General features: G+C 43.3%; 4 protein-coding genes, 1 non-coding gene and 3 pseudogenes across 5 annotated transcripts; 4 read left to right on the top strand and 4 right to left on the bottom strand.

Annotated features, from left to right (window-relative positions):
• Positions 1–27,050: 27,050 nt before the first annotated feature.
• On the bottom strand, positions 27,051–27,719 carry LOC116858549 (proline-rich protein 2-like). The gene has a single exon (XM_032843373.1). It carries the CDS (start codon positions 27,717–27,719, stop codon positions 27,051–27,053), a length of 669 nt encoding a protein of 222 aa, XP_032699264.1.
• Positions 27,720–50,571: 22,852 nt separating this feature from the next.
• Positions 50,572–50,889, bottom strand: LOC116858534 (60S ribosomal protein L36-like). The gene has a single exon (XM_032843357.1). It carries the CDS (start codon positions 50,887–50,889, stop codon positions 50,572–50,574), a length of 318 nt encoding a protein of 105 aa, XP_032699248.1.
• Positions 50,890–66,320: 15,431 nt separating this feature from the next.
• On the bottom strand, positions 66,321–113,379 carry LOC116858548 (annotated as a pseudogene).
• LOC116858561 lies at positions 79,534–79,652 on the top strand. The gene has a single exon (XR_004380939.1). It is a non-coding gene; the product is annotated as a 5S ribosomal RNA (ribosomal RNA).
• A 52,733-nt stretch (positions 113,380–166,112) lies between the features above and the next one.
• GPC3 (glypican 3) lies at positions 166,113–565,547 on the top strand. The gene is made up of 8 exons (XM_032843339.1): positions 166,113–166,466; positions 196,817–196,978; positions 374,936–375,630; positions 427,541–427,674; positions 438,562–438,687; positions 464,329–464,449; positions 514,539–514,698; positions 565,017–565,547. The coding sequence occupies exons 1-8, from the start codon at positions 166,292–166,294 to the stop codon at positions 565,184–565,186; spliced, it is 1,743 nt and encodes a 580-aa protein (XP_032699230.1). The 5' UTR covers positions 166,113–166,291; the 3' UTR covers positions 565,187–565,547.
• Positions 409,513–410,851, bottom strand: LOC116858522 (annotated as a pseudogene).
• Positions 426,216–426,364, top strand: LOC116858562 (annotated as a pseudogene).
• On the top strand, positions 426,410–426,788 carry LOC116858524 (60S ribosomal protein L10-like). The gene has a single exon (XM_032843340.1). The coding sequence runs from the start codon at positions 426,425–426,427 to the stop codon at positions 426,725–426,727; it is 303 nt and encodes a 100-aa protein (XP_032699231.1). The 5' UTR covers positions 426,410–426,424; the 3' UTR covers positions 426,728–426,788.
• Positions 565,548–576,716: the final 11,169 nt, after the last annotated feature.

Below are 576,716 nucleotides of genomic sequence, written 5' to 3'. Positions count from 1 at the left end.
ATTCGTTAATGCCACTTTTAAGAAACTTTTTCTTTTTTTGTATTAATATAACATTTTATTTTTTATTGTGTTATGTTAGAAACTTTAAATATAGAGACGAATAGGGGGTGTGCCTGGGTGGCTCAGTGGGTTAAAGCCTCTGCTTTCAGCTCGGGTCATGGTCTCAGGGTCCTGGGATCGAGCCCCACTTTGGGCTCTCTGCTCAGTGGGGAGCCTGCTTCCCACCCCCAACCCTCTCTCTGCCTGCCTCTCTGCCTACTTGTGATCTCTCTTTCTTTCCATCTCATAAATAAATAAAATCTTAAAAAAAATAAAGACAAATAGGTTAAAACTAAATAAATAGATAAGGATACTGTGCTAACACTAATCAAAAGAAAGCTGAAGTAGTTCCATTACTATCAGGCAAAGTAGATTTCAGAATAAAAACTGTTATCAGGGATAAAGAGTATCATTTCATAATGTGTAAGGGGTCAATTCTTCAAGATAACTTGGAGCCTAAATATTTATATGCTTAATAACAGAGCTTCAAATTACATGAAGCAAAAACTGATAGTACTGCAAAGAGAAATAGACAAGCCCACAATTATAGTTGGAGACTTCAACATGCCCCTCTCAAGAAATAAGACAAGTAGACAGAAAATCATTAAGGATATAGAAGACCTGAGCGACATTATCAGCAATTCGACCTAATTGATAGTTACAGAAAACTCCACCACCAGCAGCAGAATGGATGTTCTTTTTAAGTACAAACATTGACTAAGATAGAACATATTCTGAGCCATAAAATAAGTCTTAATGCAGTTAAAAGGATTCAAAGTGGGGTGCCTGGGTGGCTCAGATGGTTAGGCGTCTGCCTTCAGCTCAGGTCATGATCCTGAGGTCCTGGGATCAAGCCCCACATAGGACTCCCTGCTCAGCAGGGTGTCTGCTTCTCCCTCTCCCTCTGCATCTCCCCCTGCTTGTGCTCTCTGTCTATATATCTCTCTCTCTCTGTATCTCTCTCAAATGAATAAATACAATCTTAAAAAAAAAGGATTCCAAGTATGTTCTCTGATCACAATAGAACTAAATTAGAAATCAATAGCAGAAAGACATCTGGGAAATTCTCAAACATTTAGAAACTAAGTAATACACTTTTAAATGAAACACAGATTCAAAACAGATTCAAAGGATTTTTAAAAGTACTTTGAACTGGGGGCATCTGACCGGCTCAGTGCATAAAGCATCCAACTCTTTATCTTGGGGTAGTAGGTTTGAGTCCCATGTTGGGTGTAGAGATTACTAAAAAGATAAATAAAGTTTAAAAGAAAGTCCTTTGAACTGAATCAAAATGAAAATACAATACATCAAAATTTATTATAGGTAGCTAAAGCAGTGTTTAGAGGAAAATTTATTTATTTATTTATTAAGATTTTATTTATTTATTTGACAGAGATTGCAAGTAGTAGGCAGAGAGGCAGGCAGAGAGAGAGAGGAAGCAGGCTCCCTGCTGAGCAGAGAGAGCCTGATGCAGGGCTCGATCCCAGGACCCTGGGATCACTACCTGAGCCTAAGGCAGAGACTTTAACCCATGGAGTCACACATGCGCCCTAGTGGAAAGCTCAGGGCACTAAACATCTACGTTAGAAAAGAAGCAATTTCTAAGTACTTGAATCAATTACTTCAACTTTCAACTTAAAAATCTAGAGAAAGAAGATTAAATAAAATACTTAGTAAGCCACCCCCCAAAAAGAATAATAAAGATTCAAAGTAGGAATTGATAAAATATAAAAATGTAAAAGAAAATCAGGGGCACCTGTATGGCTCAATTGGTAGAGCACATGACTCTTGATCTTGGGGTCATGAGCTCAGGCCCTACCTCGGGTATAGAGATTACTTAAATAAATAACCAAAAAGTAAGTATATAAAAATAGAGAAAATCAGTGAAATCAAAAGTTAGCTCTTTGAAAAGATAAATAATATTGATAAAACTCTAGCCAGATTAATCATAAAAAAGAAGAAGAAAAGAGAGATGACACAAATTACTAAGATGAAATGAGAGAAATGACATTACTGCAAGGTCTACAGATATTAAAAAGGCAGGATATTATGAACTTTACGTCTACAAATTCAATGACTTTATGGGTCACCTGGCTGGCTCAGTTGGTGGAGCTTGCAACTCTTGATCTCAGGATTGTGAGTTTGAGCCCTATGTTGGGTGTGGAGATGACTTGGATTAGAAAAAGTCATGGGACGCCCGAGCCGAAGGCAGATGCTTAACTGACTGAGCCATCCAGGCCTCCCAGGCAGGCAAAAGGAATTTTTAGTCAGTTAAACATCCGACTCTTGATTTCGGCTGAGGTCATGATCTCTGCTCAGAACAGTCTGCTTGAGATTTTCTCTCTCCCTCTGCCCTTCCCTCCACTTTCTATCTTGCTGTAAAACAAATAAAGAAAATCTTAAAAAAAAATTCAATGACTTAGATAAAATGGTCAAATTCCCTAAAAGAAATCACCTACTAAAACTCACTCAAGAAGGAATGTATAACTTGAATAGCTCTCTATCAAAGAAATTAAACTTGTTAAAAAACTTCCCACCAAGAAAATTCCAAGCAGATGATATTACTGGAAAATACTACCTGCCATGTAAAAAAACAAATATGGGGCGGGGGGCGCCTGGGTGGCTCAGTGGGTTAAGCCTCTGCCTTCAGCTCAGGTCATGATCCCAGGGTCCTGGGACCAAGCCCTGCATCGGGCACTCTGCTCAGCGGGGAGCCTGCTTCCTCCTCTCTCTCTGCCTACTTGTGATCTCTCTCTGTCAAATAAATAAATAAATTTTTAAAAAATAAAATAAAAAATAAAAAAATAAAAAAGAAATACTGGGGTGCCTGGGTGGCTTAGTCGGTTAAACGTCTGCCTGCGGCTCAAGTCATGATCCCAGGGTCCTGGGGTTGAGCTTCTCCCTCTCCCTCTGCCTACTGCTCCCCCTGCTTGTGCTCTCTCACTCTTTCTCTGGCAAATAAATAAATAAAATATTTTTTAAAAAAAGACTAGTAACCCAATTAAGAAAAAAAGGCAAAAGATTTGAATAGAAACTTCTCCAAAGAAGATATACAGATGGCAGATAAGCGCATGGAAAAGATGCTCAATTGATTAGTCATTAGTGAAATGAAAATGAAATCCACAGTGAGATACCACTATGCACCTATTAGAATTACTAAGATTAAAAAGGCTGGGGGTGCCTGGGTGGCTCAGTCGGTTAAGTGTCTGCCTTCAGCTCAGCTTGTGATCTTAGGGTCCTGGGGTCAAGCCCTGCATTGGGCTCTCTGCTTAGCAGGGAGTCTGCTTGTCCCTATCCCTCTGTCCCTCCCAACCCCCCTCTTGTGCATTCGCACTCTCTCTCCAATAAATAAACAAAATCTTTATTTTTTTCTTATTTTTATTTTTAAGGATATTTTTTGTTTATTTGACAGAGAGAGACACAGTGAGAGAGGAAACACAAGCAGGAGGAGTGGAAGATGGAGAAGCAGGCTTCCCGCTGAGCAAGCAGCCCAAAGCAGGGCTCGATCCCAGGACCCTGGGGTCATGACCTGAGCTGAAGGCAGACACTTAATGACTGAGCCACCCAGGCGCCCCCAACAAAATCTTTAAAAACATTTAAAAGGCTGATTGTACCAAATGTTGGCTAAGATGTGGAAGAACCAGAACTCCTGTACACTGCTAGTGGGAATGTCCAAATGGTGTGAGTACTTCAGAAAATTCTTTTTTACTTTATGAATTTGTTTCACTTTTTATTGAAGTATGATTGACATACCTTATTATATTAGTTTCAGGCATATAACATAATGATTTGGTATTTGTGTATATTGTGAAATGACCACCACTGTTTAGTTAACACGGCTAACCATACATAGTTATGGATTTTTTTTCCTTCTGATGAGAAATTTTGGCAATTTCATAAAACCTTAGTATATAACCATTGTGTGATCTGGTCATTCTACTCCTAGGTATTTCTCCAAGAGAGATCTCCAAGAGATAAAGCATGTGTGGACTATTACACTGCCATCAAAAAGAATGAAAGCTTGCCATTTGTAATTACATGCATGGAACTAGAGGGTATTCTGCTAAGCAAAATAAGTCAATCAGAGAAAGACAATTATCATATGATCTCACTGATGTGTGGAATTTAAGAAACAAGGAAAAGATCATAAGGGAAGAGAGGAAAAAAAATGAATCAAGATGAAACCAGAGAGGGAGACAAACCATAAGAGACTCTTAATCTGGGGAAATAAACTGAGGGTTGCTGGAGGCGTGGGGGATAGAGGGTTGGGGTAACTGGGTGAAGAACATTGGGGAGGGTATGTGCTGTAATGAGCACTGGGTGTTATATAAGACTAAAGAATCACAAACCTATACTCCTGAAACCAGTAAGACATTATATGTTAATTAATTGAATTTAAATTAAACAAACAAGCAAACGGAGCACAAAAACTTATCAAAATAAACTCAACCTCATTTTAACATTAGAAAATATATCTAGGTAATTTACCACATTATCAGATTAAAGGAAAACAATTATGTTATTACCTCAGCAGATACAGAGAAAGTAGTTGATTAAGTTCAACACCCATTCCTGATTAAAAATCAAATATATAAGACTTTTAGCACATGTGGAATGGAAGAGAAATTCATTAATCTGATAAAGGGTAATTAGCAAAAACTCACAATGTTATCCTAACGTTGAAATATTAGAAGTAAGGGCACCTGTCTGGCTCAGTGGGTTGGGCCTCTGCCTTTGGCTCAGGTCATGATCTTAGGGTCCTGGGATCAAGCCCCGCATGGAGTCGGGCTCTCTGCTTAGCGGGGAGCCTGCTTCCCTTCCTCTCTCTCTGCCTGCCTCTCTGCCTACTTGTGATCTCTGTCTGTCAAATAAATAAATAAAATCTTAAAAAAAAGAAATATTACAAGTATTCTGTTTATAAAAGTGAATAAAACAAGAATGTCTATTAAAAAAAAGAAAGCATATGTCCAAGAAATTTTACATGGATATTTATAGTAACTTTATTTGTAATAATCAAAAACTGAAAAGAACTCAAATGTAGTAATATTCAATAGAAAGGAATGAACTTTTGTTACATACAACAGCATAGAAGAAACTCAAAATAATTTTTCTGAATGAAAAAAGGAGAGCAAATGACTAATAAAAATTCTAGAATATGTGAATTCATCTATAGTGACATAAAGCAGGTCAGAGGTTTTTGAGAGATGGGATAGGGGAGGGAGGGACTATAAAGGACCCCAGGAAACTTTGGGAGGTGATGGATATGTTCACTACCTTGATCGTGGTGATGATTTCCTGGGTATACACATATGGTAATAATTACCAAATGACATATCTTTATTTTTTTGACATAGCTTTAATATGTGCTGTTTATTTTGTGTCAATTGTGCCTCAATAAAGCTGTTTAAAGAGTACTTTTTTAAAAGTTGCAACTCAAAAAAAGTTCTGCAGAGTTAATGCACAGCGATTACGGTCAACAACACTGTATTATGTTTTACAAAGTTGCTAAGAGACTAGACTTTAAATGTTCTCATCACAGAAAGAAATGGTAATTACATGAGGGGATGCAGGTGTTTGCCCACACTCCAGAGGTAATCATATTGCAATTTATAAATGTATCAAATCAACATGTTACACATTTTCAACATACACAATGTTATGCCAATTATATCTTAATAAAAAATAAAATAAATTTAAAAAGGGAGACTAAGGACATTGGACATTCTGGAGGGAATTAAGGGAGATGGTAGGATGAGATAGCATTAGAATCTCTACAGAGGGCCGTATATGAGTTTGGAAAACAAAACATTTTGTTGCACTGCCATGATTTTTTTTGTGGATACAACATCAAATTTCTTTTTTTGTTTTTAAGATTTTATTTATTTGACAGACAGAGATCACAAGTAGGCAGAGAGGCAGGCAGAGAGAGGGGGGAAACGGGCTTCCCGCTGAACAGAGAGCCCGATGTAGGGCTCGATCCCAGGACCTCCGAGATCACAACCTGAGCCGAAGGCAGAGGCTTTAACCCACAGAGCCATCCAGGCGCCCCAACATCAAATTTCTTAAAAAGATTTTATTTTTTTAAGTCATCTCTATTCCCAACGTGGGGCTTGAACTCATAACCCTGAGATCAAGAGTCGAATGTCCCACCCACTGAGCCAGCTGGGTGCCCTAAGAGGTATAGGTTTTTTTGTTTTTTGTTTTAAGGTTTTATTTATTTATTTATTTGACAGAGAGAGAGAGAGAGAGAGAGAGAGAGAGAGAGCGCACAAGTAGGCAAAGAGACAGGCAGAGAGAGAGGGGAAACAGGCTCCCCGCTGAGCAGAGAGCCCAATGCTGGGCTTGATCCCAGGACATTGAGATCATGACCTGAGCGGAAGGCAGAGGCTTAACCCACTGAGCCACCCAGGCGCCCCAAGGCACAGGTTTTTAAAAACTTACAAAATTAATATATTTCATTTTCAGAGAAAATCTTCTGCATCTCTTTTTCTATTGTCTCAGGTCCCATGCATGGGTTTTGTTTTTTAAGCCAAGCAACAGAATAAGGTAAAAAGTGAAAAGAAAAGTCTTTCTCTGTCCCTCTGTCAGTCCAACCCTATCTTGCCCCTAGGCATTGCCATCGTTAATGGTTTCTTGCTGGGGCACCTGGGTGGCTGAGTTGGTTAAGAGGCTGCCTTCAGCTCAGGTTGTGATCCCAGGGTCCTGAGATCGAGCCCCACGTAGAGCCCCACGTCGGGCTCCCTGCTCGGTAGGAAGCCTGGTTCTCCCCTGCCTGCCATTCCCCCTGCTTGTGCTTGCTCTCTGTCTCTTGCTCGCTCTCTCTGTGTCAAATAAATAAATAAAATCTTTTCAAAAAAGTTTCTTGCCAACTCATCCCAAAATGTTCTACAATATAAAAGCAGAGAGGGAAAGAATTTTTTTTTTTGTTTACTGTTGTTTTGTTCAGTGGCCAGTGGGACCACGTGAAACTTCGAGCCCTCTACAAATAGATCTCCTTTATTCTTTTTAAGAACTGCATGTTATTCCGTTGCCTCGTGTACCTTAATTTATTTGGACTAGTCACTCATCCATGGATGTTTAAGTTCTTTCTAGCTGTTTGCTATTTCATTATTGCCATGAATATTTTTTTTAAAGATTTATTTATTTATTTGACACAGAGAGAGAGCACAAGCAGGGGGAGCGGCAGGCAGAGGGAGAGGAAGAGGGAAGCAGAGGAAGAGGGAGAAGAAGGGGGAGAGGGAGAGGGGGCAGAGGGAGAGGGAGAAGCAGGCTCCCCGCTGAGCAGGGAGCCGGATGTGGGGCACCCGATGCGGGACTCCATCCCAGGACCCTGGGATCCTGATCCAAGCTGAAGACAGATGCTTAACCGACTGACAGAACCAGCCAGACGCCCCTGCCATGAACATCTTTAAATAAGGCTTGCCCTTATTTGTGTTTGCAGGAAAAATGTACAAAACTCGGATAGCAGGGTGGTAGGGAGCAAGTAAGGGCATGGCTTTTGGGCCCAAAGAGGAGGCCGGGATTGGCATCCCCACCGTAACTGTTTGGAGAGGACACACCCTTGCCATCACGGGAAGGTGAATGATGCTTCATTCTTCATCTGTCACTGAGGTCAGGCCTTTTCTTAGATTTTTACTGGATGCTCACGTTTCTTTAAAGTACTTTGCTCCAGGAGTGAACACGAAGGGACACAACTACATTACAGTAAATGCAATACACTTCTGTGTTCCTTGCACTTAAAAAAAAAAAAAGAAAACTTTTCTATTGCTACTATAAGTGTTAAATGTTTCAGGATAAGAACAATAGAAATACAGTTTTCTGGCATTTAAGAAGTAGACCGATGGTCTGTAATGGGCCACGGGCAGTAAAACATATGGTGGGAATTAAGATTTTCAGAGGGATAGAAAGGATGGCTTGTTTCTTTCACTGGCTAAAAGGTTATGACCCACATGCACCACGTGACCCGTCAGGACCCTACTGACCCACCAATTATCCTGTGGAAAATGAACTCACTACTCTTCCTAACTTACCCTCCCCCCCCCAGATCTGCAACCCCTGCTGTGTTCCCCATCTCTATTAAAGCTAGGCCTGGCCCAGCTAGAAACGGGAGGGGGTGGCACCCTCTCTTTCTCTGTCCCCTGCAGCTGTTGCCAGCCCTTACCTCCCTCCTTCCCCCAGGGCTTTGGGAGGAAAACACGGTGCGCTTTCTAGAAGTGCCTGGCAACGAGCAATGTCAGGCAGGCAGTGGTCAGGTGCCGAGATTTCCTATTTGCCTTTTCCAGCTCTTGCTTTATCCACGAGCTCTAGCCCCAGACAAACCCCATCACCACCACCAACCCCAAAAGACAGCAACAACAAAATTGCCATTCCCTCTCCCCAGTGATCTCTGGCTTTCTCCCCTGTCTACTGAAGGCCGCTGCCCTGCTTGCTCTCCTGTCTACCTGGGGGAATGGGTGTAGAGGACACTCACCTTTCACTAGGCAGGAATAATGGAGCTGTCCATGTGGAACATATTCATTGAAAAATACCCTAATCTTTTTACTTTCTAAATAGAAAGGATGCTAATGATTTCTTCTCTGCTTACAGATCGGTATTATTTTAAACTTTGGTTTGAAGGAAAATGAGATTTTGGAGGGGAGGTCATACGAAGGCAAAGGCAGAATGTCTACATGGTGGCGGGACGTGAAATAAAAATCCACAGTCATCGCCTTCTAAGCTAGAGTTACAGATCATCAAGATCTCGTTTATCACAAAGCATATTTCTGGCACATGCCTCCTACCACCTTCTGTTGGGGGCGGGGATGCTCAGAGATGACAAATTCACTTTAATTTGTCTAGGATCCTCAGCAAAACATAATTAAGAACATAAATGGACTGCTTCTAAAAATAATATTGTGCATTTCAAAACAAAATATTACAAGGCTTGGATTATCTGCTGTTTCAGATTATCTCTGCCACTGCCCTAGAGGGTTGAATTTCCTCTGCAGCTCTGTAGGCCTTGAAAACATGTGTTTAGTTATAAACATAGGTTCCCCTGGGGAACCTCCAGATAGGAATGTTTCTCTCTTTGGGAGTGAGAAATGCGTAGATTTCCTTTGACACAGAGGACAGCATTAATGCTTGTCAATTTGCAGATAATTTCATAATGTGTTCTGACCCCCCATGCTTTCCCCAATTCGCAGAGATTTCTCTAGCATCAATTTTCAATGAGCGTGAGTCAACTCAAGAGGTTTAGCTCTTAACTGCTGGTCTGGGCCATCCTTGAAAGTGTTAAAAAATGAAAAGTACTTTTTTTCTTTTTTAAAGATTTTATTTATTTATTTGACAGACAGAGATCACAAGTAGGCAGAGAGGCAGGCAGAGAGAAAAAGAAGAGGAAGCAGGCTCCCTGCTAAGCAGAGACCCCAATGCGGGACTCGATCCCAGGACCCTAGGATCATGACCTGAGCCGAAGGCAGAGGCTTTAACCCACTGAGCCACCCAGGCACCCTGAAAAGCACTTTTTAAATGAGAAAAGTTGCTAATGCCTCTCACTTGACCCCACTCCCTGTAACACTCAGCCCGTTGTCCAGGGACAACCAATGTTAGCGATTTCTTCAGAATACTTTTAGAAATAACCTATACAAAAAAAAAAAAGAAAGAAAGAAAGAAAGAAAGAAAGAACCTATACAAAAAAAAGAAAGAAAGAAAGAAAGAAAGAAATAACCTATACACGTACATACACAAATAAGTATATTTATCTCTCCCCTCTTTTCTTTTTACATAAATGGGAGCACATTATTGATACTGTCCTATGTTATTTTTCACTTGTTATATCTTGGAGATTGTTCTGTATCAAGAGATCAATCAGCTGATCTATTTTATCTTTAATGATATCATAGTATTTCACTGTGTGACTATACGTGCATTTATTGAACCAGTCGTTATTCTAAATATACAGGTTGTTTCCAGGTTTCTTTCCGATTACAAGCAATGCTGCCCTAAGACATTACACCTCCCTCCCTTAAAAAGGGAAGTGTAGAAGATAAACAAAATTAGAGAAAACACCACAATGATCTCCTGTGTACTGAACACTCAACTCTCTAATGATAAAAAAACGCATGGGCAAAGGTGTTTTGTCCATACTGCTTCACTGATCTAACTGGACTATTTTTTTTTAAGATTTTGTTTATTTATGTGACAGAGAGACAGGGAGAGAGAGTGAACACAAGCAGGGGGAGTGGGAGAGAGAGAAGCAGGCTTCCCGCAGAGCGGGGAGCCCTATGTGGGGCTCGATCCCAGGACCCTGAGATTGTGACCTGAGCCGAAGCAGATGCTTAACAACTGAGCCACCCAGGTGCCCCTAACTGGACTATTTTGAGGGAAATTTCCTCTATAAATATTTCATTATGTACCTATAAAGAGAAGGGCTCTGAAAAAATGCCACATACCATTACCATACCTAAAAAAATTAACAATGCTTTCTTTTTTTTTTAAGATTTTATTATTTGAGATAGAGAGTGAGAGAGAGAGAGCAAGAGCAGGATTGGGGGGACAGAGGGAGAGGGAGAAGCAGACTCCCTGCTGAGCAGGGAGCCCGATGCGGGACTCCATCCCAGGACGCTGGGATTATGACCTGAGCCAAAGGCAGATGCTTAATCAACCGAGTTGCCCAGGCGCCCCATCAATACTTTCTTGATATTCATAATATGCCGTCGGTGTTCGATTTCCTCTATGGACAGTTGTTTACAGATAATTTGTTAAAAATCAGAATCCAAATACGATCCTCGAGATTGCATTTGATTGACATGCCTCTTAAGTCACTCTCTCTTTTTCTTTTAAATTTTATTTATTTATTTATTTGACAGAGATCACAAGTAGGCAGAGAGGCAGGCAGAGAGAGGGGGGGTGAGGCAGGCTCCCTGCTGAGCAGAGAGCCCGATGTGGGGCTCGATCCCAGGACCCTGAGATCACGACCTGAGCTGAAGGCAGAGGGTTTAACCCTCTGAGCCACCCAGGCGCCCCTTAAGTCACTCTCTTAAGTTGAATTTAGAAACCCCCCCTCCCTTTTCTTCCTAGCAATTTATTTGTTGGCAAGACTGGGTTGTTCATCCTACAGTTTCCCACATTCTGGGTTTTGCTGACTACATTGTGTGGTGGTGTTGAACACGTTCTCTGTCTTCTTTGTATTTCCCGCCAACCAGTGGTTTGATCAGGAGGCTTCCTTAGATTCAGGTCTAATTTTTGGCAAGAGCCCTCCTAGATAGAGGGTGTTGTGTGCGTCCCTTGGGAAACAGTGAACATTCCTCTTTTTACATAGGTGGGAGTGTGACTGTTGGGTAAGTTTGTCTAAGTGAAATCACATGTGCCATTTTTTCATCTTACCAAATTACCAATTGCCTTCTTCAGAAATTATACTAGTTTATGTCCCCACCTGAAATAAAAATGAATCTCTGTTTCCCCATACCAATACTGCTTTATCAAGCTCTTCTTAGTCTTTGCCAAAGTGGCACGTGAAAAATGTGATCTTGGGGCGCCCGGGTGGCTCAGTTGGTTAAGCATCTGCCTTCAGCTCAGGTTTTGATTCCGGGGTCCTGGGATGGAGCCCCGCATCGGGCTCTCTGCTCAGCAGAGAGTCCGCTTCTCCCTCTAGCACTCCCCACTCTCATGCTCTCTCTGTCTCTCTCTCGAATAAATAAATACAATCTTTAAAAAAAATGTGATCTTGTCAAGGGTTAACACAATCTAGATTGGACTTGAACCAGATTTTATATTGCTGCAGCCCGATTTCTTTCTTCAGTAGCTCACACGGGTATGCTCTTGTAGGTCGATATAACCGTGGTAACACTAGAATTTCCCACGTCTAGAGCTTGGGAAGCTCCGTGCCAAGTATGGGGAGGGCTTCAGGGATGTCTAAGAGCAGGATCTTGGAGCCCACGAGCTTCCAGCCCGGTGAGGGAGGTGAGACGCTAATTTACGATGCAGTTAAAATGCAGCGGAAGAAGAGGTCACTTCCACTGGAGGGATCAGAAAGAGGTGGCATTTCAAAAGGGTCTTGAGGAATGGAAACGTGTCAGAAAGGCAGAGGCGGAGATAAGGCTCCAGACGGCCCGAAGAGCATGAGCGAAGGCGGGCGATGAAGAAAGCGGGATATATATTCAAGGAGTCCTGAGCAAGCCAGTTGGGCCGCAGAGATGAAGGACCTGGGGGAGTCCAAGGGACCACGGTCTTGGGAAGCAGAGAAAACCAAGCTAATGAGCATGGTTATTTATGACACAACACTTTGATTGACTGAAAGGACAGATTTGCTGTTAAAAATACAAGACCAAAATAGGTGACTAAAAAATAAAAACCCATAGTATCACAGAGATCTTTTGAAAAGCAATCACTTTATAACATGTTACTATTGTCTCTTCTCTTGCCACTCTTCAGTGATGATTTTATGTGCATTTAATGTTTACGTGCATAAACACAATCTCTGCAGTGTTCTGCGTAGCCTGGCTAGGAAAAGAAACAGAAGAAGCCATGTTTCTTCTTTGTTTCTTCAGAGCTGATGGCATGGAGGCATGGGGGGGGGGGTGTTTGTTTTTTAATTACAGTTTGGAGTAACAAACTACTCTTGAGGGAAATTTCCAGGATTCTTAATAATCACACCAAATTACCAGACTCAGTGAATCTCTCCACACTGTGCCGGGGGAGAAGAGATGCCATTCATCTTCCAGAAAGCGGGGCTTCTGTGAGTGGCAAGCTACAATAATAATCAGCATTTTCTGGGGCCAGGTATGAAGATTCATGTCCAAGAAGAAGTATCCTTTGAACAATGCTGTCCAACAGAACTTTCTGCAATGATGGCAACAATTTGTATCCTTACTGTGCAGTACGGAAGCAACTAGTTACACGTAGCGTCTGAGTCCTTGAAATGTGGCTAGTGAGACTGGGCAGTTACAATTTCATGTTGCTTAGTCTTCGTTAATTAAAATAGAAAATAGCTTCACTGGGCTAGTGGTGTGGCTATGAACTAAATGCACTTACTCACTTTCCCCTGAAAGATGACATTACCGATGAAAATAACACACACCCATCCAACACGGAGTGTTGTTGTGTTTCTGCTATAATGAGGGCGAGATGCAGTCTGGAGCGAGAGAACTTCTCACACCATGAAAATTTCATGTACTGTCAGAGGCAATGGTAATTGACTTCTTTATGCGAAGTTTGCTGGGTCCTGTTCTTCTAACGAAGGCAGACATTCCTATGTTGTACAACACACTCTAAGGACAGATAAGAAAAAATTAAAACTCTTAAGTGGCCGTAATCAAACTAGGAACCCTCCTGCCAAATTCTTTGGCTTGAATGGAGTTGGATTTTCTTTTTCTCCACGTGTCTGTAAGTCTCCAATCCCTCTCTGGATGCTTCGTGTGGTGGAAATACTCCTTAAGTTACTAATCAAGCGCCCCTTTCACAGGACTTTTTAAAATGGAATTTCGGATTCATTAGAACAAAAGGATGCACTTTTCTCGACCTTGGGAGCTCATGACCACCGGGAGGTGAAAAGAGCAGTGACACTAAGGAAAACTATTGTCCAGAAAAATAAGCCTCTCCAAGGGGCACCAGGAATCCACAATAAAAATCCCTGTTTCCAAGAAAATCCAGGCATTTCCATCAAAAAAGCCTGGAAAGATAAATAGAATGTCCTTAAAAGCCACAGGTTTTTAATAATACAAAATGTCTAAGTCCAGGGTAAACAAAGAGCTAAGAAAAACTAACATCGACTAACTCAAGTTTCTCAAGACCCAGGTCGTGACCTAGAGCCCGATCACAAGGTATTTGCAAAAGAGCTGCTTTTCCTGTGCCTGCGATGAGTTTATTTTGTGGAACTTAACTTGGCTACAGAACGCAAGGACTGCACAGAAATTTTCAAGCCAGGTGAATTACAATGACTCCGTCAATTTGCAGCAATGAGAAATGGGATTTGGGGGCTCATTTGAAACGTGGCGTTGGTGCCCTCCATCTAACAACCCAAATGAACTGGACTGATTTGTTGAATCTAGAGTTAACACTTATTTTCATCTTGTTATCCTGATGCAGGAGTTCCTTTCTCACCTGATTTCCCAAAAGCGATTAGCGAATTCACAATGTGATATACAGTATAGTTTTTTTCCGATTTCCACCCTCTGGGAGGCAAAAGTCCCCAGATCTCTTTCCTCTGTTGTACAACTTGCTGCTATGCCACATCCTTTCTTGGACCCGCTGACTTCCAGGAACTAACCTGCGGTTTCAAAAACAGACAATTTTCCATAGCAGGCGCTATTAGTTATTATTGACATTATTCATGTATTCTGAAGATGTGCCCAAAGGCTTTTACAATGAGCCACTCAAAAAAAAAATATCAAAGAGCAATAAACAAAAACCAGGAATCTTGTTCAACCACCTAAATGTTAATTCATGTGTTTTTGTACTTAGCATTTTGTTCACTGAGCTAGGCTCCGAAAATGTTAAAAGCAAGAACAAAATTAATTTCCCATGGTCCCTGAAGTGTTTTTTTTTTTTGCATGATTTTATAAATAATTCAAGAATATGTCATTTTTCTTTTTAAAAGTTCTGTTAAGTAACAGCCCCTGAGAATTAAGCTGTCACTACACGATTCTACACTGGGACTAGCTTTGTAGACTTCTCAGTCTTTATCCAACAATGGGTGAAACCTTCCTCTTTCATACTTGAGGATTTATTTAATGTAAACTATTTTGATTTTTTAATGATTTAGAATAAATTATGTAGGCAGGCAAAAAAAATCATTAAAGAGCAGGCTCTCATCATGCTTGTTAGAAGAACAGGTTGAGGTCAAGTTTCACAGCCATCTCCACTTTGAAACATAATATATAAAAGCCGGGTTTCCCCCCCTTTTTTTTAAATACGAAATCAAGTATGTTTTGGGCTTAAGTGGGAAACATTTCAACATTGAAACTATGGTCGAGCTCTCCACTTTGAAATAGAAGGATCCGAGGAAAGAGCAGTTGCTAGTTTGTTGCTGAAAGAAAGAATCTTTGTGAGATGTTACTGCTGTCCCTTTGGCTGAAATGATGACCTACACTAATCCCAAAGGTCAAGCTGGTAACAATGCCTTCTGAGCAGCGCGTTTTAACATCATTAGAAAAAATAAATCTTTAAAGCAAAAAGGCTAAACCCAACCTCTTCCTACCGATCATTGTACAATTTCGATTTTGCTAATTACACATTTATTCTCAAGAATTCGGCGGTATGTAGGAATTCTAAGAAGTGTTGGTGATCCTTAAAGAACTTAATCTGTTGTCCGCAGTGGTGAAGCATTTAGAAAACAATGTAAACGCTTACCCAAAGGCACAAGGTAAGGCAAGAGGAATGCACTTTAACTCCGAATGCTTCGATTTTATATTGCTAAAAAGAGTAAATACCTTTTTGCACATTCGGACACAAAAAACATGGTCTTGGGCAGAGAAGAGAAACATCTGATAGAGTGTGTGTATGTATTCGTGAGGACAGACCTGCTACGCTGTTGTATCTCCTGCATGCACTACGGTAAGAGGAATTTAGTAGATATTAAGGTACTTGGAGTCAGGTTCTCTGGGTTCTAGTTCAGCTGGGTGACTTTGAACAAGGCTCTTTAACATGCCGAGCTGCATTGTGTTGAAGACTGGTTTTCAAGAACCTTCTGGCTCCGCAGTTTCGAGGCCCTGGTTCTAGAGCGCAGCTGGCAGGGCTCGGGGTGGGATGGAGAGGCCATTAAGCCCGTGGGGCTGGAATGGTGGCTCCTCCGCTTAATGAATGGTCGTGTGGCTTTTGGCAGTTAAAGAACTTTCGTTTCCTCCCTTGGGAAGTGGGGAGATGTTAAAAAGATCAGCTTGGAGGGCTGCTGTGAGGATTTTGTGACTTCATATATGGAGTGAAAGCACTTAGAAGCACGCCTAGCACGTAACACATATTCAATAAAGGTTAGCTAGTCCTGCGAGATGAATGCGGAGGGAAGCCCTCCTTAGCAGAGATGGCTCGATGACCTGGGAACATTGGCAAAGCAGTATTAACAGCTAACATCCACGCTCTGGATGATGAAACAGAAAGAGGGAGACAGAGTAGCCGGTGCTTTTAATAGAGGGGTCCGTGCTGGAAGGCAGCACAAGTCCCCTAAGCCTGTGTGTCCAACAGGGTCACCGCTAGCCACGTGTGCTGCTGAGCGCTTAGCACTGAAATGTGTTTACTCTGAGAAGAGATGTGCAGCATGTGTGAAACACACCTGGGATTTGCAATACTTACACCACAAAAAGGAAACCATCTCCTTAATAGTTTTTATCTTGATTACGTGCTTAAATGAATTTATTTTGGACATTTTGGGTTAAATAAAATATACTATTGAACTTTATCCATTCTTTAAACTCTTGTCATAGGGCTACAAGAAAGTTTTAAATTACGCGTGTGGCTTGTATTATCTTTCTGTTGGACGGCGCTGCTCAAAAGTGTGAAAGGAGCCGACTGTCCCCATCCTTAAATTTTTCCCCTTTAAGGTTCTCAGTGGTGGCTAAACCACCATGTGACTCCAGAAAATTCTATTTCCCTCCTTCTCAGAATCTCTGAAGGAAGCCCTTTCCTTCTTTCCTTCCTTCCTTCCTTCCTTCCTGCCTTCCTTCCTTCCTGCTTTCCTTCCTTTTTGTTTTAAAGATTTTATTTATTTATTTGGGAGAGAGTGAGGGAGAGAGAGCAAGCAAGAGAGAGCACGAGGCAGTGGAGAGGCAGAGAGACAAGAAGACTCCCTGCTGGGTAGGGAGCCCAAGGATGATGATGATGATGATGATGATGGGCTCCATCCCTGGACCCTGAGATCGTGACCTGAGCCAAAGGCAGACACCTAACCCACTGAGCCACTCAGGCGCCCCCGGGAGCCACATTCTATCACTGACACTAATGCTATAATTAACTCTGATTTACTAATCCAAATGCGGTCACCACAGATTTACCAGGTCTGTTTTGTGTTGAGAATCGAGATTTCTAAAACGGTGCTGAATGACAGGCCACGCTTAGAGCTCAGGTTCCATCACATCTCATCACTTGTCCTCCTAGAACCTCAGTTCATCATCTAAAACAGAAGGGTAACACTAATGACTGCCTATCTAATAGGGCCATGGTGTGAGATATTTGTAAAAAGTATTTAGAACTGTGCCTGGCACATAGTAAGCCCTCAATCAATGTTAAGATTATTTATCCTATTTTTTGCCTGGAGTGTCTTTGCCTGGAGGGCTTGAGGCAGAGGGGTCTGAATTATTAAATCTGTTTTTGAGTTTAGGTGAAAAATCTATCCAGGCTATTCCTGCTGATGAGTGATTGAAGCTACAAGAATCATCAAAGATGTAGCATTTTGGGTTCTGGTCTCCCCCATCTGAGGGGACCGATGGAGGAAAGAGAGCAGCAGGCGGCGTTTGTAGATCCCATTTCCTGCCTGTGGAAATGGGGATAACTCCAACCATCTACCCCCCAGGCTCCCGGTGAAGATCAGACAAAATAATGTACATATATTGATGTGCTTTGACAAGTGTCCTGCTCTGGAGCAGAGGCCACGAATCATTATTCACATTCTAGATGCCCAAGTTCACAATATAAACAGAATGGAACTGTTTCAGAGAAGGCGGGAACCACCCACTGTGTGTGCTGATTTACCAGGAAGGTTTTCTGCAGGAGGTGTAACTCAAAATGGCCCTGAAAGAGAGAGGAGAGAGGACCAGAGGCCATTGGTCTACGCCAATGGCTGCCAGTCACGTGTCTGTGTCATGAGGTAAAGTAGGAATCCACTTGGGACGCAAACCTAGTCAAAGGGGTTCCCAGAATCTTTCTGCTGACTTGCACGACAGCAAACCCTTATTTGTAACATAAAAGAGGAGGTAAAATTCACCCTGAGCCTCAGGTTCCAATGCTCACCCTTGTGGAGTAGTTTCCTGTACGGTAGGTCTATGTGGAATAATTCCACATGAATTCCTGATTTACTGCACTCTTTGTGACCAAATGTTTTGTGTTAACATTTATATCCACAAAAGAGGAACATTTCGGGCTGATCATTGAATACTTAAATGTAATAAAGCTCCTTAAATTTATGAGAAATTGTAATTCAATCAATAAAGCAAGCGCACAGAAATAAAGAAAAAAAGTTCATGACAGAGATAAAAAGGCAAAGTCTCCATTAATTCTCCACACACCGTCTCAGCTCTCTCTCCAGAGGTAACTAATTCATTATTACTATTATTGTAGTTAAAAGGAAGACCAGGAAGAGGGGGTGGGGGTCCAGGGGGAAGGAAGAACATAAAGGAGGGGGAAGAAGATAAAGAGCAAAGATTTATGGAGTGGGAAGAGACCTCAGAGGTAATCTAGTAAGTGATTTGCTTAAATGTCATTCAGCTAGTTAGTGACAGAGCGCAGACTGAAACTGGAAATCTCCTGACCCTCTCTCTCTCCAGGTCCCTTCTGACACCACCGCATGATTTGGGGAGAGGGAGCTGACAGAGCAGTCAGTGGAAAGGGTAAGGCCCCAAATCCCAGCCCTGGTCTTCTTAGATTCCCACCTCCTCCCGCTCTTTGAGATGCAAAGCCCTCTCTCTTACACTTTGAACTGGCCTTCTGTTAATCTTCTCCTACCCCCTTCTATCCCAAACCACCAAAAGGAACTTCTCTGGGAGCTGTCTAAATCTTTACAGAGAAACTCCCTCGAGTTATCTTTATTTACTAGGGGAACATTGCTTGATCTCTCAGTTATATATTTTTCGACAGAGTTAAAGAATTGCTCATGTTATCTAGTACCTTCCAAACGGTTTTTGGCCGCTAGTAAACAGTGTTGAAATGGGAATTTACCAAGTGGAAAAGAGTTGTCTTGTCGGGTATCTCCCAATACAAATATTCGACCCAGTCACTAGACCAACAATGGAAGCATCAAACACTCTGAAAGTGGGCTCGGAAAACTACAAAGCTGAAGATGTCTCCACCATCACAGAGTTTACAATCTCGTTGGGCAGAGGGACAAAGCTCAATTATCCATAATGGCCTCAGCAAAGACGTGATAATACCTCATCTCATTAGCATGTTAGCATATGCTATAAAATATGATAATTTTAAACTCAGATGAACGCTTTTTATTCTTTTTCCCTATAAAAGGCTGGGGTGGGGATCCAATTCATGACATTCCTGTACAACAATGGGGACACTGTTTCCACATTGCTCATTCCAAAAGGCATTTCTGAAAGCTAGAGATAGATGCCTTTTAGAAAGTAGACCACATTTTCTGGCACAATACTTAATTTATTCTCCTTTGATGACGTGCCTGGTGGAATGAAGGAAATGGAGGGGGGGCGTTCCATAAAAACTGATGAGGCAGAATTATAACACAGATGGTATAACAGTTTATACAATATTAACAGCTCTTTTAATGTCAAGCTAGTATGTATAAAGGCATCAGAGAATGAGCTGTGTTTCTCCTTTTTAGCTATACAGTTGAAGGAAAATCTGAGAAGCAATTAACATGTCAGGAACCTTTCAGTTTTCAGGTTATGAATTTCAACCTAAAGCGGCATTTGGATGGTCGAGTGGTCATTATCTGGCGTCATGACTGGGGATCCCAGTCTGGAGCAGAGGTGTGTGTTGGGAGGGGTGAGAAATCATGTACCCATTTCCCTGTGCAACATCCAGGTTCCCTGGAACATTTGAGTAGGAGGCTGGTAGTTGATGTATCTTTTCAGCTGGTAGAATCAGATTGTAGTTGAATCACTAGGATGACTAGATGGTTACATTTTTGCTGGGAAGTGCTACCGTGCTGAGATGGCTCTGCTACTTTCACACATTATCTCATTTTAATCTTGGCAACAACAGCCCCCTGCCCCACTCCCCCAACCCCCAGACACTCCGTCTGGAAAATAATTCAAGGACTACTTAAGTTTCTTTCAAAATTGACTAAAACAGTGGTTTTCTTTATTCTGGCAGGGTGACAATTAGTGGGGGTGTCTCAGGTAAGTTACTGGGGAGGAGGCTCAGTTTCCTCATCTATAAAATGAAGTGATTACGTTAGATGCCCACTAAGGACCTTGTCGACCTCAAATATTGGCCCGCACCATACTTCAAGAGATACCCTACTATGTCATTTCAGACTTTAATGCTGTTTCATCATAAACTTAGTGGAAGATTTAGGATGTAAGAATTTTACCAGGAGTCAGGCAAAATGAAAGGCAAATTGGGATTTGAGACTCCCACCCCCCAGAATTGTGCCAATCTGTCTGATACTAGAGTTAACATCTGAGGCTGCAAATACATGATAGTATTAAAGCCAACAGAAATCATTTTAGAATTAATTTGCTAAGAGCTTTAGATCTTAACTATTAAGACTTTTGTGTAAACTTGTAACTTTGTTGCTGGAGTTTAATCAAGTATAGGGATTAGGTTAAGAATGGTGGGGTTTGAATTGTAAATGAAATAGTTGAAATTGCAAGAACCCAAGGAGCTGTAGAGCAAAACAAGTAAAAATCAAGTAAATGTATGTTATCCTCCCACCCCCACCCAGCAGATTTTAAAGATGTTATAAACTCCTATTTAAAGAAGAACCTTTTGAAGCTTAATGAGGTGGGGGATTAGTTGAGTGGGACTAGGGCAAATAAAATTTGGTGTTGCTTTTGTTGGGTGGTTAACCAAATGGATGGGGTCTATTTAATTTCTAGTTTGTTGATTATTCACTAGACGTTAGATTTTTGAAAATAATTTGGGTTGAGGGATAAATATAAGGCTCTAAGTCCATCTAGTAACTAATAAATGAAACAACATCCAAATATACTAATACATAACAAGATGTCAGAAGAGTAAGTACATACCTGACAACTGAAAAAACCTGATTATAATACGCAAAGGAAGAAGACAAATTTTATTTCAGATCCAATTAAAGAAATCCTCAAATAGTATCATCAGATCTGCAGGTTGTTGACATTTGCAAGGTGTTACGTCTTACTCTGAAGAAGCTGTTCATCAAGACCTAGAGGCTTCCACGTTTTTGTTTAAAGGATCTTTAAAACAAAATTGCTAATGAAATAAATATGAAAGGATTTACAGATTAGTCAAGTATTACATTCTAAAAATACATTTTAACCCTAGATATTCACTAGGATTATTTGTTTTGCTGTTTCTCCAAAATCAACAAGCAGACTCTATATTTAAAATGGCTTTGTTTATTAGCTTTGATATCCTCCAAGGAAACACTGAACTTTGGTCTACTTAATTAATTAGAAAAAAACATAAAAAGCTTTAACATGCTGCTGTACAGTATTTTTTTGTAACACACACCAACATATCATGTTTGCTTCTTTAACCTTGAGTTCTGGAATACTTAAAACATATCCTATAATAATGTTATTTAGTTCAGCGAGTTTATCAATCTGATACCTAAAGTTTCACAAATATGCAACCCACCCTTGAATCATAACTTCCACGTTTTCTCTTTGCTTTAATCTCCTCGCACAGTGACGGTTTTGAGTCTTAAAGATGTTTTAATAAGTAGCAGCCATAGAAATGGGATCACTAACAGCTATAAAGGGGCCGTTTGTCTTAGGGATGTGACTCATTTATTCAATGTAGGGAGTAAAGTTTCAAGTAAATTCATGAGGGCTTGCTCAAGTGTGGGATGCTATGCCCAGATCACTCTTTTTCTGAAAGAATAAAAATACACACGGAGCCCCAAAGAGGGTGATAAATGATATGATAAGAGAAAACACAACTCTCTCCTGCCATGTTTGATTTTTAAATCAGGAGCCTTCCTGTTGACTTAGACATCCTTTCAAATCTTTCAAAAGTAAGCTAGATTACATTTGTTTTGAGAAAAGAAAATCTCTCTTTCATTTTTAAGGCCGATGTGCTCCGTAGTCCGTATCTGTTGAAAGATTCCCTTTGACGGGGAGTGTCAGCCCTGTTATTTCGGTTCTCCCAAGCTTTCAGAGCAGTCCTTTCAGGCATCTGGATAATTCAACACATTTCCCTGCGCCTTCCTCCTCAGCGTGAAGAAGGCCAGACAACAGATCTACTTCCTCCAGCAATCACAAGTCAGGGGACAGTTAAAGAGAATCTCTCAGCTTAGCCGAGAAACTCTCAAGCTGAGGATAAACGTTATCTTTGAGGAGAAGGGACCAAAAGAGAGGGAGAAGCTCTGAGAAACACCACTGTGCCCTCTTTCCACACAGGTCGTAAGGTACCTCCAGGCTTTGGATCAGTCACAGCAGAGACAGACTATTACGTTGATGGATTAAATTCAGGTTTTCTTCCCTTTCAGTGACTATCTGTGACCCGGGGCTTCTACTTCTGCATGGTGACAATTTCAGAGAGAGTGACACTCACTAGTGTAAAATGATGGTATAACTGGGTCGTCTTTCACACCACGATCTGCTCGCTTTGGAAGCAAATGGTGTGGTGACACATTTTGGGGGACATTGTGTTCCACGCCAGGACTATTTTCACTTAGAAACATGTAATGGAGCCAAGATGGACAAATTTAATCAGAAAAGTAATTGAAAAAAGTGATGTGTGTAAAACATTTTTGTTTTATAGCTTTTTCTTTGATTGTAGTATTACAGTCTGCTAGCAATTTTATGGGTTTAATGCCAGAAGTTCCACTTCTAAGGTCACATAAACAGGAAAATCAAAGTGTTTCAAACAGAGTGTAAAAATACCTTTAACACTATTTAATCTTAATAGTGAATCACTTTAATGTCTACTGAGTCTATTCTCAGGGTAGGAGAATTAATTTGAGAAAAACTTTTCTACCAATGGGAGGCAGGCTCTTTTTAGATCCTCTCCATATTTGCATCAGTATATTGTTTCAAAATGTTTGACCTGTAAAAAATAGTTTGTTAGTGAGAGGAAACAGTTTTAGCAAAGACCCACAGAACGGTGTAATTTTAAGGCATTGCCTATTAGCCAATTAGTTCCATGTTGTGTTAGGACCAACACACTTCATCTGAATTCTGCAACATAGGATTTCATTCTATTGTAATTTAATTATTCTTGCCACTCAAAATAACATGAACTCATCAATAAACCTGAGAAACATTTGTAAATACTGAAACACTTATTTTTTAAACAAAATCCAAGTTAGCAAAGACCAGCTTATGCAGGCTAAACTTACTAATGGATGAAATTTTTTAAAAATGTGTATTTTAAACGTATTCACATTTCAGAAAGTCAATCCTTCTCTTGCTGCCGTTTGATCTTTGATCGAATGAGATTGGGATAAATATATTTTTACTTTTTGCATTTTTAAACCAAATTGTATTAATCAGGCATGTTCCATTAGTGAAATTTTCTGCTTCTTGCCAAGAGGTACACCTTTTGAAATTGATATTTAGTTCACATAGACAGTATTTAGTTGAAGATGTATTGTTTATGTTACTTACGTGATTTATGCTCGTACACGCTATTGAAATGAAATCACATTCAGAAGTTCATTGTTAACTCTAACTTTCCCCCTTCTTTTGCTGACATGTTTTTATCAACAAATTAAGGTTTGGTAAATAAAAAGATTCAAATCTCTTTTTTTAGATTGATTTATCTTAATATTGTTGCCATTCAAAACAAGACTGATTCATTTTTAAGAATAAGAAATGTTGGTAAATGCCAGAATACTTATTTTTTTCTATAAGAACAAAGTTAGTGAAGACCACTAGATTCATTATGTGAATCTAATGAAATTACGGTTCCTGATCTAGGATCTGAGAGCAAAACAGCATTTATTTTCTACTTGGAGCCTTCCCCATTTTGTTCAGTGAGTGTTCTCATCTGCTGGCTTTCTTTTAGGCCTCATGGGCAAGCACACTCACACAGGAACAGAGAACCACACAAATGTAGCAGAACACATATTGTAGGAAGACACCGAATTCCTGATCCCGGCAAAACTAGAGCATAAGAGGCCTTAACTGCAAATGTAGTCCAAAAAAAATTAAAGTAGTAAATACACATAGAACAAAAGCTCTATTCTAGTTGTGCAAGGAACATAATACTCTTAAATTACTTTCTGGTTTCCATGGGGACCTTTTTGTTCTAAGATACCAATCATTAGGTTTAACGGAGCCACTTAATATTATTTCTAAATCAAGTGAGATGATTTCTCAACTGGGTAAAATGTCAATTACCGGCAGTATTTTTAAAGGTGCTAAAATCCAAACTACTTGGGATCCTTGCTTTATGCGGCACAATTAAATCTAGAGGTCAGTATAGAGGAGCCCCTCCTCCCCTCTCCAGGCAGATAAAAGCTCAAAGTATGTCTTATGGGGGGGGTACTTTACAGGATATCCGCTTTTTAAATTCATTATAAACTCAAGATAGTGGCAAGAATTTTAAATTGCAACGAGAATCCGTAGGCTCACAAAAGCTAAGTTCTCCCTCCCTTGGGCCGGTTCTGATACCTTTCTCACACATTCTTATAGAACATCTGGGCTTCTGTGTAAGCATATGTTGTATATGATATATATAGATACACGCACACACACACACACACACACAGGCCAATCTGCTTGGGCTTAAATGATGTGCCTGGGGCTAGGAGTTGTGGCTCCTTTATTTTGCAGAATGCCTAAGTATTGTTTGTCTCACAATACTGGGAGCGGAGCTGGAGCCTGGTGGGAGCCTGGAGCCTTAAGCCCAGGGCTGTGGTCTGGGGGAGGGGACGGGGTTGCGGGGTCACAAGCTCTTAGCTTTTAGCCTCAGCATGACCACAAGTTTTAAAGCATGAAGGGATCACGTGCTTTTCTTTGAGCTGTTATTCTGACTTTGTGTGTGTGTGTGTGTGTGTGAGTGTGTGAAATGCTTTGTTCTCTAGCTTTTTTTGATTGTCTAGGTATTTTGGCTGATGATTACTTTTTTTTTCCCCAAAAGAAAAAAAAAAGAAAAAAAATAAATACTTCGTGTGTCAAAGTGTCCTCACTTTTAAAATAACCAGTATCTTCATTTCACCTTGCGTTAGGCAGGTACTGAGATGGAATAAATTATTTTCGCCAGTTGGGAACTTGATCCAGACATTCTATATGTTGCAAGCCTTTAAAAAAAGTTAAGAACAAGAAAATATCCTGGTAAAGCAATCTCAAAATACCTTATTCCGGGTATTGTTCTGCCTTTAAAGGGAAAGAGGGGTGGGAGGAGGGGTAGGAGTTGGGGGGGCGAGTAGGAAGACTCTGGGAGGATGTCTTGTTTAATGAACTGTTTAAAACTTTTGGAAAATTTTAAGCTAGAGAAGTCCCTCAACATGGTATTTCCATTTGAAAGCCTCTACTTAAATATTTCACTTTAGGGGGCTACTTCTGCTTGTTCCCTTTTAAAAGGGTTGATTTCATGTTTTCCAACTTGTCTCTCAGACCAAGACACACAGGGTCGGAATGCCAAATTAAGACTTTTGATGATAATGAGATTTATTTGGGAACATTTTCCCAAATCAGGGTAATGGGTCTTTTTGTTCTGATGGTGAAGAGGGATGAAGATCTGTTTACTCATTGACCGCGAGCTCTGGCTGCAGCTGCAGGACACAATTAATTATGCTAATAGTTTGTGAGGAGCGGATGTAACTCCCCCACCCCCTTTTTTGGGGGGGGGGAAGGGGGAGTTTGGCAAAAGGGGAAGGAGACGCCCTGGGGTCGGATCACATGATATTATCTTCGCGCCACTTTCGCAAAAACCTTTTTAACTCCAGGTTTTGCTCGAGCTCAAAGGTACTGTTCTTATCTTGCTTTAATACAATGTTTCTCAAAGTCAGGCTTAAGCTCTCTTCCCTCCCCCTCCTCTTCTTTCCACTGCTAGTGGTTACCATGAAAGGTTGAAAGTTGCATTGCAGTCGGTGCCATCACACAGGAGGGGTCTGGCTGGGTGGTAAACTTAGTTTCCAGAAAGCATCAGACGCCCCAGGGTGAGCTGCAAGGTCTGTCTTCTGTAATCCGCTCGCCTGAGCTACCCTGCGCACCAGGTCGAGAGTCACATGGCGCCCTTGTCCTCTTCTGGGTTTTGGGCTGCCACAGGCTCCCCTGGTAACAGTAGTGGGGAGGGAGGGGTCCGCCTTCACTTGGCACCCCCTCTCCCTCCTTACCCCCGCGCTGGCCTTCCAGTGCTTTCCTCCTCGGACCCGGCGAGCTCCCTGCCCTCTCTGATTTGTAACTCGTCTCCCGCACTACCCCACCCCCCACCCCCGGCCCCCAAACTCCCTCCCGCGCCCGTGTCTGCCTGGGACGTGGAGGAGGTATAGTCTGACTATCGCATTTTGCCCAGTGTTCAAAGTCTGGTAGGCACCATTACATGTTTATTGTGCTTCTGAAACTGAGACATCGTCTTACTTTCCACACAGTGCACTTGGGCTTTGGCCTTTAAGTAGTCCGCCCTCAATTGGTTCTCATTAGCCGCGGAATGAGAAGAGAAAGCAAGATAATTGCACCGTATCTGCCTTGCATTTGTGCGTGTACTCGGTGGCAGCTACCGTTAGCGATGCCTGCCAAGAAACCCTGATTTAGTGGCTGGCGGGGGGGGGGGCGGTGCGCCTGGCAAAGGCGAGACCCTCCGTACAGTAGCACAAGGTGCCGGAGGATAAAACTTTCACATGTGCACAGGGTGGAAATACTGTGTATGTTTCTTTCCTCCTCGGGCCTTCGGAACACTTTCAGTCTAGCGGCGAGGCGGCGCGCATGCGCGCGCCGGGTGTGGGACACCCTGGTCCCACGGCTCCGTGGGCCTCGTCGTCTATCTCCGGTGGGGGGATGGGGCGAGCGCCGCCGGAGCGGACGGGGTGGCGGCGAGCGCGCCACCCTGGGCTCGGCGCCAGCGGCACCGGCTCCGGCCCGGCCCGCGGCCCAGGCGCGCCTTTAATTAAAGCCTGCAGCTTGGGGCAAAAGAGGGGAAAACGCCGGCTGCGCCCGGCCAGTGGGTAACGGCGACTCGGTGGGGTTTGCGCGGTGGCGGGGTGGGGGTTCCGTTTCCTAATTCCTGTGCGGCCGGGTGGGCGGGGGCGGGCTTTTTTCCCTGGGCTATTAAAGGCGGAGGGGCGGGCTTTTCCCAGGGATATAGCTTCGGACAGAGGGCCGAGGGGACGGAGCGCTCCTCAAGTGGTGGCCGCCGGGCCAGTGGCCCGCGCCGTCGGGACGCGGGGGCGCTCGGGGGAGACGTGCGCCCGCGGCCCCGAGGAGTCGCCGGGACGCGTTCCACACCCCCCCCCGCTTCTCTTCCTCCTCGGGCTCGGCGGCAGGCAGCGCTCGCCCCGGCCCCCGGAGCGCTCGGGGGACGTGTGGCGCGGGCGCCGGGAGCGGGCTGGGCGGCGCGGGGTCGCTGCGAGTGCCACCTGCGAGGGCCGGGTGCGGGCAGAAGCGGGGACCTTCGTGGGGGCCGCCGGGAGCGGGGAGGGTTGACTGCCGGGTGGGAGGGGACCGGGGTGGGGGGGACGGGGCGGGCGGGACTTGAGAGCCACCGAGTGGCAAGAGTGCACTTGAGCGGGGGAGCGGGGGGCCCCCCTTTCTCCTCCGCCGCGGACCTCTAGGCTGCGCGGGGACTTGGGGGGGCGCGGGCCGAGGGGGTGCACGTGGAGGGGAGAAAAGGACTCCCCTCCCCCTTGGCTTCTCTCCCACCAACCGGGGAATGGAGGGGGAGGGAGGCGTGGGCTTGGCGCGTTTTTGGTGCTTTGAATGGAGAACTCCGTTTCCCATGATGCTTTGTTTCTTTCTCTTTAATCTCGGCCGGGGAGGCTGCGGCTGCAGCACGAGGACGGGAGCGCGTGGTGAGAGCAGCTGGAGCACACCCTGGGCGCGGGCGCTCCGGGCCCTTAGCCCGGCGCTAGGTGAACGTGTGCGACACGCGGGACGGGGCCCGGCGGTCCGCAGAGGCTCGTGTGGACAGCGTTGGGGGCTTTGCCTTCTTTTCACCACTAGAAGAACTTGCGGTGGCTGCCCGGCGTGCGCGATGTGCACCAGATGACCGGTTAGTTAAAGCAAGGTAGTAAGTGTGCCCGGGGCGCTCTCGGACCCACGTGGGGAGCAGTTTTGCCAAGTGCAGTCGGGAGATACTATATGCATTAGGAGTCCACTGGGGAGTATTTTTTTTCTAACGCAGAAAAAATAACTTTGTGGGAGTAGAAACTCAATTTAAGAGGAAAAAGCTCATTCCTCTTTTTTTTTTTCCTCTGTTAACTTGAATCTTTCTCCCATATAGAAAGCTGAGTTTAGATTTAAGTGTAATTATAATGAATCAGTGGCGTTTTCATTTAAAGACTAGATCAGTGGCATATGGGGTACCATGACAGCAGCCGGACATGTAAAAATTCTCTCATTTAGGCAAACCTACTGCAGATTTTGGTCCCTGAATTTTGCCTTTTTGGACAAAACTTAACCCGTGGTGGAAGAGGTAGGGGAAGCTTGTGAGCCCTTTGCAAATAGGAGCTCACTTCCTCGCAGCATGTTCTTAGGTAAAATAAGCACTTGGAAATGGGAGAAGGTTTTCTTATGGACGATAATGACATGAAGGGAAGAAGAGCTAATCTGCCTTCTTTGGGTTTAATGGAGAAAATGGGTCCATAAATGTTTAAACAGAAGAAGAGCCCTTTGAAATAGATCAAAATGTGACATCTCTGGGCCATCTGTGCATTATGTGAAGGGCACGGAAGGCTAGGTTTCTTAAACCAGCTCTAACATTTCTCTCATTTTCTATTAATGGGTTGGGGGCAGGGACTGTGCATTTAATCCCCCAGTCCTATTTTGCCCAGAGGCCCTACCTCAAGAAGTGGATACACCCTGATTTTCACACGCAACCTGTTCTGGGTGCGCCTCTTCTAAAATAAGGGTGTATATCAGGGGCCTGCAGATGTACTGGGATGCAGGTCTCAAGTTTTCTTAGATGGAGAGGGGAGGTCCCCAATCCGCTTATCCTTAAGAAGTGGACTTTCGAAACTGCCAGTGTTTCTTGTGTTTCAGCTCTGTTGAACATAACTCAGATTCTTAATATTTCTCAGGATTTGGCTGAAACTCCAAAAAAAACCTAGCTCGGACTGTAAGCCAAAGGAAAGCTTGTTTCAGGAATATTAAGTAGTCCTTTCCCCGGGTTGGTGACTAATCTGTTGTCATTTGTTTTTTTTTTTTTTTTGTTTTGTTTTGTTTTGTTTTCAATCAGGTGAGTCTGCGTGGATCTGGGGAGTCTGGAAAAGAAGACCTCTGCTCCGGAAGACCTTTTTGCTCCAGGAATAGGCCTTGGCCATGTAAAAGTGCTTACAGTGCAGGTAGCTTTTTGAGATCTACTGCAATGCAAGCACTTCTTACATTACCATGGTGATTTAATCAATGGCTCCTGAGAACCGGCGTTTGCGCACAGTGAAGCCGTGGAGGCTGTCCAGCCCGCTCCTCCTAATGTGTGTCTTGTGTTAAGGTGCATCTAGTGCAGTCAGTGAAGCAGCTTGGACTCTACTGCCCTAAATGCCCCTTCTGGCACAGGCTGCCTAATGCTCAGCGTTACGACGTGGGGCCCTGAGTAATAACTTTGAATAGGGCCAATCTTCAGAGGTTCGTTGTGCAGTTTCACTGTTGGCCGGCTGGGAGCGGATGGCGGGGACGAGGGGCGGTGTCCGCTTGCATCCCAAGGAGAAGATCAGGTCCTCGTAGTACCAAAGTGCTCATAGTGCAGGTAGTTTCGGCTTTTACTCTACTGTAGTGTGGGCACTTCCAGTACTCTTGGACGATGAGGCTCTCGGAGATGGAGAGGGTATGGAGAGACGTTGCCGCTTACGGTTAGTTTTGCAGGTTTGCATTTCAGCGTCTATATATGTATATGGCTGTGCAAATCCATGCAAAACTGATTGTGATCCTGTGCGCTGTCTCCGGCTTTGTGACTCTGCACATGTGCCTCCAGTGTTCAGGCCCATTCATCCGCGGGTGGGGATTTGTGGCATTACTTGTGTTCTGTATAAAGTATTGCACTTGTCCCGGCCTGTGGAAGAAAGGAGGGTGTTCTCTTCTTATTCCCACTTGAAATTGTAAAGGTTTTAAGTTCCGCCATTTGGTAATTGCAAAATGACCTGTTTTGCTGTTGTCGGGTGGATCACGATGCAATTTTGATTAGCGTAATAGGAGAAAAATTGCACGGTATCCATCTGTAAACCGCAGGACCTTTGTTGACGACGGTCTATCAGTACTCCAGAAAGATGGTAAAATCCTTTCTCTAGTTACTGCTATTAACCAGTGTTTTGGAATGTATGTATATGTAAAAAAACAACATTAAGATTTTTAAATAAAATACTTGAAATGATTTGGTGTGTGTTTCAGCAGTCTGGTGAATGATCAAATTGTTCCTGAATGTCACTGGGCCTTCCTTGAGTTTGCAAAATAAATGAAATTTTAAAAGCTGACAAATAGGATTTTTTTTAAAGTTGAACAATGCTAGAAGATTAAAAAAAAAAAATATCTGTGGTGGTGGTGGTGGTCCTAAAGGAAAAGTTAGGCATAGCTTCTTTTCAGCTTGTATTTACAGAAAGCGCCAAGACACCTCATTTGGGGAACTTGATGATGCTAACAAATTTTGGACAACATGTGCTCCTTTTAAGTACATGTGCTTATCCATATGAAGGGATACGAAGCTGTAAACCAGTGGGGTGCCTGCCCTTCAGGAACGGGGCAGGCTTGAGACCTAGCATGAGAGAAGCGTGAACTTGTCAGTCACGGTTTGGGACTCGTGAAACATTTGGGTGGAATGGCCACTGGACAGCCACTGCACGGAGAGATGCTGCCTTTGCTTCGGAGGCTAGTAATGTGCTGGAAATAGGTTTGGGGCCCAGGGGCTCTGCAGGGTGACTGACCTTGAGCAGAAATTACTCAGGCCCTGCTAGTTCACTGTCAGACCTCGAAAGGTAGGAAAAGTAACTATTGACTAATAACACAAAAGTGTTGAGTAGTCAGCTGGTTGTCACCCAGATAAGGCCATTTACTCCAGCGCTTTGTTAAAACAGATGGCCAGCCCTTCAGAGGTTGCTTCAGTAGGTCTGGGGGGAGGCCTGAGAGTTTGCATTTCTAACCTAGGGGAGGCTGCTGCTGCCAGGCAGCAGACCACACTTGGAGAACCCCTGCTTCGAAAATCTGAAGACCTCAGCTCCTAGGACAAGTGCAGTTAGCAAAGGAAGTTAGCCTAGTTTTAATTTCACGTTTAATCTTTGGTTCTCGGCAGGAAGGCACTGGCCAAGTAAGGAGGCTCAATGCGTGTCGTTCTTACTTCCTGCTGCCGTGGGACTTGGGGAATTTTCAAACCCTTTGAATTCTCCCTTCCACCGTGGGTGAATTGCACTTTACCCTTGAACTAGTCACCCAGGTCTACCATTTCCTCGCGAGAAGGTTGGTCCACCTCAAGGACAGGCAGGCAGGTTAAGTCCGCGCTCTGGAGGTTGTAGTGGTTGGGGGGACGGATTTTAATTCTTGGTGATGAAGTGAAATCTTAATGAAAAGAGACTTTCGGTAGTAAAGTCTGTCTTCCAGTATTATGTGTGTGTGATTTTTTTAAAGGGACTAATGCTTGAGGCAATTATACGAGCGTAAAGAACTCTACAGATATTTCCTGTGCTGTCTAATGCTCGCTACTTTGTTGGTGCCTAATCATAGTGAAGTCTGATGTGACAGCAAAGTAAAGGTCTCCCTCCCCTCTAATAAAGTAGCTCAGTAAAAAAAGGGGATTAAAGCTTATTTGTTATAATCCTTAAAACCACCAAACCTCTGCTTTCATAATACAAGTTTATTGTCTCTAGTGGTTCGCTGGTGCTTTACCAAAGGTGGCTAGTATGCAGTTACTGCAGTTTCCACTTTTAATGGGCATGTGTGGAGGGGCCGTGTTCCTTAGGCGTAGGCCACGCTCCCTGTTGGAGTCCCCATTCCCTCCATTACCATCAGGGCTGAGCTGGATGATTCTAGGGCCTCCTCTGGCTTCAGAAATTCCGATCGGTCCTTGTCAAAGTAGATGTCTCAAATAATTCGAAAAGTGCTTTGCCACCTAATTCATTTGTTTAGAAATTTGGGAGCAAGGGGTATTTGAAAGCATTAGTTACAGGCAAAATTCATAATCTATACATAAAGCTTACTCATTTTTTAAAAAGATTTTATTTATTTACTTGACACAGACATAGTGAGAGAGGGAACAGAAGCGGGGTGGGGGAGAGGGAGAAACAGGTTTCCCACTGAGTGGGGAGCCCGATGCGGGGCTCGATCCCAGGACCCCGGGATCACCACCTGAGCCAAAGGCAGAAATTCAACAACTGTGCCACCCAGGGGCCCTGAGCTTACTCATTTCTTTTCTTTCTTTTTTTTTTTTTATTTGACAGAGAGAGATCACAAGTAGGCAGAGAGGCAGGCAGAAAGAGAGGGAAGCAGGGTCCCTGCTGAGCAGAGAGCCCGATGTGGGGCTCGATGTGGGGCTCGATCCCAGGACCCTGAGATCATGACCGGAGCTGAAGGCAGAGGCTTTAACCCACTGAGCCACCCAGGCGCCCCGAGCTTACTCATTTCTAAAGAATTGCAGTAAGTTCAATGGAAGCGCTACCAGGTATATGTTCCGTCTTTGCCTCGGAGGGAAGTGTAATAGCTTAACGGTTTCTCAAGGTCGTCCACGTGGGCATTAATTTTCCCTAGACAGAGGAGTTGATGTGGCCTAGGCCTAATTAGCCCAAACGTATGTTGACTTGGAAGTTGCTTTTTTGGCAATCCTCACTTATTTTAGCTATGGAACTGGGGGACAAAAAGCAAAAAGGATAAAGCTGGAATTTAAGCCCCAGCTTTCTTGCTTAGTAACAGGACACTGAAGGCCAGGAAGAAGTGACTGCTTGAGGTTTTGGGAACTGACCAGGGACCAGCACGCTGAGTGCCACGTTAGAAGTCTGGAAGCAGGGAGCAGGCCATGGGACTCTGGTTGGGACCGGGCGTGTGGCTGGGTCAGCAGGTGCTTCCCAGGGTCCGTGTCAGGGGAAAGGGGCCGGAGGGGAGTCTAGGCCGGCAAGAAGGTCAATGAAGGGTCTACAACAGGGTCTTTATTAGGCGGAAAGCTTATGCAGAAAGCAAAGGAAAGAAGAGGTCAGAGCAAGGCTCCTCCAAAGACCAGAACTTGGTTCAGAATGTGTGCTGCGCACGAGGGGATAGGTAGATTAGGACCAGGTCTTGGAGCCCCGTTCTGAATAGAAAGGGAAGTCACTTAAGAGTTCTGGGGCACCTGGGTGGCTCAATCATTAAGCGTCTGCCTTCAGCTCAGGTCATGATCCCAGGGTCCTGAGATGGAGCCCCGCATCTGGCTCCCCGCTCAGCAGGAGGCCTGCTTCTCCCTCTCCCACTCCCCCTGCTTGTGTTCCTTCTCTTGCTGTCTCTCTCTCTCTCTCTTTTAAATAAATAAAATCTTTTAAAAAAAACAGCTCTAAGCAGAGGGGCGCCTGGGTGGCTCAGTGGGTTAAGCCTGTGCCTTTGGCTTGGGTCATGATCTCAGGGTCCTTGGATGGAGTCCCACATCGGGCTCTCTGCTCAGCAGGGAGCCTGCTCCCCTCCCCACCCCCACCTGCCTCTCTGCCTACTTGTAATTTCTCTCTGTCAAATAAACAAATAACATTTCTTTTTAAAAAAACAGAGAGTCCTAAGCAGAGAAAGGACCTAAGCTAAATGTGTCCATTCAGGAAGGTCACTCTGACAGCAAATGTGGAGGCGGGCTCCTGGAGCACTGGGCTAGGAGGCTAGAGGCTAGTTCACAGATGGGACGTGAGGATATGAGTCTGGGCAGCAGTTACAGGATACACGGAGAGGCGGCTTTCTCTTCCAAGTACATGGATACCTTTAATACGATCCCAACCAAATTCTTGAAGGGAGGGTTTCCAAACTTCACGATGACTCTAAAGTTCACCTGTAAAATGAACAGGGCAGATCAGTCAAGAAGATAGGGGGGAAAAGGAATCATGAGGTGGAAAGCAGCATTTTAGCATTTTAGAGGCGGGCCTGGTGCAAAAACAGACGCACGATGTTGAAGTTTCTATTCCGATCCGCTGATCAAAGTCTACCCAAGTACTTAGGTGATCACTAAGGTATCGCTTCAGACTGGTAAAGAAGAGAGATTCACCAATAAAAGCTTCTGGGACAATTGGTTAGACATTTTGAAAAAACCTATTGCAAAACAACAGCTAGGGGCGTCTGGGTGGCTCAGTGGGCTAAAGCCTCTGCCTTAGGCTCAGGTCATGATCCGGGGGTCCTGGGATCGAGCCCCGCATCAGGCTCTCTGCTCAGCAGGGAGCCTGCTCCCCCCCCCCCCGGCCTGCCTCTCTGCCTACTTGTGATCTGTCTGTCAAATAAGTAAAGTCTTTAAATAAAAACAAACAAAAAAACAGCTAAAGCTCTCTCATCCCACACAGCAAAGTAAATTCTAGACAGATGAAGGGTTGAATATAAAAAAAAAAATGAAACTGCATGTTATAATATTCTCTCTACTTTTCTCTATATTTAAATCTTTCATACAAATTTAAGAAGAAACTATAAAACACTACAAAGACAATATGGTGAATATATGACCATGAGATTGGAAAAAGCTGTTTTAAGCATGACATTGATGGCAGAATCCATGAAAGAAAAAATATGAATTTGAACACATAACAGCTTCACATCAAAAACCATCTTAAGGGGCCCCTGGGAGGCAGCTCTTGGTTTTGGCTTTGGTTTGGTTTTTCCTTGAGATTCTCTCTCCCTCTCCCTCTGCCCCTTCTGCTCATGTTTTCTCTCTAAAATAAATAAGTAGGGGCACCTGTCTGCCCTGGGCTCACGTCGTGATCCTAGAGTCCTGGGATCGAGTCCCTCATCAGGTTCCCCGATTGGCTGAAAGCTTGCTTCTCCCTCTCCCATTTCCCCCACTTGTGTTCCCTCTCTCACTGTGTCACTCTCTGTCAAAAAAATAAATAAAATCTTTTAAAAAAAATTAAGTAAATCTTAAAAGGCAAAAAAAAAAAAATCTTAGAAGGCAGAAGACCAACTCAAAGGTCATGGTGTTTAATATAGTATATAGGAATAGTAAACCTCCTTCCTCCCTTTATACCTCCTGCCCTCCCTCCCTTCCTTCCTCCCTCCTTCCAGGAATGTTTCTTGAGCATCTACTGTGTACCAGGCAATCTCTTAGTGCTCGGGAATCCAGTATGAGCCAAACAAAGTCCCTGCTCTCGCCGGTTCTTACACTCTAGTAAAGGGAAGCAAATAAAATAAATATTTAGTATGTCAGATGGGAAAGGCGATGCAGCAAAATAAAGCAAGCGTATTGGTCTGCTAGGGCTGCCATGACAAACAGGGTAGCTTGAAACAATAGAAATTTATCCTGGGAAGCTAGAAGTCCAAAATCAAGGTGTCGGCAGGCCCTCTGAAGGCCCTCGGACATGATCCTTCTCTTGCCTCTTCGGGGCTGCTGGTGGTTGTCAGAGGTCCTTGGTGTTCTTTGGTTTGTGTACACATCACTCCCAATCTCCACCTCTGTCATTACAAGATACTCTTCCTGTATCTCTATGTACGAGGCTCCCTGTCTCTCCTAAGGACACCACTCATTGGATTTAGGGCTTACCCAAGCCCAGTGCGATCTCATCTCAACTGTATTACATCTGCAAAGATCCATTTCCAGATAAAGTCTCATTCACAGGTATGGGATCGAGAATTTGAACATACCTTTTGAAGGGACACAATTCAACCCACGAGAGCAAGATAGGGAAATAATGATCCCGGGGGTTGGCTGTCAGGTCAAAATACAACAATCAGGGGAGTTCTCATTGGTGAGCTGACAATCGAGTAGAAAGGAGGCAGTCATGAGGCAATGAGCCACGTGGACATCCAACAAAGAGCTCAGTAACTCTTCTCAGTCTACAAAGAACTGCTTGCATCATCATAATAGCTAAGGTTCACTGAGCACCTTCTCTGTCTCCGACACCTGCCACAATAAATGGTTTACGTGCATTATCTCATAATTTTCACAATCCTGTAAGATAGTAATATCCTAGAAAATGAATCTATTTGTTTCTATTTAGAATCTATTTATTCTATTCTATTTAGAATCTATTTATTTCTATTTATTTCTATTATTATTTCCAGTTTTGAGACGGAGAAACGGCAGCTCAGTTTCAAGTAATTTGTCCAAGTTTGCAAATCTAGTAGGCCAAGAATCAAGTCCATATCTTTGTGTCTCCAGAGTTTAAGCCAATAGAATAATGGACATAGAAGAAGGAAATTCCCAAGTGATAACTTTTAAAAAGTTCATCCTTGGGACGTCTGAGTGGCTCAGTAGGTTAAGCATCTGCTTTTGGCTTCGGTCACGATCCCAGGACTCAAGCCCCATGTCAGGCTCCTTGCTTAGCGGGGAGCCTGCTTCTCCCTCTGTCTGCTGCTCCCCCTGCTTGTGTGAGTGCGCGCTCTCTCTCTCTCTGACAAATAAATAAAATTTAAAAAAAAGTTTATCCTCAATAGTAATCAACGCAAATTAAAACAACAGTAAGCTTTGTTTTTCACATATCAACTCCACCATAGTTAAAAAGATTGGAGATAGGAGTACATATTATGCAACTCCACATCTATGAAGTTCTAGAATAGATTAAATTAATCTCTGGCAGAGAAAACTCAGAACAGTGGGTGCCTCTTGGGAGTGCGGGGATGTCCCGGCTGTGATGGGGCCTGGGAGATCTTTCTGGGGTGATGAAAGCATTCTGTGTTTCTGGAACAGAGCTCTGGATTTCTTAGGATGTATGCAGTGATCAAAAGTCACCGAAGGGTACACGAAAGAGTCAGGCCTTTCACTAGATGGTCATTTTATGTAATTAATTAATTACTTGACAGAGATCACAAGCAGGCAGAGAGAAGTGGGGGGGAAGCAGGCTCCCTGCTGAGCAGAAAGCCCGATGCGGGGCTCGATCCCAGGATGCTGGGATCATGACCTGAGCTGAAGGCAGAGGCTTTAACCCACTGAGCCACCCAGGCGCCCCCATGGTCATTTTACCTAAAAAGCAAACTAAATATTGAATTCAGGTTAATGATATCCATGCAAAAGCATTTGGGGATGGATGCTTATTTTGAAACTTATTTTGAAATGCACACAAAATTAAGATGGGCTGATGGGCAGGTGGATATATGCTTAAGTCAGTAGAGCAGGCTGTTAACAGTGGTGGAACCTGGGTGATGAGGATGCTCATGTTCATGGGACAATCCTTTTCGTTCTTCTTTATGTTTGGGAATTTTTAGTAATGCAATGTTGGGAGAAGAGCATAATTGGAAGAAGGAAGAATCTAGGTCATTGTAATCGTGCCTAGTACTTACTGAGAGCTTTACATGCAATGAATGTATCTTTTCACACACGCAGTCACCTACGAGATAAAACATCTCTCTCTCCCAGATGAAGAAACTGAGGCTGGTAAAGGTTAAGTAGCCTGCCCAACGTGACACAGTGTCCAAGGAGCTTGCATCCAGGCTGTACATGGAATCAGACAGGAAGTGGGATAATCTTGCTGGTAGCTCATCTAAGTAGGATGTAGTAGCACTTGGAGGAACGTAACTCCTAAGCCCACATGCTGGATCCCTACTCCTCGCAGTCTTTCTGGAATGGCTCCCACTTTTCTGGTGAGGTGGGCTGAGATACAGAGGAACCTACGGTGACGGTAGGTAGAGGGCTGTGGGAAGTGATGTAGTATGGCGGAGGTGATGGAGAGAGATGGGAGCTCGCTTTGGTACATGCAGGCTCAAGAGAACTTTGGGACATCCCGGCAGAGACGGGGACAGCAGGCACTAGAGCTGAGGACATAGATCTTCTTCTGGATGGCTGTTGAGGCAATGGCAGTGAGAAGACCAGAGAGTGTCCAGGACAGAAGCTCGTTTCAAGAGCAGATGAAGGAAGAGTATTCAGCCCAGTTGAGGGTAAAAGAAACAGCCCAAGAGACTGGTGTCATAGAGCTCGACATTTGTTGAGTATCTCCGTTTCCTGGCATTGTCACTTAAGAATATTTGCCCTTGTGTTGGTAGGTGCCTGAGTCGTTCTACACCAAAACACCTTTGTGTAGCCTATCTTCTACAGGAAAATATGAGAAAATCTCCTCATGAGTTATAGTCACCATATCTAATGGAGAATATTTTTTTTTTGTTCAAGATTTTGCTTTTAGATAATCTCTCCACCCAACCTGGGGCTTGCGCTTAAAACCCCAAGATTGAGAGTCGCATGTTGTATTACCAACTGAGCCCACAGTGAATACTTTAAACAAGGCAAAGGAAAAGCAACTGGGCTTTGGGAACCATGAAAGTGCTTCTGTTCATGGTGAAGAGGGGACTTGTCTCTATTATTCCAGTAATTCCTCTCATTCTCCAAGAATTTTTCCAGCCCTAGATTACTTCAACTATGTGCCAGAGCCTTTCTACTGTTTTAGGAGAAACAAGTTGCCAAATTGCATCTGTTTTATAGTGACTCTTGTCCTTTTGTTGCTTGGAGTGATTTATGTAGCATCGTGCTTAAACACTGGATTATATATGTTGGAGGTCTGGGATGGTTTCTCGACTGGCTTGTCAGAAGCAATTATAATTACTATCTATAATATTGGTTTTTAAAGGATATCAAATTTGATTTTAGTACAGTCATTTGACAAAGGCTTAAGCATCTCTAATTTGTTTAAATTGCTTTGGCCACCAAACCCGGGATATTATTAGATCTATTTCTAGGAGCTGCTCAAAAGCATTGACTGGGAAATGGGCTGTTCCAGCCATTGCTTCTAATTTATTTCAAGCATACACCATGGTTTTCTGTATTGAAAATTTTGAAAACAACCATAGTTTAGCTTAACGCCCAAGTATGTTATTTTAATTTTGACAGAGCTCTTAAATTTCAGGATTAGGACTGACTGTATTGAATATAACTGGAAATGAGTGTACCTCTTTGGGGGTAAAAAAAACATCTTCGCTAACTTTTTTTTTAAGACAAAAAAATTCAGAGGCGCCTGGATGGCTCAGTCAGTTAAGCCTCTGCCTTCAGCTCAGGTCATGATCTCAGGGTTCTGGAATCGAGTCCCACCTCAGGCTCTCTGCTCAGTGGGGAGGCTGCTTCTCCCTCTCCCTCTGCCCCTGCTTGTGTGTGGGCATGCTCTCTCATGCTCTCTCTCTGTCTGTCAAATAAAGAAATAAAATCTTTTTTAAAATGTCACTTCTTCTTTTTTAAAAATATTTTATTTCTTTATTTGACAGAGAACACAAATGGGGGCAGCAGCAGGCAAAGGGAGAGGGAGAAGCAGGTTCCCCATGGAGTAGAGAGCTCTATGCGGGGCTCGATCCCAGGACCCTGGGATCATGACCTGAGGTGCAGGTGGACGACCAACCACCCAGGCACCCCAATAAATAAAACCTTTAAAAAAATAAAGAAGTGACATTTAAGCCTATTTATTTATTTATTTATTTATAGTTAAAAAGAAATTTATTTATTTATTTGACAGAGATCACAAGTAGGCAGAGAGGCAGGTAGAGAGAGAGAGAGAGGGAAGCAGGCTCCCCTGTGAGCAGGACCCTGAGATCATGACCTGAGCTGAAAGCAGAGGCTTAACCCACTGAGCCACCCAGGCACCCCTAAGCCAGTTTATTTTTTTACTAGATTTGTGACCTTGGCCAAACTGCAGGAAGTTTAAAAAATGACAATAGGCAACAACCCAGAGCCTCAGTGGGCATAATCCCTACCTGCCTGGATCCTTGTGATGGTACAATGAGATGATAAGGGTAGAACTTCCAGCGCATAGTCAGCACTCCAGAAATGCACATTCCTTTCCCCTTCTCGCTCCAGCAGTGTTCTCCTGAAAATGACTCAAGGTCACACAATCTGCTTTGGCAGTTATTTAGCTACTTAATCAGTTTAACAAGCCAGGAATTTAGCGGGCAAATCAAGTCCCCCCCAAATTAGCAAAAATTATACGTACACTTCAGGATTGAACCAAGACGCCTCCAATTTAGGGCCTCTTCATTATGAAATCTGGACGAGCCTTCCTCTAAAATCATCAGCTGGCAAAGCAGCACATTAATGTCCTCTGACCCTGCCAGTTGGCTCCAGCGAGATTTCCTTATCACTAATTTAACCTTCAGCAGTAAGTTATGGAAGGCAACTACCGCTGGACCCTCATACTGCCCAAGGGCCTGGCACCTTGATTTCTCCTTAGAGTGGAACAGAGAAACAAACCTGCGGTAGGGAAAGGGTGCTGCGATTCTCTCCTCTCACAGGCAAGGGACCTGCAGAGTTTAATTTTCACAACCAAGGTCACATAGCAAAGTTGGTAGCAAGCTAAGACCAGAATTCAAGGCTGTGGATTCTTTTGCCACTGTTTTCTTGCTTTGACCAGTGGTTGCCTGGGGTGATGATTTAAAAATCAATTCAGCAGAACTAAAACCCCTACTGACTACTTATCCCATCCCATCCCATCACACAGAGACACAGACACAGACACACACACACACACACACACACACACACACATACGGAAGGAACGATGTTGATTTTGTCAAGAATAATGTCATGAATCGTGGTTGACATTCACTATTCTAAGAGATCCCCACTAAGAGTTAAGATAGAGGTTATCCTATGGTAGGCCAGCTCTTGGATCACTCGGTAGAAGCTCATCTGACCACACTTTATTTATTTTTTAAAAATATTTTATTTATTCATTTGACAGATAGAGATCACAAGCAGGCAGAGAGGCAGGCAGAGAGAGGGGGGGAAGTAGGCTCCCTGCTGAGCAGAGAGCCCGATGCGGGGCTCGATTCCAGGACCCTGAGATCATGACCTGAGCCGAAGGCAGAGGCTTTAACCCACTGAGCCACCCAGGCGCCCCAGACCACACTTTAAAAACACAGTGCTACACACACACATATACTAAGGTAGTCAAACCTTTAAGTACTTATTGTTAATAGTGTATCTACAAGTAAAAGTTTAAGCCATGCTTCAGCTATAGTCTGAAATGTGGGGAGGACCACAGAGTTGGGCCAGGAAGAAAGGCAGGGAAAGTTGGTCAACTCGATGATACAAAAACAGGGTTCTTGGTTTCTGAGTTAAGATATTTTTTCAGGTTCAGGAATCACTATTTATTTAAATAGGGCTTCCAATTGTTATTAAAGATTATCAATCTCTAGGGGCGTCTGGGTGGCTCAGTGGGTTAAGCATCTGCCTTTGGCTTGGGTCATGATCTCTGGGTCCTGGGATAGAGCCCCACATCAGAGTCCCTACTCAGTGGGGGCCTGCTTCTCCCTCTGCCTGCTCTGCTTGCCACTCTGCCTGCTTGTGTGCTCTATCTTTCAAACAAATCAAACAAGCTTTAAAAAAGATTATCAATCTCTTAAATTGAATTTTGTCCAAACCAACCACGGTATAACATAAATCAGCCTCTAAAATACTAGGGACATTATGAAGTTTTTATCTTTTTTAAAAATATTTTATCTATTTATTTGAGAGAGAGAGAGAGAGAGAGAGAGAGAGGTAGACTCCCCACTGAGCAGAGGGCCTGACATGAGGCTCAATCCCAGGACCCTGGGATCCTGACCTGAGCCAAAGGCAGAGGCTTAACCAACTGAGCCACCCGTGCCCCAAATGTCACTTCTTTAGAGGAACCTTATTTCGTCACTTTGTGGAAAGTAGATCTTCTCCTCCTCCCACCCCATCTAGGTCAGATCCCAAAGGCTGGTCGTGGTTCAAAGTCTGTGATTATGGCAACTCACCGTGGTCCCCAGTTGCTTGTACTATAGAACCATCGCACAAGGTGCACGAAGCATCCGGGCTCAAAGATACGAGTGAGGGAGAGGATGCCGTCCCCAGTGACAGACCGGTGGTCGAGGCGGTCCTCTAGCAGTGAGGAGCCTGCCAGGCCAGAAAAGCCCCGGAGCAGGGCTTCCAAGCTTCTGTAAGATTCTGCTGGGAGTGGCCACATCCTTCCTACAGTGGAGGAAAGTGGCCATTTACTTAACCTCTCTGTGACTCAGTCTCCTTACCTATACAACAAAAATGAGAAATGTTTTATGAAGATTAAAGGAGTGAATATCTGTAAAGTACGAAGAAAGTGTCTGATGCGTAATAAGTAACATATTAGGGCTTATTAAATAAGATAAATGCAAACGCAAATAAAATAAAGGACAGCGGTGCCTGGGTGGCTCAGTCACTTACATGTCTGACTCTTGATTTCAGCTCAGGTCATGATCTCAGGGTGGTGAGACAGAGCCCCATGTCAGGCTCTACACTGGGCATGGAGCCTTCTTAAGATTCTCTCTCTCCCTCTCTCTCTGCCCTCTGCCCCCAACAAATATATAAATAAATAATAATTTAAAAATAAAATGAAGTATAAAGAAAGAGAGTTTTGGGGTGCCTGGGTGGCTCAGTTGGTTGTCTGCCTTCGGCTGAGGTCATGATCCTGGGACCCAGGATAGAGCCCCGCATCCAGCTATCCGCTTGCTCGCTGGGGCGTCTGTTTCTCCCTTTGCCCCTCCCTTCGCTCATGCTCTGTCTTTCACTCTCTCTCTCTCTCTCCCAAATAAATAAGTAAATAAATCTTTAGAAAGAAAAAAAAAGAGAGAGAGAGTTTCAGGTAGGGTGGCTTGACACATCTCTCTCTCTCTTTTAAAGTAGGCTCCATGCCCAGTGTGGAGTCCAACACAGGGCCTGAACCCACAACCCTGAGATCAAGACCTGAGCTGAGATCAAGAGTTGGATGCTTAACTGACCGAGCCGCCTTAAAAAAACCTGAGAACCTGGGAACCTGAGCCATCTTAAAAAAAAAAAAAACAAACAAACAACAAACCAAATTATTTATTTTTTAAGTAATCTGTACTTAAAGCCCCCCAATGGAGGGACTCAAACTCCCAGCCCCCAAGATCAAGGGTCATATTCTACCCACCCAGCCAGCCAGGAACCCTTGGCTTTACCCATCTTAATCCCTTCATTTTGGGTCTTAGTCATCAACTGGGATTTTTCCCTTATCGAGAATGCATCTCTGATTTTATCATTTTCCTCAGAGGTTTTCCTCCTAAGCCCAAAATGAACTTTACAGAAACATAATTTTATAGTCAGCTTTATTAAAACAAAGAGTTTCTTTGGACTCTCATACCGGAAAGGTTCAGAGAGTCCCTGGGAGCCCGGGGGTTAAATTAGACCATCTTGAGAGAGAACAGAGGAAAGCTAGAATTATATGGTTCAACAGGTGTTTTATGATGGAAACTCATTAAACTACATGAACGTGTGAAAATAATACCCTGCCCTTGTATGATACTTTTCACATTTTCTTTCGGAGTACTTTCATGTCTAGAGTTTCATTTGTTCTCAGAAGGGCTGTGTGTGGCAGGGAGAGCAGCTATTCTCATTTGACATAAGAAGAAACTGAACCCGGACAGGTGACATTTACTCAGCCATCATTTATTGAGCCCTTACCATGTGGGAGGCATTTGTGGTACAGAGGTGGATAAGATGTGGTGCCTGCCTTTAATTAAACCAACTCTGGAAATAAAGTTTATTAAAGGCTATAGAGTGGTATATAGGATCTAGGAGGGGCAGAGTGATTGATTGATTGATTGTGTGTGTGTGTGTGTGTGTGTGTGTGTGTGTGTGTGAAAGGAAATCATGGAAGGCTACACAGGGGTGTGCCTTGGGTTTGGTTATAAACAGTGGGGTGCTGGTAACTACTTAACAATGGGCTCAGGGCGCCTGGGGGGCTCAGTTGTTAAGTGTCTGCCTTGGGCTCAGGTCATGGTTCCGGGGTCCTGGGATGGAGCCCTGCATCCAGCTCCAGCCCTGCATCGGGCTCCCTGCTCAGCGGGAAGCCTGCTTCTCCCTCTCCCACTGCTTGTGTTCCTCTTGCTCTCTGTCAAATAAATAAAATCTTCAAAAACAAACAAACAAACAAACAAACAAAAACAATGGGCTCTCCAGGGCAAAGAAAGCCCTACTTGAGGCATGTGCCCAGTTTCGTGTTGTAAATTCTCCCACCACATCCAACTTCAAGCTACCCACGTGAAGTCCTGGAATGTGGGAGTTTGGAAGAGAGGCACTGCGGAACTTCATCACAGAATCTTCCCACTGCGCTGATAAAACGGACATGCAGAGCATCCAAAGCACGGATAATAGGAAAATGTGGTGAAGTAAATAGGACATGATCAGATTTGAGCGTTTGGTCTCTTTTAATATAGCTTATTTGATTTTGAAGTTAACTTCATTTAAAAAAAAAGATTTTATTTATTTGACAGAGATCACCAGTAGGCAGAGAAGCAGGCAGAAATAGAGGAGGAAGCAGGCTCCCTGCTTAGCAGAGAGCCTGATGCGGGGCTCGATCCCAGGACCCTGAGATCATGACCTGAGCCGAAGGCAGAGGCTTTTTTTTTTTTTTAAGATTTTATTTATTTGACAGAGAGAGATCACAAGTAGGCAGAGAGGCAAGCAGAGAGAGAGAGAGGAGGAAGCAGTCTCTCTGCGGAGCAGAGAGCCCGATGTGGGACTCGATCCCAGGACCCTGAGATCATGACCTGAGCTGAAGGCAGAGGCTTAACCCACTGAGCCACCCAGGCGCCCCGAAGTTAATTTTATTTTTAATAATGGCTGTGTTTAACAATCCATTCACAAAATCTGTGTCCAGCAGTCAGCTCGTGTGAGCTTGTGATCTCGTTCCAGCACGCCACTGGCCGAGAACGAGTGGCCAGGTAAGTACTGGGGGAAGGACATTGCAGGTGGAGGGGGACACGCGTGTCAAGGCAGCAAGCGCGTGGAACAGCGTGGACCATTTATGAAATTGCCCGTGACTTGCTGAGTGCTCTTTGAGACAGATTAACTGGGGTGCTAATGAATTTGAAGCTTCAAGGCTCTCCTCACTTGTGGGCCCTCATTTCCCCAGAGAGTCTCTTACTTTATTTTGTATTCTTTTTCTTAAAGAGGCCTCAGTGAATGGTATAAACGTCAGATGCCAAAAATCTTTAAATCAGTCCCCGAGTGCCTGACTGAAGAAGGAACAGAGCCGGAGATGAGGTTGTTAAGGATAATGGAGAATCTTTTTTTTTTTAAGATTTTATTTATTTATTTGCCAGAGAGGGAGAGAGATCCAGAGAGAACACAGGAGAAGGGGGAACGGCAGAGGGAGAGGAAGAAGCAGGCTGCCTGCTGATCAAGGAGCCCGATGTGGGACTCGATCCCAGAACCCTTAGATCATGACTTGAGTTGATGCCAGATGCTTAACCGACTGAGCCAGCCAGGCATCCCGGTGGAGAATCTTTTATGTCACATGAAGAAGTGGATTTCTATAGGCACTAAGGGAAGTAACGAGCTCTGTTTTGGGCTCCGTGCTCAGCAGGGAGTCTGCTTGGGATTCTCTCTCCCCCTCCCTCCCTCACAATGCCCCTCCCTCCGTGTTCTCTCTCTAAAATAAGTAAATAAAATCTTTAAGAAAAAAAGGCATATATATATAAAGATTTTCTTTTTTTTAAAGATTTTATTTATTTATTTGACAGACAAATCACAAGCAGGCAGAGAGGCAGGCAGAGAGAGAGCAGGGGAAGCAGGCTCCCTGCTGAGCAGAGAACCCGATGCGGGGCTTGATCCCAGGACCCTGAGATCATGACCTGAGTCGAAGGCAGAGGCTCAATCCACTGAGCCACCCAGGCACCTCTGAAAAAAAGATATTTTTGAGGTAAAATCAGCATGACTTGGCAGTGGATTATACCCTATTACACGAGGAGGGGTAGTGAGGAACAAGAGTTAAGAATAGCTGTCCGGGTTCTGGCTTGGGCAACACAGGACGGTGGTTCCACTAAGCAGGACAGAGCCCCATAACTAAGGTGTATAAAACTAAGATGTCTGGCTGCTTCAGTCAGAAGAGCACTCCAGATCTTGGGGATGTGAGTCTGAGCCCCACGTTGGGTGTAGAGTTTACTTAAAAAAACCAACAACTTGGGGTGCCTGGGTGGCTCAGTGGGTTAAAGCCTCTGCCTTTGGCTCAGGTCGTGATCCCAGGGTCCTGGGATAGAGCCCCACATTGGGCTCTCTGCTCAGCAGGGAGCCTGCCTCTCCCTCTCTCTCTGCCTGCCTCTCTGCCTACTTGTGATCTCTGTCGAATAAATAAATAAAATCTTAAAAAAAAAAACCCAACAACTACAAAACCCATTCTTATGAATGGATAATGCTTTTTGTAAAAATTAATTAATTTGACAGAGATCACAAGTAGGCAGAGAGGCAGGCAAGGGGAGAGAGGGGGAAGCAGGCTCCCCGCCGAGCAGAGATCCTGATGTGGGACTCGATCCCAGGACCGCGAGATCATGACCTGAGCTGAAGGCAGAGGCTTAACCTGCTGAGCCACCTGGGTGCCCCAGGGGTGGTGGGTTTTTCAGTCAGTCAGACTTGGGTTCAAATGGCAGCCCTGACACTTGCAGCAGAACTAGAAAGTGGATGAGTTGTTTCTGCTGAGCTTCCGTTTCTTCATCTCTAAAACCTGACAGTTATTACGGAGAGTGAATCAAGTTTGCAAGATAGGTCTCACTAAAATGGAAGAAGACTAAGTATGGGGCAGCAAAGAAAATCAGTTCGATTGTGTTGGATTTGCGGTGCCTGTGGGATATCCCAGTGGAGCTATCCCAATATGGAGATGGAGCCCTGGAGATATTAATATTAAAAGGCAGCTGAAGAAAGAAGGTCCAACAGAGGAGATTGTGAATGAGTGACTACACAATAGGAAGAGGGCTAGGAGACAGTGACGTCACGGAAATCACTGCTGAACCTTGGCCTCATGCTAATTGGGTTTCAGCTCTGTCCACTTCAACCCCACCCCCCTCAATTCCCACTATCTTTTTTCCAAATCCCCATTTTTACCATTGAGTCTCATGCCCATGGTCTCTCCATTCCACATCTATCACACCATACCCTTACCTCCCTTGTCCTTGTGCTGACGCCACACCTGTCGTGCACAATCCCAACTCTGGATCAATGCGACAGCCCCCTTTTCTCTGCCCTGATGCCTTTGTGTCTGGCCACTGCCAGAGAACATAACACCACTATGTCATCATGATCTCAGAGGAGTTCACAGTGCTGCCTCCTGATGTTTCCAATTGTTTCCCGGGATTGGCTGGAGAGAGCCGCTGAATTTCCCCAGGACCCTCTGGGAAGCACGCTGAAGTGATCTGTGAAAGAGAGGAGGCTGGCAGATCTGGCCAAGTCTGGCCAAGTCTGCCTAGAGGGCTTTGATGCATTCGGGGCATGGCTGGAAAGAAGAGAAACGGTCTTACCTCAGTGGAGCAATGGGCACGAGTCCCAGTGGCTAGGATCTACCTGGGAGCTAATGAAGCTGCAGTTTTAGGGTCCCTTGCTTGCCCAAATAACTTTGAAGGCCCTGTACTTCATTTTGTATTTGCTATTGTGTGTAATGTTTCCTTAAGATGCTCTCCCAAGTCGTGTAAATGGGGCCTCATCAAACCTGGACCCACCTCTGATCTGTTACCCAGCCTAAACAACAGCTTCCCACTGCAGCCACAAGGCTGTATAAGCCTGTTTGAACTCAGATGCCATCCTAGGAAGAAGGATGATGGAAAAGTCCTGAATGGACAGTTTTCTTCTCTACTGAAGTGGCATGTTCTTTATTTTTTAATCGGCAAAATATGTTGATTGTTTATTGTTTTCAATTCAACAGGCACCAAAGAGTATATAGCAAAAGACAAGTCTCCCTCTCACTAACCCATCTTTGCCCAGCAGATGTCCATACGTTACAAGATCTTGTGTCTTCTTTCAGAGGTATCAAATATATACTTTTGTTTGCTTTTCCTTTTTAAAAATTTTTCAAATTTAAAAAAAATTTTGAGTTTGTTTTTATTTAATTTTATTTTTTCAGTGTTCCAAGATTGTTTATGCACCACACCCAGTGCTCCATGTAATATGTGCCCTCCATAATACCCACCACCAGGCTCACCTAAACCCCCACCCTCCTCCCCTACAAAACCCTCAGTTTCTTTCTCAGAGTCCACAGTCTCTCATGGCTCATCTCCCCTTCCGATTTCCCCCAACGCCCTTCTCCTCTTCATCTCCCCATGTCCTCCGTGTTATTCCTTATGCTCCACAAGTAAGTGAAACCATATGATAATTGACTCTCTCTGCTTGACTTATTTCACTCAGCATAATCTCCTTCAGTCCCGTCCATGTTGCTACAAAAGTTGGGTATTCATCCTTTCTGATGGAGGCATAATACTCCATTGTTAAAATTTTTAATTTTTAGAAGAGCTTTTATTTATTTATTTGAGAGAAAGAGAGAGCATGGGGGTGGGGGGTGCACAGGGAGAGGGACAAGCAGGCTCTGCACTGAACCTGATGTGGGGCTCGGACCCATGACCCTGAGATCATGACCCAAACCGAAATCAAGATTCAGACATTCAACCAAATGAGTTACCCAGGCGCCCTCTGCTTTTCCTTTTAAAACAAATTTATAACATGCTCTACCCACTGTTAGTCACCTTGTTTTTTTTTTTTCTCATTTTACAATGCATTTTGGAGTTGATTTCATTTCAATCCCGAAAGAGGTACCTCATTCTTTTTAACAGCTGTAGACTGTTTAATTTTGAGGATGGACCATAATTTATTTATCCTATCCCCTATGGTGGACATTTGGGTTGTCTGCAGTCTTTTGCTATTGTTATCACAGATAACACTGACTGAAATGAAGCTTGATTATGTCTTGAGATAGAGACTGAACTCTTATTGAAATAATAAGTTACATCTTACACACAACTGGACACAAATAGCTTAAACATTATACTCTTTACAGTACTTAAAAGTGTTGTGAGATTTAAGTTAGATAGTATCTATAAAGGACTTAGTACATAGACTGTGCTCCACAATGGTAGTTCTTGTCCCTTTTCCTAGGGCTCACAGAATGAGATGTCTCTGTTCCTTTCCAAAGCAAATCCCCCCATCTGTGTCCCATGTCCCCCTCTTTCCCATGCCCTCATTAATCTTGATCTATCAACTGGGTCTTCTATTTCCCTTTCTACTGACCCCTTTCTCTAGCTATAAACATTAACTTATCTTCCCCCTCCTAAATAAAGCCCCCCCTTGTATTTCCTAGGATTGGGTTCTGCTGTAAGAGAGAAACCCACCCTAACAATACTTTCACGAAATCAGTGTTTCTGTCTCACATAGAGGCTGTGAGGTGGGCGATCTGAGGTTGATGTGGCAGTTGTCAGGGACTCAGGCTTCGTCTAGCTTTCCGCTCTGCAATTCCCAGAGGGTGGCCCACTTTCTCAGGTTCCAAGATGAAGTACAAACCACTGTACCCGGGGCGACTGGGTGGCCCAGTCAATTAGGTGGGTGCCTTCGGCTCGGGTCATGATCCCAGGACCCTGGGATCAAGCCTTGCGTTGGGCTCCCTGCTTGACGGGGAGTCTTCTTCTCCCTCTCCCTCTGCCTCCTGCTCCCCTTGCTTGTGCGCTCTCTCTCTCTCTCATACATAAATAAAATCTTAAAAAAAAAACCGGGGTACCTGGGTGGCTCAGTGGGTAAAGCCTCTGCCTTTGGCTTAGGTCATGATCCCAGGATCCTGGGATCGAGCCCTGCATCAGGGTCTCTGCTCAGTGGGGAGCCTGCTTCCCCCTCTCTCTCTGCCTGCCTCTCTGCCTACCTGTGATCTCTGTCTGTCAAATAAATAAATAAATAAATAAAATCTTTTAAAAAAGCCCCCACTGTACCCACATTCCAAGCAGCAAAATGGAGGAAGGGATAAGAAGAGGCAGAGGGCACATATCAACATCTTCTAAGCAATTGTGCTCCATGCTATCCCACACCGTCTTTGCTTATATCCCACTGGCTAGACAGAGCTGCAAGAGAGTGAGGAAATGCAGACTTTGTTCTAATCTAGAGGACTGTGCGGCCAGGTTAAAAACTGGTCTTCTATAAGGGGGAGAATGAATATTGGATTAGGCCATTAGCAATCTCTGTGACACCCTTGCTCACACTTTCTCCCTTCTCTTTTCCTTCATGGCTATGCTTCTCAAGAGCATCGTCTACACTCGCTGTTCTCCATTTCTCTTTCAGTTATTTTTTTGTTTTAGCCCATTGGAAAGAGGCTTACTCCTAAACTTGCTTTTCCAAGGTCACCATTAGTTCACAAGTTAATTAATTAATAACTTATTCAACACACATTTATTGAATTCCTAGTATGTGATAGGCACTTGGGCTAAGTATTGGCAAAACAGAGATAAATAAGTCATGGTTGTACTTGCCCTATAGGGCTCTAATAATTTTATGAGAGAAACAGAAAATAAAATGGATGATAAAAATACAGTGTAGCAGGGGCGCCTGGGTGACTTGGTTAAGCATCTGACTTTTGGTTTCAGCTCAGGTCATGATCTTCGGGTTGTGGGATTGAACCCTGCATCAGGTCCGTGCTCAGCGAGGAGTCTGCTTGAGATTCTCTCTCTACCTTTCCCTCTGCCCCTCACCTCTCTCTCTTTCTCTCTCTCTCTCTCAAATAAATAAATAAATCTTCCCCCCCCCCACAAGTTTCAAAAGGCTTTATTACACAGGCGGGCAGGGGGCTCAGTCCTTCTTGGCTGCCGCTTTCCTCATGGCGGCGAGGACGTTGCTCAGCCCCTCTCTCTTCCTCTTGGCACGGATGTGCGTCCCCACCCTTTTCTTGATGAACTTGAGGGCGCGCTTGTTCTTGGAGACCTTGAGCAGCTCCATGGCCCTCCGCTCGTAGGGGGCGAAGCCACACACCTCTAGCATCATGTCCTGCACGAACTTGGTGTGCTTGGTGAGGCGCCCGCGGCGGTGGCCATGCCTCAGCTTGCTCACGTTCTTGGTCACCTTGTGGCCCCTGTTGAGGCCCACGGCCATAGGGTAGTGCAGAGCCATGGCTGCTGCTTCTCAATGGCTCCGTGGCGGAAGGGCCTAAATAAATAAATCTTAAAAAAAAAAACAAAACACAGGGGCGCCTGGGTGGCTCAGTGGGTTAAAGCCTCTGCCTTCGACTCGGGTCATGATCCCAGGGTCCTGGGATCGAGCCCCGCATCGGGCTCTCTGCTTGGCAGGGAGCCTGCTTCCTCCTCTCTCTCTCTCTGCCTGCCTCTCTGCCTGCTTGTGATCTCTGCCTGTCAAATAAATAAATAAATAAAAATCTTAAAAAACAAAACAAAACAAAAAACACACAGAGTGGCAAGTGACATGACAGAGAAGGCATGAGACTATCTGGAAGCACAGAGACAGGAGGGGAGGTGTAAGTGAAGGAGATCTTAGAAAATGACACTTGAGTTTCTCTCTAAAGATAGTAGTAGTAAGCCAAGTGGATGAGGAAGTGAACGGCTTCCCAGAAGAGAGAGGATCCTGGGCAAGGATACCCAGCATTCTGGGAGTTGTGGTAGGCTGAAATTGCTAGGATGAGGGCTTTGTAGGAGGCAGATTGAAGAACACAGAGGCAGGGGAGAGCTGACGAAGGCCTTGATACATATGTATTACCACCAAGCTCCGTGGGCTTTGTGCACACATTGGGCACATCTTTAACTTTATCCTGGTGTAAGGAGCGACATGGAAACGTGTAATCAGAGGAAGGGGCTGGTTAGATTTGTGTTTGGATACGTAACTGGCTGCTGGTAGAGGGTGGAGAGTGGGGCAAGAGTAGAAGTACCAAGATCGTTAAGAGTCTACAACAGTAGCCCGAGTGAGAGATGACGGCGGCCTGGACTAAGAGAGAATGTGATGAGTTTGGAAGGTATTTACAAGGGAGAAGGGGAGGATTTCGTGGCTAGTAGCCGCACGAGTAAATGAAGAGTCAAGAATGATTTTTGTCTAACTATAGAGAACAAACTGATGGTTATCAGGAGGGAGTTGGGTTGGAGGGTGGGTGAAACAGGTGATGGGGGTTAAGGAAGTCACATACGGCGAGTCACACCAGGTGTGGTATGAAGTGTTGAATCCGTGTATTGAACACCTGAAACTAATATTACACCATAGTTTAACCTAATTAACTGAAATTTAAATAAAAACTTTTTTTTTTTTTAAAGAATGATTTTTGGCTCGGGCAGATAGGTTGATGGTGGTGGGAGTGCTATTGGGGGAAGATGAAGAGGAACAGTTTGGGTTGTGGGACAATTAGGAATTCCAATTCCGTCATGTTAAGTGTGCAATTCTTGGTAGACAAGTAAGCAAATAAGTCAACTTATAGGTAGTCGTTATACAAATCTAGACCTAGTAATATCTAAACACATGGCTAGAGATATAAATTTGGGCAATACTGGCATCTTGAAATTGAAACCTTGTGGAAGCCAGGCACTAACAAGAGAAAAGGTAGGATCAGGTCTTTAGGATTTCCAATGTTTAATGGTTCAATAGAAGAAGATGAGCCTGAGAGGGATCAGCCAGAGACATACGAGAAAAACAATGAGATTATAGTTTCAAGGAGGCCAAGAGGGAGAGGCCAAGGAAGGCACTGTTTCAAGGAGGAGGAAAGAGTTTTCAGCAGTCGAATGCATGTAAGGTGATGACTAAAAACATGTCCATTAGATTTGAAGATAATGCAGATCATTTGTGACCCTAGTGAGGCAAGTTTTGGTGGAGTTATGGGGACGGAAGCTTGACTGGAGTGGATGGAGAAGTGAGTGAGGGTGAAAAATGGAGATTTCCAGTATAGACAACACTTTTAAGAAATTTGACTGATGATCAAGAGGACAGAGCTAGGGGCCCCCGAGTGGCTCATTTGGTTGAGTGTCTGACTCTCGGTTTCAGCTCAGGTCATGATCTCAAGGTTGTGAGATCGAGCCCCGTGTTGTGTTCTGTGCTCTGTGCTCAGAGGGAGTCTGCTTGGGACTCCCTCTCTCTCATTCTCTCTCTGCCCAATCCCCCACCTAAGATAAAGAAATAAATCCTTAAGAAAAGAGGACAGAGCTGTAGTAGCAGTAGGAAGGGAAAGGAAGGATTCAGTTGAAAGGTAGCCACTGAAGATATTTAGAAATAAAATAACATTAATAGTGTAAGATTCCTGAGAAAGTGGGTGAGGTGAGATCCGTGATTCTCAGATATGGTCCCTGGACCAGTAGCATCACGATCACCTGAACTGGTTAGAGATGCAGGTTCTCAGACCTCACTTGAGACTGACTGACTCAGAAACTTTGGGGGCTGGGGCCTAGACAACAAACCTTCCAGGGGATTCTGGTGTGTACTCAAGTTTGAGAGCCACTGTACCATAGATAAAAGGAAGGATGCCTCTTTTACAGTAAGAGGAGAGAAAGTGGATCAGAAAAGTATAGATTTGGATAGACAGATCAGTTTGGTATGGGAAAGTTCATTAACTCATTCAATAAATATTTATTAAATCTCTAACATGTGCCAGGCACTAAAAATACAGACCAACAAATTCCTGACCTTATGCAATTTACACTGTAGTCAGGGGAGACACAATAAACAAGTAAACAAGCAAAATCTATTATAAGGCCCTTGGATTTTACTCTGAATGAGCAGGGAATGCATTGCTAGAATGTAAACTCCATAAAGGCAGACATTTTATCTTTTTTTTTTTTTTTCACTTCTGTGTCCCCGTGGCCTGGAATGGTGACTTGATTATGTTTGTTGAACAAGAAAATTGGAGGGCTTTGGGATAACAGGATTTGGTTAGATTTTTAAAAGCCTTGCTGTGCTGAAAACAGACTTTTGAGGTCAACAGTGGGAGGAAGGACATCAGTTACAGGCCACTGCCATATTCCAAGCAAGGACATCAGTTAGAGGCCATTGCCATATTCCATTGCAAGAGCAATTCCAAGCCATTGCCATATTCCAAGATCATGGCTTAGTACAGGGCAGTGGTGGTAGCGATAGTGAGAAGGGGTCAGATTCTGAACGTATTTTGAAAGTAGAAGCAGCAGGATCTTTTTTTTTGGATGAACTAGATGTAGGGGGGAGAGACAAAGAGGAGAGTCAGCTATGACTCGAAGGGTTTAGGCCTGAGCAGCTGGGAGGCGAGAGTTGCCATTGACTAGAGGAGGAAGGGCTATGTGAGTAGCAGGTGTGTGAGGGGAGGGATGGGTTGAAGATCAGCAGCAGAGGCAGGTTTCTTGTAAAGCTAATGATGCTTACGTCTCTCATTTACTCAAGCTCTAGCAATATGTTAGTAAGTTATTTTCTTTTTTCTTTAAGATTTTATTTATTTCTTTGACAGAGAGAGAGAGAGAAAGAGAGAGAGAGATCACAAGTAGGCAGAGAGGCAGGCAGAGGGAGAGGGGGAATCAGGCTTCCTGCTTAGCAGAGAGCCCGATGTGGGGCTCGATCCCAGGACCCTGAGATCATGACCTGAGCCTAAGGCAGAGGCTTAACCCACTGAGCCACCCAGGTGCCCCGGTAATAGTATTTAGATACAGGGCCTTTAGGGAAGTAATTAAGGTTAAATGAAATAAAAAATGTAGGGCCCTAATCCGATATAATTGATATCTTTGTAAGAGAAAGAAACACCGGAAAGCTCTCTTTCTCTCCATGGGCACACAAGAGAAAAGCCATGTGAGCACACAATGAGAAGGTGGCCTTCTAGAAGCCGGGACGAGAGGTCTCACGAGACACTAACCCTGACACTCCTTGACTTTGGACTTCTGCCCTCTAGAACTATGAGAAACTAAATGTCTATTGTTTAAGACCCCCAGTCTGTGGGCAGCAAAATGAGTCTGGAGTTCAGGAGAGAGGTCTGGCTGAAGATATAATTTTGGGAGTCATCAACGTATAGGCAGTAGGACAGTAGGTGATGTCTTGAAGCTGGATGCAGTCATCAAGGGAGTGAAGGTAGGTAAAGAGAAGAGGTTCAAGGGCAGAGCCATGGTGCTCTCTAACATTCAAAGTTGCCTTGATGTTGAGGGACCAGCAATGGAGAGTGAAGAACAGTAGCCACGAAGGGGAAAGGGAAACAGAGAGATTGTTGCATCTTTGAAACCAAGGACTAGAAGTGCGTCAAGGAGAAGAGAGTAACTGTGTCAAATGCTGCTGATAGATCCAGAAAGATGGGGACAGCACATACTGTTAGCTTGAGGGACATGAAGTGATAGCTTTGCATCTGCAAGCATGGTCATCCATTGAGAGATGGGGGCGGGGCAGAGAGTCGGGGACATGGCAAGATGGGAGGCATAAGGAGGTCGAGGAAGTCTAGAGAAAGGGAAAGCACAGACTGACCGGGGAGAAGGAGCAGGATGGCAGGGCAGCATGGAGGGCCTGTTGGGAGATGTCCCCGCAACCCTCGGAGTCCCAGCTGTGGCAGGGAGGAGGCCTGCTAAGGGTTAATAACTTTTATACATTTCTTGAAAACTAAGAACAGCAGATCCTTGTTCAGGGCCTCAGAGACAGTTTCAAGATAAGAAAGAACAGGATGCTGACAGTCCGGGAGAGGCCACTTGGACCTCAGGGGAGTGTCGCGTAGCAATGTCCAGCTGTGAGATCCTGCAGCAGGAGACTGCTGGGAGACTGCTGCTCGGTCGGGCTCTTACCCCTGCACAAGAGCCGCCCCCAAAGCAGCCCTACACGGGGCAGCGCCAGGTGATAGCTGTTGGCCTGCTGTCGCTTCCCATTTCCTGGCTGGCCTCAAGGATCATGTAGGCATGTGTCTAGTACATTGCAAGGGGAACCAGGAACGAGATCCAGATGGCCGAGCTCCGACAGGCTCAGCAATGCATTCCTTGCCTTTCTGGGGTTAACATCACCCAACGGAACATTAATCTCTAATCCTCAATGAGAACTCTTGTCCGTACTCTCCGGGTCCACTGACTGAAGGCCCAGCCTAGCGTGATGTGGTGGACAGTACCGCTATCCCCATTCGACGGAGGAGACCACTGAGGTGCGGAGGGGTCACCTGACTGGTTCAGGGGACACACCGCTAGGAAGCGGCAGGGCCAGAATTCAGAGCCAGGCAGACTGACCGATGGCGTATAAAACATAGGGAGTGTTCGCCAGGTTTATGTGCCAGGCCGGGCACTAAGCCCTTTACGTGGATTATCTCATTTCATCCTCGCTCCAACCCATTGAGGCTGACACCATTATTAATCTCATTTGGCTAATGAGGTCAAGTAACTTAATCCAGCTCACATCACTAAGAAATGGTGGGGGCCACTTCTGAACTCAGCAGAGGGGTGAAGAGAGCTGGTAAATGCCTTGTCTGGCAGGTAGATGTGAAAAATCAATGCAAGCTTCTTGTAAGCGTGTCGGTTTTGTCTTAAAGGGCTCTTTGCCTCAGCGGGGCTAAGGGTTCTATAGCCCACGTCGGAGGGCAAGGCTGGATGGGGAACTTTGGGGCTAGTCAGCATTAGCTGGTGCTCAAGGAGCTCTCCCCAGCACGGAGTGTGGACAGAGGAGGGGAGAGAGGCCAGCACCAAGTCCTTGGGGACTTCAACATCGAAGGGAGTGGCCCCTAGGGTCAAACGGGGGCGACGAGGATGACAGCGGAGGGGCATGCAATGGCTCTAGCAGCCCTGGGGACCTCAGGGAGAGCAGTGGCAGTGGGGCTGTGAGGGCAGAGACCGGTCTGCATGGGTGCGGGGTGGGGAGTCAGGGAGGTGAGGGAGCACAGACAATGGGGGAGGGGTGAGCGGGCAGAGGAGCTGGGAGAGTGGGGTGAGGAAACGAGGGAGTCCACAAGGAGGGACCCCTTGCTATCTGATACTGCGGGCAAGTTCGCACCAGCGGGTGGGGCTGGGTCAAGTTTGTAGGTGGAGCAGGGTCCAGCTGCCCAGCTCCCCGACGCTCCATGCCTCCCCCTGAAGGCAGGGGAGGCAGATCGTTGGTCTGGGGACAGAATGGAGGGCCCTTGGCCCAGCTGACAGAGGCTGACAGGTTCAGGCGCTGGGGAGAAAGCCCTTCAAATGAGGCCGTGTGAAGTCACCAGCGGGTGGAGAGGCTGGGAAAATGGGGACATCTCCGGATTCTGCAAGTCTGCTGGAAGTTAAAGGAAGAGGTTTCTTTGTTCTTTTGTTTTGTTTTTAAAGATTTTATTTATCTGACAGAGACACATCGAGAGAGGGAACACAAGCAGGGGGAGTGGGAGAGGGAGACACAGGCCTCCCAGGGAGGAGGGAACCCCACACGGGACTCGATTCCAGGACCCTGGGATCAAGACCCCAGCCGAAGGCAGATGCTTTAACTGACTGAGCCTTAAACGACTTAGCCACCCAGGCACCCCTAAAGGAAGAGGTTTAATGGAAAAGTGAGAAAGTAGGAAGGTCTGAAAGTCATGGCCCAGTCTGAGAGTGACATTTTGGAGCTGGGAGATTTCAAAAGAGCAGGTGTACCCAGGGGTGGCAAAGAAGTGGCGTCCATGGGCATGGGCTGTGAGGTTGGGAGTGACCCCAGAGGGAAGGAGAAGCGGGCTCTGACTCCCACCGTGAGGCCTGGTGTTTGGAGAAGGGTCCCTATAGGCACGGGAGTTACCCAGGATGATGGCAGTGTGGGAAGTCTGGAGCAGAGGCGAAGGGCAGCCTGGTCTCTTCTTCTCATGGTTGGGGAGAATGAGCAGCCTCCCATGGGGAGGACGACCCCCTACCTGGGACGTGTTGGATTCAGCCTGGGGGTGGGTCTATCTGCCGGTGAGGTTAATGACTAGAAGAGGCAATGTTTAAATGGTACTTGACTGTTGGTAATGTGGTTCTCAATTGAAATATTCTTCCGCATGAATTTTCGGCAAGTCTGTTAACTTGCTTTCTTTTCTTTTTTCGTTAGTTTTATTTTATTTATTTGACAGAGAGAGAGACAGCGAGAGAGGGAACACAAGCAGGAGGAATGGGAGAGGGAGAAGCAGGCTTCCCGCTGAGCAGGGAGCCCATTGTGGGCCTAGATCCCAGGACCCTGGGATTGTGACCTGAGCCAAAGGCAGATTCTTAACAGCTGAGCTGCCCAAGCGTCCCTGTTAACTTGCTTTCTGACCCAAACAGCTTGGAAACACTATGCTGGTTTATACAAAGTTACAAGTGTGTTTTGAGCAAAATTTTAAAGCTATTTTAACACTACTCTTCGTATAGTCTGTTCTTCTTTTGCTCATTCCTCCCCTGCCCCCCACCTAAACAAACAGAGAAACAAGCATATAAATTCCTAGCATCACATCCTGCTTTCCAGATCGCTGGCCTTTGTGGGGCGTTTTGCCCCAGTGAGCGGAAAAGACCAGAATTAAGGCTTCTGGCCTAATACTTTCTTCCTACCACACGGGGGCAGACTTTTTAACGAAAAGGGGGAAAACAACTGTTTATCTTGTACTGTATAGAATTGCAACCAGAGACGGGGCTGTAACGTCATTGTGAAGACTAGGGTTATCGAGGCTGCACTGTGTATCTGGTGGTTGCTTAGAGAGTAGCCCTTAAAAATCCTCATCACAAAAAAAAAAAAATTAAATGTGAGGTGATGGATGTTACATGAACTTACTGCGATGATCGTTTTACAAGAGATACATATATCAAGTCATGTTGTATACCTTAAACTCATACGGTAGCTATACGCCAATTATGTTTCAATAAAACTGGAAAAATGAACATAGGAAGGAAATAGGGAGAAGTTATGTGAAAGCCAGATTTTGTGTGGTTTTTAGGTCTTGCCAAATCTACTGCTTTCCTCAAATCTGCAAGTCTACTGTTCCTCCTCCACCGATGAACTAGCTCCCTTCTGTGCTTCCTTTCTTCTTTCCTTCCTTCCTCTCCCACTCTCTGACTCCCACAAGTCTGTGTTTACTCTAGGTGGAGCTGCCTGATAAAATTCAGGATGCCCAGTTAAATTTGAACAGCAGATAAACAACAAATATTTTATAATATAAGTATGTCCCATTCATATTCTGGGGACATACTTAGACTACAGAATATTGATTACTTAGCCCAAATTCAAATTTAATTGGGTAGCATGTATTTTTACTTGCTAAATCTGGTGATCCCAACTCTAGGCCCAGAGCGGTGCTGGAAGCTGGCTGGGAGCGGCTGGATAAAGGGCTTGGGGTCTCCTGGCAGGGGTGTGACTAAAGTCCCGAGAGGTGTGGTGCTGGTGGCTGTGGGCCGTGGCCCGGCCTGTGCCCTCATGGAAGACCACCTCAGCAACCTCACCTTCCAGGCTGTCTCTTATGTTCCATTCTTTCCACGGGAATTATCCAGCTGCAGGGTCTCCTTCTCTGGGAAGCCTTTCCAGATCTCCCCAGTGACAGCTGTCACCTCAACACTTTGTATTTACTTCTTTGTTAACGCCTATCACACTATAGACTTTACTCTGTCTTGGGCACCAGGCTGTAAGGAACTAGAGGTCAGAGAGGTCAGAGCTCTCCCCCTACCGTTCATCTCTGTTTCTCATTTGCTGACACAGTGTCTGGCAGAGAATAAGCCACATACAAGAAAGGGTCTTGATTAGACGACTTCTAGTGTCCTCTACGGATTCAGAAGGAGTCCCAGGTTAAGTCGCAGGCTGGCAGAGCACAGGCAGTAACCTCATTTCTGTCACTGGCTGCAGCACATTGCTCCAAGAGGCTGGTTGAGGAACACTGGTTAAAAAGTGTTTGCAGAGGGGCATCTGGGTGGCTTAGCCGTTGGACGTCTGCCTTTGGCGTGGATCGTGATCCCGGGGTCCTGGGATGGAGCCCCACATCTGGGATTCCCTGCTCAGTGGGGAGTCTACTTCTCCCTCTGCCTCTGCCTGCTGCTCCCCCTGCTTGCGCTCTCTCTCTCAAATAAATAAATAAAATCTCAAAAAGAAGTGCTTCAATATGTCAACTGTACATCAATAAAATTTTTTTTTTAAGCGCTCTGGCCGAGGGTCACCTGGAGCTGCCAGCTGCCTCCGGGATATCTTTAGGGATCAGCACTGTGGCAGAAGGTGTCGAGAGCCAAATCAAGAACTACCACACTGCCCCTGGTGACAGCCGCTTCTCCAACCAGAACCAGACTGGGAACCTCGGGCAGAACTACCCAGACGTCCTTCGCTGTAAGAAGGCAGTGACAGCCGAAGGGGGTGATGTCTCCGTGTGACAATGGCACCGGTGTATGTACACGTCCAGCTGTCCCACATCCTGGGGGTCAGCCTGGCATGACCGCCCGGCAGAAGACCCGTTTCCTGGGACCTGAACTGGCTCCACCCCCACTCTCCTCTATTCTCCATCCTTCTCCCAGGGTGGCGAAGGGGGACCCGGGTACATGGTGATCCCCACCCTGGGATCCAGAATCATGGCTTAACTGATAATAAGAACTCATTGGAAATGTGTGAGACTGTGTCTTTGTAAAAGAGCTGGATGATGGGTCAAGAACGCTGGGGTGGAATTGGTACCTACTTGACCAGTGGGAGGAGCTTCAGGGTGATTGTTTTTCCTGTTTTGTTTTGTTGTATGTTATTAAATCGACCACCTTCTCTATCTGGACAGTAGACTGAGTGATTATACAAGATAGCCTTGAGTCCCTGTATGTGCTAAAATTTATCTGTATATTCCCCTTTATTATCTACACAATATTTTAAAGAGTGCTTTAAGTTTGCATGTGACTTAAAATCAACCAGAAAATGCTTCATAAAAATGGATCTGAAGGGGCACCACCATGTTTCTATCAGCAATGTCCACAATAACCAAACTGTGGCTGTCCATTGACAGATGTCCTTTGACAGATGAATGGATAAAGAAGATGTGGTATATACACAGAATGGAATATTACTCAGCCATCAAAAAGGATGAACTCTTACCATTTACATTGACATGGATGGAACTGGAGGGTATTATGCTGAGCAAAACATGTCAATCAGAGAACAACAAGTTCATGAGTTTCACTCATATGTGGAATTTAAGAAACAAAACAGAGGATCATAGGGGAAAAGACGGAAAAATAAGACTAAATCAGAGAGGGAGACAAACCATAAGAGACTCTTAACTCTAGGAAACAAACTGAGGGTTGCTGGAGGGGAGGTGGGTTGAAGGATGGGATGACTGGGGGATGGGCTTTAAGGAGAGCACGGGATGTGATGAGCACTGAGTGTTCTTTGCAACTGATGAATTATTGACCTCTACCTCTGAAACTAATCATGCACTATATGTTAACTAGTTGAATTTAAATAAAAAATGGACTCTTTAAAGTATCAATGGCTTAAAAATTACTGCAGGGTTAGATGATCAAAATAATCCCCAGAAATGCAACAGAATCCTCAGCACTAGAGAAGACTTCTAGATCTTTTTCAGACCAAGTTGAATGAATAGTAGTGGCAGGAAATGGGGGAAAACCCAAACAAAGAAACTGGTCTTTACTTCTTGTTGATTCCTTTCTAACTCTGAACTTCCTGGCTTGAAGTTTTATTTTTATAAACTTCTATGTTCTTTGCCTCCATCCCATCCCTGAACTCACAAGTAGAAGCCCACCTTAGACCGGCCTTTCAGGGGTAATTAAATAACAGCTAATGCTATTCAGTGCTTCCTCTGCCCGGAGCACTGGTGCAAGTGCTTTACAGGTATTAACTCAGTCAAGCTGAAAAGGAGGTAACATAATGCAAGTATCAGCTCTGGAGCCAGGCCCTCTCAGTTCATGGTGGGGCTGAACCACTCCTAGCGGTTGACCTTGGACAAGTTGATTAACTTCTCTGTTCCTCAAATTCTCCATCTATAAAAGGGGAATGCTGGTATTAGATCCACCTTATGGGGTTGGAAAAAGAATAAAATCAATCAACATATGTAAAATACTTAGAATAGTGACTGACATCCAGTATTATGTGAGTGTATATGCGCAGGCACAGATTTCTAATATATACATCTTTCTCCCTCTAGAGAGAGAATAAAATCTGTAGTTATAGATAAACTGACAACTCTATCAGGAAGATACTCTGGGGGCACCTGGTTGACTCAGTAAAGTGTCTGTTTTCAGCTCAGGTCGTGATCTCGGGGTTCTGGAATCAAGCCCTATGTTGTCCGGCTCCCTGCTCAGCAGGGACTCGGCTTCTCCCTCTCCCTCTGCCCCACCCCTTTCTTGTGCCCTCTATCTCTTTCAATCTCTCTCTCTCAAATAAATAAAATCTACAAAAAAGAAGGTACTCTTATTATCCTCATTTTACAGATAAAAAAATGGAGGTTCAGCAAGGGCAAGTAGTTTTTTAAGGTCACACAGCCTGCCTTCCTAACCACAACATTGCTTCTGTTTTTGTTTTGTTTTAAATAAACTTTTATTCATTGATTGATTTTTAAAAGATTTATTTATTTATTTTAGAGAGAGAGAGAGAGTGTGTGTGTGTGTGTGTGTGTGTGTGAGCGAGCTAGCAGGGGGAGGAGCAGAGGGAGAGAGAGAGAATCCTGAAGCAAACTCCTAGCCAAGTAACACGGGGCTTCATCCCAGGACCCCAAGATCATGACCTGAGCCAAAATCAAGAGTTGGCCACACAACCAACTGAGCCACCCAGATACCCTGTTTTTTTTTTTTTAAAATAGGCTCCATGCCCAATGTGGGGCTTGAACTCAGGACCCTGAGATCAAGATTTACATGCTCTATCACCTGAGTCAGCTGGGTGCCCCCAAAATAAATGTTTAAATTTAAAAATAATTTTAACTTACAAAGAGTTACAAAGATAGTTCAGAGAGTTCTCATATACCTTATACCCAGCTTCCCCTAATGTTAACATCTTACATAACCATCTACATTTATCACAAGAAATTAATGTTGGTACTATGTTACTATTATTAAATAAGCTATATTAATATATATAATATTAATATCATACAGGTATTAACTGTATATATAATATATACAATATAATATATAACATTTATATATAATATAATATATAATATTAATATAATATATATTAAATAAACTATAGACTGTTAACTATTAATAACTCTGGATTTCATAACGGATATCATAATAGGAACTGGATTTGACCAGTTTCCCCACCAATGTCCTTTTCCTGTTGCAAAATCCAATTCAAGATGCCACATTGTGTTTAGCCCTACTCCTCCTTCCTTTTTTAAATTCCAGTATAGTTAACATGGTATTATATGAGTTTTAGGCATACGATATAATGATTCAACAGTTGTATCCATTACCCAGTGCTCTTCATGATAAGTGTACTCTTTTTTTTCCTTTAAAGATTTTATTTATTTATTGGATAGAGAGAGAGCATGCACAAGCAGGGGGAGCAGCAGAGGGAGAGGGATAAGTAGGCTCCCCACTGAGCAGGGAGCCCGATATGGGGACTCGATCCCAGGACCCTGAGATTATGACCTGAGCAAAAATCAAGAGTCAGAAGCTTAACTGACTGAGCTGCCCAGGAACCCCTTCTTATTTAATAATTTTAAAAAAATTTTTAAGTAATTTCTATACCCAACATGGGCTTGAACCTACAACTCTGAGATCAAGAGGTACATGATCTACTGACTGAGCCAGCCAGGTGCTCCAGTCATACTGCGTCTTAATACCTATCAAGCAAGTACCCTGGGTCAGGCCCTATAGTAGGTACTGGGGACAGGGAGATGGGTAAGAAACTGTTCCTGTCCTCAGGAAGCTCACCGACTATTGGAGAGAGAGAAGCAAGCTTTCAGTTATAATAAAGTGTAGTCAGGGCGATTACAATTAAGCATAGAGGGTTGTGGGGGCACAGACAAGAAGTATCTAATTCAGTCGGGGGTATCTAAGCTGAGAGCTGAAGGATGAATAGGACTTAGCCAGCTAAGATCAGGGTGTGTGTGTGACCAGAGTGGGAGTGGACATTGCAAACCATACTTAAGGTAGAGAAAACCTCATGTGCAAAGATGAATGTGAGAGGGGAGAGTGTGAGTATGGCCAGCTTTGGGAACTGCTCCATCCACAAGATTTCACCACAAACTCTGAAACTCCCACCTGGACCAATTGTCAACACTGGCTCTGACTTTTTCTAAGCCTTCAATTTCTTTCTGTGCTTTAGTGGTCTGCCCTCCATTACACACACTGTCCCCCACTCTTTTAGCAACACTCACATCCCAACTGGCTTTCCATTCAGTCCTACCAGGACTGGACTCTGAAGTCCCCTGGGTCAGTCCTTGACCCTGGGAAAACCCCACACCTCCTAATCTCAAGTAAAAGTCAGACTCTGGTTCATTTTGCTATAGCTTCCTCCTAATCTTGGCCAAACTTTGACTATGAGATGTGACAGGGCCCTGAGCTTTGGAGTCAGGCAGACATGGGTTTGAATCCTGACTCCTCTACTCATCATCTCAGGGGCCTTAGACCAGGTAGTCACCATTTTGTTTTATTAAAATTTTTTAAAAAGTTGAGTATAGTTGACACACATTGTTACATTAGTTTCAGGAGTACAACATAGTGATTCAACTTCTCTTACGTTATGTTATGGCTCACCACAAATAGAGCTACCGTATAGTCACCACACAATGCTACTACAATGCCATTTACTCTATTCCTGTGCTTTTTATTCCTGTGACTTATTCATTCCCTAATATGTTCACCATTTTAAATTTGTTTCTTCTTCTGTAAAATAGGAATGCCAAAATTGTCCACCACCAAGAGCAGTTGTGAAGATTAAAAATAATATAGGTGTACAAAATTTAACTCAAAATGGATCAAGGACTTAAACTTGAAGACCTCAAACAATCGAACTCTTAGAAGAAAACAGGTGAAAGCTTCATGGGCAATGATTTCTTGGATATGACACCAAAGGCACAGGTAACAAAAGAAAAAAACCAAATTGACTTCATGAAAATTTATAAGTTTAGTGCCTCAAAAGAATAAAAGAGAGTAAAAAGGCCCAGAATAAATTTATCCATAGAGTAAAAAGACAACCCAGAGAATGTGAGAAAATCTTTGAAGACCATATGTCTGATATCCAGAATGTATACAAAACTTCTAAAATGCAACAATGAAAATACAAGCAACCTGATGCAAAAATGGGCAAAGGACTTGAATAGACATTTCTCCAAAGAAAATATACAAATGGCCAATAAATGCATGAAAAGATGCTCAGCGTCATTAATCATTAGGGAGATGCAAATCAAAACTACAATGGGAGACCACTTCATACCCAATAGGATGGCTACTATCAAAAAAACAGACAATAACAAGTGTTGGTGAGGATGTAGAGAGAAGGAAGCCTTGAGCACTGTTGGTGGGAATGCAAACTGGTGCAGCCATTGTGGAAAACAGTATGGTGGTTCCTTGAAAAATTAAAAATAGAACTACCCTATGATCCAGCAATTCCACTTCTGGGTATATACCCAAAAGAATTGAAAGCAGGGTCTCAAAGAGATATTTGTATAACCGTGTGCTCATAGTAGTATTATTCACAATAGCGAAATCATGGAAGCAATGCAATTGTCCATCAATGGATGAATGGATAAGCAAAATGTGGTTGTGGGCACCTGGATGGCTCAGTAGGTTGGGCACCTGCCATCAGCTCAGGTCATGATCCCAGGGTCCTGGGATAGAGCCCTACCTGGGGCTCCCTACTAAGTGGGGAGTCTGCTTTTCCCTCTCCTTCTGCCCACCACCCCCACTCATATATTCTTTCCCACTCTGCTCTCTGAAATTAATTAATTAATTAATTAATTGATTGATTAAAAAAATTTTTTTCCTTTTTTTTTTTTTAGATTTTTTTGTTTATTTATTTGACAGAGAGAGATCACAAGTAGGCACAGAGGCAGGCAGAGAGAGGAAGAGAAGCAGGCTCCCTGCTGAGCAGAGAGCCTGATGTGGGGCTCAATCCCAGGATCCTGGGATCATGACCTGAGCTGAAGGCAGAGGCTTTAACCCACTGAGCCACCCAGGCACCCCAATAAATAAAATCTTTTAAAAATTGTGGTTGTAAAGGGAAAAAGTGAGGCCTCTCCTCCTGTGTTGCTTTTCACTCTAATGTGACTACCACACTCACAGCACTCCTAACACCAGTTCCATGGGTGTTCCCCCCACCAAGGAATTCTCTAACACAGTCTGGGTGTCCTACAATTTAACTCAGTTCTGACACTATCTACTTAGAGATAGCATTAGATCTCACAGCTTAAGGGCTCAGTCCAACAAGATTTTTCCTCTGTCCCCCCAACTTCAGATGCCAATTGTAAATAGTAGGTCCCCAGGTTACCATACTTTTGTCCAACATGGCTGCAAATAGAAGGTTCCCATGACTCCCTCCTGGGGTTTGATTAATTTGCTAGAGCAGCTCATGGAACTCAGGGAGATACTTATGTTTACCCATTTATTAAGGAATATGATAAGGGACACAGATGAACAGCCAGATGAAGAGATACATAGGGTAAGTTCTGGGAGTGTTCCAAGTACAGGAGCTTCTGTCCCCATGGAACTGGGGGGCATCACCCTCATGGTACCTGGATGTGTTCACCAACCTGGAAGCTCTCTAAAACCCTAGTACTGGGACTTTGAGGGAGGCTTCTTCACATATGCATGATCAATCATTAACACCACGTCCAGCCCATCTCCCCTCTCTGGAGAAGTGGGAGCTGTGGCTGAAAATTCCAAGTTTCTATATGGGACTTGGTCTTTTTGGTGACCATCCCCCATCCAGGAGCCATCCAGGAGCCCATCCAAAGTTGCCTCATAAGGACAAAAGGTATTCTTATCACCTAGGAAATTTCAGGGGATTTAGGAGCCCTGTGTCAGGAACCTGCATCAAAGACCAAACATTAGAACAAAAGATGCTCTTAGTGTTCTTATCATTTAGGAATTTACAAGGGTTTCATGAGCTCTGTGCTAGGAACCAGAGGCAGAGATCAATATATATGTTTTCTATCCAATCACAATGGCATACACATATAATGGAATATTATTCAGCCTTCAAAAGGCAGGAAATCCTGTCATATGCTACAAGATATAAGTCTTGAAGACATTATACTAAGTGGAATAAACCACTCACAAAAACACAATATACTGTATGGCTCCATGTAAACAAGGTACTTAGAGTAGTCAAATTCATAGAGACAGAAAGTACAATGGTGGTGGCCGGAAGCTGGGGGGAGGGGAGAACGGGGAGTTATTATTTAATGGGGACCTAGTTTCTGTTTTGCAAGATGAAAAGAGATGTGGACATGGTGTTGGTGATGGCTGCACAACAATGTGGGTGTATTTAATCCTGCTCAACTCTACACTTCACAATGGTTATGATGGTCAAAATTTATGTTATATATATTCTACCACAATAAAAAAGAAAAAAAATAATATAGGCAAAGTTCTTTTTTTTCCAAGTTCTATTTTTTTTTAGTTTTTTTTTTTCTTTAAGTCATCTCTACACCCAACATGGGGCTTGAACTCACAACCCTGAGATTAAGAGTCACACACTCTGTCTACTGAGCCAGCCAGGTGCCCCTGCAAAGTTCTTGCTATTGTGCCACCTAATAGGTGCTGAGTAATTGGCAGCTTCCTTTATTATTGAGCCTCTTTTTGTATATTATAGGTGAACCTCCAGGGTTTCGTTTACAGGACCTACTCCACACTTTTTCACCTTCTTCAGCCTTCAATTCTCACTTTCTTCCTTCATCTTAGAAGGATCTGCTTTTAGGAAGCAAAGGCGAAAATGAACTACTGGGACTTCATTAAGATCAAAAGCTTTTGCCACAGCAAAGGAAACAGCCAATAAGACCAAAAGACAACCAACAGAATGGGAGAAGATATTTGCAAATGGCATATCAGATAAAGGGCTAGTGTCCAAAATCTATAAAGAACTTAGCAAACTCAACACCCAAAGAACAAATAAGCCAATCAAGAAATGGGCAGAAGACATGAACAGACATTTCTGCCAAGACATCCAAATGGCCAACAGACACATGAAAAAGCACTCAATATCACTCGGCATCAGGGAAATACAAATCAAAACCACCATGAGATACACCTCACACCAGTCAGAATGGCTAAAATTAACAAATCAGGAAATGACAGATGCTGGCGAGGTTGCGGAGAAAGGGGAACCCTCCTATACTGTTGGTGGGAATGCAAGCTGGTGCAACCACTCTGGAAAACAGCATGGAGGTTCCTCCAAAAGTTGAAAACACAGCTACCCTACGACCCAGCAATATCACTATTGGGTATTTACCCTAAAGATACAAACGTAGTGATCCGAATGGGCACATGCACCCAAATGTCTATAGCAGCAATGTCCACAATAGCCAAACTATGGAAGGAACTTAGATGTCCATCAACAGATGAATGGATAAAGAAGATGTGATACACACACACACACACACACACACACACACACACACATCGGAAAATAATGCAGCCATTAAAAAACCTGAAATCTTGCCATTTGCAATGATGTGCATGTAACCAGAGGGTATTATGCTGAGTGAAATAAGTCAATCAGAGAAAGACAATTATCACATGATCTCCCTGATATGAGGAATTTGAGAAACAAGACAGAGGATCATAGGGGAAAGGAGGCAAAAATGAAACAAGATGAAACCAGAGAGGGAGATAAACCATAAGAGACTTTTAACCTCAGGAAACAAACTGAGTTGCTGGAGGGAAGGGTGGTGGGAGGGATGGGGTGGCTGGGTGATGGACACTGGGGAGGGTATGTGCTACGGTGAGTGTTGTGAATTGTGTAAGACTGATGAATCACAGACCTGTACTCCTGAAACAGATAATACATTATATGTTAATAAAAAATTTTTTTTTCAAAAAAAAAAAAAAAAGAAGGGTCTCCTTTTACTTCTTTGACAGTCTCTTGTGTTGCCTTTACTGGCTTTTCTTGCTTGTCTTATTTCCTAAGTGTAGGAAAGATCCTGTCTCAAAATTCTTCTTTTTCTACTTTATCTCTTAGCAATTTCATTTCAGGCTTATGTTCATTTTTTTTTTTTTTAAAGTGAACTCTACATTCAACGTGGGGCTTGAACTCATGGCCCTGAGGTCAAGAGTCAAGTGCTCTACTGACAGGGCCAGCCAGGCACCCCTTATGTGAATGGCTTCTAAATGTGTATCTCTGATCTCAACTTTTCACTTGAGATCCAGACCTGCTTTCCAGACTCACAACTGACCATCTTTATCCGGATGTTTTGAGGGCTTTGCACATTTAGTATATGCTAACACCATTTCTTCCCGTTCTGCTTCCCACCCCACCTCAAACCTGTCCTTCTGATGATTTTATGTGTTAATGGCCTCACCATCTTCTCACTTCCTTGGTTTAAACTCTCAACTTCTTACGGTTCTAAGGAAGTGTCATGCAATTCCCACATGTCCATTCTTACTGATGTCAACCAATTTCATACTTCAGCATCCTGCTGTCCAGTAGAGGCAATCCCTTTCTAGTGAAGAGGTTGTTTGAGTACCATCTTATCAAGAGTACTCCCTTTTTATAATACTAAGATTGCTGGGAAATACAATTCAGAAATCTGCTTGATGAGCAAGGATTTAAAACAAAGGGAGAAGAATAGTCTTGAGGGTTATCTCATTTCAGCTATGGTGAAGCCCAAGGAACTGTCCCTGTTCAGTGGCAAATGATACTTAGAGTCAACCTTTCTCTCTCCCGTGTGGTGTCAGATTCACACTGCCAAAGCATGCTCTTTGAATACCATTCTTTTTTCAGTGTTGAGTTCTACTAAGAAACATCATTGAGGGATGCCTTCATGGCTCAGTTAATCATCTGACTCTTGATGTCGGCTCAGGTCACGATCTCAGGGTCATGGGATCCAGCCCTGTGTTGAGCTCTGTGTTCAGCATGGAGTCTGTTTGTCCCTCTACCTCTGGGTCCTTCCCACGCCCACCCCCCACCCCCTGCCAATCTCTCCTCTCTCCTTAAAATAAATAAATAAAATCTTTAAAAAAACCCCCACATTATCGAGAGTGTTAACACCATTGGCTAAGTGACGGTGTAGTGTGTAGTTGACAGTCTCCTTCCATTATGAGTTTATTTTATCAGTTGATTTCTCAAAAAAGCAATCTTAATCCTACCCATTAATCCCACTCTTAGGCCATTATACCCTAGGGAAAACTCACACCTGTTCTCCAAAGACATGTAAATGAGTACTTACAGTAGCAAACTGTCCCAAACTGAAAATGACCCACATGTCCATCAATAGTGAATAAACTATGGCATATTTGTAAAATGGAATACTGACAACAAAAAGAATGCTCTACAAGTACACACAAAATCACAAATAAACCTGAAAAACAAATTTGAATAAAGCAAGTCTGAGAGCACATGCAGTACAGTTCCATTTACATAAAGTTCAAAACCAGGCAAAACTAAGTAACACTATATTCGTTGAAGATAAATGCATATGTGACAAAAACTATGAAGATAAATGAGGTATAATTTTTAAAATGATTTTATTTCTTTGACAGAGAGAGAGAGACAGCACGAGCAGGGGGAAGAGCAGGCAGAGGGAGAGGGAAAGGGAGAACCAGGCTCCCTGCTGAGTAGAGTCCAATGTGGGGCTCGATCCCAGGACCCTGAGATCGTGATTTGAGCCAAAGGCAGACACTTCACTGATTGAGCAACCCAGGTGCCCCTAAACAAGAAATAATTACCACAAAATTCAAGAGAGTTTTTGGGGCTTTTGGAGGTGTAGAGGAGGATGGTAAGCTGAGGAGGGAATTGGAAGGCTTTAAAGGCATCACAGATTTTCATATCATTACTATTCTTTAAACTGTGTATCTGCATTAAATACACTATTACATGTACAACAGACTTCACAACTTTTAAAAGTTACTTTTTTCAAAAGGTAATATCATTTCCAAGTTTTTTGAGATGAGAAGATGGCCCTCCCTTTAGCTCTTGTCCACCTTTAAAACTCACTTCAAACCTCCTTTTGGAAGCCACCTCTGACTCCCCAGGTTGATTTAATGTGGAAAATTTCAAATGTCCACAAAAGGAAGGAAAATAATGTAATGAATCACCTTGTAAGCATCCCTGAGCTTCAACAACTATCCACGCATAGCCAGTCGTGTTTCCTCTATATCTGACACATTCCCCTCACCATCCTGGGTCATCTGAAAACAAATCTCAGCCATCCTATTACTTCATCTGTACATACTTTGGCAAAAGTCTCTAAAAAATAAGGACCTCTAAAAAGAGGGCACAACCCTAATACCATTATTCACTTCAAAAGTTTGACAGACTTCTTAGTATCAAATATCCAGATAGTGTTCAATTTTCCCTGTGTCCTATAGTTTTCTTTTTCTTTTCTTTTCTTTTCTTTTTTTTTTTTTTTTATAGAGAGAGGGCAATAGGGAGAGAATGCAAGTTGCGGGGAGGAGCAGAGGGAGAGAAAAATTGTGAGCAGGCTCCACGCCCGGCGCAGAGCCTGCCATGGGGCTCAGTCTCACGACCCTGAGATCCTGACCTGAGCCGAAATCAAGAGTTGGACACTTAACCAACTGAGCTACACGGCACCCCTCCTATAGCTCTTGATTTGTTCAAATCACGATCTAAACAAATTTCACACTGTTGGTTATGTTTTTTTAAGTCTCTTTGAATCCAAGGTTCCTCCTCCCTCTTTCTTTTTTCTTGCAATTTATTTGCTAAAGAAACCAGATCTGATCAATTTCCTACATTCTGGATTTCTGGCTGATTTAGCTGTCCTCTGCTCATTTCACAAACCTCTCTACCTTTCCTTTTCCCACCATTTTCTATTTCCATCTGTACATTTTCTCGAAGGATAGACAGCAGAAAGGATGCCAAAAGTATAGAATGAAGGGGTGGGGAGTAACCCCTGTGCAGATCTCTACCCTAGGACTCCCTATACTTGACTGGAATCATGAGTTTCTTTGTCTCCCTCCAACACACCTCTTGGGGTCAACACTATCTTACTTGATTTTTTTTATCCTCAGTGCTTTACACATAATTCTACACATAGTAGGTGCTAAATAAACGTTTATTGAAAGAATGAATAAAGTTGCTTTCTTGTACTGCTTATGTGCTATACCCCCTTTTCCAACTTTGCAATAAGATTAAGACTTCGTGAAACTTTGATTTCAACCCCCTGGGGTAAGGTATTATGCAAACTTCTTTTGATAGTTACTTTTCTTGAAAAGTTTGACAAATTTCATTGTGAAGAGTGCTTTGTTTATTGTACTTTCCTTTGTTGCCCATGTCCTGAACCACCATGGTCTTGATAAGCTTGTTTGAAATTAAGCACAAAAGTTCCCTGCTCTGTAACTTGATTGGAGGGGCTCCCAGCAGCTTTGCCCTCAGGGGGAATTGTGGGTTAATGGCTTCTGAGTAATGTATTACTCACCACAGCTTCTTAGAAACTTCTGAGGCAAATTATTACTTTCTGAGATATCTTTGCTCTGTTCCTTGAATTCTAGGGCCATGCCCTCTTGTAGATTTTCCTCCCATACTATATGAAAAACAACATCACTGAGAAAGCTGGAAACAAACTCCCTTTTCTGCAACTTACTCTAATATTTTCTTTTCATTTACAGTTGAGGCATACGTACTCTCTAGTGCACATGGCTAAACCTCCTTCCTGTTAATAGGTACTTGAACCCATATTTACACTCTGTTTTACTTCGTCACAAACACAAAATGTACCAATGCCACCAAATAGGAAAACTTTTCTCTATGCTATTGGACTTGATAATAATTGTCCTCCTTATACATCTGATCCTGTAAAACCACTGATGTCCTTAGAATTGTTTTAGAAATACTTCCTGTCTCCTTAATCCAGGAAATGAATCTGGTTCATGGACTTGCAATATTATTTTTATAAAATTGTTATGAACAGGACTGAGTAATTTAAAATTCAACTGAACTCCTCTTGCTGTAGCTCTGTGTGTGTAGGGTTTATGGAATTATGTTTGAAATTGTAGGTGATGAAGTTCCTTCCTCGGTATTTTTTAATGCGGCAGTTAGATTATAGTGAATTAAGATTTCCTGGAGAGCCAATTTTAAGCCATCAACTGGCAGTGAAAGATGAACAAAGACTGGATGACATATTGAAATTATACCTGGCACATAAACTTGTATCAAACACTTCTAATCTGGCAAACAATACAATGAGTGACAGTAAATGCAATCAAACAGAAACTTGGATCAATTATCTTAGAAAGATTGCAGTCAGCAGATAAAAATGGGACCATGGAGTCTTCTGAATTAACTAGCACTGAGAACATGAATCAGTCTTTCATCTTTTATTATTTCATCCTTTTCTTTTGAAGTAAACTTAAAAATAATCCTTTTGCCAACTCCTCAAAATGAAATATTCACTATATCACTCTTACTCCTTATTAAAAACTGGTATTAGTGTGCCTTTATACTGAAGACATCAAAGAAAGTATGGAGTATACTTGTATAAACATAAGGAAGCCTGTAGTATATTGTTTATTTTTCTATGGAATAAATGCAAAATCATGATACTTCATTGAGCATTTACTGGATTCTACTTGGATTTTCTGAAAGAAAGTTCTCTTTCCTTTTTGAGGCAATCCTTGTTGAATGGATGAAACATGTGGTAATTTGTTTCTAGCATCTTGAGATCAGTCCCACTTTTCATCCATGATAATGTCCATCGAGTAGAGTACTGTGCTATTTTAGGTTTTCCAATGGGTTTGGATTTTAATAGGTTTATTCCATTGCTAAGTAGTATCTTACTCTTTTATATATGATTGTGCAAGTACATCCGGATGTCATTTGTTCAGACTTTTTTTTATTAACATATAATGTATTATATGCCCCCGGGGTACAGGTCTGTGAATCGCCAGGCTTACACACTTCACAGCACTCACCATAGCTCATACCCTCCCCAATGTCCATAACCCAGCCACCCTCTCCCGACCCCCTCACCCCCAGCAACCCTCAGTTTGTTTCATGAGATTAAGAGTCTCTTATGTTTTGTCTCCCTCCCGATCCCATTCTCTTTCATTTTTTCCTTCCCTACCCCCACAACCCCCTACCCTGCCTCTCAAATTCCTCATATCAGAGAGATCATATGATAACTGTCTTTCTCTGATTGACTTATTTCGCTCAACATAATACCCTCTAGTTCCATCTACATCATTGCAAATGGCAAGATTTCTTTTGATGGCTGCATAGTATTCCAGTGTGAGTGTGTGTGTGTGTGTGTGTGTGTGTGTGTGTGTTTGTGTATCTCACATCTTCTTTATCCATTTATCTGTCGATGGACATTTAGGCTCTTTCCATCGTTTGGCTATTGTGGACATTACTGCTATAGACATTTGGGTGCATGTGCCCCTTTGGATCACTACACTTGTGTCTTTAGGGTAAATACCCAGTAGTGCAATTGCTGGGTCATAGGGTAGCTGTGTTTTCAACTTTTTGAGGAACCTCCATGCTGTTGTCTAGAGTGGCTACACCAGCTTGCATTCCCACCAACAGTGTAAGTTTTCTTTCTCCACATCCTTGCCAGCATCTGTTGATTCCTGACTGGTTAATTTTAGCCATTCTGATTGGTGTGAGGTGGTTATCTCACTGTGGTTTTGATTTGTATTTCCCTGATGCCGAGTGATGTGGAGCACTTTTTCATGTGTCTGTTGGCCATCTGGATGTCTTCTTTGCAGAAGTGTCTGTTCATGTCTTCTGCCCCTTTCTTGCTTCTTGGCCTTTTGGCTAAGATCAAGTGTTCAGACATTTTTAAATGTCTGAACATATCCTGTTACATGTTGTAGACACCATTGATTACCTGCCACTACCCCCTTTTCCATGATAACATAACCCCAATTTGTGCTGGTATGAGACACCATGGGGTTTAAGAGAGACTGGGTCCCTTCCCAGCCCTAGTCCTTCCCCTGGCTAAGCCCAGCTTGGCAATTTTTAATTAAAACTTTATTTTTTTAGAGCAGATTTAGATTCATAGCAAAATTGCGGAGAAAGTAAGAGATTTTCCATATACCTCTCATCACCACACATGCACAGCCTTCCCATTAACAACATCTCCCTCCGGAGTGGGACATTTGCTACAATCGATGAACCTACACGGACACATCGTTATCACCCAAAGTCCAGAGTTTACATTAGCGTTCACTCTCGGTGTTGGACAGTCTGTGGGTTTGGACAAGCGCACAGTGACACGTATTTCTCATTATGGAATCATGCAGAGTATTTTCACTGCCCTAAAAATCCTCTGTGTTCTGCTCATTCATCCCTCCCTGTGTCCCTGGCCACCCCTGAATGATGGCTCTGTTATCGCTATAGTTCAGCCTTTTTCCAGGATGGAAATCACACAGTATGTAGCCTTTTCAGATTGTTTGTTTCCCTTAGTAGGATGCATTTTAGGTTCTTCCTGTCTTTTCATCGCTTGATAGATCATTTCTTTTTAGTGCTACATAATATTCCATTGTCCCTATGAACCTCAGTTTATCCATTCACCTACTGAAGGACATCCTGGTTGCTTCCAAATTTTGCCAATTATGAGTAAAGCTCTTATAAACATCGTGTGCAGGTTTTTGTGTGGACACAAGTTTTCAGCTCCTTTGGGTAAATACCAAGAAGTCTGATTGCTGGGCCATAGGACAAGAGTACTTTTTAGTTTTGTGAGAAACCGTCATACTGTCTTCCAAGGTGGCTGTACCATTCTGCAGTCCAGGACAAGAGTACTTTTTAGTTTTGTGAGAAACCGTCATACTGTCTTCCAAGGTGGCTGTACCATTCTGCAGTCCCATTAGCAGTGAATGAGAGTTCCTGTTGCCTTACCTCCTCACCAGCATTTGGTGTTGTCAGTGTTCCAGGTTTCCGCCGTTCTAATTGGTATCTAGTGGTATCTCATTATTGTTTTAATTTGCATTTCCCTCCTGATATGGTGAGGAGCATCTTTTCAAATGCTTATTTTCCATCTGTATATCTTCTTTGGTGAGGTTTCTGTTAAGCTCTCTGGCTTTTTTTTTTTTTTAATCAGGTTGCTTGTTTTCTTACTGTAGAGTTTTAAGTGTTCTTTGTATATTTTGGGTAATCATCCTTTATCAGATGTATCTTTTTTTAAAGATTTTTAAGATTTATTTATTTGACAGACAGAGATGACAAGTAGGCAGAGAGACAGACAGAGAGAGAGGGAAACAGGCTCCCCGCTGAGCAGAGATGCGGGGCTCGATCCCAGGACCCTGGGACCACGACCTGAGCCAAAGGCAGAGGTTTCAACCCACTGAGCCACCCAGGCGCCCCTCAGATGTATCTTTTGCAAATCTTTTCTCTCTGTCTGTAGCCATGGTAATTTCATTATCCTTATTAATGAGTGGCTTAGGCATGGACATATAATCCTGGTAATGACACCTGTGGAAAAGTCTGTTGGAGAGCTTTTGGGAAAGCTATTTTTTTTTTTTTCAGAAAGGGGCACCAGAAAAGGATGTCCTCTCCTTTGGTCTTTGGAAGTCAATGTTTGAGGACATGATCCCTGGGGCTGTTGTAACAATTTGCAGCTATGAGGAGAGTAGCCGACAAATAGAACCTCAGAGGCGAAAAATGGAACGAAGATGAATCCTTGATCATATTGTTGGGCCAAGTGAATTACCCAAACTGCCTTATCTCTGTTGTCCTTGCCATAGGACTTAATAAACTCACAAGTGTTGGGGCTAGTTTGGGTTGTTTTCTATTACTTGTATCCAGGCAGCCTAACTGACATACGTACACAGAGCTGATGGTTCCTATACAACATTAGGTGACATCATTCTTTGTCTCCTGACTCTACACTGAAATTCCATAGATTCAGTCCCATTAGGGGCTGAAATAATTAAAACGGATTTATACGGTATGCCTTTCTTTTGTCATTACTTTTACTTTATTAAGAACGTGTAGTTATAAAAGCAACAATTTTATCATAGAAAATGACGAGAAAAGTCCTTGTATTTTTTCTTTTTAAAACAGCAGAATTACTGGAGGTGTGCTCATTAAATTTGCAGTGACACAGAGATAGGAGAACACCATATGACAGTCAAGATTCAGAAATATTTCAACAAGCTAGAACGATGAGCCCAAACCAACAAGGTGAAATGTAATAGAGAGAAATGTACATTTTTGCATTTAGGTTAGAGCTGAGGGCTGTGGCTGCTCAGCCCGAGAGTTAAAGGCTGTTTATATGAAAAGTATCTGGGGGTTTCAGTTAAGTACTAATTCGCTAAGTGCCAGGATTAAGACAAGGGGAAAAAAATTACTCAAAGTGTAAATATATAAATCCCGCCTTCATTCAACAAGTATTTATTAAGCATGTATTCAACAAATGCATATGGCAGCTGGTTAAGAGGAAGGGCTTTGGACTTCAACTGTTCTCAGCTTGGACTGTGTGATCTTAGGCAAGTTTTTTCACTGTGTGTCAGTTTTCTTAACTGTAAAATAGGACTGATAACAACACATGGTGGCTGAGAGAACTGAATAAGAATATATGTTAAGTACTTATTAGCAATAATATTTTTTAGTACTTGGCCTTGGATTAGATCAATTGTGGTAATTTACCCACAATAATCTGCTTTGTTCATTTTATACCTGGAGAACTTATTTTTTTTAAGATTTATTTGAGAGAGAGAGAGAGAGAGAGCAAGAGAGAGAATGAACGGGAGGAGCAGGGGGAGATGGAGAGAGAAAATCTCGAGCAGACTCCATGCTGAGCACAAAGCCTGACATGGAGCTCCATCTCACGACCCTGAGGTCATGACCTGAGCTGAAACCAACAATTGGGTGTTTAGCCCACTGCACCACCCAGGCACCCCTGGAGGACTTTATTTTTATATCATATTTTGAAGCACACCGAGAGACTAGGGAATGACCAGGCAAGCATGAAAAGAGGATCTCTGGAAATAATATCGTCGGAGGAGTCATTTCAGGCATTAAACATTTGACCTGAATAGAGTTCATATATTTAAACAGGAGCCCTATGGATCAGGTAATACATTTATTTAGTGTTGCTCCAAAGGGAACCCTGGGCACAATAAGGAGAAGCAGAATTCAGCTCAATATACTGAAGACCTTAACTATGATTGTTATGCGATAACTGCATGGCCTAATTGGAAAAGCAGTGACCTCCCTGTCATTATTGTAAGTACTTGGGCAGAAGCCAGATGGGCATCTGTCAGGGAGGATGTGGGGAATTCAGTGAGTCCTACAGTTGTAGATTTGACTTGGGCCCCTTTTAGTAGGAAGGTTCGGACTGAATTTTTCACCCATGTATCCTTGGAAGGTTTTATAACCTATAGGGAATATTAAAGCACCATCAGGGAAACTATTGTCCTATCCATTTCGCAGAGTCAAAAATTTCAGAATTCAAATGTCCTCTGGAGACTAAGTAGATGTATTTCTCAATTACTGGTCTATGAATCGGTAAGAGAATTAAAAAACAAATTACTTATTTTTACATTTTATTAATTTTTCTTCCATTATAAAAGTACTACAAATACATTAAGTAAAATGGTAAAGGAGAAAGGAAGGAAAAATCAGTTCGACATCATTTTTATGCATAGTGTTTAATATATGACCTGCATTTCATATATATAGATGTATCAACACAAATATATATAATTATATTTGTATATATACAAATATGCAATATATAAAATATATAAATGCAATATAGAGTACAAAATATAAATACGGTATATAATATTAATAAATAGGGGTGCTTATGTGGCTCAGTAGGTTGGATGTCCGCCTCTTGATTTCGGCTTGGGTTGCAGGCTTAGGGTTGTGAAATCAAGCCCCACATCGGGCTCTGTGCTCAGCACAGAGTCTGCTTGAGATTCTCTCTCTCCCTCTCCCTCTGCTCTTTCCCCTGTGTGCACACTTTCTCTCAAATAAATAAAATCTTTAAATATATATATATTTAAATAATCTTTATAATCTTTAATATATGATCTTTAAATACATAATCTTTAAATATATATATTATATATAAATATGTGTTATATATAATATATGTATATATAGGGTTTTTGCTCTTTTCAGTACGTAAGAGTTGTACTAGTTTGCTAGGGCGGCTGTAACAAAATACTACACACTGGGTAGTATAAACAGCAAAAACTTGTCTCACAGCTCTGGAGGCCAGAAGTCTGAGACCAAGGTGTCAGCACGACTGGTTCTTTCTGAGGGCTATGAGGAACAGTCTGTTCCAGGCCTCTCCTCTAGGTTCTGGTGGTTTGCTGGCTGCCTTTGGCGTTCCTTGGCTTCTGCTACATTGTCCCAGTCTGTGCCTTCATTGTCACATGGCCTTTTCCCTGTGTGCATGTCTGTTCCCCAATTCCCCTCCTTTCACAAGGACAACAGTCACATTGGATTAGGGACCCACCCTCGTCCAACATGATCTCATCCTAACTTAATGAATCACACCTGCAATGATCTTATTCTCATATAAGGTCACGTTCTAAGGTACTGGGGGTGAGGACTGCCATGTATGAATTTTGGGGGTACACAATTCAACCCATAACAAGGATCAAACCAATTTATGGTGCCATCTACAATGTATAAGGGTGCCTGTTCTCCTGTATCCTCAGTGACATCAGGTTTTATTTTAAAAAGTGATTTTTTTTTTTGCCAACTAGCTGAAGGATTGCACCATCATGGTGTTTTAATATACACTCCTCTCTCAGAGAGTATGAATGGTTTTCTGTTTGCTTACTAGTCGAATGTCTTCTTTTATGAAATGTCTGTTCATGTCTACTGCCTCTATTTTTTAAATTATGAAAGTAAGTCTATGGCCATATCACCCTGAACACGCCCGATCTTGTCTGATCTTGGAAGCTAAGCAGGGTCGGGCCTGGTTAGTACTTGGATGGGAGACCGCCTGGGAATACTGGGTGCTGTAGGCTTTCCCCCCCCCCAAACTCTTTGGGGCGCCTGGGTGGCTCAGTGGGTTAAAGCCTCTGCCTTCGGCTCAGGTCATGATCCCAGGGTCCTGGGATTGAGCCCCGCATTGGGCTCTCTGCTCAGTGGGGAGCCTGCTTCCTCCTCTCTCTCTCTCTGCCTACTTGTGATCTCTGTCAAATAAATGAATAAAATCTTAAAAAAATTAAAAAAAATAAATTATGAAAGTAATATATCACAAAAGATTTGAAAAACAGAGAAAGTAAAAACCACCCCTCATGTCACTACTCCAACATAGCTATTATCATTTTTATTGCCTTCTAGGCAATTTTCATATGCATGTTTTACTCTTGTAATTGTGGTGTACACATAGTCTTATATCCTGCTTTTCTCACCTTACAGTGTATTACATATGGAAATGGGTTAATCTATAATGTATAGAATAGCTCATTCTTCAGTAATTATGAATTCAGAACCAGGCTTCTGGTATTAGACAAATAAAAGCTTTCCTAAGGATAAACTACCTGGCCATTACTGGGACACAGAATAAGAGGATCTCTAGTTGTAAGAAAGTTAAAATTCCATTTCTGTGCCATGGCCTATCTGTGGGCATCTGGCACACAGATGTCTAATACATGTTGGATGAACTGACAGCTTAGTTATTAGACAGGATTTTTATTCATTATTTTGGTGAGACAAGTCAGTTTTCAGTGTTTTCTTTGTCTGAGGCTACAGGCGTCATACATTTAAGAACCAGCATCTTACTAGGCAAAGCAGAAGTTGAACCAGTGTTAAGACTCACCGTTTTAAAAATATATTTTAGAAGTCATAAGTGAAAAAAGGTTTTACAAAGTATTTTTCTTTTTTCCTTCCTTTAAAGATTTTATTTATTTATCAGAGAGAGAGAGAGAGTGAGCACGAGCAGGGGTAGCAGCAGGCAGAGGGAGAAGCAGGCTCCCTACAGGACTTGATCCCATGACCCCGGGATCATGACCTGAACTGAAGGCAGACGCCTAACCCACTGAGCCACTGAGGCATCCCTATGAAGTATTTTTCAAAGTGCACTTATGTATATCAAAAACTACGATTTCACAAAAACAAATCTGTTCCATGGACAAAATCTAAACAGGGAATCCCCTATTTTCCCTTTGTAAAGAAAAAAATTCATGTTAGAACAGAGATGTTGCAACTTACCATTTGTCCATCTTCTGAAACAAGTTGAGCTAAAAGAAATATCTGATGGTGTCTGTAATGTTACAGGTGTATATTGGTAACATGCACCAATGAATTACTTTTTCTACTCTGCGTCCTTCCTCTTATTTCTTTGGTAACATTTTGCCCACATTGTCACTAGTATTTCAGTCTTTCCAATTAAAATGTAAAGACTGGCTTCAAAATGAAACTCAAAAGGTTTCACATATGAAAAAAAGTTAAAGTTGTATAAAAAATAGTGCTTCTCAAACTATGAAGCTCTTCTCTAAGAATTTCCAATTCATAGTGGACCAATACTTCTATAAAATACAGTAAGAATTAACTATTAGAAGAATATTTTTAAAAATCACCATGGCATAGAGAATACAAATCCAAAAATTTAAGAGACTCTGGAGACATGAAAATTACCTTGTCAAGTTTCTATACATTTTTAAATGCTTAATGTTTTTTTAAAGATTTTATTTGTTCATTTGACAGAGAGAAACATGGGAAAGGGAGAAGCAGGCTTCTCGCTGAGCAGAGAGCCCAATGCGGGGCTCGATTCCAGGACCCTGGGATCATGACCTCAGCCGAAGGCAGATGCTTAACGACAGAGCCACCCAGGTGACCCTTAAATGCTTAATCTTAATTCCTGAATTTATTTAGATATGGACTGGTAACAAGTAGTCCACAGACAACACTTTGAATAGAACTGATATAAGGCATAGACCCTGTCCAGGGGCTCCTGGGAGGCTCAGTCAGTTAAAGCATCTGCCTTTGGCTCAGGTCATGATCCCAGGGTCCTGGAATCGAGCCCTGCATCGGGGTCCCTGATCAGCAGAGGAGTCTGCTTTTCCCTCTCCCCCTACCTGCCACTCTGCATACTTGTGCTCTCTCTGTCAAATAAATAAATAAATAAATAAATAAATACCTAAAAAAAAAAAAAAAAGACATAGACCCTGTTCTCAAGGAGCTAAGAATCTTGTTAGGGTGAACATTATGAGAATATGTATAACTAAGCATAAAACTGTATTATAATCTGTGTTACCCCAGACCACACCAGCCTAGAGCAACCTGCTCACTGCAGGGTAATAGATAAAATATATATTGGTCTCTGACCCCAGTTCCGGGCACAGGGTTCCTAAAACCCTTGTAATTGCCTTAGTGATAAGAGCACTAGGAATATATTTTGTTCTAATATTTGGCCTTTGACCCAGTTCCTGACACAGACTTCCTAAATCTCTTGAGATTTCCCAAGTGATAGGAGTATATTTTTGTTTAAATGAGGTGATTCTTGGTGGGCTCTTGGATGGGGGCTGGTCACCAAGCCATGATTAGAAGCTTGGAATTTTCAGCCCCACTCCTCATCCTCCAGAGAGGGGAGAGGGGCTGGAAATGGAGTCGATGATTAATCATGCCTACATGAGGAAGCCTCCCTAAAATCTCAAAGGTAGGAAGTTCAGAGAGCCTCCAGGTTAATGAACACATCCACCTACCAGGAGGGTGACCCACCCCAGCTACACAGGGACAGGAGCTCCCTTGCTTGGGACCCTTCCAGACACTGCCTTATGTATGTTTTTATCTGGTTGTTCATCTGTATCCTTTATCATATCCTTTTATAATAACCTGGTAAACAGTAAGTAAACTGGGTTCCTGAGTTCTGGGAAACACAGTAGCAAATTAATTGAACCTGAGAAGGGGATTGTGGGAAAATCTGGTTTAGAGTAGGTAGATCAATGCACAGGTGACAATCTGAACTTGCTATTGGCATCTGAAGTAGGGTAGGAGTGGTTTTGTGGGACTGAGCCTTTAACCTGTGGGATCTGATGCTATCTCCAGGTAGACAGTGTCAGAACTGAGTTGAGTAGAGTAAAAGAGATACATAGGAGGAAGACTGAGGTTGTTTCTTATCTTAAAGGTAAAGGGAGTACAACATGGACAAAAGAGCACACATCTACCTTTCCAGAGACACAAAAGATATTAACAGTTAAAAGAAGTAAAACTGTCAAAAAATAGATTAAAACAGCTATATAAATTGTAAAACGTTAAGTCATGGTTAATTCATGGTCCTTTTAGTTGTATGACTGTGAAATTCACAGATTTCATGGAGAAAACTGCCATTATTCTGTCTCAATAATCACAATGTGGTCAGAAGTCACACATAGCATTTCTCTCTCTTCTACACCAACCCCCTCCCAGTTATTTCTTGGAATCCCCAAGAACGTAATCTTATTTGCACTAAGCTCTCAAGTGGTCTTGTCTATACTCTTCCATTATCTGGTGACATGATACCAGGGCTTTGATGCTGATGCAGTTATCATTACTGGCAGGGTCTACCAGAGGTACTGCTGTCTTCAACTTCTTAGTTTCAAGTATGAGAAACTAAAGTTTTGTCAGTTAGGTTTAATGAACCCAAGAGGTGCCGGTAACCTTTCCCAGGCCCTGGGCCCCAGACTCATGTACCCTGACAACGAGAAATACAGCACTATCTACGTGCTGTTATTTGTTCAGAGTGATTTCACATCCTGTAGCCCCATCATCCCAAACCATGCAAGGTGTTAATGTCCCAAGTGGTATCGTAACTGAATCTTCAGTAAGCCTTTCCAACAATCTATGAGACCTGATGCTTCTGTGATGATGTACGTGAAACCAGTGAATCCCATGCACTTCAACCCAGATTATCAGTAGAAGCAACAAACTCTGAGTCCCTGACAAACTAATGTACTTTCAGGTGACTAGCCATAACCTTATGGCAGGTGGATTGCACTAAATCCCTTCCATTATGGATGGCGTGACAATCTCCCTCAGTAGAAAAGAAACTCTTTCTGGACTTACTCTCCCTGATGCTGCTGGGACATTCTTCTGCAATGGAGACTAGGGCCTTTGGGGATGCATTCTACTTGAGACATGCAATTTCTCACTGTCTGTGTCCATTTTCAGTAGTTCTTCACATTTTCACCTTTCAAAGGCTTTGGTAGTCTGGTAAAGTTTATGGGCCCCTTCTCAGAGTAGTATTTTTTTTGAAAGATTTTATTTGACAGAGAAAGAGACAGCGAGAGAGGGAACACAAGCAATAAGAGAGGGAGAGGGAGAAGCAGGCTTCCCGACAAGCAGGGAGCCCGATGCGGGGATCGATCCCAGGACCCCGGGATCATGACCTGAGCCAAAGGCAGACACTCAACTGACTGAGCCACAAGGCACCCCCTCAGAGTACTATTTTTAAGTGCAACATATAAGACACATAAGACTATTAAGGAAGCCAGTACTATATAATATTATATTGTACTATTTTCAGGCAACTTAGGGTTCTGGGGACCCCAAATCAAGAGGTTAAACTTGTTACTAATCCTCTGCTTTCACTTCCAGATCCATAACTGTTTGACCAAACCGCGAACCTCTGCCAGTGAATTGGTATAGATGAGATGTTGGCAAACTGTAGTCTGTTACCTGGTTTTCTGAAGGAGGTTTTATTGGAACATAACCAGATCCATATATTTACTTCCTACTTATGGTCGTTCTCGCACTGCAAGGGTGGTGTTGAGCAGTCGCCACAGAGATTATATGTGGCCTACAAAGCAGAAAATATTTATTGTCTGCACTTTTAGAGAAAAAGTTTGCAAGTCCTGGTCTAGATCCTGGCCTAAAGGCCCAGCAAGCAAAGTGGACCAGAAGTACTCCCTGAAGTTCTGCCCTCTGGAGGATTTTCCTTCTCTGTTGTCCCCTGGAGATACCCCTCAGGGCTCTAATGCTGGAAAAGTTCACTTCTGCCTGTTGCAGGCCTAGTCTGCAGAGCCAAGTGCAAACAAGCCTTGAGCCCTCTATGAGGCTGTAGGTGGGAGTCACTGGAGCTATAGGGCACGGACAGCTGTGCTAGGACTTTTACTTGCAAGATCCATTCAAGCCACTTGCCAAAAACACAGCTTCCACTGAAGATGAAATGCTTCAGGGCACACCTAAATTTAGAGTGAAGCAGTTCTCTGCATGCAATTCATGACAGGCAGTTTGGATTATGTGGTTGCTTGAAGATATATGTTAGAAATCCAATCTCGATCAAAAACTAGAAGCAAGACAGGAACTGGTTTTAAAGGAGAAAAGTTACTTCCTTAAAAGAACATATAGGTTTGTTCCAGAACTCCAGGGATGACTTGCTGTGATTCACTGGAATGAACTTTCCACACATCGTAAAATCACAACCTGCCAGAAATGTTTTTGGTGCCACTGAGTTTCTTGGATGACAAGGGCCAGGTGGTAGAGCCACGTCCACTGGAGCGTGGACCACATGGAGTACCATCCCTTGCTCTGGGCCTTCTCAAGGAGGGAGGGATACAGCTTTGTAGGCCAGTACATGGAAAGAAGCAACCAATCAAATGTAACACATGTTTCCTTCAACAGCCACTGAAGTCCAGTAAACAGTAGGGGCTCCATGAGGTAACAACTTTCCATTCCCAGGGGACATGTTATCCGATAAGTCCAAGGTCACTACTGGACATACCTGGCCTCCCCCACCCCAATTTTACTGAGGTGTCAGCAGGCCCTTGCATTTTCTGGAGAATGATCACCATTTTCTAGCATCTGGGGTACCTGTTAATTTTTGCTCTCCAGATTCAGTCAACACGATGTCATCGCTGGTAGACTAGCATAATGATGTCTCATGGGATGAGTGGTGTTCTGCTCTGGTGTTCTCTGTTTATTGCTCGTTTTGTCTCTATTTCAAATTTTGCTGTTGTGTATATCGTGGGGGTGTTTTTTGCATCAATTTTAGTTCTATAAAATATTGCATTAAAATATTATTTATCTTGGTTACTGAGTGCTTTGACGTTCCCTCACATTTTGTGTCTGAGGTGAGTGCTTTGCTCATCTCACCCCAGCCCCATGCTGACTGACATATAGAGAAGATGCGCCCATTAGATCAATGCTGCTTGCCAAGTGTTTATAAGATCGTATTTGGGACACCAGCCACAATTAGAGTTGACATAAAATGAATGATAATCTAAGGTCACTTTGAGACCCACCTGCTTTTTAAAGTAGCCAAATACGAATTAAGTCATCACTGCTACATCTTTCAAGTCATTGATGGTAACATTTATCCCTGCAATTCTATCTACCAGGGAGGCAATATTGCTTTCTTATTAGGGACTGGAGCTCCAGGAGTTTCTGCTTGGCCCTTTCTTCCGGAAGTCTTAAAAGCTTTGCCTCTGTGGCTCAAGGAGCCCAGGTGGGAATTCTATCATTTATTAAGGATATGCCTGTCATTTATATCTTCAGGAACTGAAGATATTCCCACTGAATTGGGTTTGGTAGTTTCATTGGGCCCAGAGCAAGACCAACAAGGGTCAAAAACTGCACTTGCATCTTGTCAATCCCTATCCTAAGTCTATAACTGGTAGCTGTAGTGTCCTGGCTGATCAGAAGTTAGTGTTTAACTCAGAACTAGGATTTACTATTCTTCAAAATTTGGGGTATTTCCTTTTCACCAGGAAAAATGGCTGCGGGTTCATGGTGGAGGGTGGAAGCTAAGAGAAAAAAAGGTATGCATACATACTTGGGGTGTTCTTCCTTAAGGGTATCTGGCCTCCTTTCATTCATAGGATCCTAAATTTATAAATCAACTTAGATCTGGTAATTGAGTGGAAGGTTATGACTCACTATTGTGGTAGATTAGGTCAGGTTTCCATTCACTAAACCAGGAGTTTTGTCAGTTACAGAAGGATCCGTTTGTGTCCTAGGGCTCTTGCTCAGTTATATAATGCCAGAGATCGTTGTGAATTACAATTTCTAGTTACTATACAGGTCCTGCTATGGATTCTAGTAGTCACCCCAGCTGTGTCTACGTTGGGTCAGTGCTCCCATCTAGTCTTTGCTAGCCCAGACCCTTAATTACCCCCATTGAGATTAGCAAGCTCATTTTGACCGCAATATGTCACACTAGCACCCTCGCCTAGAGAAAAGAGCTAATAAGGTTGTTTTAAAAGATAAGAGGGCTTGAGTAGCAAATGTAGAGGGAGCGCTGGAGTTGGAAAAATCATATTTTCCACCCATCATAATAAAGATTAGTTCAGGGAGAAAACCATCAACTGATGCTAAAACAAAGGGGGAAATTGTGACAAGCATCAGAATATTTGCACTGTTCTTAAAATGTCTCTCCACAGACTGCTTATTAGTTGCTAGAGAAAACACAGTAATTGTAAAGTGGGAAACCTAGAAAACAACTTGATTGGCTGATGAAAATTTACATCGCCCATGGGGGGCAGCCAGACATCCTGTGCCTCCCAATATTATGCTCTGAGAAGGACACAACATCAATTATGCAGTTGTCTAGCCAGAAATGCATAATGTGAATCTAAACATGAGGAAATATTAGACAAACTGCAAATGAGGAGCATTAAAATAAAAGGAAGGACTGTATTTGTCAAAAATCTCAATGTCAGAGAAGAAAGACCGTGCATGTTTCAGACTAGAGAAGACTAGAGAGACGTGACAACTAAATGCAAGACTAGATCCTGGGCTCAAGGGTAAGGATGTGCTAGACAGGGCATTATTGGTCAATGGACAAAATTGAACTATGGGAATTAGATCAAAGCTCTGTATTCATGTTACATTTTTTTGATTATTTGATATGGCTTTATTTTCTGATCATCCAACTGTGTCCCACAACCAGCCTGAGTGCTCACCAGTCAGCGATCCTGACAACCCAATCTGCCTTGGGGAGGGATGAAGGGGGAAAGATGAGCTAATGCTGGTGCCTGCGTCCAGCACCCCAGAGGTGATCAGTCTGGCTGGGCACTCAGTAAACAGTCTTGGCGGGAGACAGGCCACCCAGCGGGGCACAGAAAGGGGGAGAGGCAAAAGAGAACCTGTGGCCTGCATGCTTGCCCCTCCCTAGGCCCGGCTCGGCCAACATCTGGGGCCTGCAAGGCTGGGATGGCAGCCCTGTCAGGAAGTCTGGCTGGAAAAAGGCAGGAGGTCCCAGGTGGAGGCAGAGATGCCGTCCTCCAGGAGCCTGTCCCTTCCAGCAAGTGGAGAGTTGGCTTCTGGGTAAGGAGTGGCTGGGTGGCAGACCAGAAGATGGCAAGACCTTCTTGGGGGCAAAGGAGGCCGGTGCCTGAGCACCTCATCCCTCATCCCTCATCTTGACTTTCCTCCCTGCACAAAACACCTAATGGATTATACTGCTAATGAATCGGTACACCGGGAAGAAACACCTGGGCCTCCCTGAGGTCAATTTCAGCGGGGTTCGAGGTGTCCTCCTCACGCCCCTCCCTTACGAGGCACCTGATCTGTGGGGTTCAGGCCCTGATTCTCCTCTCCAGGTTCTGGGAAGGGCAGCCCTGCCAGCCCCACGGTCAGTTGCATCTCCCCCAGAAAACACTCTCGCTCCACCCCCAGTTTGGACGCCCTCCTAGGACCCTGAAGCAGAAGCTGCCCCAGAACACATACTCTTTTCTACAGGTGAGGAAACTGAGGCCCAGAGAGACTGAGGTAAGAGGCAGAGGAGCCAGGGGGCCTACTTTAGGGCCGCCTCTTGCCCCAGGGACTCTGAAGGCACTGGGACCCTAGGGGGACAGGCCCAAGCTCCCTGGGATACGGCAGGAGGGCAAAGGCAGTGAGAAGCACAGGGGAGGGCAACTGGTGCAAGGAGCCCGACAGGGAGGCCACTGAGTGTTCAGGGCACCAGCTGTCCATGGGGACTTGGGGGACATGCATCCAAGGCTACACCCTGAGCTGGTCTCCTCAGCCCTGGCCAAGGCGGGGGAGACACAAGTCTTCTGAGGAAGGGGCCAGAACCAGGGACCCGGAGGCTGGCCTTGCCCTCCTTCCAACAAGAGGAGAGAGTATCTCAGTCACCATAGGGTGACTGGGGCAGGATGGAGGACAGACACAGAGCTGGGAGTCCCTGGTCAGTGTTGAGGGTAGGAGTAGGGACGCTGAGGCTGCACATTTCCTCTGTCATCTCTGCGCACAAGCCCCGAGGACTATGGGGTCACCTCCAGGGCTCGGGGCTCAATGGCAGGCTCGTTCCCAAGTCCATGGCCTGGCCCTGGGACTTCCACCTAAATGCTCCTCCAAGGGAGTGCAAAGGACACAAAGGAGAAAGACTCCCCAAGTCCTCAGGAGCAACACACAAAAGCTCTGTGATTCCAGGTTGGGGCCTCTCAGCAAGGGGTGAAGCCCTGCCTTCTTGCCAGCTGCGGAGCAGGGAGGGGTGGCAGGTGCAAAGCTCCCTGAGCTGGTGGGTGACCACGGCACGGCATTCGGGAGCAGTCCCTGAACTGTTTTGTACAGGATGCTGAAGTGCCAGAGGCAGTAGGAGGGTTTGAGTGAGGTCAGGTGCAAACCCTGCCTCAAGGAAGGCCTGAGGGCCACCTGCAGGGTCCCCTGCTTCTAGGCAGGATGGGAGAAGGGGGATGCCGAGGACTCACCTGGCCAGGGTGGCCCTCCCAGAGAGGCCTTGCCTCCCACCTAAGCTCCTGCTTGCTCACCTGGACTGCTGTGTAGGTCGCCCCGAAGGAGGCACCAATGCAGATGGCCAGGAGCAAGGAGAAAACGGCTGGCTTGACCATGTAGGCTCTTATAACCTGCTTCAGGTGGTCATGGAAGACAAACTCAGGGTCTCGTTTATCAGCTGTGATGTGGTGCTGCTTCCCCTCCTTCTGGTAGTGACTCAGGTAGTGTTCTCGCATGCCGAGGAACGTGCAGTATTTGTCCACCAGCTGGGTGGCTTGGGGCTGGCTGGTGAGCCATCCCATTGCCAAGTCCAGCTGTTTCTGCTGGATCATCTGCTCTCGGAAGACCAGCATGTCTCAGGGGTTCCCTGCGCCGGCAGGTTATAAATGACTTGGGTCAGGGCTTCTGCATTGAGCCTCAAGTTGTAGGTCAGAGCTTTAGAACAGACCTGAGATCTCATGTCCATGCTGCTACTGCCCTGGCTGTCACGGGTTAATGGGGTGGGGGTGGGTGGGGGGGTGGTGGGGGTGGTGGGGGAGGGCTCCCCATGTGGGCCAGGGTGAAGGCAGACAGCCAGAGTATGGTGAAGCACTCATGCTCCCAGGCCAGGATGTTCTCAGTGAGGTTGATCTTGTTCACCACGGAGAACAGCAGCTCCAGCAACTGGCCTCCACTGTCTCCAGCTCTGCAGGAAGGCAAGTTGCAGCATCTCCTTGCAAGGTGGCTGGGACGTATGAAGATAAAGGCTGTCCGCTTGGCCCACGGTGTCAGAGGATGAAGGCAGAGGACAAAGGCCACAGTGTACTGGCGTATGCTGGAATCTGTGTGGTCCAGGTTGTCTTCCAATCAGTGTTTGGTTCCCTGGTAGTCGAACTTGTCCCTCCACAAGCAAAGAACAGAAGATTGTACACTGCGTGGGTGCGCTTGTTGGTGTAGAGCTTGGAGAAGTGACGGGTGAGCCCTAGCAATACAGAGATGCCGCTCTCATTTGAGTCCATGCCATGCGACAGCCAAGAGGCCACTCTGAAGGTGTCGTAGTGAGCCATGACGATGATGGTGGTAAGGTCCTCTCCACCCAGCCACATCAGCCACCAGTCTCTCGCAGCCTTGCTGTGGACTCCGCTCATGACCATCCGGAAGCTGTTGGCCATGGTTGGGTGGAGCGGTAATTTGGCAACAGAGGCAGAGCCCTGGGAAGCGGAGCTGGCCTGCGCCTGCGTGTAGATGGAGAGCAGGACCTCATAGTGCACAGCAAGGAACATGGGGGCAATGGTCTGCACGGCCAGCACCTTGGGCCCCATCTCCACGAATTGCCGGATGACGTCCTGGGACACAAAGGCCTGGCCTATGGCAGGACCGGGAGCCTGGCGCCGGCCGCCCGCCGCAAGGACTTCTGGTACTGCTCAGAGAAGCGCCGCAGCCGGAAGCACGCAGCCGTGGCTCAGCTCCGCACGTCCACATCGATGCGTGCGCCTGCGCGTTGAAAGCTGTGGTCGCCGTGCCTCCGCAGCTGGGCGGAGAGGGGTCAGGCTCGGCGGACGCCTTGAGGGTGGGCGTTGGACCGGTAGACAGAAGCCGGTGGTTTTCAGGATGGGACTGGGCAGTAAGGGTGCCCGTGTGGGTCATATTGCTTCCTGCAGTAGATGAACTCGTGCAGTGCAGCGGTGGCAGCCGAGTGGCAGGCATGACACCTTCGGCATGTTCTCCAGGCCCTTGCCCACTTCTAACAGCATCCTGGGCCACCATGGGCCACACGGGGCGATTCCTGCACACTCGCCTCAGTATGGGTAACCGCCGGGGCCCCTGTATTCATGTTGAACTCAGTGAAGTTCATACTTTTACTGGGGTTACCTAAGAGAATATTCCTGTTCTGAGAAAATACACCTTGAAATATTTAGGGGTAGAGGACCACGATATAGGCAACTTGTTTTGAAAAAGTTCAGAAAGTATTCTGTGTATATATGTAGATATAGACACACGTATATAAAGAGCCCCACACAAATGCTAAAGCAAATAAGGCAAAATGGTTTTTTTTTAAGTTTTTTTTTTTTTAATTTTTAAAGATTTATTTATTTATTTGACAGAGAGAGAGATCACAAGTAGGCAGAGAGGCGGCAGAGAGCCCGATGCGGGGCTGGATCCCAGGACCCCTGAGATCATGACCTGAGCAGAAGGCAGAGGCTTAACCCACTGAGCCACCCAGGCGTCCCTCAAATAAGGTAAAATGTTAACAATAGATATATTTGGTTAAAGGGTATATGAGTATTTTTTTGTGATATTATAACCCTTCTGAAAGTTTCACATTCTTTTCAACAAAACAAAAAGATATTTGGGCTTAACTCAGTAATTTGTCTCAAGTTTTTAGTGAAGATATAGTCATCTGGCCTTTCAGAGGATGTAATTAGAGAGTGAGCAGGCAAGTCTCCCCCGATAAATTTACACTAGTATATTTCCCTGGCTAAGTCCTTGAATTCTTTCCTTTGCATCATGCTGAGGGATTTCTAGGGTTTCAGGATTTAGTCTAGATTTGTGCTAATCAGATCAGGAAGATAATAGAAGTATATCCTAATGCTCTAGCTACCAGACATATGGGCAAACTCTATCATCCTTACTACAGCATCCCAAGTTTCTAGTAACATATAAACTAACAAATTCCTGCAAGTCTTTTGGGATCTTCTACAGTGACTTTGCATTTCGGGTGAGCAGTGGTGGGAGGTTGGGAGCTGCTTCCTCTGACTAGAGATGAGATTCTTTTAGCAGAGTCAAATAAACCCACGAGTTTCAGTCTATATTTTGAAGTGAGAAATGAGGGACATTGTTACATTTTGGTTTTAACTTATCCAATGTTCTAAAATGCAACATCTCTACCCCTTAGGTCCTGTCATTTCTTAAAGTTCCAGAGCAAAAGTTTTGCTGTTCCCAGATGCGTCCTCCCACCCCCACGAGCACTCTGTTCCAGGTGAGCCCTGGTCATAACTTACATTGGTCATTTTCTTATAGTTATTGGGCATTGCTAGATTTCTGTCTTGGATTAGTAACTGGAGCTTCGTTCACTCCTGCCCTATCTCTGCTAGATTAGTGGTATGTACTAACTATGAGAAATAGATTTGGAATAAATCTTAAACTTACTCTTGCCAAAAAAATTTAACATAAATTGTCTGGTATTCTCTTTCATCATCACAAAACCATATGAGATGAGGAAAGAAGCTATTATCTGCATTTTATAATGAGGAAACTGAGGCACAAAGTTGCTAAGGTCCCATACAACATAATGATAGAACTGGTATTAGAATTTAGGCTTTCTGGGGGGTGCCAGCTGGCTCAGTCAGTAAAGCATGCGACTCTTGATCTTGGGGTTGTAAGTTTGAGCCCCATGGTGGGTGTAGAGATTACTTAAAAATAAAATCTTTTTTTCTAAGATTGTATTTATTTATTTGGCTAAGAGAGAGAGAGAGAGACAGAGAGAGACAGACAGAGACAGAGAGAATGAACAAGCATGGGGAGCACCAGGCAGAGGAAGAGGGAGAAGCAGGCTCTCTGCTGAGTGGGGTCCCAATTTGGGGCTCAATTCCAGGACCCTGGGGTCATGACCTGGGCTGAAGGCAGACACTTAACCGACTGAGCCATCCAGGCGCCCTAAAAGTAAAATCTTAAAAAAAAAAAAGAATTTAGGCTTTCTGTTCTTCATTTTAGTGAAGCATCCCAGGCTCAATGAAAATACTGCCAAGTCCCCTAAAATATTTTGGAAATACTAAATATATACAAAGAATGTTGCAGAGATATCTTTTAACCAAATGAAATAATCATTAGGATACTAAATATCAAAAATGATGTCTCAACTCAAACTCAAAACTTCTCTCTTCCCTACCAGCTTTCTCTTTCATTGTCTCAGTTTCCGCCCAGATACCATTATTCTTTGCTTTCTCTTCTTCCCCTCAGCTTCCAACTCTGGCTGGCTGCATACCCCACCTAAATTGTGATGGTTAGAATCACCTTGTCCTAGTATGTATACCTCTTCAGCAGGTGCCTTTCTAGAAAATTCAAGCCAGGATATCTTCTTTAAGACCCCTTCTGTCCCATGGTGAATATTCCGTACTTTTGTCCCACCAGATACTTGAAGTTCAGGCTATACCCACTGCAACCCACTGTCTTTGCTCAACAGTCACAGACAACTCCAACCAGTCTTTAAATTTATTATTTTAGGTAAACCTCAATCACCACTCCTTGGGCCTTCTGAACCTCAAAGGACACATATCAACTGTTGTTCAAACTCTAGAGAACACATATCAAACCCACAGTAGTTCCCTTGTAGCCCCTTTAATTTAGTTTGAAGATTGTGAGAATGGAGAGAGAAATGCACAACATTATGACACTCTTCTAAGTAATCCTCACTCATTGGTTACCCTTCCTGATCACTCTCTTCTTCTCTTGAATAGACCAGAAGTTGGTAGTGGGCTGTTTTACAATGTACTATGTCCTTCATTGGATAAGTTGGTATTTCTTTTTAGAATTGCTTTAGTTGGCTATAACAAATTATCCTAGGCAAGGTAACTTAAACAACATACATTTCTTTCTCATAGTTCTAAAGGCTGGAAATTGGAAATCATGACACCAGCATGGTCAGGAGCTGGTGAGAGCCCTCTTCTTGGTTGTAGATGGCCAACTTCTTGCTGTATCCTCACTTGTTAGAGAAAGAACTATCTAGCTCTCTGGTCTCCTCTTACAATAAGAACGTTAGTCCCATTCATCAGGGCTCCACCTTCATGACCTAATTACTTCTCAAAGCCTCCATCTCCAACTACAATCACATTGGGATTAGGGTTTCAGCATATGCATTTTCAGGAAACAGAAACATTTAGATCATAACAGAAAGGATAGGTATTTGTCACATATATTTTCCAGCAGCAATTTGGAGACAAATATTCTCATTTTAACACTGTGCTTCATGGGTAAGAGAGACATTAAAACATAAAAAGACAAGGATCCTGACTCACATAGCCTAATCTTCTAGAAATCCCAACAGTTTTATGCTGGCTTTTAGTGCACATGATAATTTGTGATATCGTTATCTACTTAATTCCTAGGAAACAGCACAAGTTGGTTCAACAACATTTGGTGCAAAGGAGGAGAGGGTAGTGGAGGTTAAAAGCTCAGATCTAGATGATATCAAGAATGGTGAAGTAAGAAACTCTGAGAAACTTCGCATTAAAAGTGATGAGGGGCTGCCCAAGTGGCTTAGTTGGTTGGGTGTCTGACTCTTGATTTTGGCTTAGTTCATGATCTCAGGGTCATGAGATCAAGGCCCGTGTCAGGCTCCGTGCTGGGCATGGAGCCTGCTTGAGAGTCTCTCTCTCCCTCTCCTCCCCACTCAATCTTGCTCCCTCTTTCTCTCTCTCTAAAAAAGAAAAGGCAATGAATACTAGCCAAAAAATGTAAAAGCAAGTTTTCCAGAGCTTTAGAAATTAACTATAAAGTTTGCAAAAATCAAGAGAGCATTTCCTCAAGAAAAATGGTTTAATCTTGGTAAGAACACTAAGCTTTGTGCCGAACTTCCCCTCTTCCCATATTCTCTCCCCAGCTCTGTGGTAGATTTGAAGATCAACAGCCCACAGTCACAGTGAAAACCAGCAACTTAGCAGCCTTGGGAGGGATCAGAATGATAGAGAACATAGACTTTATACTTCCTGATTTAAAAACTTTCTGCTAAACCACAATAATCAAGACAGCGTAATGCTGGCCTATATAGATCATTGGAGTATGATAGAAAGTCCATAAATAAACCTTCACATCTATGGTCAATTGATTTTCAACAAGAGCGCCATCACCATTCAAGGGAAAGAGTGGTCTTATCAAAAAAAGTGCTGGGACAATTGGATATCTTCATGCAAGAGAATGAAGTTAAGCCCTTACTTTACACCATATAAAAAAATGAATTCAAAATGGTTCAAAGACCTGAAACTATAAAACTCTTAGAGTGAAAATAGGCATAAATCTTCATGACCTAGATTAGGCAATTTAGGCACTTAAAAAATATTTTATTTTTAAGTAATCTCTATACCCAAAATGGGGCTCGAATTCACAACCCTGAAATCAAGAGTCGCATGCTCCATTGACTGAGCCAGCCAGGTGCCCCAATTTAGGTACTTCTTAGATATGACACCTAAAGAATGAACAACAAAAGAAAAAATAGATAATTTAGATTTCATTAAAAATAAAAAATTTATGGGGTGCCTGGTTGGCTCAGTTGGTAAGCATCTGACTCTTGGTTTCAGCTCAGGTCAGGATCTCATAGTCATGGGGTCAAATCCCGCATTGGTCTCCATTGTCAGTGTGAAGGCTGCTTTGGATTCCCTTTCCCCTCTCACTCTGTTTCTCCTCTGTTTGCATGCTCTTTCTTTCTAAAATTAAAAAAAAATTATACTTCAGAGGATATCATCAAGAAAGTGACAAGACAACCCATAGATTAGAAGAAAATATTTGCAAATCACATATATAAGTGTCTTGCATACAGATTATACCAGGAACTCATACAACTCAACAATAAAAGGATACCCCAATTAGAAAATGGGCTATAGATTTGGATGTAAAAAACTTCCCACAAGATGATACGTGAATGGCTAATAAACACATGAAAAGATGTTCAGCATCATTAATCGTTTAGGAAATGCAAATCAAAATAGAATGATACCCACTAGTCTGGCTATAATGGCTAGGAGATATATATTAGATAGATAGACAACCAGGCAGACAGAGACAATTAACAAGTGTTGGTGAAATAGCAACACTTACCTATGTTAGTGGTAATGTAATATGGTATACCTACTCTGGAATACAGTCTGGCAATTCCTGAAATGGTTAAACATAGAGTTATCACAAGATCTCGTAATTCCACTCTAGTCTATATATCCAAGAGAAATGAAAACTAATATCCACACAGATGCCTTTACAAAAGTTCATAGCAACATTGTTCACAATAACCAAAGGGTGGAAACAAGTCCTGTCTTGGGGCACCTGAGTGGCTCAGTGGGTTAAGCCTCTGCCTTCAGCTCAGGTCATGATCTCAGGGTCCTGGGATCGAGTCCCACATCAGGCTGTCTGCTTGGCGGGGAGCCTGCTTCCCCTCTCTCTCTGCCTGTCTCTCTGCCTACTTGTGGTCTCTCTCTCTCTCTCTGTCAAATAAATAAAAATCTTTAAAAAAAAAAGGTGGAAACAACTCAAATGTCCATCAACTGATAAATGGGCAAATAAAATGTGGTATATTCATACAGTGGAATAGTATTGGGCAATAAAAAGTCATGAAGTACTGATAACTTCTACAACATTGATATACCTGGAAAACATTATGCTGCATGAAAAGCACCAGTGAGAAAGACCACATATTGTATATGTCCTTTTGTATGAAGTCCAGTATGGGAAAGTCCATAGAGGCACAAAATGCATTAGTGGTTGCCGGTGGCTGGTAGAAAGGAAGAATGGGGAATGACTGATAGTGTGTATGGGGTTTCTTTTGGGGTAATGAAAATTTTCTAGAATTTGGGAGTGGTGATGGTTGTACAACCTTGTAAATATACTAAAAATCACTGAAAAATTGCTTACTACTTCCTCTTAAACAGATATAAACAGATGGTATAATGCTCTAGAATTCCACTTACCAACTTAAGGCTGAGATATAAATGCAACTCACTTCTTCAGATTTCCAGCAGGAGGCAGAAAGACTGTGTGCCTTGGTGTCTCCTAAAAGTATATTCTTGTTTACAAACGAAATTCAAAGGGGATAGTAGATGATGTTTTTAAGATGATGCTTAAACATTGTTTACAAATTTGTCATTCCCCTCCTCCTGTGAGAAAACTGTGTAACTCTCTTTAAAACGATTTTGTGTTTAAGATGTATTTAAAAATACCAACTCTTAAAAATGGAAAAGCCTCTTTACATAGAGCTGTAATTGCTTAACAACTGTCAGCATCTACATATTTGAGAATTTTCATTGCGTGTTAAAGATTGATTCATTCAAAAGAAGTGGAAACAGAATACTGAATATATAGGAAAGAAAGAGAGCAGGAGCTTTCTGGTAGAGTCGTGATTTCCTAGGTACCATATTTGGATTTCACAAAAGTCATTACAGGATCTTAGGCTGTTGGCATAAAAGAAGGGCAGCGTGGTACATCATCCATCTTTCGCCCTTCAATTTTTGATTAGTGTAGACAAAGCAGTAAGTAGAGGGCATATTTAAGTTATGAAGAAGTATGGGCATCCCTCTGGTGAGAAGTAGGGTGTAATGAAAGGATTCTGGGAGACCTCTCCCTTGGGAGCATCTGAATGATGAGTCATTATAAAGAAAGCAGAAAAGGGGCACCTGGGTGGCTCAGTGGGTTAAAGCCTCTGCCTTTGGCTCAGGTCATGATCCCGGGGTCCTGGGATCGAGCCCCGCATTGGGCTCTCTGCTCAGCGGGGAGCCTGCTTCCTCCTCTCTCTCTGCCTGCCTCTCTGCTCACTGTGATCTCTGTCGAATAAATAAATAAAATCTTAAAAAAAAGAGAAAGCAGGAAACAAAAATCAAACACCTTAATCAGTTCCTCTGTTCTTATCTGTTGTTTGAGTTAACCCCATTACAGAGGTGTGGCAGGAAGGCTTTGCTCACAGCCCTGTCTGAGACAACCATGGTGCGGGAAGGCCAACAAAGTGCTGAGAAACAGAGAAGGTGACTGGTTAAGAAAACCCAAATAGTTTCCTCTTCTTTGACAAAACCCAGATCTTTGTGAACCTAGAACGCCATTGCAAATTCTGCTTTCTTCACTTTAAAAAGGACTGGATAGAGCTACAGAAAGTCCAGAGAAGAGTGGTTTTGAAACTCAGGCTAATAAAGATATATATTGATTGTGTAACAAATATTAGAAATATAATATATATAAAGAGATGTATTATAAGGAATTGGTTCATATGATTATGGAGGCTTACAAGTCCCAAGATCTGCAGGGTAAGTTGGCAAGCTGAAGACTACTCGAGAAAGCCGATGATATTCTACTCTGAAGATTGGCTTGAGATCCAGAAGGAGCTAATGTTTCTGTTTGAGAGTAAAGCCAGGAAAAAGTTGATGTCTGAGCTCAAAGGCAGTCAGGACGAACTCTCTTTTACTTAGTGGAGAGTCAACCTTTTATTTTTATTTCTTTAAAGATTTTATTTATTTGTCAGAGAGAGTGTGCACAGGCTGGGGGCAGAGGAAGAAGCAGGCTCCCGGCTGAGCAAAGAGCCCAGTGTGGGACTGGACCCCTGGACCCTGGGATCATGATCTGAGCCCAAGGCAGATGCTTAACCCACTGAGCCACCCATGCATCCCAGAGGGTCAACATTTTAATTCTATTCAGGTTTTCAGCTGATTGGATGAGGTCCACTCACATTATGGAGGGCCATCTGCTTTATTCAGTCTACTAATTTAAATATTAATCTCAGCCAAAAACACCCTCATAGAAACACCCAGAATAATGTTTGACCAAGTAGCTGGCCGCTTGATGGCTCAACCAAATTGATACATAAAATTAACCATCACTAGTGGTAAATAGGAAATGAACCCTAAATACTTATTCTCTTGATTCCTCATGTTTTTCTCTTTCCTGTACCATTTTTGCTAGTCTGCACTTCCAGAATTCTGCCTTGATTTCCTGGAGTTTCTCTCCTGTTCCTTTTACCAACTCTTTCCCCCACTCTCTGTATTCTGAGTGGCTGATGGTAGTTCTACTCTAAACTAGATGGACTACTCCAAACCACGTTGCTACTCCAAATCACTTCATTCACGGGTTTATTAACTCCAGTTTGGAGACCCTTGCTGCTAACCTCACTCTCTAGACTGGCTCTGTTAGGCACTGATGCTAGAATAATTTAAGATCCAGTCTACCAGATCTTTTGGCCAGTGATTTAAATTGTTGGCTGTCACCTACAAGAGGGAATCCAACAGTTGATTTCATTTCCCTAACCCAAACCCCCACTGTTCACAGCTTCCTCTTTTCCCCTGTTGTCTCTTTGCTACTACTATGTTCACTTAGAGTATAAACATAACAAGTTTGTGTCCCTCATCTCTTGCTTTACTTTTGGTCCAATTTCATAATTTTAACAGAATTAGACTTTAGAGAAAAAGATAAATTGGACTATATAAAATTTTTAAAATTTTTGTGCTATTGACAATATCATCAAGAAAATGAAAAGACAACCTACAGAATGGGAAAATGTTTGCAAATATATCTTATAAGGCACGGTATCCAAAATATATAAAGAACAATGACAACTTGGGACACCTGGGTGGCTTAGTCGGTTAACTGTCTGCCTTTGGATCAGGTCATGATCCCAGGGTCCTGGGATCGAGCTCTGTGTTGGGCTCCCTGCTCAGCAGGAAGTCTGCTTCTCCCTGTCCCTCTGCCCCTCCCCCTGTTTGTGCATTCTCTCTCACAAATAAATAAAATCTTTAAAGATTAAAGAAAACTGACAACTCAACAATAAAAAGATATATGACCCAATGACATAATGGGAAAAGGATTTGAATAGATATTTCTTTAAAAAAAGACATACAAATAGTCATTAAGCACATGAAAACATGTGTCATTAGTAGGGAAATTCAAATCAAAATCACAGTGAAATATCACTTCAATGCACTGGTATGGTTATAATAAAAAAAGACAGTGACCAGTATTGGCAAGGACATGAAGAAATTGAAATGCTCATGAAGAAATTGAAATGCTTATTCATTGCTAGTTGGAATATAAAAAGTTTAACTTCATTGGAAAACTATTTGGACATTTCTCAGGGAGTTAAACATAAAGTGACCATGTGATCCAATAATACCACTCTTAGATATATTGAAAATACCCAAGTGAATCAAAAACATATGTCCACACAAAGTAGTGCATACACATGTTCATAGCAGCATTATTCATAAAGGCTAAAAAGTAAAACTAACCCAAGTGTCCATCAACTGATGAATGGGTAAGCAAAATGTTATATATTTATACAACAGAATATTATTCAGCTATAAAAATGAATGAAGTTCTTATACCTTCTGCAACATGGAGGAATCTTGAAAACATTATGCTAATTAAAAGAAGCTAGACACAAAGGGAAAAATATTGTATGATTCCACTTATATGTAATGTCCAGAATAGGCAAATCTATGGAGACAGAAAATAGAATAGTGGTTGCCAGAGGCTGGAAGAAGAAGTAAAGATTGGGAAGTGACTGCATGGGTGTATGATTTCCTTTTGGGGAGTAAAAATGTTCTGGGATTAGGAAGTGGTGATGGTTGTTCAACCTCATAATATACTTAAAAATATTGAATTGCGAGCATACATCTAAACAAAAGGTTGTACATGGATTTTCATAGGAGCATTATTTATGATAGCCAAGCACTGGAACCAACTCAAATGTCTACCACCTGATGAGTGAATAAACAAAATGTGGTATATCCATGCAGTGGAATATTACTTATTAATAAAAATAAACACTGATTAAAGAAATTAAAGTAGCAGCCCCTGGGTGGCTCAGTCAGTTGAGTGTCTGACTCTTAGATTCAGCTCAGGTCATCATCTCAGGGTTGTACATGAGATCGAGGCCCATGTTGGACTTTGTTATCAGTGAGGAGTCTGCTGGAGATCCTTTCTCCCTCTCCCTCTGCCCCTCCCCCCTGCTTGTGTGCTCTCACTCTCTCTCTCAAAATAAATAAGTAAATGTTTCAAATAAAGAAACCAAAGCAGGCACAAATAAATGAAAAGTTATCCCGTGTCCATGGATCAGAAGTATTAGTTGTTAAAATATCCATACTACCCAAAGTGATCTATAGATTCAATGCATCTAATCCCATTTTTTAAAAAAGAATTTACTTATTTATTAGAAAGAGAGAGAGAGCGCATGAGCAGGGGGAGAGGCCGAGGGAGAGAGACAAGCAGACTCTCCACTGAGCATGGAGTCTGATGCAGAGCTTGATCCCAGGACCCTGAGATCATGACCTGACCTGAAGTCAGATGCTTAACTGACTAAGCCACCCAGGTACCCCCGCCACTATCATTCTTTACAAAAATAGAAAAACAATCCTAAAATCCACAAAGGACTCTAAATAACCAAAGCAATATTCAGCAAAAAGAACAAAGCAGAAGACATCATACTTCCTGATTTCAAAATAAATTATGAAGTGATAGTAATCAAAACAGTATGGTACTGGCATAAAAACAGACATGTAAGAACAACCAGACATGTAGAGCAATGGAAGAGAATAGAGAGCCCAGGAACCCATGCGTAAATAGCAAGTCAGCCAAGACCATTCAATTAGGAAAGGACAGTCTCTTCAATAAACAGTGCTGGGAAAACTGGATATCCACATGCAAAAGAATGAAATTGGACCCTTGTCTTACACAATATACAACCCCCAACTAAAAATAGGTCAAAGACTTAAATAAGACCTGAAATTGTAGAACTCTTTGAAGAAAAAAATAGGGGAAAACCTTCTTGACATTGGTCTTAGCAATAATTTCTTGGATATGACACCAAACGCACAGCCAACAAAAGCATAACTAGGCAAGTGGGACTATGTAAAACTAAAAAGCTCTGTAGAGTAAATGAAACAATCAACAAAATAAAAGACAACCTGTGGATCAGGAGAAAAATAATTTGGAGGCTATGCATGTGATAAAGGATTAAGATCCAAAACGTATAAGGAACTCCTATAACTCAATAACAAAAAAAAAACCCCAAATAATCTGGTTAAAAAATGGAGAAAGGACCCAAAGAGACAGTTTTCCAAAGAAAACATACAAATGGCCAACAGGGATATAAAAAGATGCTCAGGACTCCTGGGTGGCTTAGTCGGTTAAGCCTGTGCGTTCAACTCAGGTTGTGATGCCAGGGTCCTGGGATCAAGCCCCAAGTCGGGCTCCTTGCTAAGCAGGAAGCCTGCTTCTCCCTCTCCTCCTCACTCATGCTCTCTCTCACTATCTCTGTCTCTCTTTCAAATAAATAAATAATGAATGAATGAATGAATGAAATCTTTTAAAAAAAGTGCTCAATATCACTCATCATCAGGGAAATGCAAATAAAAACCACAATGACATATCACCTCATACCTGTTAGGATGGCTATTACTAAAAAAAAAGATAAGTGTTGGCAAGGTGGACAAAAAGGAAAGTAAAAATAAAGAACTCTTAACTCTGTCAAAATTAAAAACTACTGTGTACCAGAGGACACAATCAACAGAGTGAAAAATTAACCTACAGGATGGTAGAAAACATTCACAAATCATTAATCTCATAAGGGGCTCCTACCCAGAGTATGGAAAGAACTCCTACAACTGGACAGCGGAAGAGCAACACAGTTGAAAAAGGGACAAAGAATTTGAATAAACATGTCTCAAAGATGACATACAAATGGCCAAAAAGCATACGAAAAGATGTTCAACATCATATGTCATTAGGGACCTGTAAAAACTGCAATGAGACATGACCTCACATCTATTAGGATGGCCACTATCAAAAAAACAGACACTAACATGCATTGACAAAGATATAGACAAATCGGGACATTTGTTCACTGTTGGTAGGAGCACAAAAGGGTATGGTTGCTGTTGAAAATGATATGGTGGTTCCTCAAAAAATTAAAAATAGATTACTGTATGACCCAGCAATCCCATGCCTGGGTATAGACCCAGAAAAACTGAAAGCAGGATCTTGCGGAAATATTTGCATGCTCATGGTCATAGCAGCATTATCCACAATAGCCAAGAGGCAGAAGCCACACCAATGTCCATCACTAAAAAAAATATGGTCTATACATACAACGGACTATAATTCAGCCTTAAAAAGGACGGAAATCCTTGAATCACTCTCTTGTACACCTGAAACTAATATAACACTGTATGAGAACTCTGCTGGAATTAAAATAATAAACTTGATTTTTAAAAAAGGAAGGAACTCCTGTCACATGTTGCACATGAGTGAACTTCAAGGTCGGTATGCCAAGTGAAAATAAGCGAGTCACAAGAAGACAAACATATGCAGTGTGATTCCGTCTATATGAGGTATCTAACGTGGTCAAATTCATAGAAACAAAATAGAGGGTGGTTGCCAGGGGCGGAGGGGAGTGGGGAAATGGGGAATAGAATTTCAGTTTTGCAAGATGAAAAAGTTCTAGAGATTGATTGCACGACTATGTGAATATACTTAATGCAGCTGAACAGTGCACTTAGAAAGGGTCGAGATAGTGAATTTTATGTTGTGTATGTGTGTGTTTTTTTAAGATTTATTTATTTTAGAGAGAGAGTGCATTTGCATGCGTGGGTGGGGGAGCAGAGGGAGAGAGGAAAGGGTGAGGGGAGGGGCTTAGGGAGAGGGAGACAAGCAGACTCCCTGCTGTGTGGGGAGCCTAGCAGGGGCAGGGCTCCATCCCAGGACCCTGAGATCATGATCTGAATCAAAATCAAGAGTCAGGCGCTCAACCAACTGAGTCACCCAGGTGCCCCTGTTATGTGTGTGTGTTTTTAAACCACAATTAAAAAGTTTAAAAAAGGAAGAAATGCTGGAGGTGCTACTTTACGCAACAGGCAGCAAACTCAAGGATTAATTAGTCACTCAAGAGCTGGTACAGGTTCCTATTGTAGATAAGTTTTAAAAAGGTTTAAGTATAATTATAAGTGAGAACGGTGAAGTGGATTTTTAACAGAATTTGGGGTGTTTGACATTCCAGATCTTTAAAAAGATCACTAAATAGAGGATGATAGTCTGTCAAACAACCTAAGCTTTTGGTGGATGGGAAAAAGAGACTTCGTGACTGGATGGACCACAGCTCTGACAGATTGAAGCTACTACTATGTTCCAATAAACTCAAAAGTCTGCAGTGTGCCAGTTTAATTAATCAATTGCTTAAATAATATTACTTTAATGTAAGTTGGTTGAAACCAAGTGATAACCACACAGAGCTCTGTAAAACAAGCAAACCCAAGCAGTGCTACAGATTTTAAAAAACTGAAAGGACCCTTTTCATTATTTTATGGTTCTATATTTTCATGGCAGATGTTGACATTTTACCATTGTTCCAGAATCAAATGTCAAGTTATTCCTGTTCAGAATTTTCCATTTCCATTTTCAAAGAATTCCATGTGCAGCTGTATTTCTAAGTGAACTCTCTGTTTGCAAAAGCCCAGCATTTCTAAGCAGGTTTGTAAATAGGCTTGAAGGAGGACATGCAGGCACTGGAGACCTGCTTGGGCTAATTAATTCTCTTTTCAGGCATTAGAACCTACACAAGTAGGCCAGCTGGAGGTGAATGTTGCCTTTGAAAGAGATAATTATATGCCTTACCAATTGTTTGCTTTTCCACATCTCCCCCAGTCAGGTTCCCCAGAATTCATAAACTAAGTATCAGGAGAGGTTTTTTCACCTCCCGGGAAACTGAATGTGTAGATGAGCCGAGAAAATAATTGTGGATAATGCAGATAGTTTGAAGGTCTGGGTGATGCATACAAATAATTACAAGAGCAGACTGTGGGCTTCTGCTAAGTATAGCATCTAGAAACTGCGACGGCATTGTGCATTGGTAATTATGCTTCAATTCACATTTTCTTTCCTTTGTTAGTTATGAGATGTTATTCCTTCAGATTTCACACAATCTGCTTTCTTTCCCACAGAATGCTGTGGTAAATGGCTCTCTGTACCACCTCAGGTGTGTAAAAGCAAGGGGTCCCGGCCCCTCTCCCTCCCCGGGGGAGAGCCCACGGCCCCCCAGCAGCAGCGGCAGGAGGCAGTTAGGAAGGACTGGGCTTCGTTTGGTGGGGGGTGTCACCTCTCAACTGGCCTTTCCTGTGCCAAAGCCCACCTTGTCCAGGAGATGGCTTCCCACCGCGCTTTGTTAGGCAAACCCAAGTGTTCATTCTTCCTTCCTGGTTAACGGATTCAGGTTGGCCCTGCCTGCTTCTGGAAGTGGCGTCAGCCTAGAGAGGCAGTTCTGTGTTCCAGGCTGCTTAGCGGGATAGTGGCGTGGACTTTGATGACAATCTGAGTCTCACTGCTACTGGTCTTTTCTTTACAGCCATTTAGAAAACAACCTGTAAAGGCTAGAAGTTTCATGTGCTTCTCTCCTGCCATGCCTAAAATCTTGTTTGTTCTATGCTGTTGGAGTAATGGAGCTTTCTAAAGGACCACAGTTCCTTAATGTCTTTCCTCTTCCAGCTTTATCTACCCCCAAGGGAGAGTCTATATGAGGAACAGGCAAGAATAACTGCTGCTGGGGCGCCGGGTGGCTCATTGGGTTAAAGCCTCGGCCTTCGGCTCGGGTCGTGGTCCCGGGGTCCTGGGATCGAGCCCCGCATCGGGCTCTCTGCTCAGCGGGGAGCCTGCTTCCCTTCCTCTCTCTCTGCCTGCCTCTTTGCCTACTTGTGATCTCTCTCTCTCAAATAAATAAATAAAATCTTTAAAAAAAAAAAAAAGGAATGACCTCTGCTTCCCTTGCAGGAATGGAAGCGGCCCAGAGGGGGGCTGTCTAGTAGCACCTAATTGAGACACAAGTTAACAGGTGTCTCCGCGGTAAAAGCCAGCCGCAGAGACAAAGTTACAGGTGACTTTGCTGACCAGTTCACAGCAGCTCTGGCTTCACAGGTCACTGTGGCTCTGTGCCTCAGGCTCCTGTTGATTTCCTTTCTCATCTTACCAGTACAGCTGTGTTCGTGCCTCTCTACAGGCAAGGAGTTCACGGTGAGCAAGATGCTCTTCAAGGGGAGAGTAGGGAGTGGCTCTTGAAGGAATACATTGACAGAGGTCCCAGACTTGCTCATTGGGATGGGAGTTAGTCCAAAGGGAGAAAAAGTGGGAGGCCCTGATGGGGGCCTCTGGCATTAGTCCCCAGCGGTGAAAGCTAAGCTGCTCTATTCCCACCAGCCCCTTTGTCGCCTTCTCGTGCTGTGGATCCCATCCTATTGCTTGATTATAGTACCAGGGGTCTGGAGTTCCTGATGGCCTCCCTTTCTCTTGCTGTTCTCTGGTCACATGCAAGGAACATCTATGGAGAGGCGAATTGGTCATGACTGAATCTTGCCTCAACTGGTAGAATGAAAGGTTCGCAGAAGGAGATATCTGGGGGGACAGGTACCCAAAGACTGATGCTATCTATGTTGTTTTGGGGCAAGAGAAGCTAGTCTGTAACATTTTCCCTGTTAATACCAGCATCTCCTTCATAAGCCTCTACTGCCCTGGGCCTGTGAGTTTTGGCAACCTTGCTTCCTCTCCTTGTGCGAGCCTGAAACAGAGCAGCTGCCTTAATGCTTTCACAGAGCTTGGGGACTGGAAACACCATCAGATTTTCCATCCTCCTACAGCATAATCCATTTCTGATAGAAACAGCCATGTGGTGGCTGTAAGGGGGCTGAATCAGGAGTGACCCACACCTCGCTTCTCCTGCTGGAAGGCAGCCCCAGAGGAGAATTAGGGGGAACTCTGGTGTATGTCTATGGAGAAGAAGTCGTGGTGGAGGAAATGTCGCTGCCCTGGGAAGTCTAGACCCTCCACTGCCCTGCACCTGGGGGCTTTGGAGAGCTCTCCTTTTTCTGTTTTTGTTAAAATAAACTTTAAAAATTGTTTCAGTTGCACGGAGAAGTTACAAAGAAAGTACAGGGAACTCCTTTGTTGCTCACACCCAGTTTCCACTGTTGTCAGCATCCGACATTGCTCTGGTCCATTTGTCATAAGGAATCAAAACTGATACGTTACTATTAGCTGAACTCCACACTTGATTTGGATTTCATTGATTTTTCCCTAATATCCACTTCCTGTTTCAGGATCCCATTAAGGCTACCACTGGTACTAGGGCTGCCATAATAAAATGCCATGGATGGGCTGGTTCACAAAACAGAAATGTATCTGCTCACAATACTGCAGGGCTGGTTTCTCCTGAGGCCTCTCTCCTTGGCCTGCAGATGGACCATTTTCTCTCTGTGTCCTCGACATGACCTTTTCTTTGTGGGCATGTACTCCTGGTGTCTCCTCCTCTTCTTCTTCCTTTTTAAAAAGACTTTGTTTATTTATTTGATAGAGATCACAAGTAGGCAGAGAGGCAGGCAGAGAGAGAGAGGGAAGCAGGCTCCCTGCCGAGCAGAGAGCCCGATGCAGGGCTCGATCCCAGGACCCTGAGACCATGACCTGAGCCGAAAGCAGCGGCTTAACCCTCTGAGCCACCCAGACGCCCTGTCTCCTCCTGTTCTTATAAGGACACCAATCCTATTGGATTGGGGCGCCACACTCACGACCTCCTTTAACCCTAATAACTTCTTTAAAGGCCTTCTATCCAAAGAAGTCACATTGGGGGATTACTGATTCAACATATGAATTTGGAGGGCACCTAATTCAGTTCACAACACCACTTCTCCTCTCTTTTTGCTAGATTGAGGCTGAGCAACTGTGTTTCTGTCTTTACAGAGGTTGGGGAGGAACTACTATCAGTATTTCCATTTTCCTGGAAGTTTGTCCATATTAAAAAGGAAAAAAAATGGGGTGGTCATTTTAAGGTAAATGGATCATGACAAATCCTGTCCTTTTTGGAAATGGAAGGCTGCTTAGATATAAATTTAGAGGTGAGACTCAGGTGAGCCCCTCTGCTTATCAGTCTGCAATGTATGAGAAACACTGGTGAAAATGAACCTGTCCTGTTCTCAGTAGATCTTTCTTCGCTGGGCTTTGTTGCTCTCTGCCTCTGGTCCTGTCATTCACGTGTATGAGTGACTCTACAGTTTTGAGAACACTGCTGGTAGCCCATGTTTAAACTCGATGCCTCATGTTCATAAAGGCTGTAATCATTTCTGTCACCCAGTTTAGCCCCAAGAAAATGTGTAGGGGAGAAAAGATCCCAAAGTGATCCTTGAGGGAGTGATACCAGTGAAAATGGCAGAGTGAGGACCTCAGAAATGTGCCTCCTGCATCAGGAATAAGAAAACTGTCAAAAGATGTTGGATGTGGTACCACACACACACAGGAATATTATTCAGCCATAGAAAGAATGAAATCTTGCCATTTACAGCGACATGGATGGAGCTAGAGGTATAATGCTAAGTGGAAGAAGTCAGAGAATAACTAATACTATTTGATTTCCCACTCATATGTGGAATCGAAGAAACAAAACAAATGAGCAAAGGAAAAAAAAGAGAGAGGCAAACCAAGAAACAGACTCTTAACTATGGAGAGCAAACTGATGGTTACCAAAGGGGAGGTGGGTGGGGGGATGGGGGAAGAGGGGGATTATTAAGGAAATTTTAAAAATCTGTATAGAAAAAGAAAAGGAGTATGGGAGAGACTCGTACACATAGTAAAATGAAAGTGCTGGGAAAAAATGTCAGAATTAATTTTTTCAGAACTTTGGAAATTAACCAAATACTTTGGAAATTGACCAAATACTTGCCGCAATCAGGGAGTGTGTTCTATAAGAAAAAAATGTCTGGCTAGGTGAGAACAGTGAGCTTTGTGGCCTCGTAACTTCCTTTATTCCCGTCCCAGACTCTCCAGCTCCCTAGTAGCCTTGAAAAACAACAGCTGACCTTCTCACCTTGGCAGCCAACAGAGGGAGCAAAACCAGTATGGAGCTCTTTCAAAGACTCATTCCCCACAAACGGTCTATCTGGTGGCTCCCTGGAAGACTCCACTTGCAAGTGTGTCTGTATTTGACCTGACTCGGAGCTTATTTCGTGTGAAAAACTTTTCCCCATGAGGCATTTGTCAAAAGCAATTTGTGAGGCAATTGTTTAACTTCCTGGCTGTCTGGGAAGGTGATAACAGTTGTAGAACACAACAAGCTAACCAAAAACTTTTAAAAATCAAGCTAGGGGATGAGGTTTTGAAAAGCTCTCTGAAGATATTCCTGGGAATCTAGAAGGCCATGTGCATGCTCAGGGAGGAGGCCCTAAGCTCTCACCTGTGTTTGACTTGAGGCTGCAAGGGGGCTGAAAGCAGAAAGTGGAATTGCTTGCTGGCGCGTAGGATGTGGGCCTATCTCACACATAGCCCCTCAGCCAAGACTGGTAGACTTGTTGGTTTCCATAGTTTAAAGAAATTCCTGTTCAGGGGGTTAACTGACCACCAAGCCAACTGAGCAGAGATTTTTAATGGTCATACAAGACGAAGAATACAGACTTAATCACTTCAGGAAAATCACTGAATAAGCAACAGCAATCACCAAAGACAGCAACAACATCTTCCTCTGGGGAGGGGAAAGAATTTCATTTCCAAAGTTTTTATATTACTTAAAATGCCCAGTTTTCAGCAAAATATTACAAGATAAGCAAAGAAATGAAAAACCGTGGTCCATACACAGTATAAAAAGCAATAAACAGAAACTGTCACTGAGGAAGCCCAGACATTAGATTTATTAGACAAAGAGTTTAATTCAGTCACTTACAGTATGTTCAAAGAACTGGAGTAAAATATGTCAGACTGTCTAAAAGAAAGTATAATAATGATGTCTCATTAAATAGAGCACATTAATTAAGAGATAGAAGTGATGAAAGGAACCAAATGGAAAAAGAGAATGAGATCTTGACATTTGTGACAACCTGGATGGACCTAGAGGATATTATTTTAAGTGAAATAAGTCAGAGACAAATACCAAATGATTTCACTTATATGAAAAATCTAAAAAACAAACGAACAAATAAATAGCAGAAACAGGTCCATAAATATAGAAAACAGACTGTTGCCAGATGGAGGGGAATGGGGGGGATGGGCAAAACGGGTGAAGGGGAATGGGAGATATTTATTCTATTTACAGAACGAATAAGTCATGGGGAAGAAAGCTACAGCATAGGGAGTATAATGTATGGTGTTGTAATAGCGCTGTATGGTGACAGATGGTAGCTACACTTGTGAGCACAGGATAACAGAGTTGTCGAATCACTATGTTGTACACCTGAAAGTAGTGTGTGTCAACTATACTTTGCTCCATAAAAAAAGAACCCAATGGGGGCACCTGACTGGCTCAGTCTGTAGAGCATGTGGCTCTTGGTCTCAGGGTCATGAGTTCAAGCCCCATGTTGGGTGTAGAGATTACTTAAAAAAAAAGTAAAGTAAAAAAAAAAAAACCAAATGGAAATTCTGGAATTGAAAAAGACAATAACTGAAATGAAAAATTCACTAGAGGGGCTCAACAGTGTGTTTGATCAGAGAACTTGGAGATAGGTCCAATTAAATTATCTAGTTTGAAGAACAGAAAGAAAAAAAGAATGAAAAATAACAGAACCTCAGAGACCCGTGGGGCACCACCAGTGTACCAACATATGTGTACCGAGAGTCCCAGAAGAAGAGAAGAGAGCAAAAAGCGGGAAGAATATTGGAGGAAGTAATGGCCAAAAACCTTGCAAAATTTGATGAAAAACATTAACTTGCACACCCAACAAGCTCAACGAACCCTAATCTGATTAAACTCAAAGAGATCCACACCTAGACACATCAGAGCCAAACTGTTGAAAGATAAAGACAAAGTGAGAATCCTGCAGACAGCAAGAGAAAAAGTGATCCAAACTGTAACATGCAATTCCCGATACGATTAGCAATGACTTGCTATCAGAGACCATGGAAACCCTATTACCTGTATGAAGGCAGCGGCATGACCTAATCGAAGTGCTGGAAGAGTCCGTCAACCAAGAATTCTAAATGCATCAAAACTATACTTCATAAAAAAAGAAGCAATTAAGACATTCCGAAATGAATAGAAACAAAGAATTCTTCACTGGCTGGCCTGCCTTCCAAGAAATAATACCAAAGGGCATTTTTCAGGTTGGCATGGAAGGACACTAGACCGTAACTTGAATCCATATGAAGAAATAAAGAGCCTCAGTCAAGTTCGCCCCGTAGATAAACATCAAAGACAGTATCTGTGTATCTTTGGAACTTGTTTTTCTCCTATCTGATTTAAAAGACAGCTGCATAAAGCGGTAATTATGAATCTATGTTCATGGTCTCTTACTGTATAAAGACGTAAAGTAGAAAGGAAGGGAGAGCCAATGAAGTTTTATGAGAGGAAAGTTTTTGTAAAATATTACAATTAAGTTGATATTAATACAGACTAGATTGTTATAAATTAAGATGCTAATTGGAATCACCAGAGCAACTGCCAAGAAAATAAGTCTGTGTCATTATGCCAACCAGACAGTGATAGGTTACTTTCCTTACATCTTCTCTCTGCCTGTAGCATGGTTTGCTCTCTCCCTTAGCTCCCCCGTGTTTTCCCTCCAGCGCTGCGGCTAAGTGAGAACCTTCACCGAGCTGGGGGTGTGGAGGGCGGGAGACAATGTGCATTCTGCTGTAGGCACATCTAAGGTAAAGGGACTCATTATGCTCGATCTTGTATTAGTCACTGGCTAATTTCATCTGAAACGAATTGAAGTGAAAAGAATTCTTTGGTGGAATTATCTTTCACGGGTGAGGAAGTTCCGACTGGAGGGGTGGCCTTCCTGGGCCCCTCTCTCCACCTCACTCAGGCCGGTCACACGCAGGCCGTACCTAGACTGCGTCAATAACACACACACACACGCATATATATATATATATATATATTTATGAACGATATATAAGTTTACAGCATGTCTGTTAATGAATAATATATATTTTATTTATATTTAATTCATTTATATAAATATTATATTAATATATGTTATATAATATATAATACTATACATAATATATATTAAATATATACAATACATATACTATAAACAAATATATAATATAAATATATGTTTATTTATATTATATGTAATGATATACTTGCTGTAAACTCTGTAATATTATAATAATATAATAATATAGTTATAGTAATAGATATATAGTTTATAGCATGTCTGTGAATATAGGCATTCATTTGAAGGAGACTGGGCACTAAAGGATTTTCAGAGAAAGTGTCTGTATGAGGTACACACAGAGGCTCAGTACAGCTTAGAAGGACACAGTGAGCTGATGAAAAGTAGGAAAAGTAGGGTTCGCTACTTTTCACGGGCTTCAGCAGCTTTGTGCTGACAACCTTTGCTGATCGCTTCCCATTGTATGCTCCATTTTGCTTTTTACTTGCCTCCGCCCCCTCTCCCAAACGCTGGGTGAGTGATTTTGGTGTTTTGTTCCCTCTTAAAAAAAAAAACAAAACATTTTCTACCCCAAGCCCGCAGTACTCCATACTACCCTATGGTTTGAAGAGGAAGGAGAAATTTCTATTGTGTTCTTGCCTTTCCTTCCTGCTCCGCGTTCCTCCCCTCCTCTTCAGGCTCAGGAGGTTGGCTCAGTCCCTCGGACAACGGGCTGTGGCTCAGATTTCGGCAGTCTGGCACCTTGTCAGGGCTGTGAGGCTCTGCTCACACTGGGATCAGAAAGGTCTAGAGACAACCAGGAAGCAGGTCCCATTTAGACGTATTTGATGTAAAGGCTTTTTCTTTTCTCCCCTTTCTGTTATTCTTTCCATTGCAAAGGCCAGACCAACAGGCAAAGCGTGACCACAATAGGTGATCAGTGTTGGGTGAGGGAGTGGTCAGTATCTGTGCCAGAAAAAGTGGCAGGTGCCAGCGGAAGCCTGGGTGACTGTTGCAGGGAGGAATACGGTAGATAATGTGAGAAGTCAAGGTAGGCTGACTATTGGCCTTGGAAAGTAGGACACTGTTAACAGGTCCCATAGTCTGGAGGTGATTAAGAGTTTGGTTCCCCAGCAGGGGAGCCAGCAAAGCTGGCATCATGGACTAGAGTGAGGGCTCAAGCTCAGGGAAGAGGTACAGTTCTGGGGACCAGAACTGGGACACAAGGAGGGCCTGGAGCTCAGGACAGGGCGTGTGCAGAGCCGTAAAACCTCTGCTGTGCTGCCTTTCGTTCATCTTGAGATCCCCACGTGCTAGATGCAGGTGATGAGCTAGATGCCGAGTACCCAATGACGACGGGGACGGGGTGGTCCTGGCTTTGGAGAGTTGGGGAATCCAAATGGCCTCAGCTCTACTACTAGCTGTGTGACCTTGGGCAAGTCACAGAATCACCTTGTGATTCAGTTTTCTTGACTGTAAAATGTTTCCGAGGCTGCGGCAGCTCTGGTGAATTTCCAATCTGGTCGGAAGGAGCAGACATGTGGTCGGTGAAGGGGCTGGTTCGGAAGATCCTTTCACACAGCAAGCAGAGGTTGTTTTCTCTCCACTGCTATATTGTGAAAACTTTCAAACACATAAGAAAGTTAAAAGAAGGGCAGAGCAAACACCAAATGCCCACTGCCGGGGTTCTATAGTGGTGACGATTTTGCTATATTTGCTTTAGCATCTGTCTGTCCATCCTTGCACCCACCAATTAAAGTAAGTTGCAGACATCCGTGCACTTCACTCCTAAATGCTTCTGCATGCATATCATTAACTAGAATTCAGTGTTTATTTATGGTACTTTTTGTTTTTGAGGTAAACTTTACATAGAATAACATGCACAAATCTCGAGTATACTACTCGATGAGTTGTGGCAAATGTATACATTCATGTAACCCGAACCTCTAGCAAAATACAGAACATTTCCTTCACCCTTGAGGAGATCCCTAATGTTTCTTTCTAGCCAATCCCTGTTCTTCTCCCACACCCCCCCTTTATTAGTCTCCTAGGGCTACTGTTACAAATTATTACAAACTGGATTGCTTGATACAACAGAAACTTATTCTGTCACAGTTCTGGAGGCTGAAAGTCCAAAATCAAGGCGTTAGTAGGCTCCTGGTCTCTCTGAAGGCTCTAGAAGAAGCTTTTCCATTTGTTTGTTTTAGCTTCAGGAGTTACTGGCAATCTTGGTGTGCCTTGACTTAGAGACACAGCACTCCAATATCGGTTTCTTTCATGACATGGTATTCTGCTTGTGGATGTCTGTTTCTGCCTCTCTTCTTATAAGGACCCCAGTCCTTTTGGATTAGGGCCCATTCTAATGATATTATTTAAACTTCATTTTATTTGCAAAGACCCCATTTCCAGATAAGGTCACATTCACAGGTACTGAGGATTAGAAATTCATCTTATCTTTTGGGGAGACATAATTCAACCCATAACACGCCCCTAGATGGCTGCTGCTATTTTGATTTTTTTCCGTCATTGATTTTGCCTGTTGTAGAACTTCATATAAATGGAATAATGTAGTATATATTGTTTTGTGTGTAGCTTCTCTCATTCAGCATGTTTTTTGTAATTCATCCACGTCATTTCTTATTTCCTGTTCATTGCTGAGTAGCATTCCATTATATGGATGCACCACAGTCTATCAGTTCTTCCACTGATGGGCACTTGGGCTATTTTTAGTTTTTTAGCAATTAAAGATAAAGTTGCAGGGACACCTGGCTGGCTCAGTCAGTAGAGCATGGGACTCTTGGTGTCAGAGTTGTGAGTTCAAGCCCCACATTAGGTGTAGAATTTACTTCAAAAAATAAATGAATAAAATTTGATCAAAACCCCCAGAGAAATAGAAAATCTTTAAAAAAATAAAAATAGAGTGGCTATCGGGGCGCCTGAGTGGCTCAGTGGGTTAAGCCTCTGCCTTCGGCTCAGGTCATGATCTCAGGGTCCTGGGATCGAGCCCCGCATCAGGTTCTCTGCTCAGCAGGGAGTCTGCTTCCTCCTCTCTCTCTGACTGCCTCTCTGCCTACTTGTGACCTCTCTCTGTCAAATAAATAAATAAAATCTTTAAAAAAAAATAGACTGGCTATGAAATTTCAGAGTCAAATTTTTTTTGTAGACATTCTATTTCATGTGGGCAAAATCCCAAGAGTGGAATTGCTGGATGATGGGGACAAAGGAGGGAGGAAGAGAGGGAGGAAGTAAAGGCAGAAGAGAAAGAGCAGGGAAGGAATATCACTTTTAAAAACTGGGCCACAAGTGCAGGACTTGCAGCAAGTTGATGTTGAGCCCCAGGGTGTTGGGGGGAGCTTGTTACCACTCTGCTGATGAAGCTGTGTTTGGAGACAGCGCCGAGCCTCTAGCTGGAATCAGACTGATGTTCCCGCTCAGAGTAGAGGAAGCCAAGAGAGACTGGAATTGGACCTTTGTAGATGACCTTAGAGCGGTGGTCAGGAATTAAGATGCATTTGTCCCGAGCTGTGCCTATACCATCAGCACCCCCACACCCTGCACCCATGTTTTATGGATACTGCCTGTAGTGACTGGGGTCCATGTGTTTCAGGGCTTCTTTTCTTTTGAAACATCACTTACTATTTCTGTGTCTGATATGTATTTTCTTTTTTTTTAAGATTATTTATGTATTTATTTGACAGACAGAGATCACAAATAGCCAGAGAGAGAGAGGAAGGGAAGCAGGCTCCCCACTGAGCAGAGAGCCAGATGTGGGGCTCGACCCCAGGACTCTGGGATCGTGACCTGAGCCGAAGGCAGGTGCTTTAACCCACTGAGCCACCCAGGCACCCCTGATACGTATTTTCCAACCAAAGGTCCTAGAGGCTTAAACTAAATCATATTCTGGTTTCCAAACGTCACAGTAGTGGCACTGGTGTGGCCACGGTCTCACGGAAGAAAGCAGCAGGTGAAATTAAGAGGAAGCGTAGTGTCCGGTTCTCTGGTAGTTACTTTGTGGGGCTCTCGGGCCACGCCGCAGTAAAGCGGTCCTTGCAGACTCTCGGGCTGCTGGCTGGCCTGTGCCGCTGGCCACGCTCCAGCTGGTTGACTGCAGCCGGCCCTTGCTGCAGGCCACGCTCAGCCCCTCTCTCCGCATCTCATTCCTCTGACTCTCCTCCTGGCTGGGGTCCAAGTGAGCACCTCTCTTTTCTTAACGAGCTCCGGGGAAGAAGGTTCCACAGCCTCCTTTGACAGCTTATACACCAGAGCTTTATAATATTGTCAAGCAGTGCCTTTCTATTTCTACTACACCTCATTTCCTCTTTTCCTGAATCAGTGGAAATAGAGATGAGGCAGCCCCTGCCTTCTCCCATGGCAGCCCTTCTGTCCGCTGAGCCTCTGCAGGCAGTTTGGGGCATTAGGCTTCACACTTCTTTCTAGGAAGGACAGAGACTACACCTTAGTGTCCTGCCGGTCCGAGGTATTACTAAAGGTGACTGAATAACTCCCTTGAGAGCTGAAGTGACTCTTTTGGTTACTTGTCCCAACTGGACTGTTAACCACACTAAGCCTTCTCCAAGTTTGCATTCAGTTAAACCCTTTTGCACAAGCCGGAGAAGGGCGGTTCATTTTCTTGCTGACCGGGCAAAGTTCATTGCTCTGACACTCACCTGTCTGGTCCTACTTACTATCTAGCTCCGTGGACTCATGTCTGATCCATGATTCTGGAAACCTGCCTGCTCTTTTCAGTATGGGCACCTCAGTGTTTGTGGCTTATACTGACAGGAGCTTTACTTTACCTTTTGTGTGTGTGAAAGATCTTTTAGATTATTATAGATTATTAGGGGAGGGGGGGCACAATCCAGGGCCAGACTATGATAAGAACTGATACGGCACTGGCCATGGGGACCACACATATTTGATGTAGATGCAGATAGGTTTTCTCAGTTTGGAAAGATGGTGTAACATAATGGTTAAGAATATAAACTCTGGTGTTGGACAGACCTGGGTTTGAATGCCAGCACTACTACTTACTTGCCTGTGATTTAGGACAATCACAGCTAACTTCTCTCCATGCCTCACTTTGCTTTATTTGTAAAGTGGGCGTGAATATAATATTATCTGTCTGAATGGATAAGCAAATTATGGTAGATCCATACATTAGAACACTATTCAGCAACATAAAAAATGTCCTAAAATGACAAATTTTATGTTATATGTATTATGCCACAATTTAAAAATTAATAATGTAGGGGCACCTGGGTGGCTCAGTGGGTTAAAGCCTCTACCTTCAGCTCAGGTCATGATTTCAGGGTCCTGGGATCGAGCCCCGCTTTGGGCTCTCTGCTCAGCGGAGAGCCCATTTCCTCCTCTCTCTCTCTCTCTGCCTGCCTCTCTGCCTACATGTGATCTCTGTCTGTCAAATAAATAAATAAAATCTTAAAAAAAAGTTAATAATGTAATATACCAAAATCATTGAGTTGTACCCTTGAAATGGGTGAATTACATTGTATGTGAGTTATATCTCAATGAAGTTGTTTTAAAAAAAAAAGAACGGGCTGTTCATACCTTGAAGCAGTTGGATAAATCCCAGAGTCATTACGCTGAGTGAAAGAAGCCAGACAAAACAGAATATATGCCATATAATTCTATTTATATAAAACTCTAGAAAAATGCATACTAATCTATAAGGACAGAAAGCAGATCAGTGGTTGCTTGGCAGGGGGGATGGGAAGGGTCAGGAAGGAGGGATCACAAAGCAGAGCAAGGAAACTTTTAGAGATGATGGAAATGTTAATTATCTTGATTACAGTGATGGTTTCATGGGGTGTATACATATGTCTAAGCTCATCAAATTTACACTTTAAATATGTGCAGTTTACTGTATGTCAATTATACCTTTGAAAAGCTGTTTTACAAAATGGTGCTTTTTTCATATGGCTGGTACAAGGTTGAAATGAGGCAATGAGAGAAAATGACACACGGTGAATGCTTCATAAATCATAACTTTAAAAAATCAGATATACAAATGGTCAATGAACACATGACAAGATGCTCAACAGCATGAGCTCTCTGGGAAAAGCACATGAAAACCACAGTGAGATTCCTCTTCACAGCCACTGGAATAGTAATAACAACAAGTGTTGTCCAGGTTGTGGAGAAATTGGACCCCTTGTATATTGCTGATGGAAATTTGCAATGGTGCAGGCACTCTGGAAAACAAATTAGGTCTCCTCCAACATTTAAACATAGAGTTAACATGTGACCCCCTCGAAGGAATATACCCATGAGAACTGAAAACATACACGCACCCAAAAACTCATACACAAATGTTCACAGGATTATTCGAAATAGCCAAAAAATGGAAACAACTCAAATGTCCATCAACTGATGAATGGATAAACAAAAGGTTGCATATGCATGCAATGGGCTATAACTGGCATGAAAGGGACTGAAATATATGCTACAACACCGGCAAACCTTGAAAGCTTTATGCTAAGTGAAAGAAGCCAGTCACAAAAGATCACGTATCCAGAATAGGCAAATCCATAGAGACAGAAAGCAGATTGGTAGTTGCCTAGCGCTGGAGGGGTTAGGGCGAAATGGAGTGATCAGTAATGGGTACTGGATTTCTTTTTGGAGTGATGAATATGTTCTAAAATTAGAGCGTGGTGATGGCTGCACAATTCTGTGAATATACTGAAAACCACCAGATTATACACGACAAAAGGGTGATTTTATGCTCTGTGAATTATGTCTCAATAAAGCTGTTATTTTAAAAAGTCACTCAGCCAATAAGCATTTATTAATTATTTTCTTTGTGCTTCATAGGAAGCGAATGTCCCTAATGCTAACATCTACTATGGAGCAATGTGAACATGGAGCATTTTTATCCAGAGGAAATATTTTTAGTTTTTGTTGAACATGTTGGAAGTGTGAATGAAAGAAGTGGAAACTGAAAACATATTTGTCATAAAGTTTCCTGCAGAATATAAAGTGGTTTTTTTTTTTTTGTAGCCTAAAGCCTTGCTACTCAAATTGTGGTCAGTAGCATGAGTACCACCTGGGAGCTTGTTAGAAATGCAGAATCGTGGGTCCCACGGAGACTTACTGAATCAGAATCTGCATTTTAACAAGATCCGCAGGTGTTTGGCATGCACATTAGAGTCTGAGAAGCACTAGCCTGAAGGTTAGCAGGATGACTTCATGACACTTTAATTTGCCTTGCAATCAGTCAGTAAGTGAGATGATGACAGCATATTTAATATTATATTATGTTGAATATTCTCTATATAGATTAATCATAGATGTAATCATAATCCTAAAAAGTGAAGGTGAGTCCATTTGAGTATAATTTCTGTCCTTTTAATCTATTACTTTCCATAGCTCTTTGTAAAATCCTCTAATATATTTCTTTGCAGTGATAATATTTTCGTGGTAATTTGTCATGACATTGATTAATATTTGCCTATTTCAAGAAGACCCACCCACTTAGTGGACTGCAAAAAAAAAATCTTGGAATTTTAAATTTAAAGTATGGGTACAAAGATAATTTGTGGTTTTAAGGTTAAACTCAGTAGTAAGAAAAACTCTTTGGTTTTTAGTGTGTTGTTTAGTATGATAAGTAGGTAAGTTATATTACTCAGTTAAAAGCTGTTCATTTTCAAAGGATTGTTGTGTCCTTGTTAAATTGCTAAATTACATTTTCAACATTATGGGACTGCTCCTTCATCTATGTAAAAACTAAGATAAAATGACAGACTGGTTTTGTAAAATAAAACTATTAGGTACATTAATTTGAGCAATATTTGGTAACAGTATATTTCGTATATTTTGGAGAAGGGACACATAATAAACTTTGAAAGCATTTCTGATGTATCAATCATATGTATGCATCTTGTGAAATTCAAATAATTCTCTTCTTGCCTTCCTATAGTAATATTATGCCTTTTGAATATCCATTTGGATAATAAAATGGTTTTCTTGATCTTCTTATATTGCTGGAGGTTTTATTTTACAATTCACCTGCAGGAGCTCTCAAGTATGAGCATCTGGCTATTAATAATCACAGAGTAGGTCAGAACCTGTGTTCATTTTTTTCTCTAAGTTATTGTGGCATAAAGAGCATATGGTTTATTTGTGGTTTATTTTAGGTATCCTTCATTAATATGGTTTGATAATATATATGGACACATTTCTGCTTCTTGCCTTTGCTTTCTTTCGGCCCATCACTTTTCAGAGGAAAAGAGACAAGTTACTCTTCAAGAATTACTCTGTTTTGGGGTGTCTGAGGGGTGTCATTAAGCATCTGCCGACGCTCAGGTCATGATCCTGGGGTCCTGGGATCGAGTTCCGCATCAGGTTCCCTGCTCAGCAGGAAGCCTGCTTCTCCCTCTCCCACTCCCCCTGCTTGTTTTGTGTTCTCTCTCTCGTTGTCTCTCTCTCTGGTCAAATAAATAAATAAAATCTTAAAAAAAAAGGACTTCCTCTGTTGGGGTAATCCATGGAGACTGTTGATGGTCTACAACATGGTCTTCCTCACTCACTGTGAAGAAGATTTAGGAATATTATAACTATCTTATTTTGCTTCATCTATGTCTAAAGTCTGAAAGAGCTCCTTCAGTAAATATAGAATAAAAATTCCATATGAAATGAAACTATTGAGTTATTGTTTGATCGGCAGTGTTTATCTTTTCTTAGTCTTGCATAAGATACCAATGCAAAAATTAAGAAAAAAAAGAGAAAAGGGGTGCCTGGCTGGCTTAGTCACTATAGTGTGAGACTCTTAATCTTGGGGTTTTGAGTTCAAGCCCCACATTGGGTGTAGAGATTAGTTAAAAATTTAAAAAAAAAGTTTTTTAAAATTTTATTTTTTAAAAAATATTTTATTTGTTTGAGAGAGAGAGAGAGTGAGAGAGAGAGCACAAGCAGGGGGAATGGCAGGCAGAGGGAATGGGAGATGCAGGTTCCGTGCTGAGCAGGGAGCCTCACTCCGGTCTTGATCCCAGGACACTAGGATCACAACACGAGCTGAAGACAGTCACTTGACCAACTGAGCCACCCAGGAGCCCCCAAAATAAAAAATCTTTTAAAAAATTTGGGGCACCTGGGTGGCTCAGTCATTAAGCATCTGCCTTCAGCTCAGGTCCTGATCCCAGGGTCCTGGGATGGAGCCCCATGTCGAGCTCCTTGCTCAGCAGGAAGCCTGCTTCTCCCTCTGCCTGCTACTACCCCTGCTTGTGCACTCTTTCTCTCTCTCTCTCTCTAAAATAAATAAAATCTTTAAAAAAATAAAAAAACAAAATGACAATGTATCTTACAATCTGGTGGATTAAGATTCTTTGAAAGACTATAGATGCTATTCTTTATGTACATCTCAGTGCATTTTCCTATGAAGTTACCCCTGCCTGGCATCTCCTTTCCCTTTCTTCGTTTTAAGTTAACTTATTTTTAATGGAAGTGTAGTTGACATAGGATATTATACTAGTTTCAGGTATACAGCATAGTGATTAAACATTCATATACATCATGAAATGCTCACCACAAGAAGTGTAGTTACCACCTGTAACCATACAAAATTATTACAGCATTATTGACTCTATTCCCTATGCTGTACTTTACATCCCCATGACTTATTTGTTTTATAATGGGAAGTTTCTACCTCTTAATCTCCATCACCTATTTGGCCCATCCCTATGGCCCCAACCAGCAACTGCCAGTTTGTTCTCTGAATTTATGAGTCTGTTTCTGTTTTTTGTTTGTTTTTTTTTATCTTATTTACTTATTTAATTTATTTATTTAAAGGTTTTATCTATTTGAGATAGAGAGAGTGTGTAAGTAGAGGGAGGGACAGAGGGAGAGGGAGAGAATCTCAAGCAGACTCCGTGCTGAGCACAGAGCTGGATGCAGGGCTTGATCTCTAGACCCTGAGCTCATGACCTGAGCCAAAACCAGAGTCAGAGACTTAAACGACTGAGCCCCAGTTTGTTTTGTTTTTTTAGATTCCATATATAAGTGAAATCATATGGCATTTGTCTATCTCTGTCTGATTTGTATCCCTTAGCATCATACATTCTAGGTCCATCCATGTTGTCGTAAATGGCAAGTTCTCATTGTTTTCTATGTCTGAGTAATATTCCATTGTGTATCTATACCACATCTTCTTTATCCATTCATCTTATCAATGGACACATAGACTGCTTCTGTATCTCGGCTTTTGTAAATAATGCTGCAATAAACATGGGGGTGTATAGATCTTTTTGAATTAGTATTTTTTTGGGGGGGGTAAATACTCTGAAGTGGAATTACTGGATCGTATGGTATTTCTAATTTTTTAAAAAGATTTTATTTATTTATTTGAGAGAGAGTGAGAGAGAGCATGAGAGGGGAGAGGGTCAGAGGGAGAAGCAGACTCCCCATGGAGCTGGGAGCCCAATGTGGGACTTGATCCCGGGACTCTGGGATCATGACCTGAGCTGAAGGCAGTTGCCTAACCAACCGAGCCACCCAGGCACCCACTATTTCTAATTTTCTGAGGAAACTCCATATTAGTTTCCAAAATGGCTGCACTAATTTATCCCAACAGTGCATGAAGGTTCTTTTTTTCTGCACATCTTCGCCAGCACTTGGTATTGTCTTTTTAATACCAGCCATTCTGACAGGTGGGAGGTGATACATCATTGCACTTTTGATTTTCATTTCTGTGATGATGAGTGATGTTGAGCATCTTTTCATGTGTCTGTTGGCCATCTGGATGTCTTCTTTGGAAAAACGTCTATTCAGATCTGCCCATTTTCTAGCCAGACTGTTTGTGTTGTCGATGTTGGATTGTATGAGTTCTTTGTATATTTTGCATATTAACCCTTTATCAAGCATATTATTTGAAAATATCTTCTCCTTCAGTAGGTTGCCTTTTTGTTTCATTGGTTTCCTTCACTGTGCAAAAGCTTTTTAGTTTGATGTAGTCCTAATAGTTTATTTTTGCTTTTGTTACTCTTGCCTTCTTCCCCTTCTGCGCATACTAAAACTTTTCTATCTTTCAGGCCCTAGAAACTCCATCACCTCCTCTGTCAAGCCTCTCCTAATATCACCAGCTAGAAATAATCTTCTGCTTTTGAATTCCCATATCATTTAATTTCATTTATGGTTCTTATTTTCATTATTTTATTATTGTTTGGATATAGACCTCATCTCTTTTCCTAGTCTGCAATTTTTATTCACATATATATCTCTCCCGTTATGTTTTGGATTTAGTAATTAAATATTTGGAAAATAGTAACAGTATTTGGATAATACATCGATATTCAAATAACAGACACATGACAGGTACTAGAAGGCCTCTTCTCATCCATGTCCAAAATGGACCCATTTTCTACTCCAAAATTGAGCTGGATCTAATGGTCTGTTTTCATTTACATATTTCTTTGGGTTAAACATTGTCACCCCCACTCTGTAAGTCCTCCCACCAGGGAACCTCAGTGTAAATGAATTTCTAAGATCTTTCTGACAATGACTGGAGAGTCTAGGAAACATAATGATCAGTGGATCAGGGGAGGAGGGAATGTAAAAGTGGAAAAAGGAAACCAAAAAGGAAGGGGAGGCTCTGATGATGAGGCAAGCCCAGCTTGTTGACGACCAGCTTTGCCCATGGTTTGATGGAGCCATTGGCTTAAGCTAGAGTCCGATTGAATCATTAGAGCACACATACTTCTCAGGAATTTCTTGACTGTCATCAGATTGCCTCTCTTTGATTTTAGAATTTATTGGAAAGACAAAATTAAAGGTAGTCTTAGAAGGGAAAGAAAATCATCCTAATTCTCCTGCCTAAGCATGACTGTTTTCACCATTCCGGTATGCACAGAAGTCTGTATTGAGAGTTTTATATTGTGTTATATATTTATATAATGCAAGAATGTTTATATATATCTCCTCATGTTATCGCATAATCTTTATAATTTTTACTCTTAATAGTTACATAATATTTTATTGAATATTGGTTTATATAACATAGTTTCTTTAAACATTTCTCAGTAGTTGGGCATTTAAGTTCTTACAATGTTTGCTTCTAAAGGTTATTCATTAATTCATTATTCACTATTCATATAATGCAGAGATAAAGTAAATATTGATACACATAGCTTTTCTTCATTTGAATTTATTCCTTAGAATAAATTCCCAGGAAGGAATATCATTACTAGGTTAAAGGTTCCTGATAGGTGTATTATCTAAATTCCTTTCTGTGGTGGGCATTGTAGTTCTCTTTCTAGCAACCATTTGATTTGTGTGGAATTGACCTCACCACCACCTCCAAGTGTGAGCCGTCATTCGTCTTAGCTAATCTGAGTGATCCATCCCCTTTGCCATAATATTTGGTTGAGGTAACACCGGCCTAACCTATTCAGCATATGGTATTCTCCTGGCCAGAGAAATTGGTTCGTCGGTGGCCCAGTCATTATGAAGCTCAAGGCTTCTTTCTATGTTTATATAAGGCAGTGGACTCTCTTTCCTAATATATTCAAGAAGAAGCATCTAGTCTTGTTGCTTTGGCAGCATTTTGCAATGAGGACAGCTGCCTGAGGATGAAGCCAGTGCAAAGAGGCGAGCAGAGGGGAAGAGATTACAATGAAACGGAGCTAGAATTCCCAGGCATTCCAGACAGAAGAACAGAGCAGGTGCAAAGGCCCAGAAGACCTGTGCATGATATGTTCAAGGAGGCCGGTGTGGTTGGAGCAGAGTGAGCAGAGGAGGAGATGAAGTCAGAGAGGAATCAGCAGTCCAGATTATATAGATCTTTGTAGATTCTCAGAAGGATTTTCAATTTTATTGTACAGAAGTTGTTTCAACAGTACAGTCATGAAAGTTTATCATTTCCTTTTAAATTTCTTTGCCTAAAATATTTCTTCCAATGATATAATACAGGTTCTTTTCTAATTCCTGTTTGTTTCTAATTAAGTCGATTTTCAATACTTAACTTTTTTATTTCTTTTCTCAAAGTAATCTCCATGCCCAACAAGGGGCTCAAACTCACGACACCGAGATCAAGGGTCCCATGCCCTACCGCCTGAGTCAGCCAGGCATCCCTAGGCTGATATTCTTGACTGGCAATTTTTACCAGCGTAGAGTTGAAAACAAAGGACAAAATGCAAATGCAAATATTAGAAGCCTTTTTGGAAGGGGCTTGGAGAACAGATGGCATCAGTACATAGTGGTGGTTGGCGTGAGGGCATGGGAAGGCTGTGAGAAGATGGCAAAGAAGGACAAAGGAAGGTAAATGAAGATATGCAGATGTGCCCCAGTCGTTGATGAAGGTAGACTTAACTGAGAAATTAACTAGGGCCTCCTCAGTGACCTGAAAGAAGTCCTTTTGCCTTGGGTCTATTTGGAGCAGTTTGGATCTCTCAAAAACACCAGTTGTGGTGGAACAGCTGTTGTCTTACAGCAGAAACTCTCCACAGGACAAACCTTATGCCCTGGATTTGACTATTTGTCATTAATCGAGCCGAAGCTTCTGCAAGAGAAAGCAGTCTTGGGTCTTGGGATTAGAAAGAGTACTGAGGCTTGCTGCTCTGGTGCCTTAACAGCAGCTTGCAAAAGGGCATTTTGTAGGGAGGGGATGTTTGAAGAGGCAATGAGAAAAGTCAAAGAAGAAATGGGAGGAGGGAATCAGCAGTGAAACAGCCTGTGGCAAAAGGATAAGCAAGAGGATCAGTGCAGAAAAACATGGAAAGAAGTAACCGGGGTTCTGGCAGAGGAGGCTGAGTTTATGAACATATAATAATTATAAGCAGTGTATCAGCCACCTTACATATATTATCTCATTTAATCCGCACAGCAATTCTATGGGGGTAGCTAGAATTATTACCCCAGCTTACAGATAAGAACACCAAGGTCCAGAGAGGTGAAGTAACTTATCCAAACTTATCCAGGTAGTAAGTGGCAGAGCCTGGGTTCTAGTCTACACAGTCTGGTGTTGAGTCCAGACTTTCTCAAGCTGTGTGACAAGAACTAGAGCAGGATTTTGACATCATCCCAAGGTCAAATTTTTTCTTTCATTGTAGTTATTATTATTCTGTGTTTAGTGCATGAGGGTTTATTGTATGATATGGGGTACTCTGGGTCCCTCAGGGTTCCTTCTTTTTTTTTTTAAGATTTTTTATTTATTTATTTGACAGACAGAGATTACAAGTAAGCAGAGAGGCAGGCAGAGAGAGAGAGGAGGAAGCAGGCTCCCTGCCTAGCAGAGAGCCCGATGCGGGGCTCGATCCCAGGACCCTGGGATCATGACCTGAGCCGAAGGCAGAGGCTTTAACCCACTGAGCCACCCAGGCGCCCCCTCAGGGTTCCTTCTTAAATGAGGTCTACTTTTGTTTGTGTGTTTGTTTCCAGATTGCCCCATGGGAAATGGTTGGACCTCTATATTCCTGAGCCAGTTTTAGGACTAAACCCATGATCACTAGGTGGGCCCATGCCTTCAGTGCTCTGTTTTATTTGTGAACTCCTCCCCTCCTTGCAGGAGCCCAGGGTGTGTAGGGTGACAAGCATCTCAGGGTGATTTTATGAGCTTTTATGACATCCTTCAGTATAAAAGCAACAGGCTTATCAAGCAAAAAAAAAAAAGTGGGACTCTTAGAAATTATTAGAAAAAGGGAGAAATGAGTATTGAGAAAAGGAGGTCTTGAGAAAAGATGGAGAAAACAGAATCAAAACACACAAGGGCTTTTGGACTACATTCCTCGCTGTTAGAGAGAAGGGAGCCGAGTGTGGGTGAGACCACTAACAGAGCCAAGTACCAGGGCCTTCATGTGTTCTGATGAGCCCTGGTACAAAGTTACCAGGGGAGAAACCAGAGCTATAGAACTCTGTATACTTTGGACAGTGTTTGGAGAAGACATCCCTAGTGTACTTTGAGACCCCTCTCTTAAGGAGATCAAGTAAAACTTATTATAACAAATACTCAAAGATTTTCCTTTCATAAGAAATCTATATCCCGTGTATCTTTGACGTTACTTTTCCACTGGAATATGGTGCTAACAAATAACAAATTGATTCAAGGAGAATTTATATGCTTACAGTATTGTCCATCTATGAACAGGACATGTATTCTATTTATTGAATTCATCCTTTATGTCTCCTAAAAAAAACTTCTACCTTTGTTAATTAAATTAAGCCTAGAACCCTTAACTTTTGTTCTTGCCAATTGTCTTTTCTTAGGGATCTCTTGGAGCAGGTAGCAGCTGAGAACACAGAGCTGGAAGTCAGACAGAGCTGTGTTTCTGTTCTACCTCGGCTGTTTTCCTTACTGTATAGTTTTGAAACTCTATGAGTTTCAGTGTTCTCACCTGTAAATTGGGGTTAATAAAAGTGCCTACCTCATCAGTTTGTTGAGAGAGTTGAACAAGATAATGTATGTAAAGCACTGCCTAACTCAAGCACTCAATTATTCATAATTACTGGCAACCTCGCTTCTATCTGCCTCCGAGAAAAGAGGTCCCACTCTTCCATTAAGCCTTTGGCCTAAATGTAGATGCATTCACCTTTCCTGAGTACCTTCTAGCATAGTTGAGGTATGGCTGGAATATTGAACAAGACTATCTAAAGACTAGGGAATAACAACAGATAAATGAACATAGAAAATAATATGAAGCACATCATTGTACTTTACACTATAAGGCTTGCTTTTCAGAGTGCCATCTTATTCTCGGTCCTCATCTATTTCCACAAGGTGGGTACCATCTTAGCAACCCACCACCCAGGAGCATAGCTGAGAACTTCTGAATCCTCTTACATCTGAACCCAAGAGCACTAGGACTGGAGAAAGACACATGGTTCATTTCCTGGCATACCCAAGACCTGCCTTCTTAGTTTTACATTCTTGTCTTTTTGCTCAGATGATTGCTAATTTGGAATAACCACAGTTTTCCAGGGGGATTCCAGCCATCATTTGCCCACAGGAGTGTGGCCTTTCCCTATAGCCATAACTTGACAACAATACTAGAATATAACATAATAGTACATATTGACATTCATACACAAAACATACATGGTTGATGGAGGGGGCTTTTTGTTTTATCTTCCCAATAGTATTATAGTTTTTTTTATATGAGTAATATCACTTATGTTTATACTTAAGTTCCTCATTTTTGCATTTTCTATCATAATTCATCTAGTATCTATACCTTATTTCTTTTTTGTGTCTTATTGATCAGAAATTCTAAAACAATATTTAAAATGATAGAAAAGGGGCACCTGGGTGGCTCAGTCATTAGGTGTCTGCCTTCAGCTCAAGTCATGATCCCAGGGTCCTAGGATCGAGCCCTGTATTGGGCTCTCTGCTCAGCAGGAAGCCCGCCTCTCCCTCTTCGACTCCCCCTGCTTGTGTTCCCTCTCTCACTGTGTCTCTCTCTGTCAAATAAATAAAATCTTTTTAAAAAGTGATAGACTATATCTTTATTTTGCTTGTTTTTTTTCAAAAAAGAAATGGTGGGGCACCTGACTCAGTGCAGCATGTAACGCTTGGTCTTGGAGTTGTAGGTTCGAGTCGTGTATTGGGTATAAAGACAACTTAAAAATAAAAATCTTTAAAAAAATGATAAAAAAAATAAATGATGTAGGGGGATCCTGGCTGGCTCAGTCGGTGGAGCATGTGACTCTTGATCTTGAAGTCATGAGTTTAAGCCCCACATTGTGCATAGAGTTTCCTTAAAAAACAAAACCAACAATAAATAAACAAATGAAAAAGAAATGCTGGTAATATTCTTTGGTAAGTATTATTTTGCCTCATGTTTGACAGAGATGTTCTTTATTATGTTTTCCTTGTCATTTTCATGTATATCCTCATCCTTTAAGCTTACAGTCCCAATTTGACATGATAGGTATTAAATGTTATGATTTGCTTTTTTGGATATCTCTTCGAAATGATTCTTGATCCATCTGGCAAACATTTATTAAGTTTCTACTATGTGTCAGATACTTTGCAGGGATGCTGGGAAGACAAAGATGGATAGCTCCTCAGACTAGTCAGAAGGACAAGATAATCTATGACGGTGTAATAGCATTGCACAGGGACAGATGACAGTGACACTTGTGGGGAGCACAGATTAACATAGAGACTTGCCGAATCATTATGTTGCACACCCGAAAGTACTGTAACACCATGGGTCAACTATATACCTCAGTAAGAAAACAAAAGAAGGGCAAGATGCCAACCATTACAATATGGTGTGATAAATACTAAAACAGTCTTAAAGCGTGGTCTAACCCAGAGTTTCCCAAATAATGCACCTGATGATTTGATCTGGGTTGCAGCTAGAGCTGATATTCAGCTGGTATACACCACAGTGGTTAGACCATTTAAAATATTAAAACATTTCCATAGTAAATCACTACTCCCCTGAGCGCCCTAAGTGCTCCCTCCCTGACCCAGCTCCTCCTGCGAACCCACCCACTAAAGGAGTAATATCTGGTATGCATAGCACATGGCCGCCGGGACCCCCATCTCATGCTACTTCCCAGCATGGCTTGTACATTCTGATTGGTCAATTCCTGTGCCTTTGCACTTGGTAAATACTGTGAATAGCGCCCTTGGTGATAGCCAATATATCCATCCTTTCAACTCTCAGGATAGCCAGAGGGCTTGGGATAACCTAACATGCCCTTCTACCCTTCTCCAGTGGCCCATGCAAATATTTTCATTTTCTATGTATGCCATGAAACGTTGGGTGGCACTAATTTAACCTATAGATAGTTTATACTAATAGACGGCCTTAGGCTTGAACTATTGTTGCTTTGTTCCTTTCAGGCTTTGTTAAATTATGTTTCCTAGCATCTTACCTAAAGTTTTTGTATTTTTATTTGGAGTTTATATTGGTCTCTGATTTTTGAGTTTTATTTTATCTTTGTCAGGTTTGGGAATCAGGACCATATTTGTTTTGTGGAATGAATTAGGTGCGTCCTAACTTTTTCTGTTTTCTCCCTTGAAGATTGAAACTACTTATCATTAGGTTCAGGGACCTGGTGCGACAGTTTCTCAATTTACTCCTCAGTTATTAATTTATTCAGATTTTCTACTTGGAGTATGAATTTTAATATTTTATATCTGTTTGCTGGAAAAAAGGCATCCGTTGCATTATATTTTAAAAACGCATTAGCATACAATTGTGCATAGCATTTCCTTACAATTAAAAATATTGTTTATACTGGTTGGTATACCTCCCTTTCTCATTTCTAATTTTATGTGTGTTTTTCTCACATAGGTTTGCCAGGGGTTTAGCTACTTTATTAGCCCTCTCAAGCTACCAGCTCTGGAATGTATTTATTAATTCCACTGTTTTTACATTTTTATCTTTATTATTTCCTTCTTCCTCTTTTCCTGTGCAATGTTTTTGCTCTGTTTCTGAGCTGGTAAGCTCAATGCCTAGTTTAGTTTATTGGCCTTAAATGCTAACGGTGAGAGGTAGAGGCGATGCTCTTGGACGTCTGTCAAAAGCCCCTTTCTCTGGGCTAGAGACAGGGAGGCGACGGAAGGTGGGGACTGCCAGGACCCCAAAGCCAAGAAGGCAGAGGATGGCAAAGAATGTTTTTCTCTCGGCACGTCAACACTTTCCCCAAAGCGTTTCTCCACAGCGGGGCAGTAGGGAGTAAGGCGTGGGGAGCGGGCTTGCAGGAGCCCAGGGATTCCGCCGCGCTGGGGAAGCCCAGCAGACTGGGGTGCGAGCCCGCCGCCGGCCGCCTGCTGTCGCCGCGGGGGCCGGGCTTTGGATTCTTGTTCCCTGGGGTTTGCCTCTTCTGGGTCTCGCCTTCTTTCCTGCTCACCACAGCGGTGAGGAAGTTCAGCGGTTTTCGTCACGCAAAAATTGCCTGCCTCCTTCCGGGGGCTCCTGCAGAAGGAGTCTTTGAGCTTTGACCTCAAGCTCTGCCACGGTCACCGTCACTCCCTCCTCTTACCTGACTTAAAGGTTTTCAGGTGAGAGTTTCAAGGTAGGGACCGGCGGTCTCACGGTCCCAGAAGGAGTTGGAGGAGATGGCCTGTGCGCTTTAATGGTTTTAGTGATGAGTGTGGAGGAAGAGGAGGAGGACGGGTACAAAATGGGAGCAGGGAGCAAAGAAAGGTGTCCTCAGGGAAAAGAGCCAGCCAGGGTGGGGAAGGCCCGTACTTTCCCTCCCCAGGGCAGAGATACTGCCTCCGAATATCCCCTTTCAAAACCTTGTTTCTTCCACCCTGGCTCCTGGGAGTAATCAGTAGGGGGCAGCAGTCCCAATCCTAAGTGTAGGGACAATAGGAAGTGCCTAAGGCCTGCGGGGATCCGTGATCTGGTAGGTCGGAGCTGCCATCTCTCCCCCACCCACCCTCTGCTCCCCTGCGCCTCACCCGCACTAGCCCTCTTTCCCTCCTCAAATGTGCCAAACTCTTTCCCAACTCCTGGCTTTTGTACATTCTTGGCCCTCTGCTGGGAGCGCGCTTCTTCTGGCTCTCCTCATGGCCGGTCCTTTCTCTCAAGTTCGGTCTCAGCTCCAGTGAACTGTCCCCTGCTTAGAGAGGCCTTCCTTGACCACCTCGGCCTCCCGAAACACTACCCACCCCCACGCCAAGCTACGCTTAATCACGTTTCCGTCCTAGAAAATCTTATTTGTTTCCTGGTCTGTCTCCACCTGAATGGAAGAACCACGAGGCCAGAGATCTTCCCGCCTTGTTCACCGCCAGGTGTCCACGTGCCCTGAGCCAGTGTTTAGCTTAGAGTCCACGCTCAGTAGCTCTGTCCTGAAGGAATGAATGAACCCGTGTGCCAAGCTTTACACTAGGCCCTGATGGTACAAACCCAGAGGGAGCTCGTAGCATAGTGGGAGAGAAGGATTTGCAAATGAATAATTACTAAATGATGGGAGGCATATGTCCTGTAACGTCATAGGCTGTGCCTCTGTGTTCAGAGAGGCCTGGTTTTAAACCCTGGCTCTGGGGACACCTGGGTGGCTCAGTCGGTTAAGTGTCTGGCTTTGGCTCGGGTCATGATCCCAGAGTCCCACATTAGGCTCCTTGCTCAATGGGGAACCTGCTTCTCCCTCTGCTGATGCTCTCCCTGCTTGTGCACTCGTGCGCTCTCTCTGTCATATAAATAAGGAAAATCTTAAAAAAAAAAATAAACCCTGGCTCTACCACTTACTAGATGCATGACTTTGGGTGGTTGTTCAACCTGTCTGGCTCAGTTTCCTCATTTGTAAAATGAGGATGATGATGATGATGATGATGATGATAAATAATAATAATGAAACAATAATACTGATCCCATAGGATTGTTATGAACATGATATGAGATGACCTAGATAAAGGGTCAATGCTGTGTTTGATACATGGAATTTCCGTTATCGAGTACCATACACACTTAGAGTGGCGTATGTAGAGATTATGCCATGATTCTAAATCGTTTTTGTTGTTTCTAACGGAGGGCAATTCTGATCCGGAAGGAGCCTCAGCATTGTTCATTAGTGGCGAGCCCACTCGAAATAGCCTGGGCCGGGCTCCTGGAACCGGGAGGTGCTTCTCTGAGACAGAGAAGTGCCTCCTACTTTCCGTTCCATCTTACAAAGCCGGGCCAGGGTTGGGAAATTAATTCAGGTCTTCAAATGCTGATAAATGCAGAGGCACTTACTGCTAATATTTCAATCAAGTGTCAAGATAGAACTGATTAAAAGAGGGTTCAGGAGCTTCTAGTTGATGGAGGCTCCATCCCTCAACCATTCTAATGTAAGACATCATTTTAATTTTTTGTTTATTTGACCTCAGCAAATGCTACATTATTAATGCTATAAGAGAAAAAGAGTACAATTTGTACAGTGCCATTTTGCATTCATTTGAGAGAAATGTATTTTTAATGCATTTGGCGTTCTTCTGGCTCTCCTTAATAATTATAGGACTAATTAAACATATACTTGTAAGCAATCAGTGTCAGAGCTAAGAGGGATTGCAAGGATTACTGAGACAAGCGCTTCAGTTTGCAGAGGAAAAACTGAGGCCCAGCGTGTTGCTCGAGGACATCAGGCTTGAAGAAAGCAGTGTTAGGAAGTTTAGGCTGGTGGCCCATTTGCAAGCCTCCCCTTGCTCTGCTACCAGCGGAGCCTCCACCTTTCTGTTCTGGGCCGCCCCCTCTGCCCCCCGCTCGCGTTCCCATTTCATTCATTCAACAAAGCAATCGAGGGCCTACTGTGTACCACCTACTCTGCTAGGCGCGGGGATGAGTGGTCCGCACACATAACCCTCGTTGGGAGAGGGCTGGGAGAGAGGCAGACAAAAAGACCAACAGCCAGGGAAGCATCTAGGAGGCTTACCTGTTCTAGACTGGAGAGGGAGGGCAGATGGGAGGAGGCTGTCCTCAAAGGCTTCCGGGTGGAAATCTTGTCATTCCATCTAGACCAGAGAGCCGAGGTTTGAGTGGGAGTCACCCATGCGAGAAGCCACATGTTCCCGACAGAGGCTTACCACGGACAAAGGTCAGGCAATAGGAGAGGACATGGTGCGGCCGGAACAAGGAATGAAGGACTGATTCCTGCTACCACATGGAGGGAGCTTGAAGACAGGATGCTGCGTGAGGCAGGCCTGTCACGAAAGAAAGAACAGTGCATGATTCCACGTCTAGGAGAAGTCCAGAATAGGGAAATCCATGGAGACAGAAAGTAGATTGATTTGTGGTTGCCTGGAGCCAGGACAGCTGGGGAGGGGGTTGGGAGGGTGATGAATAAGGGGCGTAGAGTTTCTCTTTGGAGAAATGAAAATGTTCTGAAATTGAGTGTGGTGATAAATGCATAATTCTCTGAATATAAAAGAGGCCATTGAAATGTACACTTAAAAAAAGAAAACAGAATATGTCACACTGTAGAAACCAAAAAACGTGCTATGGCCAGAGCATGGAGAGAGGGGAAAGGCCTAGCAAGAGATAAGTTTAGAGAGATGTATTACTACTCAAAGCTGACATTTAGAGGACATGATTTCAGCACGAGGCACGTATTAACAAAATGTTCAAAACAACCCTAGAAGGGATGGAACCGTAATTACCCCATTTTACAGATGCGGAAAACTAAGACATGCTCAGTTACCTAGCTGCCAAAAGTAGTGAAGCTGGGGTTTGAACCCAGCCAGTCTTGCTTCTCTGTCTACCCCTTACAGTGTATGTGAAAGCAAGATCTGATCGCCAAGGGCCTTGGAAACCACACGAAAGCATTTTAATTTTTGATTCAGGTTCCTTTGAAGTGTTTTAAGCAGAGGTGATAAGATCAGATCTGTGTTAGAGGACATTGATTGCATTCTTGTTGCCATGTGACCAAATGGACTGTGGGGAGTAACACCATCAGAGTCAGTGAGTTCTGTAAGGAGTTGGTCTGAACCTGGGGGCCTGGAGTGAGAATGGCAGTAACAATGGGGATGAAAATAAGCAGAGGGATTTCAGAAATGTTTAGGAGAATCCACTGACAGGACTTGCTGGTTGACTAAATGTCGGAAGGAGTTGAGACTGACTCTCAGGGTCTCCCTCTGGCAACTGGGTGATGCTTTCTCTGAAATCGTGGCAAGAGGACAAATTCAGATTCGGGCATGTTGAGTATAAGTTCAAGTTTAAATGTTGAGGAAGAAGCTGGATATTATGGTCCGAAAACCAAGAGGACAGACCACACTAGAAATACAAATTCTGGGCGCCCAGCCTGGCTCAGTCAGTAGAGCATGTAACTCTTTTTTTTTTTTTTTAAGATTTTATTTATTTATTTGACAGGCGGAGATCGCAAGTAGGCAGAGAAGCAGGCAGAGAGAGAGGAGGAAGCAGGCTCCCAGCTGAGCAGAGAGCCCAATGCGATCCCAGGACCCCGGGATCATGACCTGAGCCGAAGGCAGAGGCTTTAACCCACTGAGCCACCCAGGTGCCCAGAGCATATAACTCTTAATCATCAGGGTTGTGAGTTTAAGCCCCATGTTGGGCACAGAGTTTACTTAAAAAAAAAAAATAGACATTTGGGGAGTTATCAGCATATACATGATGTTTGAAGCTATGGGGGTATGTGGGTGTGCTCAGGGTAATGTGCCAAGTGAGAAGAGAAGGAGGCCTAAGCCATAGCTGGGTACCCCCCTGTTTAAGGACTGACAGATATGAGGAGCCAGAGAGTAGGGCCCAAACCAGGAGGACATGGCATTGTAGAAGCCAAACGCACAGAATGTTGCAAGAACAAGGGAAGGCTGGCTGTGTCACATGCATCTGAGAGCTAACGACAGCAAAGTACCCATTGGGTTTTGCAGTAAGGACTCCACTGGTAAGTGCAATTTCAGTGGAGTGTGGGAAGAGAAGGACTGATTATGGTCATTGAGAGAGTGATTCATAAAAAGCTTGCTTTTTCCTTTTTTCACAGATCCTACCAGCTGATTTTTCTACTTGAGTTTCTCTCTGTCTAGGCCATTCTCTTCAGCCCTTCTCCCCACCCTAATTTTGGTAGCTTCTTTTGGACATTCAGGATTCTTTCCCTTTAAAGCTGCATTTTGGAGGTGCTTGGCTGGCTCAGTCAGTAGAGCCTGTGACTCTTGATCTCGGGGAGGGGGTGGGGGGTTGGGGGGGTTGTGAGTTCAAGCCCCACGTTGGGTGTAGAGATTACTTTGAAAAGAAAGCTCCATTTTGCTTTAAGTGTTTTGTTCTTGTTTTTGTTTGCTTGAAGGGTTTTCCTGGTGATAACAAAGTGGAAACAGGTAGAAGACAAAAAACAAATCTGGAAAAGTGACTGAAGGCTTCCAGAATGTGCATAACTTTCTTATGATTATTTCCTACAATACTTTCTGCAGGTATTATATGATAAAAGGGTTCTATAATCAAGCTTGTTTCTTTGCTATCTGATATCTGAAAGCCTTTAATATGCTAATACACACCTTGAATCTGTCAGTGCCCTGAGCGGAGAATTAATCAAGCAGTGTTTCTCAAACTTTCTTAATCATGGAACTTTCGTGTTGCGAAGCATTTGTAGGATTCATTTTCCACAGAAGACACTTTGGGAAAGTCTTACCTGGGTTTATAATCCCAAATACCCTTTTCAGATAGCCATAGAGGGTTAAAAGCCCCCTCACTAGTACTCTTCCCCTCCTGAGGGTGGAGCTCATGCTCCTTTACCTCCTCTCCCAAGTGTCAGGTCAAGCCTGACAGGGAGGTGCATACAGGACTGGAGAGATGGCAGGCTGGGGGCCCAGCTGGGAAGGCTTGGCTTCACTCTTTATTCATCCATCCATTCGTCCAGAAATTTACTGAGTGTGGGCTATGTACCAGACGTGGGGCACAGTCCTGGGGATCTGTCAATGAAGCTGATAGCAAAAAACCCAGACCCCAACCCCAAAACAAAAAATTGTTCTCATCGAGCTTACTTTCATAGCAGTAGACAAGTAGACAAAATTATAGAGAGTGATTTAAGGGATGAAAGCCTAAGTCAAGTAAGGTCGAGACAGTAAGAATGGATGAGCTTAGCCTCAGGAGTGGGTTTAGGGAAGGAGAGAAATTTCAGTTTCACAAAGACGAATGAATGAGGAACCCTCTCCAGAGCTTGGCATTACCAGTGCTATTTTGCTTACAGTTTTCACGCTCAGAGAGGCTTTGGGCAGCTGTTTCTCTGCCTACTCATAAGACCAGCTGGATTGCTTCATGTCTGTTACCTGGGTAAGGATGTCTGGAAAAGCACTGAACATACTAAAGAGATAGTTTTGGACCCCTAACCTGATACGGGTTGAATAATAATGACTTGTCCTGTACTTTGTATTTTTCAAAGTGCTTTTTCATCCAGGTTATGATTTATTGAAAACTGAGGCTCGAGACTGACTCACGGTAGATCGTACAGCTGCTCGGTGTCAGGGCTGGGATTTGAATTCAAGTCTTTAGATGGCAGAACATCCACAGATTGGCCACATTATTGCTGGTTTTTCAGTCCTTACGCTCATGGATATGTCTGTGTGTGTGTGTGTGTGTGTGTGTGTGTGTGTGTGTGTGTGTGTGAGACAGAGAGAGAGAGAGAGAGAGATCCTGTGAGTGTGCATGTGGGGGAGGGGAGTGTAGAGAGGAGGTTGGGATAATGATTAACTCTCCTTAGGGGAAAAATTGTCCCTGTTAATGTTTTTGGGTTGAATGAAAGAGTTTTCAGGGCAAGGGCCAAGTAGCGATTAGATCTTTTTCCCTCCAAGTAATCCCCATTCAGGGCTGCAGTAAATTGGAATCCTGAGCAGAAGGACTGGGAGGCAGCAAACCCTTTAGCCTCTTCCAACTAGTCAGACCCTTTGAATGAGGGATTTTGGTGGAGTTTGTGTGAAGGTTTGGGTTTTTAGCTTAAAGGCAGATGTAGTGAACTTGAAGAAGGCTCAGAGGAGGTGGTGAAAGTCTTGGAAAATTTAACTTGAATCACAAAGGTGGAAGGGATTGGAATGGTTCTGTGGAGACCTGCTTCCCTCTCCCATCACCTCTGGTCACTTCCTGCTTTACACTTTGTGCGGCAGCCATACTGAAATGCCCACTACATTTCCCATCACTCCCCATCTTTCTGTGCCCCTTGCTGCCATCTTGCCCGTGCATGCTCGCAGTGCCCAGAGCACCCCTTTCTCTGCATAGCCATCCTTTGCTCAGAGGTAGTGCTTACTGAGCTCTTCGTGGCATGCGGCACCATGATGAATGTGTTAAGGCAGTAGTTCATTTCATTTTCACAGAAGCCTTCGGAGGTGGTTACCATTACCTCTACTTACAGTCAAGTCAATGAGATTCAAAGAAGTATGGTAATTTGCTCAAGGCCACACAGCTTGTAAAAGGAGCCAGAATTCGAACCCAGATATTTCTTTCTCTCTCTTTTTTTCCCCAAGATTTTATTTGTCCATTTGAGAAAGAGAGAGAGGAGGAGCAGGGGGAGAGGGAGGGGCCACAGGAGAGGGAGAAGCAGACTCCCCGCTGAGCTGGGATCACGACCTGAGCTGAAGCCAGACACCTAACTGACTGAGCCACTCAGGCACCCTCATTAGGAAATTTAGAACCAAGTTTGTAGCCCATTTGTAGCAACTACACAACGACTGAGTGGTGCTTTTTTATGTATGCTAAACATACTTTATGTTTTAGTATTTTCCTCCATCATTTTTCCCCTGTGATTGGTTCCCTTAATCATTTGTTTTCTGGTTATGGTATGTGGTTGTTGTTTTTTTTTTTTGAGATTTATGTTTTACTCATTTGAGAGACAGAAAGCATGCACAAGCAGTTGCGGGGCCAAGGGAGGGGAGAAACAGACTCCCCACTGAGCAGGAAGCCTGACTCGGCGCTTGATCCCAGGGGCCCGAGATCATGACCTGAGCCAAAGGCAGATATTTAACTGACTGAGCTGCCCAGGTGCCCTGAACCCAGATATTTCTGATATCAGAGTCTGACTACCTTCGTTAGTCTGGGTCCTCTGAGAAGCAGAAGCTGAGATGGAATTAAACATGCAAAGTTTTTACTAGGGGTGATATTAGTATGAGAGAAATTGGGGAGGTTGCTGGAGGAGGATGACAGAGCCATCAGACTGAGATACAAAGAGAGAGGAAAAAAAGCTGGGTCCTAACATCCTAGACAGCCAGGCAGTCAAGAAAAGGTTCAGGAAGCCCTTTGCAGAGTCCTTGAGCTGAAGTCCGCTGTCAGTGGAGTCCTACGTGTCCCCACCACACATCTGCCTTCTGGGCCCTGTCATGTGGAGTCCCCGGGCTAGCAGCAGTTGAGGGGGCGGGTGCCGCCTCGTGCGCACTCCATGATGAACACAGCACCTCGGGCCCTTGATCAGATTATGTTCCATGAAGTTCAGGGGTTCTCGACTGGGCAGATTTGGTTCCAGCAGGGGACAGGAGGCAACATCTAGACAGAGCTTTGATTGTTACCTGTGAAGGGCGGTTTCTCCTGGTATCTAGCAAGTACAGGCCAGGGCTGCCGTTCAGCATCCCACAGCGCACAGGCTAGCCCTCCCAACAAAGAACGATCCAGTCTCCAATTCTGATGATGTTGAGGTTGAGAAACACTCATGTGGTGGGAGGCCAGTGAGGAGCATTCTTAGGCCCATGGCAGTTCTCCACCTCTGCCAATACGCCCTCTCTGCCTTTCCCCCTCCTCTCACTCTGGTAGACACACTCCTCTTTTGCACTCACAGCACTCAGCTTGCCTCCTTCCCAGCACTTCCCAGTGCTCGTGGCCTCATCTGTCTCCCTGGATGGACCATGAAGGTGTGGAGGGCAGGACCCCATCTTACTTTGCTTTGTGTCCCTCGCATCGAGGCTAGGGTCTGGCACTTAGTGAACATTTATTAAATGAATGAAGGTAAGAGAAGGCTCTGAAGCCCTTTAGTAGCAAATGTTCTATCGGTGACAGGTTGTCCCATAGCAACTTTTCAGGACCCATCTACCCTTGTAGATCCCGTGACTCCCTGCTTAATGCCCACCAGTATAAGAAATCCCCCCTTGAACATTATCCCTTGAATGTCCTGTATTAACTCCAAGTCAACATGAGAGAGTTACCCTCCTCTCCAAACCTGATTTTCTTTCTGGGTTCCCTTTGTCTGTGAATGGCCCCACAATTTATCCTGTTATTAAAACTAGAAACCTGGGAGTCTCATCTTTTCCCTCATTCCCCTGCTATCCCCTAAATCACTAAGTATTAAGAATTTGACCCATAATATCTCTCAGATCTTCCTTCCTGCCTCCATTCTCACCACCATCGCTGTAACACTGGCTCTCATCACTTCTGTTCTGGATGATTGCAAGTCTCCTAACTCATCACCTTGCCACACATCCCCTTCAAATTTACACTCGACACTGCTGCCGGAGTGAGACTTAACACGCATTTAAGCATATTATCCTCTTGCTCGGAATCTTTCAAGGGCTTCTTCTGATCTTCAGGATAAAGTCCAAACTTCTTATCACAGCGCCCATGACTTTCATGACCTGGACCTCTGCCTGGCTTTCCAACCTCATCTCCTATCACTTCCTCACACATACCTTTGGCACTAACTGTTTCTCAGCCGGGGGTGACTTTGCACCCCAGAGAACATCTGACAATGTCTGCAGACATTTTTCTTTGTCACAGCTCAGGGGAGTGAGGCACTGATGGCATTGAGTGGGAGTGGATGCAACCCAGGGATATTATTTGCTAAACAATCTGCAATGCACAGCACAGCCTCTCACAACAAAAATTAGCCAGCGTGCAAACCATCCATGGGAAGTGTATCAGCTGCCTATATTTCCCTGGAAGCCTCATGCCCGTTTCACTGGTCTGTGCCTAAAACGTGCCTGGAATGCCTTTCTCTCCCTTTTTCATCTGGCTAACTCCCACTTGCCCTACAAAACTCAGTTTAATCCTTGCCTCTTCTGGGAAGGCTTTCCTGACCTCCCAGTCTGAATCAGATGTCCCTCCTTTGTGCTCCTGTGGCCCTCAGCCGCCCCCCTCCCCACCGCCTCTCATGGTATTTATTAGATAGCTCTGCCGTTATTTCATTATCTGTTCCCTGGGAGGACTGAACGTCTTGACAGCCGGGAACACAGTTCGTTCATATGTGCATCCCCTGTACTTGGCACATGGTACGTGTTCCAATGAACATTTGAATACATGAATGAATGACCACGTGATCCGAACAAACGATGGCTCAGGTCCACAAAAAAAAAAAAAAAAAGAAGAGAAGTTGTTGCTTGTCATCAGCCTCACCACTGGTCCTTCCTTAGGGAGAGGCCTAAAATATTTACTGTGATGTTGGGCCAATCAGTTGATAAGAAATTGAACTAGAAAAAGACTCTTTCATTTATCCATCAATATTTTAGTGGTCACCTACTATGTACCAGACCCTGAGCTAGACACTCAGGACCTGGCAGTGAATAAGACAGACATTTGTAAGTTGCCTCGAGGAACTTACAAATCGAGCAGGTTATACACGTTTGACTGAAATCTAGTTAGTCTAAGTAGACCACCTTGGGGAATCTCAGTTAAGGGTCTGGAAATAAAATGTATTAGAAAGTTAGAGTGCTTCCCAGTCTGATTTGATTTGCTTGCAGCAAATTGACCACCTTGCAAATCCTTGGTGTAACAGGCATGTCCTTCCCCTGAGCAATGCACAGAGCATAAATGCAACCAAACTATTTCTGGCCCTAACTCTCCAGCCAAAGGAAAGGCCCTATCTGCAAGGAAGAAAGAAGGTTACTGATCTGAATAAGCTACAAAGTAAGCGGAGACCACCCACTTCCTTAATTGACTTTGTATAAAGAAAATGAAAGCTCATTACCCGTCTTGTCAGTTGCCCCACATCTCTGGAGCTGGGGCAGCAGCTGAATAGTGAAAAGCTCACTAGTGCAGAAACAGTTAACATTAACTTTGGCACTGTGTGTCAAGTGAGCTTTGGGGCTGTTACCTCTTTCTGAAGAGTCTCTCAGATTCGGCTACAACACTAAGATATCCAAATGCCCAAAAGTAAATTTTTACATTTTTAAAGTGGATCTAACGGTACTCATTCGACTTATTTGAGTAGCTTTGTGCTGAACTAATGGTAGGAAAAGACTTACTTGACCATGATGGGGAAAACCCTATGGAAAAAGTGAAGTGTTATACTCTGGTATATGAGAGAATGGGAGAGATATATCTTCCAGATGCCCAGAGAAATTTCCAACTGAGATAACCTCAGGGGTTATCTGGATGGTTATTAAGGAGTCTTTGGGCACCAGAGGAAACTTCCCTCCATTTCATTCATTTATTCGTTTTTTTTTTTTTTTAAGAATTTATTTATTTGACAGAGAGAGATCACAAGTAGGCAGAGAGGCAGGCAGAGAGAGAGGGGGAAGCAGGCTACCTGCAGAGCAGAGAGGCCGATGCGGGGCTCGATCCCAGAACCCTGAGATTATGACCTGAGCCGAAGGCAGAGGCTTAAACCACTGAGCCACCCAGGTGCCCCCATTTATTCGTTTTTTTAAGTTTTATTTATTTAAGTAATCTCTGCACCCAATGTGGGGCTTGATCTCTCGACCCTGAGATCAAGAGTTGTGTGTGCTTCCCACTAAGCCAGCCAGGTGCCCCTATTCATTTATTCATTTAACAAATATTTATTGAGCACGTACTACACATCAGGCACCATGCTAGGTGCTAGAGATACTGCAGTGGGTGGGTGGAGGCGTGGACAAAAATCCCTGACCTGATGTAGATTACATACTATTGGGTAAATATTTGGCAAACAAAGGTAAGCTGCAATGCGTGCGTGCGCGTGTGTGTGCGTGTGTGTGTGTGTGTGTGTGTGTGTGTATGCCTGCTGGGCTTCTATTCAGCCTCCCTTCACCCTTCACCCCTCCCCTTCCAGGTCTGGCAAGTAGAGATGTTGGCTTCCTTCACAGATTCCATAACTTTTGGGGGAACTGTACTGGATGGATATGTTAAATCATTGATGAAACTTTCTTGACCCTTAGGCGCAGTTTGAGTTTTCCCCGAAACACTTACATTGCCTTTCAGGACTTTAAGGCTGTAAATGGAATCATTCTGGTTCTCAGGATCCATAATTAAGCTCCTCTGTTTGCATGTTCAAATCTTGAGGGTGCCCCTTGGGCATTTGGAGAGCATTTAGCACACTCAGCAGCCTCTTGCAACAGAAGCCAAAGTGGCAGCGGGAGTGCATTCCATAAAAGCAGCTCTCTTCCTAGAGCCCATAATTAGAATGTGTTAACTACATCCTCTTTGCATCTGGTACACAGCAATTCAAGGGTGACAGAGGCAGAATGGAAATGGGACCCATAAAAATGTTCTGCTATCTGTAAAGGTAAGAAGTTGGTCTTTATTCTCACTTGTCTACTGGAAGTCAGGGGTTTTTTTCCTGCCTGAGATTAGACACCACAGTTCCCGGCCCGTCACAAGAATTAAAAAAAATGACAGCTACCATCATCACCTTAGCCCTTCACTGTCTTATGGAGAATGAGGTAGAAAGAAACAGGGTTTCAGGTCTGTGGTTTGGTTTTGTTATTAAATCGTCATGGGATCTTCAGGAAACTCGCTTAATACAAAGACTGGGGATGGCTGGTGTGCCCATACAAGAAGTGGGATCTTCAGCAATGTGGAATAAGGGAGGGGGAGTGGAAGGAATCATAAGTGGAGCAGATTGGGGCTAGGAAGGAAATAATCCAGTCGCACAGTGTTACTGGCAGTCCAGATCCGCTCTTCCCCCTGCTCCATGTGGCGGAAGCCTGACCCATATGGACCGCGCTCACGGACTCCCTCGCCTCCTGGCTTCTGGTTGTGTTTGGCACCGGCTGGGGGGTTGGTGGGCGGGAGGAGAGGGAAGCTGGAACGTTTATTCCCTCTCTCTACTGAAGGCCACGGTGCCTTATAAAGCATCCTCTGCACTCAGTTCTCTATCCTTGCCCTAGGTGGGTGACAGCGCCCTGCTGTTACTATCTCCCAGGTATGACCCCATCTCTTGTGAGCATCCCACTCTCTACGCACACCTTTGTAAATAACCCCTCTAGGAAATTCTCCCCCACATTACTCAGTTTGAGGGTGCTGTTTCCTGCCCAGACCTTCACTGATAAGCCTTGGTCATTTTTGTACTATCTTCTAAGCCCGGAGTGACATCGGCATCATGGTAGCATAGGACGCCCCTCCTTTTTGTCCCTCAAGCCCCTAGCATGGTGCTTGGCACCTGGTAGGCACCCAGTAAGCACCAGTTCAATGAATAAATTAATGAACTTTGGTGAGGACAGCTGGGTAGTCCAAATTCTGATCATCGGGAGTTTGAGGAGGATAAATCTGGCGAGCAGAACAACACTGGGGTAGGGAGTAGGATTGAGAAAGAAATTGAGCAAGGATAGTATCTAAGACCCTAGTCACCGACTGGGGTTCAGGGCAGGGTCCAGATGTGCGTGCGGAGGGACCGAAAAAGCAGCAGTGCTCAGTTTTACTTAATCACTGGGATTTTGGCAGGGGGGAGCGTGCTGGCTGATCACTGAAAGTCTGGGAGCTATTGAGCAGGGTAAAGGAGTCTGATTCACTAGACCGGGATAGCTTGAGGACTCCTAACTATTCTTTCAGATAGGATATGTCTTGAGCTCCTTGTTCTGCTTTTGGCAATCAGCAAATGATCTTTAGGACTTAACTCGGTTTCTATCATTTTCTTTTTTGGGGAGGGAACTCACACAGTAGCCAACAGTTAACTTTTTCACTATAAAATAATGAGTGGCTACATGGGTAGCGGTTGAGAACGAGGGCATTAGAATCAGACAGACTTTTATAAGAATCTTCACTTGAACATCGTGGACAAGTCAGAACTTTTCTGAGTCTCTGTTTATGTATTTTGAAAAATGAAGGTGGTGATAGTGCTTTTCTCCTTGTGCTGTGATGAGTGTTAAATGAGATAATTTATGCCAAGCACTTAGAACATTTCTTGGCATGCAGTAAATACATAGTGAATGAACTTGAGCTTACTTCTGTGTTAGTATTTCTCTTTCTGTTTTTTTCATGGGTCAGTCTCTTGGAGTCTGATTAGCGCTAGAGCAACTAACACATAAAATAAGTTTCAGAACCCACAAAACAGAGGAGGCCATGTCTTCGAGATGCTGCTGCCATCCTTCCCTATCATATTTCTATGCCAATCACTAGCACTGGCTGGTGGAGGACACTTACCTATCATCTGGGCTTTCCCAGTTTTGGGTCCATGCTTCCGTAATGGTGCTTATCACATTCTAATGTGTCTGTTTCCCCTACCTGACAGTGAGTTATGGGAGGGCAGGGCTAGGCACAAGAGTAGGGGCTCAGAAATACTCGTGGAAATATTTTAAAATAAAATGTCATTTGCATATATCCTCCTAGGACCTTAACCTCTTCTGAAGAATAAACTGGGCACTTCTTTTAGGACGGCAGGGCACCTGCTTCCTTCCTCTTGTTCCAATCCCTATTCCTTCCATTCCCAGACACCTGCCTCCTGCTCTGAACAAGTGTTGGAAAGCAAATATGGCAGAAATAAATACCATTCAAGCAGTGCCTACACTGCAGGGAGCCCATAAAAGGAGAAGGTCCCTCTAAACTGAAGATCTGTTTATTTTGCAATTAACAAAAGGTCAGGAGGCCTGGCATAGAATCCAAGCATTACTCTGCTGTGATAGCAAGAAATGTGGGGTTGGGAAGTTATAGCTGGGGATTTGGAATTTTTATTATGAATTCCAGGAAGCCAAAGTTTTCTGGGCAATATGTGAATCGTGGCAAAGCATTCTGCCATCCTTTGACCCAAAGTTAGCTCCTTTTTGGTGATATAACAAGGTCAGTAGGTCATGGGAGCTCTGCCGGGTTACCTTAAAATGACCCCTTTTGAGGATGTAACAGATTATTAATCAGGAGCCATATCAAGGAGCTATGGCTAGGGAGGAGCAAGCTTTCAACCTTTGATTTAGGAGCTGGGAATTTACAGTTCTCTTTCTTCTGCAGGGCCCTAAATTGTCTTGACATAACTCTAACAGGAACATTCGTCCGGCGGGCGCTGTCTTCACCACAGGGCATTATGGGATAGTGTTCATTCAAAAAAACAAACAAACAAAAAAAAACCACCGCACTGAGCACCTACTATGTGCCAGGTACTGAGCTCAAATGATGGGGACACACAAAAGACCAAGACGTTGTCCTCTAAGTACTTGAGGCATGCAAAGGGAAATGCGGTCCGTTGTTAGGGGCGGCTCCATGTGGAGCATCACAGTGTCACAGGGTCAGGGCAGAGTGGGGCTGCAGGCCAAGAGTGGCCCATCTTGTGGCCAGGGAAAGGGCCAGGGACGGGAAGGACTTCACAGAGGAGGTGACGGATTTCAGTTGCCTGAAGGAAAAGAATCCTTTTAAATAGGAACGGTGCTTCCCTCAGATTCTGCCGCTGTGGCCACAGTATCACGGACCCTCTTCTATGGGCTTGTAGCTACTCGTGCTCTGAAAATTGGTTTTGAAGTGTTAATTGTAAGATTGTGCATCTCAAACTCATTGACTTTTCTTTTGAAGCCAACATGCGTATGCTTTTCTGTCCCTCCGTTAATGCATCTATTTGGTTGCTTAACAATGGAGCGTTTCTGTACTACACGTGTCATCTGAGGATGGAAACTTCTTGGAAGGGGAATCCCTTTGTTGTTAGAAGCTGCCTGCCTCGTAAGCTTTTAAAGCTTATTTCTCGAGGTGCACGCTGGGAGGTGAGCAAGGATAAAGTATCTGGGCTACAAAGCCCTGTCCAGAAGGCCTTTCCCTCAGAGCACCAGTCCGTCATATCTCTGACCAGAGGCCGGCCAGTGGAGCTCACATCTCCACAGTCTCCACACTCCCTTTCTGTTGCCTAGAACCAGAACCAGAGGAACGTCTCTGGTCCTTTTTCATTCCTGTGGCTCTCAAAATGCTTTCCCATCAGCAAGTCACAATTTCTGTGATACAGGAGGCCAACACAACAATCACCCAACATGTATATAGGAAACTAAGCAACGTATTTGAAGTTTCTGCACCTGGTTCATGTCTTCCTGGGAAACTCCAAAAAATATACATCGAAATAATGTTTTCCCGCAGGTCCCTTAAATATTGAATAGCTTTTGGCTAACTTTTTCTCTTTTTTTGACCACGTGGTTTATAGCTTGTGGATCTTGGAAAACACTCTTCAAAAACAGCACGTCGGGGCACCTGGGTGGCTCAGGGGTTAAAGCCTCTGCCGTCGGCTCGGGTCATGGTCCCAGGGCCCTGGGATCGAGCCCCACGTCGGGCTCTCTGCGCGGCGGAGAGCCTGCTTCCTTCTCTCTCTATCTGCCTGCCTCTCTGACTACTTAGAACTCTGTCTGTCAAATAAATAAATAAAATCTTAAAAAAAACCCAGATCTGTTAAAAAAATAGCACATCACAAGTACTATAATTCACAGCTGTTCTGAAGAGAATGATTCTTCTATGATGCTTCTAAGTTATGCCCTTGAAGAGCATTTGTGCTTTCCATTTACAAATGAGTGAAAAGTAATTTAATTTGGCATTAGCTAGGGGCGCCTGGCTGGCTCAGTCGGTTAAGCGGCTGCCTGGCTCAGGTCATGATCCCAGGGTCCTGGGATCAAGCCCCACATCAGGCTCCCTGTTCAGCCGGAAGCCTGCTTCTCCCTCTCCCACTCCCCCTGCTTGTGTTCCCTCTCTTTCTCTGTCTCTGTCTCTCTCTGTCAAATAAATAAATAAAATCTTGAAAAACATAAGTTGGTATTAGCTTAATAATGACCTTTATGGAACAAAAAAAGAGTCAGTCCTTGGAGAAAACAAAGCTGTTCGGCACTAGGCAGGAAAGTCAGGGCCCATTCTTGTTGTAATGCAACTCGCGAATGGAAACCAAGGTAAATAACAAGTGGGGAGAAATTGTCACCTATGGATCCTGATAGTGAGATGTCAAACAATGTGTCTCAAATTAAGAGAGGGAGAGGGGGAGAAATCCCCTCTTTTGTTTCACCACTTACAAATGACTCGAAAATCTGCCTCAGCAAAATCTCATCTATTTGGACTAATGGGGGTGGGGGCAGGCAGACCAGTCTGAATTAGTGACAGGTTGGAATTCTGGAATGTTTTAAAACATGCCCTTTTATTAGCTGAAGTCTATGTGGACAATAACTCAAACTAACTGCTCGCTGTGGTTCCCAAGAGAGACCCTCAGAGACTTGCTTTCGTGACTAGATAAGACCCATTTGTTCTTAGCAGTTCCCATCGACTCATAAACAATGTGCTGAAGTCCTTAAAAACAATTTGTTCCTAAAGGAGATGAAAATGCATGTGTGATGTAGCTTAAAGAACCCTGCCCAGCAGACTCTTCCTTCATGGAAAGTGCGAAGAGATCTCACCTTAGAATCTTCCCCACACAGTTGGTGGCACCTGAGGGACTGAGGCGTGGCTGGCCTGGTGGAGAAAAGAGACCCAGTGGTCTCTGTCAAGAGATACACAGAATACGGAGTTGGGAGAAATATCCCCATTCTCACCTCAGCCTCTGCTGGAATACTTCTGGCATCAAGGAGATCACTACCTCTGGAGGCCGGGCAGTGCACATGTCTGGAAATGGGTTTTCCTTTGTTCTCGGTTACTTGTGGGGAGGACAGCCCCCTTAAACCCATCTGCGTGTGAACTTGCCACATCAACGTTGTGTCCCCAGTCTCCTTCACTTGGGCGTGAAAGTGGGAAGTTGACTTTGGTTGCCCACCCATCTCCTTTCCTCCCCCACCGCTTCCCCTCTCATCCCAGAACCCTGTCATAAAACAGGGAGCAAACTGTTAGCTCAAACCCACTCTTGTCCCTTCCCGGGTAAGTATTTGCCTACTTATAAGGAATTGTGGAAGATCCTAATCCTTCCAGATTTGAAAGAAAGAACTGTAATTTTGCAGTGCATGACGGGCAATGGCGTTCATTGATATAGTTTGGAGAAACGGATCAGGAGCCGCATCCGGGCAAATCATACCGTGTGGACAGCCTGCCCTCCCTCCATCCCCAAATGCACTCACCTTTGCTCTGTTAGGTAATGTAAATATCCAGCTGCCTCTCCATATCTGGGCTGAATGTTTGTGTTCTCTTGTCTGTGTGGCCTTGACACGCCTGGCCACATCACGAAGGGTCTGTATTACAATGTAAACTCCAGCAAAGGACTCGTGTTTGTTAATCTTTGTATAATTCTCACAAAAGAGTGTTCAATATTTTTTAATTACACATGTCATCATTTTAAATACACCTATCATGAAATTCACCATCGTAACCATTTTTAAGTGTATAGATCAGTGGTGTTAAGACATTATATAGTAACTCTCCATTCCTCCCTCCCCCAACCCCCCAGCCCCTGGCAACCAACCATTCCACTTTCAGTCTCTATGAATTTCCCTACTCTAGACACCTCATTTAAGTGCAATCATACTGTATCAGTCTTTTTGTGACTAGCTTATTTCACTTAGCATAATGTCTTCAAGCTTTATACACGCTGTGGCATATGTCAGAATTTCTGTCCCTTTAAAGGCTGAACAACATTCCATTTGCATGCATAGACCACATTTTGTCTATTCATCTCTTGCTGGACACTAGGGTTGTTTCCACCTTTTGGCAGCCACACACACACACACACACAAAAAGCCGTATTGTCATACGCATATCCATTCAAGCTTCTGCTTTCAGTTCTCTCGAGCATATACCTAGGAATGGAATTGCTGTATCATATGGTAATTCTCTTTTGAACTTTTTGAGGATAATCAGCGTTGTTTAACGAGACTGAAGAGGAGAAACATAAACTAAGATGCATCATTATATTAGAGTCTCTTCTTTTCACCACATCATCTATTGAGTAGTTCTCGTGTGCTCAGTGCTGTGTCTGAAACAACTTGGAAATATAGGGTCTGTCCCTATGATGTAATCTCCATAAAAGCGGGCACTTCCGTCTATCCTCTTGACTGGCAGAGGCCCAGAGCCTAGGATAGTGCCTGGCTTTCATTCATTTACCTGTTCAGCAAAAACTGCTGAGGATCTAGTATGTGGCTGGGCGAAATGCTCATGAGAGTGCTCATGAGCCGCTGAAGAAAGCAGTGTTCCCTGTCTGCTTGGCCAAGGGACAGAGTGGATGAAAGGAGGCAACGGGGTCTTTCTCAATCACTTTGTGCCCTATCAGCTAATACTGGCAATCCCCTGCTTGCAAAGGGAGACTGGGGTGAATTTAGGACTCAGAGAGAGCAGCTCAGCTAGAAACGACCATCATTAGAGACAGAAGCCTTTTCCTAGTGGTCCCGGACAGACAGCTGCCCATTCACAATACTGAATCCATACTGAATTAAGAGGAGAGCAGATCAACTCTTCCCTTAGCTGGACACGATCAGCTCCTGGCTGAAAAAGAATTTTGTTGTTGTTATTTCATTTTTGCCTCAAATCTGAGGGAGGAGATGGGGGGCCCCTGTGGCCCAAGCAGCGCCTTCAAATTAGGAGGCTCAAGAAATCAACCTACAGGTTACCTGGTACTCAGTCAACCCTAGTTAGTTCAACCAGGTTAACCTTTGAACAGCACAGGTTTGAAAAGCCCTGTTCTGCTCATATATGGTTCTTCTTCTTCTTCTTTTCTTCTTCTTCTTCTTTTTTTTTGCAATAAATACAGCACAGTACTGTAAACATATTTTCTCTTCCATACGACTTTTAAGAGTGATCCCTCCATAACATTTTTTCCTAGATTACTTTATTGTGAGAATACAGTATAGAACACATACAACTGTATGTATTAATTACTTAATTATGCGTTCATTGACAGTTTATGTTATTAGTAAGGCTTCTGGTCAACAGTTGTTAAGTTTTGGGGAAGTCAAAGGTTATATGTGGATTTTCTACTGCATGGTGGGTCGTCACCCCTAACCCCGTGCAGTTCAAGGGTCAGTTGTAGGTACAGAATCGTGTCGGGGCTCTCTGGGGTTCACAAAACCCTTCGGTTCCCCTCCTCTAATGTAGCATGAGAGACGCTGCTGGAAGAGTGGAGCCGGGATAGAAATGGCTAAGGTTCCTTGCAGTTAAGCCCTCACAGGCATTTCGCAATTCCACGCTGACTCCAAATAGGCCACTTCTCCTCCCTCTTCCGTGAGCCCCAGTGATTTTCCTGGTCTGTCTCCCTACTCTGAAACCACCGCCACATAGTCCATTTCTGAGGGTCCTTTTCTCCTCCGTCTGGCCTTTGGGGGTAGGATTAAGCTCTCTAGCTCTCCCCTTCTTGCCGTCGCCCCCAATGGTGCTGATACCACGAGGGAAGAACAAAGTCACTAGTATGGAAAACGGTGATAAAAACGCAAGACGTTTCACAAAGTTCTTGTAATCAATGTCCCTGCTTCTTTCCTTGAAGGTACCCAGAAGCCCCAGGGGTCTCCTGTTTTCTTTTATTTGTGAGGGAGGCGCTGCTTATTTCTTATAGGCTAAGGCTGCACTAATTAGCAGAGCATTTGAGGCCCTCTCCAAGCGACTCGGGCCCACCGTCCCATTATTACCCACCACTCGTCCTCTAGTCCACACAAACTGTCTGCCCTCCGCAAATGGTCTCCTAATTGTTTCCCCCTCAAATAGCTGAAACTATTTTCATTCCTGTTTCCTGGTCTTTGTCCACATTAATTCTGTCAGGCTCTCTGCTACCCTTTCTTCAGGGCTTGGAGTCTTACCTTTTGTGACGACCCGGGGCCCTTGGGGGAGAATTGCCTCCTCCCTGGAATTCCAGTAATCCTTCTCGTCTGCCCCTTCCCCGGATGTGACCCACGGGAGGACATGTGTGTGCGCATGTGGAGGCAAGCGCTTCTGTCTGTCTCTGGGGCTGACACAGTGCCGTGGCCCGAGCAGGGCACTCCGTAAACTTTTCATTTCAGTGACGACGCAGGCTCTCGGGGCCGATGCCTTCTTTCCTTAGGTGATGTTTACTACCATGAATAAAGCGCTGCTGAGATTTGCTCACGTTTTGAGAAAAGATGGGGATGGTGATGACTCAGTGGCAAGATCTTTTGGCAGAGAATTCATCTCGAAAATACTCATACTATCCTAGCAACTTACACGTAACAAGGGGAAACAGCCGAACCAGTCTGAAGATAAAGCAGGAGAGATTTTAGCCTTTTAGTCGGCAAGAATTTCCCTCCCTTCCTCTTTCTTCCTTCCTTTCTTCCTTCCTTTTCTTTCTTTCTCTCTTTCTTTCATTACCAAAGTGATTAAACACTGCAATGAGCTACAGAGGTAGATTATTGAGAAAATTTGGAGGGGTGGACAATTTATTCATTCATTCAAAGGAAAACTGGCAGGCAAAATAAAGGAAGGGGGGAAAAGTTTAAGTATGAGGGATTTGGCATGCATCCATGGAAAACAGAGGAAGGCGGATAAAATCTTTTTTTTTTTTTTTTTGGATTTTTTTTGGTCTCTCAACTCTGTATGGCTTCCCCAGCAGGATGAAGAGCCTTGTGGAGGGTGGGGCTCCTTCTTGACTGTGTTGTAGAACCATCAAGAAGGCCAATAAAATAAAAAAAGGCTGCAGATGTTTTTCTCCTGGAGAAGGGGTTGGAACGGTTCCTGAGGAACTGTTGGTTAATGGCGATATACTTTCAGTCATGAAAAGATACGGAGAGGCTGACAACTTTAGCTCTGATATACCTCACCCAAAGGAGTGTAGGGGCTGGGGCGTGCCGAAGTACATACTCTTACAAAGAAGGGGGGCATCAGGGCTCGACAGACACAGCCTCGCACAAGGGGCCGGATGGGAAGTTGGAGACTAAGAAGTTGTCACTCAAGGAAAAACAAGAGAACAAAATGAAAATGTTAGAGGGACGCTCACTACTGAGAAAGCAAGTCTGGAACTTTGTGATTAGATTCTTGGCGGAAAGTACAGACAACGTGGCATTTGTTGTTGTTGAAAAAGCCGAAGATCACATCCAGTATCTCCAGTCCTAGAAACATCTGATCTTGGACTTGCTTGTTTGTAATATAATTTTAGGTGTCTAAAGAGCAGGAACTATATTTGTAAGAAGTGCTTCTGTTGATTCTTAAGATCAAGCAAGTCTTGGAAGCGCTGTCTTGTAGTAGAAGGAGTTCTGGCAAAGTGTTAAAACAGCAACAAATGATTTCACTTGGAAGAGAAGTCATACAAAAGAAAGAAGGGAAAAAGGGAGACAGGATGGGAAATTTGATTGGGGAAATAAACAATCCCTTTTTGCCCTGCTTGCTCCTGAAATTATTTAAGCCAGTAGCAAAATTATACTATGAAATAACTGAATTGCTTACTGTCGGCTTGGTACGACACCTGTGTTCTCTCATTTAACGCCGACAACAACCCCCATGACATGAGAGCTGCTGCTCTGTCCACTTTACAGATTGGGAAACTGAGACTTGGGGAAGGGAAGCTAGGAAAGGGCATAGCTGGGATCCAAGCAGAGGCCTCTGCTCCTCTTAATCGTGTCACTAAACTACTTACAGACATCAAAACAAGCCAACCCCAAAGGCCAGAAACCACAACAGAAGATACAACCAAGGGAAGAGGTTTGGATGAAGAGAAGATAAGGGAAGGAAAGCTCAGTAACACTGATTGGGTCCTGTTCATTGATTACAAATGTGGTTGTGCGCTTTCTAACAGCCAAAAGAAAAAAAAAAGGAAGCGTGTCTTGATTCAGAGCATCCATAAGATAAAAAGCAGACCTGCTTTTTCAGGAGCGACATAACAGCTTCTGATAGAATTTCCTGAGAGAAATGTCTCATGTGGATCCCTGAAAAGAGGAGCAGTGCTTCTATTGAAAGGATTTCTCCCCCCCCCCCCAAGGGAAAAGGACATTTTGTAGTTACTTCATTTTTTTTTTAAACTAGGGAAGACAAATATTGAAGAAGAGAAATCATTTAAATATGGATTATAATATTCTTCCCTTGTAAATATGTTTTACAGTTCACATTTTTTGGTAACAAAAGAGCTCCGTGTGGAGTTTTTGTCATTGGAGATCTTAAAGAAAGGGGTGGCTATTCCCCTGGCTTGGATGCCTGAAGGCAAGGACTGGCTTAATGGGGCCCCTTCCAACTTGGGGGCTGGGATTCTATCCTTCTGTGGCTGTGCAAACACTTCTACCTGGGGCTGCTTAGCCAGTCTTAAACCTAAAGACTCAGCCACAGAGATGGCCATGAATGCTTCCATTGTGAGGATCCTTTCTGATAAAATAAATGTTTAAACACACACACACACACACACACACACACACACACACACACACACGCTAAAACAAAACCTCCACAACATTCGGGATTAAGACACACCCAAGTAAGACATTTGCTGTAACAAAAGTCTCACTTAGTAAATGCTTGTCACTGGGGACGGGGAGTCAGCACTTAACACTACTCCTTTAACTCCAAGCGTTTGCTGAAGTCCTTTGTGTCTTGGATGTCAAAGAAATCTTTTCTAAGGCACCCATCAGCACCACGTCAGGGGTGATGTTTTAAGCCTAATGTGAAAAAGAGAGCTTCTTTAAAACTTCTTATATGATTAACACGGTTCAATGCCCTTTATGACAAAGCATGGGGAGTGCAAATAAAATTCTCTTCAGGAGGAGACCTTCTTCGGCCCCCCTTTTTTGCTTAAATCATTTCTTAGCCATGTGACACAGGAAAAAGAACTTTCACATTTCGGGGGGCGGGGGGGATCTCAAGAGACAGAGCTCTGTAGTTTCTACTGACCCAGCTTACTCTGGAGTGGGGTGAAGGGCCCCCAGGAGCCTTCCGTGGGGGGCCCGGAGCGAGGCCGAACCCCAGGAAAGGCGAGAGAGAATCAAGCTCACGTCTTGGAGTGCGTTCGGGAATGTTCTGTGGCGAGAGCGAACACAAACCCCTTTGCCTCTGAGTTTGTTTGAATCTGCGGCACGTCCAGGAAGAAGGCACACGGGAGGTTTCTGTAAAAAAGGAAAGAGGTGCTCGTGCAACAAAGAGGGGTATGTCCACCCTGCTGTCGAGGGACAGACTTCATCCTTGCCACAGAAGGTGTCACCCTCTGGAGTGCTTGCTGGACTGCTACTCTAACAGGTTTTCCCTTTATAAACAGAGGCCGGCTGCTTTGGCGTTATCTACTTGATTCTAAAATAGCTCGTCAATTGAATAGCGTTCAGGTTGTTTATGCACACACAAGGCCCTTTGGGGGAAAAAAAAAAAAAAACCTTTTCATGTCGCCAAACGGGCATTTTGAAATCAACTAATTGGATGGTTGTCTGAATTCAACTCGTTGTTTTAAAAATAACCAGTTGTTCCACTGAATTACATTTTTTTACCCCCAAGCCAATTGGTGTGTGTAGACAGAGCTTGAGTCAATCCAGATGGCTGGCTGCATTTTTGACTTGAACTGACTGGATGTTTTGTGGTCAGACATATACAGCTCTTGATAGCCACTGGGGAAATGGAGTGGACGGGAAGAAAGGTGTAGCAAAGTTAGGAGAAATTATATCAACAAAAGTTTCCATCTTGAGGGCCATGGATTTGGACATTTTTCTGCAATCAATCCTCAACACACACGCACGCACATGCACGTGCACACACACACACGCGCGCGCGCACGCACACACACACACACACATAGTTAAGAAAACAGAAATAAAGTAATAACATCCCTCCCAGCTGGCTCGGCTCACGGCTGTGGGTCTTTTCTTTCTTTCTCTCCACGAATTTCTTCACTGCTTGGGTGGCCTGGCAAGTCAGCTTCATAGGGTTAGCCCCCTCGTAGGCTAACTTTTCCTTCCTGTGGGGAGCTCTCCTTGGAGGGACTCTGTGCTCCTCTCAGTCTGTGAAGGCGAGGTAGAAAAAAGAGGGCTTCGGCCAGACCAGTACCCCCTAATTCCAAGCATGAGGCCTGACTCTGACCCGTGGAACCACTTTCCCTCAGGGAAGCTGTGGATTTCCTGTAATGAATGTAAGCGGCCCTCCTTACCCAGGCATCACTACTACAGTTGGAGAAATTCTGAGTTTTGTATCATGGATAGTCTCCGTAATTAGCTATCAAATTCCACTGGCCCGAGGAAGTGCGATTTCAGAGGCTTCTTCATTCGGACTTCTCCTTTTGATTTCATTTACCTTTCTGATAACAGGATGAAAGCAAAACAGAGCCAGACTTTCCCTGAACCACTTGAGGCTTTGCATGTACAAGGAGGAAAATGTTCTCCAAACATTTAAAATCCAACTGCAGGGTGATTTCCAAAACATCTCCCAGTTTCAGCGCCCCCCCACCCCACCCCCCTACCCCCAAATTCCAAGTGAATCGTTATCAATGAACTCGCTTTTCCATCACCAACACTGTAGCTTTTCTATCTTGTGCAAAGGTCATTGTTTGCAGTAAAGGGAAGAGCAGCACAAAACAGTTCTGAAACCTGGCCCGGTCTATATGGTCTCCGACTTTTCTCTCTCATCTAGTAAATCCTAAATTGGCATTGTGTTTCATAACAAGGCATTTTTCAGGCCTGGCTCTCGAAGGTGAATATCGATTCCCCTGAGCCTTTCAAAGACATCTGGATAACATTCAAAAGTTTTTGCCTATGACATTTAGGTTTTAAACCACTGCCACATGGCTTGTTGGGAGTTTTTAAATTGTTTTATCTTTTAGAAATGGACGGGAATGACTTGGGTTATGGTCCCGTCTCTGGGGCTGACCTGCTATGTGATCTTGGGATCATCACGCTACGTCTTCGAATCTCGGGGGTTTTCTCATCAATGTTATGGCGGTAATAATACTTGCACGTCTGGTCTGTCTCGTGGGGCTGTTGGGAAGAACAATCCGGATAAGGTACGGGGAAGCCCTTTGTGAGAAGCATGAAGGCTTAAAACAAATGTAAGAAAGTTGGAAAGGAGACAAGTTAACTGGGGTGATTAGGCAGTCCTGGAAACCGGGCCCCTCCTTCTCACATCCAGAGGCATGTTGTCAGGGCCCCAAATTACCCTGCGTGGCACCATCACTTTAATCCCTGTTTCTTGGGATGTAAACACCCCGAAAGATCAAATTCTAGGGAAAAAAAGATGGTCTGAATGGATATATTGCCTCAGTTTGAAGAACCCATAATAAGATTAGTACAGGGGTAAGGAAACTTGGCAGGCTTAACGTTCTGTTAATATCAGCGACGCTGTGAGTGTGTTAAAGGTACATCGTTAATAGTGCAAGCCCTGTTCGCAGCCAAACTAAAGTGAGACAGATATTCCCCCTGGATTTCAGAATCATGGCTGGTTCAGGTGCAAACACAACGGCTCAGAGAAAGAGCTCTGTTGATCTGCTCATCGCAGAGTCAAGAATTAAACAGTGCCTGTGAGAAGAGACAAAGGGACGATAGGCAAATCCATCCTTCATTCTTTGATTTTTCTCTTTAACCGTCTCAGGGTTTCCCATTCTTGAGTGTTGTAGGGGCATCTGATAAACCCCAGATGGTTTAGAAACACACAGAATCCTGCTTTATATTATCATCTTGTGTAGCTGCCGGCATGTGATTAAATGACCTTTTTGCCATAGGAGCAGTTACACTGAGGAAGATGAACTTTCCCTTCCACATGTGGGAGAAATGTTTTCCCTGCACAGATAGACCATCCGCCGAAAGCCTGGCATCGTTTCCAGTTGTCAAGAAATCATTGGCCTTTTTCCTCTAAAGAAGAGTCAATTCGTTGCCTAGTATCGAGCAGAAAAAAAGAAAAGTAAATACAGCATGATATTTCTGTAGCAGTAAATTAGAAACGGTATGAGTGTATGTGAATACAACTGTGGAGTTTAAAACTGGGGTAGATTTGGCTGCAAGCTCAAGTTTGAAAGCTTTTTTTTATTTTTTTCAGAAGTGAATTTGAGCTCCTGTAGTTACATCCAGGAAATACGAGCCATTACGAAGGCTGGGAATTGAGGGTAAGGCCAAAAAAAGGGTCTGGAAATGTAATTGTAATTGGGGAGGCCAAATGACAGAGGTTAAGCCCTGGGAAATGGAAAGGCAAATCGGTGTCTGAGAATTCCTGGGCCTGTGGCAGGTCTCTGGCTGTAGCCTGGCCATCGTACCCTCCACACTGGACCTGCTTTAAGGGAGGTTGCTGGAGGGTTGAGCTGGAGCCAAGAGCGTGTACTTAAAGGAGAGACTCTGAGAGCACATGCCCCCCTCAAACTTCTGAATCCTATAAAATCTTGATAATCTGGCACACCCCAAAGCTGGCACTGTGGCAAACCCAGCAGTGAACTCGCAAGGAAAAATGCAAGATCTCAGTTAGGCCTTATCACTCTGGTGGCTAAAAACAAAACTGGGTAAGGACCATGAGGGTAAGAATTTTGCCCCAATCGTTGTATCAACAGTGCTTGGAACCTAGTGACAGTTCAATAAATGTTGTTTGTAAAAAAATAAGGCAATCTATATTAAAAACAAAAAGCAAACAGAAAACCTGGCTTGCATGGCCCTTAAAAGAAATAGTCTTCAAGTTCATAGGATAATGTGAATATCTACAATGTACCAGACAATTTACCTATATTATCTCTAGTCCTCGCAAAGACCTTGCAAGGTTATGTTTCTCCTAGCATATGGAGAAGCCAAAGGAATATTGCAGTGGACACCAGTATTCTACGATTAACACTGTATTATACTTGTATTATTACATGAATTTATCTACCCACCAATTCATCAACCAAGGTTAAGCTTTTAATTCTTGTTTTTTAAAAGCATTTATTGATTTATTTGACACACAGAGAGCACAAGCAGGGGGAGCGGCAGGCAGAGGGAGAAGCAGGCTCCCCACTGAGCAGGGAGCCTGACGTGGGGCGCTCAACCCCAGGACCCTGAGATCACAGCCCGAGCTGAAGTCACACGCCCAACCAACTGAGTCACCCAGGCGCCCCTTTAATCCTTGTTTTGTAAGTGAAGGCTCAACCGGGAGGGCAACTGGCCTAAGGTCACCTAGCTAGTAAGTAACAGAGCTGGAATTTGGACTCAGGACTCTCTGCCTCCAGAACCCACACTCACTCCCCCACGCTGCAGGGACTCTTGTGATCCCCGTGTTGCAACATCAGTTAAGGCAAGTAAACTAAAGAGCGGGATGAAACTGACCTGTGGTTGAAGTTACTAGTGACGAGTATTGACAGCAAAGGAACAGCCCAGGAAGGGCCTTTCATTCCAGAATTACAATTTGTAAAAAGCAGACTCATGCAGGACGGTTTGGAGCTCTACATGTTCGGTAGCATACATTAAAGAGGAAGGGACAAATCATCACAGGGGATTTTTGTTGCGCTTGTTTTTAAGAAAGCAAGTTTCATGATGTGTCATGGGCCCAGCACAGACTGGACTCCAGTGAAACACCATTTCTGCATATTCACAACCTCGTACACAAGTTAAATATGAGCAAACAAAGCAGCAAGAATAGGTTAGATTTCCTATACTTTGCTTAATAAGGCAGGGAAATAGGCAAGGCTTTTCAGAAAGATTTCATAGAAAGGATTGACACAGGTCTCTTGACAGGGAAAAATTAATAATAAACCCTCCTAAAAGTTTACTACCATCATTTCCAGGCAATATAGTAACCTGTTAGACCCCCAAGCAGCGAGATTTAGATAAACATAGTCTCTTACCTTTAGTACTTTACAATCTTCAGGAGTCAACATCAAAGCCCCAGTCACTTAAAAATTTTAATGACGTAATTCTAAACATTTCTGACTGAGATTTCCGGAGATAAAGAAAATACAATAGAAGTATGTCTGTTTGTGTCACCACTCTTGCAATATTGCTTACAACAAGCATGCCTGGGCTGCTCGTTAGGAGAAAATTAGATTCTAAATATCGCACACACTACTTGGATTAAGAAGAGCACTGACGGACCAACAAATATTTCTCAGGACTCTCCTGTGGAGATTGCACCCCCATTGCTGGGGTGTGTGTTGTGAGGGCTGCGTTCAGGCATCCATTCTACACATATGTGGGGGTCTGCGATGCTCTAGGTACTGTCCTCAAAGCGACATATAGAAGTGTCAGATTCCTTCCTTTAAGGAGTTCAAAGTCACAGAAGCACAGACTCAGAGCTGGAAGGAATCTTAGAGAGAATATAGACCACCTTCCTCAGTTGGAAGTTAAGGAAGCTGTGGGTTCAGAGATGTTAAGTTACTGGTCCAGGGTCACAATGCTTAGAGTGGCAGAACGAGAATTAGAAACCAGCTCTTTGGACTGCTAGTCCCACGTTCTTCCATTATTCCAGTCGCTTTGGGAAGACTGGATACTCCCACGTAAAACAGCTTCAGAACAATAGCAGACCAAAAGCTGCTAACAAACCATATGGTATTAACCATGAGTTTAACAGGAGTTAGAGGAGGACTGGAGACATCCAACAGAGCTTAAATCTTCTGAGTAATGACATGCAATTTATTTACGGCAGGGGAGACTTGCTATGTTTCTGACATGTTGTAAGGATGAATGAGATGAAGGCATTCCAAAGAAGCAGTACTTCCCTCTGGATCTTATCATCTTGCTCTAAGAAGATATGTTTTGGTACACAGGCTTGCATCTCCTTTATTTACAACAGAAAACATGATATAAAATTGGCAGTGGGGGGATAATCGGTAAAATAAAATATGAAAGCTGTGGAGTCCAACTTCTGTTTTGCAATTTACACCAACATCTACCAAGACGCAAAATCTCACGAAAACTATATTTACTCTCTTCTGAGCATTGCTGAGTAAAAGTGAGCCAGAGAAGAAGAATGTTTCTATGGGGAAATCTTTGCAGGATAAACCTTTTAGTTCAAAATTTATCTTCAGATGGACTACGTATTACCGGAATGTGTTTATGTGTTGTGATTTTAATAGGAACTCTCTATAAGTAGGGAAGGTGGGGATTTATTTTTGTAAAGAAAAGCATCACAGGGCTTTATTTGAAAACTATTTATGAAGTGACTACCATGGCACTGGGCACATCCTAGGATTCCTTTATTTTATATTATTTTTATTTTCTATCTGACGTGTACAAATACTTGGGGAAACTACAATAAAAATGTATGACTAGAAAAACTGAGAAATAAAACCAAGATACAGGACCATTTTGAAACAATTATGAGATTCAACAGCGGGACCAATTCATCATGGGCTTCCATGTGGCCGCGGTATCAAAATGCTATAAAATTTTCTAAAGGCTTACTCTCCCTTTTTGTATTTAAATTTGGCACAAGCTGGCAGTGCAGGGACCAGCACAAGCACACAGACCACACTTTGAGTAGCGCTGTACTAGAGGAAATAGAGAAGTGTAATGAAAACCCACGCTCATCTAAAGCTTACAAGTCATGATGGAGACAATGGTCCCTCCAGGTGTTGGTATCGCAAATTTGGCAGACGCTGGGCTTAGCTGGTAGGGTAGAATGGTTTGGTATGCTCTCCCCTTCCTTCGGCAGCAGGCTCCCACCACACTGTTGCTCAGGAACACAGTTCCTCATGGATAGATAGTCTTTATGATGACTATAGAGTTAGGGCTGTGGTGGGGATGGCCCTTTCTTGAGAGTTGCCACTTTGGAAATTCCCCGAGACTTAGAACTGTGGATGGGGTTTGGGAAGTGGGATGGGAGAGGTGGTTGAGAAAGCACAAGTTGCTCCTTGTGGTGGTGGCTGTCAATTTTCCTCCCCCAAATTGCTGGGAATTCAGGGAGCTCTGAGGATGAGAAAGGACCCTGATGGAAGGAAACAACGTGAGAGGTCAACAGGTTGGAGGTCCTCTGTAGACCTCCTGGAGACCTAGGATCCAGAGCATAAAGACCCAGGGGGAAAAAAAAAACAACACAATAAAATTACTTATAGGTTCTACACACCATACGACAAAATAAATATATTACATTACGTAAAGCACTGTGTTTTTTGGGCCACGGTAATTCAAACCGAAACAAAGGATGTGTGAATTGCCATGTGGCACATAAAGCCAGGCTTCAGGCATCACCAGACTTTTGATTTAATGCTACCATAGTCTCAACTACCCAACTACAAACGCCTTAAATTGTTTAGAAAACCAAATATCTTATATGAGAGACAAAATATTAGCTATAGATAGATACACTATATCTGCCCAATCAAAAAAAAATCAATGGACTAGGGGTATGAAGAAATATGTTAGGAATCTAGATCAATATCCCTCATACAGAGACAGAACAGAATACTTTTTTTATTTATAGTAATCAACATGATGCCACAAATAAAAATTTCAATAGTTCCCCCCCCCAAGTCTCAGACTCTAGCTTTACAAGAACCTCAGTATATTTTGTGGATTTACTGAGGGCTGAGCATAGTCCCTGGTCTGAGGAGAGGCTATCCATCCACAACTCATAATGCAAGCATCTCAGCCGGCCCTATTAATTTTCCATACACACGGAGCCAAACTCTGCCTGGGATTATTATGCAATTTTCAAAATGGCTTTAAGTCTTTCAACTTACAAAGTTACCATTTACATTGCACTGGCCTGCTGGCTGGGATGAATGAATGAACACTCTTTCCCAAAGGACCATAATTCATTCTCTGATCATAGCTTATACATTTGGGAGAATTGGGATCAGTGTGCCTGGCGCCTCCCCTCCTCTCCGCCCCACAAAGGAGTCATACACTGCAAGGGAAGGGGAGACAAAGTGGCTGTGTGCCACGGAGTGCAGAGGTGCAGCTAGGGAGGTGTTGACTGGGGCAGCAGCGGTCCAACGTATAAGCAACTGTCTACATGATGTGATTTCAGGTGCACCAAAAAAGGCCTCATTGCCCCTCAGTTTAAACACTCCCTTCCCACTGGCGAATGCCTGGAATTCCACAGTTTGGAGAGCTCTGTTCCTTTGGCTTAAAGCTTTGATCCCTGTTAAAATACCCGTACCCCTGGGTGGGCAGCCCCATTGTATCCTATCAGGCGGATACACCATAGGCAGATGAGTCCGAAAGTTTCTTTTCTGAAAGCCGGTCTTGAGGGTAGCGGCGAGGAGGAGAAGGCCCTGTGCACCTGAGGGGGGTGGGGAGTGGAGGGCATCCTCTGGGGGTTGGGGGGGGCAGGCAAAGGGAACTGGGCCCAAGACAAACCATGTGTGCGTGTGTGGCCGTGTGCACGGCTGTGGAAGAACCCCTCCCATGGCGGCAGCTGCTGAGGACCCTTTCTTAACTCTTTCCCAGAAACCTTGATTTATGCTGCTTTTGGAGCCATGGAACTAGACCCTCCTCCCAGCTACAGCGAGATAATAGCTGCCGGCTACAGCTGGGAATTCTCGAATTCTTTCAAACTGGAGACTAGGAACGAAAGGTGAAGAAAAGTTCTTCTGAGGTCCAAAGAGGAAAATGGGGCCCAACGGTGTCATCTAAATGCTTCCAGTGGGGCCCAAAAGCACAGAACCATGAGTTGTAGAAAGCGAACACTCTCTCCGTCCACACACCCTTTTGTGTTTCTCGACTGGTTGTTTCTCTTTGTCTCTTCCAGCTGGAGTAAGAATGAGTCACTGGCCTGACTCCTAATGCGAGGAAGGGAGCCTTGAAGGGGGTAAGATGGTTGTTTATGTAAGAGAAAAAAGAAAACCCCATCTTAATTCACAGTCACTCATCTGGGCAGTGGAGAGTATGGAATGGGACGGATCTGAGACTTCGGGAAAGGAACTGGATGTTTGTCTGTCCCGGGTCGAAAGTCTGATCTCCCTTGGGGTCTGTTCGAGTGCCTGAAATTCTACTGCCGGAGTCATCGCTTGGGGGCCGGAAGGCCAGAAAGTCTTTTAGGGGCCCTTACAAAAATGGAGCCACTTCTTAAGCGCTGCACATTTTATTCACTCCGCGCTTAGGTTGGGTCGGAGCCTGGAAGAAGCTGCTTGGAGGAGGGGCAGACGTTTTGAGGCCAAAGATATAGTCCTCCAAACCTCGGGGCCGGTTTGCCTACGAGCTAGTCCAAATCCTGGTCATTCACATAGCACCCCACAAGTTTTGCCATATCGTCACGTTCGCAATACACTTTCATGTTTTTCTTCGAGCCAGCTCACGTTTTTATGAAAGGCAGTTTGTGCCAGCTCTGTCTACTTTGCTTTGTCCTAACGCAGTCATGGGTTAGGGGCACTGCTCATGTATATATTTTTCTAACCCACATTAAAATAAATATCGATGAAAATAAAACCCCAAACCTTCGCTGGTCACCCCCATCACCAGGGATTCACACACTTTACTTTGGGAAGCACTGCTCTGGCACATAAGTTTATATTAAAAATAGGTCTGCGTCCCTCATTTCAAGGTACTCAATACCCAGTAGTTGAAAACAACTGTTGCCTTTGTAGTTAGTTGCATGAGCTCTGGAAGATCATGAATTTATGAGAGGTCATGTCTTCCTCTGTGAGGTCATGAAATTCAATCAATGCTTGCCTTCCAATCTGCCCTTTGGTCACAGGGCTCCACAGGTGGAACATATCAAACTCACCAGCCAAATTATGACTCTTAATTGGTGTTTCTTTTAAAGTGGATATGTCGTTTGTCAAATGTTCAATGCAGGCGCAGGCCTAGCCCCAGGCAAAATTATGAAGTAGGAGAAGAATGCCAGATACATAGGCGGCACTCAAATGTTTGTTGAAAAAAGAATGAATGAGCCCTCCGTCCTTGACTCCTCTCCCAGCCCCCACATCCACCAGGTCACTAAGCCTTTTTCATTCTCCTCCCAAATACCGCTGTTAGGTTTTGTTTTTTTTTTTCCCCCCTTCCACATCGCCTCTACCCCGGGCCTTTAGCGCTTCTGGTCTGGATGATTTTCCAAGCATTTTAACTGGCTTCCAGGCCTCTTTCTTCTCCAAGCCATTCTCCACAATCCACAAAGTTGCTGCAGAGATCTTTTCCTCAGGCAAATATGATCATGGCATCCTTCTGCTTAACATTCCCTTAAGGGGTTCCCCCGGCTCCTTGGCCTGGCTTCCAGGCTTCACCACCTGGCCCTTGCTCACTCTCCTTGGCTCGGTGAGCTCTTCTGACCCGTCCCCCATCCCCAGGTTACTTGTATTTCCCACCCTCCAGTGGGGCCCTACAGGCTCTCCCTCCTCCGTCTCTGTTCCTGCTGCTTCTTTTCCCTCAGCTCCTTTTGGCCTTGTAAGCCTGAGTTTAGGGCACCATTTCTTCTGGGAAACTGTCTCTGACCTACCCTCTCACCCCTTAGAACCCTGCCCTTGCTTCTGTCTTATCACTGACCATGGGCTGTGTTAACATTTTCTATTTGGTTGTTTTCCCCATTCGACTTGTAGCTCTTTGAAGTTAAGTACCAAGGGTTAATCTTTGGATCCTGGGTGTCTGTTTCCATCGCACGTGTCGGGTGCATAGTAGGAGTTCAAATATTTGTTACTGAATAAAGGAATGAATGAACAAGTGAGCTCCTCGGCAACCTAACCTGTCTTTACCTCTTTCCTCAGCCCCCAAGTTCTGGCACATGGCCTTCTCTCCCCTGGCCTGGCACTCCGAGAAAATTCGTGGCGTGGAGGCTCTTCCTTTTCTTTCCTTATCAAAACCTACTTTTACCTAGATCAGAAACAACATGATCAGAGGATAAACGAATCCACACTGATAAACTAATCCACATGTTAAATCATGTCATTGTATGAGAACTTTTTGAGTTCCTACCCCGTACAAGGCACCGTGCTAAGACGCATGTTGTGGTGGTGGGGGGGCAGTTCACAGAGGAGAATAGGAGAGTTAAAGATCTCTACTACCTACGAGCACATGGGTAATGACTAAATGCATTCCTCCTTTGAGAGGTATTTCAAAGAACTGGATTTCTAATGGAGAAATTTAAGCAGGAGAGGTGGGGATTTGGGTCTAGGAGACAGTTCAAACAGCCTTTTCTACTCCATCTACGAAACAGGCAAGCTCTGGCTCGATGAATCTGCTGTGTCCAATGATTTTCTAATGAGTTAGGCTGGCGTTAAGCCCCAGGTTATTTTGTTGTTACCAGTTATGCTTTGCTTCGTGAAGGGTCACGCGGGGCTATCTTGCAGGAGACAGATTCTTTTAACATCCTGGGATTAGGTGCTTTCTCTGACTTTGTGTGGCTCTTTGGAATCAAACGCAGCAAATCCCCCAGGCTTGTAGACTTTTTAGATACAGGAGTCAAAGATGAGGCAGACTGTGAACCCCTCGGTGGTCGCCAGCTGCCCCTGAATGTGACTATTCGTGGGTTGGGTTTGAGAACCCGGCAGGGGCTGCTGCGTTGGGAAGACCCTTTGAGGGAAGCCCCTGGAAGAGAGCAGGAAGAGGAGGTAGGAGGATTTTGTGCGGAGGAGGAAGACCTCGGGTGGCTCCGGTGGCCAGGGGCGAGCTGGACCGGACTGGCAGGAGGCCTGTGGCAAAGCGGAGAGGCCCCCCTCACCCCACCCCCCCCGAGGCCAGTGAGCCTCCGTGCACCCCGAGGAAGGATGGAGAGGTTGCAAAAATCCTGAAGGGAAAAGCCCTGCCGGCTGTAGGCCAATGAGCGGCGGGAAGGAGGAGTGAGGCTGGGGAACTTCTCCCAGAGCCAGTCAGAGGGGATGGCTGCTGGGAAGCCAATCAGCGCGCCGGAGCCCGCAGCCCCTCTGCAGTAGTTATGCCAGAGCGCCCTGGGTAGAGCGGCGGCGAGCGGGCAGCTGGGCTGGGCCGCCAGGAGCCACTGCACGCGCTCGGCGCCCTCCTCCCCGCCGCCCCCGCCCGGTCCCCGCGCCGCCGAGCCCCAGCCCACCCCGCAGCCCGGCGCCCCGCACCCGCAGGCTCGCCGCCGCTCGGCAGCCACCGCCCCCTGGCCGCGCGCTTGGCCTCGCCCCGCCCCGCCCGGTCCCTCGTCGCCCCGCCCCTCCCGCCGGCCCCGCCCCGCCCGAGCCGCCGAGCCGTTCCCGCCCTCGCCCCGCGCCCAGGTAGCTGCGAGGAAACTTTTGCTGCGGCTGGGTAGCGGCACGTCTCCCGCTCCTCAGGGCCGCTGCCAGCCTTGCCGAGTCTCGGAACCGCTCTTGCCCCCGCTGCCACTCTCCCGCGCTCTCCTCGCTGCCCGCGAAGCAGGATGGCGGGGACCGTGCGCACCGCGTGCTTGGTGGTGGCGATGCTGCTCAGCTTGGACTGCCCGGGACAGGCGCAGCCCCCGCCGCCGCCGCCGGACGCCACCTGTCACCAGGTCCGCTCCTTCTTCCAGAGACTGCAGCCCGGACTCAAGTGGGTGCCCGAAACCCCGGTACCAGGTGAGGAGGCGTCCCCACGCGCGTCCCTCTGCGCCCGGCGGGGAGCCCGGGGCGCGTGGCCACAGTACCCCGGGAGCGCTGGCCTCGTGGAGCCGCGTTCGTGCGCCCCGCCGCTGGGCACCTGGGAGTGGTCGCTGCGCCTGGGGCCCGGCCAGGTCTACCAGGGGAGGGCGGAGGGTTGAGCGTGGACCATGTCCTCCTCTCCCGGGCTCGCTCTGCTGTCAGGGAAGGTACGGGTGGGAGGCACGGCGGGGAGGGCCTCCTCGCAAGCGCCCATTTTTGGGGGAGGGCAGGAAGGTGGGAGCTGCTTCCCCGGGCCTCGGCGAACTGGCGCCCCGCAGCCGAGCGGGTGTCTCGAGCATTTGCCACCCTCGCTTGCACGAACGTGCCACCGTTTCAGCCGTAGCTGGACGGTGGCTACGGCCGGCCATTCTCTCCCCAACCTGCCCCCCTACGCCCTCCTTTCCGTAGCCTGGGTTCCGGGGTTCGCGGGCCCAAGTGCAAAGTTGGGGACAGATCTCCGAATCCGCAGTGGCAGGTAGAGTGCACGCTGGGGGAAACTTTTGAGCAGGAGGGTCCCCAAGTGGAGAAGGACCGGACCTTTCCCTTCAAAACAGCGTCCCTTATCTAGGTTGGCAAAATCGCTTCGAAAACGGTGCTGCAGGCCGGGGAGCAGGAGTCCAAAGATGATTTAACTCCTCCCCTTCTCAAATTCATCTGCCTTCTTGACAGGCTGGACCCTGGAGGGGAGATGATTTTAGGTGGAGGAAAGTTTCCGAACGCCTGCCTTTTGTTCTGCGCAATCAGATCGTGTTGTTAAGGGCATATTTTAACCTTAGCCGAGGGCTGCCGCTGTCAACAGATGAATATTAATGGCCCCGTGTGATTGACTGTCCCGCGGTTGGACTCCTAAAAGCCTGCCTTAGAATCCAATTAGTACAAGTTGCTACACTGACAATGCAGGAAGAAGAGTTGGTATGAAACAGGTTAATTTATCGGAGACGCGCTCTGCAGAAGCGGCCGGTGGTGTTCGAAAACCCTGATTTGTCCGTGGCCTTCGGGGGTCTCTTCCCAGCCCGTGCCTCCAGCGAGGCGCGCGTCCCGCGCTTCGGAGGGATGGGGAGCAGCCTTCGTCAGAAACTTGGCTCTTGGCTCTCAACAAGTCAGAGAGGCGGGCCTGATGGTTGGACCAAGTTGGGAAGGCGATGCGCGCCCTGTGGGCGCTGCCAGCGAGCAGTTCACTAGCGGGAGGTTACCTAGGCAGCCAGCGCGCCCTCAGCCCTCAGCCTTTTCTTTAGGTGGATGAAAAGAGCCGAGGGAGCCTGCTGTTCGGTTGCAAAGGTAATTGGTCACCCCTTTTGGCAACCGAAATGCGTTTGCGCATATGTTAAATATTGCGTTGCAGGATTTCGCTCTATGGGAGGGGAGAACTACCTCTTCCACTCTTAAGTGTTAATAACGTACCACGTGGGCGTGTGCAAGAGCTGTAAGGGGCAACCTATGAATCAGTTGCACAGAGCTGAAACAACAGGCGAAATCTCTGTGCCCTCGAAGTGCCGTGGTAATTAGATTGCGAAGGCCAGAGAACACGCTTTTGTTGATAATGTAAAAATTGGTCCTCACAGGGTGAGTCCCCGCCAGATGAATGGTTCCGGGGTTGGGGTTGGGGCCACATTCGGCTGATTCGAAGCCAGGAAGGAAAGGTTGTGCTTAAAAGAAGAAAAAGACCAGAAGGAACACACTGATACTCATTTAGCAGCCCCCTCCCTCTACACTCACTCCTGCTGGCGCGGGCCCTCCCTCCTCCCCAGCTCTCGGGCTGCCTGCCTCTTTGCGGCAGCCTCTGTATACAAGTACTGGGAGGGCCCACACACTGTGTGTAAGAGATTTGGCCCGGGCTCTCTCCCTGCGAGCTCCCTCACTCCACGCCCAAGGATGGCCATACTGTAGAGAACAGGAATTCCTAAGGGGGACTCCCCCACCCCTTTCTTCCAGCATTTCCCAAACTCTGTAGGCAAAATCACTTTCCAATGGTCTTCATAAAAACCCAACTTCCCTACTTCACTTCTGTTTAACAGCTGGGTGCGGAGGCCAGCACCTTCTACATGGTGGGCAGGCACTGTTCTGACTCGTGCTGGAGTAAAGCCAAACTTCAAATGTGGTGACACCCAGGCAGCGACCATATATCCTGGATTTTCCAGGGTCTGCGCAGATTTCCGGGACTCTTGACTTGCCATGAAAACCATGTGTCCCAAATTTCCCTTTGGCGACTCTGGGCACTGTAGAATGAGAAACATGGTGAAAATCCTAATGTCTAGGAGTGGAAAGAACTCATCAGTATTTCAGAGAAGAGACGATAATGGCCGACTAAATACAATGGCAAGCACATCATTTCAAAGCGAATAAATGTGTCATTTGCTGCTGTCGTTCAGTGGTTGGAAATTGAAAGAGAGCTGCAAATTATTTGGTAGTTATGAACCATCAAGATGACCGCTTGACTTTCTCCCTCCTCTGTATTTTAAGCCATGTTCAGTTTGCCCGTGTCACTGTATTAACTGCTAATTAAAGCTCTCTTTGTCCCAGATAAAATGAAATTTGGTCACAGTAAGGAGAAATCCTCAAGAATGTCCTGTCTCACTTAAGGGGAGCATTTGGGATTGACTGCTAACTTTGGCCATTAGCAGAATTGGGTTAGAGTGGATAAGGTACATTTCTTATGCTAATATGGATGCCACTAAATGGCATTTGAAATCTGCCAGCCTAAAAAATAAATGACTGGTGCTAAAGGGCTACACCAGCCTTCCAAAAAGTTCATCTAAAGCCTTGCAATCTCGCGTTCCCATTTCTTTTAGAGTGTTCAAAGGCACGGGATAACAATTCTAAATAACATGTCCCCCAAATCCATAGATCTTTTCATATCCCCCCCCCCCTTTTTAAGGATTTGTAGCTTGGAAAGCACCACAGATGGAAACCAGGCACACAGAGTTAGCATTTGGCAGAAAAATCCATATAACTGACTTTCATTGTAGCTCTTTTGCCCTTATTTAATTTAGAAAAATTCAGAAAAAAGCCAATGAGCTCATAAGTCTGGATGTTTATTTTGTTTTGCTTAACCTACCCACAGGCGCAATCAAGAATGGATACAATTTTAGGCAAGGAAAGTGAGCTAGTAATCAGACAATGATGTTTCCAATTGTCTCAAGGGAATGTTACAAAAGTCTGAAAAAAAAATTCCTCTAAACAAAAATCAAGTGTAATTCACTTTATGAATGCCATACACCGCTTTTGCGGGGGGCGGGTGCTGGTGGTGAAGGGGACGGACGGGAAGGAGAAAATCAATCAAACTGTGGTAGTGTTGCAACTCCCCAAAGATTGAGGGATCTTGCCTTAGAGGGCCCTGGAAAGTGGAGGGACCAATCCCAGGAAGGCCAAACTCCCGTTTGGGTCAAAGGCAACCCGGAAGAGGCAAGCCCGACTTGAGAGTTTCTCAAAATAGACGAAACACCCTAAAAATAAAAATCAGCATTCTTGAAACAAAGACAGAGTTTGCTCTTGGTTGTAGTTGTTGTTTTAAAGTGTGAGAACTAGCCACCAGGTCTGGGTGGTCTGGGTGGCCAGCTGCGGTCCCCCAATTAGTTCGAAGCAGCTCGCGGTCCTAAGATCGGGAGAGAGAACAAGGCCGGGGCTGTGGGTGTGGGAGGACTTTCTCTGTCCCGAGGCCACCCTGGAGAGGTGAGCAGGTGATTGATTCACCCTTTGACCAAGTCGCATTATTGCCCCCCTAACTGGGAACAGTTGGGAGGACCCTTTAGAGTGGGGTCAGAATCGATTTCTGAGGTGAGCCCTGATGGGTGGGACCGGGCTGGGCTTGGAGGGCAGGGTGGGGCCGGGTCAGGAGGTGGCTGGTGGTCGGTGGAGCGCCTGGGCCTTCGAGAAGCCTGAGCCTGGCACTCCTTGGCCGGGCCCCCGTGAGGTGTTGGAGGTGCCGAGAGGAGTAAGACACAGCCCCTTTTGTCAAGGCGCTCACAGTCTAGTGGGGGAGCCTACAAGTAAACAGACTTCTCAGGACACTTGTAGGATTAAATAGGGTGAAAAGGGCTAGAAAATACCTCCAGGAAATTGGCTGAAATGGTCACAATAGCCAGCCTGGCCAAGGGAAAAGAACTGAAGAGATGAAGTGGGAGATAGGGCAGATGCTCTTAATAGGGCCGCCATCTTAAAGAGAGTTTTCTTAATTCTTGGAGCAAATTCCCCACAAGCATTAGGAGATGCATGCAAGAGATGATTCCGGTGGATGCTAGATGACACAGATGGTGTCAGTTTTGCAATTTTTTTTTTCTTGTGGGCTGGGAGATTGCATCCAATCTTTTGATGCAATATTTTTGAGTGTTCTGCTACTTTCATCTTGAGAGTTGCAATGTTTGCTGTTTGCCGTAGCCTAGAAAAAGGCTGCTTATTAGCAACCTGGGAAGAAAGAGGCCTGGGTTTGTCTGCTGTGAGACAAGACAGAAAATATGTTTTCTCCTTAAATGGCAGCTATCAATGACCACGCCAACTTTAGTGTTTGATGCATATACAAAAGCATGGGTCTTAAGAGGTATCTTATTACTCATTTCTAAGAAAATTGAAGATAATCACTTATAACTTGTGCACACGATACATCATTTGGAAAGAATTTCACTAGGGATCATATTGCTCAACTGAAAAGTTCTGGCATGCTGAATTTGTACATTTTTGTGAATGCTTCCTTTACTCTGATCTCTCGCTTTTTTCTGCATATGGTTATTTGTATGTTTTAGATTAGAAGCTTCTTAAAGGGAAAGCACTGCATTTGGTGCAGTGTTGAGCACAATACCAAGAGCCCCACAGCACATTTAGGATATCATCGACGATGCTAGAATTTTGCAATCATGATGTATTCCCTATGAACTCTCAGATACTTTCCTAAGCTCTATGTCATCTTACTTATTTTAAAAACCTAAATCCAGTTTGTTCGGGGACACTGTTGGGGTATGTGGACAAACTTTTCAGGCTACATATATCTGGCCTGGAGCCAGATTCAGTCTTTCCTCAGTTAGCTGGCAACTGTACCATCGGTTAAGGGCTTATTAATGTCAAGGACTCAAAGAACAGATTGAAGTTAGCAACATTGTTATAACTGGCATAGTATCATTACAGAGCAATAATTATTATGGCACATAAATTGTAAGCCATCTCTTAAATCGAACTCTCTTTGGTTTAATGTCAGCTGGACCTTTCTTGCTAGCGTTGACATTACCGTACTTGGGGGTCAAGCTGTAACACATGCGTGTGTTTCTGTAGCCTGGGATCAGAATTTGTGCAGAGGCTCAATCCAAGAGCCCATACCAGGAGCCAACATCTATTCGGCTCTAGCCAAGCTTGCAAAGGGGTTTGAAGTTTTGGGTAAGCTAGGGTCTAATGGAAAGTGTGTGCAGAACCCCCACCCCCACACACTCATCTGCCCATATTTAGCAAATTGTCTGACTTGAAACAGGATCCCCAGCGCTCCATTAAGAAATGAGCATCAGAGAATAGAATCCAAACCATGGGCCCCAGACTGGCTTTAGAGACAGCATAAGGTAATGGGAATTTACCTTCTGAGATAGAATGACAGGGAGAACACGAGTCAGAAAGCAAAGTGAAGGTGGGCATACTGGCAGAGAAAATGTGCATTTTGAAATGCTACATGTGTGGAGAAAACCCTCATTGGAGCGCGGTAGTCTCACTTGAAGACCTCATTGAATGTACAAAGTAAAGAAGATTTAGTTCTGTACTTCAAATCAGGCCAATTAAACCTCAATTGTCTGAGTGCTAATTATTAGAAATACTTGTCCACCATTTCTCAACAAAAATGAATTCAGACTGATTACCGAGAAAGGCCTGTTCACTTTTCCCTCTCTTTGTGCGTAGCTGGACAAAGCCTTATTTGAGAGTTTGTATTTTTCCTCATGAGTAAAAGAGAGTCAGTGTTAGGACCGAAATGCACTGCTAGTGTTCCAAATAGTTAATTACTTCCAGTAGCCGAAATTGTATTTATATGCTAGATTAGTAAATCTACTAAGCTCTCTGAAGTATACTTAATAGGCTTATATTGATAAATAATTGATAGGAAGGGAGATAAAATACAAGTGAAAGTGGCAATAAGAAGGGACAGGGAAGTTAAAGCCTTTATAAAAAAAAAAAAAACCCTCCATTCACTGTATTCTATCCATCCACCTGAAAGTTGAATGATGTACATTTCTCAGAAGTGAGGATTTTGAGAATATCCTGTGTTTTTCAGAATTTTCACAATGTGGCATGCATTTATTTCTTGTATACATCCAGAATAAGGCAGAATTCTAGACTACAATTTTAGCTGGCCTTTTCGAGTCTGCCTTTTGGAAATAAGTTTATGACTGGAAAATTAGAAGTCCTGAGTATGGCATCTTTAGGGTATGTGTTCATAATCGTCTGCATCTGCCCTGCCAGACTGTGATTTTCATCTTTGTATTTCCCGTCTCGTAGTACAGATCATAAGTGCTTGATAAATATTTGTCACCTAAATGAATGACTGGAAGTAGAAATGTATTATAAACATAAAATTTCCATAAAACCAATATTTAAGTAGTCGATTCACTTTTACTAATATATTAAGGTTTCTAAAAAAGCAACTCCTTTTTCAGGTCAAAACTCCATCTGTTGTCTATAGGTAAGTGGCAAAGGACTGGTTGAATTCATGTGACTGTACTGAAATTCCCCAAAAGAAGTAGACTTAGGCAAAACTTTCCAAGAGGTAAGTATTCTATGCTTGGTTACAAGGCTAGTCTAAGAAGTTTATAGATAAATTAAATATATCCACATATAGATAAATGCATTTATTTACTTTACAGACCAGTGGCATTTAGGTTTCAAAAATAATGCAACTTGGTGTCAGTTACAGAAACATACATGGAAAGTATATAAGTTTTTCTTTGGTGTTTGGCGTTTTTTACCAATAACATGAAACGTCATAAATGTACATTTTAAAGGACATAGTCTGAGGTGGATATTTAGCCATGGAAATTTTATTGGAATAGGATAAAGGGCCTCCTGAGAGGTCTCTTAATTTCTGTATGCACTGGGGCAAGCTTTTAAAGTCAGCTGAGAAAACTCAACTGGTTGGCTAGGGATGACCCATGGGGAGTTCTTTCAGCTAGAGGCCCAACTAGGAAAGAGGGTAAAAAAGAAAGGGATGATGCTCATTTGAAAATAAGATTAGAATTGTGTTTGGATACTTTCCTCCTTCATTATGGTTTTGCTCCCTCTCTCCCAAACTCTGCATCCTGGTTCTCATGGTGTGTGTCAGCATCCTGGGGGTACTCCATTGCTCTTTGTCCAATTTTGGCTCGGATGATTGGCACTGAGGGAAATGTGGGGAAGAGAAGAAGGGTCAGAATGACAGATACAGGGAGGACATTCAAAGCCCTTACCCTGGGATGTATCAGAAAGTTCGCTGACACATAACAGCCTGAAAGGATTGGAAAACATTCGAGTTTGGAAGCTTGGGTGTACATAGAAAATATGGAGTTAAGCCCCAAGTGCGTTTGGGTCCCAGAAATACTCTATTGCTCTTCTTGCTTAGTATCCGTGTTTCTGTGAAGTACATAGCTTATTCATAGCCTCTGCCAGACCCTACAACGGCTGACAGCAGAAGCCATATTTGATTCAGCATGATGTCCTCTGGAGTGGTGAGTAGAGTGCCTTGTGTAAAGTTATTAATAAAGCTTGGAGCGAAGGTAAGAATTAACACCTAAAGAAACAGTCTACAGGACTTGACTGCTGTTGAATGAGATCCCAGGATGGCATACACCTAGCGAAGGGCCAAGTCCCTGGCTGCATCGTTGTCTACATTGATCTGCAGTTGGGACTGAGGGTGGGGTGGCGGACGTGAAGCCCATGTATTTGTTCTTTGTAGACCTGGGGGCCTTGTTGCCCCTGTTTCAGAACTGAAGTCTGGGGAGGAAGTGACTAGTAGAGAGAAATTTTTATGTACAGGTTTCCTCTAAGATTTATTTAATTATTTGGGGGGGGATAGAGGGAGAGAGAATCTGAAGCAGATTCCATGCTGAGTGCGGAGCCCCATATGGGGCATGATGCAGGGCTCGAACCTACAACCCTGAGATCAGGACCTGAGCCAAAACCAAGAGTTGGGTGCTTACTTGACTGTACCACCCAGGCGCCGCCGCCCCCCCTCCCCTGCCCCGGCTACAAAATTCTCTAAATATGGTGCTTGAGGGGTGCCTGGCTGGCTCAGTTGGTAGAGCATGTGACTCTTCATCTTGGGGTCATAAGTCCAAGCCCCAAGTTGGGCATAGAGCCTACTTAAAAAAAATGTGGTGTTTAGATATGTTTTATATGTACTTATATCTATATACACACACGTTTTAGTTTATATATGTATAAATATTCTACATTTCTGTTATTTTGATAGGAACAATTTATAATTATGTGTTGTTTAAACTGTTCAAAAGTTGTTAATTATTACTCCTAGTAAGGAGTGGTCTTTCCCAATCCTACCTTGTGTCGTGAAAACCTTGCTTATGTACGGAGAATACAACCACTCATGGAGTGTCTGCAGGTTGAGTCCTGTACACACACACACACGCACACACACATCTGTACACTCACACACACACATAATATCCCTACATCAGTACATCCTTAATAATGTAGAGAAAAAGCTTAATTTACCCTGGGAAAACCTAGGGGGTACTGCTTCTTGGAGCTCAAGTAAACCATTTTCAGTTGGATTGGCCCCAAATTGTTGCAGAGTGAATTGTCACTGATATCACAGAGCTCATTTATTAAGTTCCATCGTTTTCCTAAGTACAGAGATGTGATCCTCATTTAAAGCAGTGATGGTCAACTCATACTGTGAATTTGGCTCATTTTGGAGAATGACTTCTAGCACCAGCCACATTGCACGTTGAGCTCCACAGCAATGAGAATGTGACCCAAGAGGCAGTTTCCAAGTTAGCTTTCATGGAGTGATTATATTGGGGACCACATTTAGTTGTTTTGGAAAACAGATGGAAATTCTCAGGAAAGGAACCTACTACTACTAATGAACTCTATGTGCCATCGCTGCATAAATACTGTAAAGTTTTTCATTCATTCTCTGCTTCAGCCGGCATTCACTGGGCTCTGATGCTACTATGCCAGGTACTGAGCTGGGAGCCGATGCATAAGATACAATCACTGCCTAGGAAGGGAGCCATATAGGGATCTGGGGGTTGTTGAGCTGTGGAGGAGGGATGCCTTGCTGCCTTAAGTGGGCTGCCAAGTAAGGTGTATGCAAAGACACGTAGAGACAGAATGACTCATTTTTTGGACAGGACTGGTTTGGATTGGTTGGAGAACAGCTGTTGGGGGGTGTGGGGAGTAGAGGAAAGACGAACTAGAAAAGTAGGCAGGAAATGCTGAGGAGTTTCATTGGGCTATATCCAAGGATGATTAAGAGCCATGAAAACATTTGAAGAAGAGAAAATGGTATTTAGTATGGAGAATGACTGGCAGGGAGTCTTAGTAATGCAGGTTGGAAAAAAACAGGGCAGGAAATAGGGGAGTAAAATACCAAGTTGAGAGGCTAGAGGAAATGGATCAGGTATGACTAGCTGACTGGTTATGAGGATAGGAGGGAGAGTCTAGAACTTCTAGTTTTTCTGGGTGGTGGACCTATGGCACATTGTAAGTGTTCAGTAAATATTTGTTGACTAAATGAGTGAAATACAGTAAACTCTATCTCCAACGTGGGGGCTCAAGCTCATGACCCCAAGGTCAAGAGTCACACATTCTATCCACTGAACCAGCCAGGTGCCCCAAGAAGAACATATTTTTAAGGAGTGAAATAATGAGTTTGATTTTGAAGGGGTTGAGTTTGAGGGGTCCTTTGATCATTGAGGTGGAAATGTCTGCTAGGTGGTTGAGGTTGTGTCTTGGACAGTAGAAGAGAGAGATCAGGGCTACATAGTCGGATACATACTCGGGTATAGAACAACATATAGATGGTAACGGAAACTCTGGGAATTGATGAGATCACCAGGAAATAGTGCATACACTCTTCTGGAGTTCAGAAAACGCATAGTTGGGACTCATCAGCATATAGGCTCAAGTTGGAAGTCATGGGTGTGGATGATATTTTCCAGGCTTTTGCATGTGACACTTCTTAAAATGCATTTTGCCAACATCTGGTGATTAAGAAAAGAACTGCCAAAGACTTCAAGAATTCTCTTGATTAAGAGAAAGTATGAGTGGATGTTGTCATGGTCCAAGATTTTGCAAATAAGATAATGCACGACGAAACACACACACACACACACACACACACGTGCGCGCGCGGGTGGTGGGGAATGTAGAGAAGTACATTTGAAGCAAGGGATTGGATTTCTATTACTTTTGATAGCAGTAATTCATAATTTTTCATGTTATTTAAACTGTTTGAAAGTTGTTAATTGTTCGTTTTAGCAGTGGGTGGTCTTCCCCAATCCTACCTTACATCTGTGTCATGAAAGCCTCGCTTTCATATATCTTACGTACAGGCAATGCAACTACTCATGGAGTGTCCCTAGCTTCTGAGTTCAGCTGACCCGCCTGGTTCCAACACAGAGGCCCCTCTGGTGCCCCCAGTCCCCGCTGGGGAGCAGCCTCCCACTCTGGAGAATGAAAGCTGTAGCTTTTGGGAGCTCTGGTCTCTCTTCCACTAGCTGGTCTCTGAAACATGTGGTTCCAAGCAAATATTAGGCATACTTGTGTCATTGGGCTGATCTTTTCTTAAGTGTCTATGGAGATGTAATGTGTTTTTTGTTGTTGTTGTTGTTGTGGGGGTGGGGGTGTAGAGGGTGGTAGAATTTTCCGTTTCTCTGGCATGAAGAGTTTCTTTCATTTCCCTATTGTTCTAGAGGTTGCCTTCGTCCAGGCTTCTACTTCCATTCAACGTAAACTTGAAACCTCCTGTTCTCCAGAAGATTTTCTTAAGACCGCTTTCAGATGAACGGAATAGTCTGGAAGGGCCCTGAGGGAGGAGCACAGAAACTACCACTTACTGAATGCTCACTATGTGCCAGTTGCTTTGCATTTAATCCCATTTAGTCCACACAGCAAAGGGGAAAGGGAGGTGGTATCATGTCCATTTTACAGATGAAGAGATGAGGCCCAGAAGGCTAACATTCCCCGAGCTTGTGTGGTATGGGGAGCCAGAATTTGCATCCAGATGTGTCTCACTCGACAGCTCCTGCTCCTGCTGGTATGCCCTTTGGAAGATGGGCTGGATTCAAAGCATTTGACTTAAATTCCCACACTCCTTTGACTGGATGACGTTTCGCTCTGGGCTTCTCTCCTCCTCAGGCTGATTCTCTCTCTGCTTGTTTGCCTTCTCCCTCCCTCCCTCTCTTAGATGCAAGTGCTCCAGTCCTGCTTGTCCTTTGCCCCTTCTGTTGTCTCTTTGCTCATTCCCACACCCATTCCCATGACTTCATTATCTTTGCTGTCCGAATCACTCTCGTCTCCCTCTGCAGCCTGATCTCTTCATTGCTGTCTGGTTCAGGATCTGCCAGTCGCTCTGCCAAACATCTCCGTCCAGAAGTCCTGCCAGGGCTTCCCTTTCCACAGAGCCAGAAATCAGCCCATCGCTTTCTCCTCCCGCCTGCACAAACCTGTCCCCCTCGAACATTCTGCATCTGTGGCGCTAGCAGCTCCGGGACCCAGACCTGAAACCACGCGATTGTCTTGGACTTCTCTTTGTCCACGTCTCACCCCCGAATTAAATGGCTAAATCCTGCGAGCCTGACTCTGTCATTCATGTCTTTTGGGCTTACCTCCTTGGCCTGTGGGCCCTCTGCTTAGACACAACAAGCCACCAACTCCTTAACTGAAAGGACCCTGTAGTTGTCTGCCCCCGAGCCTTTGCTTTCAGACCACCTGACTGTCTGCCTTCCAGGGGTGCCTGCTCTAGTCCTAGCCACCTTCAAGGTGGCCATGCCATGCTGTCTCCTGTATGAACTGTATCACAGGTCCTCGTGCCTAGTTCCCTTTGAACCCTGGTATCCCAGTACTTCTCCTATGGCCTTGGTTCTCTCTTGCTCTTCTAGTTATTTATGGTACTTGGCTTTTTCCTCTTCCTAGAGGCTTGCAGGAAATGAGGACTCTTAGGCCATATCCCAGACCCACTGAATGAGACCCGTGTTTTTAAACAAGATCCCCAGTTGATCTGTACATACATTAAAGCTTGCGAAGGGCTGCTTCCAAGCATGAGCTCCTTGAGGGACCTCAGGACTCAGGGGAGGGACTTGCACATAACAGATCTATGTTCTTTTGATTTCTTGCATTTGTGCTGTGCTTGGCTGTTCAGTCATTGTTGTGGCCCCAGCGATCTATACACAAGAAATATATGGTGGGGGGAGGACGGGGGAGGAGAGAGACTCAGAGAGTGGGGTGGGGGAGAAGGAAAAAAGTGGAGGGGTGTAGAATGAAGGGACTGGATTGAGCCCCAATGGTGGCTAATAACTTCCTGACCAGTTTGGAAAATGATCTTTCCTCTCTCAGATAGTTAGAGCCTCTTGTCTATGGCTTGGCTTAGTTTAATGTGGCCAGAGGCAAGTATCTTTGGAGACCGTTTTGCTTTTACCGAGGAACCTAATCGTTTCCCAGTTTTTTCTTTTTTAAACTGGCCTTCTGGGGTGTACCTTCTCTGGCCATCTCCAGAAGTCAGAGTGGGACTTTTGAAGCAATTCTGAGGGCCATGGAGGAATTGTGCTCAGTGTTTCCAATAGTCCCTTCTGTTTTCAGAAACTGGTTTTCTGCTTTCTTCTGAAACTTCAAAGTTTATTTCTGAAATAAAGGTTTATTTTCCCCCATGGAATTCGAAGTTTTTATACAAGTGTTAATTTCTAAAACCTAAGTCATTTCTTGCCATTGAAACTTCAGGGCTGTGGGTCAATTTAATAATGTTGTCTGAAGGTTCTTTTGGCCTTCCAAAGCTGTCAGATTGCTTTTCTTTGTTCTTTGAGGGAGTAAGGTTGCCTCATTCACAAAGCTTGAAGGAGTTGGAACCAGCATTTAGTCAATCATCCAGCCTTTCTCCACCCCTCAGCAATATCCAGTTTTATTCTCAATCTCCGTCCTAGTGGCAAAGAGATGTATTGCTGACTCAGTTCTTGGTGGGATCCTCCAAAAGCTCATCACCATTTATTTCATAGAGTGACAAGAAGTAGCCCGAGTTACTAGGACACCCCTAGCTAAGGGGAGCAGCGGGGGGCTCTGAGCACACCATCACTGCCCTTCTGGGGCTCAGAAAAGCTCCAAAGCTACCAAGCCCCCCCACCCCAGTTCATCATCTGCTGGACTGCTCCCCACATCTTCCCTTTTCGCCTTCCTCCTTCCTACCCTCACGCTCTCTCTCAACTGGTTATAATTTAGAACAGAAGGTGTTTTATGGTTTGTTATATTTATTGAATGGTTTTGTGTTTCTTGTTCTCCAAAAAAATTGGAGGAGTGGAATGTTTTATATTTTCCTCCGTATTTGAGTTTTTAAGTTGTGTTTCCTTTTCCTATAGCTCCTGATTTCCTTTTCTCCTCTCTCTCCCCCCATCTTCCTCTGCCTCCTCCACATCCGCTTGCCCTCAGTGATTCTGGAAGAAAACAGCCTTTCCATTTCTGCCTGCATATTTGGTTTGGGTACCTGGTTACTTCTCCCGGGGATATTTCGAAATTTGATTCCTTAGTTTGTTTGGAAATGCAGAGCTCTAAAATATGCACCGATGAATTTACATTCCACTTTCTAAGAACTCTGAGCATTTAAAAGGGTTTCTGTACAGATAGCACCAGGCTAAATATATCTGACGGGAGTATCTCAGATCATTGCTATGTAGTTTACATTCTCTCTCACTTTGTCATAATTCTCAATGAATGCAAATTGCATCTTTGTTCTTCGAAATCTCTTGTCTTCCACCGAACTTCCTTTCCTCTTTCTGAAGATCAGGGAGCCCCTTTGAAACCCTGCTCATGTGGGGCGAAATTGACACCTAGCTCGCAGGCTAACCAAATGTAGCTTGCTTTTCCCTGATGAAGTGAACCACATTTCAGGACATTGTGTCACTTGCAGGATTTTATTGTCCTAGTTTCAAATTTGACTTCAGGTTAAAGAGCGTCTTCCAGTTGGGCTATTCCTTGGTATTTTTTTTTTCTTCGTCTTTATACTTACGGGGATCTTTTGTTTGTCCTGTGTCTATTATCTCTTCCAAGCTGGGCCAAGGCTGTTAGGTTATGCACCTACGTATAAATGTTTAACAAGATAAGTCAGACAAAACGGGCTGGGAGATCCTTCAGCCCTGCCTCCACCACCCCTGCCTCCGCCACCCCCCCACTGCCCCCCACCCCCGCTCCGTTTTTTGTGTCGAGTCACAGATGGTTGCTTTATCTCAGATGTTTAGACTTGGAAGACATTCCTTTGCACTTTGCTTGATGGACACAATGAAATGGAAGCATCTGAGTCAATCTCGACTACCAAAATGGTAGCACCAAGGAACAGATAACATTAGGCTCCTCTTCCTATTTTTTTTTCCAACTAGTTACCCAAACTCCCCAAAGCCAGAGAGTTTTAGGTATGAGATTGTGTGTTTTTAAAGAAAATATTTTGGATGAAGACTAATGTTCTCAAGTCAGGAATAACAATTAGTACCATTCATTAATCAGGAGCATGTTTTGACTTTAAGTCCGGGCTAGGAAATATAAACTGTGAAAGTCACACATATATATGAACCTCAGGCAAATTTATGACTTGTCAGCCTTTTAAGGTTAAATTCTTAACCCCAAATCGGGGCTGGCTTTATATGTGGAGTCCAGCACATTCCTCTGGGCCACTGAAAACACCCCCCCCCCAGCCCCAGCGCTTTGCTTAACAGCAGCTAATGGCCTAATGAGCAAGAAGGATTTCTGCCTCTTATCAGCTGCCTGAACAGCCACAGGAAGGCTGATGTACAGAGTACGGGTCAAAACCCGAGTTCTTGAACCAAAAAACTACGGGCGCAGCTTCAGACTCTGGCTGTGCAGTATCTGTGTCGTTATCAGTACCTACCCGTGAAGGAGTGGGACGCTCTAGTTCCAACAGATCGCAAGAGTCGCCAAAAGTATGAACAGTCTGGTTAGTTTTGCTAATAGTCCATTCCTTCTTTGTTTAGTTCCTCCATATATGAGCTTGTAGTTTGCACCTGGAGGTTGTTACGGTCATGTTGGGGAGCGGTTGATGGTCAGATGGTGAGGATGGAGGCAAGGATATTTATGTTCGGGCCCGGACTTTGGAAGCTGCTGCCAAAAAAACACAAATAGATACTACTACTTTTATTTCTTTTTAAACTGAGTTTTGGAATCCGTATGCACTCCAACTTGCCGCGGAGCCGCCGGGGAAAGCCTTGTGCCTCCTCGTACCGTACTCGGACATTTCTGCCGAGAAAGAGTCCTTGCCTGTTTGTTGGAACCACATGGAATCCAGGCTCAGGCTGGCACAGAATAAATATTTTAGGGTACTCAGGGCCCATTAGAGTGAAAACCCCTTGACTTTCATCTTCTGCATTTGCATTTTTTTTTCAGAGACAATAATGAAAACATTTTTTTCTTCAGATTCCGTCCTGTTACTGAAAATCCTATTTACATAAACAGGCATTGTTGTGGCTTAGGGAAGAATGTGGGGTCCCATTCTTTAGCTCCTTGTATATCTTTGCTAAGGCTTGTCTAAATAGAAGTAATGACGCTTTAGTGTAAGCAGCTTTTCTCATTTAGGTAAGCAGGGTGGTTTGAAATTTCAGTTTACTAGATAATTGAGTCTCTTCTTAATTATTTCAGGCATGCCGGTTGCTCTCTTGATAGTAAAGACCCTAAAAATCTAGTAATCTCCTCAGGCATCCGTTTGGTAATAAAATCCTGTGCATTTTCAGGGGTTAATTTTCATGACAATTGTGCGTCCCCTCCCCGCCCCCAGCCTGAAAGAAATCCTGCTAACTTTTAGGGCCTTGGTCTCCTCACGTCCGCAAGAGCACACTTAGAAATATATGTCACGGTGTTGCTGGAATTACGGATCTCAAGGAAATTTAAATGTATTCACATTCATGCTCATTACACAACTTCCATTTAGAGTTTTTAATAGCCTTGTCCTAGGTCTCAGAAAATCATCTGCCTGACTTTGCCAGGCTAGGTTTTCTGCCCTGAATGAAAAACTAAAGATCAGCAAGACCGGAGCCTGATTATCCTCCTGTTCGGTCCTTTAAAGTAAAATAAATAAAGAAATAAATAAATAAATAAGTAAGTAAGTAAAAATTTAAAAAAATAAAGAAAGAAAGGAAATAGCAAAAAAAAAAAAAAAGAAAGAAAGAAAGAAAGAAAGAAAGAAAGAAAGAAAGAAAGAAAGAAAATCTCAGAGGTCATCTGGGGCAGAGTGAGGTGGGAAAAATCTTAAAAAAAAAAAAAAAAAGCCCAGGCCGCCTTTCACATCTGCTAGTCATTCCCACTGGTGTGACTTCAATTCAGCGAGTTTTTATTGAGCACCTGTGGTGGGGGCGGTGCTAATAATCGTTAACATTTATTGAGCCAGGCGCTGTGCTAAGCCCTTTATGGGCGACATCCCATTTAATCCTCACCACAGCACTACCAGGTGGGCAGCATTACTTCCCCCATTTTGCAGATGAGAAAACTGAGGCTTAGAGAGGTTTAGTGGCTTGGCCAAGGACAGATATTTTTTCTGAAGTGAATCACACTTAGTCTGATTCCAGAGCCCTGTTCCTAATCGCTACCCTTGGGAAGGGCTCAGCGTTTTCTGGGAATTACTCCTGAAACCAGTTCTGAGAACCCAGCCTGCATGAGATGCTGGGGATTCAAAGTCCAACACTTCACTGTCTCTGCTCTCGGTGGGGGAGGTGGACAGGTAGACGGCTGAGGACCCGGCATGGGCGGGGGGCAGGGGCGGGGTGCGGGTGGTGGGGGTGTTGGGAATGGGGTGTCTCCAGATCTGTGGAGAGGCAGAAGGAGGACATGGCCAGGAGCCGTGGCTTGAATCTGTGGGAATGCTCTGTCCTGAGTGAGTCTGGCAGGCAGCGTGGGGGTCATGGGCATTTGATTTTCCTGTTCAGTGAAGGTCATCATCTAGGAGTTGAGCTGCCTCAGTGATTTCCTCAACCTGTTTCCATCACGGCCCCAGCTGACTGTAGCATCGGGTGCCTTGAACCCAGCACGGCTTAGACACACGTGGTCAGCACAGTTTGGGACCTAAGTGGCTCCATAGTTCCTGTGTCACAATTTCTCTCTGATTGATTGCACTTGTCCCTTTAAAAAAAAAAAAAGAGTAAATTAAATGAGGCAGATATTCCTGAACAAAACTGCTGTGGTCTTGAGAGCGGGTGGTTTTCTGAAGGTCTGAAGGCAGGTGGTGTAGGACTGGCCACCCACAGGGAGCCCCCAGACCCAGGTCTGCTTTATGTAGCTTGATGTGGCGCGCTCCTGGCATTGCGTCTTGGAGCCCACACTGGGCTCTGGGAGCTCTGTATCTGCATCACCCAGGCTTGATGGAAAAATGGAGCGACTCTTCACAATTTTTTAGTTTTTCAGTGAAATCATAGGGATGGAAGAGCAATCCTCAGATCACTTGTTTGGGTAATCCATTGTTTTTTTTTGTATCTCCCGAAGGAGGCAAGGAGGAACACAATCACCAGTGAGCCATCACTGAAAAGTCTTTTAGGTGTTGCTTGAATAACTGAGATTTTCCTTGATTTGGGGAGACGTTTGGTTCAGGGTAGAGGGGATGCACCAACGTGTGCATATGTGAGAGGGAGAGAGAGAGAGAGAGACAATATTCTTTAGCTTTCAATCTCAGCTTACCAAGAACTCCTCGTGTCTCCAAGCTTCCTGTAGCAGCTCTGCAATGGTTTGCTTGCCAACATCCCTCCCGTGCACTTTCTCCTTCATTAAATCTCTTCCACAGAAAGGGGTTGCCACCAAGTCTAGACTGCAGTGACATGCAGGAGGAGGGCCAATTAGTGGGGATTTTGATTCCTATTACATGAGGGGTGGGGTGGGGGGAGGAGGAGGAAAATCTGTCCTTCCCAGTCCTTCAGAGTCTCCAGTTCTAACACTAATGCTCCAAAGCATTTACACAGCTATTCCCCAAGATGGCATAAATGCCACAGCACTAGAGCACGTCAGTGTAGACGCTTGGATCTGCTGAAGTGTAGGAAAGGGGACAAGAGCGACAGCGCGTCTTCTCAGGGATCAAGAGTGTTTGGTTTCCTTGTGGTTTGCCTTGTTCCTCAGGTGCCGTGCGTGTGTCGCACTAACAAGGCAACCCCCTCCCTCTTCCACAGGTTCCTTGTGTCGGGAAAGAAGAAAGATAAAATAGGGGGCACAGGTTATTTAAAGGGGCTGAGAATGTAATTACAAGGTGCAGCGGCTTGAAACTGAAATTTAGGTTAACCATTAGAGCCAGGAGAGGCATCTTAACAGGAATTGGGCGTTGGAGAGATTGGCTTGGGAGCTGGTTAAGCAGCATCTTCCCGAGGGCCCAAGACTGGGAGGGAGATGCCAGCCACGTTCCCAGTTGGGCTCCCAGCTGGGTCGGCATCTTCCCTTGTTGCCTGGCTCTGTTCGTGACTACTTGCTAGGAGCTTGAAAACGATTCTTCGTGTATCTGAAATATGCCTGGGTGGGGAAGCAGAAGAAAACCGAGGCGGCCGAGCACTGAGAATGAGGCGTTTGGATTGGTCTGAGGAACGCCCCCAACTTTTTTTTTTAAGGATTTTATTTATTTCAGAGAGAGTGAGCGAGCACACAGGGTGGAGAGGGGCAGAAGGAGAAGGAGAGAGAGGATCCCAAGCAGGCTCCACACCCCAGCTCAGAGCCCAATGCGGGGCTCGATTTCACGACCCTGAGATCATGACCTGAGCCAAAATCAAGAGTCAGGCGCTTCACCAACTGAGCCACAGTCTGAGCACCCCCTTACCAGACTTTCTGAAATATGGGCCAAGGACGGAGGCAATATTAGGATTTTTTGCTTCTATAACATTTCCTCCTTCTTCTAGCATGGGACTGTTGTTGTTCAAGTTACATTTGGGCTCTGTCAGTAGGACTTTCTTAGGGCTGACCCTAGATAAAATTTGGCTTGAGTCTCTTTTATCTTTTTAAAAATCTTTCCTTTTTGATATTTCCCCCTCACCCCCATCCAGGTGTTTTGGGTTGCCTGCCCACTCTCTTCTTTCTGGATGGAAAGAAGATGGTGGATGGAAATCCCAAGTAAACTCTTCAGCCTTGAGGGGTGTTGCACTTTCAGACAAAAACCTGAGGAAACTGGCTAACCAGAGCACTAACTCTGCCCTGAGGAAACATTTTGATACTGCTGTAGAGGGAGAGAGTGGGTCTGTTAGCTTCCCAGGGCTGCCGCACCAAATTGCCTCAGATTTGGTGCCTTCAGACATTTCAGTTCTGGAGGCCAAAAGTTCAAAATCAAGGTGTCAGCAGGGCCACACTCCCTCCATACGGGCTCTAGGGGAGGATATCCTTCCTTGCCTCTTCCGGCTTCTGGAGGCTTCGGGCCTGTGTTGTCCTGGGGACTGTGTCCCTCCAGCGTCTGCCTCTGCCTTCACTCGGCCTTCACTTCTCTATGTCTCCTGTCTGTGTGTCTCTTGTAAGGACACTAGTCATCAAATTTAGGGCCCACCTGATTAATCCAGGATGAGTCCTCTTTCGTTCATCCGACAAGCCTTTGTGGAGTACGTACCATATACCTGGGACTGTGTGTGCCATGTCCAGGAACACAAGGATGGCCAAGATACAGTTCCTGTCACCAGAAACGTGCACTTTAATAGTTGGAATACGAAGAGTATACTGATAGCTATAACATTTAGATTGCAAAATGCAGTGTTAGAAGTCCAAAGTGTGAGCTCTTGGGGATTATTTGGTGGGGAGGGTAGCTGGGGTAGGGTAGGCAAACATGATGAAAGAGACACTTTTATGGGTGAGAAGGTTTGAAGAGCTGAAACTCGGGGAAGGGCGCTCCAGGGACAGGAATAGCATGAGCAAAATGGGGAGGCCAGAAATGGAGCCCTGTGTTTGGGACACATGAAATAAGTTTAATTTAATCCCCAGAACCATGTCAAGAGGTAAGTGATCTTGTCCCCATTTTACAGATATGGAAATGGAGTCTCAGAGAGGAAGTAACTTGCCTATGATCACACCGGTGTTAAGTGGGGTTCACACCCCAGTGGTCTGATTTCGCAGGTCCTCCCTTTGCCACCGTGTACTATCCCATGAGGAAGCTTCTGCCATTAGTTAGCCCCTGGAGACAAAGGGCCATGTAGAGGGGAATGCGGTTATTACATGGAGTAAAACTTTTGTAAGCCTGAGCCATTGGCCTTGACCCCATATCCACATTCATGTAGAGCCAAGTGCTATTGACAAAGGCTTCCTAGAAAGGCAGAAGCAAACTTTTTTTTTTTTTTTGGTGTCCTCCCAATGCCCAGTCTAGAATGGGCTCAGTGACTAGCGATCAATCTACAGTTGGGAAACGTAGACCCTCAGCTCTGAAGTGACCTTAGCCGGGCCTGGATTTGAGAAGGTCTTTGGGTAAATCACACAGCTGATTTGGTAGCAGAGCAGGTAAGAACACCTTAGTCTGGGTAGGAAAGGGGTCTTCCCCTGTCCCCGGTGTGATTTCATACACAGGGGGAAGGGCCTAGCGCTCAGATCAAGCCTAGGGTGTTGAAATTCTCAGCTATAGTTCAGGTCTGCATATTTGAAGATTGTATCTGAAAAATAAAAATTATACATCTCCTGAAAGATGGGATCTCAGCTACTTATCTGAATAGAATAACAATTAGTGAAAGAGTGACTCAGGGAGACAGGGAAATTGCCTTAGTTGAGTCCCTCTGGCAAAATTCTAAACTAAAAGATTTTTATCCCAACTGGCATTGTTCTCCAACCCAATTTTGTTTTTATTAGGACTTTTCCTCGTGTCTAAAGAATGTGTGTGTGTGTGTGTGTGTGTGTGTGTGTGTGTATGTATGAGAGAGAGAGAGAGAGAGAGTAAGAGAGAGAGAAAGAGAGTAAGAGAGAGAGCTTTCTCTTGGGCTCTGAGGACTCTTCCTTCATTTTCCCTGGAATACCATTCTTCTAGAATTTGCCGTAGTAGCTTCGGTTAATCTGATCTAGTTCCTTTAAAACTGAACTCTCCCGAAGTTCTGGCATTGGTTCCAAGTCAAAGGGAAGGGCATCAAGCCCAAACCTCAGCGGGCCCCTTGAGATATGAAGATGAGTCAGTCAGGGGTCTTTGCGTCAAGGAACTTAAATCTGGTGGCGATAAGCCATGCAGATTTAACTGTGATGCAAGTTAGAGTGAGAAGTGTCTTCATAAAGGATGCAGGATACTGTGGGAATTCAGAGGACAGAAAGCTTGTGGGGTACAACTCTTTCTGCTCCCATAAACCCTCCATCCTGTGAGAATCCAGTCCAAAGATAAGCAGGAGTCCATTATATCTCAGTAAAGCTGGGGAAAGAAATTGTAAAGATAAAAAACAAAAAAGAACCGAAGATAGGTGGACATCCTCTTGTAGCAGGACTCTCAGAGTTCCTCTGTGCTCCAGCCACTCTGCACAGCTCACTTGTCCCTGTAGCCTTACCAGGTTTCTTGGCCGTTCCCGGCTGTGCCACGCATTTACACACCCGTGTCCCTGCTCTCTTCTCTTGCTCCTCTCCTCTCCTTCTTTCTCAGAGTACGTGAGGTGGGGGGCAGTGCGTGTGGAGGGGCAGAGGGAGAGAGAATCCTGAGCAGACTCCCTGGTAAATGCGGAGCCTGATGCTTGATCTCATGACCCTGAGGTAGTGACCTGAGCCGAAATCAAGAGTCAGACGCTTAATGGACTGAGCCACCCAGGCTCCCCCTTGCTCCGTTTTCTTGAGGGGTTTTTAAGAAGGAGAATGATGGGATCGGATATGTCCTTTAGCATATCTCTCTGGGGCTCAGGTGGAGGAGAGTCCCACCTCCCACCAGGAGGGCTGGAAGCCCCATGTGGAGGCTCTTATAGCTGTCCAAGGGAAAAGAGGCAGGGTGATGAGGGACATTTGTAAAGTAGAACCAGTGGGATTTAGTGGCATTTGGCTACAGGGAATGAGGGTGAGTAAGGTGTCTAGAATGACCTAGAGGTTTCTAGTTAGTTTGGAAGTCCCTCTCCTTGACGGGGACTGTGTCCTGTTCTTTATTGTACTCCTCAGGTTGGGCATAGGTCCTGGTCCAAAGTAGGCATTCAGTAAATGTTGGATGAATGAATCATTCGCCATTTTGGCAGGCCGAGTGTAATCAGTGAATTTGTGTTCCCAGAGCACATGTTGACTGCTGGTTGGGATTGGGGTCCAGAAAGAACCCATTTGTGGGGGAATGTAGCGGTCTAGGAATTCAACCTTCACCGGGCATGGAATGATACGCACTTAATCGACAGTTGGCAGTGGAGATAAAGGTAATTCATTCTTTAATTCTCAGGCTTAGAGAATGGCTTATCTCCAGGGTTGTTTTAAACTCCCAGTACTCTAGTGTGGTAGCGACACTTTGGCCTGCCTTTTACAGAGGCAGTCTGTGGTGGCCCCAGGCATGATCTCTGATTTAAAGTCAGAGCTCGTGATACCCAGGTGTGCCCTCTGCAAGGTCACGTTCTTTCAGGCTAAATAACAGAAGGGTAACCTTCAGCTGGGTTCCCGAAGATGATTTCTTCCACCAGCAATCATCACTTTCCACACTGGTTTTGAATGCAGTCATTTCTTTCATCTGTATTCCTATCTTGATTAGTGAGAAATTAATGAGCGTGTAAGATTTGATTTAGATAATGATTAATTAGGGGAAAAGGCACCATTCTAATAGCAAGTCACTATTATATGCTAAGGAAATTAGTTAATATTTTTGGATGGCTAATTGACTTGTCCTCTGTTTAAAAAAAAATCTTTTAAAAGTGCCTGGTATGTTTTTTTGGTTCATTAGTAGAGCAACCTGCACTTAATCCTTTGGATAATTTTAATAGGCATCTATTACTTTCCCTACAAGTCACGAAGCAACCAGTTTGGGATATCACTCATTCTTTTGCTTAATATTACTTTAATGATGATATTACATCATTTTTTTTAGCACAATGTACCTTTGTTAGCAAAAAAAGTAATCTGCCACAAAGCAGACCTTGGCAATGAAATGTGTCAAATCATCATATTCATATATATATATATATATATATATATATATGGAAAAAATTTCAATTTTCATTGTTACTGAGCCCTGAGGATTCCTCCTCTTCTGTTGCTATTCGAATATGTTTTATCTTGCTCTTAGGAAAGTATAACGAGCGAGGTCTACATTAATATTTCTTCTGTTCTTTATTGTGTTTTTTAATGGGATTTTTGACAATTTATAGTCATTAGTAAAATTGCAGTTGAGTAAAATAACCAATGTATACAACACAATAAAGGTAATTAGAGAACTGGCAGGCTTGAAGTGACCTTGAGGGGTTATTTAGTCCTTTCCCAATTTCAGGCTTAAGACTCATCTGCCTACACAGCTCTCCTCCACGCATTATGCTTTTGTTCGAGAACCAGCAGTGGGCCTTTACTGCCTATGGGGCCAAGCCCACAGGTTTCTGTCCAAACTCACATTCTGCCCTGAGAAGCTAGCTGTGCCCCAGATTCCAGCTTCTCTCCAGGCAGGTTAGTCTTGCCCTAGTACGCTGCTGCCACCAAACACATTGTACCCCTTGGCTTTTCCAAATCCTTCCCATCTGGTTCAAGCCCTACCTCCCCTAGAAGTCCCGTTTGGCCCCCAGAGTCTCTGGTGAGCATTCATTTACCTAGCAAATGTTGTCCATAGGACATATTTTTAAAAATCACCTTGACTGAGATAATTTACAAACAATAAAATACACCCGTGTTGAGTGAAGAATTTAATGAGTTTTTACAAATGTACACACCCGTGTAACCCCTATCCCCAAAGAAAATAGAGACTCTTTCCATCACCTCAGAAAAGATATTGCATATTTTGTCACCTGACCATATACCAACCTTTTCTCTTCTCTAGCTATTCTTGTGTGAAAGTCTGGTCTCTTCGTGTGAGTTTTGTATTTGTTTATTTTAATGTTACTTAACCCGTGTTGTGCCAAGAAGGTGAGAGCTTTACCCGCATCATCTCATTCAACCCTTGCAATGACTCTGTAAGGTAAGGGTTATTGATAATCCCCTTTTAGAGCAAAGGACAGAAAGGCATGTGGAATTTCAGTGACTACCCTTGCTTGCGTTGTTAGCCAGTGGTGGTGTAGGACTACATTTATAAGCAACTTGACAAAATAGGGGGCACACTGCGATTGATCTTTTCCCGCCCATGGTGCCTGCCATGATGCTGACCTTCAGGCCATTTACTACTTGCTGATTTGGAATAAAATCCAATAGAACAGATGTATTTAGACAGACCCATAGCACATTGTTCGCTCTCCTCTTCCAATTAGGGGCAAGGCTCAGGCTTGGAATGGGGTCTCTGGGTGAGTGTGTGAGCCTATGGCTGCAAGTTCTTGAATGGAGCAAAAAAAGAACAAGAACTGGGTCCAAAGGATGGATGGAGGTCAGGAAAGCAAGGCCATGGGTAGCCAAGGCTAAGACATCCCCTGAAACAAGAGTATACATCAGGAAAGAGCCTGCTGTGGCCTCCCGGTGGCCTAGCCTCTGGGAGGGGAAGCAACTGGTAAGGGTGCCCAGTATGGGCCCATGTGGCAAGAATCCTTAGAGGAAAGCTGCCATGACCCAAATATCCCTTTTCAGTTGTCAGACCCAGACTCGGACCCAGTGTGCTAGGAAGACCTTGCCTCAAAATAATTCGAAATAAATTACTTTATAGTTCCTTCAAGTGAAACCTCTCTTTGTGTATCTTCAAGATGTTCGGAAATTGATTTTTGTGGTATTTAAAGATATTTTTTCCAAGATCAAAGTTAAGCACACAGATGTAAAATTTTCAGGGTCATCTGTCTCCTCTCCCTTGTTTTAGATCAGAGAGACACAAAGGTTGTTTTGTTTGTTTGTTTGTTTGTTTTTACCAGTGTTCTCAATCTGCGGCCCTCATTAATTCAACACTGTATGCACAGGGCTGAATGGGATAGACAGGGCATCCCAAGGAGGTGGGTGTCATTCTCTGTTCTTCAGGAATGGAAAATCTGGGAGAGGAGATTATAGTATGAAGGTACTTTTTAATCCTCCAAAATAAATGGGTACTAGCAGCCCTGTAATGACTTCAGTTAAATTTTTTTTTTTAAGCATCTGGGAATCCAAAGTTATTAAGCTCCAAAGACTTGAACCTTTATGGCTCATTTGAATAGTCAATTGCTGAGCCTTCTCGTCATCTCCATCCCAGGCTATATTGCTTGTCTCTATTCCCATTTCCTAGCTGAATTCCATTTTGACATAAAAAAATATGAGCACCTCTCTGATGAGTGTGGTCAACGATTACTTTTCCTGTCTAATAAAGGAATTATTTCCCCTTAACCTTCTTTTGTTCCTGACATTCCTACAGAATGCTTTGATATTTATTGTGTCTTTTGTAGGTTGCATCTGAGTTCTTGAATTGGCCTTTCTGCTTTCGTTCATACAAGTATGTACCAGGTCTTGGTGTACCTCCTTAGTCATTTGCCCTTGGTTACTTTTTATTCATCCCACTTGAGATTTGGTTTCCAGAGTAATTCTTTGTTTCATTGATGAGGATTCCTCTCTAAATTCTTTCTTTATTTCTTTTGGTTCTGCTTTGTTTCTTTTATGCCTCTGTTCCTGCATTGAAATGGTTCATTTTTCATTATTGTCATTTCATTTAGGCATGTCTAGCTCTCCTGGCCCACTTTGTTCCTTATGTTCTCTTGTGCTGGCCTGTGAGTTATATGAAATGTACTTAAAATGTTTTTCCCTTTGGCGTATATTTCGCTATTCCTGGCTTGGAAATTCTGAATTTTTATCAGCTTATAGATGTTTTTACTTCCTCAAATACCCTAGCTAACTCTTAGCCCCCAGATCAGTTGTACTGGTTTATTGATCAGGTAGTGTTAACTGGGAGGGAAGGTAGATGTTAGTATATGTACATTTCTTATATCTGGGTACAAGCTACATCTTTCTTCATGATGTCTGAGATCTTTTCCCCCAAATTCTCACTTGATATTTTGTTGCTCTCAAGATGTTTGGCTCAATGAATTCTTGAGGGAGTGGAAATTTTTGCAATGATAAGACCTGCCCAACCCAGGGGAAAGGGCCACACTATGCAATCTCTTAAGTTACTCTAGGAGTTATCCATCAAAGGCAAACCAAACTGGTGTCATGGTGATTCAAAGAGGCGGTCCCGGGTTTCTGCAGGTACACTGAGTGGTGATTTGTTATTTCTGAGACCTAACAAACTCCTAGCACTTAACAGAGGAAAGATTTGAGCCCCATTATATTATGATTCCCGCTGGCTAGAGCTGGAACACTATCAGCAGCCATGCTGCCGAATAAACCCTACCGTTCCTGAAAACGGGAAGTCCTCACCAGCGGAAACTGAGAAACACAAGGGATTTTTTTTTATAACATTGAATTTTATGAATGTATTCAAATACAGCTATTTTAAACACATATGACTCAGGCATCAGTTTATCAAGAAAGTAGATAAAACATTGTCAAATGGACAGGACCTTGGTACATGGCAAGTATCTTCTCTATAGGATTTTCCTATCTACACGCGTGTCCCAGCCAACTTTGTTTCAATCTAGATTAGCCACTCTTCCCGAAGGGGACTCTTTCCCTTCGTGGTCCAGTAAACCACATCACTTTCTATTCCTAGAATAGCATTATATATTGTAACCGCCTATAGAAAGAACACAGTGAGCTAGAACTAGCTCTGTTTTCTTTTTCAGAAGATAATCATAAAGCCTTTAAGCTTAGACCGTATTTAATATCAGTTTAAGGCTTGTCTCTGAGATTGACATTTATAGGAGTTAAATCTGAACCCTGTGTCTCCAGACCCCAAATTGTATTTTGACACATTAAAAATCACCTTTCCATCCAGCGCTATAAATTGCAGTGCTGGATTTGGTTTGGTGATATGTATTATCTGTGCTCTCCGTTGACTGCTTTTGTCAGCTCCCTTGAGGAAGGGGAAGGGGAGTGCTCGAAGTCCATATCCTGGACTCCCAACGGTGATGTCATGCGAGGCAACACTTGATGAATTTCATTCCTAAATTAAGAAAATAGAACTTGGACACATACATTAAGGTCGTGATTAACTGGAATTCCTAGGGAAATAAGTTGTAATAGAAAGAAATTTTCTGGTCACTTAGGACTAACTAGTCTCTTCCCGTACGCACTCCCACCCCACCCCCCATTTTTTAAAATCTCAGTTGTTACAAAGCTGTCTAAAATGTCTGCGTGTGTTTTCCTTCAGGAAGATTTCATGTTTATTACAGGACCTTGCTTTGCCAAAGACCTCACAGGACTTTGGGGGAGTTTCCCCTCTACCTCATATACATGTTTTGTCATCTTGACTAACTGTGCTGCTTTATTGCACTCATTTCCTATGTCTTCAGTATTTATCTCTGTCAACCCCTTTAGACCGTGAGCTCTTTGGGGTCAGGACCATGTCTCTCTTGTTCAACATGGGACCTTCACCATGTAGCACAGTGCTTGGCACCCGGAAGTTGAGTCCGACTGAGTCCTCTGAGAAGCTGATGCCAGTAGGGCCCTACATGTATAAGGGGTTTCTGAGGGAAAACATTTGTGAAGGAAAAGGAGCAGGGAGCTCAAGGATGCCGGAAGGAACCTCACACTGTGGCGTAGGTCTGACCCTGTGGAGGAGGGAGCGAAAGAAGGAAGGTAGAGTAGGAAGAATCTTTGACTGCAGTACTGTTTTCAGAAAGTTTTGTCAAGGTCAATGGGGAGTCCTTGAGCCAAAATCCCTGTCAGCCGAGTCCCATGCTCACAGAACTTAGCATCTTTGTTATGCTCCGACATTGGCTGGGGCAGGCCCTGAGGATGGTGGCCCAGATACAACATGGCGGTGACTTCAGAGCGCAGCAGCTGGGACCATCAGCAGCAGCTGGGACCATCCGTCGGTTAGTTACATGCAGCACAGTAGGAGGTCTGAGATGCGCATGCTCACCACAGAAGGATCTCGACAAATGCTGGTTGGAGGGAGAGTCTGAGTACAGTGGGAGTTGCAGAAGAGGAGGGAGATTGGACTTAATATTTGCTAGTATTGGCAGAAGATATAAAATCAGGGAATGCCTCATCATTTCCTTTGTCTCTCCTTAGATGATACCTTATGAAAGAAGCCTTTCCTGACGATCCTATTAAATAGAATTGTTGCTGCCACCACCATCTACCCTACCTCCCTGACTTTGGTTTTTAAACATAAAAAAAACCAATTTTATTGAGGTACAATTAACATACAATAAAGTACATATTTTAAGGGTATAATTTGATAATTTTGACACGTGTATAGTCAGGAGACAGTCACTGCAACCAAAATTATGAATCTATCCATCGCTCTGCCAAACTTCCTGACTGTGGCCCCGTCCCTGCCCTGTGTCCCCTCCCCAACAACCACTGAACTGCTTTCTGTCACTACAGGTTAATTCTCATTTGGGAGACTTTTGTATAAATGGAACCGTAGAGTATGTAGGGTTTTTTGATGTGGCTTCTATGGCTTCGCATAATGTTTTTGGGGCCCGTTGCCGTGGTAGCATGGATCGATAGTTTATTCCTTTGTATGGCTGAGTCATAATCCACTGTATGTATATACCACAGTTTGTTTTGCTGTCCTTCCTTAGTTCTATTTTCTCTGTAGTACTCATCACTACTTGACTGTGTGTGTCAGTATATACACAAACTATACATATACACAACGTATATACAAACTATGTATGCGTGTCTGTATATATCTGTTATATCCAGGATGCTTGGCACGTGGTAGATGCCGAATAAAATATTTGTTGAATGACTCTCATCTACGCCCCTGGCTTGAATTTTCATTCATATGCTGTGAAGACCTCCACCGGTGCAGAAATGCCTTGCGTCCCCAGGGGAGAGCTGAGAATGACAAAGGTTTCAGTCATTTGGAAACTTGGCAGATGATCTTTATTAACTGAGATATAGAACACAAGAGATGGAACTCTGTGTGTGTGTGTGTGTGTGATACATAGAGATCAGTTTGGAGTAGGCTGAATTTGAGAGGCCCATGGAGGGGTTGCAGATAGGAAGTTTTCGAGCTTAGAAGAGAGGTTAGGCCTGGGTTAGGGAGTTCAGCAGTCCCATAGATGAGATGAGATCATGGGTGGGGGGAGATGTAGAACGCAGGGATGGTCAATAACGTTAAAGTGACAGGAAGAAGAGGAGGAAGAATGGAAAATCAGAGAAGAGTAGCCATAGCTGTAGGGGTGTGTGTGTGGGGGGGGGGCAGGGGTAGGTTCACTATAACAAGGGAGGAGGAGAGCCTTTTAAGAAGAGACTGGTTGACTGGGAGGATTGCTGCCAAAGGTCACATTGGATGAGGACTGAGAGGTTCTGATTCCCATTGGATGAGGACTGAGTAGAGGTTCTGATTCCCTAATTTTGGAATAAGTGAGGAGATTCTTAATTCGACAACTTTTTATGGAGTTGCAGAAATAAAAAGGTACCATGCATCATAAGCGAGGTGCAAGGAAGTGACTCAGGAGTTCAGAGGTCGACATTTGAATAGCATTAGAATGTTGTAGTTGTAAGGGATTTTGGTGAATGTCAGAATGTTGATGTTGTCCTCTGGGTATTTCCTCTGTGAATCTTACCCCAGACCTTTAGTTAACAACAACAGCAAAGCTTTGATAAGATATTGATGTTTTAATCATTTATCCCAAAAAGACACACTGGGGTGGCAGACATACATTTCATTAGGAAATCATAACTGGAATTTTGAAAATTGCCTCTTGGTTGTGCTCTCATTCATAAATTATAATCAAGAAAAATAAATTATAGGAGTGAAGATTAATCTTTTCACAGACAAATTAAATATCGGTGTTCAATGACGTCTACTTTGTGCTATAAATTGGTTTGTGCAGAATTTATGAGTCAAACCTAGGCAATTAATTCTAATGGTTATTCAAAAAGAATCAGTCATAAAGATAATTGGGAGAAAGCAGGGATTCGTTAAGATAAACACTAATTTTGAATAATCACGATTTTACTGTATTTAAAAGAAATGCATTGTCTTACCTTGTTCACTTCGTGTATGTGTGTGTGACATTCTGCTTACTGAAACGTGGAACACTTGTTTGTTTCAGGATCAGATCTGCAAGTATGTCTCCCCAAGGGTCCGACGTGCTGCTCCAGAAAGATGGAAGAAAAGTACCAACTGACCGCGCGCTTGAACATGGAACAGCTGCTTCAGTCTGCAAGTATGGAGCTCAAGTTCTTGATCATCCAGAACGCCGCAGTTTTCCAAGGTGAGTGCGGGGGATCGTTTTAGACGTGCACCCCTTCGTATCATTCTCTGGGCGCTGGGCTTTCAGATGCTAAGTCTAATTTATAAATGACCATGACAGCGTTAACACTTGACAGAGAAACCTCCCAGTGAGAGATTCTGTTTCAGGAAAAACACAGTTTTTAGAGACACGGCGTTTCACTCTTTGGAGAGGCAGGCATTGTCCAAAGTCATTGTCCAAGGACATTCTGTTTACCTGTGTGCGATGGCTGCAAATCCCTACAGAAAGGGTAAATGATATCTTCTCTCAACAAGCCCCGAAGAGAAGTTTAAAAAAAAAAAAACAACAACAAAAGAGGTTTCTTAAATACCAGTTTTCTCCTGGCGTGGGTTAGATGGCTGTGGAACACGCCTGAACTCCTTCTGACCACGGGGACCATTTCCAGAGAGATCGGGAGCTTGGCTCAAAGGCGCTATGTTTTCTCATTTGTGTGAGTGGACCACCTCTTCTTTCTTTGTGAGTCTCCGTCCTTACTACACCTGTGTGTGACTATAAAAGGACCTGTGGTGGCGTTGCCAGGATGGGTCAGAAATTCCATTTCTCCTCACTGACCAGTAGGACCAACCCAGCAGGATGGAGAGTACCTCCTTCAATTCAAAGACCCTGCTAGGAATGATGGTGACGTGCTCTCTGTGTATTTGTTCCTTTAGTCTTCGCAATAACCCTAGGAAGTAGGGCTTATTATCAGCATCCCCATGTAAGGGATGAAAAGCCAAGGCACAGAATGCTTAAGTAATTTGCCTGAGGCCACACAACTAATTAATGGGGGAAAGCAGGATTTGAATCTAGGCGGCCTTGCTCTTAGAGCCTATATTTTTAACTACCTCGGTATGCTGCCTCCTGGGAGGGGAAATTAATTACAGATATTGGGGCTTGCTTCTGCCTTCCCTGAAGCACAGGACACCAGCTCCCTTTTTCTTGCTCTACAGAGAATTGGAGTTTAGATAGAAAAAATCTCTTCTGATGACCTGACGTTCCAAATTTGTAGGTTTCTGGCACCTTGTTAAGGATTAACCTCTTTGAATTATAAGGTAGGTTGATTATAGCTTATTTTGTGTATTGCAAGGAAAATCTTAGAATTAGCTAAGAAAATTATTCCAATTAGCTAATAAGGCCTACATTCATGATAGTTCCCTGGGTCAAAGCCTCAGGGAATGTTGGGTTGATTATATGAAGTACAGTATAGAAGCGTGAGGTATTTGTTCACTTACGTATGCGGTCAGACTCTTGTGAAGAGTTTGTGGAGACTAACAGTTTGGCGATCAAATGAATAATTTAGGCTGGTTTTAAAAATACATGTGCCATTCATGTACTTCTTAGATTGGTTTTGGAGCTGAGCTGCTGACTGAAAGTGGGGTGGTAAGAAGTGATGGGACATGAGAATTTTGTCGAAGCCAAGAGCTGAATCTGACTCTTGGGGGGTGTTCAGGGGCTTTTCAAAATGGAGTGTTTGGGAGTGGTTTCATTCGCAGAATAACCAGGCCCACTGGTGTTACCTGACAGCTGTGGGCCTGCTGGAGGTGGGTGGGAGACTGAGCACGCTGGTAGTCCACTATGTGGAGTAGCGGTAATACCTGCCATCTGAGGGCCTTGGGTGTCAGCCCTTCTGTCTCTACCCAGTCCTCCATCTTTTTTTCCAGTCTTCCATTTTGCATATTGTGTTTTCTAGGCCTGGAGCAGCACAAGATGAGGAGAGAAAGGAAGTTCTGACCAGATTTTGATTGGCGTAGCGTGGAGGTTGGACACTAGTCATGTGAACAGAGGCTGGAAAGGGGGGAGGGTAGCACCTACTACTTGTATCTTTTCTCTCTTTGTCTCACACACACGCATGTACACACACAAATATGTATTATTTCTCCAGTTGTGAACATAGGAGGACAAGTCTGGCAAAGGAACATGGAGACAACTCAGTGATGTCTGAACTCGCGGCTGGGGCCTTCCACCTCATCACCATATGGACTCAATTCTTTCTCTTGTTTCATTCCCTTATTCTTTCCCTGCTTCCCATTTAGAGCAAATAAACCCCATAAGAAAAAAGAAACCATGGTCTCAGACCTCAAGGCAATTATGCCATGTTTGTAGAAACATCGCCCCCCAATTCTTTCTGTAACGAACATTGGGAGGGACAAGATGAAAATCAGGGACTGAGGCAAGCTGATGTATTATTGATTGCTAAGAAAAAGAGAGGAGCCACTTTTGTCCCCCTTATAATTACTTACTATTCTGATGAGCTGAAATTGGGAGGGCACAGTTGTTTCTTCCATAAAATACACTCCCTCCCCAAGATTCCGGTAGACCAAATCCTTGCTCCAATAATTCAGTTCTATGAAATTTGATGCAAGCTATTTCCCCCACCACATGAAGTTGAAGAAAGCTCATCTTGATATTGGCCTAGATCCACAATCTCTTTAGGATTCCCTCACTCGTCCACACTGGGGGTATTTAAGCAGCGAATGCTTTCTGCAAATATGTGCACAGTTCCACGAGCAATCCTTACTGCCTCAATTTGGATTTTATGTCTTCGTTTGCAAGAAGCCTTTGCCCTCATAAATGAGCCTGGGGCCCTTCGCTACAGCGGTTGGAGTGCTCTCTTGCTAATGTTGTTTTGATAATGATTGAAGCATTAAAAAAAAGTTGTTCTTTATTTTCAATCTTTGCATTGCCTCGTTTCCTAAATTTAATTTACTCGGATGTGCTTAGTAAAATGGGGCAGCACAATCGTTTTTTGTTTCTGCTTAATTAATTCTTTTTGAAAAACTCCACTAAAAGATTTTTGTCTCTTTTTCTTCTCCCCTACCTCATAATAATTACTATGATAATACTACTAATGGCAATTTATTAAATGCCTGCTATATGATGCTTACTTTTACATAATTCTCTCATTGGATTTTCCCAGCAGCTCTCTGAGGTTCCTACTGTAATTATCTCCATTTTACAGATGAAGAAACTCACTGATGCCTTGGCTTCTTTCGGGTCATCATCTGACATGGTCTTCCTAATTAATGTTTTATCCTCTCTCCGCCACCTCTGCACGTTCAATCCTAGAGCTCTTTTTTCCTTGCAGGATGGCATTCTAACTGTCAAACGTGTCCCATCAGGGAGTATTTGGGGCGATAGGCCTAGGAATTTTTTCTGTATTTTGGATGATTCCAGTCTTCCCCAGTGTACCCCTGACTTTGAGGGAGAACACGCTTCAGCTTTTCTGGAAGTTGCCTAACCCGCAAGAAGCCAGTTCAGCTTCTTCAGAGGGGAGAACCAGAGTGGTTAAGCAGAAGACATCCCTGTGCTCCTGGAATGCTATGGAGCTCCTGCTGAGGTCACTGAGAAATTCTCAGGCCCTCGTTCAGTACCCACTACTGTCCCACATTTACGTGTGGTCTTTTTACAGGCTGGATTTTCTAGTTTTCTAGCAGGCGGTAGGTTAAGGAGTTAGGTGGAAGGATTATGGAAGAATGCCAGAGGGAGGTATCTATGAACAGCAAGAAGTTATGAGTGCCAGGAAGGGTGGAAAACATGAAAGTAGACTTGGGGGCTCACTGAGTGGGGCAGTCCGGAAGACATTCAGTAGAGGGGTATAACCTACGTGTCTCAGTAGCCCCTGTATTATAGGAGGGGCAATAGCCCATGTCTGTAGTGACGGCTGTGAATCAATAAAGAAAGATCAAGTTACTTGCACCATTTTTCTTTTCCTTCACATTTTCATTTGAAGGAGCTAAAATATATTTGGGGGAGTATGTATCTGAAAGGCAATGGAAGAAACACTGGGCTTGGAGTCAGAACATCTCAGTTCTAATTCTAGTTCTGTCTTGGTAAGCTTTATGACTACAGGGGCTTACTTAGACTCCATTAGCCTCAGTTTTGTGATCTGCAAAATGGGGGTGATAGTTACAGTCCTGCTTACCTCCTAGGGGAGAGGTAGTTATATGAATGTGTCTTGAAAACTGTAAAGCCCTGTGTCCCAGCGTGATTATCTCTAAAGCTATTACCTCGAAAGCACCGGGGGTGCCAGATAAATGGCACATTTCCATTACAGACATGAGCCCCGGTAAAGCTGGAGGCCATGATGCAATTCACCCACGTTTGCCCCCTACAGAGGATATCCCGTGCACAGGTGTGAGAGCACTTAGGTAAAGTAGCCTTTGGAAAAGGGGTGTGTTTTGTACCTTCGTAGATGTGAAACTGCTGTGCTGTTCAAAATGTCAATACCGCCAGGAGCTAGCCTTTCTTCCCCAGCCTCCCTAAGCTTCTCTTCTGGCCCCTATCTGATATATTTTACACACAAGCAAGCAGCTAGAGTGGAAGGGGTTTGTCACATTCAGGCCACATGTAGTTTTTTCAGGCCATATTTTAATTGCATTGTCTGGCCTGTGGAATCATGGCGGTGCTGGATGGTTTTCTCCTACCTGTTTTCTATGGCAGAGATGACACATTTCCACATGGGGGGGTGCTGTGGTGAGAGGGGGACAGTGTTTATGTGCTGCTGTTTCTTCACTCCCTTGTTTCCCATTTCCATCTGTTCTTGGCAGTTCTTATACTTTTTTTTTTTCTGTCAGATTCCTGTCTCTCCCACTCCCCCTAAATAAAATTGACCTTGGGTAGAACACCCTTTTCCATCAGCTCAGAGCAATTTCTCCAGTCATTTCTGCTTGAAATAACTGTTCAGGCAAAGCTTTTTTTCCTTTGCAGTTAATATGTGACTAAATAATTGCTCGAATGTTGATAAACATGTTTTTGAGATTCAATCATTTGTTCATTTAGTTTTTATAATGTTGCGGGGGGTTTTTAAGTTAGCACTGAGCAATTTTTCTCCATTTCACAGTTGTTCCCCTTGACTAGTCTGACAGCTCTCCTGTGCATGCTCCAGGTGTGTGCAGGCCGAGCCCCAGCGAGTCCCTGACTCTGACCACTGGCCATCCTGTCACAACCCTTGCTTCCTTGAAAATAATGTAGGGGAGAGAATAATTACGTTGATGTCTAATCAGAACTTAATTCATTTGCCAGAGCAAAATGTAATAACATTAAACTGGATAGAAGAACTTTAGGAACGCAAACCATGACCATGAGTCAGGTTATATAGCCTCAAAAATGTAAATTATTAATCAAGCCACTCATCTGTACCGCAAAGCTCTAGTAATCCCATTATAAAAGGGTGAATTTCTCATCAGAGCTCAGAAGATGCTGGCTTTAATTAGTGTACTTTCATGGCGCTGACTCAAAGAGATAGTTTGGTTACAAAGTTTTAAAAAATGCGATTATTTAATTATTAGTGCTATGGGACAAACAATTGGAAACTGGGTGTTTAAAGTCATTTTCATTTCATACTTAGAACTTTCGGATTCAAGTGGGTTTCAAAATTCTGTGGCTCTCGCAGAGCCAGAGGCTGGGGGAGTTATACACCTTTACTGTGCCCTCTTACTGATTTAGAAAAGTCAGTCATTAGGCTGAAAACTCTTTTTAATAAAAAGAGCTTAGAAAAATGACTCAGTGTGCGGGTGGAGACTGTTCTGCGGCCAACATGAGGTGAGGAGATTATACGGATTAACTCTTTACCGCAGCTCATGCCCCTCGATTCAACAGGGCTCTGGACACACTCCCCATGGCTGTCATGCTCCTGCCCACTTTCTCACTAGTGGGCCCAACAAAGCAAATTAAAGGACATTGTCCCTGTCCTCTAGAAGCTTCCAGGAAAAATACCACTTTTGCCTCCCGTGATTACTCCCCCCCTCCCCCCACCAACACTGGGATTTGTTTACTTTCTGAAAACATATGTTCCTCCTCCTCTTTCTGTCTCACTGAGTTACAGTACCTGATATCGGTATAATGAAGCATATGTTTGAGAGATTTGAATTCTCCTGTCAGTAGAGTGGAGGTAGAAATGATTTTCCTTTAAGCTGGAAGCAGTAATGTAGAAATTAAAAACACCTTTCCCTCTGTTGACTGTGAGAGGCCTCCAGGGGCTGAGCTGTGCCCCCATACCCCTCCTTCTTCCTCATCCTGATTTCCAGTCAGGCACCAGGTCTTGTTTCTCCCTTCACATTTCCTCGAATCCTCTCCCTCCACCCCATTCCCCTCTGCCCTCTCTGGGTCTCAGCGGTCTCACTGAGTGCATACTGATGCCCACTGACCTCGTCTCTGATTTGAGTTCCAGGCTCCGTCAGCTCACATGTAGACTACCAGCAAAGGTGGAACGAAGTGCCAGGCCTTTGGACTCTTCCTTTGGTTCCCTGTCCAGCTCCAGAGTGTGATGATTAAGAAGGCAGGCTCTGGGGTCATTTGGGCTGGGTTTGAGTGAGTCTGGGTGGGGATAGGTAGGACAAGTGGGGTGACTGTGGAGAGAAGGAAGTTGAGGGCTTGGGTGTAGAATCAAGGCTCCTCTCCCAACATGTGCTGAGTTGGTGGGAATCAAATGGAAAGTCTCCTCTTTGAAAGTGTTCTGTTGGCATCATCTCATTGAAACCTCATGGCAACCATCTGAGGTTGATACTATTATTAGCCTCATTTCACCTGGAGGAAGTGGGGCTTTCGAGAGACAAAGTGACTTGTCTAAGGTCAGCCAACAAATGGCAGAGGTGGCAATTGGGAACCTGGGAAGGCCAGCTCCAGAGCCTGGGCCCTTAACCACCATATATTATATATTGCCTCTGTGTATTTTGTTTCATGGTCATGGGCAACCTCCCCAATTCTAGCTTGCTTTCGTGCAAGGGAATTCTGTTGTATTTAATTAGAAAACATTTGCTGAGCAAGGACCTAGCATGTCTGGAGGCAGGCATTGTGGGGGATTCAAAGATAAAAAACACTTCCTGCTTACCTTCAACTTCTAGAAACCAAGACTTTTATACACGAATAACTCAGGTACAAGGCATCCTAAGAGAAATGTTGTGAGAAACATTTAGCACTCCCCAGTCTTCCATGGGGAGTAAGGGTAGATTTAGGTTTTGTGGGGCCCAAAGCTTATACAATCTGGGGGCCGTCTTTAAGAAAAAGAAGACAAAATAAAAGCTACAAAATGCCCCTGGCTCTTCCAGATGGAGGATCACAGGTGTGGGTCCCTGAAGCTTAGGTTTCAATAGCTTCCCACGAAACCCGCCTCTGTATGGGAGTGTGAGGTTGGAGAAGATTAATTCCGACTAGAGGGTAGAGGTTCTTGGAGGAGAATGCCTTTATGAATTCCCCAGCAGACATGGCTTTTGATCAAAGAGAAGGGCAGGTGAGGGAGTCAGGTAAATCAGTGCACATCTTTTTCTAAATTAAATTAAAATTTGAACATTAATAATTGCCTACCAGATACCAGTCTTGCTGGACTCCCTGGCTAACCTCGTAGCATCTCAGCCTTACCCTCTCGAAAGAGCAAGATGCCTAGGAGACATGTAGAGAGGGGTGTAGTGTGACAGACATGTGCTTGGGCTTCGGGGGGACTGGAGTCAAAGTCCCAGATCTGCTAAGTTCTCTCTTTGTGACCGCAGAGCAAGTCAATTCTCTCTGAACCATTAATTCAGCAGGGTTAATTCAGAAGAGGGCTGTGAAGAGCTCAACTCTGTATGGGTCTGTAGGAATCAAATGCAGAGCAGCCATTGTTTCTGTTATTCTCGGTTGTATGTTTGTCAGCATCATTGTAGATGAGGTAGAATATCTTTCTTTGCTCTGTGGCATTGACGGTGACATATCTGGCACATGTACTTTATTAAAAAATGCTTTTCTGTGCTTTCATGTAATTATGATTCATATAAAAAAGGTTCCAGTATATTGACTCCTAATCGTATCACTCAGAAAAAACTGCTTGTAACTTTGTATGTGTTTTCTTCTTTTCTCTTTCTGTGTGTGTATGCATGTACGTGTGTGTGTGTGTGTGTGTGTGTGTGTGTGTGTACTTAAGACTAGATCGTATGCACTCTCTAAATAGTCCCCTAGTGGTCTGAATGAGTTAACATAACCTCAAGATCTAACTAGCAATGGCAGACTCTGATTCCATTGGGTTGCATTAGGAGAGGAAGGAAAACAAAAATGGTAAAATGAACCAGGATATTTATGATGTTTCCTCTTTTGGTGGAAGTTCTTTAGCATTAGTACTGGACCTGATTAACTGAAATGTAATCATTGGACTAGACCAGGTTCCACGGTACTCCCTCTCCTGGGATCCTGTGTTTTCCTTTCTAACACTTACAAGTTCGTAGTGATCCATGTATGGATATTTTGTTAACACGAGTCTCCTTTACTGGAGAATGATCTCTCTGAGGGTAGGGCCTATGTGTAGTCTATCTCACTGCTATAGCCCCAGGTGAGATATTAGAAAATACTCACCCCAGGGGAGTGTGCACGTGCACATGTGCATCTACGCATATACAGAATTAAAAGAAGTAATATCAATAGAAACAGATTTCCAACTCTTCTGCATCCTTTGCAGCAAGTACCACTAGGACCAAATAGAAAAAAAAAATACAACCTGTTGCCTGCAGCACTTATTTTCAGGTTTTATTTATTTATTTATTTATTTATATTTTTTTAGGGAGACAGAGAGTAAGCCAGGCATGGTGGGGAGGGGCAGAGGGAGAAGGAGAAAGACTCTCAAGCAGGCTCCATTCCCAGCACGAAGCCTGATGTGTGGTTCGATCTCATGATCCTGAGATCATGACCTAAGCCGAAATCAGAAGTCGGATGCTTAACCGACTGAGCCACCCAGGCGCCCCTGTTTTTAGGTTTTAAACTCTACTCAGATAGAAGATCTTAAGAGTGTAGCTAATAGGTTGAAGCTTTCCCGTTTTGAGATGAAATGTCCTATGCCATACCTGAGCTTCAGCCTCTGCTTATGGCCTCCCCACTCCCCGGCTCGCTGGCTGTCTGTTCTTCCAGCCTGAACTAGGCTCTTCACAGAGCCCTGTGAAGAAGGCTCAGTGCCACGGATTTACACTTTGTGACCAAGAATCATGAGACTTGCGACGCCTGTCGACTTTTCCAAATATGCTCTAATGTGTCATTCCTGATTATAATGTCACTTAAAAGTAATAGAGCAAACTTTTGTTCAGGATATTCTTTTAAAAAATAAGTTTTGGGGTGCCTGGGTGGCTCAGGGGGTTAAAGCCTCTGCCTTCGGCTCAGGTCATGATCCCAGAGTCTTGGGATCGAGCCCCGCATCGGGCTCTCTGCTCAGCGGGGAGCCTGCTTCCTCCTCTCTCTCTGCCTGCCTCTCTGCCTACTTGTGATCTCTGTCTGTCAAATAAATAAATAAAATCTTAAAAAAAAATAAGTTTTGACTACACAAATAAGTACCACAGGAGTCTGCCCTCCCCAGTTTGTGGTTTTACTTTCCATGGGGTCAGTTGCTCAAGGTAAACCCTAGTCTAGGATCAGATGATTCTCCTTCTGACAGATTGGCAAAAGGACAGTAGTAGCCTAACACCATAGCACCATGCCTATGTCACCCACCTCACTTGATCTCGTCGCGTGGGCATCTTATCTCACATCGCCACAGGAAGAAGAAGGGTGAGTACAGGACCATCAAATGCTTTGAGAGAGAGCCCACATTCATATAAATTTTATTACAGTTTATAGTTGTTATTCTATTTTATTATTAGTTATTGTTGTTAATCTCTTACTGTGCCTAATTTATAAATGAAACCCTATCATATATATGTACATATAGGGAAATGTAGAGGGAAAAACATAATCTATCTAGGGTTCAGCCCTATCCATGTTTCAGGCACCCACAGAGCATCTTGGAATATATTCCCATGGATAAGGAGGGGAACTACTGTACATGTTTATTGGGAAAATGAAAAAACACAAACAAAAAAGTGGAAAATAAAATGACTTACATTTTAGCTCCCAGAGGATAAGTACTACTACCATTTTGGTATATAATCTTGCATACTTTGGTTCAGTGTTATACATATATAGGTGTATGTATATATTTTTAAAAAATGGATTATATAGCTTTCTCATGTGATATAGCCTTCTTTCCATGTCAATAATGTTTTTCTATAATACAATGTAGTATTGTACAAACATAGTATTTAGAGACCACATAGTACTTAGTCCCATGGCTGTCTCACATGTTATTAGTCCAACCTTCTTTAACTGCTAGAAATTTAGGGTACTTTCAGTAAACTGTAGGGAGATAAATAATGTTCATATAACTGAATATTTATGCACATCCTTAATTATTTACTCAGGATAATTTCCTGGAACTAGGATTGCTGGGTCAGAGGCAATATAGTTTTTAAGGTTTCTCACATTTATTTCCTCCTTTTGCCTGACCATTTGCCATTTTATGGTAATCCTACTTTGGGTGAAAAATAGTACTCTTTGGTTACTAGGGAGATTTGATGGTTGTATGTACTTTTGATTTTGTGAGTTTTGTTAATATTCTTTTGTCATTAAAAAATTAGCTATTCATTATTTCATATTGAGTTGCCTCTTTCTTATTGATTTGTAAGAGCTCTTTATATATTCAGGATGCTAACCCATTTTATGTGTTATTAATTGCATTTACTAATTTGTTTATTAGATTTTTCATTTTTTATGGGGGTTTAAAACACCTTCAGTCAATATATCAATGTCTTCCTTTGGTTTCCAATATATTCTTTGATTATTTATCGATTGGTAACAGCTTTGGCATGAATCAAAGATGTGCTCTATTTCCTGTTCTGACACTAGCTATGTGAAAATTGGTAAGTAATTTACTGTCTCAGTTTGTTTTTGTATGCGCAAGATAACACCTGACCTGCCAACCTGCCACAGCTTTTATGGATCAGAAGAGGTAAGGTATATGAAAGTGCCTTCAACATTTAAAGGATTATTTTTGTTGTTATTCAGCTATCCCCTGACACTGACTATTAATCTGGATAAGTTCATATTTACTGTACTGAAAACAGCATTGCCTTTCCTTCCCCTGGATCTGAGACCTTTCTGGCCACTTAGTAGGAAGTAGTTTGGGTCTAGAAGTACACTGGAGTCTGTGCTCTGGTAGTTGGAGAGGTGCTCAGAGGGTGGTGAAATGTTGCCTGCCATCAGTCTCTGCCTGGAGCACGGATTCTGGGCATCCATCCCACCTTCCCAGCTGGGGAAATGGGCTCTGGAACTACTCTTTGATGTAGTATGTGTGTTTACTTCCACATGCCCCCGCCCTTGAAGGATAGCTAACGAAACCCATTCAGTGAGGCCAAAGCGTCTGTTCCTGTCCAATAGAGTAGTAGGTGGGGGAAAACCCAAAAGCCTTCTGTTCACACTCCTATTCCTTGGGGACTAGAAAAACAGTACTCTTTCTAGCAATTAATATTTGAAACAGATACACTGGCCTATCAGATAAATCAGTGGTTTAGCACAGTTTTGTGGTACACATTCTGGTAAGAGTTGTTTATTGGGACAACTTTTTTTTTTTTTAAACCACGAGATGACCATAATTCCCCCTCTCTAAATGCCAGATTAAAAAAATCAGAGAGGCAAGAAAAATAATTAAAGTATCTCATGCATCAAAGTAATCATTAGTAGAAAAACAAAGTATGTTCTTTCTGGAAAGCTCTGCCAGATGGTTGAGATGGCTTATAGTAGGAGAAGATGCTTAAGTGATACATGTATTATTTCAAATATAACCTTGAGGAGTTTTATTTTTGTTTTGATGGGAGGGGAAGATAGTGTATACTTTCATAACCCAAGCCTTCTTGAAGGTCAGAGGACTCTGGAAAGTTGGTGAAGTTAGATACTTGAACTCATCTGAGTCATTTCCATGCAGGAGAAGTGAGGTTAGCTTACTGAATGTCTACTGTGTGTTAGGTTTGATTAATCTTGATAACAGTAATGATACTGTTAGGTATGACTATTGCAATTTCACAAGAAATGGAAACTGGAGTCAAGAGCTATTAAGCAATCCACCTTAGGCCACATAATCAGTAAGTGGCAGCATTAAGTTTCTAACTTCAAAGTCATTGAACCACACTATCTTCCTTGGCCTTAGAAGACAAAAATAAGCCTTAGCAACTCATAAAAATGACCATGATCAGGGCGCCTGGGTAGCTCAGTCGGTTAAGCATCCAACTCTTGATTTTAGCTTGGGTTGTGATCTCAGGGTTGTGAGATGGAGCCCCACGTTGAGTCCTGCGTTGAACTCCGTGCTGGGCGTGGAGCCTGCTTGGGATTCTCTCTCTCCCTCTCCCAGTGCCGACCCCCCCCACCTTAAAAAATGATCATGATCATAGTTTGAAAAATAGAAAGTGCTGTTGGAATCTGTACAGTAATGGGGAAATAAACAAAATACCCCAAGAATGGCCCCCCAATTTTATTTGGCAGAAGGCTGCAAATTCCACTGCTATGAAGCAGTTCTCTGTAGGGACATACTAGGGTGGGTTAACTGTATCCTGATGTTCTGTGGCAAGTGGCAACCTTTCCTATTGCCTCATACGGAATCACACACACACCCTTCAGAGTTCATTTTAGTACTTTTCAGCCTGACATGGAAAGGGGCTGCTACTCTGACAAACACGATCTGGCCAGATGTTATTATTTTGCACTACATTTAATTTCTTCCTGCCAAAGATTTAGACTTCTTTTCCCTGATAAAGATCAGGGGAAATTGTCTGGTATTTACAAAATCCCATCCAGGCGTATCTGTTACAATGTTCACTTAGCAAAGTTTATTAGATTATTAGGGCTTTAAACCCTTGGGCTCTTTCGTTATTGAAATTAAAAAAAGAAAAACCCAAACATCTTCAACAAATTTAAGTGGCATAATTAGACCCTGGACTTGTGTTACAGGCATTTTGGAATTATGAAAATGATTTAAATAGTATTTGCTTCCTGAGAAACTTGCTGAGTTTGACAGGGATGAAAGGAAAGTGGTTATGCTCCTTTGGTCTCCCGAGTTAATGGGGAAAGTGATATCTGGAACCGAAATAAATTTGCTATAGTAGTATAGCGAAATTATTCCCATAAGTAGTTAGCCATACCACACAGGGCCTCTCTTTCTTGGCCTAGTTAAAATGCGGGCACCACAATATTAGAGGAACATCTGGGTCTGTCACTTCCTTGCTGATGAAATCCATTTAGGGTAACACTGAACCAGACCCCTTAAACGTTAATTCTTGGCATATACCCATGCTCTACTAGGCATATGAAGATAGTAATAGACATATTCAGTATTTATAAGACATAGTAGGTTCTGGTTTGTATACACTACCATTTTCTTCAAGGGATTTCACTGTGCTTTGCCTGCAATGATTATATTTTCATGTATTTTCCAAGTTGGAAGTTGGTGGCCTGATTCTTACTTTTTCTAGTGTAGGAATGGAGGCAGGGGAGGGTTTGGGCCAGGGACCTGAAGGACTCAAGATTCGGAACCAGTAACTGGTCAGGAACTTGAGCTGTGTGGTGTACATAGGACATTGAGGCTGACTAGACTGCTTATTTGTTTTGGGGAGTGCGGTGGAGTAGCACTAATTCAAGCACCAAAATTTTGGAATATCAAACTTTGCTTAAGAGAGAGAGATGACTGGGGAGCTCGGCTAGGTCAGCTAAGAGAGCACATGACTCTTCATCTTGGGTCATGAATTCAAGCCCCACGTTGGGCATAAAGCTTACTTTAGAAAAAGAGAGAGCAGTGACTGTTTAAGAACACTGAAAGGAAGTGTTCATTATATATGTCAACTTGAGCGTTTTCTTCTATCATATATTTACTTGGCATCAGACTTGGCTTTTAACAAATTATGAAAGCCCAGTTCCTTAAAGACTATATTAGAAATGTCTCACAACTAAGCCGGACCATAGTTGGCCTTTTTCTTCTTATTTTGAAGCCCTTTATGGGAAAACCATAATAGCACAAACATACATGCAGGCCCTAAATGCTGAAATGGCAGAAGTGAACTCAAGGCAGGAGGTAAATATTTTGTAAAAATTAATGATCTAGACTGAACTCTCATTAACTCTGGCTCTGTTAACTTGAATATTGTGATAAGTTGACTTGGACTGAAGTTTACTTTCATACCATTTATGAAGAAAGAATCTGATCAACAAATTAATAGTGATATATATATAAGATTTGCAGGAAGCCATGTTTAACTTGCTTGAAAGACTTGAACAAGCCCATTAATTAGCTAATTATAACGAGCTTTGCTTATTAAAGCAAGCCTAATGGAACCTCTACTTGGAAACACTTTATTAGTGAGCTTGAATTACTCCAGGTATGGAAAAATAATAAAAGGTAGTGTCATGTTTAAGAGAATAGATTCCAGAATAAATTGACTTGAGCTTGAATCTTGTAATCAGAGGAGGTCCACTTAACCTATCTAAGCTTCAGTTTCCTCATCTCTAAAGCAGGGACAATAGGAGTGCCTGGGTGGTACAGTCCATTAAGACTCCGGCTCTTAATTTTGGCTCTGCTCATGATCCTCAGGGTCATGGGATCGAGCCCCGAGTTGGGCTCCATGCTCAGCACAGAGTCTGCTTGAGTTTCTCTCTCCTCCCTCTGCAGTCCCCAACACGTTCTCACTCTCTCTCTCAGATAAGTAAATCTTAAAAAAAAAAAATAAAACAGGGACAATAAATAATAGGGCCTACCTTACCATTCACAGTTATGAGAAAGAAATGATATGATCCATGTGCAACTTAACTTAGAATGCCTGGTACATAACACGTGTTCAATAAATGTGAGCCAGTGTTTGTTATTTTTGAAAAGTAGTTGTAAATCACATTTCACTAACTTATAGTATCTTTTCCTTCATCAATTCATATTAGTGAGGATGTTCCAGGAAAATATCCTATTTGTTGCGTTAGCTGTTCTGGAGTGGGAATGAGAGTTCATCTGGGGAAAGTAACTTAATAAATTGGCCTATGTAATCTATAGGCCACATATACACATGGAAAGGGGATAATTTTCAGGTTCAATGTCCTTTTAGTTTCCCAGGAGGGAAATTCTCTTTGAACAGGTTTTATGTTATAAGCTTAGTTATCATGAGTTCGTGTTGTGAAGTTATTTTGGAGCTTGAAAAATGCAAGATTTTAATATGTCTGAATATTTTACTATAACATTTCAAGTATTATTCCTTTTCTGTTATCCTGATGACACTTCACTACACAAATAATAGGTGTTAATTTTGGAAGAAAAATAAGTATATACTGGTAAATAAAACAGAATATAAGCCAAAGGAATATTGAAAAAGAAAGCCAGAGTTGGTGGCATCACAATTCCGGACTTCAAGCTCTATTACAAAGCTGTCATCATCAAGACAGCATGGTACTGGCACAAAAACAGACACATAGATCAATGGAACAGAATAGAGAGCCCAGAAATAGACCCTCAACTCTATGGTCAACTAATCTTCGACAAAGCAGGAAAGAATGTCCAATGGAAAAAAGACAGCCTCTTCAATAAATGGTGTTGGGAAAATTGGACAGCCACATGCAGAAAAATGAAATTGGATCATTTCCTTACACCACACACGAAAATAGACTCCAAATGGATGAAGGACCTCAATGTGAGAAAGGAATCCATCAACATCCTTGAGGAGAACACAGGCAGCAACCTCTTCGACCTCAGCCGCAGCAACATCTTCCTAGGAACATCGCCAAAGGCAAGGGAAGCAAGGGCAAAAATGAACTATTGGGATTTTATCAAGATCAAAAGCTTTTGCACAGCAAAGGAAACAGTTAACAAAACCAAAAGACAACTGACAGAATGGGAGAAGATATTTGCAAACGACATATCAGATAAAGGGCTAGTGTCCAGAATCTATAAAGAACTTAGCAAACTCAACACCCAAAGAACAAATAATCCCATCAAGAAATGGGCAGAAGACATGAACAGACATTTCTGCAAAGAAGACATCCAGATGGCCAACAGACACATGAAAAAGTGCTCCATATCACTCGGCATCAGGGAAATACAAATCAAAACCACAATGAGATACCACCTCACACCAGTCAGAATGGCTAAAATTAACAAGTCCGGAAATGACAGATGCTGGCGAGGATGCGGAGAGAGGGGAACCCTCCTACATTGTTGGTGGGAATGCAAGCTGGTGCAACCACTCTGGAAAACAGCATGGAGGTTCCTCAAAATGTTGAAAATAGAACTACCCTATGACCCAGCAATTGCACTGCTGGGTATTTACCCTAAAGATACAAACGTAGTGATCCGAAGGGGCACGTGCACCCGAATGTTTATAGCAGCAATGTCTACAATAGCCAAACTATGGAAAGAACCTAGATGTCCATCAACAGACGAATGGATAAAGAAGATGTGGTATATATATACAATGGAATACTATGCAGCCATCAAAAGAAATGAAATCTTGCCATTTGCGACAACATGGATGGAACTAGAGGGTATCATGCTTAGCGAAATAAGTCAATCGGAGAAAGACAACTATCATATGATCTCCCTGATATGAGGGAGAGGAGATGCAACATGGGGGGTTAATGTGGTAGGAGAAGAGTAAATGAAACAAGTTGGGATTGGGAGGGAGACAAACCATAAGTGACTCTTAATCTCACAAAACAAACTGAGGGTTGCTGGGCAGAGGGGGGTTGGGGGGGGGTTATAGACATTGGGTAGGGTATGTGCTATGGTGAGTGCTGTGAAGTTTGTAAACGTGGAGATTCACAGACCTGTACCCCTGGGGGAAAAAATATATATATATATATGTTTATAAAAAATAAAATTATAAAAAAAAAAAAAAAAAAAAAAAAAAAAAAAACAGAATATAAACATCACCCGGAATCTTAACATTCAGAGATGACCATAGTCATGTTTCCGTTAGTTATTTTCAGGTGTGCCTTCGAATAAGGCATGGCTTTGTGATCACGAGATGGACTTGAACTTGAAAAATTGCATATAATTTTACATCTGAGAGTCCTCCTCAGATCTGTTTCTGTTGAGACCAATAGTAATACAGCACAGAGAATATGGCTTTAATTATCTTTCTAGGTCCATTCTAATTCAGAATTGACGTTGTGTGTGTGTGCGTGAGAGAGTGAGATGGGGGAGGAGACAGAGACAGATGCACACAGAGAGAGGACGCCTGCATCTGCTGGGTGGAGGTTTTCCCTGTCGTGTGGTCTAGTGACAAGAACATTGGACTATGGGTAAGAAGATATGGCTTGTAGCTCTGACTCCAGCATGACTCATTGGACGACCTTATGCAATTAATTTAGTTTTTCTGGGCTTTAGTTTTCTCATATATAAAATGGGAGGTTAGGCCAGATAATTTTTATAGCTGCTTGCAGCTTAAAGAGTCTGAGTTGGGTTTTTTTGGTTTTTAAATCAGACTTGCCTGTCTGCCTGGAAGAACCCAAGCTCTGTGGATATCTTCCTAAAGAGAGGAGAGTGATGAATCTCAACAGTTTCTTTGGCGCCAGATAGACCAAAGGCTGTAATTTTTAGCCTATCAGGAGTTTGACTTTTGGAAGTACTAAATCCTCCATTAGGAATAAATGTGGAAGCTCCAGGTTATTTATCGTTATTTACACTTTCCATTCATAACTGTCAGTGTCAAAGTCTCTGTCGACATAACTGTGTCAACGAGGTTAGCTTTAATCAGTTTAGTGGCGGCTAAGTCACAAATATATCAAATAGCCAATCACGATGCAGGAGTCCTCTACAGCCTGACTGAATTATTTATTTTGTTATGATGAAAATGTCTGGGCTTTATTGGGTTTTCTTTGAAGAACTTGATTTGGCTTGAAGTCTGGAAGATAAAAGATCCGAGATTGTCTCTCAGATTTTTATTCTGCCTTCCTTCAAGGCTTTTCATTTTTCACAAGCCGTTGTTAGCACTTTTAAGTCAAGGTGAGAGAGCTGTGATATTTTTTATCCTAGGGGTTTAAGCATGTGTGAAAAACTTTTACCTTTGATTTCTTGTCCTGTTTCTGTCGTTTGGAAGCTTTGTGACCTTGAACTAACTACTTAACCTGTCTGAGCCTCACTTGCTTCATCTGTAGAATGGGGATAATCTTAATCTTGCCTGTATCTCAGATTGTTACGGAACCCAATCAGATGATGATTTAGTCATCACACAGAGGTAAGGGATTTTATTATTATCATTGAGTGTAGTGCTATTACTTAGGCCCTTAGTAGGTAGGTCTGACTTGATAGGACAGATAGGATCCTGAAAAATTATATGGAAGTCAATTTCAGCAATCAAAACTCTCCTCCACCTTACATTATACCCTGATATATTACCCAGAAAATTTTGTCCTCCAGAGGTCATTCAAAAATTAAAGGATTCGGGGCGCCTGGCTGGCTCAGTTGGTAGAGCATTCAACTTTCAGTTTCGGGGTCATGGATTCGAGCCTCACATTGGGTTTCAAGATTACTTAAAAATAAAATCTTTAAAAAAAAAATAAAGGATTTCACAAACTTAAGATCATTTTCAACTGAAAAAGAGCTCGTATTCAAGTAAAACATGAGCACCACAAATCATGTCAAATGCAATGCTAATAATGTAACTCCAGAGACTTTGAAAACGGAAAGATTTCATCTCGCTTTAAAGATGCTCAGGACCTATCTGGGGATGGGATGGCATGGGGGAGCGGGCTGATGGCATTGGGGAGGTCAGCGAGAGGAGAGGACAGGAAGAAAAACACGTAAAATCTAGCTCTCCCGAGCAGTCCTCTCTGTGTCAGTCCACGTAGCTCTTACCAACCCCCACTGCACACTTCTTACTCGTTTTCCACACATCTTTAGTACGGACGGCGAAACGGTAGATGTGTGCCTTTGTCCTTAAAATAAGTTGTATGCTCTCTCTGAGAATCACTTTTGTTTCCTTTTTCCTTTTTTTTCCTACCAAGCCATTCAGAGGCCCTGCTTACCAGCATAGCAGGAAAGAGAAAAGATAAATACCTAGGGCCAAAGCAGAACACAAAGGAAGCAAGATTAGAAAATTGGGAAGTGTGGAGAGAGAACATCCGAGGGGGGTAACGTGGCCACCAGTGGGAAAGGCTGCCCGTTCATCTAGCGCATGATGTCATGTTTAAGTTGAGTCATGGCTAATTAACTTTCATGTGCTCAAGCAAATTTGCATGTATTGAGTATATGCTAACTGAGAGTGACATTTATGGAAAATTGAAGAGCTAGGTGGCTTTATTCCTGATGAGACAGAAGCTGGGCTCCCAGGAGGGATTTTTCCAGCCTCTTCTAACTGCAAGGCCCTTGGGAAGCTCAAGTCGTGGAGAAGTGCTGGCCTTGGAATCAGAACACGTAGATCCCAGTTCCAGCGTGGTTATTCTCTAGCCCTGGGACCTGCAGCCAGCCCTCTGAGTCCTTCAGGATCTCTTCCCAAGTCTGCCAGTGAGGCTAGGTTTGCCTACCATGCTGCTCCATGCCACCTGCTGCCTCCCTCTGCCCTAGGACCCACCACACTAGAAATAATGTGCTTTGGTTGAGGCAGGAGGGGCAAGGGGGATGTCTGTCCCCTTCACTGGACTGGAATCCCTCCAGGGTCTGGTTTGAGCTCCTCTCTGTCCCTAGCCAGTGTCAGCGTTGGAAGGTGGATACACACAGTTGACTCTCAGTGGATGTTTGTGAGACTTGATGCGATTCCTCTAACTCTTAGGTTTCTCATCTATAAAATGGAGCTACTCCCTGTCCAGTCTCTGTTAGTTGTGAGAATATGAACATGTGTACACAAAATTACATATTGGGGTGCCTGGCTGGCTCAGTTGGTAGAGCGTGTGACTCTTGATCTTGGGGTGGTGAGTTCGAGCCCCAAGTTGGGTGCAGAGATTACTTAAAAATAAAATCTTAAAAAAATTAAAAATGCATATTACACTAAACAGCACTATACACACGCTTATGGAAGGGGTATTAGCAATTAGGGTCGTTATGTGTAATTCACATCTTAAAATATAGGGCTAACTTCTTAATGGAGTTTGGGAAAACTGACCTTTTGGAAGCACAGTTTCTTTGTCGGAAGAGGTGAGTAGACTAGCACAACAGCTTCATCTGGGGACCATGGATGGGTTGCAGTGGGTCCTCGAAGCCCCTGTCATTGTTTATAAAACTTTTGGTATTTGTGTCTTCTTTCCTAAAGAGAGCACATAGCTCAAATCAGATTCGTAAAGGGGTCTATGCCCCCCAACTTCCCGAACACTTAAGAACCACAAAGGTAGCTAATCTCTTCAGCTTTAATCTGCTTCTATGAAGAATCCTAGTCTGAACAAGTAGATTTTAATTTATGATTATTTAATGGACTCAAAGAAGTAGCCTCAGTTATTTTAACCATGCTAACGTCAGGATTCCCAGAGGTAATAATATCCATCTGGGTACTGACCACGGGTATACCCTGTTACCAGCCAGATGCCTACTTGGCTTGAGGGAAGAACTACTGTTTTTTTTTTTTTAAGAGTTTGTTTATTTATTTATTTATTTATTTATTTATTTATTTATTTATTTATCTGACACAGAGAGAGAGAGACACAGCAAGAGAGGGAACAGAAGCAAGGGGAGTGGAAGAGGGAGAAGCATGCCTCCTGCCGAGCAGGGAGCTGATGCGGGGCTCGATCCCAGGATCCTGGGATCACGACCTGAGCGAAGGCAGAGGCTTAACTGACTGAGCCACCCAGGCGCCCAAGAGCTACCGTTTGGGGTATGGTCTTCCACCTCCTTTCCCAAACGTGGTGTTGGTTTTAAGTGGACCTGGGGTTTGGTCTGCAGAATTAGAAGTTTCACTCATATGTTTGCCCACCAAGTGTGATAAATATGCTTTAAAGAATGGAATAGCAAGAGTGGAGCCATAGACCCACCACGCTGGGAGGGGCACCGTGCCGGAGCCCAGCTGTGTTTGTTCTGATGATACTGGATACTATTTCCTTCTCTCGGGAAGTGATACAGTTAAAAATCCCAACATCTGCAGAAATTGCAAGGTTGATTCACTTGGTTATGTATACTGAGCTTTCCGTTTTAATAAAGAGAGGCGGAAGTCAACCTATCAGATTAAGTATGTTGCGTAGAAGGAAGTGATCCACCAGACTGTTTTAGAATCCACTGCTGACCGTGGGAGAAGACTGGGGCGACGTGGGCGTCTCACCTTCATCTCTGGGAGGGGAGCATCCTCCAACCAATCACTAGGCGAGTACAATGGGAAAAAAACAGGAGGCAGAAGATACAGTTTTTATTCATGGCTCCCACGCTAAGCAAATAGCGTAGCATTGGGTGAGTCGCTTCCTAACTGAGGGCCTCCCAGGCTATCTCTTATCTAAGGGCCCCTTTCAGGGTTGTTGTAATTATTGTTAATAAGAGTTATGGTAATAGTGACGCCTGGGTGGCTCAGTCGTTAAGCGTCTGGCTTCGGCTCAGGTCATGATCTCAGGGTCCTGGGATCGAGCCCCGCATTGGGCTTGCTGCTCAGTGGGAAGCCTGCTTTCCCTCTCCCACTCCCCCTGCTTGTGTTCCTGCTCTTGCAGTCTCTCACTGTCAAATAAATAAAATCTTAAAAAAAGATTACAAAAATAGAATTTCCATTTATTGTCTACTGTGTGCCACTATGCCAGGGGTTTTAGAATAAAATTGATCTAATCCTTCTAGTAATCCTGTTAAGTAGAGGATATTACTCCATTTTATGAATGGGGAAAACTGAAGCTCAGAGAGGGTAACCAGTTTGTTCAAGTACTACCGTCTGCCCACCCTTTCCTGATTCCTCTTCTCCCACACCAGTCAGGGCCAAGTCCTACTGGTTATACCTCTTTTCCCTCCTTAAAACCACTGCCCTGGTTTCAACCCTCAACTCTAGCCTGACCTTTTTAACCTGCTTTCTACTGTCTCTCTACCTCCAGTTTTATGCCCTACCTGTAGGGCCCATCAGTTTTTTGTTTTGTTTTGTTTTGTTTTTGTTTTTTTAGAGAGAGAGAGATAGGGAGAGAGCAAGTGAGCGAGCAGGGACAAGTGGAGAGAGACAGAGAGAGAGAATCTCAAGCAGGCTCTGTCTGACGTGATGCTTGATCCCACAACCCAGAGATCATGATCTGAGCCAAAATCAAGAGTTGGATGCTTAACTAAATGAGCCACCAAGGTACCCTTGTCTTTCTAGTTTTTACGAAGTACCTCAGGTACCACTTTTTCAGTAAACTTTCCCTCATCACCCTCTCCACTGGACTAGGTTCCCCTTGTCTGTGTACCTCGGGTCTGCTTCATTAAAAATAGAACACTAGCCAATATTTAGTAAGCATTTACCGTCCACCAAGCACTGCTCTCAGCTCATTATATGCATTAACTCTTTGTATCCTCACAGCAACCATATGAAGTGTAGGCACCATTACTAGCAAGTTCTACAGATGTTCGATTCAGTTCGTGTTTACAGATACCACATTGAACACAAAGCTATGACATGCCCGAGCTGGGATTCGAACCCCAGATACACTTACTTGAGAGCCTGGTCTCAGCCTCTGGTTCCATGGTGTCTTTTGCCTCAGGGACCACCTTCACCAGGAAGCCCCCCACCCATAGCTCTTTCCTAAATTATTTTATTTTCTTTTTATTAAAAAAGATTTTATTTCAGAGAGAGAGAGGGAGCATGAGCATGAGAGGGGAGAGGGTCAGAGGGAGAAGCAGACTCCTCACTGAGCAGGGAGCCCAATGCAGGGCTTGATCCTGGGACCCTGGGATCATGACCCGAGCCGAAGGCAGATGCCTAATGACTGAGCCACCCAGGCAACCCCTAAATTACTTTAAAACATAATTTGGATTTATATAAATAAGTTGAAATTTAGTATATTTAGCTGAGTTTGAAGCTGAAAATGAGCAGTTCCCAGGCATGATAAGCTTGAGGTAATAAAACGATCCCAGGATCAGATAATCCTACATGTACACTTTAAAACATTTTGACTTCCATGAGACACAGGGTAGCTATTTTCCAGGTCAGAAAACTGAGGACAGAGTGACGTGAAGTGACTTGCTGAAAAGCAGAGTTTCTCAACTCGATAAATATGATGTTTGGGGCTGGATAGGTCTTAGTTGCCCACCCCCCCGCTGGGGTGGTGGTGGGGGACTGTCTGTCCTGTGTATCATAGAATGTTCAGCGGTGCCTCTGGCCTTACCTCCCCCTGTCCCTTGTCATGATAACCAAAAATATCATCAGACATTGTCCCATGTCTCCTGGAAGGCAAATTCACCTCTGGCCTGGAGTCCCCTGCTGGCGAGTGGCAGTTGGAAAGCTGGCCTTTGAACCGGCAATCCAGTTCTCTTCTTGTTCTGTGAGCTGGCTCCCATCCTCGTGCTGATGAGGAAGACTGTGGTCCGTGAGGTGCTTTTGCGCATTTGCCTTTCTTTCATAAAGTGTTCATACCACAGAAATGGTTTGGTGACGAACCAAAGAGTTGATCACAGTGATTTCCCGGGGTGCTTTGGTGCTTGAATCCTGTTATTCAAGGTCACCTGATTTTCTTCTCCTAAACAGTGCGCGCGCCTGTGTGTGTGTGTGTGTACATACGTGTACATGTGTGTGCATGTTGTCTGGGAGGGTTTGATAGAAAAGGACGTGTGTATGAAGGCTTTGTTTCCTGGAGGCTTATGTGAATCAGCCCCTTCATTTTACTGAGTTCCCATTTGCCTCGAGTGCTGGGTTTTCTCCATCGGAAATACTACCTTGACAGTGTCAAGCATTTCAGTGGGTGTGTTATGGGAATTCATGAGGGAGCCCTGTGCTGGTTCTCGTGAGAAGCCTTTGCGAGGGTGGTTGCTTCTCCCAGGGTTTTGACCTTCTGAGAAAATCACTTCTTTATAAACCATCCTTCCATGTGAGTCTATAGATGACCCTGAGAACCAGTCTCCTCTCTAACCGCCCCCCCACCCCACCCCGAGAGAGAGAGAGAGAGACTGGGAATGCCTTGCTTGGGTAGGGCGGGGAAGCTACGCAGGCCTGGCTAGACTCCTTCAGCCCGGCCCTCCCCAGGGAAGCTGGGGGGTCTGGGGAGAGAGTGGGGATTTCTTCCTTTTTCAGAAAATTTTTAATATTTTTCCGAACTACAAAGGTAATTTTGCTGATTTGGGAAAACGCATACAGTGTTAGACATGCTTAATGTAAAAAAAAAAAAGAAATCATATATATATTTATATCCCTCCCCCTCAGTCTGATGAACTTTGCCGACTGCCAACACTGTACTTTGATGGGTGTCTCCTTGCAGACCTTCCCTGTGTACACAGTGAACACATGGTCACTGTGCACTCATACACGCAGCATTCCCCTCTACGTAAATGGACTCATACCGTTTGGCCAACATTCCCTTCCTCTTCATATATCTTTGGCATCTTTCAAAACATGTACTTGAAGGCATTTTCCTTTTTGAAAACAGCTGTATGAGTGAACCTCACCGGGGTTTCAAAATGGGTTACGTGTTCCTTGCAGCTTCACGCAATTTGTAAACTCGATCGGTGTCCCACCTATGCCATTATTCCAATACTTGATAAAAATGCCGAGCAGGGCAGATCGCGTAGGTTCCCCATCAGAGACTTCCTTTCAGATTGCCATTCATCTATTGGAGATAGCTGTCACCGCAGTAAAGGAACCAGCCGGTGGCATTTGTCACAGTTCAGGGCAGCCTATCTCGGACATGACTGATCACTCTGTCCTAGGCCCTCTCAGAACCCGGAAGTAGTGTGTCCACTGTATTCCTCTGGTTTTCAGCCCAAGACTCCCATCATAAAAGGAAATGAGGGTGGTCCGGCATGACTCGTTCTTAGAAAACTGTGCCAGCTTCTTGTGTTTCTTCTGCGTTTCTGAAATGCTCACAGATCTTCGGCTTGATGATGTGTCCCGAACTCTTGCTTGGGGATTGACAGGAGACTGGCGAGACTATAATTTGTGACAGCCCCCTTTCCCCCTCTCAGAAATATGGGAATCAGAAGGGCTTCGGTTCTGCTCACCCTCCCTACCTCCCCGCTACCTCTGTTTCCACAGATAACCCTCTCTTTGTCACCTTTCCCCACACTGCCCTGACTTTCTCCTTCCCATTCCCATGGACCCCTGCCCTCAGTTTGCCTAGGTGAGAGCTACTGAGTGTGGTAATGGGTGCTAATGGGCTAACGTGTTTTTGACAATGAGTCATCTATTTGCTTTTTGAGCAGGGCCTAAATCCCAACATGTGATTAGAATGGTGGTAATTTGGGGCACCACGGCAGGTTATTAATGCAGCGTGGGACGCTAAAGCGTTTGTTTCCTCTCAAATAGGTGACTACCATTTACACCCCGCATATGGCTTTCTGCCAATTGTGTTGGGGGCGATTTCAAGCCAAATTGATTGGCTAATTGCTTGTGGTCATCTGGCTTTTCAGCTGCCCATGTAGCACCCCTGGAGGTAATTAGCACTTCCAGAATTGGGGGTGAATTGGAGTTATTCACGGTCATGGCTTCTGGAGTGGGAGCAGGGGCTGCACCAGCTTATAGTTATGAGTGAATCATTTTTACTTTAAAATGATTCCTGAGGATTGATGAGTTTCTTTAACAATTTTTAAAAATCCGTTATGGAGGAGTTTGATATACAATTGCCTTCGAGAGTCATTTAAAGTGGCCAGTTGGGTTCTATATATTGTGAGATAAACTCATTGGAAGGAAATAGCTTCAAAAATGTTGAGCATTTTCTAAAAGCGATTGGAATTTCAATTGCAGCCCTGTACCAGCACACAGAGTGGAATATTTTTCAGCCAGTGTTATGCTAAAAAGTATAGAATACATTTTTCATTAAGAATGCCTTCATATGTAAATGCTGTGTAAAACCCACTGGTATCTGACAGTGATCCCCAAATTTAGAATCATCACAACTTCCAGGCAATTTCTCTCTTTTAAAAAGATAATGTTCCTGGGTGGTTCATAGGACACAGGGTGACCAAGCAGAGCATCTCGGGACCCTGTCCCCCCGCCCAAACGTGGCATTTGTCAGTGTCCGTCAGCACTGAAATTCTACCTGTGTAGTCAAGGAAGGCCTACGGTCATCTACTTACTTGGATTCTTCCTTTTTCGTAATTCAGTAGGAGCTGATATTATCATCTTTGGGAGATCCAGCTTGAGGGTGATATGCTCTTGCAATGCAAATAAACAGCAGGCTTGGGCCACTGCCCAGCCCAGGCCTGGGAAGCCTTGGCCCAACCAGCTGTTGAGTTCCAGTTGTTCCCATGCTGTTCAGGGTGGTCCCCCAGGCCTTTGACCTGCTGGCTGGTATACAGCCCCCCTCTTTGAGATTCTTCTAATTTTCCCCCTCCTGTGTTAGATTCCCAGCCTTGACTAATGCTGGAATTCAGGGAAGGCTAGAGGGGAAGAGGCAATAATTCCTTTTCTCTGTCCTCCTGGTCATCAGATAAGCCCTAGCCCCTATTTCAGGATGGGCTGGGGTTCTAGAGATGGCATGATTTAGATCATTCTTTCTTAAACTTTTACTTCAAAATGTCTCACAGATGGAGGAGCAGTGCCTGAGATGGTCCTTGTCCTGTATCTCTGTGATCAAAGGTCCCAGCCTGCTCTCTCTACTTCCTGTTTTCTGCAAGTCTGATTTTTACTTTCACTTGCTTGTCTATGCTCAGCCTGTCTCCTCTCCCTGACTAAATGGGTCAGATTGTGTTTCCTAAAAGGAGATTAAATTGCTCTTTGCTGGAAAAGATAAACAATCACTGGCATGGGGTGTGTGTGTTTGTGTGTGTGTGTGCGCGCGCGTGTGTTGGCAAGGCATTCTTGGGCAGGGATTTTAAGGCTTCTTTTCTGAAGTCTGTTTTTAATCCTAATGGGTCTTTGAATTCAAATCCTGGCTCTGCCTCTCTGTGACCTTGGGCTAGAGACTTCTGCTCTTAGACCTCTACTTTCCCGGTCTTTCAGACGAATGAGAGAAGCAGCTCACAGTGTTGTGGTAAAGGGCCAAGCACATAAATGAATACATGAGCTTCTAGTCACAGTTTTTGGGGGGCGGAGGTGGACAGGTTGGTGGTAGTCACGCTTCTGGGGTCACCCCTCTTTCACCCGGAGGGACAGACAGCAGTGGGGAAAGTTGTTTTATTTCTCCTGAGGGTCCAGTGTGTGACCTGGAGGAAATTGCACAACTCATCTATCCCCAGTTTTTGTCCCCAGAGAACAAGCTAGATCTTCTGAGCGGGGATCAATCAAAGAGCTGTCTTCGGCAGTGGGAAGTGTCACAAGAATAAACAGCTGCTCCCTCTACCCCGCACCCCCTCCACCCCGCACCCCCTCCTGCTGCTAAATGACTCTAGGGAAGAGGAAACCAGTCATCAAAGGCTTCTGCCACCTGTGCGCAGCTGGTAGTTCCTGAGGTCACTCCTGTAGTGACTAGAGGAGTTTAGAAAGTCTGCACTGGGCCAAGTCACCGACACAGTCATTCCCCTAAGGCTTGTCACTTCCTCCGTCCTTCACTCTGAGCTGGGAAGCTCCTTTGTAAGCTGGGAGACACTAGTCTAGGGTTCTCCCACGTCTTCCACAGTGCCATTTTGGGAACAGCCTCTATTGAGAGATTCTCAGTATAAAGAAAGGGAGTAGGACGAGGTTGTCTTCCTCCTGTCCCTCTAGACTTTTTATTTTATTTTATTTTATTTTTAAGGAAGACGAGAAAGTTATTTCCCTTGAGTTACTCGCTGCCAAGTGTCTCTCCCAGGGGATCCGGAGCCCTTTGCCTGGCTCTAAGGTCACCAAGCCAGCTAGTAGTGTACAGGGGGCCCAAAGGTAAGGCCAGTAGTCCTGTGTTTCTGATGGGGCAGGGGGGCCAGTGACTGCTAGAGGGCAGCAGAGGGCCAGGAGCAGGTCTAGAACCGCTTAACGGCCAGATGGTCACCAGACTGGCTGACGGAGCAATGGACCCCAGAGGCTCCCCATTGTCAGGGAAGAGGCAGTGTGGTCGTCAAGCAGGGGAGGCACACATATCTGAGAAGTTTTAACAGAAATTGACGATGTCCCCTTACAGAGGGGTCAGCTGGGTTGCTATATATCCAGCACAACATGGTAGGTAAGGCCACGTTTTAATAAAAGAGGAGGGAAGGCCTACAGCCATAAGGATCAAGTTAGAGCCAGGGCTGGGTCAGATCTCAACTAGAGGTTGGAGTAATCATGGTTGGAGAACTAGAACTGGAATGATTTGGCTCAATCATTCACTAAAGATCTCTCAAGAAGGCCCAATGAGAGAACCATTAAGATCATGGACTTTAGAGTCACACAGGAACTGGGGTTTGAATCACTGCCCTGCCACGTATTAGCTAAGTGACTTTTTGTTGTTACTCAGCCTCTCTGCACCACAAGGAGATCACGCACATGAGGCTAAAGAGGTTTTTATGTGTCTATGCTAATTAAATGTTTGTTGAGTGAATTGTCTTTATCCAGGGGTCGTTCCAGCAAGACTGGAGTTATTGATAACAGATCCCCACCTCAATATTCTGTTCCATTCTGTTTAGTACTAGTTCTTGTCCCTTGTCTGAGATGGTGCTGCCCAGCCAGTGAGGGCCTGATTGTTAGGAGAACATGAATCCCGCTGACCAGGACCCAGGAACCGTGGGAGAGGGAAATGTCCAGGTCTGTAAGAAGAACTCTGAGATAAGGAAATTAATGTGAAAATCAGGAAAAGAGATTATTTTGACTTATCCTTAAAGGACATCTTCTCTATATTTTCATGGCTCTTCTTACAGAAATAGCTGAAACTAAAAGAAAGCTTGGTGGAATGAAGAGACATTTTATGAGTCACGGGCAAGGCAAAAGTATGCAATATCTTGTCAGACTAAGTGACCAAGGAAATGCAATGCGGTATCCTGAATTAGAGCCTACAACAGAAAAAAGACATCAGTGGAAATCCTGGAGGAATCCAAATGAAGGCTGTAGTTTAGCTAATTGTATTATACCAATGTTAATATTTTAATTTTGACAAGTGGTCCATGGTTAGGTAAGATGTTAATATGACGGGAAACTTGGTGAAACTAGCCTTTTTTTTTTTTTTTAAGATTTATTTTTAAGCAATCTCTGTACCAAAATGGGGCTTGAACTTAAGCTCCAAAGATCAAAAGTTGCATGTTCTACCAACTGAGCCAGCCAGGCTCCCTAAGCTTTGTAACTCTTCTGTAACTCTAAAATGATTTCAAAATGAAAAGGGTTTATTTTAAGTGGCCAAACTCTTACTTTCAACAGTGATGAGCTGTGATTTATTTTTTATTTCATGGCACTGTGTTTGAAGGTTAACCGGCTACTTAACCGGCTGAGCCACCCAGGCACCCTTTACATACACAGTTTTGAATTCTGCCCTTTTTTCTTACCAATGTATACAGACCCTTTCACCTGCCATTAAAGTATGTGAGTATAAGTGCTAATATACAGAGTGTATAGCACCAGCTTCTCACGGATGTGCATTTAGGTTTTTTCCAACTTCATGCTGGTGTAAATAATGTGGCAGTGAACACATGTGTAGATATATCTTTGTGCTCATTTCTGCTGTTTCCTTGGGAGTGGGGACCTGAAAGTAAAATGACCACATCAGAGAATATATACTTTTAAGAAGATGTTGATATACTTAGTGCCAAGGACACTCCAGTAGGTTTTACCACTTTATATGCCCAGGAGCAACAAGTGAGTGCCCATCTCCCTGCGTCCTGATCAGCACTGAGTCCTTCCCTGGGTACTCGCTTTCACCTGGCCCCTGCTGAGACGCTCTGCTTCAACCTGTGGTTTGTAATGGCTGGGCTTAGTCCCCTCTTCCCTCATTCTTTTACCATTTTTGTATATAATTCTTTAACCTGGCAGCTACCTGGGCCATGATATTTTTAGGGAACATACTATATTCACAGGTAACTAGAGATTCTCTTTCATTTCCAGGAATATTGTGAATTTAACATACAAAATTTTTATTCCTTTTGCTGTTTACACACACACAGACACACACACACACATACACAGTATCATTGAAAGAATGGTGTTGGGAAAACAAGTGAAAGCTACCATTTAGGGAGCCTACCCACTGGGGTTTGGAGAGCACCAACCCAGCATGGGCCGGGTTGACTAGAATGTACCGTCGCCTAGCACTGTGTGTTCTCCTGCATAGTAAGTAGCTTCTCAATAAACAGGACTAATGGCTGAAATCTGAAAACTTGCAGTAGTGCAGTGGAAGCAAAAGGGTCTAGAATGTTCTTGGCAGTGGAAATGCCATTTTTGCTCCTAGCTCCCTCTGTTGGGTGGCAGGTGAACTCAGGGACCTCACTCGATGCCAATGGGTTCTGGAGGAGAGCATCCTGGCCAGCAAGCCGGTGTCCCGTTCTGCATAGGGACTGCTCGATCAGAAAACAAGCTGCCACCGCTGGGTATGTGGTTCTTTCTGCTTCTGTCGCCTTTCACAGTCTCAGATCCTCTCGTATTTATAAGACTGCTTTAATAGTCTTGTCTTGTAATTACATCTGGAGACAGGAGACAGTATCTTTCGATAGTTCAAGTCCTAACGCATTTAAATTGCCCTCCTAATGCTATAAAAGAGGCAAATTATATATTCTGGTTTGCACTAGACGGCAATAAATGTCAAGGCGTCATCCACTCTGCTACTTAACTCCTTAATGCCATCCGTTTTGGTGTTCCTCACCCGGACGGGACACTCGTGTTTTCCCATCTCTCGGCTCGAAAGGATCAAGTTGAGAGATAAATTTCACTATTCAAAATATATTAAAAGGCAGGAGCGGTTTGTAAACATTGCTTTGGAAAGGTAGGCATCGCAATAAAGTCAAGGACAGGAACCTGATTCCGTAAAGGAAACATTTCACAAGATTGTCATCTACTTTATTTTTAAAGCTGCAATAAGATGTAACGACAAAAAGACCAATGATGCATTTCAGCCAAGTGATATGAACTCTTGCTAAACCAATGAAACTGTCAGTATACTATGGTTTCACATTTTCTATAACATACTAGGTCACCTTAGGACACTTAGTCACTTATGACTTTTTACCACTGATGCAAAATCAATTTGGCAATTTATAATCTTACATTTCATTATGAAAGTATATTATTCTGCATGAAAGCTGCTGGAGAAATAAGAGATTTCTGAAGCCCATTCATTCCTCTCCTGTTCAGGTAGAGTCATAAAGGAATAAAGCCAATCGTGGTATCTGATGTTTTGAGACTTCAAGCAGTTTTTCTGATTTCTATGATTTAAAAAAAAAAAAGACATACCAAGTGTACAATTTCTAACCCCAGATGCGATTCTGAATGTTCGATAAAATTGCAGATGTTAGAAAGTGAGAATTTTGAATGACGAGCTCACTTTTTCACCTACCTTTTTAAAGTTTTGAGTGTGTAGGCTGAAAAAAACCCTTGGCTTAAGTATGCTGGAGGGCGGGCTTTTTTGGTGTGCTATATTTGGAGTTTGGAGCTCCAGCTCTTCTCAAAGAGCTGGAGCAGATGGTTATTCATATTTAATACCGTCACATTTTTCAGTTTATTTTCTGGAAATTGGGAGTTACAGAATGATAAACCAGCTGTATGTGAGAGAGGTTTGGGGGAAAGGAAGAGGAAGGGTTGGAGGCTTTATTATTATTATTATTAATTATTACTGTTGTTACACTTGCACTTGGAAATACCTTCCCTTTTCCTCTCCAGGATGAATACGACACTGCTTTTGGAAAAACCAATGGGAGGAATAAAATGCACATGACAGAACCTTAGTTCTAGGTGCCCATTAGCACAGTCGAGGACAGATCTGCTTTCGTAAGATCATATAGCACACAAGAACATAATTAACATTGACCGTATAGCCCTTTTCTTCTGTGGTGAACTCAATAAGGATTTCTTTGAACCCTTCCTCGGGACTGTTTATCACACGTGTAAACCCATCTCCCGACCGCCACCCCCAAGCTTCAGTCACGCATGTGACTCTGGCCATTATGGCTGCAGTAAGGCTGGGCCCTTTATTATTATTCTTTTAAGATTTTATTTATCTGAGAGAAAGAGAGAGAGAGAGAGCGCCCACAAGCATGGGGAGCAGCAGAGGGAGAGGGAGAAGCAGGCTATCCGCTGAGCGGGGAGCCCAATGCGGGGCTCGATCCGAGGACCCCGGGATCATGACCCAAGCCAAAGGCAGAGGCTCAGCTGACTGAGCCACCCAGGTGCCTCAACACGGGACCCTTTAAATGGGAGACTTGAATTTGAGCTTTTCTTCCCTTTTGGGTTTAAGTCGCAGGCAGGCAGGGCTGTTCCCCAGTATTCATTTAGATTCAGCTCATGACCCAGCATCTCTAGTTTGTACATGATGTGAAAACCGTGCTCCCGAGATTCTTGCCGGCTCCCACTGTCCCAGGTATTTCCACTCACTGGCGTTCCTCCTATTTGTGTCTTCTCTCTCAGACTATCCAGTCTGAACACATGAGCGCACACCAAATGAAAAGAGAGAAATACAGAGGAGGAATTGAATAATTAAAACAAGAGGCACTTTGCACTTTCTGTCTTGCTGAGAAAGGTATTAGAGTGAGGTGTAACTGGCTTTCTATGCACCAGGCATGGGAACAGTCGCCTGCACCTGCGCTGGCTCATTAAAACTCATGGCCGCCTTGTGGGGTAGGCAGTATTATTCCCTATTTTAGAGCTGAGGACTATGGCTCAGGGAGATGAAGTCGTTGGCCGGGGGCACAATGCTAGGACACGGTAGAGTTTAGTTTCCAATTCCGAACTTTGACTCGAATTCCGGTGTTCTGTGGCTCAAACAGGGTGTTACTGTGATACAGTGAAGTCTCGAGAAGCCGGAATACATAGGGGATGGTAGCACACACCGTAAGAGGGGTTTTAGAAGGGGCTCCTGGGTGACTCAGTCGGTTAAGCGTCTGCCTTTGGCTCAGGTCATGATCCCAGGGTCCTGGGATCGAGTCCCAAGTCAGGCTCCCTGCTCAGTAGGGAGTCTGCTTCTCCCTCTGCCTGCTCCTCCCCGCACCTGCTCGTGCTTATGTGCTCTATCAAATAAATAAAATCTTTGGGACACTTGGGTAGCTCAGTTGGCTAAGCAGCTGCTTTCAACTTGGGTCATGATCCCAGGGTCCTGGGTTCGAGTCCTGAATTGGGCTCCTTGCGTAGCAGAGAGCCTGCTTCTCTCTCTGCCTCTGCCTGCCACTCTGCCTGCTTGCGCTCTCTCTCTCTCTGACAAACAAGTAAATAAAATCCTTTTTTTTTTTTAAAGAGGGGTTTTAGAAGGTAGGTGAATGAACAATTTTGGCTTTTTTAAAAAAATTAAGAATCATTCATTGGCATCATACCTATTAACTTTAGAGAGTTCAAAAATTCAGAGAAGATAGAGAAGAAAATAATTGATTCACGATGCTAGGACCCAGAGATAACCACTCTTAATGGCTTGGTTAATAGACTATTTAATAGACTACAGATACACACACAATTTTAAACAAGACTTATAAGATACACACCATTTTATAACCTGCTTTTTAAACAACCTAGCAATATTTTGTAAACATTTTCCCATGTTATTACATAGAGGTCAACATGTTGAGTGGTTTTGCAATATTCTGTTGTCTGGGTGTAGCATAATGTATTTAACCAATCTGTCTTGGATATCTTAATGAGAACCAGTCCTCTGGTTCAGGAATGTGCCACTGATGTCATAAAATGCATGGTAATGAGGCTTGTCAAAATACGCAGCTATGCGTTTCATTATTAGGTAGCTATGGCTGAATGTACATAATGTTCCATACTTCTTTTTAAGCTGGTGGTTTCTTAGGACGTCGGCCCAAAAGTCTAGCTTTCACAGTTTCTGCTTAGACATCGACAGGCAACACTAAAGCCAATAACCACCCCCCCACACAGAGGCAGCTAGAAGAATGATGGCCAAACACAAGGTGTAATTTAAGGGAAATAGAAAGAATATTATAAAGCCACAAAACAAGAATGAAACAAAGGATGTTTTCAAAGAATATTTCATGTTATGAAAAATGATCATATGTTAAAATTTCATAAGTAATAGGATATGAAACGATATATTTCCCCAGTTTGATTTAAAAAAAAAAACCACCACATATACATCTATGTTACAATATCTGGGGATTTTTTTTGGGGGGGGGAATGGTAGGATAACAGCTCATTTTTATTTCTCTTCACATTTTTCTAAGATTTTACAGCAATATATACATTTACTATAAAAATAATTTTACTCGAGGGAAAGAACTTGATCATCATTTACTTGATGTTGAGGGAAACCTCAAATCATTACTCAGTGCTCACATTTTTAAAAAAGTAACACTTTTGATGATTTACTATGTGCTAGGCTCTGTGCTAGTATCTCAGTCTTTACAGCAACCCTGGAAGCTACCATTATTTACCCTTTTGAGGAAGCCATTTTGCCTCAGACCGCCCAGCTGGGAAAGGCCAGAGCCAGCATTTGAACTTGTTGTGTCTATTTATTTCCAAAGCCTGTGTGACATGAGATAGAGTGGGGACAAAATCTAGGGAAGTTTATTTATTTTTAACTGGTTGAAAACCAAGCAGTCAAAGCAGTTCTGGGACAAGAAAATACAAGTTGATGGGCTGGATATGGGTACAGGGCATTTATGCTAACAAAACCTGGGAGGTCCTTTGGCGCCAGGGGGTTAGCCCAGGGGCTCTGCCTCCCTGGGGCTAATAATATCTAACCTCCCAGGGCTTTTGTGAGGATTCAATGAGACAATGCACATAAAGGGCACATGGTACATGCTTGCTCAACAATGTAGCTAGTATTATTATTTCTCTCATTTAGGACCTTGCTTGTTATAGGGATTAGAGGTTCCAAGAAGCCTGAGGCAGGACATGTTTACCCTAGTGAATCCTGTCACGTCTTAATAGTCCTCAAACATTCCTGACCAATTGAAATGCCTTTTATTTGAAACTTTCAAATAAACAAGCGCTAATCAGCTTTGTGGACCCCACCAGCTTTTTCAGAAAGCTATTCTGTTTCTTGGGGGGTTATTTATTTACTCGCTGAAGATAGGGACTTTGTGTAATACAAGGGAAGCAGGAGGTGATTGGTTTGAAGTTAATAGGCAAGCTTTCCTTTTTTTTTTTCCTCCCCCTTTTAACCTGAGGAAGCTTGATTGGGTTACGCTCCTTTAAGACTCTTGGAGAGTCTGGGAATTTTGAGAACAAAAGCTCTGTAGGGAGGCCACCAAACAGAGAAGGCTCTTCACCAATCTTTGTACATTCTTAAATTTTTCTTTCTGTCCCCCCCCCTTCAGTCCCTTGAATTGAGTGGCATTATCTTGAAGCCATGGAGATTTAAGAAACAAGCAAGGTTGGCCTCTCTTTGTTGAGTTTATGAAAGCCATATTTAGTTTTAGGAGGAATGTGTTTTTCCCTTGGGAGGCCCCTCTGTACCTGCAGCCATCAGAAATTCCATATTAAAATCCCACATTTAAGTCTTTACGGCGAAAGTCTGTTCTTGCATGTCTGGACCGAGTCCAGCTGTCAGACTGAGAGATTACTGACTTTCTCTTCTCAAGCCAATGGTTTACATCTGCTGCCTCCATTTCTTTACTACTCATTCCGAAACACCTTGTAATCTGGCTTCTGCCACTGCCTCCTTGCTCAAATTGTCCCCCTGCAGATTACCAGCAATGGTCTTTTCGCTGATTTCATTGGGGCTTTTTTTTCTTTCTCACCCTTGAACGTCTCTCTTCGCTCTCCTACCTGTCTGGGCATTCCTTCTTTCCTTTTTTAATGGCCGATCTTCATCCTTCAGCCAAAGGTCTGCAGTTCTGTCTCCTTACCCATGCCCCAGTCCCGTGTTTCTTATGGACTGATGATAATTAAAACAGTCTTGTGGAGTCCGGCATCATGTACTTAAAACATATCCTCTCCAATTCTTACAACACTCATCAAGGCAGAGAGTCTTAAACCCATTTTACCTAAGATGAAACCAGCTCAGGTAAGTTACGTACACTTGTATTTTTCCATTCAGATCTCTAACTATCAACCGAAACTCAGCAGAGAACATCTTCTTCTCTGGCTCCAAACAACCAAACTCCTTCTCACTTTAGGGTGATGTCACTCTCCCACTTTCTGCTGTATCACCTGCAGCCTGAGAGAGTTGAAAATCAGACAGGTAATTGCTTTGGAATAATGCCCTCCCTCCCCAATAAAACCAGCCCTTTCAAAATCCCCCAAGCCCAGATCATTACGAACTCATGTCTTGAAAACTGAGGTTCAAGCTATCTTGTGGATCAGCAATTCCCCACCATGATGAGAGCTAAGTCTGACAACTTTCTCACACTGCCTGCTCTGGGTTGCCCAGAGTTAAGCTTGATTGGAAGTTCTGTTGGTGCTGTTGGCCAGTCCTTGGAAACGCTCTTCCCAAGCTCGTCCCTCCCATAGGCAGGGCCGGCAGAGCTTCTGGACAGTTTCCAGTTCACCAATGGTAATCCCGCCCCTTTCTTGTCTCTTGGACTAGAAAACCTATTGGAATGTGAGTGATTTGGCCATGGTATTTCTATAATATCAGAACAACTCTCAATTCACTATTTTTTAAAGAAAATTACTTACAAATGTTGGTAGTTCAGTATTAGTAACAGCTGACGCAAAGCGCATACTCACAGCTGATCTGGACATGCCAATGTGTTGAGACCATGAGTCTGAAACCATTTGCACAGATTCTTAGGGAAGGCCCCAAATGCCCACACAGCTTTCTTCTCTGGGTGGTGTGTTTGCTTAATGCAAAAAAATTTAAACCTGATACTCAGAATCAGAGACTCGAGGAACTCTGCCTCTTTTTGAAGGCGGGTAACGGGACCACCAGACACTAACATCTCATTGAGGATTCTCCACATGCCAAACCAGATGCTTTCCTTGGGCTGTTTTTACTCTGCTGGCATCTTTGTGACCATTTCATTTTTTAAAGGCGGGGATCTGCCATGGCTGCCATCATTTTCAAAGGGAGCAGTACAAAAGGTCAGAAGTTCAGGTATATGCCGTTCTTGTGAAGTGAGACTAAAACAAAGTATAGACCCACTGAGAAGTTTCAGTTATCTGTTCAGGACTTCACTTCACTTTCTTCTATTAGTAAGGCACGGGAGCTCAGAGCTGTGGTGACACCATTCTTCAATCAGACTTGACTAGGATGGCAGCATGGTATTGATGGATAAACATATTCAGATTAACCTTTGGTGAATTATCTTTTTTTTTTAAAGATTTTATTTATTTGTCAGAGAGAAAGAGAGAGCGAGTGCGCGCACAAGCAAGGGAAGCAGAGGTAGGCAGAGGGAGAAGCAGGAGAAAGGAGCCCTATGTAGGGCTCGATCCCAGGACCCTGGGATCATGACCTGAATTGAAGGCAGATGCTTAACTGCCTAAGCCACCCAGGCATCTGTGAATTATCTTCTTAATAAGGAAATGAGAGGGGTGCCTGGGTGGCTCAGTGGGTTAAGCCTCTGCCTTTAGCTCAGGTCATGATCTCGGGGTCCTGGGATCGAGCCCCACATTGGGCTCTCTGCTTGGCAGGGAGCCTGCTTCCCCCTCGCTCTCTGCCTGCCTTTCTGCCTACTTGTGATCTCTCTCTGTGTCAAATAAATAAGTAAAATCTTTAAAAAAAATAAAATATTTTTTTAAAATAAGGAAATTAGAACATACCATTTTTTTTTTAAATTGGAAGAGCTGGGTATTAATCACTGGCATAAAAAGAAGATAGAAGGCTAAAAAAGAAGAAGGAGAAGAAGATAGAAGGCTGATGAGTTTTCCAGGATTTTAACCTATATCCGGTTGAACAAATGTGTAAATATTGTCCTACATGCACTGCACTGTGTACGTATGTGCTTTGTTCACAGCTAACACAGTGCCTAGCATGGAGATGGGGTTCCATTAAAATTTGTAGAATGAATTTGTTCCTTTGGCAAAATGAATGTTAAATAGTTCTGAGTTTTTAAGACATGGTGGTTAGCATAAATAAATATTTGATGGGGGTAGAATCTAATTTGAAATTAAAAAATCACTGAAATGTTTATGTTTTAAGAAAAAAATTTATTCCTAAAGGTAAAATATTAACAGTATCTCACCAAGCTGCTTTTTTTTTCTTCTTCTTGGACTATGCTGTAAAGAGCATTTTTCACATTTAACTTATTAGCACACGCCAGTTAGGTTGTAGGCAGTGGGGAGGAGGTGAAGTTGAAAAGGTCACTGGGAAACATCACTCCCATCTGGTCACAGTGGGTCATGGAAGACCTGCATCAGATTCCCTGGGAGGCTCGGTATGTTCTTGGGCTATCCCTGCAATTCTTATGCCCTACAAGTAGCAGCCAAGGTGACCTGTGACGTCTTAATGCTTCTCTGAGTAAAGTCACTGAATAGAAGCCTAATTACAGCCAGTCTAGCACATGGGGAATCAATTCAGTCGAGAAATGGTCCTAAGTACCTTCTATGTGCTCGGATTGTGTGATGTCTTCTGTGGAAGTGTGAAACGTGGTCCTTAACCCAGAGATGCTGAAAGGCAAGGCAGTTACTGATGAAATAGACAACAGTAGCAGTCAGAGAGGCATAGTTGGAGAAGCAGTTGTGAAGATCAGGTAGTATATAAGCTTTCCAGTAGCAAGGAAGATGGGGTCAGATTAGAAATAGAATTTCCCAAGGTTTGCCAGACGATCGGTAGAAGTTGGAGGTACTACTCAGGTCTTCTAACTCGTAGATACTGTTTTCATTCTGTCATAGGTGGTTATGTGGCATTTTGACACACTTGCGTTGATCAGCTATTTTGATGCTGGGAACTTTGTTATAAGAGGCCATGTCAACATGGGGGAAGGGGACTTCAGCAACACCCCGCAAAACTGACTAATAAAACATTGAGCTACTTTTTTGGTTTTTTATTACCAAGTAATGAGCAAAATCCCTTAGATTCACTTCATTCCTCAGCCTTCAGGGTGGAGACTGGGGGTGAAGTGGTCGTGGGGGGTCAAGGACGGAAAGGGCAGCATGGGTGGGGTGAAGCTCGGAGAAGGGATGAGGCATGGGATGGGGGGGTGGTCAGGCACCATTGGGCAGGCAAAGCCCACATTGCCGGGAGCCATGTGTTCTCCACACTTGCTTATCTTTGAAAGGCCATTAGTCATTCGGGCACATTATCTATTCATTCTCTGAGAATTCTTTTATTTCTTGACGAGTTTGTTTCTTAACATCTCTGATTCCAAACTTTCAAGGGGCAGGAATGGGAGTAGGTAGGGATATTTGGATCACAGTCCGGTCCCATCATCCCAGATGCAGGCTCCAATGGGAACCCTTGAGTCCATGACTCTGTCGTCTCCTTAATACTCCAAGTAATATGCTATGGAAAAATAATAGGTTTGCTCTATTTTCAAAAGCTCACATTTTGAGGGAAGAGGACTGGTAGGTTCCTTCAAGGTTTGTCCTCTTTCAAAATCTAATGAATTGAAGACTCTTTCTTTTTTTTTTTTCCCTGATTGTAAATGGATGAAATCTCCACTTTCTCCATGCAGTATTTAGTGTAAAATTATTTTTAAAAATTAACCTCTGAATGATGAAGATGATAATGCAGTAAAGGAACACACATTCAGATGGGCATAGCGAAGACAACGGCAAGTGGCCATCCGCAGTAATCTGGATAAGGGTTGAGGAAAAAGCGTCAGGGATGTAAGGGACCGACGGACTCCAGTAAATCTGTGTTTCTCATGGCCACGATCACAGTGTCTGCATCAGAGCAACCGTGCCAGAATGTCAAATATAAATATGGGGTGTCTGGTTTTTAGCAAAACAGTTGAGAGTCCTGCTGTAAGATCCTTGTACATAAGATTGTGAAATTTGACTGCATAACTAGTCATTAGGCAGATTCCCAGCTGGTTGAGCAACTGAATCGGTATCCTCCTGGAGGAAGATGTTTTTAGTTAAGGGCCAGGGAATAGCTTTTCGGCTCTACCTGGACACTCATTCATGGAACAAGTACCGAGCAGCTACGATGTAATAGGCACCCTACTTAGCAGCGTGAAGGAAACAGAGTCCAGATCACGGCCCCTGCCTGAAAACAGCAGATTCCTGATCATAACTGATCACAAAGACAGGCTTTCCACTTTGCAGATAATATAGAGCTGGGTGGCGTAGCTTCATATACAGGATGACAGAATCCAGATTTAAAATGACCTCAACTTGTAGGAACTCTAGGTCAAAACCTACAAGCTGAAATTTAACAGTGATCGATGTAAAGTCTTGAATTTAGGTTTAAAAAATTGCATATGTACAGGATATGAGAGATGTGACTTGGCGGCAGTTCATGTAAAAAGTTCTTGGGGATTTAGTTGATCACAAGTTTAATATGAGCCAACAATGTGGTGTAGCTTATTTTTTTTGAAGCAAAACAATTTTAGGCTGTATTAGAAGCATGTGTGCCGATCAGACCACATCTGGAGTATTATGTTCAAGTAGAGTCACCGCATTTTATGAACATTGACAAAGTTGAGTATATCCAGAAGATAGTGACCAGCAAGGATCTGAAATGATGTCACATGAGAAATGGTTAAAAGAAAGAACCAAGTACATTTAGGTTTTGCTTCAGGCCTCCGTTTATTTGATTTATTTTTTTTTTTTAAGTAGGCTCCCTGCCCAATGTGGGGCTTGAACTTGTGACCCAGAGGTTAAGAGTCGCCCGCTCTACCAACAGCTTGAGACGGGTGAGTCCTCAGCAATGGTTAGAGAATGACTGAGTAGAATTTCCACATGTGAGGGCCTTGGGGAAAGCTGATGGAAAACTGCAGTGCCTGGCATCTGTAGTCATTAAATAAAAGGACAGAAAAGGAACTTAACAAGTTTCTAAAAGCTTTAGAATGGGTCTTTTTTCTCATGTCCTTTTGGCTTTTGCCAGGACCTGATACTGGATTTATGTGTCTGCTTTAACATAAATCTTAAAAAGCATTCTCTCCAGAAGGAGCATGTAAGAAAATGAATTCAAGTTCAGGCACCAGTTATCAAGGACATGCAAATGAAAACAATGAGATAACATTTTTTTTAAACATGCAGATTAGGAAAAGAGTATCTAAAAAATATAAAATATTCATGGTTAAATCCAATAGTTCTACTTCTGGGACTTTGTTCTATGAAAGCTACCCTGAATACAGAAAAAAGAAAGCCTTATGAAGAGAGGTGTTTTCTGATAACAAAAAAAAAAATTGGAAACAACAAAATATTCAATAATAGAGGAGCGAATGGTTATATTAACTGTGATAGGTCCATTTGATAGAATGTTATAAAGCCATTAGAGTTTGTAGCTTTCACAGGATATGCAGCTGTGTATATACAGTATGATATAACCGAGCAAGAATAAATAAATCTAAATCTGTGTGTAGAAAAATCCTGGTAAGTCTCACACCCAAATGTCAACATTGGCTGTTCTTCAGTGTGAAAAGATCAATTGTTTTCACATTTGGTCTTCTTTTTTTGCATTCTCTGAATTTTTCTTTAAAAGGCATTATTTACATTGTATGTGGAGTCTAGGCCATCAGCCCTGCTGTGGATGGCCAGTTTTATTGAGGGCATTGAGAAATTGTGTGGAAAAGACAAACCCAAACGACTTCAGAGTGAAATTGATTTTCATTCTAAATTTAATTTACTTAATTTTAATCCACTTTAATTCAAAACACATGTAACTGTACATCATGAACAACTAGATCAAGGGTATGTTAATGAACTTCTCAAATGAAAGATGATGCAACTCCTCAAAAGAAAAAAGGTCAGCATCCCAGATTCTCGAGAGCCAGGAACCTTTTGCAAAGGGAGATGATAAAGTGCCTTGTAGGTAGCAGGCACTTAAAGTCTTGAGTGACTGGCTCCTGGAGGTGAGGAGGGACAAATGAGAGATGGATTGCTAATGGGTGAGCTTGAACGTCTTGATGGATACCAGAAGAACCTGGATATCAGGTATTATCTTGTTAAATCACAATCCGTTCAAAGGGGTATTTAGATATTGCTCAGATGTATCAAAGTTCAAGCTGTCACTCCTCTGTATATTGCAAAAATGCATCCATTACAAGTAATTTGCACTAACCCATGACTCTAGATACTCAATCCAGTTCAGTTTTCTTCTTCTATCAAAATTACTAGTAGTTTCCCCGATATCCATTGTTTGATTTCACATGACAGCAGGGATTCTTGGTCCTTGAGTCCTTATTGTTTTCCTAATTCCACTTAAAAAAAAAAAAAGGAAACTGCATACCTCAGAAAACTGAATGGTTTTGTTCTGTTTGTGGTAATGGGGGAGATCAGTACTCTACTAGGGGTAAATAACAGATCTGGTTTCACTGAGACTGTTCAGAATGTTTGAAGACCATCTAGGTTTGAAGAAAGTGGAATTTTTACATATGTTAACATTTAGTGATCTTGCTTTTTGTAACTTCAGCTCTTCTTAAGGTGCATATCTATTTCTGTGGAATTAGCTTTCTCCTGTTTTCATGTATATTTCATGTTAAGGACAATACTGTTACCAAGGTGAATTTAGTAACAATGATTTATGTTATTTACTTATTTTTTTTGTCCTTTTGGTCTCCCCTCTCCTATGTCTTCCTCTCTCCTATTTTAAATATTTTCTTCATCTTTTCTTCTATCACCTTATTTCTGTCCCAATGGGAAGAAAACTGTTCTTCAGAACTGTTCAAATCCCTTGTTGTTTTTTGTTTGTTTTATTTTGTTTTACTCCAAATCTCTGCTAAATGAAGAATTTCATACAGCATTGGATTGGCATTTGTACAAAGCCAAAGAATGGAGAGTTTTTGAGAATGGATTCGATATGCATTTTCTTTTAAGATGTCCTAGGCTGGTTGATGCTGACAAGAGACTTTCCGTCTGATAACCCAAAGGTGTGATCTCCCTGGGACGAGTATTCTTACGTGAGGATCTGGATAACTTGAAAGCAAGCTGTGTACTTCAAAGCTCCTTTTGCCTCAATCACAGTTAACTTTATAGTCTCACTGGTCTGGCAAGTGGTAATAGCTTGATCATTTGCCTGCAGATAATGCCATTGGAACTTGTGGATTATTTCAGTTGGGGATAGCCAGTGGCTCTTTGATCTCCACTTAGATAGAGATAGAATAATTCAGAAAGAATTCTATTGGCGTGATTTATGGCAGAGATGGCACAATTTTATGAATGTTTCCGCCCACCCCAGTATGTCCATCCCAGTATGTCCAAAACATGTAGGCAGATCTCAGTAGAAGATGTACTCTTTCCACCATTCCCATTTTCTATGAAATGGGGTTCTTGGTGACATGATTTTTCAAACTCCCCCCACTTTTTTTAAAAAATAAAATGGTTTTAAGAGTAAGTGTCTACTGATCATTAAACATGTAAAATATTGGTGCTTGGTGAGGACAGGGGAAAGATTTATTTTGAAAGGCACAGATGGTACCCCATAGGTTAAAGATGATGTGGGAAATTTGCTTTCTTTACCATGTGCGTAAGGTCATGTACAAATGGCCAGAAAGCAAATGAGAGTTACCCCTAAGGCCATTTGCACTTAGATGCCAACTTTCTTTCAGGAAAGGCTGTTTTGCTTTATTTTTCTTTTTATACAAATCTGGGCCCCAATGTCGTTTGTTAGTTTCTCTCTTTTATGGCTGCTTATTTAGGGCTGTTTCATCAAGGGCTTAGGTTTCTCTTTGAAGTATCTAAGTCCTACGTCTATAATGCAGTCCTCAAAGCCTCTAGTGATTAACTAGCCTGGAGCCAGTAACCTAGCCAGCATATTTTGCCTTAACTGCCTCTTGCCTTCTCAGCAACACTGGAGTCTGGGGGGTAGATACACTAAAAAGATTATTGGTGGTAGCACATTTCCTTCTCGATGGCTTTCTCGGTCTTGGGAACATCTTCCCTGTCTTTCTCTGGGTAGCCAAAGACTCTGTTTTCACAGCTAAGTCTTGCCTCCTCCTCTCCCTTCTCAAGCCGGCCTGACAGTGGTCTCACCACTTAGGTTTATCATTCTCTAGGCTTTCATGTATTTTCCTTTTTTATTTCCCAGTTAGTTTGTAGTGCTCTGGAAGGGGAGACCATGTTTTAGAGAATAATTTTTTTTTAGAATAATTCTTTTATTCACAAGATGTATGTGTTCCAGTGACACACTTTATTGTCACACAGTTGGAGACCAGAGGATGAAATGATATAAGAAACAGAGGGCTCTGGAATGTCAAAGAAAAAAAAAAACAACAACTTTGGAGACAGGAAGGATTGGTACTAAGCTCTCCTTAAATACCAGTTAAAATAAAGTCAGATATATGTATCAGAAAACATAAGCTGGATATAGATGAGAATGTTAATGTTTATTTTAAGGTTATAGCCATGGGAGCAAAACATTTCAGCTGTACTTCTGCCCTTTAGATTACATTGGGGATCTGTTCCTCGGTACTGGTACAGCTGTTGCGGAAGTTCTCAGTGGTTATGGTGGTGGAGATCTTCTGGTCCCACCCTGATGGCCAGCCAGAGAGCAGGGAGCCTGTGGGCCAGGCCATCGGTGCCTTTCCTGCTGTTCCAGTTTCTGGCTTCTGTGTGTCTGCTTCTCTCCTCAGACACTCGTGCCGCGTGTCAGGGTCAGAGCAAATCAGAAAACCGAGAGCCAGAATTAGGACAGTGAAGGAGAGACCCCTGAGCGCCAGAAAGGCAAGTAAAGAGGGGAGGAGAGGAGTGGGAATGATGAGAGTCAGCCCCCCGTTGGCTCCCCAGAGTGTTGCCCTTTCCTTCTCTGCCAATGACTTGCTGGCAAAGAGATGCCAAGTTCAGGAACAGAGGTGAAAACAAAAGGGAAGTCCAGTGCAACGTTGTTTAGAATAGTGAACAATCACAAATGGTTGCGTAGAGCACAAGAAGATAAAACCATAAAAATGGTGTTTTCAGAGATTTTTAATGATGGCAAAAATTGCTCACGAGATAATATATATGTAAAAAAGCAACACATCTGATCCCAGTTGACTGTCTATAATACACATAGAGAAAATACTGAAAGGAAATGACTAGAATATTAATGGAGATGATTTTTTGGATGATGGAATCACGGGTAGTTCCTTTGTATCGTATATTCTAAAATTTCCACAATGCAGATTTATAAATCTTTTTTTGAAGTATGATCTCCATTTTATTTTTTTCCAGAGAACAGTTTCTCTTCAGCGTTTAAGGACTTAGCTTCTTCCATGAGCTTCGGTGGGGGTGGGGGGTAGCACCTACGGGTCTTAATCGGGGTGGGGGTAGGGATGTTGGGTCCTTCCACGCTTTGGGGAAACGATTCTAGACTGACTTGCTGGGAATGGCGCAGCTTGCCCAGTAATATAGTCTTGGACAGCTTGAGACACACAGAGGCATTGAAGATACTCGCTTTGGGAATGTCCCTGGTGGCAGCGGCCTTTTGTGGAGCTACTGTTGTTCCTTTTTTTTCCGTGGTTACCTTCAATTAACCAGGAAGACATAGGTTGGTAAAAAGTTTCAGAGAAGATGAAGCCTCCTACCTTAGTTTTGCTGCATCCCCAGGCCTCAGGCCTGGAGTGAGGTAGGCACCACTGGAGTTCCCTCATGCACCACAGCAAGTCTGTGTGGATGGCCTCCGACTCTCCAGAAAGCGTGTGTCCAGTCGCTCCTTCTTGCTACCACTGCTTGGTTGCACTTCTTTATTGAAAACACATCCATAGTTTTTTCCTCACAGACTTTATGCACAGGGCCCTGTATGTGCCAGGCAATCGAGAAATATTTGATTGATTTGTTATCTTCTCAATGCAAAGTCAACATTTAACATTCAAATATTGAGGTTTCCCTGTGTCAAGAAACAAAGTCTCTGCTGGGAGAATGCCTGCTCGACTACTTGGAACCAGCTACTATAGGTCAGTTGGCCTGTAGGCGTTCGGCTTCTGTGCATTAGTGTGAGTGGAACTTCATAACCATTAGACTACCAGTCAAATCACTTAATAGCCACCTAGAAAATTGGGACCCTCCAATGGCTGGTGGGAAACCTGGAGTCCTGGAATTCAGTTAAACTATTAACTGAACATCCCTTGAAATAGGCTTCTGGGTTGGGTGGTGATGGTGGTGTGGGGGTGGGGGGTGTGGGGTGGGGGGTAGCCTGTGTGTAGAGAATGGTTTAGACTCAGTCCCCGTTCTCTGGGATCTTACAGTCTAGTGGAATGGGGGTCACTGAAGAAGACTGATGGTAAGCATTCTGAGGAAGATACAGTTTCACAACCAAGAACCGTGCACCGCATTTGGTCGGTAGTGGCTGTGAATGTTGGCCACCCAAGGTGCTGGAACAAGGAGGAGAAGGAGGAAATACATGAGAGACAGTAGAAGAAGGAACAAGGGAGGGTCATCAGAAGGTAGATGTGGCCTCAGGGAAGTAGGACTCCGTTCAGTACCATGCTGATGTTGTCCGGGGCTACCATGCGGCCAAGGCACGCCCACCTCCATGTCCCACACTGTATGAGACTGATATTCTTTATAATAACCAGATCCATCGAATGGCTTATGTTTCATGTACAGAACTCCACGTACAAATATAGGAAAGATCCATACAGCAACACACAAGCGTTTAAAAAGTTACTTTTTATCCAAGAAGACCTCAATCTGCAAATACTTAACAAGGTCAGACGTCATGGGGGAATACCAGAAAGCCATGTGTGTGTCTCTGAGCAGTTTACTTAGCTCAGAAGACCAGACATATACAAGTGGAAAGTTTACTCTTGCTTTAAGGCAGTGCGGGCCAATTGCCTAGAGACAGTAACAGCCAGCGGAGCACAAGGGATGGTGAGCTTCCCTGGGGCTTTGGGCAGTTGGGAAAAGTTTCCAGGTTCGTGAGCTGGCCTTGGGGGCTGGGCAGGATTTAGGCTGGCCCAACATATGCCAGATCTGCAGAAACGTAGTCTTTTGCCCTCTGAGAAGTTGCAGCGTCTGACCTGCTCTCATAAACTCCTCCCCAAAACAGGCTTGTGCACTTAGCAGTAATAAATTGAACCATCAACTCCTTAAAGCACACCTGGTTGATAATTAGCTCAATCACATTGTGTTTCGGTCATTACCCTTGGATTTCCCAAGGATGAGCTTAATTCATCTCCCACATTAAAGTGAGTGCCGGCATGACCCAAACTCCACTGAATAGAATTTCTGTCTCTATTATGTCAATTTAATGCTGTGGTAGTTTTATTGCAAAATAGATATTGGGTTACAATTTGCCACCCAAATATCTGCGCAGAAATCGTTAATGTGTGCTGTAAAAAGATCTCCAATGGCAGAAGCCTCTCTTTTATCCTTCTTCAGAAGGCAGACCTAGAGGAAATGAGCTGCAGCGCTGATTCGGGGAATTTAGAGTTGATAAGATGAGCTGTTGTTTATTCAGAGACAACTTATTCAGGTTTTATAGCTTATAAACGTATCGATGATGGATACAGCCCCTTGCTTCCAAGGGTTTACAGAGCTAATTTTGTGTTTTAACCACACTCCCTTCACCTCTGACCTGCTGCTGGAAGTGAAGGGGAAAACTGGTGGCGTATGTGCTCTATTAGGAAAGGAGGAAGGCAAAGGGGCAGCTTTATTGTATCAGATTACTAGCCAGATGCCTGGAATGCTCACATCTACTCACTGGCTGCTATTTAAAAGGGAAAAATACAGATCTAACCACTTCTAGGAATGGTGCCAGGTGTCTATATGAAGGCAACCCAACTCCAGAAGGCTATAAAAATAGCCCCCAAGTAGTAGGTTCTGATTTCCCACTGAGCTGACCAATAAATCCAACAACCAGTTAATTAAAAATGCTGGGAGGGAATGTTCATCCTCCATTACCCACCTGTCCTTGTGAATACTCACTGGTTACAAACGGGAGGCTACAACTTAGCACGTCGGTGTCCGGATTAGGAAACTCTCTTGTTCCATCGCACAGCCATCCAGAGATAGAAATGGCCAGTGTGGTTGCCTGATACCCCTACTTGGGTGTCAAGGTTTATTTGAGGGCAAAGTGATGTGAGGCTTCCAAACACAAATCCAGTCATTTGCCTTGCCTTGGGGTTTCCGGTACTATCCAGAAAGAGCATATTTAGACCGGCTACCTCGTCTCTGCCTTGTTCAGGCTATGGCTTTTCCTCTCATGTGCCAAAACCTGATGGCAAGCCTTCTTGCCCTGACTGCTGCTATGAACAGGATAGCTCAAGAGACTGAGAGGCGAAGAGAGTGCTAGAAGTTGAATCTTCTAGAATCTTAAGTTGATAAAAATTAAAAAAGAAAATCAGTCAGTAAAGCAAGCAAAAACTTGGACAGAGTAGACCATCAATATCAGGTCATGATCTCTCGGGGTCCTGGGATGGAGCCCCGCATTTGGCTTCCCACTCAGTGGGAGTCTGCCTGAGGATTCTCTCTCTCCCTCTCCTGCTGCTCCTCTCCCTGCTTATTCTCTCTCTCTCTCTCTCTCTCTCTCTCAAATAAATAAATCTTAAAAAAAAAAGCTGGAAAGAGGAAAGCTGTGGGGGTGATGGAGGGTGAGGGAGACACAAACTCACTGAACCTAACTGGTCACCAGGAACCTTTTCTGAGATACTGCTATTAGTGAATTATGTTTCTTGCAGACTCTTTTTCTTTTTAACTTAGAGGCATTTTGATGGAAAAGAGAGAATGGTCATGAAACTTGACTTCTAGCTAGGTCTCTGTCACTTACAAGTCTGTTTCCATTTCCTAGGGCTCTGTTTCCTCCATCTGTGAACATGTTGGCCTAGAGAAGCACTAGTGATTCTTTGTCCACACCCTAAATTCATAGGACAGTTGGCTTTTGAGTCTTTATGAATTAGAACTGGAAGTTTTCTTATAGAGTGAAAAGTTTTGGGAGAGACTGCTGAGTCCCAGGGTGCAGAAGCTTAGCAAGGACAGAAACTTCTCTTGCAAGTGAGGAATTCTTCAGTAATCAGGAAGCCTGATTGATTGGGGGTGGATATGCAGATTGCTTTTTTCATGCTTTTGGGTTACAAGTGAGTGTGCATTTGGTTTCAAGATGCTTCTAGAGCTGAAGCTCTTACATGATTGGCTGTGCATTAACAGGATATGAATTATGAATTCTGCTTATACTATCATCTGAGGGTCTAACCCATGCATCCCTTTTTCTCCAACAAAATGGATTTGTAAATTGTCATCAGGCCTTAGATCCCAGCCCTCCCCATTAACACCTCTATCTGCTGCCACCTGAGATTTCTTTAATAAGGAATGCCGGGGAGACTCAGAATCACATTATGGGAAAGGAAGTTGAAAGAACTGAAACTTTGTAGCTTGGGGGATTGCTGCCTGTTACCAAAAGGTGAAGGTTTCTCAAGTCAAAGTAGAATTAAACTCTGTGTGTGTGTGTGTGTGTGTGTGTGTGTGTGTGTGTGGTTTTGGTGTGGGAGGAGGCAAACTGGGATTAATGGAGGAGAGTCTAGACAGACATAGTTTTCTCAAGCCAAGCAATAACTTTCCAGCAATTTAAGCTGTTCAAAGCGGGGAGAATGGGTTACCTCAAGGAGGTAGCAAAATCCCTACTGCAAGGCCCCATCACAGAGTTGGGGTTAAAAGTTGGTTTCTTTGAGTGGAAGTTGGACTCTGTTTTCTGGAGTCGACTTGTAGGGATCCAATGGTCTGGGGAAATCTTCCAGGGCCCACACCCTGTCTCACTTGTATTCTCTGCACCTAACGTCAGGCCTGATCACAGAAGGAGCTCAGAAAATGTTTGTCGATCAGCTGATGGAGTGATGATATAAGTAACCAATAGACGCTTTTGGTCCCTCAGTCAAGTGTATTAAATTGGTTCCCATGTCTATGGTGTCCCCCTTTTCTTCAGATGTTCCTATGCCACTCACTCACAGGAACTCCCCTACTAACAACACTTGTCATTGTCAGAGCACTAAAACACTTCTGTTGACCGAAGGCCCTTCCATAGCAAGATAGATGAGAGAAAACCCACAACTTTAATGTGAAGTAGTCATCAGCAGAGTGACGTGCATGTAAGGCAGCACAGATGTGACCATGACATCTGGTGAGACCTTCATGCATTTTGATGGAAGAAATATTGATACAGAAAAGTGAATGAGAGGGCAATTTATAACTCCTCTTATTTCCTTGCGAGACAAGAGAAGGCACCTTGTGAAAGGCATCTCAGCCCATTCTAGAGGTAAAGATCTGCAGTTCTGAGTGTTGGGGGTCCCAGAACATGTGTTGTAAAACAAAAGGTTGAGACTTTATTTTTTTAACCAGACCTAGTATGCTCTCAAGGAGATACCTTGAGGGGGTGCCTGGGTGGCTCAGTGGGTTAAAGCCTCTGCCTTTGGCTCAGGTCATGATCCCAAGGTCCTGGGATCAAGCCCCGCATCGGGCTCTCTGCTCAGCAGGAAGCCTGCTTCCCCCTACTCCCCTCCCTGCCTGCCTCTCTGCCTAATTATGATCTCTCTCTCTGTGTCAATTAAATAAATAAAATCTTTTTAAAAAAGGAGAGACCTTGAGGAAAGGATAATGGGTAGGTAGGGGCTTCCCTCCTCAACAAAAATTTCATCATGACATCAGAGGACATGGTGAGATAGTGGGTGTTTCTCATGGTCTTCTCAAGCTTCCTGAGGGTGAACTCATTTGTGGGGTAAAATGTCTTTCCAACAAGATGCCACTGCAGCTAGGAGCTGGAAACCTGCCTCTCATCACCTTGTTGGCTCAGTCTTTGATTCCCATGTTTTTGTTTGTTTGTTAGTTTTAAATAAAGCTCTTTGGATGACCCTCTCTACAAATAAGGTCCTATTAAAGGGCTAAACAGCTAAACCTCATGGTCAAATGCAACCTCTTTCCCCACGTTATGGCTTTAGAAACCATTGAAAGGTGAGAGACACCTCTGAACTATAATCTGATCAGAAGCTAAAGAAGATACTGATGGCTTTCTGAAACACCGAGTCCTGAGAAATATTTGGGCTGGCACCTAATAACGTGATTAAAAGCACATGTAAGTCTTTGGTTGCTTTTGGATGGCTTCTGACTGTGGCTTTTGCTTAACCTAACCCGCACCCTGCTGGCAAAGGTTTCACTGACTCGCCACTCGTGTGGACACTGCCTGTTTACCTTCATTTGTTCCTCTCTGAGGTCTGTAAAGTTCCCCCCACGGATTCCTACAGGCAGCCTTTGAAGGTCGTTTGTCAGACCAAGTATCTGCCTCTTTCCAGCCTGACCTTCTCTCTCTCTTGGTGTGGGGTGGCTTGAGGGGGTCACCAGAGGAATACTGCTTTTGAGCTACCCCGATCACCATTTAGTGGAAAGAAAAAAATCCCAACATCCTGTTTGGACAGATTGTAAGCTGTGACATTAGACCTTCCTGCTATGCAGAATGGCTTTCATCACTCTCCCACCCCATTCAGCAGGGTTAAAGGTCTCAGGAAAGTATTTGACTTGTGGCTCAGACTTGCCCTCAGTGCTGAGCAATGATGGGTCTTTTTGCTTGAACCACTTAGGAGGCGCCAATGGGAAGAGAAGTGAAGGAGCAGAAGTGAGTTCCTGACAGCATTTGAAATGAAGGGAGCATCAAGAGGAAAATAGGATATACACTGAAGGCTTTGCCTATGGGTTTTTTGTTTGTTTTTGAAATTCTGCTGAAATAAAGTAAAATGGGAGTAAAATGGTATTTTGTGGTGTTTAGTTCAGGGGCAGTAGAGGGAAGCTGAAAAAGAATATAATTTGTCTTAGATGAGAGGACCCTCTGAGGCAAGGACTGATGTCCCTTTGCCATTTTTGTCATGACCCCAAGTCTGATGTTTTGAATGATGACATTGTAGGTACCTTATCAGCTATTGAAAAAACTATTGTTGTGTACTTTCACTTTAGAAAAGTGTGTGTGTGTGTGTGTGTGTGTGTGTGTGTTCTACAAAAAGGCATTCATTTTTTCTGGATTTTGTAATATATAAATAATAAAGCCACAGGTGTTCATGATATTACCATCTTTATGCCAAGGTTAAGAAGTCTCAGTCTAGGTGATTCCCAGCTAAACTATCTGGGTGCTTTCACTGGGTGTTGCATAATATTCAGAACATTCTCGAAGCAAAATTATTTTTAGTTCATTTTAGGAAATCATTTTACATCCAAGGCTGAAGATTTTTGCAGACATTTTGGCCAAATGACAACATGCCTCAGAATTTTTTTAACAGTAGCTTTGTTGAAATTTAAAGTCATTCTTTGAAGTGTACAATTCAGTGCTTTTTAGTATATTCACATAGTTGTGCAGTCATCACCATTGTCTAATTCCAGAATCTTTTCATTACCCTTGAAAGACATGCTATACCCATTCGTAGTCACTCCCCAAGTCTTAGCCTCCTCAGCCCCTGGCAGCCACCATTCTACTTTCCATCTTTATGGATTTGCTTATTCTGGACATTTTGTGTAAACAGAATCATACAGTATTTGTCCTTTCATGTCTGGCTTCTTTCACTTAGCATAATGTTTTCAAGATTCATCCATGTTGGGCATGGGTCAGATCTCTGTTCCTGTTCATGGTTGAATTGTATTCCATTGGATGGATAGACTGCGTTCATCCATGCTGTAGCATGGATTAGAACTCCGTTCCTTTTCATGGTTGAATCGTATTCCATTGGATAGATAGACTGCATCGTATTTATTCACCCATCAGTTGATACCCATTTGAGTTGTTTCCATTTTTTTGCACATCCAGGAATATATCCTGAAGAAATAACCAACTAGGTGCATAAAGAATTAGGGTATTTGTTGTGAAATTATAAAAGTGAAAAACTGGAGATACTCTGAATCGCTAACATTAAGGGATTGGTTCGGTGATGAGACAGACAGCTATACAACAGAATACTGTACAGCTCTTAAAATGGTGTAGAAGAATTTATAATGATGATGTAGAAGGCTGACCATTTCTTGTTAAGTGATAAAATAGTACATAAAGTGTGATCCCACTTTTATTAAAAAATGTGTTTGAGATGCATAGAAATAAGGATAGAATCACAGGTAACAGAAAACCATGGTTCTCTCTAGAAGGTAAGATTAGGAAGGAGGTATTTTTTTTTCCTTTTTTATCTCAATTTTCTGATTTTTCTAGAATTATCCCATACTTATTTACTGAGTACATAGTATGTGCTAGACATTGTGGAGTGTGCATGTATTTTGTAATGAGGAAATTTAAAATGTTATTATTAAAAACAATCCAAAAGGGAACATGGGAGTGATATACTGTGTCCCCACACATGCATAGACGCCAGATGTGACAGGATCTTACAGGGAGCACTAAGATGTTATGTTTTAACTCCAAATAGATTACAATGCACTGATAATGACAAATTTATCAGATAAGAAAGACATTAAGGCACTGTTTTGGATCGGTCCTGCACATGTCTGCTTCCTCACTAAAACATCTAGCTCTTCTTTCCCTACAGGAAGTGATCGGAAGTGGAATGTAGAGTTTACTTCCGCCTCCGTGGTCTGACATTTTGACATTTCCTGAACTGCAGGATGTTTGAGAGCAAGCAACTTGGCTTTTACTGAAAAAATTAATGATGCTGCCACTTCTACTTAAGGATGGGCCTTTGTAAGAGGACAGAGCCCTTCAAGTAGGGAAATGAGATGGTTAACAGGATGAGAGTAACATAAAGGTTTCAAGTCTGGAGAAAAGCAGCTCATTAAACATAGATTATCAGCATGGTGTAAACTCTTTCTGAAAGTGTTACTACATTCCATGCCATTGTGGGGTGGAGGAAACTTAAATCTGTGTTCCATTTATATCATAAATGAGATTTGTGTCTTCTAATAATAGGCCAGTCTTGCCTCAGGCTGCATCAATACACACACACGTGTTTGGTTGCTCTGCCTGGCTTGTCACATCAAGCCTGGCGTGAAAATTCAGTCACAAAGAGCCACATTCACTTGTAGGTTGGCATACAACCATTTCTGTTTGGGGATGAAGTCTGTTTGGGCCAACTGGAATATGTGTAGTTTCTCTGGGACATACTTGAGTTACTTTTCAGGGCAGGCTCTGGTGTAGGGTGGAGGTTAAGATTTCCGAGTCTGAGGTCAGACCAACCTGAGTTCTAATCTCTCATGAGATCAAGGTTCTGTGAGCCTCCATTTTCTCATCCATAGAATGGGGATGGAAAGCTCTATCTCTTAGGGTTGATGCACAGATTCAATGAGTAATCTAATCCTTGCAATACGTTCACCATATTTACAGTGTAAGAGCCTAGTAAACTTTTAGAGTTTTAATGAGTATGCAAAGGTATTTAAAGAGGAAAATGGAGAGAATTCCTGTTATTTTTCTTTTTTTTTCCTCCCCGTTCCTTATTTATTTATTTATTTATTTTGGTCTAAAATGGATTGTTAAAATGGCCAGAACCTCAATTTTTAAATATAGGCTTTTTTTTTTTAAAAGATCTTATTTATTTATTTGACAGAGATCACAAGTAGGCAGAGAGGCAGGCAGAAACAGAGAGAGAGAGGAGGAAGCAGGCTCCCTGCAGAGCAGAGAGCCGGATGTGCGGCTTGATCCCAGGACCCTGGGATCATGGCCTGAGCGGAAGGCAGAGGCTTTAACCCACTGAGCCACCCAGGCGCCCCAGGCTTTTTAAATTTTAACAGATTTTATTTTTAAGTCATCTCTACACCCAATGTGGGGCTTGAATTCACAACCCCAAGATCAACAGTCGCACCTTCCACTGACTGGGCCAGCCAGGTGCCCCTAAATATGGGCCTTAAGGGTATTTTCTAGTGCAGTGATGGAATACTGGTGTTAGCATGTAACAAAACAAAGCACGCAGAGACATATAGCATTCATACCCAACAAAGCCTGTGACCAGCAGTTGTGAGATCTTATCTGTGTAGAGTCTTCCAAGTTCTTACTTTTCCTTCTCAGCCTTTGGCCTTTCATAACGACGAACACGTATCTTGACCTTAACAGATTTGCTTTTTCAAATAAGGTGATTGTGGGATTTTCTATAATTCTTGACAGACCATACCAATCTCTCAGAGCACACCACTCCCTCTGTGACTTGCTGCTTTAACCTCCTGGGGGCTCAAGAACTAGGTGATAGAACTTGTTAGGACTCTGGGTAAAGCACTGTGTTCAGCTCAGACTGAAGGTTTGGGTTGGAGGGAGAGGAATCTACATTTTTGCTGCTAGAGACAACTTTTCTTTGATGGTATTCAGGCTGTTGTCTACCTTCTGAACCCTTGGTTGTCTCTAAGGGAAACCCAAATAATGTTTCTCCGTAGAATTTGTGAGCTCGTTAATGTAAGAGAGGAATGTTCTTTCGCTCACAAAGAGGGACTATTCAGGAAACGACACATAATGAGTCTCTGACAAATAACCCAGCGCACAGTGAATTGTTACATTGGGGTAGGTACTTCTAGAATCCCCAGAAACAAGCTTTCCAAAGTGATAGGTGATGTGGAGGTGAACGCCTCGGGGAAGGGGAAGCTTTGAAATGATGTCACATGACATGTTCACAAGGGTAAAATATTTAGTGCTGCAATAATGTCATCTTGGTAGACAAAGGGGAAATATTTCTAACTAAAATGTCTGGTTCCTTTTTGACGGTAGACTAATGTACAGTAGAGTCACAGGCCGATGTCTTGAGAATCAAACTAAAAATACCAGAAAGCGCCCCATTTAGGGGGGGAAGGAAGTTTTGACTTTGATCTGTGCCTTCCCTCATTCGACGTGTGCTTTGAACAGGGCATCCCTGCCGTACTTTCAAGGGAATTTTCTTGGATCGTAGTTTATGTTGAATGTTGGCCAGGCTTCCAAGTGAGTGACAGATGCTAGCTTTGACATTGATGGGTTTCCATACAAATAACTTATAATTTTCATTCAGGAAGGTGCCTGGGCTTTTCTCCACAGATATACAATGACAACATTATAGTTAGGGTCTTGTTGCTTCTTCTCAGTGTCCCAGTTTCCTAATTTGTATAGTGGAAGGAGTAACAACCTTAAAGGGTGGCCACGAGGATTAGATAAGAGAATGTATGGGAAGCACTAGGACGACTCTTGTGCCTGCAGGAGAATCCACCCGTTCCCATCACCACCCAAAGCTGGCCTTGGCTTTGATGCCTGGCTAAGGAGACTTCTGACAAGTGAGCTAGCTGTGCCTTTTTCTTGCCATAGTTTTAATCTTTCCAAGGCCCCGGGGCTTGTTGCGGTCTAGAGGAATGTGACTCTGGGAAGTGAAGAGTTTGCTATAGAAAACTGCCAGGCAATCATAACGGAGTATTCTTAATGCACCAAAATGAAAACTTCTTGCGGCAATCGGTAAATGAAGTTAGAGGCTGTGTACTTTCTTCGCTAGTGAAAAGTGATACTTCTGTTTCACGTCTCTTTCTTTCTCTCTCTCTAGTCCTTTAGATGAGCACCGTGGAAACTTTTCTTGACTCCTGGATCTCAGCGAGCTCCGCTCTAGAGGCTAAATAAACTTCATCTGTGATTGAGCCATCATTACCATAATAAAGGCTCACTAATCACTGGTGAAAGCCACAGGTTAATTATTACATAAGGGTTGTATAATGTAATCTCAGGAACTAAATAATTTTAAAAATTTAAAAGACCATTTAATATATCTTTGAGAGAGTGCCAGAAAGTAGAAGACATCCTCCCGTTAATCATTTAACAGGGATTTAACAACTCAGGCAGCCTGTATCTGAAGCCGTTAGTGTATTATGGTTGCAGTGTTGGAACAACATTTCCTTGGGACAAATGGAATTCAGTAAGGAAAGCTAAAATTGAATACAAATAAGAGAGGAGCGGAGTACTGCCAGAAGAATATAGGTCATCAGTACCTTACAAGTGGACTTGATAGGGTTCAGAATTTGAGTGTCTAGATTCCAGAACATAGCCAATCTGCTTTTAATTTCAATCCCAGTATAGTTGCTTAGAAGGTTTCTTCAGTTTAATTGCCCTTTCATACTCTTGGCCTTCAAGTTAAATTCCTTCTATTTTACAAAACCCGGCTTTAAGTTTCTGTGCCCCATTCCGTGTCCTTTCAGCACATATGTACCCTATATGTAGCACATGTCCGAGTCTAGTTATTTATTCATTTATTTATTTTTAAAATTTTATTTATTTGAGGGACAGTGGGAACTAGAGAGAGAGAACACACACAGAGGCAGAGGGAGAGGGAGAAGCAGACTCCCTGCTGGGCTGGTAGCCCAATGTGAGGCTGGATCCCAGGACTCTGGGATCATGACCTGAGCTAAAGGCAGACCCTTAACTGACTGCACCACCCAGGTGCCCTTGTACCATTCCATCTAATGGCAGCACGGCGGTTATGACCACCTGGTATTAGAACCTCATTTATTTTTTTTAAAGATTTTATTTATTTATTTGACAGACAGAGATCACAACTAGGCAGAGAGGCAGGCAGAGAGGGGAAGCAGGCTCCCTGCTGAGCAGAAAGCCCGATGCGGGGTTCCATCCCAGGACCCTGGGATCATGACCTGAGCCGAAGGCAGAGGCTTTAACCCACTGAGCCACCCAGGCACCCCCTAGAACCTCATTTAAATAAACTCCGACTGCAGAACCTCGTGTTCTGATTTGACCATGCTAGTTGGGCTCCATACATCCTCACAGACATGGAGGGTAGAGAAGATTGTACAAAAGGAGCTACTTTGCTGATTCCAGAATGGTGGTATTTCTAAGTAAATACCTCCATAGTCTTCTGCTGTAATCGTATTGGAAGGCAATACAAGCAGGATCTATAAGTGTAGAAAGTCCTAGAGTAAAGGTACAGGCAGAATGATGGTATTCTTAACCTTTTGCAGGTTTTGAAATTTGTTTAAAAGGTGCTTAGGGAAGGGCTATAATACACATATTCACAGATGTATGTGTGTGCATACAAACCACATATAGATACACATATACATATGTATGTTTGTAGATATACACATATATTTCTGAACTTATGTGAAACAGATTGTGAAGGCATTTGGGGTAAAGTTCAGAATCTCTCTTTGTTTAAGATCTTATTTATTTATTTATTTTGGTGTGTGGGGGGAGAGAGTGAAGGGCAGAGGGGGGAGGGAGGGGGAGGGGCAAAGACACTCAAGCATACCCCGCATTGAGTGCAGAGCCTGACTCGAGTCTCGATCTCATGATCCTGAGATCACGAACCGAGCCGAAATCAAGAGTCGGAGGCTTCATCGACTGAGCCACCCGGGCGCCCCAGAACCTATCTTTAAGTAAATGATGGTTCAATTTGAGATACTTTGCCTGATGTAGGGATCTGTCTTAGCAGAAGGATATGATCTTAGGCCGTGGGGAGCAGGGCAAGTGGGAGTAGCTGTGGGCAAATCTATTTGGAGTTCTGTGAGCTACTAGGAGTCATATTAGAAATTAGACTCTCAAGGGGTTGGAGAGGCCCTTTGCCATGCTTTTCTGCCTCTGAGGAGGGCGTCTTCCCATGTCAGCCCTGTCCTCTACATCGCTCCCTTCCTGTCTACACTACTTGCCCAAGGTCACATGGTAAGTTAGTGGCAGAGCCACAGTTTAGAATCTCCATAGGCAAAGCCTTGGTCTCTACCTTTGCTTACCTTGGGAGCAGAGTTGGAGGGCACACATAGGTTGCTGGCTGAGTACCCCAGGGGCAACAGCTTCTTAATTCCAACAGCAGCCAAGCCATGAAGAGCTGTTTAAAATATCTGGTGGCCATTTTAAATGGAAATCAAGCAAAATTACTTATCTTTCATATTTGCGGGGGAGGGGTGCGAGATGGCGCATCTGACCAGTTGTTTCTAAAGAGCACACCCAGGGTCCGGGGCCCTTCCGGAGCAAAAGTAGGCAAATCCAAGCAGGATGTAAGGGCTGTTTGACGCAGTAGCACCTAGAAACAATTTCAGTCCGGGTCCCGATTTAAATGGTTGTTACCCAGGTCAAGCTAGGGATTAGGAAAGGTAACAGATGAAATCAACTTGGAGTCTGGCACCGGTTACAAAAGGAAGCGGGTCATTGGGTCGTGTTTATAGAGGAAAGAGAATGGATTGTAAGATTGTTATCGCTGGACTCATGGTAGGGGAAGGGGTCCTCATTTGAAGACTTGGCCCCCAGAGGAAAGGAGCCCAGAGTGCTTTAAGGACTCACACATAATTGGCCATACATTCCACAGGAAGGTCTGCCTCTGGCTACATCCCTCTGCCTGGGAGAAAGGGATAAAGGAGGAGGGGTCTGGGCAGAAGTGGGGGAGTGCGGAGAGGGCCTCTGGCCTCTTGTGAAGACGGTTCTAAAGCATCGCCAGACTTTCCAGCCTAGTTTCAGACTTTACATTGAAAAGTGGCTGATCTCTAGAAGCCTCAGCTAAGGATTTAAGCGGTGGCTAACAGTTTCTACAGTCCGGGTTTTTTGTTTGTTTGGTTTTTGGAGTGGGTTTTTTTGTTTGTTTGTTTTGGTTTGGTTTTGTTTTTTGGGTTGTTTTGTTTTGCTTTTTGGGTTTTTTTGTGGGGTTTTTTTTTTTTCTTTTTTCTTTTTGGTGCTGGGTGATCTCCTTGCCCTTTGATGTAAAGGTTTTGTGCTGCTTTATGGTTTGCAGCAAACACTGTCCCTGCCCCTTGAGGGAGGAAAAAAAGAATTTAGTTCTTTACTCTCTAAGGATCCAAGCAGCCAAGTGACCCCCACAGGAAGTACAGTTTCACTGCCCTGAGGCTTTGGGTGGTACAGTTGGCCTCCAGTGAATCCTACCTGCTGATCCACATGAAAACAAGCAGCTAAGGAGTTTTCCTTAGTATCCAATTAGTAGATGATTTGCTTGTTAAATGCATCTGCTAATTCATTAACAATGAGATAAATTAAACGGAAAGGATTTAGGTTTGAAAATAAATGCCACACATATTAATTTTAACTCTATAGATTAAAATCCTTTTCCTGCCTCCCCCCAGCCCCTTCCACCCTCTCTCCCCCTTTCAGATCGTGCACAGCACACAGGCAATTAGAGCTTGCAGGGTAGGTTGTTTTTCTCATTTAAAGCATCTCTTGTCTCTGGAAATCGGTCCTCCAGTGGAGCATGTCTGTCTGTGTCTCTAGATGAGTGTCAGCGACAAATGGTGCTTGTGCTCCTAATACTGATGGGGATTGTTGGTGCACAGTGAGAACAGGAAAAGCCCTTTGCAATACAGTGAGGGATTCAGGAAGGTATTTCAGAATTTGAAGGGGCTTAAGGGTTGATTCCGTTGCTGATATTGAATTGCAGCATGACCAAATGATTAACAAACTTGTCTTTCTTGAAATATCTCAGGGCAGAGAGGTTCTCAAGTGATTGCAAATTGGTTAATGACTTTAAAAAACAAGTAACTTCGCCGAGTTTTCCTAAACAGTTGGGGCTGTTTAGAAGCCCAGCGATTTAGATCAAGTCGAGATACACAAAGCTGGAAAGCTGATATTCTTTCTTTGGGATAAATTTCGGAATCCGTGCTACAGTTCAGGGTGATGACTTGATGGCCAGGACCTTGCATTGTTGGAAATAACTTCATTTCAGCATTGACCGTCTGTGATGATAGAAGTTGCAACACAGTCCTGCTCCAACACTTTGGGTTGTTTTCATGGTCTCTCTGACTGTTTTTCTGATCTTTGGACAGATCTCATTCACAATTTCCTGGAAAAACAATCAATCTTTTCCCACAGGGGAATCACATTATGTAATTTTTCCTTGTTATCAAATGGAAGATTGAATCAGCAAAGCTAAACAGGGTGGCAAGGCAAACATCCACCCGGATTGGTCTTTTCAGTTTTTAAAAGGCAGTACTCAAACGGGGAAGGTTGTTATTGTTGTAATCTGTTCAGTGTGTGGGGCTGAAAGCAATAAGATGTTGCCCGTAGGCCTCGATCTTTCCTGTGGAAGATGGGAGAGACTCTGTGGCCCCGTGTGGTTGGTCACTTGCCAAGGTAGTTTCACATTTCTCAGAATCTGGCTGTGGTTGCACAGTTAACATCAGTATTTTGCTTTCAACTCATATTAATGGGTTGTTGAAAGTTCAAGTGAACGTTGTTGAGCTTGAGTGAGTGAAAAATTATTTAATAGCATCTGTTAACTAGAAGAGGAGATCATTCACTGCTAGCTGCCATCAGGATATCTGATTTCTCCTCCAGGACCTGACCTGATTTTCTATCATACGAGGGTCAGATTACCACGTACCTCAAAGTCAGCTACTGTGCTCGTAAAAGTTGTGTTTATTTTCTCTCTCTCAGCTATGTGGCCATAAACACTGGCGGAGAAGCATCATGGGACTTTTGTTCTCCTTTTACACCACTTTCTCTTAGTGGAGTTGTCCTGTTTTCTCCCTACCTTTATATTCAGTGTTAGGGGATTGTATAGAAAAATCCTCCTAAAAGGCAGTGATGACGCCAATCTTTTTAAACAGTTTAAACTACGAAAAAATGAAGAGTCTTTAAATGAAGCAAGGTGGTGATAGATGATTTAGAAAATAATGACGGTTCTAATAAGGATTGCATTCTTCTTCTTTTTTTTTTTTTAATAAAGATCTATTCGTTGGGCTGCCGTTATTGTTTTCACTCACCAACTTTCTCGGTTGATCATTGGATTGACTGACCTCTCAATATCACTGATTTTTGGAATTTTCATTTAGATGTTACAGAGCTGATCACGGAGTTGTTGGATTTTTGCATTTGGAGAGTGTTAGGCATGGTTAAGCACCCTAACTGTGCTCTGAAGAAACTTGGATTTTATGCATAAAATAAAAAAATAAAAAGAGCCATGGATGGAAATTTGGGTCAATTTTCTTATCACCCAGGATGGGGGAGGGAATGGAGAGGCAAAGCACTTAACCATATACAAAAATTTTACTGATGTCTCAGATTTAGAATGTCTCCCTGGATGTATTCTGGCACTTTCTTTCTGGGGTTTACCCATTGCAACTAAGCCACAGTAATCCAGTGAACACATTTTATTTTATTTCATCTTAATAAGCTGTATGCCCAACGTAGGGCCCAAACTCATGACCCTGAGATCGAGAGTCCCATGACTGACTGAGCCGGCCAGCCACCCCTCCAATGTTCTCCTCTTTAGCAGTTTATAAATTCCAATTTTGTCTTATGGACTGGGAGACTTGTCAGTGATGAGAGACAGATAAATGCACTGTGTCCTCATTTGTCATACTTAGTTGTATGACAGAGAGTTGTCGTACTCTTTGACTGGACTCCTACGGGCGTGTGGACGTTCTAGCTGTGTAACTGGGCAATGCAGTGGTACAGCTTTTCTCACCTTGCAATACCAGGATGTTATCCAGCTAAAATAACTTCAAGGACTATTCAATAGCTTCTGATGCATTTTATCAGGTACTGTGTTTAAAAAGAGAAGAAAACATAAGAAGCACATTCTGAGTGTGGCAAAGTCAGTCAAGGCCAACAGAATCGATCTGTCTCAGCTAAGTTCTTTCCAGAAATGTCTTTTTTGAGGGTCTCTCCTCCAAACCTGAATTATTTCATTTTTGTCTATAGCGGTGAGGACTTGGACCTCTCAAACAATGATCATATGATCTTACTCTTGTAATATTATTTTAGAGTTTGCAAATATGCATTCACAAGCATATCCTTTCCAAAATGGAGGTAGAGAGGAAATATTACTTAAAATTCTTTTTTCTGATTATGAATGCAATGCATTTTTTAAAGAAAACTTCAAAATGCAGAGACTATATAAAGACCATGAAAGTCATCTATAATTTCATCCAACAATAACAAGGGTTCAGTGGTTAGTATCTTGGTGTGTTTCCCTCTAGTCTTTTTTCTTTGCATGTGTGTCTGTATTACAGTTTGCATTACATTATGTACTCCTTTGAAACCCACTTTTCCCACTATTCACTTATTATGAACATTCTAGTTCATTAAGTATTTTTCTAAAACCTCAATTTTATGGCTGCATAGTTTCCATTGTATGGATATAGAGTAATTTGTTTGGACTCAATCATCTGTTTAGATTGTTGCTGACTTTTCCAGTTAGAGCTCATGCTGTGATTAACATTCTGGTACATAAATATTTGGGTACATTTCGGATTCTTTTATCAGGGTGAATTCTCAAAATTTCAGGATTACTCAGTCAAAAAACACAAATAAAGATGTAAAAATTCTTCAGTATGGCCTCACAATTACGCTTTGAGAAGTTTCTGTTTGTTTAGTTCCACCAGCAGTGTGGGAGTAGAGAATAGCAGGTACTATCCCTATTTTATAGATGCAAAAGCTCAGATCTAGAGAGATTCCAGGCTTGTCCAAGGTCACATGACTAATATCACTTGTCCTTTGGTTTTCTGACAGTTCTATATTCTTTCCACTCTGCCGCTGTTGTAGTAATCTCACTGACAGATCTGTAGTGATTTACCTGTGCAATTCGTCAAAGGAAACTTAATGTAGCCATGGCCTTAAAATAAATTTACTTCTATTATTATTTACAAACTCTAATGTGTTTGGAGTTTGATATATAGTGAGGACTACACATAAATGCATGGCTCACCTCCCAAAGGCATTCTTTTATATTTTCAATATGTTTTCTGACTTGCACCTAAAATATCCAACCGAGAAATAATAGCCTAAAGTGATTTTGTTGTTTTGTTTTGGTCACCAAAAGCTGGTTTATAGTATTATTCTTTGTTAAGTAATAGTCTTTCCAGCCCAGCATCAGGACCCTGAAAAGATTACTTCTGTCAGAATTAAATCTGCTCTCAAACCATAATAAGTAACCCTTAACATCTACCAAATGAAGTGAAACTTTTGTTGACACTCATTTTTGGAAGAAGGGGAAAAAAACCCCATAATTTTTATGTCAAGACTCCAGAATGAGATGGGATATAGCAATTAAAGATGGTCTCCTTAATTGGAACATAACCAAACCAGATGTGGGAAGTAAAACAAACATCCACCCGTCCTCCCCCAAAACAAGACAAAACAAAACAAAATAATAGTACCAAAGGACAAACCACATTCAGTAGTCTTCATTTCTTTCCCATAGCATGGCCTCAATTCTTAGACTAGCTAGGCACCATGATCTTTGTGTGAGGATGGTGCATTCACAACTTCTAGGTCATCAGGGAGCCATACCAGGTCTGTGCCGAAGACTTCTTGATCTTTGCCTTAGAGAATCAGTGTGATAACCTTGTTTTGACTCTGGATTCTTGGGTAGATAGCACATAAACTGGAAGTAAAACATTCAGATTCTAAAAGCCTGGATTAGGCTTTATTTTATTTGAGACTGTGTTTTCTTTCATATCACCTTACCCTGGGAGTTAGCCCTTCCCCCACACCCCAAGTATTTAATAGGTACCATTGCTTTTCTGGAGTTAGGAGCATGTTGGTAGAAATCTTCTTGAGAATGTCTTTGGTTGAAAAAGTGCTTTTCAGGTGTTAGCAGGGTCTGTATTCTGTTTTAGGCCCTTGTCATTATTATTTCCAATCACATTATCTTAATGAAACAGGAGTTTATATAATATGAATTTTGTTGTATTTGACAACAAAGAGGGCTGTGAATTGTGATCATGTTATCTTAATTGCTAAAAATATGGTTAATGTTCTTCAGTTCTTTTGTGTTGACTGAACAACCTTTGGGGTAGATGGTACATCTCAATGGCTCTAGTAATAAAAATCTAAATAGACTAATAGGTGCACCTGGGTGGCTCATTCGATTAAGCAGCTGCCTTTAGCTCAGGTCATGATCTCAGGGTCCTGGGATCGAGCCCCACATCGGGTTCCCGGCTCAGCAGGGAGTCTGCTTCTTCCTCTCCCTCTGCCCCTCCCCCTGCTCCTGCTCTCTTTCTCTCTCTCAAATAAATAAATAAAATCTTAAAAAATAGCCTTGTTATATATCTGAGTGTAGTAGTTCTTCTGTGTTTCAGGAAATAACTGTTATCCCCAGTTTTATTGAGATATAATTGAGATATAATTGACATACAACATTGTGTGAGTTTAAGGCGTACGATGTAATGATTTGATATATGTTCATATTGTAAAATGATTATCACAATAAGGTTAGGTAACACATCCATCACCTCACATAGGAGTGTGTGTGTGCGTGTGTGTGTGTATGGTGAGAAGTTTTAAGATCTATTCTCTTAGCAACTTTCAAATATGCAATATGGTATTCTTAACTGTCATTACCAGATTGTACATTACACCCAGAGAACTCTCGTCATCTAATGATTGGAAGTTGGTACCCTCTGACCACCTTCACTCCAGGAAATGACAATTTCTTATCCAGGTATTTATACTGAAATCAGAGAGTAGTAACAGTGCAGGTCCCCATTGTTTAGCCTTTTTCAGACAGTGAGAGCTGCATTTTGAATATATGCATCTGCTAAAGCTAGATCCTCAGGAATGTTCATGTCATGGTAAGCATCTTGAAGCCGATACTGATTGATGAGTTCATTCAGGCCACAAGTATTTCATGTACAAAGTGCCAAGCACTGTGCTAGGTTTTATGAGGGTGATATGTAAGAGGCAATTTCTCCTCTCAAGGGGGTTTATGGTCTAGTTGACAAAGAAGCCACGCACATATCATCCCTTTTTGAGCTAAGTTCCATTGATGGAGAGGCTATTGATGAAAGGATATAAGCAACCAGGATATCTACTGCAAGTAAATATAATGGCCTGAGCAAAATCTTTGAGGTAGGAAACATGAGCTTGGTGGGTGCGAAAGAAACTATTTGGTCTGGAATAAAAGCTTCTTTCTTTTTTAAAGATTTATTTATTTACTTGAAAGAGAGAAAGAGAGTGAGTGAGTGAGCAGGGGGAGGAGAAGCGGGAGAGGGAGAGAGACAGAGAATCCTGAGAAGACTCCCTGCTGAACACGGAGGCCAACACAGGGCTCGAGATCATGACCCTGAGATCATGACCTGAGCCGAAACCAAGAGTCAGACGCTCAAGCAACTGAGCCATCCAGGTGCCCCAGGAATAGTTCTTTAAAGGGAATAGCATAGCAGAAGAGAAAGTTGAAAAGGCAGGCGAGGCATGGGACAGAATACCCTCATTTCCATCTCCCAGCTGTTTTCTAGGGCTGTATGCCTGGAACTCAATAAATATGAATAAATTTTTAAAAACACATGTCTAATTTAAAGTAACACCCAAAGAACAATATCTTGAGTTAATCTGTACAACATGTGGCATTGTAAAATAACCCTTCAGGGTGTTCTACTTTAAACAGCCCCCTTTTTAGTCTCTGCATATATCATGTGGGCCACCCAATGAGACCAGTTGGAAACAAGAGCTGTGGATTAGAAAATTTTGCCAGAGCGGTTAACATCTCATTGGATCAAGCTGGGCAGCTGTGTGATTTCAAACTCACTACCTTCTCGTGAAATGATGTAGCATGGATTTCTGGATGTTTGGAAGGAACACTCACTGATCACGTGATCTCACATATGAACCTTTCATATGAGATAGACCACTAGCCAGAATCTGTCCTTGACACATTATCTTTTTTTTTTCTTGTTCTCTCTTGGCCACTGCCTTCATCCGTCATGTTCTTTTAAAAGCAAGTTCCTAGAACCTTGCTTTCAAATCAGTATTCTGAGGCAAATTTTGTGATGTTTTGAATTAATGGCAGGGAACCAGGGGTATGGGCGATTGCAAATGGCAGATGATGAATAACTCATTTATATGTGACTTGGAAAGTCTGTTTATACTTAGACTTGACTACGGTTGAGTCTGTTTTTAAAATTCACTTGCAAACTAAATAATGAAGTCTTACTGTAAAGGTCTGACTTGAGCTGCTGAGAGGCTGGCCTAATTTCCTGCAACCTGCTCCATGCTGGGTAGAGAATAAGAACATCGCCTGTTGCCCAACATGTTACTTACATAGCATTGTTCTAAGTCTCACTGACAAGGGTAACTGAAATATTTTATTCTGCAGCTCATGACTATTTCTTCTTAGCTTGTCCTCAAGAAATATGGAAGGGACCACAATAAGAGGACTTACAAAGGAAAAGTAGGATAGTTGTGTATAAGGAACTATAGGGAAAGAAATAGACGCAGAAAATGGAAGGATTGGGGTTCCATGGTCCCAACAAATCTTTAAAAGATTGCATAAAATAAAGGAGTTGAAGCAAAACCAAGATAACATGACATTTAATGCTCAAGAAGTTATTGGTCAAACCAAACCAAAAAGCTCACACAGATTGGGGGGCAGGGAGGAAGGGGAAAGGTTTCTCTGAGATGAAGAAATTGGATGGTTTACACACTCCCCAAATGCAATCGTAAAAGATTGGCAGGGTGGCTGTGGTGGTGGGGGTGGGGGAGGGCAAATGGGTATAGAACATGGAAAGGGAGGATTGTAAAATTATTTTTGAAAAAGCAGTGAGAACCTTGTTTTTCAACAAAAAGGATATGTCCATAAATACATGGTTGTGATTTAGTGGTTTTTTGGGGATACAAATTGGATACCAGGGAAACCTTGGGAGCTCTTCTTAAGTATCATAATTAGAACAGGATCATTTTTATGCTTTCCACGCGTCTGCTCCTGAAGACCAGGGTCTATTTTGAAATTATGCTCATTCAATAAGCCATTGTGGATTTAAATCTTATGAATGTATGTAAACTCCATTTTTGGGAAGCCATTAGCACCTCTTGGTTTGAATAATGTAATGAGTTCCATATATTTAAACCAGCCGCTTCCCACTCCACCGCCCATTTGACTCTGTTTTAAGCTTGTCTTTGTTTAGTTTCAAAAGTCTCCCTATCTCTGCTGTATTAGGATTTGGTGAATGAGTTCACTTCACCTCGTCAACATCCATTAGTATTTGACAGGCTGATTATATCCCTTCTCCACCTTCATCTATTCCGACTGGAGTGCCTGTGGTCTGTAATCTCTATTCATATAGCACCTCCTCCACCCCACCGGAGATTTCTGCTAACTTTCTCAAGCTTTCTCCTGTCTTGTCACCCATGGAACCCGGAAGAGTATGTTGCAACCCGGGTGGGCATTGTTTTGTTCATAGGAATGCACTGGAATGCATCATTTTGTTCACTGGAATGTTTCATGGATGATGATTTATATTTCAGCAACATTCTTTGGACCTGGGGGGAGATAGCTACATCAGAACTGGTATAGGACCACCTGCCCTTTTAGTTGGCTGCCCCCCACCCCGCCTGCCAGTCTACAGAGTTGGCTGTGATATTTGTTCATTGACGAAAGAATACCAAAGGGTCGTGTTAATGCCTGGCATCATTTTTGAAGTCATTAGCCTTGCATTTTACTTTTGTAGTAAACTGGGATGGCAGCATGCCAGGGCCCATTAACCAAAGTCAGAAGACGATCTGGTTGAAGTTCCTGCCATCTGTTACCTGCGTGGTTCCTGCCGGTTAGATGACTTTCACTAGGGCTACTTTATGAGGGTATAAAAACTTCTTAGCAAATTCAGTTTTTTATTAGGCACCACACAGTCCCTATTTCAGGAAGACAGTCTATAACCAGGAAATATAAGGGAAAGGAAGGACTTTTCTGTTCCCTCAGTGGGTGCCTTTTAAGCATGTTAGCCATCTTGGTAGTTGGCACTAAGAGAGAGAGGCACTTTTCATTCAGGAAGGATGTTTTTGGCGTCTGTGATTTGGAGACACAACAGGAGCCAGAGTAGTCAATGCCCTGGCCCCAGGGCTTTTAGGTCAGGCAGGTTTCTTCCAGCATCGATGCCATTCTTACCAGGGACAGCAGGAATCAGTGGCACCAGGAGCCTCTTAAAGCAACAGGAGTTAAGCCCATACAGCAAAACTGGGGCTGAAAGGAAAAAGAGGCTGACTTTGAAGCCAGGAGACAAATGACAGGTTGAAGGAGCCAGGTTCCCTTAAGTTGTGAAAACTTAAAAAACAGCATCTGTATCTTCTTTTCTCCCTTCCTTCTTCTCATGTCTGTTTCCCTCCATCCTTATCCCTCTCAAGGTCCCATCAAAAGCTCCCAAGGCAATATCACAAATGAAGACAAGAGAGTTGGACAGCAGGAGAAATCATTCTAGTATTTTCATCACTTTCTTTCCCACCTCCGCTCTGTTTGCTGCATGAATCGTTTGAGCTTCAAAGGACCACGAATGATGCTAACAAAAACAAGAATGTGTGTTTAATAGCAAATGTTTTAGTGACATCCAGATGCCCAGAGAGGCATTTCAGTAGCCATATACAACTGGCTTTGTCCTACAAGAAGCTACATTTATATCCATTAACATCCCCTTGACATTTATATACAAAGAGAGAATTGTCTGAAACTCAGATGAAAAAAAAGTACATGGGATTTATGGGCAATTGAAACAAAAAAATGGCACTTTTCCTTCTGTCACATTCCTTAAGTCTTTGAGGAAAACATTGCTTGAAAGTGTGCTGAGAGACATTTAATGTAAGAGGTCACCTGGTATCTTTAAGTTCCTTGGGAATTAAACAGGATGGAAACCAGTTTAAGGACCATACTTCTGTCCTGTCAGGCATTGTCTAGATCCCTTTGGAAGGGACTAAGCACCTTAGCACCATTTTTGCTATTGTAGGATTTTCATAGTTGCTGTGAGGTAATATGGTATCGTACACCATACAGTTGTACCACTGGAGAATGGGGAACTGCTTCTTTGTTTCACCTAATTGCTTCTTTCATCCGACTTTGTATGTGGTTAAAAGTAGATGATCTCTTACCTTGTATTTTTTATTCAAGGCTTTTGTAGTTTTAAAGGGAAATTATTTGGGGAGTGCCAATTTAGAGCATTTGTTGCCAATATTTAGCATCGCCTGTAGGAAAAGGATGGCATGCTGGACACATTTATTGTGTACTTGCTCTGTGAGATATGTAAACCACTGACCACAGTGCCTCTCACATAGCAGGTGTGAGATGGTGATCTTAACTCGGGCAGTAGCTGTGGAGGTAGAGAAAAGCCGGAGGTGGGTGTGAGAAACGTTGAGGACATGAGACCTGATGATGGCTTGGTGACTGGATGGAAGAGGGCAAACAAGAGGAGGAGTTGAAACATTTTTGACTGTCAGAGCTATTAATAACTGGGAACAAGCATGGTCCTGCCATGAGTAGAAGAGAAGTCAGTTGATGTGGTAAGGGCTGTGAGTCAGTCACTACAGGAAGGAAAACAATGACTTCGGTCATCTTGGGTTTGTGATAGGGGTCACCCACCTATGGGGAGATGTCCAAGAGGAGTCGGAAATACAGACCTAGAGCTTCGGAGACATGTAGAGACTTACAGAGAACTCCAGAAGTTACCTACATAAATCATCACAATCGAAGTCATGAAGTCGGAAGACTTGTCGAAGAGTTCTGAGGGAAAGGTGCAGCAGAGGAACACTCAGAGAATCTGAGTATGCTTGAGTACCAGAGGATGTTAGCATGGAAGGCAGAGCTTGAAGAAGGAACAGTATAAAATACTACAGAGAGGTAGGAAAGGATGGAGTGGCCATGATGTTCAGCAACTCTGAGGTCATTGGTGACATTCGAGGACCAAATTTCATTAGCATGATAGGTATGAAGGCTACACTAATAGGACTTGAGGAAGTCCGTGTTGATTCCTCTTTTAATATATTTAGGAGGGGAGGGGTGGGCTGGGGAGGGAGGTCTGGTAGCTTGAGACCGGAGGGAAAGAGAGGAGATTAGGTGAGGCAACAAATCATGTGGATATCTTCAGTTTTATCGAGTAAGGAGAAATGCGATTTGCTAAGAGTGAAGAGGGCAGGAGTGGGTTTAGGAGGTGAAAAATTGGGGAAGCATGAAAAATGGGAAAGGTTGGGATTGGCCAGCCTCAGAAATGGCAGGTACTCAGCAAGATATGAATAAACGTCTGTGATGTTGTTAAACACCAACCAGGGCTCAGCTATATTGTGAGTTTATACCATCAAAGTGGCAAAATTTCAAGTGTTACTGGAGAAATTCCTGAAATTGGGGATGGGAGCAGAGAAACAGTAAATGATTCAGGGCTTGGCAAATTGAGGAGAAAGAGTCACATGGCGAGGACTCTTAGGGGTTACCAAGAGCACAGGATATCTGGAAGAAGAAAAGTGATGACTTAAATCATACATTTTTCTACCATTCATTTCCTTTGAAACAAATGAACTCAATTGTCCTTCCAAATGTGGCTTGGGGGGATTAAAAAAAAGAGGGATTCCCTCCACCACCCTTAACTTACTACTGTTAGAGTGATGACTGGTACATCATCACTAAAAAATCAGAGTCGAATGTCCATGTGTGAGAACTCATTGAAGCCATATGCAACATAAAGTAGTGATTTCTGTAGTTGCTCGGGACTCCTAGAACCCCTGCAAAAAGTCACTCTCCTTCCCTGCCCTTTGGAAAGTTCATGTTACTATTCTGTGCTCGTGATTAAAACAGGCTGTGCCATTCAAGCTTGAAATGTATTTGTGTTGCCATGGTTCGTGTCAATATTCTTTCCCATCATGCTTACAGTTGCCTGTGTTCACTGAACCCCAACAGGTGTGACTTTAATGTAGAACCTAAAGAAAGATGCGGGGAAACATCTGCCAGCCTTGGATTCTTTGTGCACTTTGAATGAAGTTATAATTGTGACATTTCCTGTTACGTACCAGGGTTGATTTTGTGAGGCATTCCTTCCAGAACTCATTAGTTCTTGCTAGGCGCCATGCATCTGATCTCAGATGATTATTCTTGAGAGCGACACAAAAAGCTATTAAATCCAGCTTCTATTTTCTGAGATGGAGAGTACTGTCATGTTTGCCTCCAGAGAAACCCAGTTTCCTACTGTTACATTTCTTCCAGCATGCAGAAGAAAAGGATGGGGACAGGGACAAAGAAATGTGGGTGGTGCTGAATACGGGAAAGAGCTTGAGCTCAGTGAAAGTACCTAGGGAAATCAGGCCTAATCTCATCTCCGTTTCCCTCGGGATCTGTGATAGCCATTTCTGGAGGCTTTTTAGGTTTCTTAGAACTTCTCCGTGTGTGTTATTAAACCTTGTCTGTTCCCTTATAGTTATTAGCTGTAAAACCCTTTACAAAACCTCAAAAGAGTTTCTGGGCTTAAGGAGATACAGATGGGGAGTTGGGGGGGCATATAGCTGTGTTCTGCTTAGCAGCAGGCCCGAGAGAAAACCCGAGTGAAAGAATCAGTATTGGCAGCAGAGGAGAAGAGGGAGGAGGTCAGCACCTAGGCCCCCCTGAAAAGAAAGCGAAGGTCGATTTGGGGCCAGAAAGGGCCCAGGAGAGGGTGCCCTGTTTGAATGGCTGGAAGTCATCTTCCCTTGCTTTAGACTTGACTTGTGTCTCTGTAAAGGGGCCTGTGTTTTGGCATCTTGTATACGTTGTTCCATTGTTATCTTGTAATTTAGAAACCACTTGTAAACTTGCCTTACCTTTCCGTTTAGAGTCCAAGCTCCTTGGGGGCAGGTACGGTGACTTGCTCTTCCTCTCTCCCACAGCATCTGTTCTAGCGCCTTACCCATAGTGACGACGTATGAAATTTTGACTGAATGAACAAGTACGTAGGTTATGGTCTGCCCTTTCTCCCGCTGCTTCCACAAGTGCTTTTTGAGCACTACGATTATAGGAATAGAGGGGAGTTTTGAGAAGGTGGCCTGCCCTCCAGGAGCTGCCTCTGTAGGAAGACCAGACACCATGGGCCCCGTTTGATTCTACGTTAGTGGCAACTTGTTGGTGTGTCTTTCTCATTTCCCAGTTGCAATTGTAGCTAATATTCTCTTTGCTCTGAAAACCGTGATCCGTTCTCCCCTGGCCATTTATTTCCTGGGCCCAATAAGCCAATAATTTAATATCTGATTCGGCGAAGACTCATGGCCAGATCTGCCAGTGACAGTGACACACTCCTTCGTGGGAGCTACTCAGGCATTTCAAGCTATAAGAGGATCTTAGAGTCAGTGCTCTTATTCAGGCACTAAATGCCTAGCCTGAGAGCCTGAGACAGAGAAAGAGAGCGAGAGCATGAGCGATTGGTTCTTTCCCAGAGGGCCACATCCATCTCTTATCTCCCCCTTTCCTTTTCCTGTTCGGGTGGGTGACTGGACTGGTTTGGGGGCCGTAGCTTGATCTCCAAATAACAACAGAAGGTCTTTGAAAATGACCTTAGTTTTGTTGTTGTTGTTGTTGTTTGTTTTAATCACAGGTTAGCTGGGATTTTTTTTTTTTTTGACCAGGGAAATTCTATTTCCTGTATTTGCTAAGAACATTATGAATGAGTTACCATGTTACTGTAGGTTAAGATAATCCAGAAATGTATCTGGAAAATCTATTTCAATTACCTTCTGGGTGCTTTTAGTGAAAATAATAAATTTCAAAGAATTAGGAGAGTCATAAAAATAAGTGTTATAAGGGGAGCGTGTCTCATTTTTCACCTTCAAAATTAAATATGCACTGTGGAATTACACACTGCCGGGGTCACTGCATTGCTTGTGGGCATAACACAGAGATTAAAGCATGCAATTTACCGAAAATCCAAATAAATAGCGACCTCATGCTCAATTGTGCACTAAAAGGGATACTGCTTGGTATTTACACTTTGCATATGGGTACCCTGTTGAAACTTGCATTTGCATACATATCTAAGGTATCGATTGTGGTTAATGGAACATGAGGTCATTTCTCTGTAGTTTCCCTCAATTTAAGTATCATTTTCTTTCCGTATTGCTCACATAGAGGAAGGCAGGAAAATCGCCTCAGATGATTGTGTCTGGAAATGCTACATCCATAGGTCTATTTTTCTTTCCATTTTTCCTATTTAAATTGTCTATACACCTTAGTAATCTCAGCATCCGGCTGCAGCTTAAACCTTGATATCTGCAGCACCAGTAACAGTTACGTCAGGGAGCTCTGTAAGTGGCTCTGAATTACCCTCTGACATTCCCCGTAGCATTGTCTACAGAAAGAAACCCAGGGAGGCCCCGAGGCCCCGGTCCATGTGAAGTGGCTTGGTTGAGCTTGTTGGGATACAATCAGTGAATTGCTTGGCCCTCCTAATTATGCTGAAGATTTACTGCCAAAATGGCACCAGGGCTTAATTAGATGTGGGCTTCAGAATTTTTAACTATTATCCTGGTTACTTACCAATTGCCACACAGAAGAAAAGACGAAAAAGGCATTCCGTGTTGTTGAGACAACAGAATCAACTGATTTCCACCTGCAAGCAAACTTTACATAGACTGCTGTCGCAGCAACTGAAATCTGAATGGATTTAGCCTTCTATGAGTGCATTTTCCTGTGTGAAAGGCCTTGCGCCTTTTTTCCCCCTCCTGTTTGGCTCAATAAGAGCATACACAGCTCATTACAGAGTAGGGACCCCATGGAGAGGATTGCTTGTGACTTTCCAATATGAAATGACAATATTTATACCCATCTTTTTTGGTGAAAAGTTGCAAAAGTAATTTATTTTGCAAAATACCATCTGCAGCAGTGTAACCTTAATTACATTGTTTTGTCGGCTTATATGTAAAAAAAAAAAAAAAAAAAAGAATGACTCTTACTGCTTCTTAATACCCAGATCACGCAGTGTAATGTTATCCGTTTTATTTTTATTGTTATTTTTTATGTATTTATTTTTTCTTAGGGGGAGAGAGAGAGAGAGAGAAAGGGATGGGATATGGGAGAGGGTGAGAGGGCCAGGGAAAGAGAGAATCTTAAGCAGGCTCCACACAGGGTTCATTCTCACGACCCTGAGATCATGATCTGAGCTGAAACCAAAAGTTGGATGGAAGCATCACAAACAGAGTCATCCAGGGGTCCCTGGTCCCCGTTTTAGAAGTTACACTTCCCATGATAGGTTTGAATTTTTAACTTACAGAGGGGAGAAAAACATTAATTTTAGAATATATTCTTTGGGGGGGGTATACGATATAAATAAAAAGATATCCCACAGATAACTGTAATTGAATTTTATTGAAGGAAGAGAACTTGTAAATACGGCAATAGCTGGACATATTAAATTAAAAAAAAAAAACAACAGAAAGCAATATCCCATTTAATGTACCAGTGTTTAAGAGGAAGTTTATTGTGCACACATCACACTTGCAATTCAAGAAGAACAGGGACATGCTTTTTCCCACCCGCAAATCTGTATAAAGCACCAGGTATGTTTCCCTAAGCCATTGAAATGCAAGGGACTTGGAGAATGAAAGAAGATCCAAAATTAACACTAGTTATTTCCGTTTCATTCACAGTTTGAGAGTTGTGTTTCACACTCTTCTTTGAATAAGATATTTTCTTGCTCCATGAATACAAATTTTCAACGATGACAAGAAGTCAGATCACATGTTGGTAAATTGTAACACATTTCCCCCAGAAATTTTCACTGAAACTTCAGAAGCGCACTCCCAAGAAAAAAATATTTTCAAATTGGGCAAGGTAGCCAATCTGTCAGTTAGATTTGGGTTTAGGGTAGACAAGGCTGCCAGAGATGTGAGTAGTGCCTGTTCACAGAGATTAGGGATGGGGCTGAGGAGCGATCGGGACCAGGTGGCCCTGGGAGGCGATGCGGTTGCAGCTGTCTGTACCTACCCACTGGCATGAGATGCCAACAGCTGGAGAACGAATTTGGTATAAATTCCCAGGAGCTACTGTCAGTTAATGTGAGCCTTCCAGGAACACATACCAAATAATAGCCTACTTCCCTAATTCTATTATGGGAAATTTCTTCAGAGTCAATCCCTGTGAAACGGGATCAGGAATGGCATTGGCCCAAACCGTGAAGTGAGTGCAATTCGGGTTTCATGCCCTTTAACCTTTTCTTCATCTTTCTTCCGATCTCCTTCCCCCTCCCAAGGTGCTGATGCTGTGAAAGTGCTACCCCAACTGTCCTTACGCCTCCCCACCCCCAACACTACTACCCTACCACACCCTTTGGATAGAATACCCTGTGATTGAGGGTTTGGATCTATTGCCCTCCCCTCCCCTCCTCTCCCTCTGGGTAAAGTTAGCTGGGTATTCCTGTTCTTCCAGATGCTGTCTGTGTGAAGGGAAATATGTCAGTAATCAGAGAGGCTTAATCTGTTCTCCTTCTTAGGAATGTTTCCATGTTAACTAGGGGTGCGTGTGCGCGTGTGTGCATGGTGAGGCTAGTGGTGTTTGCGCAGTTCCCTTAATACAAAGGGATGAAACATACATGATGGCGTTTATTCATTGGGGGACCTGCTCAGCACTCCTCAAACCCCGTCACTTGGGTGACCCCCTTCACTGTCTGAATAGGAGATGCTTGCATCCATTTATTCCCTGCTTGCCAGAAATGCAATTTTAAGATTGTTCCTGTTGCCCAGTGGAGCCAAGAAGAACCTTTCAAGATTAGCAAAATATTCATTCTGATCTAGAGAGAGATGGCATCCTTCTTCAAAATCCTTCTCTTACTATGCTTAAAGAAAAAAATGTATTTTTTTCCTTAAAGCATTGGTCAGAGTATTGAGACCCAGATTTATGACTATTCTATTGACAAGGGGTTATTGCACGGATGTTTTATTTGCTGTTTCTAGGGGCTTATCAAAAATAATTGACTAGCTGTCATTTTCTACATGAGACCAATTACTATTGACCCAGCTTTGCTTATTGTTTTCATTAGTGTCTAATAAAAAGTGAAAATGTTACAGAATGTTCTTCAAATTGACATGAGAAAAGCAGAGCTAAGAAGTGAGTGGGTATCTCTTGTGCTTTCCTAGTGTTGCTAAGCAGAGCCCATGTTTGGTGCCAAGAGCTGTGTGAACAAAAGCATCTCCAGTATGCAAAAAGCAGATCCACCAAAGCCATGTTTTGAGGGGTTGAGGGGGGGATGGGGAGAGGTAGTAGGCTGTGGTGTGCACCTTCTAGAGTTGTACAAAGCCCCGACCATATGTGAAAGCCAAGGAGGCGGTAGGATTGCTTCTGTCTCTTCTGTGATTAATATAATCAGGGGTTATTTTTAAAGAAAAGAAGGAAGCGAGACAGGTGTGATTTATGACTTGGCACTTTATAAAGGCAAGGGTTGTCTGTTTTACCTTTGTCATATGGTCTGTTGGTTGGACATTGCACGTTCATGCGTCTTTGTGCTGTTATCTAGGAATGACTGTATTTCTACTGTGGGAGGAGCCCAGTAGATGACATTTGGCAATTGCTGATGAGACAGGAAGACACATGTGTGACTTATTAAATCAGTGACTTATTAAATCACCCCTTCAAGGGTAGGGTGGAAAGTAAAACCCCTCGGTTACAGAGTGGCCCCCCCAAATCTTCCTTTCCTAAAAGACCAAGATTGTAGCCAATAAAGAGGAAATGCAAGCTTCTATTTACATACAAATATAATTTATGGCTTTGGTTTAAGGAACTGAAAACTGTTTTTGTATGAATTGGGGCTCTTCCTCTTCAGTTTCTTTAAGCCTCTCCAAATGTATTTAGTATCATCTGTGAACCAATGGCCTCTTAAACAGGTACAGAAGACATAACCAGACTTCAGCCAGTTGAAACTTGGGGTTGCTAATCTGGCAGAACCGAGAACTCAGAGTTGAAACTACATGGTCACCAGTCCAGTTTGAGCTCTACGGGCCAAATTTCAGATATGCCTAACCAAGTAGGTTGGTTTCATTCTTGTCCTTTAAATTAAACAACCACGGTCACAGCTCCTTTGTTTTTGAGAGCCCAGTGGCCCCGTGTTACCCCAAGTAACCAGACTGGATGCAGATTAGTCATTTACTGGGATGAGATTATCTAGAACTAAAATTTTAAGCCTCTGCAGTTTTGGGCCTATACAAATAAAGCCTCCTCCCAACTGGGTTACAATGAATATTCCAATCAACTTTTTAAAAAGAAGACAAGCCATGTGTGCTGGAATACGAAGCTGAAGATGCTGTCAATGTCAATTCCATAGGACTGTCTATAATTAACTTCGTAGTTAACAGCAAATCTATTGTCAGACCGACTTGAGTTAGAATCCTGGTTCTAGCCTTTTCTAGCTAATGAACCCTAGACTAGTCCATCTTTCTCAGGCCTGGTTTCTTCATTTTGAGAATGGGGATAGTGACACAACCTTCCTTGTGGGAATGTTGTCCAGATGAAGGAAGATAATGTGTGCAAAGCCTGGCACGTAGTAAGCACTCATTAAGTACTAGATGTTAGCACAATTTTTAACTGTCATGGTAGTTTCTCACAGCTCTCTAAGTGCTGCTTATTTGCTGGCCTCCCTCATTAGGCTGTGAATACTTTCGAGAGAGGACCACGTCTGCCAGACTCTCCTTTGTATTCCCAACACGTAGCCTAGTGACTATTACAAAGTAAGCACTCTGAGCCTCAGTTTCAAAATCTGGAAGAAAGGGAGCTAATAATGGCACTTACCCTCATAAGGTCCAATGATGTAATGCCAGTAGTGCTTTGCAAACTCACAGTCGTGACAGAGACATCTATGGTGGGCGGGGAGCGTGTCTGTAAATCTCTCTTGAAATTTTCACTTTGTCAGGACCCTGAAACCTGCACAGACGTGCGCTGTCTCCTTCCGCAGCCCCAGACCTTGTTTGCCAATGTCATTCACGGCCACCCGAAGCAGCCGGAGATGCTTTCCCCTTCGTCTCCTCCCTCACTGCCCCCGACCGGGCCCTGAGGTCCCTGGCAGAGCACAATTCCTCTACAATAGGTTTCTTTCACCTCGGTGCACACCTGGGCCTCTGCAGGGGCTTCCCAGGGAGACTCCGAGCCAGGGAATTTCGGTCTGGAATTGCTGCTCCAGGAACGCCCCCCTCAGGCCCCAGGAGCTCTGCCTTCAGAAATCCTCTCCAGGAAGGCTGGCCAGGGAGAGCAGAAGAAGGCCTGCATTGTCTCAGAGCGTCCCGGGAATGAAGCCTTGAACCGGAAGGAAAATGAGGGCTTCTGAGCACGGTGCCATGGTTAATACATTTGGGAAATGGTGGGTGAAACAGCTGTAATTCACTAAGGTATGATTCTAATCTCCAAGAGATATAGTACATAGGGTTTCCTAACATTACTAGACCAAAAGACTTATTTGCCAGGGGGTAGTTGAATAGGACAAAATATTACATGGAATTTGCTTTTGGAAATACCCCCTTCCCCAATGAGATTCATTTTGGTTTCTATAGTCCAGAATGACTTCCTGTTCATTAGGATACCAACTGAAACCTTTAGTTTTCCATCCCTCAGAGATGAACCTGGTCCCAACCGAAAAGCAGGATGAAAAATGGCAGTAGCGCACAGTGGAACTGGAGTGGCTGAATGCAGGAGCGCGGCGATTCATCGGGAATGAACCTGGCTCTGGACTAACGCAGGAGCAGGGGGTGGGAGGGGCGTGCGCGAGGGCGAGAAAGCATGCTCCATCAGCCGCTCCGAGTATGGTAGATGCCAGGCTGACTGGGTGCACGCGGGGGCTGTAATGCAGGGTACTACTTGCCAACTGGTACTTTTTTTCTAATCGGTCCACTCAGAAAGGGTTCGTTTTGCAATCCCTCCATCCTTTTTCCAGCTGGATGGCCCAGAGCAGGTGCTTTTTTTGTGTGCCAGAAGGGACCCTTTCCCTACTTCGCACAGAGGCACACTATGTGCTACGCAGTGGTCCTAAGGGTAATTATAAGAGGTGGTGTGAAAGCAAGGGTATCTATCTGGTGTTCGATGGGATGGCTGCCTGAAGCCGTTAGTGATTGTTGGGAATTTTCTTTGGATAACGGCAGCGCGCTCTGTCAGCAGTCCGCTTTCCTAAATTGTCCATTGTTCCACTTATTAGCCTCTATACATACGCCCTGCTCTCTGTACCCAGATATCTATTCATCTCGATAATGATATGATCTCCCATCTACGATACCATCTAAGAATACCATTTGGCAGACTAAAATATCTCCCCAGCTCTGCTAACCCATTCTTATAACAAGACTAGCTCCCCTTCCCCCTTTTTATCCCTTTATCTATAAGTAACTTTTTAAAACAAGGGCTGACAGCTTTACTGTTCAGGAATGATTGCCAAAAGACTTAGTGGACTGTACTTGCCAGTAAAAGGTTATTTGCTGACTTGGGATATGGGTTCCTTTGCTGTAGTGTGTCATTCCAATTATGCTGTTGTGTTTTGAGTCTCTGGTGTGTTCCTGGTGCTGTTCTAGGTGGGGACACAGGGAACATGGAGGTGGCTCATTCCTACAGTGGTGGTTTTTTCCCCATTTGTCATGATGCTTTGGTGGCTATCATCTGGGCCTTTTAGGTAATCCAGGCTGCTCCTCTCATCTTAAAGATGAGGAAACTGGCCCAGAAGGAAGACAGGAGTTACCCAAGGTCACACTGTGGGTTGGTGGTGAAGACAAAATAGAACCCGATTTCCCCTCACCCCATGGCCAGGACTCTTGAACTCATAGCTTTGGAGGCTGAATTCCTAGGGTGAAAAGAGAGATTGCATTCATATTTGAGTGTTTTCTGACATGTAAAATTTATGTAGATAGCCCTGCCTAGCAGGAGCCAAAGAATGATAATTTAAAAATAGTTCTGTAAACTTCATATCTAAGTTAATTAAACAAACTTTTATTGATCTAAGAGAAACTGGTTAATCAAGTTCATGATTCATTCATAATCAATTTAATGCGATATGAAAATATTTGTGGTACAAGCAAGAGATGGGAGGAAAAAGGAGCCAGAGAACCAGAAGAGTAGGACAGAAGAAGGGGATTTAGGGAAGGAAGTGTTACGTGCATAGTGGAGAGGGATAGATAAGGATGGCTGAGGGCAATCTAAATATAAACATGACATAAACATAATAAACATAATTAATAGATAATTAAATTACCCATTACTCCATGCTGTATATTGCTGTATATCTTTCTCTCCTGAGTGCAAAGCATTTCACCAATGTTATCACACTCACCATCACAGTATTCCTTTGAAGCACGTGGTAATTATGGATTCCCTAAAGCACACATGAGTTAGGTGACCTGGCCCAAAGCGATTGAGCCTAAAAGTATTGCCAAGCTGTGAGGCAGTAGAACTCACTCATTTAAATAATGTGTGCTTGTTCGTGTTAGTCTTCACTAACTCGTCTGACAGTCCCATCGTTCTTGAGTTTTCGTTTTGTGCCCTATGAAGTTAGCACATTAATAGAAAATTTTTAACCATATGGAAAACACGAAAGAAGAACCTAAAACTCATATCACCATCCTGTTATCCGAGGAAGATCGCTATTAACATTTTAGTGTGTTTTCTTCTGTTTTAATGCATTGTAATAGCTTTCCAGCGCTAGAAAACAGCCGTATTGTTGCAGGAAGTGTGGAAAATTCACAGAAATGTTAAAAAGAGCAGTAAAATCACCTCTTATCACAAGACCCAGTGATAATTACTATTAGCATTCTGGTATATTTCCTTTTACTCCATTTTCCCCCCCATGCACTCACAAAGAAACATACACCATTTTACCCGAATGTGATTATGCTGCATATACAGTGTGATACTCGCTATTTTCACTTCCTGTTCCATTATGAATAGTCTACCATGTTTTCAAGTGGTCTTGAAAACATTATTTCTAATGGTTGCTTAGAATTCACTTGTGTGGCTGTACCATAATTTATTATGGATGCACTAAAGTTTATTTACCATTTCCACTGACAACGTCTGAGACTACCCAGCTCACCCTACTCCTTGTCACTGCATTTAATCTCTTTGCATCTTTGCCAGTTTTCTAGGAGAATGATGGAATCTCATTTGTTTTAACTTTTCATTTCTTTGATTACTAATGGGGTTGAACTTTTCGAAAAGCGGCTCGGTTTTTGACATGTGGCTTTCAACGCCTACTGAACGCACAACTTCTAGTCAAAACCACATATACACGTTGAGGGCTCATGGCTCCAGTTGTGACAGAACAAAGATTGCCTTGCTAATATGTTTTATATAGCGCTGGGCTCAGTGCCACAGCCGCTAAATAAATCATAAACTCCCTGACAACCAGGCCCATGTCTTAATCAGTTCTGCCTCTCCCATAGCCCCCAGCCGAATGCCTGACACAGAGGAAGCCTTAATAAATGTTTGTTAAATGGCTATGGAGGTGGCGATTTTGTGAAGTTCAATATAAAGTTACTAAAATAGTTTCTGAATCTTGACATGGGAAAAAAGAATCCCCGGAGTTAAAATTCAGAAACCATTGTTTAGGACTCAACCGATCATCTCATTATGAGGAAGAATGAAGAAACTGATCCCTTCATACAAGGGAACTTGGTTTTATCCCCCCCGCCGAAAGGAGCCTTTTTGCAGTCATGATATCACATCAGTTTGCACAGCAGCACCAGGATAGAGGAGAGCCTGAAGGAAGGCAAATAGAGAGGTACCTGGCTGGTTTGTTCAGTAGAGTGTGTGACTTTTGATCTCAGGGCTGTGAGTTCGAGCCCCATGTTGGGCATAGAGATGACTTGGAAAAAAATAAAATCTTTAAGAAAAAAAAAAAAAAGGCAAGGCAAGCAGAAAGGGCCAACTGGCTGCAAGAGAAAACGAATGGATAAGAAGAAAGAGGACGGATAGAATGAAGAAATGTGGAGTCTGGAGCGATTTTCCTGCTCTTCCTGCTTGTTGGAATGTTATGGGGCATCAAGGCCACAAAGGTGTGTGGTGATTGTTCGTTTTTCTGCGAAGGAAAATGGGGCTCAAAGAGGGGTGCTGACTTGGCCAACATGATACATCTTACATAAGAGCAGAGCTAGGTCTGGAATGAGGGTCTTTTTCTATGAGACCCTCCTTGACTACCATTCTATGCCAACCCCAGGCCCCATATCAGTCCACTCGTGCAGCGTGGGCCTCCCCAGCCTGCTTGCCTGACAAGCAACTTTGTACTTTAGACGTATCTCTTGTCCTGCACATCTTACACGATGCTACAATCGTGTTTTTCAGTCTCTCCAGCAGAGTGTGAGCTCTTCGAGGACAGGGACCGAGTCCTCCCCTCTGCAAGTCCAGTATCTAGCATGATACTTGATGCATCTAGATGCTCAGTGTTGGTTCATGAAGGCTATTGTGTTGATTACCAAAGCTGTGCTGTTAGGTTTTGGCATTCAGACCCTATGCATCTAGAAATCTTTCTGGTCCTGTGCATTTTTCAGGCACTGAATCACTCCTGGTAATTTCTGCTAGTTGCTAGGCTTTTGCTATAAGTAAGGCTGCACTTGGAAAGGGGAAGAATGATTATTGTAGAGAAGTGACAACAGGCTGGGCAAGGGGACTATAAAGGAAACAGAGGAGATGAGGGGAAACCAAGGAGGCAAGAGAGGAAGGCGATACTGGGTAGAAGGAAATGATTCTCAGTAGAGTATCACACCCATTTCGCCGATGAGAGAAACACGAGATGTTACCTGACTTGCCCAGAGTTACACAGTGCTGAGGCGGTAGAGCTGGGATCCAAATTTTGGTCTGATTTCAAAACCTCGCCTTTTCCATGGGTTTTCCATGTGCTTTATGCTGCCTGTCACTGGCCAGCAGTCGGAGGTCACTGGCATTGAAAAGAATAAAACAGAAGAGTGCTTTTCTTTTTAGAATTTAAAGGATTACATGTCACTTTCCCCCAATGTTAATGATATGCCAAGTACCTTCTACTTTTGAGCCTTTCCCCTAAATTTCCATGATCATTTTAGCCCTTTGGATTTGCTTATCTATGTAACATAAATTTTATTAATGAAAGACATTAGCAGTATTGGAAAGCACCAAAACTATACATACATTATCTTACCTGCTTGTCGAAGGGACAAAATGCCAGTCTCTGTGCCGTTACTGGAAATCTAACCACCTCCCACACTTGTTGCTCCTCCCTTGGCTTGCCTAACTTCCTACCAGCTCCACGATCCCCATCTCAGCATGCCGCTCATCTCTTGACTGGCAAAATTCCCATTATTTTAGACTCTCACAACCAATCGGCGCTTAATTCGAAGTGATCAGTTGCTTGCCAGGATTTTGAAAAGTTTAAGTTGTATTTATTGCCTCAACAACAAGGAAATCTTGCCTGGGTCTTCAAAGAATTTCATTTTAGCTGTGTGTTCTCAAACGAAAAGTTAATATCCATAGCAGCTGATTGTACCTAGCTGGTTAAACAGTACTCCAGACTCAATAAATTTTCTAATTATTCCCGTCCTCCTTTCTGGAGGCAGCCTGGCACCAGCTTTAAGGGAAGGCAGGAAGACGGGTCTGTCTCACTCCTCCACCCCTCAAAGGCCTTATTAAATTACAAATTCCATCTGTTCCCAAGAAGAACTCAAACTGAATAAAATACTGGGTTGTTTTGGTTTCATATCTTGACTTGGTTTTGCCTTAATGAATTTTTATCATCATTCTGCAAGAATCTAAAACTTTCTTAGCAAACCTGAAGAAGTACCATTAGATGACTGTATTGTGAGATCTTCAACCTGGAAGGGACGTAAATAAGCCATTTAGCTCATCCCGCTGCTTGGGTATCTCAACACCTAAATCAAATGTGAGTGATGGTTTTTCATCCCATTTGAAAAGATTTCTAAAGATAGATTTTTTGCATCTTTTTTTTTTCTTTCTCCAGCGGTCTGTTCCATTGTTTCAGTCTAAGTTCTCTCTCATGGTCAAGAAGTTATCCCTAATGTTTGAATTTTCTTCTAGCTATGCTTTTAGGGCCAATTGATATGAGCAATTTAGAAATCTTAGGGAGATACATGACACTGAAATTCGCTGAGAAGTACTTGGAGTTGGATTACAGTAGAAACAATGAAGAATCACACCAATCTGCAGGGATGTAAGCAGAAAAGGAAACAGTATAGTTGATCTCATCATGGATTTGCATGTAAATAAGGATGAAGCAGGGCATGGGAGGAGGAAAACAACAGGAAGGGAAAGGGGAATTTGGATTAATGTCATTGGAAATGAATCAGCAGAGGAGAAAGATTTTAGGGTAATAGTGTGAAAAAATTGGAAGAGATAAGGCTCACTTCAGAGAGAGTGGCAAGATTTAAGGACATAGATTTTCAATTGAGAGAGCAAGATTGATTGTACAAAACCCACACAATCACCCCTATAACTAGTGCTCTTGGAAGCCGGGAAGGGAAGTAGATAGACGAAGATATTAACTGGTGTGCCAGGAGGGTGGGGTAGTGGTGCAGTATCTCAAAAGCTCAGTAATCCTCTGATTTTGAGGCACAAATGAAGACATACTCCTTAATATTGTAATCAGAGTGCTGTGCATTATGGGATTTTATTTAGCAAGGACCTTTGTAAGGCACTGGCAAAATTAGAAGTCACATTTGAGAAGTATCTCTTTTGAACAGGTATTCACGTGGGCAGAGTAAAGGTCTTTCTTGAGGACAGCTGAATACAAACGAGGGGTAGAATCTTCCAGAGTGGACTTCTGGAATAGCTCGTTTCGACAAATGACAGGTTCATGTATACTCCTGAATGTCATCACTGTTTCATGCCTAATCGGAGATTCTGCCAAAGGAAAGAAGGTGGATTAGGTGAAGACTGTTCTCACCTGAGGTACATTTTTGGACCCTGAGCTGAGGGGCTGCCATGGATGAAGAAGGGTGAACTCACCAAGCTCATACATGATCGTTGGGCTATTTATTAATTGGAACTTGCTTGATTCTGAGGTGACATTTCTTTGTACTAATGTTGGAAGTTTTTGACTGAGGCCAGCGGCTGTCGTGGTAAGGCTTGCTGAGTAAATACCACATCTCTGTTCTGTGGAGAATTATTAGCTATTGATCTCCAGCCCCCTCAGAAATTGGACAGTAGCCATCTCTTCTTGTTCTTCAGGATCCTTCCCAGGCTTTGGAGGTTCTGATAATTGTGTGAAGTTCCCAACCTTCACTCTTCAAACCATTTTGCAAGCCACTGTGGAGAGCTAATGAGAATCCTGGGAATTTGCCGGGTTGGAACAGTAAAATTTGAACTTATTTTGGTCTTAAGCTGTAAGGAAGAGACCAGCTAGGCTTTATTTAAAACAACAACCACGACAAACCGCATGAGTCAAATCCTGAACATGAACATAGGATGAAGAAGACTTTTTAGTATCTTAGAGTTTAAATTTGTAATCTCAGGGCTTCAAGTGAAGGTTTTTTATTTCATCCATTGTAATATTTTGCATAATAAGCCAGACTTGAAATGAGAGAAATAGAGAATTAGGGAAATTCTGATCCCTGAACTATTGATTAAGTAATAATATAATTAAACCCAAGAGATGGCTGATTAAATATGACCACCCAGGCAGTTTCCCCAGAGTCACTGAGTTCTACGGAGGGATCAGCCAGGCTCTCTGTCCTCAAGGGACTTCTACTCTGGTAGGAAAGAGGAGAAATCCAAGGTGGAATATGTCGAATGTGGTAAAAGAGGTAAAGGCAAAGCCATAGACGTTTAGGAGTGGGGGAGACTAGAGTTGGGGAGGGGGATCAGGTGAAGACTGGACCAGAGGATCAGGTGACAGTTAAGTGGGCCCTGTCTCCAGCAAGGATCAGGCAGGCTGGGCACAGGAAATGAGATTTTTCTCTTACTTTTTTGCCAGATGGAAAAGATTTGAAAGTGGTTGAGGGGAGCTTACCCCCCACCCCAGAGAGAGAGAGAGAGAGAAAGGAAAAACAAGAGACCAGTGAAATAGAAGTGGTTGCCTCTTGAGCTAAATGTTGGTATTAAACTTTATTAGAAAGTTATGGTGAATTATGGACATGTTATTATTATGTGTTGACAGATAAGGACGGATGTTAAGTACAGTGATTGGGCAAAACACGTGCCTCTGTGGTCTCCATAAAATCTGTCTTTGAATCTTAGAGTTCTTTCTAGAATTGCTCAGAAAGTTCTCAGAGCCATGCCAAACTGCAGTGAACTCATTAGTCTGATGTCCAGCCTAGTTTATCTTGGTTAGGTGAGAATACATTTAAAAATATCTTCACGTTCCTTCAGTGATCTGTTCAAGTATTTAACAAGAAGTCTTCTTTATATTTCACTTAACTCATTTAAACCGTATTTCATCTTATTCTGTCTTCAGTGGAGATGGAGATCAGCCATGTGTATAATATCCTGGAAGACTTATTAAATGTTTTCCCCATTTTATCTAAGCTTAGGTACTTCCACTGTCATTATTTTTACTCACAAACTTCACTCCCCAACCTTTTGATGATCTTTTTCTCGAAACCTCTATATTCTATACATCTTTCCTTCCTCTCTCCTACTCCCCTCCCTCCCAGAGACATTTAGAAAGTCTATCAGTCACTATGCTAAGCGTGGCCAACTATCAGTCCTCCCTGCCCTACAACACTGATATGTATTTTGCTGGTAATGGGACTGCATAGCCCTCCTAGGGACTATATGCTGTAAAGGAAGGGTGTGTCTTTGAATCTTACAATTTTAATGACTTTCATGAACAAATTCATCAGTGTCACTGGAAATGCTGGATTTCTTGTCTGTTTCCAATTGATTTCAGCTTCCTCTGGGAATGTGATCAGCATGGATATTCTTGCCATCTATCAGTGTGCATGCTTCAATGCTGCTTTTTGTTTGGTATGGCCACTTCAGTTGGTTTATGTGAAGATTGTGTATCTCCTGGTTCATCTTCCAGTCCATTACCCTTCTCCATCTATGAGCTCTATGGGAGGAATGCCGTAGAATCTTTTAGGAAACAGGGTTATGATGGATTTTTTTTAAGGTAACAAATCCTTCCTTCTGTTTGTTCCTTGACGCCCCCCCACCTTGCCTCCAACCTCTTCTCTTACACCCCCACCCCCAAGCAAGGATAGAATCTGTGGCCATGAAATGTCAGTAGGCTCAGATTTAGGCTCAAGTCTGAATTAATTTTGAATTCTTAGCTGCCGCAAATGTTGCTGTACTAATCATTGACTACATCTCTTTCCACTTTGTTTTTATCCATACCGACCGACCTTGTGTGAGAAATACAGAAACTATCTCCCTTCCCTTTTCCCATCAGTTCATGCATTTGAAATGACACCCGTCTCTTCCTTCATCGAAGTGGCAACATTGATTTTCTTTTGTTAATCTGTGCTTCTGTTTTCAGAAAAAACAATCAGACCCAAGTGCCTGCAAAAAGCTGTTCCTTTCATCTTTTCTGACTGATAGTTTTAATACAAATTTCCTTTCGTATGGTCAACTTCTTTTGTACATTAATAGAAGCCAGCAGCAGAGAAATAAGCACAAAATATTCGTCCCGATTGTGACTTGTGGGCAACAATTCAGGTACTTTGCATTGCATTTTTCTCTGTAAGTGCGCTAAACCCTAAGGATTAACTCATTGCAGTTTGGAAAGCAGTTCATTCTTATGTTTGAGCGTGACTGAAGAAAAATTTCCTGTTTGCAGACACGTGCCTGTGCTAACTGTGGTTGTAAAAGATCGTTCTTTCAGATTTGAAAGCCTTGAGCTGGAGAACTGTCATGGAAAATAGGCAATGGAAAAGCCTCCGAAAATTGTTTCAATTTAAGCCAACTTGTTCCATTTATAAAACTGTTATATAGACAGTCAGATTTCTACTTTCAGTGAGTGTGTGCGTGGTGGTAGCCGAAATCTGAGAGCATATGAAATCCACAATTCATATGATAAGATATCCTTCCTGAATAATGAAAATTACGGTAGAGAAATAAATCATCAAGTGGGAAATCTGCCTTTCAAGAGTTGTTTTTAAAGGTGTCTATGCCCACTCTGGCATAAGAGAGGATAAAATATCCCCTTTGGTGAGAGAAATAAAAATATTCCTTGCTGCAGATGGCAAACTGTAGAGAACTGCTCTGTGTGTGGTATCATGTGTAATTACATCATTTCATCTTGAAACATTTTATGGGTTTTGCCTTGCTGGATGTCTGTTGTCTTTATCTTGTCTCATATGCATACACTCAGTGTATATGTATGTAAACATGTAATTTGATTCTATAAATCCACCTCAATTAGGTAATCTAGGCTTTTTCCTTACTCTATAATGGGAAGGGTCACATACCAGCAATTTCCAAATAAAGTGCATTTAAGGTATCAGTCTCAAAAAAAAAAAAATCTGTTACCTATGAGTTCTCATAAGGAGCAGCTCAGGTAATGGAAGTTTCAGAATGGGTTTTATGAGCAAAGCTAGTTTAGGTGATGAAGTTTTGTTTGACAAAATGATATTGACTCTTATGATAGCAAATCTTAGAATTATTCATCGGTAACTCACAGGCACAGAAAACAATATAGTATGTATTTATTAGGGTTGGCTGAACTAGAAAAAGAAAACATTCGGGTGGCACTTAGGAGAACAACGTAAAGAAAATAAAAGGAGCCATTTTTCAGGATTTCTGAAAAAAGGCAGCTTTGCAGAACGGAGCGAGTTCCGCCTTTTCATGTTGGATATCGTTCTGGTTCTCATCCAGACTGGGTCACAAGTTCAGTATAATAAATTTATGATGACTGCAAAACCAAGGCATCCCCTCAGGTCTTTGGAGAGAAATATGGAAAGAGTAGTGGAGGAAACAAATATGTGTTTTCGTTAGCCATGTCGTGTATAAAGGAGGTAAATACTGGAGTATTCGTCATTCACTTGAGAATGGTGCCATTAGAAAGTGACTCTCTGGCAAGAATTCTGCAGTAGCTTTCCAGGAGCTAAGTTATGTCATTGAGGTCCACTGTATCACTGGGGCGAGAGGAGAATTACTTCCGTATGTGTGAGCGTTCGCCTGTATTTGAAGTTATTTAAAAAGAAAGCAGTTGGACCTCATTAATTCAGAATTCTGTTAATTTGTAAACAAGATCGCCTGAAGGAGCTTTTAAACTGCTTAGGACAGTAAACTTTTCAAATACTTTAGAAGTAGCTCCTGGGATACTAATTTCAAATACTTATTTGCATGAGAGGCAGAAATCCTCGCCAGGCAACCTTTTCCTCACTGCACTCTGGCTGTGTTCTATACAGCCATCCTGCCAGAAGTCTGAATTCCCTTAATCAAAATGAGAGCCTATGCCGGCTTGCACCCAGGCGCTTTCCCCGCTGTCTCAAGAATTTCGGATCAAGATCATAGAAACCTCCCCTAACTCCCAGTTGTAAATTAGGGAATGTTATATAGGTTCAAAGTGTTATATAGTGTTCAAAGTCAGAACACTTGGGTGGAGGTCTGGCTAAAGGAACAAAACGTCTCTTCATATTTTACATGCACCATAGAACAGTGAATTTACAAGGATCTCACTAAAATCGATATCCTGGAAAGTTGCAGTCAGCAGACAATGGTAAATGAAAGTTAATTGTATAGCATCCTTTAGTGCTCATTTACCGGCTACCATCAATACTTGGTTTACTGAATGTTCTGGTTTTTTTTTATTGTTTTATTTTGATGAACAACAACAAATATTTATAAGAGTTCTGCGAGAGTCACTTCTAACCAGACTTCTGAACTCCAGGGAGTGTGGCATTCAACTAAAAAGAGAATGCCATGACAGCCCAAGGTCCTGGGACCTACTCTGATCTGAGACTTGGACCTGGGTATCCAAGAGATACCAAGAGATATCTCTTGTTATCCAAGAGATAACAAGAAATCCAAGAAGTGGGCTTTCTCTTTTTAGTTCTCTTCCATCATTCTTGTTCAAGGCTGAACTTTTCCCAAGCTCCCTTCATCTTTGAAGAAAGACAGGCTTCCATCTGAACACCCTCCTCTTCCTCTTCTCTTTCTTCCTCTTCTCTTCTTCTTTTTCTTCCTTTCTTCTTCTCCTCCTCCTTCTCTTCCTCTATGCCCAACATGGGGCTTGAACCCATGTAAAACACTGGCTCTACTGATTGAGCCAGCTGGGTGCCCCTAAACCCCCACCTTCTGTCCTCAGCCAGGCCCACTGGCACCCCAGGCCTAATTCTCATTATTTTAAGTCAGCAGGACTCAACTAGTTTGTAGCTACACATTCCCCATTCTTTATGTTGGCCTCATGTCCTTTTTTTTTCTCCTAATTTTCAGCTTCTTCCAGGCCAGACTTCCCCTTTCACCTCCTGTGATCCATTATTAAGTCTCAGCTTGCATTTTTCCTGACAAGCCCCTGATCCATTCCAAATTAGCATCTCCAGGCAGAGTCATTGGAAGGTTGCGTTCCACTCCCTCCCAGGAAGAATGTGAGACCAGAAGGAGGAAAGTGATTTTGTATTCTTGCCCCTTTCACTGTTGCCTACACCCTCCCTACTTTCTGAGCCAGCCCCCTCAGGGTTGGGCCAGGGATTGGTCCTTTTTTATCTAAGCTTCTTCCCACAGCAAACTCACTAGCTTACTTACCCTTTACCTACAGTGACCGTATCTTCTGAATTGAACATGGTGGGGGTTGGGGCATGTGGTCTAAAAGGGGACCAAATATTTAAAGTCAGAACTGTAACCCAGCCATATTATCCCTCTTCCTTCCATAGGCATCAGGGTAAGGGAAGGTGGGGAGAAGGAGGGGGGGCTTTGAGAAACAAGTCTTTGGATATGAAGAGTATGCTCTGGTTTTCTTTTCCTTTTTTTAGAAGCGAAATGGATTTGCCTAGTAAAGTTTCATAAACGTGTATGCTCAGTCTCCCATTGATCTAGGGCCCCTGTACAAACATCCCTGATTCTGCGTGTCCAGTGTGGCCTCCTCATGCTCTTTCTTTTGGAGAACAAGTACGGTCTACCTCAGCAGGGAGTGAGTGTCCAGTCAGGGTTTTGAAGTTCTCCTGGCCTTGAGTGTCACGGTTAGCTTGCCTTTCTTCAGACGTATATTTTGCCAGTCATAGTCCCTCTTTTGGAAAAACATCTGGAATACTCTTTTAGCTTTCTTATGATGTTTGTCTTCTGTGAGATCTATCATCTAGGACTTTATCACTTGCTAAAAGGATGTATAAACCAAAGAACGATTCCTGGCAATGGCCATGTAGTTGACGTTGTGTTAGGATTTTAACCTCTGTGTTGTTTTTTTTTTTTGTTTTTTGTTTGTTTGTTTGTTTGTTTGTTTTTTTACGTAGACTTGGAATTCACACATCATCACTTCTGCAGCATTCTGTTGGTCACACAGGCCAGGCCTGATTCACTGTGGAAAGGGACTAGACCAGGCCCTGGCTAGCAAGGGGCGTGCATAATGGGGGGTGGGGGAGGCCACTGTGGGGCCTGGCCACCACGTCATCCGCGTGAAAGAGGAAAACCCTTCTGAGGACTAAAAATAGAACCAATCATAACAGGAACTACTTCTTCTCTGTCTTACTGATTTCTATGGAGACACTCCTTATGTAGTTTCTCGACTGGACTTCTCTCCTGATTGTCTTGTTACCCCTTTGCCCCTACTTTGTTTCCTTCATGCATTTCTTTTTTTGGTCTGCCCTTTCAGCGTGTCTCCTCTAGGGCTTATCTTTGTTTTTTATCTGTTTTCCCTGTGCACACTTTACCTCCTGCCAAGGACCCAACCACCTATCTTCAGCCTAAACGCTGTCATTTCAGGCATCTGTCTATGAAAGCATTGCATACCGACTGTGTTCAAGACAGAACTGACCACCTTTTTCTCTGAGCTTGCCCTTCCTCTACCACATTTCTGGATGGATGCCCTGCCTCATCTCTGGACTGTGAACTCTTTGAGAGTAGGGTCCACTTTTTACTACTTTTTTAACCCCTTCACCTAAGCTGCTCTAGGGCACAAAGGAGACATTGGAGTGTTTGCTGAATGAACACATGCATTGTGAATTCTCTATTTGTAGGCATCTTTATACTTATAAGAGTAGTGGAATGCCAAGCTGGTAAAAATAAATTATAAGAAAACTTTGATAAAATAATGTTTTAAGAGATAGATAATGCATTTGAGTAAAATGGGCAAAAATAAATATATACATAGATGTAATATTTGGGGGCTGTTTTGAGTGCTTACTTATTAACCAGAAGAGATGTCTGAGAGTCATTGCTAACTATTCCCTGAGGTCTCAAAGTCCAATTCTGTCAAAAGGGGCCCACAATTGTAGGCTTTTTCAGGATGAGGGCAGAGCTCCACCTTTCAAAAAAATCTCTGTTGGATATTTTACAGTGTGGCCCTTTGCAACCACTCCTTGCTCCAACCCTAGCAGAACTCGAGCTTTCTCCTTTGACCTACCTACTGTCCATAGAATGCACTGGTTCTGAGAAGCTTGGACTGAAAACTCTGTCAAAGGAGAAGACAAGAGAGAATGGTGACAGGGGTGAGGAGGAGGAGGACAATGATGACATAATGGTGACAATGATGACAGTCATAATGACAATGATGATGACACTGATGATGACCATGATGATGACGTTGATGATGACCATGATGATGACGTTGATGATGACCATGATGATCACGATGATGACTAATGACCATGGCAGTTAACATCTACCAGTTGTTTTCTAATGTTCTAGGTACTGGGCTCAGTGGTCTACCTGCATGATCCCATTTAACCCTCAAAACAACTCCATGGGAAAGGTGCTACTCTTTTTCACCCCATTTTAGAGATGAGGAAAGTGAGGCTCCCAAGATCACACAGTGAATGAGAGATGGGTTCAGGTGGAGATTGAAGTCTCTCTGATTCAAGACCTCTCTGTGGCTCCTTCCTCATTACTCAGCTTCACCTTGATGGCTGCCAGCTGCAAAGTGTTCTAATTTTGCCTGGAACTGTCAAGTTAGGGAGAACATTATAGGTCATATACGTTGCCTGTAAATCTAGACAGGCTGTATATGCCAGGTACAAGACCCAACAGCCTCTTCTAATAGTTTAATTTTCTCTCCAATCTGGAACTCTCAACAGCTCAGTGAACGGGCCATGAAAGCTCTTATCACTATTTATGGGAAAATAGGGCCTGAAGCAGCTAAGTGATTGGCCAGAAGTCATCCAGTAAGCTTGTGACAGAGCTGGAACTAGAATCTCGGCCTCTCAAACTTAGTTCATTCTTTTTTCTTTGATTTTACTGTTTGGAGCCACTTTTCCAATCATCATTAGCCGGTAGGTACACATGGAGGCTTTGTGTTGAGACCCCTCAAAAGATGGATACTTTTTAAATTGGGGGACAAAGGCCCCAATATCAGTTATGAACTTGAGAATCACCCCAAAAGTGTTGATGACTCCTTTGCCGTCACCCAAGAGCCCTCTTGACTCCTTTCACTTAATTAAAACATGTCTGTTGTCCTAGGATTCCCAGACCCTCCTGAGGTCCTCCTGCAAGGGGTACTTTAATACAGCTTTTCCCCACAAGGGGGAGCCAAAAATGCTCAGGGGGCTGAGAGATGAAACGGCTCAAATCCCAGGTCCCGCTTCCTCTCTTGTTTCAAGTTTTCACACGAAGACCCTCCAAGCACACAGTTTCCAGAAAGGAGAAGCAGATGGTGCTGATGCTGATGGTGGTGTGTTTGTATTTGGCCGTGGGATGGCGGAGGGGACTTTTGTCTGTGGAAACTTGGCTCTGACAGATGAAACCATCTGAGCCAACACTCTGATCTCTGTACCTGTTTCTCCCACTGGAACTTTGTCTTGCAGAGATGCCCCTTCGCCACTATATGTGGGAATGAGATGACTGCTGGCTGAAGCTGGCTCCCTTAGCACTCACACCATCGCTTCGCCCCATCAACCCACTGGGCGGCTTCTGTCCCCTCCCACTAAGGCAGTTAAACAGGATTAGGCAAGAAGGCTTCTGCTGCTCTCTTTGCAGAAGTTGGATGGATGGGGACTCCATAGGACTATGCCTTTTAACACTGCTTTGACTTTAGTCTATCAAACCTGTGTTTCAGTGAGGCCAGGAGCAAGAATGATGGCTAATCCCCTGAACAGCTATAGCCAAGTTCAAATCTGCGTCTGAAGAATAAATATGGCTAAGAATCAGAAGTACATATGGGGGGGGATGAAACCTTTGGATTAAAAATTAATTAAACTGGGGTGCCTGGGTGGCTCAGTGGGTTAAGCCGCTGCCTTCAGCTCGGGTCATGATCTCAGGGTCCTGGGATCGAGCCCCGCATTGGGCTCTCAGCTCAGCAGGGAGCCTGCTCTCCTCTCTCTCTCTCTCTCTCTCTCTGCCTGCTTCTCTGCCTACTTGTGATCACTGTCAAATAAATAAATAAAATCTTAAAAAAAATAAAAATTAATTAAACTATTGTTTTTATTGACACCCCCACAGATCTCTTTTCAATCAGAAATATTTAAGAAACTTACATGTGATAATAACTTTCAAATACAATATTTCCAAATGTCAAGTTAATGTGTTCAGGGAGCAAAAAGACTCAAGTACTCAGTATGAGTTTCACATAACATCTGCTTTCACGAGTACTTTTGGGATCCTTTGAGGCAAAGACAGTAGGGAGCCTTGACTTATTTGCTAGACGTGGAGGTAAAGATAGGAACATCCCTCCCATTTCCCTTCATTTGTAAAAATGGAGATGAGGATTTCTAAGTATAACTGATTATTTCAGGGAAAAAAACCAAATTACGAATCATTTGAGTTGGGTAGATAACAATATTTATAAATGAAAAATGGGGTTAGTTTTGAGGATATAGAGAAGCAGGCTATTCCAATGACATATTTTGAATAATGTAACCCCCTAGCTAAGATGTAATTACTGAATTTTTAAAATAGTAAAGCAATAATCTAGTAATTCTAAAAATCCATTCAGCTTTCTATAGGCATTTAAGAATTATTGTTTTTTGGCATGGAAGTAACATCTTTCTCAGTCAGTTTTTGGAGCATGGCCACTGCTGAATGAAGGGTTCCAATCGTGCATTATATTTCTTCTGTATAATTGCACCGAAAGAATACATTGGCATATTGTATGGTTTCTAATGAGCTGGAAATAAAAATGGAAAAAAAGCCACAAATCCTCAAAAATGAATTAGTTATTCTGGATGTTTTATTTTTCAAGCCATGATACTATATAAATTGAACAGAATGTCAAAAAACAAACAAACAACTTGTTGGTATTTAGTGCGAGTCTTCAGCTGAAGCTCTGATAGGTGACTAGACTTCTACAGAACTGATTGGTGACTAGACTTCTTGATTCTACCAAGGAGGCCCTTCGCAGGGCCATTGAGCTTCTGTCTAAACCTGCCCTCAAAGACAATTGAGTTTCTCTCTACACCTCCCTTACAGACGTTGAGTTAGGCTTGAGCCCCTTCTTCTATCACTATGGCCCCTAAGTCAGGCACTGATGAGGTTTTAGGATCCTGTGGCCCCAGATGCCACTAAAGTAGTTAATAACAATTGTCAGAAATATGTATTGTTGCAGGACAGTGGTTATCTCGAGCCATGAGCAATCCTTTAACCTTTAGGCTGTAAGTTCCTTACTTTCCTCCTCATTCCTTCCATGGATCTTGTAGGAGTCCAGTCCGAGAGTACAGATTGTTAAAAACTACGAAGGGTCTGGGATTTTCACCCAATTCTCAAGCCATCGTGTTAGCCTGAAACAGGTTCATGGATGCAGGCAGTAGGCACAAGACTCGGGCAGGAGAGGAACAGTTTCTTATTCACAGCAGTAGCAGTAGCCAGCGGATCAGCATTTTTGCCCTGGTCCTCTGAGTCCCAGGACCCACACAATGAGGTACAGATGGCCAGTTGGTGTCAGCACACTCAATGGGTTGCACTGAAGTAGGAGGCCCCTCAGCTTAGGGAGCTCAAGCATTCTATGATGGGCAGTTAGCACGCTGGTCATTTGGTCTAGAAAGAGAAAGACATTATCTTTTTTTTCTCTTTGAGCAAACTCTGCCACCAATGTGGGGCTCAAACTCATGACCCCAAGATCAAGAGTTGCATGTTCTACTTCTGAGCCAGGCAGATGTCCCCAGAGAGACATTATCTTTATTACAACTGGATCATAGTCATCTCTGTCTTCTAAAGCTATAAGCAAACCTACTCTTTCTCTCAGAGCAAGACACTATCTCTGGATTTCAAGGCTGTTGGCTATACAAGCATTCTTGAAAAGATATCTCAGAACAAAGGCACTCTGTGCTTCTATTCACAGGATTTTTTGGAAACACAAGAGATGCATGGAGAATTGTCTCCCAACACAGACTAAGGCCAAGATGGCCTCTGAAGAACTGTTGCTTGGTGTGCCTTTGGGTGTTGCTGGTGACAGCACAAAGCACCCCAGTTGTCACCATCATTACTGTTTTTGCTGTCTGGAAGAGTATCATTCTGAAGCTACTTCATCACCCCAACCAAAAAGTCTGTACTCCATGCCTGACTCCATGTTTAGCCTGGAGATTGGAGCCAATGGTCTAAAAGTCACCATGTGACTTTGATTTAGTACCATCCTCTCACTTAAAACAAACAACCAACAAAGGGAACTGATCGAGGCTTTATGTGGCCCCAGCTCAGAGGCTCGAAGTTTTTAAAGAGAAAAACCATTCTATTGGAAGGAAAGAGTTGGAATTTGGAGGCCCAGGCCAACTCCCAGTCCCTGAAGAAAAATCAATCTCCTGACGTAGCCTTTACTAAGCCTCTGGACCAAGGGGTCAGGAGGCCAGCCAAAAGATCTCTGTTTATCTGCCATATTTTCTTCACTTAGGTAGAAGTGTTTTTATTTTATTTTTTTTAAAGATTTTATTTATTTACTTGACAGAGATCACAAGTAGGCAGAGAGACAGGCAGAGAGAGAGAGGAGGGAGCAGGGTCCCCGCTGAGCAGAGAGCCCGATGTGGGGCTCGATTCCAGGACCCTGAGATCATGACCTGAGCCGAAGGCAGAGGCTTAACCCACTGAGCCACCCAGGTGCCCCGGTAGAAGTGTTTTTAAATGAGCAAGCTCTACAATCTGAAATTAACAAAAATTTATATTGAATTATAGAGCTGTGTTGGTCACAGACATCCAGAAATGATTCTGTGTCTTTAAAAATTATTTTGCCTTAAAAATACTTGTCTCTCCCTTGTCTGATTCTAGGACTTCTAACCTGAGAGAAAACTGTATTGCTAGATTATATTTCATAGACTCTTAAAGTTGGAAGGCATCTTTGAATCCTCGAGCCTAGCCTGGTCCCTAGGGCAGCCTAAGCCTTGCTGCAGCCCCTTGCCAGAGGGTCATGTGCCTTCTGTTCAGAGAAGTGACTGGGCCATCAGAGCCCCTGGGTGAAGCCCTGGATCTATTCTGGACTCTGCCATTAATTAGCTAGGACCCTTGGTGGATACTGCATGTCTTCTCAAAGCCCAGGTGTACTTAATCTAAAGAGAGAGGCCAGATGATCTCTAGCATGCCTCTAGTGGGTCTTTAATTTCTGGAACATGTGAATATTTAAAATTTTTAAAAGGATGATTCTCTTTTTCCAATGACAGAAGTAACATGCTTATTTTACAAAACAAGGAATATATATATTAATAAAAGAATCATTTTTGACCCTGTTACCAATTTCATTGCACAGTTTTAGTCTATTTTATTTGTGTGTGTGTGTGTGTGTGAGAGAGAGAGAGAGAGAGAGAGAGATAAATTTGAGATCACTGAGTTCTGTAATTTGCCTTTTTTACTTCGGATAGCATGAATATCTTACCATAGTGGACTTTATCCTGAAGGCAATAGATAGCCACTGAAGAGCTGTAAGTAGATTTTCCTATATATCATCCCTGTCCAGATCAGAGCTAGAAAAGAGAGAAGAGCATTTTTATACAATTTTGAACTTGATTCCTTCCGTTCTTTATTGCTTTCTGCACAGAAAAAGAATAGCTCGTGGTTGTCTTCATTAAAGATAGAAGTTATAGATTGTTCTAGTTCAGTTGTCTTGAGATGCTCTATTATTAGCACTTGTATGTGTACATATATCTGTTATGAAAACAAACTAGAATGGCACATTTGAAGATATTAATCACATAGAGACTATTTAATTACACCACTCTCAGAAGTACCAATTACAAATATCAAGTCTCACAGCTCCCGAACCAGATATCAGTAACCACTGAGCCAATTTTTCCTAACATGTGAGGCAACAGTTACCAAAAAGCTTCCAGTGGCCAAATTTATTTGAGATCCTTTCATTCCGTGTACCTTCAAAAAGATCTGATCCTATATAAATGTAGGACCTTTAAAATTTTAAAACCAAGGAGACTGAGGAACCAGAAGGGGTGGATACCATGAGCTATCTGGACAAGCCAATCCAACAGTCTGTTTCCTAGCAGCAAAAAGGAAACAGGAAAATACATTGGCTTGTATAGTTTTTATTGTTGCTGCAAAAAAATATTTATACTTCTTTCTCCTGACAAATTTTATCCTGAAACTTATTCTGTGAACCCTCATGTGAGAGATAATAGGTTACAGTAGACGCCTTCAACTACAGTTTTGCGAATGAGCAACAACCCTCTTGAAATGGATGGTTCCTGTATCGACCTTCTACCTGAGGGTGAGAGTGTCCTATTAAATCGTAATTCAGCATAGACATTGCTTTGGAAGCTGAGATAATACAGTCCAAGTGCGTGGCTTTCTGATGATTTAATTTCATACAGAAATAGAACTGAGGAAACACAGATGATCTTCTAGCTACCATACCTAGTTGATTCTTTCTCAAGAGTCAGATACCTCAAGTGAACCATCCACTGATGATACCTGGCATAGGAAGCCTCAGGCAGGTAACTCTAGGACTCAGGGTCTAGGTTGATTCATGTGTTTTGAGCAGGTGTTCAATAAAGTTTTGTTGAATGAATAACTTAACCAGGGTCCATAACACAGTCTTTCTTCCCTCTCAGTATTCTCTCTCTACTAGGAACTACCCTACATGAATCTGTTTTTCCATGTACTACTTGACTTCTCTCCTTATTTATCTTTTAAAAAAATATATTATTTTTTAAATAATCTCTATACCCAACATGGGACTCAAACTCATGACCCCAAGATCAAGAGTCGCACAATCTACCAACTGAGCCAGCCAGGCACCCCCTTATTTATTTCTCTTTTTTTAATTTTATTTTTAAATTATTTTTTAAGATTTTATTTATTTATTTGAGAGAGAGATCACAAGTAAGCAGAGAGGCAGACAGAGAGAGAGGGGAAGCAGGTTCCCTGCTGAGCAGAGAGCCTGATGCAGGGCTCCATCCCAGGACCCTGAGATCATGACTTGAGCCGAAGGCAGAGGCTTAACCCAGTGAGCCACCTAGGTGCCCTGCCTTATTTATTTCTTGATGACGATCTTCTCTTCCTTTTCTTTTTACTGGTTCTAACTTTGAGCAGATCACAACTGCCATGTTTCTGGACAACAGCTGTCACGGAATGCAAACACAAATGTATTTCAGAACTAACTCTTCCTGTAATTGCAAAAACAAAACAGCCAGCAATAAAGGATTGGTTAAATTATGAAATAGCAATATGGTAAAATCCTATGCAGCTGTTAAAAAGATATCATTGAGGAGGATTTAATGACATATATATTCATGATAGGTTTTTAAGTAAGGAAAAACGTGTGTATGTGCATATACATGTATTTCTCTCTCTCTCTTTTTTAAAAGATTTTATTTATTTATTTGACAGAGAGAGATCACAAGTAGGCAGAGAGGCAGGCAGAGAGAATGCGGAAAACAGGCTCCCTGCTCAGCAGGGAGCCCGATGCGGGGCTTGATCCCAGGACTCTGGGATCATGACCTGAGCCAAAGGCAGAGGCTTTAACCTCCTGAGCCACCCAGGTGCCCACATGTATTTCTCTTGATAGATCTACAAAGAGGGAAAGACACATAGAATGGGCAGCTTTGGTTGGTGGAATTACAGGTGATTTTGTTTTCTTTTTACATGTGCTTTTCTGTATTTGAAAAAATATTGCATAGCAAACATGGATTGTCTGTGCTTAAACAAAATACATAAAATGTAAAACTTCTTAGCAGAGAATACAGAACGCTTTGGTACGTGTTCACTGCGTGTTCCTTCAGCTCCTGTCTTGATGATCTCCCATCCTCTATGTCTGGTAACCTCCAACCACATGACCCCTCTTGAATTTTTCGAAATGCTCTGGGATCTCCCCAATCAGACTGCTAGTTCGTGGCTGCCAGCGCTGGCCGAGTCTTAGCCCCACATCCCTATATCCTGCTCTTAGTGTGGTGCTCAGCGCTTAACAGGGCCTCGGTGCCTGTTTGTTGAATGAATAGCCAAAGTATCCTGTCCTTTTCTCAATTTTCATCAGACCATCACTCCCCCTTCCTGGCCACGGGTGAACTTCTGCCCTCGCACTTTCCAATCTCTGGCCGAGTTGTGTATTCGAAATACAAGTGGGCAGTCTGATTCTCAAGTGGTAAGATTTCACGGTATATAGTTGATTGTGATGTGTTAATGTGGATAGTCACTGAACGTGTCCAAGGTTATTTGACAACAGCCCTTACAGATGGTCTTGCCCTTACACATTATTTAGCCCCAAAACAAGCTCATTTTGTGAAATCATCCCTTCGTTTTAGGACTTGCTTTGAACACATACAGGAAGGGAATGCTCCAAAGGCATCCTAACTATTAAAACCTATAGGATCTATTTCCCTCCTGAAACAACATATCTGGCTCTGTTTTCCCCTAAAAGTAAAATCAGACCTTCTCCAAGAGAGTATGATTTGAGCAACACTACCCAATTAATTTTTTTCTGGCCAATTTTGTTTCAAAAACAGTAATTAAGCATGGCCCTCTGTAGCATCTATTCTTACTTTACCCCATGGAGGGATTTTGTATTACTTCCCTTTTGTCTTTGCTCAGTACTTGGGCACGTGTGAATTTTCATTAACCATTCTGAATGTAGGCAAAAGCAATGTGGTGGGAACAAACACAAATCAAGACCACATAAATTAATAATCTTTTTAGTACCATTGTCCTCTGTTCCTTTAGAAATTAATTTTCATACCAGAAAACCCATTCAAAAGCTCTACTTCTCCAGCTATTGGAAGAAACAAAAACTTCTTTTGGCAATTTTATGAATGATACAGGATCATTTCTGTCTATATTTAAGTAGTAAGTATCATATGGATTTATATAAGGAGAATGAAAATTCACAGCAGGAAAGCAGCCACCTGTGTTAATCAGTACGGTATGTGGGGAAGTGAAGTGTAAACTATGATAGGTAGATCTTCGGTTTTCTTGTTCTGTCCCTTTCTGACTAATTGGATGTATGAATTTATCTTGCTAAATTTTAAGGCCTTTTTTCAGAAAATACCAGTCAACAAGTGCCTCAAATAGGTCTATTGATGAGGAGAGAGTGTCTTCTACAGAGCTTGGAGCAGAGAGCAAAGAGCACAGTAAAGCTTCATGGTTCACAGTAGAGTCTCTGAACCTCAGCTGAAGCTTGGGTTAAATCCCAGCCTCCCCACTTCTCAGCTGTGTCACTTTAGACACATTGTTGCACCTCTGTGTGTAAAATGGTGAAAATTCTAGTTCTTGCCTCATAGGATTATTGTGAAAGTTAAGTGAGTTAATGTTTGTAAAACACTTAGAACATGCCCACACTGGGGCATCGGGGAGGCTCAGTCGGTTAAGCGGCTGACTCTTGATTTCAGGTCAGGTCATGATCTCAGGGTCCTGGGATCAAGCCCTGTGTAATGCTCCATTCTCAGTGGGGAGTCTGCTGGAAATTCTCGCTCCCCTCTCTCTCTGCCCCTCCCCCTGCTTGCTCTCTCTCTCTTAAAATATTTTTTTTTTAAAAAAGAACATGCCCATAGTTTGTAAGGGCTAAGTACATATGTGCTCTTATTTTTAAATCTCTGGATTGTGAAATGATGTTATTACTGGCATAATTAGGTTAATTTTATAAAATATCCTGTAAATTAACCTGTAGTAAAATTGATTCTTCTGGTATAGTTTTTTGATTATTAGCACATGCATAAATTCATGTGACTACCATCAAAATGAGGATACAGAAGAGACCCATCATTCCAAAAAACTCCCTCATGCTACCCCTTTGTAACATCCTAGCACTAACTACTGGCAGTGCTGATCTGCTATCACGGTAGTTTTGCCTTTTCTAGAATGTCACTTAAATGAGTTCTTACAGTGTAGCAATCATCCGAGACTGACTTCTGTCACTCAGCATAATGCCTTTGAGATTCACCCAGGTTGTTGTATGTGTGAATACTGTGTGTTCCTTTTTATTGCTGAGTAGTGTTGCATAGTTTAGATGTACTACAAGTTGTTTCATTCTCAAGTTGAAGGATATTTGGGTTGTTTCCAGTTTGGGGAAAATTACGAAGAAGGATGCTATACACAACTGTATATAGGCTTTTGTGTTAATGTAAGTTCCATAAGTTTTCATTTCTCATGGATAAATGTCTAGAGGTAGGATTTCTGGGTCATATGATAAGTATAGGTTGAACTTTATTAGAACAGCCAAATGGTTTTCCAGTGTGGCTATTTAGTAGATGTGTAATGGTATCTCAGCAGTAGCTTTAATTTGCATTCTTCCAGTGGCTAATGATGTTGAACATTTTTTCCATGTATTTATGGGCCATTTATTTGTCCTCTTGAGCAAAGTGTCTGTTCAAGTGTTTTGCCCATTTTTAAATTGGATTGCTTGTTTTCAAACTGTTAAGTTTCTTTAACGTAACATTTTACTTAGAAATAGTTTAAGAATCACAAGACATTTTAAAAATAGTACAGAGAATTCCCGAATACCCTTCACTTAGATTCCCCCGATGACAATATCATACATAACCATAGTACATTGTTAAAACCAGGAAATTGACATTGACATAATACTAGCAACTCAGGCATACACTAAATTAGGATTTCACTAATCTTTACATGCACTTTTTCCATGTGTTGTTCTACAGAATTTTATTGCATCCATGGATTTGAATATACATCATGAAAATCAGGATGCAGAACTGTTTCATCACCACAAATAAACTACCTTGTGCTACCCTTCAGCAGTCACACTCCTCCCTCAACTCTAACCTGTAATAACTACTGATCTGTTTTCTATGGCTATAATTTCAAAACTTTGAGAATATCATACATGGAATCATACAATAACCTTTGGAGATTGGCTTTTTTCTCTCAGCATAGTGCTCTTGGAGATCTCTTACTTGAGAGCTCTTTTTTTTTTTTTTTTAAAGATTTTATTTATTTATTTGACAGACAGAGGTCACAAGTAGGCAGAGAGGCAGGCAGAGAGAGAGGAAGGGAAGCAGGCTCCCTGTTGAGCAGAGAGCCCGATGCGGGACTCGATCCCAGGACCCTGAGATCATGACCTGAGCCGAAGGCAGCGGCTTAACCCACTGAGCCACCCAGGCGCCCTTGAGAGCTCTTTATGTATTATGGATACAAGTCCTTGTAGAATATGTGATTTGCATGTTTTCTTTGAGTTAGGAGCATGTCTTTTTGTTCTCTTTCAAGGTGTCTTTTTCAGAGCAAAAGCTTTAACTGTGATGGATTACTCAAAATTATCTTTTTCTCTGAGATAGATTGTGCTTTGGGTGTCATGTAAAGGAACTCTTTCCCTAAGCCAGGTCAAAAAAATTTCTATTTCCTTCCAAAAATTTTATGGTTTAATAATTTATATTTAGATCCATAATCAATTTTGAGTTAATTTCTGTATAAGGCATGGTTTTGGGGGAAAGTTCATTATTTTATTATTTATTTTTCTTTTGTAAAGATTTTATTCATTTATTTGACAGAGAGAACAAGCAGGGGGAGCAACACATGGAGGGAGAGGGAGAAGCAGGCGCCTACTGAGCAAGGAGCCTGATGTGGGGCTCCATCCCAGGACCCTGGGATCATGACCCAGGCTGAAGGCAGATGCTTAACCATCCGAGCCACCCAGTGGCCCCGAGATGTTCATTATTTTTCTGTACATGTTTCTAATTATTCCAACACCATTGTTGAAAAGACTATTTTGGCTCCATTGAATTGCCTTTGAACATTTGTCAAAACTCAGTTGGTCTTATTTGTGTGAATCTATTTCTTTCTTTTTTTTTTTTAAGAGAGAGAGCAAGCATGCAGGGGGAGGGCAAAGCAGAGAGAGCAAGAGGGAATCTCAAACAGGCTCCATGCCCAGTGTGGGCCACTCAGGTGCCCCTGTGTGGATCTATTTCTGGACTTTCATTTTATTCCATAGATCTATACCAATACTACACTGTCTTCCGTTGAGAAAACCGGAGGTTTTATAGTAAGATTTAATATTGGGTGCTGTGGGGCACCTGCCTGGCTCAGTCAGTAGAGCATGTGATCCTTGATCTTGGGGTTGTGGGTCAAGCCCCATGTTGGGTGTAGAGATTACTTAAAAAATTAAAATCTTAAAAAATTTGGGTGCTGTGATTCCTCCTATTTTATTCTTCTTTGAAATTTTTTTGGTTTTTCTGAGTCTTGGATTCTGGTAGGAATTTTAGGATTAGCTTTTCTGTGTGTATAAAGAAGATGTTGCATGGATTTTGGATAGAATCATGGTAAATCTTTAGATCAGTTTGGGGCAATTGACATTTTTACTATGTTAAATTTTCATGTATTTTAAAGGTCTGTTATTGGATATATGCACATTTAGGATTAGTTTTCTTTCTTGTTATATTGACCCTTTTATCATTATGTTCTAATATCTCTCTTTATCCCTGATCATTCTTTTTGCTTCATACTCTACTTTTTCTAATTTTATTATAGTCACTCCAGTTTTCTTAAAATCTTTTAAGTTTATTTATTTGAAGGTAAAGGAGCAGAGGGGGGGAGAGAGAGAGAGAGAGAGAGAGAGAGAGAGAATCCTAAGCAGACTCCATGCTGAGCATGGAGCCCTACATGGGGTTTGATCCCAAGACCCTGAGATCACAAACCGAGCCAAAATCAAGAGTCAGATGCTTAAGCAACTGCTCTACCCAGATGCTCCACAGTTTTCTTTTTAAATTTTATTTTTTTTAGTAATCTCTATATCCAATGTGGGGCCTAAACTCATGACCACCAGATTAAGAGTCACATGCTCTTCTGACCGAGCCTGCCAGGGAACCTTCCAGTTTTCTTTTGATTAGTGTTTGGATGGTATGTTATTTTCTATCCTTTTACTTTTAATTTTTACATATTTGTAGATTACCCCAACTTCCTTCTGTTACTGATTTCTAATTTCACTCCATTATGGTCAGAATATCCTTTATGTTACTTCAGTTCTTTTAAAATTTATTTATAACTGTTTTATGATATAATTTTTTATCCATCCTAGAGAATGTTCCATGAATATTTGAGGAGAAGGTATTGGTTCTGGAAGGAGCATTCTATAGGTGTTTGTTAGGTCTAGTTGGTTTACAGTGCTGTCCATGTCTTCTTTTTCCTTGCTGAATTGCTATCTAGTTGTATTACATACTTATAAAAAGTGAGGTATTGAAGTCTCTAACTATTGTTGTTGAATTGTCTATTTCTTTCTTTAATTCTGCCACTTTTTCCTCCATGTATTTTGGGGCTCTGTTTTTAGATTCAGATATGTTTATAATTGTATCTTCTTGATTGATTAACCCTTTACCATTATAAAATGTACTTTTTGGTTACTGTGTACATGTTATACCTACATCTTTTCCCATCCTTTTACTTACAACATATTTGTTGAAAATTGAATCTAAAGTGTATCTCGTGTAGACAACATATAGTTGGATCATGTTTTTATATCTAGTCCATCAGTGTCTGCCTTTTAATTAAAAGGCTTAATAAATTTGCATTGATGTGATTACCTATAAGGTAGGATTTACACCGGTCATTTTACTATTTGTTTTTATGACTTATATTTTCTCTTGTTCCACTATTTTTCATTTCTGTCTTCATTTGTTTTAAATGGATATATTTTACTGTGCCATTTTAATTTCCTTGTCATTTCTTTTGCTATATATTTTTTAGTTATTATCTTAGTGTTTGTCCTTGGGACTGCTGTTAACTTCTTAATTTATGACAATCTAGTTCCAATTAAAAATAATATATAAAAACTTTGATCTGTTTTTCTCTCTCCTTTATGTTGTTATTGTTACAAGTTATATATTTATCCATTGTGTTTCCATAAACACAGATCTATAATTTTGCTTTATGTAATTGTCTTTTGTTAGGAGAAAAGAAGAATTATAAACAAAAAAAATACATCGGTACTGTTTTACTTATATTTGCCTATGTAGTTACCTCTAATGGTGTTCTTTATTTCTTTATTAGACCGGAGTCACTGTGTAGTGTCTTTTCATTTTGCCCTGAGGGATTTCCTTTAGTATTTCTTGTAGCACTCTTCTGCTAGTGATGAATTCCCTCTTTTTGTTTATCTGGGAATGTCTTTAATTTCTCCTTCAATTTTTTTTTTAAGATTTTATTTAGTTTTTTTGTCAGAGAGAGAGAGCGTGAGAGTGAGCACAGGCAGATAGAGTGGCAGGCAGAGGCAGAGTGAGAAGCAGGCTCCCTGCTGAGCAAGGAGCCCGATGTGGGACTCGATCCCAGGACTCTGGGATCATGACCTGAGCCGAAGGCAGCCGCTTAACCAACTGAGCCACCCAGGCGTCCCTCTCCTTCATTTTTTAAATTGAGGTGAAATTCAAATACCATAACATTAACCATTTTAAATTGAATAATTCAGTGACAGGACATTTACAATGTTGTACACCCACCACGCTACAGTCTACTTCTAAAATATTTTCATCACCTAGAAAGGAAACTCCAGCTGTTAAGCAATTACGTGTTATGTGTTTACTGGGTCAAGTGATGCCAATCCAAAGATGAAGCTTAACTCAGGCCAAGCAGTCTATTTCAACAGAATGATTTTGAGTGTGATTGACAATAATAGAATTATTATAGTATTTGTTTTTTAATATGAGCATCTTTTTGGCAAACACAAAATTCTAGGGTCAAAAACACCATGTGTTCTTGAAATACCCATCCCCAAGCAGTAAATATCTCTGGGCATGTGCTCATTATTGGTCTGGCACAATATTCATGTCCACAGTGGGTATAATGATGAATAATACCTCTACAGGCAGGGGTAGATATTATTACTTTTGTTACATAGGTGGTGGATCTGAGGCACAGAGAGTTTGCTCAGCCATCAAGTGGTAAAACTAGGCCTTGGTCTTAGATCTTCTGACTCTAAAGTATGTGTATCTCAGTAGGCCCACATTGCCTTTATCAAGTTCATAATCTGCAACAACAGGAAGGAGATGCTTCAACAGAGATATAACTGTCCATTCTGCCATGGTTTGAACAGAACTATCCTCCATATGCTAATATCCCCAAATGATAGATAAAATTGACTGCATAAAGATTGTAATGTTGTTGCTCTTCACTTATTTGGGCCTCTTAAGAATGTGCCGGGATTATATGGGCATTGAAAAAAACCGAATAATTGGCTACAGCCTTTACCAGAATTCTTTTGTCTTTCTTAGGAAGTCACAAAGCTTATTAGTCAACGGAGCACACCCGTTGCTAGCTGGTGATAATTAGTGTATGTTTATATTTCCAAAGTAAGCTGTTTGGAGGTTATCCTGGGTCATTAACTCATCCTCATTTTTCAATTATTATTTATTAAAAAAATGATTTTGTTAAAAATATTGCTATAGAGGCGGGTGGCCAGCGAGATCACTTTGTGGGCGTTCGAAAACTTTCATCCTTTGGTTGGCAGGCACGACCCCGTTTGCAGGACTTGACAAAATGTGTTGAGGTCTTACTATGTGTTGGCTATTGGGCTTCCTGGCCTATGTCTTCTCAGTCATAACTTTGAGCAGTCCGTTTGAGACTCCTCTATCTTTTGTGCTCAGCTGTCTGCGGGTGGCCCGGTACCTTCAAAAGCCCTTGCCAGCCAGACATCATTACGCTCTTTGCTGCTAGGTGAGGACAGCTGAGAGTATCAGGTTCAAGCTAGGTGCCCTAATTAATGAATTCTTGTATGGACTTCTTCCCACTCACTCCACCCACACACGTGACCTCAATGCCTGCTCTGACTTCCAATGTCTGTTTGTTTATTTATTTATCTATTTATTTATTTGACAGACAGATCATAAGTAGGCAGAGAGGCAGGCAGAGAGAGAGAAGGGGAAGCAGGCTCCCTGCTGAGCAGAGAGCCCGACATGGGGCTCGATCCCAGGACCCTGAGACCATGACCTGAGCCAAAGGCAGAGGCTTTAACCCACTGAGCCACCCAGACGCCCCTGTCTGTATATTTCTTTATCTCTGTCTTGCCTCTTTGGCTCCCTGACTTCCTAATAGTGCTACTGAATTGTATGGTCTTTGCAGACCTGCTGGACCCACAACCCATCTGTGACCCCAGGTTTACTGTTACTCAAATGATGTTTTATGGAAAACAAGGCATCCTCTTTCTGGTTCCTTCATGCCAGGTTGAACTGTCTGCTTCTGTTACTCACAGCTCAACCGCATTGTCTGATGTCATGATCAGTAAATATTGCACTAATTTGCAAGAAAAAATGCATAAGCAGCACTACTGGAAAATCAAGTCAAAACCGACGTAGAAAATCTATGTCTTATCCTGCCCTTAACAATTTTGTTACCACGTCACCTTTTATCCTTAAAACTGGGACACTTACTTTTCTTTAGTTACATACAGTATCGTGATGACACTGGTAGCAAACATGGCTCAAAAAAGTGAGGTTTCCACGTTTTATTTCTAAGCATTTCCTGAGCAGGCATCTAAGTTGCCACCGGCTGCTTGCATTATAGATGAGATTATAGTTCTGTTGTGGTTAGTATGGCCCGGCCTTGATTACTCAGCGACCAGAGACATGGTAGGGAAAACAGCTCAGGCTTAGGCTGGACTGGAAGGACTGCCATGTAATGGGAGTAGAGGCAAGAGTAGATTTTGGAACCATAGAGATCATGGTTTGAATCCAGACTGTACATCTCTCTGCAGATGACCTTGAGCAAGTTTCCTTAAGCTCACTGAACCAGGTTTTTCATCTTTAAAATGGAGAGAACAGGGGCACTTGGGTAGAGCAGTTGGTTAGAATGGAACTCTTGTAACGACTCGGGTCACGATCTCAGGGTTGTGGGATTGAGCCCCACAGCTGGCTCCGTGCTCAGCATGAGTCTGCTTGAGACTCTCTCTCCCTCTGCCCCTCCCCCTGCTCTCTCTCTCTCTCTTAAAATAAATAAATAAATAAGTCTTTAACAAAATGGAGGTGACATCCTGATGGGATTGCCATGAGGATGAAATGAGATATTACATAGAGCACACTTGCAACTGTGCCTGCCACCGATGTGCGTGGAGGCTACATAACTTGCCCATGATCTCGCTGCTGTTAAGTTGTAGAGCCCAGTCTGGAACTGAAACAGTTTGATTCCAAAGACTCCTGCTATTTCTGCTATAATTTTTTTTTTAATAACTAGCAGTAGAGGCATTTGAGTTGTTAGTACTTAGAAACACAGAAGCCTAGGACTGGAAGAATTCAGACAGTGTCTATTATGCCACTGATCAGATATTTGAATTCCCTTCATGACACGTTTCACAGAAGCCCTCTCAAGATTTCATCATGCTTTTCTTGAGCACCTCTAGTTTGTCTGTAATTTACTTAACCTGTGCTGAGTTTATAGTCTGTCGACAAAAACAAAAACAAAAAAAGCCCCCCTGCCCCAAGCTGGTATAATTCAAAGTGCGCAACCGTGATTGTGTTATGTTGCAGAGGGCACAGCAGAAGGGAAGGGGGAACGAGAGTGAGATGCAAGGACAGGGACGTGGTTTCATGAGGAGAAGCCCCTGCCTCCTTCAATATTGGTAGCAGGTTAAAAAAAAATGCATCAGTAGAGAAAATCACCTAGTCAGTCTCCAGCCCAGCATTCCTATGAACTGATTTTATTGTAATGTGCCATGATATGGGCCAGGAGTTGTGGCATACCAGGTTTAGAAAGGACCATTTTGATCTAGACTCAGCTCCATTTTTGTTGGCATGAGGAATCTTGCCAGATTCCCACAAGGATTGGGCAGTCTTTTATTGCCATAGTGGAGATAGCTAGAACTTTGCAATTTGCCCAGAGTTTATGTAGCCTATCTACTCTATTGAGCTTGTTAAATTGTTTGGGTAATTTGCTTTTTAGCTTCCTGTAACACACGTTATATTCTGGCAGGGTGGGGGGCAAGTGGTCTATTTCACTCTTCGTTACCCATTGTTCAATAAACATCTAAGGAATTCAGGGCGTTTGGTGCTGGAGCCCTGGGTTAAGCCCTCGTCGTTTGGTAACACAGCTCAATCAGTGCTCAGAGTTTTAGTAGTTAGATTAACTCCGGAGACGCCCAGCTACTTGTAGATCAAGGTGGCGGGAGGAGGGGGTGTGTGGGGGGGGATGGTCCTCTGGTCTCAGCTCATTTCAATTCCATATCTCGGGGAGGATGCTCCTCAGTCTTGTTTAATGTCATAATTTTAAACCACTTGGAATAATATTCTCCTTTGCTTTAATGTTATACATCCCTGTGCATGTTCTTTAGTAATTGAAAGGGATATTGAACAAATTTGATCTGTCTAGCTTTGACTTATGCTGTCCTTATCTTGGCCTTTGTGTCATTAAGAAAAAAATTGGTATTGATCTTGGACCATACCACTACATTGTGCCGCAATTTTTCTTCTTTGCTAGTGGAATATAAATCGATAAAAAGGCAGCTGCTTTAGACGAGGGCCAGATATGGTGCTGTCATTTATATATTGTAAATCCAATGATAGCTGATCAAATCAGTGCCTCTCCTGTTCCAAACTTGACATGATTGAATTGTCAATAAAAAAGATTTTACAGTAAGGGAAAGAGAGCTGACAGTGTAAATGTCTGAAAACCCAATGAAGCTCAATATAAAATGAAACAATGAGCTAGGATATCATTTTGTAATTTCCAATGGGAAAAAAAAATATTTAGTGAATCACGACTGAAATTGGGGATGATCACAGGAGGGGGGAAGCAGGAATGAAAAGCCAGCTAACTTGCATTATAATTTTTGAGAAATCTGAAATGCAAATTTGCAGATGCAAATTTTAGGAATTATGCATCTGTACTCACTGAGTTGTTTATTTACAGAAATGGTTCAGAAATTCTCCACCTCCTCCCTTCTCCATGCACATATTTTTTAGGGAGAATACCCAGTCGCTGGGGAAAAGAAACAAGCATCTCCATCCGCAGGCATCCTGCTAACTTCTCGTAAGTGATTCAGAAGTGGATCTGGTAGAACTTGATCCTGCATTCTCGGAAGTCAACCAATAGAGCTCTGGTTTCACTTCATTGATCCCTAGAAGGAGTCAGATTTGTTGTTTTTTTTTTTAAAGTAAAGGCTCTAAAGAAGTAGCCATGGAATGTTCTTAGAGAGATATACCTCTCTTGGTGCGTGGCCCATCAAACTTAGCTTCGGAAATGAGTATCTTACCTCCTGAAACTGGAAGAAGTCCTGCCATTTGTTTTTTCAAGAGACCTGACTAATCTCTTTGCAGATGTAAGAGCCTAGAACTTATTTGTGTGTTGAAAGGCATAGACAGTCCCACTGGGAGAGACCAGGCTGGAACTGATAAGTGGGTGCTGTTTCATTGCATGACATGCTTACCTCAGTGGTTGTTCTGAATGCACTGGCTTCAGAGAGACGTCTAGCTTCTGCATTATCAGCTTGGAAATGATTTTGTGAGCTCTTGGGAAGGTCTTTTGGAGGGCTTACTTTCCAGATTTTCTAATGACGACAGGGTTAACATGATCTTATAAACCACAGCAAATGGCAGTACCAATGCCCTAGACTGGCATTCTCGTGTCCACGCGGGGCACCTAATTGGAAAGGAGATGAATCACCACCATGCATCTAGGATAAGACTAGTCTTATTTTCTGATTTTAACTTGGGACAATCCAAGTAACATTGAACGTTATTCTCTCGTCCTTGTTGAGGCACGCAATACCAGTCACCATCCTCTCCCTCTTTCTGTCATATGCTCTTCTCTAGTATTGCTCTTTTTTTTTTTAAGTTTCTCAAAACCACTTAGGTAGCTTCTTTTTTGTTTCATTCAGCCAACTTCTTTTCTCTCTTGTCCTGGCAGTGGAGTTCTCATAAAGTTCAATCTGCTGCTCTCAGGTCATTATCATGGCTACCATATGCTAAGAGTTTTTACAAGCCAGGGACTGACTGCGCTGTTCAAATTACTTGTATTATTTCATTTAATACTCACAAAATCTCTATAAAAGTCAACCATATGAGCCTATAGAGAGGAAATAGGAGGCCTGAGAATCTTTTAGATTCTTGGTTAACACCCAGTTTTCCTGGCCAGGGCAGAGTAGTAGCCAAACAAAGAAATGGAGAATTAGTCATCAGAAAAGGAGGTGGGCATCAGGAAGGGCAGGATCCTGGAAGCCAAGAGAAGTTCATGTGATACCCACTATGAATATGACTCCCCAACCTGTACATACCCAACCTGACTTTATTGCTCATGCTTTGTACCAAAGTTCCCATGGGTGGTTTTGGGGGGACTCACTGACCCTCTGAAATGTGATACAAAATTTCACACATGCACATGTATACTTTCTGGGAATGGGTTTGCAGATTTCATTTTGGGCCCATAAACAAAACAGAAGTATGTCTTTAGGTCCATAACCATGAACTTTCCATTGGTTATTTGCTATTGTCCCCTCAAAGTCAACATATCTAGAACTTCATTTAACCTTTGCCACCTCCCTGCAAACTAGTTATTCTTCTCGCCCTTTGGTAGTACCATTATTCTTCTAGAAGTTGTCTTTTGCTTTCCTCCATACATCTAGTACATCACCATGTTTCTAGGATTTCCTCTTTCTCTGTTCTTACTTCACCATCTTCTCTTGGGACCTTTGCTCATACTGTCTGGATTACTGAGGTTATTCTTAATGAGGATCCTTGCTTCCTAACCCTCTCTGTTTTACAATGATGCCAGACTTATTTTTTTGAAAATAACCCTCATCATGTACAACAAAATATTTAAGAACACAGTGTCTCTGAGCAGTGGAATCAGACCTATCTGGGGTACAATCCCAGTTTCTCCTTTCATTTGCTATGTAACCTTAGTCAAGTTGCTATATAGAGAGAGTAAGCTCTACACCCAGTGTGGGACTTGAACTCACCACCTGGAGATCAAGCGTTACATGATCTACTGACTGAGTCAGCCAGGTGCCCCAATAATTTCTGATCCTAATTTTGCCTACCTGAAAATAAGGTGATGCTAGCTAGCGCTACCTGCTAGGCTTGTTGCAAAGACTCAAGAAGATAATGCATGGAAGGAACTTGACCAAGGACTAGCACATTGTAAACTTTCAGAAGAGAGTTACTCTTTCTCACTGAAGAGCATAAAATGTCTCTCTAATGCTTACCTCACAGCATATAACATCTTCGATCTGATTTTTTAGACCCATCAGAAACTGGTTCCGACTATCACTTCTCCAACCTTACCCCCCTCAAGGCTACTTCCTAAATGTGCTCTTACAATGCATACCTCACTCCTACCTTCTCCTAGAGCATCTGACACTATTCCTTCAGCCTTCTTTCCAGCCCTAGCTCCCGTACTTTCCCTGACCGTGGTGGCGGTCCCCACGGTTCTCACCATTTTCTCATTTCTCTCATACTTTTGAATTGTCCACACTGTCCAATTAGTACCTTCTATAATATAGGGATCTGCATGGTTTGTGCCTTACTCATGGGCTTCTCATGGAGCAAAATAAGAGCAGTTCACTTGCTTATTGCTTATTCACTGTTCATTTCATGTTTTCGTGTTTGTTTCTTTTTAAATCCAATCCAGGTACCTTGTGGCCTGGGATCAGCTCTGGCCATTACTCTCTGTTCCACGGCCTATAACAGGTTCTCGTTACCATGTACTTACTTGGGATGTTTGTTGGTTCGTTTGGTTGTGTTATTAAGCTCTTCAAATCTGCAGGCAGAAGTTGTTAAGTATTTGCTGCCCGGACTCATTTTTTGTGAACTCAGGTATTGGAGACTTGGACTCCAATGCCAAGCTGGGTGGCTCGGGGAGAGCCACCTCCCTCCTTGGGTGCCTCATTCCCAGAACTACGTGGTGGGATAAGTGCACTAGGCTAGGTGTGCTCTGTAAGTCCCCCAATCTCCCAGGATCCTGGGACTCTGGGAAAACCAAGAATCTGCCCCAAAGATCTTCCCCAGCTTCCCCCTCTGCCTTTGCGCCCAGCTTGCTTGGGCTTTGACAGAATGCAGCATCTCAAACAAGGCTTACGTGCTGTCCTTAATTGAAACTGTTAGTCTCTCCCAGTGAGCAGACAAGCCTCAGTTTACGAAACCACACACCAGCGGATTTCATTCCAGGGTGGGGAGCTGTTTCTGACAAGGAGCCCCACAAAGTATGTGTGCTTCAGAGAAAAGGGAAAACTGAGTAAACAAATACTCCCTCTGCTGAAGGAGGTATCCCGGAGTGTCCTGGGTAACCAGCCAAAAATTGGATCTGGTTTCTCTTAGCATGGGGTAACTCACCACGCCAACTGACATATTTCTCCAGTGACCTCTGCATCTGAACACGTCCCCTAGAAGCACAGCTGTCTGTTCTCCATGCTCCAAGCCTCACTGTGTGCCCTAACAGCCCGCAAGTTGCCATTCTGCAGATGTTTCTTCAGCATCCCTCGACACAAGGGCACATTAGGCTCCATGACGTTTCTGACATTTGGGGGATTGCATCCCCTCCCAGAGCTCGGGAGTCACTTTTTTCTGGTATGGGCCATCCGTGCTCCAGAAGCCTGGGCATCATGGAGCGACATCCTAATGCTGCCTATCCACTGTTTCTACCAAGTGCCTAGATCTGGATTAACATGGGTTTGCAAGTTTCCATCCCCGGCTATTCTAGTGAGCAGAGTGGGAAGGAAAAAAAAAAAAAACCATTGGCATGTCCTCCAGAATTTTAACTAACCAGTGGGCTGTCTGCTGATGGGGACTCTGTGCACCGCTAGCTCCGAACCTTCCCTAATTATGCAGACTCATCAGGAACATTACCTGGTGTTCTTCCATTTAATGGGTGGTTGTGCACCACACTTCTTTCATTCCACATCAGAGTTATTGATGTGATATTGACATTCACAGGCAGGCTGGTTTCCTAATGCCAGCCAGAGAATCAAAGTTTTTCTTTCTTTTTCTTTTCTTTTTTTTTTAATTTCCTGACTTTACCTATCCTTTCAGAAAACCTGAGAGTGTCATTAATACTTAATGCCGCATATAGTGTTTCCACCAATAATACTTTCCCCAGAGATTAGTCCTCAGAGTAGACAGGACAGGGTAATTAGGTCTATTGATCTTTGCTACAGCCAGTGTTATCGGAATGGTGATCAACTTTATAAGTAAGATGTGGATATTCATTTTGGCTAAGGAGCTACGACAGCTCTTGTTTCTTGAACATTCTTTGCTCTCACAGAGGCATTGCTAAGCAGCTACCGGGAGATCCTGTAGAGCTAAAATCTCTCGTTTACAGGACTGGTATTAGGCGCCAGAAGGAGTAGGTGCTGGCTGTGCCAAGAATGAGGAAATCTTGAACTTAAACAGATTTAGCCCATGGGGCAAGTTTCATAAAGTCAAAAACTCTGTCAAGGAGCTCCTACCCTGCCATTTAAGTTGACAAGTGAATTCTCTGAAGGAGAGTTTCTCAGGTAAAATATTCAGCTTAGAACCCTTCTCAGGAGGCTCTTCCTTCCCTTCACAGAGCCTCAGAGAGGGGACTGATAATATCTTAGCTTGTAGCTGGAGATAAGTCTTAAGCAAGTGGCTTTGACAATGGTATCGGAACTTATAGAGGTAGATAAACATCTACCCAGAGACCCAGAGAGTCTGGGCACTGGGCAGGATGGTTCCCTGGCTTGTCTGGCACGTCATTCCTAGAGTCAAATAACATGAGCCTGCTGTACTAGAGAGAGGCTCATAGGGAGCCAGAACACCCTGTGTTTATTGCATATATTAGCCACCCTGAGCTATTTTCTCTTTGGTGTCCCATAGATGGATTGTTTTAAGAAAGCAGAGGCTCAAATATTCAGAGATGATAGGTTCAGTTACTTGGCTGGCAGGAGCTGGGGGAGGATGATGAGGGCTAAACTGTCAGGCAGGCACATACCAAGTAGCCAAGAGTCCAGTTACAAGGGAAATAGTCTACTAAAACCAGACCTGGGCCCCAAGCAGCAAGACCAATTCAGAGTCAAGCTAGGAAAGTTCTGGTCTGAGGTCTTCTTTTATCTCCTTGACCTGCATGCCCATCACCCTTCCCCAATTTCCTATAGGGCTTATGTAAATCATGGCCACAGCTTTCCAGACACATCGGTATATCTGTATACATAGCCTGAGTCAACAAGATCGAGATCCAAATTCATTTCTGTTTATATATTAACAGCATGTTGTTTCTCAGATGGCTTTAGAATTAAAAAAAAAAGTATATTCATCCAGCTAGAATGGTAAATAGTTTTGAGACAAGACCTGTCTGCAAAGTACCTCTTCACCAGAAGTATCTAAATATTTTTATGTGGCAAAGTCCATCAGATCCACTTAGTATCTGTTTCCAGCTTGAAAAAAACTCAATTGAAATATTTAGATTCCAGTGAAAGTTCAATAGGATTTTATCCAAATGACATGAATGTTTGTTGAAATTTGGGATTATTTCCTCAGTTCAGATATGGCTTTGGGTCTTTACAATCGCTTGCTCTCAACTTTTTTTAATCCCAGAAAAGGAGGTACTTTCATTGCTATTTCCAACAAAATCTCTTTTCCTTATTTGGTTTTTAACTAAAACTTCTATGAAAGACACATTTTAACCAAGATTAGGTACTTGTTGAAGGATTTCTTTTGAGTAGCCTCAATATTAACGAAGTTATTTAAGCCTGAAATTCTCAGGACAAGTTTAAGCTAGCACCTCAATTTCTGTGATTAGTCAGATGGGAATTGTTTGTGGACACCTGAGGGCAGATTTTGGCCTATGTGAGCAGATCTGTTGATTTTTGTGACTTCAACATGGCCAGTTTTCAGGAATAGACCTTTTTCTCTCAACTTAACTTTTGTGCCTTGACCTACACTGTATGTAAATGATGTCTGATGATAAAAGGGAGTGAGTCACACTTCAGCAGCAGCATCGGTGCCTGTTAAGCAGAATATAAATAACTGTCTCTAGATATGCAACAGAGATCTAAAATGGCCCCATGGGAGCTAAATTATATAGGAGAATTTCCTGTGTAATTATTCCAAAACAAAAAAACAAAAAACCTTCACTGATTTCAGCTAGGGGAGTTCTCATACTCTTTAGCCAAATCAGTGAAACTCAACTTTATGCTTCCCTTACTCAGACTTGTTGCTTTTTATCTCACTGGTTTTATTCCCCCTTCCTACCCCCCCTTCCACTCTCTCTCTTTCTCTTACTTCCTTCCTTTAGGAACAAAGCTCTGTAATTTGAAGTACGGTAGCTAGAGATATGTAATTAGCTAGAGCTGTGTACCAAAGTACAAAGCTTATATTTTTAAATGACTCACAGATAGCACAATGATATAAATTATTGTCCAAAAAGGGATACTTTTGAGAGTGGAAGGAAGTACTAAAAATAATCAGTGGTTTAGTTGATGTACAAGGTATCAGCTGAGACTGTTAGCAGGTGAGTCATGATGTATGGGCACAGAGATGACTATTCACAGAGATGACTAGGCTGGTGAGATGCCAGAGGCTTCAGTAGGCATCTGGTCTACCCCCCTTTAGAAAAGGAAACAGCCTCTACCCACAATGACTGGCTTTAATCCAGGTCTTCTAACTCCCAGTCCAGGCTTCTTTCAACTACCCCTCCTCCCTTACCATTGCAGCAGGCTAGAAGGACATACAGCGCAGAGCCACCTTGTTCTTGTAGCTTTTTTTTTTTTTTCTGTCCACCAAATAGCTTTTCAATGTGAAGCTTTGGAGAGATGATAATCTCCATCTTCCCTTCTCTCCAGAACAGTGTGTCACAACTAAATTAGTGCACTGATTCTGTTTGAATCTCCACTGCAGACTAATTGCGGTCTTTGCCATACCTTTTTGTAGTTGAGTTAGGATAGGAAGTTTACAAAACCTAAGCCAGTGAGATACTATAGAAACATTCAGACAGTTTGAATTCAAAAATACCATTATTTGAAAAAAATGGAATCAAATGACTCTTTAACTGATTTTGAGGCACACCTTCCAGCCAAGCCACATTTGAGTGATCATTTGCTAATCAACAAGGTAGGACTGCAGGGAGAGTTTTTCTCCAAATAATGAACTTGAGCTTGTGCATCTGGGGGAGAGGTGACAATGAGTAATACTTTCAGCTGCAACTGACGTGTTGGAAAAGGAACAGAACACAGCTGAAGGAAACTGGGCCAGAAACTGGGATTAAGGTTATATATGTAATGCTCACTATCTCCTCTTGCCATTATTCTGTGTATATTCTCTCATCTCTGTTCACAGAGTAGATTCATTTGGCCTGGGGATAGGCAGTATGGCAATAACCTAATTAATGGAGAGGATGGGCTCCCACAATACACTTTGTTGTCAGCAACTTCATTACCACTGGTAGAAATGACAGAGCAAACACACAGCTGGGTCTAAGAATACACGAAAACAAAGGCTTACAGAATAAAAATATTGTCAGATCCTAATGGAAATATGGATGTGACTGATACAAGGCCCTCAGCATTGACATCAATGTCTCACTCCCCTTTTATATGGCTCAATAATCGTTTGTTGACTGGCAGTGCTGGATGCCATCATTGATTTGCCACGCCAATGAGTTTTTCCTTTCATTTGTCTAATGACTCTGCACAGGAGGAGGTTTTGTGGCCAGCAGTAACAACACTGGCATTTGTTTTTCCGGGGACTGTACATCTCAACCACAGGGGATCAACTAAGGCTAGGAATTTGGGCAGCTGCAACCCAGCACACCTAGACTGGCCAGGGATGGAATATGAGGATACTCTAGTGCCTTCTCCCTCTTCTCCCTCCTTTCTTCCTTCCTGGTTGGTACTTCCTGTGTAGCGAATTGATTATCCTGGAACTTTATCCTCTCCCCTGAAGAAGAGTCTCTAGATATCCAGGAAAGCTAACCATTTGGCTTTCCAAATTGCAAAGTTTAACAAATGACCAAAAATAGCTCCAGCAAAACTAATAACTCCATTAGAAGTTAGAAAGTTTGTTGATGGAGGTATATAAAATTGTGTAAGTGTTGCTATCGGTCAGTCAATTATTTCCTCAAATCATTGGTTTGTGTACTGGTTGGTCCTTCCTGTCACCTTGTCTTGCTTTATATTCTTCTTGCACTCTGTATAGTTGATGTCTCTCTTCCTCGCCCTCCTTTGGGGTTCACTTTCTAGCCTTTCCCTTACATGCTTGTGGTTTTTCTCCATCTTCTGTCTCTTCTCCACATCAATGAGCTTGTTTCAATTAAGGGAACAAAGATGTGAACCGGAAAAAGAGAATAACCTGAAAGATAGAATTAACACCCAACTTTTCTAGTACATTCAGAACATACTTTCATGTAAATACATGTGTTTGTATTTGGGAATACCTGAAGCCAAGACCCATCGTTTTTACTGTGTATGAAGTATCATTTTGTATGTTTGTTATGCCTCTTTGTGTGTGGCAGGATGTGTAGATATACAGACAAAACTGGAGGTGGTGGTGTTATAAATTTGCAAAGCTAGAACAGATATTTGGTTGTTTTCTGGTTTTAGAATACTTATTTTGTGCTGGGCACTTTAAATACTTTCCCGTTGAATTCTCACGACAATCCTGGGAAGGTGTGGAGTCTTGCCCGTGGTCTCACAGCCAGTAAGTGGTGGGACTGGAATTGGAATGTAGATTTGTCTGGCTCCAAAGCCCCAGTCTCTTTCCATTATACTATTTCTTCCAAACATAAATGATTCTGGGTTTTACTACTTTCTGATATTATAGCATATGAGGACTAGGCATATTTCCCCACTGGCCTCAGTGTTCTTGTGTTCAATTTCTTTATATCCCGGAGTCTGGAGAGTAATTTTTCTATTTTCAAAGCATTCTCGGCTTTGATTTCTATTTTGGGATTGGATGACCCTTTCCCCATTTTCTTTCCCCAACACATATGGATTACTTTGAAAAATCAAACTGTCATTTGAGACTAAGAAGGAAAGGCAGAGTGTGTTAAATTTCTCCTTTTCTTGTGGGTATGGTTTTCATTAAGCTCTCTCCCTTTTTTGTAGGGAGCAAACCTGTGGCCCAGGATTATGCTTAATTTTGCTTTTTGCGGACATGGTCTCCTCTCTGTTCTCAGGGTTCTTTCATGATTGCTTTGTAGTAGTATAGCCAAGTCATGCCAATGGCATTGTAGTGCCTTGGCCTTCAGCATTTGGCCAATATTGTTAATGAGTTTCTTTCTATCTGTTCTGCACTAAGCACCAGATGTTCAATATTGATTTTCCTTTTAATTCCAAAGGAGCAGGTTGTGCCTTTGTCATATATATCCAGGTATTAAACATAGTGTACCCTTTTCTTAGGATATAACTTCTTAAAATTTTAGGTTGCACTGGATGAAATTGCTACTATTTTGCTTTTCTTTAAATATAAAAAAAATGGCCATTTGGTGTGGTTTGACCTAATATTTATAAATAGGAATATAAGGTGATTCCTTATGATTCCAAAGGTTGGGTTTCCTCCAACTGTGCCATCATTCTCTCTCTCTTTTTTTTTGAAAAGATTTTATTTATTTATTTGGCAGACAGAGATCACAAGTAGGCAGAGAGGCAGGCAGAGAGAGGGGGGAGCAGGCTCCCCGCTGAGCAGAGAGCCCGATGTGGGGCTCGATCCCTGAACCCTGGAATCATGACCTGAGCCAAAGGCAGAGGCTTTAACCCACTGAGCCACCCAGGTGCCCCTGTGCCATCATTCTCATGTTGTCTTTGCATATAGGGAATTGTGCCTGATCAGGCAGAGGAAGCAGAGTTCACTGGTGACCACGTTCAAAGTTAAGCTGTCTTCCATCTGGCTCCAACTTTAACCGAGAACTTGACCTTATATTTTACTGCCCCCAGGTCCTCCACTGCATCTGCTCCCTTTTCACTAGCTCAGGTTATTCTAATTGTTAGCCTTTAAAAATTATTTTTTAAAGGAAGATTAAGGTATAAGGTTGGGAACAAGTTGGAATTCCAGTTCATAGAAAGGCAAGGGATCTTGGCCCAGGTCTGTTTTTCACATGAAGAAAAACCACCTTTTGTGTGTGGGGGTCATCCAAGATGGTGACAGAGGAAGACCCTCAACTGACCTCCTTCCATGGACACACCAGATGTACAGCGACATATGGAATAATTCTCACTGAAAAAGGACTGAAACCTAGCTGAACAGCTCCCTCCACAACATGGGATAAAAGGACTACATTAAGATAGATAGGAGAAGCAGAGACCCCTCCCTAGTTTGGCGACACACAATAGGGAGCTTCTTCACAGGTCCAGAGCTTCTCCCTAAGGAGTGAGAGGTTCATGTCCCACGTTGTGTGCCCCAGACTCGAAATGTGCACTGCAGAAGTGGAGACTCAAAAATGTCTCGCTTTGGAAACCAACAAAGCTTGTATCTAGGGGACCTGAGGGGCTGTGGGAATCTGCCAGACTTCTTATGAGGGGCTCATGCATACATTCACCCATCCAGGGACCCAGTGCAAAGGCAGCAGTTTGAGCGGTGATAGGATTATAGGTGAAGAATATTCATTTTGCTAAACTTCAAGTGTCTGCCAGGGGCTCAGAGACCACTTGTGATTTCCTTTGTGGATGAAGGCACTGGGTGTATCATTTTTGCCTTCTCCCTCTACCTTGCTAAGGCAGGTGTGTGCATGTGGACACAGCCTCAGTAAAGCCACGGGCATGGCCTGCTTCCACTGCTCTTCTCCTAAAACACTCACACCATAGGTATGCGCCATGCCCAGTGATCATCCCAGGCCCCCCTAAAGCCCAGGGCCTGCTGTACCCCGGCACTCTTTCCCTGCATCATTTAAACCACATCTGTGCCCCATCAGTACTCTACCACAGCCTTGCTGAAGCTGGCAGGTGAGCACAGTCCACCCAGGGGATGCCTCTTGATTGTCTAGTGCTGGTAGCCAGAGGGTCTTGTGTTCTTGGTTCCCACAGGACGGTGACAGGAAGAAAGACAGTTCAGAGCAGGCTACCACACCCAGGGCACTGTACAGACAGCTGACTAAAGCACACCCCCCAAGTCTGCCTATGAGAAAGGCCCAATTACTTGTCCTGGACCTTCAACCTGAGAGGTAGGTTTTAGGTTTATTACACATCTGAAGGTTACAGAGGCGTTCTCAGAGATTGTAGGCAGGGAGACACTGCCTTTGTACCTTTCCTTGGCCTCACCATAAGCTCACAGGCCCAGAAAGGAGATTATACATTTGTCTGAAGCCCCAGTTCTTGCAGCTGTCAGCCCAGGGGACACCTCCATATCTGGTCTGGTGGTTGGCAGGATCTACAGTTATGGTCCCACAGGGCAGTATATATTTATGTATGTTAAATCAGCTGCCTGAGGATCTGGCTTTCAATCAGCCTGAACAGGTGCTGACTGAGATCACTCCCTTTGGAACACTGACTGGTCTTGGCACATCCTCAACGACTGGAACCAATCAAGAATAAATCAGACTTACACATTCAATGCAGTCCCTATCAAAACATCAATAGCTTTTTTCACAGAGCTAGAATAAACAATCCTAAAATTTGTATGGCACCACAAAAGACCCCAAGTAGCCAGAGCAATCTTGAAAAAGAAAAGCAAAGCTGGAGGCATCACAAATCCAGACTTCAAGTTATATTACAAAGCTGCAGTAATCTAAGCAGTATGGTAGTGGCACAGAAAGAGACACATAGATCAATGGAACAGAATAGAAAACCCAGAAATGAATTCATAATTATATGGCCAATTAATCTTTGACAGAGCAGGAAAGAATATCCAATAGGAAAAAGATAGTCTTTTTCAACAAGTGGTATTGGGAAAACTGGAGAGCAACATGCAAAAGAATGAGACCAGACCATTTTCTTAAACAATACACACACACAAAATTCAAAATGGATGAAAGACCTAAATGTGAGGCCTGAAACCACAAAAATTCTAGAAGAGAACACAGGCAGTAATCTCTTTGACATTGGCCATAGCAACTTCTTTCTAGATATGTCTCCTGAGGCAAGGGAAACAAAAACAAAAATAAACTATTGGGACTACACCAAAATAAGTTTCTATACAGTGAAGGACATAATCAACAAAGCTAAAAGGAAACCTATGGAATGGGAGAAGATATGTGCAAATGAAATCTCTGTTAAAGGGTTAGTATCCGAAATCTATAAGGAACTTACAAAACTCAACGCCTAAAACCCATATAATCCAATTAAAAAATGGGCAGAAGACACGAATAGACATTTTTCCAAAAAAGACATACAGATGGCCAACAGACACATGAAAAGATGCTCAACATCACTGATCATCAGAGAAACGCAAATCAAAACTACAATGAGATATCACCTCACACCTGTCAGAATGGCTGAAATCCAGAACACAAGAAACAGCAGGTATTGGCGAGGATGTGGAGAAAGGGAAACCCTCTTACACTGTTGGTGGGAATACAAACTGGTACAGCCACTCTGGAAAACAGTATGGAGGGTCCTCAAAAAGTTTGAAATAGAACTACCTTATGATCCATCAATTGCACTTCTACGTATTTGCCCAAAGAATACAAAAATACTAATTTAAAGGGACACATGCACCCCAGTATTTACAGCAGCATTAGCTGTAGTAGCCAAATTATGGAAACAGCCCAAGTGTCCATGGATTAATGAATGGATAAAAAAGACATATTATATATATTTGATGGAGTATTACTCAGCCATAAAAAAGAATGAAGTCTTGCAATTTGCAGTGACATGGATGGAGCTAGAGTATATAAAGCTAAGCAAAATAAGTCAGTTAGAGAAAGATAAATACCATTGGATTTCACTCAAATGTGGAAATCAAGAAACAAAACAAATGAGCAAAGAGGGAATAAAAGAGAGAGAGACAGCCCAAGAAACAGACTGTTTACTATAGAGGCCAAACTGATGGTTATCAGAAGTGAGGTGGGTGGAGGAGATGGGCTAAATATGTGGTGGGGATTAAGGAGTGCACTTTTGTGATGAGTACTGGGTGTTGTATGGAAGTGTTCAATCACTATATTGTACACCAGACCTAATATTATACTGTATGTTAACTAACTGGAATTTAAATAATAACTCTAAAAAAAAAAGAATAAATCGGGCTACTTAGACAACCACAAAGATTCAAGAGACATCTGAAAGCCAGGACAGTGTTGAATGATACGGTTCATCTTCTACTCAAGTCTACTCCTTCAAGACTGGGAGAGGTGGCTGTTTCACATAATACGTAGAGACAAACAGAGAGTCAAGCCAAATGAAGAAATGGAGGAATGAGTTCTAAAAGAAAGAATAAGACAAAGGCTCAGAAAAAGATCTTAATGGAAATAGGTAATCTACCTGGTAGCTCAAAACAACAGTCCTAAAATGCTCACTGAACTCAGGAGAAGAATGGATGAACACAGGGAAAACATGAACAAAGAGAAAATATAAGAAAGTATAAACCAAAGTCATGGAGCTGAAGAATACAATAATTGAACTGAAAAATACACTAGAAGGGTTCAACAACAGACCAAATGAAGCAGGAGAAAGGATCAGTGACCTGGAAAAGAGAGGAGTGGAAGTTACCCAAACAGAGCAGCAAAGAGAAAAAAGGAATTTTAAAAAGTGAAGAGAACTTAAAACACCTATGGGATAGCATCAAGCAGAATAATATTTACATTAAAAAGGTCCCAGAAGGAAAAGAGAGAGGGAGAAAAGGAGGACAAAACATTTATTTGAAGAAATAATGGCTGAAAACTTTCCTAACCTGGGGAAGGAAACAAACATCCAGGTCCAGGAAGCGGAGAGAGCTCCAAATAAAATGAACCCAAAGTGATTCACACCAAGACACATTATCATTAAAATATCAAAAGTTTAAAAATCTTACAAGGAGCAAGAGAAAAAACAACTTGTTATGTATAAGAAAACTACCACAAGACTGTCTGCTTATTTTTTAGCAGAAACTTTGCAGACCGGAAGAGAGTGGCATAGTATATTCAGAATGCTGAAAAGAAAAAACTTCCAACTAAGAATACTCTGCTCAGCAAGGCTACCATTCAGAATTGAAGGAGAGAGAGTTTTCCAGACAAGCAAAAGCTAAAGAAATTCATCACTACTAAACTGGCCTTATAAGAAATGTTCAAGGGACGCATTTAAGCTGAAAAGTAATAGCATTAATTCATAACAAGAAAACATTTTTTTCCTCTAGGTTACTGTAAGAACACAGTATGTAGTACATATAACATACAAATTATGTGTTAATTGACAGTTTATGTTATCAATAAGGTTTCTGGTCATCAGAAGGGTATCAGTAGTTAAATTTGGGGGGAGTCTAAAGTTATATGTGAACTTTCAACTATGTAGAGGTTTAGTACCCCTAACCCCTGCATTTTTCAAGGGTCAAATGTAGAAACACAAAAGACAATGAGAAAGGAATCTAAGCATAGTGCTAAAGAAAGTCATCAAACCACAAGGGAAGAGAGCACGAGAAGAAAGGAACAAAAAGAAATTACAAAAAGAGCCGGAAAACAGTGAACAAAATAGCAATAAATACCTACTTATTAATAATTATTTGAAATGTAAGTGGACTAAATTCTCCGTCAAAAGACATGGAGTAACTGAATGGATTAAAAATGAGACTCATGTATACATTACCTATAAGAGAATCACTTCAGATCTAAGGACACACACAGACTAAAAGTGAAGGGATGAGAAAGATGTTTCATACAACTGGAAATGAAAAGAAAGCTGGTGTAGCTATACTTGTATCAGACAAAATGGACTTTAAAACAGAGACTGTAACAAGAGACAGGGCATCACATAATGTTAAAGGTATCAATCCAACAAAAGAATATAACATTTATAAATATTTACACACCTAACATAGGAATGCCTAAATATATAAAGCAAATATTAACAGAGCTAAAGGAAGAAATTGACAACAATACAATAATATTAGAGATTTTAACACCCCACTTACATCAGTGGGTAGATCATCCAGACAGGAAATGAATAAAGATTGGCCTTAAAGGACATATTAGACTAGGTGGACTTAATAGATATATGCAGAACATTCCATCCAAGAGCAGAAGAATACACATTCTTCTCAAGTGCACACGGTATATTCTCTAGGATAGATCACATGTAGGCCATAAAACAAGACTACTATTAACAATTACATACCAAAAAATTGGACAACCTGGAAGACATGTATAAATTTCTAGAAACATACAATCTTACAAGACTGAATTATGAAGAAATAGAAAACGTGAATAAACTGGTTACTAACAAGGAGATTGAATTAGTAATCAAAAAACTCAACAACAAAAACCTAGGCTCAGACATCTATAGTTGTGAATTCTACCAAATATTCAAATTAGATTTACTACCTATCCTTCTCAAACTCCTCCAAAAAATCAAAGAGGAAAGAATGCTTTCAACCTCAATTTATGAGGCCAGCATTACCCTGATTTCAAAACTAGGCAAGGACATCACAAAAAAAGAAAATTATAGGCCAATATCCCTAGTGAATACCAGTGCAAACATCCTTAACAAAATATTAGCAAACCAAACTCAACAGTATACTAAAAGGATCATACACCATGATTGACTGGGATTTATTCCAGGGAGATGCAAAGATGGTTCAATCAGTGTGATACCCCACATTAACAAAATGAAAGAAAAAGATAAAAATCATCTCAATAGATGCAGAAAGAGCATTTGGCAAAATTCAACATCCTTTTATCATAAAAATACTCAATGAAGTGTGTGTAGAGGGAACGTACCTCATTGTAATAAAGGCCATATATAACACACCCCATAGCTAACATCATACTCAATGGTGAAAAAGTGAAAGCTTTCCTCTAAATTCAGCAGTAAGATAAGGATGTCCATCCATTGTGGCCACTTTTAGTCAATACAGTATTGGAAATCCTGGCCATGGCAATTAGGCAATAATAAGAAATAAAAGGCCTCCAAATTGGAAAGGAAGAAATAAAATTGTCACTATTTGCAGATGACATGATACCATATGTAAAAAACTCTAAAGACTCCACCAAAAAAAACCTGTTAGAACTAATAAATGAATTCATTAAGGTTGTAGGACTCAAAATCAATATATAGAAATCTGTTGAATTTCTACACCCTAATAACAAACTATCAGAAAAAAGAAGTTAAGAAAACAGTCCTATTTACAATTGTATCAAAAAGAGATGGGGTGCCCGAGTGGCTCAGTCAGTTAAGTGTCTGACTCTTGATTTCAGTTCAGGTCTTGACTCAGAGTCATGAATTCAAGTCCTGCATTGGGTTCCAAAAGAGAGAGAGAGAGAGAGAAGGAAAGAGAGAAAGAGAATATCTAGTGATAAACTTAACCAAGGAGGTAAAAGACATATGCTGAAAACTATAAGACATTATTAATGAAAGAAATTGAAGAAGACACAAATAAATGGAAAGATATTCCATGCTTGTGGGTTGGAAGAATTAGTATTGTTAAATGTCCACAACACCCAAAGCAGTCTACAGATTCAATTCAATCCCTATCAGAATTCCAAAATTCTATTTTTCACGGCACTAGGACAAACTTTTCTAAAATGTGTACAGAACCCTCAAAGACTCCAAATAGTCAAAGCAATCTTGAGAAAGAAGAACAAAGCTGGAGGTGTCACACTCCCTGACCGAAAACTATATTACAAAGCTATAGTATTCAAACAGTATAGTATTGTCATAAAAACAGACATGTAGATCAATGGAACAAAGAGTCCCTGCCTAAAAAAATTTATGCATATATGGTCAGTTAATTTGCAACAGAGCTGCCAAGAATATACAATGGGGAAAGGACAATCTCATCAATAAATTGTTTTGGGAAAGCTGGGTAACCACATGCAAAAGCATGAAACTAGGACACTATCTTGCATTACACAAAAATTAACTTATTTTTATTTTTTTAAAGATTTTATTTATTTATTTGACAGACAGAGATCACAAGTAGGCAGAGAAGCAGGCAGAGAGAGAGGAGGAAGGAGGTTCCCCGCTGAGCAGAGAGCCCGATGCGGGGCTCGATCCCAGGACCCTGGGATCATGACCTGAGCCAAAGGCAGAGGCTTTAACCCACTGAGCCACCAAGGGGCCCCACAAAAATTAACTTAAAATGGACTAGAATGAAATCATAAAACTCCTAGAAGAAAATATAGACAATAAGCCCCCTTGATATCAGTTATGTTGTTGAATTTTTGGATCTGACACCAAAAGCAAATTTGTTAGTTGGTTACATCAAACTAAAAAGCTTCTGCACAGCAAAGGAAACCATCAACAAAATGAAAAGGCAACCTACTAAATGGAAGAAAATACATAGAAATCATATATTTCATAAGGGGTTAATATCCAAAATATGTAAAGAACTCAATAGCAAAAAGCAAAACAATCTGATTTTAAAAATGGGCAGAGGATCTAAATAGACATTTTTTTCAAAGAAGACATCCAGATGGCCAACAGACACATGAAAAGATGTTCAACATCACTCATCACCAGGGAAATGTAATCAAAACCGTCATGAGAGATCACCTCACACCTGCTAGAACAGCCAAAATCAAAAGACAAGAAACAGCAAGTGTTGGTGAGGCTGTGGAGTAAAGGGAGCCCTCGTGCACTGCTGGTGGAATGGAAATTGGTGCAGCCCCTCCAGAAAACAGTATGGAGGTGCCTCAAAAAATTAAAAGTAGACTTATCATAGGAAACAGCCATTCCACTAGTGGGTATTTATCCAAAGAAAATGAAAATACTAATTCAAAAAGGTATGTGCACCCTTATGTTCATTGCAGCATTTTTTACAATGGCCAGGGTAGGGAGCAACCTGTGTTCATCTGTGGATGAACCAATAAATTATATGTGGTACACACACACACACACAGACACACCGCACATACACACAATAGAATACTACTTAGCCATAAAATAGGAGGAAATCTTGCCATTTGTGACAATGTGGATGGACCTAGAGGGTATTATGCTGAGTGAAATAAGTCAGAGAAAGGCAAATACTGAATGATTTCACTCATATGTAGAATCTAAAACACAAATGAACAAACAAAACAAAATACGTAGACACAGAGAACAAGAGGGGAAGGGGGGGCTGAGAGGTGGGTGAAGAGGGTTAAGGGGGTCAATTGTATGGTGACAGATGGTAACTAGGCTTATTGTGGCAATCACTTTATAGTGTTTACAAATGTCAGATTATTAGGTTGCACGCCTGAAAGTAATATAATATTATATACCAATTTTACCTCAATCAAAAAAAAATTTTTAAAGAAAAACAACCTGAAGTCAGACTTGAAGAAGGAACAAGTTGGAGCAGAAAAGAAATAGATTCAGTGTTTTGTGCTCGATGCATTTGGGGTGCCCCTGAGACACCCAGAGGGCTTGTCTGGAGCTCACGAGAAAGGTCAAGGCTGGAGAGAAGAAAGAGAGCAGCGGTAACTGAGGATGGAGTGGTCTGCTACAGGTGCTTTGGAACTGTTAAAAATGCAGATTTCTTGGTGCTGCCCTGGAAGGTTCTCGGACAGGGCCTGTTCTTCTGTGTTGTTGTTGTTTTGGTTTGTTTTTTTGTTTTTCCCTTTTATTTAATAAGCTCCCCAGGCCATTCTGATTTGTAGCCAGGTTAGTTCATTGGCTCATCCATCAACTCAGGACTTGGCTGTGTCTTTGTTGGCTCCAAAGGGGATCATAAAATGTGAAAGATTCTTCTCCTGTCCTTTCAAAAGAGGGTAGTTTCCAAAGCAAAGCAAATTTTAGAAATATATTTTAAGGAAATATTTATGAAAACTCCAGAGACAGTGGGGCCATTTCCTTTGCAATCCTGGGTTTCATTTGTTTATCTTTTTAAAGGAAAGGAAATTATTTTTTTAACTTAACCCAGAGTTTGAATGGATAATTTTTGCATATTTTCCAAAGTCTCATAAAGAGTAATAATTTAGAACAAAACTAGAATCATGGGCTAATTTTATTATGTTAAATAAATACAGTATACTTAGCAATTATTCATGGCTTCCACACTAAAAATACTGTTTTATTTTTTAAAAAAATAGAGCCCTCTAGGTATGAAAGTCGTATCTGGACTTCAAGAAAAAATTGTCTTTGGACAGGCACAGATGGTAGGCCATATTTGAGGTTGACTTTTGGATATTTTCCTCTAAGGGTTATCTACAGCTCAAAGTGTAATCCCAGGGCACTTCAGGCTTTCTAAATCAGATGTTTCTCATTTGAGACATATGGAACCATCAGGGATTTTCCCATTTGACTATATCATAGGAGAAGAGAGTACCATTCCTTTTGGGTACACTTACACTTATGGCCAGTCTAATCAAGTTGAAGGCTGCAGGAGGTAGTGGTTATTATAAGCCCCAAAGGGTTGGAAAGAATCCACAGGCTGGACTTGTCTTCTCAACCTAGAAGCCTAGAAGGAGACCATTTTGAACCATGGTACCTGGAAATTGTTCTAAATTGTTGGTCGTGGAATTAAAACAAATCATATCTACTTTGGTTATTAACTTAGTCCAGCATTTTGTCGTGGCCAAGCCCTGCTGGAGTCCTATTTTGTGAATTTCTTCTGTGTCTCTCCAACTCTGCTCATTCTCTCCCTCTGCTGGTCTAGACAGATGTTTCCCCATGGAGCTAGACACATTACACGTTCCCTGGCAGGAATTCTCATAAGATGGGAAACTTGGAAAGATTTCTGAATGATTGATCAGTCACTAGTGTGAAAGGTGTGCACTGTTTATTTCAATAAGGTGTTATTCTTGATTATATGGGAATGAGTTTTCAGAAGTCTTCTATATGTTCAGCATCACCGCTAATAACCAGAAACAAAGGCTTTGGAATGACCTCAGCCAAGGGTCCTTGCTATCCAGCCTTGCCATAGAGTCAAGACGAGTGGTGGATAAAAGAATATATGTGCGTGGGCTTTGAAACCAGTTTTGCAAACTGCAGGCATGGGATCATCATCATTCTTAGTTTGACCATGGGGGGAAATTAGGAAGCACAGTGTTAGGAACCACACAACTCATACAAGACTGTTGAGGCTGGACCACATCTCACAGCTGGCTCTTAACACAGTATGTTGTTTTGAGTATAATGCCTCCTTGCAAAATGCTATTAACTTTTCATGAACTAATGAAGGGGGAGTGTGTGTGTGTGTACAAACTAGAGTTTCTTGACTTTCCTATCAATGACAGAGGACATTTGCTCTTAGCAATGTGCTCATATTTATGAAATATATATAATATTTAAGATATAGAATGCATGATCCTATGAAATGCTGTTTGTGTCTATAACTTATTCATCTCTGTGTTCTATTGGTATTGACTCTCACATCAGGGAAGGAGTTATAGGGCTTGGGATTTATGAGTAACAGTGTTAGAATTCATAAGTAAGTGTGTTGGGAATGACCAACAGAGATGGAGATGTCAGTAGGTGCTGTTTTTTTTTTCCTCTAGGGCCCATTTTCTGTTTCTTTGTTGCATTCTGTCTTGAAGCGTGTGTGTGCACACGTGCATGCATACACACACACACACACACACACCCCTAGATGGTTAATTCATTCATGTGCAATTAAACTTAGAATGCAGACTTCATGGAGACAACACATAAAAAACAAAAGCTTAAGAGACCTATTAGTGAAGTTCATCAGACTGCCTGAGGTATAAAGAATCTTTACAGCCTTGACAAAATGTATTTCTAAGTGTTCTTTGTTTAACCGAGATGTGCTAATACATGGTATACTGTATTTTAGTGTTCTTGACCTTTTAATTAAAATCCCTTAAAATGAAAGCTTCAGGAGATGACTTAGATGTAGTTGAAGTTAGCAAAGATGACTGTTTGTTAAGATAATGCCAGTTTTGCTGTTTTTGACCACCACACTTGCTATTTCTTTCCCTAGAGGGAGGGAAAGAAATGTTTTGTTTTGTTTTTTCTGCAATATTTTATACAGTTGCACTAGACTTTGTATGGATTTGCTGGGTTCACAAGCAGAAAGATGCGTGTAAAAACACATGTTAACAAGCATATCCTGATGCAACTTTAGGCCAACAAACCTCCATTGACCGAAGTGGGAAAGGATACAGCAGTGGCATTGCTCCATTGCTTAGAAACCTCTTGGTGGTACCTGACAAAAAGCAAAGAATGTATTTCAAAGGGCATCTCTGCATGGGCCAAAGACTGGGACCACCTATCTATCTCATCTCTATGTTTGCTTAAGATGAAAAGCTCTTGGTGGTAGACATTTCTCTTTGAATAAAAAAGAAACCCCCTTGTTGAACTCTGTTGCCCCCGTGTTTTCTTGTGAGGTGTTCCTTACAAGAAAGTTTCAGGTTTCATCAATCCATTCTGCCTCTCCTACTAACCTTGATCAGTAATGCTCAGATCTCCTAGTTCATTTACCGGGGAGACACTAGTTTATTCAGCTTGTTGCTGGTAAGGGAAGATGTCTTACATGGGTACATTTCAGATGAAAGCTGTGATGCTTCCTGGAAATGGACACATGGATGTGCTTAAACAAAAGGCTTACCTCTCCCATGAAGTTGCCATGGGGTACTTCCCTAGGAAAAGAGGTGGCCTTCAGCCTGACTCTGGAACTCTCCTCTCAGACATGAGAGGTGCTTTTTTTTTATGGTGCTTTTTAATTCCATTAAATTCCAAACAGACTGCTGTCCCTGTTTGGTTATCACACCAGACTTTCCCACTGTGTGCAGCTCTCATTAGAGAGCTTTCTCTACAGTCTATGCGGAATGCACTTAGGACATTTTCTACTTTTGCTTTCTGAATCTGCAGCCCACTCTATTATTTGCAAAGCCACTAGCATGTGATTTTTCTTTCATTTCTTTTTTAAAAAATAAATGACCACCAAACAGTTTTCAGAACAAAATGAACTCCCAAAGGCTAGATTGATAATACTCATCAACTTACTGCCTGTCCCCAGATACCATCAGAACCATATTTCAAGAGTTGTGCTTGCTTGGTTGTTATGAAGTCAGACCAAGAGTGGGACTTGGAATTCTTTGCTCAAGTTCACAGTATTCTGAGTGGCCTGATTTGTCATTCCTTATATCTGGCTTGGTCTGATGTTTTAACAGTGTTCGCTGTTCTCTGCATCAAGAGAATGTACATTTCTGCACTCCATTCAGCAAAGTCCTTTGGCTCTGAGGAGCGCTCAGATGGTGGAGGAGGTCAGATGAAGCCCAAGAACCTTCTAGTCCTATGGCAGCATTGGTATTTTTTGTCCATTCCAAATGCTGAATTTAGTTAGTTTTTTTTTTTCTTTACCACTTCACTTTCTCTAAGACAGTCGATCTTTGGGAGTCCAAAGAATGAAGGGATTGGAGGTGGCACAGGTCAAAGAAAAAAGGGGGCTGCTGCCATCTAGATGGCTCCCACCACTCTGGTCAGAAAGCAGAGGCTTCTCTCCAAAGTCATTCATATACCTTTGTGTTGACACAGGGACCCACTGGGACACCTCGAAAGCACTGGAGCTCATCCTTCCAGACAGGGGTCTAGATAAAGTGCTACCGGAGGACTCTGCCTTTCCTTCCCAGTCTCTGACTTTTGCCCTTTGAGGCTCCAGAGAGGTTGTGGCTATCTGAAGCCCCTTGTGGATGTAACATACATTTCCAAACAAGAAGGATGGGAGTCACAGTTGTCTCATAGAGGACCATGCTGGCCTTGAATGGGATGAGGGAAGAGTCATCCAGGAGAGCTTCGGGGAGAGGGAATGCTTCAGCTGAAGCTTTAAGGGTCAATAAGGATTTGGGGTGTAAAGAACAGATGGGGAATTCAAAGAAAGGCATTTCAGGGGTGCAGATAAGCAGCGCACGTGACAACCCAGATGGCGGGATAGAGCCGGCTGACCACGATGCCCATGATCCAAGCCCAGACCTCGCCAAGCTCACAGTCAGCAGAACACTTCTTCCGAATTGCTTTCCCCCTAATGAAGGTGACTTTGTCGTGATGTACTCACCTTCAAGCCTTGGGCCCCGGGCCAGCTTCAGGAACACGCACTGAGGAGGGCCAGCCCTTGTTTTAACACCGGCTTGAGAATCTTAGTAATTTTTAAACAAGGGATCCCGTGTTTTCATTTTGTGCCGGCCCCAAGAGGTTATGAGGACAGTCCTGCTTGTATCCCATAGGACTTTAACAAGTCTTAGCCCGAAGCGAAGCAAAAATATCCAGTGCCCCTTTTTGTGTCCTTCTGTCTTCACCATGCTCCCCTACCCCCCAGCTCTGCCCCAGTATGGGAAGCTTTGGCTAAACTCATTCCTCCCCAAGTTTAGGGGCTTAGAAGATGCAAGAACTATGTGGCTTTTAAAAGATAGGAGGCAGGGAAGCCTGAGTGGCTCAGTGGGTTAAAGCCTCTGCCTTCGGCTCAGGTCATGATCCCAGGGTCCTGGGATTGAGCCCCACATCGGGCTCTCTGTTCAGCAGGGAGCCTGCTTCCTCCCTCCCTCTCTCTGCCTACTTGTGATCTCTGTCTGTCAAATAAATAAATAAAATCTTTAAAAAAAGATAAAAGATAGCAGGCGAAGGGCAGTATTCAAAGGAATGTCTTTTTAAGGTGGATTTTGGGGTTTTATTTTTCGAGGGTTCTTTCTCTAAAGCAAGGTGTTTATCGTAGCAACAGTAACAACAAAAGCAACATTTGAACCGTGCTGTTTGCAGAACTCGTTTTTGCATATTATTCCCTGCATGAGGCATAAGCATGATGATTTCTGTGTTCTGTTCATCAAACATAAATAAACAAGCAAGATGGATCTGCTAAGCTCCCTAAAACAAGCCTGCCCATCCTTTGTCCCATGATGGCGGGGGCGGGGGTTGCATACCTGGGCTCAGCATCCAGCAGTTTAGGTGGTGGCCGTGGGAGGCCTCAGCCCTGCTCCTTCCTCTCTTGCCAGCATCGAATTAAGGTGGAAATCTTTTCTTTAATTGAGGTAAAATTGGTTTATAACAGTATATGAAGGTGGAAAATTTGAGTATCGAGGCATACAAAAGGTGGAGGTAGCATTAGACTGAAGGCCGCACTCATGTTGTGGGCTTCTAAGCCACCTCGCCTAAAGACGTATGGACCGGACTCTCCCTCTCACGAACACCATCATTGTACCAGCTGTCTGACCGGTGCCTCTTTCACAGAGGAAAGCTGGTTTGCTCTATTATTTTAGCCAGATGCACCTAAAATGAAAAGTCTTAATGTGTGTCTGAGCTCCAGCTGAATTTAAAACTGACCTTTCTTCACTCGTGCTAAATAAGCATTATAAAAAAGGGGGGTGGCGGGTATTTCTTGACGTTTTACCCAGAGAAAAGTTTTGTCTCCTTGAGACCTCAGGAAACTTCTTCAGGAAAAGGGAATTGCTTCTTAATAGATTCGGGAGGCTTGAGATGAATGGGAGAAATTAGATTTAATAATCATTTATGCCCTTTAAGCACAAAATCAGATCAAAAACTACGGCACTTGTCCCCTCACCTTCAAGGAGATGTGGGGAAGTGAGGCTGGTGATCAGAGAAAATTCCAGCGGCCAGTAATAGGAATGTTTTTGTGGGCACAACACCAGGTTCAAGTGAACCTGGCAGCAAGTGTTAAGTATCACAGAAATCTACTCATTCTGTCCCCTCTAGGCTTTCTATGGGCTGGGCATTGTGTGCTGGTCTATGGAATACAGGTGAATATAATAAGGTCTAGATCGTGGCCCTTGAGTGCAAAGTCTGGGCAAGGAGATCAACATGTGCCCAGTTGGGACATCTGATTGCAGCCGAGCCCATCTGACTCTAGTTAAGAACTTGGATTTCTAATCCAAGGCACAGGGGCAGGACCCTGAGGAGCAGCAGCAAGGCAATCCAGAAGAACTATAATTCTGGCCGGGAAGCCAAGACAGGAACACAGGCAAGACAAAGTGTCAAGATGGGCCAGGATTGCTGGAAGTGACCCAGGTATATGAATTACAAGAAGTTACCAAAAGCCCAGTTATTGCAACTAGGGTAAAAATTCAGAGCAGGACCAGAGGCCCAGGGAGACTTGACTCTGAGCCCTGGGCCTCCTAGGAGCCTCCCTAGCTTTGAAGATTATCCTGAAGTCAGGCAGAACTGGCCTAGCAGGACGAGTTCTAAGGAGGGGTTGTCTGCCATCACTCAGAAAACAGCAGTGATGAAATCGAGTGAGTTTAACTGTGGAGGCAAAGCTAAAAAATGTTCATGATTCCTAGAAGACTGGAAAAAGAGGACGTGATCGCTGACAGTTTATAAATTGCGCCACTTAAGCTGTTGCTTAGTTTGGAGAAATGTGTTCACAGAAATCCTGATTTGAGCGGTGATGACTCCCCCGAAGTCACTGAGACCGGGGGGATGTCATCTAAATAAGCACTGGACTGATCTGTGGGAAGAGAGAATGTTCTAGACTTTGAGGAGGCTGCCTTTTTAAGTAGTTTCTGTTTTCAGTCTCAGATAAGGTGTACCCATTTCCTAATTACCTTGCTTTAACTTAAAACCATTTGTCTTGTCCCAGTTCACGCATTTCTCCATATGACTATGGCTGAGGTCTAAATTGTCAGTACCTTTGTCTTCGGGCACATTGAAGGATTTGTCATAACGTGACAGAGAGTCATACTTTTAAACTGGGGTCCTTTAAAACCTGTATCAGCTTAGGGTGGATTTTGTACTTACACTTCAGCATGCAGAAATGAAATTTTGTTGGTGTGTGTTGGAAATGGCTCTTATTGCCTTCTGAGCTTAAAAGAGAAAAATCTAAATTACTGAAATATTAAACTATGAAAAATGGCTCTAGTCGCTGTCCATAAGGACTCCTGCTTCATGGAATGTACTATATAGATGATGATTACTTTTAAAAACGGATTTTCAGTCCATAAGTATTTAGATACATAAGATAGTAAACTTGTTTCACTGGTTTTTTTCTTCTTTTTGAAGATTTGAGTGAAAAATTACACTTCCCTGGATAGTTTTCATGATAGTCTATCTTATCGGACCTAAGCCAGGTTGTTCAGAATAGAAGCTGGAAATTTTCTCTTGCCTCACCCCACCTTGACCAGGCATTGCAACATGAATTTGGAATTGGGACCATGTGTGACCCTTATCCATTTATTTAATATCTAATCCTAGCAAAGCATAGGCAGACTCTTTGCCTTTGTAGTTTTTCATGGCTATGACCGCTTTATGTGAATTACTGCAAGAGAAGGACATGGTCCCTGACAGGCAGATAAAGGATAATCTTTCCAAAGGACATTGTTCCTGAGGAATGTAACAGCTTTTTAAATGTTCCTTGTTTCTTTTGATTACATCAGTTGCTTTCTGGTTGGAGTAGCCAAATGTATCTTAACCACTAAGATTTAGGAATATTCTGTGATCCACGCACAAGATCCTTCTCAGTTGGCATATTTTAGGCTGAAGCCACCATTTTGTTGACTGAGGATACAGGGCTTGGTTCAGTTAAACAAATACTTATTGTCTAATGGCCCCTTTCTGTGTCAGACTCTGAGGTAAATACTGAGTCATAAAGACGAGGGATACAATTCCTAGCCTCTAGGTGTTCACAGTCCAGTGAGGAAGACAAACGGATGAACAGGTATTTTCAATATAACATGACAGACTCCTGTGGAGGGATGCAACGGGTGCCATTGGAGCCAATATGGCGTCCTCATTTCTGCCTCTTGGAATCTGTTCTTCTACTTACTCGTCACCAGATAGATTTTTAAATCTTCCCTAAACTAGACTGTGAAGCCATGAGCATCTCCAGCCACTCAGTAGGCAACGTTTTGTCATTGGGAAGAATATTGACAGTGGAGATGCTGTGGAGATGGGTACATTTAGGCTCCGGGATGCCTGAGGCCTCTGTGGAGGCAGGTTTACAGCCCTGGTTCAGGTTTGTGGTCTTTCTCTTCCACAGGGTGGAGAGGGAACAGATAATGAGTGGAAGCAGGAGGAGGAAGGGAATGGGAGAAAGCCAGAGAGGCACTGGGAGGAAGGAGTGGAGAAAATGAAGAGGTACATATGGTCCACTCTCCCCCCCACCCACCCACCTACGAGCCTTCAAGGCTAAAAAGGTGACTGACCCCAGGGGAGGCTTCATGTATTTTCAATAAGCTATATTTAGCCATCTAAGCCTTCCATTCCTTCTTAGCAAGTTTTGCCCAAACGATGAGGCCTCCTTTGTGCTTAGGGACATTCTCAAGCACTTACGTTTTTATCCTGGAATTCATGGGCCCTGCTCTGTTCTGTGTTTTATGGCTTTCAGCTTACTTCCTGTTCTCTAGATTAAAATCCAAAGCCTCTGTAGAAATGGTAAGAAGTTAACACTGGGGCGGACACCAGGCGCTGCTTCCCGGGGTCCACACCCCATCAAGGTGAAGTGAATTCAGGGCCCTTGGGAATCAAAGCCCCAAGAGGAACGAGCTTTCTGCACACGTCGCTTTCAAGGCTTTGCCTTTCTGCCTTTTCGGTGGGGCTATTTAAATCAGTCTGGTGCTGTTTATTTATTTATATTTTGTCCTTTCCTTCTGCTGTCTTGTGTGCAGATAGTGGAGAAGCCTCCCATACTGGCTTGGTTTAAATGATGCTAAAAGGGATACATTTGCTGGCACTTATCGGGGGGCTGACTGAAGATGATGGCCTCCGACAGCGCAAGATGGACCCGCTCTTTCTTTTTCACCTCCTGAGGGCTGAAATACTCTAGTTCCAAATGAACACTTTAATTCATCGAAAGCTTACAGGGAGGCGACGCAGGTTTATAGAAGAACTACCGTACAAAAGCTTCTCAGAGGTCCAAGGCAATGATTGAGCTCTGAAGCTAGAGATTGTTGGTTTCCACAGAAATATATGGGCCGATAGTATTGTGGGCCCACAGGCAGCTGCCGCCTGAGGGGTTGTGTGCAAACCTGGAGTCCATAAAAGGATGTACCCAGGGTGCGGAGAAGATATTCCAAGCTTGGCAACTCAGGAAAAAAATCAGAGGAAAGTCTGCTCGGATATAAGCCTTGAAGTGTATTTATTAAGGGCATCAAACTTTTTATTTCACAAGAAGGTATGGTTAAAATTCAATGCATATATATCATAGCAGCTAAGAATTCAAAAGCAAAGGAATATGCGATCACAGTAGAAATTCACATTTTGAAGGGTTTGGGGTTCTCATTAAGCCCTTACAGTTCTTAATAGAAATTATGTACATATGCCCATACTTGTTAAGTGTAATAAGTTTTTTCTTTATATCTATTTTCATGCACACATTTAATATTGTAACAGGGTGTTCAATTTTTGGATTTAATTATACCCCTTTTGAAAACTCCCCAACTTATTATAATGGATACCGTGTTTTAATTAAAATGTGTTTTCACCAAGTTACAATGATAAATGTCTCGGAGAGGCAAATAATCAGCTTGGAAGGTCAGCTTCCTTTGATGCCAGAAGTTGGCTTTTTTTTGGGGGGGGGGTCATAACTCAGGATAATCATAAACCAAAAGACTATCATTATCATTTTATTATATTACTCTAGTTAAACAGAACCCATCAAAAGGAAGATCGAATTTGGCAGCCCTCTGCATAAGGGCCTTTTGTTACAGTGAGACGTGGCTCCCTCCCCTGGTGTGTAGAGAACAACCCAGGACCTTTCTGGCAGCTGGCCATGGAGTCTGTCCTGGCTTTGGCAAGAACAGATGGTTTTGGGGTCTGTTGTTCACATTTGATTTCCATGTTACAAATTTTGAATGAAGTCCTTACTGAACCCTTTGTCCTGCAGTCTGCCGCTCCTCACGGCAGGGGGCAGCTAGGCGCCGTCCTGACATGCCAATTTGACACCCGAGTCCTGCCATTTATCTGGATCTTGGAATCCCCCTACCTCGGGCCCTCTGCTGGATGGAAGCAGTAAGTGTGGGTATACTGCCCTCCGGTGTCCGGCTCAGAGAGGTGCGGAGGTGCCGCAGAGCCCAACTCTAGGAACCAGGGGGAGACAATCACTAGCTGTCACTTAGCCCTTGGGGGGCAGCTGGAGAGGCGCCTGCTGGAACGCCAGATCCTTATCAGAACATGCCAGTGCTGAGTGCCCTTGAGTGCCGCCACAGTCCGTAGGCTTTCAGCTCTGGGAAGGACTTGGAGCTCCTCCGTCTCACCACCTTTATCGTCTCATTTGACACGTTTATTGAGCATCTACTATACCTTTAGTTTTTAATTTGACAGATTTTTATTAGCACCTACTAAGGGCCAGGCCCTGTGCTCTTTGCCTAGGGAGCGAGCGCCTGGGTGGGTCAGTCAGTTAAGCATTTGCCTTCGGCTCTGGCCGTGATCCCAGGGTCCCAGGATCGAGACCCACGTCGGGCTCCCTGCTCAGCGGGGTGTCTGCTTCTCCCTTTGCCTGCCATTCCCCTTGCTCATGTGCTCTCTCTCTTGCTCACTCTCTCTCTCAAATAAGATCTTAAAAAAAAAAAGATGCAGTAACAAGGAAAAAAAAATCCCTGCCTTAAGAGAATTGAAATTCTATTGGTGGGGCCGGGGACTGAAGGCAAGGAAACAGCCAGCAAAGAAATAATAAATGGACAAACAGACAGACGGGGGGATGAAGGAAAGAATGAATAAGGCAATTTCAATTTTATGGTAGATGCTATGGAGAAAAAGTAAAGCAGGGCAGAGCCAAAGAGGGGTGTGGGTGGTGGTGAGAGAGAGGGTGGTGAGGAAAGCCTGGCCAAGAAGGGAGTGTTTGGAAGGAGAGCCGTATGAAACAAGGGAACAGGTCCTTTGCAGTGCGCTGAGAGACCTGAGATGTGAGAGGGGGAGAGACCGTCCTAAATGCTCACACCTCTTCAGTGTGGAGGTACCACTTAGAGCACAAGCTCCCTGATTCCAAAGCCAGTGTTCTTCTCTTTGCACTCCAGCTATGTAAAATAACAGAAAAAAAATGGTTATTGAGCTTCTTCTACCAGCTAAATGGCTAGACCCTGGGTCAGGAAAAGACACACAAAGCTGAATTAAGGTGACTGTCCTGCTGTGAAGAGGCCCAGTGTGTATCTCCTGCATGGAAGAGTTGGTCCCCCACATGAATGTTGTGCCGATTGCTCCAATATGGCGCTGCCATCCTGCGGTGGCTGGGACTAGCCAGCTGAGTGTTGGGTGGCCTTTGTACCTCAGAGGATGGGTTTCCAGGGTAGCTGCAGCGTCAGGTCACTTGCTGTTTGTCCCTCCTACCTCCCCAGCCCTGTCCGACACAATGGCTGCTCCTTGTAGTCTCCTGGATTCCATGTTGGTAGGGAGGGCTGCGTTGGCTAGCTTTGAAAGGAGCCAAGTCCGGGGGACTCTGTGGAGGGAAGGTCTCTATTATTCACAGAGTGGTGGGGTGATGTTCAGAGGTCATCAGATTCAGAGACAGGGTCAAAGCACTAATGAACTGGAACCCTCATCCACATGGCAGTGCAGTCCCTGAGGAGAGACAGAGGAGGTGGTTGCCTTTGTGGAGAGCCCACCCCCCACGCACTTTCCAGCATGCCCTCTGCCCTTCCTGCCCTTACCTCCCAACTCCTGTTCCTTTCATGGAGCTGTCTGTACCTCGTGGTTTGGCCTAGGATCTGTCTTCAGAAGAATTAGTCTCTCTTTCTCATTTCTTTTCGCATAATGGTTCCAAGATTGGGTGGGAGGATTTTTCTAGTTGACCTTTAAGGCCCGATGTTCATCTCTCTCAAATCTAGTCTCATGTGTAGATATGGTGTCAGATCTGACAGCATAGTAATGCAGAAGTGCGAACACCATCAGTAGGTGCGTGGTAAGGGTGTAGTAGGTGACTGCTTTGGCTTTTATTTACCTCAGGTTTTTCTACTACCCAAGGAAAATGAGGGGATTTTTTGTTGTTGTTTTTTGTTTTTTTTTGTTTTTCTTAATGAGCATTTTTGGAGTACAGAAATTTCTAGCAGAAAACCTGTCCTTTTGAAAGATAAGTGTATTTCATCTTCCAAAGTAACATACCCTTTTCTCTCCCCACCACTGACTCAGAGAATGACACATGTGACAATCAAAAAATGAGAGTTTGAAGTGAAATATGATGAGTATAATCTGAGGTCAACTTTTAGTATGGCCTGTGTGAGTGTAATCAATCTCCTGAGGAAATGATCGCCTCCTCTTCCCAGGGAGAAAAATGTTCCATGTGGCTGGTGGGAGGGGAAGAAATTCTTTGCCTCTGGGGCTTGCTGCTATCCAGGACCTCTTTGCTACATGTATTTCTTTCTCGGGGCTTTCAGATTCATTACCATCCTCTCTCCCCCTCTTCCTCTTCCTCTGTCTCCCTCATAAATCAGCTGGTATGTCATTTTTTTTTTTTTGGTGGTTCTTGACTTCTTTCACATCTTTCAGCCAATGGAGTCCTCATTTATCAGTTAGCAACTACTTGAGCACTGATAATCCTAGCCTGCTCTCGGCCCTGGCTGGGGTGAGGGGGGACCCCGTACTCCTTGACCTCATTTCATTGTATATCTTGCATCAGCTCTGTTTGGGAAAGAAGTGATAGCCTGCAGGTATGTACATAAAAACCGTAGTTAACCAGGAGTTCCCCCACGTTTTCAGCTGACCTAGAAATTTCCCCTCCTGGAGAGTTTTCACTAAGCGCTCTCTGCTCTCATTTACCACTGTTTTTGGTAAAGTTAAAGGATGGCAGAAGGATCCACGTGTGCCGATTTTAAAATGATAATAGCTTCTATCGGTACTTTTTGCACTTGTCTCGTTCTTCCCCCGTGAAGGTTATGGGGTCACCCCCCGTTTGATGATGAGGCAGCAAGACAGCGGACACCATTGGAGACTCAGAATCAGAAAACCTGGTCTCGGCTGGTAGTCCATGGAGGTAAGAGAGGTCCCCTGAAGACTCTGGAAGTAGGTTGTTCTCTGATCATTAAACTTTAAGCAAGATGCAATAGATCAAACCGGAGAGATGTCAGTGGGAGGTATTAACATTGTTAAAGAAGTCATATGTCAGTGAGAACAGAAGCTGGAGAAAGTAGCTGCACAGAGCCTATCCAGCCCTGTCTAAGGCAGTGGGTGTCGAAGGGCCACTTCCTAAAGCAGCTTTATCTTCATTGTGGACACCTGATGCCACTGAAATTTTGCATGATTTCACTAACTTACCTGGTGATGATTCCAGGCTCACCCATCAACCTTCTAATTATAATTCATCCTTCTCATGTAGTTTGTCTGTGGAGAGCGTGGCCAGAGAATGTGAGAATCTGGTCCCCCAGTAGTAATAATTCACATTGCAAGTCAGTACACAGGCATTCTAATGATTTATGCCACTTCCTTTGGGAGCTTTAAACAATTTTTTGGGGGGGGAGTTAAGTTCTACACCCAATGCAGGGCTCGAACTCATAACTGTCAAGAGTTGACCAGGTGCACGTCTTGGGAACCTTTTTTTTTTTTTTTTTTTTTTTTTAAATCATGAGTTGGATGAGGACCTAGGACTAGGACGCTGGCAAAATCAAGATTTCTGGATGGGCAAAGTAGATGACCAAATTTCAGACCATCGTACATTTGTCAAAGTGAAGCCTCTAGTGGGAGTCCTCATGGTAGCTAACTGGTCCCTTGGCCTTCCCTGGTGACAACCTTCCTTACTGTCATGCACATATTCTTTGGAATATCGAAGGACTTCTGTACGTGTAGGCCGTGTAGCCTTGGACAAGTCATTTCTCCTCTTAGCCTCAGTGTCTGCCTCTTTAGAGTGCTCTGAAATCTGTGCAAATATCAGGTAGTTGTGTTAGGAGGGGGAGGAAGAAAAAAAAACAGGTTGAGGTTTGGCATCAAGACTAATTTGTCTAAATCATATTCCTAGCTGATGGCGGCCCAGGTAGCATTTGACACTTACCATGTTCTTCTCTATCAGTGGATGTGCGCAGGGAAAGAAAAGGCTGTGACGTGAGCTGGGGGCAGGAAGATGAAAATGCAGAAAGCTCTTGAGCAGGCTGAGTCCTATCTGAGAAGAAGGAATTTGTCATGGAGCAGTGGATAATTGGTAATAGTGAGAAATGCCTAACCACGCAACTGAGTCCCTTGGTGCCCTCTCCAAGGATCTGAGCAGACCCCTAAATTCAAGTTTTACTTCGGCCCACCTTCTAGGTCTTGACCCAGAGCCCAGGAGCAGAGTTTTAGCCCTAAACTTTTGTCATGCCCTCCCTTTAGCTGCTAGATCTTTTTCCCGCGGAAGCTAGCAGCCTTCCCCCTGGGCTCTTGCAGATACTTCTGGATCTTCGGTATGTATCTCATCAAAAATCTTTATGAAGGCAGAGACAGTGTCCTCTTTAACTCCCAGGGGCAAACATAATACCTGGAAAAATATGATTAAAGCCACTTCCAGAGATCATACACTTAGTTAGTGACAGAGGTGGGACCAGAAGCCAGATCAGCTGACTAGGATAGAATAAGATAGGATGGGGTAGGATAGGGTAGGACAGGATAGGATAAGATAGGATAGGGTAGGATAGGATAGGGTAGGGTAGGGTAGGGTGGGATACCATAGGATAGGATAGGATAGGATAGGATAGGATAAGATAGGGTAGGGTAGGGTAGGGTAGGATAGGATAGGATAGGAGCTGTTGAGCAGAGGACTAACCTCACCCCTCCTTGGCAACAGTGTGGGGGCACTTCGGCAGCTACCACTATTCTCTGTTCACTCCACCCCATTCAAATTTCCTTTATGCTGGAATGGAAATGGTTAATTGGATTCCTAGAGATTCTTTAAACACTCCAATGTTTGTCCTGTCTAGAACCATCCTGTCTGACTGCAGGAAGGAGTAAAAAGCATCCACAACATGGTGGAAAGAAATCCAAAAATGAATCGTTGTTTCTTACACTCATGGACTTTGCCATGGGATCTTTGGGAAGTCCAGGAGTGTTGCCTTTCCATGACCGTTGCTAATGATGGAGAGAGAAAACTGTGTCCATTCTCGATATCAGGTTAATGACTTAGGATTGTACCAGATTCCTGATTCCTCTGGTCAATGTTAGAGGTTCCCATCTGTTCTTCTGGATGTAATTTTATGAGGCTCGGATAGTGTCATGGACCAGGGATTTAAATGGCCCTAATTCTTTAAGACTACAGGAAATCCTCTAGAAATGGAATTCTGCCGGGATCTCACTGCTTTGTGATTATTTTCTATTGTTATAAACAGTATTAAACACCAAGTTATTATCCATCCAGCCTGAGAAAGGAGTTAAATAACCACTCCAGGTAGAATCCTATGGTAGTCCCTTTGTTTTTGTCCACCTGCCAGACAGCCTGTGTGTGCAGTTATAATATATTTGACTTTGAACTTTTTATTAGTGAAGATAGATGCCGGATCTTATTTAAAAATCTGGCTGGGTTTTCATATATACTGTATAAGATATGTATTCTTTATTTTGACAGGATTATGTTTAAGGTAGACTTTTGATGAGAAACATTTATCTTTTCTAGATCTTTTCTCCCTGACAACTTGCTGTAACTTTTTATAAATCAAAAGGCTTATTGATCTATAGATTTTATATTATACTGTGCATTAATAGCTGTTGCTATATTACTGGAGAAACTGACTGCCATATATAGTCAGGGTAAAACATTGATTTTCATAGACTATAATATTTGCAGAAAGAACATGTTGAATTTTAATTTCCTGAGAATGTCAACTAGCCTTGCCTGTCAAGAAATTAATCTGAGGCTAGTGTTTACGGGTGTGATATCAGTCGCACATACTTGATCAGGCATCATGTCATCTTATTACATCAATATCTTTCTGAGGCATTGCCAGTTCTTACATTCAGAATCTCATCTCTCCCTTCAATGGTGTGCGTTTAGCAATAAGGAGGCAACCAGCAAATGCAGAAACCAGGACCTGGCCCACAATAGGCATTTTCATTTTAGATATCATTTATTGAAATCTTACTATCCATCCATCTATCTATCTATCTATATCTCATTTAGTCCTCAAAATAAATCAATCCCATGAGGTTAGTACTACCATTTCCCTTCTGAAGGTGAGAAACCGAGGCTCAGAGAGGTCATGTAATTTGCCCATTGTCACACAGTCTGTAAGCCATAAAAAGTGGTAGAGCTGTGGTTTGGGCTTGATTTACCCGACTCTGAAGTCTACCTAGTTGTCCTGTGTCTGGCCAACAGCCTGGAACTTGCTTTGAGGTATTTGAATCTACCCCGTCTCTGACAAACAGCAAAGACCATGCCGCTGCTCCACTCTCCCAGCCAAGGGAGGGAGACTCACCCCTATGGGAAGATCTGTGCTTAGGCAGGGCTGGGAGCAACTGTCTGCATCTACGAGTAAAGGTCCCTAAGGGAAGTTTCTCTCAAGGAAGTTGCATTCTGGTATGGGAACCTGGATTTCAGCTGGCACTACCTCAATATTTCCTACAGATTTACTATTTCCAAAAGGGAAAAACCCAGCGGCTACTTTAAAAGCAGAATAAAGACCAAAGTCTTTATGCAACGAAGAGTGATTGCCCAGAATAGGCAAATCCATAGGGACAGAAAGTAGAGGAGCGGCTGCCCGGAGTGGGAGAGGGGAGTGGAGAATGGGGAGTGACTGCTCATGTGGATAGCTTTTCTTTTATGGGGTGATCAGAATGTTCTGGAACCAGACAGTGCTGATGGTCGGGCATCTTCATGCGTACACCAGAAACCACTAATTTGTACACTTTAAAGGGGGTGAATTTTATGGTATGTGAATTATATCTCATTTTTTTTAACAGAAATGTAATATCTGCCTAGAGGGTCCATGTCCTTGGGGGTTCGCAGGGCTCTGGGATGTCATTTGTGGCCTATGACTTTTGGCCAAACAACAATGGGTGTTTTTGAGATCAGCTTTGCCTGGGAGCTGGTCAGCATGGGCTCCTAGTTACCAATGGAGATTTTTAACTCCCTGATTACAAATTTCCTACGAAAAGTCACAGAACTAACTTGGGTCCGTGCCTCTCTGCAGGATACTCAGGTAAGGGCTGTTTTTTTTCCCCCTAGAAGAAATGTGACTAAAGCGTAACTCCCCCCCCCCCCCCCCCCAAATAACTTGATTTATCTTGAAGTGCAGCAATTTGCTACACGTGCGTTTTTCAGAAAGCACTAATCAATTCCAGGTCAGAATCTGTTAAAGCGCCCCACAAATTGATAGTGAAGTCTTAAAAAGGCTCAGCAGCTTTGGAACGTTAAATTTACTTGCTGTAAATTTGGAATAAGAACATAAAGAATCACTTTCCAGCAAGATGATGAAAATTCATCATGTTCATTATGTGTTTCCTCAGAAGCACACTACATTAATTTTCCAGCGCAACTAAGTGGAGGAAGTAAGGTTTCTTGTTACTAAAACATTGCTCTGATGTTTAGAGAGGCAGTCCAATTCCATTAATGAATCCAATCTGCTCTGACCTGCAATACTGTTTAATGTGTCCTGAAAACCCTTAAAACAAGGCCCAGGTGTTTCTAAAACTTAGTTTCGTTCTCCAAGGATCCAAACGCTTACAGTCAGCCCTCGGTCGGCCACGTTAATGGAAGCACACAGAGGTATGGCTCTTCTGAAAATAACCTCTCTTTGCCTTTGGGGTATGTCTTGGTACTCACTTGACTCTGGACGATGTGTCAGAACAAAGGAAGGAGAAAATGGTCAGCATCTCCTTAAAGCCCTCTCCAGATACCCATCCCTCTCTAGACTGTGCTGGAGAACAGTAGCATCACCTCTGAGCCCAAAGAGGCCTTCTGGCAGCTAGGTGAAATAATGAAGTGTTTCCGTGTTGAAAAGGCCCCTTTCTCAGTCGCAGACCAGCAGGGAGAAGTGAAAAGAAAGCTCCACTTTGTTAACAAGAACTTGAACACAAGGTAACCCACCCCAGGATGCTTGTGCCTTGCCGGTCCATTGCCCCAGGCGTTGTAAAGCCCAGCTTTCCAGCTCCTCTCGAGGGACCCCAGAAAGCTTCGCAAATCTATGCTATGGCCTAGAAATTGCTTCACACCACCTAAAATGCAGCCTGTGCTCCTGGGAACGGTGCCGGCTATCACACCGCTCCTAAAATCGCAGTCCGGAAGTTCAGGTCAGGGAGGAGAGGTTGCAGTTGGCCTCCTGTGGTCTCAAGTGCCTCTGGGCCAGTGACCCCTGGTTAGGGCCTCTATCTGCTAGGGCTCTCCTGACCACACTGGGTTCTCGGACACCTGTCCCACAAGCACTTTTTTTGGCCAGATGTCCACTGTGGTGGCCCAGGACTCCCTGTCCGCCTTCTATGCACCTGACCCTTGGGCGTCTGCCAGCCTCCGCTGGCCTCCCGAGCTCTCAGGGCTAGCCTCTGCTAACCTGCGTCCTTGCTATCGGGTTGAAAGCTTCCGCAGCCTGTTTGCGGAGATGGGGCACCCCTTCTTGTGACAGACCTCCGTTACCATGGCAGCGAGGCACAGACAGACTATATGCTCAGCATCCAGTGTAAATCTTTCTGGTCATTTCTTGGTTGTCAGTGCTAATGCGAAGCATAGGTAACCCAAGGGAGTCGAGGGTCCAAAATGCGGTTGTGTTCAATGTCAGAATGGGCACATGCCATCCCTCCAGATGCCACTGACCCACAGAGATGGCCGTGAAGTCCGGCCAGGACTTCTGTTGTACCGTGAGGGCAAGGGGAGGACCAAGAAGAGGAAACGGGGAGAAGGAGAAGAATAGTAGGGAGAGAGGGGCTAGTGGGGGCGGATGGAATGGGACATGTAAAGGGACATGCTGAGAGGTGCGGCGTTTCTGTGAATTAAAAAAAGGCTAGCACCGAGCGCTTCCGCAGGTAGCTGGTCTGCTCTGCTGGGCTCTCCTTTACCTTCTCTTCATGAGATGGAAAGTCAGATTTGCATTTCTATCACCATTTCAAGCTTGATTACTCTAACAAGTGCTCCTCAGATAGATAGCCACCTTTTTATTATACTTTCCATAGAGATGAAATTTAGCAAGCGGTAGTAATTACGGTGAAGGTCCCAGCCTCTCGCAGAGAATGTGAGCTCGTGCGGCACCTGATTAGCCGTGATGCTGCACTGGTGCCGGGCCACGGGGCTTGGGGCTCATGCTCTGTCTCCCACAGAGAAGATGGAAGGGAATATCTGGGGTTGTCCATAAGTAGGGTTCCCTCTGGTAGCATTTAGGGCTGTCTCTTCTCAGAGCAATTACTATTTTGGAAATGGGCTCACCGATGAATCACTGGTTTGCATAATTCACGGAGGTCTTTGCAAATGACAGGGTTTCTGACCCAAAAAGAATTATGACTTTCTGTTCTCAGAAGTACCGGGAAGATGAAAGCCCCCAGGACCCCTAAATAAGCTGTTAAGGGCATAGGAGAAGTTGGATTTCACACCAGGCAGGAAATGGCTTTAGGGTGAGAATCATCCCTGATATTCTTTTGGGCTCCCAGAACCACTAGTCCAGGTGCCTGGCACAGAGCATGTGTTCCCCACGCTCAGGGATGGAGGCTAAACAGGTAAGGGAAGCTTTTCGGTCTTGCATGTTCTTAACCTTGGTCAGTTCCCTTACTTCCTCCTTGCCTCCTCTGTACCCACCCGGGGCATGTTTACACTCAGTTGCTACTTCATCTGCCTTGTCCGAGGGTTTCAGAAGACGAGTCTACTTCCATGTATCACCACGGCCCAAGATCTGGAGCTCCCCTTTGCGAACAGAAGAAGTCAGCTAGTAAAGATGGTGGTACAGGTCATTTTCTCAGTTTGTCAGAAAAGTGCTTTATTGGTCTCCTGTCAGCCTGGCCTTAAAGTCATTTCATGGGGTCCCCCGTTGCCTCATCCTGAGCTGTGACACCTGGCCCAGCTCTGGCCTCTGTGATCCTGGCAAGGCAACCAGCCAGCTGTGACAGTCACCATCTGGCCTGGCCTTTTGCTCTTCCTGCATCAGGACTGACTAATGTGGCAGGGAATTTTCGTGGACAAGGCAGGCCACTGGGTTTACTTTTGAAGGGACGGAAATGAGACTGAGAGAGATTTCCTTCTAGCCCATATTGCCATAGAACTTTCCATTAGTGAGGCAGTTGGAAAAGAATAGGGAGCTACCTTTATTCATGCCAAGGATTGATTCAGAGAGACAAATAATAAAAAGATACAGAATTAAAAAGGAACAAAATGTAAGGCTGTAATCGGGGGACGAAATACAGTATCTTTCATACCAAGAACATCATTTCTGCAATAATTTTCAGTAAGTCAGGGGGAGCATTGTAATTTCACAGGGCTTGAGATATGAGAAAAATAAATATTTGGAATAAGCCATTGTGGAGAAAGGTCCCTGATGAGTTGCTATTCAGTATGGCTGTTCTATAATGCTACTAAAACAGCAATCCTTTGGAGCCTTTGGAGGAAGTTTTACTTTCCTCTGAAGTGCCAATGGCCCAAGTAGACTGTGAGGGGTTTGATCGAGGTGGTGATGCTACCCATTGATCTCCTTCTAGACCGTTAGCAGTAGAACCGCTTCATTTCGAGGCTGAGGACCACATTTCTGGAGGCAGGCTGTCACTGAGACTGCAGTTCCAATGTTGTCAAAGCAAGTTGGTAGGTAATTATACGTTCCCATAGAGATTGCTTTCAGACCTGGGTAATTATTGTGAAACTGACTAGCTGAAACTCACAATTAGCTCAGGTCCAGGCTTCCCAGGCCACCAGCAACTACCTGTCTTTCAGGCAGGGTAATCTTGGACACAAATTGTTTCTCTTAAATGTTAGAAGACAAAAAGACATTTAAATTGAGGGATGGCTGAACTCTCTCTTAGAAAAGCAGAATCTGTTATTAAATAACAAATGCAAATATTAGACCATTAAAAAAAAAAGCCTCCTTGGGGAGAGACAAGCAAGCAGAGGGTTGCTTTGAAATAGTTGGGCAGTTTCAAAGTTTAATATAATTAAAACTATTTCTTAAGGCTAAAGAGAAATGAACCTTACTATTGAATATTTAGGAAGCTATAAACTGCTTTCCCGGCCTCCAAGTAGCGTTCTCTTCTCTTCTTTCCCACTTTCCTAACTCAACAATGTAGTGCTTCTCCATAGCTTAGAAGATCAAACCTCAACTCTGTGGCATGGCATCTAGGTCCCTTCCCATCCTGGCCCCAGTCTGCTTCCAGCCCTCCTCTTTCATATGGTCCCTTTAACCATCGTGTTTCCTCTATCCACATGGCATTTATGGAAAGGTGCCATGCACAAGATGTTGCTAGGTGCGTTGTGATCTTACGCCACATTACTTCACTTTGGCAGGGAGGGGGCTTTATTAGTTCACCATGCATCCTACGTGGGCCCCATTAAACAAAATTATGAGGTGCTGAGTGCTTGGGCTGGGATTGTAGCAATGGCCTGGGGATAAAGAGGGAGGCTAGGATGGAGTGGGAGAGGGAGGAAGATGAACGAGTGAAGGAATTTGAAGAAACCCCAGTGCATAACAAAAATGATGGATGTGATCCACCTCCTGTTTTTGATTTTCAAAGATTTTCCAAATTCCTATGAACTCCCCTAAAATCATGCAAGATGAAATTGGCTAAGCAAGCCATGATGTGGTAATACCATGGAACATTGCTTAGCTAGATGGAAATGTGTCTGTGAAGTAGTGTTGTTAGTAATAGCTAATGTTGATTACTTATTATATGCCAGGCACTGTTCTAAGCATATATATATATATTATATATATATATAATGTAAAATTATAAAATAAAAAATAAAAAATTAAATTAAAAATAAATTAATTTTATTAATTTTATTAATTTTATTAATAAAATTAATTTATTTATTTATTGTGTAACCCTCAGAACAACCTTCTGAGGTGAGGTACTATCATTATCCTGATTTTATAAGCAGAGAAGCCAAAGTACAGAAAGATTAAGTGACTGGCTCAAGATCACGCATCTAGTGTGTGGCAGAGCCAGGATTTGAAAGGATGGATTCTGACTCCAGAGTTCACGCCTTCAACTACTATACTGTATGTATCTCAGCACATGAGAAAGAACATCAGAAAGTGTGTAAACCTAGCTACGTACTTATAGGCACATTAATAAAGACAATTTGGAGTGATACAAATGAATGGATTCAACGTTAAGTTCATTCTTCCGTAAAGAAGCTTAAATGCCTAAGAGAAAGGAAAGACTGAAGCTTAATGTCATGGAGGTCAAGGGAAAGCAATTTAGGAAGGAGGATATCAACAGTGTCAAATGTCAACTGAGTGAGTAATTAACTTAATAACTTGAAGCAAGTCATTCAGCCTCCTTTGTAATTGTTTCCTCGTCAGTAAAATTTGCCATTGCCTTACAGCTCTCTTTTGAAGATTAATGAGATAAGGTTAATAAAGTCCTTGTGGTTTCCTTCCCTAATAGAGACTTTTTTCAAAATACCATGCACAGTTGCAGACTATTTCCTAACGGGTAAAACTAAAGGCAGAATATATGTGAATTTTCCAAGTCTTGGGCAGCTGGCTAAGATGGTTTATGTCTTTCAATTCTAGTTGAGTGGCAGCATAAGCTGAAATGTCTGGGTATTTGGAGGAAGAAAAAAGCAAGCAGGCTGCTTGTTTGGTGCCATGTAGACAAACCAACTGACGGATTGACCAATGTTTCCATTTTTCAGCATCCACGATGGCCAGTCAGCGCCCTTTGATTTCTCTTTCATTCGTTCACCCACACCTATTCATTTAACAAATGTACACGGAGAGTCTCCTGTGTACCCAGAGCCTATCTAGATATTAGAGTCAAGATGAATGAGACACGTGGGCTTGCCTCGGAGCGTTCCTGCCCGGGAGGTGAATTTGTAAGCTTAGACTGTCATTACGCCACAGCGCGTACAATTCCGTGTGGGCCATGTACAGAGTGTACCATGGGAATGCCCAGGAGAGAGACCAAGGTAGGAAGGCTCTTGATTCTTTGTCATTGACCTGGAAGTTTGTGTCCTTGTTCTCTCTTTACAGGTGAACAAAATACAAATGGGTTGAAAAGCAGAGATGACAACTGAAATTTCTTAACCCTAGCGACTACCTACACAGCATACATGGTCTTCCAGGTGTCAAGACCCTGTGGTTTCGTAGACAACACTTGCCACACCAGTGTTTCCCAGCCCACATTACACTGAGAGCTAGCGAAACTCCTATCCAAATAGTCTTCATGTTCCCTTGGGTCACGTATGTAAGTCCAGTGCCTTTGAAAACATTGTTATTATAACTCTTCAGAGCCCCACCTGCTATTTCTCGAATCATCCCCAGGCCCTATTTGGTCACTGTATTCACACCAAACTCTCAGAGGTGGCCCAGCCGCCCCACATCGAGAAGACAACCTAGTATTTCCAGGCGACCTTGTTGTTCATTTCTTTGGCTGCTATATTGAGCCACGTTTGAAGTGACCTTTCACATTTTCACCTAGTGAGAGATCATGAGAATGCTGTCATAGGTTTTATATTCATCTTGCTCTGGCCGAAAAGGACTCGATGGTTATCTTAAATTCTCCGTCATGTATATTATCTAAAAATCATGCTGCTACTGCAATTACTATCAATCGCTAAGGGTCCGTTACTCATTTGGTTTCCAGGATATGTATCCCTAATGGAAAGCAGTATTTGTGTGAATTTGTGCCGGTAGTTGCATATCATTGATAGCTTGACAATAAGCAACTAAAGAGGGGGGCTGTCTGAGGGGCTGGGACCTATTAGTTCTTTCTTTGGAAAGCCAGCGTCTTTTCCATTTTGCTTTTGGCTCTGCCCTGCCTTGTGTAGTCTTCATAAAGAAAGGGCACCAGGTAGTTCAGATAGCTCAAGTGATCATCCCGGTAAAATTCTCTCATGCTCCAGCTCGTTGCTGAAGCTCAGCAGGCCCTCCTGCTTTGGACCCATGTGAGTCTGGGGTGGGCGGGGGAGAAATCATAAATCTGCAACCGTTAATACGTGTCAGCCCAAGATGGCGGCCTTTGGGAGTGTGTAGACCTTTTCAAAGGAGGGTTGTTGAGAGAGTTTAATAGATAGTCCACTGTGTTCTTCACAAAACAAGCTTTCTACTGCAAATGGACTTTATAACTAGCTCTTACACAAGGTAGTTACAAAGTCCTTCTCCCAGCAGGAGAGAAAGTACTGGAAAGTGCTATGATGAACGAACAAAAACCTGGGACCCATGGGATCTGCTTGTTGCTCTTGTTCTCCCAGTTTCCTCAACTGTAAAATGACACGCTTTGATAATCAACGTGTCTAGGTCTGACTCTGAATCCGACGTGCCTGGGGAGCTTGTTAAAATATAGATTCTTGGGACCAGTGCCTAGAAACTCTGAATTTATAGGTGTGTGGTAGGACCTAGGTATCTCTATGTTTAACAGGCGTCCCAGGAGATCTTGCTATCAGAGGTCTGCAGACGGGCAATGCCTAGAAGTCACCAAGATTCAAGATTTCTAAGCTCTCTTTCAGGTTTAAACATGTGTAATTCTAATATTAAAGATCTCTAATCTAGGCAATAGATGAAAATAAGCAGAATCGATAAGAGGAAGCTTACATTCATATTTTCATGCCAGGCTTTTGTGTTCGGAACTCAGACTTCTGGCTGTGGTTGTGAGTCCAGCAAATGTGCTGGCAAAGTTGTGGGTCCAGCAAATGTGCTGGAGTCAGGGTTCAGAATCCTACCCTGGGAAGGGAAGGTGAGCACTGTGAGGTCACCGTTTGGGGGGGCCAGAATTAGGGTCCAAAGGTCTGGGGCAGGCAGGCAGTCACAGACAGGAGCAGAAGGCTACCTTAGAGGAATTGACTAAGATTTGCAATTCAAGTAAGAATAGGCTAAGGAGGTGTAGAGACCCACAGAGAAGTGGAGAAGTGTGAGTTGAGAATAAAAATAAGATCTTGGAATGAACTGATGGTCTGTGCATTAGTAAAGAAAGACTGTGACTGGCAAGTTTCTACACCAATTTTTGAAGACATTCCTTGGTATAAAAGGAAGACAGCAGGGGCTTCTGGGTGGTTCAGTGGGTTAAACCTCTGCCTTCCACTCAGGTCATGATCTCAGGGTCCTGGGATCAAGCCCCGCATCGGGCTCTCTGCTCAGTAGGGAGCCTGCTTCCCTTCCTCTCTCTCTGCCTGCCTCTCTGCCTAATTGTGATCTCTGTCTGTCAAATAAATAAATAAAATCTTAAAAAAAAAAGACAGCAGGTGAACGGGCTGCGATTGGAACAGAAACGACTCTTGAGTCAGAAGGTATTGGAGATGCACCTCTCCTGGTATTCTCCTGACCTTTGGGCCATCAGTGCAAGGGCTAAGGGGAATGATTCTAGCTGGAAAGGGACTGTAGCCAGACAGTGTGAGCAGAAGATGGGATTGGATCTGAAGGAGCCCAGGACACCTGGCTCAAATGACCCAGAGAGATCTGATAACGTGTAATAATGAACAGCAGGGAAGGGATTTGGTATCAGTAGCTAAACATAAAGGAGCCGCTCTTTGCCTGATAGTTTTCCACACAGATAATGACCTGTAGAGGTACATTTTGCTCCTTCAGTGGAAAACCTAGAAGAATATAGGCATCATGGTTGACCGTCTTCAAGGCTAGGAGTAGGACCCTGTGGTCTAGGTGGGCCGAACCATGCCTGAGAACTGGTGGGTGAAGGGCTGAGGCTTGAGGACTGTTTTCTGCCATGCCTGGGATGACCAGGAGGGGGAGCCAGTCATTTGGTTGATGCCCTATACTCTTTGTCATGAGATGGCTTGAGACAGCGTTTTGATCAGAAATGGCAATGGATTTCGTTGATAATACCTCCTCAGTGTTCTGCCATATATATTATTAGAAAGCTATATTTAGAGTAGATAAATGATAAAAATAACTCCATAATTACAGCCCTGGAAGTTGAATGTATCACGGACTGAAAGGGCTTCTTTGATTTGACAGAAAAGATGCCTTTGACCATTGTTCACTGGGCTCACTTGTTGATATTTGCCATGCACACCACATTTTTTCCCTTCTGGGAGGCTTTTTATTTTCCATTAATTCTGGGTTTTATCCTTTCCACAGATAACCTTTAAAAAATAGTTCTGGACGCGGGTCTCTCTTGAAGCCCATAAGCCAACACCCTTTTTAATTTTTTTGTTGTTTTGAAATAAATATATACTAAATGTCATAGTTATCAGCTCTCATGAATTAGTGTCTACAATTTTTAGGAATTTTCAGAGGTAGCTACCGAATAGCTTACTTTTTCTGTTGTCAAGGTATCTCTTTTTCAAAGCGGTGCTCCCAATTTTGCCGAAGTCACCCATGTAGTTAATTGTTTATGTATGCTCCTGTAATTTTCTTGTCAATATACAAATCCTTTTGCTTTGTTGGGGAAAGATTGTATAGTCATTGAGCCCTGCACAATAACAATTTTTACAGTCTTTTGTGCAGAAATGGATTCCTTTTGACAATTAAGAGCTAGGCAGGCTAGACGAAGTGCATTCTCTTGAATTCCAATGCTAGCAAGATGGTCAGTCTTATCGGTCTGTTTATGCCAATCTCACCATGTCTGAAAATGTGTAGTTGGGGCATGGCAGTTACTGAGCAGGGCCTCCCCAAGAACCTGAAAATACTGGAAATCACTCCCTAAGAGGCTAAAAAAATCAACTAGTCATGACTGAGTACAGAGCTACACAAATTCCCATTACAAAAGAACAACGTGGTTACATATTTCTTTGGAAAATTTTATAAAGCATGAATGTAGGAAAAAAGACAGGAAGCAAATTGCTGAAGGCTGGTTATTATTGGTAATAATTGGCGGTAGTATGGGCGATTATTATTGTACTTCTTCAAACTTTATGTTTTAAGTTTCACAAAGAGAAAGAGTAGGACCGAGACAGATACAGACAGATTGAAGGGCTCCTAGGGAAAAAAGACCAGACAGTAGCCTGATTGACAGCGTTAACACACTTGAAGAAAGAACGTGTCAATCAGGGAATGGGGGTGGGGGTGGAGAAAGGGGATGAAAAGGAGACAGTCACAAGGATTATAGCACTGATCAGCCCCCTCCTGCCCAGGGAGAGAGACTGTCTTGTGCAGCTCTGGACTGGGCACAGAGGCAATGTAGCAAAGCAGTGAATGAGTGGGTTCCCAAACCTGGACTGAGTAGATCACTCCCCAGTTTTATGACCTTGGGCAAGCAGCCACACCTTTCAAAACTTGAGTCTCTGTAACGCAGGGATTTTCATAATGGTGCTTACCCCATAGGACTTTTGTGAGAATACAAGGAGATAATTTATGTATTTAGTACAGTGCCTGGCACATAGTAATGCCTCCCTGAGGGTTAGCTATTATCTTAATATGGTATTGTAGCATCCCATTTATAGAGATAGAGTTTAACATGATTCAATGTTCAAATCTTATAACTTGAGTCAATATCAAGTCCATGTTTATTAAGCAAGTTTTGGATTATAATGTGTCTGCCCAGGTTGTCTACCAATAGGGAGATTATGTGAGGATCTGTGCTTTCGTAAATTATGTTCGTCATTATAAAGTGGTACACTGGCATTCAGCTTCGATTCTGCAATCTTTGGAGGGCTTGAAAGTATGGACTCAATCAATCTGGGACATTGTCAAAATGGAGTTTGGATTTCCCCAAACGCTGGGCATTTTGTTTTGTGTTGTTATTTATTTTGGAGACTGCCCTCTACCATCTCGGTGGATGTAAATCCACCCCTGAGTGAAATATACACTTGACTCCGAACCTCATGAGGTTTCCTTGAAGCCAGTCTTCCAGCATCCTCTAGCCAACTAGCTCCCTCTGTTTTGATCAGAAATTTCACAGAATAAAAATAAAAATTTCATGCTCTCTTTTGATGTTGTTTGAAATATCAGTAATGATGAATATGCCATTTCAAACTATCATACCTTCTCCTCCAAGGAAACACGCTAGGCTCCCACACTGGGCATTGGAGAGAGGTGCTGAAGAGCTCAGACTTTGAATTCTAGCTGTGTGGCTGAGGGCAAGTTATTTCTGCTCTCTGGGCCTCAGTTTTCTCATCTATGAAATGGGAAGAAGAAGAAGAATACTCTATCTCATGAGATGGTGGAGGGGATTAAATGAAGTAATAAATATAAGGGGGGCAGGGTAGTGCCTGGTCCAAATGAGTGTGCGGTGTGTCGGGATATTAGCTGTAACTAAGTCATTATAGAACTGGGCTGCTGAACATCACGTTAGCCGATGGTAATCCACCTGGGTTGTCAATATCAACACTCGCTCCCAGGATGCTGTGGCATTCTTAAACTTTATTGAAAAAAAGGGGGGGCACATAGCATTTATGGGGGGGGGATGTGCTATGATCATCAGATCAGCCAAACTGGGCCGATGACAGAGATATGGTTCCAGCTAGGTTGGGACCAATCACAGTGTGTGTTCACCAGGTTGCTTGTCAGCAGCGGACCTTTCTTGGTGTAGGTATGCGCTGGCAGGACACGCCAGCACCTATCTTTATGATCAGTACTGACATGGGTCTGCTGAGTTAAATTAACATTCTCATCGAGCCCACCTCATTCTGTGGAAACAAGTTGGCAAACTGGGGTGTGAGCTGACCCCTGTAGTCCCTTTGGCTAAAAACAACGGGCCGTATTGGCAAACGTTTCCTTCATTTTTTTTCTTTTGACGGCAACGTTCACTGAGCTCGCTTGGTGTTCTCTGAGAGGCACATGGAAAGGAGACTGAAACTTGAACAGAGGAAGAGGAGGGGGACACGGGGAAAAGAGGCTACAGTTGGTGGGCATATGTGTATTCATAGCTTGTTCTATAGTAAAGACGATCCCGACGGTTCTGAAAAGCTTAAAGACCTAGCACAGATATGGGGCAGGCTAATTATGAGCTGATCACAGGGACGATTTGAGCATCGTTTATATCAATATTCCAATGAAGCGTTGACATCACGGTGTGCCTGGACCAGAAGATATCCATAGTTCCTTCCCCACTCCCTGCCCAAAGAATTTAGAACCAAAGGAAGAATAGAAAAGGGTCCACTTCTCTAATTTGGGTTCTGTCACTCTGGGCCAGCAGTATTGCCTTTAGTGACTAACATCCATGGGAAGATTTTGGAAAACGACAGAATTGAATTTTGATTCATCTTTTTTTTTTCTTGGTGACACATGTCTCAAACTAGAACAATAACATTCTGAGGGGATTCCTCTTCTCTCTCTTTCTTTAAATGGACAGAATTTTCAGTGATGCCAACTCCACTGTTCTAGACCCCATGAGTTGGAATTTTTAGCTTGGCTGAGGCCAGTTAGGTCAGTGGAGGAGGACACAGCGCAGAAATCAGGGCTGCCCCCCAGGCCCGCATGCAGGGCCCCCAGGCATGTTTAAAGAAAGTGCTAGCCAGCAGGGTAAGAAGGCCTCATTAGGGAAAGCGACTGTAACTTATATTTTAGAGATTTTCTTTAAAATGCCCAATCACAAAATCAGCTTTTTCCAGGCGATTTGCCAAATTACAGCAATGGCCTGTTTTAAAAATGCCCATTTAAAATAAGCTCTCTTGAATGGAACACTGTGGCAGAGGTCTACCTGGCAGAAAGCCACTCTAGACATCACATTACTCCCAGCATTATTTTAAAATAATGCCCAGGCCTTTTAGTTATTTAGGTGCTATTTTCTTTGAACACAGAAAATGTCAGTGTATCCAAAGCAGACAGAAATGGGGCCAGCCTGACCAACAGCTGGTTTTCCTTTCCCACAGATGCTCCCTTTACATGGATTGAACCTGGAGAGTTTATAAGGTCCCTTGTTCATTAAGCTGGGTCCCGCGTCCTTTCTTCTATTGATTCACCCCCAGGTCCCCGCTCCGCATTCCCTCCTAGATTTAAATCTTAAGTTTGTGGGATTGAGGGTTGGGGCAGTGTAAAAGAAGGAAATCCACCCTGACCTACTGAAGGGAAAACTGCTGGAAGCTGTGAAGAAGAAGATGAGGAAGGCGAGGATTCTTGCTCTGTTTCCTCCGCTTGTCCGGAGTAGCAGTGGAGCGGAGCAGCAAGGGCAGTCGGTTGGAGGTTCACCAAAGAGAGCTCTGCGATCACGAGCTTGGGACGGCTGCAAAAAAGGCTTGTAGTTCCTTAGAAGCCTGGGGACAAGTGGCGGCAGAATGAGTCCATGTCTCTGATGCTGCGAGTAACTATGCTAGCACAGAGGGACGGGCCTCCCGTTTTTAGCTCAGGACACGGGGCTCTCTCCTACATCGCAATAGGATGGCTGCCAGGGGTACTCAGCCAACGCAGAATGGGAAGCTGAATCAGGCACTGATACCTGTGGGAATGCTGGCTTCTCTTTCAGCCCACACCCTCTTTTCTTCCGGGTTGTAATTTTAGGATTATGTCAATCACCGGCTCTCCGTTTCGATCACTTCCTGTGAAGCCCATGTCCACATTTTGTTAAAATAATCATCCGTTCATGACTGTTCCGAAGGTCAAATTCCATCAGGCCACCTCGCCCTTAGTCATTAGGATCACATGTGATTGCTTTATAATACAGTACAGACCACCCTTGTGCCCACCGTGTCACTCCCTTGTCACTCCTGAATGGGTGGTGTTAGGCATTTGCTACAAGGAACTGTTGCATGTGCTTTATGTACTGACTTCTTAAGAAATGTCCATGTAAAAAGCCAATCAATGAGTTTTCGGTAAAACAAATGTTTCTCTAACCCACTTGTCAGAGTTCGCACTGGGGTTTTAGGCTCCTCAGATAGCCGCTGAAGACCCCCGTCATTGCTGCAGACATGAATTCAGGCAGCGGCCGAGCCTCAAAATGTAGCAGGGTTAGTGCAAATGGGTACCGATTAATAATCCATCCAGGCCTCGAGAGATGAGATGGCTTACCAAGTAGATTATATTGGTACCGTGGTATCTTTTCTACTGTATCTCGCCATTCTAGATGTCAGTGGAATTGGCTCATCAAAAACCAAGGGGAAAGTGGAGCACCTGGGTGGCTCAGTCAGTTGAGTGTCTGACTCTTGGTTTCCACTTGGGTTCTGCTCTAACCCTTCCCTCACTCCGACTTCCGCCCATGTGCTCTTTTCCTAAAATAAATAAGTAAGATCTTAAAAACCAGGGTGGAGAAGGAGGTGATGTGGGGTATGAAGGAGGAGAGAGATCACAGACAGTACTCAAGTATGTCCATGCTGTATTTTTGGATACATGCTAATAATTTTCTTTTTAAACAAAAGAAAGGTGATGTCAGAAAGAGATGGTCAAACCCCTGCTGGAAGGAGGAAGAAAAGCTTGATTCCTGAGACACTCCATGGAGTCACCTTTACTGATGAAAGAATTCTTTATTTTAGGTGTTCAGGAAGTCGTGAAACACTTCCTCTTCTGCATGTAACCATTTTTGACTTGTCGAGAAGCAGCCAGCCTTTTTCAAACTTTCCAGCTGTCAAGTCAAAATTTCAGGTCCTAGTGGCTGCTTCACGGCTTTGATGGCCCTGTGATGACAGTGAAGGGAACAGAGGCCACCACGCCCAACCTCACTGGGGACATCTTCCCAGTAACACAGTCATCTTCTGACCAGCTGACTTGTTTCCTGAATCTCAAAACATGAGATTCGCCCCTGCTTCTGCCCCGTTCTCTCCCCGAGTCTCATACCAGACACAAACACACATGACTCCATCCTAAGGAGGAGGCAAAAGTCATTTTACAAAGTTTTTAGAATATAAGAGCAACATGCCAAAAATAAGGCATTCCTTCCTTTGGCAAGCTCATGGGAAAGCCACATGGTTGACCTGTGCTGGTGTTCTGCCCCTTCCCACACGCCCCTGACCTTGGCCGCTGTCACTGCTGCCACACCCGGTGTGTTTCCCCCTAAGTTCATCAGGGCAGCCTTCACAAATCCCCTAGCCTTTGCCTTCCCTGGGTTTCATGTGCTGATGTCCTCTGCAGGAGACTGAGTCCCCACAAACGGCCAAGATCCTGGCCCCTGAGTCTGGTCTGCCAGTAGGACTTTGAAGAACTGTGGCTCAAGGGAGGGCCTGGCCTTTTCGCAAAGGCTAGCTTTTCAATTAAATATCATAGTTTTATGATTAGAGCTGAGAGCTCTGAGATTTGATACCCATATCAGTAATCCCTAGGAAATGCACAGTATTGACCTTTTTCACTTCTTTTCTTGTAATTTCCATTTCACCATGGCTATACAGCACTGCAGGCAGTGTGTTTCTAGGGAATTACCATTCTTTGTAAGTAGTTGGAATCGTTTAGACTTTTGCCATCTTCCTTGCATCTTCACTGGGTTATGGAGTTATTTTCCTAAAATGTCCAGTGAACCCAGTGCGGCCCAACAGCTGAAATATTAAGGGTTTTTTTTCCCGTTTGTTGTTGTTGTTGTTGTTGTTGTTTTTAGAGTTGAGCCAAAAAGAAAAGTAAAGAGGTGGGGTGGGGGGAAGAAGAGATACCCATACCTTGAGTCATTATTGCATAGTGTTTTAATGGGTAAGCTTTGGGGTCAAACTGTTTGCATGCAAATCTTGGCTTTTCTACCTACCCATGGTATTACCTTTGGCAAGTTGCTTGACCTCTCTGTGCCTCAGTTTTCATATCTGTAAAATGGGGAAAATACTATACCCCCTCCCTGCCATAGGATGGTTCTGATCGTACGTGAATTAATTCACACAAAACACTCAAAATCCTGCCTGGCACAGGTAAATGTTCCATGGATATTAGTTCTTATTATGCCTAAAGCCAATCTTTAAGTGTCAGGCAGTGTTTTCCCTGGAAGGAAATGGATATAATGGGGGAAAACATTGCACAGATAGGAGCCCTGTGTTGCTGTCACCAGCTACCACGTACGTGTATGCCTTAGAGCTGATCTTAGCTTGAGCCACTTTATCTGTGAAGCTGGTGTAATAATAATTCCCCGAGCTACCGCTTGCACGCATGCATGCATGTGTACCGCTCTCCCCTCCCCCCGCCACATACACTCACATTGACTTCTGGTGAGCGATAAGGAAGAGAATTAAATGAGAATACAACAGTTTAAGCTCTGAAATGACCTGAAACACTTCAGCTATGATACTGGGTGTACTTAGGCTGTAACAGATTTTCAGAACAAGGTGTTTTATGCTTTTCAAAGGAAATAGGCCACCCCATACTTTATCATAGCTGGTTATTGTAAGCCTCTAGGGCCTAAGAATCATTCTGTTGCATGTTTTATTCGCAGTCTGGCAGATAATGTGGCTTCGGTACACATTAAATGGAAAAAAATTTCACTTTGTACAAGTGAAATCAATCTAATGAAACAGCTCAGATGCCTCGGAAATGGTCTTTAAATAGGTTTCTAGCAAGTGGTTAATATTATTGACTTCCCATAATGTCAGAGGCCTGTAATAATTTAGGTCCCAAACAAATTGAAATTTGGTTTGGACACACCTCTTAAGTAACTGTGTTATGGTTCAGTGGGAGAGGCGATAGCTCAGCTCTTTGGGGCTTGGGATCTCTTAGCCAAAATTCACCTTATTTTTCACAAGAGAGCAAACAGTTGCGGCATGGCTCTCTGGGTGTAAAAAGTGAAAAGAAAATTGTTATAAAGAGTGCTCAGTGAGTACTTGTTGAGTATGTAAACAAATAAGGCCTTGGCGGGGGCGAGGGAGTATGTAGAAATTCTTTCATTTCGTATCTCAGTGGTTAAAGGAGGGAAGAAGAGCAGATAAAAGCAAGATTGGGTGAAAGCAACGCATTCGTTGTCCTGAAACACAAAAGACCCCCTAGTTGTTGCACTCTTTCTTTTTCATATCTAAAGTTGTATCGAAAGGAAATACAGGCCTTTATTAGATAAAAGCACTAACAGAATGTTTGCATTGGAACCTTTATATGAAGGCCTTCCCTCTTTCTGGAGCAGAATCTTGCCTTCAACATGTCTTCAAAAGTCGGCTTTTATTTTCCCAAGCTATGGCTAGGAACAGTAGGTGGTTCAGAGAAGAAACCCCTTAGCCTTGATATATGGAATTATGGTCACACACGATAAAAAGGAAATTTTACAGGTCAAAAAGACAGTAAGCAGACCTAAAATGTTGCTGTGATTTTTTGGTTTAGCTAGGACATAAGCCATTCTTCTCATGATTGTCTGGAGTTACCCATGTCCAGTCCCCATAAACTCATCGGAGAAGGATCTTAAAAAAAAAAAAAAAGAAGATTTCAATTAGTGGAGTGATTTGGTGAACCCTGGGGGCTTTTTCACTGTTCATCATGACATCTCAGAGTGACAGCAGAACTTCACTTCCTTGGATACTATTGGGCTTTCTTTTGTAAAGAGTGAACTGCAAAACCTTGAGAATGTGACCCCAGTGCCTCCTTTGGTAGGTGTTATTTCTTCACCATGGGAATCTTGGAGAGGTAAGAATATTTCCTAATCAACCAAAAGTTGGCTCATTCAAGTGGAAGCCTGGGGGACAGTGAAGAATGAAAAGACTAAGGATCATGTCATATAACAGAACTACCTCATCAAGGTGATAGGGCAAGGTATGGTCCCGCATGAAAAATGCTGGCCCACAATATTCTCTTAAGAGGACCAGAGTTATTCGTGGCATGTTACCAGTAAAATGAATTCCTGATCCCCGGTAACTTCTAGAAGACTCACTGTCTGGAGTTCCCATACAGTCTTCTGTTTCACCACCTTCCTGATTTCCCAAGAGTGGTTTGTTCCTAAATCCAGTGAGAAGACAGACCTACGTCTTCTGAGCTGTGATGAAGCCAGCATTGTTAGTGCCTACCTATTAAAGTTGTTATATACATTTGAGCAAAATTTTTTAACATATGGCTGAAGGGTTAAAAGAGAAAAGATTTTGGAAGGACCCTGCATGCATGTCCAACCTCGGGCCCTGACAATTGTGAGGAAGACAGTGTTGGGCTACTCATGAATCCCTGGCAAGGGTCTGGCCACACGTGAATACAAACACTTCTATAGTTGCTACTCAAACTCGGGAGAATACGTTGTTGTATTTGTGCAGGCCCATGACCAGACTGTAAGTGGATGCAACCTTTCTTTTTAACTTTCACATGTGAGGCTTCTAAATACTCAGGTACATCAATTAGAAGAAATGAGTGGGAAAACAATGAAAGGAATGTATTTTCCAAGGGCTATTACAGATATCACTTCACAGATTGAAACATACATACATATGTATGTACATATAGACTTTCCCCCAAGGGCTATCACAGACCTGAGAAGAACATTAAGATGATTCACTGGAAGAATTAATAAAAATCCCAACAGAAGTTGGAACAACCCTTTGAGTATCTTCTCTGTGAACTATTCTAGAAAACATGGGGGCTTTTCTTATAGCCTAAACTTGCCATTTTTATGTGGCTGATTTGTAAAGAAATTGCTCAGTACTCAAAAATAACACTAAAACGTGTTGCCTATGTGGATGTTTTGGTCCATTGACTTTTTCTGGTGGTTTTCGCAATTAAAATTACATTGATGCCGTATGGCATCTACTGTATGCTAGAACTTCCTAACTCATGAAGAAAGTGTCAAAGCAGATTGAGGAAGAAGGCAAAGCGAGGTAACACTTTCCAGGGGTTCTAGTCACTGGCTACATCAAGGACTAATTTCCAAGGTCCAGTTTTTCTCATTAAAAGATAATATTTAAATTTTAGAGCAGTTTTAGATTTAAACAAAAATCAGCCAATAGTACGAAGTTTCTCTTTAATCCGTCTCCCCTGCACACAATTTCTTTTGTTATTACCATTATTAGCATTAGTGGAGTACATTTGTTATAATGAATGAACCAATATCAGCACATTATTATTAGCCGAAGTCCGTAATTTACAGCAAGATTCACTCCTTGCATTGCACAGTTCTGTGGGTTTTAACAAATGTGTTATGTCTGTATCCTCCACTAGAATATCATACAGAACTATTTCACCCCCTTAAAAATTCCCATGCTTCGGGGCGCCTGCGTGGCGCAGTGGGTTGAAGCCTCTGCCTTCGGCTCGGGTCATGGTCTCAGGGTCCCGGGATCGAGCCCCGCATCGGGCTCTCTGCTCGGCAGGGAGCCTGCTTCCTCCTCTCTCTCTGCCTGCTTGTGATCTCTGTCTGTCAAATAGATGAGTAAAATCTTCTAAAAAAATAAAATCAAGTTGTTCGTTAAAAAAACAAATTCGCATGCTTCACCTATTCACCTGTCTCCTTCTCTGCCCCCAAAGCCGAAGCAACCACTGATTTTTGGGGGAGGGTCTCCATAGATGCACCTTTTCCAGAAGGGCAAATAGTTTTTAGACTGGCTTCCTTCACTTCGAAACAGACATCTGAGGCTCCTTCCTATCTCTTCATGGCTCGATTGCTCGTTTCTTTTTATCAGTAGATAGTATTCCATTGGATGGCTGGACCGCTTTCCGTCTACCCTGTTGAAGGACATCTTGCTTGCTTCCAGTTTGGGGCAATTATAAATAAAGTGGATATAAACCTTCATGTGCAGGTGTCTGTGTGAATGTGAGGTTTCAACCATTCAACTAGGTAAATATCTAGGAACTCATATGCTGGATCGTGTGGTAACAGTATGCTTAGTTGTCTAAGAAGCTTCCAAACTATCTTCCAAAGTGGCTGAACTATTTGGCAACAGTAGTGTTGTTCTGCGTGTTTGTCGGCATTTGGTATCCTTGGTGTGATGAATTTTAGCCCTTCGAATGGTTGGCTGGTGGTATCTTATTGCTGTCTTCATTTGCAATTCCCTAATGACACATGACATCGAGCATATTTTCTCAGGCTTATTTGCCACCTGCAGGTTTTCTTTGGTGAGATATCGATCTACCCCGATCTTTGGTCCATTTTTAATAGGGTTTTTTGTTTCCGTGTTGAATTTTAAGGGTTCTTTGTATATTTTGGGTACAAGTCCTTTATCAGATATATTTTGCCATATTTTTTCTCAGTCTGAGGCTTGTTTTCTCTTTCTCCTAACAGATGTTTTTCTCTTCATTCTCTTAACATCACAGAACACATGTTTTGACTTTTAAAAAAGTCTAACTTACCAATTTTTTATTTCACGGATTGAACTTTTGATGTTGTATCTAAAACCTTATTGCTAACCCTGAAGCGATCAAAATCCTCTCGCATGTTATTTTCTAGAAGTCTTATACTTTTCCGTTTTACATTTAGGTCTACAATCCATTTTGAATTAATTTTTTTGAAAGATATAATGTCTTTATCTCGACTTATTTCTTTGCATATGGGTATCCAATTGTTTCAGAACCATTTGCTGAAAAGACTGTCCTTTCTCCATTGAATTGCCTGTGTCCTTTCTGTGAGTCTTTTTCCAGGCTCTGTATTCTGTTCCATTGATCTGTTTCTTTATTCTTTTGCCAATACCATGCTGTCTTTATTACTGTAACTTTATAGTAGAGTTCTTGAAGTCGAATAGTGCCAGTCCTTCGATTTTGTTATTCTTTAGTGTCATGATGGCTATTCTGGGTCTTTTGCCTTTCCATATAAACTTTAGTATTGATATCCACAATATAACTTGCAGAGATTTTGATTGGGATTCCATTGAACCTGTAGATTATGTTGGGAAGGATTGACTCCTTCATAATATTGAGTCTTTCTGTCTATAAACATGGAGGATCTCTCTGTTTGTTCTTATACATATTTTGTTAGAATTATATCTAAGCAGAGTTACATTTTTTGGGGTGCTTATATAAATGGTATAGTGTTTTTAATTTAAAATACCAGTTAATTATTGTCGGTATATCGAAAAAATGGACTTTTGTGTATTAACTTTATATCTTGCAACCTTACTTTAATCACTTATTAGTTCACAGAGAATTTTTTGTCAGTTCTTTGGGATTTTTCTACGGAGACAGTCCTGTCATTTGTGAACAAAACAGTTTATTTCTTCCTTCCCAATCTGTATGCCTTGTATTTCCTTGTCTTGTTGCATTAGCTAGGACTTTAAGTACGGTATTGAATAAGAGTGCTGAGAGGGACATCCTTGCCTTGTTCCTGATCTTACGGGCAAAACCTCTAGTTTCTCACCATTAAGTATGATGTTAGCTGTAATTTTTTGTGGGTATATTTTATCAGGTGGAGAAAGTCCCCCTTCTCTTTCTCATTTGCTGATGGCTTTTATCATAAATTGTGTTGACTTTTGGCAAATGTTTTTTTTTTTCTGCACCTATTGCTATGATCATGTGATTTTTCTTTTTTAGCCTGTTAATATGATGGATTCCATTAATTGGTTTTTTGGATGTTAAGCCAGACTTGCATACCTGAAATAAATCCCACTTGGTCATGGTGTATGACTCTTTTTATACATTGCTGGATTTGATTTGCTAATATTTTGTTGTAGACTTTTGCTTTTATATTCATGATTGATATTGTTCTATAGCTTTTCTTTCCTGAAATGTCTTTATCTGGTTTTGGTATTAGGGTAATGATGGCCTCATAGAAATGAATTAGGAAGTATTCTCTCTGCTTCTGTTTTCTGGAAGGCATTATAGAGAATTGGTATTCTTTCCTCCTTATATGTTTTGTAGAATTCACCTGTGAAACCACCTGGACCTGGTGCTTTCCTTTTGGAAGGTTGTTACTTAATTACTCAATTTCTTTAATAGATACAGGCCAATTTAGATTATCGATTTCTCTTTGTTCAAGTTTTGGTAGTTTTGTCTTTCAAGGAATTGGGGCAATTCATCAGTTTTATCAAGATTATGGCCATAGTGTTGTTCATAATATTCATGTATTATTCTTTTAATACCCATGGAATCAATAGTACTGACTCCTCTTTCATTTCTCATATTAGTAAATTGTGTTTTTTCTCTCTCTTTTTGGATTAGCCTGACAAGATATTTTTAAATTTCATTGATCTTTTCAAAGAACTAGCTTTTGGTTTCATTGGATTTCTCTATTGATTTTCTTTTCTAAAAAGATATATTTATTTGAGAGAGAGTGTGCGCGCACGTGTGCACGCACGTGCACAGGCTGGGGGAGGGGCAGAGGGAGAGGGAGAGAATCTCAAATATACTTCCTGCTGAGCATGGAGCCTGACTCAGGGCTTGATCTTATGACCCTGAGATCATGACCTGAACTGAAATGAAGAGTGGGATGTTTGGGGCACCTGGGTGGCTCAGTCATTAAGCATCTGCCTTTGGCTCAGGTCATGGTCTCAGGGTCCTGGGATGGAGCCCCAGACTGGGTTCCCTGCTCAGTGGGGAGCCTGCTTCTCCCTCTGCTTCTGACCCTCCCCCTGCTTGTGCTCTCTCTCCCTGTGTCAAATAAATAAAATCTTAAAAAAAAAAGAGTTGGACTTAACTGACTAAACCACCCAGGTGCCCTATTTCTCTATTGATTTTCTGTTTTCAATTTCATTGATTTCTGCTCTAATTTTTATTATTTCTTTTCTTCTGCTTGCTTTAGGTTTATATTACTCTTCTTTCTCTGGTTTCCTTTCCTGAAATCTTACTGAGTTGAGATCACTTTTCTTTTCTAATATATGCATTCAATGCTATAAATTTCTAAGTACTTCTTTTTCTGCATCCCACCAATATCTTTCTTTCTTTTTTTACTAAGTTTTTTCTTTTAATTCCAGTACAGTTAACATACAGTGTTATATTAGTTTCAGGTGTGCAATATTGTAATTCAACAATTCTATACATTACTCTGTTCATCATAAGTGCACTCTTAATCCGCTTCCCTATTTCATCCATCTCCCCACCCTAACTTCCCTCTGGTAACCATCAGTATTTTTTTTTCTATAGTTAAAAGTCTGTTTTGGGGGTTTCTCTCTCTCTCTCTCTGTCTTTCTCTTTTCCCTTTGCTCATTTGTTTTGTGTCTTTAATTCCACATATGAATGGAATTATATGATATTTGTTTTTCTCTGACTTATTTCGCTTAACATTAGCCTCTCTAGCTCTATCCATGTTCTTACAAATGGTGAGATTTCATTCTTTTTTATTGCATCCCAATTTCAGTAAGTTGTATTGTCATTTTAATTTAATTAAAAATATTTTAAAATTTCTTAAGACTTCTTTTTCCCATGTATTATATAGAATTGTGTTGTTTAATTTGCAAATGATTGGATATTGTCTTGTTATCTTTTTGGTATTGATTTGTAATTTAAATCCATGTGGTCTAAAAATATGCTTGGCATGATTTCTATGCTTTTAAATGGGTTTAGATGTACTTTATGGCCCAGAATGTGGTCTGTCTTGGTGAATGTTCCATGTGAGCTTGAGAAGAATGTATATCCTCCTGTAGTTGGATGAAGTATCCTATAAATGCCAATGAGATCTATTTGATTGATGGTGCTATTCAGTTCAGCTCTATGCTTACTAATTATCTGCCTGATGTATTTGTTAGTTACTGACAGAGGGATGCTGATGTCTCCAACTATAATTGTGGATTTATATATTTCTCTTTATAATTCTATCAGTTTTTGCTTCACATATTTTGATGTTCTGTTGATAGTTGCTTACACGTTAGGGATTACGTCTTCTTGGAGAATTGACCCCTTTATCCCTAATAGTTTCCCTTCTTCCAAAGTGTGCTTAGTCTGAAATTAATTTAGCTCTTCTAGTTTTTTCTTAGCGTTAGCATGGTATGTCTTTCTCTCTTTATCTATATCTTTATATTTAATTTTTATATTTATATATAAATATTTTATATTTATATAATATATACAAAATATTTATATATATATATTGTGTTTTCTGTAGATAATCTATGGTTGGGTCTTGTTTTTATATTTACTCTGCTAGTCTCTATTTTTTACCTTGTGTATTTAAAGATTGTATGTTCAAGTAATCTCCACCCCCAACGTGGGGCTCGAAGTTACAACCCTGAGATAGAGAGTTGCATGCTCTATGAACTGAGCCAGCCAGGTGCCCCTGCTTGGTGTATTTAAACCATGGACATTTAAAGTGATTAGTGATATAAAGGCTCCCCGCTGAGCAGAGAGCCCAATACAGGGCTTGATCCCACAACACCGGGATCATGACCTGAGCCGAAGGCAGAGGCTTCAACCCACTGAGCCACCCAGGCGCCCCAAGTGAACATTCTTTATGATTCCATTTTTTCTCTTCTCTTAGCATATCAATTATACATCTTTTTGAAAAATTTTAGTGGTTTCCAGAAAGTTTGCAACATACAATCTAAAACTATTTTAAATCCACTTTCAAATAACACTGTATTGCTTCACTGGTGGTGCAGCTACCTTATAACAGGTTATTCCATATTTCTCTCTCCTGTTCTATCCACATCCTATAATCACCAAATACATTGTTGCTATTATTGTTTTGAACAGTTATTTATTAGATCAGTTTTTAAAAAAAGAAATACAGAATATTTTATTTTACCTTTATTTATTCCTTCTCTGATGCTCTTCTTTTCTTTATGTAGACACAATTTTCTGACCTATACAATTTCCCTGAAAAATTGCTTTTAACATTTTATGCAAGGCAGGTCTACTATGTCAAATTGTTTCTATTTTTGTTTGAGAAGGTCTTTATTTTTCCTTCCCTTTTCAATAAAAATTTTGCTGGAAACAGAATTCTACATTGTGAGGTTTTTTTCTTTCAACATTAAATATTTCACTTCCCTCTCTTTTTTAAAAGAGTGAGAGAGAAAGCAGGGTGGGGAAGGGGCAGAGGGAGAGAGAGAGAGAGAGAGAGAATCTTAAGCAGGTCTCAGGCCCAGTGCCTGAGGTGGGGCTCGATCTTAGGACCCTGAGATCATGATCTGAGCTGAAATCAAGAGTCAGATGCTTGACCAACTGAGCCACCGAGGCATCCCACTTCCCTCTCTTTTTGCTTGCATGGTTTCTGGTGAGATGTTCAATACAATTCTTCTATTTGTTCCTCAATAAGATGACTTTTTCTTCCTCTGGCTTCTTAGAAGATTTTTCTCTTTCTCTTTGGTTTTCTGCAGTTTAACTATGATATACCTAGGAGTAGATATTTTGATACTCAACCTGCTTGTTATTCACTGAGCCTCCTGGGCCTTCGGATGGTGTCTATCGTGAATTTTGTGAAAATTTTGGCCATTATTACCTCAAATATTTCTTCTGCACTGTTCTCTCTACCTTCTCTTTCTGGAATTGCAATAACACATATTCTACACCTTTTGAATTTGTCTCATGGTTCTTAGGTGTTCTTTTCTGTTGTTGTGGGGTTTTTTTTTTTTTTTTGCCGCATTTCGGTTTAGGAACTTTCCATGGATATTTCCTTAAGCTCACTGATTCATTTGTTTGTGTTTTTGATTTCTAACATTTCCTTTTGATATTTCTGACATTTTCCATCTTTGTATTTACATTACCCAATCTGTTCTTGTACGTTGTTCACTTACTTCCTTATAGCCCTTAAAATGTTGATAATAGTTATTTTAAATTCCCTGCCTGATAGTTCTAAAATCTGTGCCATATCTGATTATGATTCTGATTATTGCTTTGTCTCTTCAAACTGTTTTTCTTACCTTTTAGCATGGCTTATGACTGTTGAAAGTAAGGCATGATACAGGGTGATAGGAACGAAGGTATTTACACTTTTAGTGTGAATATTTTTTAAGATTTTTTTTATTTATTTGACAAAGATCACAAGTAGGCAGAGAGGCAGGTAGAAAGAGAAGAGGAAGCAGGCTCCCCGCTGAGCAGAGAACCCAATGCAGGGCTCAATGCGGGGCTTGATCCCAGGACCCTGGGATCATGACCCGAGTGGAAGGCAGAGGCTTTAACCCACTGAGCCACCCAGGCGCCCCTTTTAGTGTGAATTTTTATGGAACTGGGCTATTTGATATTTGCTGTAACTATAAATGCCAGCAGCTTTAGTTTTCTGTAGTTCCCTTGTTTTATTTTTTTTCCCTCACCAATTGTTTTTGGGTTTCCCTAATAACTCTTTCTTAAATAGGGTCTTTGTCTTTCTGATGCCAAATTATAGGAGAAGTAGAGGTGGACTGCAATCTTATAACTAATCTTGGGCTTTCCGTGAGTCTAGGTCTTGGGCCGTGACCTTCATAAGGTTTTCTCAGCTTTTGTCTTCTCCCTTAAGATAGAACAGGAGAATTAGAGGGGCCTAGACTTGTCTAATTGCCCTCCTACCACATATATGAGCCTTTGGTAAAGTGGTGTCCTTTGGAGAGCAGATATTTATTATGGAGAATGCTCATGGTATATTCCTAAATTATTATTTTTCTCCTCCCGCTGCCTGAAAACAAGGAAACTTTTCTTAGATCTTCACCATGGGAGCTCTGTATGTTTCCTGAAGGTAAATCCCATGGAAGTGTGGGGGGCCTATAATACTGGGGGCCCAGGAGCTTTTAGGTCTCAAGCTAGTCCACATTTTGTCTGTCATTTTTTCAAAATTGTCCTATAAATGTTCCTCCTAGTTGATGGCTCTAGTGGCTTCTGCTCCAGGTAAGATGTGATCGCACCTGTGATTCTCTGTGTTTGCCTATCTTCCCATATTTCAGGGAGATGGTTTGCCCTGTGACCTCAGTTCCTTGAAGGGTCTAAGAAGAATTGTTGATTTTCAGTTTGCTCAGCTATTGTGTTGTTGTGGAGCCTGGGAACAATGAATTCTAAGCTCTTTGCATGTTGGCACCAAGACCAGAAGTCTTCAAATATCCAGTTTTCAAGGGTGATGCATATTGTAAGATTAATAAGGGGCTTGGTGCTAGACTGCCCTACATTCAAATTCAGGCCATGGTCTTTAATTGTAGGTAGTACCTTGTAGAGTCATTTAACCTGTCTGAGCCTCAGTTTCCTCACCAGTCAAATAAAAATAACTCCAAATACATATGGCTTTGTTAAAGTTAAATGAGAGGACATATGTGAGCAAGTTTGTCACAGATCCTGGCACGTATGTTACAGGTACCACATAAATGTTACTTTTTCCATTAAAGTACCTGTGCTTGAAGCCAAGGACCATTTTGAGTCCAACTTATTACTTAGCGTGTATCCTAGAAATTTAGAACGTTTTTATAACGTTTTTTGCCATTCTTACAATGTGGGGGAAAATGCTTTGAAAAAAGAACCTGCTTCTTTAAGGACTGCCCTATTCTTAAGGGCTTGAAGGAATTCAGCAGCTCATTCATTCCTCTCTTCCAACCATAAGTGTAATCTCCTTTTGGAAAGTATGCAGCCTTCTACTGGAAAGGCCCATGAGAATACATTTCTTTCTGTCTGGGTCTGAATCCAGAAACATCATTACCAAATACTAAAGATGGTCATTTTGCTACAGTGGTCGTCTATATGTCCAGAGGTAGGGAGGGTGGTTAGCAGGAGGAGTTGTTGGACCACTTAAAGAGAGGTAATAAATAGCCTGATTGCAAAATTCACTATGAAATCACATCTGGAGAATTGTGTCCCCTTTTGCACACCATAGTTTAAGGACGATGTTGACAACACTAGAGTGTGTCCAAGTAGTGGTGCCCAGGATAGTGATGGGGGCATCTACAAATCTAGGAAACCTGCTATATTGGGATGTATATTAACTCAGTTCATTAGCTCTATTTATCTGTATCATTTAGCTTTTTATATATTGTAAAACGTATTTTTTAGGGTTCAGTGCCAAATTTTTCTTTATAGCTCTGATTTTTATATTGTTCCGATTTTTGCTGGACATAACTCTTGACTCCTTTCCAGGAAAGAGAGGAAATCCTCCTCTAGCTTAAGTGTGCATTATTACCTGACTCCCCGCCCCCCATACACACACCAAAGAAATCAATGGGTTGAACTTCCTTGCAGTAATTCTAGCCCTTGGCTTCATTTCATGAAATCTCCAGTTGCCAACCTCTAGCTGAGCAACACTTTTCACCTCGCATGGGCTTCTCGAAGTCCCCAAGGAGCTTTTGCTTGAGCAGTTATGGTTTGGTCTGTTGTCCTGTGATGTAGAAGTAAGGGGGTTGGGCAAAACCCAGGGATGTGCTAAGTGGATTCCGAGCTGCCAGAGTTAGAGCAGGGAGCACATGTGAGCTTGAGGTTAGATGTGAACCTGGAGCCCTTTCCCCCTGCAATATGCATTGTTGTTGTTCTTTCTGTAGAAGAGTTCATGATCTTTTGTAATTTTCTTTTTCTATTGATCCAGCAGTGCTGGTAGCAGAAGCTTAAAAAAAAAAGGGGGTTATGGCAGTACGGTCTACGGAATTTCACTGTCATATATCTTGCACGTTAGAGAACACATGCACTGTGGGCTAGAGATGAAATTTGCCTTGTAGAGAATTCATTTTAAGGTAGCAGTCCTCCTTCCTTTACCTCATGCTGCCCTAAGGCAAAGGTGAAAGTGGGCTTCTGTTTTGTCAGTCTTTGGGCTACAATTTCTTCTAATACATTTCCACCTGGAGAGGCGAAGCCAATGAGAAAATAATGAGCTTTTAAAAGAAGTTAACTTTCTACAAAGATTTTTGAGGATATGTGTGCTGGCTCTAGGGCCGAGGGCAGCTAGAGTGTAACCGTGGCTGGGAGACACTAGTCTAAGCTTGCTACTTCTGCTTTGCCGTTATGTGACCCCAGGAATGTGCTTAAACTCTGCTGAGTATCAGTCCCGTCAACCATAAAATGGGGATCACAATATCAAATTCAGAAGATTGTTGTGAAATGCAGATATCATAATATTCTTGGAAACGCTTTGTAAACACCAAAGCATATAGCTCATGAGTACTTTTAAGACGGGATGATCTACCATTTATCTCCATTGACTCAGGACTTCTATACCCCCAGCCCCTACCACACAGCCTAATATATAATACATGATGGGTAGCTGAAATTAGAATGAATGAATAGTTTTAAATCTCCAAATTTCTGATGACATAAAAGAATTCGTTGACTGGTCCTTTATATTGGACTGGATGATCTCTTGGCTTCATGGCCTCATTCAGCCTCGAGATACAAGGATTGAGACTAGAGTAGCATGTGGGGTTAGGAAGAAATTGCCATAAAATAGATGACTTTTCCAGGAATTGCCTTATGTTCTAAACAAAACAGAACAAAACAAACAAATGAGCACATAGCAGTTGATGGAAATGAAGATTAACTTTCTCCAGTGGGCTTGGAAGCCCAGTAGAATTACACTGGCATCTGTTCACCATTGCTAGGCATGTCATAAGCCCCAGGGAAGAATCTAGCAAGCATGTTCTACCTTGTGAGGGATCTGGAGCAGATGGTGGTGGCACAGCCTAGACTCACTTCTGCCGCAGATGACTGTGATGTTGGACTAAGTGATCCCAAGGAGCTGGTGGAGTGCAGTCTCTATAGAAGTCTGAAAGTAGTAATAATTTGATTTTTCAAGGCTCATGAACTGGCATCATTTAGACTACATCTGTCATGGACCTTTGCACTTTGGAAGGAAACGAAAGAAAGTACTAAGTTCATTTTAAATGTCCCAGGAAACTTGGTTATTTTTGTTTGTTTTTAAGCTGTCTTATTTCTTGAAAACCCTATCATTATGGTTGTTTTCCCTTCCCTCATATAAATGTGGAACTCTGATTATTTGGGATAATTTGCATCTGGAGTGTTTCAGCTTGGAGAAAATGAGATGATGACATTACTACTTTCTTTCTCAAACCAATGACACTAATTGGGCCTTGTGCCAGGGGGTAGGGGCAGCAGATGTAATCTTGAACTTATAGTCTCTGTAGAATAGATAAGCATGTGGAAGCCAAACTTCACCAAGGAAGCTTAGCAGTCATCCTTCCAGATGTTCAGCTTGCAAATACCAGAGGTGTTATTTGCAGTATCAAATGTATAGATGAGTGCGTGGATTATTTTTTTTTCCATCCAGATACCCATTTGGGGGATACATTCCATTTCCAGGTCTGGCAATCTGTCAGATTGCTTCCTTTAAAGTTATCTTGAGAAAATCTACCAAAAATGATTAAATCGTGATAGGTTTTATTCCTGGCTAAGAACTCGCCTCTCCTCCAGGGCTGAACGGGCTTAAATTGTTATGTGAGTTTATATGGTGGTATACGGTTTGTTGTCAAATATTTATCTCTGTCTGAAAATGAAATGTCTCCAAATACTTTTTCTTTTTAACTGAATAAATCAAGGAGAGAAAGAGAAATAACTTCTCATTTGGCCAATTTTTAATCAATATTTTCATGAGAGGCCGAAATGTTAACCGAATCCTGGCTTTTGTCATTTGAAATACAATTTGTGTGTTTAAGAATTTATGCGCACATCAGGGTTTGGACTTCATGTTCAGAAAGGAAAATTGATTTATAGGAACAAACAGCTGCAGGAGTAGAGGCAGAAATGAATATGAGTCAATTATTTAAGGCAAATGGGACTTTAATCACCACAGCAATAGAGAAATCTCAAATTCAATTGCACCCTGGGTTTTCAAGCTTTAATCTCCGGGCATTTCTGTATCTCTTATTTTGCAGAGGCCTTTGAAATTGTCGTCCGCCACGCCAAGAACTACACCAACGCCATGTTCAAGAACAACTACCCGAGCCTGACCCCACAAGCTTTCGAGTTTGTGGGTGAATTTTTCACCGACGTGTCTCTGTACATCCTGGGTTCTGATATCAACGTGGATGACATGGTCAATGAATTGTTCGACAGCCTGTTCCCGGTCATCTACACCCAGCTTATGAACCCCGGCCTGCCTGAGTCAGCCTTAGACATCAATGAGTGCCTCCGAGGGGCAAGGCGTGACCTGAAAGTGTTTGGGAATTTCCCCAAGCTTATCATGACCCAGGTTTCCAAGTCACTGCAAGTTACCCGGATCTTCCTCCAGGCCCTGAATCTCGGAATTGAGGTGATCAACACCACCGACCACCTGAAGTTCAGTAAAGACTGTGGCCGCATGCTCACTAGAATGTGGTACTGCTCGTACTGCCAGGGACTGATGATGGTCAAGCCCTGTGGTGGCTACTGCAACGTGGTCATGCAAGGCTGTATGGCCGGGGTGGTGGAGATCGACAAGTACTGGCGAGAATACATCCTGTCTCTGGAGGATCTGGTGAACGGCATGTACAGGATCTACGACATGGAGAACGTCCTGCTCGGTCTCTTTTCAACGATCCACGATTCCATCCAATATGTCCAGAAGAATGGAGGAAAGCTGACCACCACCGTGAGTACCAGTCTGCCGTCTTCTGAGGAATTGGGTCCTACTGGGGTGGGGCAGCCTGGCCAACATCTGGTGCCGAAGGAGAGGAGTGAGGGGAAGATCAGGGGGTAGGCAGAGATGGTAGAGGGACGGAGTGATCTCGCAAAGCTACGGGCACGTTAAGACGATAGACTATGCAGGGGGCGCCTGGGTGGCTCAGTCAGTTAGGCGTCCGACTCCTGATTTCAGCTCGGGTCATGGTTTCATGGGTCATGGGATCGAGTCCTGCATCGGGCTCTGAGCGCCACAGGGAGTCTGCTTGAGATTCTCTCCCTCTGCCCCTCGCTCTGCTTGTGCAAGCTCTCTCTCTATATATCTCTCTCCTGCCCCCCTTCAAGATAAATAAATAAATCTTCAAAGAAAAAAAGAAAAAGACCACAGGCTATGGAGTCATAATGCCTGGCTTGAATTTTAGTTCCACCTACTTACCTGCTGTGAGACCTTGGGTGAATCATCTTATCTTGATCTGTCATATGGCTGATTCCTAAAATAAGGCTAAAACCAATATCTTCTTTATAGAGAATAGCACATGTTAAAGCGTTTAGCATATATGTAGTCCATGGTAAGTCCTTTCCATTGCTGTTAGTCATTGTAATCCTCATGACAATCACATGAGGTGGGTGTAATTACCTCCATTTCATAAGTGAGGCAACAGAAGCTCCGTGAAACTGTAACTCACCCCAGGGCACCCAGCTCTAGTTCGCAGAAGAGCCACGATCCAGAAATGGATCAGGTTTCCCCTTAATTACATTATCACCAATTTTTCTGATTCTGATCTCCCTCTCATGGTCTTAATTGCGTGTATCCTGTCACCCTTTTGGGTGGTGAATTTAAGAAGGAGGCCCAGCCAGAAGTCACTAACTCAGCATACACAAGAACTCAAGTGAGGCAAAGCTTCCGTGCGGTCCAGTGGTTGTTTCCTCAGCCTTGCTTATACCAGTCTCCCCGTGATGGGCTCTGTGACAGGAGCAGCAGTTGTCTTGGTTTCAGTCACATTGCCCCTGCCAAGCTAGAGTACGCACATTCAGAACTGCAGGGGGGCACCCAGTTTCCAGCGTAGAGCAGAACACATGGCCAAGAGCTACCAGCAGATCCCATGAAGGTCATTGTGACTGACCCCCAAATGCTGCCAGCTGGGTGGACAGATGGAGGCAGCGAAACCATATATTACACTACTGTTGTTGAACTCCAGCCACATTCCAGGGGCTCTGCTGGCCAGTTCACCTAATATTATTTCGCAGCAGTCCACGAGATAGGTCCAAAGTGGGAAATGCAGCTTAAAGAGGTTCGATCCCTTGTGAGGGATTTCAAAGCTGTTAAAGGAGGTAGGGGAACTGGGACCCAGACCCGGGCTGGGCTGGCTTGGTTGACACAGGCTCTCAGCTTCTACACAGTGCAACCGCTGTGTACTCAGAGCCATTGCTTATCCAAAATGTGGAGGGCAGATCGGCCATTTAGTCTGGCTTTAAACTCAGGAAATACAAAGCGATAGGGGTAATTGGTTTCTTTGGTGAATTAAACTAGGAAGGAGGACAGAGATGGTGCAAGCCGTGGCATGGTTACCCACAGAGCTGCTCTAATTGCCCCATTCACAATGTTAGCCATTTAAAACACATTTACTGAGAAAATATTTTATAGTAAAATGAACAGAAATGTCTTATCTAACGATAGTGTTCTTCAGTGCCTAATTATTCCCTTGACTGCTTTATAATTTGAGGCCAGATTCTGGGGACTTCTATAAAAGTAAATCTCACAGAAGCAGAAAAATGAAAAGTTGATGTGTTCGTAAGTTCCCCCATCTGATAGTGATTGAGGGCCCACTATGTGTCACACACAACGCAGGGGTGCCAGGCGTGTGGAGATGTCTTTAATAAGAGGAAAAATGAGGAGACAACATTAAAGACAGGGTATGGAAATGTTTAAAGGTTCCCTCTGATATTGGTCACTTGATGGCAGCATAATGAATCTTGAAAACATGTTCTCCTGTACTCCTTCTAAATACAAAAAATAAGGTGGTGAACAGAACGGGTTAAAGGCACCATTTTGATGGGGCTCTAGGCATGAAGGTTTATTTAGTAAACATTTTATTAAGCAGCTGCTTTGTTCATGACACTCTGCCAGGTGCTGGGTATTCATAGTTACCCTAGACATAATCCTTAAGTCTTAAAAATGTCGGTCTAGTTGACAGACAGATGTGTAGCTGAATAAATTTCACCGTAGTGGACATTTCTCCATGATTTGAATGTTGGAAGGGCCATGAGAGATTAGCTAGTCCAATTCCATTGAGCTACAAATGAAGAAACACAGTTCAGAGAGGCTTGCCCCAAGTTATATATTTCATGGAAGAGGCCAAAGGACTAGAATGCCGGGTCTTCTGCGGCTTCAATCTAACGCTCCTCTTTCTACCATGCCGGTCTGTCTCCCATTAGACTGTCCAGACTTTTCATTCTAAAAGCTCCATTAGGATTTTGTAATGACATCATGAACTTAAATTGGATAGCTATTTCAGGGTGCTGGACCTGCTGGATTTTAGGTGCCTACGTGCGCCTGCCTGTGCGCGTGCACATCTGCATGCACACACGCACACACGTGCAGGGGGAGTACATTTCATGTCATTATCATTCAGGAAGAAAGGCCTCGGCTGTCAAGAGGTGCTCAGTGATGCAGTCCCTTTCTGTTTTGGCCATTAAGGGCCTGATTGCTCCCAGCTCCCAGCTGGTTATGAGAGCGTGAAGTCTGCCTTCCCCAGGGAATGCCTGAACTAGAACAGAAAGCATATGTAAACTCTGCCTTGTTGCTGGTTTATGACCACCAGCTCTAAGTAATATATCCCAAATGGTGGGGGTGGGGGAATCATTGGCCAGGTGTGATCCAGCCCATACTCCATACAGGCCAGAAAGGGGCTGGGCCATTTATGGGGTGGGGGGGTGAGGGGAAGTGAGGGTTGGGTAGACTGCAGAAGTCTATTCATGTTAACAACCCTGCAGAATGCCCCAGAGCAAAAGCTGATTTAAAACTAAAGCATTAATGAGGTTCTGCTGTAGCACACTCACCTGCCTGTTGTGATAAAATGCAAAATCCTGCCAGTCCATCCTGTTTGAAGTTAAGTTGTGGTGAGAGACCTCTTTGAAAATATGCTCTGAGTTCTGATGAGACAGCCTTTTTAGCCAGCTATGGGCCGTGCCGTGAGGCCTGCCATACTGGGACTTTGCTCCTTGTATTGGTGGCTCCCATCTACCCCAGATTATGAAGGATGTTTTGGTCTTCTAAATGAAGGGGGCAGTATTAAATTTTTGTAAGTATGGCCTGTTAGTGCTTTCGTTTTCCCTAAGATAGTTTTCATTTCTTCCACCTCCCAGAGGTGGTAAGCAGCCTGTTCCCAAACTTGGCTCATCATCGCTATCACCTGTGGAACATGCTGAACAGACCCCTGGAGTCTATACCTGGGGATTCTGATTCCACAGGTCTGTGAAGAAGCTGGAGAATTAGTAATAGAACTTATCATTTTAAAAGTACCCCCAATTGATTCTGATACTCCTTTGGGAACAAATCCAGCCACCTTGTTCAGAAGGTAAAGTAAGGCCCAGAGATTGGGAGTTAATGACAGTTACTGGCAACGCTAGGATCTCTGATTTCCCATCTGTGAAATGGGGTTGCTATATGGAGATGAATTGAAATGACAGGTGCAAAGTACCTGGCAGAGTTCAAGGCACGTGGCAGGTGCTTGCTTAATCCCAGTCCCGTACACATTCTACTACATTTTTCTAAATGCCAAGCGGACAATGAGTTCTTCTTAAACTTATTTTGAAGGGCCAGGACATTTCATGTCATTTTTGTTTAAGAGGTGACTAAAATATTGTGTGAGAATGTGTGTGTATGAGAGAGAGAGAGAGGCAGAGGAACAGAGAGACCAGGAGAGACTGAGAAAGAAAAGGGAGGAACGAAAAGGAAGGAGACAGAAAATTTGTACTGAAATGTAAATATAAATGTAAATAGATCTGTCTTGGCCCTTCATCGGCATTTGTGAACTAGGTTAAATATCATGGCCCCAAGTGAATACTGAGCAGGTTTTTTTAATAGTATTTGGGTGAGAGCATCACTCTTAAATGTATCAGCACATTATTGAATTTCACATCTTAGACCTTGAAGCAAACACAAATATGTACAGTCATCAGTATGTACATTTTCAACATTGTTGTCGCACCACAACCACGTTGTCAAATGCGACAGCCTTCTTTTAAAAATGCAATTGTTTTTATTCAGAAACCATTTTGATTGTCGTTACCACATACCAGTATGTAGATTAGAGGCATGACCATTGTGTATTTCCTATCCATTGATTAAATGATTAATAATCAGCTTTTTTGGTGTTTACTGCTCTCCCAGAAAGTTTCCCAAAAGTCTCTGTGGTTTCATTTACTTTCTGTACCCTACATACCCTCATGTGGCTGTTTGCACTGTCAGTTTTCCATTTGTACTCATGTTCTTTCTTTAATGATTCATCTCAGAATTTCTCGGCCTCCTCTCCCACGAGTTCATTACCATGGCTTGTTATACGCTTCACTGAATGCTGGGCAAAATTGCAACCTTTCCTACCACCACTCCTTCTCCCAGTCTTTCCTCACTGTGATAATTATTTTAGCATGATCTGAAATTTCAGGAAACATTAATGAGCACGCAATGGCCGAGGCACTGCGATAGACACTGGGAGCCACAAGGAGTGGCAGAAAGATGACCTTGACTCTTTTACCTCACTCAGGGGTCACTTGGCTAGCAAGTAGCAAAGCTAACACCTAAAGCCAGAACTGTCACACTTCAAAGTTCATGCTTTTAACTGTCACTCTGTGGCTGTCTCAAATACCTCCCCTGTCTTCACCAGAATCTCCATTCCCTGAACACAGGCTAACTCGGTTTTTACCATCTTATTTAATATCCTGTCTTACTCTCCACTGTTTTTCCAGCTGCACAATCAGGTTTTAGAATTCATTCTCCCTCCTTGGAGACTCTTGCTGTAGTTTTTCCCAGTGAAGGACCAAAAGGCACGAGACTTTTAGTCTTCATAGCACTTAAAGGTGCGGAGTAGTTTCTAGAAGAAGGACTGTCTGTGCAGGTGAGGAAAGGGCCAGCAACACAGCTGAATGACTTTGCCTAGAATCTCTGTGAGCGGTGCCAGTGGCGAGGAATCGCTTATCTTCCCGTGGTGATGTTTGGAATCTGCCTGTTAGACCAACGGATGGATTTTAATGCATTTGCTTTGATTCTGCCCCTTCATGGTACATCCGGGTCTCCATGATGGCGTTTCCTCAGCCAGGGACATTGTGTACTGAGAACCTAACCTACTCCGGTATCCAAGTACATCCATTTCTTTTGCCAGAATTTCTGAAGATACCTGTGGTGAAGTCAGTATTTATGTGTGCTAGATTCTCTGTTGATCCTTGGCAATAATTCACTCTATCAAATTCTTACATTCTGCTGTCTGTGTGAGTGACTGTAACTCATCAGAATTTCCGAGTTTGAAGGCTGGGGTTATTTCTCAGGTGTCAGAATGTCAGTGTTTCTCCCCTCGTGCTATCACTTTGGACTTTCATTTTTTAGTTCCCGATAGAGATACCTTGTCTGAATTCATACAAGCTGTTTTCAGCACAAAGTGGTTTCAAAGTGATAAAAAAAAAAAAACAAGTAAAGGCCTCACGACCTAATTAGTGTCTGCAGGTCAGCCTCTAGAACTATGGTTAAGCGACTTTATTTGCATGAGGTCCATTTCGGGAAAGACAAAAATGTTTACAGGCTACCATTCTTTCTTCACGCACAATAAAAATAGCTTTAGTCATTCCCGTGGGGAGAAATATATAGTTTTTAAACATAGATTACCTACTTATCGAAGGGAAGCACACAATGGGAAAAAATTGGTACCACTTTTAGGCATTAAATGTTAATTTTGGGTATGTTTCAAACCGTGGTCACATGGGGGAAGCTTTTGTATGTGCTTCATCTTGAAATTGTATATTATAGCTCGTAGTAAGAAACTAGGCAGGCCCATCATGAATCTAGAATTACTCACCTTTACCTTGGCAAGAAGTGGTCGCGTGATTACCAGCTGTTCTCTACATTCTGAGCCTGTAGAAAGTTTTTTCTTTCTGTGGTCTGTGGACTGATGTCGCTAGACTGTGTCCTCGGGAACTGTGGAGGGTCACAGAGATTTGTACCCTAATTGCAAGCTAACAGGTCTGTTGGCCACACAGTTTCATGGTTGCTGGTTAAAGACAGGAGACTCCTTGGCTCAGAGATGGGAGCCTGGGGAGAAAGTGCCTATGTGTATATGACATGCAAAAACCCAGGAGACCCAAGGAAAGTTGGCTAGCAACACAGGATTCCCCCCAAACTCGGGTGGCTCCAAGAACCTCTCGAGTTCACAGCGCTTTGGAAGGATCCAGCAAGGCAGTTAGAGGTTGTGGAAGACGCCCTGACTGGTTGGCCCAAAGGCAGGGCTGCGTGCCACCTGTTGGAGGGGAGCAGAAGGCACAACCAAAGACAAAACAGGGGTCAGTTTTCCCAGCTCCTCAGAGAGCACTTCAGAAGGAAGGTATGCAAGGGGCACCTGACGGCTGCCTCACGTTGGGGGTAAGCTCTGCTGCTTGGGGGTCTTCAAAGCCCCTTCTCCCCTGCTCTCTCTCCCTTGCTCTCCACGTGGTCATTTCTTTTCTTGCCTGTTTAGGCTCTGGAGTCGGGAGATTTGTATTGCTAAGCAGCTCAGCCGAGTGACATTTTCTCTCTCACCATACTTCTAAGGGGGTCATCCCACCCTAGGACTTACATGGAGGACTGATTGGTCCCCTGAGTCTATTTGAAAAGGTTAGACAGTCAGGCATATTTATCGAACTGGGCAAAAGTCCACAAAGTGACAAAATCACACCCCATGACCTGATCTTCTGAGAATCTTTGTGCTCCCAGCTTTGGCCGGGAGGAGAGTCCAGGTGCCTTTTTTGTGTTGAGTGGCCAGGGAATGGGAGCACAGTGAGGGCAGCCTCGTCCCTGGGAGGGCAGACAAGTCCCCCGATGCTTGTTCTCTCTCCATCACGATGCTGAGGCATCCCAGAAAGCATGGAGCCCTGTGCACGGCGTGATTCCCCTTCCCACCACCTGGAATAAGGTTACTCTTGGCAACTGTAGCAAGACATCATCCACTGGTAACCTTGGCTTCCCCCCCCCCCCCCCCCCCCCCCAACCCCCCCCCCCCCACGCCACGTCTGTGCATTGTGCTACCTTGCTTAGGCAACAAACGTTTTCTACTGGGGATGTTTCAGAACAGGCAGTCTCGCCGCCCCTGCCTGGAAAATTGAAAACATATTTTGAACACCACGAAGCGTGTGGACATGAAGTTACATTGCGGTACAGCAATTTCCTCGGGAGGGGGTGGTTATAATTTTGTTGTAATCAAGGGCTTCACAAAAATGGCAAAGACAAGGGACTTTGGGACAGATTTCTTCTAGTATATTGAAGCTTTTGTAAGATAAAATGCAAAACTTCATGATTAGCTGCTGGCACAGTTTTCTGAGTGCCAATACTGGGCATGGACGCAGGCTCGCAGTTTACCACTCCTTTCCTTGTAGGGGGGAATGCTAATAGGGTAAAACAAATAATCTCTGTTATGGTGAAAGTCCCTTTGGAGACTGGGGTTCGGAATTCGTTAGACATCTCCAAAGCGATGCTGGAATGGGCATGAAGGATCTTATTGGGGTGATGGAATGTTCTAAAACTGGTTTGTGGCAATGGTGGCACAACTTAAGTCAATTTAATAAAAATCATTAAATCGTACACTTGACATGGGAAAATTGTACGAATCCAAAAATACGCCTCAATAACATTGTAAAAAAAAAGATTTCATAAAATAAGAAACTGTGGAATTAATATATAAAGCATTTCAAATACAGCAACGTATAAGCACATTATAAAACAGCTAGTAAAACAATACTTGTATAAATATTAACCATATCATTCAAATAAATTACTATATAAAGTAAAACAGAAACAAATAAAGGCAAATCCTGGAGGCTAGAAGACCCAAAAAAAAAAAAAATCCCTTTGAGAAGTATATAACCCAGCAAGGGTGCTTTCATATTTCATAGGGGGATGGAGGTAGCGGGAGGGCTGATGCAGCCTTCTTATTACCCAATTCAAATCCTTTCGGAAGAATATTCAGAAAGCGAATTAATTTTTCCTTTTTTCATTGCACTCAGAATGCCTGAAACAGATAAAGTAGGAAACGGAGTCATTATATTTGGGCGCTGTCTATTATCATTTACTGACTGAGAATCTATCTAAGCCTTGCTGCTTTTTGCAGATAATTAATTTTGTTCCTAAATGTAGGAAAGAGTGATTGTAATCAGTATGTTTGTACTTGCAGCCACAAATAGAGTCCATCAAAGATATGCAGTACAAATAAACCTCATAAAATATGCAGCCCAAGCGCTGCTTGAAGTTAATGTGCTTTTTTTTAAAGAAAAAAAAATCATATGTATGATTTTTGAAAGTCGTTCTTGGTATTCTTATGTAGTTAATAGATGAGCTCCTCTTTTTGTAACTCAGGCCCACACTCTGAATTATTTTTATCATGAAATCTCATAAACTCGAGCTCAAGGGGACTTTGATTTGGCGTGGAAATCAACTCATCAACATAACACATATTTCTGAGTTCTGGGTGTGGGTTGCTCTTTTGCTTCTAGAAAATTATGAATAATCAGATCGAAGTTGGAGGTTCAGGTTCATGGGATGAAACCCAAGTGCATGGTTGTTAACTCTCTAAACTCTTCGGAAAGACTTTTTGTACTTTTGTTCTGACCGACCAGCAGCCTCTGTTCTACGCCTGTCCCTTGTCCCTCTCCTTCACAGTTGTACCTTGCTTGGTGTCTTGTTCATTTAGGCCCCGTAGTCGGGTGAAAATGTGTTTAATCGTGGTTCCATCATCCTGGGAAGCCCATTCTGCTTCTGCTGATTCTCTAATGCGTTCCTTCTCCCAAGAAGCAAACTCACTCCACTTAGCAAAATTATATATCACCAGAAAACACTTCAAAAAGGTTATCAAGGGCGGAGCTCTTAGTCCCTGTGGCGCAGGTAGAGGGGGGAAACACGTGTACGTGGGACCTTTTTGTGCTTCTGCAATTGCCTGCTGTGCAGGTACGGTGGAAATAACATCAGCCCAGGAATCAGAACAAGGATGCAGGGTCTCCGCCCTGCACGGCTGCAGGAAGGGGCCTGGGAGAAGTGCGTTAACCTGGGAAGACCATGACCGTGAGCGTGATCCCAGAGCACTTGCCATATGCCACACACAGTTCTGGGCACTTTACATGAACTGACACACTAAATGCATGCGACAGTCCCAATTATGAAGGAATTCTCAGTGAGGGCCATTTTCCAGGTTCAAGAACAGAGGCACGGAGACTTGCATGCAGTGCCAGCCCCGGGGCTGTTTCAGAAGCTCTCTCCACTGCCGGGGCTCCTGAGGCTCCTCTCTTGCCCCGGGGACCAGATCCAGTCTCAGACCGGGGAGACGGAGCGTGGCTCCTGCTGCAAGTGGGCATCAGCTGACTTGGTGGAAGTGTGGCAGGAGGGAGAGCCAGGAAGTCGCTAAGGGGCTTGCATCTCAGCGTGCTCGCTCAGTTCTAATTCTTCCTATTCCCCACCCCCCACCCCAACCCCCGCTGCATGGCTTCAAGAATAGCATGGAAACTTCCAATGGGCTGAGCTTTTTCTTCTCTGCTCTTCCTCATACTTGTGTTAATTTAATTAGATTTTTCTAAATCTGCTCGGAGCTCAGACTTCCCCCAGGATCAAGGGCTATTCCATTTTTCACCTTTCCTTAAAAAGAAAATCCATTCTTGATGATCTTGGGTTGAAAATATACTTTCAAAATATATGGCGCCTCCATTTTCCCCCTTTCAGATCAAAAATTCAAAGAATACTGGAAAATGCCCCGCACTATAGTTTTCTTACTCTGGATTAAAAGCCTGCAATGATCTCTTTCCAAACATGGAAGGAGTTCTGGGCAACTGTTTCTGATTTACTACATTGTCCCATTTGCCTTTAATTCTTCATGTAAAATGAATGGGCTTCTTCATTGTAGCAACCTTCTAGTAGATTTTTTTTTTTTACAATTATGAACAATTTAGATCACATTTGCACGGTCTCTTCACAGGTTTCCTAGACATAAATTTCTCTAGACAAAAGAAAACTCTCATTTAGTGCCCTTACTCCAATTAAAAATAAAACAATTGTGATAAATTGGCACCCTTGAACTTGACAGAAAGAAGGTATAGATGACTGTTCCATCTCCTTCCAGTATGAAAAGCATGTTAACAAGCTCCAGATCACAGAGGGTGGAAAAAGACACATGGGTGGAAACATTTCTCTCACACATCTGTGTTTATCAAGTTTTAAAGTCTGTTTCCTCCCCGACCATTTCTTCTGAATCTGTAATCCATTGATTGGAACGAAATTGATGCATAACTCAAACTGCTCTGCTATGAAAAGCCCCATTCAGAATGGTCTTGGCTCTGGTTATCATTGACCAATGAGTCTTCGAGATTACCAGGAATAATAAATTATAACAAACACCCATTTTGAAGAGCACCATACAAGATTTTTAAGAGCCAAGCTCTAGAGATGGAAAGCTGACTGAATATCTGGTATCAGGAATGGGTCTGCAGGGAGCAGAGTGAGAAAAGGTCGTGTCGTAGAAAGAACTCGGGCTTCAGGGGTTAAGATGTAACTCTCTGCTCAGCCATCCCTTGTCTTAGAGACCCTGGGCATATGCATCATCTCTCTGAATCTTTGTACTTTATCTGTGGAATGGGGGTACAAATGCCAAGCTCTGGGGGTGGGGCAGGGGTCTGGATGGCTCAGTGGGTGAAGCCTTCGACTCTTGATTTCGGCTCAGGTTGTGAGCTCGGGGTTGATTGGCCTGAGTGGTTGTACACCTTGCCTTCCATTGGCCCAACGCTCAATGAAAATCACGTTCCGCCAGATGCCCAGGTGACTCGATTCCCAGCCAGGCGGGACAAGTTGAACACAAAAGTTTCCTGGCTGCTTGCAGTGGGCTTCAGAGAAGGCTCATGAATGAAGGGCAATGTGATAGATCTAGATTCCCGATGGGCATTTTAAGCATTTATCTTCTTTGCTTCGGGTTTAGTGCTGAAATTCTTGGGAGGGGAGGGAGGACTCAAGCTGTGTTTATAGCTCCTTTGTTTTTGAGTGTGTGTGGTACAGTAGAATGCTAAATTGCTTTTACTGGGTACCACTGTTAAATGATGATTAAATTTAGGTTGATATAAAAATGAACAGATATCAATTATATATCTTTGGAATAATTTAATGATATCCCCTCGCTTCAGATAATATTCTTTTCTTAAATCCCTAAATTTCATTGTCTGTTTTTATCCATCTTGCCCACTCAGAGTCTCTTTCCCCTTTATTATGATTGGCAGTCACCGCTTTGATCCCTGGGATTGGGTTATCACTCTATTTCTTTTGACAGAGGGAAAAAGGAGGAAGCCAAGGGAGTTTGGGAACGTAAAAGAAAGATGGGAAATGAATCAGACCATCTGGAAATGTTTTTTTTTTTTTCTAGGTATGTGTCCTTTGCTGTTTTTTCTTAATATAATCATTGTCCCAGTCAATCTAGCACAATACAGATAAGTCACGTATTTCAAATTAAAAAAAAATACGGAAAAATACAGGAGCATCTGGCTGGCTCAGTTGGTAGAGCATGTGACTCTTGACTTCGGGACTGTGAGTTCAAGCCCCATGCTGAGGGTAGAGACAACTTAAGGAAATTAAAAAAAAAATACAGAAAAATACAATATATCTCAATTATGATTTACTTGCCATTCTCCTCAACCAAGCATCCATGTTAGTGTGTGAGGCTAGCACTCTCCCCTCATCCATGTAATCAATTTCTTACATCGAGTAGGTGTTTGGGTCTTTCTCTTCAATCAAGCTGAAGGGGAAAGGAGTTTCTGCTTGAGATAATGAGGAGCCATTAAGAGTACAGGGAACATGAATCTCCACCCACAAAATCAGAAGTATAAGACGAAGTACATTTATTATTATTTTCTCTTGCTTTTTAAATGATGGACTCTTTTTAGAGCCCTTTTAGGGTCACAGCAAAACTGAGCAGAAAGTACCAAGTTCCCATGGACCTCCTGCTCCCACTCCCCCGCCCCAACCTCCCCTCGTTTCAGCATCCAGTACCAGAGGGATGCATTTTTTAATAATAATGAACCTACATGGACACATCATTATCACATCATTATCCCCCAAAGTCTGTGCTTTACATTAGTGATCACTCTTGGTGCTGTAAATTCTAGCAGTCTGACAAATGAAGAGTGAGGCATTATAAAATGCAGAGAAGTTTCACTGCCCCCCCAAAGCCTGCATTCTGCCTATTAATCTGTCTTTTACCTCTAACCTTTGGCAACCACTGTCCTTTTTGCTGTCTTTATGGTTTTGCCTTTTCCAGAAAGTCATATAGTTGGAATCATATGGTAGTATCCTTTTTTTTTTAAAGACTTTATTTATTTATTTGACAGACAGAGATCACAAGTAGGCAGAGAGGCAGGCAGAGAGAGAGAGGAGGAAGCAGGCTCCCCGCCGAGCAGAAAGCCCGATGCGGGACTCGATCCCAGGACCCCGGGATCACTACCCGAGCCTAAGGCAGAGGCTTTAACCCACTGAGCCACCCAGGCGCCCCGGTAGCAGCCTTTCTACACTGGCTTCTTCCGCTGGGTACCATGCATTTCAAGGTTCCTCCATGCCCTTTCATGGCTTCGTAACTCATTTTTTCTTAATGCTGCATAGTATCTCATTGTCTGGAGCATCTTTTATATTTAAATCAGTTTAATTTCAACTCCAAATCTTTGTTCCCATTGTGTTAGTGATAAATTCCGCCTCATTACCTTTTTAAAAAAACAGCTTTGTTGAGCTAGAATTCGCATACAATACATTCATCAATTTACCCATTTAAAGTGTACTGTTCAGTGGTTCCTGGTGTATTCACGGAGTTGTGGGTCCATCACCGAAATCAATACTAGAATAGTTTTAGCACTCCAGAAGAAACTCTATACCCATTAGCTGTCACTTCCCATTCCACCATTCCCCTGCCCCTGGCAACTACTAATTTACTTTCTCTCTCTATGGATTTGTCTCTTCTGAACATTTCAGATAAATGAAATCCTACATCTCTGTCTTCTTGTGTCAGACCTCTTGCACTTAACATAACGTTTCCAAGGGCCATCTGTGTTGTAGCATGTGTGAGTACTTCTTTCCTTTTCATGGTTGAATAATATTCCACCGTGTGGATAGGTCACTTTATCAGCTGATGGACATTTGTTTCCATTTCTTGGTTGTTATCCATAGTGCTGCTAAAATCATTCACATGAAACTCTTGGTGTGGATATATGTTTTCCTTTCTCTTAGAAATATTACCTAGGAATAGAATGGGAGATCATATGGGAACTCCAGGTTTAAGCTTATAAGGAATTGCCAAACTGTTTCCCAAAGCAGCTGAACCATTTTCCTTTCCCACCAGCAATATATGAGAGTTCCAATTTCCACACATACTCATCAATTGCTATTATCTGTCTTTTTAAAATTATAGCCATCCTACTAGGTTTGAAGTGGTATCTCATTGCAGTTTCAATTTGTGTTTCTCTAATGACAAATGCTGTTGAGTAATTTTCATGTGCTTGTTAGCTAGAGATGTGTATCTTCTTTGGTGAAAGGTTTATTGAGATCTTTTCCTAAATTTTTAATCAGGTTATTTGTCATTTCATTGTTGAATTGTAAGCATTACTTATATATATTGAATACTGGACCTTTATGAGATACGTGATTCGCAAAGATTTTCTTCCGTATGGTGGGGTTTTCACTTTCCTAACAATGTTCTTTAAGACATAAATGTTTCTGCTTTTGATGAAGTTCAATTTATCTATTTTTGTGTATATGGCATATCTAAGAAACCATTTTCTAATTCAAACTCATAAAGATATTACACCTATGGTTTCTTCTATGAATTTTTATAGATTTAGCTCTTACACATAGGTCTACAATCAATTTTGAGTTAACTTTATACATTTAATGTGAGTTAGAGGCGCAACTTTATTCTTTTGCTTGTGGATACCCAGTTGTCCCAGCCCCACTTGTTGAAAACAGTAGTGTTCTTTCCCCCCATTGAATGGTCTTGACACCTTTGTCAAAGTGAGTGGACCGTAAATGTATGGGTTTATTTCTAGACCCTCAAATCTATTCCATCAATCTATATGTTTGTCATTATGCCAGGACCATGCTGGTTTGATTCCTCTTGCTTTGTAATAAATTACAAAACTGTGAAGTGTGAGTCTTCCTACTTTGTTGTCTTCCAGATTATTTTGGCTATTTGAAGTCCCTTGCAATTCCATTTCAATTTCACAAGCAGCTTGTCAATTTCTACAAAGAACTTAACTGGGATTTTGATAAGGATTTCATTAAATCTATAGATCATTTGGGGGAATATTGCTATCTTAATATTAAGTCTTCTGATCTATGAACATGGAATGTCTTTACATTTATTTAGGTCTTTAATTTTTTTTGTTGTTGTTTTTCAGTTTTCAGTATACAAGTTTTACACTTCTTTTGTTAAATCTATTCCTAATATCATAGTTTTGTTATTATAAATGGAATTGTTTTCTTTTTTAAAAGGTTTTATTTCTTAGAGAGAGGGAGTGAGAGAGGACAAGTGGGGGAAGAGAGAGAGGGAGAGGGAAAAGCAGGCTCTAACACAGGGCTCAATCCCAGAACCCTGAGATCATGACTCAAGCTGACCGGCATATGATTAACCAACTGAACCATCCAGGTGCCCCTGGAATTGTTTTCTTAATTTAATTTCTGCATACTTCCTTATTTGAGTATAGAAATACAACTGGTTTTTGTATATTGATGTTTTACCTGGTAGCACTGCTGAAGTCATTTAATGATTTTAATAGTTTTGTTTTATTTTGTTTTGTTTAGTCCTTGATGTTTTCTGTATACAAGATCATGTTATCTATAAATACAGATGGTTTTATTTCTTCTTTTCCAATCTGGATGCCTATTATTTCTTTTCCTTTCCTCTTTCCTTCTTTCATTCTTTCATCTTCTTCCTCTTGCTATTCTTTCTTGCCTCATTACCCTGGCTTGAGCCTCCAGTAGTGTTGAACAGAAATGGCAAGAATGGACATCTCTGTCCTTTTCCTAATATTAGAGGAAAATTCTTCTCTTTCCGCATTAAATATAGTGTTAGCTGTGGGTTTCCCATAAATGCCCTTTATTAAGTTGAGGAACTTCCCTTGTATTCCTGGTTTGTTGAATTTTTTTATTATCAAAATATGCTGTGATCCTGGGGTCCTGGGATCAAGCCCCGCATTGGGCTCTCTTCTCAGCGGGGAGCCTGCTTCCTCCTCTCTCTCTCTCTGCCTGCCTCTCTGCCTGCGTGTGATCTCTGTCTGTCAAATAAACAAAATCTTAAAAAAAAAAAAAAAATATATATATATATATATATATATATATATATGCTGGATTTTATCAAATTCCTCTCCTGCATCTAGTTTCTTTCTCCTTCCAATTTTGCACATGTTCTTTAGTCTATTAATATAATTGTATTGATTACCAGATGTTAAACTAGCCTTGTATTCCTGGGATAAAGCTCACTTGGTCATGGTATATGATCCTTTTTATATGTTGCTGGATTTAGTTTGCTAGTATTTTGTTGAGGATTTTTGTATTGATCTTGATAAGAGATACTGGTCTGTAGTTTTCTTGTAGCGTTTGTCTGGTTTTAGTATCAGGGTTAATACTAGCCTCTTAGAATGAGTTGAGATGCACTCCTTCCTCTTTTATTTTTTGGAAAAGTTAGGTAAAGATTGGCATTAATTCTTCGTTAAGTGTTCAGTAGAATTTGCCAGTATGGCCATCTAGTCCTGGGTTTTTCTTTGTGGGAAGATTTAAATTGCTAATTCAGTCACTTTATTTGTTTTAAGTTCATTCACATGTTCTATTTCTTTTTGAGTCAGTTAAGGTAGTTTTGCCATTTTAGGAATTTGTCCATTTCATCTATGTTATATAATTTTTGGGGATTTAGTTTTTTTAGTGTTCTCTTAAAACTCTTTTGATTTATATAAGACTGGTAGTAATATCCCTTCTTTCATTCCTAATTATAGTTATTTGAGTCTTATTTTTTTTTACTCAGTCTAACTAAAAGTTTATCAGTCTTATAGATTTTTCCATGGAACCAATTTTTGATTTGGTTGATTTTCTTTATTCTTCAGTCCAGCAATTTCTGTCATAATGTAGTATTTCCTTCCTTCTTCTTGGTTTATTTTTAATGTGCTCTTCCTTTTCCAGTATTATAAGGTGACAGTTTAGGCTATAGATTTGAGATCTTTCTTTTTTCAAAATAGTTGTCTACAGCTATAAATTTCCCTCTATGTGTTGCTTTAGCTGTATCCCATATGTGCTGGTATATTTTCATTTTCATTAAGATCAAAGTATATTATCATATGCCTTGGGATTTCTTATTTGACCTTTTCATATTTAGGGTCTTAGAGACTACATATTTAACAATGTATTGTTTAATTTCCACATATGTGGTTACATAGGAGTGTGTGGTTTAATTTCCATATATATGTAGATTTCCTAAATTTCTTTCTGTTACTGGTTTCTTATTTCATCCCATAGTGTTTGGAAAATATACTAGGTATGATCTCAGTGCTTATTCACTTATTGAGGCTTGTTTTACAGCCTAGCATATGACCTGTCCTAGAGAATGTTCCATGTGCTGTTGAGAAGAATGTATATTTTGCTGTCATAGGGTGCAGTATTCTATAGATGTCTGTTAGGTCTTTTTGGTTTACAGTGTTGTTCAAGTCTTTGGTTTCCTTGTTGATGTTCTGTCTAGTTTTTTTATCCACTATTAAAATTGAGGTATTAAAATCCCCAACAATTACTGCTGAATTATTTCTTCCTCCAGTTTTGTCAGTTTTTGCTTCATGTATGTTGCTTCATGCATCTCTATTGTTAGACGCATATGTTTAGAAATGTTCTATCTTCCTAATGAATTGACCCTTTTATCAGTATAAAATGGTCCTCTTTCTCTCATAATACTTTTGATCAAATGTTTATTTTTTTCTGATATTAGAATAGCCACTTCAGCTTTCCTATGTTTACTATTTGCATAGCATATCTTTTTCAATTATTTTACTTTCAATCCATTTGTATCTTTCAATCTAAAATATATCTCTTGTACATAGCATATAGTTGCATATATTTTTTAATCCAAGCTGACAATTTCTCTTTTGACTGGAGTGTCTAATACATTTATGTTTAATGACAGATGGTGTCTGACTTAGGATGGTTTGACTTACAATTTTTCAACTTTATGATGGTGCAACAGTGACACGCAATTAGTAGAAACCTGACTTCAGATTTCGGTTTTTGCTCTTTTCCTTGGCTAACAATATGTGATATTCTCCTGTGATGCTGGGCCACAGCAGTGAGCTCCCAGTCAGCCACACGATCATGAGGGCAAATAACCAAAACACTGACAGCCATTCTGTCCCCATACAACCATTCTGTTTTTCCACTTTAAGTGCTGTATTCAATAAATTACATGAGATATTCAACACTTCATTATAAAATGGGTTTTGTGTTAGATGATTTTGCCCAACTGTAGGCTCATGTAAATGTTCTGAGCACATTTCGGGTAGGCTGGGCTAAGCTCTGATGTTGGGTAGGTTTGGTGTATTCTGTGCATTTTTGACTTAATATATTTTCAACTTATGATAGTTTTTTTTTAAAGATTTTTTTTATTTGATACACAGAGAGAGAGATCACAAGTAGACAGAGAGGCAGGCAGAGAGAGAGAGGGGGAAGCAGGCTCTCCACGGAGCAGAGAGCCCGATGTGGGGCTTGATCCCAGGACCCTGAGATGAGGACCTGAGCCGAAGGCAGAGGTTTAACCCACTGAGCCACCCAGGTGCCCAACTTATGATAGGTTTATCAGGATGTAACCCTATCACAAGTGGAGGAAGATCTGTTCTGATACTGTTAAATTTACACTCCTGCCATTTTATGCTTTGTTCTCTATAAGGTCATATCTTTTCATGCCTCTATTTCTCCTTTGCTGCTTTCTTTTCCCTTAAGTGATTATTTTCTGGTGTATCATTTTAATTCCTTTAAAGATTCTTTTCCCACTATGTTTTGGTTATTAGTAGTCATTCTAGGGGTTACAGGACACAGCATGACCTAGAATCTACTTCAGATTGATACTAATTTAATTTCGTGAGGCACAGATATAATGGTCCTTTGATTTCCACTCTAGTGGCCAAATAACCATCTACTTAATTTTCTAGAGTTTGAAGATGATCTGTCATGTTGCAAAGGGCCCCACAGTGGTTCTTTACCATCAGTTCTGCCAACCGATTCCGACTCTCATTTTGTAGCCATCCGCTTTTCTTTTGCTCAGTCTTCATGGAATTCTAATTTGCCTCTCTCCCTACAATCCAACATACTTTATGCTTTCTTTTGGCCACATTATATGTCACTGTGACATCCAGGTTAATACTGTTCAATAGAAATATCATTCAAGCCACATATGTAATTTTAAAAATTTTTTAAAACCACATTTAGTCGTGCCTGGGTGGCCCAGTTGGTGAAGCATCCAAACTCTTGGTTTCAACTCAGATCCTGATCTCAGGGTCATGAGATCGAGCCCCTTGTTGGGCTCCGTGCTCAGTGGGGAGTCTGCTGGTCTGCTTGAAGATTCTCTCCCTCTGTCCCCTCCCCGCACTCCTTCTCTCTCTAAAATAAATAAATAGGGCACCTGGGTGGCTCAGATGGTTAAGCATCTACCTTTGGCTCAGGTTATGATGCCAGGATCATGGGATGGAGCCCCACATCAGGTTCCTTGCTCCTTAGAGAGCCTGCTTTTCCCTTTGCCTCCATGTGTGTCTCTCTCTCTGTCTCTCATGAATAAATAAATAAAATCTTTTTAAAAATAAATAAATCTTTTTTAAAACCCACATTTAAAAAGTAGGAATAGGTGAAATTAACATTGTCTATTTCATTCAGTATGTCCAGAAAGTAGGATTTTGGCACGTGATCAATTTTTTAAAATTGTTAAGGGGATATTTTATGTTCTTTTTTTCCTCACAGCTTGAGCCAGTCCCATTTCACGTGCTCAGTGGTCACGTGATACAGACTGGACTCTGCAGTTCCAAGCTCCCCTTTGCGAAGGAATCCAAAGGGCAGTGCTGTAAAGTGTATCTGAATTTCCTTGCAGTACTGACAATGCCAGTCCCTCTCCAGAAAAGCCACTCTCTACAAATATACCTAAGTGCCCTTCTATCTGGCCTTCTGAGGCATGCCCACAAGCAAAAGGAAAGAACTCAAAAAAACAATGTAACTGCCGTCCAGAGCACATATTCAGGCAATCAAAAATTAATTTGTGGGAATTGGTTATTATTTCAGTTAATGGTAGTAGTTGTTCATATCTGCGGGGAATACAGGGTAGAAATGTAGAAGCTCTTTCGCATTTGCCATGGAAACTTGATACCGACAGGCTGGGTTGGATCACCTCCAAAGGACTGAACCAGAGACCCAAGGAAGGGGAAAGCTACAGAGACTAGTGAAATTTCAGCCCTCCAGAGACCTCTCTCTCCCAAACAGTGTATTTTTTTTCTTTTTCGGGCTAGAGATTAGGAGGTGGAAAGATGAGTGGAGCCATCTGTATGTCTGCCGCAATCTCTCCCTGTATCATTTCGTTCAATTAGACTCATCGTAAGGATGATTACTTACAAATTGCTTACTCTCACCTTACCTTTGCTCTTTAAGGAGGAGTTACCACTTGCTTGTCCAATTCTTACATTTTCTTAGCCTCTCAAGTCCATGCCTACCCTGTTTGCTTAAGATTGGGGACAGTCAAGCCATACTAATCGAAGCCTCTGACTTCTTATAAAGTTACATGTGCTCTCTGCTCTCATCCATGTCTTCCATGTTGCTTTCCACCCGTTACTCTCTGGCTTTGACAGTAAGTGGCTTAGGCATTAAGTTCTCCTTTTGCAAACTCCACAGCCTGTCATTCCAACCCTTTGCCTGGATGCTCCTTTCTTCTTGCCCAGATTCTGGAATCAGGTCCCCGAGCTCACAGTTTGTAGACCTTCTCTGTGTCCCTAAAACTTGTGGCCTGATTCTGTGGCTGGATCTAAATTACCCACCGGTTTCCCCTTCCCTTCCTTAATTCCCTTCTCTTAATAATGCATCTAGATTTCCCCGGTGAGAGTATTAGCCAGAAGCCCTACCCCACACCCACCCCAGCCAACTCTCCTGGGCCCTGGCCTTGGATTTCAAAGTGACAGTAGAAGAGGAAGAACAAAACACTCATTGAATGCCACTTTCAAGGCCATGTCCAACATTCAAGAAGCTGCAAGTGAAGACATCTATTTGAGGAGCCTTCCTCTGCAGGACGGAAGAGGCTACTGGATGAAAGAGGAAACAAAAACTATCAGCCCGACAGCTAGGAAGCCTTAACCTAGAGAGGGCACACATTTCCTTTTTTTTTTTAACGTTTCAAGCCAGAATGGTGAGATTTAGGTGGTAGAATGTGACAGACAAGCCAGCGAGGGAGAAAAGGGAGGGTTGGAAGCCTAGCGAACAAAGCCAAGGCGCTATGGCTGTCTGTTGTAACACCTGCGAGTTCTGGAATCAAAGGAAAAATCCATAAATACTTCAAGATGTTTGCTTTGTACTGTTTAGCTAATTGGTCAAAAGAAAGTGAAACACTTCAGTGTCAAAATGTGGACAAATAGTCCGGCCCAGGACATGCCCACGTGCCCGTAAAGGAAGACCAGAAGAGCCTCAGCCTCCCAAATCGCAAGGTCCCCTTAATGGTCTCTTCTGAAAAGCATCCTATGGAAACACTGACCTTGGGGTAGACCTTTGTTTCTGTTACCAATACCTCCCATCTCAGATTCTGGAGAATGAGCTCCCTTTTCTTGCCCTCTCCTTCTCCTAACCCTTGTCATGTAGGTAACAGAAAGTTGTTTTTTCAACTTTTTGCTTTAGGCTTAGTGAATGCTACTTTTGGAATGACCCTCAAATTCCTAGTCTAGTCTCCTGACTTTGAAGTTAAGAGTACTCAGGCATATGACTTGAGGCAAAGGATTTGCTGAAGACGAACCATGGGTAAAACTCTGCCTTCTGACAAACAGGCCAGTATTCTTTCTGCGGTACCATTCATTTCTTTGATGTGACATGGTGACGATGCTTCTGAGGTTTACTTTTAGAATTAATCTATCTTCTTCTACCTAAAAAGATTCAAACTGGCATCGAAGATGCTCCTTGATTTTCTTTGCCTTTTGCTTGTCGGATCCCTAGAAATCAGAATAGTTTTATGAGCATTTTCATATGAAGAAGAGAAATAAAATAGGCAGAAGATGAACTTTTTTGCCAAGATATCTTAGAATCTGTGCTTTCACAAGTTACCTGAGAAATTCTTTATGAGGAAAGAATCAAATATAAATATGTAATCGAGGCCAGGAAAATCTTTGAAGTAGGGCTCTCAGTAGAAATAGTGACTAGAACCCCAGTTTTGTCTCGCCCTGCTCAGGCTCTTGCACAAGTCCAAGCAAATCAATATGAAAGTGTTGCTCAGAATGTGCCCCCGTTATAGCCAATTAAAGGTCAGCATATGTAATTTACATAAAATGGACGGGCAGGAACAAAAGGTATCTGTTGGGCCCTGAGGAATGATTCTATTTCATTCGCAGATGAGTCCTACAGAGGTCATTGAAAATGCAAGATGCAAATCATTGTTTTTTCTTTCTATAAAGCGTCTGTCCCCCCCCCCACCCTCGGTGTGGCCTCAGCCTGTTTTATTCTCTTGTTTGCATGCATGCCATAGTCATTAGTACAATTGAATTATAGAATGACCTACACCATGAGACTGTTAGGCTGCTTGATTGAAATTATCTTTATAATGGAAATCAGAGAACACTTTTAACCTTGTTAGAGCACCACTGTACTGTTGATTAATATATAAAGCGAGTCATAAATTTCACAGTGAGCTATTTATTTCCAGACAATCTTGTGAAAGCAGTTTGGGCCAAATTACAGAAACTTTCTTCATACCTTTGTCAGGCTGACACTAATGATCCTGATTATTTCTAGGACTTTCAAAGTGTCATTGTTAATTAAACTAATGCTTTAAAATATGGGTAGAAAAGAACATTTGAATATTATATCTTAAATGTTTGACAATGTGTATGAAGCTTCTTTTGTTACCTGGTTAATTTCAGAGACCTGAATTCATTTGATAAAGTTTCTTTCCAGGAGCAAAATGTTTGCCTCATTCAGTGGCAATGGCCAATATTACCAAGGTCACAGTCACCTCAGTATAGTCAATGAGTATTTGTTGAGTACTTTAGATATGTTCTGCACTGGATCATGTGATATGAGTAAGAAGATGTAAAAAGGGGGTGCCCGGGTGGCTCAGTGGGTTAAGCGTCTGCCTTCAGCTCACTTCATGATTTTGGGGTCCTGGGATCGAGCCCCACATTGGGCTCCGTGCTCAGTGGAGAGTCTACTTCTCCCTCTTCCTCTGCCCTTCCCCATCCGACCTTGTGCTCTCTCGTGCATACTCTCCCTCTCTCTCAAGTAAATAAATAAAATCTTTAAAAAAAAAGATGTAAAAAAACTAGTACCTGCCTTCAAAAGAGTTCATGGTCTAGTGAAGGCTAGAGTTACAGAAAGAGAGACGACCTATGTGTAGACATTTGGAGGACGCAGATGAAGGGGGTATCTAGCTTAGCCTGGGGCGATCAGGTAAGGTGTCCTAAAGGACTTCTGCCTGAACCAAGGCTCTTCCAGCCGCTGAAGAGGCGAGGTCAGGGTTTGTGGGAAACACATGACTAGTGGCAGGGAAACACACAAGCTTGGGGTTTAGGTGGAGACTAAGGAATAATAGAGGCAAGAGGGTCTGTCTTACTTCCAGAACTCATCCTATGGCCCAGACCCCTGTCTTTGGCAATATTAGGCCACCCAGATCCCAAGACCTTGCATTAACCCTGGTAGAAAGGACCCTGTTCCCCTGCCTTTCCTGAGTACCCCTGCTCCCCACCCTACAGCTGCCTCCAGCAGCAAGAAGGCAACATGGTTGCTGGAGAGGTCAGGCCTCCCACACTGGACCAGCCACCTGCATACACCAGAGATTTGAAAACAGGAGCTTGTAAGTCTGGGAGCACCTGGATTCTTTCCAGAAAAGAAAAAAAAAAAAAAAAACAGAAAGGTTTGGTGGGGAGGGGAATTGATCCTGTTTCTAAAGAAACTGCTTTCTATAAAATCGTATCCTTACTTTTAGACTCCCATTAGGGGAATGTAGAACTAATTAAGAGACCTGAACATCATTAATCATTTTTTTTACTTGAGTTTCATAAGTAGTCATTAAAAAGAAAAAAAGGCTTCATTGAAGTCACTAGTAGAAAAGCTAACGCACGGAGTAAAATGTACTCACTGTCTTAAATTGGATACACAGCTTACAAAGTCAAGCGATAGGCAGTCTGAGTTTTTAGAGGACATTGTTAAAGGCACTAGGTACTCCAGCAGGTGGCCTGGGCAGGCACGCTGCCGGGGCCACTGGACTGGTCAGGTGGATGTCGAGCGAGCGGGAACGGTGCCCTCTCTGCTACAGTGGACAGTCATGTAATGACTTCTGGCTCTTGTTTCAAACGAACATAGCCTAGAAGGGAACTGTGTTCCCTGTTTGCATTCTCCTGTTCTTTCCTCTCCTCCTCCTCCTCCTCCTTTTCTTCCTCCTCTCACTCCTTCCCTTCTCCTCTCTCACCTTCTTTCTCATTCTTCTTCTTCAAGAAAAATATGCTGGTGAGAACAGATTGCCGTTTCCTTTTGAGGGAAATCCCAGCACGGGGTGTTTTATCTCCGGAGGCGTATCGCTCATGGAAGAAGCCAAGCCAAAGGAATCTGCCTTGAGCAGGGCCCACTAGCCTGGGAGTGTGGCCATCTGTATGCAGGGTGGAGTGGGGGGCTGGGTTGGGGGGTTGGTTGGAGGAAGGCTTGCGCCTTGCCCTTGCCTTGCCTTCAGGAAAGGTTGCAGGACTCAAAGTGGAAACTCAATAAAACTTTCAGAAGCAGATAAATAGAACCTAGAAGGCTTGCTTCCCTGGAGATGGGGAGGCACCATATGTCAGTTTCATGTTTTTAATCAAAAGGCCAAGGCTTCATCTAGGTTGTAGTAATAAGTATTTGCTTTCCAGAGATTTTCATTGAAATGACAAATGTCTTTCCTTTCACTATTTCTCATGCATCCCCCCCAATCAGAGAAAAATCCAGTACAAAGTAAAATGCCCTGAAGAAGCTTCTGTAAGATAACCTCCTGTATGATGACCTCTCATGATCTACCCTGTTTACGAGGGAGAAGTTACACTGTTTGGTTACCCGAGAAACATCCGACCCCAGGCTGTGGCAGGAGGGGTGCTGCGTACGAGACTCTTAGAGTTTGTTTAGTCGGGTTGCATTCCTGGGCCAGTGACGAAGCAGAGAACTGGATTGGGGGGCAGGGGATGCGTATAGAGGAAAACAGAGATAAGTGTGGTAGGAAAGAGTCAAGAAGAAGAACATGGGATGCCTGGGTGGCTCTGTCGGTTAAGCATCTGCCTTCGGCTCAGGTCATGATCCCAAGGTCCTGGGATGGAGCCCCATGGTGGGCAGGGAGCCTGCTTCTCTCTCTCCCTCCCTCTGCCCCTCCTGCCTGCTCGTGCTCATTCTCTTGTGCTCTCTCTCTCTCTCTCTCAAATAAATTAATACTTTTTTAAAAAAAGTAGCACCCTGTATCACCTTTTTAGATTTTTAGGGGGTAGGGTGAGAGAGCTGGGGTGCAGTAGAGATGGGGACAAGGGAACTGCTGTGTATTGAGCTTCTTTTAAGCACCAAGCTCTGTGCAAGGCACTTCATGTAGCTTCATTCATTTAACCCTCACCAGAAGCAAAGAAAGTGGGACTTATTGTCCCCATTCTACAGATGAGTAGGCTGGGGCTTAGAGAAGTTTCATCACATGCATTTTCTTTTCCTCTGAGAAGCAGCAGCAGGAGACCTGGGACATTGCTTCCCGGCTGGAGTTGCCAGGTCTGTAACCTGAGAGCAAATACAAAGACTGGTGGGCCAGTCACGGGGGGCAGCACACTGAGAGGAGCAAATGGAGTTCTTGGTAGGAAGAGCACACGGGTGCCCTTGCTCTTTCAGTGGACAGCATACAAGGCCACCCAGATAGGAAGTGACTCCCGTGCAGGAAGCATTTCAAGCCAAGTCCTCATGACAGAGTAAACAGATTTGTGAGCATGGGGGTGGGTGGGGAGAAGGAATGTTCCAGTACACAGGATCAAGAGTTAGGACCATAGAGAGAGGAGAGTGACCACTCGCTGGGAGGTGACCCCACACAAAGGGAAATGGGAGAGTTGACACATCAGACAGACGGGTGACTGAGAAAGCAAATGAGTAGGTGACAGCCAAAGGCTCCAGGGAAGACCTCAAGAGCTTGGCTTGCTCTTAGGCCATTAGTGTAGGGAACGTTTATAGGCAGTCATCCGGACAAATGCTAACTCCATAGTGTCATTCGACTTCCTGCATTTTGATTATAATGATTTGATTATTTGCTTCTTAAAAGCCTTCATTGACTCACTAATCTGGGGCACCTGTTCTGGAGTTGCCACCTGAAGCTGTGTCCTAAGGGAGGCCTGCCCAGAGCTCCTTTGCAGAAGAGTCGGAACCCCAAAGTTAGGGTGTCCTTCCGTTGCCAAGCTGCCCACGTCTGGATCAAAGCAATCCATTTCAGATTCATGTGCATTATTAGCTCTGGCAGGATGGCAAAACATGAGTCAGATAGTGTTTTGTATGTTAGAGAAAACTAGATAAGCAAACAGAGAAGGAAGAGGTTGCCTTTATTAGAAAAGCAATCTTTTGTGATAGATCTTAGCGCGAAGCAATGAGTTTTTAATAAAACTGAGCAGATAGAGCACCCCTCTGTCCTGCCTTGCTCCCCCTCTCTGGCTCCTGATAGGCATGACTTCTTGACACGAGCGAGAGGTCCGCTGATTCGTCAGTTAATCAAAAGTTGCCAAAGGCAAGTCAACACAGAAGATGCTGATGATCACCCTGTGGTTTTCCAGTGACTCAGTGGGACTTCCAGGCTCCCGGCTGCCTGTTCTCTGTGGCGGTGTTACTCGGGGTAGAACCTGTGCCCTTGTTCTAAAGGGTGAGAATCTCATTTTGTTTCTCTCCCTCTTGATAGAAAGCTGGGGGCTGACTCCTTGGAAGAGCTGGGAGAATTATTATCACCAGCTATGTGTAGTCAAGTGTTGCTTTTCCTCTCTCTCTGCTTCGGTCATATTCACAGTAATTCATTTCTTTATCACACCTGCCCTCCTCTGACCTTCTGTCTTTGAGGCCCCGCTCTCACTTCCTGGAAAGTGACTCCAAAATGAAGTAATGTGATTTCTCTTCAAGTGGAAACAGTATGTTTCGGGTGTCCCCCATCCAAACAGTTTGTGCAGCTGCCGTGCATTCCTGCCCCGACCAGGAGTTTGTGCAGTCGGTCCCCACGTGGGAAGGATGCGATGTGATGACGGGGATTTTTGCTCCTTGGGTTATACAGAGGTTAAATGATTTGTCCAAGGTGCGTCTGTAGCAGAGCTGGGATTACTTCTGGTATGACGTTTTGGGCACCAGCAAACGGCATCTGAAAATGGTAGGAGACTCTCTGTGCCCTGACCCTCAGGTCTTTCTTACTGCTGCTGCGAAAACTCCAGGGACAAAATGGCAGAATGATCGGGAAAGTAGGAAACATCCTCTACTCTCAAAGGGAAATGACTTCTCCAGGCCTGCTCTTCTCCTGGGCCTTTAAGATGCCAGATTTGGGAGTGATGATTTAATCCAGTTCCTCTTCCCCTGTTTGTTTCATGGTGAGGAAATGGAGGCCCAGAGGAGAGAAGGGAACTCACCAAGGACATGAAACCCCAGGAGCCAGGCTAGGACCGTAGCGCTGGGTGTTTACAACTCCAATTCAGTGACTCAGAAAGCGTAAGAGATGGCTTTTAAAGTTCAAATCTGGGGCTTCAAGTAAAGTTCTCCTTCTACTTCAGCATAAATAAAAACAACCCCCACTTTTTAAGCCCCAAGTGCAACAGGAGATTCATGCAATCTGGGTGTTACTTGAGGCCTTTTCTTGGGAAGGGAGACATCGAGAAAACAGTTAGCCGGGGCTCTTTCTCTTAACATTCGTTGCATTTTCCATCATCTTAAAGAACACAGTTTCTTCAGTTACTTCATAAGGGCCTTCCTGACTACAGACAAACACATTAGGGTTTGGAGTTGCAGGCCCTGACTTCAAGACCCTCTTTTGTCTTTTACTAGCCATGTGGCCTTAGGCAGTCCTCTCACCTCTTGGGACCTCACCTCCTAAAAATAGGCATAGTACCTCCCTTCGCGGGACTGGTTTCCAAAGCTTCTGTGTGCTAGTATAACATGGACAAGTACCTTGTAAAGAGTAAGAGGGCTACACCCAACCCAAGTGTCGGTTATGGGGGCGCCCACCATACATATTTCACGAAGCTAATCTGGATGATCTACGTAAGCGTTAGAACAGCCATCTCTCAATTATCCGCACTAATGGTAGAACAGAGGCGCATATAGATAAAACAAAATGTCAAGTCCTCCAGATGCCATTTCTGTTTGAGTTAAGAATGTATGGTGTTTGGGGAAGCTTCTGAACTCTGCTTGCCTGAGAACAAAGGTCAGCCGAGGTGCCATTACCTGAGCATGCCCAGCACTCCCAGAAGCAGGCCATGGACGAGTCCCTGCCCTTCCATGGGCTTCCGCACCCTACCTACCTTAAGTGCCCTCACAGTCTCTGCCAGCTCTAATTAATATCTGTGTGTCTGTGACTCTAAACACACGGCGACAGCGTAAGGCCAGTTTTAGATGATGCCCGAGGTTTTGTGGCTGGAGCTGTGCGAATCCCAGGGAAGGGGACCAAGCTGCCCAGATGTTACGAACTCATTGACAGAACAGGTGAAGAGTCCAGGATGGACAAAAGCATAGCTCATGCTTGAGGAACTGGGCAAAGGATGAGATTGGAGAAGGTGAAAATGACATAGAGAGGCACACAGCGTCGCAATGAAAGCCATGTCCGGGGCTGCAGTCACCGAGGGAAGGCGGAAGACATGCCTCTGGACTATTTCTGCCCAGGGTCGAGGCTCTTCTCCATTCACCTGATTCGTTCTCTCCTTTCAATCACATCCTTTTCAAAATGCGTCTCAAAAGCGTTCCTGAGCCATTCTGATTATCACTTTTGCTAAAACCAATCAGCAGCGGTCTGTCTACAGTGCAGGGCAATCAGCAGAGACTCAAAGTACCAGTCAGAGCCTATGTCTTTATTTAGACAGACTGAGTCTAACGGGTTTGACTAAAGTTCCATTCGGAATGGTTTCAAACAGTGCTGCTGCCTAGCAGGTCCGCAACTTCCTCTACAAGTACAGGAATGGCACATGGTTAAATACAGTGTTTTTTCATGTTTGCCTGAGAAATGGAGGCCAAAAATGATGTATGTTGCTCTCTAATATTTTTTCCCTTTTAACTCATCTAGTACTCCTTCAGCCTGTCAGAACTTAACAACCGCAATAATAGGAGTAAAATAAGCCCTGAAATTGGGCTCTCCTGACATACTGTGCTGTGTGATGGTAGCTCGCATGCTGGGTCTTCTTGTAAATTGGGACCCCAGGGACATCGTTGTATGTGATTTGGGATTCTGTGATAGGCTGACATGTAATGGCGCACCATGCATTCCCAGAAAATATACCTTAAATCAGATCCGAGTCTTCATTGTATATAGAATGAATAGGAAGCAGACGCATATGTAGCAACAAGCTATGAGAAATGAAGCCCAGGTTCAGACTGGTCAGTATCGGGTAAGTGACAAGTTGTAAAGGGGCTCGTCAGACTACACCTGTGTATATGTGATTCTGATTCTGATTCTGATCACTACCACTATTATTTTATTGTTAAGTTGTAAGAGTTCTTTTAGATATTTACAATACTACATCCTCATCAAATATACGATTTGAAAATATTATCTCCCATAGGAGGTTGTCTTTCCACTTTCTGAATAATGTCCTTCGAAGCATGGAAGTGCTTTAATTTTTATGAAGTCAGATTCCCCTCTTTTATCTTATTGCTTGTGTTTTCATTGTCATTGCCAAATAAATCCAAGATCACAAAACTTTATACCTGGTTTTTTTTTTCCTAAGAGTTTTATAGCTTTGACACTTGAGTTCAGGTCTTGATCTATTTTGAGTGAATTTTTGTATGCGGTGTGAAGTGGGGGTTCAAATTCAGGGATATACTATTGAGGATTTTTGGGTCTCTCTTCATAAGTCATATTTGTCTGCACGTAATTTTCTTTCCTTATGATGTCTTTGTCTAATTCTTGTACCAGGCTCATACCAGCCTCATGGGATGCTCACTTTTCTTACCAAGATGCCATCATTTTCTTGAATAAATGCCCCCCTCAGATTGCTACAATCCTTTTGTTGATTTCCAGAGCTATGGAAAGTTGATTCTGACCACTTTTGCCAGTTTTTCTCACTGCTTTTGTGAAACAGAGAATTTTCCCAAGTTCTTATTCTGAAATGTTTTGCTAATGTCCTATTACTAACATATTAATACATAAGCTATGTAGCATTTTATTGCTTATCATTCATTCAACAAATAAACATCTATTAATCACCTAACAAGTGGAGTGCTTTGCTAAAGACTGGAAATACAATGATGAACAAGACTGCTTTTGTCTAGGGGGATCCTGGGAGGCTCAGTCGGTTAAGCATCTGACTCTTGATTTTTGGCTCAGGTCATGAACTCAGGGTCATGAGATCGAGCCCTGTGTTGGGCTCTGCACTCAGCAGGGAGTCTGCTTGAGATTCTCTCTCTCCCTCTGCACCTGCCCCCCCACCCCTGCTCACATGCGCGCATGCTCTCTCTCTCTCTCTCTTAAAATAAATAAATAAAATCTTAAAAAAAAGAGACTACTTTTGTCTGTGCCCTCACGAACCTTACACTCTGTGGAGGAAGACAGAGGTTAAAAGATGCAATTACAATTCAGTGTGATAAGCGCCATGGTGACAGAAGTGCGGAGGGCTCTAAGAGATTCTAGAATGGGATCCATTTCAGACTTGGGGAAGAAGGAAAGGCTTCTGGAAGGAAGTTAAAGCAAGGGTATGATTTCCAGGCAGAAAACAGAACATGTGTAAAGGCTCATGATGCTATGAAGGAACAGAGCATAAAATGTTATGGAAGGAGGGTACAAGGAACAAGATTTGTTCTTTGTTCATAGGAACAAGATCATCAAGGATCTTGCAAGTGAAATTAAGATATATACTTGATCCTCAGGGCTATGGGAAGCCACTAAGGAGTTGTAAGCTAAGCAATAACATTGTCTTTGCTATGACTCTGGCATATAGAACACATGGTACCTGGTGAATTAATAAATTATTATTAATAAATATTATTTTTAATTGTAACTAACTTAATTTGTTTATAACTTACTTCCAAGGTATTATTTTCAGATTATTCTGGGTGTTGGTATAGAACAGATATTTTGGTGTCAGGACTCTTTTAAATTTATAAAAATTTAAAATTACTGAAGTCCCAAAGAGACTTGTTTATGTGAATTATATCTATTGTTAATCATATCAGAAGTTAAAACTGAGGATTTTAAATAATATTTGTAATAATTTGTAATTTGTAATAATATTTCATTTAAAATACTACTAATAGTGGCATCTGGGTGGCTCAGGGGGTTAAGCTTCTGCCTTTGGCTCAGGTCATGATCTCAGGGTCCTGGGATTGAGCCCCGCATTGGGCTCTCTGCTCAGCAGGGAGACTGCTTCCTCTTCTGTCTCTGCCTGCCTCTCTGCCTACTTGTAATCTCTGTCTCTCCATCAAATAAATAAATGAAATCTTTTAAAACATAAAAAAATATTACTAATAAAGTCATCAAGTGTTCACATGTATTTTTTTCCTAAGGAAAGAGCTGTGTTTTCCAAAACAAAATATTTTAGTGGGATGAGTGACATTGTTTTACCATTTTGCAAATCTCCTTAATTTCTGACTTAATAGCAGACAGCTGGATTCTCATATAGGCTTCTGCATCAATCTGGTTAGATTGATGAAAATTTGGCCTCACACAGATATACACTTGGAAAAAAAAAAGTGTTTTAATATGCTTTTCACATAATTAAGGCTATTTTTCTCTCATACTACACAAAAATTTGACAAGTGATAGTTTCTTAAAGGTTAGCCACAATATGGAATCTGAAACCATATCAATTAACTTTTTACTTTCTGTTATAATAAAATCTTTCCTGTAATTTAAGTGGATCTTTAGCCGTTGTGTGATTTTGTATCATACTACATGGGTCATTTGAAAAATACTGGCTCACCGAGTTAGGCACATCTGCAAAGTTCAACACTTCATTGTTCAACATCAAAATATCATATATATTAATGTCAATACATTCTCATCAGAAAAGCCTTTAAGTATGGGGAGGTTGTCAAGTTTGTAGTAAAAGATACAAGTTTTCCCAAGTTAGAACTTTTGTTTGATGGCGAAAAGTTTTAAATTTGTTTTTTAAAGATTTATTTATTTATTTGAATTTTTATTTCTTTTTTTAAATTTCTTTTCAGTGCTCCAGAATTCATTATTTATGCACCACACCCAGTGCTCCCTGCAGTACGTGCCCTCCTTAATACCCACCACCAGGCTCACCCAATCCCACACCGCCCTCCCCTCTAAAACCCTCAGTTTGTTTCTCAGAGTCCACAGTTTCTCATGGTTCATCTCCCCCTCCAATTTCCCCCAACTCACTTCTCCTCTCCATTTCCCCATGTCCTCTGTGCTATTCCTTATGCTCCACAAATAAGCGATACCATGTGCTAATTGACTCTCTCTGCTTGACTTATTTCACTCAGCATAATCTCTTCCAGTCCCGTCCATGTTGCTACAAAAGTTGGGTATTCATCCTTTCTGATGGAAGCATAATACTCCGTAGTATATATGGACCACATCTTCTGTATCCATTCGTCCGTCTAAGGGCATCTTGGCTCTTTCCACAGTTTGGCAACTGTGGCCATTGCTTCTATGAACTTTGGGGTACAGATGGCCCTTCTTTTCACTACATCTGTATAAAGATTTATTTATTTATTGAGAGAGGGAGAGGGAAGAGGAAAGAGGGGAGGCAGAGGGAGAGTGAGAAGGAGAGCATCTCAAGCAGACTCCCTGCTCAGTGCAGAGTCTGACACAGGGATCAATCTCCAGACTCTGAGATCATGACCTGAGCCTAAATCAAGAGTTGGACACTCAATCGACTGAGCTACCCGGACACTCCAAGGTTTTTTAAAGGGACTGTAGAGAATTTGTATGACTTCTTCCTTGAATGTTTGATAGAATTTACCAGTGAGCCCATCTGGGGCTGGTTCTTTCTGTTTTGGAAGGATGTTAATCATTGACTCGATGTCTTTAATAGATACAAGGCCTATTCAGATCATCTGTTTTTTTCCTTCTTGTGTGAATTATGGCAGATTATTTTTTCCACAGAAATGGCCGATTTACTTAGGTTATCATATCTGTGGGCATAGAGCTGTCTGTAGTATTCCTATGGACATTGCTAAGTGGGTTTCCTTTCAATTTCCATGGGATCTGTAGTGATATCCCCTTTCATTTCTGATGTTAATAATTTGTGTCCTGTCTTTTTTTTTCTTAACCTAGCTAGAGGTTTATAGAGGTTTTTGATCCTTCTTCCAAACAACTAGCTTTTGGTTTTGTTGATTTTCTCTATTGATTTCTTATTTTCAATTTCATTGATTTCTGCTCTAACTTGTATTATTTCTTTTCTTCTGCTTACTTGGGATTTAATTTGCTCTTTGTTTTCTAGTTCCCTAAGGCAAAAACTTAGATTATTGACTTTAGAACTTTCTTCTTTTTTAATATATGCATTCAATGCTATAAATTTCCCACTAAGCACTATTTTCACTGCATCCCACAGATTTTAATAAGTTATATTTTTATTTTCATTTAATTTTCTTTGACTCATGTGTGAGTTAGAGTGTGTGGTCTAATCTCCAAGTATCTGGGGATTTTCCAGTTATCTTTCTGTTATTGATCTCTAGTTGCATTTCACTGTGGCATGAGAACAGGCATGGTATGATTTCTTTTCTTTTAAATTTGTTAAGTTGTGTTTATGGCCCAGAATATGATCTATCTTGGTGAATGTTCCATGTAAGCTTGAGAAGAATGTGTTGTCTGTTGTTGGATGAAGGAATCTGCCTATGTCAATTATATCCAGCTGATTGATGATGTTGTTAAGTTCTACTGTGTCCTTACTGATTTTCTGCCTGCTGGATGTGTCCATTTCTGAGAGAGGAGTGATGAAGTCTTTAAGTGTGATAGTAGAATCATCCATTTCTCCTGGCAGATCCATCAAGTTTTGCCTCATATAATTTGATGCCCTGTTGTTAGGCACATACATGTTAAGAACTGTTATGTCTTCTTTATCATTATGTAATGTCCTCCCTTATCCCTGATAACTTTTTTTACTTTGAAGTCTGCTCTGTCTGAAATTAATATAGTCACTCCTGTTGTCTTTTGATTGGTGTTAGCATGATATATTTTTCTCCATCCATTTACTTTTAATCTTTATGTGACTTTATATTTATTTTTTTATATTTGAGTTTATTCTTCATTTAACTTTTAAAACACTACTATAGTTGAATATTAAAACAAAAACTATAGCAAGTAGTGAGCTATGATTATAGTCCTTCACTCATTCACTACTGCACATAAAATGCCAGCAGTGTTATTCACTGGCTCCATTAAGAGGTCTGACACTGAACACCACCCCTGGGATGATGTTCATCATCCTCATATGCTTCCCCATTGTAATGGCGCCATCTTTCCTGATTTGGATCAAAGTCCGCCAGTTCTACCTGGTCCATTTCATCAGTCTCTTCTACTTCCTTCCTCCCAGGTAGGAGTTTTTCCAGCAAAAAGAGTTTATCAGGAGACAGAAAGCCATTCTCAGGAAAGTTTACCTTAAATTCGATGATGAGGTGACCCTTCTCATATGGTCTACAATAAATTGGCATGCCTTCATTTAGCACACACTTGATATCTCCATGCTTGACAATTTGACCTGGATGAGAGGTGATGACAGTGGTTTGGTTGTCAAGAGTAGATATTGGCTTTTGAAAACAGCACAGTGCTTCAACCAGCTGTATGTCCCTACACATGAAAAGGTCTTCTCCTCACCGAGTAAAAACAGCATGGTCCTTCTGATCTAAAACAATGATAATATCTCCTGGTTCCAGTCCTGGTTCTTGGTCTCCTTCACCATGGAATGTTATCTTCTGGCCATCTTTCATGCCTTTGTCAATATGAACTTCTAGAATCTTCTCTCGAACTATCTTCCTTCCATTGCAGCTTTTACATCTGTCTTTAGGACTGATCTGTTCCCCATGGCCCTGACACTCCATGCACACAGACTGAATTTGCTGAACCATTCCAGGTCCTATCTGATGAATTCTTATTTGCATTCCAGTACCTCGGCAATTGGGACAACACTCAACTGCTCCTTTCTTACCACCTCGGTCTTCACATTCATCACAAATCACATTCTTTTTGCAGAGCTAGTTTTCTTGTTGTACCATTATATAAATCTTCTAAGGTTACTGAGAGCTGATGTGCAACATTTTTACCTTTCCTTTCTCTCTGCGTTCTTCCTCCTCCTCCAAAAAACATATCAAAGTTGTCCATGGGGGAACCAAAACCACCACCAGCTCCACCTTCTTTAATTGCCTGTTTACCTCCTTTGTCATATAATTCCCCTTTCTTTGCATCAGAGAGTACTTCATACTCTTGAGAAATCTGTTTAAACTTCTCTCCTTCATTTGGATTCTTATCAGGGTGGTACTTCAAGGCCAGTTTCCTGTAAGCCTTTTTTAGTTCTTCTTGGGTGGCATTGGGTTTGACCCCCAAAACATCATAGTAAGTGGTTTCCTTCACCATTTTCTACAGCCAGTGAGAGGGCTGAGGCCGATGTGGGGGAGCAGGAAAGAGCGCGTTGCTGGGCGCAGCTCAGGTAGCCGCCGCTCCTCTGCTTCTCACCGAGCGTTCTAGAAAGTTCCCTATATTTAAAGTGTGTTTCTTATCAAAACATATACTGTCGGGTCATGTGTTTTGATATACTTTGATAGTCTCTGTCTTTTAACTGATGCATTTAGACTACAGATATTCAAAGGATTATTTATATACTTGGATTAATATCTACCATATTTTTTTACCATGTCTTCTATTTGTTGCCCTTGTTCTTTGTTCTTGTTTTTGTCTTTCACTATTTTTCTGCCTTCTGTGGTTTTAATTTAGCTTTTTATGTGATTCCATTTTTTCCTTTCTTAGTATATCAGTTTTAGTTCTTTTTAAAATGTTTTTTAGTGGTTGCCCTAGAGTTTGCAATATAAATCTACAAATAATCCAGGTCCACTTTCAAATAACACTATACCACTTCATGAGTCTTGTAAATTCTTTATAATCGCAAAATAATCCCAATTCCTTCCTCCTATCTTTTGTTTTATTAACATTCATTTCATTTATATAAACATATATAATGATATATGCATAAGATACATTAGCATACATAATCAAACACATTGTTGCTATTAGTATTTTGGACAAACTTTTATCATTAGATCAGCTAAGATAAGAAAAAGTCTTTATTTTTGTTTTACCTTCACTTATCCCTTCTTCAGTGCTCTTCCTTTCCTTATGGAGATCTGAGTTTCTGACCTATATTATTTGCCATCCCTCTATAGAACTTCTTTTAATATTTCATACAAGGCAGATCTACTAGCCACAAATTCCCTTAGTTTTTGTTTGTCTGAGAAAGTATTTTCCTTTCATATTTTTAATTGAAGTGTAGAAGACATACAGTATTATAACAGTTTCAAGTGTACAACATCATTATTCATTTATATACACTACAAAGTGATCACGATAAATCTAGCTACTATCTGTCACTATGCAAAATTATTACAATATTATTAACTATATTCCCTATATAAAATCATTAACTCTGTTCCCTAATACATTGTATCCCTGTGTCTTATTTATTTTATAAGTGGAAGTTAGTGCCTCTTGATTCCCATCCCTTATTTTGCCCATCTCTCCACTCCCCACCCTTCTGGCAACCACCAGTTTGTTCTCTGTGTCAATGAGTCTGTTGCTGTTTTGTTTTGTTAATTTTGTTTTTCAGATTCCACATATAAGTGAAATCATATGGTATTTGTCTTTAACTTATTTCACTATGGTAATCCCTGTTGTTGCAAATGGCAAGATTTCATTCTTTTTATGGCTGAGTAATATTCTATTATATTTGAATGTTATATAATGGACATATGAATATCCTTTCATATATATAATATATATATATAATATAAAATACATACATATATAAAATCACATCTTCTTCATCTGTTCAGCAGTTGATGGCCACTTGGGCTGCTTCCATGTCTTGGCTGTTGTAAATAATGCTGCAGTGAACATAGAGATATGTATATTTCTTTGAACTGGTGTTTCATTTTCTTCAGCTAAATCCTCAGAAGTGGAATTGCTGGATCATATGGCAGTTCTCTATTTTGTTTTTGGAGGAAACTCCATACTGTTTTCCATAGTGGCTGCACCAGTTTGCATTCCCACCAACAGTGCACAAGGGTTCCCTTTTCTCCACATCCTCACCAACACTTGTTATTTCTTGTCTTTTGATACTAGCCATTCTGACGGGTGTGAGGTGATACCTCGCTGTGGTTTTGATTTGCATTTCTCCCCTTCACTTTTAAAGGTTAATTTTTCAGGGTACAGAATTCTAGCTTGGTGGCTTTTATCTCTCAACACTTTAAATATTTTACTATACTCTGTTCTTGCTGGCATGGTTTCTGAAAAAAAGCTAGATGTAATTCTTTGTTCCTCTATAAGTAAGGTGTTTTTTTAAATTTCCTCTGAATTCTTTTGCAATTTTTTCTTTATCTTTGATTTTCTATAATTTGAAGGTGGTATGCCTAGGTGTATTTTGGTTTCTTTTTGTTTGTTTTCTGTTCCTTTGTTTTTGTTTTGTTTTTTAAAGATTTTATTTATTTGAGAGAGAGAAAGAGAGAAGGCAACAGAGATAGTGAGAGAGAGCATGAGCAGGGAGGAGAGGGAGAAGCAAACTCCCCACTGAGCAAGGAGCCCAATGTGGGGTTTGACCCCAGTATGCTGAGATCATGACCTGAGCTGAAGGCAGCAGCTTAGCAGACGGAGCCACCCAGGTACCCCTCCTGTTCCTTTGTTTCACATTTATCCTGTTTGGTGTTTTCTGAACTTCTTTAATCTGTGGTTTAGTGTCTGACATTAATTTGGGGAAATTCTCAGTCATTATTTTTTCAAATATCTCTATTCCTTTCTTTATTCTCCTTCCGGTATTGCCATTATACATATGTTACCTATTTTGTGGTTGTCCCACAGTCCTTGGCTATTCTATTCTGTTTTGTTCTGTCTTTGTTCTCTTTGTTTTGGAGGTTTTTTAAAAAAGATTTTATTTTAGAGAGAGAGCATGTGCACATGTGTGCACGAAGGGGAAGAAGTAGTGGGTGAGGGCGAGGGAGGGGAAAAGAATCTTGATCAGACTCCGTGCTCAGTGTGGAGCCCAACATGGGGCTCGATCTCACAACCCTGAGATCATGACCTAAGCCAAAACCAAGAGTCTGACGCTTGACTGACTGAGCCTCCCAGGAGCCCCTGCTTTTTGATCTTTGAGGATTTCTATTTCTATATCCTCTAGCTTAGAGATTCTTTCATTAGCTGTGTCCAGTTTGCTCATAATCCTGTCAAAACCATTCTTCATTTCTGTTACTGTTTTTTCTCTTTAGCATTCTTTTTGGTCCCTTGTTAAGATTTCCATCTCTCTGCTTACATTGCCAGTCTTTCCTTGCATGCTGTTTTCTTTATCCATTATTAATAAATCATAGTTGTTTTAAATTTCCAGTCTGATAATTGCAACATCCTTGCCATGTTTGGTTTTGATGTTTGCTCTCTCTTCAAATTATGTTTTTTGCCTTTTGGCCTGCCTTATAATTTTTTTGATAGCTGGACATGATGTACTTGTTAGAAAGAATTATTGTGAATAGGCTTTTAGTAATGTGGTTCTAAGGTGTAGGGTGAGGAGAGGCATTCTATAATTCTATGATTAAGTCTCAGTCATTTAATGAGCCTATGCCTCTGGACCATGAACTTCACAGGTGTTTCTGTCTTGTTTTTGTTTTTTTTTTAATCCCCCATTAAGTGGTACGGGATGGCTAGAGTGGGCTAGAGTTGGATATTTTCCTTCCCCAGGTGAGTTAGGATCTGATAATACCCCAGCAGATTAGGCTTTTGTTAACTAGTTTCTTCTTAGAACAGGACTTGTTGAGAATAATGGAGTGCCCTGGTGTATTTCAATATGGTTCCTTTTCTCCTCTCCTTGCTGGAAGCCTGAGGGAGTTTTTCTCTGATATTTACTGTGGGAATCTGGTCAGGCTCCTGCAGGTAAATTTCGTAATATTGTGGAGGCCCCCTTATGAGGGGGTTTCCCCAGAGATTTTAACTCTCAGAATTTTCTGCACGAAGCTTCCAGCACTTTGTCAATTACAATTCCAGTTTTTCTACCCCAGCACTGTGTCCCAAGGTGGTTTCTGCTTCTCATTCTCTGCTCTGCTGAGCTCTGACTCCCTATATTTGCCTATCTCTCCAGTCTTGGTGACAGGGATTTACCCTCTGTCCCTCTGTCCTTCCGTCTCCTGTGGTTCCAAGAAGAGTTGCGGGTTTTTTTTTAAGATTTTATTTATTTATTTGACAGAGAGGGAGAGATCACAAGTAGGCAGAGAGGCAGGCAGAGAGAAAGAAGAAGAAACAGGCTCCCTGCTGAGCAGAGAGCCCGATGCATGGCTTGATCCCAGGACTCTGGGATCATGACCTGAGCAGAAGGCAGAGGCTTAACCCACTGAGCCACCCAGGCGCCCCAAGAGTTGCATTTTCAGTCTGTTTAGCTTATTGTTGTTAGGATGGAGTGGAAACTTCTGAGTTCTTTATATGTGACACTGGAAATGCTGATAGTGCAAATTTTATCGTTGGGTATAAACAGTGTCACTTTTTTTTTTCTTGAAGTAATAGACTCACTTTGTTCCTTTTTAAGAAAACGCCTGCCAAATACTCAAGTGTGAATAACATTAGTTTGTCGCTCTTTTATGTAAAAATAATGTTTTATGAAAAAAGTGCCTAGTTCATCTCAAATCAATTACCCATGGGCTTTTCCTCTAGATGATCATCACACTTCAGCATGTAACAGAAGTACTTTATGCATCACACATAATGTTAAACAAGACATGTCATCAAGGGTCAAGATTGACTAAAATTATTTTGTACTGCTTCTTCAAGTACCTTCTTAAATGAAACTTGATTATTTATTTTTTTAAAGATTGTATTTATTTATTTTAGAGAGAGTGGGGGGAAGCAGAGGGAGAGGGACAAGAAGATTCTGCACTGAGTGCAAATGGAGCCCCACGTGGGGCTCGATCCCATCACTCCAAGATCATGACCTGAGCTGAAACCAAGAGTTGGACTCCCAAATGACTGGGCCACGCAGGCGCCCCTGAAATTGGGCTTTTAAAAAAGTGAGAGTGTTTAACAGTGAAAAATAAAATGATTACCATCCGAGTTTGGTGCCACTCCCCTGACTCATGCCATTGCTTTTGCAATGTAAACATCTTCACGTTTGCCTGAAGATAAACCATGAATTTCAACAATGTCATTCAACGCTGGGAATACTTCAGCACTCCTCCTGTCTCTCTCCCAATGCTCTCACCTCGGATCTTCTCCAATGATTAGTTGGTGCCGATAGTGGATAAACATAAATAAAACAGCAAATCCAGCTCATGTCTGTAGATTTGTCTGTTTGAAAGGCAAAAACAATTCCACTGAGGTGATATTAAGCCCCAATCTTTATGTTTGCAGCTAAATCTTGAATTTAATGAGTTAGTTTCTTTCATCGCAAGGCGGCATGATTTCCTCTACTGACTGTTTATCTAGTAGACACTCGACAATGTCAACTCTACAGTATTGTTGTTGTTGTTGTTCTTGTTGTTGTTCTTTCAGAAATACCACCAGTTCCTTTTCTGGAAGTTTTTATTTAAATTCCAGTTAGTTAGCATACAGTGTTACATTAGCCTCAGGTGTACAATATAGTGATTCAACACTTCCATACAACACCCAGTGCTCATCATGACATGCCCATCACCTATCTCCCCTATCCCCCTGCCCGCCTTCTGATAACCATCAGTTTGTTCTCTATAGTTAAGAGTCTGTTTCTTGGTTTGTCTCTCTCTCTCTCTTTTTCCCCTTTGTTCATTTGTTTTGTTTCTTAAATTCCACATGAGTGAAATCATATGGTATTTGTCTTTCTCTGACTTATTTCACTAGCGTAATGTTCTCTAGCTCCATCTACATCATTGCAAATGGCAAGATTTTGTTCTTTTTGACGGCTGGGTAATATTCCATTGTATATATATACCACATCTTATTTGTCCATTCATCAGTTTTTGGACACCTGGGCTGTTTCCGTAATTTGGCTATTATAGCTAATGCTACTATAAACATCAGGGTGCATGTATCTCTTTGAATTAGTATTTTTGTATTCTTTGGGTAAATACCTAGAAGGATCATGGGGTAGTTCTATTTTTAAGTTTTTGAGGAACCTCCATACTGTTTTCCAGAATCGCTGTACCAGTTCACATTCCCAGCAATAGTGCGAGAGTGTTCTGCTCTCTGTCATCCTCACCAATACTTGTTCTTTCTTGTTGTTGATTTTAGCCATTGTGGCAGGTGTGAGGTGATACCATTCTTTTGGTTTTTATTTCCTTGATGAAGACTGATACTGAGCATCTTTTCACGTGTCTGTTACCATTTATATGTCTTCTTTGGAAAAATGCCTACATGTGTCTTCTGCCCATTTTTAAATTGGATTATTTGTTTTTTGGTTGTTGAGTTTGATAAGTTCTTTATATATTTTGGATACTAACCCTTTATCAGATATGTCATTTGCAGTTTTCTTTTCCCATGTCTTGATTGTTTCCTTCACCATTCAAAAGCTTTTTATTTTGGTGTAGCCCCAATAGTTTATTTCTGCTTTTGTTTCCCTTGCCTCAGGAGACATATCTAGAAAGAAGTTTCTACTGCCAGTGTCAAAGAGTTTACTGCCTATGTTCTCCTCTAGGATTTTTATGGTTTCAGGTCTTATATTTAGGTCTTTAATCCATTTTGAGTTTATTTTTGTGTATGGTCTAGGAAAGTGGTCCAGTTTCATTTTTTGTATGTAGCTGTCCAGTTTTCCCAATACCATTTGTTGAAGGGACTGTCTTCAACAATATCCCCATTGGATATCCTTTCCGACTCTGCAATGTTCATTAATTTCTCCACTCTTGTGTGTGCTTCCTTAGCTACTATAATACAGTGCCCCACACGATGCTTTAATGGCTTTTCCATTTCTATTCTAAAGAAAAAAAAAACTGTAACAAACAATTTTTGTCTTTTTACATCTGTTTTTAAATATTTAATTCCTTTTCCTTTAAATTCTGAATAATTGATTTCAAGATGACTCTACAGCTTAGGTCACATGATAATACTATTCTGAAATGTTCTGTTGCATCAGACACAGTAAGGTAAGTGATTAGTATTTATACTGCCAAAGGAATGCTAACTTTTTGGCACATTCTTGTTTCTTAATTATGGTTGCAATCTACTGTGGAGGTTCCACCTTTCTGTGATTCAGAGAACTCTTGATGGGTTTTTAACATGCTTATACCTAGGCATTGCAACCAGGGATTAAGTAAGTGCCTAGTCTTCCACTCTCCTTCTTGAAGCCAAGCATCCATTTTTAAATATCAGAAAATTATGTTGTAAATAAATTTTATTATGTTATATGATGACCTATAAGATCTTCCATAATAACAGGCATAGTTAACTTTAAAACTTAGGTGATTTTTCAAAAAGTATTTCTAAATATTACAAATAAGGCTACAGGGTGCATTTACTTCTTTTTTTTAGAGATTTATTTTTTGAGGGAGAGAGCACAAGTGGGAAGGGCAGGGAGATGGAGAGAATCTCAAACAGACTCTGCTATGAGAACGGACCTCAAGGTGGGGCTCCATCTCATGACCCTGAGTTCATGACCTGAGCAGAAACCAAGAGTCTGATGCTTAACTGACTGCACCATCCACACGCCCCAAAGTACATTTACTTCTTATGTTTTCACATAGACACAAAGCTTCTAGATTTCAAAGTAACAATTTATTAAATTAGAATGAGATTATAAAGATTATAGTAGGCATCTCCGAAGTAGTCAGTAAGAGCACTAAGTACTGAGAATAAATTAACCTCTGAAAAGTATGTATTTGTACCCTAAGAAGAAAAAAGAAATGTATTTGTACCCTAAACCAGCTATTTTAGAAACTTTTAGAATGCACAAACACATATCGCAGAGCAACGATTTCATTACACTTTAGGTAGCCTCTAGAAAATTCCTTATATTTTTAAGGGAATAAGAGTAGAAAAGGCAAACAAAGTCTTAGTATTATTGTGGATATAGGTTTGACCTCTAGAACTTCCTGAGAGAGTCTCAGAGAACTACAGTTAGAGGGGCTGAATCCGGGGGAGGTCAAAACTGGAGCTTGGGAGACCAATTAAGAAGATGGTGGGATGATCTCTGTTGGCATTGGCTCTCCAACCTGCATGTGCCTGAGAATCCCCTGGAGAGCTTGCTAAGCCAGATGGCTGGACCCCACTCCCCACTTTCCTGCTTCAGTAGGTTGAAGGGTGGGCCGCGAAATCTGCATTCGTAACAAGTTCCCAGGTAGGATACTGACACTGCTCCTTTGGGGGCCACACTTTGAGAACCACTGCGCTGGGGTCTTACTGCTCATTTCAGAACTCAATCCTAGACTGACTGTATGTGCATCTACATGACTAAGACTCCAAGATGATCTGTACACATATTGAAGTTTGAGCAGCACTATTCTAAGAGACAAGTAATGGTATCCTAGACCTGAGGATGAAGAAAAGCGCCCAGGGTTAAAATTTATTTATAAGAACAGAAAGAAGCACAAACCTAAATGGCTGGACATAGGGAAGTGAGAGAAAGGGAGAAATCAGGTATGCTTTGGTTTCAACTGAGTAGGTAGCTGATTATTCCTTTCCACTGGGACAGGGGACACAAGCAGAAGAGTGCATTTGGACAAGTGGTATTTGAGTTCGGTATTGAATGTTTGGACTACCTGAAGCTCTCTTTTAACTGCCTCTATATTAGTCCTATTGGCCATATGTGATTAAGCAACAGTGGCCGGGGCTCCTGTTCCTGGGAGGGGATTGGTATTACATGAGAAGTGTTAGGCACGCGTGCAGGATTCTATTTTCAACTATGAATCCACTTGTGGCAAATATAAATTAGTAAAATGCAAGTCCCTTCCACAAAAGGATATTGAAAACCTGTCTCCCACCCCCATAGCACCCATCGCCATGCAGGTTAGAGACACCGGGTAATGGCAAAGATTATTTGCCACCCACCAATCAGGAATCGGGGCCCTGAAGAATAGAAGGGGATATTCCAGGTAACCCAGAACAAAGACGAGAGACTGTGGAATGTGCAAACAATGCTGGCAAACTCAATGTGGTTCCCGTTCAGAGTGGGGATCAATCTCATCAAACCCTTTCGCTGCCTTCCAGAAGTCCCCAGTTAAAGAACACCTCCAAGTGTTGCTTAGAGCTAGCGATGTACTTGACCCGCTGAGCCGGGATTCTAACACACAAGGTCGGCTGCAGAAAGTGAGCAGTCCCCACCAACAGAAGGAGTGAGTCGGATTTCTGTCTGGATGGGGCAGACTTGGCACTTCCATCCCCGGCTGTATCTGATCCTCACACAGCTGCGAGGCATGGCAGGCAGTGTTTGTATTCCATTTTGCAGAGCTGAGTTTGAAGGAAATTAAAGGACTTGTGCAGAGTCACCGAAACAGGAAGAGAGGGGGACTAGAACCCAGGTCTTCTGACTCCAAATCGTGTGCTCTTTTCACCAGACTAGAATGCTAAGTTCCACTGAACAGCAGACTGAGCTGCAGGACGAGTTACCCTTTTTTGGATTCCAGTTTATTTAAAGAGATGACTTGAGGAATGCCTGGGTGGCTCAGTCGGTTAGGCATCCACCTTCGGCTCGGGTCATGATCCCAGGGTCCTGGGATCGAGCCCTGCATTGGGCTCTTTGCTTAGTGGGGAGCCTGCTTCTCCTTTTACCTGCTGCTCCCCCTGCTTATGCTCTCACTCTCTCTCTGACCAATAAGTAAATAAATAAAATCTTAAAAAAAAATAAAGACACGACTCACATAGAAGGTTCACACAGTGACACCTGACTTCCTAAAATAGCACGATTCATAATGCATTACAGTTTATTAGCAACTTTCATTTTAATGGTCAAGCAATTAATTATGAGTCACAGCAAAACGTCTGTGGCAGAAAAAAGAAAAAAAACATTGTCACCAGGTCTGTTCATTATCCTCCGTGCTCTATATCCAGATCAATCAATAGTTAATTAATAATGATGTGCTTCCTGAAGAACAAGGTTATAAATTAATGTAATGCTCGTATGCATATTTTTTGTAGGAAAAATGAGTGGAAAATGCCTGCCATGCCCATCTCATTGTAAGAAAGTGTATGTAATGATTACAAGCATATAATAAGAATGGTTTGCCCAGCCAAATGTTTGTTCATTTCTGTTAATCAGTATTCATTTGAGCTACTTTCATGCAGTTTGTGGAAGCAGTGCAATCAGTTGAGTAGTGTGGCAGATTTAAATCAGTAATAAAAGCCCTGGGGAAATTAACAAGACAAAACATTAACCACAGACTAAACATTAACATATATTAGCATTTTTATTATACCTGTAGAATTGTTAAATGGGCATGGTTACTACTATTAAAAAGTTTATGTTGTATATCACATAATTTCAATGTATATTTTGTTTTAAAACTTTTAAGATTTAATTAAATGAAATTGAACAACAGCGTAATAGACAATTCAACAGAATGAACTGAAGTTCATTATTTTATTTCAGCTGGAAACCTACGGAATTCCCATCCCACCCTATCCCCAAGCCCGCCAAGGTATCCTAAAACAAATGCCACAGGTCGTACTCCTCCAGAGTGGACCACAGGATCAGAGTTGGTATTTAAACGGCATAACCATAGAGGGAGTTTTTATGTTTAATTCTGCGGAGTTCTGAAGAATCCACTGACAACCCAAAACTAAATTTACACCAGTTATTTAGCAACAGTTCTCTCAGCAAAGCCCTCTTTGGGGCCACAGTAATCATCTGGATTCCAGCAGAAAGGTTATTCCATAATTAAATAAAACTGCGGAGATCTTCTAGAGCCCCTGAGGTCCCAGGCGACCTGGAGAACAGCTCCTGAGAGGGAAGGAGTGAGACAGCCACCACCTTCCTCAAAGGCTGTCAAACTTCCCAGGGCAGTAGGGTTTGTCTGTGGCTCCCCCACAGACTTACGAACGGGAACTTCTCTCTTTCTGTTTCTGTTTCTCCCTCCCCTTCTTCCTCCTATTATGAGCCATGTAAGACAGACACACACACCCAGAGAAGGAAAATGTAGGTGTGCCTGTTTGGCTCAGTCAGTAGAACATGCAACCCTTGATCTTAGGATTGTGAGTTCAAGCCCCGTATTGGGCATGGAGTTTACATCCTTAAAATAAAAGAAAAAAGATGTAAAGTCTTTCCTTCATCTGTTTTTTTTTTTTTTTAATCTGGTTCTTAAACATTGAACACAGAATCGACCTGTAGGCTTAGTTAAGAACAGGAGAGTCAGAGACGCTATTTAATGTATTTGCAGCCCTTCCCCATTTTCTCGTCTTTTTGGCTATGAGAGCTAAAGGCCTGAACCTGTTGTATTTCTGTAGCCCTAGGGTCAACCAGGAATCTCCACTGAGGGGAAACTATAAAGAATATAGTTGGGCCAGACATCAGACTAGACCTGGGTTAAATCGTAATAATTACAGATTTTGTAGCCAGTCCAAGAATCTGACTCAAGCAGTCAGTCAGAGTCCCAGGACAGCCCACAGGAAGCAAGCTGCAGGGGGGACGCACCTGGGAACCACCTCTCCCACAGACCCAAACATCCGGGGCTTTAGGGTGATTACTAATCCTCTCTTACCTGGCAGGCCAAAGAGTTTAAGTCACTCCACTAGAAATACTGTGGTTAAAATTGGATGTCCGTTTTTGGCTTATCTTTAATAACTAGTCCTTCTTTAAATGATTTTTTTAATCCTTCGTAATCATTACTCTTCTCCAGTTATGGATGGGATGGCCACAGGACTACAAAGCCAGGTCCTGGGAAGCCTCCAGAGTCTATCCTCTTGACAGAAATCTATGGCATAGGGAGGAAAAACCAAAAACAAAAGCTTGGGGCCCCTCGCTGGCTCATTCAGTGAAGCGGGTGATTTTTGATCTCAGGGTTGTGAGTTAGGGCCCCATATTATATGCAGAGATTATTTAAAAATAAAATCTTAGAAAAATAAACTTAAGTTTTGGTAGGCAGATCTAGGTTCAAGTCCTAACTCTGCCATTTACTACAATTAATGGTTTGCTTCAGTTCCTTAAACATTGTGAGCCTCAGTTTCCTTATCTGTAAAATGGGGTCAAAAATACAAGGTCCGTATGCCTCAGAGAGTTGTAGAATTCACCATCAAGAACAGAGAATAGGGGCGCCTGTGTGGCTCAGATGGCAGGGTGTCTGCCTTCAGCTTCAGTCATGATCCCAGGGTCCTGGGATGGAGCCCCACATCGGGCTCCCTGCTCAGCAGGAAGCCTGCTTCTCCCTCACCCACTCCCCCTTTTAGTGTTCCCTCTCTCGCTGTCTCTCTCTCTCTGTCAAATAAATAGATAAAATCTTCTAAAAAGAACAGAGTGGATGGAGGAATTATTAGTAAGGCAGGAGGCTGGAGTCAGGTATTATGTTACAAATGGGAAGTATTGGTATTGTTGAGAAACTCACAATGTAGACTTTCTCTGCTGAGTCAGTCAGAGGGAGAGATCAAGTGTGAGGGTATTTTTTTGTCACCAGAGGGTTTCCAGAACCAACAGCAAATGGGCCCTGAGCATCAGTATAGTTACATTTTAACCAGTGGGGTATCTGCATTTCTCGACACATCAGTTACACGGTACCTGTGTTCATTGCATCAAACCAAATGCTTTGCAGGGTTTCAAACTCTTTGGTAACATATTCTACTTAAAAAATAATTTTCAGGGGCACCTGGGTGGCTCAGTCGATCGAGCATCCAGCCCTTGATTTTAGCTCAGATCATGATCTCAGGGTCATAGGATCAAGCCCGGAGTTGGGCTCCACGGTCAGCTCGGAGTCTGCTTGTCCCCTTCCCTATGCTCCTCTCCCCGCTCTCTCTCTCTCTCTCTCTCTCAAATAAATAAAACCTTTATTTAAAGAAAGTCATTTTCAGGCACCTGGGTGGCTCAGTGGATTAATGCCTCTGCCTTCGGCTCAGGTCATGATCCCGGGGTCCTGGGATCAAGCCCCACTTCAGGTTCTCTGCTCAACAGGGAGCCTGCTTCCCCCTCTCTCTCTGCCTGCCTCTCTGCCTACTTGCGATCTCTGTCAAATAAATAAATAAAATCTTTATTTAAAAAAAAGAAAGTCATTTTCACCTTTTTTTTTCCAGAGGAGTTCAGAATCAAATATGACACTTTTCATATCATATCTTCCTTTTTTGCATGAGACCCAAGTGACAGGTGGAAGGTAGCTGTGGGACCAGGTCAAAAGGAAGTCTTATTATTCTCCTCATGCATGTACAAAGCCAGTGCTCTGGACCTTGCTTAGAAAAGAATGGTCCTAGTGTTGCCAGGATGACCTTCTGGCCATAAATATGGTCAGGAGCCCTGCCTTCTTTTTTTTTTCAAGATTTATTTATTTATTTGAGAGAGAGAAAGCACGCAGTAGGGAGGTGCAGAAGGAGAGAGAGAGAGAATGTCAAGCAAACTCCACTGCTGAGCACAGAGCCTGATGCAGGGCTCGATCCCATGACCCTGAGATTGTGACCTGAGCCGAAACCAAAAGTCAGGTGCCCAACCGACCACATCCTCCCTCCCCCCTGACCCCCCGGGTGCCCCAAGTCCCTATTTCAAGTCTTGTAACACCTCAGGGGACTGTTACTCTCCTACCATAGATTCTGGCGCATGAATAAACGGCACCCTTATGAATCACCGTTCTTGGAAAACGAAAGGATTTTCTATTCCGGGTCTATCAGTAGAGACATTCACCCACCTAATTAATCCAGTCTCACTAACTGAAGTTCAAGATAGCGGCACCCTTAACCAGGTGTATTAGTCCGTGGAAGGAAATTGGATTGCACTTGTTATTTAAGAGCCCCAGACTCCTGGGCAGGACACGTAGTTCTAAAATGCTGCTCAAAATACTCGTGGTTCTTTAGCAAGTGCAGCCATAGATGGAGACCCAGGTCTCCAGGCAGTGCCTCATGTCACCTGAGTGTGAAATTTGCAAAGAAATTTTGATCAAAGGCCCTCTTTCATGTGAATACTGTGTCTCTTTGTAAATTCTGTTTTCTTTTTGTGGCCACCCCTCAAAATGAGCTTGTAATATTCACCTACAGCTCACACAGTGTGGAGGTGGAAGATGTGGACAGAAGAGCCCAAAGGCTCGAGGGGAGGGGGGTGTCTACAATTGACAAATGCTTTGTATATGAGAAGAATTTGCTTTGTGGTAGATTTGTGGAAGAAAATACAGCCCGTCTGTTTAGATGTGGCAGATTTCAGGTTGTGGGGGGGAGGCATTGGCAGGACACCATTGTTTGCCCCTGACCCCACCCGGAGCCTTGGGGAGTCTGACTGATAGTGCCACATTGGGTGGCTTGGGAAGAAAGGTCACACTGGCTACATTCTCGTTTGTTCTTAACCTTCCTGCTTTTGCCTCAGCTGCATCCCCTTTCCAGTGGGTGGTTCCATGAGTGTTTGCCGGCCATGTGATAAGTAAACATGTGTGTGTCTATGAACATAATTTTAGGATGCACGGTCTGCCCTCAGTTATTCGTACCTGCCTTGCAAACTTTGGAAGTGACTGGAACCGAGCTCCCCAGTCCAGCCAGGCAGCCCCCTTACCTAAAGCACCATCAATCCAGGTAAACTCAGAGAATACAGATTTCTATATAAATCAATTTTTTTATTAGGAAGGAAAATTCTTTTTTGTTTGTTTGTTTGTTTGTTTTTCCCCAGTGGAGGTGAGGCCTCTACTGACTTTAGATTCTTCTTTTCTAATTCAAGAATTGATTTATATAGAAAACTTTCCAAAGCTATACAAACCAAATGCCACTTTTGCTTTTAGAAAGACATAGGTAGCTTCGTAAATGTCATCTGGGCCATCTTGAGAAATCCCGGAAACGGATGACCACACGCAGCCCGGGACCGCAGGCATGCCAGACCTGATACTAGGAGTTCCCTTCAATTCATTTTGATTAATTTGTCTTTACTGAGTCCCTAACAGCATGCAAAATTCAGTCTGATTTCCATGGAGGTACAGAAGATATAACCAAAGGTACCAAAGATATAACCTGTCTTCACTGGGTATTTCTAATATTTTTCTTTTTCTTTATTTTTTTAAAGATTTTATTTATTTATTTGACAGACAGAGATCACAAGTAGGCAGAGAGGCAGACAGAGAGAGAGAGGGGGAAGCAGACTCCCTGCCAAGCAGAGAGCCTGACTCGGGGCTCGATCCCAGGACCCTGAGATCATGACCTGAGCCGAAGGCAGAGGTTTTAACCCACTGAGCCACCCAGGCACCCTCTAATATTTTTCTTAATGTATACAATCTATATATTCACCTTGGCTATGTTGGCTGTGTTTTTGAGGACTGGAAGTTCCTTTAAAAAAGAGAGTATAAGCAAATGGTGATTAAGCATTGTCTTCTAGGGAGGTGATATTGTGTAAGCTTTGAAGTCAGACAGTGAATCAACGGTGTATTTGCCACAGGCAACCCTTAACCTCCTCTAACCTCAGTTTCTTCACCTCTAAAATGGGGATGATAACATTTAGCTTAGTGTCTGGCATAAGGGAGACGTGTTAATACATCTTTATGTAGAAGTTCATTTTAGGCTTGTGTCTGAAAGCTCAAAAATAGAAATCTACAAATAATTGAACCAAATCACTTAGAATTGAAATAAGAAAGCTGATGCCATCTTTTAATCATTGCCATATGAGTGTTAAGAGAACTAAGCTTTAGAGGGAGGCATCCAGCAACTACTTTCGAAAGAGCAAGTGAGTGGATAGAGAAAGGAAGGAAGGGGGGGCCCAGTGTGCCATGGCTGCAAACAGTAGCCTTCTCGATAGTGGATGCAGTCTGTTGATTGTATGGGTTGCCATAAGGGACCTTGGAGACAGCCCTTTTGGTGGATGCTGGGGTCTGACCTCATGGCTATCTCCAATTTAGGCTGCAGACAGGTATGTGGGGTGCCTTTGGAAGGTCCCGGGGCACAGTAGCCAGGGTCCACATTGGCCAAGTCATCCTGTTCATCCGTACCAAGCTGCAGAACAAGGAGCATGTGATTGAGGCCCTACGCAGGGCCAAGTTCAAGTTCCCTGGCTGCCAGAAGATCCACATCTCCAAGAAGTGGGGCTTTACTAAGTTCAATGCGGATGAATGTGAAGACATGGTGGCTGAAAAGCGGCTTATCCCAGATGGCTGTGGGGTCAAATACATCCCTAACTGTGGTCCCTTGGACAAATGGAGGCCTCTGCACTCATGAGAACCTTGGCACTATCCCTTCCCGTCATATTCATGCCCACCAATAAATCCAACTTCCTGTCCAAAAAAAAAAAAAAAAAAAAAAAAAGAGAGAGAGAGGAAGGAAGGAAGGAACAAAAGAGGAAGGATGGGCGGAGGGAAGGGAAGAGCGAGGGAGGAGAGAAGGTAGGCTTTCTTGAGCACCTGTGTTCTTTAGTACTCTCAGTCCTGGTCTCATTCAATGATATGGGATTCACAGCTGATGACACTGGCTATGGAGTAGTTGGCTTGCCTTCTTCCTTCCTTTGGGCGTTTTTACGAAGTCAGATGAGCCATTACACTGACATTTTTCAGAATACGCAACCCTGGGTCTTCGAACCAAACTCCCTGCATGGGAGGCTGCTCTGTTAACAGGCTACTCTACACATCTCTCACCCCTCTTCATCTCCCGCTCCGGTACTTTCAACTTTGTAATTCCTATTTGTGAACTTCTACATTCTTATAAATACTAAGGGCCGTGGACAGGTATCGGTAGCCTAAGTCTTGTATAGAAAGTCCTCTCAAATGTGCAGTTCACTATAAAGAAAAAGCATTTTTCATCTTAGGAAATCTTTGAATAGGCTGGGCTCAAAGTCTCCACTGCCATAGTCTTCAGCCTGCTTTTCCACAGATGGCTCTTTGCCCGAAAAGCGTAGCACCTTTTTTGGACTCCAGTAATAGCTTCGTTCTGCTCTTTAAAAAGAAATTGGGGAAGAAATTGAAGTGCATTTCAGAATTTGTTTCTACTATCATATCTGTGAAAGTATCATATAATTATATTGCATTTCTTTTTCAGATTGGCAAGTTATGTGCCCATTCTCAACAACGCCAGTATAGATCTGCTTATTATCCTGAAGATCTGTTTATTGACAAGAAGGTATTAAAAGTTGCTCATGTAGAACATGAAGAAACCTTATCCAGCCGAAGGAGGTAAGAGGGTTCTTTTTTTTTTTTTCCTTCTGTTTCATCATACAATTAACAATTGTGTTGTAAGGTGAAAAACTTTTGGAGTGAAGCTTCTTTTTTTTTTTTTAAGATTTTATTTATTTATTTGACAGACAGAAATCACAAGTAGGCAGAAAGGCAGGCATAGAGAGAGGGGGAGGCAGTCTCCCTGCCTAGCAGAGAGCCCAATGCAGGGCTCGATCCCAGGACCCTGGGATCATGACCTGAGCCGAAGGCAGAGGCTTTAACCCACTGAGCCACCCAGGTGCCCCATGGAGTGAAGCTTCTTAAATACACATTATTTTGTTCTTTTGAGTAGAGTTTAATTAATTAATTCTACCATTTGTAAATGCTAAGGAAAAAAGATATCACATTATATCTAAGCCATATTTAAATGTAAAGTTACCCTATGTAAATATCCAGCACAGCACTCCCTGAACAGGGAGTCCGATGTGGGGCTTGATCCCAGGTCCCTGGGATCATGACCTGAGCCAAAGGCAGCCGCTTAACGACTGAGCCACCCAGGTGCCCCCAAGATATTTGTTGATTAAACAAAACGTTTTCTGCTTATAATCTGGCCTCACAATTTTATGGCTTCGCTTGTGGTTTTCTCATTATTACCAGTGAGTCAAGGTCAAGTTCACCAGAGAGAAACTGGCAAGACATACTCATGTGCATAAACATACCACACATTCTATACACTCTTGTCAGTATACAAAATGAAGGATACAGTTTCTGTTTCTTAAGACAGCAGTCAAGGGACTAAATCAAAGTTTGTTTCTGATTCTCTTCTTTCCTCCTCCCCTCATCCAGATGACCTCTTTCCCTGTTCTAGCTTCATGGTTACAAATAAGGGGTGGACATTGGATGGGAATCCCAACACAAGTCTAGGAGAGGTGCCTTCCCAAAAGGACTGCACATGTCCCCAAGCCTGCCACTGGCTCAAAGAATAGCCAGACGTGAGCTCTGCTTCCTGATGACTTTGAGGGACTTGGGAGAGACTGGCCTTCAGATGGGAAATTAAGAGATGAAATCAGCAACATCTCAAATGTAGGCTAAATGAAGCCATTCATATCCATTTACTACAGAAGGTTTTTAAAGTGATAACTCTTAGTCATATATGAGCCAGTTTGGAGTGAGAGAAGGCAGTAAGGCTGCATGAGAGATAGTCCTCTAAAGAAGCATTTCAGGAAGTCCCATGTTCTCTTTTGTTGACTTCCAACCAAATGGATGTCTAATTTCCCTGTAGCAACAGTTTTAAAGTGTGACTCAGAGACCCAGGAAGTCACAGAAACTCTTTCCAGGGAGTTTGAGATGCTCCTTTTGCTAACTAATCCATGTGAACCTGGGTTTTGTTTATATACTTTAACCAAAACAACACATTGCAGCAGATTGAATGCAGAAGCCAATGGGAAAATTCAGCTGTCTCCTATTAAGCCAGGCTAAACATATTTTATAAAAAGGCAAAACCAGTATCAGTTTCTCCCTATTTTTTTTCATAAAAATAGTACTTATGTTAATACATAATGGCTCATTGCTAGTTTAAAATGAATAAATAAATAAATAAATAAATAAATAAATAAATATTTCCCCCCTGAGTTTCACTTTCTGAAGCAGTAAATATCTAAAAATATATGTCGTACCAACAAAAGCTCTTTGGGGCCCTCCATCATTTTTAGGAGTATAGAGGAGTTGTATTCATTATCCAGTGCTACATAACAAATTTCCCCAAAACGTAGTGATTTAGAGCAACTAACATTTATTATCACAGTTTCTGTCAGGAATTCAAGCACAGCTTGACTGGGTGGTTGTCAGTTTGGTCAGTTTCTGGGGCTGCAGTCATAGGAAGTGCAGATCTACTTTCCAAGTGGCTCACTTAGCAAGCTAGTGCTGGTTGTTAAAAGGAGGCCTCAGTCCCTCACCGCATGAACCTCGTGAGTGTCCCCGCAACATGGCTGCTGGCTTCCCCAGAATACAAGATCCATGGAAGAGCAAGGAGCAAGCTGTGATGTCTTTTCCGACCTAGTTTGGGAAGTGATGTACTGTCAATTCTAGTATCTGTTTGTTAGAAGTGAGTTCCCAGTTCTAGTCCACACTCCAGGGGAGGGAAATTAAACTCCACCTCTTGAAGGAAGGAGTATCAAAGAATTTGTGGACAAATTTATAAACCACCACAGGGGTCCTGGCACCGAAATATTTGAGAACCATTTCCCTATAGCATAGGGGAATTTTAGGAAGTTTTTGTCATTCTGGGAAGGCAAAATTTGGTCATTTCTCTAAACCTTCTTTAACCTTTGACTTTCCTTTGACAACCTTTTCTGTTGTTCTCAATTGCTTTCGCACTTTGCCCAGACCACCTGAGAAATTAACCTCAGTCATTGATCTTTAACTAGGGGAAACTCCTTGCGTATTGTACTGAAGTGAATAAATTATATTTATATTGTATTATTACAATATATATCATATTACATATCAATATCACAATAATTAATGAAGAATCAATATCTTATACAATTATTGTTATTAATTTATGATTATTTTATATAATTATATAATTTATAATTATATTCTTTATAAATAACCTACAAAATAAAATATAATATAAATGTATCATATGATATTATACTACATAATTATTCATTTAAAATTAATAAGAGGGCATCTGGCTGGCTCAGTCAGCGGAGCATGTAATTCTTGATCTTGGGATTGTAAGTTTGAACCCCACATTGGGTATAGAGATTACTTAAAAATAAAATCTTAAAAAAAATTTTTAAATAAAATTAACAGATGGAATGTTTAAATTATAAATTACATTTATATGTTATAAATGTAATATATTTGTATAACATTATACAGTAATATGTATTTTTATATATATTGCTTTATTCAACTCAGCAGGCATTTAGGAAATACCTGTCATGGGCCAGAATGTGTACTGGGCATCAAAACTCAAGACAGAGGCTCAACTCTCCAAAGCAGTCTAACGTGGAAATAGACTTAAATGCAAATACTTTCAAAATAGTTTTATAAGTGCAAAGGAGTGTCCAGAGTCTATCCCTAGAGGCAGCCTACAGGAAAAGTGAGAGCTTCTGCCCAGGGAGATATAGTGGGCCTCCCTGGAAGAAGCGGTATATGAATTAGTCACAGCATCACATGTAAAGCTTGTTCAAATGAAACACACCGGCCCAGTCCCATTTTGAGACAACCCTGCCAACCTACACACATTTATGAGCAAGTAGGAGGCGCTACTTGATCAAGGGCCTGCTGCCATGGCTTCTGTCTGGGGCTCTGTGGGACCCATTCCCTACTGTCCTACTGGGGAGGGCTCTATGGGGTTGATTCCTCCACAGAAAAATGAAATTGATGAAGGGGTTCTTGGCCAGGCACCCAGATTTGGCACTTTGTTTGGATCACTTTCTGAACTTGTTGCTAAGCCCAAAAGAAAAGAAAAGATAGTACGAAAAACTACATAGCTTGCAGGCTTGATTAAGTGGTGGCCGGGCAAGGCTCGTTTTGAGTGTTGGAAACACATCCTGTCCTGTGGTGCTTCTCATCTCTTGCATCTCTTGCAAACTAGAGCCTTAGAGTCTGAGTCAAAACAACAGGAGAGTGTCTGATTTCCTCTAACTGCCTCTAGTAGGCATTGTAAACCCTCTTAGGGAGAGGGGAGACTCAGGGATTAAGAACATCTCTTGCCCATGCCCTGGCCCCCCGCAATCTGGTGTTATTAGGAAGGCTTGGTTTGATGGAGGGTTAGTACCTCTATAAATTTCTCGGTATGTTCTGCACAGCCTTTCACATTGTCCAGAAAAATCTATGTGCCTCCGACACCCCTCACACCCATGCCCAAGCTCCATCCTCCTCGGGTAAAAATATGATAATTGCAAAGGAACCCTATTGTAGCTTTCCCTCCCTGGAGGTTGGGAGCAAGCTGTCTGAATCTGATTATGAGTTGAAAAGCTCTTTCCTTATTAAAATAACAACACACAAAGAAATGCAGGATTCCTTTGGTAGCATTCAGAAGTCATCTGTTTGTTTTGTCTGCCCCCAACTGGGTAGTTTGCAACACACAACTAATCTTAGAAATAGCTTAGTTCAATTTAAAGGCGATTTAATACTCAACCGGTGGCCTGCCTATGGGATTCAGTGTTCCGTTAAGGTAGAAATATTGAAAATATCTGTCATCGGATTTAAAACAGGGTAGGACAAGATGCACAAGTAAGCAGCTAGGATAGAAGCAATGTGATTTCTGTAACCCTTGCCAGCCCTGGTATCTTCAGGTCTTCTCCCTCTCCCTCCTGTGGCCTCCTGAATGTCTCCTTCACCCCTTCCCATATGATGCCGTTTACCTTGTCATTCGCGCATCCCCCTGAAGTTTGGTGGAGTGTGTGTGCGCTGTCTGTCCTTTCTCCAAGCGCCCCATCTCAGTGGAATAGTCCATCCTGGCCCACCAGCTAGTGTTGTGAGAAAGGGGCACAGTCCCTCCAGCCCGGTGAAACTACATCTGTGTAACCCACCCTTCCCCTTCCTGCACTGCCTCTCCTCCCCTCCCCCTCTGACTTGGTCTAAAGGGGCAATGGATTGGGTGGCCCTAGTAAATGACCTAGAAAGAAAAGAACAAAAGCCAATCTCAGCTCCCTGGTCCCAAATCAATGCTCACTCCCACTCCCTGTCAGACCGCTGCTCTGGTCTGGCTAGGCAGCTTTGTAAGCTCAGTGGTGCTTTCCACCCTCTGAACAAAACAACAAAGTATGTCCCGAGTGAATCAACGAGTTTCGGGTCTGGTACAAGTCATTCTGCCCTAAATAGGACTCTACTTCTTTCACCATTTGTCAACACCATCTATATGCTAAGCATTGTGTACGGATTAGGCTGTGATGAATAGGAGGGCCTCCAAGCCTGGTTAGGGGGAGACACACACAAATAAATAATTTTCAAATGCCAAGGGCAAGTGTCCTTGCAGAGCTGTGTCCGAAACGGTGGCGGCTCCATGGGCTGGGGAAGGTAGCCATTCTCCTGCAAAAGTCAAGAAAGGCTTCTTGGAGAAGGTAAACTCTGGAGCCTGGCCTTGGTGGAAGATGAGAAACTCAACAGATGGTCAAGGGATGAGAGGGTGTTCCAGGCAAAGGGAACTGCATGAGAAAAAAGTACAGGCTAATCTCTGGAATGGCAGAAAATTTGAGTTTGGGGTCAGATGGTGCAAATTTCTCTAGTGCTGAATTAAACCTGCTCCTGCATCATTCCCATTATAACTATTTTAGCTTATTCGCTTTTCTGAGTTTTCCATTATTTTTTTTTTTAACTAATGAGCTCCTGTTACTTTATATTAAGAAAAAAAAGAACCTTAATGATAAAGGAGAAAAGTTCAGGATCTGCAGTTGGGGATGAAAGGCTGTTTTTACTTGTGGTGCTTTCCAATTAGTGCCGCTTTGATGCTTGCCCAAGCAAATCACTGCGAGAAAGCCAAGGGAATCCCCTCCCCCACCACCCGGGAAGGGGACGCTCCTCTTGAGGACGGTGGGAGCCCTCCAGGGGAGATCACGTGCACCCAGCCTCAATATTTCAAAATGGCTCGTGCATGCAAAGGGGCCCTGTCCTTTAGTTCCACATTTAACACATTGAATAGAAAGCTCTATGAAGAGACTATTTTTTTTTTCCTGAGCCTACTGCAAGCAAGCATTGGGTTTGACCTAAGTGAGAGCCCTAGGCTCCACTATTTACATGCCAAGTGGTGTGTTTGGCATACACGTGTTAGAATAAACTGGAATTGGAATCAAAGAACATTCCCTTCAATCAAATTGTTTTTCCCATCCCAGGCAACTAATTGTCCGAAAGTTCTATTTTTTTTTTCGTTCTTCTTCTTTTTTTTTTTTTTTTGCCTAGAGACAATTCCGTTGAGCAGACTGCCTTAGTGCATGGGTGGAGGTTCTTTTGTTGTCTGTCATGGGCTACTAGCACAAAGAGAAGAAATCTGGCCTGAGTCCTATGTGGGTAATTAATATGTCACCTAATTTCGTTTCAGATATCTTTCTTTAAAGAGAGAAATGGAAATATTCACCTTGCCTCCTTTTGAGATTATAAGCAGAGGGATAGGAGGCCTTATTTAAGGAAAGATAATAAAAGCGAAAGACCCTCCTTTCCTAGAAGGAGTTTAGGAGGAGGGACAAAGAAGAGGGGAAATGAGAGAGGCCCACTAAACTCGGTAGGAGGTAAACTGCTCCTGTCACACTCTGTTGCTCTCCGCCTGTGGTGTCAGAGGACACTATCACCTGTTGTCGCTCTCTTTTGAAAAGCTCATTAGCTCTCCAACAGTTTTGAAAGGCTTTCTTCTAGCCTGCAGAATAGTGTGTCTGGATTTATTTTCAAAAAATCCAACTTTCTCTTGGGAGACCAAGGGCTAGTTTCCCTCCCACCGTGTACGGAAGGTTCCGAGGGAAGGAATGGCTGGTCCTGTAGTGTCAGTTTGTGGATGGTCTCACCCCTGGAGGCCCCGAGAGTTCTTTGAGAACCTGCATTCGCTTCATTATTCTCAGGTGCTTTTCTAATCAAATGCATCATGGATTCTAACATGAATAATGTACACTGAGATCCAAAAAGAACTCCGTGAACTTGCCTGTCAAGGATAAGTTTTAGAGGAATAGACATAAAAAGCCTACTGGAGAGACAAGTCTAGAAGGAAATATGTCCAAATATTCATAGTGATCATCTGGCCAGTAGGACTATGAATAGGGTTTCTTTTCCCCCTTCTACCTTTCTGTATTTTCTAAATTCTCCACAGTGAGCATATGTTTCTTTTACAATGAGAAAGAAAACCAACAGGCCTTATTATAAAGGATGAAGGAAGAAATAGATTTTTTAAAATATTTTTATTTATTTATTTGGCCGAGAGAGACAGAGATCACAAGTAGGCAGAGAGAGATGGGGAAGTAGGCTCCCCGCCAGTGAGAGAGCCCGATGCAGGGCTTGATCTCAGGACCCTGAGATCATGACCTGAGCCAAAGGCAGAGGCTTAACCCACTGAGCCACCCAGGTACCCCAGGAAGAAATAGATTTTAATCATTGTTTGCAGCTCTTGGAAATTTCTTGACTCCCTCCTCGCCCATGCTTTTAGTTCATGCCAAGCCACATCTCTGGCCCTCTTGACTGTCTCTGTCCATTGCTCCAAGGGACACCCCTCCTCCTAGTAGACAAGCCTCTCTTCCTCTCAGCCCTTGTCTACCCTTTTTTGGGGGTTATATCTCAATAAAGCTGATCTAACATACCTTTCATCCATTTGAAGTATATAATTCAAGTGTTCTTAATATAGTCCTTAATATAGTTCTTAATATAGGAGTTGGGCAATCATTGCCAACATCAATTTTAGAACATTTTCATCACCTCAAAAGATGTCCCATGCCCTTTAGCTATCATTTCGCAGCCCTCCTCTCCGCCCCCCAAGCCCTAAGCAACCACTAATCTGCTTTCTGTCCCTATAGATTTTCCTATTCTGGACATTTCACATAAACGGAATCATATAATCTGTGGTCTTCCATGATGGGCTTCTTTCACTTAGCATAATGTTTTCAAGTTTCACCCATGATGCAACGTGTGTGAATACTCTATTCCTATGTAAGGCCAAATAATACTCCATTATATGAACTGTATATTTGTTTATCCCTTCATCAGTTGATGGACACCTGTCTGGTCCCACCTTTTGTCTGTTGTTAATAGCACTGCCAAGAGCATGCATATACATGTACTTCTTTGAGTACTCATTTGTGATTCTTTGGGGGTATGTGCTTAGGAGCGGAATTGCTGCACCACATGGTAACATCTATCCTTGACTTTGTAAGGAGCCACCAAACTGTTTTCCACAGCAGCTGCACCATTTTGTGTTCCCACCAACAATGTGAAGCCTCCACTTTCTCCACATCTTCAGCAACACTTGTCTATTTTATTTTATGGACTTTTTTTTTTATTACAGCCATCCTCATGGGTGTGAAGTGGCATCTCACTGTGGTTTTGATCTGCATTTCCCTGATGACTAATTGACATTTAACTGGACTTCATCTCGGCTCTCCACATCCGGTTCTTACACATGAATCCCTTTGAAGGCCACCACTGTCCCACCAGGCAAAGACCATTCAGATGGCTTACCAGATTAGCCCAGGGGGTTACCCAACCCACTAGCTAGCTAGCTACTCTTTGGGAAAAAAATGCCAGGGGTAAATATGTAGGGAAAGAACATGGTTATGCTTATTAATACCCACCTCAAACAACGAAGGATTTATGCATCTTGCACGTAGAAAATAGTTACCTAGAATTTGAAAAAAAAATCTTAATTTTCTTGCATACTATCTGAAATATACTGTATTTTTCATTAAATATTCATATTCTACTGGCTTATAATAATGGTAATATTGACCATGATTAATGTTATGGGGAGATTACTTTGTGCCAGGGACTATGCTCAACACTTTACAGGCATTGTCTCAATCATCACAGCAACCTATCATTAGCTTCATTTTAAAGTCAGGGAAACTTAAGGCTTCACCACCAAGTAAGTGAGGAAGTAGCTGGCATTTGACACTTATGTTGGTCAGACTCCAAAATCAGTGCTCTTACCTACTACTCCTAACAGGTTTTCAGGGGCTGTTCTGAGACTCCAACCATCATTATAGCATGCTTGGTAAATGAAACTGTGTTCTGAATTCAAAACAATTCATCCAGCAGCAAGTTTTTCAAACACAATCTCTTCCTAGGTCCATCCTGTATGTCCTCTGGCAGTAATGAGTACTCTGTGACATGGGATGGCCTTTTGTGTCCCCAAGTTACCTTGCTCAAATTTCAAAGAGATTCCCCTGAGTTCTAGAATTTGATGACCCAGATTGTGTTCACATTATTCACATTCTTTGCAGTTTTCTTAGACATTTAACTTGACCCCGCCAAGTAATATCCTTCCATGCTAAAGTGGGAGGGCTTGTGTTTATGGCAGCCCCTCATCCCCCAGATGTTTAGACGGACCCTCTCTGAATCTTCTCCAGCTTGCCAGTGATCTTTATGATCAGCTCAGAAAGCTGTAAGGGTTCAGGGGCTGGGAGAAGTTCAGAGTGTTTTTTTGTTTTTTGTTTTTGGTTTTGGTTTTTGTTTCTTTTAACTTCTAGGGAAGTCAAATTGGAAAGCTTTGCCATGAGTTCAATTTTTCTTGCCATGTGCTTATCTTAGAGAGAGTTCAGAGGTAGGAGGAGGCCTAAGGGAAGCTCTTTCATTAAAGAGCAGGCCATCGCCTCCCATAGACTAATGGCCATATTCCATTTCCTCATGGAGTGGGGGGAATTACTCAGCCTCAGCCTTTACTCTTTTGGTTTCCACTCTGGGGAACTGTATTATTACATTGTAAAACAGAACATCTCTCCTATTAGCGTTAATTGAACCCATCTTTTTCCTGTTAGAAACTATAATGTTGACTTTTATTTTCAGAGCCCTGGATGGAACCTCTTCACTTTTGAGGTTGACTGTGAGGGGGTTTGAGCATAGCAGGAAGCAACTGCTGGGGTATTGGGGGTTATATATAGCCCAATAACCTGTCTTGAGTTGTTCTGTCCATCACCCTGGCTTTGCTGTGACCTGAGTCTTTGTGAAAATGTGCTGAGTATTATAAGTGCTCTCCCTCTTCTAAATCATCAGTTGAAATGAATTGTTTGATGGTAATAAAGTGGAAAAATGCAAGAAAATAATTTCCACCAGCCTTTCTTTTTTGGCCAGATCTGAAAACAACCCCCAGAGGCCTGTATATCAGGCTAGTCCATTCTTAGCCTGGAGACAGTATTGAATAATTACTCCACTGCCAGCAAATTCCCTGGCCGAAGTCTCCAAAAACTTAGTAGAGACTTAAGATAGACTTGGTTATGAAGAACACTTTAACTTGTTTCTACCAAGAACATTGCTTGAGAAAAATAAAAAGAGTATTTTATTTGTTTACCATTGGACATCTGTTGTATAGATAATTTAATATTTCTTTATAAGCATATCCAGTCCTCTCCAGTCTATAGGGTCTTATTTTGTGTGTCCATGTGCAGCTGAAAAAAGATAATAGGTTAGAAATTTTGCTGGGTATTTATGTGTGTGTGTTTATACCTATTTGCATATATAATGTACTTGCTCTCTTCTCTCTCTCTCTCTCTCTCTCTCTCTTGCTCTGGCTCTCTCCCCACCCCACATATTTGTCTTATAGGTAGCATAAAAGCCAAAGCAAATAAATAGTAAAATATACTAGGATCCACTCCCTCTTGTCTCCCACCCACCCCCTCCATAGTTATCACAATATATAGACAAAGAACAAAGAAACCTTCCTCCTCTGGCAGATATGAGTTTCTGTGACTCTTTTGTCAGGAGAATTTCATAGAGTGTATACTGCTCTGAGCACCCTGTAATTCTGATCTGCAACTATTAGCCCGAGCCTATATGGAAAGGGGCCATCTCTAGGGTAATAGCATTGTAAATTACAATCAATGCACTCAATTACACCCAGAAACCAAAAGATATGTAGTGCTCCAGCATGCCTTGTAATCAGCACCTTTGAGAATGGAGGTAACAGCATTCTGAACAAAAAATGGAAGCCGAACACGTAAGAAAATGAATGTTGGAATTAAATCATCCTTCTGATAGGAGCAGTACCTTATATGGCAAGCAACTTTTTTTTTCCTAACATCATTTTATTGATTAAAAAAAAAAAAACCTAAATTGTGGCCTTGTAACCAAGAATGTCTTAAAATCATTTATGGCTCTAATCAGCCTGGCAGAGCCTTTCTGTCATGCTGATAAGGAAATTAAACTTTCCTCATACTGGGTTTACTTGCCTCTTATGCGCAGATGCTTTCTCTTTTCTTTCAGGGAACTAATTCAGAAGTTGAAGTCTTTCATCAGCTTCTATAATGCTTTGCCTGGCTACGTCTGCAGCCACAGCCCCGTGGCTGAAAACGACACTCTTTGCTGGAATGGACAAGAACTCGTGGAGAGGTAATATTTTTTTGAATGTTAAATATAACAGTGTTTGCAAAATATTCATCGTATGTCCATCTCGAGATTGGTTATGTCTTCTCTCTGCCTTCATTAACTTCATAAGAAACATTCTAGAAAAAGCATACATGTGAGCATTTGTGACACACCCTTAGAGAATTTACAGACTTTGAAACACGTAAAGTACTGTGTATTCAGGGACATTTTATCAGGTGTACAACATCAAACAGCACCCCCCCCTTTTTTTTTGTCTTTGGCTTCTTCCATTTCTCCTTTATGTGGACCCTTATTTATTTATTGGTTTGAAGAAATCATATACACACTAATCATTATCGTTTAGTGAGAGTTAACTATGTATGAAGCACCGTGCCGAGTGCTTGTCTATATTAACTCTCTTTATCCTTACACCAATCCTGGGAAGTAAATGCCACTATTTTTCCCAATTTTATAGATGAAGATGGAGGAGAGAAGGATGGGGAGGGGAGAAGGAGTACCGTTTCACTGAGTGATGTTGCTGAAATGGTTGATCATTAAGTGTTAGTATAATCTGTGCCAACATTTGTCATCTGTGAAGAATTTGCTCACCACTGGAAAGGAAATAATATATATTCATTTATTCAGTAAATATTTACTGAGCACTTTCTAAGCACCAGTCATGTTGAAGTACACAAAATAGGAAATTTTCCTGTCCCCCCAGAGCTCTCATTCTAGTGGGCTAATGCCACTCCTGACCTCCATTGCGTCCCATGTGTAAGGAATAGTTTGGGGATTAAGGGATGAAATCAGGAGGGTAGAATGCTTAGAAAACCACGGGTCACTGATGAACAGGCTTCTGAAACTATTTGTCCAAGTGGTAGCATCTTGTCGAGGAGAATATAGAAGATGCTTGAACTCGAGTTCTGAATCTTTTACTAATGAGTCGCTTAACCTGGGGCAAGTGACTTAATCTCTCTGGGCCATGGTTTCCCCATCTAAAAAGTGAGATGGTTGGATTAGAACCTTCTAGTTCTGGCAGGCTGTGGGGGTTTTTCACTTACCAGTTCATTCATTCATACATTCATTCATTCATACATTCATTCATTTGTACATTCATTCATACATTTATGTTTTGAGATACTGTGGGTTAGGCACCAAGGGATAGGAGTTATCCTAACCCTGGTTAGGTACCAAGGATATGAGGCTGAAGACAGGAAGTTACCTACTTGCAGGAGTTTACAATCTAGTGGGAACCAGCATCAGGGCATGGGATAATTAGTCATGATGCTAAATGGAATGAATTAGCAATTAATATAATGGGCTAGAGGAAAGCTTTGGAGCCAGATGAACCTGGGTTTGCTTCTCAGTCTTGCTACTTACGGTGTGGGGCATTGTTGAGTGGGTCACTCAACCTAGAAAGTCCCAAGGCCCTCTTCCATAAGGAAAGGCATCTCACAGGGTTGTTGTCACCGTTAGGTGAGGTCATAAGCGTCAAGTCCGTAGCAGACTGGCCTATACCAGAAGCTCAGTTCACGTTCTTCCTCTTCCTTCTCCCTTTCTCCCTTCCCCCTCAATCCCTCCTCTTCCCTGCACAAGGCAAAACACGTGCCTGAAAACAGCTTGTTTCTCAACTAAACTGTTTTACTGACCTGGGACAGTGAGAATGAGGTGCTAATGGGATGAGACATTGAACTTGCATGGAGATAGACTTCCCTCCAGCAAATGTGAATCAGGCTACGGAGATTAATGGCCCCCATGCATCTACTCTACTCTGGAGAAATAGTATATATTTATTATCCTCAAAACTCATCAGGATCTAAGTAGAATCATGAAAATGTACTTAACTATTATGACATATTTTTTTTAAATTGTCAGAAAAAAGCAGTCAGTGTTTGGCTTTATCAAAAGCAGATGCTGTAAAACAAGTATAAACAATACAATCCTTGAAAAAGAAAATGCCCACAGGTCAAATATGTGGTTCTTACATAAGCTTCAAGAGAAACCATTGCAGTAACTTACCCATTGGGAGGTTAATATTGTAAAAAATGAACAATTCCTGAAAACTAATTTGTTTTAAGCAGCATATCTCCTAACCGTGGTCTGTTCTTAAAGAGGAAATGTTAGTTAGTGATATATTTATTTGCTAATGTATTCATTCATTTCTTTATTCACTTAATAAGTATTTGAGCACCTACTATATTTCAAGTGTCAATATGGGTTTCTTTATTGTTGTGATTATTTAAGGCAAATGTTGGAATCCTGTTGGATATAATCAGATGATCCAATTTTAATTTATTCAAAGAAATTTCTTCCCAGGCCTGTTTTTCGAATTAGCGGGATTTTTAAAATCAAATTTGGTGAATATAAACTACTTCATGCCTGGTATGCTTTCTTGAAGGATGTTGCTTGAGAACCAAGAAAGTCCTCCCCTATCAAATGGTGGAATCCCAAGCCTGCTAAATTTGAATGAGTCTAAAAATCAGCCAAATGCACTTTTGCACCATTAAAATAATTTTGTTAACTGAAGTTTTTGGGTTTAATTTGCTGGTTTTAAATATTTCAGGTTATCAAACAAAATAATAAAACAAATGGTATCATATAGAGAAAAGAGGTTATTTCAAATCCATTATTTATATTTCTGAACAATCTGTTGTTTTAAAACAATTTTTATTGTTGACATGTGTTATCCAGGGAGGGAGTGAGATGGAAGGGAGGGACGGAGAGAGGGATGGAAGAGAGGAAGGAAATCAAACATATCTGTAGACAGTGTAAGGGTACTATAAGCCAGGAAGTGACTCTTCCTTGAGTAGTAACCTCAGGTTATAATTAACCTACACTTAAATTACTGACGTAATGCGATGATGAGACTAGGGAATAGTGTCAAACTAGATTTTTTTTTTAAATTACTCAGGAATATACATTTAATCATAGGATGTTCTGTAGCCCATGGACATTAATAAAGATTAGCTTCACACTGCATGTCTCATCTATAGTGAAACCTCTTTCCAGAGCTTTCCATTGAATTTCTCATTTCGTTCAGTCTTAAATAACAGTTGCCACTTCACACTGTCCAATCAGTTGTAACCTTGTTATCTTTACAGATTGGGTTTGTATTCTTTTCAAAGTATTTTACTTTTAGTCAAGAAAACTTATGAAAATCAAGGATCCTGAGAGGAAACGAAACTTATCAGTGGAGACACCCGATTAAAAGGAAAATATTGATGCTAAGGAAAATATGGATCAATATCCATGACAGCTGGGGCGTCAGAACCATTTGTACCCTCCTTCTGTGAATGTCCATACAGACACTCAACTTTCCAGGAACTCGACAAGTCACTATCTCTCTAAATAGGGCTATGTTTCCACATCCATTCAATTGTTAGCTCTTATGAAACCAATCAATTGAAATATGAAAGAAGAGAATGTTTTCACAGATCTAGTCCTAGGGTGTACCATGGAAGCCTGTCATTTATCCTCCCCGCCACAACCCCCCCCCATCTCCCCATCTTGGTTTGAGATAAAGATTGGCTCCAGGATTTAGCTGAGAAATCTTGGAATTAGCAAACTTGGCTTGTGTGATGTACACTCTTCTGAGCTACCATGGATCCTACAGGCAAAGATTTCCTGCAGTTGCCAAAGGCGGAAGATTCTCCATCTTTTGCCTTTGTGGAACTACAGAGAATTTCAGAGCATTTCTGAAATCGAGAGAAACATAAAGGATCCCATGGGAGGAAGTTAACACTGGGCTTAACAACAGGTAACTGTGGGCTTTGCCTGCATTGGCACTGAAAATACCTATAGGAAGAGTGAGCAGCTTTTAGTAAATACATCCCCATATGCCCTCCTCATACCCCCTTTCGGGACTGTTAGGCCCAACTTCTAGATCACGGACTAAAATTTTTATTCTTCTTCTGGATGGTTTGATACCATCTGGAAGGTAAGCCCCATTTTACCATTGAATCAAGTTGATCTTTAAGTTAGTGTAACAGAAACTACTTTAATTTATACCTGTGCAAAAACTGCTAGTCAGAGAGAAAAGAGTGCTATCTCGACTGGACATGGAGCATCTAATAATTCAAGTTCATCCAACCAAGATGGAGCATGTCTTATATATGTGGGGGCGTAGTAAGAAGTAGAATCCAGTGCCCGCTTCTGCTGAGGAGCTTACAACTTAATGAGAAGAAAGGAAAAATAATCAGCTGGTCTCTTTCCCCAGGAGTCCAGGGAGAGTTCCCTTCAGAGGCATCAAAGCAGAGGCTCTACCCATCTGTGTGTGTGTTATTGACGTGAAATTCACATAAGAGGAACTGTTCTGAGGTATACAATTTGGTGGTGACCTTCTGTACATTTGCGATGTTGTGTAATCACTACCTCGGTCTGGTTTTAAGACATTTGCATCGCTCCAGAGAGAGAGCTTGTACTCATTAGCAGTCACTCCCCACTCCCTGCCTCCCTTAGCCCCTGGCACCCAACAGTCCGCTTTCCGTCTCTATGGATTTACCTATGCTGGATGTCCCGTACAAATAGAATCATTGACTTAGCATAATGTTTTTAAGGTTCATCCGAGTTGTAGCATGGATCAGTACTCTGTTCCTTTTTGTGGCCAAGGAATATTTCATTTCATTGTCCAGATGTAGCGCATGTTGTGTATCTATTTGTCAATTTTATCCCCGCATTTATGTGACCCCCGAGCAACCACTGCTCTATCAGGCTCTGCCCACCACCTCTGGATTCACTATGGCTCACCCTTAAGGGTGAGGACGACAGGGCAGCCAAACCTTCAGGCCTCCCAGCCCCGACATCTTTGACCACCACCTAAAGGCTAGCCTCTCCCTCACCTCTCCTGTTTTTTTATATCCCTTTGCAATTCATTTTCTCAGTCTTTTTTCTCAGCCCTGTGTGTGCAGTCAACCAGCCTCTCCTTCAATCAGCACACCTCCCGTACGGTTTGATGCTTCCCTAGTGACTTTGCGGCTCCTTAGTTCTATATATACAAGCGCTTATACTTTGTGGCATGATGTCTTCATCCCCTTTGTGATTCAATCCTGGCTGCTCCAGAATATTTCTGGTATCTTCTTGACAGTCCTATAAAGCCACTTCTGCCCATTATGACTCAGTAGATCCATCTCGTGTTTTCTCAGGATGACTCTGGGACTCTCGGTGGCGTACGTGAGGCACCTGGCATTAGAGAAATAAACTCCCTGAGACTGGCAGGGAAAATTTCACTGCAGGTGACTCCCCTCCCTCCTCTGTGGTCTCACCTCCCATTTCACCTGAGAGAGTATCTATGCACACGCCCACCCACCGTGAATTCTCCTTTATTTCCTCTGATCAAACAAGTCTTCCAGTGTTCATAATGCCTCTTCAGAATTCCTCTGCTTAGTTGCAAAGGCAGAAGCAGGAATACACAAAGCAATTATCTTAGTTCTCAAGGGGTTTTGCTCTTGTCTCAAGACCTGTTGAATGTTGCAGAAAAGGAGGGTAAGGAGACTGTTTCTCTCTGTCTTCTGCTGGGTTGGGGGCGTAGACCGTGGCGTATCAACCAGTGGTAATGAATGCACGATCCCCAAATACCCGAAATCTGCCGTAAGCAATATAATTCTAAAGATGAGAGCAATAAGGGGCACCCGGCTGGCTCAGTCAGTGGAGCATGGAACTCCTGGTCTCAGGGTTGTTGTGGGTTCGAGCCCCACATTGGGTGTAGAGATAACTTTGCAAAATAAATACATGAGTAATCTTAAAAATGAGAGTAACAGAATGGTTTCTTCTGCCCCTGTAATCTAGAAAAGGTGAGGTTGTTTTCATGATGTACTTATTTTAAGAATACTGTGTTTTGAGGACTTTGGTGGAGAGGGACCAATTCCTAGCACCAACAAGTTGTTCCCTGGTGTACAGAACAAAATGGGAAGAATTTCAGAGCCTTCACGCCGATGGCAAAGGAACGAGGTGAAGATAAGACTTATATGCCACAGTGTACACATGCACAGACAGACACACAGATGCACACCCACAGCTTACCATGATCACATCCGAACAGGCGGCTAGTGATACAGAGCAAGCACTATCCGTACCTCCCAGGCTCTCTAGCTAGAACAGGTTATTTGTTATTTGGGTTTTACTTGTCTGTTTTTGGCTTTATGTGGTGGCTTTTCTCCAAATGGCTCAAGGCCGTGTACCTAGACCTTTATTTTTTGAACAAGATTTTATTTTTAAGTCATCTCTACACCCGACGTGGGGGATGAACTCACAACCCAGAAATCAAAAGCTGCACGCTCCAATGACTGAGACAGCCAGGGGCCCTCATACAACCTCAAATATGGGATATCCCACAGAAGCACCAATGGGGAAGTTAATATATGAGGCAAAATACAGAGCCAGGAGGACGGGGACACAGGAAAGGAAGTAAACAATGGATAACGCACACAATATTCAAAGCCTTGAGTCAGGTCCTAAAGTCGTTGGATTCCAAGTCTGTGTCGACACAAGCCAGACTAAAATCTTGCTGGGGCCAAGGCACAGTGGCTCTTCCTAGCAGCCCCTGTGGTGAGGGTTTGAGAGTTAGACCCTGAGGTACAGTCTTTCAGCATCCAAGGCTTTTCTTTTCGTGGCTTCTTCTCCCCTTGACCACTAACCCAAGGAGGAGCTGTGCTGACAAAAGCCTGGCAAGAGTGGAGAAGGTTGGTCTTACCAATGCCGAGTTCTGCAGTTCTTGCCGCCATCAGACATTGTTGGATTTCATTTCTGCTTCCGTTTTCCTGGAAGCAGGGACATGACACTTGATTCTTTCTGATGTGGGGAATTGTCATGTTGGCCTGAGTGCACGCCCTGGAATGAAGGTCCCGGAGCATCATACTGCTTTCTGGGATGGTAGCTCGCATCTCCCACCTTGCTTCACGGAAGTCACAACTGTTCACAGAGAGGCTTGCAAGGACAAATGAGTCCTATAGAAATGACTTCATTTGGTATAGCATGAAATGTTGATGGCAGCTCAAGGTTTTTTTTAAATCCTGGTAAGGTGAGGGGCGCCTGAGTGGCTCAGTCAATGAAGCATCTGCCTTTGGCTCAGGTCATGGTCTCAGGGTCCTGGGTTCGAGCCCCATGTTGGGCTCCCTGCTCAGCGAGGAGTCTGTGTCTCCCTCTGCCCCTGCCCTTCCCTGCCATGCTTTTGCGCACACATTCTCGCTCTTTCTCTCTCTCAAATAAAATCTTTTTTTTAAAACCCTGGTAAGGTTCGAGACAGATACGTTTGGAGTGTACCCCCACCTAATAATCCCTCTAGGAGATTAGATTGGCATATTTTTCATCAGAGCTTTATGTCAAAAGTAGTGTTTGGTGACAGGTATTTTTCAGGACCTACTCCATGGCAATATGTGACATTTATCCCTTAAGATTATGGTGTCGCATATAGTAGCTCTACCTTCAGAATTGAGTGAGGAAAAACCCAGCTCATCCTACTGACTGACAGCTTCACATGGCGTGCTGTGTTTGGGATGGGCTGTCCTTTACTACCATCACATCTGAAGTGGCAGGGGACGTTGTCACGGCCCAGTATTGATGTTTGTCACCACCTGGTGAAGGCTCAGGGCTTATAGTCCTGAGTGTCCTACTAGTGTCCTACTAGTACTGATGCCGGCCCCTCCTGTGCTCAGTTGGACCATTTCATTATATGGAGAATGTTAGGGGGCCTTCAAGGCCGGTCTCGGAATATCTGTTCCTTGACAAGTAAGTACCCCCTCACAGTCTCCCTTCGGAAATGTGATTCTGATGGTAGGTAAGGCTTGTCTCCTCTTATGATCATGACTCAATGCACCAGAGCTCTTTGAGCCTTGAAGGCTTGAGAGAGGTGTCCCCGAAGGACTATCATTGCTTTTAAGAAATTATTAACATACTAGAGTCTGTCTGCTCTTTCAATCTTATTACCTCCTTCAGAGCAAGTGCGTTGATGGGTCAGAGACTGATTATGTAGATGACGCCTATCCTCAAAACCTTTCCTACCTCTTCTTTGGGAAAAGCCTTGGGGGTCTATGGTTTTCAGTGGAGAGGATCATAGTAAGAAGACCCTGAGGGGTCAGTAAACATGACCCAGATGACTGGTACATCTTGGGAAGAATATAGTCTTTAGAATGATACAGGTGGAGATTTCATTTATTTTTTTATTTAAATTCGATTAGCTAATATGCAGTGCATGATTAGTTTCAGAGGCAGAGTTCAGTAATTCATCAGTTGCATAGAACACCCAGTGCTCATCATACCCCGTGCCCTCCTTCATGCCCATCAGCCAGTAATCCCATCCCCCCCACGCCCCCCCCCCAGCAACCCCGTTTGTTTCCTAGAGTTAAGAGTCTCTTATGGTTTGTCTCCCTCTCTGATTTTGTCCTGTTTCATTGTTCCCTCCCTTCCCCTACGATCCTCTGTTTTGTTTCTTAAATTCTACATAAGTGAGATCATAGGATAATTGTCTTTCTCTGACTGACTTATTTTGCTCAGCCTAACATCCTCTAGTTCCATCAGAGGGAGATTTTAATTTTGGTTCGGACACTGTATGCTTCGGGCAGGTCATGGACATCAGGTTCTGTTACCAGGGGTGCCTGGGTGGCTCAGTCGGTTAGGCATCTGCCTTCAGCTCAGGTCATGATCCCAGGGTGCTGGGATCGAGTCCTACATCAGGTTCCTTGATCAGCAGGAGCCTTCTTCTTCCTCTGCTTGTTTTCTCTGTCTCTCTCTGACAAATAAATTCAAAAAATCTTTAAAAGAAATTCTGTTACCAGACTTGTAAGATGGGGATGATACTCTACAGTAAAGATGTGTTCCAGCATGTAGGCATTGAATAAACGATAGCCTTGCATCATTATCGTTTGGTTGAACAAGTCAGGTAAATGTCAAGAGCAAGGGTAAAGAAGTGTAGGCCATTCTTTCTATAAAAGTAAACTGGATCTGGGAGAAATATCTATAAGTCTTTTGGAAGCTGACTCTTTTTTTTTAATATTACTTTTTTTTGTTAATTTAATTTTTTTTTATTTTTTATAAACATATATTTTTATCCCCAGGGGTACAGGTCTGTGAATCGCCAGGTTTACACACTTCACAGCACTCACCATAGCACATACCCTCCCAATGTCCATAACCCCACCCCCCTTCTCCTAACCCCCCTCCCTCCAGCAACCCTCAGTTTTTTGTGAGATTAAGAGTCACTTATGGTTTGTCTCCCTCCCAATCCCATCTTGTTTCATTTATTCTTCTCCTACCCCCTTAACCCCCCATGTTGCATCTCCACTTCCTCATATCAGGGAGATCATATGATAGTTGTCTTTCTCCGAATGACTTATTTCGCTAAGCATGATACCCTCTAGTTCCATCCACGTCATCGCAAATGGCATGATTTCATTTCTTTTGATGGCTGCATAGTATTCCATTGTGTATATATACCATATCTTCTTTATCCATTTATCTGTTGATGGACATCTAAGTTCTTTCCATAGTTTGGAAGCCGACTCTTGAATGGGATAGCTGATCAAACATGTTGGTACTTCTGGTAGTTAGACACTCAGTATCAAAGAAAATAGACTCTTGAGACTTGGTTGTGTGAAAGACAGGGAAAAGTCTGCCAGGGAAGCCTCGCTTTGGAGCTTCCCATCAATGGGCCTTGCCCTCAGACCCCTCAGGCTTCTTTGATGATGTGACTGTCATGGTGGCCATGATTCTTCTCCCCTGCAGGCCACAGGAAGTGAACAGCAGGTGCCACTTCCCTACTGTCCCTGGCCACAGTTCTTCCCCCAATGTACAAGCTCTTGGCAGCTTCTTTGAAAGAAGCTCAGCTCTCCATGTTTTGTCCTTTCCTCCTATACTTAAGCAAGGGCACAATATCATTTGAGTTTCTGATGACTTTTACTGATAGACATACAGCCAAACAGTTGGGGGTTAGCAAAAAGCACGCAGAAGCAACTTTCAACATTACATGGTGATCATAAGACCCAGCGTAGTCGTGGTTAAGCATATAACTTTGGCATCAGCCGGCCTGGGTTTGGATTTCTGCTCTAGTATGCACCAGCTCTTTCTCTTCCCTGAGTCCCTGTTTCCCCATCTGTACAATGGGGTTGATCTTTTCTACCTTAACAGATTGTTGAGAGGGTTCAGAGGAATGGTGAAATGCAGAATATAGTGCCTGGAACACAGTAGGCCCTCGAGAAATGGTAGCTTCTATTTCTGTTGTTCAAAGAAGCCTATAAAAAGGCCCTTGCAATTCTTCCCTGGAAGATAGATGGAGCTAGGCCTGATTTTAGTTCCACTGAAAGACCCATTTTAATTCTTCAGGAAGATAGCTTCACCCACTCCCTCTCATTTTTACCTTATTTCCTCTCCTTTCTTCTAAAACAAGACAAACTCCATCTTTGGTCCCAGTTGGTGCACACTTGGTTGGTGCACCTTGGTCCTGAGTGGTGGGCATTCGAGTCCCCTGGGGATCACGTGAGAATTGTTTGCATCTGGGGCTACATACCGGGCTGGCCTTCCTCCCTACACAGTGCGCGTTTTATAGCAAATGTGGCCTAAAGGGCTCTTCCTAGGGTTTCCTACTTATGATCGACACAGGGAATCTTCCTCGAGTACTTACATCAGAAACCAGGATGGGTCTAGTTACAGGTCAGGTTGAGTTGCCCAAGGCTCTAATGTCCCTTCTGTTACCCTTGGCTTCACCTTTGTGGAAAGGGAGAGAGAGCATTAAAATCAGTTCTGATCTCCCAATTTCTTGAGCTGATGAATTTTATTCTTTTATGGGAGCATGGCTCTGATCCTTGGCTTTGTCACCTTTATAATGAACTTGCATTTCCCCGTGAAGGAAAACATTTTAATTGGTGGCTTCAGTGTCACAGGCTTCTTTTGCCCTCTCATATTTTAGTGACCCCCATATCGGGTGATCTCTAAAACCACCCAGACCGTGAGCCCTTGCCTGGTTTGGGCCTCTCATTTGCACAGCTTCAGGCCCAGAGTTGGGCTCTCGGATTCGGATGGGAGAGACAGGTAGGAGGGTTGTGCTCCACAAGAACTCGGGCTGAAAACCTAATCTCCAAATACTCCTAGAGAGGACAAAGCCAAAGACTATTCTAGAATGGGCCAGAAAAAGAGCTCTTGCACCTACCTATCCTTAACTCCACGGCATCTCTGCTAAGGAGCCAGAATGCTCCTGCCCCATGCCCTCATCTGGGTTGAGGACCCCTCAGCCCCTGGGTGTCCCTCAAGGCTGGACCCAGTTACCCTGTATGGGGAGCTTTTACCCATGTTTGTCATTTTCTACTAGCTCCTTCTCCCTACATATCCTCATTGCTTAGGTGCCCCCGCCACAGAGTAACCTCTCCAAATGTGTTTATTGAACTCAGTGGATGAGCCAACGAACAGAATTGAGGCCCTGCAAACCTGAGTACCAGGTCTGGCTTCCCCGCCCGGTCGTTGTGCGCCTTTGGGTGGACTACTACAGTTCTCTTGGTTTTGTCTCCTTCTGTGAGACTGTGAAATGAATGCCTCCTCCTCACTCCCTCCGTAGGGTTGCTGCGAGGCTCCAGCAAGAAAATGCATTTGAAATAGCTTTGAAAATCATGAAGCGCCCTGCATTTACTAGGTATTAATGTAGGAAAAAGTAGACCAGATATGGCGGGAAGTTCTGCCCTAAATGAAGGGAACTGTGTTGGCTTAATTAACGCAGCATTACTGGGCTCCCTTCACAGAGGCTTTAACAGCTTCCTGAATCTCTCCCCCGCCCCACATCTTTCCAGATATATTACTTTATAATTTTTTTTTTCTTGAAGCAAAGCCACCTATCCCCACAGATTCTATTCTTAAACAAGTCAGTCCATGGTGCTGAAGAAACCGGTCGGCCCTGGGTAAGGAAATACTTGGAGAGATCGCTAGTGTCAGTTTAAATTAATGAAAAGTCTGAGTGACAAGCCGTTTTAAAATAAATGTAGTTTTATTACTTTCAAACACATGTAATAACAGCCCTGGGACTACAACCTAGAGAAAGATAGCCTGCGTCAGAGAATCAAAGCAAATAAATACGAGTCCGTGATAATGAGCCTATTACTGGGAGAATGTCCTGCTGAAGACCAGCATCTTCAAATTGGCTCATGTTCTCCTGGGGAAATTCATTCATTTAAGAAATGCTTTTACCCCTCTCCCTTCATAGATATGAGGAAAGCCCCATTAAAAAGCGCTACACTTGGGCCGCCTGGGCGGCTCTGTCGGTAAAGCATCCGATTCCAGATTTCGGCTCAGGTCCTGATCTCAGAGTCGTGGGATTGAGTCTTGCGTTGGACTCCGTGCTCAGCACAGAAGCTGCTTGAAGTTCACTCTCTCCCTCTGCCCCTCCCCCACTCACTCTCTCACTCTCTCTCTTTCTCTCTCCCTCTCTCCAAAATAAGTAGATAAATAAAGTCTTTAAAAAACAAAACAAAACCAGCTCTTGCAAATGCCGGTGGATGGCATCTAGCAGCAGCCCTCTGCACTGTGGCCCTAAGAAATAGTAGCCCCAAACAGCAAACACCCCGTGGCCTCTACAGGGACACACTTGTCCCAGGCTGTCCATGACTTCTCCTTTTGGGGCACAGAGGATTCTGAGTGCTCAGTTCCCGGCAAAGCGACACAACTGGTCACCCACTAAGTATGGACAGAATGTGCAGTGGTACGGGGTTTCCTGGAGGGATGAAGGCAGGTGGGGGGAACGGCAGCTCACTCTTCCTGTTGGTCTTTCTGCCTTCACTTTGGAACTTCTCTTACAGTTTCTTCCCTGAAACATGTCGATCCCATCTGTCTTCCCTGTGCCCCCCAAATCCCATCTAAGGGTGTAGCAAAATGTGAGAAAGTAGGATGGAGGCAGCAAAGATGGTTAGTGTTTATCGTAGCTGGCATGTCTATGGTGCTTCCCATGTACCAGGCACCATGCTGGGCACCTCGTGTAGGTGCGCTGAAGTCATGGTTGCAGTAGCCTTCCGAGCTGGATGTTCTCATTACCCTCCTTTTACCGATGAGGCTGAGTAACTACTCCAGACCCCCAGCACTAGGGAGATGGGATCCGAGCTCAGGTAGTCTGTGCCCCTCTACCCACAACACTGCCCTGCTTCTCAAATGCCCGTCTGCCTCCGAGGCTAGCCCTCCACTTCACCTCTACACATGAGGCTCCTATAATAAAGCCATCACCTGTATGTCCCCTGTGGAGCTCTGGAGCCCTTGTAAGAAGAGAGCCTCTTAGCCTGGGGCCGGAAGTCCATCCAGCCTGGGTCCTAGGTCTACCCTGAACTGTTGCGTGACCTTGGACAAGTCACTGCCCTTCAGCTTTTTCTCTGATTTATAAAATGAAGGAGCTGGACGAAGTGACCTTGAAAGCTCTTTCCAGTTCTAACAGGTTCTGAGCTCCTATGACAAGGGTATTTTGGGAGAGGGAGTTGGAAACAAGGAGGAAGGCCTTAAAGCCGCCTTGATGACTGGGAATTTTGAAAGGAGCCCCAGGGTGTAATCACTGCCCTTAAAATGGCAATGAACTCTTCGTTTGACTCCTCCAGGTGTCTCTGGGGCTGCAGGGAGCAGGTGGGCTGGATGGTTGAGATGTTTTCAGGGTTGTTCTCAGCTTCTGATACAGGAGAGTTCAGGGTGAAATTCATATAATTAAACTTTAAAGCAAATGTGTCCCTCCCGGCACCACATAACCCCAAAGGGCTTCTGAGCAAGAGAAATGGAAGAATTCAGTGTCTGTTGCTCCAAGTACTCTCGGACACAACCACCCAGAATTGAAATGAGAAGCCCTCTAAGCACAGAGATCTATCAGTGAGGGGAGAGCTCCGTGGAGAGAAGTGCCCAGGGCCGAAGGGCTGGTAAGAGCAGAGGCATACAGAGTGGCTGAGCAAACCAGCCTGAGGGAGACAGTTTTCACTCTCTCTGAGACCCTCCGGGCTAGAGAGCGAGGCTGAGCTTTGACCTAGTCGTCCTTGTGTGCATTGCTGTGAGCTTTTATAAAGTATTTATGTAGCCATTTTATATTTTACCAAGTGCTTTACAGTCAGTTTTATTTGGCTTAGTAAAGTTTTCCTGGAATGCCATCTACTTTATGGTCAGGAGAGTCCCCCCTCGTTGGCTTGGCACCTCCGTGTGTCCAGCCTCGCACAATGGGCCCGCTTGTTCTGGCAGGCGAGCAGGTGCAAAGCGTCATGGGGCCTGACGGCACCTGCAGCCACTGGGGCGGTCGGAGTGGGGGTGGCTTACACTCCGGTTCACCTTTCCTCTCCTCTGTGATTGCTTGGTTTTATTTTATTACTGGCAAGCCGCGAATGGCAGTGCCCGGCTTGGCTCCGCCCAGGGCACAGCTATTCTGATCGGTGGATGCTGGCAAATGGTAAGCTGTTTCCCCTGCACTCAGGGGCTCTGTTCTGGTTCCCCGGCCCAGGTCCACCATCGCCACCGTCTTCCACCAAGCAGACATGTGGACTCACCCCCTGCCATCCCCGGGCTCTGACCACAGCCCGGACTCGGGGGCTCGGGAACACTTTTTTTTTTCCCCCAAGATTTTATTTATTTATTTGACAGAGATTACAAGTAGGCAGAGAGGCAGGCAGAGAGAGGAGGAAGCAGGCTCCCTGCTGAGCAGAGAGCCCAACATGGGGCTCGATCCCAGGAACCTGGGATCATGACCTGAGCCGAAGGCAGAGGCTTTAACCCACTGAGCCACCCAGGCGCTCCTCGGGAACACTTTTAAGGGAAGAAAACAACAGAAGGAGCCAGTCCATGCTCCCTGCAGATCAAACTTTTCAGTGTCCTTGGCCAAGTCTAACACCAAGTCCCTGTATTCTTGGCGGGGGGGGGGGGGGGGTTCTTTCGTCTTCCCTTCAGCCCCTGTGGCACAGTCTGCCAAGCGCTCTGGGTGTTGAGATGGAGGCTGACATGTGTGCAGGTGAGGCGGGAAGAAGAACTTCACACGCTGGGTCACAGATTTGCTGGGGAGTCCAACAGAGTCACTAGTCGAAGGTTTCATGTTCTGAGAACCAGGTTTGCCCAAGCCAAAAGCAGGATCTGGGCTTCATGGGAAGTCCAGATTAGAGACAGTGGGACCAGAAAATCAGAAACTTCGGGACCTCCGGCTCCAGTGTGGCGGGGGGGCGGAGGGTGTCTGTGGCTGAGCTCGGGGCTATGTAGACGCTTAGCAGGGAAGTGGTGAGTAGACAGCACTTGCATTCTCTTACTGATGGAAGACGGCAAATCCTTTCTCTGATGCCCAGAACTGAGAACCTAGAAACTTCACCATGAGATTTGAAACTCTTTTTTTTTTTTTAAAATCAACTCTATATCCAATGATCCAATGTCTGGCTCAGACTCATGACCCTGAGATCAAGAGTCTCATGCTCTCCTCACTGAGCCAGCCAGACACTCTTTCTTTTTTTTTTTTTTTTAAAGATTTTATTTATTCATCTGACAGATCACAAGTAGGCAGAGAGGCAGGTAGAGAGAGAAGGAGGAAGCAGGCTCCCTGCCGGCAGAGAGCCCGATGCGGGGCTCGATCCCGGGATCCTGGGATCATGACCTGAGCCGAAGGCAGAGGCCTAACCCACGGAGCCACCCGGGTGCCCCCCACCCCGACCCTCTTTCAAAGTTACTGTCTTGACTATAGGAAATGTAACAGGCGTATCAGAAGACGTATATTCACAGCGGTAGAACCACGCAGAAGTGGGCTGAAGTTTACACTCAGAGAAGTGATATTGCTAGCAGGTGTGTATGATGCGTGGGCTTGGCGTGGGCGTGCACTGACTGCTCTGTGGGGATGGGACAGAGGCTGGAAGGAGTGGCGCTTGGGCCGTGGGAACTCACCTGCCTGGCTGGCCTGGGGGGGAAGTGACCCACCACCTGAATAATGATATTCACCGGGGCCGAGGGAAGGAACCCTGCCTTTCTCCAGGCAGGCATTGGTTTCCAAAGTGTTGCCATCTAGGGGGCGGGACACAGTGGCCGATTTTCCTGGCAGGGCCCAGACAAAAAGTCCTGCATAAGGCAGGTTCTCAGTCAGTGGCTGCAGATTAGGGGTTGTGGGGGAGGGCCCAGAGGGAGACCACTGACAAGAGTTGGACAAAGTAGGTTAGAGTCTCGACCACACAAGCTGAGCTTTGGGTGAGGCATTCAGTCTCCGTTCAGTTCAACAGACACTTATGGACTGCCTACTGTATGCCCGGCAGGATGAGTTCACGGGGTAAAGCAGAGGACAGACCCAGAGACGAATACAGACAAAACCAGGACAGAGCTCAAGGTAGCACAGCCCAGGGAAATCTAGCTGGCAAGAGGAAGTCATGCCTGAACCTCTGGGGTTCACTCCCCAAACAAGAAAGACCGGGTTTGAGGTACAAGACTAATTCCAGAGGCTGGGGCCTGACAGGCCAGTCAGTGACGTGATCGCCTTCCTGCCTTTGCCTCCACTGGCTCAGGGTCCGGGTAGGCCTAATCCTGCTCAGTGAAGGCTTTGAGGCCTGCACATGAGTGTGGCTAAGACAAGAGGAATTGACAGCCAGACAGTGACAGGAATAGCGAGTTTTCCTTTCAAGAATGTCAGTGGTACCTATTCATGGGAACGCGTGCGTCCTCCCCTTGTGAGCTTTGGGGGTTCGTTAAATAAGGTTCCAGGGGATGCCCGGAGCCACACCAAGGACGTTTTTCTTTGTTACTGTGTATGCTTGAAACACAGCACACACGAGGGAAGAGAAGAAGTCTCCCTTTCCCCTAACTCCGACGTGCCTGTCTCTCAAACCGGTCAGCAAAGTGTGATTGTACGTCGACTTTGAGGGTCTCGGCCTCCGCTGGGCAGATCATGGCATTGAAGAATGGCTGTTGTGGACCCCACAGGAACCTGAGACAGACAGTGCAGTGTCCTCAAGAAAGGGATGTGAAAAAACATGTGGGTGTTTTCAGGAGCCATCGGATTCATGACTTGGGGCACTTCTGCAAAGTGGGAGTTTGGGGCCCCAGAGAGGAGGAAAGTGAAATGCAGGGGGACAAGTGAGCAGGGCGGATTTCTGACACCCCAAGCTGGTTGGTCACTGCCCTGGGCCTCAGGAAATGATGTGTTCTTCAGCAGGTGTTGGTTAACTTTGGACCATTTGAAGCCCTGCCTGGTGAGTATCGCCCCTCCCCCACCTCCTACCTCCCCCCAGAGGCCCTGTCCCCTGGAGGCTCCGTGCAAGGACATCTCTGCTAAAGGGAGCCACAAGTCACTGCTCAATCACAACCTGAAAGAAAGCCTTGGGTGCTTTTGGCTGTGCTCAGTCCTCCCTGAACCCTACACCATCGGTGCCCCTGCTCAAACTTGGACTTGGACTTCAGCTGGGGCATCCTTGCCCAACCGAGACGCTTCCATTTCTTCCGGTCTCCTCAGCACGGGGATGGGTAGATTTGAAGCCTCCCCTGACCATTGCAAGGCGCCTTCATCCTCTCTCTGGAAATCCTCTTCGAATACCGTTTATTGCACTCCTGCTGCACGTCCGCTCGGTGTTTGGTGCGTTCACGTTGTAACGGCAGCGGCCCTCACGTGGGGGTCTGGGCACTGTTTGAAGCACGTGGCCTCCGCTGTCCCAACTAACTAGGCTTCGGGCTATCAATTCGTCCTCCAGACAAGGCAAGCGGCATCATCCCCACTTTAGAGAGGAGGAAACTCCAGCCCTGCGGGGTTTCATTCTTTGTCAAAAGGCACACAGTAGGGGCGCCTGGGTGGCTCAGCGGGTTAAAGCCTCTGCCTTTGGCTCAGGTCATGATCTCAGGGTCCTGGGATTGAGCCCCACATCAGGCTCTCTGCTCAGCAGGGAACCTGCTTCCTCCTCTCTCTCTCCCTGCCTCTCTGCCTACTTGTGATCTGTCAAATAAATATTTTTTTTTAAAAAGGCACACAGTATCTTCTTCAGTTTCTTTCATGAGGTTCTGTAATTCCTCGAGTACAGATCCTTTGGTTAGGTTTATTCCCAGCTATCTTATGGCTCTTGGTGCTAGAACACTCCCCCCTCGCACTCTCTTTCTCTCTCTAAAATAAATAAATATTTTTTTAAAGAAGAAAAAAAAAGGCACACAGTAAGTGTTGGAAACCAGCTTGTGAAAGTAGGTCTTTTTTTTTTTCCCAGCGTAGCAGAATCCATTGTTTTTGCGCCACACCCAGTGCTCCATGCAATACGTGCCATCCCTAATACCCACCACCTTGTTCCCCCAATCTCCCATCCCCCGCCCCTGTGAAACTAGGTCTTGACAACAAGGCTGGAGTGCCTTCTGCCACGTGACTTGGTCTTTCTCGAGTATATGATGTACTCGTGGCCTTGGTAAACTGTGTGCACTAAATCGGCTTTCGCCTCCTAAAACTAATTACTGACCACCATTTTGACCATCCCTTGCCGTGCTCCAGTGCTGTCACAGTCCGTTGAAGTAGGTGACCTGTTCTCTCACTCCTTTCTTGGCTCTTTTATTGGGGGGGCGTGACAACTCCGTGCAAAGCACATCTGCAGGGATGCTTGGCCTCTGTGGGCCCCAGTCTGCCCATCTGTAAGTGGAGGGCATTGGACTAAAGGATTTTGAGGGTTCTTTCCAAACCTGATCTTCATTCCCATGAGCTAAAAATCTAACTTAAAAAAAAAAAAAAAAAACTAACTTAAAAGCAGGTAAAGTTCATTTCCTTTTGGCTTGACTCCAGTGGGATGGGAAAACATCTGGTTTTCTGGGCTAGTTCTCTGGTCTAGAAGGACTTGATAAATGAGTTTGGGGTGATTGAATAATAAATCCACACTGTGCGCTTTGTGCCGTGACAGCCCCACCCCTAGCTCCCCAGCTCCTGAGTTCCATACTTCTTTCGGGTTTTGTAAGAGTGAAACTGGGTGGAAGTCCTTTCCTCCTTGATATGTCCTTCCTCAGGGGCACCATCCCTCCCCCACAGAGAACCCTCCACCTGGCATCCGGACTGCTGGTTGTCGGGCTCCAAGCCCAGAAGGCAGTGCTCACTGTCCTTCCCACACCCCGGGTTCTGCCTAGCCCACAGTCTCAATTTGGCTTCCTTATTTAATCTTTTCTCTCTTTACCTTGAGGTTCCTCTGCAGAGGCTGCTTCCTTGGACCAATGTCCAGGTGATCCCCTCATCATTGGCCTTTTTCTCTCCACGTTCCCCAAGGCCAGGCTCTCTTCCCCATGGTGGGTGATGTTCAACTTCTCACGCTTTCCTCACCATCTGGAAGATATTCTTTGCTTTGAAACTAGGTGAAAACCAGATTCTAATACACATAGTCCTTTATATAGCTCATGCCCGCTAAATGAGATATAAATGGATCTACATCTCTCCGGTTTCTTCTCTAGCTTTTACTTCCTGTCTGTTGAAATGTATTTGTAATTAATTTCTGAAAGAACAGAGGGGCTTCTCAGGGTGTGGTGGATATATAGGGTTAGACATTTGCTCTTGAGTGGAACTGCTGTGCTGACAAATATGGGAAACATTTTCCTTTAAATATGTGGATAAATAAGTAAGAAGCAAATTGTTGCTATCTTTATGAAATGCATTTACAAAAACTCAGCTCTTTCCACCTTTTGCTTTATTTTTCTGTTCATTTATGTAAATTAAGACTGTATCTTGGATAGAAAGAACATTTTTCTAGGCCTCTTAACAAGATGGTTTTTCTACCCTGTGTTCTGGCTTGTTTTTAAAGCTATTTATACTCTTTAATTATCCCATTTTTCCACAGCAATTATTGTGGCTGGAGCACTTTTCCAAAGAAAGGAGCTGATAAATCAGGGGCTGCATGCAATACCTCAGTCTTTCCATAAGATGGCGCTCTGAGAATGTGAGCTCTGTAACTCACTTGCAGCCTCCGTCTAACCCCGCAGCAAATTAAACTTTTGTAAAATCACATATTTTGGTGGGGGTGCGGGCGGGGGGAGGAGTAGTTAGTCCTTCTAAGACTTGCTCTCAAACACTTACCACCATTCAAATGCCTAGGGGAAGAAGGAAAGTGAGTTTTCTAGCGGCCTCCCCGCCTTATAGCCAGCCCTGCTAGCAATGTTTGAAATTCGCAGTGTGCATTTAAGGGACCTTTTAAAGAGCCAACTTTCTTCTAAAGGGGGGGATTGTGACACTAACAACTTGTGCTGGTAGAAAAGCCCCTCTCTGGGTCTCAGTTTCTTCACCTACCGAAGAGTGGATTGGACAAGGTGATCTCTTAAGGGTGCTTCCGTTTCCAGCGATTTCTACGTTTGAATTCGTTGATTTCTTTCCACTACACCCTTGCTGCCTCAGCCAGCACAGAAGTGGGAAGAAAAGATCACCCATTTTCCGCTTGTTTGACTCTATTCCTCTTCTACAAGTGCTCTCTTTGCTTCAACTGTCCCAAGACAAGCATGCCCAGATGTCCTGTTTTAATTAGGTTCCTTTTCTCTTTATGGCTTTTGCACCGGTAACCCCCCCTCCCCCTCCTCCCCCATCCTTGACCAATCTGCCTGAACAGAAGCATGTCCCCTTTTCACTTCACAAATAGGGATTTCTTGGCATTAGGGCAGTCACTTTTGTGCTAAGCAGATACCAAAGTGGATGGTAGTATTTAAGTACATAAGTAGTATGTAAGTATTACCGCATATCATGCCTAAAAGCTGATGCTTCTTAGATCACATGTAGCATGTCCAGTTAAGAAAACTAGAGATTCTGGAGATAGGAACTACTCTCTATTCATTTTTCTTTCTCCACCGGCTGGCATTCATTGCCAGAACCACGTCAAAGCGTTAGGAAAGAAGCAGTATCCCTGAGAGAGGACGACGAATGTAATTAGAGGTGAGTGTCATTAAGTAGCTAACTCATCATTAAAGTCCTCTGTGGCCAACGGAGCCCCCTTTCCTGGTGCTCTGGGCAGCCTGCGGGTGAGGGTCGCGTTGTGATGGCTCGTCCTTGTTCAGAGCCTCTCGCGAACCTCCACACACCAGTAGCACAGAGGGAGCCGTTGGAAATGAAATGCTGAATTAATTTATGCCCAAACTATGGAGACACCCCTAACTAAGTCCCTCCAGGCTGGGAGCGGAGCATGCATGTTCCACAAAATTCCCCGGGGGCACGTCACATCGGCCACATTGCTAGAGCCCAGGGAATGAAGGCAGAGAGGCAGTAAACACAACATTTTCCTGCATTCGTTTTCCTGTCGTCCTTAGGGATTTTCAGATCGCCTTTGGTGCTCGCCCAGTGGCGTGGCGGCGGCGGTGGTGGTGGTCGTCGCGGTGGATTATTTATTTCTCTGACCTCAATACCGTATCTCCCAAGAACACAGATAGTTCACTGAAGAACAATACTGTTGGATCTGTGTTTGGGAGAAGAAACTCCATCCACGGGGCCCTCTCCGAGGCTTTTAGAGGGCGAGCCCAGGAATCTGCTGAGTAGGCGAGGAGAACCGCTGTTGCGCGCCCTGCGCCGAGCCTTGGTGACCCTTATAGGGAGCTTGTGAATTGTCTCATATGGGGGAGCAGTGCGGTGAGGAAATGGCAAATACCTTGTCGGCATGGACGATTCCTAAGGAAGCAGTAGCAGCGTAGGGGTTAAGAACAGAGGCAGGTAGGGACATCGGGCCGACTCAGCGGGGGGAGCTTGTGACGCCTGATCTCAGGGTTGTGAGTTCGAGCCCCATGTAGGGTGTAGGGATGTCTTTTAAAAAAAGGAAACCTTGAAGAAAGAAAAACACAGGCAGTTAGAGATGGACTCACAAGATTTCGAACTCCAACTTTCTATCCACTCACTGTGTGACCTCGGGCAAGTGACTTCACTTCTCTGGGCCTCTGCTTCCTCATCTGTAAAAACAGGCTGATAATCGTAGTGTCTATCCCCTTGGATTGTCAGAGGAGTCCGTGAGATGCCGCATGGTTTTTCTCAGTGCTTCAGTGTCTGGCGCGGAGAAAGCACTAGATGCTGACAGCTCTTGGTACTCTTGTTACTGTCAGTACCAGAGGTGCTCTGCATAGTACAAAAGAGAACTTAACCAAGCGTCTGCCTTTAAAAACCTCACAGGTTTCATGGGCTGGCGATCGGAACGTGCATAAGAGGAGAGCAAGCAACTCGAGTCATTCCCCAGGATACAGTTACATGCAAGGTCTGCAGGTCGGGATGCATCAGAGTGGCTTAGGGAGGCCCTCAGTCACTTACAGGAAGGGGCTTTAGGCAGCCCCAGGGAAGGTGATCGAGCCTTGAATGACTTATTTGCCTCCTTTTGAGAGAAGGGACTCGTAATAACGTCTGTTCATATTCACAGCCTCGCTGATCTACTGTCCTTTTGAGATAGGCAAATTGGAGTTACTTCATCGAAGAGTATGAAACATGTATGTTTCACCTGCTGAAGCACAGCTGGCGACCTGATCATAAGCACCTGATGTGCGAGGGGGTCCAGGGTGACATCGTGTATATTGCATTCTATACATGTGCATTCTGTCCTGAGAAGTCACCTTTGAGCTGGGCTGCTAGTGATGGCCACTAGAAGCTTTCCAAAAAGAAGGGCTTCCCGTGGGCCCTGCTTTTAATTTACCTTTTCTTTCCTTTTGCTTTCTCTTCTGCCTTTAAGAAAATTAACCACTATCTAAAACTTCCCTCATTAAATTTTAAATTATTATAAAGATTTAAAAATGTACAAGATATGGAAGAAGATAAAATAATATTAAGAGTTCCCCCATATCTTTGCTTGCAAACTGCTATCACCGTTTCTTAAAAATTGTCTGTGTCTATTGGGACACATATAAAGGACAGGGGAGTCATACATCTGCAGACCCGTTTTTATGCCAAATGGAATCACACCGTCCATTCTTGACCACTGCTTGTATCTGCAGCAACATGTCTTGGATTTGGCTTCATGGCAACACAAATAGATTGACTTCATCCTTTTTGCATCTGCATAATATTCCAGTTAGCACTCCCGGCTTTTAAGATTCCATTCTGTATTTTGTCCAGTTAAGGAAAAAAGAGTAGACATGTGGGAAACAGAAATGATTGGGGCATGGGGGAGGTATTGAGACACCTCAAGGGAGAGTGCAAGAATGCCAAGTTTTAAAACAGTGCCATAAGTTCTTAGCAGCTATGGGAATCAGTTGGATCAGTACTTTGGGTTACTGCTTTGTGGAAAACAGAAAATTAAGGCAAGTTTTAGGTCAAAGCCACAGGCCAGCTCTTCCTAACACTTCTGTAACCAGAAACCATGCTTAATTTACCGAAGTCCTTTGAGGATTTAAATAGCACATGGGGCGAGTGGAACAGTGGCTGCTATTTCAACTTTCAAAACGTTTGGCAAGTTTTCCAACCCAAAGCTGTTTTTAAAAAATTGAGTCACCGTGGGATTGGAGAGCAGTGTTTTGTCCTGGTTCCTGATCCATAGCTTGGAGATAAGAAACCAAAAAACAGGGTAAGCAACAGGAAGACACTTTTCCGGATGGCGGGAAAGAATACAGTGGTCCACAGGGATCAGCTGGGGGACTAATTTGATTTAATATTTATAGGTGATTTGGAAGAGGGAGCATAGGGCAGAATCGGGACGTTGGCAGATATCTTTACACTATTCCAATGAGGATCATAAACTTCAGGAAGACGTTTGTTTTGTAGGAGCAGGGATAAAAGTGGTCAGCAAGCTTCGATATGCATAAGCCCACGGAAATGTCTCTGGGGACACATTCCTGAAGCTCATTTCACAAGATTTATCATAAGCCTTATCCCTTTATCTGTGAACAGGGTCTCTGCTTCAGGCATCAGTGGGTGCAAAGAGAGACACAGTGAAGTTGCTGGTATCAGGAGGGAGATGGCATTTAAGCAACATTATATGAACATAAAAGAGGAGGCTAGTAAGCTGATTGCCACAAGATACATAAATAAAGAATGCTGCTTTGCGTTTCTTTAATATACCCCCAAAGGCAATTGGTGTTTGATGGTTGGTGATCTGTGCATACGCTGATCTTCAAAGTTAAGTAAGAGGCTAGCATTTCAGAAGAAATGCAATCAAATATTCTCTTCAACTTTACTACAAAATGTTTTCCCTTCCATGGGGCGCCTGGCTGGCTCAGTCAGGGCAGCTCCCAACTCTTAATCTCAAGGTCATGAGTTCGAGCCCCATGTTGGGTGTGGGGATTATTTTAAAAGAATATTTTCCTTTTCATTGGATGTCTTTTTAATTATGAAGGTCAAAACTAGATTTCCTGACCGCCTCTGCTACTGCATGTCTTTTTCAAAGCATGTCCTGAGTATTGGCAGGTACATCATATCGTGGAAGGAAACACCTAACAAAACCAGATCAGTATCTTCTGAAGTTGTGGAATTTTTGGTAATAAATAATAAAGATGTCTGCCCTACCCACATCACGGTGTGGTTGAGAAGCTCAAGTAAGCTGAATGATAAGAAACTGCTTTGTTCAGTGCTATGCAAAAATGTAGTAGTATTAATTATTCATTGCTTGTCGTAATTTGGGATTACGAAGTGAGGGGCGCCTGCGTGGCTCAGTTAGTTAAGTGTCACCCCTCGGCTCAGGTCATGATCCAGTGTCCTTGGATGGAGCCCCACGTCAGTCTTCCTGCTCAACAGGGAGTCTGCTTCTCCCTCTGCCCCTCTCCCCCTTGCCCCCTGCTCATGCTCTCTCTCAAATAAATAAATAAATAAAATCTTAAGGAAGAAGAATACGAAGTGACTTTATAGCTATTCATGCAAATGTGTGAAGATTAGTATACGAGGATGTTCTTTGTAGCATTGTTTATATTAACAAATTATTAGAAATAACTCCATTGTTCATCAGGGATTGGGTAAGTAAATTATGGTACAGCCATACAGAAGAATAAGGACAAGACAGCTGTTAAGTGATAAAAAGTTGTAAATCAGCACGACTAGTATGCTTCCAGTTTGGGTTAGAATTATATGTTAGTAAAAGTGTGTGGAAACCCCTAGAAGAATATACATCAGACAGCTAGCCATGCTTCTCTCTTGGAAGGATAGGATGATGCGGGAACTTTTACTTTATGCTTTGTTTGCTTCTGTACTGTTTAAGTTGTCTACCATGAACATTATTACATTTGTAATTAAAAATACAAATGAAAGAACATGAATTTGCCCTTAACCCGACTATCGTAATGCGGGTAGGGGGAGGTGTGTAAGGCAAGGGCAAATTTATACTGCCCATAGCTTGGGAATGCCTCCCAAAACAAACCCAACTCCAGGGCCTACAGGAAATGGTGGGAGGAGGAAGGGGAGGAGAAGGAAGAAGTAAAGAACATGCAGGCATCTTTCTTTTTCCAGGGAATAGAAAGCACACTCACAGTTAAGGTCCCTTCTGAGTGCTCCCCTAAGACGCAGGACCTCCCTTAACATAGCTCTCGTCGCTCTGAATTGCCATGGGCCCTTACTCTTCTGGATGCCATGCTGGATCCAGAACAGAGTAAGGGAGGGGACTTGGTCTGCATTGTTGTGTCCCCAACTCCTGGGGCGGGGGAATGATGTTGAATTAATGTATTAATGTTTGTTGACTGTGGAATGCTCTCCATTGCAAATAGACTTTATCTGGAGTGGTTTACTTTTGCATCCCATGGTTTAGAAGGCCGAAGAGAGCTTGTGGTCAGCGTCAAGTATAGTCAGCTTTTATTTTGCATGGGACCCTCCTGTGACAAACCTTTTCTTTACCTTCCCCTTTCCAGATACAGCCAGAAGGCAGCAAGGAATGGCATGAAAAATCAGTTCAACCTCCATGAGCTGAAAATGAAGGGCCCTGAGCCAGTGGTCAGTCAAATTATTGACAAGCTGAAGCACATTAACCAGGTAAGCGGTACATCGAACAAAAATGGAAATGGGGGAAAAAATGAGGGATGGTCAGGGTCCGCCATTCCAGCTGGGGCTGAAATCACAAGCTGGACACTTAACCAACTGAGCCAGCTTGTGATTTCAACTCAGGTCATGATCACACGGTTGTGAGACCAAGCCGCGATTTGGGCCCCATGTTTGGCAGGAGTCTTCTAGAGATTCTCTTTCTCCCTCTCCCCACACTCATGCATCTGTCTCAAATAAATAAATAAATCTTAAAAAAAAAAAAAAGATTTGCTTTGTTGAAAAGGACGTCTGACCCTTGATTTTCACTCCATTTTTACTTAATTCTATTTTTTTAGTAATCACGACACCCAGCGTGGAGCTCGAACCCATGATCCTGAGATCAAGAGTCACATACACTTCCGACTAAGCCAGCCAGGGACCCCTTCACCCCACTTTAAAATTATAAAGATAATATTGTAATATTAGAGAAAGCTTGGAAAATAGAGGGAAAAATATTTCTCACAATCCCACTACCCTATCCTGTTTTCATTTTTAGCTGTTCTTTTCTAACATTTGTCCAGAAAACCACACTCACACGGACTTGTTACGTAATTGGAACTACACAAGTGATTTATAGTTCTTAAAATTAACATTATATTAGAAACACTTTTTCATGTTGTCACAAATCTTCATATTAATCATTTTTTGTGGCCGCCTAAGATTTCTTTAAGTATTCATGATAATTAATCAGCTTGCTTTTGCTGGACATTGACATTGTTTCAAATTTTTTATCCTCATAAAGAAAGCTACGTCTTCATGCGTGGAGCTTTCTCCTGATCTTTAATCATTTTCTTAAAATACTGGTGTTATCAGGTTAAAGGATGTGAGCATTTTAATGCATGTTTCCAAATTGCTTTCCAATGGGGGCGTGTATCCCCTCTCACTGCCAGTAGGAAGATACTAGAAGACGAGCTTCACCGCACCCTTGCCTCCTTCTGACTCACTGCCCCACAGAGACACCCACAGATTCCCTTGACCTGTACACAGTTTTCCTCTCATGAGGAGTTTAGTAACTAAGACACAAATAGAAGTTAGTTGTACCATCTGCTTGTGATTGCTTTGTGGCCACAATAAAAAAAAAAAAAAAAGGCTACCAAAAGTGCCACCGTATACCAGAATGACAGTGTTCCTGCCCCGTGATCCATGAGTGGGAGGGCTCTGTACCACGGACTTCTATTTGTAGCTTCGAAAGAACTTAATGCAACTCAAATCCTTATGCAGGGTCAGAGGTTTGTGCGTGAAGACGTTGGCATGGTTTTATTTTTTAATACAAAGGTTAGCAATGACATTTTTGTGGTTCTTAGAAAATGTCTGGAAGGGCTCTCTAATAGTGGTGTATTTCACTGCAAATTGCTTTGCGGAAGTATTTACAGCACACTCGGGTGTGACCCCTCCCGTGCTAAGAAAGTGCCCTGCACTCAGTGAGCATTGAATGAATAGTTGGGAGTGTGGCACATGGTAACGGCAGCGGTGCTGGGAAAGAGCCTTCTTTCTGTGAATTCACAACCTCACGAAGTTCTACAGAGCCTGGCGATATGTGATGGGATTTCTCCAGAACACATCTCTGAAGGGTTCAGAGCACAGCGTAAACCACTCACGTGAGGGCACGGTACAGCTTCACCTGGAGACACCAGTGGCCATTTTTCCTCTGAATCCTTTCCAGATTATCTCTAACCAGCTCTAGCTGGGTGGCAACACTCGACTGGTTAGAAGATCAAAGGCCTGTGGATGGACCCCCTCAGTGGAAAAAAGGAGTTCCGCGTCATGTCGGACGTGGGCTTCCATCTGACCTAACGGTCCCTAGAAAATCCAGCCTCGTAGCAAAGATATTGAGTGTTCAGTATTCATACTGTGGGAGACCATGTGGCATAGTGGGAAGAGCGTGGGCTTTGGATCCAGATGGACCTGAATTTGGCCGTGGATCTCACCAGGTATAGAACTTTGGGCAAGTCATCGGACCTGCGCCATAGTTTTCTCATCTGTAGTACAGACAGATATCGAAACCTCTTTTATAAGGTTCTTGTGAGGCTTAGAAATTTTATATATACCTCCATTATAGAAAGCTTAAATCTAATTACAGATATAATGTATTTTATGTATTATATGTTTTTAGCCATATATACAAATCTATGTAATTGCCTATGCCCGGCAGATAATAAATGGCAGTTGAAATGATTATAATTCAGGATTTCCTCCGTAGGCAGGACTTGAGTTTGAAAGGGGGGCATGATTCCAGGTTTTTGTTTTGTTTTGTTTTTTGCCTGTCTATCTAATCTGCTTCCCCAGTTTTGTGTGGTTGTAGATTCCTTTGATGTGTCTCTCTTCTCTGCTCTCCCATATTGTTTCCTTCTGTCCCCTTCCTCTGTCTTCTAGCCACAGAAGCTGAAACCACCTCATGGGTAGGGAAGCGTGTGAGTGGGAAAAGGCATCATTACAATTTATTTCCCCCACCTCTGCCGTGAATGTGTGTGTGAACCTTTTTGGTTCCCTTACAAATATCATTGAGCAACCAATGAATTCTCATTGATAGACCAGTTTTACCTGTTTAAGTAGAGCTGTTAACATTGCCTGGGCTTCAAACACCCACAGGGACTTCTTTTTCTCATCTGTCTTGCTTTACATGGCCCGAACACATTTGTTTTCAGGCCTTCAATAAAATTCTGATTTTGGCCGTGATTCAGTCTGAAGTGAGACATTTTAAGAAAGTCAGAGAAGGATGTTACCATGACGCTAATGATGGCAAAGAAGGTGATGACCTGTTGTGTTTGTTGAGCACATAACCATATTTCGAAGGGATTTCATGTGCTGAAAGTCAACCTGGCACAGAGTCGTCCTTTTCAAGAACTCATTGTTACCTTTGGACGTTAATTCATCCTTACTCACCCCTTTGGGGGTAAGTGATATATATTTGTTGTCCCTTTTTTTTTATAGCTAGGGAAACTGAGGCAGAAAGCCATCAAAGGCCGGGTGGGCATGCCGCCCAAACAACCAGCGCGTTCGGTTGAAGATTTGCTCAATCATCCAGGTGTTGTTTCCAATACACAGCCAAACATTTGGATGCACTGAATGCCTGACTCAGTGCACCGCATGTTGCAGGGACTGGGCAGGGGGAGGTGGAGAGAACCAAGTTAATGCGCCCAAGTTCCCATAGAAGCGAGTGGTGAGTCCCAGAGCGTAATACTGTTTTCCTAGGCACCTCGCTTGGGGCTGCAGGCATACAGCTCCAGGGGGATTGCTCCTGCGTACACATCTGCAAACGTAGACTACTTCCTTCTCTCTGTCTGTGCTTGTAGGCCCACGTGCATCCATCCAGATGGACCGTGGCTGGGCCACTTAGGAGTACTTCCCAAAGTAACTCTTCACTTTCTTCCGTGGAAATTCTCAGCTGCCTCCTTTCAGGTTACAGTTGCCGTTGATAGCGCTGGAAATACTATACTCTCTAAGGGAATAAAGTAACATTATTTCCATATTGATGGTCCCGTGGTGTAACCTTGAGGGGATGGGTTCAGGGTCAGGCCCTGGGCCCCTTTCCTGGGAAGGCCTGCAGGTGTGGAATGGCCTCCCCGCCTCCTTCCAAGCCAGAGTTCATGTGTAACATTCCCACGATTGGAAATGAGGACGTTTTTATTTCCTTTTCAGTTTCTAATTTGTGTGAGGATTTATTGTCTTGTGTTAGCAGAGCCGTTGAACTCCTTTAAGCCCCCAGTGTCCATTCTGAAATTTGCTGGGCCATATTGCTTTAAACACACACACACACACACACACACACACACACACACACGTTTTGTTTTTGTTAGTGTTCTGCTCCGAGGCTCCTGTGTGCAGGGAAGACCCCCAAACACCAAGAATGATCACAATACATTCTTACCCAGATGATCCTGCGGGCCGTTTGCCCTCTAACCCAGCTCTGTCGGTGACATTTTTTCTCTCTCTGAGAGTAGCCGTGGAGTTAGTGTGAATTTTAGCGGTCCCTGAACTGTTCTCCCTTATTCTTCCCCAGGAAAACCTCACTGCTTATTGTTTTCCCCCAGTTTCAGTTCCAGTTCAAATGAAATTCCAGAAATTGTTTCCCTGCCTGTTGTAAACAGCTGAAGCCAGTCGATACCTGCCCATTTGGTGTCCGAGCTTTTCATTCAAAGCTGGATAAAGTCTCATCTGTTTGAGCTGGTTGAAATGTCCGGCTGAATGGCGGGGGAGTGGACGAGGTGGCCTCTTAAGATTCCGTCCAGCCGTGTGATTCCGTGATTTGTGGCTCAAGGTCAGCCTTTAACCCAGCACCCTCTTGTGAACAAGTCTTGTGACTTTATTCTCTGCTCTGCCACTCTTTTTAAAACACCCTGTTCCCAGGTCACCCCTTTCTACTCTTTTCAGAGATTGTTCTCTTCCCACCAGTTTTCCATCCTGGGCAGATGGAACTTCAACTTGCCCTTCCCCTGCCCCCCACCCCACCCAATTCTTCTGTCCTACCGCCTTGTTCCCACTAGGCTATGAAAACATTAAATTAGAAAACCACTTTTGCATTTATTACCCCTAAAGTTTCCCTCCTCGGGTCGGATAGGCGACTGGTCTTTGGGTCAGGTTAGCCATACGACTCCACTGGAATGATAATAATTCCTCCATTTATAAAGCTCTTTCACGAACATTCGATTAAACTGATCTTCACAGTGACTCTGTGAAGGGGGCATCATTACCTCCATTTAGCAGATGAAGAAACAGGGGGCACGGGAAGACCAGGTGAGCTACAGATTGTAAGTGGGAGGCCTAGACCTAGGATCCAGGGTCACTGATTTCTGGCTGTGCGCTCTGGCCTTTTGCTTCTTTGAAGCCACGCCCACCTTGCGATGATTAGCAAGATCATGCTATCTGGTGATCATGCTATCTGGTGTGGAAACGGAGACCCTTGGTGACATGGCTCTGAGTTAGGCCCAGCAGACAAACTTCCTACTGGCTATCTCAAATTTATAAAAGGATGGCAGATGGCCGAAGAAAAACTTAACACATAAAGCAGACAGTGGGACAGCACCATTTCCATCCCCCTCTGTAAACACCTGAAAAGTATTTTTAAGATGCCTTACAGAGGACTCTGGTATCGAGAAAGGGCGCTGGCTTTTGCCATAGAAAGTTAAAATTTTTAATAAGTTAATTAGTAAAGTTGTTAAGTGTCAGAGAAGTTCCCAGGACATTCCTTAGCATGTGATTTAAAAACAAAATCTGGAAACGAGTCTCAGGCATGATAGAAGACACTCTGAGGGAAATTTTTTCAGAGACCTCCCACAATAAAACCAGCGAGAGTCATAAAACACTGGCCTAGTCCGATGGTTGCTAGAAAAGCCAACATTGGTCTAAAATTTCGAAATAAAAGGAGGGACCTTTTGAGAGGCAAATTTAAATAAAAGGCCTTTGCAAATGGAATTGTGTCCCAGTGCCTGTCACACTTCTTCACATACAAATAACATGGCAGAACTTAAGGAGTGGCCATTTCCATATGGAGCCAGTGTGTGTGCGTGTGCGCGCGCGCGCGTGTGTGTGCGTGTGTGTGTGTGAAAGGCAGAGTATCTACAATGGCATGTTAACAAGAGCCAATGAATGACTTCTGAGTTACAAAAGGACAATGTGAGTTGGTCTTTCAATACCAGACCTAGACTCTGTGGAGCTAAACATTATTTCATGAAGTAAAAAGGAATTAGCCGATGCATTCCAAAACACATTTATCATTAAAAAATCTTCTGTCATTTTGCTTCATAGCCTGAAAAATAATTACAATGTCTGGTGGCTTTGGGGAGCACGTGTTTTTAATATCCGAATTAGTATGTACAGTTTAATAACACTGCACCAAGAAGAATTCCCAAGTATTTCATATTAAATTTATTGAAAGTGAACTATTTGCTATATTTAGAAAATACAGGATTAAAGGTACTTGAATTGGGTCACGTATTTTAGTCCTTGCGTATGAAATGAAATCACTCAAAAACACAAGATGAGTTGGAAGTGGCAGGCCAGAATGCTGTTGGTAACCTTGTTGGGGTAATCTTAACCTAGCAATGAAGGGAAATATGCTATCTTTTTTCACTGCAGTACTGTACTCTCTGGAGTGTTTTGTTTTAGTTAGAAGTATTGCACCTGTCAGGGGCGCCTGGGGGGCTGGGCTGGTTGAGTGTCTGACTCTTGGTTTCAGCTTGAGTCACGATCTCGGGGTCCTGGGATTGAGCCCCATGTCGGGCTCCGTGCTCAGCACAGAGTCTGCTTCTCCCTCTCCCTCTCCCTCCCCCCTCATTCTTACTCTCTCAAATAAATAAAATCTTAAAAGGGGGGAGGGGGGCCCCTGGGGGGCTCAGTTGGTTTAAGTATCTGACTCCAGCTGAGGTCATGATCTCAGGGTCCTGGGATGGAGCCCTACAGCGGTCTCTGTGCCCAACAGAGAGTGTGCTTGTCCCTCTGTTCCTCTCCCAACTCAGGCTCTCTCTCCTAAATAAATAAATACATAAAATCGTTAGAGAAAGGAAGTATTGGATGCGTCAGCTAAGGAAAGACAAGCTCTACATACAACAGGAGAATTCTATCAAACTACAAAGGTGACCAGATTTACAAAGTTAGAGGTGATTTCCAAACTATCTGTGAAATTCATAAGGTCTCATATTCTATTCATATTTACCTCCTGGCCAAATGCAACACATTTTGTAAAGATTTTATTTATTTACTTGAGAGAGAGCACGTGTGCAAACACACCAAGATGGGGTGGGGGAGAGGCAGAGGGAGTAGAAGCAGCAGACTCCCTGCTGGGCGGGGAGATCCCTGGCTGATCCCTGAGACCATGATCTGAGCCTGAGCCCAAGATAAGCCACAACCAACTGAGCCACTCAGGCTCCCCTGTAACACATTTTTTTTAAGATAAATAGTTGTAAATGGTTGCTCTCTACCCCATATACCCTCACTATAAGCAGCGTATCAGTAAACGTAGGTTCAAATACGATCTTCAAATACCATCATTCAAATGCTATCAGAGAAATTCAGAGGTAACTTTTAACCCAGATATATTTATGAGTATGTATCTTGCCTCTGGCCTGAGATCATGCATATAATTCTCCGTTTCCTGTAGCTCCTAACAGAGTATCACGCACAGAGTAGACTTGGAACATAGACGGTGCTTTTTGGTGATCAGTTTACCCAAAGGACTCAACCTTGGCTGCTCAATTTATTTCTGAACTTAGATTCAATTTAAGGCACTCCTCACGTTCGACATTAAACCAGTTTTTGTGCTAAAGGGCAGGGTTACCTAAGTGCAGGGTTAGAGCTAGTGGGAGCCTTTAGCTCCCAGGGTCCAACCCTCTGGTTTTACCAATGAAGGAATTAAAGGCAAGGGAGAGAAGTGACGTGTCCAGAGTTACACCACCCGAAAACGGCAACGCCAAGCCTGGGAAATGAGCACATCAGTACTTGCTGTGCCGTCACTTCACTTCCAAAGGCTCCCGTGTCAGGCAAGACGTGCTTGCAAACACGCAGGCACATTTTCCTCCATGGGACTACTGACCCTGGCAGAAGCCCATAATTCAGCAGTTCCTCCTTGGAACCCAAAGCAGAGCAGCAGGAGGCAGGGACTTGCTAATTATTTATCTCTTATTATGGATACTAACCAGTGTCCGGTCACGAGAAGTACCTCTGGGGGGGGGGGGCATCCCCTCCCCAACCCGTGGGACACTGGCCCTCGTGCCCCGAGGGGAATGGGCGTGGATGCTGGGATCACTGAACCCAGAGCCAGCAGAGTCAGCAGGACCTGTGCCTCACGGCCTTATACCCGCCCCCTTCACCGCCCCCAACCAGGATCTGCCTTGGGCTCCCACCTGCCGGCGTTCAGGGGCTGGTCATCTTTTCACTCTCCTGCTCTGGATCTCAGCCCCCTGTAACAGTTTCTCTTAGTGCCTCCTCCCTGCTTGTAGAATGGCAACATTAGCGTCCTGTTAGTCAGTGGGCTCCTCTGCCAATTAGCTCAGTTTTTCAGGCAGCGTAGGGAGCAGAGATGTGGGAGACGTGCTGGGGGGAGGGGTTGTTCCGAGTCCCCCATTCCTATTTTAACCAGAGCTGCTACAGTTTTAAAATCTGCTTTACATATCCGTCTTCTGAGTAAGAGTTCCCTTACACAGAGTGTTCTGACTGCAAACACAATAAAAATCTCAGGGTGCCCTTGAAACTGACATTAAAGGATTAAGCCCATACAAACCATTTTTTCATTCGAGCATCCATCCAGGCGTTGGATCTCCTAAATATCTACAACCCGCAAGGCCACCTCCTAAAATGAACTGTTGGTTAAAAGGGGGACCGAATGGGTGGGTGCGAATGGCTTGGTGGAGATATTGTTCCTATTGGAAGTGCTGTTCTGTCGGAAGACCCACATTCTTGTACTAAGGAGCTAAAAGTGAGCTAAAACTTCCCTTGAAGTTCAAGACCAACGCATCTCGGTTTTCCTTGCCGACGCCATTAGACTTCTGACAAAATCCAACGGGAATAAAACTAGCTTGTCTATGCAGAGCCGACACCTTTGCCCCGGGATGGCAGTCCTTCGTTCATGGGCTCAACCAACTGTTTGGCCTCCATGCCGTGTGTGCCTGGGGCTGTGTGAGACCTAACCCTGTGCTGTAAACTTATTTGACACGTGACCAGGGGTGTTTCCAGGTTCTGTGTGGGCTCTGTGTCAGTACGTAGTAAAATGTATAGTAACAATCGGTGGAATCAAGTCTGTATCCCGAGCTATACGCTTGTCTTAGATAGCCTCTCAAGTGATTTTGCGTGGCAACTGTTAAGTAGAATACTTCCAGCAGATTTCTGATTAAAGTCAAAGTGAAAACTGCATTGTTATTAACACGTGCTGGAATATATCGGATGGTTTTCTAATGGGGTTAAAGTATGATCTTCCGTGTTTAAGGAGTTGATCCGAATATTATTTTCTTCCTAGCCCATATTCTGCTAGGATGTCCCTTTTCAGAGGAAGATGTATTCTGTATTATGGGCGAGCAGTTGACAGGACCAAAAAAAGCTAAGAGAATTACTATCGTGATCTGCCATAAATAATGTGGCCCAAGTTGACATCAGTTATATCCCAGGGCACTGAAGAGTCTCCTGGTTGTTATCGTGGTATCACTGTTAGCAAATTTTGAGCCATCACAACAAACAGAGGAAGAGCCAAAAGACTGGAGAGAAACCTGATTTTTTAACCTTACATTCATTAAGGGGTAGAGGGGCATCTGGGTGGTTCAGTCTGTAAGGCATCTGCGCTTGAGTTCAGCTCAGGTTATGATCTAGGGTCATGAGATCGAGCCCCAGTGTTGAGCTCCGCACTGCTGAGCATGGAGCCTGCTTAAGATTTTCTCTGTGTCCCTCTCCCTCTGCCCTTCCTCTGCACTTGCTTGCTCGCTCTCTCTCTCCCTCTCTTTGTCTTAAAAAAAATAAGGGGTAGATATTCCGTTATGGAAACCACAAACCAGGGAGCCTGGTATCACATCTTAGTAAAATTCTAGACTGGATTCTTGGAGAGCATGAGCTATTAGAAGCACCGTGATGATGCCTAGGAGCAACAGTGGGCTCACTCAGAACAAATCAAGCCATTTCCCTTTATGTGTGTGTATGTGTGTCTGATTTTACTAGATCAGCGGAATGGCACAGACACGGCATACCCACATGTCAGCAAGGTGTTTGACCAGATTCCTATAATCCTTTTTAAACAGGTGACAAGTAATGTTGGCTAATTAAACATCATATCTGAAGAATATTTTCTTAACCTATCAGTGTCAGCCTGGAGAGTGGATTTTTGTTGTTTGCTTTGTACGTGACCTTTATTGCCTAAAGTTTTTACCAGTGACTTAACTGAAGACAGAGAAGGCGTTATTTTAATATGTAATGATGGTATGAAGCTACGTGGGGTTAGCTAATACACAGATAACACAATCAGGATCCAAAAACATCTCAGTGGGCTGGAATGGCAGAGAAAATTAGCAAAGTGAAATGTTACAAGGATAAATGCAAAGCATTATGTGTAGATTCCCGAACTTGACTACAAAAGCACAACGCAGGAAACCCGGCTTAGTAGACATCTTGGTTTTTAATTATGATGGAAACAGTAATAAGGAGCAATGAAATCTTCACTGACCCATGAGAATATATCTCTCAAACAGCGTGATAACTTAGCAGCTTTTTGGATGCTGTGGCCATTATTGGCGGTGTGAAGGGGAACTTTGTGTGTGTGTGTGTGTGTGTGTGTGTGTGTGTGTGTGTGTTGGGTGGGAGTGGGAGGGGCATGGAAGTAAGTGGCTGGGAAAATATTCTCTATTCTGTTTAAAGGTTCAAAAGGACTGTTTTGGGATTATAATGTTCACTGCTCCACCTGAGTTTTTGTTAAACCAGTACTACCTGCTTTCGTTGTTAAGTCTTATCGGTGTGTGATTTTAGGGTCAGGGTGAAAAATTTGGGAGCCACAGGACTGTGTAATCTAGTTTGGGGAAAATACAAAGATCTTAGAACCAAAGATAGATCTCGGTTCAAATCTCATGTATGTCACTCTGTGGTTGACTAGATTTAGGCCAACTTATTTAACTTCCTGGCACTCAACTTTCCTAATCTGTGAAGTAGGTATAGTAGGCTCTATCTTGAAGGGTTAGTACAAGTGTTACAGAGAATAACACTCAATATGTTGTAGCTACTCTTTTTCTTGTATCATGATAGTACAGACAGTTAGCATAAAGGAAAATCCATTAAGGGAGTGACCTTTTGAGTGGCTTGATTCTCTGTGCCTCAGTTTATCAGTTTCTGGAATGGAAAGACTACAACTTTTCTAGTTTAGATTGTTACTTAAATGATTTAAAATTCTAAATATAATAATCTAAATCCTAAAGATTCTTGGAAAAATATAGCTAGCCAACCTTCGACAGATTTTTGAACTATTTAAAGTTTAGTTTGGCTCAAAGTAACTGAATGGAAAATGAAGACGACAAATTTTTTAAAAATTTTATATATTTATGTGTGTGTGTGTGTGTGTGTGTGTGTGTGTGTATGTTTAAATCAAGGTCTTCGGATTTTCCCAAGTTTGAACTCTGCCCTGAAGTGGTGGTTCTATAAATAGGCAGTCTGCCCTTCGAGATCTTACCACATGATCCCAGAGTCCCATTTTATCTTCAGCCCCAGCAGGACCTTTCATGGAAGGATGGTATCAAGTGAAGATACTTAGAGCTATAAAGTCGGAGCAAGTTAATCTGCATTCCTTTTGCATTGTGCTCCCTGGTTGAAGATGGTGAGAGGTTCCTATATTTAAAACCCGGCTGACATGATATCCTTATTGGCAGATGTCTCACAGGAGGTATTTAGAATGATTCTGAGCGGCATATAACATGTTCGTGAGCGTGTGTGTATTTCACATGCCGACAGAGCAGAAAGAATTCACAGGGCTTGGGACTGCTGGGCTTTCTGGAGACACCGGCTCTCTCAGCTGCTGGGACGATGTCACAGATGCCAGGAGAACTGCCTAGGCCCCAATTCCCAAAGCTCTATTTTATGTCACAGAGCCTAAGGGCAGACAAGACCCAGTCCATGGGCTCCACCATCAAAGAACTTTGGAATTTGTTAGCCACAGGCTGGGACCAGCAACCACTTGTTGTCTGGGCAAAAGGAAAGCTGCCCCCTGCTGCCTGAGCCTTTGTCCCTGCCTGGGATACCATGGAAAATGGGGAAGGAATCCAGACTCATTAATGAGCTAATACAAAAGATGAAGCCAAGCTAGAGGCAGTTCATTATAGCTGCGTATGGATTCTTGAAGACAGTTTGACGGATCTCCAGCTCAGGACCCAGGGGCGTAGCAGCCTCTTGTTTGCCAGACCCAAGGAGAGGATAAGAGCATCCCCGTGGGGAGCAATTTCCATGTTGCCGATTTCCTTGTTTAGGGAATGCCATTCCTCAAGCTATTATGTGGCAAATTGGTTGATCAATAAACACTGTCTGATAACCCATGGTACTAATTATTGTTCAAGCTACCGGTTTCATTATAAGATGCTGAGTTGGAGCTCAGCTCTGAGCTTCTACTCGGTTGAATGGCTTTTGTTCTTGCCTGTTATTCCTGGAAGTCACTTAAATCATGACTACTGCTTCTTTTTTTTTTTTTTAAGTTTTACTTCTTTAAGTCATCTCTACATCCAATGTGGGGCTTGAACTCATGACCCTGGGATCAAGAGTCATATGCTCCACCGACTGAGCCAGCCAGGTGCCCCTAAACATTGACTATTTCTATGATTCCTTTCAAACTGATATCCGTCAGGTGAGAAATGAAGTAAAATATAATGCACATATATGTATACACATATGATGTATAGCTTACATATCATATATATAAAATCTCCTCACCATTTTTTGACAGTTGGTTATTGGAGGTCCATGTTGCATATAGTGCTGAGTTTAGTGGGCTCTGATGATAAGTGGACACACTTATCATCACATACACATATATCATTACCATGCGCATTCATTTGTTCAATACCAAGCAGCTCTGTGTGCTGAGCACTAGGGGTAGGGGCTGTGGACAATGGTCCAGACAACTTCAGTCCAATCCTTGCTTTTAAGAAGGAGGATGAAAACATACCAACAGTGGTGCCTGGGTGGCTCAGTGGGATAAGCCTCTGCCTTTGGCCCAGGTCATGATCTCGAGGTCCTGGGATTGAGTCCCACATTACGCTCTCTGCTCAGCAGGGAGCCTGCTTCCCCCTCTCTCTCTGCCTCTCTGCCTACTTGTGATCTCCGTCTGTCAAATAAATAAATAAAATACTAAAAATAAATAAATAAAACTTAAGAAAAAGAAAACATACCAATATATCCATAATCCAAGGCCTAGTCTAAGTTTCTCACAAAAGAAATAGAAACCAAGGACTGTGCTAGCCCCAAGAAGAGAAGGATTAGTTCCTACCAAGGGAATTAGACGAGGCTTCAAAAATAGGTAGCCTTTAAGCCAGGCTTTGAAAGATGAGGAGAATTTTGACAGATAGCGGTAGGAAGAAAGGATCTTCCTGGCAGAGGAATGTGGAGTGAGCAGTGGCACAAAGACATGAAACTATATCAGTAAGTAGCCTTAGTCTAGAAGAATCTGAACTTGACTCTGTTAGTGGTTGAGACCCGGTAGAGGGATTGGTGGAAGAGAGTGGCATGGTTAAACCAGTGTTCTAGGATCTTAACTCCAGCAGGAATGTGGAGGGAGGTCTGGGATGAGAAATTGGAGAAGAGGAGTCCATTTAAGCTTGTAGAGTTTGTGGAGCAGAGAAGTAAGGCTCTTTATGAAAATTCATTAACCTTCCATTTCCATGCCTGGTGGAGCAGGTTAGGGGATGAGAACTGCTCTGTCCTCAAAGTCAGTCCAGTCATCTTTTGGTCATTAACTGGGACATAGGAAGGGCTGTAGCTTGCAGTGGGTTGGGTCTCAGATGAGAAGGTAGATGGAATTACCTTCTCAAAGCAGACCAGCACCATATCTGGGTCCCACAGCAGAAAATTAAAAGAAAATTCTAGTACCTCCAGAGATCTGTCCCTCACTGAAGCCTAAACAGAAGTTCTCACAATGAAGTATTTAGATTCCCCGATGAATGTGTCAACTATTATTTTTTAATCAATTTGTTACACACTTTTTTTAGTCAGGATTCCAATCAAAAGTGGCTCCTTGGCTGTTGAATGTTGAGTGCCATCCATCCGTTCACTGAAGCCTCAGAAATTACCAAAACTGTGAGGAAGATTGAGAGAGATTATAGTGTTTTTCTTCAGCTGCCACTGTGGGTGCTTAGATGTGCTGGAGAGACGACTGTGTTTCGTGACAGCCTCACAATGAGGAGTGGGGGAACTCAAGGGAAGCAGTGACTGTTCGCCTTCTCCAACCTTCTTAAAACACATTTTCCCATTTGTTATCAACTCCTGTGTTTTTCTAATTAAGGCAGCTACTTATAGTTGGTGCTGTTTCCCTAGAACAGTCTCCGAGAACTTTAGAGCCTTTCTCTCTAGGACCCTGCTTGTGAATTTTCCCGAAGCATCTGCTGACAATGAGCTGACCTGACCTTTCACCAGGACCAGTGGGGCTGGCAGCCGGCCCTGCTGTTTCTCCCCACCGCACCAGTCCTGTGGCCTCGCTGCTCAGAGCAGGTGCTAAGAAGGCAGAGAAGGTGTCTTGTTCAGAGGGCTTAGAGGCTCGTTTAGAGCACTTCCACCAAGGGTAGCGTCTTGTGTGTCCCGCTCCCCGCCATCTCTTCTTCTAGAACAGTGGCTGGCACATAGCAGGTGACCGGTAACTCTTGCATGAATCTGGGAGGGAATCCGTTCCAATTTGTGACTTGGCTGTTTTCCTCCAGTTTAGGGAGACATTCGCCCTCCAACCGTGACGCTATGCCTGTGCCACCGTTGTGTTTGGCAAGCAGATATCTCGCTTCCTAGTTTCATGGGTACACAGGTGGAGGGAAATTCTGCTCCAGAATGGACCCTCAGCATCTTAGCAGCATTTGATTTGGATGATGAGATTTGGGACTTTTCAGCTAATGAGATTTTGGACTGAGAGTTGTCGCTGTAATGTGCTGAGATTTTGAGGCATGTTGTGATAACATAAATATATTTTGCTTGTGGGATAGAGATGAACTGGGGAGAAAATGTATTTGTGTGTGTATAGAGCAAAAGCAAGAGAGTTGGGGGGGATCCTTTCCGCCATTAAAACAATTATAGAATGCTACATTGGGGTTTCGTCTTCAAAGTATATACAGAATATTTCAAGTCTGCCAAGAGTCATCCAGAATACTTCTTTCTGCCTTGACTTAAAAAAAGACTTTATTTCTTTTTTCCAGGCTTATTGAGATACAATTAATACATAACATTGTGAAAGCTGATGCGATATGCTTAAGCATTGCGATATGATACCATCGTAGTCTTAGCTAACACCTCCATCATCTCACATAGTCACCATTTCTTTTCTGTGGTAAGAACATTTAAGATCTCCTCTCTTCCTTCACCTTCTTGGCCTATATGGTGGGATGATACCATGTCTTCCCCATGAGTCCTCATTCCATTATGCAGCAGGTGCTCACCTTGATAGAACCTGGAAAATCCATGACCTCTCTACTTGTTCTTCTTCTTTTTTTTTTAAACTTATTCCCTTTTAAAGATTTTATTTATTTATTAGAGAAAGAGGGAGAGAGCATGAAGAGGGGGAGGGGCAAAGGGAGAGGGAGAAGCAGACCCCCCACTGGTCAGGAAGTCTGACACAGGACTCAATCCCGGGACCCTGGGATCATGACCTGAGCCCGAGGCTGATGCTTAACCAACTTAGCCACCCAGATGCCCCTCTCTCTACCTGTTCTGTCTCCCTGGTCTGACCTTCAGTTGGTGGGTATGCTGTAGCTCCCATCTAGTGAAATGATTGTGGACGGAAACCCCAGGCTATGGCCTATTCTCCCTTACTATGCCTGTTCTGTCCTGTAAAATAAGTGAAGATGGAAAACCAATTTTATCTGTCAAAGCTCAGTTTGTTGAAGTTGGAAGAGCTGAGATGAAACAGTGATCTGTGTGCCTGTTTTATTTCTAGACTCCAGTCTTCCTGGGTCCCGAAGTCCTGCAGTGACTCATGTCTCAGTGTTAGGTAGCTAGATGCTGGGAAACTTTTCTGATATGCGGGTTATAACTGTGAATAAAGTGACCAAAATCTTCAGCACCACCTCCCCCGTTGACACAGATTTCTCATGCTTTTCGCCAGGAAATAGTCTCTCCGAGGAAGGACAGATGTGTAGGTGATCTCGTCTACCTTCAGTGCATTCCTTTGAACCTGCTGGGTACCACTTCCTCTGAGCTCTCACCTCTCTGGACATCCCTAGCCCTGACCTCCCTTTCCTATAGCCAGTCAGCAAATGCTCCTTCTTCGTAACATTACTTGTCCGAGATCCTTTGCCACCCCTACGCTGCGAACCTAGTACGGACACGTCTGACTTCACCATCCACTCCCCCTTTGGGCGTGGAGACTAGAAATATCAGTGAGACACTTACCGCCCTGGGCTTCTTATGTCTCTCTTCTTAGAGCACTCTGGTCTCCGACAGCACTTACATTTTGCTTTATATTTTGCTTTTTGTTGATTTATTTGTATAACTTCTGTCTCTACCACAAAAATACCTACTTGCCTCCCTTTTTAAGTCCTCGCCTTACTTGCCTCCCACACTCCGAGGGAGAGGCACCTCTTCCCCACAACTCTCCACCTCCCTTTCTTACTATCCACCCACTCTTATCTTCCACCTAATTTAGGAATTTTCCTTATACGTTAATTTTTGTTTTCCCTCTATGGCCTCAGTGATTCTGTCTTTAATGGAAAGTGGTTAAAAAAAAAAATGACCTGGAGAAAGACAGTGATCAAGGCCAAGTGGCATTTATCGAGGACTTGCTGAGTGCTGATACTCCACTGGGTGTTTTGAAATATCAAATAAAGAACACTGTGCTTGTTATATGCTCCCTTCTAGATTAAAAAAAAATCCATAATCTATAAATGCTCTTGGCTAGTGATGATGAACAGCAGCACTTTTTTTTTTTCCAAAGCAAAAACACCAGAAGTTTGGAAAGGAATTCGCAAGTTGTGTTGTAATGCAACTGATCTCTTTCTTCCTGAGAAAGTTGGTCTCTTGCCAGACCGTTCAATTCAGGCCCACACAAACTGGGTGTATTTATAGAGGGCCAAATGAGGAAGAGAACATGATAAACTTTCCTCCCTAGTACAGCAGACAGTGGCAAACAATCACCAGGTGAATGCCACGTAGCACAAAAATTGGGGAGCCAAATGCCATCTCGGTGTGGGGCGGCCTGGCACCTGTTAGTGGGAAGGACCCCCATACCCCTGTAGGCGTCCGATTCAGGTCTGTGGACTCCAAAGTGTTATTCTGGATGATGGCAAGCCCTCAGGGATTGGGGGGCTCCCTCTATCTGGGGGACATCTAGGAGACTGGACCCACTACAGCTGCCTCTGAATTCTTAACATAAAGATGTTAATAAGAAAATGAGAATCTCTGCATTTAAGTATTTTAACATTTATGAGGCCCTTTTATTTACATTGACACATTTATTTCTTCCTACCATCCTGCGAGCCAGCTATCGTGAATATTCTCTTTTCTAGATGAATAAAGTGACACTCAGATTGTAACAAAAAGGTTGACCTTACTCTAAATTCCATGATCTTTATTCTCCTCTGTTGAGGGACGAAGAACCATTAAGACAGTCTTATTATTTAGGAGGTCACTTGAAACCACCTAGACCTAGCTCTCTACCTCCAGCAATTTCTTCTAAGGAAAGAGTAGGACAATCCTTCAAGATGAATAAGGATATTTCAGTGGCGTTGTTGGCCAGAGCAAAGAATTAAAAGCAACCCAAATATCCACCAGTAAATTTATTATGTGATCGATGTCACTTCCATACAATGGAATAATCTACAGCCATTTAAAAATATTTTTTTAAAGATTTTATTTATTTGTCAGAGAGAGAGAGAGAGCAAGCACAGTCAGACAGAATGGCAGGTAGAGGCAGAGGGAGAAGCAGGCTGCCTGCTGAGCAAGGAGCCCGATGTGGGACTCGATCCCAGGACACCGGGGTCATGACCTGAGCCGAAGGCAGCCGCTTAACCAACTGAGCCACCCAGGCATCCCCATTTAAAAATATTTTTCTTAAGATTTTATTTTTAAGTCATCCCTACACCCAGCATGGGGCTTGAACTCACAACCCTGAGCTCAAGAGTCAGATGCTGTACTGAGTCAGTCAGGCACCCCTCAAAATATTTTTAAATACTGTTGGGCACGGAAAGATATCTATGATATACTGTTAAGTGGAAAAGCAGCTTATGAGACAGTATTAAAGTACAATCCAATTACTGTCCAGTTTTTACCAAAGCGGGCACACATTTATACAATTGCATGGGGGGAAAACTCTGTAGGACTATGTGTCAAAACATTAGCAACATTATAGTAATTTTCTTTTTTTTTTCTTTTACCTCTCTGCCCTTTGCCCCTATGCTTTAAAAAATTATTTTTAGGGGCACCTGGGCAGCTCAGTTGGTTAAGTGTCTAACTGCTGATTTGGGCTCAGGTGCTGATATCAGAGCCAATCCAGTCTCTGCCCCCAGCAGGGAGTCTGCTGAAGATCCTCTTTCTCTGCCCCTCCCCCGACTCAAGCTTGCACATGTGTACTCACTCTCTCCCAAATAATCTTTAAAAAATTATTTTTAGGGGTGCCTGGGTGGCTTAGTCAGTTAAGTAACTGTCTTCAGCTCAGGTCATGATCCTGGAGTCCCTGGACTGAGTACTGAATTGGGCTCCCTGCTCAGCGGGGAGCCTGCTTCTCCCTCTTACCTCTCCCCTCCTCCCTCTCATGCCCTCTTTCAAATAAATTTAAAAAAAAAAAACTTAAAAAAAAAAATTAATGGGGCACCTGGGTGGCTCGGTTGTTAAACATTTGCCTTCGGCTCAGGTCATGGTCCCAGAGTCCTAGGATTGAGCCCTCCATTGGGCTCCCTGCCTGGCGGGAGGCCTGCTTCTCCCTCCCCTACTTTCCCCTGCTTGTGTTCCCTCTCTCACTGTCTCTCTCTCTCTGTGTCAAATAAATAAATAAATTCTTTAAAAAGAGATATTTTTAAGAAATAAAATAAAATCAATTATTTTTAAATCAGAAAAAGCAATCCATCTAATATGATTTCGAACAAACATTTTGAATCGGATGAGGACAAACTAAGACTGAAGCCACCATGGACCAAATACCAAGTTCTCACATCTTCCCCATCGCCACCTTTCCTGGAAGTGACAGAGGCCAGAGAAGAGGCGGCATGAGAACCATCAAGCCTGGTGACCTCCTGACCAATGCAGACGGCCCCAGTGTTTCAGCCTCATGGGCAGCACCAAAGACCTTCAGAGAAGTGGCCGTGGAGGCATGTGGCCCCATGACCCGACCCACTTCACCCAGGGCCTCTTGCTGACAGGCCCACCGAGACACGTGTGCACAGTTAGAAGTGGCCCCCAAGCTTTTAAGCTTCCCCAAATAACCCAACATTAGTCCGTCATTCAGAAACTGGCCCAAATATTTTGGAATCTATTTCTCCTTTTTGCCTGCCCTACCCCCGAGGGAAATGAATTCCTTAAGTTTACTGTTTGATATTCAAAGTAGGGCCTCCCTTCATCCAACCTCAAATCATCTCTTTCAAGCTCAAGGGGGTAGCCCCCTAATTCCAGTGACATAAGTTTGTGGTTACCGTACCCATCAATTGCGTGCACTTCTCTGATTTTCCCCGTTAGCCTTCATCTTTCCAGACTCAAGAGGCTGGTGATTTCAGTCTGTCGCACGGCTTTGCCTTGTTCTCTGCCCTTCATTATTTTATTTCCCCTTCTCTGGACAGCTTCCTTTTCCATTTTGTCTTCTTGAATACGCCATCAGCAGAATGTAGTCCCAGATATTCTGACAATAAGGTGCAGTGGCTCTACCGTCAGCACTGGGGCTTAAAATCACCTTCTCTCAGTTGCTCAAGGCGAACAGAAGTTCAACTTTTCATGGGAGGAGACTCATCCTTAAAGAGCTGCAGATTCTAGTCAGTTTCATCCTCGGATTCTAGTCTGTTTCATTCTCACTGAGAGATGCGTCCAACATCTCCACTTTCTATTGTCTGCTGCACCAGGACCCCACCAGACCCTAAGTTGACTTGGATTTGGGAGGGAACCCTCAAATCAACGTGATAAATGGTGCCTCCAAATGTAATCTTCAGATTCTGTGAAATAAGACAGCCATCATCTCTCAGAGACCGACGCAGAGGCCATCTGACAGCCTTGCCACGTCAGAGGCTTCCAGTCATTCTTTTACACACATGTAAAACCTTCAGACTTTCTGGAGAAAAGAACCTTTATTTCAGAAAATAGCTTTGAAGTTTGAAAATCAAAGCAGACCAGCTGTTTCTCAGCATAGAAAGGACTTTTCCTAAACTGCTAGAAAGCGAATAAGGCTTTCAAAGGGCAGTGACAGCTTCCCCTGATGGCCACAGTGCGGGCAACACCAGGGCTGGGATGGGCTGTTACAAGTGAGGAACTCGCCAGACCTTCCACGATATTTTGCCCCCTTCCTCCTTCCCTCTTTCACTGTCCCCTGGCCTCTTTCTTTCCCGTTTCTTACCTTTCTTCCCCCACCCCCCCATCTCCTCCTACTCCCCAACATTTTTTTTTAAATCATTTCATTCCCCAGACTCACTGTAGCCTAGACCTGGAGTAGTTTGAATTCTTCATTATTTCTACTGAAGAGCATTTTCCTGTCCCTGTTCTTATTTTTTTTCAAAAGGAGGTGACGTGAAGATTTTCTATCTCTTCCCCACACACGCAAACAAAAACCAAACTAAATCAAGTGGCTTCTTATTTGTGTGTGGCCCCAGTGGATTTTTTTTCCCCCTGTGGGTCACCCGCCCTCGATAGAAAAGAGGTCCCCACCCTTGCACCAAGGGGTCTTGCCAATTTCATTCTTCTTCAGAAAAGGGGATGAATAACAGTATGGACAATTAGTTACTGTGGGTGGGAGAAGGAATTTGACTGGAGGCAATTTTCTTTGGAAAGAGATAGGGAGGCACAAGGGATGGCAATAGTTCTACTTGTGAAAAATTGAGGGTATAAAATCACTTGGTGGAAAGTTCAGCTGAGAATGGGAACATCTGGGGCTTATTCATGGTTTTTCAGAAGTTTTTTGAAGCTTTTTTATTAGCTGGGTTGACCTCAGATTGAGGAGGAGATTTTTCAACTGTTAAACAGTTTTTTCTTTGCATTCCTAAAGTCATATTGTGTTCAGCTTGTTAATATCTGCACAGGGGGCCTTGGGCAGAGTTGGCCCCTAGCTGCATGCTTTCGGGACATATTTCCCCATAGCTGTTATTTCCCTTTCTTGTTGAGGATTTGCATGTGTCCCTTTCATCCAGGCACACAGCAGATTCCTCCACAAATAATTGCATTTGACATCACAGTTGTTAGAGAAAATTCGGGGGGGGGGGGAGGAGGGGTGGAGAGATCCCCATTCCCCTCACACAGAGGCAGCTGGAGGGAGGAAGCAGGTTAGACAGGGAAATGCATACACGTACCTGGAATGTAACAGCAGGTAATTCTGTCTGTGTTAGTCACGATAATAGCTTGCATGTTGGAATATCAAGGGTGTAGATTCCAAGATGTCTAGAACTCAGAAAGAAAAGAAAAAACAGCACAAATCAACACCTCACATCCCATCGACTTATGGGGCCTGATGCTGGGAAAGTGCAGACTATCGGAAAAGGAGTGGTTTGTTCGGGGTGTGCCAGTGTTGAGAAAAACAAACAAAACAAAAAATAATCCATGCACTAACACTATGACCAGAAATAAGCTTCTACGTTCTGTGGCTAAAACTCTTGGAGGTTATTTGGTTTTCCTTTTTCTATGAACTGGCAGGCCTACAGTGATTTGGTTTTCCTTTTTCTATGAACTGGCAGGCCTACAAAGGTTCCGTGCAAGCAAAGGAATTTAAGCAAATTTCCAAAAATTTGACATTTGAAAATTTGGGGAGTCATTTGGACACAGATGTTCTGTGTTCTGTGTTGGGTTTATGGGTTATGCCGGCTCCTTGATTAACAGCTAGAAGACACACAGACGGTTCAATAAATCAACATGTAGTACTTGAGCTTCTATTCTAAATACGTTTATTGTTTATTTGGCTCCTGAGTGCCAGGCTCTCGGCTAGGCCCTGGGAATCTGGAGAGGCCCAAAAATGAATCCCATGCACTTCTACCCTCAAAAAACCTTTGGCCTCATAGAGGAGAGAGACGTAGTCTCAAAGAATTACAATACAGGGCAGAATGTGATGGAGATTTTAAGACAGGCCCAAACAAAGTGTCGTGAGCACACAGATGAAACAATTAGATTTGGCCTAAGGGACTGGGGAAGAATTTGTGGAGGAAATGACAAAGGACTCCTGGAGGATAAATAGAATTTCAACAGAAGAGATCACTCAAGGTGAAGAGAACAGCGTGGGCAAGGCATGGCGGAGTGAAACTGTGGGGTAGATTTGGCGCATGGGGAGTAGCGAAGGTGTGTGGAGAGAATTGTGGGAGTCAGGGTGGTAGACGATGCGCAGTTATGAATTTGAGTTTGTGTTGCGGAACCTGGACTGGATCCTACCGGAAGAACCAAGTGGCACTCGGAGACTTTGGAGGATCAGAGGTTGATTTAACACGGGTGGGCTCAGGTGAGGTTGCTCTCCCAAGGTCTGAGCCCTGAGCACAAGCAGGGAGGGGGATTTATACCCTTCTCTACTTCCGCATACTTGGTCTTTGGGTGCCCACGCAGGAAACGGGGTAGGGAAGAAAAACCTGGAAGGGCTTTGGGACAGGGGCTGGAATTCCCTTGCTGGTTTGGTCAGCCATCTTAGAGGGCAGTTTTTCCCTATCATTAGGAGCCCAAGAGAAAAGTCTAGACAACAGAATTGGTCCAAAATTCAGAACAGCATCGTTCCCTCGGAACCAGGTCTTTTGGGAACAATATTAGAACCCAGCCTCTGCTCTTTGGGAGTCCACCGTTAAATTAATAGGCAAGGCATTCAATTATATCTACCCTGGAAGGGGCACGTGGGTGGCTCAGTCAGTTAACCATCCGACTCTTGATTTCAGCTCAAGTCATGATCTCAGAGTCATGAAATCAAGCCCCGCATTGGGCTCTGCCCTGGGTGTGGAGCCTGCTTGAGATTCTCTTTCTCCCTGTCCCTCTGCCTCTCCTTCCTTTTCTCCCTGACCTTCATTTGCATACTTGTGTTTTCTCTCTCTCTCTCTAATAAAATTTTTAAAAATAATAATATAAATTAATAAACAAATATATCTCTGGTGGGAAACAGAACAACCTATATATCATAGGATACAGTACACACGGGCACCAGCTGACTAGTGGATGCAGGAAAGCACACGATATATTATTGGGGATTTATTGTTTTTGCGGCCAATCTGGAGCCTTGGTATGCTCCCCCCATTCAAATATCAGAACCTTCCTAGACAAACACTACCACAAACCACGAACAGACTTTATTCATCAACACCAGTGGTTGGGAAGGCAGGGGACAGGGGAGAAAAGGTTTGCAAGTGAAGGAACAAGCAATTCATTTTTAGGTTGGAGAACGAGAAAATTAACTGATCATAAATTCCAGGTGATTGGTTTTTTTCCTGCTTTATCATGAATAGAGGACCTGTTCACATTTTGAAAGTAACACCTCAGAGTACAGAGTGGAATAAGCAAGCAGGGCAAGTTCTCCCTTTATTTTTATAAAGGTGTGAGAACAGGAAGTTTGTCTGACCCACATATAGACTCCCTAGGGGACAAAAACCCTTCTCATCATGTATGAACTCATAGGTATTTGACACTTCCTGCTGCACTAAAAATAGGTTCAATTAAAATAATTGAGTAACGACTCATTTTGAGTGCCAGGTGTCTACACATCTTTATTATTTTGCCTCTAAGAATTCCATAGGTTTGGAAGATAATCCTTGGGTGAATTAATGCTGCCACCAGTAGAGTTCCTTTCTGGACACCATTATGTAAGTCCCTGTGGACGGCATTGAGAAGCCCTGGGGAGAGCGTGGTTTACAAAGAGTAAACTTCCTTGCTCTCCCCTTGGATCTGGTTGGCTAATGCATCTGCTGCCTTTTAAAGCATTCTTCCCAGTTCCTTTCCATTCCCCTGTACCACAAGGACCAGTACACCTGTCTTGTATTGGAAAGGAAATAAGTGTCAAAGTGAGAACAAAATAAGGACAATTGGCTCATTCCAAGTTTGTGTGGGAGTGCAGCACAATCGGTCTTCCCACTGTGGTAAGGGCCGGGGGGTGGGGGGGCGGGGGGAAGGAGCCACATGTGGAAGGGGTGGTGAAATCAGGGCTTTTGTCCCCATCCACTCCAGCTACGATCTGTGTGTTTATTTATTTTTTGCAATTTTCATTACTGAAGCAGAGCTGGCCTACACAGTATTATGTCCATTTCAGGTGTACAACGTGGCGACTTGACAAGTCCATTCGTTAATTTAGTGCTCTTGCCACAACAAGTATAGTTACCCAGCTATCGTCCCTTTAAATCACCCCAAAGTATGCCAAGTTCTCATTCTGAAGTGGATTTTCCAGAGAGCCTACCTTCTGAATAGTGGGGGGGGGAGGGGTCTGCTGATGAGAGCACGCAAGCCACCTCCCCCTCTTCAAAATGGGAACAAGGCAACAGCAATGAGTCAGGGCTTCAGAAGCCTCCATTTTGAATAAGATGCGATGCCAAGGGTGCAGTGACTTTCAGGCACTGAAGATCCTGTAGCATTTCTTAAAGGAATGTTTGCCCTGACCTCCTTGGCCCAAGCTCACATCTGGTAATTGCATCTGTTGACACTGGCTTCCCTTGTCCTCTCAGCTGCGTACAATATTGCCTCTTGCATCCTGTCTTAGCCTGTTGGATAGCGTCGCTATGTGCTGTTAAACAGCCCTTGCATTTCACCCAGCGGGGAATGCGTGTGGAAACCCTTTGGGAAGAGTGGAGCTATAGAAATGTCAGCTCAACAGCCGTGTTTCTTTTGTGAGCCAGGAAGTGGAAGTGTAAGAAACAGATACAAACACTGCTCAGTGTAAATGTTAATGTGGACAGCAGAGTCGGCAATGACCAGACGCAAGGCCAGATAGGCCAGGGGTCAACAAGACCCCTTATCGTTGGGAAATGAAAGCAGAATGTGTTTTTGAAAGTCCTTTTGGGGATGCCCTATGAGTTCAGAAGAACATCTAAGGAATTTCGGAATTTTCCAGAAAGTTGATAGCTTCTATTTGTTGGGGTCTTTGCAGTTTACAAAGTACTCTTTATGGACACAGACACATTGAATTCCCATAGTCCCGTGAGTCTGGTATGACTGTTATTCCCATTTTACAACACGGGGAACTAGGGGTTAGTGATGTTCAGAGATCTAAGGTCTCACTTCCAGCAAGTCGAGGAAACAAAAGAGATACGGATCCAGGTCTTCTGACTCCAAATTCTTTACCCTTTGCAGCATACCATAGCTCAGTGAGTGTGTTGGGTATGGTTTGATGGTCAAAGCATGGATCTGGCATGCTTTCTAGGTACATTTTAAACATTGAGTTACTAGAATTTAGGGGATTCTGGAAAGCCCAGGGTTTTTTGTTTGTTTTTTGTTTTTTGGGTTTTTTTTTTTTTTTTGAACCCTGAAGGTTAGGACCAAAATTTCAAAATGCTAACCGTTTTAAAAAAAATAGAAACCTTTCTGAAATAGACATGCTCTAAGTTTTCACTGCAGTGTCAAAGGTTCTTTTTTTTTTAAAAGATTTTATTTATTTATTTGACAGATTGAGATCACAAGTAGGCAGAGAGGCAGGCAGAGAGAGAGAGAGGAGGAAGCAGGCTCCCCGCTGAGCAGAGAGCCCGATGTGGGGCTCAATCCCAGGACGCTGAGATCATGACCTGAGCTGAAGGCAGAGGCTTAACCCACTGAGCCATCCAGGCACCCCAATGTGTCAAAGATTCTTTTTGGTTACTTGGGCCTTTGGCTCCGTCCCAGAGGCCACCCAGCCTCAGAGAATAGCTCAAGTTAAGTATTGCTTCGCTGGGGCATTTTCATTTTCTGTTCACTCCTGTGTTGGATAAACAATGGTATTTTGCATTCATAAAAGAGTCAGTGTAGGGACACCTGGGTAGCTCAGTCGGTTAAGCGGCTGCCTTTGGCTCAGTCCCGCATTGGGCTCCTTGCTCAGCAAGAAGCCTGCTTCTCCCTCTGCCTCCTTCTCCTCTTGCTTTTGTTCTCTCTCTCTTTGACAAATAAATAAAATCTTTTTTTTTTAAAGAGTAAGCATACATTGGAAATGACTAGTTCTACAAAGTAGTTTACTCATCTGATGAGATCTGCCTGTTCCAATATAAATTTATTGCCATTAAATATTGGCTGTGGGAGCCGTAAGTATGGAATGAGGTGAGAGGTAGAGAAAAGAGCTCACGCGTACTATAGAAAAAGGAGAATACACTTGAACGAAGAAACATTTCCTAGGGTACAAGGCGAAATAAAGCAAATACGGAGAAGACTGAGAGACATGGGGATAGAAAGGAGAGCTTGCACAAAAGTAGAGTTTGAGTTTTAAAAAGTGTCACCTTGGGCACCTGGGTGGCTCAGTGGGTTAAGCCTCTGCCTTCGGCTCAGGTCGTGATCTCAGGGTCCTGGGATGGAGCCTGGCATTGGGCTCTCTGCTCAGTAGGGAGCCTGCTTCCCCCCACCCCACCCCACCCCGCCTGCCTCTCTGCCTACTTGTGATCTCTGTCTGTCAAATAAATAAGTAAAATCTTAAAAAAAAGTGTCACCTTGAGCCTTATGGAGTTAATGTGTCTCCTGGCTGGTGGCATGATTATGGTGGCTGAAAGCTAGGTAGGGTAAGGAAGGAGTCTGGCAAGACGTTACTGGCTTAAAGATAACTAGCTTCCTCTTGGGTTTTGACCTCAGGGCTGGCATTTTCATCCAAGCTTGAGTTCCTCCCTTGTCACATTGATTAACATAATTTCTCCCTTTTTGCAAAGATATTTGTAACCATTTTATTGAGATATAATTTACAAGTCCTAAGATTCACCCATTATAAACATACCTACCACCCAAAGAGTTTTAGTCCATTCAGACAGTTGTACAATCAGTACCTCAATCCAGCTGGGAATATGTCCATCAACCCAACAATCTCCACCATGCCTATTGGCAGCCACTTCCATTCCCAGCCCCAGGCAACCACTCAACTACTCTATGTCTCTATGGATTTTCCTTTTTCTGAATATTTCATACCAGTGGAACTATGCATGTTGTGGTCTTTTGTGTCTGTCTTCTTTCATTTAACATGTTGTTGAGGTCCATCTGTGTTGTGGCATGGAGCAGGACTTTGTTGCTCTTCATTGCCAAGTAATGTGTCAGTGTCTGGATAGACCACACTTTGTGTATCCATTTACCAGGTGATGGACGTTTGGATTATTTCTAGATTTGGACTCCTGTGAACAATACTGCTCTGCACATTCACATACAAGTCCTTGTGTAGACCTCTGTCTTCATTTCTTTTGGATAGATACCTAGGAGTGTAACAGCTTGAGTCATATGACAAATGTATAGTTAACTTTTTGAGAAACTGCTTAACTATTTTCCAAAGTGGTTGTACCATTTTGACATTCATGTAAGCAATATTTGAGGGTCCTAGTATATCCACATCCTATTCAACACTGGGTGTGGTTCTTTGAGAATAGACTTTCTAGTTGGGTATGTAGTGGTATCTCGCAATTTCCATCTCCCTGGTGAGTCATGAGGGTAAGCATTTGTTCCTTGCTTCTCAACCACTTGTAGATCTTCTTTGATGAAGTGCCTGTTCAAATCTGTTTACATGGATATTTTATAGCGTAAATAATGGGAGGGAAGTAGGAAGAATGTGACTCTGCTAAGAGATGGTCACACTCCTCCCTTCTACACGTCAATTAGCCTTTGTTTCTTTTTATAGTTGTTTGGGGGGTTTGTTTCTTTGCTTTGTTTTGAACAACTAAAGGACTGAAGTGATCTAGAGTCATTCACTGGCCTCCACAGAATTTCTGAGGACATGGATAATCTTCTTAGTGACACAAGAGTTTCTGTGCCCCAGCGCAGAGGTCAAGTTACCTGAAACTGCTTTAGGTGGGATGTTACAAAGGGCTATCCTGTGTCTCTCATCTCATTGACTCTTCACAGTGGCTCTAGGAGGTCACTTCTTTTAATCATCTTTTCACAGGGCAGACTCTGATTGAGCAAGTGACTTGTATAAGTATAATCAGTTGGTCAATCAGTAGAGCTGAGTTGTGGCCCCAGCTCTGGCTCCCAATCCTCTACCCTTTCCACTGTAACAGGCAGGCACACTTCAAGGTCCACTTTGGTTCCATGTGTCAGAACTCCTGCAAAGCCCAGACCAGAACCTTTAGGATATCACATGTGGGAATGGCTGCCAGACAAACTTTCCGGAAACGTTTCCTCCATTACCTGATTGAATGGTTTTGCCCATTTACCCTTGGCCCAGATGTCTGGGTCTCTGTGTTATGGACAACCTGATTGTAATCTGGAAACAATGAGGACTCAGAACATCTGTTGAGAGAAGGAAATCTAATAGATGAGATGGCATAGTCTGATTGGAGATTATTTTAGGAGCAAATCAGTTTACATGGAACCAACCAAACAATGTTCAATTGACAAAAAGCTGACTTGCGGGATCAAAATATTGTAAAACAATATGGAATGGGGAAATGAGAATACTAATGTATTTATTACTGGGGAAATTATTTTTTAATTTATTATATTCAGTGGCCCCCTAAGGTTTTAAGAATGTTTCATTGCAGGGAGTGGTGAGTAATAGTTCTGTGTCAGTCAAGGGCAGGTTTTTAAACATTTTGTCTGTTAGAACTCAGAAAACACTGAAAACACACCTGAATTTCAATATTGTAATGTCCATATGAAAACTCCCAAACTGCCTCACGTACTCAGAGGCAGCACGCGTGTGTGCGCGCGTGCACACACACACACACACACATCCTTTGTTAGACGATATGCCTTGGTTAGGGTTAGAAAATATGGTTATTATTACCGAGACCTGCAGGAGAAATAGAAAACACTGTCTCTTCCCCCGAAGAGCTCACAAGTAACAAAGCAATTAATAGTCACACATAGAGAACAATTAGAAAATAATACAAGGCAGAACCCGAGAAACTGCTGAATTGAACACAAGAACAATCACAGTTGGAAGAAGGAAATGATCATGGGAAGCCAAGCGCTGTGGTCAAAGCGAGCAGCACAGCGGTGTTGCCCTATCTGTTCAGCATCACCTGTGTTCAGCTTTGAAAATTACATGCTACTGGGTTATTATAGACATTTAGAAATTACAGATAAACAAAAATAAATTAAGCCACTCCTAATCTTACTACCCAGAAATAACCATTGCTTGGACACATGCTTACTCTATATTGTGTTGCTTTTTAAAATAATAAATGTTAACTGTTCTTTAAAAAAAAAATGATGAAAACCCTTCTATCCTGAACAGCAATCACTATTGCTCATTTGCCCTAGTACTATATCCCCTAGTGTGTTCCTCAGAATTTTTATTGTTTTTTTTAAAGATTTTATTTATTTATTTGACACAGAGAGAGAGAGAGAGAGAGAGAGCATAAGCAGGCAGAGGGGCAGACAGAGGGAGAGAGAAAAGCAGGCTCCCCATCAAGCAAGGAGCCTGATGCTGGGCTTGATCCCAGGACCCCAGGATCATGACCTGAGCTGAAGGCATCCACTTAACCAACTAAACCACCCAGGCATCCCTTGGTGTGATTTTTTTTTAATTTAAATTCAATTAGCCAACATATAGTACATTGTTAGTTTTGGATTATTGGTGTGATTTAAAAAAATCCTCCACCAAGTATATGGAAAGACGCTCAAAATCACTGATCCTCAGGAAAATGCAAATCAAAACCATAATGAGTTACCACCTCTTTGGATGGCTACCATCAAAAAAAAAGAAGAAAAAAAATCACAGAAAATAACAAACATTGGCACGAACGTGGAGAAATTGGAACCCTTGTGTGCTGTTGGCAGGGTTGTAAAATGGCGCAACCACGGTGGAAAACAGTGTGGTGGTTTTCCAAAAAATTAAAAATGAAATTACCATATGATACAGCAATGCCATTTCTGGGTACAGAGCCAAAAGAATTGAAAGCAGAATCTCAGAGTGACATTTGTACGCTCGTGCCCACGGCAGTACTATTTATAATAGCCAAGAGGTAGAAGCAACCCAAGTGTTCATCAATGGATGAATGGATAAACAAAATGTGGGATGTACACGCAAAGGAATGTTATTCAGCCAAAAATGAAATCCTGTCGTTTGCTACAACATGGCTGAAACTCGCAGACATGACACTAAGTGAAATAAGCCAGTCACAAAAGAACAAATACCGTGTCATTCTACTTGTGTGAGGTACCTAGAATTGTCAAATTTCATGGAGGAGAAAGTAGAATAATGGTTGCCAGGGCTGAGAGGAGCAGGATTGGGGAAGTTATGTTTTAATGGGTACAGAGTTTCAGCTCTGCAAGAGGAGAATGTTCTGGAAATTGGTGGCAGAACAGTGTGTACATGTAAAACACTACTGACCTACTCATTTAAAAATGGTTAAGATGGTAAATTTTATGTGTAGTTAACCACAGTTTTAAAATTTCTTTCAAAAGCATTCCAGATGCTCAAATAAGGAAAGCGTGGATTAAACAAAATTTGTTTGTTTACAGCAGGACTTCTCAGAACCTTTAATACGCTAAATGTATATTATGTTTCTCCAAGAAAAGATGTAGCAAAATGTGTTTTCCCAACTTATATGACCAGGGATCCCTTTTTCCAAAGTTTTATGGTACTGGGGAAGTATATTAAGGAATACACCTTAGGAAATATTACCATAAAGCCTTGGTGATTTAACATCTGCCCCTTCCAATAGAGATTCCATTGCAAGCACATACCTAGGGTGATCAGTGTTTATCCCAAAGGAATGCGTTACTAGGTACAGAATGGCAAGACCTGCAAGTGCCTAAGAAGAAAAAGAGTCGGGGGCACAGAGCCACCCAGCACCTCAGATCTCTGCTTGTCAACAGCCAACTGTTCTGCCTACTTACAAGGTCAGCCCCACGTTTTTGGCAGCCACAAGAACAGGCCCTCAAATTTAGAAACTTCTTAGGAGGAATGATCTTCAGTATCTGATGATAAAATTTCATGATTTCATGAAGGCATCTAGTCATTCCAGTACAGATAGCAGGCATTTCCAAGCAGGAACCTGAATGCTGAGCCAGAAACTTTGGATGGACAGAATTCAAGTCAAGGGAAAGATAATTCTCTGGGTTGAATATCTTCCTGTGTAATTCAAAACGCGAGGTTGCCAGTAGGTTTAAATGTACTGTAGTGGAGCTGAAGGAGGATGTCATGGTTAAAAGCCAAGAATTTCCTCTAGGAGCAGGTGAAAAAACAGCTGACATTCCCAATTGTTTTTCTAAGTGTTTAAAATGACTTTTCCAGACCTAAAGCCTGTAAGCATTTTATTAACATTTGATTAGCAATTATTCCTTACTATGTTGAAGCTGAAATTAGGATCAGGTTTCCTTACATTACCGTCAAAAAAAAAAAAAAAAAAAAAGTCCAAATAACTCAGTTTGCACAAAGAATCATTCCAAAAACAATTTCCCATTTTCCTTTCCTTAGCAATCTCAAAAAATCATGGACTGTCAGAGCTGGGAAAGACTTCAAACTCATGCAATCCAATTCCCTGCTTGTATATATGGGGAAACCAAGGCCCAGAGAGGGGATGAGATATCCCCCAAGACCCAGAGAGTGGCAGAGCTGAGAACGCTTGACTTCTCTAGTGCTCTTTCCAATACACAGATCTGTGGGGGCCCAATATCGCTTGACTCCAGGTCAAATTTGTTTATAATTTATTAAATGAATGAATAACAGGGGTTTTATTTTGAATGCCAGAATGCAGTTTCTCTTAGTTAATACAATTTGTAGGCTAAGCATGAAACTTAAGCTCTAAAATAAATCAGTGTTCACAGCATGTAAGAACGTACAGTCAACTATAATGTGACATTTTGTTTTATGTGTAAACATATGGCAATTAGGTCACATATATCCACTGGAATTACTTGGTGGCTTTGATTCGTGTGGATGCCCGTAGCAGATTTATTCCAGTTCTGAAGGGAATTGTTATTGTGAATTATCAGGCTTTATAGGAACTCCCTATGTTATGCCCTATTTGTAAGCGATACACAGACCCTGTAGCTAAATGAAAAGCAGGAAATAGTTGACTTGATGGGAAAGGTTGCCCAGAATGTAACAGAGGAAAAAGGTATGTTGCTTAAAGAACAAAGGGGCTTTTTGAGATGTTCACGTTCGCTTGCTCATTAGCATATTGGTATGCTTGTACTTAAGGCCGTGTGCCGTGAACCACTTTTAAAGCCACCACCAATCAGCCAATTAGGGTGACCGTTCTGATCTCAACCTGATGGTTTATCTCCTAGTTCTCTCCAGGGGTTCTCAGTACATCAGAATAGCTAGAATAGGAAAAGGCTCTTTTCACCAGTTGCTCAGGAGAAGCTGTCAACTCCATGCACCATGAACATGGAAAGTCAAACTGGTTAAGCCATATATTCTTTCTGTCCTAGACTCCAGGCTTCTGCTTGGATCGAGTAATGGTGTCAAAAGGTGCAATGGAAGAAAGAGGACGCCTAATAGAGGTGGCCCTTGCAGAAGGAAAATTACTGGCGTGCTAACTGCAGTATTTGTAGTCAGCCTGGTACCCCAGGGTATTATGTTTCCCCGGGACCCACCGAGGCCATCTGCATTTTCCCGAAGGCTGCCCACAGAAGCGTTTGTCTTCCTTATAGATTTGGGCTGTGTTTGGAATTTGCCTTTTGAATGTTTTTGTAAAAACAAGCTCCAGAATATTGCATGTGGTGTCCTCAGACACCTGTGGATTGGAGCAGATAAACCTGTGAATCACCTTGCCACGTCTCCAAGTAGGCCCATGTTCAATTTGTACTTATCAGACAGAAACCAGCATCGTTCATTGCAAGGAAAGAGCATAGCTATGTTCCAAATGCCTTGGCTAGTAATATTTCTTGTGGACAATGAAGCTGGAGATAGGACGGAAGTTTTCGATTTAGTATATTTTTTCCATCTTTTTATGTTGAACTTAATTTTGTCTTTGTGAAGTGCAGCTCTTATAGGCAGCATATAATTAGAACTCTGCCCTTAGACTGTAGAATTTCATCCATTTATACTTAATGTCATTACTGATATAAGACTTACAGCTGTCATTTTGCTTGTTTTCCATATGTCTGTCTCTTTTTGCCTCTATTCTTCCATTACTACCCATTCCGGTATTAAATAGGTAATTTCTAGTTTATCATTTAATTCCCTTGTCATTTATTTCATTATGTTTTTGAAGTAATTTTCTTAGTGGTTGCCCTCTGGGTTATAATAAACATCATAATTTACAGCAATCTAGTCTGGATTGATAACAATTTAATTTCAATAGTATATAAAACATCACTACTACATTACTTTGTTTTCTCTCCCCTCTGTGTGCTGATATCATTATACAGTTTACATCTTATACGTTACAAGTATATAATTATTGCTTTATGCAATTGTCTTTTAAAACCAATAGGAGAAAGTATTTGCTGAATAAAACATAGTATATTATTTATAGAATTACCTTTACTGATGTTCTCCATTTTTTCCTATGGCTTTGGGTTATTGTCTAGTGTCACTTCATTGCAGCCTAAAGGACGCCCTTTAGCATTTCTTGAAGGGCATGTCTAAAAGTCACAAGATCCTCCAGCTTTTGTTTGTCTGGGAATGTATTAATTTCGCCTTCATTTTTGGAAGGACACTTTTGCCAGATATAGAATTCTTCATTGACAGGTTTTTTTTTTTCCTTTCAGTGTTTTGAGTATGTTATCCCACTGCCTTCTCGGGTTCTTGGTTTCTGTTGAGAAATTGGCTGTTAATCTTCTGGAGAACTACTTGTATACAATGAGTTACATTTCTCACTGCTTTCATGGTTCTCTCATTGTCTTTGACTTTCAACACAGAGGTGTGAGAAACGATAGGCTTGGATGATTATTTAACATAGAGCTAGAAAGTGAAATTTCACAAAGCAATACAATGAAAGAGTATGCTTCTCTAAAAGCAAGGTAATGATTCTAAGTGTACAGGTTTGGCCTGTATAAAGGAGATATGATCTTAATGACGAAAGTGAAGGAATTATTTTACCAGTTGAGTTGATGGAAAATAGCTCTCATTTCTGGCTGGTATACCTACAATAAGAAACAGAAGTCAAGCTGGAGTAGGATAGAACAGGACATGTTTTGGAAAGGCAAACTGGTTAACATTAACAGCAGCCCCCTGCAAACCCCTGTGACCCTCCAGCTTTTATATTACTTATTAGGAGAGTTATATATTTGATTTCCATTAATAAAGGTATCTGCATAAGCATAAGTACCTAAGTGTGTGAATTTGTTGGGCACTTAGTCCCTGGTGTTGTGGGTGGCACATTTATAGCAGAAGGTCTCTGCACTGTCAACTCACAGATGGTAATGTTGGAATTTAGTTCAAGCTTGTGGAATCATTACATACAACTTTACCAATGGTTACACTGTATATGTTCCTGACTCTTTCTGGAAACATGAAAACACAAGATGTCCACCATCTGAAATGTCAGGGTAGTCCTTAAATATGGTTGCTATTTAAAGATGTATAAATTACAACCAGCCCACCAAATTTAATCTTCGGGACAGCAACATATTTGAAGTTTTAATTTTGTTGAAAGCCACCATGACTTAGGAATCCACCATTGAGTTTAACCAAATTGATCAAATGTTTAAATGTGTACAAGAGAGTAGGAAACAAAATGAAATTATGTATAATTGAATGCAAATGCAAGGATTTCAGTATGATTATGTTTCTCTGAGATGTTTCAACTGGAATTACTTGGGAATAGACAGGAAGAGATGAATGGGAGAAAAGGAAGTATATTTTGGTGGGTTGACTTATCCACTTAAGAGTAGATGAGATTGGGGTGCCTATGTGGTTCAGTCAGTTAAGCGTCTGACTCTTGATTTTGGCTCAGGTCATGATCTCAGGGTCATGAGATCAAGCGCCATGTCAGGTTCCCTGCTGGGCATGGGGCCTGCCTAAGATTCTCAATCTCTCTCCCTGGGCCCCTTCCCACACCTCTGTTCACACACACGTGCTCTCTGTAAAATTAATTACTTAAGGGGTGCCAGCGTGGCTCAATGGGTTAAGCATCTGCCTTTGGCTCAGGTCATGATCCCAGGGTCTTGGGATCGAGCCCCACATCCGGCTCCCTGCTCAGCGGGGAGCCTGCTTCTCCCCCTCCCACTTCCCCTACTTGTGTTCCCTCTCTAGCTGTCTCTCTCTATCAAATAAATGAATAAAACAATTTAAAAAAATTAATTACTTAAACAAGTGGATGAGATGAGGACTTTGGGAGATATTATTCCCCTACTTTCCCACACCTTCTAGAGAGGAACTCCTTATGAATTATTTATTTCTTAAGGACAAGCTCCATGTTTTTTCACTGCCACTTACCCATGTCAACCTGGAAGTTGACTGCCACATCTCCCAGGGGCCATGTTGTCCTCTTCCTAGCCTGTGATTTGACCAGGTTTGGCTGAGGACCCAGGAAGAAGAACCTCACTGCCCACCTTCTGGACCTAAAGGCTTATTTGTGACTCTCAAGTCCCTTTGTCTCTTTCTTATCTTACCTGCCCTCAACTGATTCTCCTATGATATCACCAAGGATTGGGCAGAAAGCCAGCATTACTTGGGGCACTGAGAGGGGTAAAGAGTTCTACCAACTCTTGCCTTTGTGGGGTTGCTGTGCTCGTTTGTAAAATGGAGCCATTGGAGCATATCACCTTGTAGGCCCTTTCTAACTCACTCACCATTCCAAGTCTGTGACTTAAATCACTTAATAACATGTTGATTATAATGCGGAGTACTTCTGGGTCCTCAAGACATCTAAAACCTCCATTTCTCATACTGGACACCATTCTGTGGGAGGTGAGTTCTCTGCTTCCCAACCATCTCCTTCCCTGTTGTATCCAACTAGGACACACAAGCTGATTTCTCCAAAGATGAAAATCAACCATGGCTGTGTCCGGAGGTATGCTGATACAACATGACATTCAAAATGTATGCATATTACCTGGTATATCAAAAGAGGTTAAACATTGTGGAAGAGAGAAACGATTAACAAAATGTTAGCTGTGACTAAAAGAAATCCCAGAGGATGGTGGAGAAGCCCATGTTAGAACTGGTCAAGACATTCTTACCTACTAAGCTCAGTGAAGAGAAACAAAGAAAGGTGGGACCATAAATGTGTGTTGGCCACAGTCTGTTATAACTGTCTGTTTTCTCTCCCACACTTGTGCTCTCTTATTTCTGCAACTCTATCACTACTATCATCACCCAATAGTTTTGTGGGATAGGGAAGGAGTCCAGGTAAGACAGCCAGCCAAGCACTTCAGTCCCCGGAGTAAGCAAAATATGTACCCCATCCACCAAAGAGAACTAACAGAGAAAATAATTCATCATAATCTCGCCAAAATAACACAGGATCAAGCTCTGCCTGGCACTGAGTACAAATTAGCTGGACTTGGTTCCATGATGCTCTTTCCAGACTTTGTGGTTAAATTCTAGTAAGCTTCTTAGGAAAAACAAGGGGCCTGTCTGAGGAATGGATTCCTAGACAGAGCCAACAGGAGAAATGCTTGATAGGGTTTGGAACTCAAGAATGAGAAGCAATGATGAGAGAGACCCAGATGGGAATGGAAGTGATTGTGTCTTTACTAGACTCCAACTCTGCATTTTTCAGAGAAGTGAAATTAAGATATGCTACAAAGTGGCAAGTATGCAGATACACTGAATTTAGTGAGTGCTTTACTTAAGGGATAAAGTGTGAGTTAGAAGGATAGTTTAGCCAAATGCTAAGTAGAAATTATTTTGTAAGCCCATACAATCAACCCAGCAGAAAATTCTGCAACTAGAATTTCTGAATGTAGAATTGCCTTATATAGCTCACATTGGAAGAATGATCTCTCAATTACTGATATTGGGATCACTAGTATCAATAATAAGTAAATATAAAATGTGATTTTTTTTGTTAAAAGACCATCTCACCAAATACAGGAGTGTAACAAGGTAGTGAATAGATTCAAAGTGTTAATGGCCAAGTTTGAGTTGAAGTACAACATTCGGTGATTTCCTTTAAAACCGTATCCTAAGGGTGCCTGGCTGTCTCAGTCGGTTGGGCTTTGAACTCTTGATGTTGGCTCAGGCTGTGGGCTCAGCATTGTAAGACTGAGGCCCATGCTGGGCTCTGTGTTGCGCATGGAGCCTGCTTAAGATTCTGTCTGCCCCTCCCCCTGTTTGCACAGACTCCCTCTCTCTCACTAAAATAATAAATAAATAAATAAACCCTATCCTAAGGAATTACCAAAAAGTAGGGCTCAAGTTCTTTTGCTCTTGCCATTTCACATTCCATTGTCCCTGCTTGACCAGTATGTTCAAACTACTCGCAGTACAGAAAGGCAAACTACACCCCGGTAAGGAAGTACTTAATCATTTGGTAGCTGCAGTGTGTAACAAGGGTTGTCTAAGGCCCTCATCAAATTCCAAAGCCCTACTCGCCTTCTGTGACCAAAGTGTTACAAAACCTATACGTGGTGGATCCAGAAAGAGCCGATTGTTCTAGCATCTTCTAGCAGCTGTGTTTACCCAATGAAGCACTGTTTTAGAACACATCCCAACTTTTCATATTTGAAAGAACTACCCAAGCATTTCTCTTTAAAAAAAAAAAAGATGTTATTTATTGATTTACTTATTTGAGAGTGACGGAGAGACAGAGACAGAGCATGAGCAGAGGGGAAGAGGCAGAGGGAGAGGGAGAAGGACCCTGAGATCAGAACCATGACCTACTGCCACCCAGGCGCCCCCTCCCCCCAAGCATTTTTTAAGTTCATCTTTGCTTGAGGAATAAGGCTAAAAAGTATGTAAGAGCACCATTCTTTTGCTTCTTTTATTTCAACCTTTCAAAGTATGTGATTAAATAAGAATATTATTATAATTTTATTCTTGTTTTCTATGGGAGCCCATTTCCCTCTTAAAATGCTGTAGCCTAATACTTAGAAAAGGGAAGGTTTGAAGCTCTCGACCTCTAAGGAAATAATAACTAGAAACTGAAAATATAGTTTTTCATCAAGTCCCAGCTAATTTATTTATATCAGACATACCAGTTCATTTATTATACTTCAGAATAATACAGTTTTGCCATAACTATCTGCAACCTATTTCAAAGCTTGTATTTTTCAAATAGTATACCAGAGTAGGAAAACTGTTTCCACTGCAAACCTATTTTTAAATTCTTACCTAGACCTAGTCTTTAAAGGAAGAAACTTTTGACAGGAAAACTAGAGGTATCACAGTGATCCTCAGTGGGCCAGAGGCCTTCCAGAAGTAGAATGAACCATCGTTCTCCAGTCATTGAGGTTGATTCTTCAAGCCCTGTGCTTGATGCCATGGCTAACTGTGTGGTTCATACACAGAGGTTATTTTTAGAGGCAAGAATTTTCATTTCCCAAAAGTATAACCACGAGATGTCTATTTGGAATGAATCAGATTTATACATTAGGACAATAGGAAAAGCTCAGACCATGCCCGTGTAACCTCAGCTCCCTGAGGAAAAACGTAGTATCTCAGTACACCCTCATCCTGGGACCCTTGCCCTCTGGCTGGCTGAGGCAATTCCTTTGGAAACCAAGCAGGGCTGGGGAAAGGGGGGGTTTCACAGATGTCTTGTAAGTATGGTTTCCTTACAGAAACAGTTCTATTTTGTCCTTGTGGCTTTTCATGATGACTTAAAACTCATAGGGACAAGTCACTAATCTTTAACAGTGGTGGTAGCCGAAGTCAGATGCTTTGGGAGGGAAATTGGACTTGGTGGCCTATAGGGACACCCTATTACATCTGTGTTTTGCTGCCACCACACCTGCTACGTAGGACTGAGCTGGCCCCCTTCTCTGGTCTAGGCCCGCCTTGACGCCAGCCTTATCACTGGAATCCTACTTTGTGGGACTTTTGGCCCCTTAACCTGAGATTTAGTTTGCTACAGTTGGAGACCTTAAAGGAAAGCATTACAGGGCCCAGAAAGAACACATACGGGCTCACTAATATAGCAAACAGAAGATCTACCGAGGATTGGAAGAGGCTCGCTGAGTGGCCTTGGGAACCCCATCCAGTCACTTAGGGCATGGTTGGCCACATCCCTTTGGGTTAGTTGGTTCATTTGCTTTAAAAGATCAATTTTCTGCCCTCCTCTTTGACTTCACCCCACTTTTTTTTTAAGTAGGCTCCACGCACAATGTGGGGCTCAAACTCATGAGCCTGAGATTTAAGAGTCACCCGCACCATGACTGAGCCAGCCAGGTGCCCTGACTTCAGCTCACTTTATCAGCGGAGGAGGCTCCCTCCACGGGGGCAGAATGTGGGACCTGCCTCTCCAGGTTGTTCTAATGAAGTAAAGGCTAGTAGTCGGTTACTTAGACTATCTGTACGTCTCTCTAGCCTCAGTGTATCCCAAGGGCTCCCTGGCAGGAAACAGGCATTTCCAGAACAGAGCAACAGCGATGGCAGATCAGATCGGGGCTTCAGAGATGGAGTACTGGGAGAAATCATAAGTTGGTGAAACAATTGTTTATTTATTTTGTTAACCCATTGGTTCATTCATTCTTTTGGTTATTGAGCATTTCCTGAGTACCTACAATGTCTCAGGCACGGTCTGTGGCCCAGGACCATGTCCTTTCCCTGTTAATAATGGCGTACAGACGCTCTCATCTCTGACCCCTCTCCAAATCCTACCAGCCTTACAGTAGCTACCCTTTTTTTTGTTGTTAAAGATTTTATTTATTTGACAGAGAGGGAGAGATCACAAGTAGGCAGAGAGGCAGGCAGAGGGAGAAGCAGGCTCCCCACTGAGCAGAGAACTCGATGCGGGGCTCAATCCCGAGACCCCGAGATCACGACCTGAGCCAAAGGCAGAGGCTTAACCCACTGAGCCACCCAGGTGCCCCTACAGTAGCTACTCTTAAATAGTTGTTGTGGTAAAAGTGGGTACATCATCTCACCTCTCTCTCTGCAACAATTCCCAGATTTGTAAAATGAAGCCAATAATTCTTGCCCTGGTGCCTCACAGGGGTCCTGGATGGATCACCTGAGAAAACAGATAGGAAAGTACTTTTAATTATAAAAATAATAAAATGCTGATTGTAGTGACATAGTAAGATTTTTTGAGGGCCTCTAGTGTTCCCCAGAATGAGCCCTACCCAGCTGTAACTGTCAACTAATACCAACAATTCCAAATTCGTCCCCTTTAGAGATTCAGATTTGAGAAATGTGTAGGTTTTAATGTATACCATTGTGCGAACACTTTCTCTGTGCCAGGTACTAAACTCAGCACCTTACGTGAATTACCTCATTTAATCCCCACAGCAATGCCCCTCGGGAGGTGGGCGTGGGTATTATCACACCCACTTTACAGAGGGGAAGCATAAGGCCCTGAGGGGTTAAAGAACAACTGGTTTATAGCGACAAAGCTAGTAAATGAGAGAGTCTGGATTTGAAATCAAGTTTCCCGACTCTCCAGTATGAGCTTTTAACCACTGGGTTATACTTCCTCTTAAAAAAGAAAAAAAAAAAAACTCTGTATGGGTCTAAGCTATTGGTAATAGTATCATAAATGTTTTTATTTTAAAGCGGTGGACATCTTCCTAAAACTGCAGAGAACCATTTCTACCACAGACAGGGAGCTCCAGTGAAATAATTTTGGTTTGGGTTTTTTTTTTTTTTAAGATGTTAATTGTTTGAGCAAGAGAGAGAAAGAGCACAGGGGCAGGGAGGAAGGGTGGGGGAGAAGCAGACTCCCCGCTGAGCAGGGAACCCGACATGGGACTTGATCCCAGGACCCTGAGATCATGAGCTGAGCTGAAGGCAGACACTTCACCGACTGAGCCACCCAGGCACTGCTCCAACCAAAATAGTTTTCATTGTATCTCCAGTTTGCTTCTTTCACCTCCTGGCTTATTTCACTGGCTAGACATTTATTTCATTGGGAGGACTTACTTGCACTACTTGTAACGTGGCGTTAACGAACATAAAGTAAAAATCAGGGGAGCCGGAGTGGTAGAGAAAGCGTGTGCTGTGAATAAGAGGCGGACGTGGAAGCAGTGCCCAGACAAGAGCAGCTCTGGGTGTGGGTGGCCTTCTCACTGATTCTGTTAGGAAGCCCAGCCTCTAGCAGGGCCGTTCACTGTCGCTAACGTCTCTGTGTGCCCCCTTAGTGCACACACCCGTATATTACTGGGAGCATCCAGATGGGTTTCCTCAGGGAGCTCTGGTGGTACAATCGGTTAGCATGCGGTGCTCATATGCAAGGGTTTCCTCAGACTCTTAAAAAACTTTCACCCAGGGCGCCTGGGTGGCTCAGTGGGTCAAAGCTTCTGCCTTCGGCTTGGGTCATGATCCCAGGGTCCTGGGATCGAGTCCCGCATCGGGCTCTCTGCTCAGCGGGGAGCCTGCTTCCCTCTCTCTCTCTGCCTGCCTCTCTGCCTACGTGTGAGCTCTCTGTCAAATAAATAAATAAATAAATCTTAAAAACAAAAACTTCCACCTAGCCTTCTTTCCGGTACTTCCGTGTCTGGCCATGGAGTGTTACTTGTTCTGCCTTACAAGGCTTTTGGAATAAGCTTTTCGGGTCTGCTTCTGGGACTGCTACTGCTGCTCCTTCTCCTCGCCTTCCTCTTCAAGATCGTTCTTAGCCTCAGCCACAGAGTTAACATGTTCAAGAACTTGCTATCTCGCCAAGCAACGTGCTAAACACCTTCTACTCCATCATCTCTTTATTTGTTCACTTTTCCATTTACTGAATATTTTTCGAGTATTTACTTTGTACCAAACACTGCGTTGTATACACACTGGTCATCAAAGCAGACCATTATCCCTTCTGTTAGTCTAGTGGAGGTGCAACAGGGGAATTTCTCCTTAGAAACCATGGAAAGTTCTGTGACAGGATGCCACACGGGACTCTGAAAGGTGAGTGACTAGCATTCTCCTCCATTTTACAAGAAAACTGAAGTTCAGAGAGACTACATAACTTGCCCGAAGTAACACAGCTCCTAAGTAGGCCGAGTGGCAATTCAAATCCATGCTGGTCAGATTCCAAAGCTCACGCTCTTAACTGCGTGACTTTATTGCCTCTCCAATGTGTGAAGTACAGATACAGCCATTAATTCTAGCCCTACGTGTTGGAGTTCTGGCTTCATCTCAAATGTGTGGACTTGCAATTGTTTCCAATTAGTTGTGGCTGTGGCTTGGTGCATTTGTTCAAAGAAAGTGTGCACACAAAACAGAGGTCACGTGCCCTCAGTTTTGTGGATGTGCACGATGTATAAACGTTGGGATCATGGCATTTGTTTCCCATTAGCTTATGCTACTCGAATGCAAACAGTAAAGCATGTGTTTACATTGCTGTGGACATGGAAATCTGGGCCCCCCAAAGCATTCCTTGCAGGTTGTATAAAGCCGAGCATCCAAATCGTTCAAAATAAGTTTTGTAAGCCCAGCTTAATAGCTTTAAAATGTAACCTGGATCCCAGATATTGAAAAATGGCCCAGAGAGAGGTATGTGAGTGGCCCAAGGAGACAAGACCAGCTAAAGCCTCCAACTATGTACCAAGCCCCATATTTGCAATTCTCTATTTTGTTTCTGATCTTTTATTTTTAAAAAGCTCAAGAGCTTAAAGTCAAGAAAACTCTTAGCCATGTAGCAGCAGTCATGGAATTTTTCATTCTATTCTAACCAGCTGTCTGAAGCTTTTCAAAACAAACCTGTTTGTGATGAGATGGTTTGGTTATTTAAGGCACAGTAGATGGCAAGGCTGGGAAAAGCAAGTGGGAGGCATCCAGTGCCATTATCTCTCCCCTCCCCAGGTCTCCCACCCAATAACAAAAAGCTCACCCACCAAGCTGTTGTTCACAGCCAGCATCTGTGAAGGTGGGAATGAACTAGAAACTATCATCTCAGGTAAAGCCAGTTCGGATGGCAAGAATGTGAAATGAAGGCCTCATTAGTTGATGTCTTTACTTAACACCGCATGTTGTTGTTGTTGTTTTAAGAGCTCTGGGCTTAGAAACAGAAGCCCTTATTTTTAATGAGGCCTCCAACTCTTACTCAGGGACTTGGTCAAGTTATGCCCTCTCTCTGAGGCTCAGTGTCCTCCCTTGATGGGGGAGAGAGGGATGGCAGTCTTCCTCGTTACACAAACCGGTAGTAAGGAGTTGAGGATTCCGTTAGAGAACATATGTCGAGCCCTAACACAGTGTGTGGCTGCTCAGGTTCATCTCTTTGCAATCAAGATAATTTCAAGAGGCATGTTATTTATACCGTGTAGACAGATCAAGAGTTGCTGCTCTCGCTGGCCTAATTTCAGCATATTTGATCCCCCTAAGAACAACAAGTATGTTCTTTGATCTTAGTTCTCCCGCCAACCAGGCATGAAAAGAGCTTTGGCCAAATCACATCGACCCGTGCCATGGTGTTCTTTTGGTATCCTGGTTATGGTTTTAAGAACATGAAATTGCTATAGTCTAGGAAGCCCCCTCCTTTCCCCCCCCTTACACTGTGGTTCTAATTTTCTTAAGTAATTATTCCAGGCTTTTTAGTTCCTTTTATCACACAGTCCTGGGTACCTGTTCCAAAGCTAACTTTAAATATTTCACTTTCTAATCAAACAAAGTCACTCACCTTTACACAAGGGGTATGTTCATTAACGACAAAGACAGAAAGGTCATGATGTCCATACTTAAGCGAAAAGGAAATCATTGGATTGAATTTACTTTAAAGAAATAATGGTTTGAAGAGCACGTATCGAGGAATTCAAGCACACGCGAGGCTAAGGGGACTCTTTACCAAACATGATCTCAGACGATTTCTGGGAAGTAGAGTGACACTGGAGCAGCCTTTCTTTAAGTGGGAACCCGGGTTCCCTTGTGGCAAGATGGCAGGAGACCAGTCTAGTCAAAAATGCAGGTCTGTGCCCCACCTCAGGCCTACTAAATTAGGAGCTCTGTGGATGGGTCCTGGGAGTCTGAGTTTTTAACAAGCATCCAGGGGGATTCTTACGGACATTAAAGACTCATTCCCATGGTGTATAAAAAAGTACACATCCTTTTCCTTATTTTTTTAAAGTAATCTCTAGCACGACATGAGCCTTAAACTCATGACCCCAAGATCAGGAGTCACACACTCTACTGACGAAGCCAGCCAGGCGCCCCTAAAAGAATGTATATGCCCGGGGCACCTGGGTGGCTCAATGGGTTAAGCGTCTGCCTTCGCCTCAGGTCATGATCTCAGGGTCCTGGGATCAAGCCCCACGTTGGGCTCTCTGCTCGGTAGGGAGCCTGCTTCCCTTTCTCTCTCTCTGCCTGCCTCTCTGCCTACTTGTGATCTCTCTCTCTCTCTGTCAAATAAATAAAGTCTTTTTAAAAATATTAGATTGTAAAATAAAAATGGATTATATATTTAAGCAATTGTGATAGTCTCATGCATTTCAACCCGAGTTGCAAGGAGGCTAGGAGCTGTAGAAAAAGTTGGCTGTGAAAAAGGCCTGTACGCTTCTTGCTAAGGCCCGCCAAACAAGGCATAGCAGAAATGTCAGGCTTATGGAATGATGACTGGGGGAGGGGAGTGAAATAATCAGATCTGTGTTTTGAGAAGATAGTTTACCCTGATAATCATTATGCTGCCCCTTGGCTTTTAAAAGGCTCAAGGGATAGTGTCCTTTGAAAACGGTGAACAGTTAATCAAAAGCATTAGACACCGAGAGTTAGCTGATTTGTGGGCAAGGCCCTCCTAACTTTCTTTTTACAAAGTGAGTGTGCCGTCTGGAAGACATTGTAAAGAGCGAGAGAGGGAACAAAAAGGTCAATAACGTGAACCGTAATTAGCTGATTTGATTTTGGTGCCAAATTCCGGGCAGTACTAAATCTACAGTTCTCACTGGCAGTTCCCCATCTCTGACGCATCACCCTTCTTTCAACACTCTGAGGCTTCAGACCCTTCTTTAGGACTTTTGCCTTAACAATGGTTTTCTAGGTTTGGATTTGTTTTGTCAATGTGTGCGGGTGAGGCTCATCGGCAGATAATCCTTCAATGTCAAAGTCGTCTCCAAAAGGGAGCCATTTAAGCCTCAAGAAGTAATCTTGCTGGCAGTGTTTTAAAGTCGGGTTTTTTTTTTTTTTTAATTGTACTTGGAAAAAAAAAAAAAAAGAAGAAGAAGAACTACCAGAGGATGCCGGGGGCATCATAATCAAGGTTAGAAAATGGCCTCTCAAAGATTAGCTATTGATCTTCGTCAGGGCTGTCCAAAAGCATTTAACTCCTCATTCACATGTTCTTGTGTCATTAATCTGTGCTCTGGCTTTCGCATTTTCATGACATTATGGCAGTAGCTTTGAAAGAATTAAAGATACCATGCTGCTTTATTTTGCTTCCATTTAACAGCCCATTTATTGAGTGCCTACTGTGTGCCAGACACTGTCTTAAATGCCATGAGGTTCAAAGACAAAGAAGACTCTGCCCCTGGGCAGCTCACAGTCTAACGGTAGAGCGCAGTCAGACGTCCACTCAACAGTGCCAGGTTGCATACATAGAGCGCTATTTAGTAGGTACAGACAAAGGAAGCGGCGATGGAAGAGAGAGAGGGCAGGCCATAAAGACAGTCTATAGCAGGAAGGCTTTCTTAAGGAAGTGGCATTTGAACTTGGCTTGGAAGGATGGCGTGCTTTCAACAGACGGCAATGAAAACAGCTCATATTAGGTGCTCAATTAACGTTTGCCAATGGGACTGATGACAGGCACACTTAGGAGACATGCTTGAGGAATGGCAAGTTCTCTCATCTCCATCTGACCGTGAGTTCCCCTGAAGGGAACAGTTCTTACTCAGGTACTCTGTGACACACATGAAGGACGTACTTTTGAAAATTAACCTAAAAATGCTGACGTCAAAAGCAATTTTCTCACATAAAATAATGGTAAATGGTAGTCGGTCAAACCGAAGTGAGAATTTAGCCTAGATTGGTTTTGTGAACCCTGGTGCTCCAAGAAGCCTCGGGAGGCACAGGTTCAAAATTACTTGCACAGCAGGACCAAGGTGTTATTTTGCCTTTTTCACTGGGTGGATATTGGCACCAATGGTGAGTACAAGTGTCAGCAGTGCCAGCAATGACACCAAACTGTACCAGCAGTCATTATATTCGTCACCGGCACACAGCTGCAGGAAACTAAAAGGCAATTTCACTTGAGGATATCACGGCTGGCCATTAAATTTTTTTTTCATGGCTGGGGCATCTGGCTAGCTCAGGTAGTGGAGCACGCAATCCTTGATCTTGAGATCATGAGTTTGAACCCCGTGGTGGGCATAGAGATTACTTTAAAAAAAAAAAAAGAGAGTTATGGCTGAAACAGTAAAAATGGCTAGTTGATTAAACTGTAAGTCCTGAGTGTCCTTTAAAAAAATATTCTGGGGGCGCCTGGGTGGCTCAGTGGGTTGAGCCTCTGCCTTTGGCTCAGGTCATGATCCCAGGGTCCTGGGATTGAGCCCCGCATCGAGCTCTTTGCTCAGCAGGGAGCCTGCTTCTCCCTCTCTCTCTGCCTGCCTCTCTGCCTATTTGTGATCCCTCTCTCTGTTAAATAAATAAATAAAATATTAAAAAAATATATATTCTGTGTGTATGGGGCCCCTGGGTGGGCCAGTCAGTTAAGTGTCTGACTTGGTTTCGGCTCAGGTCATGATCTCGGGGTCCTAGGATCGAGCCCCGTGTTGGGCTCCCTGCTGGGCGTGGAGTCTTCCTGAGAATCTCTCTCTCTCTCTCTGCCCCTCCTGCTCAGGCTCTCTCCTCCTCCTCTCTCTCTAAAATAAATAAATACATCTTAAAAACAATATTCTGTGAAGTACACATGAGGTGTTTCTGCTGCAAACCATGTAAATGTGCGTGTCAAGGAAAAGCACTTGTACGATTATTTGAGCTATGAGCTAAACTGGCCTCATTTTCAGGTAATGCTATTTTTGTTTGAAATAATGACTGATAAATGCGGCTACCCAACCTTGAGCATTTGCTAGACATTTTCTTTGAAAGGAACAAAGAGAGCCCATCAGTTAAAGGAAAAGCTGATAGGATTTGTTGCCAATGATAAAATTTAAACTTTCAAGAGAAAATAAAAATTTTGGAAAACTTTATCTGCTACCATGAGCTTGAGAGCTTCCCAATTGACTTTTCGTAATGAGGTTGGAGGTGAAGTAATTAATGAATGTGGGTTTTTTAAATGTATCATATAATAAAAGGCATTGACATTTGGAAGAGCTGCACAGCTCAGTGAACCAATTTTTGGATGACCCAAATATGATGATACAAAATGGGTAAAAGTCCCAAAGTTCAGAACACACCAATGGATTTGAACGTAACAGAACACGAAACATTGATTCATGTGGTTTTCATATTCCACGCTGCAACTAACTTTTCCCACTTGTTGTTTTTATGAAGTATCACTGAAAAACATCCGCAGTTATCTGGAAAGGCTACTCAAACACTTTCCTCTTTTTCTCACTACATATCTGTGAGACACTGGAATTTGTACAAATATTCCAATCAAAACAACATGTAACAACAGATTGGATGGAGAAGCAGATATGATAGTCCAGCTACCATATTAAGACGGAATTTAAAGAGATTTGCAAAAATGTAAAACAATGCCGCCCTTCCTTCTAACTATTCTATGTCGGGGGAAAATATATTTCATTTCCATTAGAAAATTTTATTTATGTTAACACATCATGGGTTTATTACTGTTTAAACTAGTTATTAAATATTTTTTACATTTCTCAGTTATAATTTCTAAGACAGGAAATGTCAATAGATATGACTTGTATAAACAGAAGTTCTCTGGGATTATGAACAAGAGTATAAAGGATCCCTGAGAACAAAAAAGTTGAGAAATCACTAGGCTAGCTGATCCTAGCCTAAGCATCTATATTATACATTTTTTTTAGCTTTTATGTATTTATTTGACACAGGGAGAGAACTCAAGAGCTTACAGGCAGGGGGGAGGGGCAGGGGGGAAGGGGGAGCATCAGGCTCCCTGCTGAGCAAGGAGCCTGATGCAGGACTCTATCCCAGGACCTTGGGATCATGACCTGAGCTGAAGGCAGACACAACCAACTGAGCCACCTGGGTGTCCTAATACACTTATTTTTTAAAGATTTTATTTATTCATTTTTTTTTTTTTTGAGAGAGAGAGAACAGCAAGGGGGAAGAGCAGAGGGAGAGGGAGAAGCAGTTTTCCCAATGAGCAGGGAGTCCAACACGGGGCTTGATCCCAGGACCCTGAGATCCTGACCTGCGCCGAAGGCAGACGCTTCCCTGACTGAGCCACCCAGGTGCCCTTATGTTATACATTTAGATGTGTATGATGAGTTGGGGTGGGGAGGGTTGGGGGGGGATACATTAGAGCAGCAGGGTGGAGATGGTACTAGATGGGATCCTGTAGGTGGCTTGGCTTCTCCAACACCATTAGAGGTTGCTGGACTTTTCTTTCTTTGCTTGAAAAAAGAAACCCATGGCCACATTTCTCTATGGTATATAGCCTGTTCCAAGTAGATCTTGGGGTAGGAGCTAAATCACAGGTGGAGAACATGAAAGTATACTTTGCAGTGACAATGAACATGGATAATGGAAACCACAGAAACCAAGATGTGTCCATATACGCATTTTTTTTCCTGGATACCTCTTGTGTAATCACAGATATCTCACTTTTGGTAGATCCAGCATCTCGTGTTGGCTGTTTTTTAGAAGTACGAGGGGAGCCCCACTTTTTGGGCTGTAAATGAGTGGTAGGGCAGGGATAGAGGACCCTGGAATGCAGCCGTGGTGAGAGATGGCAGGAGAAATTCATGGGGTCTGAAAACTGCCTTCAGAGACTGTGCTGTGAGCTGGGCTTCTGGGTCAGTGGAGAGATTTGGGGGAGGGAGGTGGGAGTCACTGTACAATTAAAAAGGCATTGGGAGGGCACCTGGGTGGCTCAGTGGGTTAAGCATCTGCCTTCGGCTTTGGTCATGATCCCAGCATCCTGGGATCCAGCCCCGCATCAGGGTCTGCTCAGCAAGGAGCCTGCTTCCCTCCCTAGCTCTCCCTGCATATGTTCCCTCTCTCGATGTCTCACTGAAATAAATAAATGAAATCTTAAAAAAAAAAAGGCATTGACTATGTAACTGAAAAGCCAGACACTGAGGGAAAAAACGGACAGGACTCTTAGTAGGCTTATTATATACAATAAAGCAACATGAATTTCAAACCACCTTATGGAAATTGTGAAAGAGGGAGAGATTTTCAAAGTTTTCCTAGTGGTCATGGCATGGCATGTTGGCCATTAATCATAAGTATGTATTTAAAATGTGTGTAAAATGCCACTGCTGGTCTCTTCATCTGGTGGGAAGCATTTGTTGTTTGAATTCAATGGAAATACCATTGTAGGAGGCTCCCATAGGGATGTTTTCTGACCTTGGTGTCCCCTCAGCCTATAAATATGTTTTGTTGGTCACATCTTAAGTTTCTCATCATTGAGGTTTCCTACCACAGAGCCTTTCGGGGACTTAAATACCACAGTATGGAAGGTCTGATGCAGTACATACTAGCTACTGGGTGGTAGATGTAGCAGGGAGGAGTAGAGAATCATGTCAAATGTTATAGAACATTCCAGAAGTATAAAACTCTCAAGAACATAAGCAGTGGGGATGCCTGGGTGGCTCAGTTGGTTGGTTTCAGCTCAGGCCATGGTGATCTTAGGGTCATGGGATCGAGCCCCACCTTGGGCTCTGGGCTCAGCAGAGTCTGCTTAAGCTTCTCTTCTTTTCCCTCTCCCTCTGCCCTCCCACCAAATAAATAAATAATATTCTTTTAAAAAAGAATCTAGGGATGCCTGGGTGGCTCAGTCGGTTAAGTGACCAACTCTTGGTTTCAGCTCAGATCGTGATCTCAGGGTCATGAGATCGAGCCCCACTGGGCTCCACGTTTAGCGCAGTCTGCTTGGGACTCTCTACCCCCTTCTCTCTGCCCCTCCCTCGTGCTCTTGCTCTCTCTCCCTTTCAAATAAATAAATAAATCTTTAAAAAAAAAAAAAGAATACAAGCAGTTTACACTTACCTACATTGGAAAAAATTTTTTTTAAAGATTCTGCTAACTCATTCAACGTTTAATAATGCCTCCTGACACTGTTTTAGACCTCCCCTCAATTGCTGCTACATTTCTGTTCATTTCTTTCAGCTCCTGAGAACCATGTCTGTGCCCAAAGGTAGAGTTCTGGATAAAAACCTTGACGAGGAAGGGCTGGAAAGCGGCGATTGCGGCGACGATGAGGACGAGTGCATCGGGGGCTCCGGGGATGGGGCGATGAAAGTGAGGAACCAGCTCCGCTTCCTTGCAGGTGCGTGTGCGAGCCGGCTGGCAGCCGAGCCTATTCAACACCAGTTCACTCTAACTTTGCAGAAGTCCCCTCTACCTACAATGCCATCAACTCTGCAAGGAAATATTATACTCTGGGGTGGGGGGGTAGAGTTTTCAGGTCGTCTTTTTTGTTGTTGTTGTTTTTCCCATCTCTGGACCTGGGTAAATGAAAAAGGTAACTTCCAGTTTTTGTTTTTTATTGTCTAAAACGAACTGACCAAATCAGGTGGCCCTGTTTCCTGTTGGACATTCCTTGGTTCTTCTCAGTTATAAAAAGCCACGCCATCTTGGGGGTCCAGTGAGCACCAACAATGGGGTAACTTCGGAAGGAAGCATAAGCATACTGCTCTTGTTTCTGTCTTCATACCGTTGCCCATGTTTATTTCTGTGTAGATACCCCTCTTTCGTCCCTTCTTCAGTTACACCCAACCCTCTACTGTATGTTAACTCTACTGGAATTAAAACTTAAAATTTGCATTTTCAGTATGCTTCAGTGACGAAAAGCTAGCTTTGGGGGTAGAGCAAACCTGTATTTGCATTCTGGCTCCCTTCCTCCTAGGTCTTCACTCCCTCGTCCGTCAAATGGGGTCAGTACCCCAACTTCATGGGCCTGTTGGAGGATTACATCAAGAGGGAAAGTCTGTAAGCATCTAGCCTAGTACCTAGCTCAAACAGGGTGGTCCATAATTGTTAGTTTCCTGGAACGAAATCTTCCCTACCATCTCAGTCTACACACATCCGCCATCCTCTCTGAATTGCTAAGACAAACTCTGCCACTGCTTTTCAAGAAATAGTCTGCCATGGCTCCCAAGTTCCATTCCTAGGACATAACATGATCACATGGAGGCTGGCATCTTATAATAAGGAAAAATAACAGAACCCAACGTTCTCTGGACATTAACCAGACTCCACGCACCGTGCCGGAACTTTGCCGACATTGTCTTGTATTGTTTCCACTGTGACCGAGGGGTGGTTATTATTCCCACTTTACAGATGAGAAAACTAATGCTGGAAGAGGTAGAATAATTTGCTTAAGGTCGTGCGGTCACTAAGGGCAGAGTCAAGATTCAGAACCAGCCAGTGAGATTTCAGAGGCCTCTCTCTGAATAACCCTACTCTGATTCTTCTTTCTCTGCTCTTCTAGACAATTCTAAAAAGCCTGAACTCTGTTTTGCATTTTGCCACCCAGAACAGCTTTCAGTCATCTAAAGGTTGCCCAGATGAGTTGCCAAAATATTAAGTAGCTCCAGCATCGGTCCTTGGGACACATTGCTTTTCATCCTTCTCCAAAAATGTCCCGACCTACCCCTCCTCTCGCTTTCCTGCCCATAAGCCCCATCCCTATCCATTTGAAAATGCTACACCACAATTCCATGGCTACTTAACTTTTTTCAACAGTGTTTGGTAGGGGACCTTGTCAAGGGCCTTTTCAAAACCTAAATAGATTACATCCACTGGTTTCCCTTTGTCCACGTTGCACATTTATCCTCTCAAAGAATGCTAGTCAATTAGTTAGGCATGATTAAGCCTAAGTGCTTTGTAAACTGTAAAACACTACACAAATGGTGGTTAATTTAATTTACAGGAAAAATGATGCCTTACTCCCAATAGGTTACACTCGTGTAACATGTTCAGCCATCCTTCCAGCCTGGCGCTCCCTCCATCCCCTTTGAAATGCTTCTCGTGGAGAGGAGACTCACTGGCAATCCGCCAGGCTCATGGCACAATAGCTATTTGGAACGACAAGCTCTACACTTTGGTCAGCTCTTACACAATTTTACCCCAAATCTGGGTGGATGCCATCTGGTCCTGGTGATTCATTGACATCCACTTAGTCAACCAGACTTGGAACACTCTGTGCGTTTACTGCCATCTCACTCAGAACTTCCAAAAGTTTTCCTCCAAAACACAAATTGGGAATTTAGAAAAAATAAATAAAAATAAAAACAAGGCTCAGAGGAAGTTCAGACCCTCTTTTTATCTCCCTTTTGTCCCGGAACAGAACTTTTACCCGTGTACACCATGACCAGCCAGCAGTCACCCTGGCTGGCTGCCCTGGCTCACTTCTTCCCTTGTTTTGCATTGGATGAAATGCAGGACACCTCTCTTCCCATCTTTGCTTCGAACTCCCCTGTGTCCTAGGGCAGGCCCCTTTCCTTTTCTTAAAAGTCAGTTTCTAAAAAAAAATAGAAAGAAAGAAAGGAAAGAAGTCAGATTCTCCGTTTGTGAAACAGAGACTACCCCATGCTCGTGGGCCCTGCTAGGGTGGGCAATCCGCAATCGTGTTCATCAATTTGGCTTGAGTCCCTGGCAGGGTGCCTATTGTAGTCTCGGGGATATCTTCTTTAGAGTTTTCTTCTTACCTTGTAGGTCCCCTGCTTTCTTACTTCACTTTTCTTGGTTATGTAAGATTGTGGCAATTCAATATCATCATCATCATCGTCGTTGTCATCATCAACTCATCCATGCAAAGCATTTGGCACAATGCCTGGCATCTAGGAAGCACTCAAAAAATCCTATCTACTCTTAAAATGATGGGTCTGTTGCTGCCTTTGCTGACCTCTGGGAGCTCAAAGAGCCTGCAGATGTAGCTTAGAATTAGCTTGTTTTATTAGTTTGTTCACTTCAGACCCATAAAAGACAGTTAAAACCAGGTAGCCAATGTTCAGCAATATCCCCGATATGCCTTGCTATTCCAGGTGGAATCCATGGTCCAGGAACATCTGTATCATCTGGGAGCCTGTTAGAATCGCAGACACTCAGGGCTCACCTCAAGACCCACCCAATCACAGGTCATGTTAATAAGAGCCCTGGGTGATTTGTTGGCAGCCCTTACCGCCTTCTTTTTGAGCACTTGCAGCATTTTGGTTTCATACCTGAAGCATCTAAGAAGCCACTAAGCTGGCCCACGGGGAGCTAAGTGTTGCAGGCAGTAGGAAAGAGGCCTGAGGCCCAATCACCCACGTGGTAGGTTAGGACACTGGGATTCCAACTGTTTGCACGTTTCCTCCCAGTGGGACCTTGAGCGGGTCATATATTGCTCTGAGCCTCAGTTTGCCCAGCTGTAAGATAGGCCTGTGCATCCTTGCCAACCTCAGTGCATTGTGGAAATCAAAGGTGCTGATGAGTGTGGAGGTGCTTTGCAACCTGTTGAGCTCTACAGATATTTATAACAACCGGGAGACTGTTACTATGAATCCCCAGATCTCTGGAAGCTCTCTGGCTTTCTCAGCATCGCTAGCTTGGCATGTGTTTTCTGCAAAGATAGAACTGAGCCCATGAGTTAGAAAAGGCTTTTGCACTGAGCACCATGTTCAGACTCCCTTCCAGAGACAGACCATCCGTGCTGGAGCTGGTGCAGTAAATGGACGGTCTTGTTGCTGGGCTGCCATCAGCCTGGTTCCCAGTTACTGGCCTTGTCAAAGCCCTTATTTATCATAAGCTGCTTGGGAAGCCGGCTGCTCCCAGCAGTTTGGCCGGGGCTGATTCCTGAGAAGCTTTGCAAGCTCTGGCCAGGTGTCCCTAGCCAAGACATGATGACTAAGCATCTTAAGCATCTGGCCCCTCTCCGGCAAGTCTCCACTCTCACCCACACGGAAAACTACATGCACATGTGCATGTACTCTTGTAGGCACATGCATTTGTGCACATGCGTGCACGCACACACACACACACAAACACACCTGCTCTTGAAAACAATCGAAACATGCTTATAAAGCAACCCAGCATGAAAGACCCATCTCAAAGGTCCCTGTCACCACTCCCTCACCCCCTTCCTCCCTGGGCTTGTTCTTGCTCCAACTTTCACTAGTCCATGGGTACAGCCAGAACATTCTGGGGATCCTAATGTCTTTTGCACTGCAAGTCAGAGAAAGCAGATGATCTTGACTCAAGCTGGGTCAGAGACTGGGGGAAGTGATCACAGATGCCGTGGAAGCCTCGTTCTTGGGATGAGAGAAGTGGAAACAGGCCCGAGAAGATAAACACATTCCTAGTGGTTGCGCGGGAGTAGGGTAGCTCGAGCTGGTTGGTGGGGAGCTGAGGAGGAGGAGTTACAATCTCGGGCTCACATCTCAAGCCAGTATTAAAACCAAGTGGATGTTTCTTAAGCATTTAAACACATGTCTCTTGTGGAAGGGTTCACCCTCAAGAAACTTTCAGTTTGGCCGTGTCAGTGTGAGGACTAAAGAGAGAAAATCTTGCACTTGTTCCCGGGCTGGGGGTCAGGGAGAAGGTGAAGTCCAGGCCCAGGCAGGTCCCTTTTGCCACTCGGTGCTGTCGCATCGGGGCGTTGTGAGGAGAAGCAGCTGTCCGCTCTGCCCCACCAGTCACCTCCTCCCCGCGGTGCTGGAGCGAAGCCATTAAGACTCAACAGCTGTGGGCCCCGTGAGTCTCTACACTCAACATTTCCTCCTTGCTGTTACTTTACAATCTGGAGGCAAAAACAAACAAACAAACAAAAAAAAAAAACCAGCCAGGACAAAACAAAGCAGAACCAAAAAAAACATTTAGGAAATATTTTTTTCGGCCCGTGATTTTCATTCATATTCTTAGCTCATCAAGTGCAGCCTTATATTCTGACTCGTAGCAAGCCTGTCCATGTAGAGGAGGTGAAGGACTCTTCGCCAGCTTACCTCTTCTGAGTCGTCAAGTCAGACCTTCATAATGCTGGCTGGCAGTCACTTTGTATGAGTAAATTCATTAACGACTTGGTTTGGTGAGAAGGATAAAACCAATGGAGGAACTGTGATGGGCCATTTCTCAGGGGTGACACCTGCAAGATTATAACATTTTAGACCAAATCATGTAGCCTGCAGAAGAATAAGTAGAAAGTTTGTAGAGGAATGAAATGTCCTGGGAGATTTTTTTTTTAATGGGAAGGTTGTTGAGTCCTGTTCAGAGATCAAAATACATGTGGATACAGTAATATATTTATATGACCCTATTGGTCATAAGTCCAGGAATAAATTACGGCGGTTTTCCCAAAGTATATTTTATAGTTTGATAGGCCTCCTTCCTCTGCACACTTTGCTTCTCACTATGTAACTCACTCCCAGAGTTCTCAGGAAGGGCCACCTGGGGCTCAGTCGGTTGAGCATCTGACTCTGGGTTTCGGCTCAGGTCATGATCTTGGGGTCCTGGGTTTGAGACCCACGTTGGGCTCTGCGCTAGGCGGGGAGTCTGCTTGAGATGCTCTCTCTCCCTCTCCCTCTTCCACTCATCCCCACTCATGCGCTTTCTCGTGCTCTCTCTCTCAAATAAATAAATACATCCTTAAAACAAATATTTCCTGACTTGCCCACTTCCAAAAGTTGTCAAATGAAACCCAGGTGATAAAGGACATGAAAGTGCTTTATAAACTGTAAAAGCAGTTTCTCAGTTGGGGTAATATTGTTAATACCGTTTAGTACCATTGGGCTATAAGTTTTAGTTGCCAAAAGCCTGTAGCTAAAATTAGAAAAATTAAGTCCCCAGTGTTCTGGCCAGCAACTTTCACTATAATATGCTCCTTTTCCATCCCCAAGATGGTGTTTTTTAGTTACTCATTAACTTGCTTCTAGCCCAGCGAGGAGGTATTTGAACAATGACAAATATGTCTGCTGAGTTGTGCAAATAACCACAGTGACAACAGTGGTAGTCACCTACATCTTGAAAGAATCACAGCTAGTTACGTTTTGTTTTCTTTGGTGTTAGTGGGACAGTGAGGGCAAGGGTGCACAAGTTGGTGAAGGTCAAGAAAGGGCCTGTGATTTTTTTTTTTCCATTCTATCTGGCTCTTAGCTCTAAGCAATCTGCTTTCATGCCTTGATCTTTTCGAGAACAAACGCCATAGGGAAGCCTAAGGAAGCACTTCGCTCGGATACAGACCAGGTGGTTCTTGCTCACAGACTGACGAGGCAGCCAATCTCATCTCTCCCCAGAGCTTTGGGCAGTTGCCATGGCTCCCAGAGACAGATTTTGATGTGAGCTTTAAGAGCGAGTGATAAAAGTTTCAGTACGTGTTCAGTACGTGTACCCAGAAAAGGCCCTTCTCCGTGCTATAGGGTCGCCTAGTGAATTAGTTCAGCTAAGCTGGTGGTAGATGAGAGTAAGGAAAGGTAAAAAAACTTTCCGTGAAGCTACCATAACCTGAGATGCTTTAAGGACTGTGTTTCTTATTACTCGTGAGATGTTTCTAGGCCTACTGCCCTGGGAGACTTTCCTGCCTGGGCCATTAGGCTAGGAGGCTTTCATCAAGTGTAACACTATGGTAGTTAGACTTGCCGGTGGGCTTCACATGGAACTCTAAGAATCGGAGGGGGGGTGTCAGGGGGAGTGTGAACGATTTGCAGCCATCGTATTACACTTTATGATCAATTTCAAATGAAAAGGAAACGGTTGAATATATGAATCTGACTAAATGGTACATCTGATTCTCTCTGGATAAAGCCATGTTGACCAATTTAGTGACTGCCTCAACTAGGTTGTGGTCATCTAGTATGACAGAAGCAAATGGGAAGGAGAGAGCGAACACTTTGCAGGTAGAACATGGCAGGAGGAATGAGCAGAAATGTGGCAAGCCCAAAGGCTCCAGGTGAGCTGAAGCCAGCCCTGGAAGAAAATGTCCACAGGGGATCTGGGAAAGCAGGGCCATATGCCATCAACTGGGAAGTACTCCCCTGCAGGAAGAAATACCATCCCAGAAGGAGAGAAAGACATAGTGTCCAGTTCAACCTGCTTAGTGGCCCTGAGCGACGGTCTTTTGCATGGGCCAAATCCAAGGAGCCCAGTGTAATGAGGAATTCTGAGCCTGCAGAGCAAGACAGCAAGTGAAGGTGTCAGGGGCCACCATCAGTCCCGGGGGCCACACTCGGAGATCAGCTCCGAAGCCAGGCTGAGGTCCTGCTCTGATGGGAGGAGGGGCATGGAACCACCAGATGCTTTGGGATCGCCGACCTCCCACGAAACCTGTGAAATGCCACACACGGGCACGTACATCTGCACGCAGGCCCATGTCCTCAAGGCTCTTCCCAATTCACACCATGCCGTCCTTTAACTTTGGTTACTATGGCAAGAAGGTGTCACCAGTTATCTTTTTCTCCTCTTTATTTGCCTGTGGCAGGTACAAGGACAGGTCCAGTCTCCTTTGGTAGAAATGAAGTTACTGGCAAGTTTTTGTTTGATTAGTTGTTTGTTCTTTTCTGGCTTTTTGTTTGTTTGTTTTTCCAGTTTGGTTAGTTGTTTTGAAAAGAAAGTTTGTTATAGTGCCTGCCTACGTACACACCTGGCTAAGAGATGTTTAATGATCCGGTAAAATGATCCGTGGCACTTATGGTTCTTAACATTTCTAAATATACTTGCTGAATTTTAAAAACTGCCTTTTGATCTTTTTTTTTTTTTAAAACAATCCTAATGGGTATGGGTGAGGTTATAAAGGCTTATGTCTTTAAGGTGACAATGGGAGATCAGTGGAGACAGAATCTTATAATTTATAGCTCGTTGATTATATCGGTAATCATTGATTATAATTGGTATACCGATTATATCGGTAATATAATTACCGAATAAATAAAAATCAGTAGCGGCTGTTCTGTAAATTCTGGTGCCTGAGCAGGGAGCAATCTCATTAGCGACTTCAGGATGGACTTCAGAGCAAAGTAGTGTCCTTGACTAACAATGGGCTCCTCAGAGGGTAGAAAGCCAAGTCCTTTTCATGGTATATTTACACTTATCAGCTCCCAGTCACCAACCTCTGCTCCCCTCCCCTGCCTTGTAACTGTCACTTAGTAGGTGTTCAATAAATATTTCATTTATCCATATATTGTGTTTATTTCTCAGCATTTGCTTCCTTTTGCCTCCTATTTGGCAGGTCTTAACCTCCCTGCTTCTTTAATTAGCTTCCTCAAAGTAGCCCTTTGACTTCTAGCAGCTGAAATTGTGAGCAGAGAGATAGGCAGTCCCTGTTCCGGTCCATACGGGATTAGGAGCTCCTGTGAGGCGGGCAGGGCACGCTGTGTGAGATGCTCTCTGTCTGTAGCCTAGCGTACCTCTTGAGGAGAGTGAGCAGGATGGTGAAGAATCTGCAAACAGGCTTAGTGGAAAGAAAAGCGAGAAGAAGTAGCAATGTTCGGTCTATACAAAAAAAGAATTAGGGAGCGTGAACGTTGTCTTCTAATATTTTGAGGTCTTACGTGTGGAAGATGAAGGTAGATCTAGAACCAATATGTGGAATTTACAAGCAGATCTTTTTGACTAAGAAATGGGTGAACTTTCTAACCCTTTGAGTTGTTTCTCAGTGGCATGGATTGCTCTAGGGAACAGTCAGCTTCCTGACTCTGGAGATATTTGACTAGAGATTAAATAACCATCTATCAGAAAGATTGGCTGGGGGAGGGTGCGGTGGGACGTCAGAAAGTGAGCAGATATCTACGTCATGGGCTCTTGACTCTCAGGGTCCTGAAGAACTCAGAGATGCTATGGTTTGATGATGATTCCAACCACGCAAAGAGAGCAAAAGAGAACCAAGATGGCGGAACAAACCAATGAGGCCATTTTTCTGGCTGGGGGGACGAAAGAGAAATGGAGAATCTATTCTTTCTAGTTGTATTTGAGCATGTGTCACCAGTTATGATTTTCTGCAACTTTTTTCCTAAGCAGATGGATCCTTAGGAATGACAGGGATTTTTCCAGGGAGCAGTTCCTTTCCACATCCTCTCTGTCGATCATAGCCTATAGAACTCCAGTTCTCATCTCTCCCCAATTATTTGCAGGCTTGTGGCCTTCCTGCCCCTATGTGAGAAAAACAAACTGGGCTACAACCCCTCCTCCAGCCATGAGCATTTAGCCCTAATGTCTGTACTTTTCAATATCAAGGTTGTCCAGTCCACACCCATCTCCCACACCACTCTCTCACTTCTGACCCTGGCCTCCCAGAAGAGACCAATGCATCTCAAGTTATCTGTGGGGAAAGGACTGGGAGGAGGGGGGGGGGTGTCTGTTCCTCCTGAATCTGTCATGGGCCAGTGATTTTGTAAAACATAATAAAAATGAATTGTCACTGAAAGAAAATCGCAAAAAGGCCTACAAAATATAAGCCACAGTTTTTAACTAGGAGACTCAACAGACCTAAAAAATCTCTCTGTCAAATTGCTATAAAAATTGCCAAGTGCTTACTTCCAATTTCTGTGCTTGTCTCCTCACAGATTGGCAAAAAATAGCAGAGCAGCAGACCCTACTCTGAGTAGGGAGGAGTAGCCTGCTGTCGGTGTCTCTGCCTTGGCTCCCCCTTCCCGTTGGAGCCAATGGTGGAACAGACTCCAAAGCAGCAGCTGAAATGGGGGTGAGGGCAGTGGTGTGCTTCTAGACCTCCGTAAGCGCCATCATCCCATTGCTAGCTTGAGGTTGACTGGGATGGAAATATTTACACCGCAGAAAGCAGCAAAAATGACAAAGCAGGGCTTGATGTATTATTGATCATCTAGACTCTAGACTTAAGAAAGTGATGGGAAAACATCAGCAGTGTGGATTAAACTTTAAATTGTGTGGGTTCTGTCACCATTATGTTGCGAGGAGCACAGAACGTTGAGGGTCCGCTCCTGCGTATTCAGAAATGTCGTCCGAGTTAGCGGAGGAGTCGCTGGCATCGTGGATGAAGGAATGAGATTCCGACATAGATCTTCGTTATTTTCTCTTGTTTTCCTTAATGTAAACCGATGTAGCAGCCGCTGTTCGTGCACGAACTACGCTCACTTGTCAATCACGGCCCTGGTTTGGCTACCGATCTAAGATCTGGGCAAAAATCAATGAAAGGATTCTGTGAGAATCAATCTGTTACAAGGAATTTCTAATAAAGAGTAGTGTATATTTTTTATTATTTGGAAATGGTGTGTTCCACCTCCTTTATTCCACCAACAATTGAAATGAGCTAACATGCATGGGGTTTTTTTTTTGTTTTTTCTGTTTTTTTGAGAACCATTCATTACAGTTACCAGTGTGGTGTGGGGTAAAGGGGGGTACTTCGGAAGATTTGTTTTCTTTCCTTCTTCCTTAAGGGTTCCAGGCTTAAATCAATAGCTTTCTCCACCATGAGGGATGAAAGGTTTCTCTCTTCCTTAGTTATGCTAGAAAATGCGAGAGCCCCTCGTGTTCAGTTACCCCGAAATCTAGGATTCCTTTGGAATCTGAGACTTGGAAACTTTCCTAACTTGGAAACTGTTAACCAGAGCCATAAACTTTTTTTTTCCCCCTCAAAACCCTTTATTCCCTGTTGAGGTTGGTGGGCTCTCACTGCAATCTTTCTGCTTAACCACTGGAAATCTCATCAGTCCCATTCCATGAGATGGGAGTCTTGTAGGGCAGCTCGTGGGGCACTGAGGTAAGGACCACTTTTAGAGGCCAGGGCAGAGGGAGTGGAGCTCCTAATATTGGGTTGCATTTTGTTGGCTTGGTAATCACTTTTTTAACCACCGACCATATGGGCAGAGGTTGGAAGGAAAGCTAAATTTGGAATACACCCCCACTCTCCTTTTCAACATTTCTTTCTTGTTTGTGCCAGGAGGCAACGTATTACTCATACTCTCATCCAGCCCCAATTGCTAGAGGTCTACAGGAATGACATTCTCCCCCGCTGCAGTGGAATCGGGGAGTCGGAGACTTTCTATACCTGTGTGCGGCCGTGTGGAGGAGTGTCCACGCTCGGCTTCTGTGGGTTTCTGAACCTGTCTGTAACACATGGCCCTGGAAGGCTAAGTCTGCCCTGGTGAGGAACTTGGGGACTTGGTCTCTATGGGCTCATAATGTCTTCCTCATTTCTAGGCAACATTCAGAGACTGCGCCTTTCTGCACTAAGTATCTTTCTGACTCGGGCTTTTTGGAGCATGGAACCATGAATCAATCTCTCTGTTTTGTTTTTTTCTTTTTTCCTGTTCTAGCTTTCCTTCTCCCCATACACCTCCTCGTATGGAATAATAGAGCAGGGAAGATGGATGTGTTTGGGACAGCGGTAACGATTGGGGCAGCGTCCACGGAAATCTCCTGCATTTCAGTTCAGCATGCCCTAAACCTGAATGCACAAGCAAACAGGTCTTTTTAGCACCTCGAAGGGGTTTAGAACCAGGTTTGGCTTATGGAATGAGAAGTAGTGTGCCTTCCTTCAAAGAGAGCTCATGGCCTTTCCCCCGACCCCTCGCCAGCTTGCAGTCCAACAGGAATTCTCTTGGCTGTCCCTGGATCGTGGGCATGAATGAAGGGTAACGAAGCCAAATCCATCAACCAGCCTTTCTGAATCTGACCCTGGCTGATTTCTTCCAACTTGGCTCCCACTAACCCCTGCCCCATGCCCAGGTTTCAATAACCTTGAAATCCTCACTGTTCCCTGAACTTGTGGTTCTGCTCTTTAAGGCCTGCCTGGGCCTTTATAAATTCCCTTCTTTGTAATATCCATAAAGCACTCAGCCCAGGGCCTGCACCTTCGTGGGCTCCAATAAATGGTGGCTGTTAATACTCTGCACATGCTGGTCCATTAGCCCATAATGGTTTCCCTTTCTCTACCTTTAAAACTAAGCTCAGATGTCCCTCTTCCTTAAAGCCTAGCCCTAGACAGAGTGCTGTTTTAATACCTGTTCTAGCATTTATCAGTGTGAAGTCAGGCAATTCCCAGTGCCTGACCCAAAATTGGTGCTCAGTAAGTTTTGGTCTCATACAAGCCCTGTCCCTGCCCACATAAGCTCCTCGGCTGGTTGGGAGTGGTGAGGGGAGGTGGGGAGCACAGACACCTAACTAGATCATTATCATGGGATGTGCTCCAAGCACTCATTGCAATGTGCACGGGGAGTTGCAGAAGCACCAGGGAAAAAGCTTCAAACCCAGACCGGGGTGGTGAGAAACTGAGCTGAGTCTCAAACAGTGGGTCGGAGTCAGGTGAAGAGGGGAGCACATTGCATGCTGGGAGGATAGTATGAGATAAGACATGGGAGTGAGAATGGACATGGTGGTTCTCGGGACAATACGCAGGTTGGCGTGGCTAGAGCAGAAAGAGACAAGAGGTAAGGCTAGAAGATCCGTGAGGGGTCAGATCATGAGAGACTTCTATGTGCTGTTGAGGAGCTTGGCCTCGATCCCATAGGGTCTATAAATTCCCAACATACAGCTCCTCAGCCTCCCCAACCACCACCCGTCCCACAGCAGACGTTGGTAATCAATCACAGCACCCCACCGCACGGGCCCAGATGTGACCTCATAATCCTTCTCAACATAACACTGCAGGGAACACCACCATGGGATGGAAGGTGGCACTCTGGTTGGCTGCTGCCTGTGCTTGTGTGTGTGTTTGTGTGTGTGTGTGAGTTGGGAGTATGAGAGACTGCAAGTTATGGGAGAACTATTACTTGGTCAGAGCTGCATTTTGGAAATCTTCATGAAGAAGAAATCTTTAAGAAGAAGAATCAACAGAGCCTGAGTGTTCAGAGGTGGCAGGATGAGGAAGCAAGGGTAGTCAAGGAAAAGGTCAGTGTTTCCCCCTTGGTCAAATGGGCAGATGCTAATGCCATTCAGAGAGAGAGAGAGCATGATGTGTTTGGCATGATAATAATAGCTCACTTTTTGAGTGCTTACTATGTGCCAGGCACTATTTTTAAGCATTTGATATGAAGCAATGGATTCTACCCTCCCAACAACCCTGTGGAGTGGGTACCATTATTATTTCCTGTTTCACAGATAAAGAAACTGTCACAGACAGGTGTAAAATACTGAAGAGCTAACAAAATCAAGGGCACTGAGGGACAACATAAGGGCAAGAAAAGCTGGAAACACATCACTGAGTCATTTGGATGAATATGGATAGAGCCAACCAGGTCATCAGGGACCCATGCTAGGATTTATCGGTTCATCTTAAATGTTTTAGAAACCAAAGGATTTATTATTGTTGGAAGAGGCCCACCACCATGTGTATACATCCATCCCACTTTCACCATGTCTGTTCTGCTCACGAGGGCAAACATCACTAGGAATATGAATTAAAACAAGCCTATCCAAATGATGACCTCAGTGGCTTCCAAATGAATTTTCCAACAAAACAAATTTAGCATTTGTCAAATTAAAAGGGCAAGGTTAGAGGAGTATTGAAATTTAAGAGAATCCATCACATTAAATTGTGCTGTTTTTTTCCCCAGTGATAAACCTTTTCTTATTTTAGCAACTATGCTATGTATGTGTGTGTGTGTGTGCGCGAGCACGCACACACGCGCATAAATGGATAGATTTGCTTCATGTAATAACTTTGTACTTTCCAAAGCATTTCCTCATCCTCTGTTGGAGTGTTCCAATCAGGAATCTAGTTGCTTTAAGGGGCATGCTGTTTCAATGGCTGATAGATGTGTTCTTATTTTCTTGTTAGTTTTACGGTGTCTCTCACTATCTGGGCCATGTCAGCGTCACAGCGGGAAGCACTCCCAGAGGTCAGGCACCTTAGCCAGGAGGTTACAAATGTCCCTGCCCTGCAGCCTGAGCATGCGGCTCAGCATTGGAGTCAAGGTGCAGTGAGGACTGCGCTGCTGGGGATTTCAGACCCCTGGGGCCATGCTGCCTATTAACCCTGAACTCAGACCATGAGACCATGGACTTGCTAATGATCCCACAGTGTCCTCTGGAATTTTTTATAGCTATAAATGAGCTATAAATGTGCATCTTTTGCCTGAACATGCCAGTCTCATTACCACCTCTTTACTTTTGCTCAGACCATTACGTCTGCCAGCAGTGCCCTCTGTTCTCCTGCCCTAACGCCTTCTGATTCTTCAAGACGCACCTCCTCTCCAAAGATCACTCTTGATGACCTCAGCCCTCCATGATTCTCTCTCTTTCCCGGAATCCTTATATCTGCTTTTCTGTACATAAAACAACAACAAAAAAACAACACCAACCAACCAGCAGATTGTGATTCAAAAAAATAACTTTCAGGTTCATCATCTGATTAAATCCTTCTTACAACCCTGCAAGGTCAGCTTTCATGTCAGCTCTTAGAGATAAGAAAACTGAGACTCAGAGCATTAGGTAACTTGACCAAGGTCAAGGGATAGTCAGAGCTCAAACGGGAGCCCAGATCTTTCTAATAACAAAGCCCACTTTTATAGCCACCTCGTTCAGGGGCCATAGTATATAGGTGATAAACATTTGTTGATGACCATTAACTTTTCCCATGGAAGAAAATAAGAACACATGGAATTGATGTTCAGAATCAGAATAACCTCAACAAGGGTAGTTCAGAGCCTCTCTGGCCTTTTGGGGGTGAGGTGGCATAGGGAGGGGCTGAAGGAACAGTGCTCAGCCCGGCTGAGTTGAACTATTTTGAACTACCAGGAGAATTTTCTCATTTTTTTCCATCTCTTTCTTTGATCTTTTTTATTTTAAATGTAAGCTCTCTGCCCAACATGGAACTCAAACTCATGACCCCGAGATCAAGAGTCATGTGCTCTACCGACTGAGTCAGCCATGTGACCCTCTCCTCCCTCTCTGCATAGACATATACATTCCCCGTATCTTTCTCATGAATCATAGTTCCTCTGGGGGCCTGAGCCTGGACCCAAAAAGGAGGGACTGAAGAGCACATGGTGTTCAAGTAATTCACTCCCCTGCTGCACTTGAGAGCTGTAATTACTGATCCACAGCGCATTCTTGCGCTCCGTGACCATCTGGACTAAGTACATCCTAGGCTATCATTTGCTAGGGCGGCAGTTGGTGTGGACAGCTTATCCTGAAGGTAGCTTTGGAAACCTGCATAATCTTGGTTCTGGGAGACTGAGCAGACAGCCGGGGTAAAGGCCCCATGCACTGTTCTTGGGCCCAGTGCCCCAGCTAAAATAATACATTTAGAATTATTCATTATCCCTGCAGACCAACTCTAAATTTTTAAAATTGTGCGCTTGTGAGCAAGCCTGGCTTCTTGTAGGTCTTTGGTATGTTTGAGAATTGCATGTTACAGACGTTCCTAATGAATGTGAGAGTGAATCTTTTTCCAGCAGTAGTAGTAACAACAATGATAATCGTAGCAGTCAGAAACAGAACAACACTCACCACCGGTCTCTCCATGCCGACACTGGCCTAAGTGAGTATGACCACGTTTATCTCTACAACACCCTGGGAAAGGCCGTAATGTTATAACTCCCATCTTACAGATGGGGAAAATGAGGGTCAGAGAGATTAAGTAAATGTGTCAAGTCCACATAGCTAATGGATGGTTGAGCCAAGAGTCAAACCCATGCCTTTTGGCTCCAAAAGCCAGGAGACTACCAATACTAGCCTCTGCCATGGTGTCTCCCTTTCTACCTCATGTTCCTCTTACCTGTGCCATGTAAGCCTTCCATCTGGCAGCCCACAGAGACATACAGGCACTGTTTCAGCCAATGCCAAGGTCAACAAAAGGGTAATGACCAACATTCAGCACTAAGGGTCTGAAACTGGTCGTTCTAATCATGCTGTGCTCCATTGGCCAACCCTTGAGCCTCATTACTCTCTGTTCTCCCCACAAAGAAGGTAGAGATAAGAATGCAAATGGAGTGCGTGGTGTGATATGACTAAATTAATTTGATCATCCTGGACTTCTGTAAAAACATCAAACAGATCTGGTCTAGTATTGACTCCTCTTTTCCTTGGCCCAAGACATACAAAACTTATAGTCAGCTTTGCTGGCAAGCCAAAGATTGGAGAAGCTCCATAAAGAAGAGGTCAATTTTTTTAAAAAACCTACAACCTTAGATAGAAAGTATAAATTTGTTCATAGAGAAGCCTAGACCAACCTGGAAGTTGATCATAAGAAATGACCAACAGGTCTAAGCAACTTGAACCAGTGGTTATCTTTGGTTCATATAATGTGGCCAGTGAGAATTGATAATTTTCTCTGCAGGAAGAATGTTGCCTTTATTAATACAGGTATCTATGGAATCTCATTTTATTTATTTTAATTCATTAATAAATTATTTTAGCAATCTCTACATACCCAGCATGGGTCTCAAACTCAAGACCCCGAGATCAAGAGTCACACACTCTTCTGTCTGAGCCGGCCAGGCGTCCCTAGAATCTCATTTTAAATATGAGCTGATGAACTGGTCCTTTTGTCTAGTAACAGCTTTATTAAAACATAATTCACCTAACATTATATTTCAGCCATCTTAAGTATAGACATTTCAGCCCTTTTAAGTGTAGACTTTTAGTATATTCACAGACTTGTGTTCAGTCCTTTAAAAAGCAACACAGGGGCACCTGGGTGGCTCAGTGGTTAAGCATCTACCTTTGGCTCAGGTCTTGATCCCAAGGTCCTGGGACTGAGGCCCACATTGGGCTCCCTGCTCAGAGGGAAGCCTGCTTCTCCCTCTCCCGCTCCCCCAGCTCATGTTCCCTCTCTCTCTGTGTCTTTCTCTGTCAAATAAATAAACAAAATCTTTAAAAAAAAAAAAAGGCAACCCATATTCCTTCACCATTATTCCACCCCTCACCACCCCCTAACTCTAGGTAAACACTAATCTACTTGCTGTCTCTGTGAATTTCCTTATTCTTGAAATTTCATGTAAATTGAATCATATGTGGTCCTTTGTGACTAGCTTCTTTCACTCAGTATAACACTTTCTAGATCCATTCCTGTTGAAGCCCATTATCAGTGGTTCTGATGGTTGCTTCTGATTGCCAAAGAATATTTTGGTGTGGGGCGCCTAGGTGGCTCAGTGGGTTAAGCCTCTGTCTTCGGCTCAGGTCATGATCTCAGGGTCCTGGGATTGAGCCCCGCATCGCATCGGGCTCTCTGCTCAGCAGGGAGCCAGCTTCCCCACTTTATCTCTCTGCCTGCCTCTCTGGCTACTTGTGATCTCTGGCTGTCAAATAAATAAATAAATAAAATCTTAAAAAAAAAAAAGAATATTTTGGTGTACCAATAGCTCACATTTTACTTAACCATTCATCAGTTGATAGAGATTCGAGTCATTCCCACATTTTGACTATTGTAAATAATGCTGCTATGAATATGATTTTGTGTGGACATGTTTTCATCACTCTTGGATACGTAACTAGGAGTGGAATGGCTGAGTCCCAAGGTAACTGTGTTTAATAGTTTGAGAACTGCCAGATTTCTTTTCAAAGTGGCTACACTATTTTACGTTGTCACCAGCAGCGAGTGTTCCAGTTTTTCCACATCCAGATCCTTTTCAACATTTGTCATTACCTGCCTTTTTTGAATACAGCCCACCTAGTGGGTATGACATAGTTTCTACCTTGTGGTTTGGATTTGCATTTCCCTGATAACTAATGATGTTGAGCATCTTTTCATGTGTTCATTGGCCATTTGTATATTTCTTGGGAGAACTGGTCTGGGTCCTTTGCCATTTATAGTGGAGTTCTTTTCCTTTTCACTGTGAGTTTTAAGTGTTTTGTTATATTCTGGATACAATACCTTTATCAGATGTATGACTTGCAAATGTATTCTCCCACTCATGAGTTGTCTTTTCACTTTCTTGATGGGTATCCTTTGAAGCACAAAAAGTTTTAATTTTCATAATGTCCAATTTATCTATTTTTCTTTTGTTATCTGTACATTTTGCATCCTAGGAAACCATTGCATAATCCAGGTTCAGGAAGATTTACATTTATGTCTTATTCTAGGAGTTCTATAGTTTTGGTTCTTATATTTACGTCTTTGATCCGTTTTAGTTAATTTTTGCATATGGTGTGAGGTAAGGGTCCAAATTCATTTTTGTGCATTCCCAGTTATGCCAACACCGTTTGTTAAAAAGACTACTTTTTCTCTATTTGATGGTCTTTGTACCCTGTCAAAAATCAATTGATTGCAAATGTGAGAGTTTATTTCTAGACTCACGATTCTGTTCTGTTTATATATACTTGTGCCATTTCCACACTGCCTTGATTACTGTAGGTGTGTGGTAAGTTTTTAAATGGGTAAGTGTGAGGCCTCCAACTTTGTTCTTCTTCAAGACTGCTTTGACTATTATGGGTCCTTTGAATTTTCACAGGAATTTTAAGATCAGCTTGTCAATTCCTGTAAATTGTAGTTCAATTTGGGAGTGTTGACATTTTAACAATATTAAGTCTTCCAGTCCAATAGGGTGGGTTTCCATTAATTTAGGTCTTCTTTAATTTCTTTCACAATGTTTTATAGTATTCAGAGACTAGGTTTTGTAATTCTCTTATTAAGTTTATTTTCATGTATTATTGATATCTTTTTGATATTATTATAAAAAATTATTTTCCTAATTTAATTTTCAGATTGTTCTTCATAAGTTCTTGTATAGAAATACAGTTGATGGGCCCCTGGTGGCTCGGTTGGTTAAGCATCTGCCTTCGGCTCAGGTCATGATCCCAGGGTCCTGGGATCAAGCCCAAGTCTTCCCGCTCAGTGGGGAGCCTGCTTCTCCTTCTCCCTCTGTCTCTGCCTGCTGCTCACCCTGCTTCTGCTCTCTCCCTCTCTCTGTCAAATAAATAAATAAAATCTTTAAAAAAAAAAGAAATACAATTGGTTTTCGTATTTCTGCTTCCTTGTTGAACTCATTTATAAGTTCTAGTAGTTTTTTAATGATTGCCTCATAAGTTTATTCACATTGGATTATGTTATCTATAAATAAAAACAATTTCACTTCTTCCTTTTCAGTATAGATGCCTTTTATTTTTTCTGGCCTGATTGCACTAGCTACAACTTCTAGCTCAAAGCTGAATGGAAGAGGCAAGTACTGGCATCCTTCTTTTCTCTGATCTTACAGGAAAAGCTTTCATGCATTCACCTTTAAGTATGAGGTTTGTTCTGGTTTGTTGTGAATACCTTTTAACATTTTGAGTAAGTTCCCCTCTATTTCTAGATCACTAAGTGTTTTTATCATGAAATGATGTTGAATTTTGTCAAATGCTTTTTCTGTATGTATTGGAATAATCATGTGAGTTTTTTCTTTATTCTATTAATGTGGTATTTTATATTGTTTGCATTTTGTATGGTAAACCAACCTTGTATTCCTGGGGTAAGTTCCACTGAGTCATAGTATATAGTCCTTTATACATGTTGCTGGATTTGTTTTGCTTCGATTTTGTTGATAACTTTTACACTCATAAGAGATACTGGTCTGTAGTATTTTTTTTTTTTTTTCGTGTGAGAACTTGGCCTAGCTTTGGTACCTTAGCAATGCAGCTCTCTAAGAATAAGTTGGAATTGTTTCCTCCTCTTCTAGTTTTTGAAAGAGTTATGAAGGATTGCTGTTAATTCTTATTTTAATGCTTGGGAGAATGAAGCCATCTGGACCTGGGCTTGGTCTATTCAGATTTTCTATTTCTTCTTAAGTCAGTTTTGGTAGTTTATGTATTTCTGTGAATGTATCCATTTCATCTAGGTCATCTAATTTGTTGATTTACAGCTGTTCATAATATTCCCTTTATAATCATTTAAAAGCATTGTTTCTGTAAGGTCAGTTGTAATATCCTTTTTTCAGGGTGCCTGGGTGGCTCAGTCATTAAATGTCTGCCTTTGGCTCAGGTCATGATTCCAGAGTCCTAGGATTGAGCCCCGTATCAGGCTCCCTGCTCAGCAGGAAGCCTGCTTCTCCCTCTCCCACTCCCCCTGCTTGTGTTCCTTCTCTCGCTGTGTCTTTCTCTGTAATGTCCTTTTTTCATTCCTGATTTTGGTAGTTTGGGTCTTCCCTATGTTTTCCTTGTTCAGTCTAGCTTAATGTTGGTCAGTTTTGTTGATCTTTTCAAAGAACCAACTTTCAGTTTTGTTGATTTTCTCTGTTGTTTTCCTGTTCTCTGTTTCTTTCATTTTACTTCTAATCTTTATTATTTCCTTCCTTCTGGTTGCTTTGAGTTTAATTTGCTCTTCCTTTTCCCATGTCTTGAAGTAGAAGACTGGGTTATTGATTTGAAGTCTTTTTTCTTCTTGTTTAATATAGATGATTATGGCCATTAATTTCCCTCTAAGCACTACTTTTCCCTGAATGCCATAAGTTTCAGTATGCTGTATTTTCATTTTCATTTATCTCAAAGTAGTTTCTAATTTTCCTTGTGATTTCTTCTTTGATCTAGGTTTATTAGGATTGTGTTGTGTATCTTCAATATATTGGTGAATTTCCCAAATAACTTCCTGCTATTGATTTCTCATTTCACTCCACTATGATTGGCAAACATACTCTGCGTGAGGTCCATCCTTTTAAATTTATTGAGGTTTATTTTATGGCCTCGTATATAGTCTATATTGGAGAATGTCCCATATACACTTGAAAAGATTGTATATTCTGCTGTGAACTGGTCCATTTTAACTACAGGGTTGATATGGAGATGTAAAGTACTTTCTCAGCTCCAAGTTCTTAGTTTAAAACAACATTCAATCACTAATCCTTCCTCCATGTCCTTCTGAAAGAGGGCATGTGATTCACCATTTCCATTTGATTTCAGGATTGAAAACAAACCTCCAGGAAGTCTTCTTTCCACTTCAATTTTTCTGCCTTTTTAGGAGCATAGAGACAGCACTTAATTATCCACAAGGAGATTTTTCATTTTGTGGTCTATCCAAAGTAGTCTATAACTTTCGGTCCTTCTGCTATCCCTTCCAGACTGAGGCTGCTGTTGTAAGCCAGGACAGAAGAAAGGGGATTTTGAATATCTGAACATGGCGGTTTATTAGCCTGTTACCAAAGCTGTAGGGACTCCAGTAAGTATGAAACCTACATTCGACCAATGTTCTCAGCCTCCTTGATGGCCAAATCAAATCAGCTATAGAAAATGGCTATCAGGACACCTAAAAAAAGTAGCCAGTCTAAATGTGTAGAGCACAATGGCTGAGTATGAGGGGCTGGATAAAGTCAAATGTGATGCTTAAATTGTCCATTGGTATCATTTATGCCATTTTTTTTTAAAGCTGGCTATTCCTCAAAAAATAAGTTCTGGAACTAATTTCCTATCTTAAATGGTGTTCGATATTGCCTTTTGTCAGCGAAACCATTCTCACTTGTAGATTTATAAGGTATTGCAAATAAACATCAAAGAAATAAAAATATTATGATCCACTAGGATGTGGGTTTCAAGACAAAAGGGAAAAAAGACTTGATCTATTTTCATGATTCTAAATTCTCGTACTTGTGCCATACACATATGTATAAGTTTATAAAGCTGTACAATAATAAAATCACAGACTTTCACAGTAGGTAAGTTTAAGATTGAAACACAGGAGAACCATTTCTTATGAGATTTTTTGAGTTCTTATATGAACGCTCTTAAAATCCAGCCATGGAATATCCTGTCTCTAAGTAATAAAATTGGGTGCACTGGCTGCAGCAATATAAAGATGGCCAAGGACCAACATGGAATGGTGAATCACTTTAGGCATTTGGTCATGGTGCCAAAGACCAGGCTCTCGGACCTAGACTGTACATCTAATTATCTTTCAGTAAATCAAGCTAGTAAAGGCAGTGAATCTCATGCTGAGAAAAGATAGAATCCCAAACTCAATGGGGCCTACTTCCACTGGGAGTTTGGAGAACGGATGACTGAGGGAATTGTTTTGTTCAACCTGGAATGAGTCATCTGCAGATGTGCCCATTTCATATTATATTCATTAATACCTCTGTTTTAAAGTGTTCTCTTTTTTGTACAAATGATGTTTCTAGCATAACCGAGATGTATATAATCTAGAAATAACTTCCATCTGCTAATACTTATTATGCAATATGGAGATGGCTTTTAAGAGCTTATTGTCGATATCTATAGGGACACTACATGGATAGATGTTTATGGCCACATGTGTCTCACATTTAACCATAAAATGGATACCAGCATCCATCCGGCACAGAGTGATTTGAAATACAACATTTAATTCCCAAATGTTAGTTTTGATCAGAAAAATATAAGATGTTTCTGGTTGGAGAAGAATTTACCAAATGATGTTTTAAGGCTATTGTAATTAAAATTGATCTTCAGTTCAATTAAAGCTCCCAACAACAGTGATGATGATGAACAAGGTACACAGCCATGGACTGCCTTATAAGAAAAGAGAGCTCTTGTCCCCAGCTTCCAGGAACTACTGTGATCATGGTTTCTGAGTATCACACATGCGTGCATGCACACACACACACGCACACACACAGGTACACACACCAGCATCCCATTGTTGACTCTGAAATCTTCCTTATTGGCTGGAGACAGAAAAAGAGCAGAGACATAGCAGCTTTGAAAAGACTGTGGCTCTGAGGTTAAAAGCTCATCTGTACCTAACCACCGCTCTAACTTGTTCATTCATTTCTTCATCTGTTACTCATTTTTGCGTGCCTTCTACAATTTCACCCACTCAACTTTTTCAGTCTCATCTCTCGCTTCTCACACAGTCCAGCCAAGCTGTTTCCTGAGTATTTTCCATTTGTCCATGCCCCTATGCTCGTATATATGCCATTTTTTTCTCTAGCTGGAATACTTTTCTCTCCTTCCACTTACTCCTTCCCCTTAGCCTCCACATATCCAAAACTACCTGTGCTTTACAGCCCCAGTTTCAATGCTTCTTGCTCCATGAAGTCTTCCATGATCTTAAAACACTCCTACCCGTGTGAAAGTGATCACTCCCTCCTCAAAACTTCCTGTTTTGCTGTACGTAGTTGAGGCAGTGTGACAGTAGATAAGAACATAGCCACTGACGAATTTTGTAGCTTTGGACAAGAAGAGTCTCGTAATCTCAGGCTCTCTGTTGGTAAAATGGACGTAATAATACCTGCCTCGTAGGATTCTTAGAAGGATTCAAGGAGATAGTGTATCTAAGAACCCCCTTAGGAGATGGTCCATCAGTGTAGCTGTCCTCGAGAGCAGGGGCCATGTCCTGTCAGCATTGAGCATTGTGCCTGGCCCAGAGTGGGTACTGTGTCAATGTTTGTGCAGTGAATAGTCACCCATTTAGTAATGGTAATGTGGTGGAGAGGAAGCACAGGCTTTCCAGCCATCTGGGAGGTGATCTGCCATGTCTATCACTTGCCTTCCAGTGGCTTCCTTTTTAGCCTATAAAAGGGAGCTGCCCTTTGTGGATTGTAGCAACTTTCTCTCTTCCTAAATTGGGGTTCAGGTTGAGCAACGAAAACTGGGTACTTAGTGCTTCATTTTAGCCTCCTGGTTATTGTCGGAGCATTCTTTCTTCTGTGTAGGGCTTGGAGCTCATCCTTTACCTAAAGCCAGAATTCATTCAGAGTTTGCATTGTTATACTTTGAACCAATTTCAACTGGATTGGTAGTTTATCCTTGGCCAATGTGACTTCCTTTTCTCTCACAATCTCTTTGAAAGATTCCATAAAGTTTTTGGTACCTTCAAAGGATCTTGAGTTGTTTTATGTGTAAATAAATAAGAACTGCTTTGATTTTTCCCAGACTGCCCCTCTGGTAAAGTCAAGAGGAAAACATGTGTTATAAATGGGCCCTAGTTTTTATTTGTTGGATTTGGGCCTTTCTGCAATCCCTTTTTGGCAGATACATGGAGTAGGTTGAATTCCAAGTGGACTTTCAATTAAACTGCATTTCTATATTTCCTTTAGAAGAGTACCTACTTGGGGAAAGGAGAAAGAATCTTTAGGGCAATTGACACTGGTCAATACCTTTTGACTACATTTTTGGAAGATAAAGGCAAGGATTGATTCAAACATAAGAACTCAACTAACTAGAAGGTCTCTGCTATGGACCATTGGTCCGACTGCCAAGGAGAATGTGAGTCTGGTCCTTCCCAGGCAAAATGTGCAACTCTCTACTGTGCCCTCAGAATTGCAGGATGCTGTCCCAGTGGGGTGTGATTTGAGCACACCCAGACATTTGGCTGTAATTTTTAAGTGTTCAGGGCATTTAGTCTGTGTTGTTTCACTTTTCTTGGAGCCGTGGGAAAGGTCTAGTGGGTGAGACAGACTAGGCATGCAACACTGTGTCTCAGTGCCATATGCATCCCCCTCGCTCACAATCACACTGGGATGGGAGAAACAGGGTTCACCTGGGAAACTCAGCCTTTTGGGGTACCTGGGTGGCTCAGTTGGTTAAGCGTCTGTCTTCAGCTCAGGTCATGATCCCTGGGTCCTAGGATCAAGTCCCGAGTCAGAGTCCCTGCTCTGCAGGGAGCCTGCTTCTCCCTCTGCCTGCAGCTCCCCCTGTTTGTGCGCTCTCGCTCTCTCTCTCTCTCTCTCTCTCTCTGTCAAATAAATAAAATCTTAGGAAGAGAGAAAGAAAGAAAGAAAGAGAGAAAGGAAATAAGGAGGCAAGCAAGCAGGGAGGGAAGGAGGAAAAAAAGAAAGAGAGAAAGAAAAGGGAAACTCAGAGTTCTGCCCATGGCCTTGTGTGCAGTAAGCATTCACAAAGTATTTGACCAAATGGAAAGTACTTGCCAGACAAGGAAGCTTTCCTTACATCCTTCTGTTGACATCAGTGTAGGAGAAGTGTTGGGGAAATACTCATTGGCCTTCCTCTGCCTTTCCGACTCAAGACAATTCCTCCTTAGGAGTCACTAAGGTTGGAAAGGAGGTGAAGGCAAGGGGAAGATTCCCTTTTTAGTTTTATTCTATCTTTCCTGTCTCTACTTGGGAGCAATTGGCATCTGGGCAGACTTTAAGGTTTTGGGGTTTGTTAATCATTCATTAGCTTGAACAAATCTTTTTCTCTGGCTTGGAAGCCAGGGTTGAGCCAGATCACAGGGTACAGTGGAATTGCCTCCTTGGACTCTGTGTGTCTGGTGGTGGGAGGGGAGGTGAAGTTGAGGAGATGTGGCCCACTCTGTAGGAGGAAGAGATCTGAGACCATGTTTTGGCCTAGAGTCAGCTCACCTTCCCCAGCATAAATCAACTGATGAATATTTGACTTGCAATGTCATAATAACATACACTGTAGCTATGTTACAGTGTATGTTAAATCGTATGTTACATTCAATCTGATACTCCACGTGGTCTTGGTAGGTTTCTTCGGTTAGCTGCAGCACAGCTGAGGATTTCAAAAGTAGTGGTACCAGTCCATGTATAATTTCTGTATCACCACCATGTTGGGAGTATTATTATTAATTATTATTATTATCATTATCATTAAAAAAATTGGAAAGCCCAAACAAGCCCCAGTGCCACGTGCTGTGAACAGAAGTGCTTGCATATAGGTCAGGCTTCATGTGTCCTCTCCGTAGAAGGGTCACTCTGCTGGGGTCTGGAAGTAGGTAACAATTCCAGAATTATACACCTGAATCCATCACTCCCTCTCCTGGCATCTATACTCTAGACAAATGGCCCATCCATCTTACTAGAAGACACAATGTTATCCAAAAAGTCGGCAGCCTTCAGAAGAATCCACTGGGCCAGCATTGCACATTGGGAGTGTTCTGACAGAGTCTGGTAAGCTCTTTTGTGATTAAAAAGGAAGCTTTGTGGCTGGTCCAGTTCTGGGCCTGCTTTGTTTGGAAAAATTAAACACTCTTCCAGTTTTGATCAACAAGTATTTATTGAGATGCTGCTGATAGCAGGTCTTCTGTGAGGGTCTTAGCATCAGTGCTGTCATTTAATGCCCTCAGCAGCCTTGCGGGGCAGGTCATCATGCTTACTTGAGAGATGACAAAACCAGGGATAACAGAAGTAAAGCGACTTTCCCAGCATCTTACTGTCAGCAAGGGGTAGAGCTTGGATTTGCATTGAGATCGCTATCTTCCTTACACTCTCAGGAATTCTTTTTCCTTCTTACCTCAAATCATTTCATGGCTCAGCTCAACCAAAAAGCATAAATCTGTTAAGGGCTCCAGAGTTACAAGTCCCTTGGGGATGAGCTATTTAACCAGCATTCATGGTGACCTTCCAAGTTTCCCAAGGTCCTCCCTGGTTCATTGCATCCGGAGGGTGTGAGTGTCAAAGCCCTACTGATGGTGCGGGAGGCTTCCCTCATCACCATTAACTTGGGAAGGTGCAAGGCATGAAGAGAAGGTGTTTGGAGGGAGGGAATTCAGTTCAGCCTGGCATTTCAGCTCAACTCTCAGATTTATACTGAGCACCTTCTTTGCGACTAGCACAGTGAGGATAAAAAAGCTAGGTATGGCAGTGCCTGCTCTTTAGGGGGAAGGAAGGCCCAAAAGAATCCAAGAGTTTGGATTTAATCCTACAAACAGCAGTGAGACACTAGGGACTTCAGAGCAGTGATCTGACAGCTCCCAAGGTCTGCTTTTATTTGTCCCTACAAGGCTACTGTGGGGGTTCAGGAGCGGAACATGGGGTCTAGCTGGGAAGAACGTGGGGCACTGGGTGCTGGAAAGCCTGACTATTCTATAGCGGGGTATTAAAGATGGGACAGTTTCTGCATCTTTGCCTAGCACCTCCCATACATGTGAAATCCCACAGTTTAATGGAAAGGATAAAAACCATCTGCAGCAACATATTTGTTGAAAAAGGAGACATCAGCATGAAGACTTAGCAACTTTGAACCAGTCAAAAGAAGAGCATCTGCCTGATATTTTCATAGTGGTTCTGTTGATTGTTCATCTTCCATTCTTCTTGTGGTTTGTGTTATTAGCATATTTGTTTTGGATCTGCCAAACGAAGCACCAAGAGGAAAAAGAGTTCGTAAATTGTTACCTTAGAAAGATGAAAATCGGTACCAGAATTAAAGGTCCCTAGAGCTTGAACCCACTGACATGCACAGTTAAGGACCTATGATTTTGAAAGGCCTTTTACACCTTGAGGGCCTAGGGAGGTTGGGACTCTTCCATCCCTGTCCACCTTTTCATGGAATGCTTACATTTATTAGATGCCTACTGCATGCCAGATACCATGCTGAAAGCTTTTGCATCTCCTCAGAGCAACCCTGTTTTACAGGTGAGGTAACTAGGGCTCAGAGAAGTTATGTCACTTGCCAGAAACCAGAGTTGAGATGTAGTAAAGCCAGTATCGGCTGCTATGTCATCCAGCTCCTGGGCTGGGATCTTTATTGGTAAACACTCTACTTCCTTCTCAGGTCTATTTTGTACTCTTGGACTGTGCACTGTATGATGTGAAGCCCTGGAAAGGCATGAGATTCTCTGGTTTGCCCATGGCTTTCTGTTGCCACTTCAACAAAACCCAGGGCTTTGGGACGGCCATGTTGAGAGAAGCGGGTACTGGTTGGGCAGCGTCAGACCAGGAAGGTTGCCCCAATCAGCTAGCAATAGCATGAAGTCACCCAGTCTCTTCAGAGGATGAAGAAGGGCACAGGGCCAGTCAGGTAAAGACGGGAGCAAAGATACACTTGTCTTCTCAATTTTGCCCCAGGTGGAAGGAGGCATTAATAGCAATGCGGCTATCAAAATTCTCGGTGTGTACAGAACGTAGTTATTTCTGTGGACCCATCTCTCCTAAGAAGCTGATGGGCTGAGAGCAGAGTTCAAGGTTGATAAATGGGAACAGACCAAAGTAACAGGGGCAGGTCACCAGAGGATAGGCCCAAATCCCGGACTTGATCCTACCATCCCTCTCATCTCCTTAACTGGGGGGCACCTGGGTGGCTCAGTGGTTAAGCGTCTGCCCTTGACTTGGGTCATAATCCCAGTGTCCTGGGATCAAGCCCCACATCAGGCTCCCTGCTCAGCGGGAAGCCTGCTTCTCCCTCTCCCACTCCCACACCCCCTGCTTGTTCATCTCTTGCTCTCTCTTTCTCTCTCTCTCTCTCTCTCTCTCTGTCAAATAAATAAATAAAATCTTTTTTTTTTTTTAAGAAAAAGAATCCATAATCTGGAGTTGGCCTAATCTCTCCAGCACACTCTTCTCCAAGAAGCAGCCTGGGAGTGGGAAATGGTTGGCCAGAGCCCTCCCAGTCCCTTGATAGAGGGCCAAGGCAGAGGAACACCTCATCTCTGGAAATGGTCTGGGTGTGCACAGTGGAAATAGAAAGCTGGGTTGAGTGTGAATGAAATCCTCCATGATGCCTGGACCCTGGGGTCCTGGCTATGGAGGAACCAAATTTAGGGAAACTTTATCAGAGAATGAAGAGCCAAGGAGACTGAAATGCCTCAAAAAGAAAATGCAAGTATTTGAACTTTGTTATTTCAAATATGCCCTATGGTCTAGTTGTTATTTATTATGAATAATGAAGCTGTAAGGAGTAGCAACTTGATTTATATCTGAAAATCTAGGATCTGGCATTTAAAAATACTTCCTGGAACTTTATATAAGGAAATATTTTGTTTTGGGGCACCTGACTGGCCTGGTAGGTAGAGTATGTGACTCTTGATCTCGGGGTCATGAGTTTGAGCCCCACCTGGGGTGTAGAGATGACTTAAATAAATAAACTAAAAGAAATTTCATACCTTTAGTTTTAACTATGATCTGTAACTGGCTCTTTATTTTCCCATTCGAGCAGAATTTTTAAGAATGGCTTTTTTAAAAAAAGATTTATTTATTCCAGAGAAAGAGAGAGCAAGCATCGGGGTGGGGGGAACAGAGGGAGAGGGAGAGAGAAATTCAAGCGGACTCCTCACCGAGTGTGGAGCCCAACACGAGGCTCAGTGTCTCACAACCTCGAGATCACAACCTGAGTGGAAACCAAGAGTTGGGTTCTCAGCCGACTGGGTCTCCCAGGCTGCCACAGCCAGAATGTTTTTAACCTTTTTCATGTTAACTACAAGCAACAGTGCATATTCAAACTCAGGCTATCTAGACACAAATCAATAGGACTGACTTTCTAAAAAAGGAAGTTAAGTTCAACAAAAACAGCTCTTTTGTCTTCTGTCCATAGCATTAGATGGCCAGCTTGCTTTTTGTCCCTCCAGGGGTTTTGGAATCTTGTAGCCCACCTTCATGTATTGGTTCCTGAACAAAGTTTAAATACACCCAAACTCAGCCTTTCATAATCCTCCCCTACTCCTTTTCAGAGACAGAGACAGATTTCGTTGTCCCTTTTCTTCCTTCTCGTTCCCAACCCTTTCTCTCTCTTTGGTCCACAAACTGGGACAAATGCAGTATCTCTTCATTCCCTCTACAGTCCTGCGAAGGTGGTGGTATTGTGCCCATTTTGCAGATTAGCAAACAAAAGCTCAGATTTAAAGGAGTGTGGCCACATGCGGGGCTGGTCCGATGGAGGTGAGAGAAAGAGGGTTAGAAACCTGCGACACTCAGTCACTCCCTCTGCCTTTTCGGGGATCCTGATACCCGCATGGTGGTTCTGGGGTTCTAACTAAGCCTATGGAAACAGACTGGTGTCTAATCAAAATGGATCTGCCTGTGCAAATTCCATCTAAGTCCTACTTTACTACATTCATGACACCGCAGGTGGACACTGAGGCACAGGCATGAGTGAATTTATTCTGCATCTTGGGACAATCAAGACTAGAATTTCCTATCTCTCCGAGGAACTGAATGACACTCTCTACTCTCTTGAATGCTGCTGGGGAAGGTTCTCAGGACTCCCGTGCCTGTTTGATATCCTACAAATATCTCAAGATGCCCCAAAGTTTTTCAGGCACAATTTTCATTCTTTTTGAGTTCTCTGAAAGTTGAGACAGAAAGCCTCTGTGTGGGTGCATGTGTGTATTTTAGAGCTCTGTGCTTTATGTACTGTGGCTTGAAAACCTCCCAGGCTAAGGTCTTACAGACTTCAGTGTTTGATGCCACATGAGTCCTGTCATCAGCTATAAACCCTGAATTCCCTAATGGGAAATGCACTTGCTCTGGAACACTGCCAAAAAGAGTCCAAAGAAGACACTTGAACTTGGCTTCCCCAAATATCTTTGATGACAAATGATCAGGTGTTCAATTAAAACCCCTGAACTGATTTTTAATTCCTATTGAAACGGTTGCAAGGGCTCAGAGTTCCAGCTCTCGTCCACTTTACATGCCTTCCCCTTAATTAACATAAAGAAATTAATGTCTTACAAGCTTCAATATTTGACGCCATATGAGTTCTGAGGATATTTCAAGGGAGAAGAAATGTAAATAGAATGAAATTCTTAAGCAAGATTACTGATATGACAGAACTAAAGAGCTTGGGAGTGTGTGAAAGTAGCTCTTTTCTTCCCTTTAATAAGTCCATTACTTGCACTTGGGCATATTTTAAGGTCCTTTTCATGCTGAATCTAGAGTTGAGCATGCTTTGCATTTCAAGCTTTGTCTATGAATCAGTAGAAGCCAAAGTTATTTCTGCTTTAAAATCACAGGAGCCAGGAACAGCTAATCTCTTTTCATTCTGAGTTCCTTACATTATTTTACTGGACAAAGTTTGTGTTGGCTACAAAACAGGCCATTCATAACATCTATGAGAAGGAATTTAGGTAAGAATGGAGAGAGATTGTAGGATGTAGAAAGACTCCCTCTTCTGAGGCCATTAAGAAATTCCAAATTGGCAGAGTTTTGAATAGTGACATGGCATTAGCCTTGCTAATTTCAGTAATTCAAGCTGATAGCCTCTGTTTACCAAGCTACTAGATGAGAAACCTTCCCATAACTCCAGTACCGGGAGTGGACGTGCTTCTCACCCAAGGTGAGTGGATATTTTAGAATAGGCACTGGGGGGGGGGGGAGGTGAAGGGCGATCACAGCTAGCTCAGTAGGGCCTCTCGCTCAAAAACTCTGGAAAGTAGTGTATTTACTTCCTCAGTCAGACCTGTCCAGCGTTGTCAAAGTAAATTCTCCTATCTTTCTTTAAGCAGGGATAAGGATGTGAGACACAAGATTTGTTAGTTTCTTATCACATGGCACCTGACCTCCTTCCCTATCTCTGTCTGGCTTTTAATTGTGTTCCTTTCAATTATCGGGACTGGCAAAGTACCCATCCAAGTTTGTTTGTGTGTTTTTAAGTGGGAATACAGTCACTCTGCAGTTCATAAAATGTGCAAATAACCTGACAGATAGTTAATGGCAAAAACCCCAGGGGGAAAAGGAACTCTGTTTTGAAGGAGTCTCCACTGGAAAGACATTCTCCTAAATCGCTCTTGACTAACCAGCATCTCACGTCATGCTGAAAAAAATGTACAGAGGGAAATCTTCAGAGCCTTGCAAGCTGGGAAAGTAGAAAGATTGCCGAGGGTTTGAAAGGGTTTAGGGTTTCATCTGAAGAGCAGCTGCACCCTACCGTGCCCGTGCTCAGATACACGGAACACGGGCCAGGCAGGCATGGCTGCGGTCGCCCCAGTGCCGCGCTGGGAACCCCAACCTGCACGTAAGGGGGCATGGCCGGCGACCCACTCCTTCTGCACGGGAGGCCCCCGGGTGACTGACTTGGATTTCCTGTCAGTCACCGACTAGAATCCTTCCCTGAACGCTTTGGTTCGCCAGACAATAAAGATGAGAAACAGACAGAGCATGGGAGCATGGACGTAAAAAGGGAGTTGGGGGGCTGTGTGAAGGCACGAGAGGTTTACTTGGGTTCCTGAGCAATGTTTCTTCTGAGAAAGGTCTAGCAGTCATGGTTTTCCCAAAGAACAAAAATACCATGCTTGTGGAGCCCATAATGGTTTATAAGTCACATCATACCTCTTAACGCACTGGAGAAGCAGTGACAACAGTGTTCTCCTCTTACAGGCCCAGCAGTAAAGGACCGTGGATCCTGCTTCCCCAGATTCCCCTGCTCACAGCCCTCAACACCCTCCCCTCCTGCTCTGAGTTGCCCCTGCACTTGGTTCACGGCTCTCTTGGGGCGCTCCTCGCTCCTCCCGTTCCAACCTGGATACAAGTTTTTTCTGTTTTTTTGGGTTTTTTTGGTACAACGATCTCATCCTCCCAATAGCACAGAGAGCTCATCGAGGGCAGACTTGGGGTCTTCTCCTGTCTCCACTGGCCTGCCTGGGGCCTGGGACATCAGTAAACGTTCCTAGCCCTCACCCGAGTGTTTCACTGATGCATGACATTGACCCCACCAGACTTAACCCAGACCCTCCCATTCCCCACTCCCGTGGTGGCCACCTCTGCTTCCAGGCCTTACTTGTGAGAACACAGTTAAACCGAACAGCCTCAGAAGGACTCAGGTCGTGGTCGCAAAGACGAGGACCCAGAATCAGATCCATTTCAACACTCTTTCCCTCCACCACACACACAAAGCTACCCTGGAAAGGGCAAGGTTCCAGGAGGTCTCAGGGAAGGAAGCTATAGAGAAAAGAGAACAAAGGGAGGTGAAGGAGGGAGGCAGAGGGAGACTGGCTGGTGTTGAACGCTGCTGGAGTCTGTGGTCCAGACCCCTCACCCTCTGAGTGCTGCTTGTCCATCTGTCCGCCTGTCCATCTGCCCGCCCGCCCGCCTGGCAGCTGGGGCATGAGAAAGATGAAACCAACAAAAATCAGGTTGAAAAGGAGGCCTCCTAAACTTGGTCTTGGGCTTAATGCGAAGGAGAAAGATTTGAGGATTAATTTACCTTGTTGTTAGTCAAAAGGGGACTTTGGATCTCTCCCCAGGGTGACCTAAACTGTAATCTGTCTCTATGGCCCTCTGTTAATACCTCTTCCATTTGGGAGGAAATCATAGTGACAGGAGAAGCTCAATTTACTTCCTCTAATCTCTCAGCAGAGAAATGAAGCAGACAACAGAATTTCTGCAGGAACTCAGGGAGACCTGATTGGGACAAATCAATTGAAGAAAACAAGCTCTATTTAAGGAGAATGCATCTTTAATGGTGCTAATCCCTTTAGCAAATTGCTTTCTCTGGGGACATTGCATACCTAATTACAGTTTGCTCATTTTGATTTTCCCTTTCCGTTGTTGCTTTGCTGCTTACGTGGTTGTGGGCTTGCCTGGCTGAGCGATAAACTTATTGCGTCATTAAAAATTCTTCGCCAACTGGATCTTGGGACCGAAATGTCACTACTTTTGGAAGTGAATCACATGTCACTGCTGAAGTTTTAGAATATAAGTGAGGTTCAGTGGGGTGGAGTCCGGAGCCAATGACCAAGAAATAATTCTTGAGAGATCTTTGGTGCCAAATGGTGGTTTATTAAAGCGCGAGGACAGGACCCCTGGGCAGGAGTTGCTGCTGCTGCTCCCCCGGGGTTGTGAGGAGTGGTCCATTATGTACTTCCAAGTTGGGAGGGTTCAGGGATAGCTTAAGTCTCTAAGGAATTTTGGAAGCAAGGTTTCCAGCACCTTGAGGGGGCTAGCTGTTGTTGGGAAAAGGTCATTTATTATCATCGAATAAAACCTTAGTCAGGAGACCCTTCAGATGTATATCAGTGGGCCGTATGCTTGGGGAATGATTGCCGGCATGTATCTTGGAGGGTTTAGAGATAAAGGAACTCTCCAAAGGAATGTTTATATGTTAAAGCAGACTTAGAGGATCCTGGTGGTGGGGGGGTGGTCAGGCAAGGATCGCCTTTTGCCCTTAGCAGAGTATTAAGGTGGAGGCGGTTGAGTCCCTCAAGGAATGTCACTCTGCCTGTTTCAAAGACTTGTCAGCGGGCTCTAGGCAGTAAGGAAATTTAATAACTTTTCTTCTGCCTCTGTTTCCCACATCAGCAACAGATAAATATCTTTTCTGTAGCAATTCATCAAAAGACCTATTTTCTCTGGATTCCCTTCTCTGAGACGTTTTCTCAACATCCACTTAAAATCGGGAAAAGCAAAATGAAAAGCAACAAGAAGATGGGTACAACCAAGGACCGTAGGGAAGTGTGTGTATGAGGACATGCTCCACAACCCAGTTTTTGTAGTTCAGGGTCATAACTGGTCATTGCCAACTCACATTCACCCATGGGTCACTGGACTTCTCGCTTGTCTTTGTGGCCCTCGTGCCCAGCCAGATTTGCCCTAGCTTGGAAAGGCATAGTTTGTTTTAAATGAATCAGGTCTTTTTTTTTTTTAATAGCTGTTGCATTCGGGTGATCACATTCCAAGATGATTTTTTCCCCAGAGATTTCCTAATACCGTCCTATATCTCAATAGCCTCTACGTTATCTTTTTTTTTAAGATTTTATTTATTCATTTGACAGACAGAGATCACAAGTAGGCAGAGAGGCAGGCAGAGAGAAGGAAGCAGGCTCCCCGTGGAGCAAAGAGCCCGACATGGGGCTCGATACCAGGACCCCGGGATCATGAACAGAGCTACCCAGGCACCCCTCCACGTTATCTTTTTAAGAAAAATTCATTCATCTCCTTTCTCTCAAATCTTCTCCAGCCAGTCTTTCCCACCTTCTGTCGTACTGCCCTGCAAGCTCGCTCCCATGCAGTCTCCATGCCTACATGCCAGCTTTCTCCTAGGAATAGACCTTCTGGAAATACACCATGTATCCAAGTGTGTGTCAGAGGATGCCCACTGCAGCGCTGTTTGGACCGGAAAGGAGTGAGGTGCAAACAGAATGCCTTTCAGTGGGGAAACAGCTAATGGTGATAATTCATGCTATGGAATTTCTTGCAGTGGTAAAAAGAATGGGACCATTCTATGTGTATTAATATACAAAGATTTCCGAGAGATTGGAGCATATGCATATGCATGGAAAGTACCAGTATTTCATTATTTACCAGTCACTGCCCCTGGGGAGTTGTTGGCCAGGGAGGTGGAAAGGGTGGAGGGGTTTCTTTGTTGCTCTATAGACTCAGGTGTTGTTTGAACCTTTAGCTTCAAGAATGCATTCATGTGTTGAGTAGCTTAAAAATTAACAAAATAAAAGGACCCTATCAACAGTGCAAGAGCGTGGTTTGCATGGGGACAAAACAGGGAGGCTGCTGGTCCAGGTGAGAGATAACGCAAACCTAATCTAAGCGGTCCCAATGGCAATGGAAAGGGAGAGAATTCACTAAATTGAGAGGACACAGAACTTAACAGGTGCATCATTAATTAGACCCGGGGGGTGAAAAAGGAGGAGGAATTAGGGAGCCTTGCCTGTTTTGGGTTTAGGCAACTAGATGGCCAGTAAGAGGAAATCACCAAACCAGGAGGGGAAGGGGGGTGAGGGTGGGGTGGGGAGGACAGGAGTTGGGCACTTGAGAGACTAGAAATGCCACATAATTGGTGGCTTGTTGGGTCTGAGTTGCCGGAGAGCCGTCTAGGTAGAAATGGCCTGGGAGCAGTTAGCTCTCCAGAGAGATGTCCGAGAAAGAGAGAGATTTGGGAATCCTCTTCAGTGATACCTAAAGCCGGGGGCACTGAAGAGAACATTCAGGGGGCGCCTGGGTGGCTCAGTGGGTTAAGCCGCTGCCTTCGGCTCAGGTCATGATCTCAGGGTCCTGGGATCGAGTCCCACATCGGGCTCTCTGCTCAGCAGGGAGCCTGCTTCCCTCTCTCTCTCTCTCTGCCTGCCTCTCCATCTACTTGTGATCTCTCTCTGTCAAATAAATAAATAAAATCTTAAAAAAAAAAAGGAGAACATTCAGGAAGACGCATAAAGCAAGAAGAGCCAAGGGCCAAGGAAGAGATGAGAGAGAACACCCATCTTTAAGAAAAACAGCTTCAGGGATTCTCAGAGGAATTTAAGAATGGTCCCGAGAGGCAGAGGACAGCCTGCAGGGAGGGGAATCCGAAACTAAGGGGAAGCCAAGCTTCAAAATAGAGAGTGGCCAGCAGTATTGGATGCTGGAAGAGAGCTCAAAGGAAAAAGACTCCATGGAAAGTTCAGCTGTAACCTGGCGTGAGGGATCTTATTGGGCTGATGAAAATACTCAGAAGTGGAATCAGGATGTGTTGCACACCTTGCTAAATTTCACTGAAAATCATTGAATTGTTCTCTGGAAATGAATTTGAAATGGGTGAATGTTATAGTATTTAAACTGTACCTCAATAAAGTTGTTGAAAAAGAAAAAGAGAGAGAGAGAGAGAGAGAACACAAAACAGTGCATGGGAATTTAGTTTGGAGCAGCCTATGACTCCAAGGGAGAACTTTCCAGTCTACTCTCCTCTTCCTAACTGGCTGGGAAAGTCCCCATGAGATAAAATGACAGGAGTCACAAGAGACTACTGATGCCACATCCTGATTCTCTGCCACCCTCTTACAGTGCCAGAAACTACCTTACATTTGATTTGCTTTTCACCGAGCAATGAATATTACCACCCTAGTCCCTGTTTCCCTTTGGATAATTGCAGAGGACCTGCTGTGTTTATTTCCATCATTTTTTTTTTTTTAGCATCTGTTTGCAGAAGTTTAGGGTGCCAGGCTCTATGGCCCCAGTTTCCACATTTTGTTGTTGTTGATTGCATTTTGATGTGTTTAAACATGGCGTCTTTATTGGCCATGCAAGGCCTGTTCACTCTGACATGCCATCACTCATTTTCTTTTCTTTTCTTTTTTAATCTTGGTTATACTTCCAGTATAGTTCATGTCCAGGGTAATATGAGCTTCGGGTGTCCCACAGAGCCATTCCGCTTCCACACTCTCCCAGTGCTCATCATGACAAGCACCCTCCTTAATCCCCATTCCTTTTTTCACCCATTGTTCATCTTCGGATGCCTCTATTATGCTGACACCTGGTTCTTCTCAGATGCTTTCCTGCTTCCCTCCTTCATTCCACTTGGCCAACAGCAGGATGCGTTCGTCTTGGTTGACCAGCACATTCGGTGTATCCCGTAGGTAGGTAATGTCTTTACCTAAATTTACCCCAAATTCCTGCCCCCTTCTCAGTTATAAAGAACTGGGTCCACCCTTGACTCTACTTCATTAAAATACTCATTTCTTGGGGCACCTGGGTGGCTCAGTGGGTTAAAGCCTCTGCCTTCGGCTCAGGTCATGGTCTCAGGGTCCTGGGATGAAGCCCCGCATCGGGCTCTCTGCTCAGCGGGGAGCCTGCTTCCTCCTCTCTCTCTCTGCCTGCCTCTCTGCCTACTTGTGATCTCTGTCTGTCGAATAAATATCTTTTTAAAAAATACTCATTTCTTGCTCGGTGCATCTTCTTTTTATTTTGGCTTAATATCTTCTTGCTTCTTCCTCTACTCCTGCTTAGTGATCTGGCTGCCACCCTTTGTAGGAGAATTTTCCCTTTTCCTTCTTACATCTTTATAGTTGTGGGTTTGGGCCACTTGGCATCTTTTTACCTTTCCTGGCCTCCCTCTGGACTTGCCTTCTTTGTTCTAAGGCCCACAGAGCTATTTGTATGATGATTATCCAGCTTTCTGTCCTCAGTTGCCTTCCCTCCCCGCCGGGTTCTTCCAACTTATGTCCGGATCATGTTCCCAAAATGAATTTTCTCCATCTGATGCCTCTTCTTTTCTTCCTGCGGATCCTGAGTGATCCCATCCTATGGCGGCTTTGAGCAAGATGTCTACCACTTGCAAGTTACCACTAACTCTTCAAGAGTGGTAGGGAAAAGATTCAGTAGAAACAGTTCCTGAGTTCAGCGCTCCATCTCTGCCTAGGCAGTGTCCTTTATTGACCACCCCATCCCATTCTGTACATTCTGTATTGCCTGATAAATATTCACATCATTTCGGACACGTAGGCCCTACCTTTGTAAGCTGGACAGACGATGCTGATGTGGTTCTCTCTCCCCATTTTAGGCAGGTCAAGAGTTACTCCCTTAAAATGATGTCTTGGTTGATCGGCTCCTTGGCAAACTTAAAGCCCTCCTCTCTAAGCCAGTCGTGGTCTCCAAAAGACAGCATCCCTTTCACTGAGAGAGGTTCCAAAGTCGTCCCTTTAGATTCCTCCGCACACAGTATCTGTGTCAAAGGGAGGAATGCAAAGGTCACTTGAACCCAGTCCCTTCCCCCTTTATCCGTGCCATAAGACCTCTAAAGAGCGGAATGAAATCTTAGAATCTCAGGGTTGGATGATCATCAGATACTATTTACCTCACCGTCATTCTATGTTTGAACCCCCTTACTGATATCACTACCAAATGGCTGTCCACACATTCTGAGACCACCTCCAGAGATAGAGCTCACTGTTTCAGGGCAGGCTATGCAATTTTCAGATTGCACAAATTGTTAGAATGTTCTTTATTTAAGTCCAAGGCATCTTTTCCTTAAGAAAAAGACAAAGCCATGAAATAGTGACTACACTGGCATGGTGGGCGCCCGGCCAGCTCAGTCCGTGGAGCGGGCGACTCTTGATCCTGGGGTCGGGAGTTTGAGCCCCACACTGGGTATAGAGATGACTTAAAATAAAAATAAAATAGCATGGGTATGGAGTGCGAAGAAGGGAGATTACAGAGGGGGCGTGGGTGGGTGCAGGGGAGGAGGGAGGGTGGATCAGGCAGGACCAGGGAAATGGCACAGAGTGGTAAACAGTATAAGAATAAGGAAGAGGATACTAGAACCACTTTTAAAGTAAACAGAAACCTGGTGAGAGGTTTCAGTTCAAAGTGGGAAGGAACAGAAAAGCATCTTTAAGATTCAAAATCCACCAGAAGATTCCAGCCTTGCCCCTTGCCTGGGCGTATTGGGAAACATCACAGTGGAGACAGCAGAGAATGCTTAGCGCAGCGCGGACTAGACAGAAGAGGAGAGAATAATTGGACACAGGAAATGAGTTTAAGGAGCAATGGGAAGAGAAAAAGGAGTGAATAGAGAAGTGGAAAGAGGGGGAAATGAAAAGACAGAACTTTTAGGTTAAGGCAGTGTATTTATTCCCCAGGCCAGCATGTAACTGTATTTTCCTGGCAGCCATCCCACAGAGCTCTGTGAGGGGTGAGGGTCCCAGCCTGCGTCGGGGCGGGGACGCAAGGCTCATTACTTTGTCCTATCACGGCCAAGCAAAGGACTTCCCGAAAGAAGCTCTACTTTGATGTCACACAGCTGGGCGCTGAAATTCTAATCGCCAGCAGTCCCCAAGGCTTAGGAATCAATGGCAAGGAAAAGGGCAGGGCGTGGTCAGGGCGGGTAGATGGCAGTGCAAAGGCAGAGGTCAAAGGTATGGGAACCCGATCTCGAAGTTTCCAAGTAAGAAATAAATGGAACCTGCTCCCCAGAAAACCTGTTTCCTGCCCAGCATGGCCCGCGGAATGCCGGCTTGTGTCAGCTGGTTACATAGCAAGGCATCAAATTCCAGGCAGCAAAAGGGAATAAGAAAGTAATCTTTGTAGATCCCATGCACCCCAAGTGGAGGGAACTGATGCTGGGGGTAAGGAAAAGTGGCTGTTGTCAGCAGGGCTTCGGAATCTAGAGGTCAGGGTTGGAGCCCTGCCATTTGATGCCTGGGCCACCCCTCCCCACCACCGCCCTGCCCTTGTCTTGTCTTCATCATAGCTCCGCAGGACTCTTTTCCCCTTGCAAAATCATCAGGTCGGGAGGAGAGACCCTTTGGGAAGGGTATCTGCTAAGGGAGTGGCCCTGCCCCTGCCTATACTCTCAGGAGAACGAGATAATGTGTTGGCTCAGTCAGTCAGTCAGTCAACAAACATGTCTGTAAGCATCCGTGCTTGCCAGGTTCTGTGTGGCAGCCACAGGGATGAATAAGACTTATTTCTTACTTTGATGGGGCTCACAGTCTAGCTGAGGACAGGAATGTAGAAATACTAAGTCTCCTATGAGACAGACTGAGACATGCTATACGAGAAGTACAATCCAGCTAAGAGCCAGAGATGGAAGGGATTTTCTTTGGCAGGGGCAAGATGGGAAGGCTTCCTGGAAGAGGTATCATATAAGACCACCCCAGACTGAGGGAACAGTATGGAGAAAGACACTGGAACTTCCAAGAACTTGCCTTTTACAGCAAACAATGAATGGGATGGTATGACTCTGGTATATGGTGCCTGGAGAAATATATGGGTAGTGGAAACCAGAAAGCAAGAGAGTATGAGGAATAGCTGGTGAAAGCCATTCTAAGGACATAGGACTTGATCTCACATCCAGTAGGGAGCCATCAAAGGATTCTGAGGAAGAGGCAGATGATTTAGGAAGAGGCGTTGTCTTGTTCCTGCTGTCACAGTCTAGAACAGTCCTGCTTCCTGGACAGCGGTGGGTCATTGGAGAGGAGAGAGTATCTTCTTCGGCTGGGAAGCTGAGGACTATGCGGGGGGCGGCGGGGTTGGGAGGCGAGAGGGGCTGAAGGGAAGCGAGAACTAGTCGGGATCGCCTGGGTGAATGTGAGAACGGGGGCGTACTGGCAATCCAGACCCAAAGATGGGAAGGTAGGAAGACGGAGCCAACCTGATGATGTGTTCTTCCAAGTAAATTGAGGCGAAAGTAATCTCAATTCCCCAAATCCCACCGATGATGATGGAGGTGTTTCACCATTGGAGAGTTTTTGAGGAAGAAATTCAGATGGAACAACTTAAGGAGGCTTTTTTTCCTCTTTCATTTATGAGGACACCTGCCTGCTGTCAATTTCTGGCCTGCAGTGTTCCCACAGCCGGGCCGAGTGTTTTTTAGGGACTCGAGCCATTTGGACCCATTCGTTATTGTAATTAAAATTTTCTCTGCTGTTGGGCTTTGCCAGGACATTGCAAACATGTTGATTCTTATGTGTATTTTTTGGTAAGATCCACCATGGCTTATTAAAAATGGAAGATTATCACACTCTGGGGCTTCCCATCCTAGGGGATCTAAAACCTTGCCCCACATGCTCTCACGGTGCTTTTCATTGAGGATCTTGGAGGCTGGGCTCTGAAGGACCATAGGCCCTCCCTCGCTCTCCTGACATCTCGCCAGCAATCAGATTTGACTACAATGAGTGACATGTTGTGTTTTCCTTCTATATCCTCAAAGCCCAGGGATGCATATCTCCGTAGTGGTGTCATGCCTGAAATTTATATCATAAACAGAGCTCCGTGAATCTAAACCATTAAGTTTTTGTTAAAGAAATGAAGACAGAGTGTATCCGTTCACTGATGTTTTTTAAATATGGTTTCAGCTTAGCATCATCTGTGTGAGCCCCAGAAATACACGGACGTTTCCCGAGCTTGTATAAAAATTTCTCTTAAAATAGCCTCTGATTAAAATCCTTGACCTAAACTGCCCTCTTTCCACCATTCCCAACTGAGAAGTCACACTTGCAGTTCTGGGCTAGTGTCTAAGTATCCACCCATTTTAATTCTTTTGGACAACTTGACTTTCAAAGCGCCGAAGGAGTGCCATGTGGGGGTGGATGCTTTGGTCTGGGGTACGTGCACACAGCTCTCTGCAAAGTAAAATACTGGAGTATTTTTTTTAGAAACTGGGATTTGCCCCAGAGGACATTATTGTTTGGTTTCTATAGGTTTGGTTTTTTTTTTAATCACGGTAAAACGTATATAACATAAAACCTGCCATTTAAACCACTAAGTATACAATTTGGGGACATCAATTATGTTTCAGAATGTTACCCAACCATTACCACTCTTTCCAAAAGTTACCTGTTCTGCACATTTCATATAATGGAGTCATATGCCATGTGGTATTTTGTGACTGGTTTCTTTCGCTGAACATCACGTTTGTTTATTTGTTTGTTTTTAAAGATTTTATTTATTTATTTGAGAGAGAGAGAGAAATCAGAAGCAGGGAGGAAGGGTAGAGGGAGAAACAGATTCCCCACTGAGCAGAGAGCCCAATGCAGGGCTCAATCCCAGGACCCCGGGATCACGATCCGAGCTGAAGGCAGACGCTTAACTGACTGAACCACCCGGGTGCCCCCGAGCCTCATGTTCTCAAGTTTTACACATGCTGTGGCATGTGTCAGTCCTGTGTTCCTTTCTGTGGCTGAATGATACTCCGTTGTACAGATGTACCACATTCTGTTTATCCGTTCTTACATTGATGAACACTTGGGTTGCTTCCACCGTTTGGCCATGGTGAGTAATTGGCTGTGGACATGGGTACACAAGTCTCTGAGAGTCTAGTTGAGGTTGTCAGTGTATCAAGGATCACAAGAATTCAGCATTTCCAAAGGCTGTCTTGAGTCGGCACTCTAGAAGCACCTTCTAACGAGGTGTGGTTGTACAGACTAGTGACGTAACGTGACGTGGTCTCTGGGGCACAGTCAGGGTGACAGTGCTTTGTTTCACTCATTCAAGTTTCTCCAAAGGCTGATCAGGACTCCGTGAACCCATATGAGCTCCCGCTCTGTCCTCAACTCCAGACGCTCTGTTCTCTCACCCAGCAGCCCTACTGAACTTCTCTCCAGAGTCTCTTGTAACGATCTAGTTGACACTTTCAGTAGCAGCTTCTTGGTTCCTTACATTGCTCTACCTCTCCATAAACGTTGGATCACGCGAGCCCTCCCCTCTTGACAATGTTCTCTTCCCTCGCCTTCTCTAAGCCTGTTCTCAAATCTTCTCCCCTGGGGCTTGGAGCACAGTGTCTCCATCCCACGGGGTGAAGTCATTTCTCCCGTGGGAAGTGAAGGCTGTGGTGAGGTGTGATTCCCGTGGAGCCACCAGGCAGCCCTGAGTGAGAAGCATCTGCAGACATGAGAGGAGTCAGGACACTCCTGTGGAAGGTGGCGATAATTCTGGGGCCGGTGGAGGAGGGCTGGCACCCACACCACCCACTCCCGCTGTCAGGGTTTCTAGGACACAGTTGTTCTGTTTCTGGGAATATGGCTTGACTCATGATGTATCTAAATAAGTATAGTAGTGGCCCACGTTATAATAAGATTCTATAGTAAAATAGTTTAATTTCTAAAGGGATTAGGTGATATTTTTGCTTGTTCCTTTCTTAATGGCTAAATGCAATAATGAAGCATTAGTCGTAGTCAGATCCCCGGAAACCATTTTGTATTCATTTTCTTTTTCTTTTTTCTTAAGATTTATTTATGAAAAAAAAAAAGATTTATTTATGTCAGAGGGAGAGAGAGAGAGAGAGAGAGACAGCACAAGCAGGGGAGGGGGGAGGGGCAGAGGGAGAGGGAGAAGCAGACTCCCCGCTGAGCAGGGAGCCCCAGGCAGGGCTTAACCCCACGACCCCAAGCTTGTGACCAGAGCTGAAGTCAGACATTTAACCTATGGAGCCACCCAGGCACCCCACCATTTTGTATCCATAAACTGAGCAATTGGAACACCACGTAAGGGCAGTTACTGTGGTGGTCTCCCCTCTCAGCAAGGCAGTTGTCATAGAAAAGCCTACCTTAAGTCATTCACGAGGAACACGTGAGTCACAGTTTCCAGTGTTGAGTAGTATACAAAGCGTAGATGACCCAAGGATGCTTCCAGTGCTTTTAAGACCTTCCTCCCCAAGGACCCTGGACATCGGTGAGGAGTGAGAGTGAGCCCCTGTTTCTCAGAATCTGGGCCAGAACCCGATGGTCCTCGTAAACGTGAGACATCGTGCAGTGTATATACCATGAGTTCGCCAAGAGTGCATTTGTCTTCCATCACACAGCCTTGCATGTTTTAGTATAAGATGGGGGGGGGCTCTCCCCTCTTTGTCTTTAGGAAAAAGCATACCATGGCTTTAGGCAGCCCCAGCCCGCTGCACTGTACCCTGCTGACACACACGGCCTGGCCTGGGCGACAGACGCCTGTAGGAGGAAAGGCCATGTCTATGCTCCCGGGGAAACCCACCATGATTGCTCTGCAGCCCAGAGGGTGTTTTATAGGCTGGAACCGGCTGTAGGCAATGAAGTGGACATCTCATTGCCTGGCCCTCTTCCGGAAGAGGCTGGTGGATACTTCCCCGAATCTACGGTCTGCAAAATCGGCAGCTCCCCTTGTTTGTCAAGAAGGCACATTGTTGGGGCACCTGGGTGGCTCAGTCATTAAGCGTCTGCCTTCGGCTCAGGTCATGATCCCCGGGTCCTGGGCTGGAGCCCCAGTTCGGGCTCCCTGCTCAGTGGGAAGCCTGCTTCTCCCTCTCCCCCTCCCCATTTGTGTTCCCTTTCTCACTGTGTCTCTCTGTCAAATAAATAAACAAAATCTTAAACAAAATAAACAAATAAAACAAAATCAAATAAATAAACAAAAAAAGAAAGAAAAAGAAGGTACATTGTACAATGGGTCCATTTGGAGAGGAGTCCCATTAGACCAATTAAAACTCAGAGAGCCCCCCCCCCACCCCGCAGCCAGCCTCCCCTCATCTGATTGATGAAGAAGAAAATCTAGACTCCCAGAGACCCCAGGGTCATTAGCAAAGTCACCCTCTTCTGCTTTCAAGTCCAAGGAGTCATTTCACACCTGAAAGCTCACAGAGGAGCAGGGGTTGACAGGGCAGGCTGACGGTGGTGTGGACACGGTCGGCCCGGAAACCGCCATCTGTATGGGACTCCGAAGTGAATGGCAGCGCCTGAGGGCGGCAGAATGAGCCGTGGAGATCAAGGCACATGATTCCTCCAGAGGCTTCCCCGCTTTTGGCCCCTGGGGCCTACCAAGCCATGTACTGAAGGTTTCACACATCCTCGTCCTGGGAGCCAACTGTGTGCCCAGCAAGCGGGAAACACAGGGCGAGCGGTGTTGCCCTGTTGCTGTATTAGGGGCCGACTGAAGCCAGCCGCCGGCGCAGGCTTAGCAGGTAGAAACCCCCATGCTTGGCTCTGCAGCAGCCTTCTCTCCCCTGGTACCGTGATACCAGCTCTCCTTGCAGGCTCGCCCTTGAGGTCTGACTGCCGCTGTGGGCGAGGCCCCCATGGCCATGCCCCGCTCTCCTTGATGCCCCTGCCGTCAGAGGACAAGCACGTGCATCCTGTTACGCGCCCAAGACCCCAGTGGCTTCGGAGGGCCCGCGGGCTCTTCTCGCTGGCTGCCTGTGCCTGCCGGCTTGATGCACGCCCGGTCCCGTAACTTCTCCCCAAAGCTCTGCTTGCGCGGGCCTCGGTACAAGTTTTTCTGACAAGGTTTAAAGAAAAGCCAGACAGTCCACGGCAGATTTATTGATCGCCAGTGTCTTTTATCTGAGCCTAGTGCAGCGCAAGAAGAAAGAGGATTCAAGAATTTGGTAGCTGAGGAACAGCCCAAGGGAAGCAACTCGTTGCCCCTACTTGCTTCGGGAGGTTTTGCTGGGGACAGTCCCTGCGCTGCTGTGAGCGAAGGGAAGATTGCAGCCTGCCCCAGACCGCATCCCTCCCTGGGGCCCGAGAGCCTGGGAATCTGAGAGAACTCACACTAGTAGGACATGTAGTCCCTGATGGGGGCAGATGGGATGACCAGCAGCCAGAGTAGAGGGAAATGACTTGCCCAGGGTGAATTAGTCAGACAGTGGCCGAGCCAGTCCTGGAGTTCAGGGCTCCAGACTCTCCGGATGGGACAGCCTGCCCTGGGAACTCCACTAAGGTTGGAGGGTTCCCCACAGTGTGCTTTACCCAGCTCAGAAAAACTTTTCTTTTTTTAAAATTTTTACGAAGATTTTATTTATTTGAGAGAGAGTGAGAGCTAGAGAGAGAGAGAACACACACAGAGGGAGAGGGAGAGGGAAAAGCAGACTCCCCACTGAGCAGGGAGCCAGACACAGGGCATGATCTCAGGACCCTGGGATCATGACCTGAGCTGAAGGCAGATGCTTCACCGACAGAGCCTCCCAGGCATCCCTCAAAAAAACTTTTCAACACAAAGTGTAGACCTTGACGACTGATGATTATTTTAAAGGGATTATCTAGGAGCTCCTGGCTGACTTAGCCTGTGGAGTGTGCAACTCCTGATCTTGGTGCTGTGAGTTCGAGCCCCACATCAGGTATAGAGTTTACTTAAAAATGCATATATTTTTAAAAAATAGCCTTTTTTGCTTCTGCGTCTCTGTGTGAGCAAGACGGGTCACCAGCAGCTCTGCTGGACCCCGCCCTGGGGAAGTTAGGCCAGGGTTCTTGTTCTTTTTTTTTTTTTAAACAGTTTTTTTAAAGATTTATTTATTTATTTATTTGACACAGAGAAAGAGAGATCACAAGTAGGCAGAGAGGCAGATAGAGAGAGAGTGGAAAGCAGGCTCCCTGCTGAGCAGAGAGCCCAATGCGGTACTCTATCTCAGGACCCTGGGATCATGACCTGAGCCGAAGGCAGAGGCTTAACCCACTGAGCCACCCAGCGCCCCAGGGTTCTTGTTCTTGCCATGTCTCCTTGAACCGGTACCATCTGATCCAGAAGTATGGCCTCCCTATGCTCCGTCACTGTGTCCATCAGTACGTCCATCAGTGTGTCCATCGGTACGCTAAGGAAATGGGCTTCATGAAGTTGGATTATGTGACCCTCCTTGATATCTGTCCTTCCAAGATACCTGCCTTAACTGCAGCTATCCATGGTGCCTACCTTAATGCCAACTCATTGTACGTAAGATAAAAATATTTCAGTGATAAGTGTTCCAATGTGAATAAATAAATAAATATAAAGAGAGCATCTGATGTGCAGCACTAAGGAAGGCAAAATGAGAGTCAGGGCTGAGCGTGTAATGAGTATAGATTGTTGGGTCTACCCCCTGGGTATAGGCAAACTGATAACAAGTAGAAACCGATTTTCAGATTTTGTGTGAAAATCTCCTTGCTGGCCCCAAAAGCTCTCACTGACAATCAGCTGTAAGGTAGAAACAATTTATGTGCCTTTTACAGTATGTACATAATACAGCAAAGATATGTTCTGGAATATCACTGATAAACATAAAAATATGAATGACTTAAAAGAGAATGGTTTAAGATGATTCCCATAATAGATCTGGTTTGTAGCAAAATGAGAAAGTTTTGATTTGGTGTAGATTTAGCTCCTTTGTAGGTTTTTTTTTTTAAATTCATATTTGCTACTGGCTGATCCCCAGATACTGTTCCCACAGGCTTGTTTTTTTCCAAGACAAGATGTCTGACAAGTCTCTCCCACCTAGGGCTGTCCTCCAAACTGTTAACAACGATCTTTCTAAAAAACACCAATCAGTAGATTTCGTACTTAAAAACCTTCAATGGATCCCTGTTGCCCACAGAGTAAAGTCTTGACATTCCCAGTCTACCATCATTTAGCCCTTACTTGTCCTTCCTGCCTTACCTCTTATCACCCACCATGCAATACACACACACACATACACACACACACACACACACACACACACACACACACACACACCAACAGCATACACCCAATGATCCCCCCATCATAGAGGCTACTTTCTTTTACTGACCAGGCCCTGCCTCCACTCTCTGATATTAATGGTTTTGCCCAAGCTCAACCCTCAGCTCATTGGGTTCCGCCATGGTCCCACCCAACCTTCGTGGTGTTGACTGTATCCCAGTTATTCTGAGAAGTCTTCCCAGATCCTTCTAGTTGGAATTTTTCTCTCCCCACGGTGTTTTGCTTGTGCCTTTGTCTGAGCCCTTACTACCTTCTGCCAAGTATCTAGTTGGTTTGTCTATCGGTCCATTTTTCTTGTCAGAATGTGGGGTTCCTGAAGGCAGGCCCTGAGTCTTTCTCCAGCCTTCCAGCTCCACACTTGGGACACTGTAGGCTACCATTAAGTTTGTTAAATTAAATTGGGTCATATTTCCCTTGTCCAGGAATATATCCACATTTATTTTTGACCCAAACCCTATTTCCTCTGTCTGTCATAATGCTTCATTGTCATGCTAGGCTGTCCCCTTCGTCTCGAATCTCCATGATGGTGGCCCACTGCTGATTTCTTCAGGGAAATTGAAGGGACATAATTTTCCTTCTCAGTCCCCAAACCCAGAGCTCTTTTCGGGATTGCACAAAGCTGAATAAGGGTACTCAGTCAAGTACGTGATCACTTTTATGTGTAAACACTGACTTTTCTCATGCTCTTGAGTTCTCTTTGGCAATATATATTTTACTAATCGAAGCAACTTTTTTTTTTAAGAAAAGTATCCATTACTACTTAATCATTACAGTTTATTTGATATGCAAAATTGTTCAAAAGACGGTATAGCTTCATGTGAGGTTCCGAGTCTGACCCACATTCAAACAGCCCCTCTGTCACTTACCAGCTGTGTAAATATGGGCCAAAAAAGGAACCTGAGCTGGAGCTTCCCCGTCGGTAAAATGGAAATTATAATGCCTACCTCGCAACATTGCTGAGAAGGTTAAATTAAACGAGATAATGTATATAAATAGCTTAGCACAGTGCCCGGCCCACGATGAGGACTCAGTAACTGGTCGCCATTTTACTTTTTCTGGTCATTATTTATATATATATATATATATATTTTTTTTTTTTTTTCTGGTCGTCATTTTTATAACTCCAAAACATAGGATCCAAGAGACAGAAATAGAAAACAAGGTCTTTGGTGGCAAAGAAGATTCGAACCTTCTGGGCTTAGCTTCTGCTAGGTTTACCGTAATTGCTCTAGGATGTGAAGCTGTCCAGTGTTCACGGATTATTTGAGGAGCAAGATAAATAGCACAAGGGCTGAGTGGTCACGTGAATAGATGTTGTTTCATCTTGACGTTGGACAAGGGGCATATCCGGAAAAGGAATCCGAAAGCAAGGCTAAGAATTCGCTCCTTCGGGTCAACCCTAAAAATACTCCGCATTGAAGTTGAGAAGTCGCCTCGAGACTCAAGGCCAGGCTTTCAACAGCTAGAGCCATATGTGTTCTCAACTTGGGTGAAACCCGATCGTGACCTGAGCCTGTGCTGACCTTGGCCTTCGCTTGTGTGCTGCGCGCAGTTCACCTTTCGGAGAGAGAGGTCTGACTTCCAAATAGAGCGCGGCTCTTTGTTCTCCTCTTCTTTTTCTTTTCTTCTTGTGTATTTATTTTGTGGGGAGAGGGAACCCAGATTAGAGTCAGCCGAGTCGCTTTTCCCTGAGTAAGAGAGTTCTCTGGAAAATCTGATTTGAATTCTTCTTGGCACTCCGGGAGAGCAACTTTCTCAGCTGTAGAGAAGCAAAATGTAGTCAGATTCATATATATTAAAAGGTAGGACACGGTTTCTTTGTACAGCAATGAAAACTAGAGTTAACCACAAAGTAGAAACCTAATTTGTACTAAATATGACAAAAGAGGGAAAACCTTAATACCCATCAGCTACAGGGGCACCTGGGTGGCTCAGTGGGGTAAAGCCTCTCCCTTCAGCTCAGGTCATGATCCCAGGGTCCAGGGAGCCTGCTTCCTCCTCTCTCTCTCTCCGCTTGCCTCTCTGCCTACTTGCGATCTCTGTCAAATAAATAAATAAAATCTTAAAAAAAAAATACCCACCAGCTACAAAGGCAAGGCATATGAACTGTCATGCATTAAGAAATATAGATAGTAAACTAAGAGAAAAAGTTGATCTGTATAGGTATCAAACACGTGCAATTAAAGAAACCTTGATATATTATCTTAGGCTGACCGTACAATCTTGTTCCAGTTGAGGCCGGAAATTTCTTTCCCTCATCATTGCTGGGGGCCGCCAAAACTACGGTAGCCCTTTCTGGACCTTGCCTCCTGCTCTAACCGTTGCCAGCCTCCCAAGAGCCCTGGTCCCAGGCCCTGCTCTGTGTGCATCCTGGGCCAGCTGAGTCCTCACACTTTCTTCCTGTGACTTACTGCGTGTTTCATCCCTTGTAAGAGGAGCCCTTCCTTCCCCTTCCTTCCTTCCCTCTGTAGCATCCCAGTCATTCCTCTGGGCCTGTTGCTCTGTATCTCAGTGTCCCCGAGGGATCCTTCCGGCTCTGCTGGCCACGGGACAGTTGGCTGGTGAGGGCACTCACATCACACCCCCTTCCCAAGCTATTGAAATAGAAACACTGGCAACTGAGTCTAGAAAAGCCAAGGGAGTCGATCTGAGTTCTAAATCTGGACAAACAAAGCTGAAGGAAGCTGACCTCTGGGCCAGGGCTGGCCATCTTGGATTTCCTGACAAACCACCATCTACTCAGATGTGCCTTCTGAGAGACGTTTGCCTTAGGCCAGCACCAACATCCGAATTTCTTTTCAGAATCTTGAACATATTTCATAAATGGAAGGTGGTCAAAGAAGGAAAGCCCTTACCCATTGGCCTCTCCTTGGTCTTTGCTTGATATCCGTTTAAATCCTATGCATTAGGTCAGCTTTGCTGTGTGTGTGTGTGTACATGTGTGTGTTGAAGAGGAGGGGACGAAAAGACAACATAAATCAAAAAGGAAATATTTGGGAAAAATGAAACCACTTTCAATAGCAAACTACCCTCGATTCTAATTCAAGCGAGGTTTCAAGGAGAAAATCTGGGGGCACAGGGCCCAGGAGAGGCACACTGGGAGTCTACACCATCCCCCCCACCCCCCGGCCACATCCCACCTGACACACAGACACACAAAGGCAAACAAAGAGTGCATCCACCCAACACCTTACATTTCCGTACCAGTGAGATTTGGTGAAAGTGACCTTCAGGTACAGCCTTGCCTGGGGGGAGACTGCAGGGAACTCCTGACCTGCACCCTGGGGTGTGGGTGGGCAGAGCCGAAGGACAGAGGGGAGCAGCCAGCCTCTTGCCATTGGTGCCTCCTCTGGAAGGAGCCCCTCTGGCCATCTCCTTCCTCTAACGGACACCCCACGCACCCAGCCCTAGCTCCTTCTCAGCCAGAGCCCTTCCTTTCCGTGAAAGCTGGGGCACCCCAGCGGTCCAGACCACTTAAGCTATGACTAGCGGACCCCCGAGGCTGTGGGGCATCCCGAATTTCAATTGCTTCTTTTCTTTTCGTCAGAACTGGCTTATGATCTGGATGTGGACGAGGCGCCTGGAAGCAAGCAGCACGTGAATCAGAAGGACAACGAGATAGCAGCCTCTCACAACCTGGGGAACGGCCACTCCCCGCTGAAGGTTCTCACCAGCTTGGCCATCTACGTGGTGGGCTTCTTTCTGCTGGTGCACTGACTTCCTAGTGCACGGCGCCTGTTCTGCCTGGCGGCACCCGTGTTGCCCGGCGGCACCCCGTGGCCTTCCTCTGTAAAGGGAGCCACCTTCTTATTTTTTTCTATTTTTTTTTATCTTGTATACCTCCAGCCATCAAGTAGAAGACCAGCTGTGTGTTGTGTTTTCGAAAATCAGTGGTGTCTTTGAGGGAGGTAAATTTTAGTGGTAGCATAGATCGTCTTTTTGCAAAGAAAAAAACTCAAGTTGTGCCAAATTATTTTCCTATGTTTGGTTGCTAGACCATGATTACCATGTCTCCCTTTCTCTTTCTCTCTTTCCCTTTGCATGGATTTCTTTGGAAAAAAAAAAATAAATGTTCAAATAAAAACGCATTGGGTCTTTTTTTGTAAGTCCTCGTATATAGTGACCATGCAGTGCTTTTCCCTCCTCTTGCCTAGCTTTCTGTTCAGTATGGGAAAAATCCCATCGGGCGTCGATAAGGTCCTTCAATCCTACTTCCCGGCCTGCCTGTCAGTGGGGGATCAATCCTCACTGGAGCCCTAGTCAAACCCCCCCACAACACACTCCCAATGCCTAATCTTCATGTGGAAATCTTGAGTTAGAGTGTTCTTGCCAATGAACAAAAGGTATCTCGAAAAGTTCTGTTGCCTCCTCTTTATTGGGCTGAAAACACTTCCCCCAAAGAGAAACCCTCCATGTGGTTTGTCGTCTGTCACCCTTCTCCAGGGACAAGGCCATGGCAGGACCAGCAGTCGCCCTGGGTCAGACTGCAAAGGTGGGCATCGGGAAAGCCATGATTTAGAGGAAGCAACCGCATCCACTCTTAGCTACAGGTGGGTTTCTTCGACACGTGTATCCTCAACAACGAGGTTTTGTGTACTGTTGCCCATTTGGTGCTGTACCAGATGCTGGAAGCAGGAGAAAACAAAGATTTGATCCCCATTCTCCTGGAGTGGACAGTCTGGCACCAACACGCCATACCAGCTCTTTGCCGATTGGAGGCTGGTATTCCCATTGAAATCAGGGTTTATACACCCAACATTACAAACCATCGTGGCACTGATGTTGATCTCTGGACATGCTGCTGCCAAAGAACCTGAGGAATAACCAACTTGCTTCTGTTACAATGGCTAGCATATGGATCATTTGCCAGGTCAGGTCAACAGAAACGTTGTTTCTTGGTTTTTGTTGTTGTTGTTGTTGTTTTCCAACAGAAATGTTATTGATTCTTCCCAATGAGCAGGAACTCAACTCCTACCTGAGGACAAGGATGGGAGAAGCTGAATGAGTATGAGAAAGGAGGGTGAGCCACAGTGAAGGAGTGTGAACAAAGGACAAGGAAGGGACCGGAGAGTCTCCTTTGATTCTAGAAGGTGGTCCCAGCCAGGATCTCCAATTTCCGTCCGATGGCCAGAGGTCACCATGCCAGATGCGGGAGGTGTCATTACTCACAACTTATCGATCCCCCCTCCTACTGTCACCAAGACACTTCTGGCACGGTCCCATGCAGACCACAGGGCTTCGATATTTATTTTCGTCTTCTGCAGAAATTCTCACAAACACAAATTGGAAACGTTTGGTTTATTGTTTCCTTCCATCGCTTTCATTGACAACTACAATCAGTTGTATTTGTTAATGTGATTTCAGTGACTTGTAGTGATTGGTAAGACTGGAAAAGGAATTATCTTTGTTTTTCAAACCGTCATCACTTCTATGTTTCAATGGGATTTGTGCGAATCTTGGTTCTTGGAATCAGGAGACCTAAATATGGGCCAGGTTTGCTCCTGGGCCCCAGAGTCTGGTATTACAATAGCACGGGGGCCCGAAGAAAGAGCTAGAGCTGATTTCTCCCCTAATAATCGTCCCTGTCATTCTGCAGGAAGGTTTTTATTTAATATGGCAAAAATAATTAATGTTTCTGAGACCAGGTTTTAGGCCTGCAGGGAGGAGAGGACTGTTATAATGCCCATTCTTCCTCTCTGGAGGCAAGAGGGATTATCAGCTTTCATTTTTTTATATGTTTGTTTTTGAGATTTTATTTTCTTTTATTATTTTCTTTTTCAAGAGGGAAGGGGAGGGGCAGAAGTGGAGGGAGAGAAAGACTCCTGAGCAGGCTCCCCTGGTAAATCAGAAAGTCAGGACCAGATGCGAAGCTCTTTATTGTTCCAATTCTGTAGCACCATTGTCTTGCCCAGCACTTGTAATACGTATGTGCTGTTCCCATAGGCTTCTCAGGACCTCTCTGGCCTGCGGTCATATTTGACATACTTCAGTGCCCAGAACATGGCCCGAGCCAGCCAGTGTGTCTGCTGTCTTGGTACACTGCCTGCCAGCTTGGGTCCACCAAGGCTGAATGGTGGGGGCAGAAGACACTCCTTCTGGGATATGCATGGCCTGCTTGCTTCAGCTAAATGGTTGGGATGAAAATGGATAACCATACCCCATTACAAACCATGGACCACTCCGCTATCTTTTACCAACATTTCATTTTACCCAATAGCCGGTCTTGTTTCACTTTCCATGCATGCAGTTCCCTGCCCTTCCATACTTTTTCTTCCTCTAGTTCAGAATCCAGTTTCACAGCCAGTTAGTGGCTTTTCATTTTTGAACTGTTTATTCTACCCCCTGATTTAAACTTCCTACACGTGAATTTTGGGAAGACGACTATTTTGTCCTTAGAATAGCCCTGGCAGCTGGAAAGTTGTCCCATCGTGTTGGAAGTTTCCAGGCTTCCTTCTCATCTGAATGCACGTGTGAACCTCCAGCAGCTCAACTATGGCACTTGAACAGGTTAAATCAGGGCATAACCCTTGGAATCCCTAGCCTGGAGAACACCTGCTGGCTCGTCCCGCCATCTTGGTTTGATGACTGCCTGAGGCAGGGCTCTCACGGGCTCACCGAGGAAGCCATCGTTGCTGTCCAGCAACATTGTCCAGCCCATTGTCCAGCCCCTGTTGCTGGACACCTCCAATTTTTAGCAGATTTATTTTTTTCAAAAGGAATACATATAGACAACAAGAATTCTAATAATAAAGCATTATATAACGTTTTAAAAAACCACATATATTCCATAATTCCAACCCCCATAGATATGTATTATTAAAGATTTCATCTATATCCTTCTAGGCTTTCTTTCTCTGCGTACGTATATTCACACCCATGAGCTTATACCAAACATACAATTTTGTAACATGAATTTGGCCTCATTAGGTTAAGCCTAAATCCGCCTTCCTTGAATTTTCACCCACAATTCCTGGCTTCCCCAGGAAGGCCAGCAGGAGAGGAAGCTGATCTTCAACGCTAGTTTTCAATCACTGACTCTTGCCCCTTTCTGGATTTGTTTTCTTGGTGTCATTCCAAACAGCTCCTTCGGCCCGGTCAGGCCTGCTCGGCGCTCCGGCGGGTGTGGTCCTCCTGTGCTGTCCTGCTGGTCTCTGAGCCCACGGGGCCACTGGAGCCCGAGCACAGGGGAGCTTGGGGGTTTATGTTTCCACAGAAGCCCAAGTCCTCCCCCCAGAGCAGTCCTAGAACTCGGACACTTGCTTGGAAGCCGCAGTACACACTGTTTGGAGGGTGAACTGGGGGCCACCTGGACCCACCCCCAGAGGTTTGTGCAAGAATGGCGGCCAAGCCGAGTCTCTTCTATCCCCTACTTGTATCACTGATTTTTTAACTTTTGATTTTGCTTGTCTGTGTATTGGGGAAGACACTATACACCGTGTGTGTGTGTGTGTGTGTGTGTGTGTGTGTGTGTGTGTGTTTGTGAGAGAGAAAGAGCGAGAGAGAGAGAGAGTGTGTGTGTATGTGTGTGTGTGAGAGAGAGACAGAGAGAGAGAGAGAGAGTATGTGTGTGCAGTGTGAGTGTGTGTGTGTACTAGGGTGGAGACATCTTTTTCTTGCCAAGGCCACATGTTTGAAAGTCCTCTTTTGAAGTTGCTCTCGAGCCAGTTTATGTACCATATACAAAAATTAGCCTCGTTTCTTTATAGTCACACCTTGTTTGGAACCAAAAATAATGTTCTTCAGCTTCGTCACCCACCTCATTCACGAGATTTGCTGCCAAGTGGCTTTTAGCTGTTTCCAAAAATCAAATCTGCCTCCAGGAAACAAAGGCCTTCCTGAGAAGATTCCAAAGAATGTGCTATGGGCTATGGAGGGTTTTTTCCCAAAGAAAAGTTCTAGAGAATTTGAAGACAATGTCTCACTGGTCTGGATACAGGTCTGCTAAGGAACCAACAAAATATGCTCATTACTTGTCATTCACTTTTCTATATTTAGAAATGAATATATTGACTTTGATTCACAGTAAAAATAGAATACAAGGGGCCCTTGGGTGGCTCAGTCATTAAGCGGCTGGCTTTGGCTCAGGTCGTGATCCCAGGGTCCTGGGATCGAGCCCCGCATTGGGCTCCCTGCTCAGTGGGAAACCTGCTTCTCCCTTCCCCACTCCGCCCGTGTTCCCTCTCACTGTGTGTGTCTCTCTCTGTCAAATAAATAAAATCTTTTTAAAAAAATTTGAATACAAGGCTGGCATGCCGTTGGTGTTTAGTGTTTGATGAACGCAGTATTCATTATATAAGCATGTATTTAGCAAAGCTTTGTGCCAGACCCTGTGTCATGTGGGTTTCATTCACATCTATTGAAGGAGACAGGCAAGAAATCATGGTACAGGGGGCGCCCAGCTGGCACTGTTGGTGGAGTGTGAGACTCTTGATCTGGGGGGTTGTGAGTTTGAGCCCCACTCTAGGTGTAGAGATGACTTAAAAATAAAATCTTAGGGGCACCGGGGTGGCTCAGTTAGTTAAGTGACTGCCTTCGGCTCAGGTCATGATCTCAGAGTCCTGGGATCAAATCCTGCATTGGGCTCCCTGCTCAGCAGGGTGTCTGCTTCTCCCTCTCTCTCTGCCTGCTGCTCCCCCTGCTTGTACTCTGTGTGTCAAATAAATAAATAAAATCTTTAAAAAAAATGCAATCTTTTATGTCCAGTGTTTGCAGAAAGCATAGAAGATAACTTGAAGAAAGTGTCAAAGTTGTCAAGATTACCAAAGGGGCAGAGTGTCTCAGGCAGAGCAGCAGGACCTGGGTCCATAGTGGACCACACCCAAGGCCCTTCCTTGGTGAGCCATGCAATACACCAGGGTGCCTGTCCTCAGAGCTGGGTGAGGCAGACTGTGCAGGGTGCACAGGGTTTTACCTAGTACCTTGAAGCAATGACAATATGTACACCCAGCAGTGTGGCTATTTCTTAAAGTCATATATAGTATGAGTAAAAAAAAAAAAGGCAAGAAACAGAATGGACTATATAGCATCTCACCATAGAAACGAATTAAGATATAGTCACAGAGGACAGCACACATTTCCCAAAAATACACGCACGCCGAGGGATATACATGGGCCACGTTAAACTGGTTGCCTTGGCGCGAGTGGGTTTTGGGCATAAAAAGGAATAACGACCAAAGTTGAAGGAAGAGACAACGTGTTTAAGAGCTCTTTGGGGCAGATGATAATTAGATGGCTTTCTTTTGGGGTGAAAACCCCCAATTCCCAGCACCATTAGACAATGAAATTGTTACACTTCTTCTGCTTCGTTGGAGTCCTAAACTCACCATGATACGCCAACACCTTCATTTTACAGATAGAAACTGAGGCCCAGAGAGGCTGAGAGATACAACTAAAGTCACAAAGAAGGTGGGTGCCAAGTCAGGACGGACTCAGAGCCTTGGCCGTCACATTATATACAATGGCGTCCCCTTGAGAGCGGAATTCAGAAACGGTGACACTGGGGAGCCAGAGTCAAGACCGTCTTCGGAAATCTGCGTGCATACGAACAGACTTAGTTGTACTGATCTACATTTTGATTCTCGTGGCAGTTAAAAAAAAAATCTCTTATCTAACAAAACACATTGCCTTTCCAAATGAATGCGTTCAAGCCAGGGCCTGCTTCGAGACGCTGAACGTTGCCCTTACAAATTGGAACCCGGGGTGCAGGAATTCCATCACCCTCCTGAAGTCTCCGTGTCACAACAGAGGCATTGTTCTCCTTCCTCATGCCGTTTGGTTTCGTGCCTTTTCTGTAAGATGTTAGGTATTTATTTTGTTTTGCTGGGGCTTTTGTAATCAGTCTAGACATGGGCCTACACCGACCCATCCAGGAGGCAGATAAAACTCCCACAGTGGGATGAGGTAACCCCCTTCGTGCTGTTTTCTCGGGGGAGGGCAGGGCGGCAGCTCCCCTCATCCAGCCCCCAAGCCAGAATGTTCAGGAAAACGACCACGGAACGCACTGAATTCGCTAATGAAGCTGGGAGGACGTGTTCGGTCTCAGAACATATTCCCAGTCCCACAGTAATCTTCATTCTGTACCTGAGATGAGTCGGCTGCCCACTTGGTTGTCTACATGGTGTCTCGCTGCAAATGAAAAGTCTCTCTCTGCGGGGGTCAGAGCGACTGCTTACTTGCGAGCTTCCGCAACTGAGGATTTGTAGACTTGACTTTACCCTGAGTAAGCAAAGGTACATATACCAAGACAACAAACCAGGAGGGCAATAGAGCACAGGTTACCTTGATTTAACAGAGGTGGGTTTCCCCTGCCCTCTTTATGCAAATTGTTTTTGAATTTTTTTTCTTGTCGCAGAACTAATAGAGGCCTGACTTAGGTTTCACAGTTCACAGGGCTGATTACATTTACTTCATTGTCAATGGATAGTAACGCTGTTTCACCCTTCTGGAAAATCTAAAAACGTTCATCCTTCCCTCAGAGCCTCCCTGACACCATCTCTGTGACAGGAGAAGCTTCTGGAACACAGGCAATTTCGAATAAGAATGCGTCTTCATGGGGCACCTGGGTGGCTCATTCGGTGAAGCGTCCAATTCTTGATCTCAGCTCAGGTCTTGATCTCGGGGTCATGAGTTCAAGCCCCATGCTGTCTTAAAAAAAATTTTTTTTAATTCTAAAAGAAGAATGTGTCTTCAGCTTGCAGTCAGTGAAACCATTCAGCCCAGGATCTCGCACGGCCCTGAGCTCCACGTCTTACACAAGGCAGTGCCGCCAGAGCTCGTGGAATGAATGTCAGTGGCCGCCAAGCACCAGCCAAATGGGAAATCTGACCATAATCCTCAGGTCTGACCTGAGGACCGACTGCCAATAGAGTGCCCATTAGTAACCTTACTTTGGCTTGTTTCATTTGGACTGGTATCATAGTGTTTCCTGCCATTTTTTACCAACAAGAAAGTTTAGTCTCTCACAATTTCTAGAACTTGTATACGGCTACGGTTGCAAAAACGCAACAGGGCAAAAATGTTATCTAGGAACAACAGCAAAAACAGGGTTCTTTGCAAGCAGCCACGGACTGTCTAAACTTCCAAGTGAATGTCCTTTCTAACCCCTTATTTAGAACAATCAGAGTCCCAAACTGTCCAAGAAAAGATCTGGTGCTTTCCCAATATGTTTTGTTCAGTGTATCTGGCTGGATTTGAATTCTGGGAATATTAGTAAACTGTGTATGTCTTCATACAGAAAGCCAAGGGCATTTTTTTTTCCAAATCTGTTGGACTATAAAGAGTTTGCCACATTACATTTTCAGCCTGGAAGCTCCTCTTTAAAGGCTGTCCTTCTATTATCATGAATATTTATAACTCAGTTTTGGGGCCCTAACAAATTAGAATCTGTCCAAATTGATCAACCCAAAGTCTCCTTCCCAAGGGTAGGTTTGCCTTCCCTCAGCTCTTGAAGTGCTGATAAACTTTGGTAGTTTCTCTCTCATCAAAATGGTTCTTTCTAATGTCAGTGGTCTCAGTTCCTGTGATTTTAGACAACCATTTAGTCCTGTGGCCCCTAACCACAGAAAATCCATGGTTCCCTGGCATGAACCCCTCATGTGAGCTCTGAGAAAACCTTAGAAAAGTGTAGAAGTTTTAGTCAGTATCCTGTCATTGCCCATCATTGGGTCAGCCAACATATCAATAAGAACATTATAAGGGCGCCTGAATGGCTCCGTTGGTCATGCGTCCCACTCTTGATTTTGGCTCAGGTCATGATCTCAGGGTCCTAGGATACAGCCCCACATGGGGCTCCAGGTTGGCGCCTGCTTAAGGAGTCCCTCTCTCTCTCTGTCCGTCCCCCCATTTGCACTTTCTCTCTTTCTAAAATAAATAAATAAATCTTTAAGAAAAAGAACATTATAGTACATTCTCATCACAGGGAAAAAAATGTTCTTAACTATATGAGATGACGGATATTAACTAAATTTCTCGTAATAATCATTTCATGGTCTTCACATAAATCAAACCATCATGTTGTGCACCTTAAACTTATGCAGTGTTAGAGGTCAATTGCATCTCCATAAAACTGGGAGAAACCATTATGTATTATGTTCTTAAGTCCTGTACTGCCTAGTCAAGGCTTGTCCTGAGGCTTACATGAAGGGATGGACAGGACAGCATTTGGAATGTTTGGATCTATCCACTAGAGGATTCAAAAGATCAAGTATCAGATTTTCGATGTGATGAACGCTAGGTCCGCAGAGTAGGAAGCCTCAGCTGTGGGGGGCCTTTGCACCTGCCAGGACCCCCTGACCTCACAAAAGACCCTCCTGTCTGGGTGAGGTGTCTCCTCAGCCTCAAATGGGCAGTGGTCCTCGCATCAAAAGAATCTCTCTGAGACATCACAAGAAAAGGCTTATGACTTCCAAACCCCCTCCCTGGTCACCCTCTTCCAAGCATTTCATGCTTAAACCTGGAAGGTCACCTTGAAGAAAGAGTTGAGGGTGGATACTAAGAGTTGAACACCGGCTTCCCTGGAAGCCAAGAATCAGTGTTCCTTGGAAGGGAGTGTCACTGAAAATGGTCAGCTGAGGCCAACAGCCCACATGACCACTGCGAAAAAACGGTTGTTAATCTGTCTTATCTCGTCCCTTATTTCTTCTGAAATAGCCCTTTCACAGCCTTGTCAAGGCGGTAGGAATCCAGTCCTCCCGTCTTTTGCATCTAGACACTCATGATTCGTTTTCGGTTGTCTTCCAACACCTCTCTTGCCGTTCGTTCATGTTTCATCCTTTTGTTAGGGCGGGACGTGAGGCCCAGTGGGATCCCACCCATGACAGTCACCCCCAGGAGATATCGAAATCCAGCCTAAGTCACCAATCAACTGTTAGTCACAACCGAGGTTTCTGAGTGGGCCTGTGCTCAGTACAAAGATGAGTATCACTTACAGCCCAGCAGGGACCGGGGTGCAGAACGCGGATTGTCTAAAGATCAGGTTATATATAGCCAAACCGTGAGGGGAGCTCAGGTTTCCCAAGAGTTGACCAGAACAGCTGAAGGCTGGGCTTTGAGCCGGCCACAGACCTAAGGAAAAAGGTACTCATGTTCTCCAGGGCCCCGCCAGGCCTGTCCACCCAATTAATCCTAACGAGAGCTTGAGTTACAGGGTGACTTTTCCCAGCAGTGAGGCAGGAAGTCCACCCGCTCACGTACCCACATCCGACACCCCTTTCCCAGCAGGAGCCTACGGCTTGCACGGGGAAGCTTCCCAGTGATTCCTGCCCGCCTGTGTTTGGGCTTGGCTGTGCAGCCGGCTCCCCCTCCTCATCTCTAAGCCACAGGCCTTGCTCTTGTTGCTTGAGAAAACACCTTTCAGCCTGGTCTATGCTCTGAAGCTCAGTGAGTCACAGGCCTTCTCACACGATCTGGCCCCAGCCCTTCCAGAAGTCTGGATTCCCAAGCGGGAGGGAGCCAGCAAGCAGATGCGTTGCAGCCTGGAGGTCCTCTGAGGGTCCCGCCTTCCTTTTTGGCCTTGGGCTCTCGAGGGCACGCAGAGCGGCTGGGCCCAACCTCCCCCACTGCTGAGGATGGCCCCAGAAGGGCCATCCGTAATGTTCCCTGGGAGTCCAGAAGCAACCGGGAGCTTCCGAGCAGGCAGCCGGCCAGGACTGGTTTCCACTGCCGTCCACATTCTTCCTCTCTGAGTTCTCCGGAAGCTGCAGAGCTTAGTGTTTCTTATCCAAAAATCTTCTGGCATTTTTTATTTGTAATAATTCCAAACCCACCGAACATTCTTGTAACAACTGAGATTGGGGAGAGAGGGTGGAAAAAAAGAATCAGTTAGATGATTAAGGGCACACTTACTCCTAGGTGCTGATTTTCAAAGGGAAATGGATTTGAGCTCTCAGGGGGGTTGATTTCCTGCCTGAGCCCCCACACAGCTTTTCTCTTGTTAATCAGGGTGGCTGCTTTAGATGGTGGAGGTGTAGGATTTGGGGTTGTGGGTGGGGGGAGGGGCGCTGGGATCTGGCAAGCCTGGCCAGGGTCTGGGGGTAGCTGAGCTTAAACCTCTCGCACAAGGGCACTGGCAGAACTTGCAGCTGCTGCTAGCCCAAGGCCCAGAGGGTGGGTTTCCTCACTCTTGGCACGGGTTGTTCTGCGTGCTGCATCCAGAAAGAGATGGAAATCATCCAGGGGCAGAGCAAACAGGCCCTCAAGGTCAACTAGCCCAATCCCCTCAGCCAACAGATGGAGAAAGTAAGGCCCCCGGGTAAAGGAGGGACAATGGGATGGTCTCCTGGCTTTCAGTCCAAGACTCATCTGGTCCTAGCCCATGAGCAGGATCAGAAACAAGACAGCATCTGGCAGGCCAGAATTTGGAACTTTCTCCATATCAGAGTCCCTGGTTTCTTATCTCTAACCCCTCCTGTCACCAGGGCTTGTGACAAAAATCAGACCAATAAATACCTTGCAGAACCTTTAAATTGCCTGAAGACTGGAAGACAAGTACTAGAGCAGTCGACAGGGAACCTATTAGAGTAGGCCTTTCCTATGAGTCCTGAAAGACTTGAATTTTCCTTAGAGAAACAGACAGAGATTCATTTCAAGGGCCAAGGAGAAGAAAAAAAGCACATTTACTTAAATGGCATATGGTCTCTTTCTTCTTCAGTGACTCAAGGACAGGCTCTTGCCTTTGCCCCTGGGAGCTTAGTAATGCACCTATCTGGAGACCTGCTTCTCACATGTCTGCTCAGTCCTTCATTACAGGGAGGGAGAATTCAATTGCTGCTTCCAGAAACCATTTTCCAAGAATAACAACACATCTGGCCCAATTTAATGCTTTCACTTCCACTTGCTGGCAAAATAAAGAGGCTGGGCATTCCCTTTTATCCACCCCCATCACTGAGGTTTGGCTAAGACCCTTCTCTGGAAATCTCAGCTCAAGAAGAGGTTCACACACTTGGTTTTTAAAGCCAAGTGAGACGTTGACAAAGGCAAGTAGGTATAAGTGAAGAGAAGCTAATACCCTCCCTACAGTAGGAGCTAATAAGATTGGAACCATAGGGACGCCTGGGTGGCTCAGTTGGTTAAGCAGCTGCTTTCAGCCCAGGTCATGATCCCAGCGTCCTGAGATCGAGTCCCACATCGGGATCTTTGCTCAGCAGGGAACCTGCTTCTCCCTCTGCCTCTGCCTGCCACTCTGCCTGTGCGCTCGCTCTCTCTCTCTCTCTCTCTCTCTCTGACAAATAAATAAATAAAATCTTAAAAA

This window comes from Lontra canadensis, unplaced genomic scaffold (genome assembly GCF_010015895.1).
Source record: "Lontra canadensis isolate GAN:19392208 unplaced genomic scaffold, GSC_riverotter_1.0 scaffold138, whole genome shotgun sequence".
Lineage (NCBI taxonomy): Eukaryota > Metazoa > Chordata > Mammalia > Carnivora > Mustelidae > Lontra > Lontra canadensis.
This window is presented reverse-complemented; position numbering and strand designations above follow the sequence as displayed.

Excerpts from the sequence above, each read along its gene's own strand:
- LOC116858549 (XM_032843373.1), bottom strand. The coding sequence starts at position 27,719 with ATGGGAAACGGAGTTCTCCATTCAAAGCACCAAAAACGCGCCAAGCCC.
- LOC116858534 (XM_032843357.1), bottom strand. The coding sequence starts at position 50,889 with ATGGCTCTGCACTACCCTATGGCCGTGGGCCTCAACAGGGGCCACAAG.
- GPC3 (XM_032843339.1), top strand. The coding sequence starts at position 166,292 with ATGGCGGGGACCGTGCGCACCGCGTGCTTGGTGGTGGCGATGCTGCTC. Across the intron at positions 375,631-427,540 it reads GAGGAAAGCTGACCACCACC|ATTGGCAAGTTATGTGCCCA; the intron begins GTGAGTACCAGT and ends TTTCTTTTTCAG. Across the intron at positions 514,699-565,016 it reads CCAGCTCCGCTTCCTTGCAG|AACTGGCTTATGATCTGGAT; the intron begins GTGCGTGTGCGA and ends TCTTTTCGTCAG.
- LOC116858524 (XM_032843340.1), top strand. The coding sequence starts at position 426,425 with ATGTGGGGTGCCTTTGGAAGGTCCCGGGGCACAGTAGCCAGGGTCCAC.